Below are 448,775 nucleotides of genomic sequence, written 5' to 3' on the forward strand. Positions count from 1 at the left end.
GGCTTAAGCGGTATAGTAGCTCGTCGATCAGTAGGAGAGGGTATTAGTCCTTCTTTGTGATTTCATTCAGCTTTTGGTAATCCATGTAGAAATGAAGACTATCATCTTATTTTCGGGCTATCAAAATAGGTAAGGTATAAGAGGCTTTGCTCGGAACTATAAATCCCTTTTATAGATTATCTTCGATATAGACCTTTGCTACTCGCAGCTCCTCAAGAGACATTTTGTAGAGAGGGTAGTATCCTGGGGTTAATCGCTAAGTATCTATATTCTCTAGTTCGATTTGGTAATTGTTTTCTCGATGGGGCGGTAATATATCTGACTTGATTTTCGAAAACATATTAATAAATTTATGGTACTTCTTTGGTAGTATCTAGCGAATCTTGATGTCCTTATAGAGTTGGCTAGGGTCTTCTCGCTCATCTAGCTTGTCTATAACACGTGAGATATAGTCGATCGAGGTCATAAAGGTTTCTGCTCTTTGTCTCTTTATAAGGCGGTAGTAACCTATACTGCTAATGGTGGAAATGGTAGTGTTCTCTCTAGTTAGCGCATGGACCAGGACAAGCTTTATTCGTTATACTAACTGGTAGAGAGTCTCTGGTTGGTGTGTCTGGACTATGACTTCCTTTAATATATGCTTTATCTTTCCTATATCGGCTTGGGTTAGTGAGTCTTGTTGTAGGATCTTCTATTTTGTCTGTTCTCCTCGAATTTCGGCCTCCTGTCTTTGGTTGCGCCTATTTGTATCTTCTTGGTGGATTGCCTGTATTGCTATTAACACTTAGCTAGACCTCGCCATGGAACTTCCACGGGTAGGGATTTTGGTTCCAGTTCCGTGGGACGGGTAGGCAAGTCCTACCCATTACCCATCCCCGTCTACCCAGTGTAGACCATGGGGGTACCCGCGGGTTACCCACGAATTACCCAAAAATGCATAATTACCCCTTTTTGGACATGCCAAGCTGTATAAAATCGCTTACTCACCCAAGTAAATTACAGTTTTTAACAGCTGTTCTGGTTAGCCTCTAGTTTATGAAGCGATACAACCACATTGACTACGTAAATTAAGTATTGAAGTTGAAAAGCGTTATTAGTAGCTCTGGTAATAGTGGTTTGTATCTATATTTAATAGATTAAACCTTATGGTAGATGGTTGTAGGTAGTATTGTGGATTATATATTGTCAACTGTTGAAAATATATATTTACACTACAAGGGAGTAAGTGTATCTTCCTGACAACACAATCATACCCCTTTTATATACTCTTATATCAGTGAAACTGATTAGCTGTTCGACAAATCGAATTATATACGTTATTTCCATTTAAATATGAGCTTTGCTTTAACAAAATTGTATATATTAAGTGTACAACAGCCTTGAACAGTGGTATCTATCTTGAAAACAATGGCACTTGAATATGAAAAAAGGGGTTAAAGTGAGATGGGTAGCCCGTGGGTAACCCGTGGGTTACCCGCGGGTTACCCACGGGCTACCCATCTACCCACGAATAACCCATGAGTTCAACCAATTAGAATATATATCATAGATATAGTGGGTCATTTATTCGCAAGTTATCAAAAAAAGGGGGCTAAAGTCTCTAAGTCTATCAGTCGCAAAATTTACTATAGTAAGTACTTACTTCGTTATGTGATTAGGGGTAACTAGCCTGGTCTTGTTTCCCTTGCCATAATGTCTCAATTCTCCCAGTTCTCTGATGTGTATGCATCATCTTTATATAATACTGACAATCCAGATAACCTTCAGGTTATTCAACCCGACGACCTTACCTCTAACCCTTCGTTTAACCAACAAACATCACAATCAATCGCCAATTCGGATTTCATTTATCCATCCCGTGTGGCCCCTATACCTCCCTCCCTTGAACGTATCTGTCCTGACCGAACTTCGGCATACCTTGTTTATTCCAACATGACAAAAGACGATTTTGTGAATTGGTGGCTTCAGACAGACTTTGGACAAAAAAAGCCGATACGGTGGGATGCTCGACAGCAATCTGATGTGTGGAAGCACTTTGACCAGGTAGCAAAAGCGAGCGACGGAATGCCCAAGGTTATGTGTAAACGATGCAAGAAGGTGCTCGATCATCCACAACAACATGGGAATGGGACCACAGCGATGATCAAGCATTTGAAAGGGATTGGGTGTCGTGGCACAAATGGGCATAATATCAAACAATTTTTCCACGAGGTAATTTTATCTTATATTATGATATCTTTTTACTAATATCTTTCTAATATAGGCTACACCAGCTTCAGATAGTCTCAGTTTTACTCAAGAGGCTTGGGAAGCAAGTTTACTTCGTTTCATTACTGATTCCCGGCTACCATTCCAAATCCTCGAACACCCCGACTTTCATCAGTTGATTTACATGGCCTCCCGTGCCCCAATGCGTCCACAAATCCCATCTGCGAAAACAGTTCGACGTCGACTTCAAGGCACGATCACTGAGTACCAGAATACTATCCTCCAAAAGCTACCTAAAGATGGTAAGCTATCAATTGCCCTTGATTGCTGGACATCTCCATTCCAGCAAGCATTTATGGCAGTAACTGGTTATTTTCTTGATGAAGATTGGAACTATCGGGAGATACTGCTTGGCTTTGAACCACTTCATGGAACACACTCGGGTGTCAATCTAAGTGCTGTCCTTCTTGAACTTCTTCAAAAACACCAGATCACAGACAGAGTGCTTGCAATTACTACTGATAATGCATCAAATAATAGCACTATGATGTCGAGTATCCAGGATTCTATCCAGTCTCTTGAGATTAGCGATCATACTACGATCATCAAGGTTCCCTGTCTAGCCCACGTCATTCAACTTAGTCTGAAGCAGCTTCTTGGGCAAATGAAGGCAAATCCAAAGAACGATATAGCTGAAATGCAGTGGTCTGAAACCCAAGATCAATTGATCCGCTCAAGGCAACAAAAACGAGAGATTGTTGACACACTGAATAAGGTAAGTTTATCTCTTCAGATATAAAAACTATCAACTTATTTAATTATATATAGATACGAGGCTTAGCTGTTTTTATCAATGCTAGCCCTCAACGTCTCGAGCTGTTTTCTAAGCTTCAAACAACCTCAATACCTCTTGTGCCAATTCAAGATGTTCGAACACGCTGGAACTCGACCTTTCTTATGCTCCGACGTGCCAAGCGATTACAGTCTGTCTTTGACGAGTTCTGTACTAAATATGGACATTCGCATTTGAAGCTTGATCAAGAGCAATGGCGTCAGATCGACTACCTCCTTTATATCACTCAACCTTTCTTCCAATTCACGAATGCGCTTTCGAAAACAAAGGATGTTACCATACATCTGATCTTTGGTATCTATAATAAGCTTTTTGATCATCTTGAGAAGTCGATCAACCAGCTTAGATACAAAAAGGTACCTTGGAAGAAGATGATGCTAAATGCGCTTTATGTGGCGAAGACAAAGCTTTCCCAATATTATAGCAAGACAGATGGCGTTCCTGGAGACCTCTTTGCTATTGGAACAATGCTTGCACCGCAGAATAAGCTCCAGTTTTTTCTAGGAAAAGATTGGGGCGATGAGTGGCGTGATCGATATCGCCAAAGCTTTGTGGATTACTTTGAGTCTTATAAGCAACGTCTGTTACAGAACCAGACATTACTAGAGTCTCATATATCCACAACACAGACCTCGGAGTTTGATCTTGAACGGATGCTTAGAGAGTCTGAATCTCAGCAAACAAGCTTAACTGAGCGGGATGAGCTTTCAAGATATCTTGAATCTGGTCAGTATTATCTTGGTTTATTGTGTGTTTTATTAATAAATATTAGGTACTATCACTGGAGTAACCATTCGAGCGTTCTGGAAAGACCATCAACATGAATTTCCTGCTCTCGCAAGCCTTGCACGGGATATTCTTACAATTCCTGCTACAGGTGCAGGGGTTGAGCGTCTCTTTAACTCTGCTCGGGACATCTGTCATTACCGTCGAGGCTCTCTAAGATCTGAAACTATCCAGGAGCTCATGATGTATAGGTTCGCAACAAAATTTGAGCTTGAAGATGACAACCTTACTCTTAAGAAGGAGTATCTTACAAGTGGGGAGATTGAGACAGAGAGAGAAGAGAAAAGTCCTCAGTCACTACAGGATATTGATCCTATCAGTGATAATGAAGAGGAGGATATAGAGGTCATACAAGAGCCAGATACTACCCAGGGCCCTTCTCATGAAGCTTTATCTGACGATGAAGCTACAAATCCTCTCCCAGAGACTCAACAACGGATTTCAGGTAGAAGTCGGAAGCGGAGACGGGATGATGATCAGTTTATTGAGTATTAGCTATAGAATCAAATTGACCTTGTTTTAACCTCTTTAATACTGAGAAATCTCTTGAATCTTGACTGGTAGTTGTATATGAAATACTCAAAATTACAGCTCGAATATGCATAAAATATACAAGTCACGGGGTCCCACCTGTTTGTATTGTTTGACTACCCGCGGGTACCCAGAAAATACCCATGGGTATTAACCAGCTTCCCACTACCCGCACGCGGGTAGGCAAACCCTACCCATTACCCGCCAAGAAATGGGTAATGGGTACCCCGTTTGGGTAGACCCGCGGGTCGTGGCGAGGTCTAACCAAGACTATCTATAAGACTAGGATCTATCATAGATAGGCTACTAGTTATCAGCCGACTATCTATCTTTAGAGAGATAGAGAAGATCTTAAAACTTAGTATATCTCTCTATATTATAGTCTAAACAAGAGAAAAAAAAATTAGAGTATACTACTATATCGAGAGATACTTCCGAACCAAGATCCTCTACTAACAAAACCTGTTATAACAGATATAATAACAAATAATAAGATATAAACTATCTTCTAATCTAAGATCGAGAGAAATATATAAAGTTATAATATTTTTAAAGATAAAAATAGGGAGAAGAGGATCCTATATCTCCTAAAAGAAATTTAAAATTAGAACCAAAAAAAAAAAAAGGGAAAAGAGAAGAAAGATATAGAAAGTCGATCTATTCTTATTATACAATCATCAAATAGTTATATATTTATTCCTATCCAGCATCTTTGATCGGGAGGATCGAGAAGATCTCATTCTTCAAAGAAGAGATTTACCCGTGAGAAGATCGGGACCGAGACCATCATCCTGGTCGGGATGATAGAGATTGATCTAGATTGTAGATACAGGAGGGAATTAGGGTTACTCCCGAGATTTAAGAGAAGAGAAGAGGGAGAGAGAGAGAGAGAGAGAGCGAGAAAGAGAAGACCTGGAAGAGATTGCCATGTATAACAGACGGCGGAAGTATACACGGGCGGCCAATCAAGGACACGCAACAACTATTAGGCCCCCGATAGTTTGGCCACTAGGGTATAGGACAGTAGAGCGTACAATCTGCGCTGCGTTGGCTTCTTCGACTTCGGGTCTATTGTCTGCATCATCCGATCCGCTCGAGGTGGGATAAGTCCGTGACCGAGCCCTTGTTATCCTGCTCGTCGGCGTGTTACGCTCGAGCGCGATCGCGACGGCTACGAGAGTAAGAGCGGTGTTAGAAGCAGGAGCGATATCGAGTATCGTTATTTCGCTGTGGAGGATCCGCTCGGTCCTTGAAGGTATCCTTAACGTGTCGCAGGCGATGATGAATGCCTGTAGCGCGGAGAGTGGTCCTATTTCCATCAGATTCCTTTAGTGTTTTACCATGGGGACAGTCCTCGCGTTCAGCCTAAGCACAGTTCGAGTGATAGCTGTCACCGTTCTCGCGAGCGTAATCGCATCCACGACGGCGGTCACGCTCACGCTGGTTTGCAAGGCCAACGCGCGGCCATCGGGTAGAACTCACGCGAGTCCTTCGGTACGACGCGAACCATTAGCTTTTTCGGACGCTAACCTGCTTCGCGAATTCTGTGGTTGTTGCTTGTCCTGTCGGCGGTGTCAGCGTGAGTTGGAGGCTGGAGCTTAGCTTTAAGTTTTGCTACAATTGATGTGCTACAATTGATGTGTGATGGATTAAAATCTCTTAGTATTCTCTTAAAGTTAAGCTAATCTAAAGGTCAACCTAATCTGAAGAGCTAACGATGAGAGCTAACGATGAGAACTTCATGTAAGAGTTGCTTGTTTGTAGCCCATATGTATCACTTTCTAGGTTCTCTTGTCCCTCTCCCAAGATAAATTGCCATTTCTCCCGATATTTCTTATGGCTTAGGGCGTCTTGAGAATGGGATGTTTTCCTTAAGAGTAGATGAACGGTCCTCTTGTCGCTGCTCTTGCTTGAGATATTTGCGGCGATTTGTGCTTGTCACTTCTGAGATAAAGGTGACGCCGGGATACCCAGCAAGGTTCACGAACACCGTATATGCGCTCTGGAATATGAGGAGAGTCGAGGTTGTGGGATAGACCGCGTCGAGTTCTATTGTGTACCCAAGCGGGAGGGTCTCGATCCAAGTAAGGAACCTTTCAAGCTGTTCTCGGGTCATGTTTTCGACAATACGAACGGAAAAGACCGCACGTAGCGAAGGGGCAAGCGTGCTCGGATCTATCCGCATGACGCCAGTAAACCGGAAGCAGATAGATACCCCTAACTTCACTATATGTGTTGGCTTAACAACAGTGCTGTTCGCTCGAATAGTGGCCATTACGTCCGCAAGTATCACCGATTGATGACTGTCGTGTTTGCGCCGAGCAATCTCACCCCGCAGCTTTCCAGTTAAGGTATTCCGTGGTGGCGTAAGGGCGATGGGATTGCTATCATCGCACGCGGCAAGAATTTCGACCACGCGGGTTGTAGGATCATATGCCCGCGTTGCGACATGCGAATAACAGCAATCCAGGACGAAGACAGTGTCTGTGTCTCCAATGTCAAAGTCCTGGACATCCCCTGCCACCACGGAATCAATAAGCCTCTGGAGGTTTATGCGTCGGTTGGGTCGGCCCTCGACAGCAAAGAGCTGTCCCGATCTGACCTCCCCATGCCCAGCATAGTGAACAAAAACAATAGATTTGCCAGATGCCATTGTTGCGCGTTGGAACATACGCCGAATCTTATCTTGAAATGTCCACCCGGGCGTACCATCCTGTTCGCTCAGGACCATAACCTCAGCTTGGTCAAGATTGAGCGTGCTCAGGATCGCCTGAAAATTGTCGGTGTCCGTAGAAGCATCCGTGTTGTCTCGCTCCCACCGAACACTGAGTGCGAAAGAGGCGTTGTAAATTCGTTTGCGGTTGTTCACAGTGCGAGTGATGGCGTCTTCAAACTGTACGCGAGTTATTGCGTTCGTCGTTTGGCCTGCGCTGATGGCTGTCATAGTGGATGTATGGAGTGATCTTGTAAAAAGTGTTGAGCTTGGAGTAGGTGTAGAGGGAGTATGTGTAGAGAATTTGCATGAAGAGCGGGGCGTGGCTGTGTGGAAAGGAAGATACAGAGTGAGAGCAGTAGTACGCAGTATTTATGGAGAGGGCGCTACATTGGGTTTAGCAACAGTGCCAAACTAGGCTTAGTATAGTAGTTAATATCGGACCCACCTCATGTGACTCTCGCCTACGGCAGCGGCTGCGATAGTGGGGTACATTCTGCAGCCGCGACTCTATGCGACCCCCACCAGACCTAGAGCTAGCCGCACAGCGAGCGCAGATCGCCGACTTACGTGGAGCTTTCGCAGCACGATCAAAGCATGTATCTGATCATAATGCTGCGGCACCGCCATCCTCGTCAGCAATACTAGGGCACACAACTCATCGGCAGAACCGTCCCTATCATACAATGGGGGGCAAAAGTCTGTGTGCATACCGCTTCACCTACCCCATCAAATACCGATGTATATTCATGGTTACATATCCTACACCACCAACCCTTATGGGATCATGATAAAATGGAAAATACTGAAGGATCAGGTTCATATACAGAGTTATCTTGCTTAATATTTTAGTCGTTTCCAGACTAGTTCAATAGGATTAAGATCAGGCGAGTATACCAGCCAATCTTCAACATACATCCCGTGCTCTTTAAACCAAAGTTGCATATCTTTCGCTATATAGATCTTTTTTTATCTTGCTAGAATATAATTCCAGATTGATAGCGATCGATGCCATGGGGGAGGTGTAGGAGAAAGAATGAAAATGTGGGTGGTTATTAGGGTGATGGTAATGGGGCCGAGTGCACACAGACTTTTGACCGGGTGGTGTACTCACAGTAGTACACTTCGTAGCGATTGTAGGAGTTGTCCGCATTCTGGTAGTCCAGATTCGGGTCTACCAGCGAAGACGGCGATCGCTATCATGATCGACGTGAGCGCTTATATCATCAACGCGTTTCCCGTTCGCATTCGCGTTCCCGCTCACGAGATAAGCTCCGCGATCGAGACATTAGGTATTTCGAACCTGACGACACCCTGCCATTCGTAGAAGTATGTGATAAGGGTCTTTTTTATCATAATCTCCATAATTTTATTCGCGCAACGAAGCTGGCTGGAGCGAACATATACGCCTTTCATCCATAAAGCATCGTTTTGCGCAATGCTTCCTTGGTAAAGCAGTTCCATGGCATGAACAGAGCTTATCGGACGCCGACCGCGCTGCGTATACTTCCGTGACCACAATGGACGCATAGTACGATGCGCTTCGTGAAAGTTTCTTAGTGCCGGTGACAGAGGTGCGCGGGATTTATAGCAAGCTAGCTTGTACTCTTTTCGATATGTATGATCGCAAAGACCTAGACGAATTTTTGCAAAAGATCGTCGTCTACAGGCAAGAGGCATGCGGAGCTACGACAGAACAGGGGCAAGCCCAAACGGTATACAACAAGCTTGCGTCTAAGCTCTGGCTCAACTTAACGTTCCATCTATGGAACTGTATATTCTATTACGAGGTCCATCTCCCGTGCCCCTGATGAAGCCTTGCTCAAAGAGCGATCCTCGAAACGCCCCCCGGGCGATAATCAACACAAAACTAAGCCTGCCATAGTACACCAGTCCCAGTTCCAGCGTGTCGCCTGAACTACATCGTCCACATTCAACATGCCAATTTTACTCTCGACCAGAAACTGCCATAGCTTCATACGCAGACTCACAGGCCAGGAAGGGATACAGTACTTTCCTGAGACTTGGTAGGCCGAGTAAGTGTTCAACTGGGGGGGGTTCATCTTTTACATCCTACCAAATCTCAATTTATACTGATTCTACCCATAACTCCACCTTATATCTTCTGTTGCTATTGTTGGCGACCTGCAACTCAAATGGTGGCATGGCCGTAGACATGACACCATATAGGAACAATGCTCAGTTAGAAGGCAGGGTAACCCCGATGATCCCAGATTCGTTACTTCAGCGCTTGTATGGTTCGCGATGGAGTGCAAAACCGAAGCCAACCTCTATTCTTTCTACAAACCCTTCGTAGGGGAAGTCCTCCGGTTGGTCGACTTCGAACCTCTCGGGCTTGTAGGAATCTCTTCCCGTTATTTAGCTTCCTGGAGGTTTCGCATACTGCTGGAGGCAATTTTTCCCCCTGCTTGCAGATCTTGCAATTTAACAAACTGCTTCCGACCATCCACGTTCACCCCTGTTCAGGAGATTGGGTCACGAGATCGCTCGTCATGCTACCATCGATGATGCTCAGGAAAGATGGAAAGCCTTGAGCGATACACATCTGATCGAGCTGCTGTAGCCGGCTTCGGAATGGGATGCATCCGGCAAACAGGCTTTCGCCCACACCGATGTATTGCGTTCCCTGCCCAGTAAAGACGAATGCTATGGAAAGGGGGTGCCTATGGGAAATTGCTTGTGGGGATCTGCCCTTTTCAATGTAGCCCTGCAGCTTTTGGCGTAGATGAGGCACGCTGTCTATGGCAAAGCCAACACGGTATGTGTAATGGACACGGCGGGCAGTGGTGGTATACGCCAGGTCAGCCAGGCGAGTGTCCGGATTTTGATCAATCCATGCGAGTAGACTTTTGATATTATTGGCAAAAGAAGTCAGCGACTTTGCAGAGACAGTGACCACCGATGTCGTGACGGAAGTAACACTGTTATCATTGATTTTCACGACCGAGCGTTCAGGGGCGTCTTCTACCAACATGGCGGAGTTACCCCCTGCAGCACTGAAGTTATTTATAAAAGCCAATCGGCGTCTTCCTCTCCTTGGAAAAGAAGTCAACTGGGGAGCGATATGGACACCGCGAGCCTGCAGATCGTTCAGGAGTCCATAGTTGAGAACACCTTTGGAGCGACAATGGGGAGGTATCAGGTTCTTCTGGAACATCAGAATTACCTTTACCAAGGCTTAAACGCCGGAAACAGGCTCCCCGTAGCCTATGTTGGCCTTAGCAGACCATATATATAGTGGTTGCTGGCGGGTGCGTTGTTGTGGCCCATGAGGGGCAAATACATTAGTGACGGACTGAACTTCAATGCTGTCGCCCGCCTGGTTTCCTGTGCCATGCATTTCTACGTAGTCCACCTCGCACTGGTCGGCGCCGACATCATCCATGATCTTCTGGAACAGATACTCCTGAGTGTCAGCGTGCGGGTGCGTGATGGAAACGGCATCGGCACTGTGATTCGTGGCCGTCCCTCGGATAACGGCCAGGATGGGATCATTCTCAGCTATAGCATCCTCAACGCGCTTCAGGATAACTGTTACCACCCCATCCCCCCGGCAATAGCCATCAGCCTCGTTGTCATAGGTTCTGCAAGAACCCGTCTTAGACAGGAATTGCCCCTTGGAAAGACCGTCTGTATTGTGAGATTAAATTGTATCGAAAAGAGAGGCCATTCAAGACAAGCCCTGTTGTCCCGTCCACTCGCACATATAATGTGAGAGAGACGTGATAATAACACCCATACCTGGCAAACTATGCCGGAATGCCTCACAGCATTATTCCTTTTGATTCAGTCCATGCTCGTCCCCGCGCGGTACTCGCTGGCAGAGTCTGCCATGTTGTCCTTCAAGCTCGCTGCTTTCCAGCTATCAACCTGAGGACCGTAGCCTTTTAGCGGCCAAGAGAAGGCCTGGCCTCTGTTAGCTTAGGCCGCTGCTGCGATCTTGTTCCACTTGCTGAGTAAACTCAATGGCAGGGTGATGCCTACGGCCCCGATCGTAATTGCGAAAGTAACCTTGATACCTGCCATGTACGCATCAAGGACACCATGCAGGTCGTCTCCCGAAAATAAGTTGCGCAGCTTAGTAGCGCCGGCAGCCACCACTACCGCTGGATTCACGCCTGGGGCGGTGCTGGAAAGCTTGTTCAAAACCCGATTAACGAAGCCAGCTTGCGCGGCTCCGATGAGAGCTGCGCCGCCGATCGTTTGGAAGACTGCCGACGAAGATCAACTTTAGCTTGGAATAGAGACAGGGGATGAAGCAGATTGAACGGATTCCAGGAGTCGTGGGAAGATACAAATGAAAACTTACATAGAATGATCGCCGTCACAGAAGCCAAGTCGCTGGGGCCAGCAGTCCCTTGGCACACGATGATCGGGACTTGGAACGCCAGGCCGTACCCGAAGCCGGCAAGAATCTGATACCCAATCCATTTGCCCACTCCCGGTACCAATATCGAGGGTATACAGGAGACCCGCAGCGATCGTCGCGATTACAGAGCCGACTGGCAATAGTGGAGTTGCAATGCCCGTCTTCGAGATGCTACCGCCTGAAGCAACGGTGGCAATAGTGAACGCGATGATAAGTGGCAAGTTCCGCACACCCGAACCAATTGGAGTGATATTGCCGATGCTTTGGAAATAAATGGGCAGATAATATAGCGGAATAAAGTACGAGCCAGCGAAGAAGGCTCCATATACTCCGTTCAGCCAGACGTTTCTCTTGCGCATCAGGCGCGGTGTCAGCATGGCGCGTTCACCTTGAAGGAATTCCAGAATACCAAAGGCAATCAGCATGAGACCACAGCTGACGAGTAAGCCGATGACGGTGCTGGAATCCCACGGCTTCGTTGTACCCCCGTAATGAAGACCTGAAAGAAAGGAGATGACTGCACCCATCATGAGCGCGGTGCCAAGGGGGTCCATTTGTAGAAGCTTCTCTTTAAGCGAAGCCTCGACCGGTTTTGCGACTGGAGGCGTCCGGAAGAAGAGAAAAATAATACCCGCGGCCAAACCACCGATTGGGAGATTAATATAGAAGCACCTAGCGTTGTAGGGTCAGACCAGGTTGGGAAAGATCGAAGGAAAGTTTGGGGTGGAAACGGTCTTGATCTGCGAAAGGCAAACGAGCACGAGACGCTTGACTTACCACCGCCAGGAAACTGTATCCGCAAACGCCCCGCCGATGAGTGGTCCAATCACCGCCGCGAGACCATATAAGGCACCAATGACCCCAGTTAAAGTGGCTCTTTTCTTGGGCTCCGCAGCGAAGGCAATAATCGTGTACGATCCCGATCCGACACCCGCACCCCCGACACCAGCGATGGCACGTCCAACAATGAGGGCCGGTGAGTTTGGGGCGACACCACAGATCAGACTCCCCAGTTTGAAGATGAAAATGGCCATCAAGAAGCTGATCTTGAGGGGGAAATATTTGTACACTTTGCCCCACATTGACTGGAAGCCTCCAATCATCATGAAGTAAGCCGAACCGTACCATGAGATATCGTTGATGCTCTTGAACTTGTCGGTGATCTTTGGAATGGCGGTTGCAACAAATGGTCTGAGCCGGGAACTAGTATATCGCCGGTGAGAACCTCAAGGAGTGAAATCACCTGATCTAAAGAAAAGAGAAAAATACTGAGTACGAGTGCAACCACGATGAATGCGAGATTGACACCGGACGGGTAGTCTCCGGTATCCTGCGATGCAGATGCTTTATTCACAGCTTCTTCATCGGTAGCAATCCCGCCATTTTCGGTCGAAAGGTCCTTCTTCTCTGTCTCTGTTCCGACTGTTGAGGATGTCCGTGTGGACTGCTCGTTGACCGCGAAGTTCTGCTTGTCCTTTTCAGTTCTCAAGGATGGATGTTGTTTCTCGGCTTGCCTCCTGCTTGTCCGCCTCCGGCAATGGTGTTGACGGAGACATGATAATTGCTGTATAACTCCAATAATTCAGCCTAGGATGAGGCTCCGTCTGCTCGTAGAACGAGTCTCGAAATGCAACCAGTGTGGCTTGCTATGAAAGAATTCCAGAATGGCTGGTCAGGGAAAATTTTATTTCCGTCAAGGTGGCCGTTAAGGCTTTCATGGCCATTCATCAAGCCAAAAACGTTTGGGTCTCAGCCCGGGGTTTGCACCCTAAGTCCTTTACGTTGGCTGCTTAACTCCTTAACTCCGTGATCATTATCTGCTGGTTGGACCCTGCGGTTCGGACTGAGTCACACGCCATCTGTATGCATGTAACGTATCGGTATTATGCTTGTATCTTACCTCTCAACATACCTTGCGGAGTGGAGGTATGTATCTCGAGAAAGAACCGCCTTGACGAAATCTCGGCCATGTCTGGCCATTTCTTCAAGGCGCGAACTGCACTGGTCCCTAGTGAGGGCATCACCTATAGCAAATGTGACTCGTCAGCTAAGGCCACGGCGGACCAAGCTGGTGGTGAAGGTAATTGTCTGCTATGATGGAACTTTTACCAGACAGAGCTCGTGACAGGCTTTTCCCCAGAACCCAAACATCATGCCCCTTGCGCCAGCACTCAAGAGCAGCCAGTAAGCCCGCTACTCCCCCGCCAACAACCAAGTCGGAGATTCCAGTTCGTGGTGATCTCTCTGGCAGGGTGCCGGATGAGCCATTTGTGCGTGGCTGATCTGTGGCACAGTCGAATTTCATTTCGACTCCCACGATGGATCAGTTTCGCGATTTAGATCGGAATGAATGATTGAGAAGCGTGGTTAAAACCTTGACAATTGTCTAAGGGCTTGCCACCTGCTACCCTTAATCCTCAGAGACCAATGTTACTGTCGAGCCCACCAACATCTTAGAGTCAGATCGGTTCTGCCACCCTGTCACAATTCACCGCCGAGGAGCAATATCTTTGTTACACCGAGAGGTCTCAAGACTGCCGAAGAGGCGCTTCATCCTATTCGATGGTCAGTCTCTGCTTCTGAATGCTCGGCGCTGCAGGACTTCCGACGATTGTATGTCTTTCGTTTCGGAGCTTGGAGTCGGAGCTTAGAGTCAGAGCGATGTGGGTCGAGTCGGGAGATCAGCACCGATCCCGCTCGAGCCCTCCGGCCTCCGATGCGTCACCGAGCTTGTACAGTACCGTTCAGGGACAGAGTAAATACGAAGCTCAATCGTTACGGGGCATTGCAATCTATTGGACATCTTCCTGCACGAAAGTCTCCACGAACAGGAGACGGCCATCTTGAAGCACTCTTAAGATACTTCATTCCAAGAATTATGACTCGGAAGTGAAGTGGGTTCGTCTGCCTCGGTCCAAGCCTATCTGGGATAGCTTACCTACGTTCATCGTAAAAGGCTTCCTTGCATGAATTTCGGAGTCATTTTCATTCGACTGGCCGGAGAAAGAATAAGCAGAAGAGGCTGTAACGGGCCCATGCCCGTATGTGGCCACAAGAATGTGGACTTGCTTCCTGATTCGGCAATAAGTCAACATATGTCAACACGACTGCGCCCGTACCCTTCTTCGCTCCTCCAGATTGTTGTAAGCAGTTTCTGGTCCAGCTAGATTGAATCAAATGGTACTTATCTTAGACTAGAAAGTTAGCTAACGTAGCTCATCTTTCAATGAGCCCTGTAACCGCTCTGTTCGCCGTGATAATTCGCATGTCGGGGGTTCGGAGCAGTCGCTTTGCACCTCTTGCCGCCGCCGTGCGTACAATGCTGCACCTCGAGCGGCTGCGAAAGTTAAATCCCCTTTTGCATCATCTTTGACAGGCATGATACCAGTAGCAAGCTGTGGTAGCCCCACAAAAGCATCTTTCAATTCGGCGACGAAGCGGGGGTAGGTTGCATTCTCACCAGCCAAGATAAGGTGTGTTATCGTAGACCGCCAAGGTCGAGAAAGACCAGTCAGTTGGGAACGCAGTCTTGCCCATAATAACTCCGACGGCTCTGCTTGTAGAAGTCGATCTAACCCAACTTCGAAGTCCAATACGTTGTTCTCGTCCCGTGTAAAACGTGCCAGAGCTTGGCCGTGTATTGGCTCAATAATACTGGCATAGAGCGACTGTCGGCTGAAAGAAACGAAAAGAACAGCGGATGTATCAGTATAATCAAACTCATCCTCACATTCCCATAGATCATGGTAATTTTCACATAGTCCAAAGCCATTATTGGCATAGACAGCATCTGCCTCTACCAGGTGGTCGGGATAGAACTTGCTATCGCCCACCCAGGTCCGTAAGTCCGTTTGTTGGAGAGCAAAGTTCACTAGTCCTGGACTCAGAGCGTGTAAGTCAGGAGATGTAACAGCCACCCTATCAAGGGAGTGATGCAGTTTTCTCTCAGTGTCATGTTTTAGATCTCCGAGCATCTCAATCAGAATTTGGAGTTCGTGAGCTTCATCGACTTCCTCGTGTCGACTTGGGTTTCTCTTCATGTAGAGCCACTCGAAAAGAGATGTGAACGGATAGCTTAGAAAGCCCGGGTTTTGCACATATCCTTTTGGCCTCAGCTTTGCTGGTCGATACAGGGGGTGTTCAGCGCCGTTCGCAAGGCGTTTCATGAGTTCGAGGTATTCCGGTTTGCCCTGGATTTGGGCAACTTCGACAACGGTTCCATTATAATAATGTGCAGCTGACACCCTGATATGTAGCAAATTAGACACAGACTACAGATACACGCCCAGAACCATAGACCCACCCGTACGACGGGGTCAGATCAAACCCAATCCCAGGGGCGTCGTGGATTTTGACGGGTAGACATGTTTCACACCAAGAGCGGGGACAAGGGTAAAAGGCTTTGCCAATAACTGGAAAGCAGGCGATGAGGAGAGTTCGTAAAATCATATTCATCTGACTAATATTATTGCCTTCCGGGATTGGAAGCAGAGTCAAGTCAAGCACAGCTTTCCGAGTTGACAAGATCATAGCAGAAGTACAGTGGGGCGACGGAAGGCTGGATGTCCACTTTTGACCGCCCGTCAGTATGAGTAATGCCGAGGTATCTCGGTCGAAACCTAGAAGTTAGCGGAGCCATCTGTCGCGCCACTTTACTATTGGCACTCCAAGTTGGTATAACAATATTGTTAGCACAGTCCTAGTATATCGCACTGTCTGCTCTATAAGGTAGTACGTGCGCGCTTACTGCGGATAAAACAGAGATGATGTGTTATACTTCAATAGCTCGAATATTTTTGATTATGATTTTGAGTAGAAAAGTTTATATTTAACGATTTGGGACGTATATTTTTTTTAAAAAGCGGCCAGATTTATTACAGCACACCCTTTTTTTAGCTACAAACGTGCCTTGGGAGCTACAGAGGGAACTCGGAAGAGGCTCGGCGCCCCTATCATACACATTAGACCGATAAAAGGGATTCGCTAAACAAACCATGCAATATATAAAAACTAATCACGAAGAGAACCAGAAGTTAGCCTAAGCGATTAGTTTGGTTATCTTGCTACCATCAAGTCATTCCACTCCAAACTGATAGTAGTATTAGCCTCCTTCAATCGTATCCAATCCCCTAATCAAACCTATCGATAATAGACTTCATACTAGATTAAAGTCACATGGGAAACCTAATCACTTCTGGAACACAATAACAGTGGCGTTTCAATTTGGAATACTAAAGCTAAGGATGAAAAAAGAGCAGAAGGGGAAGGAGAAAATACCGCAGCAGATCTAATACCCAATTTCTACCACCCCTGCATCCCTTCTCGCCCATGTTCAGACGACTGTAGTTCGGACGATAATGCTATTTAGGGTGGTGGAGAGCGGCAGAATCGGCCAAAAACCGGCCAACAGCAGACAGAAGGAAAGAAAATGCACCAGGCCAATAAAAATGTGCCTGATGAGCCAATTGAAACAGTTCTTGGCAGAAATTTGGCTCATCCGCGCTGAGGCTTTCGAAGGGTTTTACAGCATGTGACAGGCGTGTAAATTAGTCCCGAAACGATGTCCCAATTTGAGAAAACTCTCGTGGAAATATGATACGTATTGTTCGAATCTTTTTCACGATTCAAAGAGATTGAATTACGTTCGCTACGTAGCATGTGTTGCCGTATGTAGATTATATTTGCTGTAGCTTGCTTGGGTGGAATAAAGACTCTAACCTTGGTGTCCAATCTGTGTAACTTTGCTGCTGTGAAGCCTATTATTCGATAGGCTCGGATCGAGGATAGGATACGACTGAAGGAGGCCGATATTACTACGAGCTGGGAGGGGAGTAACTCGATGGTAGCGAGATAACCAAACTAATCGCTTGTGAAACCTTCTGGTTCCCTTCGCGATAGCTTTTTATATATTGTGCGGTTTGTTTAGCGAGCCCACGAGTGGGTCTGATCTATACGACGTGCGTGCCGAGCCATCTCCGAGTTTTCTCCGCAGTCTCCGAGGCGCCTTCGTAGCTAAACAAAGCGTGTCGTGACATCATAGTCGCTCTTAGCTGCCTTTTGAGCCTGCTTGTTGCCATTGTATGCTAATTGGCAAGAACTATGGAGGCCGCAAAGTAAGTACTAAAGCACTATATATATTCGAAAAACGTTGACGGTGTCCGAGAAAGTATTCAAATGGCTCGTGAGCTAGTTGACCTAGAACCTGATTTGCTAAAGCGTACCGGACAAAACTCTATGTTTTCTTGAGAATAGCCAACCTCAAGTCTGATGCATATGCCAGTTAATTGTTTCCTGGAGTCCAACATCCAATGGCACCACAGGCGCCCAACCAAGCTTCGCCTTCGCTAACGTGATCTGCGGTTTCCGGGCGCAGGGATCGTCCACAAGCCGCGGCTGATAGACGATATTCACCTTTTTCTTGCCTGTAGAATTGGCGACCAGATCCACGATTCTCTCGGCTAATACCTGAATCGATGTCTCTACGTCATTGCCGATATTGACCGGCCCTTCACGGTAGTCACTATTCATAAGTATATATAAACCTTCGATACAGTCGGTGACAAATTGGAATGACCGAGTTGCAGTCCCATCACCCGTAATGCAAATATTTCTTCCAGCGAGGGCGGCAGAAATGAAACTTGATACCACGCGGCCATCGCCAGCACCCATGCGTGGCCCATAGGTGTTGAATATTCGAGCTATCCTGATGTCCACCCCGAATTGCTCACGGTATGCGTAGCATAAAGATTCGGCGACGCGTTTTCCTCGTCGTAGCATGCACGAGGTCCGAATGAATTCACATGGCCCCAATAGGTTTCGGGTTGTGGATGGACTTGGGGATCACCGTAAACCTCTATATTGATATATGATTCGAATTAGCCAAGCTCGATTCGTCTCGTTCCACTGCACAGTTACTACAGACCTGATGTACTGGCGTGTAAAATCCGAATACCCCTGGATTTTGCGATTTCCAATAGATTCTCTGTTCCAAGAAAGCAGGTTCGGAGCGTTTTCACTGGGATTTTCTGGTACTGTGGTGGACTAGCTGGACAAGCAAGATTGTAGATCTGATCGATTTCCTCTAGTCCTTGAAAGGGGTACTGAATGTCATGACTGAAAGCGAAGATCAGCAGAAACTTCAACACATGGGTTCGCAGTGCTCACTTGATCAGGGTGAATTGGGGATGATTCTCAAGGTGTTGTAGATTCTTGGGGGAACCAGTCTCAAAGCTATCCACCCCGATCACACGGTTGCCCTTTTGCAGAAGGAAGTCGATCAAGTGAGAGCCCAAAAACCCTGCACCCTACTCCTTGATCAGCGTTGGGGCAAAATTTCCAGAGAAGCAAGGCCAGAGACTTACTCCTGCGACAAGGATAGTTTTGGACCCGTTTGTGACATTCATGATCTGGAGGGGTTTTGTCGTGCTCTAGAAGAGCAACCTCTTGCAAATAAATGGCAAGACGAGGGGGAGGGATTGAGAAATCGAAGTGGGGTTAATGTGATCCACAAGTGACCTCAGTGCTACCAAGGCTGTGGCTGGCTGGAGTTAAGATCGTCTGCAAATTAGATTTCAAGCGAGATCTCAGAATAAATCTACGCACTGGCCACTTTTGTGAGTGAGGGGGGTCTAAGGTGGGGCAGTTGTAGGCACTTAGAACAAGATTGGGATGTTCGTCTGACGGGAATGTATAAGGTCGACTTTTTCAAAGTCGCATTGCATCTGTAGATATCTGAGACACCCGGCGGTGGCTGGCTGAAACCAACATAAGTTAGTTAGGTGAGAACCTTACCTGTCTATTCTTTGATTCCGCTCGGCAGCGTGGATTTCGGCTCGGACACTATCTCTTTTCAGGACCAGGCCATCATTCCGAGATAACTATTCGTCAAAAAGCCAAGAGAGGCAGGCATGTGAACCTAAACCCCGGGAATACCCTTGCGCCCTGGGTTGGCAACTAAGTCAACTATCTTGCTGATCTTCTCTGAGTCGGTGATCTTTGCCGAATTTGGTATAGAAGTAACTCTCAGCTGCATCGTCTGGCATGAAAACCCAATGATCGACTCTTTAGTCGATGGCATATAAAGAAATAGTTATTCTCAGTCCTACCCACTAGAACAAGAGAACTAGAAGACTATTGAGATCACCTTTCCAAAATGTCAGACAACGCCGATGGTGATTTTGAGGTCTTGGCGAAGAACCAGATATGGTTTAAAGAGTATAATAACGCCAACTACAAGCTAGTTGCACAAAGATATTTTGCTGACTGTGGCAATTTTGTGCATCCTCCATCTTCGGTAAGAACACTTTATGGTAGCGCTGAGGACCCCACAGCAGCGGTTGGCAACCCCATGTACGACGGTAGCACAGCTTCGGCAAACAAGGATAGCAACACTACCCTGTTCGGTATATGTTCTATTTAACTTCTATCGAAAGACGGCTCCATATAGGGTCAGTAGTTGGGGAAACGTGTTCTCCTCTCGAAGTCCGTTGACAGACTCAGCGTGAATAGTGGGCTACGTATATGAGTGACAATTATGCTACCGCAGCCATCCTGGCAGAGGTCCAAAACATCGACCAGGCCTATTATAATTGGCTTTATTATGATTCAAACGAGAAAGGCAAGAAACACAATTCCACGACCTTTAAAGGCCAAACATGGAAGGTAAAAAGACTCTTCAGATTGACATGGCACCTACTGATTTCTCGGCCTAGGTTTTGAGTGAGCTCGGACATGCCGATGAATGTACTGCTCTCTTTGAGATAAGTTTTGAGTGACAGGGGAGCCGGAGGGATATATTTTGTGTATGGAGGTGAATATCGTTGTTGTAGGCGCGGCCGTCAGCCCCATTTCGGATTATGTGAAGTAGATCGATAAAGAGGCCGTCATAATTACCCTTTCGCCTTGCATGGTAATTAGTGCAGCTTCCAAACCTATGCATCTGAACTCAGTGCATCTATCACACCCTGATCCATCATAAACTCATCATACACAAGATGGTACGATATGACATCAAACATTTTTGGGGAGAATGGTCTTGTAAATCAGCAAATTGCCTTCCCGCGCGCTGCCATGCGGCCTCTTTCGATCAATGCTTAGCGATAAGGGCTCTTGTAATCCTGAAGGCTTTAATCGTGATCTGTAACATATCTCGAAGGAATATAGCCATCTCACTGAGTAACAGGTAGATGATTATAGTGTGTGCTTCCAATCATTAAAAGGCGTCAGGGTTTGTTTCCGACCTACTCGGGCTTAAGGGGTATAAGCGCTTCTAGATTGTCACCATTTTCTGCGGGTATTGATGATTAGCCTGTTGTAGTCAGCCTGCTTAGCTATTTCAGATGTGGTGGAGGAGCGACTCTATCATATCACGTATAAGGACGAGCTTCACAGGGGAGTCTTGAACCCCTGTTGCCTTGAAGTTAATACCTGCTAAAACTGGGAAGACTTATAACTACGATATGATAAGGAGGGAAATGGTTGAGTGACGGAAGAGAAGGTGGACTATCGAGGTAGCATCCATATGTCGCTTTCGTGTGAAATACATTTCTTGCGGTCTGATAGCTTTATTATACGATGCAGCGACTGTTTTGTCGGAAAACGAATCCGCTATATGTGAGCTCTGATTAGACCAGGCATTTTATCCTCGTTTCCAATCAGAGCTCACATATAGCGGATCTATTTTCCGACAATAAAGTCGCAAGGGCGTGGAGGTACTGTATAACTGAGCCAGTAGCTGTGGTGTAGTGGTAGCACCCCGTGGCAGCCTGCAGGTCGACAGATTGGCCGCTCTTCGACCTGTGGGACAGGATTCGATTCCCAGCGCTAGGGGAAACATATCAACATCATGTCTTTGTGGTGAGACAACATAGTATAGTTACCCAGCCTTTTCACAAGTCAAAGTGGAGACAATCACGGGCCTTCGCCGGTGAGGATCAAAGTTCACTGTGGAAGTTTGGTAGAAGCACAGTTCAAATTTTGTATTTACAACACAACAGCGGTATGCTGCATATCTTTCGCGAAGTTGAGACAATCTTTTAAAGTACAAATGTATTAATTAATTCTAGTTATGTAGATATGCTATTCTCTAAGTAAGATCTGTTTGGCACATCCTCGAAAGTATGTAGAGGAACATGGAGTCTCTCCTCAAGTTCGGAGATATTAGAAATTCCGCTATTTACGAATTCATAGACCCTAATAAGTGTATACTCTCTACATAGCTCTGAAAAAAAATAATCTTAGCTAGATAAGTATTCAAGACCCTAGGAGAGAAAGAAGACATAAGGTCTCGGGTAGTCTTATTTACAGGAGAGGGGAAAGCAGAAAGAAAAGCACAGTCTGTACCTCAGCTTTGTCGTGTTCCGTTTCATATGAGTGTTGCTAGTAGCACCCAGTTGTTGCTGGCAAATCACTCAGCAGTTGTTGGCAGGGCATCCATCCCAATCACCTTGCACCCATCGAAAGGAGTTCTTATTCGCAGGAATTTGAACGCATTCCTCTGCAATGCCAAATCTTTCATCGTCAATACAATCGTTCTGGCATGGACAGCCATCATCATCAGAAACAATCAACACTCTAGGGCTGCCCGTGTCACCGCCTTTAGTATAGAAAGAGTTCCTGCCATTTTCTGAGAGACAGCCAGGGTTAGACATGTCAATCCATTCCCCACAGTCTTCATTGCAAGCAGTGTCGGTACAAAATCGGCCCCACTGTTCGAAGGTCAACGGTTTAATTGTCGTGTTGACTGCTGGAGTGTCATAGGATAAATTTGCTGTCTTAACGGCTGAAGTTGGAGAAGACAAATTGCTTTTGTCAACGACCGGGGTCGCATGGGATGATTTGGTCAAGGCAGCCAGCAAAACTGTCACAGAATAGATGAAAAAGTGCATTTTCAGCAGGAGGATTGATTCCGGTCCAGGTATTCCTGACAGAATTTCTTGAGCAAGATTAAACAGGTGGATATGATTCAAATCTGCCTCTTTTTAAGATAATGGCGGAATCTTTAGACTTAAATAGTTTAGGACTTTGTACGATGCATTTTCATTCTGACTAAATTCACGGTTCGTATATTAGGCATCCGACGGGCGATCAGGCCACCAGGCGCTCGGGCTTTAGGGACCTCTGGGGTTTGGGGGGCGTCCGGGGCTCTGGGGCCGCCCGATGAGGGACTGTAACGTAACTAGCGAGGCATTTTCATTCTGCTTAAAGTTATGATTCGTATATTAGGCGTTCTACGGCCGATAAGTTACCCTGATGAGGGGCTGTGATGATTGACCTCATCAGTTCTGGATGGGGCCGTAAAATACTCAAGACGTCCTCGTCATTATTGCTTCAATAGTTAAATGATGAATTTGCGATACTGTTAGAAACTTTTGCAGGAAGTTTCACAAGATTCATCGTCAATATAACATGCATATATACAGCTTAAGCTTAAGAATAGCGTATGTAGTAGTGTAGAAGCACTACCAGAATTCGGGATGCGTTGTAAAGTTGATTTTCGTGAACCCCTACAAGTCATATACATCTTGATACAGAGAAGTGGAATATGGCTATCTCAGTAGTACACACAAGGTTTAGGGAGTGATATACAGCTATTTCCTTGTGTCTCATTCCTCAGTATTCTCCATAGGGCACCTTGACTTATTTAATGATAATTGCGGAACAATATTATAGTGATATGGAGATTTAAAAGCTAATTATAGGTGGACTTGGGTATAGGGCTATGTTGTTGAGTCACTAAGAGCAGGTTATAGACAGGTTACTATTATATTGAGTAGAAAAGCAGAATACATCCTAGGTACAAACGAAACTTGAGACAAGAAAGAAAGTTGAAGACTCATGAATAGTTTACTCGAATAGGTTGAACGATTCTAAGAAATCCTATATAGTCTCTTGTGTATGTTGAAGTACACAATAATCAAACCTTACCTATCTCATCGAGACTATCGAGATTGTGCGGCAATTACTGGGCAACGGTAGAAGTCTCAACCTCTTCCTCTAGGCAGTACACTTTTGCATGCATCATAAATGCCAAGAGCCGCTGACGACGAAAGTAAATATTGGTCAAGTCAACACGTGCGCCGGCTTCAGCATCATTCTGACCAGTGATTAGGATCAACATGAAAAACGTCTCAATAATGCTGGGAGGCACGTTCGAGATCAACTGCCCAGTCAGACTCCAGCGCATGGCGCTAGATGCAACGAGGCAACCGATGGTCATTATGAAACCAGCAACGACCATGAGAAGATGGGAGCTAATAGCATCCATTTTCCGGGACACGCGACGGCTCAGAGATGGGGTCTTGGGGTTATCCACGGCAGGAATGGGCACAGACAGTTCAGCGAACAAGGTGGTGTCGAGTATCTCCACTTGGCGCACCTGAGACTTGGTATTCTGGTGCACTTTGCTCTGGACATTGCGGAGAACAAAACTGTCGAACAGACCAACCAGCCCAGCGTAGGTGCCTATAAGTAGCCACCAGGTATTGTTGAATTGGAAGACTGGGCCGACGGCTGCCCAAGTGACAATCACTGCAATGAGGAACAGGATTCCTACGAGTGTGCCGATGATATCGGCATAGTAGTAGATCATCTTTTGAAGATAATTCTCCTTGGGCGAGACATCGACTACAACAGGATTGGGCGTGTCATCTTCGCCGAGAAGACGAAGCTCACCCTCGAGAGTCGAGTCAAGCCGGAAGATCGCATCCAAACAAATATTGGTATAATCGGCGTAACACTCACGCAGGCATGCAAGGAAGGCGAAGACCAGGAGCATCAGAGCAGATGTTGCATCGTTGATGTATAATTGCCAGCGGTTCGACCAGTCGCACTTGGGGCCAAATCCGAGCCAAATGAAGATGCAGACCCAGTACATGCCAACAGTGATAATATGTCCGAATCCTTTCGCGGACAAGATTATGCAACGGGCAAACAGATTCTGAGTGTGTAAGCCATGATCCAGAGGGCGCAAAGGCTCCTCCCTGACACTTCTCTGAGACTTGTCGAATCCCCTCTGATCCAAGCTTGTTCTTGACCTTGGCAAGCATTCGACGGTGACTGTGGCAGCGTGACTGGATTTTAACCATAGCCTCACGCTGCTCTGTGTACTCCCGGAGAAGTTGGCGCATCAATAGGGAATCGAAGACATAACACAAGATAGCCTGGATATCGGAGATGGCAGCCACCCAGACATCCGAGTTACCAAAGCGAATGCCCGTCAGCGCCCAGGCCAAGAGACCACTGACAATGACCAGGAAGACAGGAGCTGACCCAGCAAATTGCACAAATTTATCGAGCCACCGGTCAACGAGGCGGGGACTTGCGCTCGCCCTGTATGCGACCTTTTCAGTCGCGTCAACGGTATAAGAGCCATTCTTTGCAGTTCGTACACTTGTCACTTGCTGCGTTTCCGCAGCTCCTTTCACCTCACACAGGAATACGGGCTTGAAGCTCTTCATTATGGTTCGCTGAATGATTTTCCGTAGGATTTTGGATCTGATGCGATGCAATTGGGCAGCGAGGATTGAGCTTCCGGCTTTGTTGATACGCGTGGCCAGTTAAGGGGGTCGAGTCTCGTCTGCAGGCACGCAAGAGATTCTCAGGGCAGCCAGGATGCCGGAGATAGAGCACGTAGCAGAGAAGGGAATGTTCATCGAGAGGGGATAAGTCATCCAGAGTCAATTGTAGAATTTGTGTGTTGCGAGAACGTCAAAGACGTTGGAAGAATTAAAGCAGGATTAAGGAAGATGAGGGAGACTAGGAATTTTGAGTTTTAAATAGAAAAGTTCACACGGGAGACGAGGAAAAAAGCGAGGAAAAAACCGAGGAAAAGCTTAGCCTCCACGTGTAGTAGAACATTAATTGCCTCACATGAAATCAATTAGGAAAGCCTGTTGTGGGGCCTTAGAACCCGGCCCATCTACGAAGAGTCGTATCCGCTATTTAATCTGAACTACAATATGCCATCTTGAATGTGCCCGACTTCGTATTTACAGTCAGGAATTGAATTTTAAATCAACTTGCATTGCAATAAAGCAAATGGATGAGGGGGAGCGCTGAGCAGTGAAGAAAAAAAGTTTTCTTGGACGCCGTGGGTGCCGAGTGGATGTCACGACTATAACGGGGCCAGGCAACCACAATTCGATGAACTTTGGCTGAGAGTCAGCCCTATCAGACACCGATGCCCAATGCTTGACTTTCTCCTTGAACTGAAGCTCCAGGCTTTCGAGACACGATTTTCGGCGTTCACCGCTGGTTCTAGAACATACTATCGTCCGCTGGAAAATGGACGCTCATGACTGTAATATCCGCCGTCTAAGCCCTGAACATCATGCCCACCCACGTTCTCGAACATAGACGAAATAAGGTTTGTTTCTTCCGTAGTGTTGATTGAAGAAGTATCAGCAAGTCCGTGACTTATCTGATTTGTTGCGGGCTTAGCCGTGCATATTTCAAAGCAGTGCCTGATTCGTTGAAGTGTATCAGGACTCCATCGTCCCCCAAGTAAAAGAAATCTGTCGAATTCGCACTTTCAAACAAAGAATTGTCTGAAGGAGAAGTACATGATGAGTTCAATTGTTGGACTAAAGTAGAATTCTTTTAAAAATAAAGCAAAGAAGGACTGGCCGAGAAAATTGCTAAAGGGATGGTATAGCCATAAACTTGTAATTCAGGGAAGTCAAGATACGGAAAATACTGTGCTATTCATAGACCTAGAGGGATGCGTCCACCGCGTGCTTTCCATTCCATACTCCCTCTTCCTTGCAGGACACACGTGAAATCCCACATATTAGGGATATGATTTCCTTTCCCCCTCTACACCCTAATTTTTTGATCATGAAACACAATAGCCCTCGTTCTGCTCTTCAAGGCGAGCTAACTGGCACGTCATTACTCGTCAAACAAAGGTAATTGGTAAATCAGAGGATGTCCCACTCATTGAAGTGTATATCCGTGATGTGATTAAATGACTCACCCAGGATATCTTTCTAGCCACTGAGTGGCCGGGAGATTAACCACAGGAGAATTTTCTGCCGAGGATGGGTATTGCCTAGACCTACAAGACCACGTGACTGCCATGGTCACAGCCGGAGAGAAGCCTGCCACGACTCAGGACTAAGTCTTGAAGAACTAAAATCTCGCCAACAACAGTATGCAGGACTGTGCCTTCGTGAACGACAAATGGAAAGCCCCCATGGACAACATAGACTCAAAGCTACTGAGTATTCCCTCTCCTCTTTCGACCCCCTCTGCCTAATGGCCAGTGTCCTAAGATCAAACACATAGGTCTAGGGACATTAGATCAGCTTCACCAGACCGCGTGCCTGGGACCAATTCATCCACCCCCTGGTCGTGCGACCACTCCAACCGTAAGGTCGCCAATTAGCGACCGCGATGATGATGATGATGATGATGATGATATATGCATCAGACATAGACGATATATTATTCTTTAGCCTGAATCTAAATATTTTTGTAGCTTGTATAGACCGTAGTCTGTAGATCTACGGCTGTCACGGCTACCTGACTGTATAAGACTCCAGTTAACAGAGTGAACGATGTGGTAGACTTGGAGCTGTTCCCGTACGTCCGAAGTGGATGCACGTCCACAAGGTCAGCCCTATATCATCATACCGCTGGACATCTTAGGCACTGCCGCATGACAAAGACGGCCCAGAATTCCTCCAAAGCTAAGCTAATAGCGCCTAAGCCATTTTGTATCTAAACGATTGATTCGGACGCTCAGACATACCAGTGGCCTAAAGCCCGATAATGTTACCTGTACTTCGAGCAGGGGCAATATGCCATGGAAACTAGATTGCTTTATACGAGGCATGATTTTCTGTCTGAACTAGCTGGTTACCTTTCCTTTCATTAGCTCTTTCCCTTATAGAGAGGGCGAAACCTGATGAAGACAAGAGCGATCATTTTAATTCCTTATCTGTAGCCGAGCTATATTTGACTGTGGAACTAGAAGAGGCCATGGCCTTAATAGGCTAGGAATTTTATTGAAGCATACTACCTTAGAATCTTCTAGATCAAAGACGGATGCATGCTTATAGTTTGTTTCCCCCAGTTCCCTTGGAGTGCTCCTGTCTCCTTCCCAGCCCTCCTTCCCAAAGAACGCAGTCCCCTTTGCCTTGAGTGTGCTCCTTATACCCCTTTGAGTAAGGCGAACTGGGTCTGTCGTCACTTTCAAGGATCCCAAACACTAACTTGTGTGATAGCGCTTAATTTTTGAAAGTTTGTGAAGCTGTATCCGTGAGGTAAGATCCTCCTGCGCGTCTCCTTCAATCAGACGTTCACCTGGGAGCACAATTGCCCGATCAAGCTTATAGGGCAACCCACGATGGCGTCCTCTAATCATCATCGCACAGACGATAAGCTTGCTGAATGTAGTGAATTCTCCAGACAAGGACGTATTCACAGTTGGGTATCCGAGGCTCAGGCCGACATTGGCACTACAAGTGTCAGCATATTTGATCTGGAGTCAAGGTTGGGACATTTGCAGAACTGGAGACTTACTAGGCTGATACTACCTCAAAGAGCACCGACCAAACAGAAAATGCCTAATCTTGGTCAGCGGTGGGTGCTAAGAAGTTCAATGAGGATTTATCAGCTTACAGGTATTGATGTATCGGCAATCTTCCCCGACTCGGCAATGGTGATACAAAAAACCCCAAAGAAGATATACCACAGGTCAAAGGTGAGTTGATTCCGGATATGAGTCAAGACGTATGAACGTCCGTCTCCCTCATCTATCTCGTCATCACCAGCGTATACTCCAAGACTCTTCTCTTCGTAGGTGTTCGACGCTCTCATGCTAATCGCGATAGGAAACACCGCAATGTACATCATGACGAACAAGCTGAACTGAACTGCAGGGTTCACGTCTGCCAAATTGAACGTGGCTGTTCCTGTGTGTCGTGAAGAAGCTGCTTGGAAGATGGCCGCCACGAGGCGAGTGCCCGCGGGGAGAATATTCACTGTAGGGTTATTAAGATCTAGCACGATGATAAGAATTATATCGATGAAGTTCATCACAAACAGGACCCCAAATAAGACCCATGTGGGTCGACTTGGGAAGAGTAAGGTGTAGCAACGGCGGGGGTGGTCAAGTAAAAAGCCTAGAGTCTCTTTCATCGACGACCCTTCTGGGGCGAATTTCCAGATGGTCCAAATAGCGAACCGGAGCAGACACGGATAGCAGGTATTGCCTGCGTACGCAAGGAAACTCATGACGATGAGTGGGAATTCTGCGTCTTGGAAGGAAATCATCGAGTCTGGAGTGAGGGTAAAGCCTAGGTTATTCACCATCGTCTGGGCGGAATAGAACCCCCTGAACGGCAGCTAAGTTAGAAGATGGTCTACCCAGGCATATCATCATAGAGGCTAGCGTGAAACCAACGAAAGGCCCAAGTCAACTTACCACCAGACACTGCCTTGTCCGCATTCCGCAAGATAATCTCGATACTTCGGGTCGGCACGCAAGATCCATGGGACAAGACAAATGGCCCCAAAGAGGTGGAGGCCAAAGAAATACGCAGTGACAATCTTAAGTAGAAGCTTCAAGCTACGGTATTCAATACCCCCCAGCCTTTCACGATCTTCGGTGGTCAAGTGATAGAACTGCGAATTTCGGCCTATGGTTGCTTGGGAGGAGATATTAGGCAGAGCGAGCTGCCTGTATGTGGGCTGTGACGGCCTTTGCGAGTGTCGGTCATAACTCGCTGATTCTCCCGGTCGAAACAGCATCGAGGCAACACGCTCCAGGGGTGCTGTGGCAGACAGAACGCTGCTCCCCGTCCTGCGGAAGGAAGGTTCCCCGGCGCAAGTCTTTGTTTCTGTTCGCGTCCCTTTGAGTGATTCTGGTCGCAAAATTGTTCATCAATATAAGCTAATCATTGAAAATTGTAGGGAAGAGGCGAGACCCTACCACACTCATCTCCTTCATCGTCAACCTCAAGAATCGGACTTCCTATTTTCCATTGTCAGCTTCCAGACACAAGGGGCATTCATGTGAGTGCGCACCTCTATCGCGCTTCCACGGCGGAGGAATGTAGAGTGCCTTCTCCGACTGTTCAGCCGGTTGACCTGAAAGGTCGTCTCCGAACTTGATCGTTCTGGACGGCAAGGTGGGAGTAGTGTTGGGGTCCTTGTGGGACGATCTCTGATCAAGTTTCTCAGAAGGCAGGCGCTGGAAAGTTTGCAGCGAGCTCACTTGGATGTCTGAATTTGAGTTCCCATTCACTGCATTGGTCCCAGGATTTCCATAATGACTTTGGCCACCTCGATTGTCTACGCTCGTAGATCGGGCACCTTCCACGTCACGAACCGAGGTTCCTCCGGAAGTTGATACAGAATTCAAAATGCCCGGAGCTGTCATATTCTCATGATTAGCCACCACCGAGCCATTTCCCGAGCTATTGAACCACAACCTTACCCACAGATCGGAGATACTTCTCGAACCAGTGAAGCCGCACGACAACGACGACAATGTTGATGAACCCCAAGTTTCCCAGAATTGGGATCACGTAAATATATACCTGCTGGTACGTTTTAAGGACTTTGACATCAATCCTGAACAAGTGGTTTGTGAGTGCGCAGACCCAATAGAGGACGGGTAAGTCAGCCAACGCACGTGTTGAGTCCCGACTCGGTGGAGGCACTCGCTCCAAAGAAGAAGGCGTCTACCGCTTTGAGGTTTCCATAAGGATAGATGATAACGAGGCTGAGGATGGCGAGCGTGAGGATCCATGTATCTAGGAGAGTATCAGGTGAGCCCAAAAGTGCCTCCGAAAAGACGGTGGGATCTCTTCCACGGGCTATTCTTCTCACGCACAATGTAAGGTTAAGAAGTTAACTGGCGGCGTCCACATGGCGGGGAGCCTCACGGGGGTTTTCCAGCCGAGTTCCGTGAAATAAAATCGCTCAGGAGAAAGTACGGGATGGTTTGCCGGAGAAGGTTTAATTGCACGAATCAACCTGCGGGAATTTTCCCTTGGTTGGGCCGTCATCTAAACTCAAATGGGTGAGGGCTGGACGACAGTCTCAGAGGGTGTTGCGGGTGCGCGATTATCCACACCCAATCACCATTGGCCTGTGCCGCCCCCAATGTCGCGCCACAAGAGAACAGAGAAACATCACACCCGTGGCAGACAGATAACCCATGACACACGGAATGATGAAATCAAAGCAGGAGACTCGAGGAAATACACAGAGAGACAAGAAGTTACATTGCTGAAGAGCGCCCGAAGTCCCGCTCCTGCCGTTCCTCATGGCGACTCCAGTTCACCTATTACTTTTCTTCATCCTCTAGCATTATCCACCCATTCTCTCAATTTCACTGGGCCGGTTCCATCTCAATCGCCACTGCATCCTCCTGCTAATGCCCTAGCTTGCAGAGATGGTGTGCGACATCGGGGCAGTTCGCTCTAGCTCTCCAACTTCAATATGGCACTCACCCTTCTTTACGGATCTCGATATCTCCTCATCCGATAGCGTGGAGGTCACGGGTCTGCGGCCTGGGGAGATACTATCTTCGAGTAGCTGCAACATCACGCCAAACATTTTCTCAGTTTGAGTAATCTTAGCGGGCTAGCCGGACCCAAAAATGTGGAAGGTACCTTGACCCTGCCAGTTGACAAGTTCGTAATGGTACAGCAAGATCCAAATAGTACCAATGATGGGTGTATCACTCCACGAGCTTTGGGGAAATACCCGTTTCGGGGCTTGCGGAGGCACGGAACACGGGGAGGAGCTGGATCGCAGTGGTAACTTCAAGCAACAGAAGACTGGGGTAGTGGTGTCTACGAGTTAAGTGGTACACGTACACTCCAATTACCGTCGCATAAGGTTGCGGCAAACGAACTTAGAAGTGAGACTTACTCTTTCACTGCCAAGGCTCTGGATCTCTAGAGGTGCTGTGGACTTTCCCCTCATACGATATAGATGCGAAGCAAGATATCATCTCTTCATTTCTTTTCCAGAATATACTGAGGTAGTCAACTAAAGGGGGCATCTTGTAATCGACCTCGTCAGGCGCTTTTGCACTTCGGGATGTTCGATTGGCTATCTTGACTCATGTACAAAGTGCCAGCGGAAAAACGAGCTGGGGATATACCAATGAAATAACTGGTCTTTTTTTTTAGGAATCTTTTGCCTTTTCGCTCTTCATTCTCATACTTTGAATGCTTATACTGAATGGAAAACCTGTTTATTTGAGATGCACCGCAGAAATAACAGGCAGTATGGACAGGGATAAGTGCTCTTATAATATATCCGTATTCAAAATAAGTCACAATAGCGATGCTTAAGCCGCTACGCAATTACTAAGAACCTTCCACCACAAAAATAGATGCTGTCGAGGACACCTACAAATGTGACAGTTACACAGTAGATATCGCCAAACCTGACGTCAAACAGTACTATATGAGGAAATTGTGCTGGTGAGGACATAACCATTGAGTCACGTATGGCCTTACGTCGGCGTCCAATTGCTGGCGGGTGCCAGCGAAGCTCCCGGCAGAGAGGACTTCCCTCACCCCCTATCCCGAAAGACGTGGATAGTATACTTGCCTGTGAATGGCAAAGCAACGACATAGCTGATTTGCTTTCCAACTCAATTCAATATAGTTTAGATTGAGGGGATGGTCTGGGCTAGATCCAACCTTTGCCACTATAATATGGAGAAATCCTTGAAGAGTAATAAGAGATGACCAATTTTGAGGTATCAGCTTATATAATCCCAACCCTGATAACTAACTAACTAGTCAACTATATAACTATTAAGTGACTACTGAATTGACGCAACTAGAAAATCTGGAATTCGCAAAACTGTGCGCGAACGATTCATTCAATCGAACTTGACGCGAACAATGTTTGACCAATATTCCCCGCGTGTAGCTTCGCTGAAATCTAAGAGGTGAGATTCGGTCACCTCTGTCAACGGCTTCTCCCACAAGGCATGCCATACCCCCTGTGCTTGGATATCATATTCATGTCCCGCTTCAAAGTTAAATACAGGGAGCTTGACTGTTTGATTGATGGTCTGACCCGCTTCTATTTCCACAAGATCTTGGCGGGTCGCTGGCAATTTTCTGGACAACTTGACTTTGTCGATGGGAATTATTTGAGAATCTTCAGAATTGCGAATCTCAAAGACACCTAGGACCCCAGCTTTAGAGTCCAGAGGGGTGTTCCATGTTAGAATTGTTACTGGGGTTGCCGCATCGTTGCGAATGAAGGTGGTGATGGAACCAGGAGGAGACAAAGCGTCTTGGAAATTTGATGGTTGAAAGGCCAGAATGACCTGCAGACTCGAAGCAGGGTACATTGTCCTTGCTTTTATCGATAGCAGGAATAAGAGGTGAGAACCGTTGAGAGACTGAAGCTTCCGAACTGGAACTTTATGACAAATGAAAAGAAAAAATCATCCAAGATTCAGTCAAAGTTGAGGGGAAGAATGAAGAAAGGGCAATCACCCACCCGCGCCTACCTAGTATCAGGTTGTTTATCATCACCAAACCCCGCCCTCCTCTCCCACGGACAGTTGACTATATGTCAGCATTAGTAAGAGATAAACAAGTCAAGAAACAAGTTTTCGGCCAGTCGTACGCTTCTGGTTTCTTCTTGTCCGTTCAGACACTCTTCATCATTAAGATGAACCGTGTACGTTGGTCTTGTGGCGCCCTCCAACTAAGTGACATGTAACCCTCCTTCAGTCCCATTTTGGCGGTCATCTTGTGATACTTTGGATCGTCCTCAAAATTACTCCAATAGGGGATAGTTGTCATGTGTCCAGGGAGCTACACATGAATGAAACATTCAGTGTGATTGCTGTAAGTCTACAAAAGCGATAGCTAAGCCCTCGGCCTTGCATGAAATAAGACTTAGGCTTATCTTGGGTTGTATCTTTGTTTCCTTGGCGTCGCGGACTCCGCGACGCCAAGGTACAGCTAAAGTTCTTGGCATCCAAAGAATGATCACCCCATCATATATCCTAGTTGCCCATCCGAAACACATACATTGGAGAGCTAAGCCATCTTGGAAATCCCGAATCTAATCAATCGAAGTGAGAAAGGTTAGCGTACTATGAAGTGCCACGGCAATAGCGGAGGCGCACGGTCCTGAGTGATCCACAACATCTACTACACACCTTCATTTCCTCCTACGAGCCATTGATCCCTTCTATTAAGTGGGGCTTACGGACAGCGGCTTAATTCTTCCCAGCCCAATCGCCGCACACGGTAAGCCCCCATCTTTATAGTCTATGCCCTTTTTAAACATCTAACTCGGCAGATACACTACCCGTTATGGTTTGATTTAGCCGGCGTCATTTGGCAGGAGCGGTTCTCCGCCGGGCCAAGAATACGGAAGCACTTCTCAATTCTCGTACAGGCCTGATCTCATTAATGCCAAGGTTCTGGAGATATTGGCAGCCAGTGATGTATGGTCCCTTCTTCTTCACAGACGGGAAGATGAGTCTCAACACCAGACGATCTTCAATGCACCTTTTACGACTTTCGGAGGCGGGGTAGCCAGTTACTATACGGTTCTGCCGTGACTAGTTTACTTGGTGGTGTGCCTTGAGTAGTTCCACGCGAAGCTCAATGTCCTGATGACAATCTGAATAACTCCCTCAGAGATCTATAAATTGAACGGCTCGGCCGCGCATATTTGATATGCAAACTCAAGGCCATTCCAATTCAAATATACCTTTCAAATTCCGCTTATCGCCAAGAATCTAAGATATCTTCACCATGCGATTTACCGTCTTGTCTGCGGGCTGCCTGGCCATCCTACAAAATGTGCATGCTTTCCCCACCCAGACTCATCAGTCATCCGCCTTGAATGTCACCTTGAGCTGGGCGGGCGATACACGCATCAAAGCTGTCGTGGAAAACACCAGCGGTGAGAGAGTCACCTTCGTGCACCTCAACTTCTTCGGTGACAGCGCTCCAGTCAAAAAGGTCACGGTCTACCAGAATAGTAAGACAAACGGATCTCGATCAATTTGCAGGGACCCACGGTAATTGACCATTCATGCAGATGAGGAAGTCGTTTTTGACGGGATAAAACGCCGCTTGCAGCTTCAAGGGCTAGGGTCAGCCTCCGTCACGGCTCTTGGAGCCGGAGAAACTTTGGAGGATGAATTTGATATTGCCGAGACCACTGACCTGTCTCTCGGAGGTGCCGTTACCCTACGCTCTGATGGTCTGGTGCCGGTGGTCAGCGAGGGAGTGGTGACTGGGTATTTGCCATACAGTTCGAATGACCTGGAAATTGACGTGGATGGATCCAAAGCGTCACGAGTACCCAAAGCGCTGAAGTTGCTTGAACGTCGCACCGAAGAGAGCTGCAGCAACCCCAGCCGTAAGTCGGCCCTGGAGACAGCTTTGACTAACACGGTTAAGCTCGCCAGTGCGGCCGCCACAGCGGCGAGGTCTGGGTCATCCTCCAAATTTAGGGAATACTTCCAAACCACCTCCAGCTCGACTCGCTCGGTCGTTACGGCCCGACTCACTGCCGTGGCCCAGGAGGCGAAATCAGTCAGGTCGGGGGCAACGACATATCACTGCAGTGATCCCTATGGATACTGCGACACAAATGTGCTGGCTTATACGCTGCCCTCGCGCAACGAAATTGCCAATTGCGATATTTTTTATTCCGTCCTACCAGCCCTAGCTAGGAACTGCCACGAGCAGGACCAGGCCACGACCGTCCTGCATGAATTAACCCATGCGCCCGGCGTGTATAGCCCCGGTACTGAGGATCTGGGATATGGCTACTCAGCCGCCACCTCTCTCAGTAGTTCCCAAGCTGTCCTAAATGCAGACTCGTATGCCTTGTACGCGAATGGTATGTTATTTGGCATATACCATTCCGCTTGTGAGAAATGTACCAAGCTGACCCAATGGCACAGCGATCAACCTTGGCTGCTGACCCATTCCAGTGGCTGGGCCCAAGCGGCCACCGACTGTATGGTTGCGAATATGATGGAGAATTCGGGGAGGAGGGTGCGGGTCAAGTCGGATATATATATAGATCCGTGTACCTGGAAGATCCTCACTAGAATGGAATTTATCCTTATCAAGTGTTTGATGATCACCGGTGGACTCTTTAGACCGCATTACTAACCTACAGTCGATGCAGGAGGTTGTGCCCGTAATGACAGGGTGATTGGGCGGGAACAAAGACTGGAGTGTGTGCATGGACGAGAACTGATGGCGTTCATCTTTCCACGTGGCGCGCGCCACGTGTTCGCGAGTTCGACGAACTAAAGTCGAAAGTATGAATGACATGAAACGAAACCTTGGAAAAGCCCTCCTGGTTTTCTAATGCGCTTGGAAACTACTGTTCCGAAGATAAACGGGTAATATGGTTGAGAAGTCCCATGCATCCATTTGAATCGTTCACTCCAGATGTAGACTCCAAACGACTTGATAGTTACCTTTCCCTGGAAACTCGCTTAGTCAGGGGATCAAGCTTAAACTAAGAATCCCAACGCGGTAACAAGATGGAGCTGAACGTGGTGCTTGCCTTTTAGCGATGCCATAATCATCCAAATGGGACCCTCGCATCGGCCCACTGAATTGCTTGAGTCCATGGGGGGGCCTTATGTGGCACTCTTATATTCTGCTAAATCGCGGTGCAAACTGCTGACGAGCTTCATGCTTTCGCTGTTCTCTATGGCCTGGCACAAGTGCTATGGGGTTGTCTGTTGGCACTGTTCTCTCTACGAAAGATCTGGACAAGACTGAAACGGGGATAAGGGATGAAAATGGCGCTGATGAGCTTCGAGCTGTTGGCTGGAGTCTCTGTCGCTGAAGCATTCATCGCGCATACCGATGGTTATCTTGCCACCCAGGTCTAGGCTGGCGTGGTTTTGATCGTGGGCGAGCTAGCCCTGTGCACATCGCATATCATCATCTCGGGTCCGAACATTCGAGCGGAACTATAATTATGGATTTAGAGGCTAATCAGAAAAATAGCTCCTTGTTAACATCAAGAAATATTCCTATATGATAAGCGGTCATCCCTAATTATGCAAAAAACCTGGGAGATGATCGTGATGGTTCATTCAGACTTTTTACGATCTCAAGTCGCAGTGATATGCAGCGTTCTGCATAATGTGCACTATCCCCCTTCCCAGAGCTGTCTCCATATGATACTGCTAATGACTCGTATCTTCTTTCGCGTCTACAGAAAGTAAGATAAGAAATGAAGTCATCCGGTTAGAACGCATTTTTGCTGCCAGGCTGCTCCGGCTCTGATCCTACTTTTTGGGACAATATTCTCAAAATGGCCATGATGCTATCGAACTTACGGTCACGGGCAAAGCGGGAATTTCTGAGACTCCTTCCATTTTCATAGTAACAAAAAACTAATATACGCGAATCCTCCACTCACAATCACTTTGTGGAAGGGTTAGGCATACCCGAAGTATAAGGCCATTTGCGGAACAGGTCGGCAAGGTGGTCAATCGGTGCGGTGAGAAGGCCAACCACCGTCTCGAACGGAGGCCTGTCTGGGGCACTCGGGTAGGGAGCGAGAGGGGACGAACATCTTTGTTCGTCCGAATGTTGTTGAGAGCTGCTCACTTTGCTCCTGCGGGAGCGCCGTCTCCAGTTTTGGTAGATCATCAGCTTCTTCTTCCTTGATGTGCTGTCGCAGATCTTGCATAAGAGCTTTAATCGTAGGAATGAATTCAGCATCGGACGGGTCCATGTTCTGGAATTTCTTCAGTTGTTCTTTGACCTTGTATGGCTGTCAGTGAGGTTTCAAGAGAAGGAAGAAAGGCGAACATACTGACTGGTGCTCTTGACGGTCCTTGTCGGCAAGCTCGCGGCCGTGAGGGACATGCTTTTCGAAAGCCGGGTAAACGACCAACTCCTCTCCAATTGAATGACGAGCCAGTTCCCAGGTGAATTGATTCTGGAACCGAATTTGCTCCGTCTTGTCGGTGGCGTCGAGGATCTGGTTGTAGTAAGACTCGATCTCTTGATGGTCCTTCTTGATCGTGTCGCTGATACGTGACGCCATGGCGAGAGAGGTGACCGAAAATGCACGTCTAGCTTCAAATACGGTTGCAGCGTTAGTTCTGCACGCTTTCGATCCACGAAGTAAAAAGCTCATCATGCAGATCTGGATTTTCATTCTGTTTAGGGGGGCCCCTTATTTTATACATAGAAGGCACGCGGGCACTGTAGTGCTTGACATCAGACTGACTCCGACTACGGTTGGCCAGGTGACACAGTGACGTATCAAAATGGGGTTCGAGCTTTGGGCTCCAGATTCCACCAAACAACGAAAGCCCCCAACCATGCAGTGAAAGTGGCAAGAACACGCTACAGTTGATTTCCACACCAAATCAAGGTTCGACTATTGCGATTCGCTGGTCGAATGCAGCGGGGAGATAAACCTGAGTCGCGCCCTTTGTTCGTTCTTGTAATGTGCATTGAACGCGGCCAGTCAGCAAGCATGACTGGTTAGAGCGGGGATGAAACGGATACCTGGCTCCTGAGATGGGCGAAATTGAGGCATTTTTAAGTGCATAGCACTGTATTTGCAAAAGGAAAAGAACCATTGGCTCGGGCTACTGGTTCACAGCCCTGCAGCGCCAAGGCACAGCGACAGGTTGGAATATCCGCACCATTCAGATTTGCTAGTGTGCCATTAGGGCAACTTTCGGCTTAGCCATCGAACTATTAACTTGATTTACCAGCCCGAGTAGACGCTCATTTCCGAGAATGTAAACAGATCGGTCATATCGCCGGATTTACTCATGGAAAGTAATCTGCCATCAAACCCACGCCTTGGGTTTCGATAGATTATAGCTTATTCTGTAAGCATACCAACCAAAATGACACGAGATCTCCGACTTCAAGATACTTACGGCGCAACGTGTCTGGTCCCGCCTGGTGCTGAGACGGATGATGTCACAACTTGTCATCCGCCACGACACGACCTCGGGAGCTAGTGTAGGTGAGGAAATCTATGCTAGAGCTAACGTATTACTGGCGGGAACTATTGTTAGCTGGACTGCTTGATATCTTCCGGCTCTCTTGAGTTCATCAGCCAGTGATGGGAATTACGGAGAACTTTTTGGGGTCATGTTTTTGAGTCCGATCTTATTGGCATAAAATGCATTGCATAGTTATACCTCTAGGCAGCGCTCAATATGGAAGGGCTATTCTTCTATGACCATTATGTCTTGCCTTGGAACAGCCATTGGCCATATTTGTGGAGTTAGCGAAATGCCTGGTGGGAACTTGGTACAGCCTCATTGCGCAGTATGCCCTCTTGTCTGGAGCTTTGAAGGCCCAATCATCTTGCCCGGTCTGGCGAGAGGTTCACCATGGAATTTATTGGTCAAGAGGAGCTTTACGAGGAAAGGGAACTACCGAGGAATGACTGCTTTCTGTCTTGATTGGCCGCTCAATGATTTGGATATTCAGGTGTTTGGGCGACTGATAGGGAGAGTCCCATAATTGTGTCCGTCAGCTCTTGGACGGCGGCTCCGAGTCTATCTCACACAGCATCCCATTTCAGCAATTTCCTTCACCCGACGAGGTGACTTGTGGGACCTCCACCTTTCTATTCCTTGAACTTGTCTATGATTTTTCATAAATTTTGGATCATAACACATTTCACTTATGCGTCGCGTCACTATGAACACCCATGACGTATACGACGTTCTCAAGTATTTTGGGCGTGACAAAAGCTATAACCATAATTTTAGAATGATCAAAGCTTTCAAAGGCCACCTAGCACGCCCCGTTGAAGCAAATGCCCGAGCCTGAATCTTGAAACCTGCCCGTTTATCTTGCTTGTATACTTTATGGATGTAGAAAAAAGTCATGATTCAAAGTCTAAGCCTTAAGCGTCATGATGCAGAAAGGAACATGAAGAGGAAACAAGACGAAGCGAATTCACTCTAAGCTTGGCTGTGTATCACAGGAATCACCTCCACTAATTGCTCGAACTGCGCGGCGGAGCTGGGGTGTTGGGCATGCGCGTCGGGCTCAAAGTGAAACCTCGCCCATAACGCTTTTTAAATTCAGCCGTGGTTTCTTCTCCCGGAACGCTAGCCCCCTGTGGTGTCGATACACCAGGCTTTTGGGGACTTGTATAGATCACAGAGAGATCTCGCGATAATTGTTGGATGGACTCATCGCTCATGTAGCCCCCAACTTGCCTGCTTCTCCACCCAAGGCCTTGATTCTTTCCATGGAGAACTTTTCCATTCGCAGAAACCATAAACTGTAAGGCATCTCCAGTCCCGTAGTTTTCGATGATGCTAACGTTTTCCTTGAGATTACTGTCCGCCCGTGAGCAGATATCCAAGCACTGCCGAGCCGCTTCCCATTCATCCCGCAACCTGGATAGATCTTGGACATCGTCGCGAGATGATCCAGCCTTTGATTTTGAGAGGAGCCGGTCCATAACTTCTCGCATGTGCTGTTCCAGCTTGGCGGCCGTAGCGGCCAAACTATTCTTACATTCTTGTAGGCCCTCGTTGGTAACGGACTCCGGGGAGTTATCAGAACCGCTTGGTCCCCGGGACGCACCTGCCTTTTTGGACATCAGCTGTATCTGATCAATATGACTCGACAGCTGCGCGCAAATTTGGAGACAATTTTCGGTGCTTAGACGCTCGTCCCTTAATGAGCGCAGCTCAGCCGAATCTGATCCAGATTGATCTTCATCCTTTCTTGCCAGATCCTCCAGCTTGCTATCAATGCTCTCCAGTCTCGCTCCCAGATCCTCTTTCGCCTCTTGGATAAGATTCTGGTACTCTTCCATATTTCCAACAGCCGCTGCTGAAAGACGTCTTTAAAAGAATTAGTTTCTAACGCAAAGAGAAGAATACATATACAGTTATCAGGTGATACTGCATCTCTATTATTCACTTACAGGTTTGTATCAGTTAAAGCAATATTGATCGTGGCTTTATAACTTGCCAGCGAGTTTCGAACGTCATCAATATTTTCACCCTTATACATCAACTTGGCCCAGTCACGAAAGCTTGTGTGGTTGCTGGTCGACCGTGCTGCGTACTTCATGAGCTCTTGCTGAAAGCCTTTGCAGATATCACCGCATCGTAATAACGGTAGATTCAGGAGTGACAGGTTAACATCGGGGTTCGATTGCACCAGCTCGACGAGGTGAGCCAACACCGCGCTCAATGCATCGAGCTCGATGAGAAGATCGCGCACGCGCTTAGGGTGTGAACGGAAGCTTTCCACGGTTTTGTACAGTGAGACGCTGGATTGAAATGCGAACGTTGCCAAAGCAACGATCCCAGAGGCCACTCCAATTGCTTCGGCCATTGTTGTGTATGTATTAAAAAGACAAGAAAAAAAAAGGAAGGAACACAAGCTTTCCAACGTGCAGGCTGGGTTTAAATAGTTGAGAACACAGCCAGCCTTCAGTTTGTGCCTTGATGGTCCTACAGAGGTCGGCGCTGTGGAAGTTGGGTGGGGTGGGGGTGGGGCAGCGGCTACTCGAACACGGCGGGAGGTGGCGGGGGTTTCGTCCACGCCTCGTACTGGATTATGAGAGTTAGGGATCTATGTTTTGAACCAGTTCTCATATGGATTTGCTTACCCTAATGGCCACTGCTGATAGACCTGAAACACACGAGACTAAATTTCCCAGGCGCGCGCATATATGCGGATTATCATTGGCAACCCAAACTGCAGTACCGCATCTATTTTCGACGTAGCGCCCTGTCATGTGATCTCGTGGTTCGGGGCGTACCCCACCAGGGCGGGTAACCGCCGGGCGCATATAAGCTGAGGCTCCTCTTCCCACGGTCTTCGAGAGACAATAGCTTTGTCGGGGGCTGGCTTTGTCTCTTAATTAGAGGATTCCTCATCTAAGTCTTTACCATGGCGGAGGCACTTGGCACCGCATCTGCCATTGCAACCTTTGCTACACTTGCTTTCCAATCTTCTGTCGCCCTTTATCAGACAATCCAGAGCCTCCATTCTCGAGACAAAGTGATCCGGGAGCTCCGCGAAGAACTTGAGTCACTTCAGAATGTACTACAGGCGCTAGGAGAATCCATGGCTAGCCTTGATACCGATCTTGCCTCCCTTGAACAACCTCTGAAGAGATGCAATCATGCCTGCGGAGAGTTCAATCTTCTGATTAAGCGATGTACGCCCCGTTCGACCGATGAAAAGGCTAGTAGAATCGACTGGCTCCGAATCCGGTATGTGGGGCAGGATATATCTGGTTTCAAAAATATGTTGGCGGGGTACAAATCCACCATTTCAATCGCCCTTGCCTATGCAAATTTGTGAGCATTCCACTTTGCGCCAGTCTCCATCTATAATAACACTTTTCAAGGCGCACAACCAAAACCACAAGACTCGTGCTTGAGGAATACAAAGAGCTCATCGAGAATACAAAATGTGATCTGGAGAACCACCTTGATGACATTCGAACCCGAATTCAGAACACCAGCCTGCAACATCATTCTGAAGTTCCCCTGGAGGACGCAGATCTCCGGGTGATGGAGGACGAAAAGAATAGCACGAAAAAGAGCCTAGAAATCTGTGACAAATTTCTTGTGCTCATTGATCAATCACGGCCTCAGCTGTTAGGTATGGACGAGCAATCTTCGCGAATGGGTGATTATACCCCATCACCGGCAGCTTTGGATCCACACATAGCTCGTAGCATGCCATTTTTGATTAATTCTGAAGGACTCTTCTCGACACAAAAAGAGCTGAGCAGTTGGAGATTGAAACTCTTGAAACATCTCATTGGCCTTGACGGGAATGTCCGAAGGCAGCAGCAGCGGTATCTTCCTAGTGCGGAAAGCGAACTACGGCCTGAAGAAGAAAGCTATCAGGAGGAGTTGAGTGGAACTGAAGCCCTTTTGGAGCTCTGCAAACAAGCAGAGGGCGAGGCAAACCGACAAGGAACTCACTTCTTTGAGGATGTGAGCACAGGGAACAACAGCCGGCAAGCTATTGTTACCACGCTAGATGATCTTATTTCGGCAAAGCGTATCAAGTCCGGCGACAGCTCATTCCAGGCGCTTGGTAACATGTCAAACGAGAGCATACAATGTTTTTTCCGGGACCCTGAGCTTCGTTCCAATTCGAACGGCGCGAACGGCGAGAACGGCCATACGCGGAGCTCGGCCACATCGACCAAAGAGCCTAGTGGCAATTTGTCCGAGTACAGCTCTCAATACATTCAGAAGGCCCTCTAGACAGGAAAAAATTGGCCCTATGACTGAGGTTTGCGCCAGCCTGTCGGGTCGACCTGTGAGTATGCCTTGATCAAAATGGCGCGATTTAGAAGGATTACGCCATCCAACGCTACTCTGGCATGATATACTCCTTGCGCGAACCTCACACTCTTGTCTACATGTGAATTCTTCAGCCAGGCGTTACTCTCTGGACCTTGGAGTACCACAGCTCTTCGAGAAAGCTTGATCATGCTAGGTCAGCCTTATTCAAGGGCCTCATGTGATGCGTCTATCTTCATATAACTAGTACCTATAAATCTGTTGACCGTCATCCGTCCTACATAGGCAGTCAAGCTGCTTGCCTATTACAGCTGGAAATAATAGACTAGCTCGGTAGAGCCACCTCTGCCAAACCTGGCCAAAGGAGATCGCGGGCTGGTTGAGCCCGCTTAGTAATGTCGCCTGATGCAGCCCTGGAGCCCTGGAGGCCAAGAAGGCCGGAAATCCGGGGTTGGGGTGGGGGCTTCGAACTAATTAATATCAAAAAATCCGTCTACCATTCGTGTCACTGGGCTCCTGGATGTTCAATGTGTGCGACCAGTCGTACTTTCCAGTTAGTCACATCGCAAGCCTCAAATCAAGCCGGCAAAAAATTAACGCACCGGGAGGGACGGCTGCAAGATGCGTGACGACCGGCTACCAGTCGGGATACCCTCGCCCAACGCTGAACCGTGATACCTGAATGAAAGTTGTAAGTACTTGTGCTTCTCATGCGGAAGCCTCATGTCCACATGGATTAGCCTAGAACTGCAACGTGTGGGGGATTCCCGGCGTGGCACGTGCTGGGTCTTGGCGAACCCCCCAGATCTCCGCAACCCCGCCCGGCCTCCCCCGCAAATCTCCTGCTGAATCCCTGCATTATGCCGTACGTTGTAACTTGCTAATATGGAGGAGAGGCGACGCCAACTCAGGTCTTGCGATCCGTGTCGCAAGGAAAAGAAGACTTGTAATGCACCGGTGCGTGTTTCTAAAACCCCCAACAATCACGAGTACTGACGGCATCCAGCGAAACCGGAAAGACAGTGCCTTTGGCTCGTGTACCAACTGTACAAAACAGAGGAAGACCTGTACCTTTGGTGCTTTTGCCACCTGGCGTACTGACTTGAAGAAAAAAACTCATGCGAGGCCACACGCGACGCAAACGTTCACTTCAAGTACTTCTCAGTTTCGCAGCAGATCATCCAACTTCAGCTATTATGATCCCAAGCCAGTCGAGAAGTCTGATGCTCACTGGGATAGCTCCAGCTCGAGTGCCTCTGCTGTGCCGTCCTATCTTCCTGGGTCTTTCCTCGACCCCTTGGAAAATCCATGCGTGGGACATTCCGAAACCTATGCACACAATTCCGTTGATCACGAGTCACAATGGACCGCACATTCTCCAGACTTCTGGCAGATTGGTCCCATGATGCAGCCCTCTGACTTGCCCCTCCGATTTTCTGGTGCGGGGGTGAGCATCTACGCGTCCTCGGCGGATTCTTGTCGGAGCTCATCTGAATCTACCGACCGAACGGATGATGGGTCAATCGCCTCTTCATCTTCGACGCAATTTACTTCGCCGCACGAAAGAGATTGGCAGAAGTATCTGTCGTCCAAGAATTATAGGAACACTGGCCAGTCTCGTTCCAAAACAGGTGACCTGTGTATTCCATCCGAAAGCACCGCACATCAATATGCTCGTGCGACAATGACACAAAACTTGATTCGTATCTATCATGACAGCATGGAGAACGCCCTCTCGTGCTGGCTGACAGAGCATAATTGTCCATATAGTGACTTCAAAAGAATCCTAGCCCCCTCTGGTCAGGGAAAGGCATGGGGACCCAGCTGGTCCAACCGGATATGCATTCGGGTTTGTCAACTCGACCGAGCGTCTTCTTCCATACGCAGTCGTGCTCTTAGTCCAGAAGAGGATAGGACAGCTGCTCAAGTGCTGCATATGTCGATAATCGCATTTGCTTCGCAGTGGACCCAACATGCACAAAAGGGCCCCGGGCTGCATGTCCCAGCACCAGTCGACCGAGACGAACGATCTATCCGCGAAATCGTCTGGAATAAAGCACGACACGCGCTGGAACGATCAAGCGAGATCCCCTCATTCCGCATCATTTTCGCCAATATCATATTCTCGTTGACTCAAAGCCCCTTAAGTGACCAGGAAAATAAACCTTTGGGTCAGCTTCTGGAAGTTGATCAGGCGCCAAGATTTCTAGAAGCCGCCAATCGCCAACTCTTCAGATTTCGATATACGATTTCTCGTCTTCAGAGACAAGCTTCGTCAAATCGCGACGGAATCTTAAGCCAACCCATACCGGACACCATCTACGAAATGTCAAACGCCCATGAGCTTTCACAAGCCGATCCTGCCTTTACAACCGAGGAACACTGCAATACGTTCAATCTCTTGTTTTGGCTGGGGGTCATGTTTGACACGCTGAGCTCTGCAATGTACCGACGCCCACTGGTCGTCTCCGATGAAGATAGTCAGATTACATCGGCGGCTCCACCGTCTCATCTCGATGTTGGCGAAAACGTCGACCTTGACGGATGGAATATGCTACGGGAGCCGGCTCCCAGAAAACCGGACATATGGGATGACTTCTTTCTTCGTCCTAATGAAAGAATACAAGCTGGTCAAGCTCAACTGAGATGGCCGTGCTCTTATGAAGAAGCCGCGTCAATCCTCTCCGAGGCGACCCCCGTTAAGGTATTACTATATCGTCGAGTCACGCAACTGCAAACGTTGGTCTACCGGGGTGCCAGTCGGGGATACTTGGAGAAGGTGATCCAAAAAACTATGTTGGTGTATGAGCATTGGAACCGTACCTATCAAATCTTCATGCTCGACTGCGTCGCTAATCATGACCTCCTCCCACCTCGTATCCAATCTTGGTACGTGATTCTCAACTGCCATTGGCATCTTGCCACCATGTTATTAGCAGACATGATAGAGAGCATTGATCAGGGACGGCTCGGATGTGATGCTGAACGCGAGGTTCGGCAAGCCACAGACCTAGTTACCACGTTAAGAACGGAAACTGCTTTTGCCGTTGGTGCGCTCGCTCGCTCTTCCCTTCAGGGTCAGGATTCGATTATGTCTCAACATTTTCACGATTCTCTGACTGAAGTGGCATTCCTGGTTGAGCCGTGGACTGTGGTTTTAATCCATGCCTTTGCCAAGGCGGGATATATTTCTCTCGAGCAACTGGATCTTCTCGAAGAGAGTAATTTGCTCGCTGAATGCTTCCGACAAAATTGTGAATTCTGTATTGCCGCGCTATACTATCTTGGAAGGAAGTCGGATATGGCCTCAATGGTGGCTCGAAGCATGTCAAAATCCCTCGAATCGAAGAGCTGCAAGGGATCCTGAGAATGTATAATATGTGGAATTAAGTTGAATTGTCACAGAGGATTCAGACTCCTGGTCACAAGTAGATTTGAGTGAGTCGGGCAACCCGACACCCTTAAGACTCGGACTCAAATAAGCTCGACCCATTTTCTGCGTTTCTACGTGCGAGTTCGTCACGAGAGCCTGGGCTCTCGCAATCGTAAGCGCCTTCCATCTCACTTCCAAGTTCAAGTTCAGAGGAGTTTCTTCTCCTGGGTTTGTAAGCATCCCACTAGACATAATGGGTATTCCGAGTTGTGGAATTGGTCCCGGCCCCTGCAGCGTTCCATGCCTGAGGCATCAAGTCACGGTCGCGAATTCCCTCGACTACAAACACGATGCGCCTACGAGTCGACGCTGGTTTTGCCTGCCGCATGATACATGATTAACCTTTCATCTGCCAGCTTGAGAGTTACATATGTACATTATATCCTGGCATCCACTGACGCAGGACGATTGCGTAGCCAACGATTTGCAGTCTTGAACATCTTCAGTCATGTCAACACCTGCTAAACGGAAGCGTGCAAAAAAGGCATGTATCCCTTGCCATCGGCGCAAGCGGAAATGTGACAACCAATATCCTTGTGGGATGTGCGCAACGTATGACTACGATTGTCGATACGATGACTCTACCGGTAGCGCAAGCGATGTGCATGCTTCACTTTCCAGTCCCAGGCGCATCAGCCCCGCGGGTGCTCAGACAAATCAAACTCATGTCCAGCAACCCCCCCGCTGCAGTTGAGGAATCGCTGGCGAGAAGCTCCACAGCTGTAGTGGGTGCGTCTACGGGTATCTTCGACGAACGCAAGGTAAGGTACGTCGGGGCATCAGCAGCCATGGCATTCCCACACGTCCTGGGCATGGCTCTTGGTTCGGGCAGCCCTCCCAAGATGCGATCGGTCGCGTACAACTTCGGTATCCGCCCTGAAGAGGTATCAGATGCCCATTGTGCGCTGGAGAAGCTTATTTCAGAGGAAGATCTTGCCTTCTTCTCGGACGTATATTTCTCGGTCATGGCCCCCATCGGTGACTTGCTAGACCCTGGGATTTACGCCCAGCGTTGTCACGATTATTATCATAAACCCAGCAATCGTGCGATGGCTTTCAGCGCGGCGGCCGCTGGCATAGCTGCTCTCGGGTCATTTCTATCTCCGAACAGACACCCGCGAGAACCGGAATTGGTGCAGTACGCCAAAGCTATTCTCGATGATCCAGTCTCCATGCGCATGCTCAGTGTTGACCATATTGTGGCATGGGGTATGAGGGTGTTGTACTTGCGGGCCACTACTCGTCCCAACAATGCCTGGGTCGCGTCGTGTACGGTTATGCATCTGTGCGAAACGGTGGGGTTACACATGGATGAGAACATAAAGAAAATGGCCGCGATGGCCGGCGCTGAGGCCCTTGGCCTGGATGAGGACCGGTTAAGGAGAATCTTCTGGATCTCCTGGGCGGGCCATGTCATGCTTTCCTATGAGCAGGACCGTTCCGCCGTTCAGTTTCGGGTGGTCACTTGCCAACCTATCCTTTCAGTGCCAGGGTCTGTTGCTGATCAATTCGTCCAACTGATCCAGATAATCCCATCTCAGAATTCCCCCTTTAGCCTTGGCTGCACTGCCTCTGATTCAGCTGGCGAGTTCTTTGGTCGTCTGAAGGAGTTAGCCAAGCTCCAGTCCGCCCATCCCTTCCTGGTGGTAACAAAGGCGGACATTGCGCTCTGCTTTTATCGTCGAGTATATCACCTGAAGACATACATACCGGATGACTTTATTGATATCGTAATCGATAGCGGAAGCGCCGCAATCACAGCGGCTGAACAGCTCGCCAGCCAGGGCCGTCTATTCTGGAACACCATAGGCAGTGTTTTTCAGTATGCCTGCGTCCTGTTGGCCATCGACACCCCGACTGCCTTCGTACACCTCCCGACTGCCTTCAAGGCCTTGGAAAATTTGGTCACGATTGCCGATACACTACTGACCCGTGAAGCCTTGTCTATAGCACGGCATTTGCTCAGCCTTAGTATGGCCCAAAAACGAAAGCATTTGGCTCAACTGGAAGCTGTCGAAGCGAGCTACCAGTTACCTCCCCTATCAGCCTCCCAGTCGACAAACCCTATACCAGACATGGGTTGGGAGTTAGATTGGGATCAGTTCTTCACTGACCCCTACTTGTCGATGCTTGGCCCTGATATCCAGCTGTAGCCATGTGCAGATCCTTATAGAGGCCGACATACAACTCCGTGACTAGGAAATATCAACCACGGCGGCTAATGCGGAGTGGGTCCCCTTATCACTGCACGAGGCTGGAACTCGCAATTTGTGGATGTCGGCGGGGATGGCTGGATCTGCGGCTGCGACTGCGGCTGCTGCGGCGGAAAGCGGAGTTAAGCTTCTGGCCTTACCCGCTACTAGGATCTACGAATACCTACAAGGCTCCCCACCAAAGGTATAAATTGAAAAGAATTTTCCGCTTCTGGAGCGCATATCCTGTTCAGTGAATACGCGCCGACAGATTTGAATCGGACCACAGTCACTGCCATTGACAGTCTTGCCCATCACGATGCTCAAGTACGCCAATACCCAAGCTGTGGGATTCAAAAATCGCGTCGAGCGAGTCGCCATTGTCGGAGTGAGTAAGACCCTCAGCTTCCTGCACGCGCGGCACTAATTCCTTCAGGCGGGAGGCACGCTTGGGTCGCACATTGCTACCGAACTCTTGAAGACCGGCAAACATACAGTTACAGCATTGTCACGCAAGGATAGCAGTAACAAACTCCCCAGTGGCGTGCTTGTAGCGCCAGTCGATTACAACGATGAGTCCACAATTGTTGCTGCCCTTGAGGGCCAGCAATTTTTGATCATCACCATGGCCCCCACTGCGCCTCGGGACTCCCAGAGCAAGCTTTTCCAGGCAGCCAGTAAGGCCGGTGTTCCCTACGTCATGCCTAATTGGTATGGTGGTGACATCGAAGATGTTAAACAGGGAGAGGATACATTGCTGGGGCCCGGCGGGAAGGCTAATAGGGATGAGATTGAGACCCTCGGCATGCAGTGGACGGCTATGTGTTGTGGGTTTTGGTACGATTATAGCTTAGCTGGCGGCGAGCAACGCTTTGGCTTCGACTTTGACAAGCGTTCCCTGACTATATATGACGATGGCAACACCAAGATCTCGACCTCGACCTTGTCCCAAGTCGGCCGCGCCGTGGCCAAGGTTTTGAGCCTGAAAGAGCTACCAGAGGACGAGAATGACCGAAGCCTTACTGTGTCGGCGTTCCTCCAAAGGGGTATTTACATCAAGAGCTTCGTCATCTGCCAAAACGACATATTCGAGAGCGTCAAACGTGTCACCGGCACCACCGACGCGGACTGGGCGGTTAGCCACGAGTCTACCCAGGAGCGATACGAGGATGGCCAAACACTAGTGAAATCTGGCAATATGGCAGGGTTTAGCAAGCAGCTGTATGCGAGGGGCTTCTTCCCCGATGACCCAAGTGACTTCTCAGCCAAGGCACAAAATGAGCTGCTCGGGCTGCCAGTTGAAAGCTTGGATGATTCCACTAAGGTTGGAATAGCATTAGTCAAGGAGCTGCAACTCCGTGTGGAGCGCATGGCTAGTTAGGCAGAGAAGTTGGAGTCGCTCCGTTTCATTTCCTATCATGAGATCTCAAGATAAGATTAAGCCAGTCAAGTCGACTACTGGTCGTTAATAATACGTACTAGTCACAGGTTATAACTATTCCCGTGCTGTATTCATCCTTCTTGTCAGAGATTCAAGGTGTTAATGTGAAAGAGGTCAACTTTCTATATACTATATGCATGATGAGTCGAATATTTTTGATGACAAATTAATGGTGGAAATAACCAGGCGGATCGAGTGTCCCCAAAGCATTAGATTCCAGGATTATGCATCACGTTCTAGGATGCTCTTGTTCCATACGTTTGCAACATGATCACTCACATCACCCGGTAGCTCAATTGGCCAGGTAATTGTCGTTAGCACAGCCTTGACATCTTTCCAGAGTCTTATTTTCGTGGTCATACTCCAGCCACGCGCACAATCACAAAGCCATTCATAGATTACTCCGATATGTGCCTTTGATGGAGACTCTATAGGCCGATCCGACCCAGGCTTCATCTGGCGAGCCATAAGGCTGTTTTGGCGCTTGCTCAAAGCCAAGAGCCCTATGAAGACTTTCCATAACCAAAGTGATTGGCGCCGGGTTCCATGGTTCCCCTCCATATCGTCGCGGGTGTTCCATATGTCCTCTTTAGTGATCAAAGCGACATGGTAGAGCAGTTGGAACTCAATTGGTTCGCCTCTATTGAGAATGTTGAGCACACTGTGCATATAAAGCTCCATGGTGGCAGTGATGCCGCTCCAAGACGACTCAAGAGAGTGCTCTGATGGTAGTTGTTGGGTCGGTTTCCACAAATTCACGTCATCCTTCGTAAACGACACAGCATGGGACGTAACTAGCTCCCGGAGAAGCTTTGTAGGACCGCCATTGTTCCATATAGCATCGAGGTTCTCTGCATTTGGTTCGGCGTGGAAGTGGTCAACGGCTTCAGTGAGCCCTCTCAGACGGTGAATTAATGGCGAAACATCAATCATCTGGGGCCGACTATGTATTGGAGGCGGGCTAAAGAAATAGGGGAACAATCGAAGGGCTTGGAGCCTGGTATACAGCCCCCCAGATTCTCGTTTATGCCACATTTTCATAAGTCTCAGGGCGTGGGCTGATGTATCGTCGTGGGCCGGGTCGATGCCTTGTGTTGCACGAAGGCTTTTAAAATCCTCGAGACGAACTTTCAGGATTAAAAGAAAGCAAGATGTGCTGCGCGGTTCAAGGTGATATATGTCAGCGGGCATCTCTCATCGTAGGTGAGGGACTTTCAGACGCACAGCATCAGATAACGGTTGGCAAGTTCAACTTGAATATTAAAAGCCTCCGAGGAATCATGCGATTGCCTGCGAGACTGAAAAAGTGCCATAATTCCGTTCAGATGAGTCTCCGCAGCGGGTATGTTTCCGAAGCAAGCCTACCAGATCAGTTTCTAAGCTTTCTATCTCATTCACATGCTGACAAGGTATCAGTACGCACCTCGGCCAAACATATCGTTAAGATTTGCCTCACGCAAAGAATGAATGTTTGCGAATCGGATGCCTCGAGCCACGAGTTGATAATACGTATACTCTCCACCTTGTGAAACAGGAATGCAGATTCATAGGCCTGTAGGCTACCGCTATTCCATGAGTAATGAATGGCGGCGATCAGAATCGTGCTTCGAAGTGCATGTTCATCTAGCGTTGCCAGAGCGATACTTTGAGGACTCTGTGTTAGCATATTTCAGTTCCCGCATGTGAATTCATCAGTTCTCACGAACCAATCGTCTTTTGGATCCGTTGGGGCTACTCCAAATGCTGCTCCACTGTGGTAGACTGCAAGACGTGAGCCGGTAATCTCCCCATGTGCCTGGGCGACGCGTACAATAGTAGTATAATTCCTGCGACTTAAACGGCATCTTCAAAGGCAGGCTGTCAAAAGCGTCGATTGTCGTGCTCGCCTTTAATCTAAGGTCGGTGATGCCAGAGCTCATCAAAGGCCACGGGGCTTGCTGCCCCGGCGGGAGTGCATTTCTTTGCAGGATCCTTCGGTCTCGAAGTGGGATGACAGGGGATGGATAGCTGCATAATCTTTTGCTGTCAATACATCTTTGACTATGATCAGCTGTCAGTACCATCTGGATCCGAGGCCACGCCAGCTGAATGCGGGTCCCCTGCCAAACCTGCCCGTGAAGCCTGGCCGGTTGCCCGACATCCTTCATATCGATGTACATACCAAGTCGGATGCTGCTCATCACATTGAAGGTGGCGTTTCCTGCATATGAGACATCCTGTCCTCCTACGTGTATTCCCTGGTGGCATTTTTCTATGTGCTTCAAGTCACAGCATCAGACACCCAGTTTGAGCTTAGTGAATGGGGGCCAGATGGTTCCGGCAATGCGGTGTCGATGGGATGTGAGCGGCGATCCCTTCCAGCACCTTGTACTTTGAATGTCAGAATGTTCGTTTTCACATAAAATGCCTCGTAGAAAGGTGTCCTGGTTCGAAGTCCTGTGAGGCTTGTCAGACGCCACAAATGCCGCAGATGGCTCAGGTGGATCCTAATACTATGGCCTTACCCGACTGGGACGAATAGTCGAGACTATTCCCGTTGAGGACGAATACCCGGCCCTCCCCAGTGGGACTGTCCGGCCTGATCTGTGCTATAAAACGGGCATTGATTGTCGTGAAATATGTAAAGCAGGCCTCCCAATTCCCTCCTCTTAGCCTTTCAAATATTCAGCCAGTTATTCGGTCATCATGCTTGATGAATATCCGCCCTTGGCGGCTCTTCCTCAATTAGCCCTACACTCAGCTGCAGAGCCCGGTCAGCTCAATGCAGCTGACATTGTCGACAAATGGCTATCCTCGTTGACCGAAAGCCTACGCAAGGCCTGTGCGAGTGACATTCACAGGCATTTTCTTGAAAAAGAATCGTGGTGGAGGGATTTTATCTCTCTGTCGTGGGACATTGCTTGTCACAATGGCGCCGACGCCATAGGAAAATATCTCGGCACCTCAACGACGGGATTTCAAGAGCTGCATGCAAGGCTCCCAGGTGCATTGCAGCCCCAAGTGGTGGATATGGGCGGCCTTCTGTTCATCCAATCCGGATTTACCTTCAAAACTAACTTCGGAGCTGGGAGAGGGATCCTCAGACTTGCCAACGTTGGGCCAGATGAATGGAAAGCCTGGACGGTATTTACGGTTCTCGAGGGATTTCATGAGTCAGAAGGCATGAAATCGCCATCTGCCATCCAAGAGGATGACCATCTGCAAGTTCTGGTAGTTGGTGCAGGCGAGTCGCCCTTTCCCGATGCATACCCACATGCTTCCGCTAATCTTTTGAATAGGTCAGGCTGGGCTTGCAATTGCCGCACATTTGCAAGAGCTAGGCATAAAATATCTTGTCGTGGACAAAACATCTCGGCCAGGAGAGTCATGGCGCGCGAGGTATGAATCGATCAGATCGCATACGCCTATTTACTCTGATCACTTCCCATTCCTGAAATTCCCGAGTAATTGGCCGCGTTACCTCGACCAGCCGCATATCGTTAGGTGGATCGAACACTACGGAGACAAAATGCGTCTTAACATCCAGCATGGCACGATCGCGAAGCGAATTGAGTACAGTGACTCGACGCAACGATATTCGGTGGACCTGCAGAATGACCAGGGAACCAAAACCATCCAACCAAAACACGTTGTCTTGGCCACTGGTCTTTTCAGTGATACCGCAGTGCGTCCCGATTTCCCTGATGAAGATTCATTCAAAGGAGAGATCTACCACACGTCTGCACATCGATCAGCGGCCCTGGTGCCGGGTATTCAAAGCAAGAAGATCACAATAATTGGGTCCGGAACCAGTGCGCACGACATCGCCAAAGACTTTGCCCACCACGGGGCAAAGACAGTGACAATGGTGCAACGCAACCCGATTTATGTCGCGTCTCTCGACTCATTGGAAACGTTCCAGCTGGCTCTTTGGAACACTCCAGGGGTGAGTACTGAGGATGCAGATCTTTTGGGGAACTCTTTTCCAACGCCTCTCGTTCGCACTCTCGGGGTAGGGGCATCTCAGATGATGTCAGCTAATGACAAGGCGTTGCTGGATGGGTTGGAAAATGCTGGTTTAGCAGTCAAGAGAGGAAATGGAGACAGTCTAGTCGACTACCAACTCATTAAAGGAGGCCACTTCTACATTGATCAAGGGGCATCCCAGATGATCATCGACGGTCGCATTCAGATCCGGAGATGTGAACAAGGCGTCCAGGGGTATTGCCCAGAAGGCGTAATCCTGCGCGATGGCACCAGAATCCAGTCTGACATTGTTGTTCTGGCGACTGGCTTCGAACGCGGCTCAAAGGTGATTGAGCGTCTCATGGGCAAATCTGTTATGGACAAGATAGGAGATGTGTTTGGCTTAGATGAGAGCCAGGAACGAATCGGAGTAGGTTGATAGCAGATACCCACTAGACTTGGAAGTTACTGACAGCCTTCTCAGATATGGAGGCCAACTGGATTGCCAGGCCTTTGGATCACAACAGGCAGTTTTATGTGGTCAAGACAATTTGCTCCTATCTTGGCTTTGCAGATTTCTGCCATCGAAAGGGGTTTGAACCACTACAAGACGGATTAGAGATGATACATGAAAGGGCAGCAGAATTAGACTACAGACATCCGATGTATCTTAACTCAGGGGGAGCTTATGGTTTTCGCTTCTGGTTCAATACAAATTACAATTCCTAACCAGCGGGTATTGAATGTTTCAGGCTGCGCACAATGAGATGTCGTCACAGTTGGTAGCCTTGCATACCAAGAGGTCCGCTCCCACTCAACTGCGCCTCCTCCATCTCTACTCGTTGGAGTTCGGCTTCTAACCAGGCTCGACGGGCCGCCAGATCGTGACGTCCACTTGGCTGCGGATTTACTGATGGATGATTTACCATTCCTAGTATAATTAGTCTTCATCAGACAAAGAAGGTCTTTCCTGGGAAGTATACCATTGCCAGGCCCATAACCCAGATTCTGAGGCATTGCGATAGGTGTATTGTTAAAGTCGAAGGCGCAGGTTCTTGAACTGGGCCTAACCGGGGATTGAGGTATGCTGGTTGAATCCTGTCCAATGGACGAGTCCGGCCTTGGATTCGCCCTGTTTATTCTACTCAAGGCAGGCTTCTTAGTGATGTTGGAAGTTGGAATGGGCGTGGTTGTCGATGGAACAAGGCCAGAGGCAGCAGCCGTCGCGCGGGCAGCATCGCGAGCAGCTATATACTGTCAGGAAAGAACGGCAGACGCTCGATAGGACGGTGTATGCTTGATACCTTTTTTCTCTGCGCGGATTATCTTCAGGGCTGCTTTGGCATTATATCCCCCGGCAGATGCTCCAGCTCTGCCGCTTTCTTTTGGGTGCAGTCCTATCGGGCCTTGTCCGCCAGGCACAAGTTCGTTGTACACTTTGATAATGCGGTCTCTAATGGAGACGTGTTAAAAAGGGAGGTCCATCGTGAACGAAAAATGGCACGCACCGAGGGTAGAAAATGCCGCGATTTTGTAAAAACTGTTGCAAAAGCTTTCGACCAAATCCTTGGATGGTTCCTTTCCTGTACTCTTCCAGCAGGATGACCCTTATCTCATCTTCCTGCTGTTTCCTTGCCGCTGGGTCGTCGGTGCGGAGCTTAATGCCTAATTTCCTCCGGAGATTGGAGAGTGTACGATCTGAGATCGGGGTTCCTTCAGAAGCTAGGGTTTCTTTGATTTTATGGGTTGGCAACCGCTGGTCATGCAGTTCCTTTACTCGCTGATGCAGAGCTTCATTGTCGCATCTATAGCATCATAGCCATTAGACCCATAGCCACTCTACGGGGTGTGGAGGTACATACGTTCTCACCCGAGGCGTACGGAGACCCCACTCTTCCAGCCGGTGTCGGAGCGTGCGATCTGAGATCGTAACGCCTCGGCCCTTGAGGAGAGCCTTGATTGTGTCTGTAGGGGTTCCATTCTGATAAAGGCGCGTAACCTCCTGCTCATGAGCATCGATATCAATTTTGCGTCGCATGATAGGCAGATTGACGTTTTTCAGTAGCGAAAGGTCGATCACGCGTACAGCGACCGATAGTGCCCTTGGAAGGCGGTACGTGCCATTGGCCATGTACTTACCGCTTTTGTTCCTAGTTTTGACCGCCTGTGGATATTGCCGGCTTTTGCGGCTATCAAGATCGGGACCATAGATAGGATCAGTATGCTTCGGGTGATATGAGCTAGATGGACAAATCTTGGACTCTGCTGCCTTCTATCGGCACAGGTGGTAGCAATGAAATTCTGGTGGAACAAATCATTGCCAATCGAAGTCCAAGCGGGGTACAGAATATGCTGAAGGGCAGTTATGCAAATAAAGTAAGACGTGATATATCCCATTATATTGTAGGGCTCATCTGACTAGTAAAGAAACAGTGTATTGCCACAAGTTACATTTAAGAGAGTTGGAAGCGCAATTTAGGGCCGTGGATGGCCTGATAAGACAGCCAAGGCGGCCAACTGGGACAGGAAGGATTGGGAAGGTGTAAGTTAGTCTATACAGCAATACGCCACATAAACTAGATTTCCTGGCTTTCGGAACGGCTGGCGCATGACTTCTAATCAGCTAACCCGTGAGTTCATTAATAATTATTAAATCAAATATTATGGCCAAAGCGGCTACATCATTAACTCAAAACAATAAAGCAACTATGGCCGATACAAGGTAGAGCAAGCTCCTTCGGGGCGGGCTCAGAGAAGGCGCCGCATTGAATCCCCGGGTGGCTGATGGGGAAATGCTCGCTGAACTTGATTGACTCCCGTCGCCTGTACCTGATACGGCAGCAGATGTTGTGCCTGCAACGTCGGCCGAAGTAGTTTTGGGGTCCTCAGTGCTTTTTCCTGGGCTCGCCCCACCTGTAGCTGCCTGGCTGTCAGTCACACCCAGTGTACTTGTCGTCCCACTCCCAATGACCATAGTTTCAGAAAGAACGGTGGTGGAGGTGGTAGAAAAGAACGAAGACACCGTGTGGGCCCTTGTAGTATCATGAGTCGTTGTCGAGCCTGTGACAGTCGTGGAAAGCCCTGCGGACGTGGTTGCGTTCTCAGTAGCCGTTCCACTTGATGTCGCAATCTCTGTGGGTTTTGCAGACGTTTCAGGCATGGTGGATGCCCCACTAGTGCTCTTGTCAGTGCTGGTCTTTCCAGTGCTCAGAGTGATGCTAGTGCTAGTTCCTGCCGTCTCCGTGGTCGTAGTTATTGTAGCAGTGGTGGTGGCCGTCGCTGATGTCGTAGTCGGTGTAGCAGCCGTTGATGTTGAGGACTTCCCATTACAGAAATCCAGCCACGGTGCAAAATTGGGTATCATGATCTGGGAGTATGAGTCTTCACCCCCATTGGACCAATGGTCAATACATGTGTGACAGCGGTCCAGAGCTTCCATGAACTTGGATTCAGCATCACAAAGCGAGTCGGACTTTCCTTCTCTCTGCCCATCCAATGCGACCGAAGCACAGTCATTATAGCAGTTACTTGGTACATTGTCAACTGGATCCCTCTTCTCTTTTTGCCCCGAGATGAAGTCCCAAAAAGATCTGGCACCACTCTGGGACTCGGAAGCAGCTCGCTTCTGGATAGTCTTGAGCGCTGGGTTTGAGCTATTGAATACAGTCGTATAGTTCAACTCGAAGATTGTCGGGTCCAGATTGAAGTATTGAGTCGACACATTATAAAGATTTAGCTGCTCAGCATGTACACTCCACACAGAGCCATTGTTGTTTTCGTATAAGGCCGGCGCAGGAATACATTCGTCGGGCGCGCACACATAGTCCTCCGGAGGAAGACTGACTTCCACGTTGCAGCCTTTACGGTCACCAGAGGTTCGAGAGGGTGAGCAAAGAAACCCGGGAGGACAGCCCCAAAGGTAGTTGTTTGGCAGGGAGAAGCAGGGGTATACGTTGGGTTAGCGCCGGTGATCGGGGGACAAAGTTTCAGAGTTGTGATCGTCGAAGTCTGTGTCTCCGTCGCACCATCGGTTGAACTGATTTCGGTCGCAGTTACGGACACTTTGTCAGTCACTAGGACGGGTTAGCCGGGGCAGAAAGCATTTAGCCCATCGTGATGGGTTTATATACCAGAGAGGGTGACTGTGTCAGTCAACGTTGTTGTTAGGAACACGGTCACAGATACCGTCTCAATCGACGTGGATCCAGCAATTGTCGTCTCCGGCCGAGTGATGATGGAGGTCACGGTTGACCCAGGCAGAACAGTTGTAGTCTCAGACTGTGTGACAGTGCTACCCGGCAGCGTCGTGACTGACGTTGTAGTTGACGGCGGCAAAGTCCTGGTCGAACCTGATTCTGTCACCGTAGTTGCTGGGATGGTTATTGTCAACGTACTGGTCGACGGAGGCAAGGTCGAAGTGGTTCCGGGAACTGTGACTGTAGTAGGAGGCTCTATTATGACTGATGTAATAGTAGAACCCGGTTCGGTCGAGACCACAGTGGTCGCTGAATCAGATCCTGACAGTGTCACGGTTGTAGGCGGCAACGTCAGAATCGATCCAGATATGATGACAGACCCCGATATGTAGTCTGTCGAGACCAATGTGATTGTTTCGTCGGGCTCCGACAGAGTGACTGTCGTTCCAGCCACGGTGGAAACTACAGTGGTTCCTACTGGCTCTGTAGGAGACAAAGTGACCGTCGTACCGCCGACAGTGGAAGTAATTGTAGTTGCCCCAACAGTTGAGATTACAGTCGCTGTCGTGCCAGCCCCAGGGATTGTGACTGTCGAGCCTCCCACGGTGGACGTTAGCGTGGCTGTCGTGCCAGCCCCAGGGACTGTGACTGTCGACCCACCCACGATAGACGTTACCGTCGCTGTCACAGTGTCCGTCACAGTACTTCCTGGCTGTGGCGTGGGCGAGACAGTCACTGTCGTTGCGCCTAGGGTGGCCGTTGTAGTCGAAACATCTGTGACTGTCGCGGTTGTCGTATCGTGAATGGTTTCAGTCACAGTTTCTTCACCCAGTCCAATCCAGACTGTAATTGCCACAGTCACAGAAATGGTCAACCCTTCGGGTCCCATCTGGCTTGTGCTGCCTAGCAATGCAGGTGGCGCAGTCGTGTATTGGTCTTTGGGACTCCGCTTGTCAAAAGCTGGAAATGGTGTGATTGACGCCGGGCTGCATTGCCAGACAGTCTGAGTCGAAGTCTACGCGAGGTGTTAGCAACCGAGATTGGCGCCTGTAACATTCGAAGCTCTATATCTACTTACCACTCCGGCCTTGGTCACTATCTCTGTCACTGTCTCAGTTTCTCTCCTCGCATGATCAGAGCCACTTGCACTGACAGGCCACGGAACTATCGCCAACAGCGACAGCCAAGCGCTGGAGAGCCTCATGATTTCTTGTGGTCGAGGGTCTTAAAGACCGTTGGCAATCACCACGAGGGGAGTGGGGGAAGCAAACAGAGCAAAAGGGACAGGGCCAGCAAAGAACCAGACCGGCAGCTTTAGTCTGCGTAGAGGGGGTTTTTAGTCCGGCATACGAAATGCTTCCAACGTCTCGATTATTCGGGAGGAGTTAGTGTCATGCACGGTTCCCCCCCCCTCCTCTTCCCAACCAGCCCACTCGGGGAGAGACAGGTCATCCATTGACTTTGGAGCTCCTTTGCGGCTGAATCCGAAGGGATATGACCTCCATTGCGGCCTGGAGTGCATCTGCCACCTTGTCAATGGACCCACGTAAGTCCCGTGTGTAGAGCGACGATGCGTGATTGGGAACTGTCCAGCCGGGTTGCTCTTCAGCGGCAGGGATATGGTTCCCAAAGGTCTCGATCGGCCAGCCATGTTCCCTTCTGGGCCTGGAAGAAAATGCAAATTTCTTCTTTCCCTCTTTTCTTTGTTTTGTTCGTCTGAAGCCGGGGCCCAGTCTGTCCGATCCGTTCGGGCATTGGGTGGCCCCACCACGGCACTTTAGTGGGTTTAGTGCTGCTAGTGATGCATTTCAGGGCTTTCAAGGCCCCCGTTCGTTGGGCGTCCAGCTGCCGTATCTCCCCGCCGGGCCCCAGTAGCCCCATGCAACCCGCCGATCCCTCGTCGGGTCGAATAAGTTCACTCGTCAAGCTCTGGAGTCAGATGCATCTAGGGTCACTTTGCTAAGGAAGCACGTACATGTGCAGCTCTGCAGAGGGAATGGCGGATGCTGCGATGCCTGATTCGGCCGTGGAGGTCCATTCAAGAGGTCAAAGTTGACCAGACAAAGCCGCATTAGCACAAAGCCCGGTGGCCCCGCTGCCCCCCGAGGCGGTTCCTGCCTTTTTTTCTCTTTGTGTCGAAGACTTTGTAAAATTAATCCGTGAACTAGCGTAGCCAAGACTTTGTTTTCCTCCTCCACAGATTGTTTCATAGGCCTAGGGGACGCCTCCGACTCGGAGACTTGACGATGAACATACGCTCGCAAGGACTATTATGGTGCGTCCAGCTGGTGCTCTGTATCGAGGGCGCCGCAGCAGCATGCAGCACCTTCACGCGTCAGATTAATGTGAGCATTTGTAATTGGCAAGAAGTGCGAGGTCAGGACCTTCGCCCCCCGACTTGGATACGGGCCATACTGAAGGTTCTCTAGCAAATGTGATACGCGACACAATTTATCTCGATGGGGGATATCTGTGGTATCAACAGTCGGTGTTGCAATCTCCCGGTTAATAAATCTACTTACCATTCTCTAGGGGATTCGACGACGGCTGTGTGACCTATAATAACGATGGTAAGCTGCTCAATCGAGGTGAACTATCATAGAAACTTGACCTAATGCGACACCAGATGGATCATCGGGGCTTTACTACAGTTTTAATCTCTCGACACCTTTTGATAACACATCTAACTTCACCTCGCTCATCAACAATGCCACCAAAGGGACCGGCTACGGGAATCTGTCTCCCAACTACGTCGACGGGGCAATGCTTGCCAACGACGACGAATTTTACATTTACGGGTTGGTTAGTCCCTGTATCATCCCAAAGATTTTTGAGCTCACAAGCACCGCAGAGGGTTCCTAGAAAGCACCACCGGTACCTCATCGCCCCCTGGAAACCTTGTAATGTCATATGCCGCGTACCAGTCCGGGCCGTATCGAGAGGATTTCAGTCCCAGTTGGAGCACGGAGACCCTCCCCGACAATGTCACCCGGTACATCACCAACGGTGCGGGGGCGTCAGCTCCTAGTGAGAACAAGGGCTTCTATTTCAGCGGAATGCGTGCGTCAGACTGGGGTGACTTTACCTATTACTACGATGCGCTATCCCTCGCCAACACTTTGATCAGCGTCGATATGTCCGATCTAGGCCAGGGGAAGTGGACTAACATGACCCTTCCGTCCTTTGTCCCGCCGCGGGCTAATGCAGAGCTTGTTTGGGTCCCTGTATCAGAGTCGGGGGTGTTGGTGGCCATTGGAGGGGTCGTCCAACCCGCACAGTTCTGGAGCGACGTGGGGCTGAACTCATCACAGAAAGAGCAAAGCCAGCGGATCAGTCCAACGTTCATGGAGACATTGTCCATCTACGACTTGCAATCTGGCGAATGGTACCTTCAAAACACAACCGGGGATATTCCACCGCAATTGACCGAGTTCTGCTCGGTCTTGGCGAGTGCTGAGGATGGTTCTTCTCATAACATTTACATCTACGGTGGATACAGCGGTCTCGATCAGACGGAAATCCCGTCCGACGACGTGTATATCCTGTCCCTTCCGTCGTTCATATGGTTCAAAGCATACAACGGGACTTCAACCCACGGCCGCAGTGGCCATCGGTGCCTCCAGGTTTACCCGGACCAAATGTTCGCAGTTGGCGGCTACCGGTCCGGCACGACACAGTGCTTGGAAGATGGTGTCATCGTCAACTTTAATCTCAATACCTTGGTTTTCGAGAGCCAATATGACCCCGCAGTCTACAGTCACTCCTACAAGGTGCCAAATCTTGTCACGAGAGAAATAGGGGGAAGGTGAGTTCATCCTCCTAGCAGGCACGGCAAATTACTTACTTGGGTTCTAGTGCCTCTGGTGGTGCGACTAGCACTGGCCCGGATAAATGGACCAATGCGTCTCTCAGTGGTATTTTGGGGACAAAATACTCAAAGACCATTTCGACCTATTATCCGTACAACACCAGCAGTACCGATACCCCGAAGTCCGGGGGAGGCAGCGGTGGATTTCCCACATGGGCAGCTGCGGTGATTGGAGTCCTCGGTGGGCTCCTGGTGATCGCGCTGCTCGTTGGCTTTTGGTTCCTCCGCCGGCGCCACCTCCGGCGCAAAGGCAAGGTAATGGAAGAAGCCAAGGAGCTCGAGGCCAATGAGCCTGATCGGGAGAACTTGATGTACGGAGGGGGTCCTACATCCCCGAGGCCGGGCCCTCAGTCGACCTCAACTGGTGTGGAAACAGGGGCGAATATCTCCTCTGGCCCTAACACCTCGACGATCGATGAGTCCCTTGGCACCGGTGTGACTCCTTTGTCCGTCGAATCCGGAGGGGGCGTGGTACATGAAATCCCAGGTCAGTTTGGTTCCCGGCTCCAGGGACTTGCGAGTGTTGCAGATTTTAATTGGAGTCAGATTCCTCCGCACCGGCTGAGCTTCCTACCGAATATAACGAGAATGTCGCGAAGACTGATGACTCTGCGCCCGGGAGCCCGTCAAACGAGTTTCCATCCCCGGTCTCTCCCCCAATCTCGCCTCAGAACACTACCGGTTCTGACTCTGGGTCCGTCCAAGGCCACTATCGGAGTACTTCGACGCGATCAACAGTTCCATCTCTATCCATCGATAATGTAGTCACCAGCAGGACCTCACATTTCCAGGAATCGTTTGATGGTCATATGCAACGCCCGCGCCATGACTCGGTGATCTCAGAGGGAAGTATGGGCTCGGAGGAACAAGGCCCCTATAGTGGCAGTGAGACGATTCATGAATAATTTACGAGATATTTATGACCTTTAACGATATACAAGCAGACCAGAAATATATCACGTACAGCCTGAGCCAACTCGAATCTTCCTAGTAGACCTAAATACTTGGGTTTCTTTTTGTTTCCTGTGATCGCTGTGATCAGACCTCATGCTGACAACTGCTTAGCGACGGGAAGCGAAGGATTCGTGGTAGGCGACCACGACGGCCTGCGGTTCCACTTGGAAATCTGACCGGAGACGAACCGTGTGCTCTGTTCATTCTTCTGTTGCAAGTCAATTCCAGGGCCCCAAGAGCGGCGATTCAATATTTCTGTCCCCAGGTCTATTAAACAGACACGCTCAGGAAGAGCCTGCCAGTACTCGGTAGTCGCGGGGCTAGTATGCTCTCCTTGACCAATTTTCTTGGTTTTCCGTGCACGAGGCACTTCAGTCGCAACGGTGTCATTCTCGCTCGCGGGGGATCTGATCAACGAAACCGCGCCCTATCTCATCGACGCAGTTTCTTACTTGGGTTTATCCTCTTCGCTCTGCTGAACCTGGCCATGCTCGTTCCCATCGACTTGTTCTATATCAGTGCTTATTACCGAACATCAACATAATCTCTAGTTCTACAAACCAACGATTCCACAGAAGCGGTGGTGCGGGAAGATCACAGGTCAATGGGGCTCGAAACAGGGACTGCTAAGACTAGAACTCAATTCGATTCCGTTTTCTCTACAAAATTGCTAGAAGTGTGGAGACCGTGGGGCGGAAATGCGGAGGCGTGAAAGTGGGGAGGAATGGGGGAACAAGTGGGTTTCGAGGGGAGCTCGGGAGCAGCTCGAGGGCAAGATCAACCCCAAAAGGCCTCTTATCTTGTTGCGTTCTTTTTCAGCTTCGCGCCAACTCCTCGCACAGTTCCTTCAAGGTCCAGCCGGCCCACTCAAAGTCACTCTCCTCGAGATACACTTGCCCGCTCAGGCGGACCCACCAGGAGCCCTGAAATGGAAAAACTGGCATGAACGTCTGGTACCGCTGGATCATGTTCTGCTGCATCCACTCGGTGACGGTGGTGTCGGCACCGTCCTTTCCCTTCACGAGGCTCTCACGCCCGGTGGTGGGCTTTGCGATCGGGAGAGCAATATTGACCATGAAGCAGTCCGATAACCGGTGAGACATGTTGTCCAGAATCCGAGTTCCCAGAATGTCTGCCACCCTTCGCCCTCCCCTCTGTGCAAGGCCAGTGCAGTACTCTCGGATCTTGCGCTCTCCCCCACAAACCTCCTGTCGCCATCGAATCGCATCCGCAACGGTCAAGAAGGCGCTATTGTCGGCGGTTCCCACAAACTCAAAATTGGTCACAAACTCAGACTTCCCCGTGGTTGCGCTCGGGGCGGGCCCTGATGGTAAGCGACCGACAAACCCATGACTTGTTGGGAGAGTGCTGCGCATCATGGCTTGGTTTCGCTCGGGGACGTAGAACAGGGCACATCCTCGAGGTGTAAACAACCACTTGTGGCAATTGCTCACAAAGAAATCCGGGTCCAGCGAGGTCAAGTCCAAGTCAATCTGACCCACCCCATGTGCCCCATCAATCAGGCTTAAGACCTTTTCCGACCGACAGACTGCAGCCAATTCCTCAAACGGTAACCGGAGTCCTGGATTAGAGCAGATCGTGTCGAAAATCGCAACTCGTGGACGAAAGCCCTCCGCTCGGGAGGTTGCGATTGCTCGCCGGAATGTCGAAACAAATTCGTCTTCTTCGACCGGGTAGTCGAAGCCAATGGTTCGGACGCGGACTTGATCCAGATTCAATTCGCAAATATAGTCGGTGGTCTTGCCACACGCCCGTAGATCACATCGAGTTGTAGAATCTCGTCTTTCCCATCGCTGCTCCACACCATATTCCGGAGCACCGTGTTGACTCCCGTAGTCGCATTGGGGACAAACACCACTGTCGACTCGGCGACCCCGAGAAATCGACTCATGGCTGCTCGCGACGCATCCAACAATTCGGGGAATCGATATTTGATAAACGGGCAAGGAGTTGCCTCGCACTCGTCTCGTAGCTCATTCGCCTTGTTGCGAATCGCGATCGGCGAGGTTCCAAAAGAGCCTGGAAGGGGTCATGCGGGTCAGTGATCTGGGGATATATACAGATTGGCTCGCTGGTTGGAGAGGACACGCTTTGACTCACCATGGTTCAGATTTCGATATCCTGGAGCAAAAGAGAACTGTTCGCGCATCGCGTGCCCCAGTGGGGTTGGCTCACACGGTGAGCGTGTTGGCATATTTGGCCTGTTGTGTTACAGGGAGTTGCAGATGGCGATGGCGATAAACGCTATGTTTTATCGCCGAACGGACCTTTCGATATGGGGAAATACTACCACCGAATGCGACTTTTGTGGAGCCTTGACCAGATCAGTACTTCCAGTCGCCAAGATATGGAGACCAAAGGAGTCGATAAGCAGCGGGCGTCAGCAGGCATGTTCCGACGCTAAATCTTCCTTCCTAGGAAGAAAATCGAGGCGCTAGAAGCCGCGCTTTATCTCCACAGAGTTAAATAAATTAAACCCCTACTTTTTTATACCCCACAGATACTTCATTACTCCGTTTACCTTTCGCGCTTATCGGGGCCCCGTGCACTTACCTCCTGTTCCTTCTTATATGACAACCCCCCTCCACCCCCGCAAATCGACCATGTAAAGTCAAGCTGGCCCATCATGTCAGTGCAGCCCGTTGCCCCTGCAGAAGGACTGGAGGAAGCACTCAAGGTTGATCCCGATCAGAGCCACCTTCCTCGGGAGGAGCTGGATAAGGAAGTATTCGAGAACAAAAATGTGGGGAATCTCCAAAGGCGTCTCAAGTCCCGTCATGTCCAGTTCCTGGCTTTGTCCGGGGCGATTGGGACGGGACTCTTTGTGGGAGCAGGTCAAGTGCTGTCCCTTGCCGGCCCTCTCTCTGCAGTTCTCGCCTATGCCATTACTGGATTCAACCTCTATGCGGTGATTAACAGTATGGGCGAGATGGCCACTTGGCTACCGCTTCCCGGTGCAGTCCCTGTGTATGCGTCGCGCTTCGTAGACGAGGCTCTGGGTTTCACTCTAGGATGGAATTACTGGTATCAGTTTTCAATAGGCGTGCCAATCGAAATCAGTGCCGCGGCCTTGGTGATCGACTATTGGCCTAACGGGGTCTCCTCGGCCGTCTGGATCACTATACTCTACATCACCATCTTCGTGACTAATATCTTGCCGGTGCGGATATATGGAGAGCTAGAGTTCTTCCTTGGATCCATCAAGCTAACAACAATCGTTGGGCTGATGATTCTGATGTTCATTATCACGCTGGGGGGAGATCCTGCGGGGGACCGCATTGGATTTCGCTATTGGAAGCACCCGGGCCCCATGAATGTCTATCTGGAAACGGGCTCCCTGGGCCGGTTTTTGGCCTTCTGGAAGGTCTTTATTCAAGCGACGTTCAGCTACGGTGGTAGTGAAATGGTGGTAGTTGCTGCCGGAGAGACAGAAAATCCCCGTCGAAACATCCCCAAAGCCGTGCGCCGTGTTTTCTGGCGCATCGCCATTTTCTACGTCGGGAGCATTTTCCTAGTGGGACTTTGTGTTTCATCCCGAGATCGCCGCCTACTCAATGCCATTAATTCAGGTGCTTCTGGTGCCGGGGCAAGCCCGTTCGTTATCGCCATCGAGAACGGCGGAATCAAGGTGCTACCCTCCATCATCAATGCTGTCATTCTGACTTCTGCTGTATCTGCCGGGAATTCGTTCTTTTACGCATCGACACGAGTTCTCTACGCAACGGCTCTGGATGGAAAAGCACCCCGGATACTCCGCTATGAAAAATTCGGCGTCCCTTATGCTTGTGTGGCGATTACCGCTGCATTGAGTCTGCTGGTTTATCTCAATGTGTCGGCGAGCTCTGCGGAGGTTTTCTTCTGGATCAGTAACCTGAGCTCTGTCAGTACTCTAGTCGTCTGGACCTCGATATCGGTAACGTATATTCGCTTCTACCGCGGACTCAAGTACCATGGGATTCCGCGATCCCAACTGCCTTTCAAATCCCCGTTCCAACCATACTTGGCCTACTTTGCTATCATATTTTCGTCCACGGTTGCTTTCTTCAACGGGTTTGATGCTTTCTTCCCGGGCCATTTCAGTGCCAAGTCTTTCATTCCACCGTATATCGACATTCCCATTTTTCTCTGTCTGTTCCTCGGCTACAAGCTTGTGAAGCGAACCAAGCTTGTTAAACTTGAAGACTTCGATCTTTGGTCCGGTAAGGAAGAGGCGGATCGGCTTGAAGCGGTTTGGGAAGAACCTAAACCACGAAATTTTCTTGGTAAGTTCTCCTACGTTGTGTAACTGAGCAGCTGCTAACGTGCATATGTAGAGAGGATCTGGTTCTGGATTGCTTAGGTCGATGCCTTGAGCGAATGAGCCCTTTTTAGGAGTCTAGATCTTCGTCCGAGTCATATTTATCACTAGTGCTCTCCCGGGAAATGCCTGCTCAGTAATGACATGTTTCCGTAAAGTTCTTTCTTCCAGTTTGATACCGTATGGAATAATCAATCATTCACGCTAATTAGTGAGTTACCCTTTATTCTTTCTTGCGTTGTTGGCAGGTCCGATAGGTCTTGGCTCTCCGTGGCTTGTCAACCATGGTTGGTTTAATGGTCTCCCCGCTCGTTAAGCCCCTTCTCCCTCACCTTGCTGCCAACAAGCACCCTTGCGCTGGACGCCGGTCCGTCCGGTTCCGTCTCTGCCTCGTAAGAAATAACGCATTTATGCTCATGCATTAGCAAACCAAGATCCCACCATAGTTTTGTACGTCCGCTAGAATCTCGGTTCACGCTCTGTGTGGCCGTATGAGACAGATACCTGAGAAGGCTGAGCTGAACTCTTGAAATCTTGAAAGCGACCTCAACGAGTCTTCATTAGATTCGAGATCTCTCCATCATGAACTTAACACAATGCATCCTACACTCTCTGATAACCATACATCGCTTCGATTTTGCTTAAGCCAAGAGCTGCAGTGATGATTATTGAGATTTGTCTCCTACACTCCCCGTCCACTGTATAGCTGCTACATACCCCATTTTATACAATTCGCCAGAGGCCCTTTCCATATTCAATAGGCGGCTTACACTATATTCATAAAAACCTCTCATCGCACATTTAATGACCGCCAACCCTGAACTCATCATGATTTTTTTTTTGGAAGCGAACGCCGGATCACCGGCGTGCTATCTTAATCTCCATGCTTCTCAGAGGGAGGTAGGAGCAGGCGGCAAATGCAAAGCCCAATTCAAACCCCACGTCTCCCCCAGCCGGCAGAGTTCCAACATATTTGGCGATGGGCCCTACATACCACGACTGGCTCATGCCCACCACCATTCCTGCAACCCCACAGCAGAACGCGAGCAGGGCAGCAATCCCCAACGGCAGGTTTTCCTGCGAGTCGTAATCCTCTGGTTGATATCCCGAGAATCCCCGCCGAAACACAAAATGCTCTGTGATCGCGACGCCTTCATAAATAGCAAGCCAGTAGCCGATGAAATGCATGAAATTCTCCAGCACACTTTCGAAATGAGCGTAGCCTGGTATGGCAATCGCAATATATAGTCCTGTCGCGATCACCGTCCAAAGAAAGCGAGGAACCCGCCGTGTCCATCGACCCATGACCATCAGGGTGAGGGATACGGAATAGATATGGGCAGTTATTTGCCACGATGGAAAGGGCCAAAATCACAACGCAGAACTTCCCAAATGTTCCGACATGCGGGAACAACAGCGCGCCTAAGAGACCGCCGATGCCTGCATCGGTGTAGCCTTGCTGGTACTCGTTGTGGCCTCCATTGATGCTCGTCGCCGTTATCAGCGCAGCGCCGAGGATCTGAGTAAATAGCAGAGTTGGGAAGATGCCCAGCCAGGTTGCAAGGAAGACATTGCGGCGAGGACGGTTACTTGGTTGGTAAACGGTATAGTCGGCGGCAAAGCTGGTGTACCCCGTGCCAAAGCCAAAGACAGTCGAGCCATAAGACAGAACCGCCCCGAGCTCTACCTGGCCCGATCTCATGGGCAGGTTCACAAAATCTCCAGAGCGGGCAAGGACACCAATCACCACCAAGAAAACCACGAATGTTGGGATCCAGCTCCAATATTCGTAGGCGTGGATGACTTGATAGCCGAAGAACACTACCAGGAGAGTGCAAAACGCAATAATCAAGATACCGGCGTATCCGGGGACGTTGGGGTTGACGGCATTGAGGAGTTGGGCGCCGACGATGATGTTGGCCGCTGCCCAGCCGATGCACGCCAGAAAATTGAACAGGGCGACTATGTCAGACCGTCAGGATTGAAGCTCCTTGGAATCAGGCAGATCGGATCATACTCAGCTTCACTCCCCACCAGCCGAACCAGTATCTGGACAACACCATCTGCCGCAGTCCAAATGCAGCCCCAAACGTCGAGAAGAAGCAGACAGTCAATACCCCGAGGAAGTTGAAAAACACGATCACCAAGACGCTGTCGACAAAGCCCATCTGGAACAACGGATTACCCAGCACACCAATCGTAAAAGATGGGACGACCATATTGGCAGCCAGCCACTGGGGTTCAGACTCGAATTAGAGGGTTCTGGACGGTCACACCAGAATATGGGGGCAAGATATACCATGGACGCTATATTCCAGTACGAGGTATCCGTCCGCTCGTCATCTGGCACGCGTTCGATTCCTCTTTGTTCAACCTTCAACAGACCCCCCAATCGCAGGAGCCTCGCATAGACAGAATCGCCGAGTTTAAAGCTTGTTGCCGGCACCGCGCTACCCTCATCCTCGGCCACGGGGGGTGGGTCGCTGGCTCCCACTTGCTTTTCAATATCATGGTCTTTCGGGTCGCTCATCATGATCGAGCTTGGAATGGAAAAAGGACCTCAAATGTTGAGTTCCCCGCATGGGCTCTTGAGCGTACGCGGCTTGCTCCCCATAGTTATGTAGCGGTCGCGATCACTTCCAAGGTTGAGCTCTCCGATCCACTTGTTCTCCGTGGAACCCTATTTCAACCCTCTTACGAGAATCATTCTCATAATGACTATGGTCCACGATACTTGTGTCTGGTGGATCCAATTCAGACGAATGCGGTGTCGATCAGATTCATGGCATACTTGGAGAAATGCGAGGAGTACGTGGGACACCCCACAATAATCGACTGCTCCATGAGTTTTGAATCCTTCATACATTATCGCAACCCCTGCTGCTCGACATCAATGCGCCTAGGATATACCTCCTTCACCGTCACCCAAACCGCGTGGTCCAGCCGAGTTGCCCCACAGGGCGTGTTCGCATTGGGTAGTCGGAGGCGCACGAAAAGGCGGGGGAGATAGAAAAAGTCCGGCCACGATGGGTACGGCAGCGGCCGAGTTGAACATCTGGTGCGTCCATCAGGGCAGTCGACGCTTCCTGGGGCTCTTTGTAGTTATGCGGGGTCCAATTGAGTAGATAACATAGTTGCCTTCTGATATCGGAAGTTTCCGGCGAGAAGAGAGATAGAGGGATTCCATAACCTACTAAAATTATACAACGGGTCTCGTGACGCCGTTGTGTATCAAAGTTATCAAAGTTATCGGCCCCTCGATTGGCCTCACGGTCGTACGGTGCGAGAGCTGCTTTTCCTTATTTTCCGCCACGGGGACATCACTCATTCTCTCGTTTGGCCCTGTCATCAGTTCTAAAGGCAAAGATCCCAACTACCGCTAGCATGGCGCACAATGTTCCGAATACCACCGGCCAAGTGGATCTTCCGATGATTGATCTCTCCCATCCGGACGGGGTAGGTAGTGGGAAAGCTTTGCTTGATGCAGCAGTGAAGTACGGGTTTCTCTACGTCGATAGCCGGACTTGTGCCTTTTCAGGCAGCGATATAGATCAGATGTTTGCTATCGTATGTTGCTTGATCCGCTGTTTGCTCCTGCTTTTTCTTTGGAGTTTACATATATTAATGATTCGCTTGCGCTGGTTTATTGCAGTCAGAGGAATTCTTCGGTCTATCTACCGCCGAAAAGCTGCCGTTCCGAAGAGGCGCAAATGTCCGTTCAAACAATTCCCAGGCTATGAAAATGCCAGTACTTTCTGACTCTCTTTCTGCCGTAGAACCGAGGCTGGGTGGGCATGCATGTAGAGACGCTCGATCCAGAGCATCATGAGGTATGCTATTGAAGAATATACCCCTGTATTGACCTTGAACCGTCCGGTGTTGATGGAACCTCTGCAGAAAGGAGATTTCAAAGAGTAAGCTGCCTTTCGACTGCCAGCGTACGAGGGTCTTAACTTCAATGACACACCAGAGCCCTCAATATCGGGGAACTCGAGAATGGCACGCTTCAACAACCGCTGCCCTCTTGTACGGCTGCACATGAGCGAACAATCGCCCGCTTTACGGAACTTTGCAATCAAACCTGCAGCCAGATTCTCCAATTCCTTGCTCACGGCCTCGAGGTAAAGGCTTCTGGTCCCAAAATCCCCCCTACCCATCTTCTTAGCACCAGATAAGCTTACAATTTCGGTTCAGATCCCTGGTGACTACTTCACTTCCCGTCACGATCCATCGCATGGTGCGACGGGGAATTCCTTGAGACTTCTATACTATCCCGCCAGCATCACGTCGTACAGATCGGGTAAAGATATCCGGGCAGGGGCCCATTCGGACTATGGGAGCATCACATTATTGTTCCAACGTCCGGGCCAGCCGGGGCTAGAGATCAAAACGGCGCCGGAGTCTGAATGGGCGCCCGTGCCAGTCTACCCCGACACGCCAACCGACTATCCGTTCCCGCCAATCCTGGTAAACATCGGCGATATGCTGAGTTATTGGACGGATGGATTGCTCAAGTCAACGATCCACCGGGTGGTCTTCCCCCATGAAGCCCAAAGAGAGGGCGCGAATGACCGTCAAGATCGATATAGTATTGCCTTTTTCTGCCAGCCCGTCGGAAGCACCGAGCTTACAACGGTCCCTAGCGCAGTGGTCGCAGCGCATAGAAAGGAACAGTCCCAGGTTCGAGGTTCGTCGGTTGGATATGGCGGTGGCGCGGTTTCCCTAGACGATCATCGGGCTACAGCTGCAGAGCATCTACAATCCCGATTTGCAGCGACCTACATCACAAAATGAAAGACGGGAATTGGCAGTAGTATTGCCTAGTTGAAACCGGATGGGACGAAATGCAATATGGTAACCACCAATATACTGATATATTCTTTTTTTTTCTCATCCTTGGTTGATAGATTCTGCAATCGTCCTTATTTTATAGAGCGCTCGACTTCCTTAGGGGCATTGCGCATTCACCTTGGGACCTTCTTTAATGAGGGTTGTCTTCGTTCTGTTCAAAGTGCTCGCGCGCCCATGGGCTTCGCAGGCGAATAGCCCTGCCCTTGTAGAAGAAGATGAATGGAATCGGGACCAACAGGATGGAAATGAATGCGAGCAGACTGGATGCCCATTCGTAATCCAGCGTTTGGTACATCTGGGTTGCGAACAAGGGAAACCCCGCTCCCACCACGTTGCGGACCAAGATGACGCCGGCGAGGGCCGAGGCTGAGTATGTCTGGTAGCTGTCCACGACGTAGTTGAGAATACTCAGAATGATGATGTAAATTCCTGCCCCGAAGAGAGATGAAGCTATAATCGGAACCACCCAATGTACGGACTTGTAACTGGTCCATCCAAACCAGAACAGACTAACGGGGATCATAATCGCCCCGGCGCGGGCCATCCACATGCGTGCTTCTGGGACTCCTTTGCCTTGGTTTTCGGCAACACGCCGCAGATAGTACCGTTCTTGAAGCGGGTAAAAACAGAAGGCGATCAGGGGGCCGATCGCCATCCCCAAGAATGCGAGCCCCTGTTCACCCCCGTTAAAGTCATGGCCTTTCGGTGGCCCGAAGACCAATGGAATCGCTTCGTTGAACAGATAGACCAGCCCGTACAAGAACCCGTTGTAGATGGCAGAAAATGTGGTGATGGGCTCTGAGAATAAAAAGCGAACGGGCCGAGTGAGGGTGATGGCAAACAGCTCGTGCAGCCCCTTCCGCTCGCTGGCATGAATGTCTGTCGTCGATGCAGCCGAGGCTAGGTTCTCCTTCTTCATCGCCTTGCACACGCGCTGGGTCTTCCGTTGCAAGATGATACTGTGTCGTGTTTCGGGGATGGTGAGGACTAGGAGCACCCAGACGCCGCCAGTGATAGCCATGAGAACCCAGAAAATCCACCTCCATCCGAGATTGAGGCCAATATATCCGGTGACAACGAGAGCCATGGGGGGTCTAGGCAGAATGAAGTCAATATAAGAGCAGTTCGACGATCCGCCCCGGGGGGTTAACCATACCCAAAGGTACTACTCAGTCCGTATACAGCCATGGGCCCACCGCTGTCGTTTCTATCCCACAAATCACTGATGCTGCCACCGGTGTTGGTGAGAGGTGCACCACCTGCGCAACCCGCGATGAACCGGCAAACCAGAATGGTGCCAATGTTGGGCGCCAATGCAAGAGGCAGCTGGAAAATGAAAAGCAGAAACCACGAAACGACGTAGACTGGCTGTCGACCAAAATATTCCGATAGAGGCGCGAGGAGCACAGGACCGATCGCATAGCCCAGAACATAGAGGGATAGGCAGAGAGTGGTGACCTCGCCACTCACGCCAAATTCATGCTGGATACCCGTCGCGCCAGAGGAGATTCCACCAGCACACCATGTTCTATAATTCGGTCAGTTAGCTGGGAATGCTCTCAAGCTCCTGAATCGAAGACTTACGTGACCACGTTCAGCAAGCTGACAAAGCAAGTAATATACCATTTGCGAGCCTTGGGCCAATTCCTGGGGTTGTCTCGGTCGTTAAAACCATAGGTGATCAGGATTGGGAGTGCCTCGTGGGGAGACTCCCGGGCTTTGGCAAGGGCCTGTTCGTCAGACAGCACCAGTGGCGAAGACTCGGCAAAGGACTCCTGCGTCTTTTCTGTCCCTTGAACCTCGTCTTGCCGTTCTTGGGAAGACATTTCGGAAGCCATTACAAAGACAGACCCTCACAATCACAGCAAAGGCTTCGTAGGTGGATATCACCACCGACCGTCGAGCTGATACGCGGAAGGACGAGCAAGCTTATATAGTTGATCTTTTCCTTTTGAATGCCGAAAGTGTGCGAGAATGGAAAACCTCCATGCGGCCAGCCAGGTCCCCCGGCTGATCCGCATTTTCCCACGGAGAGACTGGGTTTCTCCACACCAATACCATGCCACGGTGTGCATAACCGTGCCAGGGATGGGGTAAACTGGGCATTTTTAGGACTGATCCAGATGATTAAGATGACGCTGTTATTGGTCAGTGCGGTCGACATCGGTTCCCGTTGAGTGGGACCCAACAAAAAAGTTCAACGGTAGACATGCCGAGCACACGCAGCGGCCAAAATGCTTAGCTGACTGAAGTCTCCACTTGAGTAGGCCGAGCTGGCAGCCACGGCGTCCCAGCTTTGAAGGCTGAGATGATCGCGACTTGTGATAGAGCATGGACCTATTTTGGGCTACCAAAAAGAAATCAATCTCTGGGGGCCTTCGAGGCCGGGCAAAGGATTCAAGGCCTCGAAACCCCAAACCCTCGAAAAGATTCTGGACTGCAACATGAGAATGCCGAGTGTGCCGATTGGCCCACCTCGGCGAGAAGCCGGCAGTCTCTGCGCGGTCGGAATGGGGTTAGTTGCAGCTGAACTCTAGATGTTGAGAAAAAGATATTTATAAGCCACTTCATTGCGTGGAGAGAATTGATCCCATTTGTAGTATGCGGTTCTTCAATAAAGCGGAGAGCATTGGGGACTCTCGACTGCCCAGGTTGCATCTGTTCTTTATCATCCAGAGACTCGACATTTGACCCTGCAGCGTTTGCGGCGGTGCCGTGCAGTCGAACACATGACGCCAAGTGAAGAGCGCTGTCTTTGTTGGGACGGTCGCTGGTGGAGATCGCGGCGTGGTTCTCTCCACGGTGGACAGAATGGGTTGACCCGGGGAGGTGCCCCGCTGACTTGTTCTGCTGTCTCCAGGCCTTGGGTTTGTTTCGTCCAGATAAGTACGTAAGGCACTCAGATAATTCAATCCCGCATGGAGAATGGGGTACTCAACATAATGTGGTCTGTGAGGAATCTGGGTCAGACTAGCTGCGAAGTTGATGCTTAAAAAAAATATCGATCCTCTTTCTACTCTGTAGACATCCCAACCTTAAGAAACACATGTAGAGCTTCGTGGTTTCGCGATCATTGCCGTGGTGTATATAACACAAGTGCTCCGTGCCAAGGATATCGATTCGACTCAAAAGACTGCGATCGTTGTTTTTAAAAGAAGAAATTGTAAAGACAGATCGCAAAAAGGCAATTATCAATCATGTCTCCTAGTCTATTCTTTCCTGTCCGCACCGGGGTAAGTATACAGTCAGCGGCCGGCAGAAACCCGCCCCGACTCTCCCCACCGAACCCTCAAACGAACACCGCCTCCTTCAAGCGCGCCATGGAGGACTCAAGGCATAAGTCGGGCCCCTTTGAGCCCTTTGAATCCAAACAGCCTTTCCCTCCCTTGCTCGACGAGCTAGTGTCGCCGACCGAGACACACGCAAGCTACACCGACGACAGTGTCACTTCCCCTGGCTACGAGGAGATCGAAGTGGAAGACGACGCCGACTTCCAGTCCCATTACTCCCTCGACCCTCAGTCCCTGACCGATTCGGAATCTGACGATTCCCCCGACCAAATTGATCGAAACCATCCTTTTCGCCAGTCCTCCGGCTCGCTCCATGGCCCCAACGCCTTCGCGCCTCCATTCTACAACCGCCCACCGACGCCATTGCCCCCCTCGCCCTCGCTGACCTCTTTGCTTCGACCCCCTTTCTCGACCAACACATCCCGGCCGACCACTCCAGATAGCTCTGATGTAGAGACGCCCAACGACACCGAAGCCGCCGTCGCCAAGTCCGCCCGACGGGCGACCACCGTCCCGCGCGCCAGCCCCAAAGTGCCAACCTATGAATATTACGGCTTCGTCCTTTACCTGGCGTCATCGCTGGCATTCTGTGAGTGCCCGCTCGGGCCCGACTGGACGCCGCCTCTATTCCGCGACCCAATGCTGATACTTTTAGTGATCTATCTGCTCTGGTCCTACCTCCCGTCGCCATTTCTTCATCAATTGGGGATCTACTACTATCCCAATCGCTGGTGGTCCTTGGCCATTCCCTCATGGCTTGTGATGTCCATCATCTATATTTACGTGGCGCTTGCGTCGTACAACACGGGATATCTTACTCTGCCCATGAGCAGTATTGAAAACATCGTGGATGAGGTAGCTAATGTTGCGGTGATAGATGGGAAAGCGCGGCGCCGCCCAGGCGGAGCGACCAAGATGAAACCGGGCGCGACATCATTCCAAATCATGGGTCCTCAGAACCGCAAAGTCAATTGGGCGGAGATCTGGAGTGAGAGCACAGATGCAGTCATGGATATTCCAGTGGGAGGGGTGTGCGAAGTCTTATATGGGCTGGAACGCGACGAGGACCTATAGAACCGCGTCCAATGACGTGCGTTATCATCACGTGATTCCGCGTATCGCGACATGTGAGAGATCTTGCAACTCGCCCGACTGGATCTCGAAATCTCCCAAATCTTCCGCCCACGAGTACTTTATCTCCCACTCCCCCTTCGCCTCCTTCATTCAGACACTTTGGGCGCTGCAGGCTAAGGTTGCCTGCTTTCCAAAAATGCCTGAAGCACCTTCGACTCCACCGCGGCCCGGCGCCGGACCACGTCAACTCCCCCGCGGTCCTATAACGCCAGAACAGAAACGAAAAATTGTAAATCAAGATTCCCTCTCCCAATTCTGTGACATATATCTTACCTAGTCCTTTCTGCGACTAGGAAGAAAATCGAATCAGAGCCAAGGCACTCCGACAACAACGGGAGACTGAGCTCGCCCAACAAAAAAGCAGCGCACAGCCTAGCGCGCAGCCCGCCCAAGGAGTCAAACGAACATTCAACACAATGACAAGCCCCAACCCAGCGTCGATGCGAGACGCGCGCGCAGGCACGGGCTCCGATCGTCCTCTCGACAATATCAAGCCTGCCCGAAATTTCACGCGCTATGTCGACTATGACTTCAGCAAAATGACCGATACCAAGGGTGGCTTCCTAACACAGGAGGATGATCCTTTCAATAAAGCCCTCCATCAGTCCGAGGAGAAGGAGGCACAAAAGCCAGCTAACATGACCCAGAAGGAATGGGAGCGTCATCAGCTACTACAGTCCCTGCAACGGAATAAACAAGGACCCTTCGAACCCGGTTTAAGCGTTCTTGATGACAAGAGCACACAAAAGACGTGTCGAGAGTGTGGTAGTCTGGAGATTGACTGGAAGTGGGAAGAGATGCTTCGTTGCTGTATATGCCACGCATGCAAGGAGAAGTTCCCGGAGAAGTACAGTCTCCTAACCAAAACGGAGGTAAAGGACGACTATCTTCTGACTGACCGTGAGCAACCCTCTATACTAGTTGAAATGTTTCGTGACTAATTCTATAACCAGCCGAGCTGCGCGATGAGGAGCTTCTCCCCCGCCTCGAACGTCCCAATCCACACAAGTCGACCTGGAATAACATGATGCTATATCTTCGCTTCCAAGTGGAGGAGTATGCCTTCTCCGATAAGAAATGGGGCTCTGCTGAAGCGCTTGACGCCGAGTTCGAACGCCGTGAGGGTGACAAGAAGAGACGGCGGGAGGTCAAGTTCAAAAGCAAATTACAGGACTTAAAGAAGCGCACGCGAGTAGAGGCTTACCGCCGAAATCGACAAGGGGCCTCCGGAGGTGACTTTGGAGATGACCTCAGTACCAACCGCAAGCACATCCATGAATGGGGACGGCCGATCGATAATCCAGAGACTGGGATGCCGATCAAAACGTGTGTCGGTTGCGGGATGGAAGTCGAAGAACTAGAGATATAAGGCCTTTCAGTTCTAGTAGACCGTCTCTCCTGAGATAGCCAGGCGGGGCGATCACCTCCAGCAGCCACCATGCGGAGACTTATTATAGTAATTAATTCATGAGATCACGATTGAGCCCACTCGTATATTCTGCACAACCTGGCCAACTTACAATGATACCTACCTGCTAGTGAAAGCACTAGTACGTAAGTCAATGATCTTTCTAAAGACTTCCAATCTAATCTTGGGATGCCTTAGAATGTTGCTCTCGAGATTGGATTTGATCCCGTCCTAGTCGTACTATGGCCCGTACACTAGGAGTATTTTAAAGGCTACGATATACACGGTATCAATTTGTGCATTTCAAGACCAAAGGTCCTATCTTCATCATTCCACATATTACGCTGACAGCTCAAGTTTGCCATTTTTCGAAGTTCGGTTTTCCTACTTGCTGTGGACCCTCCGCGTTACATATATACCCAGCTTCGGAGGTACTAGCAGTGCGATTAGAAGTCCTCGTAGACGATGGAAGCAAAAAGCCACAGACAACATATTAATAAGAAGTCCGATAAACTTTTCGAATAGCACCCTTCTAAATACACCAAATCATGGACTCCCCTCGGCCACAAAATAGGAATATTCCATTGCTCACTCCGTAGTTTGTACCCCAGCTATTCCCGCATGGGAGCCAATAACGGCAGGCGGTGAGCAGTCACTGGTCCTGGCCCCCGAAAAGCCAGAACTCCCCCATAACAAACCAATCGCCTTGAACCCTCCTGCAGGACATTGATCTTATTTCCTCTTAGCTTGCCCTTCGCTCCCCCTGCAAATATCCCTGCCGGCACGGCGTGGAACGTGGTTCCCCCTGTCATTGTCGGGATTTCCGTGACACTTGCTCGCAAGTGGAATACCGGTCAGGAGAGAAAACAGAAGCTCCACCTTCCCCGTCACTTGGTCACTTGGGGAACTTGAACGCCGTGATCCTCGCTCATAGTCGCGCGCCTTCGAACCGACTCCTTTGAACCGACTCCGGAGCTTTGACTGACATTGCTCTTAGCTGTTCATGGCCTGGCAATCCCAATCGGCCATGGCTGGTATGGGAGGAATGCCTGTGGCCATGGGGGACGGGCCCTCAAACGGCGGACACCCCCAAGGAACCGAATATACGCTTCAAGGTAAAAAAAAAAATATCCCAGAAAACGGCCCATGGCCTCCGAGGCTGACTTTAGAAATCTAGGTGTGATGCGTTTCCTTCAAACAGAATGGCACCGGCACGAGCGCGATCGAAATGCTTGGGAGATTGAACGCGCCGAGATGAAATCCCGTATTGGTCGACTTGAGGGAGAACTACGAACTAGCAGACGCCTCCACGAGTCGCTTGGTAAACACGTGCGGCTGATGGAGACAGCGTTGAAGAAAGAGCGAGAGAAGTCCAAAGCTGCCAGCAAAGATGAGAAACCTGAAGGTCCCAGCCCGAAGGATGTGGCGCGTGAGAGCTTGAACTTCATCAAAGGTATGCTCCTCTTTCAATGCCCCCTCTCTGATCGGACTTACTGACACAGCCTAATCTCTAGCGCAACGATCAAGCACAGACCCAAATGCGAACCCTGAAGACCTTGAACCCAGTGAATTCCGGCAGGAAGACGAACGGGAAAAATCGCGAGTGTACTTATCCAAATGCGCACAGGAGATAGCCTACCATGTCATTCCTACATCCCATCCAGCTCCCGATCTAAACGACCCGGATCTCTCCAACCATCTATACATGAACCAACAACAGCTGTCGCAGCAGAATATGGATGAAGCAGCATACCTTCCACAGAGACAGAAAGCAAACCAATTGATGACACGAGACGTGGCTCTTCCCAACCACCAATCCATGAACTCCCAATACACCGAGAATACTTCCCTCGCCCGCTCTCAAAATAACCAATACAGCCATGTCCCTGCCCCTCGCGATGCCGCCGAGCGGCGGCAGCCCGAGCCGCAGCAGACACCTGTCACTGCAATTGATAGTCGCAAGCAAATATATGAGAACGACGTTGGCGATGAGCGAGGGTTAGGAGATACACAATCAGGATATGAGAGCTCAGGTCCTCAGGCTCCTCCTCAAGATGAGGCAGAATCGCAGAGGCCCAAAAACGAGCCGGCAGAGGACATGGATGGCTGGAATTTCGATGAACCCGCCGAGCAAGAGACCCCTAGCGAGCCGATGCCATCGCATCGCCCCGACACCGATGCCTTTCCCAATGCGAACTTCGCTGGAACAAAACCATCCGCACGTGGTGGATCCCTTTCTCATCGTCGGAAGAGCTCAGGATCTCGGCGCAAAAGTGAAGGTGGGACAGAATCTCGTGAGGCTGCCACCAGGCATACCCAACAGGATACCAATTTCAAGGTCCGATTTGCCCTGCGTGGACATTTAGATGTCATCCGATCTGTGATCTTTACTGGTGGTGGTAGTCCCTCCGAGCCGGAAATCTGCACTTGCAGTGACGATGGCACAATTAAAAGATGGATCATCCCGGCAACTTACGGTACATTTGGAGCACATGGACCCAGCTCAAGCAATGATTTAGATATCACGACCTATTTTACCCACCGGGGTCATGTGGGTGCTGTGACTTCTTTAGCCGCCTGTTCACCATCGCAAAATATCTCCAATGGGGGTCGTGTATTAGGCGATGGCTGGGTGTTCTCGGGCGGGCAGGATGCCACTGTGAAGGTATGGGAGCGAGGGAGAGTTGACCCCAAGGCAACTTTGGATGGTCATACGGATGCAGTATGGGGGCTCTGTGTGCTTCCGGGGACGGCTGGCTCTGTTTTCGGCGACTCTTCTAGTTCCTTTGGTGGCGCGGATCGTATCCTGTTGGCCTCCGGCGCTGCAGATGGCCGCATTTTGATCTGGGCGATTAGCCCCCCGCCACTGGTCTCGGCTCCCCAAGCTGGATCGCGACGCCAAGGTGGCAGTCGCCGCGCAAACTCGATCTCGTCGGGCTCAAATTTCCCGTCATCGCCGCAGCCTAGCGTTGCCACGAGTACACCTTTCCATTACACCCTCGTTCATCACATTGTGCGCACAGATTCTCCTTCTCCGACATGCATCAGTCCCCTGTCTTTGGCTGGTGTTAACTTTGTGGTCTCCTACTCGGATGCCTCGATTCTTGTCTATGACACACGGACTGGCGAAGAGATCGTTGGAATGGCCAGCCTCGAAACTTATGATGGGACTCCATCGACAGGTGTGAACTCAGTAGTTGCCACTACGATGGGATTTGACGGGTCCGCTCATTTGGACCCCAGCCGTACGATGGAAGACGAGGAAGTTGTCCACGGCGCCACTGGATCCAGTAGCGTAGAAGGTGTTATCATCAGTGGCTACGAAGATCGATACATCCGTTTCTTTGATGCCAATAGCGGTGAGTGAAATTCTCTTATCTGACCGTATCTCCCTCCTTAAACAGAATTCTAATATCTTCCCCGCACAGGCCAATGTACCTATACGATGCTTGCCCATCCGGCTGCGATTGCCTCGTTATCGTTGTCCCCTGACGGTCGAGAGCTCGTCTCAGCCGGGCATGATGCAAGTCTACGATTCTGGAACCTCGAGAAGCGCAGTTGCACGCAAGAGCTGACCAGCCATCGGTTGATGCGCGGGGAGGGTGTCTGTGCTGTTGTCTGGAGCCGTGACGGACGCTGGGTCGTCAGTGGTGGCGGGGATGGCGTGGTCAAAGTTTTCTCGCGATGAACCAAATGACGAGACGACCGCTTTGTATGATTTCTTCCCCCTTCTTTTCTCGAATTGACTTCTACTCCATGTGTATTTCTTCGGTCTTCTTGCGTCATATGGTCCCGTCCAGGGGATGAGCAATTAGTCGGATCGGTTTTTGAGCATTTGCAATGGTGTCTCCAAGCCCTCTCACATCTGGCACACTCTTCTTTCACATGTGTAATTTTGAGCCTCACGCTGATAATACATGTCTTGTTCGCAACGATTCCCAGGCGTATATTTCTGATCATGTTCATGTTTTCCCTCATCCTATTCCCTATTTCGATCGTTCAGACTTCCGCTCCCCAAATCCTCTTCACATATTGGAGCCAATACGGCCTGGGCGGTCATTGGCAGCATTTCTCTGCTTTGCCTCTATCATTATTGCACACTCATCTGAGGCAGGCCCTCTGTTTTTGATTTGCCGGTTGGCTTCGGTCTCTTGCTTGTATTTGACCCAAGCGGCCGATCTTGAGGAGATCCTTCTGTGTATTACAATGAGTTTGATATCCAACCACCTCTTGAATGAGAAATCAAATGCAGGGGCCTCTGCCTAATGGGTCATGTCAACTACGAGGGTGCTACAGGTTCGGAACAAAATAAAGACGAAGGGAAATAGCATGTGGGCATCATATTAAGGCGGGGTATATTTAATTCGAGGCCCAGGCATTTTTGAACAGCGAGCGTAATCGCTTTGCCTCCGCATTGTCCTTCAACTGCTGTTCCAAATAACTCTGCAGGCCGTTCCAGAATGATTCGTCGTGCAGTATCTGATCACTAGTTGAGCCCGCTACAGGCTGAGGTGCAGGGGCTTCGTGCGCTGATGCTGCAGATTCAGCGATTGGTGCGTCAACTGTCTTCGCCCCTCCAATGATCATGATCCCGAACTCGACCTCTTTGCCTCCAGATAACATCTCCGGTTCGTCCGCCAAGATCTCAGCAATGGTCTTGCCAGTACCGGACACTGGTTTTCGATGGTATAGAATCTTGATCTTGTCTTGTGGTACTGGGTTGCCCTGTGTATCGGCAACACGTTCCCGTACAGCATCTCTGAGATCTTGAACAGTGGTAGTGGAGAGCGGCGCGTTGGGGATCGAAAACTCAAGCACCGGGTTACGGGCCGACTTCACCTTGACGGTGATTGATTTCGAAGAGCCTGGAGCTTTGGTCTGCTTGGCTTTCTTTGGCATCTCTGGGTGCGGGGCGTGTAGGCGGGGGAGTGTGTACTTGTGAGAGAGGAACATTAGCATGCTGAATCCGTAGAAAGTGATATGCCATATGGATTCTATGCATAGTGTAGGTGAATCGAGAGGCTTACCGGCACTCGCAATCCCACTCGTTCCGGGTCGAAGACATGGTCAGCACGCAGCTTGATAGGACGGGAGTCCAGCGCGGCGAGGAATGACTTGGCGAAGGTAAGTTCTGACATGATGAGGATTCGAAGTCCAAAGATCAGGCAAGCTAGAGAATAATGTCTCGGCGGAGAGTAGCAAGGCCCATAAGGGAGTTGTTGGTTCTGCAGGTGTCGATCGCTTCCTTCCTGCGGGACTACAGACTGCTGCCTGAGAAACGAGGCACCTATGCAGTACCGCCAGCGGTGCCCACCTCACCGCCTTGGGAGTTGCTAGCTTTTTTTTTTCTCTTTTCTTTACCGCCGCAGAAAAAAAAAAGTTCGGTAATCTACAAGACGCCCGACAAAAACAACACCTCAATCATGGGGAAAGGACGTCGCATGAAGAAGCAGGGGCCCCCTGCGCCCTTGGATGAGTCAAAGATTACTACTGCCTTCAAGAAGCGCAAGGCTGGCGACTCCGAATCGGCTTCCAAAGTCACCGCCGTAAAGAAGCGCCGCAGATCTGATGCCGATGAGGAAGAAGCTGCGCCCAAGAAGTCCGCACTCAAGAAGAGCAAATCCAATGGCACGATTGCCAAATGGCTCTTCCGAGTCTGATCAACGCAAACCGAAAGCAGAGAAGAAGAAGCCGGTTCCCATGGATTCAGACTCGGAAGACGATATGGACGACGATGAATTTGATGACTTGGATGGAATCAGCGAAGGGTCAGTAGATAGCCAAGAAGGTATCGGACGACTTTCAGACCTTGAGGATGACGAGGATGAGGTGGACGACGATTCAGTCATGGACTCTGATGACGACGACCACCCCCGCGAAACCATGTTCTCCGACGACGAAGACCTGTCAGATGCTGAGGAGAAATTGACCGCTGCCAACATCGAAGGGTTATCGCGCAAGCTGGATGCTGAAAAGAAGCTGGAGGAGGAGGAAGCTGAGCAGGAAATGCAAGACGCAATGCAGACCAACATCGCTGGCGATCGCCCCGATGTGTTCGCTGACCAGACACAACCCGGGCTCGCCCCAGACCTTCAGCTTCTGCGCCAACGCATTACAGACACCATTCGGATATTGGGTGATCTCAAGGGCCTTGGCCAGCCAGGAAAGTCTCGTGCTGACTATGTTGACCTTGTCCTCGATGACATTTGCACATACTACGGCTATACTCGATACCTGGCCGAAAAGCTTTTCAACCTGTTCACACCCATGGAAGCATTTGCTTTCTTCGAAGCTAACGAAACCCCACGTCCTGTTGTCATTCGTACGAACACTCTGCGTACCAACCGTCGATCCCTCGCTCAGGCCCTCATCAACCGAGGTGTAGTGTTGGAGCCAGTCGGGAAATGGTCCAAGGTTGGCTTGCAAGTCTTCGAATCCGCTGTGCCACTTGGTGCGACGCCCGAGTACTTGGCCGGTCATTATATCTTGCAAGCTGCATCTTCTTTCCTCCCCGTGATGGCTCTGGCCCCTCAGCCAAATGAGCGTGTTCTTGACATGGCTGCTGCCCCTGGTGGTAAAACCACTTACATGTCCGCCTTGATGCGAAACACTGGCTGTGTGATTGCCAACGATGCTAGCAAACCTCGTGCAAAGGGTCTCATTGGTAATATCCACCGTCTTGGTTGCAAGAATACCATCGTGACCAACCTGGATGCTCGTACCGCTTTCCCAAAGGCTCTTGGTGGATTTGACCGGGTTTTGCTGGACGCTCCGTGCACCGGTACCGGCGTTATCTCCAAGGACGCTGGTGTTAAGACTTCCAAGAACGAGCGCGACTTTTTGGCAATTCCCCATATGCAACGTCAGCTGCTTCTGGCTGCTATTGACTCAGTCGATCACTCATCGAAGACCGGTGGCTACTTGGTGTATTCGACCTGCAGTGTTACGGTGGAAGAAAATGAGGCCGTGGTACAGTATGTGCTTCGGAAGCGTCCTAATGTCAAGATTGTGGACACAGGTCTGGGTGATTTTGGCAGCCCTGGATTTACTAGCTACATGGGCAAGAAGTTCGATGCTAAGATGGCCCTGACCCGTCGCTACTTCCCTCATCGTGAAAACGTCGATGGCTTCTATGTCTGCAAACTCAAGAAGACCGGACCCACGCCTGTGGCTAAGCCTAGCGACGATGATAAAACGTCGACTGGAAGCCGACCGGCTCGACGAGCCAGTGCTCAAGGTGCTACGACAGATGAAGAGATTGACAAGACTCCGATCTTGAATGAGGATGGCACTGCGCCTAATCTTGAAGGTGGCGCTTTTGGTCCCTTTGAAGAAGACGAGGATGCCGAGCGTATTGCCCGCGCCGAGCGTAACCGTCTTCGTCGTAAGGGTATTAATCCTAAGGGCGTCCTGAACAAGCCCAAGAAAGCCGCCAAGGGGCAAGCTCAGCTAAATGAGACCGCTGACTCCAACACTGCTCAAGAGAAGACCGAGGAAAAAGAAGAGAAGCCTGTGGCGGAAAAGACGGAGAAGAAGGAAAAGAAGGAAAAGAAAGAGAAGAAGGCTAAGAAGGCTGTCAAATAGAATGATCCTTGAGTCTTCTCTACTATGTACCTATTAGCTTTGGCGACCGGGTCTCAGGTTGGAAAAACGCATTCAGGTGTACGGCGTCTTGCAGTTATATTATGGTTACGCGAATTTATATATCGATCGAATCAAGCGCCAAGCGCGAACGTACCATTCAAATTCTAGATCTATGAAATTTGAGTAAAACGTTGAAAGGGGCAGGGATCTATATCGGGATCTATATCCAAAAATCCAGACAAGTAATGCCAGTGCATACCAACAAATCCAAAGTAACACCGTTGGGCAAAACAAAGAGGCCCTCTCCTTCCTGATATCTTGAAAAATAGGCGGTAAAATGCTTTCGCTAACTCTCAAAGAATGGCATCAATGCTTCGGGCACTGAAGTAAACAAAACCAAACCAAAAACAACAATGCAACATAACTCCATCATCTAAATGTAATCCAACCATGAATGCTGACTCGTCTAGAATGCGTCGGACTTGATTCAAGTCCGGTAGATCTTGATCACACTCTTGATAGACTTGCGGCAGATGGGACACAGATCGACCTGTTTAGCACATGTCACACATGAGCAGACATGCCCGCAATCGCAGAAGACGGCATCTTGCTCTTCTGAGTAGCAGATCTGACACAAGTCCATCTCATCGTCGACTACTTCCCAGTAGCTGATGCCTTTCCCGTGACGTTTGCCATCTTTATATCCGCCGACATATTTGTTCCCGGTCTTCTTTTCAATATAAGTACCTTGTCCGTGACGAACATCTTCCACCCAGTCACCATCATATACGTCACCCGTGGGGTATTCCATTTTCCTTGGCCATGGCGTTTTCCGAAGACGAAATCGCCCTCATAGACAGCGCCAGTGCCGGAAAGATGCTTGCCACGACCGTGGTAGTATCCCTTCAAGAATTCACCGCTATAAAAATCACTGGTGAAAGTCGCTTCGACAGTCTTGGTGCCAGTGAATCCTTGGATAGGGTGACTTCTTGATTCAGCCCAAAGGTATTGCACAAGACGATCAGGGCTGGAGAAAAGGCCAGAGATGCCAAGCTCAGTACGCCTGTGAAGCGAATTAGCCGTGGGAATTGAGACAAAAACTATTTATAGGAAGAAACATACTTGTCCTTGCTGAGCTTGTCGCCGACAATGAGGCAGGAACCGTGTGGCACCACCACATCCTTAAAGCTCTCGGCGGGAGACACTGTCGTAATGGTAGTCCCATCCACTCGCTTCCACATGAGAAAATCCCTGCGAATAGGCCACTGTAGGTGTCTACGTAGTGATGATTTGACATTCGCCTCGTGTTTGGAAAAGAAAGAACCGACTGTTTGCAGCTCCTGCTTATCCGCATCAAAGACTTGGATAAAGTAATAGGTGTGACCAACAGGTAATTTCACCTCCGGCTCGATGACCTCTGGCGAGGAGTTGTTCGAAGCCTGCGAGCTATCGTTGATAGCATCACTTTCGGGAGAAGCTGTCGCTAAAGGAGGGGAAGAGCTCTCAGTGGCTATTATATTCACTTCAGGGCGGTCAAACAGTCCATCACCTCTGGAAGTTACTGATGAACTTGCGACAGCATCTCCGTCAGTCATGGACAACGAAGCCTGGTTGGAACCTGAAATCGGTCGTTCCACAATGGACTCCTCAGTCTTATCCTCAATGGCTCTTGTGCATGGTGGGTCCGGAATAGCAAAAAACTTGGCATCATCTGCGGGAGGAAAGGGTTAGCCTGGAATACTGAGAGTAGTCAAAGGAGATTCGAACCTTCGGAAATAATTTCCATCCAGAACCTGGAAACTCCGGTGGAAGCGTTCAAGGGGACATTCAAGTCTGTAATCAAATCAAGGGCCAGAGTCGACCCACACTGCGTACGACTATTTCCGATATGCCACAGCCGAACTCGTTCAGCGCCAATGGTGTCATGTCCAACGGATTGCCAAAGAGCGACCTTTTTACGGAGATCCGTTAGGCGAGACGACTGTGGTAGCGTCATGTACATGACACTATTATCGGCCTTAGCGCGTGACATCAAGTCGTATGTATCAAAGAGGCTGCTGAGACTCTTGTGGTCCGAGAGAGAATATACTTCCACCTGGACATCCTCACTTGCGGACTTCGAAGCCACCGAATCAGCAGTGAAGACACCCGTCTCATAATACTGCTTCAGTGACCTTGGAATGTCCCACGGGCCTTGAGGGCCAGGCAATAGCTCGGATACCATGTCACTGCGAACATAGATTGCAACAACGGGAACGTCGTGGCCTTTCTTGTGATCGACAGGTTGAGAAGGATCCAAACCGAGATGGGGGCCGAGGGCGGTCTTTTCAGTCAAACTCTCGACACGATTATCGCTGCCGTCATCAAATGCGAGCCACCTGGTTCCTGGGCCTGCGGGACGAAGAATGCTGAAAAACTTGCCGGAAGTTCGACGGCCCCGGTGGACGATATATCCATAGAGGACATATTTACCATCTTGGCCGTCAACCACCCAAGGTGTCAGGTCCAGTCGCTCATCAAGATTCACTTTGTTAAACATCAGTTGCCACCGCATGCCTTTATCCAGAGTGTGGCGGCGAAGCTCGAGATGCATCACCGGTGGAAGAGTCCATCGGCCAGTCTTGGCCTTCAAGTATGCTTCCATGGCTTCTCCAGTAGATTGAAACTGGTCTGCTTGGATGCAGACGCGTGAATTGAACTCTGTCGGCAAAGTGTTGATGACTTCACCTGCAGTCGTGGAGAGGGAAGCTGGAGCCGGGCTGTCGAACAACTTTGCGAATTCTGCGCCGGCCTCGGTGCCTGCCAGCTCAATTTCCAAGGTACGCCGCAGACGTTCCCAGAATTCAGACACATCACTTGAGAATTCTCGCAGGTTCCGCAGCGTGGACGTGATACTATCGGTATCGACATACTGAAGGGACTGCGCGCGGCTGCGCAGGTGCCACAGTAACTTCTGCAAGGCATCCCATAGAGGCCTGGGCTTGACATCACAATTAGTGAGGTGCTCAAGGACATCTACACCTTGGATGATCTTGCAGAAGGGGGCGATATGAAGCCAAGAGGCTAGTCCCGCAACATCGGCACTATGATTAATCACTGAGTCCCCGAGAGGTCGGTATCCAGTCAAGGCAAGGCTATCCCACGTGGGCTCCGAGTCACTGGGGTGCCACCACAGGGACTTGGTGGGATCGTCAATCACCCCGAATGTATGCATCGAATGACAATGTATCATTGTTCAGCAACGCTCGATGCTGGCCCCTCCGACGAGTGTGAATCTGGTCCCAAGGGCCATGGAAGTAGGTCCATCCCCAATCCAAGTTATGGGGGTTGAACTGATGACAAGAGGATTGCATCCATCCGGTGCGGGGCTCCTCGGGGTTATAGACAATGACACCAATCTGGGCAGGAACTCGCCATTGAGCGGACCCGGAGTCCGCAGACCTGCTCGTCGTTGAGACAGCAGCTGGGTATTGAGACTTGAAGCTTTCCAACCAGGCAGCCGAATCTGTCGTAGCCGATGTTTTAATGCGCGCATCTGGCGCGCAGTCGTTCAGAACGACATCCGCATCGCCCCGACGAACAGTGAATTCGGTTTCGGGAATCTGATCATCTGGGGCCGGCATCGTGGGTGAACACTCAAGATATATACTCAACGAGCCCACATTGTTGCCACGAGGGTAGAACTTGATCCGCCACCAGTAGCCTCCAACATATGCGGGGGGAGACCGCATGATCTTGGCCCGATTAGGAGCATTGGGGGTGCCACGAACCCCCTTGATGGTCCAGGTGATGCGGGCTTTCTCCTTGGGAACGTACTCCGGATCCTCCAAGTCCCGGAAGAAATTATTCTCCCAGTACGTGTCTATAGATACGTTAGATCCTCTCCGCCGGGGATTGGGAATGGGACCACATACGGTCACAAGCACTATAATCGGCATCTGCGCCTTCAATCTCCTTCAATTCCTCTTCATCAGGAAGTGTAGTGTCCTCTTCGAACTCAGCCCAATAGGCATGTTCTGTGTCCGAGGCCGAGTTCGGGACGGGGGCCGAGGGAGGTTGTACGGCATCTTGAACGGCCTCACTGGTTTGGGTCTCGGGGGCATTGGTCGCACCAGGTACAGACACACCGGATAGAGTATTCGCGTCGTTTTCGGGCCCGACCTCGGAGGCAGACTGCGTATTAGGGCTAGAATCCCGCTCGGATTCCATCGTGCGGGCTTTCTTGCTCGGAAGGGAGCAATCGCCAGAGGCAGAGAACGAAATGCCACTTAGTGGAATATGGAGCCAAGTCCGGCAAGGCCCAGCAAGTACGAAAGACAAAAGCGAAACGAGGTATACCGCTCGAGGGTACGAAGGGTACGAAGGAGAAAAAAAAAATAAGAGAATCAGGAGAAAAGATAAGAAAAGTAAAGTCCGGGGGGGAGTGGGGTCGCTTTGCGCTCTTTTTCCGGGCCCCATTTTCTTCTCGAACCAACGGGCTTTGCCTTTCCTGCTTATCGGGGGAAGGTCTGGTCCCCTTGAGGCGTCCGACTCGACAGACTCCGCTTTTTTGTGCAGAGTTGTGACTGCCTGTCACTGCCTGAGTGGCTCCTGCACTGGACTCCACTATTGGCACTCTACAGTCTCGCAAGTCGCGGTGAAGCCCCTCTGGATCGGCAGTGGATCCGAAACTCCACTCCGACTCAGGGCAGCCAACCTTAATTTCCGCAGCCGATTTGTTCTGGTTCCCTTCTTACGGGCGAATTTGCCACCGGCCTTTTTTCGCATCTCGGATTCGCCACTGAGTGCCGGCTTTTCCCTGTCTAGCAAGTGGGTTCGGGGTGGCGCACGATCACGCGTCCAAGGGGGAAAAAGGAATACTGAGAACTACTACGGCTCGGGTTCTTATCTGCCAGCTCAAAAGTTCGAGCGATACCGGACGTTTGTTATATTATGTTGGAAATACATACTTCATGGCGCTGGTGGTGGATTGCCCCAGAGCTCTCACGTGGAGCGCACACGAGCGCTGCCCTACAGTATTGGAGAGGTGAATCTCTGAATCGCTTGCCCGGAACGCAAGGATTGTTCTGCCGTTGGGGGATTCGTCCACGGGTACACTTCCCGTACGAATGGAGAATCGTCTCGATCAGGAGGGGGGAGTGTTTCAGACCATCCCCGCTCCAAGTCGGTCAAAAGGGATGATCATTGGTAGCTGCGTCTGGAATGCTGACGGGACCCTGCATCCGTGACAGTCGTCACCTCGTTCAGTGCCCTGCTAGAGGCGCAGAGCGCGCAAACGAGGCTGCCACGATCAAAGGGAAGACGACCGTAGCTTCCGCATAGACCTTCACGGCTTGCGCATCCGCCTTTATCTTACCCCAGCTGACAGCCTCGTCCGGTCGGGCACCAGCATCACTACCGTCGAATTCCTGCGCCGTATTGATATATACGGCATGCTCTGCTCCGTTGCGCATCAGACATGCGTTAGCGATGTGGTGTTTAACCACTCCACCACCAAGAATGATCATGCCGGCCCGGGCGGCCCGCACAGCCATGGTGTTGATACGCCGCACATCATCTACAATGTCCACACGTAGCCGCTGGGGCGAGGATTTGAAAGTGTGGAAGTAGAGCATATCGCCAAGAGATCCGTCGGTTAGCGCAGGGCAGAAGACGGGGATATTGTTCCGGGCAGCCCAGTAAAGGACCGAGTCCTCGTTATCAATCTCCCGACCCAATCGCTCGGTAATGCGGCTTGGCGTCCAGTGCAATTCATCCTCCCCATCCCGGTCTCCCGAGCTTTATGCTTAGCTGCCTCTTGCTCCTCAGCATACGATCGAGAATGGGCACCACCCAATCTTCGAACGCACAGTAATTGTTATTGGGCACTAGTAGATTGCCAATGCGATTGAGACCTTTAGCCCGCAGTCCTGCACCCGGTGTCGCAAATGACCCAAGGTAGGTGGGAGCAAGGCACTTGATGATATCTTCTTCTACCCCGCCGGCAGTGGTGACAATTGCCGACACATGGTTGTGCTTAACAAGGTATCGTAATGTATCCCGCAAGCCCGACGAGATCAAATTGGACGTGTAACCGAGGAAGATGGTAGTCTTGTCGCCTGTTTCAGGGTGTCGAAAAGCACGCTAAAGAGGCCAAAATCACACAAAGGTCAGTCTCGAGACTAAAAATGCTGCAGAAGTGAAGGACAATACCATCTCGTTGATGATGCGGGCGGCCTCGGCAACCGCACTGCCCTGGAAGCCAGTGTGGGTTAAATTATCGACCAGCTCAGCTACTGTGATATCACGCCCTTGAAATTGATCGAAATCCACCCCGCGCACTTGGTGCGTCCCAGCAGGCATGGGCTCAGAAGCCAAGAGCACCGAGTTGGTAGCGGAGGTGGGGGGACCGGCAAATGGTTGGCTCATGTTGGATAAATTCGCCCGAGGCAGGCAGGTAGAACAAGGGAGAAATACAAGAGAAGAGAAGAAAACCGATGCAGTTAACAGTCAAGTTCCCTAGTTGGTGCAAATAGTAACAAGAAAGAAGTAACTATAACTAAAGTTTTTTCCTGTTGCGGGGCTCTTTGCCGCATGGGAAAAAAATATTTGATACCTTAGGCAGAAATTCCACCTGAGGCAGCCAGTTTCTGCCTAACATGCTTGATGGGGGCCTCTTAAAGAATACGGTTCAAATAGGGCCCGCGATCACTAGTATATTTGCTTTACCCAGAAAGATGCAGAAGGCACACAGAACCCTACGTATAAGCAAACATCACGTTCTGTGAAAGCTCCGATGGTTTCTGCTGATGCCCGCGAGGACATCTTCACGGTGATTGGTGGTGGAACCCCGTGGTCTCAGCTCCCACCTGCAGATCGTTGGTCTCATCAGGGGTTAGTGTAGCAGAACAAGAGAACAATGCTAGACACTTTGGGTAATATATACTAGTATTTCATCGGGAAGCCATCTCCCGCAAAGTAGATAAATATGCATATAACTGAAACACCCTCCATCCATGAACAGGGAAATTACTTGGGGCTTTCAACGGATTCGAGGCAGGTGGCGCTAATCCCGATATAGGCATTTCTTAATGGCCCGTGCGCGTCATCACGTGTACCCCCCCCGGTGGTTCTGGTGGTTCTGGATCGGGAGAGTCTGGTTCCTGCGATTCTCGCATTCCTCCCTCACCCTGTTCGCTCTCCAATCCAGGTCATCGCGGAGCATGACCTGGTAATGTCTCGTTTCCATCCACCGTCCGGGTTTAACTCCCGCGACCGTTCTCCCCCACAACGCTTTGGTGACCGACGACCTCCAGCTGGGCCACGAGGCTCAGACGATACCAGCCCTCCATTCGGCAGAGAACCTCCTCGTGGTCCACGCGCACTTGTTGATTCACCTCGCGGCTTTGGTGGCCGTGGCCGTGGATATGGTCGTGGGGAGTTTCGAGACCGCGATCGAGACCGCGACCCGCGAGACCGTGATCGTGAATTCCGTGACTCTCGCGACGGGCCTCCATTCCGTCGCGACATAGACCGAGATTGGAATCGACGAGATCGTGATTTTGACTCCCGTGATAATCGCATGGGGTTTGGCCGAGGCCGCTCTCGATCCCCCACTCGTGATTTCCGCGACATAAGAGACGCCCCGAGCCGCGATTTCGACCCTCGCATGCGACGCAACTCTCGTGACAGCATATTATCGGCTTCATCGGGTGGTCCAGATGGTCCGCCTTCGGCTGGTCCTCATCCACGAGGAGGTTCTATGCGCGGCCGTGGGCGTGGTGACTGGGAGGGTGGTCGAGGCCGAGGGCGTCCACCGTTCCTCGATGACCGAGATTCATTCCGACGACGCAGTCGATCTCGCGATGCATGGCGAGACCGAGGCAGAGATCGTGTACCGCTAGACCGGGACAGAGACCGGGACCGTGACATGGACCGAGATCGTCTGATGGATCGAGACCGTCCGTCAGACCGCGATCGAGATCGAGATATTTTACGGGATAGAGACCGGGAGCGTGACCTAGAACGCCGAGAGCGATTATTCGATCGACGGGACGACTGGGATTCTCGACGGACCGACCGAGAAGAGCGCGATCGTCCATTTGAGCCTTGGAAAAGAGATCACCCTCCGAACCGTGCCGACCCCCGTGGCCCTACGGGACCACCCTCGGCACCTTTCTCATCTACAAGCTCATCTGCCGTTGTCACCGATCGTCCATCTGACCAACCTGCCGCAGATCAGTCTCGGAAAGCGTCAACAATCTCAAATGCCATAGGCCCCGAAAGTCGACGAGATAGCGAACGATCAGAGCCTGCTTTCCTTCGACCCGAACCGCCAAAGGAATCGGGAATCACGAACCAGAACTCACCGCCCCCATCGGCTCCTCAAGTTCCTGCATTTGGCTCTGTTTCTGCTCCTATTCCGTCCCTGGCGCAAGTCAAAGAAGCGCAAGGGCCCCGCGCCTCAAGTGATGCACCCGCCCAAACTGACAAAGCTGCCCCCGAAAGGCCCTCGCAGCCCCATGTGCAGCCTCCGACAGGCCCCAAAGCAGACCGGTTGGAATCTGCACAGTCGTCTGACCTTCGTGCCAACAAATCGAATAGTCGAAGCCCTAAGGATGAAACACTACCAACCCTTCGTGCTCAGATCTCTGAACGATCCCCTCCGACTGCGCCCATCGCTATGATCAGGCGAGAGTCTACTGCTGGAGCAAACGATATAAACACGCCTGTTGCGAGGTCGACCTCTCTGAATGCGTCTCCTACCTTTTCTCGACCTCCACCCTCCGCCCCGCGCGCCCATTCACGGGAACCATCCATCTCGCCTCGGATGCAGCCCTCGAATGCCCCGGTCGGCTCACGTGCACCGCACCCACGATTAGGCTCATCGCCGCGTGGAACAAGTAGAGGTAACAAGCCCTGGACGCCGCCAAGTTTCAGTCGTGCTCCTTCTGTGTCGACCATTCCGGTCAAGAAGGAAAACGATGATCCTGAAGAACGCATTATGCCTAGCGAGAAAGTAGCGACAGAGAAGGAACATACGCCAATGGGGGCCTTAGATAGTGCAACGGATGCCCCGAATGTGTCTCCTGAACCACAAGAAGCTGCCGGTGTCACTAAGTCGCCCTTACCATCCTTGACGGACCTCCCGAGTCGCGCTTCTCCTCCTTCTCAACCTGTCCCTGCAGAGAAACCCATGGAACCTAGCCCAGAGACTCATGAAGACTCAAAACGCGCCCCACGCATTCTTGTGGATTTCGGATCGAGTGATGAGGAGGACGAAAATGAGGTCTTCACTCAGGAGTATCTGGAAAAGCGCAAGCTCAGCTTTGAAAAGGAAATGGAGCTTTTGCGATCTGAACTCCCGCCTTCTCCCCTGGAGGACCAGACTATTGTTGCCCTCCTCTTGAGAATCCAACTCCTGGGCAGGATCTCTCAGGTTGAGAAGCACCAGCCAGATCCAGCTCCTGTTCCTGCTGTTGAAGATACTGGCGCCACTGATGTGCCCGGCATCGACCGGGTGGTCACTTTCGCTACCGAAACAATCGACGCTCAACCAGAGCCGATTGCTCAAGGCGTCATCCCACCCGTTGCGGAGCATACTGAGATTACAGTCGAAAACTTGCCGTTCTTGAACTCGGGCCCTCCGACTCCAATTTCCGAAATGGACGTGTTCCATGAAAACATATCTACGCAAGAAAGCTTGAGGTCTGCTCTGTCGAGCGAACTCTCAAAGCGCCAGAAGGAGACTGCTGAGAAAAACTCACTCCTTCGCGAACGCTACATGTCGTACTACAAGCCATGGCGTTTAGCAGTCTGGGAACTAGATCGATCAAAGGACAAGCATATGACGCCCGGTCCGGCCTCTCCGCCGTCACCTGCCGCGCCTGTCGCCCCTGTGGTCTTGCCTGAATCCCGCGAAGGTCGCGAGGGACGCAGATACAAGGGGAACAGTGAGCTGGATTTCCTCAATGCGTTGAAAGCTTCCGAAATATCTGCTCAAGAGGAACTCGAGCGACGGAGGACCAAAATGGCGACCGCACGCCCAGACTTGTCGCGCGAAGCTGTTATCCCGGATATGCTTGAGCCACGGGATCAGAAGGCCTACATTTTCAAGGATGTCAACAATACTATCGCTTGCGAGGATGCAAAGGATGTATTCGGTTTCCTCCCACCACCCAACGATTTCACGAAGGAAGAGCACGAGATCTTCACGGATGCATTCATGACATATCCCAAGAGATGGGGTAAGATTGCCGAAGCGTTGCCCAACCGAGATTTCCGGCAGTGCATTCTTCATTATTATCTTACAAAGGAAGAGATCAAGTACAAGGCGAAGTTGAACAAGCGATGGAGCAAAGCGAAGAAATCCCAGCGATCTAGAACCACGCGGCCGAAATCCCATGCCCTTATTGCGGATCTGGGAGTGGTCAAGCCAGACGTGGACGGCGAGGACGACCCCGCGCCGGTCACTGACACAGGTCGTCCCCGCCGTGCTGCAGCACCCACCTTTGGTGACGGAGCCAACGAGACCGAGAGTCCTGCCAATAGTCGTCGTGGCCAGTCATCTCGAGATGTTGGTGAGTCCGTTGACAAAACTGCTGCTCGGCGCGGCGCTCGATCTGCGGGAACCCGTGGCGGCGCCCGTCGTGGCCGGGCTGCTCAACAGGATCCAAGATCGCAAGGGCAGCAGACTTCGCAGAGTAGCACCCCTATGCCGCAAGACCCGAAGACCGAAGTTGGTGCAGACTTAGGGGTTGACTCGGGATTACCCTCGGACAGAGAGAAGAGTGAGAAGGACTTGCAAACAACCCTTCCCCGATCAAGAACCGGGCGAAGCGGAAGGCCCAAGGATGCTAGCATGCAAGGCTACATTTTCGAATCCACTGAAGTTGATCCTCCTCTGGGGCTTAAGCAGACCGAATCTGGTTACGGTTCCCAGCAACCCACGAGTTACTGGTCTGTTCCAGAGCAACGAGACTTCCCTCGACTTCTAGCACATTTTGGCCGTGACTTTGAAGGAATATCTAATTTCATGAAGACGAAGACTACTGTCATGGTATGACTATCCCACCCCTCACTAGGCCCCACCCTTCCGCTTCCCTTCTTATTCTCCGTTTGCATTTCCATGCTCTTCTGCTTAGATATTGTTCCTTCTTACTGATTGCTGCAGGTGAAAAACTATTATCAACGCCGTATTGACTCCGGTCAGAAAGACTTCGAAGAAACAATGATGCTTGCTGAAGAGAAAAAAGCTAGAGGTGAAGCAACAGGGCCCCTTCCTGTCCCCAGCGTTGCACTCAAGCGTCGTTATGAGGCGACTCCATCCACCATCGTTCCTCGTCCCCTTGCACCTCATGCTGATTTACTAGGTGATGTGGACGAGGCACGGTTTTCATCAAAGAGCAAGGGAATGGCCATGTCTCCTCAGCCAATGCCTCTCTCTGGTCGGTCGCTCCTGGAGAATGACCGCAATGCCAGCCGCTATCCTCCGTTAGCACAGGCTTCGACTACCACAAGTGCAGGATCGGTCACCGCCCCTCTTGGTGAAGACGGCTCTCGAGGAATGCGAAATTCCGCGCCATCTCATCGGAGGTCAGGTCCTCCAATGGGCTTCTTCACTGATGAACGTCGGGATAGTCTGCTGCCGCATACGGCTGGGCGTACTCAAGATATTCCTCTATCTTCACGCCATCCCTCCCTGGCTCCTGAACTGGCACGAATGGATCCGTTCATGTCAATTCAACAGCCGCCGTCTCTTTTGCCCTCGTCTCATTCCCGGCATCCCAGCCTTGCCCAAGCCCCTGGTTCACCAAATCAAATGTCGAGGCCCGAGGTTGATATCTCATCAGTCCACCGGGATCCATTTAGTCAAAGAGGACAATACTATACGCTGCCTGGTCAAGCTGGCGGTCGCCCCCAGTCTCCTCGTCCGGTTCTATCACCTGTCAAAGATGCCCCGTCTCGTGCGAGTGCAACGCCTGCGCCTGAACCAACGCCTCGTCATGTTCCTGCTAAGCGGTCCAACATCATGAGTATTCTTAATGACGAGCCTGAAGAGCCTCAACCCCCTCGGAAGAAATATGCTAATGAAGCGGCGACTGCACTTGGCCCCAGTTCCATTACTGCATCACGCTCTGCTTATCAACCGGGAGGCACGGGTCGGATGGATGAAACTTCAATTCCCAGTGCCGTCAAATCCTCAGGTTATGGCCCGCAAAGCCAGTATCCAATGCAGTCTCGGGGTTACGCCGACTATACTAGCAGCTACGGTCCTCCCGGAGGTGCGAGTGCCCTGGAAACAACGATTGGATGGCTCGATTCGACCCTAGAGCGCAACAGACCGCCTCTCAATCACAGTCTCAGCAATCGCAATCATCACAACCAAGTACTCGCGCGGCCGCATCTGTCCAGAGCTCGTATCCATCGCACTACGGATCTGCAGTGTCTCAGCCTGGTCATTTGAACAACCTCTCTGTACCATCTCCTGCCCCCACTCCTCCGCCAGCATCCCAACGACCCTACTCGAACGTTTTCCCTCAGCCAGCCCCTGCTCAAGCTCCCGTGTCATCGAGTTCCCGCGACGTTTCGGCCCAACCCGCGACGTACCGGCCAGTATCTCCTCCCTCTCGGTCCGCCAGCGTTGCATTCGGCTCTCGACAGGAACCACCCACGCCCGCTCAGTCCTCGGCGAGTTTGTACGGTATCCCTCCCCGCCAGTCCAGTGCCCAGTCATTTTCGCCCGCTGCACCCTCCACTGCGGCGCCCGCACAACACAGTCAAAGCTACCAGCAGCATGTCCAAACACTGGTCAACGGATCCCATAATTCACATCGGTCGACCCCTGTCAGTTTGAGTGGTGGTCATGCTTCTTATGACCGTGGTACGCCCCCGCCTCAGACCGGGCGCTCAATGCCACCTCTTGCAACGATTGGACGTTCCTACACTCCGCCGTCTGCAATGCATCATTCGGTGGCCGGTGGAAGTATGGGATATGCACCGCCTCCTTCAGCACCACCAGGACCTATCCCGGGACCTCTTCATCGCCCCCCGGGAGCATTGGCCCTTGGTGATTCCGGCTCATCGCCCGCCCACCACCGGGTTTACAGCCAAGGCTCGTCGCAAGGCGGATTGCCGGGTTCGTTGCACCCGTCTTCCCAGGCACCTCGCTAGGCTGGGAACTCCGGTTGTCATGTCGATGGAGAGCTTTCGTATGTCCGATTTACGTGTACAATAGATGAATGAATTAATGTATGTTTATGTGTTCGAGGTTATTTTCTATGCTAGACTAGGAATGCGAGTGGGCGAAGCATGGATCAGGGGACGTGGACCTTTCGCGTAATATGGTGGAGTAAAAATATCTGGTATTCGAATACCTACGCGCACTTGTAAAGATCTGTAAGCGCTAACAGTTGATAATCAAACCACCGTGGCTTGTTAACTATATGCGTTTCATGGTGACTCCGTTAGTGAAAAGGCTAAAAGCAATCCTTCATGAGAGTTGATAACTCTCCGCCGTAATCGAACACCAGACTTCCGTTGGGCATCTGTTGCCAAGGCATATCCTCGGGCACAGCACCAGAGCCAAGTCCCACCCCTTGGTCATCTATGTTGCCGAAAGCTTCAAACCATTCCATAAGCTCATGCGTCATCTGTGCTCCGTCTAACGGGGTCTGACTATTCAGGCTTAGGCCTGCTGCCGCCAGAGACGATTCTTGGTTATCCGAGGGTCGCTCGTGTAGCTCGACGAGTGTGTTCTTGTCGCCGTCGGCGCACAGCTTCTGCAACCCAAGGCCGACTTGAGGCCCCAGTTTCCGGAGGCTCCGGATTGACTTCCAGAGTCGCTGTGAAATATAAGACTTCGTAGAAAACCCCTTGACTAACTCCAAAGCCCAGTAGAATTCCTCTTTGCAGGAGCCACTAAATTGAGACGGGGCTTGCGACGCTGCAAGAAACACCACAGCCAGCGCCGAAACTAGAAACCAATTGAAGGTCACTTGCTGCAGTTTGTATATGTCTGACGTCTCATTCAGCCGTGTGATGAACCGGATGGTGTCTTTCGCGATACTGACGACGGTTTCGGACTCGCCCGGGTACCGCATAATATGGCTCGCTGTGTGCAGAACGGGCCGATGGATGAGCATCCGAAGTTGATTTGCCCGGAGATAAAGCATTGCTCGAAGCCTACGCATGCTGCGCGGAACTTTGGCTGCAGCATCAAGCTCTGGGCTACTTAACGAGTCCGGGAGTGTTTGCGCCCACTGCAACACCTGCCAGTCCAGATAGTTCATCTCGTCCTTTTTGATCTCATTGGTGTTATTGAAGGCGGAGATAAATTTCCAGACCTTCGCAGCAATCCGACTATACCGGATCATCACGCGAAGGTAGGGGATTTCTTGCTCCGGTTCTGGGAGCCAGGGGTCAATATCTGCGTCTTCCAGCGCGAACGGCATGCCTGTTCCGAAACTCCAGCGCATATCGAGGACATATATGGACCAGAATAACCGCAGCACTCGTTCTTTACCTGCTGCAACTATCGCCGGCTGGCTCAGGGTCTCTCGACGATGAAGACCTTTCTCAAGGCACATACGCTCCACAATTCCGATGGTGCGCCATGCTAGGGTTTCTTCATCCATCTGGAAGTAGAGGATAGACTGTTCTCCAGAGTTAGTACCCAACATGCTTAGCGCCTTCATCGAAAACACATACCGCCAGAGTCAAGAAGATGATGCTTTTGATCTCGGGCCGACCCCAGACATAGTCATCTTGGACGTCTCGCACACTATCAAATAGCGCGATGGCCTTGTCGCTCCGGCCGCTAGCCTCGGCCGTTAATGCACATGCAAAGACTAGCCGAAGGATAAAGACATCTTCCTTTTCTAGAGAGTTGCGGCCCTTGGATGCCGTTGGAAGGCCCACGGGTCGGTCTCGGAAGTCATAGAGGAGATGGACCTGAGTTTGAAGCTCTTCGAGTTCAAGCACGGGGTACATGATACCCATTTCGAAGTGATAGACCTGGCAGAGTCGAAGCGCCTCCTCTTTAGACAATGCCCAAAGAGGATCGACAATTGGGTGCGCTTGGCAATCCTGATCATGGACGCATGAAGATGACGAAGGAGAGGGGACTTGAGTCAAATCACCATCGCCTTGCTCATGATGCTCCACTATCCCCCTTTGCTCCAGGCTAGATTTCGCTGAGACCGAAGCTAAATGCCGAGGTAGTCGGGCCTTGGAATGGCGTGTCCGCGGAAGTTGAGACCTGGCGGACGGTTCGCTGTTTCGATGGAAGGCCGTAGGTCGCTGTGGCAGAGCCCCCGAGGCTCCCCCGAGCCTCACTGGGTGGCGAGTCACTCTGCATGGAGCGTATCACTGCCGTTAACGAGGTGATTTGGTCCTGCATAGAACTCATTTGCTCGAATAGTCGCTCAAAGTTCCTGCAGTTCAATGCATCAGCGGTCGATTCACAGCGGGGCCAGTGGGATCTCATTACTCTTGTTCAGCGGCAGTTGAGTCGGTTCTGGCGTTCTCTACGTAGATACAATCGATCCGTTGCCGGCCGCAGCGATGGCAGGGCGTCTCACCATTGCATTTGATCTTGCGGCGCTTGCACTCGTTACTGATTCCAGGCGTATTAGCGTGTGTCTGCATCGGTCGGGCACGAGGGGACTCACCATGCTCTCGCGATATACTTCCGGCGCTTCTTCCGCGGTCGGTCATCGTGCATGTCGGATGACATTTCCCAGGGAAGAACTGAAGAAAGACTATCCTCCGTGGCTCTCAACTGCGGGGCAAAAGTCGAGGGAGATGGGAGTTTGAAGCGGGAAAGGCGGAAGACTGTTCCGCGTCTCTGCAGAGCGTTACCGACCCTGACGCGGTGAACATGGTCCCCGTAATTTGGCCCCGGGGGCCAATCTGGGGTTGAGGAGTACCCGTGGGGATACGGGGAAATCCTGGGGTCCAATGGAACGTGTCGTTTTCGAAAATCCGCACCCTCCGATCTACGCGATCTACCGTGGCTTGAGTGCGGGAGTTCGTGCCCAGCTTGGCGAGCGATACAGGAGTAACACGACCTGGTGTACCCATACTTGCGCTAAATGCAAGCCATCTCTTCCCCACTTCAGAAGGCCGGGCCTCCGGATACTGTGGAGTAAATTTCGTACCAGGGACAGAATCCACCAGCGCATGTACGATAGATCAAGCAGTGATGACGAATATGATGAATCACCGGTAGAAATACGTTGAAGGTCTCTACTAGCCAGTCAGACAAGACGCGCATCGCTTGGTCTCGCCTGTAAAGTTTGCCTTCAAGTTCAAGTTCGTACCCCTCACACGTCCATCCCCACGCTGCTGTTGATGTCCTCGGGGGACCAAACCTCCAACTCTGCAATCCCCCGCCGGCGTTTCCAATTCCGTTCCGTATTTGTGACATATTGCTCACTCCAGAGGCGACCGTAGAATGCCTGGGATTCATCTCGGGTGCGCACACGAAGGATATCGTAGGTACTGGCTCGAGTCAATGCGGCATCGCGCTCTTGACTCGTTCTGCCCTCGATAACCTGCACCTGGACACCCAATGCCCGAAGCTCAGCACCCCTGATCGAGTCCTCCGTCGGAGTCATGAAGATTTGGATCCGACTGGGAGTGACTGGGTACGCGAGGAGATACCGCAGAGCATCTGCATCCACGCCGCTGTGAAGAGGCCCCAGGACAAAGTTGTCACCTTCTATAACCGCCCTTTGAATCTGGGGGACATAGTGAGTGTGGAAATAGCTCTCGCCAGGACCCGTGTCTGTCGGGCCCGATATGAAAGCAACGCGAGGCTGCGCCGCCATGTGATCGCCTGTCATCGAATTGCTCGGTGGGGTTGGGAGCAGAAAAAGTGTGGATCGGAAGACGAGATCACCAGGGCTGCAGGGTCTGCGATGACTCAACAGGCCAAGGAGCCCCGTGGCAGAACTCCTGCGCCGCGTGGTGCCCCCACGGCACCTTGACCGATCACCACGGATCCTGTTTGAGTGATCTGATAAGATTTACGATAACGACCATATCGATAAGCGCGCTAATCGTGAAACGTGTGGCGCAGCCGCGACCTCTCGAGCAAACCCTCCGAGCTTGCAATCCAGGGAATCAAGCTTTTTAGCAAGCCAGGCCAGACTGAATCCGGCGGGTAGCTTCAATTTCATTCTTGAAGCTCGTCGGTCTGCGAAATGACGTCCCAGCCTTTCCTTCCGCTATCGTCTTCGCCGGCGTCTCCCACCCTGCAGCCAAGACGGCCCAGTCTGGATCCGGAGCGAGACATCCTCTCAACGCGCGGTCGCATTCATAATCTCTTGCCTAGTCACAATTCTAGCACTGCCCTGCAGGACTTGGAGGAGTTCGCTGTAACCCGCAAGTTTCTGCGTCGTGGATCTCTGCTCATTGGACACAAGAATGCGCGCTACGAGTGGTAAGACGGTAACCCTCTCCAGGTATCCGATCGGACTAATGTAATCTTCATAGGCAGCGCTATTATCGTTCTCCCGAGTCCTTGAAGGGGCTCCGGAAGCCAGTGTAAGTGTTTGGAGAGAATACAGCATCCCCCGGTCCCCCCTTCCTACGGCGGCTCGGCCTCCAGGCTCTAATGGATGAATCTAGGCGGAAATACTACGAACGTAACAATTGGCTCATTTCGCAGTATCTTTACATCGATCGCCTGCTAGACTCGTCCCTCCCACATAACCTGATCGATGACTACGATGATTGCCACCATCATAGCCCGCACGCCGATGGCTACGGCACAGCTCAAGATGATCCTGCGCCGACGGCCGCACGGCAATTTAAAGCGGCCAGGGTCAAGCGCACTCCTCATAACCTCTACCAGATCCCGGATGAGACAGCGCCTCTGCTGTCGTCATCGCAGGAAGAAGACCACTGCAGTCATCACTCGTTTCCCGATCCTGAGGCCCACAGCAGCCTGATGCCCGAGAAAGAAGAGCGCTTGATCAACCTCGCCATCCGGGTGAACTTCGCGGCGAACGTGGTGCTTTTGGCCTCCAAAATTGTAATCATGGTTCTGACCAGCTCCATGTCAGTCTTGGCGGGCCTCGTGGATGGAGTGCTGGACTTTTTGAGCACTCTGATTATTTGGGTTACGACAAAAATCATCCGCCAGCAAGACCGGAATCGGTACCCCATCACCCGACGCCGACTGGAACCCGTCAGCGTCCTGGTCTTCTCGGTCATTATGGTCACTTCATTTTTCCAAGTGGGACTGTCCTCCTTCAATCGCCTCACGAGTGAGGATCATGCGATAGTCGAATTATCGATGTCTTCTATTGGTCTGATGGCGGGTACGGTCCTCGTCAAGTTGCTGTGCTGGATATGGTGCCGCCTTATCCCCAGCCCTAGTGTACAGGTGCTTGCTCAAGACGCCATGACCGATGTTATCTTCAATACATTTAGCATTATCTTTCCGTTGAGTGAGTGTCCTCATTGTGGACTGAATTCTCCCCGCGCATGTCACCATATAGCTAACCAAGATTCTGTTCAACAGTTGGCGCATTCTTTCGCCTTTGGTACATGGATCCTCTCGGTGGCCTTTTCCTTTCCTGTTATATCATGTGGAACTGGGGACAAACCGCGGGGGATTATATCCGACGACTCACGGGCGCAGCCGCATCCGCCACCGATCATAATATCTTGTTATACATGACGATGCGATTCTCGCGCGTTGTCAGAAAGATTCAAGATCTGAAGGCGTATTATGCGGGGGATAAGCTTAACGTGGAAGTTGATTTGGTGGTGGACGAGGGGACCAGTCTCCGCGATGCACACGATGTGGGCGAATCGCTGCAATATATTCTCGAAAGTGTGCCGACGGTGGATCGTGCTTGGGTTCATCTTGATTACTCGGAGTTTAACCTCCCAAGTCATCTTAACCAACTGGATCGCTAGGGGACTGTATTGATCCTATCAGTATTCCACCGGCACGAAGGACACAATTACTTTCTGCCTCTACAGATTGGATCAACGGGATTGGGATCGGGTAGTCGGAAGAAAAGAGGTAGATAAATACGGGGCATGCATAGCAATTGACTTGAACATTTAAACGAACCAGTTGGGCAGTCTGAGATGATACGTGACTACCAGTGCAGGAGTCGGAAATCAAATAGTATTTGGGCATTCCCTTCACAAGGTGAGCGTGATCACAAGGGCACTCGTCACATCGGGCCAGCGGTGCAGGCCTCGCGCCCCACTGACAGCACAGGTGGAACTCCTTAACCTGGCCGATGATGAAGTATTGGAAGCCTGTTCAAATAGTGGCGCGTACCGGACCGTAGGAGAGGTCGCCCAATGACATAGTGCGAATCTGTATAAGTACCACTCCGTCAGACATGTCTCTCGAGTGAAATGCCACTTCTCAGAACCCCAAAACTCCCAGGAAAACATCCCCCCCTCCACTGATTCCTGAAAGTATGTGTGACCTCACTTCCAGGCAGCCTCGAAAACTCGAACTTCGACGGCGGATGTATCTTAATTCACACGAGCATCGTTACGTCCACGCTACCCCCCCCAGGCCCAAAGACATAGTTATGTAGCCCTTTGCTTATCTATGTCTGCACAGCCGGTACCCCCCTTGGGAATTGAAACAGGAATGGGACCTCCTCGCCCTCTACCGCACTGAAGGTGGACTAGGAAGGAGCGGCTATGCAATGCAATGCAGCCGCGCCCACACTACGGAGGAATAGGGGACATGGGGGATACGGGGACATTCGTCGACGCTATGGCGGAAGTTTTGGAGAGACAGGGGGTCGTTGGACCTCCTGGCCAAGGCACGGGCAGAGGATTTGGCCCCCATCTCATTACTGCGGATGTGGGCCAGGAAGATGACGCGGGTAAAAGCACAGCTGGAGATGCTTTTCTTGTATTCGATTGCGCCCGAGATATATATGTGGCCCTTATGCCCTATTTTCTCCCATCTGTTCGCAGTCAAATACCTTGGTCCCATTATACCACGTCTGGCAAACACGCGCCTCGAGTAACTTGTCAGGGTTCCATTTGCATGTCCAATATGACCATGTCTGCTTGCATTCCAGGCTGCAACTGACCGGTCCATCCTTCGCAAAAGCTCGCGAAGGCGGCGCCTGACGTGGCAGCACACACAGAGGTCGCTAAGGGCAATGCGAATTCCGGGTTGACCGTTGCTTGCATGGTGGGCTCAAGGGCAGATCGACGCGTGGTCGCATTGTACAGATTAGGAAGGGGTAAATGCTTCGCGGTGGGAGCATCGGTTCCAAACGCGAGAGGGGCGCCATTGTCTACAAAATCCCGATACGCGAACGCTCGCTTACAACGCTCATCGCCGATCAGCTGAGGCCAGGCTTCAAAGGTCGCGGGGTCGGAATGAACAGGCTGAACCGATGCGATGATCCCAATATCCCCAAGCCGCTTCGCGTCGGCACGAGTAGTGACTTCCAGATGTTCGATACGGGGTCGGCGTTCCCGGGCGTGAGGGATCTCCGCCAAGCAATCAATCGCTTCCTGGACAGTGCGGTCACCTATGGCATGAAGCGCACATTGCAGCCCGGATTGTGTGGCTCGCCGGATGGCTGATGCCAGGAAAGACTGGGGCCAAATGGGCTCGACCAGATCTGCTAACCCGCCGTAAGGTTGAAGCAGCGCGGCGGTGCATCCGTCAACGGTTCCGTCCAGAATCAACTTGATACCCAAAACCCGGATGGACCGTGAGTGTGCTGAGTTGAATTGGCTATGCAGAGCAGCCGCGCGGTCGATGGATCTCGTGATTTCCGACTCGTTATGAGAGAAGGGGACCAACCAATATGCAGCGATATGGAAGGGGGGTTCCCCATACTGCTTGCGGTACATATTCAAAGCCTCCCAGTTATTTTCATCCATCGCCATGTCCACCAGACCCGTATACCCTGCTTGCGTATGAGCCTGGAACGCAGTCTCCAAAGCGGCCAGCTTTTTCTCCATTGATGCGACCTTGTCGAGGAAGGGCCACACAATATTGAACTGGGCTGCCTCCTCGAGCAACCCGGAGGGACGCCCCAGGGCATCTCGATGAATTCTGCCCCCGGGGGGTTCTCCTATCGAGTTGACGCCCAACTCTTTCAGAGCAGCGAAATTGCACCAAGTAGAATGTAGATCCAAGGCTTCGATGTAGATTGGCCTGGGATCGAGATCGCTCTAACATTGTCGCGCGTGCTTGGCCTTCCGTCACCGATTGAATCCAACCTCTGCAGAGAATCCGAGGTTCCTGTGGGAATTCTTTCGCGTAGATGGTGATTTCATGCCGAATTTCATCCAGCGATCGGCACTTTAGCAGGTCCAGTTTCTGCAAAGACAGACCAAACTGGAGGATGTGGACGTGGCCGTCGATAAATCCAGGCAGGACCAGCTTTTGCTCAAGATCTATGCAGGATCCTGAAGCTTTAGCTTGGGTAACTCGTTCGTCGTCGTCGGCGAGCTCCCCCCACATAGGTGATCTGCTGCCCCGCAATGACCATGGCCGAAGCGAAGACGTCCTGAGGCGTATTCGAACAGAAAATGCGCCCATTCGTGAACACTGTCGAGGTACTCATCGTTCCGCAATAGGAAGGCCCAGCCTTCCATAGTATGGGGAAACTTCTCAAGAGGATTTGCTCTGTGGAATCAGTTGGCGGTAAATGCCGACCGCGTATCTCTCACTGAATAAGAAAAGAGGCTGGGGCCCGAGAGAGCATGAGACGCCCCATGTGGAGGGACACTGTCTTCGTGAATCCCCCCAAGATTCCTATAACCATACCGGCGATCAAGGTAAATATGTGGTGCCATTCGGCTCACTATCTGCTACGAAGCTGCGTAGAAAAGAAGTTCAAGCATAAAGGAACGAAACAAATTGGGTACCATGTACTATTTAGAGAAATAGCTACTAGCAGCGCTTATGAACTGGGGCGTGAATATGCCATCATAAATCCGGTATGGCCGGAGTTTCTCCTAATCCAATTACTAGGCGTATATCTGAAATCGTGTTTTGTTCAGGGTCCTTCTACTGCTCGTCCTAGAACAGATCCCCTGCCATACATTTTCAAGTTATTCGACACGCGCCAGCGGTGATGTTGGGCACGAGGGGAGTGGAAACGAGGGAAGTGGGGGGATGGGGTAGCGAATGCTCAGTGATTCCAAGCTGGGAACCTGGACGCCTTGGAAGGTGGGAAACGGATTTCTAATCGCTGGAAGTCTGCATGCTTCCTGAGCGACCACGAATTTGTCAGCTGCTTTTTCGGCATCCATGGATGAACTGCCGAACCCGACAAATTCGGCCGAGTAAGAGAAACTGAACTATTTCTTTTTCTTTTTTTCCTTGAACCTCTAGACCTAGACAAAAGTAATCTGCCCGTATCTCTTGCAATGGGCTCAACATCTCAATCGGCTCGGGGGATCAAAGCCCAGGGGGGTCCCTTATTATACCCCCGCCAACAGTGGCGGTGCTGCCTGCATCCGCAAGATCCAAACACGCCGACATTGTTTCGGCCCTTGAAAATCCGCGATGTGGTGCTGAAGAACCGCGTGATCGTGGCCCCGATGTGCATGTATTCCGCGGAACCCGATCCATCGTCTCCGGCCGTTGGAGCGCTGACCGATTACCACGTGGCTCATTTGGGCCATTTTGCCATCAAAGGCGCCGGCCTCATTATTATCGAAGCCACGGCCGTGCAACCAAACGGTAGAATCTCTCCTTATGATTCTGGCCTCTGGAAAGACGGGCATGAGTCCGAGCAATTCAAAGGGATCCAACGGGTAGCCAATTTCGTCCACAGCCAAGGCGCAAAGATTGGGATTCAATTAGCCCATGCTGGACGCAAGGCCAGCACGGTAGAGCCCTGGGTGGCCTCGTCGGGGTCGGGCACTGCCAAAGCGGACGAGAGCGTCTTTGGCTGGCCCGCGGATGTTGTCGGGCCCTCGGGGGGCGAAGAGCATATCTGGTCGCAAGGTGATAAATTCTGGCCGCCTCGCGAGCTTCGTACGGACGAAGTAGAAGAGATCGTGCGCGCCTTTGCGCGGAGCGCAAAGCTGGCGGTGGAGGCTGGCATTGATGTGATCGAAATCCATGCGGCCCATGGCTATCTCCTGCATCAGTTTCTCAGTCCGGTGACCAACCGCCGAACGGATAAATATGGAGGAAGCTTTGAGAATCGCATCCGCCTCGTGCACGAAGTTGCTTCCGCTGTCCGAGCAGCCATCCCGGTTGGGACCCCCTTGTTCCTTCGAATCAGTGCGACCGATTGGCTCGAGAACCAACCGGTGGCCGCCGAGACAGGTTCTTGGGATTTGGAATCCTCTTTCCAGTTGGCCAAGTTGCTACCGGGGCTTGGCGTGGACTTCCTGGATGTCAGCTCGGGGGGCAACCATGCGGCACAAAAGATTGAGCCACATACCAACTACCAGATCGACTTGGCAGGCCAGATCCGGAAGGAAATTCATGCAGCAGGTCAGACCACACTCGTAGGAGCTGTGGGGTTGATCACGGAGGCGGAATCGGCCCGCGAGATAACTCAAGGAGCAGATGAAGCCTCTGCTGCTGAGTCCATGATCTCCGGCCACAGCCCGAAGGCCGATGCGCTATTGATGGCGAGACAGTTTTTGCGCGAGCCAGAGTGGGTTTTGAAAGCTGCAAAGGCATTGAATGTACCTGTTTCAGTTCCTGTACAGTTTGGCCGAGCCATTGTCTGAACATATTACTCAAGCGATACATTTTTGTCTGATAGCAATTATGACTATGATAGAATATATGCACCAAGAGATTGTGGGGGAAAAGCTACTGGACGTGGGCCGCCATGGATCCACAGACCCGATCAGTTTAAGCCAGGGCCATCGTACTAGGTATCAGCTTGCGGGCCAGTGGCTGAAATAACGTACCGAGAATCGTGAAATAGATTTATGGTGTCTGCTAGTACTTGTACTCGGAAGGATCTGACTTTCATGGTAGCTCCCCGTCGATCGGGATGGCATCGCTTCTCGAGGGGTTCGTCAGTGTGACAAGGACTTTCAAAACTCTACTGCATTCATCCAACGCAGGTGAGTGTGACATTTCGCGAGGTATCGGCCCTGCTGCCGCCGTTCTCAAGCAGCGCAAAGGTGTATTCGCCCGACTCCACCGTCCACTTGTATGAACGATCCAAGATAACCAAATATCTAGAAACGTCCAGGTCCATGGCAACGGTGGTGGCCTGTCCAGCCGCAAGATAAACACGGGTGAAGGCTACCAGCTGCTTCACGGGGCGGACGATCGACGAGATGCGACCGAGAAGATAGACCTGTGGAACATAGCTTCCCGCAACAGCTCCTGTATTGGTGACGGTGACCGAGAATGTGATCAAAGAGTTAGCGTCGAAGCTATTAGGGGCAGAGCCTTGTGTCTGCTGTTTGGCTGAGGCTTGGAAGCCTTCCAGACTGAAATTCGAGTACGAAAGCCCGTACCCAAAGGGATACTTCCGGGGTAGATGGAGTTAGCATGAGGATTCAAGTCGGCTTCAAGTTGAGTCTTCCGAGCGAACGCACCAGAGGTTCAAATGGGGTATCCGTATACTCTCGTGGAACGGAAGGCTTGTAACTATTTTTTGCTCAGATGAGTGAATTCTTTCAAAATATGATAACGATCAGTCATACTTGTAGAAGGCGGGCAAAGTTCCAACACTGTATGGAACGCTAATGGGAACGCGTCCCCCTGGGTTTATTTTACCAAACAGGATATCCGCGATGGCGGCCCCGCCGGATTGGCCTGGGAAGAACTGTTCTCATTTAGTAGGTGTTCATAAGAAGCCATGGATGATCAGACTTCCAACGCACACTGTTGAGAACAGCCGCAGACTTATTATAAAGCTGAGGGATAGCAAATGGACGCCCTCCCTGCAGAACGAGAATGGTCGGTTTGCCCAGGTCTAAGATGGCGCTGGCAAGCGCAGCTAATGATGATTCAGAAGGTTAACTGAAAGGGGCATCAGACTGACGGCGTAGAGAACCCACTTTGATTGGGTGAGAGCTGGAGAGTTGCACGGTCACCAGACTCACCGTCACTATTCCAAGCGGCTCCAACTGCTAGGATGACAAGGTCGGAGGTTTGAGCGAGATCAACGGCCTGGATGTCTTAGTTATGTGATCGCGTGTTATAAATCGAATGCGAACCTGCTGTATAGGATTTTTCTGATCCACAAGATTCCAAAACAAGAGAACTTGTGCGTTCAAAGAGTTGGCATTTTGAAACTTTTGAACATAATTCCAAGCTTGATACTCCAGCCTGATCTTATGGGATGCAGCTTTCTCAAACCTGAATGGTGAAGAGCCTGGCGGAGGTGCTGTTCCGTTGACTGAGGTGTAGGAGAGACCGGGAATATTAGAAAGAATATTGCCTTCCGGTGTAGGCTCAGCATAAATATGCTGAACACCGTCTATAAAGAGTCTAGCTGAGGTGTTGGGATAGACTGCAACACCGAACCATCCATCAACTTCAGCGTCCACGGGGATCGCCACCCGCCCTTCCCAAACAACACTGAAATTGTTCGACGGAAGACCCTGGGGAGGGTAAAGGCCCCAGTCTAGGCTAGGGGTTTCCAGTTTCTGGTATCGAGCATCGGTGAAATTCGTGTCTGCATAATACGTGGCCAAAAGTCCTCCCGATGTCCCATTGTGTGAGAGTAGATAGGGCGGGATGTTATACTGGCCATTATAATCCCACGAATTGGCCCCCCAAGATGTGACCAAGTCGGTCTTGGGGAAATTCCGTGTCATCTCTTCGAGAATCGCTTGACGGATTGTGCTGGCGTCCTTGACCGGATATCCTCCGTACTGCCCTGAGTAATCCCCAAAATTGAATGTATCGCTGAACGGGCCTCCAAGGAATATCCTGCTGATATCGTGTGTATCAGGTCTAATTGGGAGAGTTGAATTCTTGTTCTCCAAGAGAACAATGCTCTTTTGGGCGGCTTCCAACGTGAGAGGAGCGTGCGCATCTGTGATGTCTTGAGAGTTGATATGCTCGGGGATATAAGGGTTGTCAAATAGTCCTAAGTCGTATTTAACACCGAGCACTCGCCTGACCAATGAGCGCAGAGTCGTAACACTCAAAGTGCCATTGGAAACGAGAGACGCGGTGGCCTTGTGACAGTCAATATGTGACCTATTGATACTATGCATAAGGGGGGATCCGTACATTAATGTACTGATCCAGGGGGAAGTCGTAATATTGAATCATCCCACCGGAGTTGTGCCACTGGGAAATTGTGTCAGCTACGGAGTCGGTGACCAGATGTGTGTTCAATAGCTCCGAAAGTCCTGCAACGGGGATCCTCTCGGTTAGCGACTTCTCACATCGACAGTAAGTATTATCATCCAAGACTCGCTTACCAGTATCGTCTGCAGTAACAAAGCCTGATTTCGGTCAGCAGGGAATCACGTAATGCTTGATCGTGAGACAAACCATCATATCCCCAAGCGGCCAACGCCTCATATAGCAAGGGGTTTACGGAGCAAGGTACGTCGTCAAACTCGCTATAAGCCCTGAGATATTTGTTAGATCAAGATGGCCCCAGGAAGGCCCCAGCAGAGTTTACATCATGACCCCTTTGACTCCTCCAAGCTCCACAGCAGCTTTGAATGGAATTAGCATCTCTTGAAGCACCTCGCGAGCTCCGTAACCCATGAACGGAGCTGCGTTATGGCCGCCTTGAGGGCTGCCGTGAGCTGCAAAATGCTATAAGAAGAGATACATCGAATCAGTATTTGCAGTGCTTGACATGTAATACATCAAGATAAATCGTACTTTCATTACAGGAACGACAGCATCCGAGTCGGACCAAGTGCTGTTTTTGGATAGACCTGACGCAAAAGCAACACCCAGGTGCGCTGTTAGGGTACTGTCTTCCCCCCAGTCCTCTAGATCAGTTCAGTAAGCATGCAATTTTATTGGATCTTTCCAAGACACAGACCCTGAGCTCGGCCCCAGCGAGGCTCTTTCGCGAGATCCAGAACGGGCGCAAAACACGCATGAATGCCAATGGAACGAGCCTCAGTGCCGATCGCTCTCCCAACTCGATAGATCAAATCTGTGTCAAAAGATGCAGCCATTCCTATCGGCGCCGGAAACATGGACTGTTTGAATGATCCCACGCCATGGAGGCACTCGCCTGTTTGCATGAAAGGTATGTTGATGTGAGATTTCGCTCTGTTCAGACGCTGGAGGTCGTTGTATTGTGATTTGTTCGTTGGATACCAGTCGTGGATGACGCCTATCGGGGACCCCGGCGCTGACTGCATGGCATAATCTATTTCCACATTAGAAGCAAAAATATCATAGTTCATGATCTAGAATACCATATAACGCATTATCAGAATTCGGTCCGATTATGTTATCTGCAAACATCAGATGCATCTGGAGAACTAAGCTGCATATCAGCATTGCAAATCTCTCATTGGGTTAGAACATAAGCTGACCCATGTCAGGGATGGTGAGGTTTGCCACTAGTGAGTCTATGAACGTTTGCTTCTCTGCAGACCACTGGCTTCGCGTATCCATATTCGAGTGCCAGGGGTCATCAGACCGAAAACCTGGAGGTGACCAAGCGTGGCATAGGAGGCTGAAAGCGTATATCAACACGAGCGAAAGCATATTTAAAATGTAGCTGGTTTTTTTTTACAATAAAGGCTTCAGTAGTATAACTGAACTATTCGAAGCGTGGCTGTGGTGAAGCTATGGATGAGCTAAAGGTCATGTGTGGTTTTGCTAATCAAACTATATCTAGCTCTAGCTCAGATTAGGCTAAATGGATAACCAATGGTTACAGATAGGCACACCGTCTCCATTCCAACGTAACCGTTGTATTTATTGTGGAAAGCCCCCACCAGAAGCTCGATATCCTCAAGTGAGCGGGGAAACGCGGGGTTGGGATCGAAGCTCCGGCTCCCTTGGGTCTCCAACTCCATGACAAGGGTTGTAGTGCGATTTACAGGGGCGACTTGCGAGTTTCCTCGTTAATTTATTCATCTATAATCAAGTAAAATGTGTCGAATAGGTTACCGCTGCTGTTCTGCTGAGCTCACTAGTCAACGTGAAAGTGATATTGACAGATATTAGGGACACTACGTACTAGCTAGTGCAGATATTACTCGTGATTCTAACAAAATGGGACTATTAATCTGCTGTACGAAATGCAAACCCACACCCCATGTCATTCAGCCTTCAAGGCTATCGGCATTAATAGTCTTCCCCTGCTAAAGCAACCAGCAAATGTGAGCGTAACAGCCGATAAGAGCGATAACGGCGACGACCCGGCGATAGCGACGATCATGCGCGAACAATGAGACGTCCCCGCCTTCTCCTCTCCCTGCGCTTGACATGGCCAGGCTATCGACAGCAAAATGGAGGACTAGGACTGGCTGCTTGCAATGTGAGTCAGTGCCCAGGTTCACCTATTGCCGTGCTCTAAAGGGAATTCACAGGTCGACGTCGAAGAAAGAAATGCGACGAAAGAACACCCCAATGCGGCGGTTGCACTCGTATCGGCCTGGTTTGTAATTGGCCCTCTGGCCAAGAGACAGACCGGCGCATACACCGCAATGGTCGCCTTCATAGAGAGGACAATTCATCACGAAGATCCGTAGTCGAAACCGAGCTCTACTTTCTGCAGCTCCCTCCCCCAGTGGCGATGCCTTCGCCTTTCCACCACGATCAGCATCGTTACCTCTTCAGATATTTTTCTTCCACCACCCTGCCACGCCTCATTCGGCAAAAGTCACTTGCCCGGTATACAGACCAGACGTACATGCTAAGACTAGCTCTAGAGTTTCCACCGTTGATGGGCGCTTTGATTTCGATCGCTGGAATGCAGATAGCCTCCTCCTCTGGTTGGTCTGTTCACTGCGCCGTGGAAAGCTATATCAAAACACTGAACTTCCTGCAAAGTACCCTCTGTAATAAGGCAGAGGCAACGTGTGATGATAGCTTGCTGGCAACTGTGGTTACCCTTGCTGTTTTCGAGGTTAGAAAGCCCCATCACTCCCATGGAAGCTTATTGACTTGCTGAGCATCAGAGCTGTCGAGTGGATGCTACCCCGAATATTGCACCGCACGTCATGGCATCGGGCACTCTCCTTACCCAAAGATGTCCAAGGTGGGCGGGGAGCGCTCAAGCTGCCGCTGTGTTTGACCGAATCTGTGTGGAATCGTTTGTCTATCACGCCTCGGTGATGATGGCTTTCGATCCATGTCTCGATGTTTTGTCTGATCCACAACGGCGCCTTGGGCTCTCGCGTTACTTCTCAGACCCAGTACATCTCCCCTCTACCAGCGGAGAACCCGAAGTTGTCAACCAGCCGATCCTCCATACTTCTTATGAGTTTTTCCTTCTGATAGCGGATACTACCAAGCTGGCCCGTATACCAGGCCCATTAAGCAATGCGGAATTGGCTATTCGGGAAGATCTAGAATCTCAATTGTCCCAGTTCGTCCCAGGCATAATGACAACCCGGAATCACGCAGAGATGTTGTATCTATACGCTCTACAGATCATGCTCATGAAAGGCTATCCAGGAATAGATTCCAAGGAAGCGGATAGAACGATCATCACGCATCTCCAAGGTGCCATGAACACACTCCTGATGGTTGACCCTGAACAATATTTCGCTAGCTTTTTGCTTTGGCCTCTAGCAATCTTCGGCGCTGTGATGGTACTGCAAGATGAGATTCAAGTCATACGGGATTATCTCACCATACTCCAAGAGATGCGTGCCGGTGGGCAAGCGAAATGGACATTGAAGAGATTGGAGGAGATTTGGAGAGGGCGCTACCACTTGGACACAGCGCCGGATCACTGCACGCGGCGATGGATAGGATTGCAGGCTTTCTTGGATGGTAACAACAGGGACTGATATATTGCCTAGCGAAGAGTAATTGTCACGACTCGGAATAACATGCAAAATCTACCATCAGACCCAGGCTATTATTGAGGAGGGGATATTGACAGGCCCACTATCCGTCTCTGGTGACGATGACTATGAAGGATTCCAACAATGACTTGGCGAAATAGCATCCTCGCCATGTGGCTTCTTCAAACATCTTAACAGCTGTCCAACATTTCCGAAAGGGCAGACTTCTCGTCGGCCGTGATGGTCAACTTGTATGTTGTCTTAACCTTGACCCACATCTCCGCATAGGTGCAGTAGAAGGATTCTGTTTTCCGTGTCAGCTACGGCCTCGAGTATCTGCTGCATTGGTTTTGGCGTACCTAATGGGGGCTTCCACTCCTCCGGGCCACGGTCTCCCTTGGACTCATTTACGCTGCTTGTGACCGGCAAAAGCTGGGGATTGTTCAGGTCATTCGCGAAATCCTGACGCTCCGCGGCGGTCCAACTAGATGCGCCGGACTATGCCCCCCGTTAGCGAGAAATCCATACAGGGCAGGAGTCATCCCTACCTTCCAAGCATTGGAAAGCGGAACAAGGTGGTCAATTTGGAGATCGCTGGCGTCAGTCCATTTGGCGCCGTCATATGGAGACACCCATGTGCCAGTAATCTTGCAATCGGCCCCCTCCTGAGTGCCGGTGCCGTCGCGCTTGAGGACCAGGTCGCGGGTGTCGCATTCACTTGGACAAATTTTAAAGATCGCACGCTTATGCCCAGATAAGGAGTTGACTTACTGTCCTTGGGCTATCCAGTGCTTGAATTTATCGCGGGAATACCCATCTGACGAGCCTTGGTCCGCCACGGTGAGAGATCCCAGCTCACTTTTTGCTGTGGAGGCACTGGGGATGTTAGGAGGCGTTGGTGCCGCGAGAACGGGCTGAATGGCCAGCAGGCCGAGACAGGCCGCTGTGAACCACGTCTGATGCATCTTGGGGTGATTTCCGTAGGCCAGGAAGGGGCAACCACCGACTGGCCGATCCCTTTAAACTATTCGCGTCGGCCTCGCATCACCGCTTGTCCGTCTGACTCCGGTCCCCATCGAGGGATTTGGCATGATAGAGTGTTTGTTGTGACGGTCCATTCTGCAGCCCAAGTGCAACATCAACAGCCCCTGGGCCTTGGCAGGGCCTTGGCGCCATCTTGGCGTTGCACGTTGATGTCCCCGTCGATCATGACTGGACGAGGCGATAAGCGTATTGTACTCTCTCCCGTTGTTAGTCTCGTATTGTCAACATGGAAATCACCTGGGAGGATGCTGATTTCTGATTGGCGGAGTAATTTCTCGCGGTGCAGTGGGCTGGGATCGCCAAGATCCAGATCCAGGAACACGATCAGATTAGATCTGAAGGCAATAGAGAGCTTTAGTTCCAATAAACTCCGTACAGGCTATAGCTAGCCCATGAGCCTTAATACTTTGAAGCCATTTGGGGGACAGGCAGAGTTAGTTCTGGGAGGGTTGATAATGTGGCCAAGTGCAGTGCGGCGACAGTGCCGCCACTTAGTTTACTATCGTGCCCCTCTCCAATCCTGCCCCGCCTTTCCTACGCTCCGTGTTTTCTTCTACGATACTCGCCATCGATTGGTCATATGATGTTTTTGAAAATGGGAAAGCGAAATTAAGCCCAATAATGGAAAACTTCAAGGGTAAGGAAGGTACTACGCTTCATTAGCTGGGTAATCACACGGTTACTCTCGTTATGATATTTTGTCGGTCAAACCTGCCATCTTCGGTTCTCAAGAAGCATAAACCCTTCAGTTCATAGCGACCGCAACAACGATGCATGTGCCAAAAGTTCGCGATCCTCATTACGAAGGGGATAGTGTCCTTGCTTTTGTGAAGGAGTACGTACCCGGGAAGCATCTTGATGATGTATGGGTGACTTAGACTCGCATCAGATAACTCTCTACTGCGGGCGAACTCGTTGCTATTCAGAGCAATTATGTGCTTTAAAAGGGCACTGTATTGGAACACGCAAATGCGGTAAAGCTATCAGTAGCCAGATCACTTCTGTCGAAGGTCGTCGATTTGATTCCGCGCAGCAATTCCATGAGTTGATTCTGTGGGTCTCGTCAGAGCTGCGCCAGGTATACTGCAGCATTAGGCCAAGATAACACTTTTCTGATCACCATCGGATCATGTTTACTCACTTTAATCTCACTCCTCGGAATATTCTCGTCAAAGGAGGTCGTATGACAGCTATTATTGACTGGGCATATGCAGGCTTGTAATCGGAACATCAGGACTATGTTCAAGCACGTCGAGAACTGAAGCCAATACCAGACTGGACTGAGTATCTGGCACGAGTTCTCCCTCTCCCGTTCGAAGGGAATATATAGGCATGCCATCCCTCGCTCGTCTGATGCGCCATTGAATCCTACGAGAATCTGGAGGTAGCCAAAGGTGAGATTCTAAGAGGTGTCGAAGAATGCATGGGAGGCAAAGAAATGGAACAAGGAAACGCAATCAACGTTGCCTTAATTGGTCCTCAAACAGCCCCATTTGATATTGTGTATTCATCAAAAACTTCACATCCTGGCAGTCGTGCGCGTAAAAACTTGTCAATCCATGTCTGATGCGTCTTTGGGTGATTTCTGTAGGCCAGGAAGGGGCAGCCATCGACGGGTCGATCGTTTTTCAAGAGGAGGAAGGAGAAGAAAGAGGAGGAAGGACTACGGCACCAACCAAACTGCCCTCTAGCGGCCCGCCATCGTAACTTCCCATGGTTCAGATGGATTACTCCTAATACTCGGGCAGTGGTACGCGGCAGAATCAAGTGACGGTGGCACCTATTTCCATACTCTCATCCTCTCTTCTCCATCTGTCCATCGTCTCATCGTCTCTTCATCAGAAACCAACGAAAGACCTACATCATGGCCATGCGAACCATTTACCTCGTCTCTTTTCGGTTTGCTTCTTTTCAACGAGCACACTTCTCAATATTTGTCCCCTCCCCAGCACGTCCTGATTATGGGACTCTGATTCATGCTGTCGGCGCGCCTATGATTGGCTACGAACTGCAGTTTAAACGAAATTACTGTCCAGAACAGACCAGATTCCCCCACGAAATTGTTGCCATTGGGCAAGTCCATTCTTCAAACATTTTCGACTCCACAGATACCGAGCCTAGTACAGACAAAACGCCCAGAGGAAGGATTGAGATTTTCGCTGCCCATGTCCCCACGCCAGGAATCAGCCAGAACTTCATGGCACCTGTCAATGAGGTAAGTTCCTCCCCGGATTGATTGTTTATATTGGCCATACTCATGATTTTCTGATTCAGACCACCAACAAATGCTGTCAAGAATGGACCATGGAATATGTTCGTTATTTGGTCGCCAAAGGTCTCATTGGCGAAGAGGCAATCCAGATTGTCCAGTCCAAACGTGATCCTCCGGCCTTCGGCATCGGTCTACGTCCTGTTAGGCAACATTGAGAGCCTTGGAAAACCATTAAGGAAATATCTACCAAGCTGTGGATGCTTTTGATGGAAGGACGCTGAGTTGATAGCGCTGTTCAGACTGTTAACATCACTTATTCTTATTGCCTGTCTGCTTACCCTACTACTAACTCTCGGGATACTAAGTAGGAGGATTTCGACTTTTATCCTTAACCTTAGTAAGATTTTTTAATTACCTATATACATATTCTACACATATGCACTTCAATCACTTTGTTCCTAGTACTAGGATATGATGATAATTCGAGATATATAGAGGCTATCAGCCTAGATAAAATTATAGCATTCAAAGACACGTTTCTCCGTCAAGCGTGAGATACCCAAATAAAACAACGTAATGATAATTCAGACAGACCCTATTGATAATATGTATTCTACAAAAACCTCAAGTTCTGGCAGTCGTGGACATAAAAATTTGTCAATCCATTCCCATCGCCATTCGTCCTCGGACCAGCATGTGTAGCGTGCTTTGCAATATTCCCAATAGCTTGGATACCACCCTGCTTGCTCCCAATCCACGATAGCAAGGATACGAGCAGGCTTGCTGGAAGAAACCATGATGTTACTTCGGTGGAGGTCTGCATGAGTAAATTTGATGTCTTCGTCGTCAGGTAAAGAATCCCTATATGGATCTTTGAATTTTTTCGACGGAGGAAGCCGTTGTTGTGGTAAAGAGGAAAACCAGTCATGGAACTCTTTAACAGTAGAGAAAGGGCCGGCTTCTGGATATGATTGAAAGACATAATCTTGAGCTTTCTGGTGGCTTATCGAACCTGGAAGATTGGTTAGATATAAGTCTCTAGCTTTGGAATATTCTGTTTGGTCTAGGATATACCAATATATTGCTGAAGAGGATCTTGTTCAAGTCGGCGTAAAGCTTTAATGATCTGAATAAGATCATTACGGAGCGAGTTTTGATCTAGATCAGTAAGTTCGTTCCAACGATCCAACAATGTTCGTCCTTGGATAAGCTCCATATAGATGAAAACATGGTTCTTCTCATCATCTACTCGCCACCCGAAAACTTCAGGAACTGGAACGTCGTCGCCAAAGACCCGTTTGATCATCCAAAGACACTGTGCTTCTGCGGTGGTAACACAAGGACCAAACTTGACAAAGAGATCGGAGTCTTTGAATATAATTGGCTTCGGGTGGGGGCTCGTATGAGCATCTTCCGATAAAGCTTTTACTTCCGAAGGGGTCGGGAGGCGTTTGCTTGGATCTTTGAAGAAGGAAGAGTCGTAGAAATTCATCTCTCGTAATGACCCATCAGGTAACTGGTCTGAGAAAGCAGACAATGTTGACATTATGGCGTGTGGGATTCCAGAGAACGTCCAAATGATGCGTAAGCGCTCTGTGGTGGGGGAAGGGAAGGATGGAGAATTAAAAAGGTTGAAGTCGACCAGCAAGGTTGGATCTTTTATGCTGGCGCGGCCAAAGGATAAGGTTACCCACGTGACATTGTATCTAGTTAGCACGCGCCACCGATATCGTTAGTCTGGCTGTTCCCACCCGCTCTAACTCTGAGTAAATGGGTCTGTGGTGTCCACACAGGCCTCAGCACCAAGATCACCTATTCAGCTGTTTACACCCCAGCATTTGGAACTCTGTTCTTGCTCCTACATGCCCAGCTCAGGCTTATTTTTGATTCATGACCTTTAGAAGCAGTTTAATCACTAGGATATAATCGTGGGCATCAGGAAAGAAAGGCCTGTCAAGCGTTTCCTACAAGATCGGACTTAATTCAGTATGACTGCACGTTCTATTTTCCAATATCAGGCCGGTGCACGTCATTCTTAGCCCTGCTCTGGGGTGGTCTCTCCCAACGGAAACAATACTGCCCCTTCTCCATCGCAGTGCGTCTGAACCGTGGGCCCGTTGTCCAAATTGGTTTTCCATCGGAAGTTTGGCCCATTTCATAAGGTACATCATAGTCCGGCGCTCTTGGCAGATCCGGCCATGTTAGCCGGCTGGGTGCATTGAGATATCGTTCCATGTCTCCGTCCAACTTTCGCGTGGCTACCCATTCATTCAAAAAGTTGCGGAACTTCGAGACGTCAGAGTCCAGCTCGCGATTGCAAGTCCACTCTGGCATACTTTGCACCATGTCTATGTTTCGATCCCAGTGGGGAATACTCGTGAGATGTGTATCGTTCGTGATGAGCTCGTATAGCGTAAATACAACACCATTTATGTCATCTCGACCCTCCATCAAGCGTCTCTTTCCGCATGCAGCGCGATCAAAGTCAAAGAGAAGAATCTTTTGTGTGTCGGGATCGATAAGCAGATTTCGGGGGGCAATATCTTGATGCATGATCCCCAGTTCCAGATTGAGGAAATCGACGAGTTGGGTGAGCTGCTGTAGCCACTCAAACCGGAAAGGCACTTTTGGATCCGCGAGATTTTCAGCTGGGATGTACTTCGTTGTGAATCCAATGACCCGAGACTCCACGTCTTCGAGAACAACGCGATCAAATGGTACTATATTGGGGTGTGGTGGCAGACGCTTAAAGAGGTTGAGTTCGTCCCAGGCCATTTGTAGTCTCAGAGGTTTTGCTAAAGGGTTGAATTTGAAAGCAACCTTTTGAGGGATCCCAAACTCGTCTTTGTATAATGAGAGATCAACGCCGGGTGAGAGTCGGTCAAGCTCGTGAAGTTTAGAGTACTGGATTGTCCGGCAATCGGTGAGTGACTCAAGACTTGAGAATGGAAGATATGCAACAAATAGAGTGTCATCCTCTTCCGGATCGGTCGAGACTCCAGCAAGGAGCCCGTCGTCGTCGACTGTGATTGCGCGGACATGCGGCGACAGGTAGTCAGCGAAATGCGCCGAAACCGGGATTTCCACATCCTCATCCGGTAGGAACAGCTTGGCGGTGCCTTTGACCTTAACCATCTGTAGGCGATCCCAGTCCCAGACGTTGCAATGGGTCTCGGTCAAGGGGTTTTCTCGCGGGCCGAAGTAGCCCTGGCCCTCCGAAAAGAATCTGTCTTCCGGATTTATCATAGTAGAATTGATACCGAGAAAAATTGGACTGGCTAATCTTGCTTTGGGGATAAACGAGAGACTGAAGGTGAAGGCAATATATCTGTGAGTCTAGATCACGTGAATTAGGTGGAAGCGGATAAAGGTGAAGCAAGAGCATATTGGCCAGACGAAGTGAATCCCGAAAAGAAGGCTACCCGAACAGTGTAACCGTTTTTTCGTAGCACACAGTGGATAAGCTCCTAGCAACACCCTCTGTCGACCCTAGATCATGTTGTTCACAGATAGAGCGAAGACTCAGATATGCCTCGTAGAATTAATCCTAGGGATGTTAGGTGGATCCGGCCCCCCGGCATATTTTTACAAGCGAGGCGATAACACTATAACTAAGAGCTGCGATGGCAAGGTTAATGGTGCAATCATACATATCTTGAAAACGTAAGGAAAGACTATGATTTAGAAGAGGAAGGTACTGGTTCTCGTCTTTTGTGCTTTATAGTAGTACATGTCAACTTAACATTTTACAATACATGCCCATGGTTGACCTTCGGAACTAAGCAAAGAGTAATAGAAAGGCAAATAGTACTTTCGGAGACTTGTATATCTTCACCTTACCTAAAAAAAATTGATGGTCATAGTACTGGCTAGTCTAATTATCTTTGTACAATGGCTCTACTCAATTAAACTCATGCGTTAGCTATGGTGAGTTTCATCTATAGTTACTTCGCGGTCCCAAAATTTAACTCATTAAATGCTTAACTGTTACTGTTGTGATAACATTCTGTCGTCCTCAAGCCCAGATTTTCGTGAACTATGAATGCCCCTTCGGTTCGCCATATAAGCTCCTTATCTAACTATAGTCCGTATCTAGCGGAATTGAATCTGTAGGGGCGATCGCGGTTATAGCAATTCTCAATGTATGGCTAATTTCAATCGATGAAACATTGATTCACTTTCGCAGCTTCTCGCTCATAAACTCGGAAACATTCTTGACAGCCAGATCAACATACTTGTCCTGATCATAGAAGTCCATGTGCGTCCCACCGGGGACGATCAGCTTCTTCGAAGCACCTCCGATCAACTTATCGAGCTTCTCGGTATGCCATAAGGAACCTGCCTTCTCACCGGCAATAAGCAGAGTCGGCTGGGTCAAGTAAAGATCCGCCAGGTGGAAAGCATCAAAGTTCAACACAAGCGGGAAGCTCCGAATCAACATTTTGTTGCAAGCACGGGGGTGTTGGGCTCGCGGAGTGAGGTAATAATCGTGCGCCTCCTTCATATCAGCAGGAGTCTTGTCGTCCAGCTGGGGAGGCACATAGGGTGCGGCTGCAGGCTCAGCTCCGTTGTTTTCGGCCGTGATTTGTTTGGCGGCCATGTCGAAGGCTGCAATTTTCTCTTTCGCATCTTCGTCGCCGTCCCAGCCCAGACGTGCTGAGTCGCCAATGTTGACCATGCTGATCGTGGCGAGGGCCTTGAGGCGGTGATCCATCTTGGCGGCAGCGGTCGCATAACCACCCCCTGCACAGACACCGACGACGGCGATCTTATCGGAGTCAACATACTCGAGTTTTTCGAGGTAATCAACGACACTCCAGACATCGCTGACCCGTTGAGAAGGGTCTTCGAGGAAGTGAGGCTCGCCACCGCTCTCGCCCTGGTGGGAAGCGTCGTAGCAGACAGTTACAAAGCCGTTCTGGGCAAGCTTCTTTGCGTAAAGTCCTGCAGTCTGCTCCTTGACGCCGCCTCCAGGGTGCACAATGACGAGAGCTGGGAGCTTAGAGCCAGATGTGGGCCTGTGGAGAAGGCCAACTAATTGAATGGGCCCCTTCTGGATAGTAATAGCAGACATGATGAATTATATGGCAAACGGAGTCTGTGAGCTTGGAATTAACCTTGGAATATCGAATCAATGCTTGGAATCAATGAAATGGCGAGGTGTTTGCCCAAGATATTTATACTCTTTACCCCACGCCCCGATCTTGACGTCAGTCCGAAGGTTATCGGCGAGGTGTTTGCCCAAGATATTTATACTCTTTACCCCACGCCCCGATCTTGACGTCAGTCCGAAGGTTATCGGCGAGGCCGAATATTTTCGGACTTCACGGTTTACCGCTCTTTTATTTCTCAGCAGACCAAGAAGAACGTGAGAATATGAGAACTACTCGATTGGCGTCGCATAAAATTACATGGTATCCAATTTTGCCCAATTGGGAAGCAGATTCTTTTCAATTCCAATACATTCCCACGGTAGTATGCCGCAGCTTCCCAGAACTTTGAACGCGCCTTGCAACCTTACTACATCGATATAGATTCCAGACTATCTCTTAAACCTTCAGTTAGTACAGCATATGGACTTCTCTTTGCATTTATGGCACCGATATTGACCGGGTTTAGATCACTGAAAACTTTAAAGTAGGTCTCCCTGGGCCAGCGGCTTGGTACTTGAGAAGTGAAACGAGCAAACTAACGATGCCCTTGTTAGTAGGAGAAGGGAAGGGAGGGAGCCAAGGTAGCAGTCTATGGGCACTACGTGTAATATACGGTACTTTACGTATTCCATCATTCTAGTCCACAGAGGTAGAAAAACGCGACTTTGGATCCAGTGACCTCCAGGGCTGCTCGGCCGTGGGTTACGTTATCGGATCAGCTTGAACCTTGGAAGTCCGAACGCGAATTCATCCCCGCCTTTCTACATCTTCGTCTCAATTTGCAGAATGCCTGTCTCGGTCGCTATCATTGCCGGTGCAGGCCCTGGAACCGGCGGCGCCATCGCTCGTCGATTCGCTCAAGCTTATCCGGTCGTGCTCCTCGCGCGGTCGCAAGCCTCGCTGGATCCCATTTCTCGCGATATCACGGCGAACGGCGGGTCTGCCCTCAGCATTCCGACCGATGTGACCAGCCCGACAAGCATGGGGTCCGTGATTGATCAGATCAAAGCTCGTTTCGGAGACGATGCGGACATCGCGGCGGCCATCTACAATGTCGCCAGCAAGTTCACTCGCAAGCCTTTCCTCGAAACGAGCGCAGATGAATTCATCAGTAGCCTCGAGCCCAGTGTCAAGGGCGCGTTCAACTTCGCCCAAGCGACTCTGCCCTTGATGCTGCATGGAGGAAAGGGCCAATACCCGCCGACTTTGATCTTCACTGGTAGGTAGAGCTTTCTTCGATGTGTTACCGACACTTGCTGAGAGGTTTTCCAGGTGCCACTGCTGCGTTGAAGGGAGGCTCGGGGCTCTCCTCGTTCGCCATGTCCAAATTTGGCATTCGTGCCATGTCGCAGTCGCTGGCCCGGGAGTTTGGTCCGCAAGGGGTTCATGTCTCCCATGCCATCATTGACGGCATCATCGACACTGAAAAGACCCGGGGAATCAATGATGATAAACCAGACGCGAAGATTGACCCAACCTGGGTGAGCCTACCTGGCTGATACGTCCGAGCCCGGGTCTCTAACCATTCATAGATTGCCGAGTCCTATTGGTTCTTGCACACGCAGCCAAGGACAACATTTACTCACGAGATTGACTTGCGGCCGTATTCCGAGACTTGGTAGATCCCCAAAGCAAAGGAAGATGGCCCGTGGTAGCATCAACGATTCTGGTTCAGAGTCAGCGGACCAATCCAGAGCTTAGCTCCCAGGGGCGTACCCCCCGGTAAGTGCCAAGTTTGATAGCTGGTAATTAGGAAGATTTCATATATGCGTCTTGCAACTCCCTATTCGAACTTCTCGAGACTATGAATTGCCAGTAGCCGGTCTTAGCTTGCCACGGGCTTCGCCATAGTATCATTTTGCACCTTGAAGCGGGCGGAAATCTTGTAAAATCCAATTAATGCTTCCGCTTATTTCTTTGCTCTGTACTTACAGGTCCACGCTGGCTTGAAGGATTGGAATACTGGATGAGTCGTTCGCGAGGGGAAAGCGATGCGGAGAAAGGCTCCACATGGAACGTTTCTCCAATTTCGTGATTGACCCCTCTTCAAGTTCAGATTCGTCTCTGAATTCTTGCTGCTTGCACATTTTGCTCCCGACTCAGAATGGCACCGTCCTACGATGGCACTGGTGTGCAATATTACGAATTGAAAGACTTTACTTTCCAAACCGGCGACACTCTCTCAGCCGTGCGAGTGGCGTACCGGGAATTCAACCCCACTGCCCAAAAGACGGCTCTCATACCAACGTGCTTCCTCGGAAGAATCAACAACACCCTCAACTTTACGCAGGGGGCGCTGAAAGACCATCGCGTAATCGTGGTGGCCACGCTTGGAAACGGTGAATCTGCTGCTCCATCCAACACCCCGAACTTCCCCGCATCGATCGATTACCGGGACAGTGTCCGCGCTCAGCATAAACTGGTGACGGAGCATTTGCAGATCCAGTCCCTGGATGTGGTGCTGGGCTTTTCGATGGGTGGGCAAACCGCCTATCATTGGGCCGCCATGTTCCCGGAGTTGGTCAAGAATGCTGTGATCATCTGCTCTGCAGCAAAAACAAGTCTGCACAACTACCAGTTCTTAGAAGGGCCCAAGGCCGCCATTCAACACTCTATAGATTATAACAGTGATGAGTTCCTGATCCAGCGCAAGCCTCCCATTCGAGGCCTGCACGCGTTTGCCATAGCATACTCTGCGTGGCTGACGAGCGCCGAATGGTTCGAGGAGCGACTATTCGAGAAGCAGGGCTTCAAGACGCTCGCCGACTGGGCGGATGCCGGTGCTCAGAGTTATGAAGACTGGCATCCCGATGACCTGCTGGCGATGCTGGGGATGTGGCAACGATCAGATCTCGGGCTTGTGACTGGGACAGACAACCAGAGCGTCCCTTGGAGCAAGCTCTGAGTGCGCTGAAGGCTCGTATCTTGCTGATGCCCGGTCGCACAGACCAGTACTTTAGATGGGAAGCGAACGAAAGGGAGGTTGCGCATCTGAAGAACGGGCGAGTAGAAGTCATCCCCTCGGTCTGGGGGCATCTTGCTGGAGGCGGGGCGAATCAAGAAGACAACGAGTGGATGGATCGAAAGATTTCGGAATTCTTGAGTCAGGACTAATTGAATCCTGGATGCCATTGGGTGTCATCTTTGTGGCTTCATAGCTTCGCAGTGTTTTCTCATCTCCACTGGTGTTGTCAAAGCACAATGATTCGTTCGCTTCTGCTGTGTTACATCGCAACGCATGCCATGCTTTGATACGAGTACATAGACCGTTGGGTGCAGTCCCATCTACCTCGGAACCCTCGGAATAGCATTTGCATCATATCAGGGGCCTGCAATTAGGATACTCGCGGGAGCTGCGCTTTCAGATTTGTCGTCTTCCAGACTATAGTGTACCCTCCTAGTAAAAGACCGTTTTGGTTTCCTGTTCTGCGCAATCTCCTCCGTACCCTGCTCTCCAGGGATGCTATTGAAAATTAGGCAGCACATAGAGCATTAAGCTTGCAGCGCTGGAGAAATGGAGAATCCTTGAATCCTTGGGGACGCGCTAGAGATGTCCCGATCCACGGACTACCGTATTTGTCAGGGCAAGAAACCGGACCTCAGGCATCATCAGTCTGATTGAATTCGTGTGATCCCGGCCCTCGCGCGCAGCACCAGTTGCAGACCAGGCAGCATCGTTGAATGCGCTGCCACCTTCCCAACGCGAAGCCTCGCATGGCGCCCCCTTGCATCCTGTTATCCTGTCATGTTGAAAACCTGACAGGTCCTCAGGACGCTGAACGGGCGAAGGCAGACCGCCGGACGAGGCAGCATACGGGAGCGTAGCAAAGGTAGGGTTAGCTCTGTATCCAGCAGAGTTCCACGTTCATGTGGCAAGGCCGCACCAGTTGACAGCTTCGGCTACGTATCACAGCCCCAGGGGAAAAAGAAACGGAATCGATCTCCGGGGATCAGCGTCTCCACCCAATAGTTTGATTTCTCGCGACCCGCATTTTTTCCCTTTTCCCCTGTTGGAGTATGCAAGGCTCAAAATGCTTTTTCTCAACTCCAGCCACACAGCCTATCGCTCCGGCCGTTACGTAGATTACCACGGGTCATGCAGCCGCAGAGGCAAGCTTGCATGTTCGCATGTTCGCGCCCGCGAGGGGCTGGAAAGGGAGTCGCGCGGAGCGGATTCGCGCACGAACGATGTGAGCGACGAACTATCGCGACTATTGGGTTCCCGAGGCTGTGGTGCTATGCGAGCGGCCTATCAGCACACGCGCTCACTGATGTCCATCTATGTCTATCAATGCGCGGGTGACAGGTCGAAAATTTAAGGGGAAAAAAAGTCCTGACAGGCGCGGCCCGTCACAATTTGGAAGAATTATGGGGCGTCTCGTGGCGTCCGAGCTAGTAGCCTTGTCAATTTAAATTATTTCATCTCCATCTTTCCCAGACCTGTAAGGGAGGGGAAACCTCTGGGCTTCCAAGAACCCAGCCATGTCAGGAATCACGGTAGGAAACCCACCGGGAGTCAATTCGTCCTCTCCACGGCTAAACCATTTTTCGTAGGATCCGAATAATGACCCCAATGTGGGATCCTCGCGCGGCGATGCTTCGTCCACGTCGGGCGACGTCGTCAGCGAGCTCACGGGCGACGGAGGCTCATCAGCCTCCGCCCTGATCATGACTCTCCTGCCAGCTTTAATCTACGCTGGATTTTTCGTTTTGATCTTTTTGATCTTCAGGCGGACGCAAAGGCGATGGTATGCGCCGAGATCGCATTTGCCAGATCTACTGGAGCACGAACGGAGCCCAGAGCTACCGTCGGGCTGGATTGATTGGATTACTCCATTCCTGAAGATTGAGGATAACCACGTCCTCCATCACTCGTCTCTGGATGGATATCTATTTCTACGGTTCCTTCGCGTCTTATGTGCCACCTGCTTGACCGGATGTCTCATCACTTGGCCGGTCTTATTCCCTATTCATGCCACCGGAGGCAATGGCAATGGCCAGCTAGATATCCTCAGCTTCAGCAATATAAAGAACCAAAACAAGTACTACGCCAACGTCATCATCGCTTGTGTGTACTTTAGTAAGTGTTTGCATCTCTAACGCGGGTTCGAAGGCTTCTCCATGCTGATAAAACCCCCTCAAGCGTTTGTCTTCTATGTCGTGACGCGCGAAAGCATCTACTACGCCAATCTACGCCAGGCCTACCTCAACTCCCCCGCCTATACCTCCCGGATCTCTTCGCGCACGGTCCTTTTCATGTCAGTACCTCCGGACTACAGGAATGAGAAAAAGCTGCGCCAGGTGTTCGGAAACTCTATCCAGCGTATATGGATCACCTCGGAGTGTGACCGGTTGTCCAAACTCGTAAATGAGAGAGACAAGCTCGCCTTCCAGCTGGAAACCACCGAAACCAAGTTTATCCGCCGGGCAAACAAGGCCCGCCAGGAGGCCATCAAAAAGGGCAAATCTTCCTCAGAAACGTGTCTGAGACTGCGAATCCAGCAACCCTGCCTGGTCGCACAAGGTTCAACGGCCCACTCACCGGCTCAAACTGTTCTTCGGTGAAAAGGTCGATTCCATTCACTGGTATCGGTCGGAGCTGGCGCGGGTCATAGAAGAAGTCGATGCGCTGCAGAGAAAACACCAGGAAGGAGATGCAAAGCAGCTCTCCGCCATATTCATCGAGTTCAACACCCAAAATGATGCCCAGATTGCCCTGCAGACTCTGTCCCATCACCAGCCCTTTCACATGACGCCTCGGTTCATTGGCATCGCGCCCCAGGAGGTGGTCTGGTCCGCGTTGAACTTGAGCTGGTGGCAGCGCATTGTACGGCGGTTCGCTGCACAAGGGTTCCTGGCAGCAATGGTGATCTTTTGGTCTTTTCCTGCCGCCATTGTCGGAACTATCTCCAACGTGGAATCCCTCGCCTCCCTTGTGCCATTCCTGAGCTTTATCTTGAAGCTTCCCAGCATCATCCTAGGAGCTATCGAGGGCTTGCTGCCATCTGCAGCTCTTGCGGCCTTGATGTCCCTGGTGCCGATTATCTGTCGAGGTATGGTTAAACACCATGCGGCCTGCTTGGAATACTTGGCTAACAATTGAGCTAGTCTGTGCCAGACGAGCCGGAGTCCCCTCCCCTAGCTCGAGTCGAGCTGTTTACCCAATCAGCTCATTTTGTTTTCCAGGTCGTACAGGTCTTTCTGGTCACGACCTTGACGTCCGCCGCATCGGCTGCCACCGCTCAGATCATCAAGAACCCCTTGTCGGCCAAGGACCTGTTGGCCCAGAATCTTCCCCAAAGCAACCAATTTCTACATATCGTATTTCTTGCTTCAAGGTCTCAGTTTGAGCTCCATGGCTCTCGTACAAATTGCCAGTGCCTTGGTATTCAAGTTTGTCACCACCTTCTTCGCCTATTCACCGCGTCGTCTCTTTCAGAAATGGGGACAGTTGGCCAGCCTGAGCTGGGGCAGTGTGTTTCCTGTCTTCACCAACATGGGAGTGATTGGTAGGTTGACTCCCCCAGAATAGCGCTCCTTAACCGGTTCTTGATCTAACCAAGGGGATAGCAATTACCTACTCTTGCATCGCACCTTTAATTCTCGGGTTTGCTTTCGTTGGCCTGTACCTCGTGTACCAGGCCTACCGATACAACTTTTTCTTCGTATACAACATCGACATCGACACGAAAGGACTAGTCTACCCGCGAGCCTTACAGCATCTCCTGACGGGCCTTTACCTGGCAGAGATCTGCCTGATCGGTCTCTGCGCAATCAAGGGAGCCATCGGCCCCGTCGTGATCATGGTGCTCTTTCTCATTTGCAATGTGCTCGCGCACATCTCTCTCAACGACGCACTAGCCCCCCTGAACACCTTCCTCCCGCGGTCCTTGGACGCGGAAGAAGAATATCTCCAGCAGAAAGAGGACGAAAGAAATGAGATCAACGAGATGCGCCGGTCGCGCAGGCTAGCGTTCTGGAGGTGGTTCCACCCGAACTTTCACAAGGATTATGCCAATCTGCGCCAGAAAGTGCGCCGCAACATTGCCACCGCCTCTTATACACCGGAAGAGTTGCGCACCGCGTACTTCGAGCCATGTGTGGTCTCGCCGACGCCCACGCTCTGGATCCCCCGGGATCCCTATGGTTTTAGCAGGCATGAGATTCTGGAAACCGATAATGCGATCAGTATCACGGATGAGGGTGCTCGACTGAACGAGAAGAACAAAATTGTGTGGGCAAAATATGATCCACTGCTTCCCGTCCGAGAGAAGAAGACTTTATACTAGTGAGGGGATATCCTTATCAAGGACCCGCGTGATTATATTTAAACGATATTGATGACATGATGATACACTTCGAGTTTCTGTATGTTGATGAATCAAGATTGCTCAAAGTACTTGTAATTTGGCGGGTTCCATCGATTACGTACTAATAGAGACTGTAAAGGACTATAAAATGCGACTGTAACTTGTGTGGAAGGACAATATGACGCATTGTTGTATAGCAGATCACTAGTACTACTGCCAATAGGAGGGAGGAGGGTTTCCTGAGTTTGTGGGGTTTGAATGCTAAATAGTGTAGCTCGTTATAGGTCTAGTAGATACAACGCTTTAAAGGCGGTACATGAGAGATGTGTTAGCCATCTTGGAAGCTCAGAAGTCAAAAACCGAGGATCGAGCTTCGGATCCAGAAGCTTCGAAATGAGCAATTATGTTCGTGAGATTCGTTCTTATCGTAGAGTATCGGTAGTAAGACCCAAAAGATAGCATGATCGTCAAACAATATGTTCTTCTCAAGAACTCCGTCATTTCACATCACAATGCAGTCTTTTGAATTCCGGTGATTAGAATTGTAGCGATCAGGATGTACCGGTCGGGGTGGTGGATCTGGATATGAACTTCTGGCAGTCCCATTTCCGTTGGGCATTCCACCAGGGGCTTCACCCCTCTGGTTCATGCTATGATATGGAGATTGTCTCTCAGGCGAGTGATACGGTGGGGTCCTCGCAGCTTGTTCATAGGGCGGGGGCGGGGCGTTAGGGTCATTGGGATCGGGGTCATGATGAGGCTGCCGCGACGGCCTCAACCCAACAGTCGGAGTTGGCAACCTCGTACTTGGTGTCCTCACATGCGGTGGGCTACTCATGATATGGGGAGGGCTTCGATTAGGGGAACCAAGAGGGGCCGAGGCACGTCGATTGCGATCTGAGGTGCTTGTTCTGGGGGATATTTGGCTTTGGACCCTAGTTGGCGGTTGAGATTGGTTCTGTTCGCGTTGCTCTTCTTCTTGGAATTGAAGCGAAAGAGCATATGCATAGTCTGCATCTGCCTGTTCTTGTGGAGATAATCTCCCGGTCGACGTCGCAGAGGCTGTCGAAAGAGTGTTATTTGCAGCTGTGCTTGAGGAGCGCGGTCCAGCCAGTTCGGTCGATCCATTCGATCTGGATTGCCCAGCAGTACCGGTAGGAGCCTGGCTGACAGGACGAAAGTCCCCAGAGAAAAACTCAGTATTATATCCTGTAACATCCACAAGGGACTCCCACACAACCTCAGCATGGTTTGCATAGCCTGCATCCGTGACTAAGGAGAAGAGCTGCTGCGACTGAGGATGCTTGTAGAGGGTAGAGAAATGATCATTGCGGAAGAATATTGAGACTGATCCCGGAGCTAGTCGGGTGGTTAATTGGGTCAACCCAAAGGGGCTGAGTTGTGTGGCATTTTCAACATCCACAAACTCTTGAATAGCATGGATATCTGCCATCGTCGACTCTTCGTCGGGTGATAATGACTCTCCGCGCATAACTCGATCCTCCAACTCCTGCTTTTTGAATGGTAACAATTGAATATCTTCGTGATACTGTGCAGTGCGCAACATTGCATGATGAGGTTGGCTAGTCCAGGACGCAAGCCAGCCGTGAATCAGAGGGACGCCAAATGTACTGTAAAGTTGTAGATCTGCAGTTTGGGCAAATGTACCGAGCGATTCCGTATCCTCCTGCTCAACATGAATTAGCATATTGTTGAAAAGACGGTTGTTTCTTTCATACCAATGTCAAGCGGGGATTGACATTCATGCCCGTATGAAGCATAGTCAAGAATTGCGACAGGGCTTCAATGTCCGGAAATTCGTCCTGAGGTCCCAGGCATGTAACCAACTCCTCGAATAATGCCTCGATGAGTAGACCCAAGGATATCTGTTCACGGGCTTGTAATGCCCTTACTATTGGCGGCTGGGAGGCTGGATCAGCACGTAATACCAACGCGTTGATGAGCGCGAGTAACGGGCAAGGCCCGTTCTTATTCTGGACTAGTATTGGGGACTGAAGCAGCCTTCCTGATTTATTCACCCAATTTATTTGCCGGATCGAGTATGTTTCGGATCGCTGCTCTTGCTGCCTGGCTTCCTCAGCGGCAGATAGCCTAATTCTCGGCCTTTCTGGCGCTGTTGATGGTACTGGTGCTGGCGTTGGTAAATAGTCCAGCAGGTGCTGCGATGAAACATGCTGCGACGATGGCACCGCGCCTCCTGAGCCCTGTACCCCGCCATCCGACGAATAAGCCGACGAGATATCCTGAGGAGTCCCAACGCCTCCCCCCAAAGGGCTGGCAGGAACATCTAGGTCGATCAGCTCATGAGATGTTGCCGATGTCGTGTTAGAGAATGCAGGTGAATAAGCGCCATTGTCAGAGCCAAGTCTCCCTTGTGAATAAGCCGACTGGTGATCAAATGGGTCTTCTGTAGGATCTGAAGGCTGCACGACTACAGCAGGGGTATATGAATTCGCTGCTTGCCCGTGCAAACTTGGCCCCTCAGGGGCCGGCGTATTAGCCGTGTGCTGTGAGCCTTGTTGTGATCCCCAGGGTAATTGATCTGGAGGGACACTGCCGGAGGCATTGCGCGGTTGTTCGGAGTGGCAATAGCCTTGGCCTGCATTGGGATATCCATTCTCTGAGGGCTCTAGCAATGATAAGCTAGCTGTCATGGGGATAAAACCATCCGCTAATGTGCTTTAGCAAAGTATACATCTGAAAGGAAATAGGAAGTCCCGTACATTGACTGAAGGGCTCATTTTCAGCCGCGGTATTTGGATTTCCTTCGCTCCACCCATTCTCGTCCACCTGACCTTGCTTGGGCGATACAGCTTTCCTCGAGATTGATGATCTAGCTTTCAGGAATGGGTTCTTAGATTGCAGCTGCGGGGCCTCCGATGCCTCGGTTTGGTTCCCTGGTGGCATCCGCCAAGCCTCTTGAGCAGGCTGTGAATGCCCTTCTAGATCATGATCAATCTGAGGGGGCGAAGGAGGCACTCGGAGACGAGATGGATTGTGGTAGTTGAGTCGTTCTTCATCGCTGTCCGCCCAGGAGCTCGGTGCATAGCCAACTGAGGAGTCTGCCGGGGATCTTTGGGTATTTTCTACTGACATCGTGTGAAATATTGGAGAGGTGTCGAGGTTGGGATAAATAAGTTCCGGGCAGAGCCGCAACGGTTGCAGAGGATCAGAGAGCGAGAGGTAAGGTTCTAGATGGACATTCCAAGTACTGTTATGATCTGTGAAGAAACATGGAACCGGCCTAGACACTGAAGTGACGACGCTATTCAGCATATCTAATGTCAGGTTTGAATCAATGGATCAGATGGATCTTCCATACCTCGGGACTGGGAATGGGAGCTACCGAAGGTAGGTCAGAGGCTCTCAACGGGCGTTAGGCTCTTCTCTTTCATCAGTAATAGCGTTGATTGTCTATGACATCAATGAATTTCGCACAGAAGTTATATCGAACGACAGGAAGTATATCGGGCGTAAGACGCCCAGAAGCCAAAGATTAGACAAGGTCGTGCTAATGAAGCTGCCTTGGGGGGGGCAAAGGAGAGCAACCGGTGGATTGGCAAGGATGTTGGAAGCTGGAGGAGCTAGGTCACTAGAATGCCTGGACCAGCTGTGCACTAGAGCTCATAAAAATAGAAGTATGTACTGTAGGCACCCGGATTCTGAGCCTGCCAGGAACCCTGATTCCCCGCTGATGCTGATCGAAGACGCGAAGCTAGTAACTCGATCAGGTTAAGTCCCCACGTTGAAGTGGGCGGGCAGGGCTGCGGGGCTCTGATTGGCGGCCACCAGAACTGCGCTCAAGGTCTCTTCCGCCCTCCCGAATATTTTTCGACTTTTGATCGACTCGCGGGGTGCTGGAACTCCGAAAACCCAGTGCCATGCATTCCTACATTCGGCCTCGCCAGTTCGTGGCGATACAACTGCCGTCAGACCAGATCCGGATCACTAAGATTGTTCCAAATACGTGCGTTCTTCCTGCCTTTCGTCCAGCGCTTCGCTAACCGTACATCAGCATAGTGCAGCTAGGGAAATACGGTAGTTTTGCCGCAAATCAAGTCCTCGGTCGGCCTTTCCACTTGACATTTGAACTTTTGGACGCTCCAGAACCGGACGGATATCGTTTACGCGTCGTCTCGGCAACCGAGCTTCATGCTGAAACCTTGATTGAAGAAGCAGAAGGCGAGGAGGGCGAAGCGGACGACGCACTGCCCACACGTACCAACCAGAACATCGTCGACGATGGGTCAGCGCAGAAATTGACGGTACAAGAAATTGAGGAGCTCAAGAAGGAAGCAGGTGGCGCGGGCAAGGAAATCATTGCGAGGATCTTAGAATCGCATTCGGGAATCGACCAGAAGACTGCTTTTTCACTTGCAAAATACACTCTCCGCAAGCGCAAGAAGTTCATTCGCAGATTCAGCATCGTCCCTCTGGACGTCAGTACTCTCGCGCATTACTTGATGACTGAGCGGGATGCCGCAAAGACTATGGAGCTACGAGATGAGCACATTGGTCTGTTAGGATGTTTAGCGAATGTGCATCACGGAGGCAATTTGCCTGTCAATGAATCAAACAAACCCAATGGCCGATATTTTGTGGTTGATGAAACAGGCGGCTTGGTGGTGGCTGCTATGGCCGAGCGAATGGGAATCCTGTATCCTCCCGATGAAGAGGACGAGGATCAGGACGAGGATCAGGACGAGCTTCCCATCGAAGAACCTTCTGGTACAGATCAGGATGGGCAGGCCAAGGCCAAACCCCAACCACGCCGTGCTTCCCCTCGCGCAATGTCGGCGACAGGGAATAGTATCACCGTGGTTCACGCCTACAGTCAGCCAAATTTGACATTACTCAAATACTTCGGGTACGATGTTTCAAATCCCGATGAATCGCACCCTCTTTTTACCCATTTGAAGACTGTCTCTTGGCTACAATTGGTCGACCCCCTGTCTGATCCAATCTACGCGAATAAGCCCGAGTCCCGTTCTGCTGAAGAGGTGGCTTCGCTGAAAACCAACAAGCGCACTATATACTATCACAAGATTGCTCGCTGGGAGCGTGTTAAGAGCGTCACTGACGAAGCCCGTGCGGGTGGATTTGATGGACTGGTTGTGGCTACGCTCCTGGAGCCTCCTGGAGTCTTGAAAACCCTTGTTCCACTTCTCGCCGGCTCGGCCTCAGTGTCTGTGTATTCACCATACATTGAGCCGCTGGTTGACCTTGTCGATCTTTACTCAACTGCACGCAGGACGTCTTTCATCTACCAAAAACGAGACATAGAGGCAGAAACACCCGAAGGGGAAGAACCTGACCTATCGGTGTTATTTGAGGAATTTAAGGTCGACCCAACTCTTCTCCTTCCTCCGAGCCTACAGACCACGCGTGTCCGAGCTTGGCAAGTCCTCCCGGGTCGGACTCACCCTCTCATGAGTGCACGGGGAGGTGCAGAGGGTTATCTCTTCCATGCCAGCCGCGTTATACCCACCAAGGAAAATATCCGGGCCGCCGGGACCTTCCGCAAGAAGCGCAAGTTGGAGTCAACATCTACCCCTAATAATGAACGTGATGTGGTGATGCGAACTTGAGGCGACCCGCACGTTCAATTGCATAGGTAGACCAAAAAGATGTACGAGTATCATGATTTCGAGACATAGCGCAAACTAACCGGTCATATCAATATCCATCTAATTCGTAAGTCAAGTAGTCGGAATATATGTGCATCGGGTGTCGGCCATTTTCGGATAAAGATCTGAACTATACACGCGCAATCCCCGGCGGCCCAGGGTTTATTTGTTCGCTATCAACCTCTCCCAGGCTGCAGCAGCCATGCAGCTAGGGTTGCTGCAACGTATCACAGCATACGCAATGACGCCACATATAGAAAGCTTTAAGTCCATACGCTGAATTTCATGAAACAAAAGTAAAATAGCTCGACTCTACAGGCTTTTTCCCATAAACTTCCTCTTGGTGAAGCTCAGCCAGAACTAGGCAAATAATCTTAGTGTCTGCCCATTGGAAGAAAACAATCGGGGACATACCTTAGACGGGCCTTCTCCACCGGGGTATAATCGTGCATGCAGTCGTATCGCAATTTCTTGTCGCACCTGGGAGATGTATCTAAAAGCAGGATTAGGAAATGAGAATTTGAACGCTCGAATCGGACATACGCTCGTAGGGTCTCCGCATCCTGGCGGTCGCGTGGGGCCTCGAAGGCCTGATTCAGTGGGAATGATACATCGCCGGGAATGGCAAAGTTCTCCAGGGAGGTATTGATCAAAGCCTAAGGTGAAATCGAAGTTGAGAGATCAGCACCAGGGACCAATTGGGTTTATGAGCAACGCATTGTGGCTGTGCATACCTTCTCTGCATCACGAGCACTCATTGTTGGCTTGACCTTTCCAAGGCACTCACTAATGAACAGAGTTCCATAGATAAGCATGCGGTCTGCGGGTCCGTTGATCTCAAAGTTGCGAAATAGCACATTGGCGCGGAAAAGTGACAGGATTTCGTCCACGCAGTCATAGGATTCGCTGTCTGGGGCCACGTCGATATCTGGGGTGTTGGGAGGAAGTCCGGGCAGGGTATAAGCTGGCCCGCGGGTACGAGTACGGAGTGGCAGGATTGGGAAGTTTCCTATAGATCAGAAGAAAGTCAATTCTGCGACATTCAAGGAATCAAGCACATCATTATTGGAGTGCGGTAGTTGGCGGGGGCATTGTACCTATCACGGGAACGTCCCGATCCTCCAAGAAGATCGAATGGTAAGCCTGGAAGGTTGTTAGTCGCAGCGCAATTCATACAGCTCTGGCTAAACGTACAGGCATTGTAGGAGAATGGCGGACAAGGAGGTATGAGGGGGAGGACGATGGGGGGTGTTTAGGCAGGATGTCATTGCTTCCGCGTGTGGGGCTCCCCAGCTCATTGGTCATGTGACCCTGCCACTCATTTACGCGCGGATACGCGTCGGCGGCCTTTCGCGACCTTCCAGCTACCATTTCTTGTCTTTCTGTTCAACGCCAAATTTCCAACCACCATGTCGGACTTTGGAGACGAAATGGAAGTGGATGCGCCCACGAACGATGTGCAATTCAGCTCTAAAAATGCCAATGGAAAGAAGAGGACGGCCGCCGATCTTCCTGTCGAAGCTCAGGACAATTTACCATGGTATGAAAGCCGATTTTACAACTTCGTAGCGATGATTTGAGATGGGCAATGCTAATTCCGCTTTTTAGGGTAGAAAAATACCGCCCCAATAGTCTGGACGATGTCTCCGGTCATCAAGACATTCTTGCAACAATCAATCGATTCGTCGAAGCCAACGTGAGATCCTACGGCAATCCCTTTTGGAAGGATAAGATTGACACAGACTAGCGATTACCCCATCTTCTTCTCTATGGGCCCCCGGGCACCGGAAAGACCTCCACGATTCTTGCTCTCGCACGGCGCATCTATGGCACCAAGAATATGAAGCAGATGGTGTTGGAGCTCAATGCGAGTGATGACCGTGGTATAGATGTCGTCCGAGAACAGATCAAAACCTTTGCTAGTACGTCGCACCATATACGCTTGATGACATTCTGCGACCATTTGCTCATGCAAAATTTACCGCAGGTACCAAACAAATATTTTCGATGGCTCCTCAATCCGCAGACAACGCATCTCTAGCCGGATTCAAATTGATTATTCTGGACGAGGCAGATGCCATGACAGCTACCGCACAAATGGCTCTTCGACGGATCATGGAACGCTATACGGCCAATACACGATTTTGTATCATTGCCAACTATACACACAAGCTCTCCCCGGCGCTCCTGTCCCGGTGTACTCGATTCCGATTTAGCCCTCTGAAGGAAGCGGACATCCGCGTGCTTGTCGACATGGTGATTGAGAAAGAAAAGGTTCGCATCCAGCCCGAGGCGGTGGAGAGCCTGGTTACTCTCAGCAAGGGTGACATGCGACGGGCGTTGAATGTCCTCCAGGCTTGTCATGCAAGCAGTATTCCTTTACCATTACGGAATGCGCCTGACGCACCGCTCGCCGAACCCGAAACCATCACCAACGCGACTATTTACGACTGTATTGCGGCCCCTCATCCCTCCGATATCCAAGAAATCATGACCACCATTCTATCCACCAGCGACGTTACCTCTTGTCTTAACACTGTCAACACCCTCAAATCCACCAAAGGTTTGGCGTTGGCAGATATTCTCTCCGCTTTGGCAGACCAATTGCAGCAATTAGAAGTCCCCGCTCAGACCCGGATTACATGGCTCGAAGGTCTCGCCGAAATCGAATGGCGATTGTCGGGAGGAGGCTCCGAGACAATGCAGACCGGCGGGATGGTGGGCGTTGTCCGCAATGGTTGTGAATTAATGGGAGATAAGGCGGTGGCGTTAACATAAGTATGGAAAAAGTGCAACCTTGGGAGTTTTCAAGAGTTTTAATTTGATGTCTGACTCTGTTTCTGGCGTACGGCAGCCATAGTCCCGCATGACACAGAAGCCAACCCTCCACTAAATGTTGAATTGTTTATGATATCCTCATATCGAAGCTATTGGTTAGATCGACTCTGTATTGCACATTCTATATTCCTTTCTTCGGTAGTTTCTGCCTTGGCAAGAGCGGGCATAGGCGAGATCGGCCGTGGTGCTAGCAAAAGCCCGCAGTCCCAATTGGGCGCCCCGATACGATACGATCAAGCATGCCCGAAGACGCAACTAGATCCTTCAGAAAGCGGGGCTTGCATTCCCTGATACTTATCGGGGGGCTTTTGAGGGGCATGCGATTCTTTCTACTAATAGTTATCGATTCACTCGTTTACTCGGAGGGGTCGGGAGAATTTAAGAAGGCCTGGAAGGTCCATCTGGGGTCTCCGCGGGGCTTCAGAAGCGGTATCGCAGTGGGAATTAGCTAATTGTCAACGCTTCCTGCTGCTTCCCCCTCTTTTGATTACCTTTTCCGCGGAATCTCGATTAGCTCCCTTGTCAGTCGAGTAGCCTTTATCGCTGCCAGAACTAGCTAGTCCCATCCTCGTTTCTCCGCCAATGCGGTTGAATGTCGGTCCTCGCCGCCTCCATTATTGCTTGGCCATGGATGCGGAGAAAGTGACACATCTCACCCGCGTCTTTTCTACCAATAAGCATTGTTTACTTTCACGAGACCATGGTGGGTTGGACTAGGCCCGGGTCTAATACGTTCCAGAGAGGTAATCCCTTCCAGGGTTACCCACGCAAAAGCAAACATAAAAACCAAAGCAATATAAGTAGCGGAGCTCCTCCCGGCGGGTGGGTTGCTTTCTGTTTCCGCTGCCCGGCCATCACGTATATCTTCTGGACTTGAGATAGCACCATGCGCTCTTCCATTCAGTCTGGCCTTCTCTTGGCCACCCTCGTGGCTCCTGTAGTGTCGGCGGAGCGAGTGCTGGGGGGCTTATATCTTCACCCGCCATGGTGATCGGACAGCCAAGATCCTCGGCAACACCCAGTTGACCGACCTGGGTTATCGTGAAGTCTTTGATGCCGGTTCGTTCTACCACAACCGATACGTGGACTCGGACTCGGACAAGCACATTGAGCGTCTGAACGACACTTATGCGATAGCCAAACAAATCAATGCCAGCGCCCCAGCTGATGCGGTACTGCAGAACTCGGCCACTGGTTTCCTCCAGGGTGTCTACCCCCCCCGTACCAAATGCTAGCCAGAAGCTGGGTAACGGGACTACCGTGACTACTCCTCTAGGGGGTTACCAATTGATTCAGCTCTCCAGCGTTGCCTCTGGAAAAAATAGCGAGGACTCGAGCTGGTTACAGGGCTCCAGCGGTTGCAACAAGGCGACACTTAGCAGCGATGCGTACTACGCATCCGACTCATACAATGACCTGCTGAAGTCAACCCAGGGTTTCTACCAGTCCTTGACCCCTATGCTTAACTCGACCTTCAGCTCATCTGATATCAGCTTCAAGAATGCCTACACCATATTCGACTACCTGAATGTGGGCTACATCCACAACTCCTCTGCCGAGTTCCCCCATGAGGCAGATTACACTGCTGAAGTGCGTCAGCAGTTGATCTCTCTCGCTGGCACGCATGAGTTCAACCTGGCTTACAATGAGTCAGACCCGGTGCGTGCCATTGACGGTGCAGTCTGGATCGGCCAGATGCTGTCTAGTTTCAACGAGATCATTGAATCCAAGGGCACCAAGTCTATGCTGAATGTGCAGTTTGGCTCGTATGGCACCTTCATGTCCTTTTGGGGCTTGACGCAGATGCCAGCTGCCTCTGTCAACTTCACTGGAATTCCGGATTACGCCTCTTCCATGTCCCTTGAGCTGGTGACCAACGCAACCGGTACCGATTTCCCTTCAGAGGATGAGATCAGTGTGCGCTTTATGTTCCACAATGGCACCATGACCGGCTCGGATGAACCCACCGTCTTCCCCATGTTTGGACAATCTGAGACTGTCCTTCCTTGGTCCGATTTCTCTTCCCAGGCTAGCAAGGTCGGCGTCACCTCAAACGGTCAATGGTGCGCCATGTGCGGCAACACTGATGGCAAGTGCGCTTCTTTCGCCTCCAGCTCGGGCTCTGGATCTGCGAGCGCTTCCCACACAGCCGGCTCGGGCGGTATGTCTCGTGCTGTGGCCGGTGTTATCGGAGCCATGGTGACTCTGGCGGTGGTCCTGGGCTTGGAGGCTCTGTTCTTCCTGGTCGGTGGATTCCGCATTGCCAAGCGTAACAAGGGTGGTCCTGGCATGGGCGCGGCTGCCGAGGTGGCGGACGACAAGTCATTAAATTGACACTACCCACCACGGGCGCGTGTAATGGGCATCGGCTGCATACTCCTGTGTAGACTGATGCCTCCCAAGTCTGAGACTGGCTTTCGGGTACGAAAACGTTGTAATGACTGAACGGGTAAACATGACGATAATGCTAGATTCCCCTTTAACGATAGTCGGTCCCGTAATAATTTGGCCCTCCAGGCCGTATCAATCTTATCAATCTCCATGGACGGAGAATATCGTCGTACTGAGTAGCACGTGAAGTACCGAGGCCACGCTGCGCGGCTGCTGCACGCCTATTGCCGGCGGCGGCGCCGCTAAGTATAGGTATCCTAGTCCCAACACTCCTTGGCGAATATGCACAACTTTTCTTATCGTAGATACCCAGAGGTTTTTTCGTTTTGGAACAGAGTTCCATATACTAAAAAAAATCCTCCAGCTACTAAGTAGGACACTAGTATATTTGGCCTTCTCTGCCTGGAAGGGGACTATTTTGCCCTCTCTTCCCAGATGTCAAAGGCCACCCCCCTCGTCTCCGAAAGAAGCTTAGTCTGTAAAGCTCTGAGAAGATATGATTGAGCGCTCATTCTCGTAGGTAGATTCTGTGTAAACATGTGGATTGGTACCAGCAGGATGGAGTTGACAAGAGCTTGAGCCACTTGGAGATGGCCAGATACCACCCACGAAACCATCATCTACACGTACCAGCTGGTAGACACTAGACTCTTTCGAGGGTGAGGGGTGGAAACATACGACTTCTCCTAGCGTCGTCAGGCCGGAAATTAAAGCGCATGGACCGCTCAAGTCTCCATCTCCCGCTTTCTCCGCTTCTCTTCCCTTGCAAACCTTCCGCCCAACAATGCCACGCCAGCAGATCAACCTCGAGCCTTATCGCGATGAGATCGTCACGCTGTTCCAGCACGGACTCAGCAGTGACTCGATCGGTCGCCTCCTGGAAAGTCGCTACAACATCCAAGTCAAGGAGCGCACCATCCAATCACGGCTTCGAAAGTGGGGTATCCGTAAACGACACCGCACCACCACCGCAGATGAGACCTTACACGCGCGGATCAGGATGCTGTTCATGCAAGATAGACTGACCGATAAGGCAATGCTCAAGTTGTTACGGCAAGACGGCTACGATATCTCCGAACGCACCCTCCGCCGCCTGCGGTTCCAGCTGGGACTCCATGCCCGGACATCTATGGACCAGCCACCGGGCCCTGTCTTGGTGGTCGCCAAGTAAGACCTTGATCCCCCATCTGGGCTTTTCCGGGCGGGGGGGGGTTGAGAAGCTGTTTAAACAAGGGGCCTGGGGGGGGTGCTGTATTCCGATGTATTTCTCCTTCATTTATTTTCCCAATGCGCCAAACCACACTCTCGCCGAGGAGCACTATCTTTCCCTATGCGACAACCTCAATCCTTATGCGACGAAACGAAGCCTTGAATCACCAAGCCCCTAATTCTTGCACCCTGACTCCTGCATGCCGTTGACCTGGAAGCGTGTTTTCTGACCGAAGCCAAAGTTCGACTGACCCTACGTCCGATTGGCAACACCACCCCCACCTGCTATCACTTTACCCTGTCATCGTGATTCCAAAACGACACCCCCAAAGCGAAACTTCATTGGGCAACCGGAGATCCCCAGCATTCAATACCGCTTGCGACCGCCAAAAGCAACGATTTGACCTTGCCATGACGCACCGACTATGAACGGACCTGTGTTGAAAATAGCCGCTCTGATTATATGCCAAACGCGACACTGTGATACCGATATCTTTGGAATCTACCCTAAGAAAGTACCTGTATGGATGTCCCATTGGGTTCGTAGACTCACCGCGGATGTAATATAAGACTGTCATGACCTGTTGGCATTTGCATAGCGATTCAATCACATGAATGTTACCTCGGCTTTCGTTGCATAACACCCATGCAAAGTATATTATGTAGGAGGTTTTGATATCCCGCCTATGATATCCCAAACTATGACGCGCTGGACACTGTACTACTATGAGGCGCGTGTGCATACGAAAGGCAGACGATATCCTTCATAATTGTCGTCCTTCCGGGCCCATGCTACCTTACGGCTCAGGCGCATGCCATAAGAATCGGAGCCTACTCTGGCGCATTCCAGGAGTCAGTCATTATGGATTGATCACTATGGGTGGTGGTATCATAATCAAATATTTGTTACAATCCAGCCCGGTTTCCATATCCATTCGCCCTATACGAAGAACATCAAAAACGCCGTAAACCACCGGGTGTATCATTTTACTACCTTCTTCCTTCTCTCATGCCTTCCGGCGCCGCTTGGCGCTCCCGCCGTCTTCCGGCGCATCCCCCGTTTTCTCCTCTAGGATGGTGGCGGGACTGGTCGCCTCGCTGTCGGTCAACTGCTCGACCACACGGCCGGAGCGGTTGTTTGGGGTCTCGACCTCTCCTCCATATCCCGAATTTTCATAGCCGTAGTTGTATGCCGCATTGTCCGACCCTTGATTGGAATTGAATAGGTCACCGTCATCAGGGATATGATCGAAGTCAAAGAGATTTTCGGTATCGTCATTGACTTGTGCATGGGGGTCGGGTGGGTAGGTTGAAGGATCATGACCCTGGGTAGAATATTTCTTGTCGTCATTGGGGTCGCCAAGATCGGTAAAGTATTCATCGTTAAAAATTTGATCCAGGTCCAGCGGCGGAGGCGGAACGTTGCCGTCTTGATCGAGGCCGGGAATAGCGCCAGTGGGACTCAGCGGCTGAAGCAGATTGGTAAGGTTTTGAACTGAGCGATCTTGCTCAGCTTGCATCTTCACCAGATTGTCGATCTCGTTCCGCGTGCTTGCCAGGCGACCGGAATAGTTCTGTGGCATTGGCGGCGGGTTGGGCGTGATAAGAGCATTGTTCGAGGAGTCCCCGTTCCCGGGGTCAGACGGATTGGTCTCATTTGCCATGAGCCGAAGCATATCCGCACGCTGGTTCGGGGTCAAAGGAACATTTCCACCGGATGTCTCAAGAGAAGAAAGCACGTTGGGAAACTCGGAGAAATTGGTAGGGATTCCATTGCGGGCATTCGAGTTTTGAATGACGGACATGATATCCTGCTGGAGGAAATTCTCGTCGTTCTGGTCCGGATTCTGGCCTTGGTTCTGACTTTGTTTCCGCGGGGAATGGCAGTGCTGTTATCAAATACCTCCTCCACGTGGCCCGGGTTATGCGTGCCTGGGGGACGGGTATGGCCCCGAGACCGTGTCTCGTAGGGCACCCCTCCGGCTGAAGGTGACAGGGTAGTGGCACGGGTCTCATCCGTCCTCGGGGGAGCTTTCAACAATAATGGCTGTTTCTTCATACCTCGCTGTCCTGTTGGACTGGAGAGGCCAGCCATGGAACTCAAAGAGAAATCATCGACATCAACAATGCCACCCTGGTCGCCTGAGATAGCACCAGCAAAAGAGTTGGCAATATTCTGGGGTCCTTCTTGTCCCTGCAAACTGCGATTGTAGACAGTTGCAAGGAAAGTCAGAATAGCATTGATTGAGTTTTCGTGGCGAGAGTGTTGCTCTTGGAAGTTGGCTGCTTGAGCATAGAGTTGCTCATGTTCCTTGCGCAGTCTCGTAATGGTTGTCGATATGACCTGCTGCTGCTGACGAATTGCCTGGAGCTCGCGATAGACTCCTGCCAGTTGGTCCTTTTGCATAGGCGTGTCTGCAGAGAGACTCAACTGCTGAGGGCGAGCTCGGGTCTCACGAGGCATGGTGGCGTTATCATCCCCGAAATCGTCCACTTCATTTTCCTCCGCGTCCTCGGTTTTAATTTCGAGGTCCGCTTTTGCTTCCTTTGCTCCCGTGGCCCGAGGCATTCTTCGGCTTTTGAATCAGCCAAAGCAGATCTGGGTGGCCTCGTTTGAAGAAGGGGTTGGTGTATTCGCTGGGACTCTTGTTCTTTCGCTCGCTCGCTCGCATGGAATTGTCTGAAAGCCCAACCTTCTTATGAAATCCATACATATTGAGTTGTCGAACGAATGACGCATAATTGTTGTGCTTAAAAAGCTCGGGGATCAAAGTTCTCGCGAACTCATCCTCGTCTAACACAATGAAGGAATTGCCATCATCGGACCATCTAATCAGATCGGTATTTTTCGATTCATCCAAGAAACTAATGAGATCAGTCAGTGTCGGCTAGAAAGATCATTGCGAGAGATGACCATACCTGCTCAGCTTCTGTACGAAGGGGGGGAATCTGCTTGCGCTTGGCCTGTGCGTCCTGCTTTGCAGCCATCGCCCGTTGATAAAGCTCCTCCAGACTTTCGCCCCAAACACCAGAGTCACCCGACCCGGCCGTATTATTTTGGTCTGGGTATGTCGCCGGTGGCTGCTCATATGCACGGTTCCGAGTGACCAATTGATTTGGTTGTTGACGTCGAGTCAACTGGGTAGACGGAGTACCTGACCCAGCCAGCTCCTGTGATGCTGCATATCCTGCCGGGTTGTAGGTAGAGGGGTCAGCATAGGAGGACGTATTGATGGCATTTGGAGAGGTGTTTTGGCCCCATTGCAAAAATTGGTCGTTGGATAGTTGGGAGCCGGGATTCGCGGCTCCGTAGTTCGGGGCGATATTATGGGCAGCAGGTGCTGTCCCTGGCGCGGAGCGTTTGCGCGTAGCTCCTTGGGAACTCATGATGAAATTGATGCCGCTCTAATTACTTGAGGGGGTAAGATCGCGGCGAAGGTGGGGTCGCTGAAATTGTGATACTGCCCGGGTAGCAGAACGCAGACGAAGCGACGAGGTTTGAGGGAGTGAAAATTCGAAGAGATAGGTGTGGAGGTTTCCGTGAGCGCCACAAGTTAACACATGCACTGAGAACAGTTCATGAATATCGTATGAGGCGTCGAGTCACGGCAATGATTTGGTCGTCGGGAATCTGGCAAATAGCCCGACCGATTGCGGTCAGGGACTTCGATCACTTGAATATTCGCCAGGGAGAGGTATCGCACGCAAAATATGACCAGAAGGAACAGATCCGACGCAAATCGCCAGGGGGGCGCAGCGAATAAAGAACGGGAGGGACGCTCGGTAGACACCCAGGCTTAATAGAGGCTGACTGAGACACCACATTCAGGAAGGCTCGGGGATCCAACAAAGGCTCCAAGGGCGAATACCCCTAGACAAGGCAATTGCGGATGGGAGCGATCGGGCGCGATCAGCAGAGATGGAGAGAAGCGCAAGAACAAGAAAACAGCCCACGGCTATCGTCGATGAGGTCAACTAACTCTCTTTGCAGGGGACCGGCGCTGTGATTGGCGGGATGTCAGAAGGCGGTCAGCACCGTAATTGATCCTTATACCATGTACTTGTTGATAGGCATTTTGCGGATGGGGTACCTTCTGGGATGGTACATCCTGATTACTTGGAAAATTAAAAGGTCTCTCTAGCGACAAGATTTCATGTTGGCCCATCGGCTTTAAGCCGCATCACCCACTAAGATTTGGAACTCGCGGCGTAAACTTTCCCATTCAGACGGCTCTGATTCCACAAAGCTTTTGATTTTTCCGGGGGCCTCAAGATCTTCAATCATACGCGATGAGTCCTTAGTACCATTCAACACCACTGTGTTACCTAGGCTCATAACCAGCATATAGAGAGCAGCCGCAGGGGTGATCTCAACACGACCCGCCAGGTGCTGGACAGGGGCTGATCGCGCCAGAGTTGGATTAGCCGTTAGTGTCCAGAAGCTTTGGTATATGATTTGATGGTCACGACAAAAGGCGCGGAGTGGAACGTCGAAAGCAGTTTCGCCGTAAAACCGGTTTTGAACAACTGCCGGCTTCACTTTGACTCGAGGCGAAGAACATAGCGCGCTCAACATGGGTAACGAGCAATTAGAGATGCCCAAATGACGAATTCGAGTGGGCACATAGGTCTCCAGTGTGTTCCAAGCGTCGATAGTTAGCTCAAGAGTACGTAGTGGCGAATGCAGGACCACTGTATCAATGTAGGATATGTCTACGCTCGAGGGGTCTACCGAACAGCGCAGATTAGTCAAGGAAGATCTGATTGACGCATGAACTTGCCCCGCCACTGATGCGTTTGGATCGTACGGCATGTTATCTGGATCCTGCGCAGACAGTGGGCTAAACTTAGTTTGCACCTGCGGCAGTCAGCGACTGGCCATATCGAGACCTGTCGGAATTGCACTCACATATAAGTCTTCTCGCCGCACAAGGTTGTCAGCAATAGCCTTACGGATGCCGTCGCCGACGGAGGGCTCTTGATAATGGCGTGGCTGGGCAGCAGTGTCGATGCCACGGAATCCAGCCCTGATTGCTGAATAGACAAGATGTGCAGTCCGCTCTTTCTTCCAAGCTGTGCCATAAAGGTAGACCGGGATGGAAGTGGGTGCTGAATCGAGGGTGAACCGCAGGGTTTGAGACTCCCAGATCTTGCTCATAGCTCGAGTCATAGTAGTAATGCTGGCCTCTCACTATTTTCTCGGATCGTATCTCGGTGGATTGTCCTCGTGGGCCTGGAAGCTGTTCTTGCAATTCGAACTTGAGTACAACGGTTGGAGTACAAACGCAGAGAGGCCCACTGGAAGTGGCGCTCCCGCCGAAACCCCCGACCTGACTAAGGGGATCAGTCCCCTTGGATTTTAGACATTCTACTCGAAATTGTCAGGTTGTTCAGATGTTTCGATTCAAGGTTTTGTCTTATATTTTCCTGGTACGTGGGGTTGCAAAGCCTTGAAGATCTCTTCCAACATTTTCAAGGACATTCTCGAATGTTCACCCTGAATATACGAAAGCCCCTGCCAGTGGTTATTGTTGTAGTCGGTCGCAACTAGCGGTCATACTACTATTACTACTGGTCATGTCAAGTTTGATTTTCGAATGTTGAGCTTAGCAGATGCCAGCTACTTCAACTTCATAGGCGAACCAAATAGACTCCGCCACTAGCAGAGCCGCCTAAAGAGCATAGCATACTCATTTGAGCCTGGAGGGGTCACGTCATCGCCACCGGCAATTGTAAGACACCACGCTCTTTCAGGAAATCGGCCTCCTAGTAGCGACTCCGAGGACGTTCACGGGTCGTAGTTGTATTGTACTTAGGCCATTGGCAATGGATTGTTTGCTTTGGATCATCCTAGGTAGACTTCTAGAAGTATGCTGACAGACATGTTGTATAGAAAGAAAAACATCAGGGTATCTATTCATAACAGGGCTTTATCCAATACGACACGTATATCAAATAAATGTACAAGGAAACCCAGATTATATTACTGCAGGATTATTTGTCGCGGGCGGATCCTCCGGTTTCGAAACGTCGTCAAAGGTCGTATCGCTAGTTGGATCGTTATCATCTGTGCCAGATCGCTGAGGGCCATTTTCTACGTCAGAACTGATAGGGGGTGGATTGCCGGAGGACCCGTCGAAATCCAAGTCATCCACTGGTTCACTGATATCAATTCCGTACAGATTCCAGTAACATAGCTCTTTCTCCGGACAACTTCATCTTCGTCAGTAGGTGTCAAAAGATGCGACCCGAAGGCATATGACTTACGAAATAGCGTCCTGTCCAAAGATGATATGCCACAAATACTCGAAAACACGACCGCTCGTTTCATCGTCAAGCTGGGTTTCCAGAAGCCAGCGATGGTACTGTTGGTAGTCACTCAGTGGCCGTGCATGCACTTGCTCTCTTGTGACGACGAACTGGGCACAGCACGGTGTACCAACTTCGTAAGGAATATCGGTGTTATTGAAGATTCCAATCCAAGCACCTGCAAATGCGATTTCTGTGGTGCGCCCTTCCAGTTGACGGAACGGTTGAACTTCATTTGGACACCCAGGACCCCAGTCGCAACGTAGGTTGGCATACCCCACTTTCTTGACATAGTCCAGTTGTAGTCGCTTAACCGACAAAGCATTATCTTGCTCTTCGAACTCCACGTGGTAGCTAAATTGATGGGCGTGCAGGAAGACCATGTACTGCGGAAGCTTGTCGTAGTTGTCGACGATATACTGTAGATAAACGTTGCTCTCCTTGCCTTTATTTTCTTGAACGGTCAGATCTGCGTTGGGATCATTGACCGTGTACACGGCATGCTGCCATCTGTCAAACCCAAGTCAGCTTGGTCTCAAGACCTTCACCGCACGACTGGCGAATGGAAGGTGGGATGTCGCAGAGGGAACCGAGGGGTGGCTTACTCTGGTAGCTCTTCATCCAGCCAGTCAGTGTCTTCCCAAGACATCTTTCCAAGAACCACGACACGATCAGTCATGGGTGACACCGTGGGCCTTGGCGGCTTTGTCCTTTGCTTCTCCTTCTTCTTCTTCTTCTCCTCTTCCTCTTCCTGCTGCGCCATCTCCAGTTCCAACTGGAGCTCCTCTAGATAATCATCCAAGTACCAATCGAACGGCTGGGGCTCCGGAACGTCGACGGGGATCTGCTGTGGAACAAAGTCGGGTTTCGGCAACGCCGGCTTTGTCGGTTCCAGCCAAGTTTTCGATGGCGCTGGCGTGGGATCATACCGCGCAGACGAAACACGACCCGAGACCAGCTCGATGTGTGCGCCGTCTTCATTCACGACATAATTAGCGACTTGCGCTTTGGCGGACTGCCATTGCTCGCCGATCGAGTTCAGGTGCTGCTTCAAGACGAAAATGGCGCCAACGAGCGCAATGGCGACGGCCACGCGAAATGGGATTCGCATTCTCGCGCCGGCGTCGTCTGAAAGAGGCGAAAGTCCAAAACTTCCGACCCACGAGGGACGTCGAGAACTTTAAAGCCAGAGCCGCCGGATCTTGGAGTTCTCTTTGGCCCCACAGTACTACGTTTACACTCCGTACACCGGAACGCCTCAGCCGCTCGTCATTGAGACCCACGAACCAGATAAGGTGAGATTCGAGGCTTGGCTTTTCCTCCGAGGCAGAACTTCAGCGCCAAGTTTGAAAGAGCGAGAACATACGAAAAGTTTTATAGAAAACCATGAGGGAAAAGGCTCTTGAGACCGGATGACCCCGAGACAACCCATTGCGGAAAGCGATAAGCTGGTGGGGCGCAATCTCGTCAGCCCATCTTACATGGCGGGCTGTAGCTCGTTTCAGGCCTTTACGCTGCCGTTGCAGGCTTCATTGGTTGGTCAACCCTCCAAACCGCCTGGAGGCCACTCTGGCATTTGCTGATCAGCGACAATGTCGTCAAGATCGCTGATTGCTTTGCAACCCCATGGGGCTAGATGTATAGGATTTAGCAGAACGCCCGACGGAAAGGTTGCAGAGAGTCTTCCTTTTGACCCCTGATCGGCATCGAAGTAACCCGGTTTTTTTCGTTCCCTCTACTAGTACGGAGTATACTGATGCCGTGTGAAATAGATTAAAAGACCGGCCCAAGTGGTGAACCCAAGGTCCGGTGGATTTAAGCTTCGATCTGCCCTGACAGAGTTCGTCATAGATTTTTATCGTCGTCGTTCGTTATCTAAGGGTAGAGGACGGCGAAATTCGAAAAGAATGCAGGGGAAATATATGTGGATGGTAGATCGCAGTCGGATTACAGCCCCGACGGGCTTCTTCAAGTGGCAAAGGCTTGGAATACTAGTAACTCCATGCGAGAGGCTCGGAGAATTCTGGAAACTTAGATCAATGTACACTCGTGGGAAAATATATCACGACATGGGCATCTGGACACTGCCCAAGAAGCAAAATACCAGTAGTCCGTCGTGGGTAGACATGCAAACCTTCAAATGCACTGGCATGAGGGAGTGCCTCAGATACGAGAGCAGTGGTAGGACCTTAGTTAATAGGCCTTAGTAAGTACGGAAAACGCTCGAGTATCCGAGCCTTTGAGACAACGGAACTATATTCCCCTGCAAAATCAGATGGCGGCAGAGCCATGCATGGACGAGTCAGGGTGTTAGGGCCACATATCCTGCATCTTTTTAGTTGCCGGGCTCTGACTCTTGCTACGAGATGGCCTGTGGTTGCCCTCCAACTGGTCAAGAGCGGCGTCCCGAGCCGGATGATGCAAGCTCCGTGAAACCATGATGCTGGTGACGGCTTGCGGCATTTGAGAATGCTGGGACTCTCTGGTGATAATAGAGTTATTGTGAGTACACAGGGCCGGTATAGATAGGAATTGGACCCCGAGTCAAATGAAACATAGCTCTAAGTTACAGTCTGGGATAGGATACAAGAGAGGATGCCCCTGGCTAAGTGTCCTGAACTCCTAACACCGGAACGGGATGATCATACGTATGGCTCGGGCCTGACCGGTCCGTGGTGGATTCGTAGCTTTCTTCAAGATCTGGATAGGAAGACATCCATTCTTCATCGGTACCGCCAAATGATCACGTATTTCACCAATAGCATGGCCGGAGTATGGCTGAGGCACGCCAGTTGATTCAAACCCTTACCTGTTCGAGTGTTTCCAAAAATTGGGACTGGTGTTCCTAGAGAAATTGGCTAGGCAGAGTTCGGAGCTCGGTTCTAAACCCTCTGTACGGAGAAAGAGCCGTGAAGGGAGGCAGTAGCTCGGCAATGAGAAATAGGGGGGGCCCCATTAGGAGATGGGCGAAAGATACGGAGTAGAGCGACGATGACCTCACGTGTATGACGGCGCTCCAGGGATTCTTGGGGCCCTTTCTGGATCAGGGGGCAAGCTCCGGAACTCGAAGCTCAAGATCCGCAGGTTACCTTCTCCTTGGTAAGTTCCACCAGTCGACCCGAACGCGCGATTAGTATTCCCCATTATTTTGAATTTGCGATAGCTGAACGCCGCTCCACCAACTACAGGACATGGGTATCCGACGTGCCCACATTACAGACCTTCTAACCTGCCTCTAGCGGATTCTAGTTGGTGCCTAGCCAGACCCAGTGACATTGGCAGAAGCCGCTAGGACCGGGGGAAGCGCGGATCGTGGAGTCTCGGCGTGAATTTCATTTCCGAGTGGGCCTGGCATTGCATAGCGTCATGCGCCGTCTATCACGTAGTTCCCAGGCGCCCGGGGTGAGGATCCCTAGGCCATCCCGTTAAGTTCAACGATTGGGTAGACGATGGGAAGCTGTTGGGCCATGGGGCCGAAAATAGGCAATGGCGAATGGACTCAGTGGCGAACCATTCGTGTTTCTAGATCGTGCGAGGAGAAAGATCCGCTCTGCACGCTAATCCCAAACGGAGTTCGAACACAGACGAAAGGAAAAGGGGGGGAGCTCGGGGAGCTCTGAAAAGAAAAAAGGGAGTGCTCATTTCCCCCAGGGCCTTTAGCTTGACTTTAGGCTACCGGTAGAGAGAAACATGGCAGCAGAGAGATGATATCACAGTCGTCATTTTACAGGGAGGATGGAAGGGGGAGGGGGGAAGCTATGGCCCAAGAAAAGGGCACCCCTCTGCAGGCAAAGATGACAGGCATAGCATAGCGGGCGCACGAGGCAACGGGCGCCCCGAAGAACTGGACGGATCAGGTGTCAAACGTAAACTTGAAACTGCTTGTGCGGGATCTACCGTGTAGCCCAAGCGTTATGCAGCAAAGGCTTTATTAGAGACGACCCATGGAAGATACAAGACCATTGACCGGGAGAAATAAGGGACGTCTCCGGCTGTTGCATGGCTCGGAAATCTGCCGCAGCGGAGACCTTCACAATTAATTGGGGATGCGGGCTAACGGTACGGAGTACGGAGTAAGGGTACCGGGAAGGAGTAGGAGCATCGAGTTATGCGAAGCTACGAGTTGGAGATCAGGTGTGCCGTGTGACCAAATACGTCGTAATGGTTTATCGACTGCGCCTCATACCTCGAGCTTGAATCATAGGACATCATTATTGGACACACGAGGCCAAGAAACACTGGTAAACCGGGGACAAGTACGGATAGTTTTTGGGAACGATCATGTCAGGCCCTCAAGGGGCTTCTCCAAAAATCTAGATTAATCTAGACTAAAGCTCTCCTCAGATGGTCGGACCGTCCCTGGAGAATTGCACGAGAGTTGGTCATTACACCAAAGAAAAGCTGACGATCCCTTCCGTGCGGTTCCTTCTTCTCTACGAGGATTGATTCCTCGGACTTGAATGTGTGGATGGTCTGTTGGCAGCGATTCTCAGGCCAAACACCCCTCGTAAGACTCCTCCCACGAGTCCAAGCCCTTATCCATCGTACTTCGGGCCCGAGATAGCTCCAGGCTAGTAGTTGGGATTAGCAGGGACAAATCGGGGAGATCATCGGGGCTTTCCAGGGGCAAAGAAGATCGAGAATCCCATTGGATGTCATCAGTCTTTTTTTGGGTTTCTATTCCTGTGCTTAATTTCTCTTTCATTACGCAGTACGGAATCCATCTGAAGTCAAACCCTGGTTTCTAAAGACGGCGGTCTGGATCCCTGCGCCTGTATGCAGCTCGAAGAGGAGTCGAAGTAGAATCGAGGCTCCCATTCCTGGACCGCTTTAGCTAAACTCTGTTCTACTTGAAAGACGCACAGGCAAGAAACTCTTCGCATACTTTCTTTTTCCCTCATTGCCTCGTATCAACCCGAACCAGCATCGGCACAGGCAAGGAACCAGACCTCCAGAAAGGCCACGAGAGGGTCCTGATGTCCAGTTCGCATAGAACGTAGACTGACGACCGCCAGTTGCTCCCTTACTCCGAAATCTACGTTTTTTTCTCTTGGCGGGAGTGGATCATCCCACATCCGCGTTTCCCATTTTCTCTTTTCCTCCCCCGCCTTCTTAGTGAATTCCTTTCTTCCACCAGTCTTCAATCCGATCGGGGCCCTTGTTTTTAAATTTTTTTTTTTTTATTTTCCCCCCTCCCCTCTGAAAAGAAAAAAAAAGTAAATAAAAAAAAGACCTTACCCGATACTCCTGTCACTGCCCCTCCCCACTGATTACCCTCTCCCCCTTTTCAACGTGCACGACCTTTGCATTTCCCCCCCCGTGAGCGATTTTGCTGTTTCATAAAAACCGGTCCACCGGTTTTCCTCCCCTTCTCTTCTCCCTCCATGTCCGAATAGCTTCGTGCGACCGGCCTTTTCGACCTACGTGTGTGCCTGTGGTGTGGATTTACAGCCTACATTCCTCGGCTTTTCGCCCAGGATTCCTCAAATGAGTTATCAACAACCGGACATGTATCACGATCCCTCGGCGCGTTCCCCTGGTTCCCAGCGTCACCAACAACCTCTCCACCGTCAACCTTCTCGTCAGTTTGATGCGTACGGTCCGATGCCTGTGAACCCCTACGAGGACCAGATGGCTCGCTACGAGTCCGCCCGTCTCGAGCGGTTAAACCCCTCTTTGCAGAATAACTCGTACGCTTACGACATCTCCGGCTCGCAGACCTGGAACCCCAATGGGTTTGCCAACGCTCAATCCCTCGGTGGTATTCGCTCCGCCTCTGCTAGCTTGAAGCCCGCTGCCCGGGGTCGTACGGGCCTTCCTACGGTATGTTGACTGTTTTGTCTGAACTTGTGGGCAGGGCCTTCCCGTCCACATTTCCCGCCGCCCCTCCCCTCTCTCCCTCCTCCCGACACCCTCAACACTGCTAACATAACCTTCATGCAGACCTGGCTCGATCAGCAACCCGGCATGCCTAATGCCTTTTCCAACTTGGGCCCGGGCCCCATCCAGAGTGCAGCCATGCGCCCGGAAGCCTCCGCTTCATCCGACGGCGATGACGAGCTGATTCCCACCGCCATCGTGATCAAGAATATCCCTTTTGCGGTGAAGAAGGAGCAGCTGGTGCAGTTGATGACCGAGTTAAACCTGCCTCTGCCCTATGCCTTCAACTACCATTTCGACAACGGCGTATTCTGGGGTTGGCCTTTGCCAACTTCACCTCTGCCGAGGAGACCGCGACCGTGATCGAGATGCTGAACCACTTTGAATTGCAGGGCCGAAAGTTGCGGGTCGAGTACAAGAAGATGCTGCCCCTGCAGGAGCGTGAGCGGATTGAACGAGAGAAGCGAGAGCGACGCGGCCAGCTGGAGGAGCAGCACCGCCCCATGGGCAACCCCCAGCTCCAGACCCAAAGTTCGATGTCTTCTCTGCACTCTGCCATCCCAGCTACTTCGCCCTCCCCAGTGTCCCAGCGAGGCCAGAAAATTGGTGAGTTTCGATTGTGCCCTTCCCTCTCGCGATACGCGAAAATAATCCAAGGGGCTAATCGTTGCTTGCTGTTCTTAATTTATAGATGTGGATTTGAACGATACCCAGACCTTATCTTACTACTCCCAGCTTCTTCTCTTCAAGGAGGATACCACGCGTGACTCGGTCATTTTCCCTCCCAACCTGACCCCTTCCCAGCGACGCACGGTTCACACTCTGGCTCACAACATGGGGTTGGGCCACGCCTCCCGTGGCAACGGTGATCAACGCCAGGTCCAAGTATACAAGGTTGCTCCCGGCACTAATGTGAGCCCGCCCTTGTCCTCTATTCCCCCGGCTGGTCCTTCCGATAGCTCTCGCCGCGGCCTCAACCGCGCGGCCACTATTGATTTTAGCGAGGCCCGCAACGAAGGTGGCCCAGGCGCTTTCAACACTCTGCGGGGCCAGAACTCCGGCTTCCTTGGTGTGATGGATTCGCCGGGCAACTTCGCCAACACCCAAAACCTGCGAGCCGCCAAATCATTCGCTGATTTGCGCTCGTACACGCCTTCCCCGGTCCCCTCTTCTGCCAGTTTCCCCGCCGCCCTCCAATCCAACGGAGCTCGTCTCCAGTATGAGGGTGCCCCGACCGGCAGCTCCAACACCCCGACTTTGACTTCCGCCCCGTCCGGCTCTTCGCTGGGTATCCAGCGTGACGATTTATTGGTCAACAGCCTGGGAGGCCTCTCGTTGGGCACCGGTATCGGTGGCCCCAACTCGAGCCCCCGGCGATTGCGTGGTATGTTTTCTTGGGAGCAGGACAGCCAGCCCTCGACCGCAGGTACCATTGGCAGCAATCGTGGAATGGGAATCGGGTTTGACACCGCGCAACAGGAGCGCATGCCGATTCGCCAGCCGCGTGGCCCGACTCCCGAGAAGGGCACCGGTTTCCGCCGTCAAAACGGCCACCAGGCCCGCGGTAGTGACGAGCTTCGCGCCAGCTCGGGCGTTGAGATCATCGTGGAGTAAACGAACCCCAAGAAAATCCCAAAAAACCGATGAAAAACGATGGCGAACCGACCTCCCTCTCCCACGCCTTCTCCTCCTCATACCCCCATGTTACTTCAATTTATTTTTCCTGCCAGCATCCGACTGCTTCGCCGCGAAACGAATACGACTTGTATCACGAGGCCTTGTTCTGCGACATTACCGGCTTACGATTCGATGAGGGATGACGAGATGACCAAAAAAGACCAGAAAATATTTACTGTTTCGCTGATCTAGCCAAGTTTAGACGTTTATTTTGGGGCAGCCCAGCAAATCCACGACCGTTGGAACGCTATTTGTCACCTGTTTCTTCGTTTTTTTTTTTACTTTTCGCTTTCTTTCATTTTTTTCTCCCCTGCATCAACTTTCTCGTGAGTTGCACTTTCAACTTAACCCGAGTCAACCATTGCAGCTTGTTTGTTCTTCTCTTTCTTTTTTTCTAACCTTCTTTCCTGGTTTTGTTTCACCCTGCGGGCGCTTGCAAATTTCAATGCCTTGTTTTGTGGACCTGACTGCAAACGCTGGAGCGGACCACGACCCCTGCCGCTTGGTGGACGTGGGAACGCATACGAAGAATGACCAAAAGACCCTGCCGCCCCGGCAGGAGATACGACCATATCAGCATTTGCATATTCTTGCCTGTTTTACTCGTTGTACATGGGGCATGTTGCATGTAATGTCTTGGCCCCTTTTTTCCCCTTTTTTTCCTTCTCTTGATTTCTGTGCCCCCTCTCGCCCCTAATTTTTCTGCACCAATATCTCTGTTGGCCCCGGGACGGCGGATATCTCTACCCTTTGTCATCTTTTGCTCGCTTCCATGCTTCAACGTCTGAACTAGAGGGTGGTCTGTCTGGCAACACGTGTGGCGTAATGATCACAATTTAAGGGCTCCTTTTTCATCTTATCCCGTGCCTACCGTGCCGTAGGCCAATCGGTCTCTCCTGGTGTGCTCCGATCTGACGCTAGCAGACAAGACAGCTCAATATCTAAATATATTTCCAATCAGGCGGTTCCTGCACCTCTTGAGGGATATGCTTGCTGTTTGCTATCTTGTACCGGGGGTCTTCTCCTCGACGTCCCGAGAATATGAAAGTCAATGTACCTTGTACTTTTTGACTTTTGATCTGCCGACAGAGGTCTCATGGTATTAGTAGGAAGGACCCTAGTGCCGTAGAAATCACTTGAGCTGGCACATCCAAGTTGTAGAAGCTCACCGCTGGTATAGTAAACGGTTGCTACACGTAACGCGCCGTCTTATCGCCCTTTTCCCTTCAAACTGTTAAGGCGAGGCAAATAGATTCTCCTTGTCGTCATTTGAATATGCCGACAGAACACAGGGAGCTATTCTCTCCAACACACGGGAGAAGGGACGGCATGACTCGACTTTCAGATCGGACCTCTTCAGCAGCCTCTCGAATTTACCCAAGTTTATATCGAGTACCTTTACCTAGGATTGACTTATCATTGACAACTGCGGACTGCTAAGCCTCCCGAACAGCCCCCTATCGATGGAGATTCAGCGACTGGAGAATGAGCTAGAACCGACAGGGGTCCCTCTCGATTTCACCTGCTCTGCGAAGTAATATTGTCGTTGACGCCGAATAGCATATCACATGCCTCGTTGATCTCCAACGGACTTGTACGCAGCCCCTTGAGTGGGATTCTCCCGCATGGTGAACAAATCCAGCAGTTGATTTGTTTGGAGATATGCGAATATGATGGAATCCGAAGAGGGCTTATACACTATCTCTCAATCGAAGAGCGAAGACTGGTTCCAGCTACGTTAACATGCATCGACGATGAACGATTGCAACCACATCTTGTCCAGGGCGTTGGACCAATCCTAAGAACGGGCACTCTCTGATATATAGGTATCGCGTTGGATGAGGGTCGTTTGGCCAATTGGATTTTCTACGTTGGCCCGTTGCAAGGGTGTCAAGAGAGGGGACGTGAGCTTGAGTGAACAGTCCATGGTGGTTCCATTGATATGCTCTCGAAAGTCTGACCTTTTGCTCGTGACTTAGATTGAGGGGTTTCTGCTTGTTTCTGGTGGTTCCCATGATAGGCTGCAGCGCGATCGGCGACGGTGGGAGCTTATGTATACGTTAGTGTGTAAGTGTAGAGTGGAAGGGAAATGCAACTAGACACAAACATTTGTGTGGTCGAAAGATACTTGCATTCCGGGCTGATGACAACATTTAGGGCCAAGACTAAGGATTAGCTAGCTAAATATGAATGGCATTCTCGGTGGCCCTTCGTTAAACATATTTCTGCATCAAGACCTGTATACATATATATCTGGACGACGTGTTGCGGGCGAGGCTTATCACTTTGAGAAAGGACTGACAACAAAGTTTGTGGTATTCTTGGTAAAGATGGGAACTTGACATTTCAATAGGGGACGTGACTGAGTTTCCATGTTTCAACACCAAACATGGGGCCCATAATAATCCATGGGGTACACGTTTCTACGTACTAGGACGACTCGAAATTATAAGCAACTTCGATTTGCTGTCTTCCAGTATCAGTGAACCGCCGTTGATCCATTGAATAGGCTTTGCCCATGTGCTGAGCACTGGAAGAAGCTGTCGAGGGATGAATCTATATACAGAGTGGTATCGAGGTCCCGAGTCATCTCGTCTCCTGACCAAAAGCAAGGAAACAGGGATCCGGTGTGATAATAGACTGAGCAGTGTCTGCGGACTGTGGAACCAGGTGTACCCAAGCATTGAATTTGGCGTCAATCACTGTCAGCTTATGGAGATAAAAAGAAGGAGGTAGAGTTTCCCGTCCCCGAGCGTAATTGATTTGAAGGAGCGCGGCAGTGGCGATTGCTTTAGTCGTTCGGTTTCGGCGCGTCATAGAAAGTTACCAAGCTGCCGCAATGTAATATGCACTTACTGACCGAGAAAAGAGGCCCCCTGTGAGAGCTCTTCTATTGCGAAGTTCCTTAATGGTAATCTAAGTGACATACTTCAGCTGGAAGTCCAGAATCTGTCCGAAACGGCTCCAAGAGCCAGTGAGTCTCAGAAAGATCGCTACCTTCATGAAAGGTATTAGTGCCTCGACTCTAGCGGTTGCTTGAGGCGCCCCCCGCGCCATTCAAGGTTGTGCAGTTCGGTCGCTAAACGGTAATAGAGGCATAGTTGCTGTCTTGGACGGTTAAATTCAATGTTAAAGACAACAACTACGTTCACGCTTCCATCCGCGTTCGGAATATATCATCCGCCGAAATGCAGTCCATGTTAGCTTGTCTGTGAATAGCGCGGCCTCGACCATGACATCGGGCATAGCATGCTCGCTTCTGTGCGGTCATCGTGCCAGCTCGAAGGTTTCCCCGTGGAAGGTATAGGAACACGCGCGCAAAAGGCGCTAAGCCTGATCGGATATGTCAAACTCTTTTGCGTAATCCTGACCGGAGACAACTCAGTAGGATCACTATGGTTTCGAAGACCACAGCGTCCTTTGGAGTAGGCTATCTTAAGCGCGCAATTGCAAATTATGTATCGTAACATAATCGAAATCTCCTGGTTGGCGGCGAACTCCTGTTTATTTTTTTTTAAGTTACTTCTGTGGTTATTAGGAATGCAGGGACTGAACCTCTATTATACCCGTCCACTGCTTTGGTTCGAATTTACTGACATCAAATTATTTCCTCCGCAGGCTCTGTCATGTCCCAGACCCATAGATAATGGGTAAAGACGCAACTTCTCTTGGAGAAATAACCTTATCCTGAGGTCACACACGAGGGCGCCAACATGTGAGTTGGACGCGACGCGCATTGCAGCGGGAGGAATGCGCCGGGAATGTCGCGCAGGATTTGGCCACAATATTGGGCGCGGGAGGGCCGGACTACGTGCTTTTCAGAAGAGGATCCGAGATGGAATCAAGTATAATATTTTCCCGCACTACCAGGATAGAACCCCCCCCCATTTTCCCATTACAGCGCCCAGAGAACTCGAAGTGATGGAATCAGACAGTAAGATAAGAACAAAAAGATAAGAAAAAAAGCCGGGGAATAAAGGCACAACACATAAGCAAAACACACGCCGGAAAGAAGTAAGCAAGCAATGACATGAGAGTTCGACCTGGGAGCGGGCGCGTCACGGCGGGAGCTGCCGGCTCAGGCTTCAGGGACCCATCACAGGCCGACTCGCGTGGTCTTCAGGAACATCCATTTCGATTTTCTTTTTCTTCCTCTTTTCCATTTTTCAATTTTCAAGGGTTTACAGATCAGGCTTGTTCTTCTTCTTCTGCTCCACCTTCAGGAGAAGAGCGCGGTTGATGCGGGGCAGAACACCACCGAAGGCAATGGTTGCGCGAATCAAGGTGTCCAGTTCTTCATCACCACGAATGGCGAGCTGGAGGTGGCGAGGAGTGATACGCTTGACCTTGAGATCCTTGGCAGCATTACCCGCCAACTCCAGAACTTCGGCGGTCAGGTACTCGAGGACGGCAGTCACGTAGACAGCAGCTGGGAGAAAGATCAGTAGCTGTGCAGAGGTAAGGGAAGGGGAGAGAGCATACCCTTGGCACCCACGCGCATCTTGTTTTGAGTGTTGTTCTTCAAGAAACGCTTGACACGACCGCAGGGGAACTAAGGGAAACGAAGCATGTGAGTATTTTGAACTGACTCAGAAAGACGCGCCGATACAGTCGTCGCGACCGGGCTAGCATGCGACCGGAATCGCCATCAGTGCGATGAGCCTCTCGGATGATTATGAAAGCTCTCCAACAGTGAGGGGGGAGGGGGAGGAGGGGCCGACGCGTCGCCCCATCTCCAATCATCAAAACATCACACTCCTGACGCATGACACCCGAATCGCGACTGACTGCACCACCTCGAAGGTCCAGCATGAAACTAACCTGCAGACCGGCCTTCGCGCTGTGGGACTTCTGCTTTCCGGAGGATGAGTCCTTCGCGCCACCCTTTCCTCCGATGGACTTGCCCTTTCCGCCAGGCATGATGGTTGGTTGGAAGTCGCAAAGGTGCAAATCACGCGTTTAAAATGGCGCCGAGTACTGTTGAGCAGAGTGTGGGATGGAGACGCGATTTGCAAGGGGGGAAGTTTTGGTAACGGGTGGTTGGAGAAAGTAAGAATTAGGAACAGGCGTAAACGCTACCGACCGCTTGAGGTGAGAATCCACGCTAGTCCGTTTTCGGATGCCCTGCCCACGTCCCCGATACTGGCGTTGCTGTCTCTGGCTGCATAGTTTCAAACGCTTGTATTAGTATGCCATATCGTGGGCCTATGCTCATGAGGTTGAGCGATAGCCCCTGGCGCATCAACATCTCATCTATAGACAAGCCATGGATAAGAGCAGGTGCTGGACGTTCGGGGAAGGCTGTGGCTCCCCACCACCAGATTACTTCGCTGCTGAAGGTGAAACTGTCGAAGGAAATCAGTAGACCTGGTCATTAGTATAAATCATGCTGCCAGTCTGGCCAGGAGACGCAAGTTGGGCGCGCATCTCTCTTTGCGTTACACCTTTGGAGGCCAACAGTTGATACAGCAGTCGATAAATCCATCATCATTCAGAGGCGGAGAATGATCACGTGCGTATCGGTCTAATTTTGATCCGCTTGGACGCCAGGTGGCCCGGGGACTAATTTCATCAAAGTGCGCGCTCTCTACTCAACTCCAAACCACTCCCGCCTGTTCGATTTGCTTAAGGGTCTCAACGTGTCAAAATGGTTTCTCCTCAGATGTGAGTCAACGGCGAGCCCTGTACACGATTGTCAGAGGAAAAGCTAATTTTCATTTTACAGTACCAACCTGGCCATCATCCTGGTGATGATGCAGCTGGCCAAGAAGATTCCCTTTGAGGACCCTCAGGTTCTTCTGCTGGTCCGCGGTCTGTACATCCTGTCCAACGTGATCATTGCAGGTATCTACCTGTATACGCAGGCTAAGATTAGCCAGAAGAAGGGTACGTGTCATGTTGCAGAGCACCGGGTTGGATCTCAAAAGGGGTCACATGTTCTTATCTATCGCGGCCAATGCTGACTGTTGATCTTCTTTAGATATGACGACCCTCAAGTACGTCGAGCCCGCCCCTCTGGGTACAGGTGAGGAGGCCAAGCCCGTCACCACCACCAACATGGACTATGACAAAGGTCAGCTGCGCCAGCTGTTCCGTAGCCAGATGATGGGTGTTGGCATGATGGCTTTCATGCATCTGTACATGAAGTACACCAATCCTCTGCTCATCCAGTCCATCCTCCCTCTGAAGGGTGCCTTCGAATCCAACCTGGTCAAGATCCACGTGTTCGGCCAGCCCGCCACTGGCGAACTCGCGCGTCCCTTCAAGGCCTCTGGTGGCTTCATGTCTCCGGGTCAGCCTAAGAGCGATAAGGCTTCGATCGAGGCCGCCGAGAAGAACTACCGTGGTGGTGTTAAGGAAGAGTAGATGGGGCCTCAGTGTTGAAGGATTAAAACCTGGCATTTGCCTAGTAACGATCCATTGATACCCTTATTTTCCATATTGGAATGACCTGCACAGAAGTAGATGATGGGTCGCGGTGCATTGCTTTTCTCCGTCTGTATTATCACTCCAATGGATTCTCTTCTGGCATTTCATAAAGCAGGAACCCTGCAGTAGATACCGTTCTTGTAAGCGCTGTCATGCTCTCTGTGGAAGCTATCCGATCTCGTATCAAATGCGCACGATGGATTCGCCTTCCGTGCGCTTCCATATAGTTCCGTACGGGCGCACCGCGTTCGCCACCACCTCTCCTCCAACTAGAGGACTGTCGACTGTGGCACGTCGACTCGCCTTTACCGGGTTAAGAGGCAGGATTTCTAATCTGGCGGCATATCATGCTATAGTTTAAATTGGCAACTGTAGGGATTGCATGGTCATGGTTTGCCTTATATCAGTCGACGATCAGGAGACGCTTTTTATCAAGTGTCATAGTCTCCAAACAATCAAACCATTTCAGAAAAAAAAAATGGAGCCAAAAAAATAACAGTCGACCTCGTGGCACTTTTCGGTGACTGGTTTTGGGACGCGGTGATAGACCGCAGTCTCTTTCGAGTTATGCGCCTACCGAGCCAGCCGCATGCGGCAATGTGGATAGAATAAGGAGGAATCTGCGCAAATAAGCACCCGCAGAAAACACAGAATTCGATATATTCGATGGGGTTACAATTTCGAATGGATCAATCAGTAGACAGAACCCTGCGATCGTACCTGGAGATGGGTTGACCCCAAATTGCCAAACGTGCCCCTCATTTCGGGGCCTCTAGTTGCTAACGTAACAGGTACTTTGCCCCTCAGTCGTGGCATCATCCATCTGCCCCTCCAAACCATCAAGGTACGGAATGGCCATAGCAAATAGTAAAATTATCGTAACCCCCCGAGATCGTCGGGCAAAACATTCTCGCGCCCGAGGTATAACATCGCAGAGGCCCCAATCTAAGGGCATAGCTGGCCGCTCATTGGCAGGCCGGCAGCTACCGAGGGGCAGGCCTGGGGGTAAATATCGTGAGGCTTCCTGCTTTGCCCGGTGTATGAAACCGGAAAGGGTTGCTGGGTAGCTGGGCAAGCGGCAACAGCCGGGAATTACGATTGGAGAGATTCTAGAGCTTTTCGCTCGGTGTCTTCGGTGTACAGTGTACAGTGTAGACTGACCGATTCGTTGCGTCAGTGGTTTCCATATTATTACCTCCCCTTTCCCCCCTCCTCCTTTCTTTCCTTCTCACACTCTTCCATCTTTCCAATTCCCAACTTTCCAAGGTACGTTGCCGGCATCTTCCATCCTCCATCTTCCTGATATCCTAGTTTCCTGCTTTCCCCTTCCTTCCTGTCTTGAAGCTCTCTCTACCTTGCCCCTCCCCCGTTTACCCCACTTCACCCCTCCAGAGCTAACATAGCTTGCAGCATCTCATCTATCGCCATCATGGTCCCCAAGGTTGGAATCAACGGTTTCGGTCGTATTGGCCGCATTGTAAGTTCCTGTCCTTTGCTTCAATGAGAAGAAGCGTCAGAATTGTCGATCCAAGCTTACCAAGCTTCTTCACAGGTCTTCCGCAATGCGTAAGTAGATTCTTTATCCCGCGATAGTCGCACGAGTCCCACTCTAACCGGTTTCACAGCATCAACGACGGCTCTGTCGACGTTGTCGCCGTCAACGACCCCTTCATTGAGGTCCACTATGCTGTAGGTAGCCCCGCTTCCTGTTATCTCCTTCGTTCTTGCATGCCACGGTCATTACCTTGGTGGCACGGGCGGCCTCGGCCTCACGCTCCAAGGCCCATTACTGTCTACCTGGAACCTTTCTCTAACTCAACATTAGGCCTACATGCTCCGCTATGACAGTACCCACGGCCAGTTCAAGGGCACCATCGAGGTCAACGGCACCGAGGGTCTGATCGTCAACGGCAAGAAGATCAGCTTCTTCGCCGAGCGTGACCCCTCTGCCATCCCTTGGGGTAAGGTTGGCGCTGACTACGTCGTCGAGTCCACCGGTGTCTTCACCACCACTGAGAAGGCCTCTGCCCACCTGAAGGGTGGCGCCAAGAAGGTTATTATCTCCGCTCCCTCCGCTGATGCCCCCATGTTCGTCATGGGTGTCAACAATGACTCCTACACCAAGGACGTCAACATTCTCTCCAACGCCTCTTGCACCACCAACTGTCTTGCTCCCCCTCGCCAAGGTCATCAACGACAAGTACGGTCTCGTTGAGGGTCTGATGACCACTGTCCACTCCTACACTGCGACCCAGAAGACCGTCGACGGCCCCTCTTCTAAGGACTGGCGTGGTGGCCGTACTGCGGCTCAGAACATCATCCCCTCCTCCACCGGTGCCGCCAAGGCTGTCGGCAAGGTCATTCCTTCCCTCAACGGCAAGCTCACCGGCATGTCCATGCGTGTCCCCACCGCCAACGTCTCCGTCGTTGACCTTACCTGCCGCATCGAGAAGGCTGCCACCTACGATGAGATCAAGGCCACCATCAAGGCTGCCTCCGAGAACGAGCTCAAGGGCATCCTCGGCTACACTGAGGACGACATCGTCTCCTCTGACTTGAACGGTGATGACCACTCCTCTATCTTCGATGCCAAGGCCGGTATCGCCCTGAACTCCAACTTCATCAAGCTCGTGTCCTGGTACGACAACGAGTGGGGTTACTCTCACCGTGTTGTCGACCTGATCGGTACGATTCCCGTCCTAGTCTGTAACATGTTGGTACATCAGCTAACTTGCCCACTTTTCTAGCCTACATTGCCAAGGTTGATGCTCAGTAGCAATTAAAACCCACTCCCGAGGCAAGGAGTCTTCTCTGAGATGTGAAAGTTGATCTGGAGCTGCCCGCCTACGGTCTTTGCGAAGGACTCTTGACCATCCTGCAGAAAAAACCAGCTGATAACGTCACTTTAATGAATCAAATACATTTCTTCTTATCTTGAACAATAGACGTTTGCATGGGAACATCGCTACGATTTCTAGTAAAATACATCAGATTTTGCCTATCCTCAAGCCTTCCCATGGGCACGGCAGACCTGAGCTAGAATCGATGGGCGCCTCCCCCGTAGATTCAGTCTCTTGATGGGGGTTTGACGAATCCCCTCTGTAGATGGTACGCCATGTGGGGCATTTCAACGCTAGCACTTATCTGATAAATGGTTCTTATCAGAAAGTAACTCCTAGTACGTATACCAGGACGCTCAGTGTCTGTAAGATCTAGTACCAGAGAAACATTAAGCTCAAATAGAATCTCATGAACTTTCGAGGCCATATTGCAGTACTCTCCGCATTTTTAGCCCCAATCCTCTCCAAGATTATCAAGCATGTAGATGGCCATATCCATATCTCGGGCAAGTCGCATCAGTTCCAGGAGCGGGAGCGGATGGCGCTTATCTATATAAGGAAGGCGGTCTAGTCCAATAGCGGTAGGCAGTATAGCCGGCAGTAATTTGCGCCGCGGGAGCATCCAGATGCTCCATCACAGTATCCTATCTCCCACTAACCCTGCGCAACTGCAGCGTTGTGGGTAGAACCCTTTCTTGTTCAGAACCAAGCAGAATTACTAACATATTCATAGTCGCACTTAATCATCCGTTTCACCTAGCATTATAATTGCACTATCCAGCTGCCGCACACCCTGGTCTTCCTTTGGAGAACATACAAAGGACGAGAATCTATAGCTTCTACCGTCTAGATTCCCGTGCTCCCAGCGCACAAGCAACGCTGTTGCTGCCGCCTTGTGTATTGAGCAACTTGGCTTCCCTGGGGATCCCTATATACTTACCTTTGACCTTCTCATATTTGTCTGAGAAGCTCTCAACCTAGTGGAAGAGCGCATGCCCCAAGTGCAATTGACCTGGGCTTACCATGCGATATTGAGCAGAAGAAGTTGTCCCGTCCATAAATTACGGGCCTCGGTTGGCAAATAAAAAGCGCGATTGCCCAGGCGCGGGTGAAAACCATGTCGCGCAAAATGGACGACGACGAGGACGTTGTAATGGGAGAGCCCAGAAAACTGTCGCTCCCCTCGCACAATAATTATCTTGCAGGTCTGACGACTCAGCAAACAGTGAATTCTCATGGGTCAGATCCCATTTTGACTCCATCCTTGCTCCCTTCTATTGTGAAATCTCCGTCCTCTGGCGACAATTCTGTTCATGGAGGCAAGGGCCTACCGGAAGGCGTGGTCAAATTGAGCGACTCAGAAAGTACTTCCGCTGAGCATTACCTTCCTAGCAACGACAGTGTCATAGAGCAAAACTCAGACTGGTCGGACGAAGAAGAGACTGATTCAGGTCTCCCTCTCGGCTCCATGGCAACCGGCCTCTGCTACGACGTGCGAATGCGCTATCATTGTGAGGTCCGTCCTCTCTCGGACTTGCACCCCGAAGACCCTCGCCGAATCTATTTCATCTACAAAGAGCTTTGCAAGGCAGGACTTGTTGATGATCCGGACTCGACTCGTCCCCTCGCTCCCCAGACCCTTCAGCGTATCCCGATCCGAAGTGCCACCCAGGAAGAAATTAGACTCATTCACTCGGAGCCTCACTGGGAGTTTATTGAGAGCACTCAAAGTATGCCAGAAAGATGCCCTATGGTGTTTCGTAACGATCTGACCTCTTCCAGGAATGTCCGACGACACGTTGGTGGAGTTGGAGCACAGCCGTGACTCCATCTACTTTAACCGACTCACATTCGACGCGTCTTTGCTGTCGACCGGCGGTGCCATTGAAACCTGTCTGGCCGTAGCTGAGCGCAAGGTCAAGAATGCCATCGCCGTGATTCGGCCACCAGGCCACCACGCGGAGGACGATGCTGCCATGGGATTTTGCATCTTCAACAACGTTTCAGTCGCAGCCCGTGTTTGCCAAAACAAGCTTGGAGATTCCTGCCGCAAAATCATGATCCTCGACTGGTATGTTTCGCAGAAATCTCCTATATCATTTCTTCATCATTCATGGATGGGGTCGCTAATGCGAAGTTAATAATTAGGGATGTTCACCATGGTATGTTACTCTGATAGAACATGTATGCATTTCCAAGTGCTGACATTACCGCAGGAATGGAATCCAGAAGGCATTTTATGAAGACCCGAACATACTCTACATCTCGATTCATGTCCACGCCGGGGGTAAATTCTACCCTGGCGGAGATGCTGGGAACTGGGATCATTGTGGCGCGGGGCCAGGTGTTGGCAGGTAGGCCGACTTTCCATCGATATATCTCTCTACAGAAAGTAGGAAGTTATGGTGCAGCTCAACTCACAGTCTTCGATAGGAACGTCAATATTCCGTGGCCAGACCACGGCATGGGTGATGGCGACTACATGTTTGCCTTCCAGACGGTCGTTATGCCAATTGCCCAAGAGTTTAATCCCGACTTGGTTATCAGTAAGTCCCCTTGTTGACCTGGGTATGCTATTGCTGACATTGAATCCAGTTGCGGCCGGATTCGATGCCGCCGCGGGTGATTTGCTCGGGGGCTGCTTCGTCACACCAGCATGCTATGCCCAAATGACTCATATGCTCATGGTTCTCGCCAACGGAAAGCTTGCAGTCTGCTTAGAGGTGAGATCTGACCTGACATTCAGCTCAATTGCCATCGGCCCTCGGACTAACGCTCGGCCATTATATTAGGGAGGATATAACTTCCGCTCCATCTCCAAATCCGCCCTGGCAGTTACCAAAACTCTCATGGGGGAACCTCCGGACCGTCTCCTTGCCTGCTCCCCTTCTGAAGCGGCTGTCGACACAGTCCGCCGAGTGAAGAGCATCCAGGCTCACCACTGGCATTGCATGTTTCCAAAGCCTTCCCAGCATCCTGCCTATGCAACCCAACTCCATGGTATGTTTGTATGATCAAGGATTGAAGCCAGGGCTAACTATTGCTGTAGATATGATACGTGACATCCAGGCCAAGCAGCTATACGATAAGTTTAAGCTCACTCCGCTCCACATCTATCGCACTGGCCTCTCCAAGTCCTTCACGAATATGGTCCTGGCTAGGTTGGTACCCAAGAAGTCTCTGAGAGTTATTTGAGAGCATTTGCTAATCTGAATGATCAGCCCCAACTTCCACGAAGATGTGCCAACAATCATAATTTTCCATGATCCGTATGTTTCGATGGCTCCTTCAATTCAGCGAGGAAAATACTGATGGTTCTCTTTAGCCCCGAAATTATTGGGATGCCTCATCCGGTGACTAGCAAAATTGAAGCTCACAACTGCTGGCTAGTAAGTAAACAGGTAGCCTTGGATACAGACAAGTCACTAACACCTGCAAGGCCGATGCATTGAAAGACTACATCCAGTGGGTTCTTGACCAAGGGTATGCGCTACTCGACGTAAACGTTCCAAAGCACATCACCAAAGACACGGAGTCGGCAGTGAGTTTCTAACGCTCTAATGAATTTGAGTATTTGCTGACCCGAGGTTTTAGCGTCCCCAGTATATCGAGGAAGATGAAGACCGCCCTCATGCCACCGAGGAACTCGCAGCATACCTGTGGGATAACTACATTGCGTAGGTCATAGTTGTTCAGTACCAGTGGGTTCCCGGCTAATATGCTTGCCATACATAGACCACGCAACGGAAAAGAGATTATCTTCATCGGTATTGGCAGCGCTTTCCATGGCGTGACCCAATTGCTTATGCAGAGAGGTATACTCCACCTTCTGAGGCTGTGTTCAAGGGGCAAGGAGCTAATAAAAACAGAAAATCTGTATCATCGGATCGACTCCCTCATTTCATTTGTTGCGCAAAACCCCGTGCGGGCCGTCTCATCCACCACTCAGACCTGGCTCTCCAAGTGGTACCACGATGTATGTGCACTTATATTAGGCCCATTATTCTGCAGCCACTGACTCTCGCTCAAATGACAGAACTCCTTGGTTTTCATCTCGCACAATCACGGGGTGTGGGACCGCAAGCCATCCAAGCGTTACGGAACTCTGCGCCAGTCCCCGAAAACCGATCTGAACGAAATGCTTGCCGATCACAAGGAGGAGGTGTTCCAGTACATCACTGATCGGATTCACGTGGAGACTGACGAGACTGAAGAAGAGGCGGAGGAGGCGGATACCGAGATGAACCAGTAAGGCTATGGCGCTCGGCCAAGGTTAGCGATTTTTTATTTCTGCTTCTGCGCGTTTGCACGCATTTCATGTTTCCGCCCCCATAATACGAGCCGATACGTGGGTAGATGGAACATTATCCTTTTAGGTCCAACATCTCCAAGCTTTCAAGTTTCTTTGCTCTCCTCTTATCATATGCCAATGTGTGGTGATGTGTCGTTCGGCTGTACGTAAGAAGTCATTTGGGTATTGATGGCAGAAGTGGGACCTCGATCTTTCACGCCTCCAAAGCTCGATAGATTTGAACTCTGCGGCATTTTGCTCTCGCCTGTTGCTGCTTGTTCTAGCAAATGTCTCATCCTCTTTTCTTGACAACAAACCCCCGATCTTCAAAGGTTGTTGATTTGCCGGTATTGGCCGAAATGAAACATCGCCAACCACAGCCCGCGCTACGTTCTAGCGGTGACAACAAGCGACAAATCGAGTACGAGTGGCTTGGTCGGCCTACAGAGCTCTCTGCGGAGTGAAGTAGCTTTCAAGCAACCTCTCGTGGCATGGGATGTAACACTGTCTCAGAAGGTCACCCCATAAATGCGGCGGGGGACAATCAGGGTCCTTTCCGCCAAACCTTCCCCACTCCCTTGGCATGCATCATTTGCTTGACACCGCAAGAACGCTGGAATTCCTACAGGATCGGCTAGATATATCCGAGACACCGTGATCTGAGGACCTTGATGAAGGAATTCTTGAGGCTGGGATATGGTCTCGATAGCCTGGGTTGGGCCCCTGATGCGGGGCGAATGTGGGTAATCGCCTTGCTGGCCCTATGATGACTGGGGAATAGAAGAGCGAGCAGCGTTGTGTTCGGTCATGGTTTGAGCCTTTGCCATCATGCTGCCTCGGTAATCCGCCAAGGTCAAATCCCCGATTCAACGATGGTGGGTCTATTTTTGGACGTGAAAGCTGGAGGAGGAAGCCAAGCGGAACTCGCAGGGACAATCGAGAAACTATAAGAGAAGCCCGGGATCCCATACATCGAGGGGCAACATCTCCAGCCTGACTATTACAGTTGATCACAGCCTATATTTTCTTTCTCGATCTCGCCATGCAATTCTCCACCGCTCTCATCGCCTCTGTGGCCGCTCTTGTGCCCATGGCCAGCGCCGTTGGCCACGCCGTGGTCAAGAACAACTGTGCCCACACGGTCTATCTATGGTCCGTCGGCGGCTCTGTTGGACCAATGCAGACTGTTGCGCCTGGCAAGTCATACTCGGAGGTTCTACACCACGACCCCCAGTCTGGTGGAATCTCCATCAAGATCACCAAGACTGCCAATGGTCTTTACGACGGCAGCGCGCAGACCGACTTCGCTACACTCTTGACGGCAGCCAAGTCTGGTACGATTTGTCTGATGTCTTTGGGGACGCTTTCTCTGGAAATTCCCTCTCTGTCAAGCCTTCTGTTTCTACCTGCCCGAGCATCTGCTGGGCTAATGGTGTTTCACCGAGCGGTAGCCAGGTCAAGGACTGCCAGTCCACCACTGACATTACCTTGAACCTCTGCGGTGCAAAGTGCTGAGCGCAGCTATTGATGATACGTGGATACGTGCACTTGCTTTGGAATACTATCGCGGGGCTTGCTGGATAGTAATGTGGGAAGGTGGACGGGTTCCATAATGTGAATAATTCCATTTTTATTATCTGAGCAGTCTGAATGATTATCCTGCTATAGGCCTCACTTTTTATTCGAAACTTGAATTACTTCTGACATAATAGTATGTATGAATGCCCAGGTGCCAGCCGAGGATGCTAGTCAGGGCTTACCGAGGAAGGTCCTACCAGCACTTGAGTGGATTGCAATTTGTCATACCCATGAGCTGGATGTAACGATTACTTCTTCAAGTACAAGTTCGGACAAATCCAATGTTGCCTAAGTATTTTGATTGTCAATACGAACCCGAACGTTGAAGGTTTCCAACATTGAAATGGAATTTGAAAACTACCTTTCCTGTACTATTGGGTACTTGAATATTGAGTTTCGCTTTACTCCACTCGCACTGGCAGCGGTCAAAAAACAGACCTCTGACAGTCGGTATGGATGGAACTACTAGGACGTAGTTTCCACCATCTTCCTATGGATCCGGGGCCCTGGTAGGTGCTGCAGAAGTCTAAAAAACGCACGTCGATTGACGCCGCATGTGGGGCCAATGAAGCAATAGACCGCCCACCCATCAGGCTAAGCGGTCGTGTAATGCCGGCACAACACGACCGCCCTTTCGGCTCTGCATGCCGCCCCTCCAGCGAAATCAGGCGTGATTACAATCGACCACTTGGACAAACTCTTTTCTCTTATCCTGAATCTTTTGTTTCCTGTAGTTCTGTCTCAATATTCGTCAATAGCGAACAAAGCATTTTGGTGGGGTGTGTATCCATTGGTTTGATTCCTGCAGAAATTCCTCTCCCCAAAGCAGCCCTCCCTTGATGCTCCCAAGGTCCTCCGCCTCTGCAGCTTCGTGGTTTAGTTACAAATTTACTGCCCGACCGGTTTCTCAATTTCGCAACCCCGTCACTCCTTCCGTGCGGGCTCAATTCTCCATTTCTTTGACTCCATCCCATTTCCTGGCCCGTTTCTCGGTTGCGCGTTTTCATTCAGCGCCGCCCACCAGAGCCTCCAACATGACTCCGATCGAACGTATCACGGAGGATTTGGAGAAGCCAGAGTTGGACGACCGCTCATACCGCGTCATTCGTCTCCCAAATAAGCTGGAGGCTCTCCTGGTACATGACCCTGACACTGATAAGGCGAGTGCTGCAGTCAACGTCAATGTGGGCAACTTCTCCGACCAAGATGATATGCCGGGCATGGCACACGCTGTAGAGCATCTTCTGTTCATGGGTACCAAGAAGGTATGTTCGAGACCACTCGTTCTGGTGGAGCATCATCCCCGTGGGGGCTTCTTCGTGGCCATGCTGACAGGGATGCTGGGTTGGGTTTAGTTTCCTGTCGAAAACGCCTACAACCAATACCTTGCCTCGCATTCGGGCTCATCAAACGCATATACGGCCGCCACCGAAACAAACTATTTCTTTGAAGTCTCGGCAACGGGCGACTCGAGCGAATCCGGATCAGATGGTAAAAGCACCCCAACCGATCGGACGAGTGCCTCAAACGGCACAGTCGCCACCGGAACGGAGGAGAGTAAATCACCCTTATATGGGGCCCTCGACCGATTCGCCCAATTTTTCATAGAGCCCCTCTTTTTGGAGTCGACTTTAGATAGGGAACTGCAGGCTGTCGACTCGGAAAACAAGAAAAACCTCCAGAGCGACCTGTGGCGACTAATGCAGCTGAACAAGTCCCTTTCCAACCCCGCGCATCCCTACCACCACTTTTCCACTGGTAACTTGCAGACCCTGAAGGAGGATCCCCAGAAGCGTGGCCTGGATATTCGGAGCGAATTCATTCGGTTCTATGAGAAGCACTACTCGGCCAACCGAACGAAGTTGGTAGTCCTGGGCCGGGAAAGTCTAGACACTTTGGAGCGATGGGTCGCTGAACTGTTTTCTGATGTAGAAAACAAGGATCTGCCCCAGAACCGCTGGGACCATGTGCAGCCCTTTTCGGAGGCCGACATGTGCACCCAAGTCTTTGCAAAGCCTGTCATGGAATCCCGATCGATGGACATGTACTTTCCGTTCTTGGATGAACAGGATCTGTATGATTCCCGTCCCAGCCGGTATATCAGCCACCTGATTGGCCATGAAGGTCCCGGGAGTGTACTCTCGTATCTGAAGGCCAAGGGCTGGGCCAATGGTCTCTCAGCGGGGGCTATGCCTATCTGCCCAGGATCTGCCTTCTTCACCATCTCCGTGCGTCTGACACCCGAGGGTCTCAAACAGTATCGAGAGGTTGCAAAGGTGATTTTCGAGTACATTGCTATGATCAAGGAGCGGGAACCAGAGCAGTGGATCTTCGATGAGATGAGGAATCTGTCTGAGGTGGATTTCCGTTTTATGCAGAAGATCCCTGCCAGTCGGTTCACCAGCAATCTGAGTAGTGTGATGCAGAAACCCTTGGACCGCAAATGGCTTATTAGCGGAGGGCTGCTTCGACGCTTCGACGCGGACCTGATTAAGCAAGCTCTATCGTACCTGCGTGCGGACAACTTCCGTCTTATCGTTGTGTCGCAAGACTTCCCTGGCGAATGGGATGAGAAGGAAAAATGGTATGGTACTGAGTACAAGGTGGAAAAAATCCCCAAGGACTTCCTTTCCGGGCTCGAAGCGGCTCTGAAATCGACGGATGCGACCCGCACTTCTAATGTGCACATGCCTCATAAGAATGAGTTTGTGCCGACTCGACTCACCGTCGAGAAGAAGGAGGTTGACGAACCTGCGAAGACGCCAAAGCTCATTCGACACGATGATCGTGTTCGGCTATGGTACAAGAAGGACGACCGCTTCTGGGTTCCAAAGGGAACAATCCATGTGACGCTGCGTAATCCACTCGTGTGGGCGACACCGGCAAACCTCATCAAAACCAGGCTCTACTGCGAGCTTGTTCGGGACGCTTTAGACGAATATTCCTACGACGCCGAACTCGCTGGATTGGATTATCACCTCTCTGCGAACATCTTGGGTCTCGACATTTCGGTCGGAGGCTATACTGACAAGATGTCCGTTCTCCTCGAGAAGGTGCTGACTACCATGCGCGACTTGACTATCAACCAAGACCGCTATGATATCATTACTGAGCGGCTTGCACGAGCCTTCCGTAATGCCGAATACCAGCAGCCTTTCTACCAGGTTGGTGACTACACACGGTATTTGCTGTCCGAGCGGAGCTGGATCAATGAGCAGTATATCGAGGAGTTGGAGCATGTCACATCTCACGATGTTATCAAGTTCTTTCCTCAGCTGTTGGAACAAACTCATATTGAAGTTTTGGCCCACGGTAATATCTACAAGGAAGACGCCTTGCGCATGACAGATTCTGTGGAAGCAATTCTTAAGGGGCGCCCTCTACCCCCCAGCTCAGTGGTACCTGCGGCGCAACATGATGTTTGCCCCTGGCAGCAACTATGTCTACCCGCACACGCTGAAAGACCCTGCCAACATCAACCACTGTATTGAGTACTATCTATATATCGGTCTCTTCTCAGACGCCGTCCTTCGATCAAAGCTTCAGCTGTTTGCCCAGATGACCGACGAGCCTGCATTTGACCAATTGCGGAGCAAGGAACAGCTGGGGTATGTGGTGTGGAGTGGCTCTCGCTACAGCGCAACAACCATGGGCTATCGGGTGATCATCCAAAGCGAGCGTAACGCGCCGTATCTGGAGTCTCGGATTGAATCCTTCCTTCGAGAGTTTGGAACCTCGCTTGAGAAAATGCCGGAAGATGAGTTTGACGGCCACAAGCGAAGTGTTATCAACAAGCGGTTAGAGAAGCTCAAGAACCTTGGCTCTGAGACAGGTCGATACTGGTCGCATATCGGATCGGAGTTCTTTGACTTCTTGCAGCATGAAAAGGATGCAGCCAATGTGCGCACTTTGACCAAGGCTGATTTGATCGAATTCTACCACCAATACATCGACCCGGATTCCCCCACCCGAGCCAAGCTCGCCATTCATCTGAATGCCCAGGGTGGTGTGAATGCCAAGGAAATCAGTGCGGGCCATAAACGCGCTAGTCTTGTCGAAGCCATCGAAAAGCAACTCGGAGTGGCCGGATATCCTGTAGACCCCCACCGGCTGGCTAGCGCGTTCGCTGAATTAGACATGGCCTTGGTTGATAATGCGCAAGTCCTGTTTATAATCAAGACTTTCCTCGCCACGGACTTGAGTCTTTCGCCGGAGCAGATCGCCCCCGTCGCCGAGAAGATGGAAAAGATCCTCGGAATGCAGCTTAAGGTCCTTGGGCTACTACCGCCCACTAAAGATGAACAAGCGGTGACTTCTAAGGATCTGTCTCCCACTGAAATACAAGCGGCTACGACGATTACTGACGTTTCTACATTCAAAGCCAGTCTTCCTGTCAGCGCAGGACCTGTCCCCGTGTCTGATCTCACGGAGTTCGAGGATTTTGACGCGAAGCTGTGAGAAAGTTCGTTTGGTTGAAGTAGGGTTAAGATTGGTGGCGGTGTTGTCCGGCGCATGGAATGAGTGAGTGGGAGTCGGTCGTAGAGCACACGATTTTCCTAGAGTTACGATTCGTTTTAATGCTATGCCTGTAGGAGTCTGCTCGATACTATCACATCTGTTTCTAAAATAGCTCATATTCCTGCCTCCTCTCGAGCGAGGTTGTTGGAAGCGCCTCCTGGAACCAACTGGTAGTCAAGAATCGTCAGTTTTCCCAAGTGATACTTGCTCTCCTGGTCAACCGGCGTGGTCTGAAACAATATACATCCGGTAGATACATTCGGTAGAAAGCCACTGTTCTGATTGATATATAGATACATTGCTAGTATCTCGTACATAGATCTCTGACAGTGCGCTGTATCATAAGGCGGTGTAAGTAATACTTGCAAGTATTAAAATGTAGCGGAGCTTTCCAACGTTCGATAAAGCTTGGCTGCACCATTGGTCGTTGTGAGCAGCCCTACAAGCTTTTGAGGCGACAGTCGCGATAAGACAAGCTCGCCCTTCCAAACGTTCGCGACAGCATCAGCCACGATGGCGGCCACCACTGCGACGACCACCCGGAGCAGTCGTCCGTATGTCCCCCACCCCTCCGGCCCCGAGAACGGGCATACAAGATACCCCTGCTCACTTTGAACGGTTCACAGACCGATCGTCCCCAAGGACTTCTCCGCGCAGCAACCCGAAACAATTCGCTTGTACCCTCTATCGAACTACACTTTCGGCACGAAGGAAACCCAGCCTGAAGAGGACCCTTCTGTTCTAGCGCGCTTGAAGAGACTTGAGGAACACTATGAAATCCATGGCATGCGACGTACCTGCGAAGGTGTTCTGGTGTGCCATGAACACAACCACCCACATGTGCTGATGCTGCAAATTGCCAATGCCTTTTTCAAGCTGTACGTTCTAAAATTCGAGTGTCGCCCGTCAGACCATGTTTGATCTGAAAATACTAATACTAACCTTGTTGCGATTAATGACAGCCCCGGCGACTATGTGCACCACGACGACGGCGAAATCGAAGGATTCAAGAAACGCCTGAATGAACGCTTAGCCCCCGTGGGATCGCAATTTTCTGGCGAGGGTGTTAACGAGGACTGGGATATTGGCGACACTTTGGCCCAATGGTGGCGGCCAAACTTTGAAACCTTCATGTATCCCTTCCTCCCCGGCCATGTCACCCGGCCCAAGGAGTGCAAGAAGCTCTACTTCATCCAGCTCCCCAAGAAGAGTGAGTGTCGTCTTCCCCGCATCCTCCTCCCCTCAATGATTGTTTTATCCTGATACTGACCAGGCATACTTCCAACTTGAATTAGAGGTTCTTTCAGTCCCAAAGAATATGAAGCTGCTTGCAGTGCCCCTCTTCGAGCTCTACGACAACACAGCCCGTTATGGCCCTCAGCTTTCCGCAATCCCTCACCTGCTCTCTCGGTACAACTTCGAATTTGTCGACGAGAATGACAACGTGGTGGCTGTTACGCCCGGGACACCTTTAGGCGAGAACCAAATCCCCCGCGTCAAAGTGCTCGCAGGCGAGGATGATGGGCAGGACACCGGAATGACGGACGTGGGTACGGATGGAGAGAAAGCACCTGAAATGCAGCAGTAGCAGTAAGTGGAGCAAATGATAAGGTCGAATTTAATGCTTTCCAGCCGTGCCAACCCGGCTAGTGTATGTTTCACGCCCCAATTCGCGCTTTCCCCCTGATCATGAACTCGTATTCTCCCGCTATTTCTGGTAACAAGGGCCAAATGCTAAAGAAGCCTTCATGGGGTATTATTCGGAGAGTAGGAGCGTTCTCATGCATGGTAAATAGCCGGAAATACCCCTCTCGGCTAGGACTTCATGTTATTATTCGTCAGCCACTCCCTCTAGGCATGCCAACCCCCGCACTGCAGAATACGGAGTTACATTCTTCACGGTGCGGTACCTGACCAAGACGTAGGAAAATAGGAGCCATGGTGGGTCGAGGTGGGTGTTGCTCCGGGGCGCTGGCCGTCTTAGCCCTGAAAGAGTTCAGCGGATTCACAAGGACGATCGAATCATCCAACAAGAGGAACCCTCGTGATCAAAAATCTCCCCTTCTGTTGGGGGCGCGCAACTAACCCCGTTCGTTCCTTTCGTAGAATTTGCTGATCTGTCAGAGGACCCACCTTCCACTGGCACGGCACTGTGCCTTTCAGGAAACGAGAAGCGAGCCTGACCTCCAAAAAGACTTTGACGGCGAATTGGGGAATTGGCCGTGTCTAGTTTAGGACAGGCGCCTGTATCGTGCCCGGTGGCTTCTATCCGGACCACCATCGGGGGCCGGACGGGGGCCGGATGAGGGCCTACAAATACAGGATGAGTAGCACCAGGGCAAGGGGGTTTCCTTTTCTTCCGTGGCGGGCATTTCTTCGCAAGCAACCTCGTTGGGTCTATCCACCGTGAAGATGCTCTCTTTTGCGTACTTGGGCGCATTAGTCGCCGTGGTTGCGCCAGTAATTGCTGCACCCACCAGCATTCTCATTCCTCGCGGTAAGTATAGAGACCGCCATAGACAGATGGTTGGGATATGTAGGTTAAATAACCCTCACTAGACATCTCGTCCGACGTGCTGAGTGAGTTGACTCTGTTCGCGGAGTACTCGGCTGCTGCGTACTGTACCAGCAACTTTGGCGGCAGTAACGGCGCCGATGTGACTTGCTCCGCGGGTAACTGCCCAGAGGTGCAATCGGCTGGGGCTACTCTTTTGTACGAGTTTGACCTGTAAGTTGATCTGTTACAACTCGAGGGAATTCCGGAAGTGCTGACAAGGACGATGCTTTAGGTCCAACGACTTTGGCGATACCACTGGCTATCTCGCTGTGGACAACACCAACCAGCTTATTGTGCTGGCATTCCGTGGCTCTTCTGACATCTCTAACTGGGTCGCAAACCTGGACTATGACCTGACCGATGTCGACCTGTGTGATGGCTGTCAGGCCCACAGCGGATGGTGGAGCGCGTGGGGATCTGGCGCGAACGATATCACGGCCCAGGTCCAATCTGCGCAAAGCACTTACCCTGGATACAAGCTCGTTGTCACTGGCCACAGTCTTGGCGGGGCCATTGCCGCTCTTGGAGGAAGTGCTCTGCGCAATGCTGGATACCAGCTCGACCTGGTAAGTGACTTCAAGATCCTTTCTATAACTATGCACTCATCGACTGACCACGCTCCCAACTAGTACACCTATGGCCAGCCCCGCGTAGGAAACAAGGCACTGGCTGAGTATTTGACTAACCAGGCTGACTACTGGCGTGTGACCCATGAGAACGACATCGTGCCCCGTTTGCCCCCCGAGTCCTTCGGCTTTTCTCACGCCAGCCCTGAATTCTGGATCACCAGCGACAACGGTGTCACCCCTACCACCTCCGATGTCCAGGAGATCGAGGGCATTGATTCCAATGCTGGAAACACTGGCGAGGCCATCCCCTCCATTGACGCCCACAAGTTCTATATTATCGCAATTTCTGCGTGCTCCTAGAGGGTGCGCCGCAACTAGCCCCCGGACGAACTGCCCTGAGCCATGAGGATATTAATCTACAGTAGCTGTAGTTAATTATTACCACTATTTTTATCTCATTTTTTTTATCAGATGAGAATGATTTTTCAAGTTTGTCGCTTCACCTTAAAGACTCATTGTGACGAATCCATGGATCCTTCATAGTCCAGTACGTAAGATCCAGAGCCTCGCTCGCGGGCGACTTGGCGCCTCATAAAATCACGCAGGCCGCTCTTCTTTGTCTCATGCGCACGAAGAGAGAAGAGCATAATCATGAATTGCAATTGGGATAGGTTTTGGAACCGAAGCATGCGAAATGCAACACGAGGAAACAAAGCAATATAATACTGCTAGTAATTTTACCCAAGCTCCGCGGGGTGAACCCACTATGAGCATAGCCAGGTAAGACTGTCACAGACTTACTACTCGCCTCAAAAATAGCGAGATGCACCTGCAGAAGAAAGCGATTTTCAACCTTAATGCCAGTAGCTCCTGCGTATTCTAGTAGGAACACCCCCATAGGCCACTGATGTATAACGGAGCCCCACCGATCGGCGTTGTGGCTCAAATGCCGTGGCGGGTTACCTTTTTTATGGAGACGATTCTCTCCGCTTTGGTCGGCCCCTTCGAAAGAGTCCACGCTGGAGCTTCAGTTGAGTTACCAGTACCACTCTCTCCCCGGGGTGAGCCTTGCGCAACCGCAAAACTCCCCCCCTCCGTCCTCCCCAAGTCGAACTGCACGATGCTTTGATTCCCTCCCAATGTTCCATGACAGCCACCGACCCTCACCATGCTGTTCGCTCCCAGTGGACCACAAAGTCCGCGTCGTCGAAATCGCATCAAAGCTATTCTATTAACGATCACCATCGTCCTTGCAATCTACTTCCTATTCTTCGCCGGCGATGAGGCCCGTGCTAAATCAGTCAGCAATGACGATAAGCCGACCTATGCGCAGCGCCATGGCGCCACCTCTAAACCCAAGACCTCGAAGGAACTGGCTCGTCCCATGACACATAAGCACAAGGAAATGGTGGTGGCGAGCATGAAAAGCGACGATACCTCCTGGGTGGCTGAGTACTTCCCCGACTGGTCGCGGAGCATCTACGTGGTGGACGACAAGCAGGCACCTCTGACTGTCGCACATAATAAAGGCCGCGAATCTATGGTGTATTTGACGTGAGAGCATATTCCCGTCCCTCGATCACCGAGGGTCTAGTGCGCTAAAGACGGTTCTCCAATTTTAGGTACATTATTGACCATTACGACGACCTCCCGGACCTGATGCTCTTCATACACTCCCAACGCTATCAATGGCACAATGATGACCCATACTATGATGGTGTTCCCATGCTCCGCAAGCTCCAACTCCCTTACCTTCAGAAGAAAGGATACGTCAATCTGCGCTGTACGTGGACGCTGGGGTGTCCCGTGGAGATCCACCCACTAAGCGATACACACCGCGATGACGTTCATGCTGGGGAATACTTCCTGTATGGATTCCAGGAGCTGTTCCCAGATTTGCCTGTTCCGCGAGAAGTGGGTGTGTCGTGTTGTGCCCAGTTTGGCGTCAGCCGCGACAAGGTCCTGGAGAGGCCAAAAAGTGACTATGAACATTTCCGCAAGTGGCTCGTGCACACAGACTTGTCGGATGATTTGAGTGGACGGATTATGGAGTACTCCTGGCACAGTAAGATATTCCTCCCCCTTTCGGTGCCGCCTGAATCATCTCGAGTTTTGCAGGACTAACCGGGACTTCTACCTCAGTCATTTTTGGGCAAGAACCGATCTTTTGTCCCACCGAGGAGGAATGTTACTGTAATGTGTTTGGCTTGTGCAATCTGGTCTGCTATGAAGGGGTCGCATGTGAGAATCGCTACGCTCTGCCACCATACTCTACACTACCCCAGGGTTGGCCATACATTGGATGGAAGGGGCAGGCCCAGGATCCCAGCTCTGGGCTGCCGGAGACATGAAAGGGTGACGATGAAAACAAATTAGATATCCAGAATATCTCCTACCGGGCTACTTCTGTCCCTTAGAATCCCACTTGAGTATGTGGGGGATTTTTATTACGGTCAATTTTGACGTCGAGCAAGATAACAAGTCAGTATCTCCCAATAAAATGGAGCTGTAAATACAAAGGAGACATGGGATAATTTCGAAGGAGTCCACCTGTGGCATCTGGGCCAGAATCCATCTGACCTGCCAGAGCGGGCCGAGGCAGAGCTCCCAAGCTCCCCGCAATCCAAGTTAATCGATCTAATCGAACCTTCCACCTTCAACTCCCCCACCATTCTCTGCCTCCGATCACCATGCTCATAATCGGACTCACAGGCTCGATTGCCACGGGTAAATCGACTGTCTCATCTATCCTGTCTAGTCCCCCCTACTCCTTACCGATCATCGACGCCGATCTTCTCGCCCGCAAGGTCGTTGAGCCTGGGACTGCTGGCTACAAAGCGATCGTCAACTACTTCGGCCCCAACACCCCTGATCTCCTTCTCGATGATCCCGCCACCGATACCCCACAAGGCCAACCACTGAATCGGCCGGCGCTCGGCCGGCGCGTCTTCGGCGACACCGATGATCGCAAACGAGACCGCCAAGTCCTGAACGGCATCATCCACCCTGCTATCCGGTGGGAGGTGTACAAGGCATTGATCTACCATTATCTCCGAGGCCAGTGGGCCGTCGTCCTCGACGTCCCACTGCTTTTCGAGGCCGGTATGGATCTCATCTGCGGCACGGTCATTGTGGTCGGCGTGCACGATCCAGCGGTGCAGATGGCGCGGCTCCGCGCCCGCGACTCACATCTGACTGCTGAGGATGCCGAGAATCGCGTGCGCAGCCAGGGTGATATCCGAGCGAAGGCGGCACAGGCGGAATTCCGGGGCACGACGACGAATCGCGGGGTGGTGGTGTGGAACGATTCCGACAAGACCGAGCTCGAGCGTGCAGTCAAGGGGGCAATGGCGAGCATCTCGGCATCAAGCCCATGGTGGTGGGCGTGGACGTTGTTAATTGCGCCACCCATTGGATTTGGCGTGGCAGCCTGGACATTGCTCGTGAACTTCGCAACGCAGAAAGGGTGGGAAAAGAAGAAGAGGGAAGAGAAAGCAAGACTGTGAGACTTTTGAATGGAATCTGTTTGGTCCTTTCGAGCCTTTTGTCCCAAATAGTTATATAACACTTTAGATACCTTGTCCCATTAGCCTAGATGTCGAATCTATACATGATTTTACGCAGAACACTTCTATTCTGAGATGTTGCTCTGTCATAAATTGACCCTGCGATACTCGTAATGCAGAGTATCTTTCACTTTGAATGCTTGAAACCGATGCGCCATATTTAAATGCTCCACCCAAACGCCAGCCGGGGTATGTATACTTTCTCAGAGGGGAGATTACCCTAGAAGTCAGTTACTCTTCCGCTTCTTCTTTTTCAGGAGATCTTGCGCCGACGCATTGCGACCGCCGCCACCACCGGAGGAGATGGAGGTCAGCTTAGAAACTTTCTTGTATGATTTAGCAGATTTGCGGTTGGCATTTTCCCCGCCTGTATCGTCGTCGCCATTGCCAGATTGTTGCTGCTTTTGAATAGTTAGTACATTAGTATATGATAAATAATTGTCATGAATAGTATGAAAAGGTGCGACAAAGTTATTATAGGAAGGGAGAACCAACCAAGGACTGTTTGCGCTTGAAGTTACCGAATGCTCGTCGCCCGCCTGACGCGCCATCGTGTTCAGTGTCTAGAGACTCCGCTGCCACCACTATGGGACGAGGGGCTGTCGGCGTCGCCGCAGGTATATCCAGCACCCATTCAGTCTCACCCGCCGCTGCAGCTTGTTGTGCAATGGCGCTGCGCCGCTTCTCTTCCTCTGCTGCGATGGCGGCGGCGATGGCGTCTAGATCAGATTGTGGAGTGGCTGGGCTGTTGGGCTCTGTTGACAGACGAGGTCGCTTAGGTGTATGCGGACCATCACTTGCTTCCGAGGCATTTTCTTCTCTGGTCGCAGACGACGCCGCAGCCCGCTGCATGAACTGTAGGCCCTAAGTCAGCTCTGTCGCAGCTGCAATCTATGGTTTTCGCATACCTTCATCGTTAACAGGCGGTTAGACATGGACTTTTCGGGCTTTGCAGCCACAGGCGATGATGGCGACATTTTGGCAAAAACAAGGCAGCCAGCTCAAAGCCTGGGAGGAAGGGAGAAAAAAATGTCGACGTCGAGAGATTCAAACGGGGCAGCTTCAGACAAAATTCCCCAGCAGCAAGGCGGCAGAAAAATGCTGCCCGCCAGTAGTGAACTCACCGCCCTCATATCCGTCCGTCCAACCACTCCTCGCGGATTACAGTTTGCTCCTCGAAGTATCCGTCCTTGTTCTTTACTCCTCACTACCGTTTTTGGGACTCAATCTGCCCGGCATGATGTCCTGCACTCGTCGCCTCACCGCTCTGGCGTCGGTTCGCCCTCGGTTTGCCGTTCGCACTTACTCTTCCACCGTCGCTCGCCTTTCCGAGAACCGCATCCCGGTCAATGATGCCACCCCGCCAGCTCCAGCTCCCACCACCAAGACTGAGCTGGCAGCGAAGGATACTGAGCCCAGCGGTGTCCCAATTGAGTCACTGGCGAACATGGAGAACCAGTACCAGGAGGATCCCATCGTGGCAGAAGCTATCCGTAGCCTACAGGCCCCGAACCGCGCCACCACCTGGGCGGCCAGCCAGCAGCCTCGCGCGCAAGCCATGACTGGACCTCGATTCGAGCAAACTATCATGGAGACTCAGGTAGGCAACAATTACCTAGAAGCATTGAAGACGGCCATTGGGCCGAAATCCAGAGCTGACTGTTTTGCTACAATAGCCCCGGCCTATGGCCGCCATTGAGCTCATCCATAAGCAACCAGTCCGCTGGTCCAAGAGCAGAATCGTCAGCTGTGACGGTGGTGGTGGTCCCCTTGGCCACCCCAAGATCTTCATCAACGTCGATAAGCCTGAGATTGCGACCTGTGGATACTGTGGCCTGCCCTTTGTACGTGGCCATGTTAGAGATTTATCCCCGGAAGCCCTTTGACTAACTTCATTTCTTTTTAAATAGGCCCACGAGCAGCACCGTGCATATCTCGAGTCTCTCCCCGCCACCAGCTACCCTCTCAAGCCCACTGACGATCCCGCTGAGGTGAATGAGACCCAACGCGTGACAGATGGCGGCCTGGAGCAGCGGTAAATTAACTAGCATCCGATTCCTTTTGTCGGCGTTGATTATTTTTTTCATGTGCGTGTTATATTACTATATCGTTTTGTTTTGGGCCTAAGGCCGTGTACAGAGATATCGAACAAAATGATATGCCGTTGGCCCGGTGCTAAATTCCTCCCCTTCTACTTTATTAAGAAGTGAATTCTGATGGATCAAAAAGAACCTTCTTTGCATGGATTCACTTGGAGCTGACTGCTCTGGTTTTGTTTTTGTAGCTGCGTCTTTCGCGGAGTCTCTTGGCCGAGGCTTTTTCTCACACAAATGTGTACTCTGGGCTTGTCTAGCAATGGGAAGTGCTCGTACTAGATTGTAGGGTTGAAATATTCCACCATCGCTACACAAGTCAATCGTAGTCTAGCTTGGCATCCCTCGATCATAGACGTTGTCGTGCCACCTCGCCCAGTCATGCTTTCTCGCCCTGAATAGTCGCGACAACTTTGCGCGTGTGTCTGGCACGACGGAACTCCAGAGCCCAGATGCCTTGCCATGTGCCAAGAGCGAGACGGCCATTAGAGATGGGGATGGTGACGGAGGCTCCAATGAGCGCGGATTTCACATGGGCCTAATCCGTAAGTAAACGATCAGCCAGCTGGCCGGTAGAGGGGGCAAGGTAGAAAGGGATACACACCGGCATGTCGTCCTCGCCTTCGGCCGAATGACGGTAAAGGTTGCCCGTGCGGTCGGCGGGCACAATGCGATCCAGAGCATCGCTCATGTCGGCCTGGACATCGTCGTCCCAGTTCTCGTTGAGTGACAGCGCACAGCTCGTATGCTGCACGAACAGGTTCAGAATGCCAACCTTGTAGTCGCGGATCTCGGGCACTTCTGAGAGGACATGATCGGTGATCAAGTATGAGCCACGGCTGCGCGACGGCAGTGTGAAGTTCTTCTGGAACCAAGACATTGTGCGGGTTCACGATATTGAAGAAAAAGAACTTGGAGTTGGGCGACGAGTGGGGAGAAATAAGACGGTTTCCATTGGGCGGGGCTGCTCTGATGTCACTGCACTGCGGGACAGACGACCACTGCTTGGCCTCGACATCATGAGAAAATCACAAGAGACTGGCATTGGACCGTTTATTATCGCGGTATATTAGCCCGCAAGACTCTGAGCTGTTTCTTGGTTGGAATGCGTGGGGCCTCGTATTGACTACATTCCCATGGAACTCTACTCCTGCGATCTTGTTAGGGCTGTGGTATCTATACGTAGCTAGATGCTTGGGTATGCTTATGCTAAGGCTCTAAGAGTACACTGGGTCCCCCTTCCCATCTAGTCGGCAATGAGCCTAGTCAAGGAAGGAAGGGCCAATCGCTTGATTATTTCCATTTTCAGCCAAAGATCGCCGGGTTGCTGGATGCCTCAGTGGAAGAGCTCGGTGAAAGCTCTCGTGCCGTGCGAGCCTTTAAAAAAGGTCTTCGTATCCCCGGAATACTTTTTACTTCTCGTTCAGAATCAGACTCGCTCATCCAAATTCTGCTCAAGTCTGCAACTTCTGCCTGCTCCCAAGATCATCTACCGAAGAGCCCTGGAAACACCTGAAGGCTAGTTTCACTCAGAATGCGCTTTCCTCAAGTCCCTCTCATTGCCTCCCTTGGCATTTTCAGCGCAGCCACTCCGCATGTGGACGTTGCCATCATCGGAGGAGGCCTCTCTGGTCTTGCTACAGCAAAGGATCTTGCGTCTGCTGGAAAGACCTTTGCAGTGCTTGAAGCCCGAGATCGTGTTGGAGGCCGGGTACTCAACCAAGATCTCCCTGGGGGAGGGGTGGAAGAGCTCGGGGCCCAGTTTGTTGGACCAAGCCAGTACCGCGCTCTCGCTCTCGCTTCTGAGTTGGGGCTGAAGACCTACAAGACCTACAACACTGGGAACTCGACGTTTCTACGAAATGGCACCATTTCCCACTACGCAGAAAATGATGAGCGCATCCCCCCTGTTGGAAAAGAGTCGCTGCTGGAACTTGCGAATTTCATTGGGGAATTCAACGAAATGGCCAGTAAAGTCAATGTCGAGTCACCATGGAAGTCACCTAATGCCACGGCGCTGGACTCTATCACACTCGGCAGCTACGTAAAGTCTGCTATCTCGACCGCTGATGCGCGGATGATCATCGAGAACGCAATTTCCGCGATCTTATCAACCGAGGTACAAGAACCTTCTCTGCTGTTCATGCTGTGGTACACTGCGGGGGCAGGTAACGGGACTCGCCCTGGAACTCTTCAAGATCTCGTTGGCACAACAGGCTTTGCTCAAGACAGTCGTATCTACGGAGGCACTCACCTCTTAGCTACTCGACTGGCAAAGAAGTTGGGAACGGAAAACATTCATCTCCAGGCCCCAGTGCACCAGGTCACATTTGAGAACGGTCTTTACACCGTGAAATCGGATGCTGTGACTGTGCGGGCCAAGCATGTCGTCGTGGCCATGTCTCCACCGTTGGCAAGCCGGATCTCTTTCAGTCCGTTGCTCCCTGCAGGGCGAGACCAGCTATCGCAGCGGATGCCTATGGGCGCTATCGGGAAGGCAATTGCTATCTTCCCAAAGCCGTGGTGGCGGGAGCAGGGTCTCAATGGACAAGCCTTGAGTGACACGGGGGTGATTCGAACGACTTTCGACAGCTCTCCTGCCAACTCATCCCATGGTGCCCTTATGGGATTCATCGAAGCGGACCAGATGCGCAAGCTCGATGCACTCACAGAAGATGAGGTCAAAGTTCAAGTTAAGGAAAGCTTGACAGCGTTGTTTGGGTCTCAGGTTGAGTCTCTCACAGATATTCTTATCCAGCGGTGGGACTTGGAAGAATTCTCGCGAGGCGGTCCCGTTGCTTATGGACCTCCTGGGCTCCTCACTCAATATGGACCTTATCTCCGTTCTCCTGTGGGCAACATTCACTTTGCGGGCACGGAAACAGCCCTTGGGTGGGCGGGATATATGGATGGGGCTATCAGTTCCGGGGAACGGACTGCGGCGGAAATCCTCAAAGACTTCTAGAACACGGAAGGTCCGAATGTGGTCTGGAAGAGGTTGTGGGAAAGTATATTACCTAGGTAGTAACCATGGCTCTGCTAAGGCCGGTCTGAAACCACAAAAAAGCGATCAGAGGGGTAAAAGCCGTTTTCGCGATCAACTGTAGCTGGTCTTTGAGTTCCCCGCCCCGATCTAAAGAATATCATGATACAGGGCAATAGGAAAACCCACGTCCACTGGAACTCATACAGAGTTGAATATAATGAGCGGTTCGTCTTCAAGTTGAGGTGCAGATTCAATTGGTACTACTCAGGTACAACTGTAGGACTTTCTTCTGTGCATGTGGCTGATGTAATTTATGTGGGGCTGAGCTTTTAATCTAGTCCACAAGTAGCTTAGTTCGCGCCTAATCAGGAATCGTTCGGAAGGCACGACCAATCGTCTTCATCACCACCATCACCTCCATCACCATACGCCTTCGCCAAGTCTTCTCCCACGTTTGTTATTGTCCCCGTGGACAACAGCCTGTATTATCCTTCAAAACATGGAGCCAGCCCAGATTCAGTTAGCTCGAACTATTCCATCCTTGTGCCTCAGTGGTGGGACTTCATATTTATCTATATACCCTGAATGTCTTGCCCTCACCTTTATGTCCGAATGGAATTCGTTCACGAGAGATGCCTTCCAGCTTTTTCAAGAAGCAAGGATCACCCATGATGTCCCGATCCATGATGAAAACGAGCTATACACCGTCGGAAATAAAATTGGTTTATTTGGCAGGTTCGTGCGAAATCTTTGCGAACCGGTCATGAAAGCCCTTGCGCCATTACCCGGTATGGCTGCGATTAGATTCGCAGATTACGAAGCGCTCTGTGCCCCAGATTCCAATATTCCAGACATATGTTGGGGGCTTACTGACTCGCTCCGCACACCGGACAATGTTTATTTGGTTGGAGAATTCAAAACACCATGGACCGTCCCAGATGCATTTCTTAATCTTCGTCGCCCTGATTTATCTCATAACCTGGAACCACTTATAGGTTTGACTTAATCGAGATTCTATCATTTTCATCAAATTAGCTGACTCTTGAACATTTGATTAGGACAGCTTGTTGCTCAAATGCGCTCAAGATCGCTTCGCTTTGGATTCTTATCCACCTACAACTCTACGGTTTTCGTCAAGAGAGCAGCAGAATGCTCTTTTCTCATTACGCTGCCCATCAAGCATGACGCAACAAAGCCTTCCCTTCGCCAGCTGTTTGCTGGTTTTTGTTTGATGGCCTTATCAGAGCCGAGATTTTTTGAAAGCCCGTCATTCCAGCCAAGACTTGTAAGTACTGATTTGGGCGACTCTGAGAGATATGGCTGAGCTGCTGATACATCGAGAAGCTACGCGGCCTTCCTCCTCTCCGACCCTCTGCTCGTCTAGGCCAAAATCCTGACAGACCCCCACCGTCGACGAACCAATTAGAGTCTATCACATCAAATAGTGTCATCATAAGCACTGACAGGTCCCCACCGACAGTAGTCGACTGTATTCGCCAGCTATCAGACTCATCATCAATGAAATCCAAAGCAACCTGGTTAGCTTCTATCAACGGCACTTTAGTGATTTTGAAGTACTGGGGGCTTGAGTATGATGAGTTGTGAGTTCGAGTAATTCATGACTTGTTGTTAGGCTTACTAACTAGGTACTTTCAGGTTTGATGCTGAAACAGTAGTCTATGACCGACTCTGGACTCGGCGGCCAGCCGGTCTGCATAATTTTGCGAATTGGATACTAAGAGGAGAAATCCTTTGCTCGAGTATTTTGCCTTCCGGATACGTGCTTGTGTTAGAGCGCAGAGAAGGAGTGCCGCTTCAGGAGCTATGGAATACTTCTCCTGAGGTTGAACGAGCCCACATTCAGGCGGAATGCCTCAATGCCATTCACGCACTTCGAGCAGTCAATGTGCGCATACGCGATGCAGGAATGTACAATGTCCTTTACAGCAGAGAGAGTGGTGTTTTGACTTTGCTTGATTTCGAGAGTGCCCAAGAGATTGAAAGCAATTCGGTGATCTCCACCTATTACGAGATGCAGTCTATCTTTCGCTCTAGTTTTCCGCTGGGACGTCCGTCTGGTGGCTAGTCCTGTGGTTATATCTGAGCTTATTACCTTAATTCCTGCATGGATTATGCTCTATTGTTCCAAACATTCCCTCCTTGTAGCTCAGTGCATTCGTACGAAGTTGCCACACAGACTTACCTGTTCTAGAGTGTATCGAGGGAACAGACGAAATTATCTGTCTATCACAATCATCTGGATGCACACCAAGCCCGACTGAAAAGAAATATGTTCAGCTGACTGAGGATGTTTTTGTCAGGCGTTATAGGCAAATGCGATTGGGGCCCAGTGAACCAACTCATCCGCGTGGCACGATTCAGGTGGATCAAATCAGGCGCGAGGAGAGAAGCAGATTCATATACCTCCCAGTAATGGATATTCCAGTCCCTGATGCGTCACGGCTAGGCCTTGGGAATAGTTGGGATAACGTGAAACGCGGGAAACGATGTGTTGAAATCCAACTTGCTGATCAAGGTGAGAGATTTGGATATTTTAGAGGGATAGTAGACCTCTGGGGAACTTCAAATGCGTTCGAGGCGATCGGGTATAGAGAATTCAAGTTCTAGAGCAAGACGGACGAGCTCCGCAAAGCAAGCCGGGCGGTGCGTGACGGCATAGACCAGTACGCAGGGAACTTCTGAAACATTAGAGGCTTCGGAGATGACTGCTGGATAGCAGACAGTGACCTGTATCGAAACTGTATTCGAGCATAATTTCAAAAGTACTAATAGAAAGCTGATACAAAGAGAGCAGAGATATTAAGAACGCATCAAATTTTGAGGAAACTCGAATGAAGTTGGACCAGCTTCATTCCAGTTCTATTGTTAGCGGCAAGGGGTACTGAAGTCAATCGGGTAATAACTACGCGGAAGCAGTTGACTAACCTTGTTAAGTTAGTTAGTTCATAAATTAAGTTATAGGTACCTGAGTCATCACATGAACCACTTCTCTCACCTTCATAGCTCTCTCTCTCTCTCTCTCTGTGTGTGTGTGTGTGTATCGAATCTATACATCTAGTTACTGCTTACAGTCTATTGTATTTCGAAAGGGGCTCTAATGCACCACCAGCCAAACGATATACCATGGCATCTACTTGCCTCGAATCTTCACTGGGCCCCGGGTGAGCTCGCACCGCAAATTCGCGCCCTAAATCTTCCTCAGCTCCCCGGCAAATTGAAGGACAAAAAGGGCTGCACATGTGGTGTCACTAACTTGCACCCAAATTCTCCTGCGCCCCAGTCTCCTGATCAAAATGAATTCGCTCGGGCTTTTGCACAGGCCGTGTCTGATGCTTCGAAACGCAAGCGAGCCCAGTACCCGGAGAAGTACAGTCCCCCCAGTCCCAGTGATATTCTCTTAGGGGATGAGCTCTTTGAAAAAGTCGATTCCCTTTTGTCCCAGGAGATAAAAGGTGGGCCTAGGCTTCCGTTTGAGCAAAGAACTGCTTCCGCATTCCTTCACCCGTGGGAGTGTGATGATCATTGCAATTGGCTGAGTTCAACCGAGATCGGATTTCTCAATCTAGAGGTAGTTAAGCTGCTGCTTATGCTAGGCGAAATGGGTCCAATTCTTCAGGCATGCGCCCACCCAGACGAAGGACTTTCAGGATGGTACTCTGCTGCCGCCTGTGATTGCAAGGTAAAGTCCAGTTCTGATTTGACTATTGCAGAAGTCATTACTGAAACTTATTGCAGGCAAGCCCCTATGACCTCGGGTGGGATATGGCCCTATTTAACGCTCTGGAAGCCTATATCGTACTTAACGTCGCCCTTTGTTTCCCGCAACTCTATGACCCAAGAGCGGGCCGAACTGATGAAACCGACTATCGTCATACAGCATTCTATCAGTCCATGCTGAGAAGTGTCACTGAGTCGTGTGATTCCGAAGCCACGTCCTATCCACACCAGAAGTTTTTTGGGATTCCCCGTGACCATTTTGAAGAACTATTTGACATTTCTGGGAAGATCGACCAGATGCACTGGCTCCATGGCACAGACATCATAAAACGGGCCGGTCACTATGGTCTACTCTCATTTGATGAGTTTCTCAACTTAGAAGGTTCATTGGATGATCAATTTCAGCCATCGGAATCTGACGTTGAATCCGTGAAAAAGGCACTTCTTTTCAAAGGCCTTCCCCTCGAGATTGTGTTTATGGTCATGGAGTTCGCTGATTATAACGCTAAGAGGGTCCTTGAGGTCCCGCATGATCCCCTCCACCCTGCTAACAGAGCTGCACTGGACCATTACCTTGATCAATGCTGGCAAATAATCATTGGCTGTAACATCATGAACGATGAACTTGGTGGGCAAAACTTGAACTGGCAAAGCCGAGTCCATAATCAAGTGATGGCCCTTTTTCACAGACCAGAAAGCTCCTTTTACCGCAATGGATCGATAACGGGAGAGAGATGTACTGGTATATAAACTTGATCATTATTTTGAAAAAAGGCCACTAGTTCTAGTGTCCCTCATGAATTTATTTACTACCATCTGCCAATGCTCGTCTATCCATGTTTTGTAGGCGAGAGAAAACAAAGTATTGTTATAACTCAGGCACAGGGTATCAATACGCAGTAGGAATTTAACTAGATAAATAATTATGAGGAAAGAAGGTTACCAGAGCGGTGTGAGGCAATTTGAACACACAGAGTACACAACCAAAGGTAGTAAGGAGCCCTAGCAACCGGGCTTCTATAGTGATAAGTATTATACCTGGGTTTCCTAGCATTTGCGTCCCATATATCTCTTTCAGATGGCCGAGGATTGGGGACCAGAAAAATAAGTTTCCTCCACATATGCAAGGTTTGAAGGTAGAAGAAGGAGAAAAGGGGTCGGGAAGGCGAGGCTGGGTCTTTTATGTGAGAGCAATGGAGGGAGAGGTTATATGAAGGCGTATTGAGGCGCTGATCCTGAAACCGCAAAACTCACCCGTTCCAGGAATTCACAGTGCCCGATATTACGAAAGAACTATAGACTATCTCTTCTGCAGTCCTAGATCATACGAGTCCATAGAAGTGAAGGTAGTACAGTATCTCTGACCAGACTGTCTTCTTAAATCATTCGATACTGAAGCGGACCGGGCCACTTTACTAGATCGAACTCGGGCTTCGATCGGTACAAGCCACGTGTAGTATGTCCATGTTGACAAATCACAATATGAGTTGAGTATACTAGGTCCTGTAAGACTTTATGTTGGTCTGGAGATGACTCTGGTGGCTTCCAAGGTATCTCATGACGGGGCCGCAACTAATGTTTGGAGAGGGCAAGAGAAGAGAGTCCACTAGGAACTCATGTTATTAGGGTGGCTTCTAAGGTTATTTTACTCAGCCACAATCATACTACCCCGTTTCCGTCTAATATCCACCAGGTTGCCTAGATGACCCCGCAATCCTTGATGTACTTTTGTGTCGAGGCCCACTTCTCGCGCTAGTCGCTCTATTATTCCCCTTCTCGGACTAGCGCGTTCCCGCGTTCTCACGATCGGAACAGTTGGGTCATCGCCACTTTCCATTGCTTCTGGGTTAATCTCCTGCACATTTCATTTTCTCAAGATGTATTGCGGGCTGAGAGACGGCCGACGAGCTAGCCATCGGTGCTTGTCCTGCAAGCAGGATCATCAAAAAGTACGTCTTGTGTTGTGTCAAGTCCCAGACAATTCATACTGACGGGGCTCAGTGCACGGGCGGGCGGCCATGCGTCAACTGCGTCAAAAAAGGATGCAAATGCGTCCAACCGACGAGTTTGCAAGAAATGCCAATCATTCAGTACAAATCAGCCATGCCAACTGCATCAACCCTGAAGCGACAGCCATCGAACCCATTTTTATATACTCAAATATTCTTTGAGCTGACAAGTACATCCGTCTTGCCGCTCATGAGAGCCTTCTCGACCGAATCCATTAATTCCATTCATCATAAAAACGCGCTTGTCCAAAGAGCAGTCGCACTCGTGGGCAAGGCTTATATGACCCAGAAAAACCGCCCATTAATTACCACCCGAGAATTGAAATCTGATCTGCGAGGAACCGTCGAAGAATTCCAGCAGGAACTCGTGAAAAGTGTCAGCCGATGCTCGTCGGGTGGCCCCGAGGCTATCCTTCTCCCAGCCTGTCTGATTAGTATTGTGGAGGTGCGTAGCATCGGAACGTTCCAGAGCGCATAAAGCATGGAGACTAACACCTGGGTAGCTTCTATTGTGCGACAAGGGAGCTTCATGGTGCTCCTCGGTTCACAGAATCCTTGCATTGGTACAACAAACCCATTACGATACTCGACAACCGACACGGCTGGAGCGTGATCTGAATCGATTTTTACGAGCCTGTGATGTCTTGATATCTATCCTCTTCCACCAAAATATCTTCGAGTCCCCCCTGGGCAACTTTTCAGCGATCGATATGGCCTGTCCTGATTGCTTAGATGCCCTTCCAGAAACGGAAGACGAGCGGTGGGATCTGTTACTCCAGCACTTGGGAGTATGGGGCCAGCTGCAGTATTGGTCAGTATCATATGATTCTGTGTTGTGCGCCCACGGGGATGTTTCTAACAGGAATGAGCCCAAAGGTCGCTTCTATGGATGGATAGTACCAGCAAACGGGAGAAGCGGGAAGCCCTCGAGCGCCAGTACCCAAACTTCGATCACACCACGCTCGGTATCGACCTGGTTAACTTCGGGGCTCGTCTACAGCGCACTATCATATCTTATATTCTGGCCTATTCCTCCGGCGAGTCAAGTCATTTGTCTTTGTCGCTCCTGCTCTATCATTACTGGGCCTTGACGGGAATATCTCAAATATTCCGGGGCTCTGAGTGGCAATCCCTGGGAGTGGCCCTGCCGACCATGAACGATGAAATGGCCCATGAGCAAGCCGTCCGGACCTTTGACCAGATTGAAAAAAGCCTCGGGAACCTTCGATTGGACGCGATTGTCTACGTTCCGCTTCTGGGAAAGATCGGAGCTGAGCTACGGACTATATATGAACGCCAGCGAATGGTCGAGGTTATTAGGTCCTTCCGGAACCAAGGCTTTGCGGTTGCCGACGAGGTGGAGCAAGATCTGCGCATTCGTTGGCTCGTACTAGACGCCCAGGGACATGTTCCTTTGAACTTCTCGTGGTAAAATCTGCGAGCCGTCATGGTCTGGGAATACTTGGGACTAGGAAATATAGGTAACACGGATGGATGGAGTCTCCGGAGGATGGCAGGATAGCGGTATATAATATTCTCAATACAATAACGAAGTGACGAAACACCAAATGGAGACCCTGATTGACTGATCTCGGGGATTGCGGATTTAACCGCGGCACTACCCGTATTACCCGAAGCTCGAGACCAAATAGGCCATTTTTCCACTCTGACACGTCTTTCCGATGCCTAGGAAGCGACGACAATACTCGAGCTGCGAGGCTTGTCGCAAGAGCCGCCTCGGGTGCGATGCGCAAAGAGCCGACGGGCCGTCATGCTCCAACTGCGCGCGTCGGGGGAAGCGTTGTGTAGTCAAGGTTCGTGTTCGATAGCATACCAGATTTGCCATCAACGCTAAGAAACTCGAAAGTGGGCGAAAGAAGGGCCCAAGAAAGCAGCAAGCACCAAGGGAGCGGTCGTAAAAACTCCCGCTTCTCCCGCTTCTCTCTTGTCGAATCCCATCCAACCGGCAAACCGCCACCAGGAGGGAAGGGTCCTCCACGGGCTTCTGTATCAGGTTTTCGTGAATGTGTATGAGGCGCGCATATCCGACTTTCTCGAGAGCCATACATCTCCCGCTCTCTCTACTGCATCGGTACGAGGCCCGTCATGCGTGTCTAGACATTCGGTTAATATTCTAGTAGCCTTCCGGAAAGTCAATATTAGCATTTATGGTGGGGCTGGATAATCCAGACATCGACTGCTCTAGAAAAGGGGTGGGATTCATTCACCAGACTACCAATGCTGCAATACGTGCATTCTCATTGAAATATCTCTTGGCCGACAAGACCCGTCCAGGCCAAGGGTGCCATTATACAACGATCCAGCAAGAGAGCTGCTTCAAATCGATTTGGGCCCAAGGCATCCAAGCTGCCCGGGACGCTATGGAAAGCCAAACATATCAATCGGCACTCACGCTCTATATTATCGGACTGGCATCCATGTCGAGGCCCACGTCACACAAACCTGCGAACTTCGAGCGCACGTGTTTTCGAGCTGCGTCGGACCATATCTCGAAACTGCGGCCCTATACAGAGCACGCGAATTTAGGCGACTATGGAAAACTGGGTCACAATGTGGCGTATTTATGTGCCGCGCTAAGCGATAATGCCTTCCAGTTTAGTCTGTCAAGGGGCTCCAGAGAGCCGACCCTTTTCCGCATGAATGAGCAAATCTGGACCAATGTGCGGGATCGTACGCATTTATTCCATCAGTCATTTGAAGTCATCCATGGCATGCATGATCCGATGTCGAAAAAGGTCCTCTCTACAGTCCTCCAGCATGCGACCATGTTCAAGTCCATGATGTGGTGGAACTTTCACCATACGGACCATGATCGAATCGACCTCATGATCCACGACGCCGTTCTTTTTAATCGAGTGTATGCGCCTTTACTGGATATGGTAGCTCGGGACTTCTTGCTGATCCACCCGAGAGAGCAGCTAAGCTTTGGTGAGTGTCAACACCTTGCCGTGCATTCGAGCGACGACTAAACGAAGTAAATCCTGGGTGACCAGTCCTTGTCACTACCCACTTTCACTGGGCCATTCTTCTCTTGCTTGAGGAGGTGAAAGAGCTAGGCATTGCGATGCCAGTTGGCCAGAGCTTGTCCGAGCTGGCGTCCGTTCGATCGATCGTGAACGCGCTTAATCTAGCGCAGCTCGTCAATCGCATCAACGCCGCCCATCCTGCGGTACTCCTCCTCGACCCTATGCCTGAAACCCTGACGGATATTATGTATACTACTGCAGGATCGCTCATTCGACTCTGTGGAGAAGGGCAACTATCACTTGGTGCTACCCAAACTATGCTTTCCGTCATTGTCTCAGCTCTAGAGGTCATACAGGGTGTCTCATTAAAAGCAAACGGGGCGCTCGAAAAGATACGGCGGGATATACGGAATTTGTCGATTTTCGTTCGAGAAGCAGCTCATTCAGGCCTCTACTGAGCCTTCGATAAAATAACATCGCAGAACGAAGTTGAAGCATGACCAAATTGATCTGCGACGAGCACAGATGGGACAAGCGAGCTCGGTCCTGTGGGTTGCAGGTCTGGAAGCCCCCGGAGCTTCTCCAAATGCAAGGGAAACTAACCCAAATACGGTTCAAGCGCGACGCGTGTAAAGCTCCTAAGGTCTAGAACGAATAAGCTCCGTGCGCTTACCATGCTTAACTTGCAGTGGAGAGCCAACCTTCTGCGGCCTCAAACGAGATTGGAACTACCACCACACTCCCCAGTGCTCTCTCCGTGGATTCCGTGGGCTTGGAAGATTCAGTGGTAGGTCGATCCCTAGATAGTGCGGTCTGCTACTGAATAGATGCAAAGCATCCGGAAGCTTGCAACCTTCAGGTGGGCTATATCTGGACACAACGGGGCGTGGGGGCAACCAGAATACTCTGGTACCAACTTGGAGATGTCAATTGCTCTTCGAAAACTCAAATAGCATGTTTGCTTCTGCAAAGTAATCCCCTTTCACGCTAAAATGTAAAGGTAAAGATTATTCCTGTCAGCTGAAAGATTAAAGTCTGCCGGACTTAATCGGATTTAGCACATTCGAGTTTGTCTCAGTCAATCGGACCCGATCACGGGCACGGAGGTTCAATATCATCCCTTGCGCACTTTTCGGAGGCGAATTACAAAATGCTGAAATGCCAGCTTCGTTGATTTATGCAGTATTGCGCTCGGAATTAGGGTTTTATCTGCGACGGCTACGATCACGGCAAAGCCGGAAGGAAGATGGCTATAAAGAGTGGAGAACCCCCCCGCCTTGATGGAATATAGAAAGCATCAACGCCATTTCAATTGTAAAGTCCACCGATCAAGCCAATATGTCGACTCCCTACAATTACGACAAACTCCGCGACAAGCATGTGCTCGTTTTCGGTGGCACGTCGGGCCTGGGCTACGCAGTAGCCAAGGCTGCCCTCGCCGCTTCGGCGCGAGTCAGCTTCTCAACTTCTTCGTCGGATCGGATCCAAAAGACAATCCAGCGACTAGTCGCAGAATTCCCCGGCACAGAGTCGAAGATCCAGGGCTATGTGTGTGATCTGTCGAAGGAGACAGCCGAACAAGAGATCGAAAGCCTCTTTAGCAAGGCCGGGCGTGTCGATCATATCGTCTATTCTGCCGCCGACCACCTGCCATTGATGCCTCTTCAAGAGATTACGCGCGAGAAGCTTGTCGCAGCTGGCCAATTACGATTCTTTGCACCGCTTCTGGTGGCGAAAGTCGGTGCTCGTTACCTCACGGCAGGACCGGAGTCGTCGCTGACTCTGACGAGTGGAACGATCCATGAACGTCCCACGGAGAACTGGACAGTCCTCGCGGGCTACATGGGAGGCGTAGTCAGTATGACGCGGAACCTGGCTGTGGAAATGAAGCCCGCGCGGGTGAATGTTGTCAGCCCCGGGCTGGTAGATACGGAGATGTGGGATGCGAGCTTTTCGCAAGAGGAGAAGCAAGGCTTTTTCAATCTGCTGGCTGGGAAACACCTGACTGGGCGGGTCGCCCGACCGGAAGAAGTTGCGGAGGCATATATTTACCTGATGAAAGACTCGAATGTGACTGGGCGAGTGATTAGCTCTGACTCGGGCAGTGGGATCGTCTAGGAGGCCCTTTTGGGGGGGCTGGCTGGGATGCTAATGTGTGCTACCCACGTGTATGAAAGACAAGATTAGGAATAGAAGTGTTAAATAGAAGGGTTACTGGTGTCCAGGGGATCTATACAAATCTAACTTCTGAGCATGAGTAGGTTTTTCATATTCGATTATTGAGTCGTAAAAGGCTGGCAAGATAGTAACTTGTTGGCGCATAGTGCTAGTAAGGAGTCCCGCCATTGAGCAAAACAGATACATTTCATGCTTTAAGACGCATCACAGACCCCAGCCTGCACCTTGGGAGGGTTGCTATCAGCACTGCCCCAGTCAGCAGAGCCGACAGCCTGTCCAGCAGCAGTCGTGTTGTCGGCAAGAATCTGGCTTGCGTTAGAAATGATCTGCGGGCACCAACAGGGATTGCATCGACATACATAGTACTGGGGATCAACATAGTACCACCAGTCGTCGCTGCGGAAAGCATTGTCCAGGGACTGACTGGCAGGGTCGTTGTAGCCGGTGTTCCGGTCGTCGAAGTGAGGGTGCTTGGACCAACCGACGTAGGCCTTGGGGTGGTCCTGATTCCGCACGCCATTGGGGTCTTTGGCATCACCCGCGTTCACCTGGTCCGTAGTTAGGGTATTCTGGATATCGCCCCAGGCGTAGCTGTTGTAGCCGCTGTGGGCGGAATACAGAGCGCGCGAGGGCGCCCACATGTTGTTATCGTCGCGGGAGTGGATGATGATGATACGCTCCCAGTCACTGCAAAATCCGTTAGAACTATACCTGCATTCTTCATCAAATCCCTTACTAGTCATGGCCAGTATTGACGAGATCGGCAACAATCGCCCCGTCCTTCTCGTAAAAAAGGTTGTAGACGACGCGCACCTCGGTGTCATTACACTTGCCGAAGGTGTAGTAGATGGGGAACGGCGGACCGGGGTTACCTATGTCGACCCCCGGGTTCCGGCAGTTACATCCGACGTTGGGATACTCGCACTGGGGCGCCGCGGGCGTCTTATGGGCGTCGTCATACTTGTCTGGGGTTGAGGGTGAGCCTCCAAACGCCCAGGTCGGATAGCACGGTGGCTGGTCCATGGCCTGGCCAAAGAACCAGATAGGGGCATAGCGATTGGCAAGATCCACACTGTTCGAGCTCAGCAGCGTGTTCATGTCATCGTCGCTGATCTGCGTGACGGCGGCGACAGGGGCGGCCAGCGCCGCCACCTTAAGCAGGGACGTCCACATCGCGATATAACTGAAGGGTTAGCAGGCTCGGCCCCTCAATGGGGACGGCTCCCTTTAAAGTAAGCATCTCTCTCCCAGATCTCTTAGAACGAGGGGTTGAAAGTAAACAAAAAAAAAAAAGGAACGAGTTTCCCAATCAGGAGATGAACTGCAAAAGGGTCACATCGGCCAAACGGGCTCGGGAGGGAGTCCGCGCAAAGTGGTTTAGCACCTAAAGCATTCTGAACTAGCAGGGCGCAATCTGCATTCGAAGATTGGTCCATAGCTGGATCAAACCGGAGAACAGACCGTTCAGGAACCGATCTGCTGTCAGCCCGGAGTCTCCGATGGGGAAGGCATTCTGCAGAGGCTCGCCAGCTTAGCCTTGGGGGCGATCCGGGCGGCAAATGTCCAATCCCATTCCAGACTGACCAACGTGCGCAGATCCACCGCACGAGGGGCTCGAGGTAGAAGGAATCGATAATCGATGCTGGATATTTTGCGATATCGTAAACTAATATACAAAGTGAAAGATCTGCAAAGGGCGCTGCGCCATAACTTCACCCATTGCTCTAGTGTTCATGACAATGGTCCCTCGTTGCATTATTTCGAATGGGATTCTTGCCCTCCATCATCTAGCAATGTACTCGAGTTGTCCATCCCGCTCCACTTGGGGAGTCCATCGGCGATATCCATGATGCGTTGCTCGTAGAAGATGTGGCATCTGGAGCATCACCGGTTAGCACCGAGCACCATAGGGGGATGTCGCCGTCAATGAAACTTACGTAGGCGTGAACACGTCTTTCTTGCGTTGCTGCTCTTCGGGGCCATTGACCTGGATCAACTCCGGCATCAATAAGACCATATTTCTCCCTTCGTCAAACAAGGGGCTGTGGCAGAACGCGCAATATACTTTGGTGGGCAGCTTGTATTCGGGCGACTTAGAGGAGGAGGAAAAGAAGGTCAAGTCCCCGCTTCCGGGGTGAAGGCCAAGTCTTCTTTGTGGAAAATCGCCGCCAGCTGGAAGGGCGCGCCATGCATGCGCTGGCAACTCTCACAGTGGCAGATCTTGACGTTCAATGGCTGGTCGCGTTTCACCAGATATGAGACCTTTCCGCACTGGCACTGCGCCCGCCACTTGACCGACCCGAATTCTTCGGGGGTCTTGGGATCGTAGGGTGGGCGATGTTTCCAGGCCTCAGTGAACAGGGTGTTTTCGGTGAAGTTGTTGGTGGCCGCTGGCGATGGCAAAGGGGGCTCAGTGCCCGCAGGCTCGACTCCCATTTCGGCCATCTTGGAAGAACGTGCAGGTTGCACCAAACTAGTCGGGGTCTACCATGGGGTTTTATTGTCACTACGAGATCTGGGGAAAAACTTGAAAAAGGGGATGATGTCAGTCTTGACGGATTTTAGCCTTTTTACCCGCTAAACCGTCGGATCTTATCTGCAAGTTCGGTTCTCATCTTGAAAAGTCCCAGCATCCCGGTATGCCTGGTCCAGGTACCTAGTAAGACCTCCACCAGGAGTGCATCGCCCCTTTTCACACGCAGGATCGAGTCTTTTTGCATCTCAATTGAATGACGACCTCCCGCAATGAACCCGAGCTGGTGCATGGGAATGTCGAGTGTGTCGAGGATGTCGAGAATGTCGAGTATGGCGTAGGGGTGATGTCATTCACTGGGAGCTTCCAAGTCCCCAAGTGTGAAAGGTCTAGACTACTTGAGTCGATTGCCTTCGAGAATCACGGCTCGATCTGCACATCTACAGGAGAAATGCCTTCGAAGCCGAAAGGACGGGCTCTTTTTTCTGCGGCCCATGCCTGCGATCCTTTTGTCTTCATGAGCGCGAAGGCCAGCGGGTGACGATTGCGCCTATCGGAGCGCGCGCCCTCCTGGAATCTTTCTCCAGGAGTTCTTCAGCGCGCTTTTGGGCAGGGTCTATCTGCAAGAGTCAATATATTTAGATCAAACAAGCGCGGGGCCCTCGCCAATCAGAGCGGCGATGAGCCAAATTGACACCCAAGCGCCTCCGACTGCGGTTTGATTGGGTGTTTCATCCCTGGACAAACCTGCGGGCCCCCGTATTAAGTGGCTTTCAGGTGGCTGTCAGGCGTCGGGGCATTTAAAGCTTCGTCGTCCCCTTTCTTTTACCCCCCTCCCTTTTACCATCAAACCCAAGGCATGGGCCTGCTGGATCGAATCCGCGCCCGTCCCCGGCGTAGTGCGGGGCGAGCGAGTCGGAGCTGTCATCTCCGCCCCGCTCGCCGGGCCACGATCTCACCAAACGCCTGCCACGCCCCGTGCTGGCGCACATCTTCGCCGCCGTCTGTCCCCATGCGACCGACTACTCGTACGTCACCTCGGAGGAGTCCATGAGCGATGGCTGCATGCTATGTGACATGCGCGACTTGGCCCACTGCGCCCTGGTGTGCAAGCGCTGGTTCCTAGAGGCACGCGCGCTGCTGTAAGAGCCCAGCCCACCGTGAGGGACAAAGGAAAATTAGGAAAAATAGGAAAATAAGGCTAAATCTCTGATCCTGGACCCCATCAGGTACGCCAATATCCGGATCGACCCGGTCCACTACTGCGAACTCGAATTCGAATTGGCCGCCAAGCGCAAACGCCGCTCCTTCTTTGACCGCAATGGCGACCCCATCGATGCTCCGCAGGTCCGACTCGAGCTTCTGATGCGGTCAGTCCGGGAGTCGCAAGGCCTGGCGAACATGGTCTTGTCGCTGCGGATGCCCTATATGACCCGGGAGGCGAACAAGGCCAACATCGCTCGCACGATCTCCGTGCTGCCCCATCTTCGCTATGTGGATCTGCCCTCCGGATTATTCGCCGACGAGTCGTCATGTCTCGCCTTGAAACAGGAACTCATGGTGCGGTGTCCAGATCTTCGGCGAATGAGCTACCATCACGGCGCTGAAGGCAGCTTTGCGCGCCTCCCGGGGTCTCAATTGTGGATGAATCTGGAAAAGCTGGAGCTGTCTGGCTTACACGTGGAGGGGGGGGACGCTGCGCAATGGTCTGGCCGCTTTCCCGCGGCTGCGCGACTTAACGCTCAGTGAAATCCCCTGGCTGGATGATACGGTCTTTGCCGTGGACTCCCCACTACCGCCGTTCCCCGCTGTGGCACAGCTCACTATTCAAGGTACCCCCAATGTGACGGCAAGCGGGCTTGCCGCGCTTTTAACTTCACCTTCGGTCCGCTCCACTCTCCGTTCTTTAACTCTCACTTCGACCGGGGTTCACCCGTCCACCCTTCACACTATCCTGGCCGTAGCTCCCCGGCTGCGGAGCCTCTCCATTGTCCAAGAGGTCTCACGCTCATTCCCGGCGGAAGCGGTTCCACCGTTAGCATCGAGCTCATTGCGTCTTCTTCACTATGAAATCACCTCGGGGACAGAAATGCCCGGGCTGCCACCCGCCGCTAAATCATACTACATCTACCTGATCTCATCCCTCATGTCGCGAGCCTTACCCGCGCTTCGTGACCTCTACGTCCGAGACGCGCAGTTCCCCGATACCCTGTTGCTCGCACCTCCGCCTCGTCTCTCGGGGCAGGGAAGACGGGCCTCAGATGGTGGCCGGGGGTCTCTCACAGCCGTTGAACGTGTATAGCAAGGGCTTAGACGAGCTGGAATGGAACTTCACGCCGTACGAACCCGAGGCCGCCCGGGGAGGGTCCAATGGCACCAAGACGCGGCCGGTCAGCTTCCAAGAAGCGCAGCTCGGCCGGTCTTGGGGCGGCGATGCCCGGAAAAGCGTGCTGGTGGGCAACGGCTTTGGTGGATTCCTCGCCGTCCCAGAAGATGAAGGTGGCAGACCCAAGAGCAGCAGTGGATATAAACGGGCGAGCCGGCAAGACCTCTGGCGCTGATTCTCCCCGAAAGGTCTACCCAGTGGTTTTTTTTTTTTTCGTAGTAGAGCGCCCTGCTGAACGGGAGTTGGGGGGGTGAAGGGCTTTTGTATATCCAGAACCATGGAGTCACGAATATGATAATGAGATCATACAGGGTATCTTTTGCAAGATTTTCCGATTTCCTATATGTCCTACCGGAGGCTTTGTTCTGTCTTCTAGCTTATTATATGCCATTTCGTCTAATGTACAAGAATCCCCCCCGATTCAAGACTGTTCTTCCGATTCGGGCCAGTTGGGTGGGAGCACCATGCCGCGCCAGACCCAATGATTCTGGAGCTCGATTGGCTCCATATCGCAATACCCGTAGGTCTCGCAGTAGCACGTCACTACATCCAGACACAGCTCGGCGGTTTTGCCGAACATAACTGCGGGAACTCATTAGCAACAACAATTCCCGAGACCGAGCACGGAAGCAAAACGGAGATCACATACTGTGCCAAGCGTATTCAAAGATCCGCCCGCTCGTGGCGTTGTCCAGATCGACATCGAGCAGCCACTGGCGGCATCGCTCGTAGTCCGCCTTCGGTCGTGCTCGCACGGCCTCGCGCGACACCGCGAACTGGCTGCAGCACGGCACCCCCACAACCTCCGGCAGCTCCTCGTCCGGGAAGAGCTCCAGAAAGCGATCCGGGTACTCCACGGCGGTGGGATGGGCCGGGTCGTCGGGTCTTTCGCGGAAATAGCGGCCTGGCTCGAGTTCGCTGGGGCAGCCGATGGCCCATACACAGCGCAGGTTCACGTAGCCTGTTCGCTTCACGTGGTCGATTTGCAGGTCTTTCAGCGTTACGACAGAGTCTGGAGGTTGGCACAGTGAGTATTTTCGCCCGTGATTCTATATTGAGACATGGGGTCTCGAGACAACTCACCATATAAAGGGTTGTCGTTGTGCCACTGATAGCGGCCGCCATGCATAAGCACCATCACTTCGGGCAGAGAATCGTAGCGGTCAATCAAATATCTGTAATGGAAAAAGAGTTAGCTTATCCCCGCTGAATTTCCTGCGTTCGAGAGAAAGGGGCTTCCCTACGTCAAGTATACCATCGCCTCATTTCCTTTATTCCGGGGGACCGTAAAATTGTATTCGCTCTTGTCCGCATCGGCGCGATAGATCGTCGTCGTCCAGTCGGGCACGTTCTCTGCGACCCACGCCATGTCGCTGTCGCGCATCGCAGCAACCACCAATTCCTTCTCGGGGGTCCTGGAGATCCGCCACTGGCAGCCGTCCCATTCAAGTGGGTGCCGTTCAAGCTTCCCACGGAGTATGTGGGCGGTTCCGCCACATCCTGCTTGGCGCCTCCAACCGATGTCTTCCCCCAGGGCGACACGGATTCCAGCGAGCCATGGTTTAATACAAGCTGATATGAAAGCAGAAGCGCAATGACGGCCAGCGCCAAATAAATGAAGATCCGGCTGCGCCCGGGCGACCCCTCGCGGGGCTGCAAGCGGAATAGGGAGAAGATGCTATTCATGCTACGAGCATTGTTTTGAGCGGGTTTCCGCAATAACAAGGTACTCGGGACAAATCAGGACGGGAATGGGGTAGCAGGAATTTGAAGGGGCGAAAAAGCAAAAGTCGAATGGGGAGTGTAGATACAGAAGACACAAGAGATACAGGAATACAGAAACAGGAAGACACAAAACACCTCCGGCTGGGCCCATGATTTAATCGAGTAAAAGATCGGGGGGGGGGGGGGAGACGGCTTCCTCTGCGTCTGAAGGGGACCGGCCATCGTGCCCGGGGCGGGTCTGCCTGGGCCTGACCCTGCCAGACCCTGCCGGTGGTGGACTGCCCAGCATCAGCACGAGCCGGATTGGCCGAGGATTGGTGGAGTGGGCGATCGTCTCCAGGCCATCGCTAACATACGTAAGCTGGCGCATCGTTCACCTGGAAACCTGCCAAACAAACCGGTGCCATTGGAGACGGAAATCAACCCCGAGTCCCTGGACGCAGCCCTACGGTATAAATACTGCCAGTGCTTGCGATAGTGCCATCGCCTTCGACGCCCTGGAGCTGGATCGGAAACAGAAGCAACTCGGACGCCTGAAACAGATCCGTGCGGAGGCGCCGGGGATGTGGACCCTGTCTAAGCCCACTGTGATGGGGATGTAGTAGATAGACCTGATAACGACAGTACAGAGATAACGATGACGAGAGGTTGAATCTTTCTGGCGTATCTGCTGTCGATCTTGTCGCTCATGTTGGTTTTTAGGGCACCCGTTGCACCACGTTCAAGTTTCCGTTATCGGTCCGCGCTTATCCAACGCTGCTCGGGGCCGTTGAAAGAAGATGAGGGGAATGAAAGAAATGAAAAAAAAAAAAATTAAGAATTGGCTGGGGCTAATTAATGTAGTACGGAAAGTGATCTCTCAATATTGAAAAATCAAAAATACCCTCCATTACGGAATTGCTATGGAATTTATGGTACTTGTCCTTGTAATCTGCCTATAACCTGCTATTTGATACGTACTCCATACGAGAGCCCTCGTTATCTCATGCAAACCTCTGCAAACAATGCTACACCTAGCATAGTAGTCTAAGCCAAGAAAGAAAAATTCGCGGACGATACTTGTGAAGCAGGACTGATCCAGCAATTGATATCCTCCCTCAGACATGGATACAGGAGCAGCAGCTCCTGGAAGTTGCCCAGGGCCGAAATGTCAAACATCGATTGACATGGATCGCCAGCAGTTGGCGGTCTTTGGCAATGCTCGAGAATGGCAGGGACGACGAAATGCTGTCTATAGTCAGGGATCTGTCCCAGGGAGTAACGCTCACCGTTACTGTCGCATCTCTTGGCAGAGTACGGAGAGCCGTAGACGCATCGAATGGCCCACATGACAACCTTGATGGGCGCACCGTGGAGAGCCTCTTGGAAGGCCTCCATGGCCTTGTGCTGAAGCTGATCCATTTGGAGCCAGCGAGCGACAAGAAACATGTCAAAATGGGCTCTGAGCAGCCGGCACCAGTTGTTGCAGCCGTCACAAAGACAGTTGTCGACGCTGAAGCGCAGAGGATACTGCAGGGCCTCATCGGCCGTGAAAGCGTAGGAGCCCGTCCAGAAAAAGTCAACGAGTTTGGCCAGCTGCCGGGGATATATCGGGCCGGGGATAAACTCATGGGTATAGTAATGAGGACACTATGGGAGAGTCAGTAGTCTGTGCAAAGCGATGGGAGGGAAACCACCGCACTCACTACTTCAAGATACCGACGAAAAGAAGGAACCTCTCGGAGAATGTCGACCTTGCGGACTTTATAGTATGCGCTTTGGCACATCAACCCAAAGTCGGACGGAAACCGCTCCATCAGCCTATCATCGCGAGTTAGTGGGGAGACTGATCTCGTGTGGAGTTGGAGTTGGAAGATTCAAATACCATTCACGCTGCTTGGCTATTTCGGCAGCAACATCCTCCTCGCGTGGGCTTTGAGATTGAATTTCTAACTGCTGGGTGAGCTCCGACAGATCTGAGGACAGCAGAAACTCTAAACTTGCATCACTGACAGGTTGCTGATCTTCCGAGTACTCGGGCGGAAAGAGATGTGAAATGGACGGTTTGCGCGATGATCCTGGAAACTGGACGCGCGCGTGAGTTCTACAGAAACAGCCAACGCCGTAAGGAGCTCCGTGAGTCATACTGTTGGATGGCAGTAGGCTTATTGGAACAGTCGAGGAAGAACCTATTTATAAGAGTGTAGTATCAGGCCTTGAAGCAAAGATTCTTTGTATTGCGGTCGGACTCTGGGATTATGACGCAAAGGGGCCTGGTGCATTTTATAGTGGTAGAGTTTCATATTGCCCTCGGAGGCCTAGAGGCGTTTACACAAAGCAAAGCCCTGAGACGGTTCTCGAACCATAGAAGGAACAATGCCACTACGCTATCTTAAAACATTGTCATCCCCATAATGGCATTCGAGGTTCAAGTTTACAAAGAAGAGACTATTACTGCCTCCATTCAACTTGGCGTCGCGGGACCCCCGAGAGCGGCAGAAACAAAGACTTGACAGCAGTTGATGGCGATGAATGCAAAAGATATGTCTAGCCCAGTCGGAGATTCCTTGTTTGACTGCCAAGGGATAATCGATAAAGTTCCAGTGAAACTCGAACATAGAACTCTCCAGACTCCCACCCTTGGTTCAAACTGCCACGGAAGCCGCTATCTCTTTCAGCATTCGCCCTTGACGACCAAAACAGACACATCGTGACTGCCCAGCGAGACACTGTGGCCTTTCTCAACACATCCCAAGTCGTCTCCAGACCAAGCATCAATAACTTGATACGAGTCAGAGCCATCCTTCAGCTCGGGAACTTCACTCCACGTGGCAGTGCGAGTAGCTGTATCATTGCCGGAGTTGAGCATCAAGATCAGGGTTCCCCCCATGGTTGACGATGGCCCTGACCAGTATTCGGCAGGGTGGGCCGGGTCAAACGTCCAGTCAGGGTTATATCCCCATTTGTACGGATAAGCTGGGCGTCCAATAACAGGGTCTTGGTGAAAGTCAACAAGATATTTGTTCTTGAGAACAGAGATCGTGTCGTTGCTAACCGCGTCAAGCTGTGGACCTTGTTAGATTATCATGCAGTCGTGAGACGGGCCCAGACACGTACCGCAGTGCCAATAATCAAGGGGGACTTCATCACGGCCCACAAGGCAAAATGAGCTCTATTCTCGGCGCTTGTGAGGTCACCGTTTCCAACCTCTATTCCCAGAGTTAGTCCGAGCACCCTCCAAAAATACCAGATAGATGGATTCGCAGGTTGGGACGCACCGAGCATGTCTGGATCGGGATGGCCCCAAAAGTCGACATAGTTCATTAGGAAGCTGTTCTCATTGGCAATCTGGGAGATCCGAGACCAGTCGGCTATTCAATCAATCTTCGTGAGCATCTTCCCATTCCTGATGGGAGGGGAGAAGGGGCTAACCGCTGATGTCTCCCGTGGTACGCCATGAGTTTCCAGTAGCGTTTCCCCACTCGTTCACGTCGGCGTTGCCCCAGTCGCAGAGAGAGTAGAGAATAGTTCTGTTCTGGTTGAGAAGGGCATCCCGCATTCGACGATAGCGAACGGAAGTGTTGGATCTGGTAGTAGTGTCAGTGCAGCACCAGGCATAACAGAGAGAAATGGAGCTCACTGGGTCCAATTGTATCCTTCTGGGGCAGGGTTGGCAAGGTCTGGACAAGTGCCGTTCGGGTTTTGCGAACTCGAACCATCCGGCACGCAGGCGTTGTACTTGTCCGTCCAGTTGCTGGGAACCCCACAATTGTCATACTTCAAGTCTAGATGTTGTTAGAGCTGCATTTCAAAAAAAAAAAATGACGACCACACATACAGTCAATGCCCCACTCGGCGAATGATTCTGCATCCACTTCTTCGTGACCTAGCGAGGCAGGATATCCTGCGCAGGTGGTCTCGCCAGCACCTTGTCTTTGATGAGCATATATTGACAGATCTACAATGCATAGAGCAGGTCCTTACTGCTGTAGATGCCGATCTTCAGGCCCAGGTCATGTACCTGCGAAGCAAGCCCAGAGATGCCATCGGGGAACTTGGTCGTATCAGGAATAATGCGGCCGGTGGTTGTGTCCCGAACGCCCTTGATGGACCAGCAATCATCGACTGAACAGTGTAAGCATGTATAAACCGTGAAGGATGTACAGATGTCCGTACTGTTTACATATTCGTAGCCCAAGTCTTTCAGCCCCAAGTTGACCATCTGGTTAGCTGCTGTCATGATCGCTGACGCATTGATGTCGCAGCCGAATGCATTCCATGAATTCCAGCCAAGGGCTGGTAGGCGGCCCTGTTGATGTTAGTGGTGACTTAGGAATCGTACGATGTTCTTAAGCTCATCGTTGGAGGACATACCACGCCGTCTTCCCCCACAAGTGCATGAGCCGCAGGGAGGGCTGCTAGAACAGCCAAAGGGATCAACATGGCCAGCGATAACTTAGAGGAGGGCTGATCCCCGTCAGATTAGAGACATCCAAAGCTTATGAATGTTTATTTGGGCGGGGAATGTCCCACGGAATCTGTACCTGGGGGGGGGCCACACATGCCGATCCCTTACGGATGCAATTGACGATCTCGTCCACATTCGTGCCCGGGGAAGGTCTCCGTAAGAGGCTCGGAGTTCTGGAAATCCGGCATAGAATTGGCTAGAATGTCTCATATTCGGCTATTCACAGGTTTTTAACCGGCTCCTGTGGGGTGACGAGCCCCAGGGTTACTAGGAAAAGTGCGGGGGTGAATGAGGATCGGCAGGGCGAGCGAAAAGTACTGCAGTCACAGTGCGACCAAATCTAACTCATGATACATTTCTATCGTGAAATCGTTACTCATACAATATACAGTAAGCCCCTGACAAAATCATCTGCGCCATCGCAATGCCGTGCTCAAAAGGTAGAAGCAAAATGCCTAATTTTTCGCGGTGCCTAGGATGAGGGCTCGAGCCTTTTGGGGTTCAGTGTCGAGGACCGTGATAAGGTAGTCGATACTACAATACAGTTAGCATGCAAGGCCTAAGGCGCCCAGGATTCACCCTCACTCACCTTGCTTCAGAAGCAAGTCGGCGCTTTTCGTCTTGGAATTCTTGCTGACAGACATCCCAGACTGCAGCTCGTTTCTGCGGTAGCACCGTCTTCACCCGAATCTTGAAGCTCGCACTGACAGGCCGATGGTCAGAGGCATAGACTTCATGCCGGCGATATTCAAGCTGCTTGATTCGGCCGAAGCCGCGATAGAGGATCCGATCACACCAAGCCGGGGAGCGCTTCTTCTCGCTGGAGTCGTACTCGTCACTCCCAACATCGTATTTGTAAGTGGGGGCAAACGTAATGGGCGCTTCAGTAAAGCTTCGGAGTCGGAACCCAGGGTTCTTACGTCGCGAAGCCAGCAATTGATCTCGCTCGAGCAATTTAGCAAGGTTGTTTTGGCGGATGGCATTGATAATGGTGGGACGCGGGATGGCGTCAATGCGATAGTTCAGATCTCCGTTGAGGATACAGATCTCGTGGTCCATAATCATGGATCCGTCGCCGCCACTCGCGTACTGATCAATTCGAGTCACCAGATTGGTCTCGTGGGGCAGGCATTCGGCTTCCAGGATCTGTGCAATGTCCGTGTTGCGGTGGGCAGTTTGGGTCTGGCCAGCCGCAAGGTGGCAGTTGACAAAGCACATCGAGCTGTCATCCAAAACGAACCGAAAGATGAGAGCACCCTAAAAACTATTAGCGGATATGCAGGACGTATACGGCCGTGCGCGCCACTAACCTTATTGCCATGCAGCCCTCCCATGCCTCGCTTGATTTCCGATGCGTTGATGCTCTTGATATTGTGGCGCTCTTTGTGCTTCACGAAAATGCAGGTGAAGAGACCGACCATGTTGGCGGAGTGCAGCAACACGTACGATTCATCGAGAGGCATACATTCGTGAAGGACTCGGGTCAGATAGTCGATCCACACTCGATATTGTCGGCTCGTGTGTTCTTTCTCCCCGGTTTCTTTCTTCTTGCCACTCATCAACAAGCTCTCTGTACATTGTGTTAGCAGGAGAAGCTTTCAAATGGATTGAAGGCTGTACTCACTGGCTGTGATCTTTTTGTTTTCAAGATCGACCAGCTCCTGGAATCCAAAGACGATGATCTCTGGCGGGTCTTCTGGGTGGATGGCATTTTTGAAGAAATCTGATGTTCTGAGACTCCCAGGTGTAGAAGCACCGGCATTCCATGTCACGACCGCAGCACGGATTTCTCGGAATTGGCAGAATTCAACATCTTTGCTGGACATTCGGGCATCTATACAAATTAGAAATATCCTAGGAGTTGACATTCGCTGGTCTGACTTACCAATCCAATCGTCTTCTAACATTCCATCCCAGAGACGAATGCAATTGTCTAAGCCCAGTGAGGTGACTTGAAGGCGGTTCATCGTCCAAACGCTGCTCGAGTCCAGCACGAAACCGCACACTGGACTTGAGTGAGCACGCCAGTCCTTCTTCACGGTCCAAGGGTTTGTCTTGACATCGTAGACGTATATCATGCCTGTTTTATAGGCCGCCCATAGATAATTCCCGACGAAACCGAGACAATTGATCTTATACACGCTGACATTCACCACTCCGAGGCATGAATAGTCCGTCGACGAGGATATCGTGACCTTGCCATCCGCATGCCCCAGGTAAACACGCCCACCGTCTTTTGTGGTATAAGCGCCTGATGTGACCTCAGACTGCATACTAATAGGGCGCTTCAAGACCTTGAATGAAACCTCGTCTTTCGCGTCGGGACGGTAAATATACACATCCTTACCGGCCGCAAGCCAGAGCGTGTCGTCAACAACCATGGAAAAGGTGTGGCCGCGCGCAACTCGCTCTGGAGGATTATGGTAGCTATATTGCAGATTCGGCGTTCCGGTCTCATCTGGCATCCATACAAGCAGTCGACCCTCGTCATCAAGTGTCCACATCTCTTTCTTGTGACGAAGGATCTTAATGACCTCTCGACGAGACGGATACGAGCGGCTGGAGCATATCATTTGCGACTTAATATCAACTTCATGGAGATCTCCGGCACTTGTCCCAAGCCAGAACCGCTGTCCTTCTTCCTCCAACGAGTTCCCGGGCTTGAAAGCAATGGAAAGGCTTTTGACGGTCTCTCCATGGCCGAGAGTCATGAGCAGCTCGCCTGTGGTCAGATCCCAGACTCGGGTCAAGTAACCCGTTGTGCAAACATATTTTCCACACACGTCCAGAACGCGAGTGTCGTAGCGAGTGGGTATCTCTTTCGGGCCTGTTTTGTAGAAAGGAGGTCGGCGGTTTGCCTGTGAGGCGTCCGGATAATCGGTTAACGGAACTGCGGGCTCATCAATCGGCGCTTCCTCTTCTTCCGTGTCGGTCCGCGCAATGCGACGCTCCGGGAATGGTGGAGGCTGTGACCCCAAGTTCGTGGTCTTATGACGCTGATACTGGGTGGATGTTTTCGGGGGTTCAGCGAACTGATGTGCGGGTGGCAAAGGCCGGTGTCCTGGTGTCCTTGGAGGTGGGAGGTTAATCAGCAGGGGGAAATTCGCGGACGGGGGGATTTTCCACTCCTTCGAGGGTGGGCTGAGCTTGGAGTCGGTCTAGGGGGTAGCCCAGGGCGGTCATGTGGGGTGTCGTTTCCAAACGGTCTCTGTATCGAGATGGGAGGGGCAGTAGAAGATTCTGGCAGAACTGGTGTTGAGGCAGGGATTTGCACCATCAATGGCTTCGTCGCCCGAGAAGGTTCGGGAAGTGGCCTACTACGAGGAGAACTATGATCCCTCAGATCTCGGGCCACATTCAGGGCTGCGGCTGAAGGTCGCTCCTCAAATGAACGTCGGGTGGGCGGTTCTGGGATTGGACGCGCGGGAAGCGGCCTCGGAGCAACCTTCTCAGTAGACATAGGCTTGGGCGGTCCCTTCTCCGGGCTGCTTGGAGGCGTACTAAATGGGGACACATGGTCTTCGAATGAGGCTCGCTCTTGTTGCGGGGCCAGAGTATTGCGCTCGGTCTGGGAGAGCGTTGGCGGCTTTACAGGTATTTTTGGTTTCGTTGCTCGATTAGCCGGTGGCGGGAGAGAAGTACTCTTCAGCTTTCGTTCCACGGACAGGCTATTCGCATCCACACTAGGTCCATTTGGAGAAAGGCGTGCGGGTTGAATGGAAGGTGTGGAAGGGCTTGGCTTCGGTGTCATCGGCCGAGGAGGGACGGATGTAGAGACGCTTGTAGAAGCAGATTGGCGCACATGGTGCGTCAGACCTCCCTGTATATGACCATCGCCGTTCCGAGACGAAGCTAAGCTGCGCTCCTGACTGCGTGGTGGTGACGGCGGGGAATGCACCGCGAATGTAGGCGGAAGCTGCGGTGTTTCCCTTTGGACGCTAGCCGACATAGGCCGACCTTGTCTGCTCCGGCCTGGCGATGCAGGAGCCCCCAGGAAATGGCCATTGGCGTTGTCGTTGAGTTGACGACCCTGCCGCTCTTCGGATGCTGGAGCCCATGGGGAGCGTGCTCGGGGTTGATCTAAAGAAGCACGAGTAGACGTTCGCAGATCCTCATTCCGTTCAGGGGTTCTTGCTGTACGATTGGAAGATCCGTGAGACGCTGTATTCTGAACTGACGGGGGCTGTTGATGGGAGAGGTTTTCAAAGTGCGACAATAGGGAGGAAACGGGCCTCTGTTGCTGGTATTTTGGTCAGCTTTATCACGCAACGCAAGTATGGAACTTCGCAGGCATACAACGTGAGCTTCGTCACCGTTCTCAGTATCCTTTCCCTCCATGGCTATAGCCGATAGTTCACCAGAACTAGCTTGACAGAGCGATCATAGGTGGAGGGGTTGCAGCCTGGACGCCTTGCGGGTTCAGTGGGGGGAGTTGTATTGTGGGCTGCCGGACAGAACGGGAAGTATGTGATGCTGCACGAGGATCGAAGGTGAAAGAACCAAGATATCACACAATTTTTCAGGCGGCGCAAAGGCCGAATGGAAAGACGAAAGACTTCAAGTCGGCGTCATGCGGCAAGGAGAGTGAAAGTGCCGGGCAGGTGGAGGAGCGGAATGGTAGATCAGCCGTTCCTGCGCGCCGGTCCCCCCCTCGGAGCCTCTTCTTCCTTGACTTCTACAGGTCAACGCACGCCCACCTCCACCCGGCCATGTGGTAAGACTCGGTCCCTCGCTTTCGTGCTGCGAGGCTTCTGCCTCGTGGTGACTATTCTACCTGGTATATACTGATGGCACATAGTAAACACATCCTCAACGCCCAAGTGGCTATCCGCTCTCCCTGCTGTACGTGCGACAGATAAAACAACAATCCTCTCTCAACAGTCAACTCACCTATGGCTATCCTTCCAGGCCGCAAATGGTTCGATTGTGCGGAGTGTCACCAAGAGCAAGAAGCTCACATGCTGCAAAAGTCGCAGGAAATGGTGCGGCCCCTCCACATCCCCGTTACGAGGATCCGGATTCTGGTCAGATAGCACAGTTTCTGACAATAGCCCCATAGGTTTTCGCCTGCAAAAAGTGCCGGAAGTGTTTCCGCAAAGACGCGGCCGAGTTTGAAGACAGGTATGTTACCCTCGTGTATGCATGCATACGATGGAGTCTTCAGAGCTAATCAGGTGGTGTTCTCTTGATTCAGTGACGAGTACTGCCCACACTGCGATAATCACTTCGTTATCGAAGCCGTGACACCAAAACCATCTCTTCATGTCGAAGGAGACGACGCACGCATGGATAATCGGTACGCCTACCAGGAGGACGGGTTGCTTAGGCTCAGGCTTGTTGACATATGCTAACCCCGCCATAGGATGCTCAAGGATGAACGTATTCGTGCGGATCAAGAGCGTTCCATCTTCAACTTCAAGGATATCTCTGATCGGCTGGGCTAGACTCAAAATCGCCCAGGAAACAAAAATAACGTTATAATATTGATGAAGTGACGCTGTAACTATCTACCCCTTCTTATCATTTCCCCACTGGCAGTCCGGAGAATGGTAGTCACCAAAATTTGCCTTATACCTACGAGCACATATATACCCTTTTTTGGGGAAGAATAAACTTTGTACCATACGATACTTACAATGCGAACAGAGATTTGTAGGAATATCGTGGTTTTGGAGTCTCATAAAAAAGGGACCAGCGCTACGGTAAATCGACGTAAGTAGAGGGTCCCATTCCGCATTTAGGAACCAGATGCCCTTATTATTCTTACTCCGCCGCCTCGCCACCACCGGGGCGGGTGAGGATAGCTGCCGTAGTGGTCCCTGCGCGGGACTTCTTCTTTGCTGCCTCTTCCTGCTTCTCCGTCTCGATGCTCTTCACGTAGGATTCGATTTGGTCATCCGGAAGCATCTCAACGCGCTTACCGGGGGCCATGATCGCGACCTCGATGTTCTTGGCACCGGTTTGCACGACTTCCAGCAATGACTTGATGGTCAGCTGGATAGTCTGCTCGCGGTCCATCTCATCCTGGTGGTTTCGCTCGAGGAATTCGCGAACGGTTTTGCTAGATCGGCCGATGGCATTGGCTTTCCTAAAACCAGGGAAAGGATGGAACGTTAGAAGAAATATCAAAAAGGACTAGCGGAGTCGCACGATACGTACCAAGCTGAGTAGATACCGGAGGGTTCGGTTTGGTACAGTCTAGGAGTGGCATCGTTCTTGTCGAATCCAACAACCAACGTACTAATACCAAATGGACGGACACCACCACTCTGTGTATATTTCTGTTGTACACTGGCGATGTGTTTGGTGATATATTCGATGGTGACGGGGTCTTCCACGGTCAGACGATGCGACTGGGCTTCTAACCGTGCCTTGTCGATCAGAATGCGGGCGTCGGCGTTCAAGCCAGCAAAAGCCAGGCATACGTGGTCATCCACTTGGGCAATCTTCGAGGGGGTAATGCGGGTATCTTGGAGTTTGAGAGCGGAGCGCTTCTCGCAACCGAGTACGACGATGTCCTTGCCTTTCACACCGACAGCACAAGTGCCTATATTGAATCAAACAATCAGTTCTCATTTGGGAATAGGATAATTCGAAGCCCGATATTCGGATGATGGCGCTCGATCATTGGGCTGGGGGGTTCGTTGGAGGGGTCGTACCTCGCTTCACAGCCTCCATGGCATACTCGACCTGGAAGACGTGTCCATCCGGACTGGGAAGAGGTTAGACGACTGCTTATAGAGCTGGAGAGCCGCTCGGAGGATGCATACCTGAAGACTAGGATGGGTTAGCTCTGTCTATGAGAGGCTGGCAACGGAGCAAAGGGAGCTGGTCCCATGAGAAGCTAGCTGACTTACCTGAAAGAGCTCGGTCGTAGCCGGACATTGTGACGCAAGATGGGTAATATGACGCGGGAAACAGAAATACTCGAGTGGAGGAGACCCTAGAGCAATTATCTCAGAGGGCGGAGGGGAGGTAGAGAGGAGGGCTGGTTAAGAAGAGGCACAGCAATGGAGTGCGGCAATGGCAGCAATCGGCGGGCTCTCGGGCGGTGGACGCGAAAGCGACGGCTGCCTTCCAGGTGGACGCTGCCGCGCGGTTAGACCAAAAAGCCCTGGAGAGCTCTCTGTTCACTGGGCGGGAAACCTCGAATAGCTTGAGATCCAATGCCATTTACGAATATTATTTTGGTTCCACGATGCGAGACTCCCTGCCTGCCAGATTCTCGGCCTTGCGCCGTACAGTCATATAGCACATTCAAGTTCACTCCGCATCCCCGCCTCCGACTTGGGGTTCTAAGACTCAGGACTTGAACCCTCCTCAATCATGAATGGTTCGGCCAAAGTTGAATTCTGTACTCAAATTGATCTAAAGGTACTTCGTCCCCAGGATCTAGGGATGGACTCTGGAAATCATAGTGTCTTGCAGTAGCATGTCTTGATGGATGCCCGAACGATTCTATATATAACTCAAAGTTCCCTTTTGTGCATCGTGGGAGCTGGATCTGAGACAAATATAACGAAGGAAAAAATGCAGTCGAAAGTTGTTGAACCAACAATATAGACAGGCCAATCTTCTTTTATAGCATTCACAGTGCCTTGGTAGTCAAAGCCACTAGAGAGAGTCTCGACAATGCCGGCGCAAGCGCAAAAGGAAAATCCCCCAACACCCCCAACGGAGTCCAAACCATTGTATTTCCCACCCATGAGATCAATCCATGAATTCTCCGACGCTTGCCATGACCCAACGCAGAAAGGGACCAAACTTCTAAAATGCAACGCAGGTCGAGTGCAAACCGAAGGCTCGCAATGCGTCCGTGTGTCCAGAAACCCGCAACAAGACGGCACCACAAATCCACGACCCCCCCTGATGAGACTTGGATGCCGTCATCCAAGATAAAACAATGAAACCAACCATGACCAAAGATAGACAGAGATGAAGAGGAAAATCAAAGGGGGAGTGGGACCCGCTGAATAATCACAAACAAGTGAGACCAGAAAAAAAAGGGATGATAAATAGACAATCACAACATAATCAACAGGCCGGCGAGGCGAGAGATAAATCCCGAACCCTCGACACACACGCGCTACCCGCCAGCTCCTTCCAACCCGATGCACCGGAACCGCAGAATCCCTTATACAAATGCGTATCAACGAATATATCAACCAACGCATATACCTGCCACAACGCAGGGTTGCAATATGGACATTGTAAGATGAGATCGCCCGCACGAGTTGGGCTTGAAAAAGGTAAAAGTTACCCGCTTCACGCGGGTGACTTGTTGGCGCCACCCCCATTTCGACGGGAGTGAGCATCGTCCGAAACGGTCAATCCACCGAGGCCAGTCGACAAGAAGGCAAATGGGTCGCTGGAGCTCTCGGAACCGTAGAAAGCACCGTTAGAGGCGCTAGTAGAGGGCACTCCATGGTCCGCGCCGGTGAATGCTGCCTGCGTGGCAGGGTTGGCAAAAGAGGCAGCCGAATGCGACGTGCCCGACGAGCCGTACCCCGAGTTGACCTGGCCCATGGGGGGGTAAGCAGCTGGAGTGTTACTCAAGCCTCCACTAGGGAGGGCATAGTTGTTGGGGGGGACCACCAAACTGCTGACCGAACCCGCCAAATCCACCCGTCGTAGAGGCAAATGGACCCGGAGCGGGAGTACTTGCCATAGAGTTAGGGCCCATGCCAAATCCTGCCGGAGGATCCATCGAAGACGGGAATGCCGAGTCGGCCACAACAGCAGCACCCGAGCGAGGAGCACCACAGCGAAGACAGTTGATGTTCTTCGCAAAGTTGTGGTAACCACATCCTTCGGAGCCACACTTCCAGTCACCAGCACGGAAAGGTACAACACCGCCGTTGCCGCCCATGCCACGGGAGTGACCGCCCATGCCATGACCATGGCCACCCATGTGAGGAGGCATCATGTTGGGTGGGCCGTAGCCGTAGCCGTAGCCCATTGGGTCAGGTGCCGCCGCCATGGCAGGGAACGAGCAACGGAAACAAGCCGTGCGGCGCTGGAAGTTGGAGAAGCCACAAGAAGGACAGGTCCAGTCTCCCGGGCGAGGACGGTTCTTAGAGGGCGGGAACGGAGTCAAGATCTCGGCGGCACGATCCAGGACCCGGCTGGAAGAGGGTGACACCTCGATAGCCTTCTCGTTCAGAGCCCGGCCATTCATGCAAAGGCTCTCGGCGGCCTGGGGGAAATGTTAGTGAATCCACTCTCGTTGAGGTCAGCCCTAACGGGAGCTCTGATTTGGGTTAGGACAAACCTCTTCATGGGACGAAAACACGGCGAAGCCGGTCCCAGTGGGCTTGTGCTGGTCCGGAGTTCGTAGGGTCCAAAAAGCGATGGGACGGCCGCCGAACTGCGTAAACCAGCTCTCCAGCTCCGACTGAGTAGTATCATGGGGAAGACCACTCAGGTGAAGGACCTTGCTCCGTTCGGCCAGGAAGGCCCGGACATCAGCATGCGCATCCATCGGCCGGGTGAGGATCTCGGGGTGCTCGTGAGGGGGCTGCGACTTGCGGATCAGACCTCGAAGCACGCGGGCCAAGGTAATCGACTCCTCCATGGCACGGCGAGGCGAGGCGGGGGCCAATGCTTGTAGATGGAAGGGCAGGTTGTGCTTGATGGGGGCTGACGACTGGACGGGCTCAACCTCGAGGGCCGCGCAGATGTTGGACAAAGAGCTGGGACCGAAAGGCAGCGACTCCGGGTGATGGGTTTGCCAACGTTGGTACTCGGTGCGTAAATCAAATGTCCGGGAGTGCTGCAAGTATGCGGGAAGCACCACGGCCTTGTCACGGGCCTCGCGGGGCAGCTGCACCCGCAGATCCCACGAATCTAGAGTGACGAAGGCAAATTCCAGTTGTTTGCTGGTGAGGTGTTCTTGGGCGAAAGCATCGAACCGGGATATGGCATCCCGGAAGGTACCTGCAGAGCGGACATGCTCCCATGTTAGAGTGGTCAAGCTCGCTGTGGCCGGTTTGGTTAGATCCAGTTCAATTATCGCAAGGCTTCGTTGTCCGAAACCCGCAGGGTAGAGCAGGGTTCTTACTGCATAGTGGAGTAATTGGCGTGTTGACGGGCTTGACAAGAACGCTTTCACGGTGCAACTAAAACGAGAAGAAGGGTGAGCGAAATTTGATTCGTCTTTGGGGGCGCGGGAAAAACGGGGCGATGGCGCGAAACTGTTTGGGGGGAAAGAGGGGAAGGGGATTGTGTGTACCTCCTCGCAGGTCTTGGTGTCTAACAGAATCCATCCCAATTCGATGACCTCGGCCGAATCCTTGGTGACGTAGACACCATGTTCATCGCAAGTGGTTGCAACGTGGATGACAATGTAGCGATCCAGCTTGGGGGTGGGCGCGGTAACGGCTGCCATCGCTGACTTGTCCGTAGGACCGGGGAAGGGAAGGAGGGGAGGAGGGGATTGCCTCTCTGCAAGGGAATGCAGGGGACAATTAAACACGACCGACCCGGGGGAAAGGGGGTCGCGAAGAAAAAGATGCCAGGGGGAGGGAAAAGAGAAAGGGGAAAAGGGAGGAAGAAGAGAACGAAGGTGGAGTTTGAAAAGTGTTCGACGGGCCCGGGATTACTAGGAAAAGCAACAATTATTGACTCTGGACTTTTGATCGGATGACATCGAAGTCATGGACTGCGGTAGTACAAATTTCGGACTTTTTGTTTTATTTTAATTCTGACAATTTCTTCTTTTATTTGTTTCTATTCGACTTTCCCTCCCCGAAGGAGGAGGCCTCTATGCATCGGCTGCAAATATGGCGCCAGTCATACGGTCCCGGTCGCTCCTTCCAGCAGTCGAGACCACCTGTCCTATTTTAATCCCTGGAAGTTCAAGACCGTCCAGATCGAGGCTCCTGCAGGTGCCTCCTGAGATGTACATTCGATGTACATAAAGAAAGAAACCCCCCAACTAACATGCCGCGGGTGGGTCCCTGTCAATTCCACGAGAATGGCCCATGCTTTCAAGTTCCTGATCCGCCTTTCGCCTTGTGTGGTTGGGCTCCAACATGTAGAGTAAACTATATTGATTTTCCCGGGAGAAGAGGAAGGGAGTGCCCGGCCAGTTATTCCACGTCACACAAGAAAATGTTGAATTTGAATGTTCCCAGGTTGGTGACATCTACTCTGGCGACCTGGTCTATGTCACGTGATATAATATGAATAAAGCACCATGGCCCATTGAATGATGTGTGGAAAAGTATGACACGGTCTAATGCCTCGGAGGCCACTCTGATTGAGCAGATTATCTACTGGAGGTGAGAAATGGGGATAGAATGGGGGAAGATCAGTGTTGGGAATTCTGGGAGAAATTGAAGAGTAACAGAGTTATGCTTCAGCCAGCCTACCAAGCATTACCGAGACAATTGGCTGCTAGTAGCCATTGCTAGAATTCTAGAATGTGAAGGTTTTCTCGGGCATTCGGATGTCGTCGTTGATGGACATGGACATGACCCGGCCCCCATCCACCGTGAGAAAGGCATTGTTGATATAGGCCCCAGCCGGAGAGGACAACGAAATCACTGGTCCAGCGATCTCTTCTGGTCGACCAGGGCGGCCGGCAGTTGTTCTCATCGCTGCTTTCTCGGCAGGAAGCCCAACCGCATATTGGTGCTTGCCTGTTGCGGCGCCCGTCATCTCAGACGGGAATATACCTGGACAGACCGTGTTTACTCGGATCTTCATGCTGGAGGATTGGATGTTAGTTCCCGTATCAAAACCCAGTGGAGAGAGGGGATTCGGATTTACTCACGGATGTAAACGGCCCGCCAAGAGTTTTGCGAGATGGTTGACTAGGACGATCACATTAGCAACCTTTAAAATTCACCTTGGAGAAGGTTCCATTACTGGCAGCTTTGGAGATAGCATAGGTCAATGGGCTCATGGTTCTGTCATTGCTTATTAGCTATGGGTGACCCTGAAATATATGTATCGTGGAATTGATTACCGTTGGTGGGCCAGAGAAGAGACGGACGATATAACGCAAACGTTGGGATCTTGTGCTTTGCGTAAGAGGGGAATGAAATTGGTGGTCATGAAATAAATGCCGTTGACGTTGATTTTGTTGGTATTTACAAAGTCCTCCCTGGTATGATTAGACCAAGTTTTTCTCGGAGTAATCACAGGTGCACTCACTCCTCGACACCATGAATCAACATGTTTTCCACTTGGTCGGCTATAACATGCTTAGGATTGAGTTTCGACTTATGTCAGGAATTCGGTTGCTTACCATCATTTGGGTCTTTGGCATAAGTGCGCCAAAACTTACTAATTCCAGCGCAGTTGACGAGAGTATCGACGTGAGTCTCCTGGGCCTTGACAGCCTCTGCAATCTTCACACAGCCCTCCTTCGTTGATACATCCCCCGGGATTCTAATTCAAAGCGGGTTAGACTCATATACAGCAAAAGCTCCATAGATTTTGCGACTAACGTGCGTATATCGCCACCAACTTCTTGAGCTGCACGCTCAAGGAGGTTCTCTCGCCTTCCAACAATGTAAATACGAGCGCCGTTGGCGGCAAAGCCCTCAGCTATGGCCTTTCCCAGCCCAGAGCCACCACCAGTGATGACGACCACTTTGTCTTTGACTGAGAAGAGATTCTCGACTTTGAAGGACATGATAAGTGACGGCGGTTGTTACTCGGTACAGCGTGGTGTCTTGAAGATATCGTTTCCCCATGCGATTTTCGAAAATAGGGTGTACTGAAAATAGAATGTCCTTAAAATTGGGAGAGGGCAATAAGTACCCAATGGATGCGTTGGCTGCCCTTTATACGGATTCCGACTCGACAGCTTGAAGGCATGCACATCCGAAGTATACGAAGTGGGTCGCAGTCTCCCGCGTACATACGAAGTGGGGGCTCGGGAGCTCTTCGTCTTCGAGGTTCGCGAAGCTTAGCTCTTGATTCGAGAATTCAAGGCTCTCACAGCTTAACGTATGCTGAGACGAAAGTTCATCCAAAGCATTGACATTTTCCCTAGATATACTCGTCGAGAGTCTCTCGCTCTGGTCCCGCGTACCTAGAAGGATGCGCTCCAGACTGGGCATTGAGCGAGGTTTACATAGATCTATGGTCTCGTGATGCACTGTCAGTAAATTCGAAATAAAAGGTATGCACATCCAGAGGATTCTAGGAAATACGACAATAAAGTGCGCCTATAGAGTGCGCCCTAGCTGCCCAGGTGGTCCCTGATAATCTTCGATTATCGCCGTTATCACTAATCCAGAGATGGGACGAGACCCGCGCGCCGCGTATCTCATACATATTGCTCTCTCTTATAATTCCGTAAGCGCCACATTTTCAAGGTTCATATAATCAAAAAGCCTTGACAGCGCTTGGAGCAGCATGCTAGAAGAATACAACACTACTCGTTGGCCGGCAAATGATCCACGCGTGTGCTCGGCAATTGAAGCGGTCGGCCTTGCCCCGATACGCGGGGCAAACCCCCACGTTCAAGTCTCCTACAAGTACTTGGACACAGCTCCAAACTTCTGCAATACTCCATCATAAAGCGCTTTCAGCCCAGGAGAGTCCTGACCGCATAATGGCAAAGCTCCTGTACCCGACTTCACTCCCCCTCGATGTCCAGAGCCTCGAGGGGTTCTCCGTTGCCTTACATCCATATGACGTGACGGTCCCCATCCCCGACGAACATACCGACGCCGAGTTCTTGGTGACCTGGGCCAATGCCGCGGGGAACCTCAAGGATGCCGCCCAGCGCCTGAAGAAGCTGCGCTGGATCCAGTCTCTCGCCGCGGGCCCCAACGACGTGCTGAACGCCGGCTTCGATACCTCCCGCATCATCGTGACCACCGGCTCCGGGCTGCACGATGGCCCCGTCGCAGAACATACTCTCGGTCTGCTACTAAACGCCGCTCGCCGGTTCAATGAGATGACGGAATATCAGCTCCGCGGCAAGTGGCCGGGCCACTTGGGGGGCTCCTTCCCCCGATCCGATTTCACCACTCTGCGCGGCTCGAACGTGCTCATCTGGGGCTACGGAAACATCGCCAAGGAGCTTACCTCTTTCCTCGTGCCTCTCGGTGCCAAGGTCCGTGGCATTGCCCGCACTGCCGGTGTCCGCAACGGGGTTGAAGTCCTGAGCGACGACAAGCTCCCTGAAGTGCTCCCAGAGACCGATGCCCTTGTCATGATTCTCCCGGGTCATCCCTCCACAAATGACGCATTGAATGCCGAGAAACTCAAGCTGCTCCCAAAGCACGCCTGGGTTGTCAACGTCGGCCGTGGTACCTCCGTTGACGAGGATGCCCTAGCCGATGCTTTGGAGAAGGGCGACATAGGCGGCGCCGCTCTTGATGTGTTCAAGACCGAGCCACTTCCCGAGTCAAGCCGACTGTGGAAGACACCTAACCTTATTATTTCGCCTCACGCAGCCGGAGGAAGGCCCGAGGGTTGCGAGGAATTGATCGCTCACAACCTCCGACGCATCTTAGCCTCGCAGCCATTGAAAAATGTAATCAACTAAAAAATAGAACATATATATGCTTTAGGAAGGCTATGACTATTGAAAGAAGATTTGACTATCCATTCGAGGCCCCCTATTCATATGATTCACAATACTTCGAGAGGCCCCGAGAGGGCTGCCCCAGAGCTACAAGGCCCCGACGTGCAGTAGGAAGGGCTCCCGAGATGCAGGGGGCTTGAACGCCCTTTAATGTATATATGGATGGTCAGATACGATGCGGGCCACATAAGATGCTACCCTTAAGCAAATGAAATCCAGGTAAAGTGCAGATAGTCACAACCGCTCAGGTGAAGGTACGCAACATGACGTCACGTTTTTGGCATAGTAGTAGTACGAAAGCTGTTCACGCAGCTGTCGAACCTCATAGAAGAATTTGAGATCTACTTCAGCGGATACGAACTCCATGTGTCCTCGCCATTAGGTGAGGAATGAGTTGGGAGGACAGCGGACCAACCCACTTAGTGCGTCACCTTAATCTGGAAGCAAGTCTCCAAGCCACAGGAAAGAAACCACCGACAGATCTATAGAAATGGGCTTCTGGCCGATGTTTTGCCAATATCCCATAAACCTGTAATGTTACGAGTTCGCCAATGATAGATCATTAGCGGGGACGTGAAGACCGGGCGACGTTCAAAAGGTGTGGATCTTCTGCAGCAAGTTGAGAATAATATGGAGAAAAAGTTAACACTGGCAGTATGAAGAACTCCTCCACACTTCAATCATCATGAACGAGAGTATACCGAAAAAAGCAGAGCAATGGACGGGTGGTTGGCCGTAGTTGGCTTGAGTCTTTGAAATTATCCGAAAAGGATATCCTAAATTTTAGGGATAATGAAATTCTCGTCCTGGAAAACATTAAGATAGCTCAAGCATCTCGGTCCGGTGCTAGTATATATTTATACAGTATGAGATTTACAGATTCCCATTAGGACTGGGCCTAGGAAAATGCACGTATGAAAAGGTCCGGTCATCGAGCAATTGGTATTCATGAAGATCAGAAAGATCGCAAAAGAAAAGGCCATTATCCATCATGTACAAGCAAAATTCCCCCATTGACCCCGGGAATCGAAAAACAACCAACGCCATACGACTCCCAATTCCAGGCAAAAGAAGACCCGTCATCACTCTTCGCCAACTTCAGATTTTATCACTGTGCCATGGCTAGTATCATGATCATCCTCTTCATCCTCTTCCATAATGCTAGGCTCAACAGAGACCATGCCACGGCCAGCGGCGATACCGGCAACAGGAGCCTGCAAGCTTATCTGACTAGCATCGGCTTCGTCCTCTTCCATGATGCTTGGTTCCACTGAGACATGGCGGCGTTGGACACCGGAAGGCTCGACGGAGCGGCGGACACTTGCCGACCGAACACTTCTGGCGTCACTCTCAATGTCCTCAGTGCCTGCTCGAGATCTCACTCCGGCAGCCCGAGCATCTTGGGCGACGGCAAGGATCTTCAGGACAGAGTTCTTGGTCTTGACCAAGGCATTGCGGCTTGATGCTTCTCCTGCCAAACCTTCCTCAATGGTTTGGTCCAGGAGCTCCTTCACTTCCTGGGCCAATTCTTGATTGGCTGCCGATACTTCGACTCCGGTGTTACTGCGAACGCTGGTGCGGAATTGCGAGTCGTCGCCGTCCGGTGCACGGGATCCCGAACGTGAGGGTGCTGTGGGAGCAGCAATGTAGAGCTTGCTTAAGAGGGAGAATAAAAGCTTGCGTTCTTCCTTCGAGCAGCGGTTAGGGCCAGCGCTGACACCCAGGACACGCTCCAGGATGTCCTTCACCAGAGCCAAGTGGACCCAGCCACAAGCAGTCGAGCTTGCAGTTCCACCGACGAGCACTCGCTCACCACCCAGGCCAACAACTCGGCGCTCGTCAGTCCACTCGGCAAGCATGCCCACAACGCCAGTCATAAGGGTCTTGATTTCTCTTTCTCCGATGCTTTCGTCAATCTCTCCATCACTATCTTCCTCAGCCTCAAGAGAATAATGTTCCTCGGCGGCGTTCATGACAGCCCGAATCACCGGTACTGCAATTCGGCGCATATGCTTTGTATTCTCTACCCGAGAGTGACAGTAGACAGGGAAGAAGTAAGCCAGGGATTGTCGAAGAGCAGGGTTTTCCTTTGTGCGTGGGTGGAAAAAGGCTACCACAAGAGCCTGAAGAAGCGTTTCTACTGCATTTTCGTTATATTCCTGAATTCCAGAGGGAACATTAGGCCCAGATGGGGTGAAAGTGTTGGTAAGCAGGAGCTTCGAAAGGGCGGTAGCAGCTACAGACTGCACACTAGGTGGTGAGTTTGCTTTTAACGCGCGGGAGAAGACCTTGAGGAGAGGCTAATATTACCGCCATGATCAGTTTCTGCTCGTCATTTGATATTTCTTGGGGAGGGGATGTACCTTTTGGATAGGGGGAGTAGTGACGGTTTCGCCATCAGACTGAGTGACTGGGGCAAGCAAAGAGGGATGAGTGGTGACCATGTCACAGATAATTTGAAGAGCAGTCACTTGAAGACCCTCGTGACCCTTGCTGTAGCAATGGATAAAAAGCGTCATGTTCTCTTCGGCAAGGTTCTAGATTGGGCAGATTAGTATTGATTTAGACATCGAACATAAGGATAGCGAACCTTGTCGAGTAAGCAGCAAAGCCCCAAGCACAACAAACCACGCTCACGAATGGGTGCTTCATGGCTTCGGACAGCGGGTACGACCAGGTTGTTCAGCATGGTGACAAGATTTATGTTCTGCTGCAGATGGCCCTCGACATTCTGGAGCATGCATTGAGCAATGTGGAGACATTTCATGTTCACGACGATTTCCTTGAGGATTTTGGCCTTAGCCTCCTCCTTGTTAAACGGAACATCTTCCTCATCTCCTGGCGTTTCAGATCGGTGGCGGCTGCTTGTGTCATCGCTGATCTCAGACTTAGCGGAGACGAAGCTGTCTTCCGTAACGATAGTGTCGTGTACTTCAGCAATAGCTTCAAGGACAACACTGCAGAACTCGCTCTCGCCGGCGCGATCTGGTCCACAGGCACACCGGAGGGTTTCCACTGCAAGTCTGGTGCATTCTTCGGGCAATTCAGGAACAGCCAAAGACTCACGCAGAAGACCGAACATCTTCCGCCGGCCAACTTCATCACTGTAGTCTAAAGTGATGGCAATATGTAGCAGCTGCTCAACAATGAATTCATGCTCAACAGCTTCTTCATCATTGGCATCTCCGGTTTCCTTGGCAGTCTTCTTTCGCTGCAACAGATCGGTTGTATATTTAGTGAGGTAATAAGCGAGGGCAGTAACTTCCGGCATCTTCTCATCTGCAAGGCCTTCATATTTGCCGTCATTTTCAACACGGCAGAAGTCATTGAAAGACCGCAAAAGGAAAGCCGATTCTGCGGTCAGAGACTCCCAGAAGGGTTCGTCAAAATTAACAGCTTCGCGATAATCAGCACGGCCTTCCCAGAAGCCTCGCATTGCTTCATGGGCAATGCCGTTCTCCATGCCAGAGTTCACCACGTCAATTCTCTCTAAGAGCTCCAAAAGAGCATTCATGTTGGGTGGAGACCGCTGATTAGCTGTAGGCTGGGGTTGACCATCCTCGGCTTGGTTATCGATCTTGTTCGTGCCAGCACAATCCTCGACCCAGCGATCATAAAAGAGCTTTGCGGTTGCCTTGCGAACACCCTCATCACGATCGCGCAAGCCCCAACGAAGCAGTCGCTCTCTCATGGTCAGTGACAGATGTCTGAAATCCTCCAATGTAGGCAAAAGACGAGAGTATAATGTGCGTCTAGTGGGCGCATCCAAATCGCGAGCTCGTTCGAGGAAATATGGGAGGGTAATAGCGGAAAGAGGAAGGTTTGCAAGAAGATTCTTGCGGACATCTGCGCTTGCGTCGTTTTGCATGATTTCGATCAGCTTCTCGAGCAACGCCGTGCTGTCCTCGCCGTCTTCACTTTCATCGTTTCCAGCCAATCGGCCAAGGCCCATTACGGCTTGGACTCGAACAGAGGACTCCTTGTCACGGATTCGTTTCAAGAGGCCTTGGCGGATCGTATGGTAGAGCTCGTCGTCGATTGATTCCAGGGTATTGACGATGTGGGCGATAATCTGAGTAGCGCGGAATCGGATCATCTTATCTTTTGCGGAGAGGAGGGGTATCATCAAGGCGACAATGGCGGAGGTCAAACGGGCGGTTGGTGTTTCTGGAGACGTATCCATATCATCGTCATCCTCCTTCGATGCGAATAACTCCTCATCCTTCTCGGATGCATGTGCAAGGAAACTTCCCATAAAGCGCAAAACGCGATCGCCGACCGGCTCTGACTTCTTGATTGGAAGAATCCGGAGCATGCACCGGCCAACTTCAACATTGAACTCTTTCTCTGGGAGGGTTTCTTCTTCTGGGAGCACAACTTCCTCCTGTTGCTCATTGTTTCCCTTCTTCTTGTTTTGAACGACCCCACAAGCGATCTCTTGCAGCTTGCGCAGTCGTACTACAAGCTTGCGATGGCCGGTAGTTGATCTTTGCGCATCGGCGAATATGGCGCATACATCGCGGCGGAGATTTGGCAGGGCTTCCGGAAGCGCAGGTTCCTCTGGGATTGTAAAGGCCGGGGTTACGGAGGGAGCACGACCCGTAGAGGGTTGCGCTGATGACCTGCGAGTGGTCGTGGAGGCTGAACGGGCAGCGACTCGGCCAGGCATGGTGGACGTCGATTGATCAAGGCGCAGTGAGGACAAGTCGCATTGCAGACGCGCATCCACTGATGAAGCAAGGAAGAAAGGAGGGACAAGTGCGGCGGTAAACAAACAGCCCAAACGGGGAAGGAACGATAATGGTCACGTGCAAAGGCATGACTTAGTCATTCCCCGCTATCGGACCTCGGTGCTCTGCCGACTGGCATTATAAATGCGCTTTGGTGCTCACAGTATCTCTGTCTGTTGCAAGCACAATGTTTCGTCAAAGCATACGTCGCTTTGGTACTACGGCCTTCCGCGCCGCTGCCGAGAGCTCGTATATATCGCGTGTTTCAACGGCTCAAGGTGTTGTACATGGACTCACTGAGGGTATGGCGTGATAGCTCTGGTGATATCTAATTGGAGCTAATTGAAACTTTGGAACAGCTATTGGGAATACCCCCTCATCCGACTGAAGCGCCTCTCCGAAGAGACCGGGTGCAATATCCTTGGCAAGGCCGAGTTCCAAAACCCAGGTGGGAGTGTTAAAGATCGTGCCGCCCTCTTCGTGGTAGAGGATGCTGAGAAGAAGGGACTCCTTCGACCAGGGGGCACTGTTGTAGAGGGTACTGCCGGAAACACCGGGATTGGGCTGGCTCATGTCTGCCGGTCCAAGGGCTACAAGCTCGTAATCTACATGCCCAATACTCAGTCGCAAGGAAAGATCGACCTCCTCCGCTTGCTGGGCGCTGAAGTATACCCAGTCCCCGCAGTGGCATTCGACAACCCCGACAACTACAACCACCAGGCACGGCGACATGCTGAATCCCTGGATAACGCCGTTTGGACCAACCAGTTCGACAACACTGCCAATCGTCAGGCGCATATTGAGACAACTGGACCCGAGTTATGGGCGCAAACCGGCGGCAAGCTCGACGCTTTCACCTGTGCTACTGGAACCGGTGGAACCCTGGCTGGCATTACTCGCTACTTGAAGACCGTCAGTGATGGGCGTGTTAAGAGTTTCCTGGCCGACCCTCCCGGTAGTGTTCTGCACAGCTACATTCAGAGTGGTGGAAACCTCATGGACCGCACTGGTGGAAGTATCACCGAAGGGATTGGGCAAGGTCGTGTGACAGACAACCTCAAGCCCGATATTGATCTACTGGATGCGTCTTTGCACATCAGTGATGAGAAGTCCATTGAAATGGTCTACCGCTGTCTCGACGAGGAAGGGTTGTACCTTGGTGCCAGTTCCGCTCTGAACGTAGTGGCAGCCAAGGAGGTCGCTGAGAAGCTTGGCAAAGGGAATACGGTTGTGACTGTTCTTTGTGATGGTGCTTACCGATATGCCGATCGCCTGTTCTCGGCTAAATGGCTCGAGACCAAGAATCTGCGTGGAGCTATTCCCAAGCATTTGGAAAAATATATTGTACTACCTTAGACAGCACTAATTTTTGCACATAAAAAATATACTCCGCAATTTATATATAGTCTTTATCCCATACTAGTGTCAAGCCCGAAAACGCGCTGAATCATCAGAAGGCTCCTTAATGTGAAAACAAGTTCCACGCTGAAGATCAACCTCTCATTTCAAGTTGTTGCTACGCCGGCTGAGATAAATCTCAAGGAACACGGCAAATCAAACAAGGCGTTTAATGCTGGAAGTGCTAAAAACTTGTATAAATGGAGAATCTCTTGGATTAGTGGTAGTGAGAGGTCTGCTCGGAAGAAACAATGTATTATACAGAAGGCACAGCTCGATATCGAAGCAGCGGTATCGGCGTACCCGGGCTGTCTCAGACCCCAGATGCAACTATGTGAACAATAAAGCCAATAGCACGCAAAATGTAAAGTATGTCAAGGCAAAGCAATCAAACGCCTTCTATGCCCCCCATCTGAACCGAATTCGCCAAAAGCCGAAGGAAATATACATAAGAGTTGAGGAGGACAGGCCCAGCGGCCGGGTAAATGCGATCATGAATGTCATGATGAGTCTAGTCGTCAGCCTCGGGCATCCTCATGTAGGCATCAATGGCAGCACTGAAAGCCGCAAAACCAGCACAACCAAAGGCGGCAGCCCCAGGCCCAGCCTTAGCACCCAAGATACCGCCGGTCAGACAACCAGCAGTGACACTGTTTGTGAGGTCGTTCTTGGCCCGGAGACCCTCGATACAGCACTCGGTACCAGAGTACAGGGCACCGACGATACCGAAATTCTTCGCGGAGGACCAGGAGCGCGAGCCCATATCTTTGAAACCGCGACGGACCTGTTCGCGCCAGGGGAGGTTTGCGATCGCTTGTCCTTGAGGGGTAAGAGTCGAATCATAGGACATCTGGTGAGAAAGAAACATTAGATGCGTCAATAGCGATTTCCTGTGAGCTGATTACTTACACTGGCCATGAAAAGACCGAAGATACCACCAAGACCGAAACCCATCGTACCTGAGATGACGGTCTTCACGGGGCAAGACTCCATACCGGCTTGCATCTGTCATTCAAAGTTAGAGGATGGACAGATTCACTAAGGGGTACGTCGACACACCATCTTGACCATGGCCTGTTCTTGTTCACTCATTCCGGCGGTTTGGTTTCCTCCTAACCCGCCCATTGGCGGCATACCAGGGGCATTCATCGCGAACGAGGGTTGATATTCTCAGTGGACGAAGATTCAAGGGGAGGATATTATAGCGAGCATAAATTCCCCTCTGGCGCAGATTCGAACCTTGGCAATCACCTTTTGCGCTTACTTGCTGTCACCCAATCTGCGGAGCGGCGAAGATAAATTTCGCGGCCGATATCGTCACGTGGCTTTCAAGCTTCAACGAACAGCACGTGATCCGTGATATCGCCACTCTACCAAGAGAACCAGAATGCACTGCGCTTTAGTTGCTCTCTTCTGGCATATAGATTTCCATTTCCACGGCTCTTTACGCTGGATCCCGAACCTTTCAAGAAATCTATAATGTAAATTGTTAAAAAGAAAATGTCGTTGCTCGTAGTTTTCGACTCGGCACGAACGAAGCTAAAGTAACCAATCCAAACGCTCCAAACATAAGCAATTAGAAACAACGCTGTCGTGGGCTGAGCAGTCGTAGGTCTGCATAATCCGTGGATGCTATGTCATGCCAGTCCGTCCAACGGAGACCCGCATTCTGGGCCGGAAGGGAACGGAGAAAGAGAAAACCGTATATACATATATACATGAAGAAAGGATTGCAGTTCTCGAGACATCTAGTCCTTTTTACTGCTTTTAGAAGAAGTCTTCCTCTCAGGTGATGGAGAGAGGCTGCGTTCCCATTCGGCCATGAGAGTAGACGCAGTTCGTTGAAGCTTCGACGGAGCGAGGTTGGGCATGGAGGGCCAAGGGATGCCTTCGGTGACGCTGGGATCGGGCGCGGTAGAAATGGGGTTCCACTCGCCAAAGCTAGGAACGAGGCGTCAGCGCATAACCAGATTGTCATAGATGAAATCAGAAAAAGTCGAAATGTACCTATCACTGGTTCGGGCACTACTGCCTTGAGTTGCGGGCGACTGGTCTTGCTTGGACTCAATGGTGGATCGGCTGGAGGAAGGCGTGTGTGTCGTTTTGTTGGGAGCCGGGGTATCCCACACATCCCAGTTGTCGACGGTATCATCTTCCTCCGCTTTGACTTGACTGGCGGAGCGGCGACCGGGGCGCTCGCGTTCGTCCTCGCCCCGAGGGGTCCTTGCGCCGTTGGGAGGGCTGGGGCGAGCGGTGGGAGACTTCTGCACTGGTGAATCAACGCCAAATTCATGCCAGAAAGAAGTGTCAATCTCGACCGGTTTGGAGTCTTTACCGGATGTTTGCTCCGCGGACCCCCTGCCTCGTGAGGATGAAGAAGTGGATCTGGACTTATTCCCGCGACAGAGAGTCGCTCTCGACTGGAGGACTTGGCGAGAGAATTACGCTTATGAGATTCCGGTGGTGCTAGTGAGCGGTTGGGTGACATTGTTCGGGTTGTTGTCCCATTCACGCCCTCTTCGCCAACAGTAGCTTGTCGGATGTCTTCGAAAAATGTCCACAGGCCTTCTCTCAAATCGGAGGCCATTTGCTTGCCGGTGCGCATGAAAGCCTCTCGCGACGGCGGTGGCATGTTCGACGACCATTGGGAAAGCAGCTGGCTGGGCACGGCGCTCTCATGGGCGGGCGACGCGAGGGGTTTCGATGATGTAACATTATGACTACGTTCGACGGAGGGCAATGTGGCTGAACGAGGAGTTCGGCCAACCCGATCAGCGTCTGTGAGAATGGGACCGGCGCTAGAATGACTCGGTGCGGTGGTTGTGGAGAGAAGAGACAATGCGCGAGTGTGAGAGCCTTGGAAGACACGTCGACCATTTGAGGAGATAGATGACCCTGGTGCCGCTGCTGCACGCGCCCCTGGGCGCCGATCCAGCTCTCGGCTGACTCGCTCGTGAGAAACAGCTGAGCTCCCAACAGAACTCATGCTTTGTTCCCGGCGATGCGAACCTGAGCCCGAGCTTGAAGCATCTGGCGGCACGCTTGTGTCAGGAGAGCGCAGAGGCAACATCTGCTCCGCATGATGGCTGATCTCGGTGCGTTTTCGGGACTTCTCAGCTATCGCCCATTGTTTCTTTAGGGTGGTCAAGTCCGTTTCCGCCCGCTGAAGCTCCTCCCGAAGCTCCAATACCCTGCGTTCCTGCGAAGCGATGGCACGGAGGAAATCATAGCCATCATCCTCGAGTTCTAAGGGTATTGAAGCCCCGGTAGGTAGTGCAGGGGATGGACGGGTTGAGGATTGTGTTATGGGTGTCATAGATGCCGGCGACGTAATAGTCGTATCTGGGGTCGAGATCGGGGACTGGTTCGTAGGGATATTGATCGGGAAGTTCAAGGTCAGTCGTTTGGCATGCCGGGCATTTGAGTTGGAACGGGGCGGCAGGGATGATCGTTTGCTCTGCACGAGGGACGGAGATCGAGCAAGACCAGACGTCTTTTCGTCGGAGACAGTTCCCGGTTGAACAGAGGAGTCAATATGCGAAGTCTGGGCCGGATCCGGACCATGGGCGAGAACCCCCGCTTCCGGACTCGATTTCTCCATGATGGACCAGCCAGGGAGAGAGCGCGGGTGCTATGATGGAGGGAGCATGGGCTTATGTACAAAGAAAGAGGGAAAGGGGCAAAAAAAAGAGCTGAGGGGAAGCTAGAGATTGGAAAGAGTCTGGAAGCAGTCCCCTGACGGGGGACCCGCTGTGGGCTCTTGACGCTTCGCCCGCGAGTGTTTCAGGGGGCCGTCAGGGCGTTTAGCGGCTCTGGCTTGGGGTACTATGGAGATGCAATCACAAAGAAATTAATCATGGATGATGCTCTGCATGTTGGCTTAGATCCGCTTCATTTTCAGCATCGCATACTCCCCTGAATCTTTGCCGCAGGCCCCTAATAACTCACACTAAGATGATGATCGGCGCATGTGGTGCGGAGAGCAGGAGGTGGATTACTATTTAAATTTCCGACTGGCATAGCATGTGCAATGGCCAGGAAATGGCATTAATAGCCTCTTCTAACGACTTTATCCTTGAAATTCTGAATTTCTGCCATGGAAGCCGATTGGCATATCTACATTGTCCATGTATGCAATGCAAGGATCGCCTATCGTGTATCGCGGAGGCCTTCAGATCTCACAAACAGGAAAAGTAGAGGAAATGCTTATCACTGGCCCACAAATACCAGTAGTCTCCTGTTTCTATGCGTAGATAACATGTACACTTGCCAGCGAGAGATAATACAGCTGACTGCCGTAAAGATTGGCTCGTAAATATACGCCGTCAAGACCCGTCCCGGTCCAGCCCCCCAAGCCCAGCGCCAGCACGCTTGAAGCTAGTCTGCTTGTTGAAGATGCTGGGAGACAAGCAAACACCAGGTTATCCTGGCTTATCAGCACAGGTATCCGAAAGGAAACAATCCTGCCTGGATCTTATCCTATAGTCCATTGGCACATCCTATGCTACTTGTACAGCGTCGGGCATTTGACATACCCCAGGTGGGTCGCCCGCAGCTGGGGCGACGGGGTACTCTACACTGATGACCACCTCATACATACAGATACTCCGGGAAAAAGACAACTTTATCGAGTCATAAAACCAATTCAGACTCCGCTCTCTCTGAGAGATCTCCATTCATATCGCACATCAAAGCCCCCTTGCAGACAGCACGTGCAGCAAGCAGAGGGACGCCAAAAAAAACCATAGACGTAAATGACAGGGGGGCAGAAACCTTTCTATCGAAAGACACGCTGGGGACCGGTACCAACATACCCGTATAGGATGCAACAACAGGGGTAATCACAGATTCCGTCCAAGGGATGGAGGCATAGACAAATTGAGAAAATTACATCAAATAACATAAGCTCTGGGACCTGACCAGAGAAGAATTGAAGTGTATCAAACGAAGGACACCGATGCAATGATAGTAGCAGACCCATCGAAATGACAATAGATAATATGGGCGCATAGGTTGTACAGACAGGTCAATAAACGCCGATTCGATCTATACAAACGAACGTTATACGACCTCTAAGCAGACGACTCAGACAAGAAGATGTATCCTCTCCGGAGAAAGTATTAGATGCCCCATCGGTTGCGGAGGCCCTCCGCCCACCGTTGGTAGAGGACATCAGAGAGCTCTTTGGTGTGTTCCATGCCAGTGACATTCTGACCAGGCAAATTCGAAAGAGCCGAAGCCGGTTGAGGCTGACATGGGGTGATGTCGGCAGTCGATTGACGGCGGCGGTGGCTTTTGAGATGAGGGTTGTTTTGCGCCAGCATCAAGCGTGGCCGCTGGGGGGAGTCCGGATGCGATGAAGTTGGGAGTAAGGCGGAGAGGCGAGAATCACTGGTCACTTGTTAACACGGCCAAAGAAATCATAATAAGAGAAAAACAACAAAAGAGAGGCAAACAAGGACTTACGCTTGAAGTTTCTCGTTCATAGTCCGGATAATGTGATATAAGCCCTCCGGGTCCACCATCTCCAGATCACTCCAAGCCTCGGCTAGTCGAGAGATAGCTTCACGCTTCTCTCCATCACCAGTGGTCGCAAGCACTTCTTGGCAAGACAGGCCAACGGCTCGACTGTAAGCTCGACGTCCCAACTGGGCCTCCTTATTTGCGGACTCGGCGGGGATGCTTTTGGGGCTCGCATTCTCAAACCCGGGCGGAGGCTTGACCTGAGTATTCTCATCGGGGACTCTGTCCGAGACACGACGGAATTGGCGTACAGTCGATGGGCTGTTTCCATAACTAAGATCGACCCCCAAAGGCTGCTTGATTCCGCTCGAGCGTCGCTTGGTGTTGGCACGACGAACCGAAGGTGACCGCTCGGCGCCCATAGCCCGGCGGACAGTTGAGTTGGCCTGGTGCTTAGGGGGCGCTGTGGGCTGCGAGATGTGCATATCTTCCATGAGCTGGGCTGGATCAGTCTCATTCCATTCTTCGTCCAAGGTGCTCCAATCCGTGCCCTTAGGCACCCACATGCTGGGCGCCTTCACGGTGTCGAACACCCAATCTTCATCATCATCTGTGGGCGGCTTTGTGATGGTATTCAAAGACTCGGCGTAATATTTGATGTCCTTGTTACTTCCCTTGCCTGCATCCCAGTCCTGCTTGCGGTGAATCAACTCCTGCAGGGCCTCGGTCTTGCCTGCGTTGCGTATGAACTTGTGACGGAGAAGCTCCTTCGCACTCGGGCGGCGATCGGGATCCTTCGTCAAACACTGAGCGATAAAGTCTTTGAATGTGTTACTGTACTCATTCCCCTCGAGCCGGGGGGCTGGGTTCTTCGGGATGAGAAAGAGGACCTTCATAGGGTGGGTACTGGCATGCGGGGGCTCGCCATTGATCATCTCGATCGCGGTAATACCCAATGACCAAATATCCGCCTTGAAATCGTATCCAGCCTGCTGGATGACCTCTGGCGCCATCCAGAAGGGAGTGCCCACGAATGTGTTGCGTTGAGATTTGATGTTGACTAGCTGTGCTGCCACCCCGAAGTCCGCCAGCTTCACCTTACCGGCGTTGGAAAGCAAAACATTGGCCGCTTTCACATCTCGGTGGATCTTGCCTTCGCTGTGGAGGTAATCGAGTCCTTGCAAGAGTTGCTGACACACGATCGCCACGTGAGCTTCGTTGAAGACTCCCGGTTTTAGCTGCGACTGGTTAGCAAACAAGCTTTTCCCCAGTAAAGGAACAGGGATCGCGCCACGTACAAGATCCAGGCAGGACCCGCCTCCCAGATATTCCATCACAATCCATAGTTTATGGCCTTTCAGGAAGCTCGCTTTGTACTGTGTAACAAACGCACTGGCGCAGGTAGCCAGAACGGAAATTTCCTGCTGTATTTCCTGGATGTCGTCCTCGCTCGACTCGAGATCGATCTGTACCGACAAACGGTGATTGTTAGCGCATTGGACGCGGCCCGGGGGTGTTGAACGCATACATGCTTAATTGCGACGATCTCACCGTTTGACTTGTCAATCGCCTTGTACACAGTTCCGAAACTGCCACCTGTAAAGAAAATGACCGGTCAGTATGCGCCCGTAGTGACTTGAGAGACAATCGTACTTCCTAGCTCCTCCAGCATCTGGTATTGACCCGCCATGTCCTCCATGGTTGCGCCGCAGCTCAGCCCGAACGAGTTCTAAATGGAGAGACCTGTAATCACAGAGCTCATCCAGCAATTGAACTTTGGGGAGAGCACTCGAGCCTGGAGACGTGGGCAGGAGGAAGAAACAAACCCGATCCCAGCTAACAGGGCCCCAAACAGCCAGCCGGTTGCTATGGCAATCATCTCCAGCCGCCCCCGCCAGTGCATGGGTCCCCACCGGACACTGATAACCCTTTATTCTTAGTGCCCAGCCTGCAAGGAGTGCCCAAAATATGCCTTCCATGGCCTTTTGGGTGCTGTCAAAATGAGAATGGGTATCTGTCCTTCGCCCAGCAGTTGTGAAAGTGTAATTAGATACGCTCCTGGAAAACATATTGGCCTGTCCCTAATGAATTAATAAATAGAACTTTTTGTTTTCTGCGGCTTTCAGATCTCCAATGCCGTTCGAGCGATCTGCCCCTCCCGTTTGTATAGTCTTGAGGTAGGGGATGGATGACAAGGGAGTGGGTCACTTTATATCCCAATCTCGTATCGCTACGAGGAAGAACAAGGAGCAATAATCTACCCACAATTTGTAGCTAACAAATAGGCTAGTAAGACTAGGGCGCCCCTCTAGACTTGTAGGTGACCCATCATTGGCGGATGATCTCTCGATTTTCTAGATGGTACTACTACTGTAAGAATCCACCAGACAAAAGGAACTATGTGCGATGCACATTATAGGTAGTACACAGGAATGGACTATTTTCAATTTACAATACTTAACGCATTCAATCTCTGCACAACCTGCTGCGTTGTATTGTGATCGGGACCAAGGGCCTTCTCGTAGCCTACCAGCGCTCGCTGGTACATCTGCTCTGCCTCTTTCAGTTTCCCCTGATATCTGTAAAGAAGACCAAGATTTTCGACTGTAGTAAGAGTCGATATATGGTCGGGACCGAGTGTCTTCTCCTTGCCCACCAGTGCTCGCTGGTACATCGCCTCGGCCTCTTTTAGCTTCCCCTGATCTCTATACAGAACCCCAAGGTTGTTGACTGTATCAAGAGTAGATGTATGGTCGAGACCTAATACCTTCTCATATCCGACCAGCGCTCGCTGGTACATCGCCTTGGCCTCTTTCAGCTTCCCCTGATCAGAGTAGAGAACCCCAAGGTTGTTGACTATAGTAAGAGTGGATGTATAGTCGAGACCTAATACCTTCTCATGTCCGACCAGCGCTCGCTGGTGCATTGCCTCGGCCTCTTTTAGTCTCCCCTGATCTCTATACAGAACCCCAAGGTTGTTGACTATAGAGAGAACAGACATATCATCAGGACCGAGGACCTTTTGATAGCCTACCAGTGCTCGCTGGTACATCTCCTCTGCCTCTTTCAGCTTCCCCTGGTCAGAGTAGAGAAGACCAAGGTTGTTGACGGTAGCGAGAGTGGATGTATGGTCGGGACCGAAAGCATTCTCCTTGCCTACCAATGAGTACTGGTATATCTCCTCTGCCTCCTTTAACTTCCCCTGATCATAATAGAGACTCCCTAACCTATTATATGCTTCCCATACCGCGTTATCAATGCTGCCACTTGACCAGACCTCACGACCTACATAGTTTGCGTGTGGAATAAGCCGTTGCTGCAACTCGGAAGAATTTCTGTCTCTTGAACTTGGTACACTGCATCCAACGGATATTAGTGCCAGTTCATGCAGCAGGGTCGAATTCGCATCTTTGTCTGTACTGGAAAGATAAATGCACCAGTCTTGTACCACCGGGTGTATTGTATAGCTTCCGACTTGTTCCTTCGTCTCAAGCAGAGAGAAGCCGATGAGATCCTTGACGCCGATTTTGAATGCGAGTCCGCTTGATATAGTATTTTCCAGCCAAACAGGAATATTTGAGCTATAGCGGCTGCTTTTTATTAACTCATACCAGATATCTCGATTATCGAAGTGAGCAAGTAGAAGAAGCAACTTCGCTGCGTGCGGGTTTCGCTTCTGGATCTCACGATATGAGATTATCCATGTTTGTAGTATATTACCCTGTTGATACTGACGGTGCGGATTTGACCGCAGCTGTAATTCGGACCAAGATTCTTGGTAGTACTGCAAGTACTCGGTGACGCTAGTTCCAGTCTCACGCATGAAGGACCCGGCAATAACAATCGCCAATGGAAGTCCGTCTAGACGAGTAGCCAGAGTAAGCGTATCTATTAATGTTAGTTCCATCACTGGGAGCGAAATAGTAGATCACTTAGTACCTGGGTTACCCTCGAGTCTGCCAAAGGTATCTCTAGCTGATAAACCGGTGCTTTGTAAGAGTAGTTGAATAGCATCCTTGGAGTCTAACTTGTTGAGCTGAAAAGATTTCCCGAGCTCAGTCAACCCTTGGAGCCGAGATGTAAGAAGAATGGAGCCATGATCGGCAGTAGGGAAGAATTCCGCGATATCATATGCATCGCCCGTAGCGCCATTAACGGGGAGGTACTGATCGACGTTGTCAAAGATGATCAGCCAGCGCGAGTTTCCCTCTAACGCTAGCCAACGTAATACATGCCTAGCTCGTTGCTCTACCTCCTCCTCATTGGCCGCCTCATCATTCTGAGACTGTCCTGGTAATCGGGGCAAGACGGAGCTCAAATGTTGCAAGAGTGTGCCTCGATCCTTGCCACTCAGCCAAAAAATGGCAGTAAAATCGTCTTTGTGTGAGCGCGCGAAACGAATAGCTAGCTGCGTCTTTCCTATTCCCCCAAGCCCATGGATAATCGCAACTTTTCGTGACTGGGGATTTTTTGGCTGTAAATACTGCCATAGCTGGTCTAACTCGTCTTGTCGTCCTAGAAAATTTTCAATCACTGGCACAGCAGTAAGATCTGACGGAACGTCAAAGCGATGAATTAAGTCTATAATGGACCATTCAGAATCAGATAAGGAGCAAAGTTGCTTAAGACTTAAGAGTCTCTTACCGGAGTCTGGTACAGCATGTGCCGTTGGGGTACTGTGGATATCGGGTGGGACAACTAAGAGAAGCTCCTTCGCATAGGCCGCCGCCACGGCTGCCGCATACCCTTGCCATTCTTTATTTTTGTGAGAGTCGGCGTAATCACAAATTCCCCCGAATCACCAGACATGGAAAGTCATTCATGAGTCCTGCCGCTTCCATCTCTACACAATAAATTCCTAGGTCCCTGGCCAGCTGATCTCGCTGCCTGCCATCTTTCAGGACTCGATTCGCGGAACCAATCAGTCCATAGTGTACAACTGGTTCTTGGTGGTCTCGTGGAGGTCTTGAAGACAATTTAGATCGATCGCAACCAAGACAGGTACTAGATCCGACATGATCATACTCCGCTTGAAACAGACAATCCTTTTCCGTTGGTCGTGCAAATGTTGTGGCCTTGCGAGGTAGCATTTTGGCTTGGATGCTGGAGACGAACTCAGATACTCGGCTTTCTTCTGTGAGATGATGGGCTTGGAGAGTAGCGAGAGCAGTTAGCAGAACTTTCGGAGGCCGGTTCAGCATTCCCGTTCGCGTGAATCGCCCATCACTTAATACTTTACCAAGATCGTACTGAACCACCCCTCCTGACGTGTCCGATGGCTGGCTCACTACGATATCCCCGAGGCGGATATCCGCGTAGTTGCTGGGCACACCTCCAGCAATGCCGACGACTAAACCAATACGAACGGCGCGAAAGCTAGACAGCAGCTGCATCCCAACTGATGTAGCTGAAGTGTTGCCATATGCTCCACTAGGTAAACCAGCAATAACAACATTGTGCTCCCCGACATTTCCCAGGATATATGTATTGTGATCGTTTGGCGGGCGCGGTAAACTCGGGTGTATTGCGTCCAGCATCAGCTTTGCAGCTGCCATCTCAAGAGGTAAGGCGCATATCCATCCAACGGTGTAATCTTCGTGAGAGAGAGGGATCCGGGCTTCCATGATAGGCTATGTCGCAACCGGATATCTACCCTGCGATAAACAGCCCATTGATTGAAACAATTGAAGGTGAAGGAGAGATATTGTGAAGCGCTGGAATGCTGCCGGATTGATAGGAGAAAGCGGGGTCAATGTGAGGCTGCACACGGACCCCAAGCTGCGAGATCAGAGTCCACGTGTCGTACACTCCGGTACCATACACCTAGAAAAATATTAGCGAGAGGATTGAGAGATTAGATGAATATTTAATCGCAGATTATGACTGGTGTGAACAGTTTATAGTTCTTGAATTCTTGGATTGGTAACGTCCGTAGACTTGAAATTAACGTACAACTTTTAATATCTTTGCCTCTGTGGTAGTCTGGGAGCCTATACTAGTTTGGGTGAGCAACTTCGAACACAAGCAACAAGTCGAAACTGCATTTTTTTGAGGGCGACACCATTGGTGCTGGATACCAGCATATGAAGACTTCTTCTTGCCTTGTCACTCTGACCTGAACTCTGCTATGACGATTTTTTGACCTTTCGCCATCATCGTATTGTATATTCTAAGTGGATGAAGATAGAACGTTCATCAGCTTGGCCAATGCTGCTTTGACACTATCAAGGTCTTGCAAAATCATCTGATGGCCACTTTTAGCGACGACCACCTCCGAAGGACCACTGATCTGAGCACTAATACTCTCTGATCTTCCTGGAGGACTGATTACATCCTTATCGCCGGCCACGAAGATGGTCGGACAAGTGATCTTTTGGTAGTCGGGGTTGACATGCTCGTCACTGGCGATGAGTTCTGCTGTAACAGCATACGTTTCTGCGGAGGTGGAAGACACCGCATCCCGGACCGTTTGTACATGCGCTTCATCGTTGTCTCGGTCTGCGGGGAAATTGGTGTTGACGGCGATTTCACTAACCACATCCATACCTTTCTCACGAGCTATGATTGAGAGGTCACGCATACGCTGCTGTGCTGGTGGTATGTGGGCCAGGGAGCCCCCCCGTGCCCAGTAACAGCAGGCTTCGCACTCTCCTAGTATATGGGCGGCGAAGTGCAAGCTGATGATGGCACCGAGCGAGTGGCCTATAAGTAAAACGCTGGAGTCGTTGTCATAGATATCATTGCTTGCGGTCTCAATTGCTGATGGGACGGTAGTCCAAGTAGGAGGCTTTTGGAGATAGGTGATCAGGTCGTGTAGGTCGGAGACATAACCGGCGAACGTCAGAGGTTTTCCTCGGTTTAGGGGTGTCTTCCCGAATCCTTCAAGGTCAACTGCGACGACGTGATAGTTCGAAGGTATGAATGGAACAAGAGGTCGAAAGGTCTCTGTAGAGCCACCCAATCCATGTAGACAAATAGCCAGAGGACCTTGCTGATTGCCATAAGAAATGTAGTGAATATCAGTGCCTTGCGATGTGGAATATCGGCCTGACGACCCTTCAAGCACGTTTAGTCTCATGACAGCAAATGATCTAAGTGCGAAGTAGCAGGTATCCAAGAGATGAGAATAAGAGAGCGTCTTTAAAGCAACGAATGGCGTTTTGCTAATATGCGAATACCTCCCAAGTACCCCAAGGCTTGGCCCGGCCAGCAGCCTTGGGAAAGTCAGTATCTTCGGCCGGGCCAAGCCGGCGAAGATACTACTAACTTCTGATGAGTGTTTATGATTCTACAAATGCCCTCGGCCGAAATGATAAGTATGGCTTGAGGCTAAGACTAGAAAAAGGCCGGCGAACTACATCTATTGGATCTCGGGATTAAGCCAAACGGTCGTTCTCAACTACATCCGACGTCTTCAACTAAAAAGAAAAATGGTCGTGGAAGCCCTTACAGAGGTCGTGGCGCCAGAGGGCGTCAAAGCCCGACTCGTCGCGACTAAAACAGCCGACATCACTTTACCGCATGCCGAGAGCACCAATGGCAGAGTCGTTCCTTTCCAACATCCTGAATCGTCGAAGGTTGACTTTGGAGCTGAGGTCTATGGTATCGACCTGAATAAGCTGACCGATGCGGATTTCGAACTCATCTCCGACGCTTTACACGAGTATAAAGTTCTAGTTTTCAAGGAACAACCGGAAATGCTGCGACCACAGCAACAGTACCTTCTGACAGCAAACTTCGATCCTGATGAGACCACCGGCGGCTTCGCCCACGGGGCCGATCCTTTCCTCACGTCTTACAACGAAGTTAATATCTACGGCATCCCCAGCCGACCTGCTATTCCTTGCCAGCCTCAAGTACACATTCTGGGACGCGGAGAAGTTCCTGAAGGTCATTATCAATTCCCTCCAGGCTTCAAGGTCAAGGGTATCGACCATCGCGACTTCCACTTGCCGCCTCATATTCCTCAAGCGGAACGTGAACAGGGCGCCAGCAGATTTTACCAATGGCACTGGGATGGAGCACTATACAATATACCACCCCCCAGAGTTGGCTGCTTACTAGCTGTCAAAACTCCCAAGGGGCCGGACGTTACCGTTCGCTGGGACGATGGCACCGGGACTGAGATGAAGATCCCACCAGGCTCGACTGCCTATATCGCAGGTTCGCGTGCTCTCGAAGTCCAGGACGAAGAAACAAAACAGATCCTTCTCCACAGTCGCATTGAGTATGCTCCCCATGCCTTCAAATGGATGTCGACCGCTCGTAGTGCCCGACTCGGCCACATTATTGAAACCGAAGGTCTGGAACTGCCGCGCGAGAAGCTGCCACCCATTGACGAGAAGAAGATCTGTATCTATCCAATGGTTTGGACCAATCCAAAAACCGGTGAGAAGTCTCTGCAAGTCCACGGACAAGGAGCAGTCAAGCTATATCTCAAGTCGTCACCTGATGGGGAGGAAACCATCATCGATGACCTCAAAGAAGTCCGCAATTTTATGCACAAGTAAGAAATACTCTACCTTTCCATCGTCAATTTTGGAATCTTACATGATGAACAGGATCATGCGGCCAGCAATCTCCCCTGAGAATATCTACGCACATCCTCATGAGGAACAGGATGTAGTCCTATGGTACAACCGTGCGCTGTGGCACAGCATTGTAAGTGGTCAAGTATAACTAAACCTTCGACATGGGGCTAATTGTTATGATCAGACTGAATTCCCCGAGTCATATGGCCCTAGAATCATGCATCAATGCAATATTGCCGCATCGGATCATCCTAGCTGTTGAAATAGCAGAATACTTAACTCTGTTTGATCGATGCCAGTGAATTGTTGGCGAAGCCTTTGATCACCAAAGATCAGAAGACATAAATTTGAGTTTTTTTTTTTGAAGAAGTCGAGTCTAATCAAATCAGAGAGAGATTAGAGCGATTGAACCATATTTACGTAGCAGATAAATCAATGCGCATTTTCTTTACATCGCTTATATCGGTTACAAGGATAAAATGCTGGAGGCTCTAATCGACAAGAGAAAGCAAGTTATCAAACGTCTGAGATGCATTCGCATCTGGAGGCATTTGCCAAATCCAATCCAACTCATTCGGGACCACAACTGACTCATACGCATCTGTCGGCTGTCGATGATGATTGCCTTCCCGAGATTCCGAAGCGTTTTCAGTTGCATTGGTCTCCTGCGTGGCCATTGTAGGATTCCATGGCGCGGGATCGCCTTCAGCGCCGTAGATTGTGCGGACGAATTCCTTAGCATCAAATCCTTTCGGCCGTTTCCTCTGACTTCCCTCAATTGGAGATTCATGTGATCGCTTTCGACTCTCAGTAGTATTCCTTATCTGTTTTCGCAAAGCTTCCAACACCAGGATACCTCGCGCGGCAATCGTACTTCGGTGTTGACACGACTGTAAATGGTAGAGGGTCTGATCTACAAGTTCAGAACATGTGTCGGCAGAATTTGGTGCTTCGTGAAGGATATTGAAAGAGATGACTATGCAAGCTGCGACTGAGAATGCTTGGTGCGTCCATAACATCGGTGTGCTTTGGTCCTGACAACTCGCAATATACTCTCTGAGGATCGTCTTTGCAGCCGCCAGACACGTTCGGTGACTGAAGGCGAACATTGGGCTGGCGAAACTGAGACTAAGAAACTTTCTTCGGAGAGGTCAATTCAAAGGGACGGGAAAGAAAAAGGCGGCCGTGATTACCCGGCTTCAGGGTCCTTACCTGTGAATCATGATGATCTTGTGAGCAGAGCTCATCGCAATTGCGCGACGTGCCCATGGAACGTAACGGGGCCACCGTTTGTCAAGATCGGTTTGCGTCAAAAAATGAGGTCTACCCGTCGCGATCGATCGCATTTTCTTGTCATGGATCCGTACAACTTCATATTTCGTATATAAGGTATTCGACACTGCCATGGCATCTTGTAGAGCAGGCATGATTACCGCAATCTTGTTCAAGAATCGGCCAAAACTAGTGACCGTCGGCTTTTCCTCTGGCAGAACGTCCATGGTATCTTCATCGTAGTTTTTGGGTGGAAGAGACGTCGAGTGGAGAGGAGTAATAATATATGATTCGGAAAAAGACGTGCTGAACCAGTCTTGGGTGCAGAGTTCCTGCCACACTCGTCGGCCTGTTTCGAGCTCCTCGTCTGGGCCCCGAGCATCTTCACCCAACCTGTGTAAGCCTAGGCTTTGTGCTATACGAATAGCTGCCGCGAGCATGATCGATTGGTTGTTTGAATGGCCTAACATATGGGCGGTGTGGGTCAACGTCGCAATTGCTTGCACGGCAAAGATCGAGAGGTTGTCAGTATAGTCCGCTGCAGTTAAGGCGACCGCAACAGCCCGATACCATTTCTGCGACAACAGCCTGGCCTCTCGTGCATCGAAACCCCATCGCTGGATCTCATGGTCCGGCGCACACGTAATAGCCCGGCAAGCACAGAAAATAATAAGGCCACCCATTGTAAGTCCACACCATTGGAGTCAATTTGGCCGGAGTGATCAGTGAAGAAGGAGTCTAGTTGTTTGGAGAACGACGAAGCCAAATATGAGCCATGGAACCAAAGGAGACACTCCGCATGATAGTCGGCTAGTCGATACAGCTGCCGTCGTGAAGGTAACAGTATTTGCAACCAGGCGAAGAGGGACTTCCCTGGCATCACAAGCGAATCAAGCTCCTCTCCCACCGGACTGGTGGCATCCTCATTTTCTTGTCCGCCAACTTTCAGAGTCCTCGGGGACAGCATTGCTTTGTCTGGGAGTTTTGCGCGGCCCCAAGCCAAGAACTCCAGGACAGTGACGGTGTCTTCGGTGTCTTCCGGGGGTGAGCCAACCGATGGAGAGGCTCGTTCCAGCTGGACCTGATCATCCGAAGGATCTCGTAGATCGATCGACGAAGCCGTACCTACATCATCCTCTTTCTGTTGTAAGGCAGCTTCGAGCTCGGCGACACGATCGCGGAGAGCTTGTACGGTTGCGGCGCCATCTGGTTGCGCGTGTCGCGCCAAGGGACCCATACCATCAGGTTCATCACGGTCGCATTCTGCTGCGATGCCTCTCTTGATACAATTGTCGCATGGGATAATCTTGTTACATTTGATCTTCTTCAAAGTGCAGATTCGACATGCCAGTCTCTTTCGATAGGCAGCCGACATAATCCGGTAGCAGACAGAAAAGATATACGAGGACCTGGTGGTAATATCCTTCACACCGTAGCCGCTGCAGAAGATGCAATCGCGCACATTGACTGATTCTACATTGGCACTGCCACTTAACTAAGGAGATTAAAACTGGGCAAGATGTGTGATGCTCTGGAACTGCGACTACGTATTCGTCCCGCCCGGAAGAACAAGCGATAAGATAATCTCTTTTTATTTGATCAACGATTCTAAATGCCCTATGCCCAGAGGAACCCCGCAAGAAGTGGCATGGCTCGATCAGCCACCACCAGTGGACAGAGATAAGGAAGTGTGGCGGTCTGTTTTAAATTTGCAAGGCACCTTATTGGGATGCTCACCCAATGGCGCACTGGGAACATTTTCGTCCAAACGGCCGAGGTAGGGTTTTACTGTCTCGCACCAAGAACCACTGATTTTAGCTACATTCTTTGGGCCACAACTGATTTCACGGATATGGATGTAATCGTAATTGGTAAACTCGAAGACCAGTCACTGAATACTCGGACCCCCCAGCCCCATCTTGAGATAAGGACCTCTCGCTTGTTGGACCCTCGGCCGGACCCACCAGGACCTCGAGGTAAAGGGATTCTCGCTTGTTGGACGCTCGGCCGAGCCTGTTGTGACGCCTGAGGATAAATCCTCGGGTTATATGCCCGTAACTTGGAGATCATGCACGAACGAGCATCGCGGTCTTACAACTACTAAAGCTGAAAATTATCTGGTGCGCGAGCCCTGACAGGCAATCTGAGATAATCGTTATACAATGGGCTTGGAGACTAATTCCGAGTAGTCAGAGTATCAATGTCCACTACGGCAGTTAACCCCGAACCCAGCTGGCGAGTGGAGCCGATTGTGAAGACCAAAGACCAGAAGTTCAACTTCGGTGCTTATGTCTCAGGTTTAGATCTAAGCGAGATATCGGGTATGAGTCTCTTTACCTACCATTCGATTTACTATCTTTTCTGACCGGCTGCAGATGACGACGTCCTGAAATTGAGAGAGGCTATCTGTAGGCACAAAGTGATCGTGGTCAGAGGTCAAAAGGATCTCTCACCTCAAAAACACTGGGAGCTAGTTACCCGTTTTGATCCAGAAGCGCCTATACTCCACAGTCACGGCAGCATCCAAAGCTTCAAACAAAAGGAGGAATTCTTTCCAAAGCTCGAGATGTTTACGGTATCCCTGGAGCTGAAAATGTACGATTGATCGGCAAGGGATATCAGGGGGAGGATCACTATGGGTTGAAGAACCTCAATGTTCGAGGTCTTTCAAACGACTTCCATGATAAGCCTTTGAACGAGGACGAATTTGCGCAGGGTATTACCCGATTTCAAAGATGGCATATTGACGCCCCATTATATGCCCGAGACCCGGCATGGTTTACCACCCTGCGAGCGATCAAGGTACCAACGGGGCCAGAAGTGACGATTAGATGGGACGACGGATCAGGTCTCGAAATGAAATGCCCGCCCGGGCTGACGGCCTTCTTCAGTACCTCTCAGCTATACGATATGCTCAACCCCGAAGAACAGCAACTTGTCGACCACAGCTGGGTCGAATACGCCCCCCATCCATACCTGTGGATTGAAAACTGCAAGTCGCGTCCAACTGGCCTTGGTCTATTGAGCCAGGGCAAAGAACACACCATGGAGGAGATTGGCGAATACAATGAAGAAGACGTTAAGCGGGTAAGTGTCAACTGGGTTTGAACTTTGACCACGACCTATTCCTGACAGGTGCATAGTATCCATGCGTCTGGGTCAATCCAGTTACCGGCGAGAAGGCCTTTCAAGTCCATGGTATCGCCGCTCGGAAGCTTTTCCTCCGATCATCTGTAGATGAAAAACCGAGAGTCATCGACGACGTTGTACACATTCGGGAGTTCCTGCATAATATCCAGTCGCGCATTCTGCGGCCCGGATTCATTTGGCTCCCGAGGTGGAAGAAGGCGATATTGTCATGTGGGACAATTATGGCCTCTTCCATACCGCAGTCGATTATCCACTTGAGAAATACGGTCCCCGGACTATGCATCAAGCGAACATTGGCGCCAGTAAAGGACCTGTTGGACCTGTACCGATTCCTTCTTTTGCGTGAAAATGAACAGTGCCCCTAGTATATCGAATTAGCTAGCTAGAGAGGGGGGGAGGTCATTATCTGATTTCAATGAGCTTTATTGAAATTTATGCCGTACTTGCTTCTTCAATCGTAGCCTAAGCTTGTTATACGACCATAGCCCAATATGATTTGCACGTGGCACTATCATGCAGGCTAACACCTTAGTATTGATATCAAACGCAATATTCCCAGCTCGTTCTCTGCTGAGTAGGTTGGTCAGCAACATCGTGTCAGTCTTGGAGGATCATAATATTTCTTTGCTCGTGGTAATATATATAGAGGTATGCTTTGTCTCTCCTTTACCTCCTTGCCTCAGCGCTAGAACGCTGGTTATCTTCTGCTCGCTGATAAGAGAAGATACTGCTCCTCCACAAAGGCTTCCACTGACACGGGAACATGTGGTTTTTTTTTGGGATAATTAGACCATATTTTCTCGAGGCGTATGGTGGTCTCTCCTCTAACACTGGAATAGTTAGTTGACATGACGCAATCGGCGTTGCCATTGTAGAAGAGCGGTATCGAATAACGGCCAGTTGCTGTATAGTTCAATACTCGATGTGTGTTTGACGTGTAGTGGTGATTCGTCTAACGTGCCATTAGATTTCCTAGATTGACTCCTAGATTGATCACGTAGGCACCTGGGATGGGTGGAATATCGAGGAATTCTCCAGTTTCTTCGTCTTGGACTTGTACTCCACCTAATTGACCTTGCAGAAGGATCGTGGTGCAGCCAAAATCTCCATGAGCACCACATCCCCGCTCTAGATCAGATAGATGTTTTTGGAGTAGGGGGCTGGGCTCGGCCGACGAGATAAAAGCCCGGACGTAATCACGCCAAGACTTTCTTATCACAGTAGTAGGTACATAGTTAACTACACGAAAAGCCACTGATAGTAAGTCTCTTAGCTTTGATATGTTTTGGCATACAATGTGTGGTGTACACTTTCAAGAATCAAAAGCCGTACTGTCAGATAAGAGGCATTGCCTCACACAATATCGGTATGACCTCAAATTTCTCGCTGGCTCCGGCCGACGCTTAGATTAGAGTCACACCAAGCCCGGTAATCGCGCGGCTAATCTGCCCCTAGTGAATCAGGGACAATATTCACTGGGAGATAAGACATAAGATTTTATGACTGACTCTGAAAACACATAATGTGGATCAGTTGCTGTCCATTTCTCGAAGCCAACAACAAAAGAATCTTTGAAACGCAATTATTCTCCACCGCGTTGAGACGGGTTTCCCCACTCAATATTAGGACAAGATGTATGGCAAATTCAAGAGATTGAAGCTCGCTTTCTCCAGCAGGGCACAACTCGTGAAATTCCTTGAGACTGCCCCAGACGCCTCTGGCAATCCGGATACAGCCCGCAACAAATGGCAGAACAAGGATCTTGACATTAGTCCGCCCAAAGACCGGACGTGGGCATGGTATGACTATGCTGCTTTCTGGTGGTCATACGGTTTCGCTCCTGGGTCATGGTACATCGCTGCTTCGCTACTGGCGGCGGGTTTGTCACCGGGCCACGCATTGGGCTCTATTTTCCTCGGTTACTTCTTCGGCGCAGTCGGAGTCGTCCTCCATTCGCGTGGCCCAGCCATGTACCACTTCGGTTTCCCTGTAGAGAGTCGTATCGTATGGGGCCTTCGAGGCGCATACTTTCCTGTGATCATTCGGGCAATGACCGCCCTGGTCTGGGCTGGAGTCACTATTGCCCAAGGTGGATACAATACTGCGGTCTTGCTGCGTTGTATTTTTGGGAACAGTTATTGGACCTTGAAAAACACCATCCCGGAGAGCTCAGATATCACCACAGTGCAACTGATAGGTTTGTGGAACACAGCCCCGATAACTTTTTATGCTGAGCGACTCGTGGAATTGACATCGTAATCTGTATAGCTATTCTTGTGTACTGGGTGCTGACATGTTGGCTGATTATCATCCCCATACCTAAGTTACGGCGACTGTTTGAGATCAAATCATTCATTCTCCCCCAGTGATGTTTGGTATAACCACCCCATAGGGAGATACGGGAGATACTACCGCTAACAAATGTGAAGGCCTATTCGGATACTGCATGGTGAAAGGCCGCGGATATCCTCATCGAGACATGTATGATATTGATCCTAAAAAAGAGGGTGGCATTATCGTGGGCCATGGTAAGCAAACATTTAGACTGCTAAGGAGGACCGGAGAACGCTAATCCGGAAATAGCTGTCAGGCATCAATGCTGGCTTGGGGAAAACAACCACGTTGATGGTTAACCAGCCAGACATTGCGCGATATGCTCGAAGCAAGATGGCACCCGTGTTATCCCAGCTCATCATGTTTCCTCTGGCTAGCACCTGTTGCTCAGCCATGGGTATCTACGCCACACAGAGCATCTACAATGTTTGGGGGAACTTGGATTGGAACCCGTGAGCTTGCGATTGACACGCTCGCATGCCCTTTGCAGTGACTAAACCTGATTAGATGGACTCTGAACCACGATATGTTGGATCACAATTTCAGCCATAGCTTCCGGGCAGGTATCGCCATCATGAACCTTGTCTTCCTCTATGCCAATGCCATTACGGAACAAGGGGCAAATGTCATTCCATTTGGGGCAGATTTTATGTCGCTTTTCCCCAGATGGCTCAACATCAGGAGGGCCATGTGGCTCTGTTATGTTCTTGCCATCTGTATTTGTCCGTGGTATATCCTTGCGTCGGCCTCGGGCTTCCTCCGGTTCTTGAACGGCTACAGTATCTTTCTGGGCCTTTCCTTGGAATGGCTCTCACAGACTATTTGGTAGTTCGGAAGGGTAACGTTTTCGTTCACGACTTGTTCAAAGAGAAAGGCCGCTACTGGTATTCCCACGGTGTGGCATGGAGGCCTTTTGTCACATATGTCTTGTCTGTGGCGTTTGTAGTATGTGTGCCCACAACCCCCAATCTTCCACTGAGTCCACTAACAGGAATTTAGCTTCCGGGATTTGTTGCTACTTTTGGCTATAGAATTGCTGGAGGTGCTGGCTGGACTCACTTGTATGATTTCAGTTGGTTCTATATCTGCGTTGTGAGCAGTGTCGTGTATTTTGTTTTGTCATATGTGGGTGACTATGCAAAAGAAGAAAAGGCGATGTCTTACGAGAGCTTGGCATCCATTGCTGAAGAATTATATGGCGAAGAGCAGCAGAGAACCACTGTATTGGAGGTGAACCTGCATGTTGAAGGAAAGGATCCGGCCAATGTTGTATAAGTTATTTGGTAGGGACAAGTTTAGATAGTGCCTGAAACTCAATAAACTCAATATAGACTTATTTTATCTCGTATGAGTGGGCAAACGAAATGTTTATACAGCAATTGAAGAACGATATTCGTTGAAAGTCCCTTCCAAAGTTTATCTCCACACAGCCACTCCCATCTATGCGTATAGTCGTAGAAATGACTAGCTGCGGTATCTGCTGCTGTAACAAGCTTGGGACACTTAGTGTATATAGGGTTCACTCATTAGGTTAACATATTCCAGGGCATTCTCAGTTCTACAAGTTAGAGAAGGTGAAGGGGTAGGCACTAAAATTGAATAGGAAAAATTGAAGAAAGTTCTGTTACGAAGGTAAGAGTGCCTAAGTGGTATCTCCGCTGTCGAGTGTACATGTACTCTAAAGATGCGCGAAACGAATGCCATTGCAAATAGTCAGCGTCTCCAGATATCGCTCCGAATTCTCATTCCCTGATCAATCTCGACGACGTGCAACCCATGCTTGTTCAACGTGGATTGTCTCCAATTCTATGGTGGGCATTAATCTCAGTTTCTTGATTATGCATATCAGAATATTACGAAGTAAGGATTGGTGCAAGGCTAGTCCCACGAGCCTACAGAGGCGAGTCCAATCAATATGGCAGGAATTCCTAATATTGATGACTATCCCTCAGGAACGTAGGGGGATGTGACGTCTAGCTGCCTATATAGGGGTTGACGCGTAGGCGCTGGGAATAATACCGGTAAAGAAAACTTCCCAGAATATAACCTCGGACCAGGGAGGGTGTTGAGTAGAGGAGATTGGAAGAGATGGGAGACTTGGAGGGACAGCGGCGTGCTCAGATCTACTCAAAGAAGCATAAAGCGGCACCCAGTGCGCCCAAAAGCGGAAAGAGGAAGCCAAGCTATGGCATAGAAAATCTGTTACTATTAGGTAGATATGAAAAACCATATATGACTCGGACCATGTCCACAGACATGTCCTACTAGCACTCAAGGGCCCTCGGCTCGGAGCTCCGAATGAGTGAGCAAAGACGGCTCGGCTGGTTTGAACCAGAAACCATTGGTGGTCTAGATACGCACATGCCCCAAGGAATTCCCTCCCTCCTTGCATACTATCCTCCGATTTCTCATAATGAGACCGTGGTCAAAGTCAGAGAATGGCACGACAGGCAACTCCCCTTACTCTGACGGTGAAGACCAACATTTAGCACTTGAGCTTTGGGTGGGGTTCGCCGCCCAAATCCTCTTGTAGGTGATAAGTCATTACAGGCGCTTTATAGAAGCAAAGAAATGCAATCTAGTGGTTGTTTTTTTCCCGGGTTCTCTAGTTCTTGGTCCGGGTCTCTTTCAGTATAGATGAGCACGAGCAGAAATCAGAGTCTTTAGGAAAAGTACCTTCAAGCTAGCCATTGCTAGCTCGCAGGAAACCCGGACGGTGCCATTGCTGCCCTTCCGTGGGCTACTAGTAGCCGTCAAAGCCCAAACCAAGAAAGTGGATTATGTTCCGAGGCTTGGTAGCTACTCCGCCTGCCGCCAACATCCAAATTCGAATAAGTGAGATGATGGGAGGTCGGACAGACAGTCTCCACCTGGATCATTGCAGCGGCATATGGCTAGACTGCCCAGTGATACTTCGTACGTAGAAATGGGATAATGGCCTCCGAAAAGCGGGGAAAGTCGTATCCATTTGCAACGATCTACACGATCCTTCAACCAGGCTTATATGGGCTCGGGGCATTCGGAGTATTATCAAACAAGTTAGATTTCTACCGTGGAGAAGGAGCATCGGCGAAGGAATGCCAGCACATTCCCGCGTCAAGCCACATGCAGGTGCTGAGGAGGGACGGAGGAATGATAAAAACTTGGTCATCCCCAGGATTTGGATCGAGTGAACAGTCACTCTTTGCGGGCCTCAAAAAATGAAGTACTTGTTTTCATACTCGGCCGTCACGGCTCTGCTGGAGGCCTCATTGGTCCTCCAGGCCGCGGCTGTTGCAATTCCCCTGAAATTGGAAGCGCGGGGCTTTCAATTCGAGAATGTCTTTGCCTTGTATGTTTGACGTCACGGTGCACGACGGATGTTCTCCATGCTAACTGCAGATCTTTCTTCTATAGCGGGGATTCTTACACTACAAATGGCTTCAACGACCACGGGCCCCAGCCAAAGGCGGAAAACGTTATCGGGAACCCTAATTTCCCTGGCGAAACTACAACCGGGGGTATCAATTGGCCTGAATTTCTGGTGACGGCCGTCAGGAACTCCCCAGCGCTTCTTTACGACCTTGCCGTTTCGGGAGCAACAGTTGACAACACCTTCGTCGCTGCGTCAACTGGAGTCTCCACATTCGTACAGCAGGCGGCTTCGTTCGTCTCGACATACGGACCAAATACCGCGGGAGCAGGCGTGTGGACCAGCGACAACTCGCTGTTCACCGTGTGGTTTGGCATCAACGACATCAACGCTGGCTATAAAAACTCGAATTACGAAACCCTAGTGCACACAGTCATTAAGAACTACTTTGACCAGGTGACGAATCTCTACAACTCTGGTGCAAGGCACTTCGTGTTCCTCGGCGTGCCTCCCATTCAGCGCACACCGCAATTCATCTCCCAGGGATCGGCGGCCCAAGATGCCGTGACCAACGCCATTGCTTATTACAACCAACTTGTCCAGGACGGAGCAAATGATTTCAAAAACGCCCACGCTGACGCTGCGGTCTCCTACCTCGACACAATTCCCGTTTTTGACCAGGCGTTGAACAATCCTACTGCTTATGGCTCCCCCGATGCAGTCTGCTACAACTCCGACGGAACGTCTTGTTTGTGGTGGAACAACTTCCACCCTGGCCAAGCCATTGATAAGCTGGTAGCAGAGGCGGTCGCTGATCTCATTAAGGGTTAATTGAAGGCTATAGCAGTGCTAACAGTCAATTGGTAGATATGTACCTATGTATGGAAGGAAAACGCTAAGATCTGCAGGTGTCAAACTACAATAATCGATTGACTCCAGAGTTACAGTGTGCATGTACTTGTCTTGAGCTAAGCTATTTTCTTCCAGAAATTCAACGGCGGAAATTTCCTAATCCTAGTTAGGCCACAGTTTTTGGTTAAGGATCTAGCTTAAGATGATTGTTCCAATCTCGAGGGACCTAGAGGATGAGATCATATAATACCGCAATTCTTGCGATAGACTACAACCTCATTAGGTTTCGGGTGAAGGGAAGAAAAGTGATCAGCAGACGAGCGGGACAAGCTGCATTAGCTTAAGGCTGCATGTGAGGTCTATGTGGGGGCTGCAGTCAGGACCAAGGTAAGCCCACCAATGCCAATAACAACATTAATTAGCCACCGTCAAATCGGTCAAATAAATTCCGCGCCGTCATCTTAAAGGTTCGTTAAGCCGTAGCTTTCTAGTGATTGGTGGAATGGGGGCGCAATGTCAGGAGAGGTCTATCCGAACTAGACCGCATGATGAAAGGAAGAGCGGAAGTCTAAGGCCGGAGTCACTACGTGCGAGATCCTTATCCCATGGCCTATTTTTATGTGCTTATCGTCTTTTATACTGTCTGTTTGTGACATAAGGCCGACTCACATTCTGGTTGATGTCCGGTATTTAGACCTATCTAGACCAAGTCACATAAAGTCGACAAATGGCTTGTACCGTGATCGTACATCGAATTATTAGCCTTGATTTCGGTAGATTTACCATGCATTCATTCAAACGTGCGATTCACAGCCTTGTTCGTACAATGTTGTGTCAGCCTACTATTCTACCCATCGAGGACGGAAGCGGCCTACTTAATGTCGGAAGAAAACTTGTCACCACGGATTCAGAGTAATGCTACATGACTTGAGATCGAATTGAGTATTTTGTCGCTGGTATAGTTTTTGTGTTTGATACAGAAAACACTCATACACCTAGATGTATTTGTATGGGTTCATGATGCCATTCTGGAAGAACTAAGTTAGCAAGAAATAGAATATCAAAAGGACCGAAATCCTGGGAAGTCACTCACCGGATCATAGAGCCCCTTAAGCTGCTTCATCAAGTTCACCATGGTCTCGTTCTGGCTGTATCCAATGTACTGCCGCTTGGCAATACCCAACCCATGTTCGGCACTGATACTACCGTTCCGCTTCTGGATCCACTCATACACCCAAGGCTCGATAGCCTTCTCGACTTCTTTGTTATACTGGCGCACGGAAACATTCAAGTGGAGGTTAGAGTCACCCATGTGGCCGTAGCCAACGACCGCACGCACGGGGAAGGAGTCGTCATCGCCCACAAAGCCCATCTCAGTAAGGCGCGAATTGCAGTCCTCCACCAGCTGGTACAGCTCTGCAAGGGGAATAGAGACATCGTACTTGTAAGTACCGCCCAGATGGCTGAGGGACTCAGTGATACCCTCCCGCCAGCGCCAGAGGGCCTGGAACTGAGTCTCGTCCTGAGCCAAGACGCCGTCGGCAACGATGCCTTCGCCCATGACATGCTCGAGGAAGGCCTCCAGCTTGGCCATATCATGCTCAGCGTTCGAACCGCTGGTCTCAATCAGACAATAGAAGGGGTATTCGCCCTCCAGTGGATACTTGTTCCCAGTAGAAGTGTGGACAAGGCCCTGGCTGCGGCCGTCCATCAGCTCAAAGGCTGACAGAATCTCCGACAACTGGTTCTTAGCCTCGAGGTATGCCTTTTGCACGTGCTCGAAGCTCTCCAGACCAAAGTAGGCGACATTCACCGCCCTAGGTCGTGGCGGGCACAAAATGGAAACTGCAGTGACCAAGCCAATGGTGCCCTCGGAGCCAATGAAGAGCTGCTTGAGATCGTAACCCGTGTTGTTCTTGCGTAGGGTAGAAAGGGAGTCGACAATGGTCCCGTCCGGCAGGACCGCTTCAAGGCCAAGCACCGTACCATGCAAACTACCGTAACGAAGCAAACGCAGACCACCCGCGTTGGTAGAGACATTACCACCAATGTGGCATGAGCCCTTAGCTCCCAGATCGAGGGGGAAAAGGTGGCCGCGCTCAGCGAGGTACGAGTCAGCGGTTTCAAGAATGACCCCGGCATCCGCGACTAAGACGCCCGAAGCCTGGTCGAAGGAGCGGATCTGGTTCATGCGCGAGGTGTTGACCACGATCTCGTCGAAGACCGGGACCGAACCGCCGACCAACCCCGTGTTACCACCCTGGGGGACGACAGCCAGTTTGCGCTCGTTGCAGTATTTAAGCACCTTGCTGACCTCCTCGGTGGACTGAGGCTTCAAGACAAGGCGGGTATGGCCCCGGTATTTGCGCATCCAGTCGCTGTTGAAAGGTTCGATGTCGTCTGTTGCGTCGGCAGTGACACCATCCACGACGGCGGACTCGGAGCCGAGAAGGCTCTTAAAGAAAGCCACATCGTCGGCGGTGACCTCGGCGAACTTTGGGTCACGCTGGATGTTGTACGCTTCGCTGGTATATTTGATCTCCTTGGTGCTGGCACGCAGCGGTGTTGAGCTAAAGCTCCGAAGGGCGGTCGCATGGGTTAAAGGCGATTGAGGAAGGACCGGTCGGAGGTGGACCCGAGGGCGAGGTAAACGAGCCCTTCGTAGGGCATTGGAAATGTTCCGAGCACCAGACATGGTGTATCCTGGAGGGGAACGAAGAGGATGGAGCGGCCGATCTTCACGAGAAACTTGGAGGGCGGAGAAAATCCCGGTGATTTTCGGTCTTTTGCGCCGAGGCCATTTCGGGCCAGTTTGAGTAGGCCAGAATTGAGGTTGCGAGTTCCCAGCGAATCGAATTCGATCCTTTTTTTTTTCCCCCTCTGCTATTTTCTCTTATACTACCTGATCTACTCATGTTTCGAGCTTTTCGACATGGTAGCAAAAATGTTTTAGCCGTCTACTGGACCCGGCGATACTGGTAATGCGAGGACCGTCAAGTTCTAACTCGGAGCTATAGTAGTTTTAGCAACCATTGAATTGATCTATATTTCCATTGAATTCGCTAGGTGTTTGTTTCTAGAAACCAATTAGGGTGGGTCGAACAGATTTCCATGCCCAGTTTGCTGCTGGTCACTCTGCAGGGAACCGGCCAGCCCTAATGAAGATAATTTAGCCATTGCTCATCCTCAAACCACGGAGCCTAATAGATAGAACTGCCCTGAGCCCTGGGATTGAATATAAATGTAGCTACCAGCCAAATAAACAACATTCTGAGCCCTAATGCGACGTGAAGAGCAGGCGAGCTACAAGTCAGTTACGTCATGGTAGGGCCCCGCACGGATTCTGGTTATTTCCCGGCCTTTCCTTGAACTCGTGTTTTGTACCTCAATTCACGATGACTTCCACGGTATTAATCACAGGCGCCAGTGGCCTACTTGGACGTCAGGTGTTCAATATCTTCCAGCACTCAGGCGTGCTGGTGGTCGGCCAGGGCTTCACGCGCGCTGCCCCGCCAACGATCCTGAAAGCAGACTTGGAGAAAGCTGAGGATATCAAGTATCTGTTTGAGGAAGTGAAGTAAGTTGTTTTGATGAAACCACAGTTTTCAACTCTCGAGGTCCGTGAGACTGACATGATTGCTTGGCCAGGCCCCAGATCGTTATCCACTGTAAGCTATCCTGTGAATTTTCGAGACGTGTGCTCCTGTCTTACACTGCTCAGGTGCCGCAAACCGTTCGCCGGATCTGTGCGACAAGGATCCCGAACAAGCACGCAAGGTGAACGTCGAAGCTACGCGCATTCTTGCCGAAGAATGTTCCGCCCGCGGAGCCTTCCTGATCTACATTTCGACCGACTACGTCTTCCCCGGGAAGGAAGGAGATGCACCGTACGAGACCGATGCCGAAACCTGCCCCCCCAAACTTGTACGGTGAGCTGAAGCGCGATGGAGAGGTGGCTGTACTCGAGGCGACTCGGGAGACTGGCCTGGGTGTGATCCTGCGAGTGCCAGTGCTTTACGGCAATGCCAAAGACAACTCGGAGAGCGCCGTGAACACCCTGGTAGAGGCAGTTAAGAAGGCGCAGGACCCCAACGCGGGGGTGAAGATGGATGACTGGGCCCAGCGCTACCCAACTAACACCGAGGATGTGGCCCGCGTGTGCCGTGACATCGTGATTAAGTATCTGCGGGAGAAACAGAAGATAAAGGAGCTGCCACACATTCTCCACTTCAGCTCCGAGGATCGCATGACCAAGTATGAGATTTGTGAGAAGCTGGCCCAGATCCAGGGCGTTGAGATTCCTGGCATGATCCGGAACAAGCAGGGCAATGATCCCAATGGCGGCGTGCAGCGTCCTTATGACACTCACCTGTCCACCAAGGCCCTCAAGGATTTGGGGATTGATCTACAGACCATCAACTTTGAGGATTGGTGGTAAGTCACGAAAAATGATCCACATTGAAGACTACTTATTGACCGAATTTGATAGGCGCAAAGCTCTGGTGGCCCAGAAATAAGGTTGAGGGGCCTCCCCCACTTACGCAGGTTCTACAAAACAAATAAAAAACTTCGCCTCTGGCTCGAGAATAGACAAACCATGATATCTCCCTGGATCTTGAGACACCGTAACAGCTGTAGATCCTTTAGGGGCCTTCTGCGACACACCTCGTATGCGCTAGCGCTAGCGCCGCCACTTCAGGCGGAAATGCAATCCGTGTCTGTGGCGCATTTCATCCGTAATCCCCTTGTCTTCACCCTGCGCTTCCCCACTAATCGTATGGTGAATTGGAGATGTCTCGGTCTCTGCAAGAGGGTCGTCCGTGAGAGATCTTGGTCATTTGAGTCTTTTCCGTGGCAGCCACGGCCATGTGGAAGGTCGTTAGAAGCCCGATACGAGGACCATGACCCTGGCAAGCCCCTGCAAACTCCCCAGGCGCCTCGACTGGTCGGTCACACCGCGCTGGAGAGATGGAGAGACCCGCAGGTGGACCAGAATAGACGGGTCGCCCCGGTGGATCAGGGCCAGGAACACAATGCTGATCACACCATCTTGCGTAAAGATAGTCAGGGTCTGATGGGTTACTGCAGACGGAGGAAGTACAGTAGTTCTGGAGGTTGGGCTTCACATTCCACCGAAACCGATAATCTCCAAGCCGGAAGCGTGAACCGCGACCAGAACCCACGGGGACTGCGTCATTGGCTCTGGGCGCTTATGGGCCTTCATTTCCCTAACCTTGATCTGGCCCGTAAGATTGCCATCTCGCTCCAATTTCGTAGCGGCCCAAGTTGCTTCTCTTTGCGAAAAGAAGAAATCAAATCGCATACACCGAGCCGGGATCAACCTTGCCAACCTGGTCAACCTTGTCAACTTTGTCAACCTTGTCTCAGCCCCCTGATTATCTCGCCCTTGCGCCGACTGTTTGATCGTGTCGTTTCGTTTCCATGCACTGACCCCCAAAGCACGCGGGTGACTCGCTCGTTTCAAAGGAAACAAAAAAAACTTGGAATCGACCTTTTAGACTCTTTCTCTCCCACGCGGTTGACGCCCTTGCGCGTCGCGCTTCCCCATACGCCATCATGAATCAACCTTCCGGTTCAATGGCCAAACCTTCCCGTTATCGCCAGGCCCGCGAGGACTCTACGACAGTCGACGACATGAACCGCCCAGCCACCTCCAGCACGGCAAGCGATACTAACCCCACCATCGCCAGGAGCATGTCGCGCTATCGACGCAGAAGGCCTGGTGCTGAGAGCAGCCCCGCGATCCCCGGGGCTGCGCTAGCAACTTCTCGCGTCGCGGTTCCAGCCTCCCGTCACGCGAGACACCAGTCGGACGCGGAGGAAGAGCACCTGCGAGAGAAACACCGCCTGGACGCTATGGACCAACTGACCGGCGGAAACCCAAAATCTCGCCCGTCGACGCGACCGCCGTCGATCGAGAAGAGCGCCAGAAGGTCACTCACCACAGAAAACGGGACGTCAACGGTGCAAAGTCGCGAAACTACCCAAGAATGCCGAGCCAAGCCAGATCCTTCAACCGACCCGGCGGACCGCAAATCCTTCTTTCAAAAAGTTGGCTTAGGAAAGCCCAAGGGCGCGTCAGCCAAAGACCAGGCTAGTCCCCGCTATATTGGGGTTGGCGGCGGTGGCATTGTTCCAGGCACAGATGCGCCTGTGTCGGCCGTTAACGCCGGCAAACGTCACGTTCTAGTGCAGTACGGCAATGTGTCACTATGGTTTCCCTTTACTCCCTCTACCCGGGCCTCCGACATCCTTCGCTCGGCGTCCAAGACTCTGTCTTCTGAGATAAACCCTGACACTTTCATCCTGGTCGAAACTTTCCGCCAGATCGGCCTGGATCGACCTCTGCGCCGCTATGAACACATCCGTGAGATCATGAACTCCTGGTCTCAGGATGCCGATGGCAATCGCCTTACAGTCATTCCTCCGTCCAGCATGGACATCTATGCCCGTCTGGATGCGCAGCATGTGCCTTTAGAAAGGCCTGGCGAGACTACCGTATTAATGTACTACTCTCATCGGCCCCGAAGATGGGACAAACGTTTCGTGACCCTCCGGACGGACGGACAGGTCACCATGGCCAAGAAGGAAACCTCAAAAGACTCTACCAACATTTGCCACCTATCAGACTACGATATCTATACCCCCAGTGCCCGAGCAGCCGCCAAAGACATTAAACCACCGAAGCGATTCTGCTTGGCAATCAAAAGTCAGCAGAAATCTACTATGTTCCTATCCACCGACAACTTCGTGCATTTTTTCAGTACAAGTGACCGAGCGGTTGCTGACGAATGGCACCACGCTGTACAGCAATGGCGGAGCTGGTACCTGATCAACGAACTTGGAGCCATCCTACCAACGGAAGAAACGGCCTCTCCCAAAGGGACATCCACGCAGAGACGGGGCGCTCAACGGCCGACCTATGAATCGCCCCTGGTGGATCAAATACCTGGAGATGGGTCACCCCCTCTGCGAACGGCAGGGATATCACAATCAACAAGCGCCCAAGACCTGTTCTCTCGCAAGAAATCCACCCGAGAACACCCAGCGCCGCCGACAAAGCCTTTCCACGAGACAATCGCCATCAATACCCGGGTAGATAAACATCCAGGGCCCGCGCCGCCGCTCCCGGGAATGAGCCCCGAGGAGGAACCAGAGACGTTCTCTCCCACTGGGCTCTTAGGACGCACTTACACACAGCGCCGAGCCGCTATGCAGGAACGAGAAGAGCGCGAAAAGCGGGAAAAGCAAGATCCCTGGCTCTACCCCTCCGGCGCCATGATACCAGAGATGCCCTCACATCCAAACGGCGCGCCCACAGCTAAAGGGCCCCGCGGCCGATCGGAATCAATCGGCCAATCGAACAGACCCCTCGTCGACCTCACGCCTGTCTTCCGCGAACCCCCTCAACACACGCGCAAAGGCCGCGGTGTCACCATCGAAGCAGGCCGGCAACTCATCGAAGGAGCAACAGGCCCCGATCTCACCCCGGGCGCGATGCCCATTCCCTCCGCGCAGGCATGGCGGCGGCCCCCAGCGCCCCCGATCCCAACCGACTCCTCGGCGATGCCGATGCGCTCCAACACAGTCCGCAGTACACGATACGGCTCACAGCCCAAGCGGACGGACACTAGCTCCGCGGATGCAAGTCCGGTTACGCCAGGGGGGCCTTTCATTCCGAACACTCTGCTCGCGCCGTCTAAGCAACGGGCCGCTAGCTACGACCAGACGCCGAAGAGCCGGCGGGGTATGCAAGATATCGCGCTTGAAAACCCTTTTGCCGATGGGGGGCTGTTGCACCAGGCGTAAGCTCAAAGGTAAGAGTTCTTCTGTTTATGGATTTAATGAAGAAACGATATGGCGGTGGGACATGTGTGATATTTACCCCTCGATTTCGGCTTTTGTCTCTGGTTCTTTTTGGTGCGGTTGATGCACAGGTATAGTTTAGAATCCTCACTATGATTATTTCTCAATGGACATTGAGTCGTCTTTTGGTGGCTGCGACCACCGTCTCTGTATTGTTTTTCCTGCGTTTCACTCGTAGAGCGAGAGTAGGAGTATTCGTTAGCGTCAAGTTCTCGGAGAGAGATTATAGGTCAGAAGCAAGTTGTCGTCCGAGTTACTCTGCCAGAGGTCTCAGAAAGGAGGGGCTGACTGATTCACGGTGCTGCAACGGTATCTGGAGCTTCTGGTAGAATGCGAGACTACTCCTGTAGGATAGCACTAGCGTCTTCCTGTGCTGATGTATTCTCGTATATATCATAAATTCAAAGTAATATTCCAGTACACGCTTGTATATGCTTCTATTCACACATGCAATGCTTAAATATCCACAGCGCCCGGGCTGACCAAGATAGGGACAGTAAGAAACTCCCAAAAGAACGCCAAGGCTCTCAAAATGTACAAAAAGATCACTCCCGGAAGATGGCAAGAAATAGGAAGAGGTAAGGAACACTCGTTAACGCCCCGACGCATTCGAAAAGACCGTCCCGGATCGCTGGGAGCGAGCGGTACCGGTACGGTTCACCATCGAATCGCCGTTGAGGGGCTGGTGCTGGAAATCACGACTCTCAAACGCAGACGAACGGCCCGCATCGCCGTGGGCCTGGGAGAGAGTCCGAGATGCAGCCCAGCCCATCGAGGCGCCGCCACTCAGGTTCGAGGGGCGCCGGCGCATCCGACGCTCGATGGTCTCTGCTTCGTGGCGATGGAGGGCGTCACTGGGTAAAAGGACGGCACGGTCCAGAGCGACGGGCAGACCACGGTGGCGGCCACGGATTTGCATGGCGATGATGACCAGCTTGGAAATGACGTTAAATTGGCCGGAAAAAGAGGTATTGCTGTTCGGATAGCCGAAGGAGAGACCGACAGTACCGTAGGCCGAAACGACCTCGAACAGGACGGTGAAGATTTGAAAGTTATAGTCGGTGGAGTCTTGGATGCGGCTCCCTTCTGCGATGGCAATGATGAAGAGTCCCAGGAACACGTACCACAAATCGAAACTCAGCTGGCGGCGCAAGTGAGTGCCGATGTAAGTGGGGGCTGTCTGGTTATCGTCGTCGTCTTCGTCGTCATAGGCGTAGATTCCCAGACTCTTTTCTTCGTAAACGTTCGTACGACGCATGGAAATGGCGATGGGGAACACGGAGATATACATCATGATCAGATAGGAGACCTGGATCGCAGGGTGAAGGTCTGATAGACTGACGACACCGAAGCCCGCGGTGCGAGTAGACGAAGCTTGGAAAAAGCCATCGAGAACCCGGATTCCAGGGGAGTATTTGGTAACAGCCGAGTCATTCAACTGCGGGGAAAAGGTTAGTATTGTACCCAGCGCGACCGGATATCAAAAAAGCTAACTCACGTCCAGAATAATGAAGAAGATCACATCGATGCCATTCAACAAGACCAGGATCGCGAAGAGCCACCAAGTGGCATTGCGAGGGAAGAGAAGGGTAAAGCAACGACGCGGATGATCCAGGAGGAACTTCAGCTCTTCCCAGAGACCAGTCCCTTGCCGGACGAGTTTCGACAACAACCAAATTGCGAAACGAAGGGCGCATGGAAAGCCCGTATTTCCAATGATGATAGTGATCGCAAAGAACAGTAATGGGAAGACAGCTGTTGCAAAGGATTCCATTGAATCCGGCGTAAGTGTGAAGCCAACATCGTTGAATGCAGACCCAGCGGTGAAGATGGCCCACCAGGGTCGACCAACTCCATCTGCTTCGACGATCTTGCCCCACCGAGGCACCGTCATAATCCATCCAATCATCGCCATGGCGCTAATGAGATGAATACCGACGTAGTAGGCTGCGATGACCACAGCCAGAGTCTTGAGAGCGCGATACTCAATGCCGCCAAGCTCATCCCGCTGCTCCTCCGTGAGATCCACAAAATTCGAATTTCTAGCCACAGTGGCATTCCAACTGAGATACGGCTGGGTCGGACGTTCTCTTTCCTGGGTGAAAGACCTCCATATTCCCCGAAATGTCTGCCTCGTGTTAGAGGGACCCAATCCGTTGTCGTGTTCAGCTTCGTCGCCGTTCAAATCCTTTGTGAACGTATCGCGCATGGTTGGTCGTGTGTCGAGACGGGGAATGGTAGCTGATCGAGTGCGGGTTCGATGGAAGTCGGGTTCGTTTATAGTGATGTGCGGTCCTTCCAGAGGACCGACTTCATCGTCCTCCGAAGGTGCGGAACTCGGTTGGCGACTAGGGCTGGGGCTTTTGGGCTCCGGGTCATGATCATTGTTATCTTCATCCACCTCCTCAAGCGCCTCGGGCACACCGCCACGGTCGTATTCTCGAGGACTGGGAATGCGCAGGGCACCTTTGCTGTTCCGCTGGCTCTCCACGAACGCGATATGGGTTTCGGGGTTCAGCTGGGTCGGGACCCGCAAGCTTCCCAGGCCAAATTGGCTCGCTGGGGCGGTACTATCGGTCTCATCCGAACCGGACTGTTCATTAGAGCCCTTCCCGCTGGCCGAATCGGGCTCAGCAGACGAATCATCCGCGGCATTGGCGACGGGGTTTGGGAGTCGGTTCCCCCGTGCATCACCGGCGTTATTCCGTAGTACGACAATCGACCGTCCGCCAACTCCGCGTTCCGCCCGACTGGTGTCATCGCCGGTCCTGTCCTTACTCACCGTGCTCATACGCGAGCGAGTGGCGCGCAGCGCACGTGCATCCCGGACGACGTTCTGGAATCTGCGCTCGAACCAATATAGTCGGACCAGCGTCAGGGTTCCGTGGATAAAAATCGGGGTTGTGAACATTGAGACCCAATATAAGAAGACTTGTTGGTAAGTCCACAACTCGTTCAGATTGCGCGTGTTCAACCCGCTCTGGGTCGCTGCGCCCGCCGACATGAACAGGGCATCAATGTATGCGATGCCTCCCCCGACGTAGACAACGACCGAGCTGAGCAGGACCCAACTGATAATGTAGGTGTAATGCACGAAAATGAAATTTATATGCAGCCTGTTCAAGAGCGGGACGCGCTTCTTGACGGCCGATGCCCGGCGAATCACTGGGCCAAACATGGCCAGCGACCGTCGTGATCCGACGAGCAGCGCCCTGGCGGCTTGTATAGAGATAGGAAGGACGTGGAGGGAAGAAGGGGTTTCCAGAGGGGAGTTTTGCCGTGCTGCTATTTCGCTTTGGTGGTTAGCCACTCAGGGATCGGACTCAGGCCAAGGTGCGCCATTTTTCGTACCGATCAACAGTCAATCACAACGTGCGCAAGCAGCACGAGCAGCGCGGGGTTAGCCGCTGTGTATTGAGCGGGGGATGCGCACAATAGTCGAAGGCATACTGTAGCCAGCCTCGAGAGCTTTAAAGAGGAGAGAACCGCAGACGGAGGCAAACCCCGAGAACGTTTTTTTTGGAAAAATTACCAAATCACGCCGGAAGGACCATCAAAACGGGGGCGGTGTCCTTCGCTTCCCAATTCGGTCGTGACAAAAGGAGATCCGAAAATAAATTCTAACATGCAATTGCAATTGATTCATCCCCAGTCTTTCTTACATTTCTGACACGTCAACGCTTCTTTGTTTCGGCGGGAAACATCGGGCACTAGAGATATGACCAACTGGCCATGGCCCATTGCCGTATTCGAACACCATCCAGACATGGGTCCCATGTTGAGATCCCAACTGCGTCTAGCTGCAGCTATTAGTGGCGCAGGCTGAGACTACGTCCTTAAGGGGCTGGTTCTTCACAAAGCACCGAATCAATTGCTAATCCAAAACCCCGGATCGGGCGTTACACCATGTTTCAAAAAGGTAGATCGTGTGTTATTAGTGATCCTTTTCGACCTCGGAAAGTGCTTGTTCCAGATGAAGTCTTGCGCTGCGCTGAGCAGGCCCTTCTCGAACCGCGGCCTGCATGGGTTCCTACATCTTTCACAGGATTACAGGGCCAAGGGCCAAGAGCCAAGGGCCGAAGGGGGATAGGAACAAGAAACATGCCACTCGAGTTCGGCCCTACAAGTTGGATTGGGCACATAGTGCCCCCAGGGACACCTACAATCGGCTTATCGGTAGGGTCTGATTGGCGTGTTATTGCCGCGGCGATGACGTCCTGTATCGTCTTCTAATGGTAACAACAAGGTCAATATAGATAATTGAGGATCGTCATGTTGTGATGAATAGAATCTCTCCTGTGGCGCCTTCAGCTCGCCTGCAATTGTATATTTCGTTGTCCGCGTTCTTCTGTGGTCAGGGGTTCATGGGAGTCGCAAATCCACAGTGGTGAAGGAGTTATGCTTGGAAAGTGGCCCAAGTGTTCCGGGACTGCCGTCAACGAGCACGAATGTATGTGCTAGTAACTTCGATTACTCCCATCTTATCTTAAACTCCTATTTATACCGTAGGTGGCTTGCTGAATATTAATGAGTACTAATTAAGATATGGGCGTCGTGGACTACTGACAATGTCCAGGACCTATCACCCGGAGGTCAACAGGATCTATGAGAGACACTGACATCCGCGAGTTCCAGATGGGCCTCCTGGTCCCATGGCAAAGGACAATCAGGGAGTTACGGTGGGGCTTCGCTCTCTATTATGCTGTACTGTAAACCTTATACAGGACCTGGAAGGAGGGCACACTCTATTTTTCCACATTTGCCCCTAGACTCGCGCACTAGCTAGGGCTTGCCTTGGGACCTCTGGTCGTAAGAAAACTTTTGAGAGAAATAAAGAAATCAGTCCAGAAACAGCACTTTTGCTCCACCCGTTCCTCGCGATAGGAAAACACCATAAACAAAATTTGGTGCAAGGCCTCTCTAGTCGTCCTAGCAAATTTTGGCTAACAGCCTGAGAGAACGATCCTGAAAGTCTCGATATCAAAGCTCGTAGGTGGTGATAACCTCCCCATCAGAGATTGATCCCTGGCTGACCAACACATTATTCTGAACCATGTCCAAGGGAGCAGCATCGGCTACACCGACTTTTTGGCCACCAACAAAGGCGTAGTTGTTGGTAAACACCACCGATCCGTAATTCGCAAATGGCTGGAGTTGGCGCCCGTAGACCCCGTCGAGCGTAGCATCCTCGGTGATCCATTCTGCCGTCTTCTCACAAAGTGCGGTGTCCATCCCTGCCCAGATGTGTGCTGCGCTTGCCCCCGTGCTGAGGTTCTCTATCAGAGCGTTCCCACTTGTGCTGTCGGTTGCATTCACCGTCACCCGGATTTCATCCCCCGCTGCCACTTCAAAATCCTCAAAAACTACTTCACTTGGCTCATCTGGCACCCACTCCTGCCAGGCGTAGAAGGTAGGTTCTTCATCTTGGCGCACACACCACTGCACCCCAGCTTGCATAAGTGCCCCGGAGCAGACAGCGCCATCCCCGTCAACCCCGACCCATGAGGTTCCGCAATATTGGGTTAATGGGTCCGCATCTGCTGGAGGGATTGGGTCAGGTACGACAAATGTCCCGGTGACCCCGGTGACCCCAGTCCCTGTCAATACCGCGCCCGACCAGTTTTCTGATGTTGCTGGGCTGTCCTCGGGCGATTGCGTGGTATCGAGGTGATGAATATAATCCGCAGTCGGACTAGTCCTTGCTAGGGAGTCTTCCGTGGTGTTGAGATGATGAATATAATCCGCGATCGAACCAGTCCGTGCTGGAGCACGGTCGTCAAAGCTGGAGGGACGGACGCGCCGAGGGACACTCCAATGAAGACAGACGTAACTATGCACGTAGAAGCAATCATATTGAAGGCAAATGTGATGTTGGTATCTGAAAAGAAGATCACAGAAGGTTTTTTTTGTGTCTTGCAAACGTACGCTCTACAAGAAGGGCTACTTGGGTGTTCTTCATCCCATCTGGAAATACCTAGGGAAAATTTTCCTGACTGTAAATGTGAGGACATTCCACTCGTAGTGTACAAAGTAACATCTGTTCATTCCGATAATCTCTGGTTTATGACATGGGAATGTGGCGTCAACGTAAGCTAAGATGGGGATAGCTCACGATCAACGAGGGTAATAGACATTATTAGGTGTAGCACGGGCTGCCGAGAATGCCCCGGCTGCTGTTGTCCGAAGACCGCGTCGGGTGGATCTCGGAATGTCCCACGGGTTGGGAAATTCTAAAGCGATAAGCTATTAGTGTGTGAATCAAATTACCACCCAAAAGTGAGCGCTAGGCCTGTAGTTGATGCTCGGAGCAAGCGAGAAACCAGTCCTAAAGACTAGAAACCCCATCACCAAAAAAGCGGGTTCGCAAATCAAGTTCGGAAATGATGATAGATCACATCAGAAGGAAAGAGCTCTTTATAGGTTTCGGACTTGTTAACCTTATTACGACAAATATCCACGACATTAGACAAATACCTGAGAGAACTTCTGACACCCTTACAAACAGTGGCAAATTGATGTTCGTAATCCGTTTATGAAGGCCAGCAGCTATACAGAATATGTCACATCAGAAAACGTGGGAAGAATCTTAGTCACACTAAGCTCAGGGAATGCTAAGAATGCTACGACATAATTTTAAATTTTGATGTGAATTTCCTATATATAAGAATCGTACCCATATGGTAGATAGATCTGCAAATGCTTGGTTGAATAAAAGGCCGTTTTTAGTGTAATGTGCGGCAGGGAAGTATCTAGGGGCTAAATAACCGGCTAGGTTGCTTAGGAAGAGGCGCCGGATGTATTAAGGCAGGAAGACACGGTTATATCCTAGGAGGGGGTAAGCGACAGGTAGAACTGTGCCTGGCTTTTGCTACTCTTTGTGATGTTGTCTGTCACACGGGACTAAGGAGGACGGGCGTGGTCATGACATGCGATGTGTGTGTGTGTGTGTGTGTGTGTGTGTGTGTGTGTGTGGAGGGATAGGGGTACCGCGCGTCACCAAGGGCTCCCAATTTTAGCTGTCTCGGCATAAACAGACTTTGTTAAGTAGGGAAACTGATCGATTAGAATTGAGGAACGAATGCGATAGGTCAAGAATCCAATAGCCAAGGATACCAACACACAAAGATTGGATGTAGTTGAACCTACGGCTGTTCAATCTTTCGGAAGCTAAGCCTAGCTGTAAAGTATTGCCGTTGTGCCAGGAATGGTAAAAGGTTGGTTAACGACCTATATTAAACGTTCTTCTGCCTTCTCCGAATCAACGGAGTTATCGGATCTGGTGTTTCCCGAGTGATCCCTCGTTCAAGAATGGCATTCCGAATGTCTTCACAAGGGGATTTGAGCGCGCGTTGAAAGAGAGACATCTTCGAGCCACTGACGTATTTGCTCGCACCATGCTCAAGCAGCGGCCGAAACTCTGCTGGCTTTTCAAGATTGACTGCGACGGATAGAGCCAACTAGCCTGATAAACACTTGCGCCAAATTCAAGGAGCAATTTGACCAGAGACAAGCTGTTGTCCTACTTTATGGCATGATAAAGTGGAAGTACTAACCGAGATATACTATCACACATGGTCCATGTTGATAGTGATGTGCTAATGTTCGGGTCAGCATCTATTTCGAGGATTAGTTTTACGACCTCTAGAGAGGGCGCTAAGACTACTGTACTAGAAAGAGGAGTCGAACAATTGAACTCAGAAAAAGACAAACCAAGAAGAGAATCAGTAATTATCATAACAAAATATTCAGAATAAAACTTATCTTGAATTTGAAATTGGCATCCGTGCCTATACTAACAAGATATTTAGTTCGGCTCAGGTCGCCTCTGCTTGCCGTATATAAAAGCATCCTTTGAATTTCAGATTGGATAGTCGACGTGAGATAGAAGTAGCGATATTATTTCAGCTCCTCAAGTAGATAGTCTGCGATATCATTATAGCCCTCAAAAGCTAAGTGTATAATAGAACGTTGATCCTGTCTATTATACGATAGTTGATATACACCCATCGATACAAGTAGGTTAACCAGTAAAAAATACCTGTTGAGAGCTGCTAGTACCAAAGAGCTTCAGCCACAGCAGTCTCTAAAATTTATATCAACTCCTTCTTATAGCAGAATTCGCACAACCTTGATATACCTATTACTCGCTGCATAAGATATAGGATACTCTCGCAGACAGGCTACTAGTTTTTACGATATAGCGCACGCCTGTTCCACGGCTTTGCAAGCACCCAATAATCGGACTTCCAGCGAACATCTGCTCCAGCATAGAGAAGGTTCTTTCAGAACCATGTTTTGCAGCCCAGAAAAGAGCAGAAGAGTCAGCGTATTGCACGTTGCAATAGTAAAGGTAGTCGTTGAGGGTATGTTAAGTCGAAGGGTGAATTTGTAGAAATCTGTTGAGATCCCTGCATTCGAGTTGTTGTGCAATGAGCATCAGCAGGTCAGATGGAAGCCAAAGAATTCACATGATAGTGGTGGTGGTTTTACGATCCAAGCGAGCAATGGCGGGCCCCATGAAACGTTGGCCGCTCAACCTTAGCATCCAGGGCTATCCGACATGGGAGGTCACAATCTATGGCTGACGAACAGCTATTGGAGCGGAGAGCGGTCCGTGATGCTTATGCTCATGATGTACCCCTGCCAAGAAATCCAAAGAACGACTTAAAATCCCGAACCCCACCTGGACTTGCGATTAGCGGAGAAGTGTCCGCCATGTCGACAAGTGGGGGGGTTTCTGGACGGCATTGCCCAGATGGCTTATCGGAGGGTTTCCCCTCAGAATTGCGCTCCACATTCCTCCGGTGTTCACTATATTACAGCCACGCTCGCCTCGTGCAAAGGCCCAGTGTCTTGTTCTTCATCGAGATTCACTCCCATTCTATCTCTGGACTCCTAAGATTGAACATGGGCTCAGCGATAAATCCCGAGGGGCCAACGACCTCTGGGTTCACCAGTGGCCGGTTTATCCCCTTTAAAAGCAGAAGAAGTGTAGTCCACAGCACCAATGGCATGGTGGCATGTACGCAACCCCTCGCCGCAGAAGCAGGCCAGAAGATTCTCCGCATGGGGGGGCAACGCAGCGGTACGTTCTGATTCTGGGGGATTAGCTTCCTCTCTTCGGGACTTGAAGCTCACACTCTAGATAGGATGCAGCCGTCGCCATCGGTAAGTCTTTTTAAAAGCCGGTTCCATGACGAATGTTGTCTAACAACGCCCCGCCAAAGCTGCCGCGCTCAACATTACAGAGCCGTCGAGTACTGGCATTGGAGGAGATGCTTTCTGTTTATTCTTCGATGCCAAAACGAAGAAGGTGCATGCCTTGAATGGATCGGGTCGCTCGGCCAAGAATTCGACTCTTGCGCAGGTACATGAGCAGTTGGGCTTGGATTCTTCGGCCACAGGGAGAATCCCGTTCGGAAGTGCCCTGAGTGTGACTGTTCCGGGTGCTGCTGCAGCGTGGGTGGACACGTACGAGAAGTTCGGCAGTGGAAAGTTGTCACTAGAAGATGTCTTGATGCCTGCTATTGCGCTTGGAGAAGAAGGGTTTCCCGTTAGCGAGCTCAGCTCAAGTTTTGTAAGAAGATTGAATATCATACTGGAAGAGAAGAGTCTGACAGCTGTCGCAACAGTGGCAAAATGGGGAGCAAGAGCTTCGCAATGCATCCCCGAACTATCGTGAGATGTTGAAAGAAGACCCATCTGCCCCGGATGGGGTCCGAGCCCCGCGACCAGGAGAAATCATGCGGAATCCGAACCTGGCGAAGACATTCCGTGCGTTGGCGACGGAAGGGAAAAAGGGATTCTATACCGGCAGAATTGCCGAGGCGATTGTGGATGTCCTCAAGCGTCAACATGCGTTTCTGGAGCTTTCAGATCTGGAAGACCATCTGCATACTGGAACAGAAGAGACAGAGGCAATCTCACTCAAACTGGATTTGAAGGATGTTAAGGCCCAAGATGTGAATGCACTTACTGCGGTTGAGAGCTGCGTCGAATTATGGGAACATCCGCCCAACGGCCAGGGTATCGTCGCATTGATGGCGCTGGGGATGTTCGAAGAACTTGCACGTCAGGGCAAAATCCCCAAGTTCTCGCCAAATGACCATAATTCCCTTCCTTATCTTCATGCGGTCATCGAAGTGTTGAAAATCGCTTTCGCGGACGGCATGTGGTGGGTCACCGACCCTACCTTCAGCAAGGTCTCCCCAAGCGAAATGGTCTCCAGACCGTACCTCGCAGCTCGGGCTGAACTCTTCGACAGTGCCTTGGCGAAAGACCATACATATGGCACTCCGGGACCAAGCCCAGCACATAATCACAGTGACACGGTTTACTTCTGCGTGACCGATCGCCATGGAAATGGGATGAGCTTCATCAACAGCAACTATGAAGGATTTGGGTCGGGAATTATCCCAGCAGGCTGTGGCTTTACTCTCCAGAACCGGGGTGCGAACTTCCAAGTCGGCCCTCCGCATCATCCAAACGTCTATGAACCTGCAAAGCGACCCTATCACACCATCATCCCCGGTCTGATAACCAACGGGAAAAACGGCGACGAGCGTGAGTTGCACAGTGTGTTCGGGGTCATGGGCGGATTTATGCAGCCCCAGGGTCATCTTCAGGTGCTTTTAAATATGGAGCTTTTTGGCATGAACCCCCAGGAAGCCCTTGATGCACCTCGGATCTGCATCAGCGCAAATAGCAGCGGCGAGAAAGCTATGTTCGGGCCGACGATCTCTATCGAAGATGGTATTGAAGAAACCGTAGTCCAGGGCCTGAAAGCCTTGGGGCATAATGTCGAGTGTCTGTCCGAACATGACCGGAAGAAATTTGGCAGAGGCCAGATTATTCGACGCTATGTGGACCCAGTGACCAAAACCCGAGTATGGAGTGGCGGGACTGATCTTCGCGGTGATGGGTGTGCCATGCCCGCGAATTGAGAGAGCACTTCTAGCTATAATTTGGCAATTTGACAATCCATTTCACATGAATCGTTCACATATATACGTCTAAAGAGCTGTAAAAACGAGGCCGATAATGTTACCTATTACCCTTCGAGAACGAGGAAAGGCCGAGAGCCAAGCTGTTTGACAAGTCTAATATGCCAGTTGTCGCCTGAGTTTGCATCAGGACTCGGAGATGCAGTGGAGCCTTTTGGGCGGGGAAAGAAGAGCTGTAGAATTGGCTGCAGTTAAGCTTCAAATCTTGTCGTTTTGTATTCAAATTTCAGCATCCTGAAACATATGTAGAATCTTGACAAATTTATTTGACAACCCCCAACACTGGGCCTTTTCCAGCAGCCCTTGAGTTCGTCGACAAACAGTGGCCGCTAGTTCGGACGAATGAATGTCGCTGACTCCGCTAAGGCTTGCAGGGCCTCCATGTTTGATCCACACTTCGACTAGTCCGGCTTGGGTATTTGTCGGGTCTAGTCGGTCCAGGAAGACCATGGGGCGATCGCTAGCTGAGCCCTCATCGGATGCAGCAAGCTTGGGGCAGTACTTCGAGAAAGCCAGGAGCAATATCGCGCCCATGAATACTCGCAATATCTCACACGGGGCAGACACCACGTATTCATTAGCGACGGCATGTATCTGTGCAGCATGCCATACCAGCTTGCGAGTCTTGCTGGGATCGTTGGCAAATTTCATATTCAACTGGTGTTTTGCGGCAGTCATTGTTCGGTGTTCGGAGGGGTGCTGCGTAGTGGGTAGATGGCGGACAATGTATAAGATCAACTCCATGACATTATCGACGCTGAAAAGGTTGCAGTAGTGCACGATCAATCGAGCGATGCTGTTTACAAAATAGTCAACCGGAGAATGCATTTGAGAACAAGCGCCGTAGGGGGGAGCGTTAGATGCAAGTGCTAGAAGAAATACTTACTTATAATCAATAACCTCGACCGGGCTAGTCGGGAGTTTAATCTCGTTGGAGATATTGTCGAATCCTTTTAAAAGCCCATTCTTCGCTTGCTCCTGTACTAATGAGAGCGATGGCTGACGGAGTACTCGGGTCAGAGATATAACCTCGAGCTGCTTGAGGTCCCATAGAAGCCGACCAATGACCTGGCAGCATAGTCTCTTTCCCCATGAAGAAAGGCCACTAGGCAAAGCCTTCGACCCTGACATGATCGGTTCCAACGTTGCGGTAACAGGAATGCCAAAAGCAGATGGGCCCAGATGTGATGCCAGCGATCTCCAAGTTTGCCCCGAGGGTGCACGCCATAGATCCTCAGCGCACGGGAGAGCTCTAGGTAACTCAGCCAAGTCGACCGCGGCCCGACATCCGGTGAGGGTAGACAGGCTGCAGTCATATTCAAATGAAGCCCATACCACCCGCCTCTCTTGTTCTTGATCTCGCCATCGAAGCCACTCATTTTCGACTTCCAGAGGGTCGCTATGAGGATTCAGTTTGAATGGCGCACTCTCCGGATCAATTGATATCTGGGATTTGAGGAGCCCCATCCCACGCAAACCGCCAATCAGAGTGCCTCGAGATCGATCAGCATCTTGATACAATTGTCGGTTGCCAGACCCCAGAGAGTATATCTGGTATAAACAACAAGACATGAGATAAGTCAGGTTGGAGTAGTTTCTACTATCAGAGCCGCCCTGTTCATCTGTTAGTGCTTTGCATCATGGTGATATCTCGTAGGCAGATCGCAGCTTACGAGCCAGAGAATCATGCGAGAACAAAGATCACAGAGTGCCGTAGCGTCAGCTTGTGCGTCCGCACTTTGCAGATGCATTGCGCCAATGCACGCCATGCTTGCGAGAAGAACAGTGGAGCAGTCTCTTATACTAAATGTGGGGACATGTATTATCGCAAGGATGTCATGAAACTGAGAGAAGTAACAATCGATGATCCTTTGCAATAGATGCATTCCTAGAAAGATTTCTGGATCTTGAGCCGATGTATCCGGGATTCGAGGCTTGGACAGAATCTCAATCAATGCCTCTATCGGAGTCTTGCTCTTTGTGTGAGAGTTAGTGGAGCTCCCTCGTAAAACCTCTTCCAGGGGAGGCAGTTTATATCTAGAAGGGGGCTGCTCTGGGACATGGTCTTTGCTTTGAGCAAAAGGCCACGACTGAATCGAGTGTCCAGGGAACTCGGTCTTCAGAGGAAGCATGTCAACAGCGTTCGGGGACGATGTCGAAGTTAAAGGCCCATGGGAGAGGATAGGAGTATAAAAGTTATTAACTACCCCAGAGTTAGGAGCAGCCATCTCACTAGGGATAGGATGAGGATGAGGATGCTCTACCTGGGCTGGATTGATCATGGGCTCCTGCAGCTGGAAATCGAGCCAATCCAACCCACCATATCCCAGTGCGAGAGCGCCCATGCTCAAGACACCTTGACTGAAACTTGCATCGGATATTGGTATGTTCGCATCTGTGTTCATGTGCAGCCCGAGGGGGGTCGATGGATTGTTCTGCATCGCCGAAGCCGATCAAACTAGAAGCATCGCCCAGCAGCGGACCGCCGGGGTATGAGAGGGCGCTCTGCCCAGTTGGCATCATTGGTATGCTTTGCGGAGGGCATATTGAGCCTTCAAGGGGATTTCCTTGCAAAGGGCTTTGGGCTGCCTGGCTAGACGGCTGCAAATCAACAGCTAGAGGTGGCTGTGGCTGTATTTCCGCAGCCGGTGACTCCTTGGTGGAATCATCCATAGCCAGGACATTACCTTCGACTGGATACAAACTCGGGACTTTGTACTCGCAGACGCTCTTTGAGATCGAACAGGACTCGCACGGCTGCTTGCGATCGCATTTCAGCTTCTTCTGCACACATTTCAAACAAGAGCGTCGGGCACTGGGTTTCTTCGTCCGTTGGACCGAATGAACGCCTCTCAGATGCCGAAGCAGGACATCGTGTCGCGCAAACGTCTTCTCGCAGCGTGGACAGCCAAAATTGCGCTCCGCCTCTGGCTGATGCGACACTGCATGGCGAGCCAGGTGGCTCGGCCTGGCGAAGTTGATGCTACATTCGCTACATCGATATGGCTTTGGTGTCTCCTTTTACCGTTAGAGACACGAGGATTGACTAGGGACAGGGGCTTACCTTTGTACGTCTGATGCCGCTATTGACTCCAGCCATGCGGTCCACAATATTTTCTGAAAGTAGAGGCGTGGATGACACTGAAAAAGGGATCGCAGATCGTTTCCGCAACGCTGCAGGCGAGGGGGATCCGAGCGGGGTCCGGGTTTCTTGACACTTCGAGGCTCGTACACGACTATTTCACTGCGTGGGAGGGGACTGTGTTTGGAAGTTCAAGAGGATCTCATGAGTCTAGAACTACCAGCCCCCAAATCTGCTATACAACCTTGGCTCTCCGGAATGCAAGCCAGTTTACGGACCTTCGAAATTCCCTCCGACCTACGTACATAACAACATAACCGCATAACTAACTATCCAATAGTACTTATATCATCCGGAAGCTGCAGGCGCCGGGAAACTATAGAAGCGATGGTTTCAAAATGCTTTTTCAATTGGAGTATGCGAAATCTGCCGGTGCTCCTAGACATAGACCTGGTACGTTGCGATAGCACTGGGCTTTGGAATCAGACACACCGCCCACCATCGACCTAAACAGAGTTAGCGTCGGTTTGTATTCATCATTGAGGGAAACTGACCTCAAGGTTCACGCCAGTTATGAATCTAGCTTCGTCGCTAGCAAGGTAGCTGCAGGCATTGGCCACATCTGCCGGGGTCGACGCTCGCCCAAGTGGCACAGTCGAGACAAAGCCCGCTCGGTTCTCTTCTGTGTCTGGTTTACCGAGAAACAGGTGCGTCCTGCGATCCGGTTAGCATTCGACTATCTTCATGGGAATTGGTGCTACAGACATTCCAGTACTCCCGACAACGGGTGCAACGCAATTGAAGCGGATCTGATGTGGCCCGTACTCCACCGCCATGGTCTTAGTCGCATTCATCACTGCTGCTTTGGACGCATTATACCAGGTGAGTCCAGGGCGTGGGCGAGTGGCTGCTGTGGATCCAATCTGGATGAAAACGCCCGGGCGCTGATTCTCCAAGAAATAGGGTAGACAGGCAGTAGCAGACATGTAGATTGACTTGACGTTCACATTCATCACCAAGTCGAAGTCCTTCTCGGTCACAGTCTCGGTGGGTTTGTTGACATACGTTACGCCGGCATTGTTGACCACGATGTCTAAACCGCCGAATTCTGCGCCGGCCTTCTCCAGGAGTGCTTTCCAGTGTTCGAGGTTCGTGACGTCTGCTACGGCAAAGCTACATCCCAGCTCATCCGCAACCTTCTGGCCACCCTCAGCGTTCAGATCGGCAATGAGGACCTTACAGCCTTCTTGGACGAACTTGGTCGCTATGCCGGTACCAAAGCCGGATGCAGCCCCTGTCACGATGGCTACTTTGTTGGCCAATTTTTGAGACATGGTGAAATGGAGCACGATTTGAGTTTTGAGCTTATTGCATTTAAGGGAATATTAGGATGGGAAAACGTGGATGACAGCTGCCGCGGGGCTGGGGGGGGCTTGGTGGGCTTGGTGTCCACCCGGAGTGTGCCACAGCTTTCTGAAAGGGATAAAGATCTGCTAGTGCCAGTACAAGGAGTAATCGAAAAGGGGGATCGGGGTTCACCTTACTAAAACAGTACCAGGCCTCGGTAGATGGATGTTTGTCCCAGCATCTTAAGCTGCTCAGGTAGGAAGAGAACTATGCTGGTATTTGGCATTGGGAATTGCCTGAGCCTTCAACGAACGAAAGCGCCAGTCGGCTAATGGGTATTTTCACACCGGGACTGAGTTCGATCATATGCCAGTATCCTAAGTACTGGTTTTGATCTTAATCAATCGCTTCAAGTTACAATATTCAGTATAATCCGTAAGTGCGAAGCTGACTTGTGTACATTCAAATAGCTCCTCTATTCGTCCAGAAAATTAACGCCAGGCTATTTCTATCAATGCACATCATGAAGGAGGCTTTGATAGGGATGCAAGGAAGCAAAGAGCAAGACCGCTTCTGTACAGCAAGGAAGAAAACCTCGCAAGCGGCCGCAAACTATATGTGAAAAGATATTATATGTAAAAGGTCTGTGTCCGAATACTCAATATTGCACCAAGAAGCGAAAGTGGGCGCTGATCAAGACTGAGGCTCGTCAGCCTGGCTCTGCTGATTTCCACGCTCTGCGTTTTCGGTGGCGTCGGCGGGTGCAGCGGTAACTTTTGCCTGTACAATCTCTAGTAATCTTTTGCTGAGATCATCAGCTCCCTGGATTTTTCCTAGTTTGCTTTGCAAGTATTCAATGTCCGCCTCCATCCTAATTGGGATGAATTAGTAAGAGTCTCTGATCAAGCGTTATGCGGGAAGGATTACCTCTTCTTTCCAGCCTCGGTACTCACGTTGGCCTCCTCGAACGCCCTCGTCCATTGCTCTCGGTAGCGGGTAAAAACAGGAATCATGATCATGTCAACTGTCATGTCGGGCAGATGTTTACTGAGAACACGGTGTAAGGTGCCCGTTTCCTTCGCGAGGATCTCCATGTAGGGGTTGACAGCGGGGCCTTCAGCATCCCAATCAATACGTTTCATGGCATTGACGCGGACATTGGAGAGTGAAACCATTATGTCAACTAGCTTTTCATGAATACCGTTTTGGTGCTCTTGACACAGTCGTTTAACTTTGTCAAACTCGCCCATGATTTGGTTACCCTGGCCGTGGCGGCGGACAAATTCGCGAACGTAAGGGACCAATGCCACAACGAAACTCAATGCTTGCGACGATAAGGCAAGATGCTTGGTAGTGATATTCTTCAATCCAGCACTGCGAGTAGCGCCGGCGCCGAGAATCAACTGAGAGGACCGTGAGTTAAAGAGCTTCAGTATCTCAAGCAGCTGCGGTGCAATATCCTGAATCATGTTCGGGATACTCGCCATGAGGAACTCGAATTCTTCGATGCTGCGCATGATTACAAGCGCAGAGTCCGGTAGAATATACTTTTGCTCATCAATGACAGCGCTGCGAACTTTCTCTTTGCCGGAGCCATTGGCAGCAGGACTCTGATCGGACGGCCCGGGCTTGTTCTCTTCAGGGGTCATCCAAATCTTGGATGCATCAACCCATGCATCGACGTCCTTCGTACTAGCATCTAAGATACGAGTCATGATCGTGACTTCTGGTTCTCCGAAGTCGCGGGCATCCCATTTATCCGCGTCCATCACCTCCACGATTCGGTGTCTTTGAGACTCGCTAAACCGGGAAATGAACTCACGAATCTGGCTGCCCACAATGGTTCGGAGCGCAGTGCCACCACGCCCTGAAATCGCCTCGCATTCGTCGGCGAACAGACGGTTCAGTGTGAAGTATTTGAGAAAATCTTCTTTGGGCAGCTGCGCCGTTTGCTCGGAGCGGACCTTGAGTACCTTCGTGATTTGCGACTGGGCAATGTCGACAGCCTGTCCAAGGAGGCTCGACATATCCAAAACCTGCAGGATCTCGTCTTGGGCCATGGCGGACGCAGAAGACTCAGTATTTGCTCTATTCGACTCTTGGATTTGGGGATTGGGGCTACGAGACACGACTGCTGGGTTTTCAAGCCCGCTAGCGATATCCAGAAGGATTTTCACCTGAGTACTCAATCGGCGAAGACACTCACTAATGCCAGTGTAAACTGCCACAAGCATGGAATAAGCATCTTCCGGATCGAGAGCCCGAAGATTGCGCGCAAGGATAGAAGATTTCTCTTGCTGGCTACGCTGGCGCCCACCATGCGTGGAGACAGAGACCATTGACTCGTTATCATCGTCACTTGAGCTAGGCAGATATTTCCGAATGAGGGCCTTCATTTCGCGCAAGACCGCGGTTTTGAATGAGGTTGCGGCGGGGGTTGTATAGTGCGCTTTCGCGAGCCCGGTGAGTTGGGCATGTAAGCGCGTTCGTAAATCTTTATCAATGTTCATATACGCAGGGGAGACCATAGACACCGGGCGTTGACCGCCACGTTGCCGCAAAAACGATGCTCCCCAACGTTGTAAAGTCGTGGCTGATGACACATTTTCAACATGCTCGCGTAGATCCCCGAGCAGATCATTCAAGAACCGAGTTTCGTAGCCCAATCCGATGCGCTGCCTCAAATGAGATAGATCTTCTGCTGCGCCATCAAGGGCCTTCAGCTTCCGCAGATCAATTGCCTGACGGGGGCGGTCATCGCTATCCTGACCGGGTTGATCAGACAACTTTTCTCCTGCCATCAACCTTTCCACTTCCTCGAGTTCATCAGAAGCTACTTCGATTTCACCCTGCTCAACCAACTCTTCACAGCGTGAAACGGATTCCACAACATCGCGCAGCTGGCCCACAGCTGCAGCCAACATTCGCACGTTCTCCCTTCTTCGGCGCAGATTGACAATTTTCAGGCCACCCAGAGCCATTTCTTTATCAATCTTTTGTAGATCACGACGCAAGACCTGGATTCGTTCCACTGAGTCGGCAGCCTCTGCATGTAACTCTCGCAGGGAACCCAATGCCGTGAAAAACGACTTGGAAGCGGTCGAGATCGAGGAGATCAGATGGATCTCCACGGTATCCATGTACCATGACAGCTTTTCTTGTAGGATTGCATTCGTCGCTAGCGCCTTTCGTCCAGTATGGGCAGGCTCTGCCGCTCCGCCATTACTTGGCTTATCGTCTTTGGATTGTGGCTTTGGTGGGCGAACCACCTCTGATTTCTCTGATATTACATCGAAGGTTCTCGGGTTTTCTAGATGAAAATCTTCTTCAAAATAGACGGGCGGGATGGTCGATAATGGAGTCACTGCAGGCGCACGACCCCGCGAGTTAGAGCGACGGCGGCCTCGAGGATCATAGGGCGATGCGGGGCGTGAGGTTATTGAAACATTGGAGGACCTTCGCTCAGAACTCCATGGCATCAAAGATCCCACATCTTCCGGCTTGGGTGATTTGACCCCGGGGGGGGGCTTGGCTTTCTTCCACAGCATTTCCTTTTGCTTGTTGAAACACTTCGTACATCGAGCCCACCTGGGAGAAGTAGGGCTGAAAAGCCTTGGAATCCACATGTGTGATATTGGTCAACGTTACAGGGGGGATATCGCGAGATGATGGGGGCTTGTATCCGGTTGTAGACACTGCCGTATGGGGTGTCAGGCCGGTGCGCACAATTGGGGGCTGGAGGAGCGTTGAGATAGCTACAATTTCATGATCGAATCAGTCACCCTCTCTGTCATTCGCAATGTGTTTAAAGTGAGCGCATACCATTCTGCCCGGACTCTGTGATGGTGCCGTGGTGCTGAGAAGTGTCCAATATTCCTCCAATGCTAACAATGGAGCTCGCCGTTGATCCCCTCCTCAGGGGGTATCGTTGAGGTGGCACTCGCGGCGACTCCAAGTGGGTCGTAGCATAATGTGAAATGGAGGGTGTCGATGTAGCAGATGCCAAACTATCGATTGATTTGCGCGGACTGTTGGGCGCTGCCATCTTGTCCTGGTGGATGCGACAGCCACCGGTCGATCAGTTGGGGAAGCTCGGAGTTATCTGATCATGACACGTTCGAGCTCGAGGCTCAGAATGATCCGCATACGCTGTTTGGGATTGGTTGTTCGGGATACTGGCAGTGTCAGACAATCTGCGCAATCATCAGATGTGACTTATTTTTGTGCGCCGTCTGCGAGGCTTTGTATTCTGCCGACACCACCTGCGTACTTATCTCTAGATGATCCATGGATAGTCCGAGTCCCCGGATGATCACGTGCGTTTATTGCCTTAGCCCCCTGGCAGAACCACTTAACGCGTCAACGCGTCGCGTGTCTGAGCGGGTCGTGTTCCAACCGCTCACTCAAAATTCGTGTCTCCTTGCCTTCCTCTGTTCCACACCCATCCATCTGCCCGCCATGGATAAAAGAGCACCCTACTCCCTGAGCGTTTATGGCCCTAGTGAAAGTGGCGCAGAAGACTCAAAGACCACTATTCAGAATCGCCTCCGAGATTTTGTGTTGGAATTCCAGCTGGACAATGTATTCATCTACCGGTATGAGATCGATCTCTATCGTGGAATATTTTTACGGGGAACGGAAACTGACAGATTTGGGGGGAAAATTAGAGATCAATTACGGCAGAATGTGCTTGTGAAGCAATTCTACTGCGATATCGATGTCGCCCATCTCATTTCCTATAATGATGTATTGGGGCACAAGGTCGCGACTGATCCTGCCGAAATCATTCCTTTGGTAGGAGTCCACTCACATTCTCTCTCCGGGATGGTTCTGACAAGAAGTAGTTTGAGCTTGCTCTGCAAGATTGCACTCGCCGAATCGTCTACCCCGGCCAGCGTGATATCTCACTCCCTTCCCATCAATTGCTTTTGCACTCCTCCGCCGCACACCTTTCCATTCGAGAGCTCAATGCCTCAAATATCTCCCACCTTGTCCGAATTCCCGGTATTGTGATTGGCGCTTCCACTATTTCATCAAAGGCCACTACAGTCCACATTCGCTGCAAGAACTGCGACCATAGCGAAAATATTCATGTGGACGGCGGGTTTGCTGGTTTGACACTCCCTGAGACAGTGTGGCCGCAGGAAGGAACCCGGCGATCAGCCTGGTGACCAGTGTCCTCTCGACCCCTATGTTATTCACCATGAGAAATGTCGCTTCGTTGACCAACAAGTCCTCAAGCTCCAAGAAGCCCCTGACCAGGTACCAGTTGGTGAATTGCCTCGACATGTCTTAATTTCCGCAGATCGATACTTGGCCAACCGCGTTGTTCCCGGTTCTCGCTGCACCGTGATGGGCATCTTTTCCATCTACCAGGCCAAGGGCGGTAAGAAGGAGGCAGCAGTGGCGATCAGAAATCCATATTTGCGTGCGGTGGGCATCAACACCGACCTCGACCAAACGGCGAAGGGTAGCGCGATCTTCACCGAAGAGGAGGAGCAAGAGTTTTTAGAGCTGAGTCGACGACCTGACCTGTACGATGCCCTCGCCCGGAGTATTGCTCCTTCCATCTACGGAAATATGGATATCAAGAAGGCCATTGTCTGCCTCTTGATGGGTGGTTCGAAGAAGATTCTGCCTGATGGAATGAAGTTGCGTGGTGATATCAACGTGCTTATGCTGGGTGACCCTGGTACGGCCAAGTCTCAGCTGTTGAAATTCGTCGAGAAGGCTGCCCCTATCGCTATCTACACTTCGGGAAAGGGGTCTTCTGCGGCCGGTTTGACTGCATCAGTTCAGCGAGACCATAACACTCGGGAGTTCTACCTCGAGGGTGGTGCCATGGTTCTTGCCGATGGCGGTGTCGTGTGTATTGATGAGTTCGATAAAATGCGTGACGAAGATCGTGTTGCTATTCACGAAGCTATGGAGCAGCAGACAATCTCTATCGCCAAGGCTGGTATCACAACTGTCCTCAATTCTCGAACCTCTGTGTTGGCTGCTGCAAATCCCGTTTTCGGTCGCTACGATGACCTGAAGACTCCTGGTGAGAACATTGACTTCCAAACTACTATCTTATCCCGTTTCGATATGATTTTCATTGTTCGTGATGATCACGAACGCGGCCGTGATGAGAGAATTGCCCGTCACGTTATGGGTGTTCACATGGGAGGACACGGTGTGGAAGAGCAAGTGGAGGCCGAGATTCCAGTTGAACAGATGAAGCGCTACATCAGTTACTGCCGAAGGTAAGCTTCATCAATCAAGACGCGGATGGAAGTCAACTAATAACCTGTCTCTAGCCGATGTGCTCCTCGGCTCTCACCCGAAGCTGCCGAAAAGCTCTCCTCCCACTTCGTTTCTATCCGTAAACAAGTCCGCCGCACCGAAGTCGAGTCCGATGCCCGGTCATCAATCCCCATTACCGTTCGTCAGCTGGAGGCTATTGTTCGTATTACTGAGTCTTTGGCCAAACTTCAGCTGTCGCCCATTGCTACTGAGGCTCACGTCGATGAGGCCATCCGTCTCTTCTTGGCCTCTACGATGGATGCTATTACTCAAGGAGAGGGCTCAGGTAATAAGGACCTCATGCAGGAGGCTTCGAAGATCGAGGACGAGCTCAAGCGCCGATTGCCGGTTGGCTGGAGCACTAGCTTGGCAACATTGCGCCGAGACTTTGTTGATGCCAAGGGCTACAATGAGCAGGCATTAAATCGGGCGCTGATTGTCCTGCAGAGGAGAGAAACCATCCAGATTCGGTCGGGTGGCTCCCAGATATACCGCAACAGGCCTTAATAATGTGTCAAGACTATGAGCTGTTACATCAGATACACCTAGTATGCGTCACGGTTTACGGGATCTTTATGTTCTATTATTCGCATTTATTTGTATCCTCTGGGGTTGGGCGTTCAGCGGGATTGGGCATGCGTGATGTTTATTCCGGAGGATGCGCGAGATAACCCGATCTGAATGGAAATTTTACATAACTCTTTCTTTTCAGTCTTGTTCACACCAGTGGATTCTCTTATCTTTGACTCTACTTGTAACCTGAAATGATCATATAGAAAGACCAGGCACCAATATTCGAATATGGCGCCATATATCCACTTTAGGTACTTTCAACCAGCGGTCTTCCCAACCCGACTGCCAAGCGCTCGCCAGTAACCTCATCAACGTCTGTAAAACACCAGAGAGTGCCAAGCGCCAAGCGAACTCGCTAGGCATCTGTGTTTCCTCATTTCCCCCTCATGCAAAGATCCTTGACCAGTCAGTCCATCAGCAGCCCCGGTGTACAATGCATCCGCCCGTGTTAGTAGGACCGGGCAAGTAAGATCTGATTAGTTGACGAACTTCTCCCTGGCCCATCAATGCTATAAAGACTCGGGGATATCTTTCAACCAGCCTTCATCAGCCTCGCTCCCCATCGAAGCATTACCAGTATTTTATCTACCGTGTGACTCCTGCCATTTGGAGCGACAATAGCAACATGAGTTTCCACGTTTCTGCTGTTGAGTACGAGCTCGAGGATGGCCACATTCTGAAGGCCGTTCTTACGGATGATGAAGGGAATGAGAAGACATCTCAGCTGGATCTGAACACTATCATTGACAACGACAATGGTCCGCTACGCCATTACTACCAATACCTTTCTCCGAAGCTGACATGTTGATCCCGCTAGGCTCCTTCGCATGGAAGGACTCCAAATATTCCGATAGCGCAAACGATGTCAAGCTCTCGAAAGAAGGAGACGATGAGGTTCCTGTGCTGAGAGCCCGGCTGCTAAACGTTGATGGCGAGGAAGTCGATGCGGACATCAACCTGGCGGAGCGAATCACGAATGATAATGGGGTTCTCAGGTTCAACTAGACAGTTACACGCTATATATATCAGAGGCTGGACCCAGTTTTACGAATTGACACATGCCTATGAAAGGTAACACCCAGTAGCAGAAATTCTCACCGGACCTATGAAGAGAGCCCCCGGGCACTAGGCCCTGCTTCTTAACTTTTCACTGCTTCTTCTTTTACCCTCTTTATCTCCCCTCCCATGCAGCTTCTCCTCGTACACAGCCTACAACTTAAGAGCCGAGCTAAGCGCCATTGCATTGAAGCTTAGTTCCCTGCACAACAGGATTATTGTTGGCATGTAGTATTTACCCAACCTTAGTTTGAAATCCGATGGAATTGTGTTCTACAGTCACATAAAAGGGGAATTCGTCGTAATCGTGATATTGGCATCGTGATGCTCTATGCTACCCTGAATGATATCCACAAAACTCCACTAACCAGCGCATATTGTACAAGATATAATGCGTAGCCGTGCCACGCCGACTCAATCGGGTGTAATCTCAACGATGATGGCTTTGGTAGGATGTCTCAAGATCGATTCAATCGAACTTAGTTTCCGGGGAGGGAGCCCAGGCCCTTTTTCTCGCCGAGAGACTTGGGCTCGTGACCGCCCTTTCCACTGCCCGAGTTGTTGGGGTTGGTGTTGGCAAGACCGCCAAAGACCTCGGGGTTAGATTCGGTATATTCAGGCATAGGGGCGACCTTCTTGGTGTGCTCGAGAGGGGCGTCCTGGAATCGAAATGTTAAGACAGTGATCATCGTCGTGAGGAAACAGAATGTAAACTCACAGAGTTGCCAACACCGTGGGCCTTGGTCTCACCGGCCTCAATGGGGTTGTCGCTCTGGGGAATACCGTTGTCGTACTCGGCGCCGCGAACCATTGTGTATGATGTAAAGGAGAGAAGACTTGAAAAGTTCTGAATCACTTATTAGCACGCTTCCCTCGTCTTTCTCGTGTGTCCAAACACGAACACAAGACAAGTCAAACTTGGACCTACCTTTGAAGGGTAAATTGAATCTGAAGCTTCTCAATTGGTGCGCAGAAAGACCAGTATTTAACACCTTTCCCCAGAGCTCCTAAACTTGTCTGTGACAGCATCATGAGCTCATGGCCCCACCATGACTTCATGCGGCAAATGCACCCGATCGCAGGTAGATCTAGGAAACGGCGCTTAAACAAGGGGTCTCGGTGGAGACGAACGGGAGTGCCATGACCTCTTTTGCTTGGTCTGCTTCTAGAAACAAGATTAAATGTTGAGACAATTTGCACACTGTTTGCAATGAGGTACGTGCGGGGCTACTGACTATTTGCGGGTAGGAAGAGCTCTCGGGACCTCAAGCCAACTCCGCCTTGGAAGATATGCTCCCCTCGCCCACACTTTCCAACAGCATAATGAGAGAAAGGCGAAGGCAATCTACTATGCGTGCATTTCGGGCTTACGTGAAAGAATCAGGCCACCCTTGGCTTGACGTTCCCGCGTACTAGTAACTACGCATCAGATCAATCTCCATGTGCTTCTTACAGGTCTTTCATTAGAACTACATTGGGAAGCTTCAATTGCATAGGGGGGTTTCTCTAACTCATTATGAATTAAGCTCGCTAAAAAAAAGACCCCTGAAAACAAAGCTAAATCTCCAAGACCCTTGGTGAGGGCAATGACGTCCTCTCGCCGACCGCTCTGACCAGCGAGAGCGCGCGCTCTCCGAGCTCCTCACAAGTGAGGGGCGACACGAAGCTGGCAGAGCTCCCACTCTGCGCTAATGACGACGTCGTCTCAAGTGACGTCTTTGAGCTAAGGGGGGAGTTACGCCTCAGCAGAGTCGACATAGAGTCGGTCGAGGTGTTCCCAGTGCTTTCCCGGAGCAGATCGTCCATATACGTGCAACGGTCTACCCGAGATATCAACGACGATTCCTCGAAGGAGATATCCTGGGCTCCGATCTCGGGGGACTCGGCACCCCTAGCCATGCCGAATTTCTCCCATATCTCCTCGAAGCTGATCGCAAGTTGCGAAAACCGGATGCTCTCGTGCCGGGGAGTGATGGTCGACCACGACTCGGACGACCATCTGAAGTCACTGGATGTTGCCGACGCAGTGTCATTGTCCAGTTCCCCCTCAGGGCCGCTGCTCTCCTGGACGTGAGCACTCTCCGCATCGACGTCCCCGGCCACCGCTTCCAGGCGCGGAATGGCCTCGTCCTCAAACGCAACGTAGAAACGTGGTCGCAGCCCGAATCCGCTGGGTGTCTTCCAGCGGTCCACCAGGATATGCTGGCGGATTGGCTGCGCTGTGACGTTAACCGTCTCCTCAACTCTCCCCTTGGGCTGAGGAAGCGGACGATCATCAAAGCAGATAAAGTCTGGGTACAGCGGGAACTCGTACCGCGGGGTTGTCGGCTTCCAAGTACGACGCTCTTTGTGCTCCCGGTAGCGACGCTTGATTACGTTGGCGGTCTTTCGCGCCGGCGACAGAAGGGCCTTGACAGCCTCTCCAAGAGACTTCTTGGCAACATCGTCAAATGTCATCTTCAAAGATAAACCCATGTTTGCAGGTTGGGTCGTGAAAACTTGAAGCTCGGGGGTATCAGAATACGGGACACAATATGTAAAGGCAAAGGGAATTGGCTTACAGGGGTTGAGACGCGAGATGGCAAATGCGCAAAGATGGTAAATGCGCGAAGATGGGTTGCAACAATGTATGCTGCAGGAAGTTGCGGGGCAAGCGAAGTTGAGCCGCGATATGGCAAATCGCATGAAGATGGGTTGCGGAAATCGCTACTTCAAGAAGTGACTGAGCAAGAGGTTGAGTCGCAAGTGGTGGAACCTCAAAGATCAACTTGCGAGAAAGCGGCCTGCAAGAAGGAGAATTCGCCGTGTAGGAATGAGGTTCAAGTGTGGCAGGATTGGTTGCAAGAAGCTGAGACGCAAGACACCGAGCCACGAGGAGTCAGCTTCCGAGTTGAAGTATGAAAGCTCAGTCGTGGTGAATGAGACGTGCGAAGCTCATAACCAAAAGTTGAGGAAAGGAAAGGAAGATCTCAATATCGAAGGAGAGCTTGGGGGCTCTATGGACGACTGGCGGGCTCGATATTATTCACTACGATGCCCACTCACTAGCTTAGCTTTAAGGTATTTCCTATGCGAATCCGTTTGATGCCATTTACTTGATTGGCTACGTTATCCTAGCTCCACCAAAAAAGGAAAATAGGGTATCTTGCAAAAATTCGCGATTTTCTCACGACGAGCAGCGTCCAAATACTACCATAAGGGGACAGCTTGAGTCGTTGGCAGCCAGCAGCTCTATATCTGCTGGGGTCTCATTAGTATCTACTTATAGAAGAGCGGGGAGTCCTGATATTTCAGGCACGTATATTCAAGCTTTCTACTACTAGCCATAGTAAGGTAAGCCATCTCCGGTTGGTCAGTCGCTTGCGACATGCTAGTACCATGCTGCTTGTAAAGCGGCCCTGGAAAAGCATGACGGGCTACGGGGTATGCAGGGCACTCCGTGCGCTCGATGAAGCTATACATGTTGATTTCTAATTCAGAGCCTGTTCCTAGTAATCGCGGCTCGAATAATCTACGGACGAACGTCTTTGGCTACATACACCAGCTCTAGTTGCGGGCTCAAATCCAGCCAAAGTATATTGTGGAGTGGCTGCAGATACGTTCCAGTACTTGGGCCAGTCGGCGCCCTGAACTACGGCTGGGGTGGGCCCATATGATGTCACGCAGAGCTCTGCTTCCCCAGATGTGACCTTCACACCCGTCAAGCCTACTGGCGGCTTCCGGGGACAGCGACACCGACACCATAAGATACAGGATCGACGCCGCCTCGGGCTCCCAATGGGCCAACCTTGCAGGGGTCGCAGTTCTGGTCCCCATTCCCGGCTTCATATTACCTGGCAGGGTAGTGCGACATGAGATTAAAAATTCCCCAGCTTAGAACTTGAGAAAGTTTTTGACCGGCAGCTTGTTCGGGTGTCTTAAATTAGGCCGACGGTACAGTCGTTGCACGGTGTTTCATCGGGCCAGGGCCAGCTGCTCGATCGGTTGGCGCTAGACCGTGGTTCGCTCGGGCAGAGCCTTCCACCGGATGGGGAAAGGGTGACCTTGAATACTTGGATCTATAACTTATAATCCTAAGATATTAGGGATTAGTAGGAAGAAAGGTCGAGGGCCTGGAGACAGCTTGCAGGTGGCAATGCCCCGTGACAAGCGCACGGAGTTCCTGTGAACGTGGGGACGCGAAAGCTCTAAAAGTGGAGGCGTGGAGGCGTGGAGGCGAAGGCTGGGGGAAGGAAAAGCTGGTATTCAAGTTTCCAGATTTCACCCCCCGCGCTCGGACCCGGAGCTGCTCAATCCTCCCAAAAGCTCTTCCCCCCTCTTTCGTTCTTTTCTCTTTACCTCCTCCTGTCTGAAAATCGCCGCAATGGCCGACGAGAATGGTTCTGAGCCGATCAAGCGCGATGTGCGCAACCACATGCTCTTCGAGGTGGCCACCGAGGTAGCTAACCGCGTTGGCGGTATCTACTCGGTGCTCAAGTCCAAAGCTCCAGTCACCACGGCCGAATATGGAGAACGCTACACTTTGATCGGCCCCCTGAACAAGGCTTCAGCCGCCGTTGAGGTAGAAGAACTCACCCCGGCCAGCCCGGCTATGCGCGAAACCATCGCCTCCATGACCGAGCGTGGAATTGAAATTGTCTACGGGCGCTGGCTGATTGAAGGCGCCCCGCGCGTTTTGCTCATCAACACTGGTACTGGGTACCGTTGGTTGGATGAATGGAAGGGCGACCTGTGGAACATTTCGGCGATCCCATCCCCCGACGCTGATCATGAGACCAATGAGGCAATCGTCTTTGGTTATCTCGTGGCGTGGTTCTTGGGTGAGGTATGTGACTGGATACCAGCAACCTCTTCGGACCCTCTTTTTGGGTGGCTGGAATACTCCTAGGCAGTTGGGTTGAGAAAAAAAAAAGGACAAGGATTTACTGACTCTCTTCCTGCAATAGTACATTGCTCATGAACGCCGCCGGGCCGTTGTGGCCCACTTCCATGAATGGCTGGCAGGCGTTGCTCTACCGTTGACTAAGAAGCGTCATATGGACTTGACGACTATTTTCACCACACACGCCACTCTGCTGGGCCGATACCTCTGTGCTGGCTCGGTCGACTTTTACAACAACCTCCAACACTTCGACGTCGATGCAGAGGCCGGGAAGCGTGGCATTTACCACAGGTACTGCATTGAGCGCGCTGCGGCACACAGCTGTGATGTCTTTACAACTGTGTCGCACATCACCGCGTTCGAGAGTGAGCATCTGCTCAAGCGTAAGCCTGACGGTGTTCTGCCCAATGGGCTGAACGTGAAGAAGTTCTCTGCTATGCACGAGTTCCAGAACCTGCACTCGCAGGCGAAGGAGAAAATCAATGACTTTGTTCGGGGTCATTTCTATGGCCACAACGACTTTGATCTCAATAACACCATTTACATGTTTACTGCTGGTCGGTACGAGTTCCGTAATAAGGGCGTCGACATGTTCATTGAGGGACTGGCTCGCCTCAACCATCGGTTAAAGAGTAGCGGATCGGAGACAACTGTCGTTGCATTCATCATCATGCCCGCCCAGACCTCCTCCTTGACTGTCGAGGCACTCAAGGGCCAAGCGGTTGTCAAGTCTCTTCGGGATACAATCGAGAACATTGAGAAGGGAATTGGAAAGCGGATGTACGAGCGGTGTCTTTCTTGGAAGGAAGGAGACAACATGCCCGACGAGAAGGACCTTATCACGAGTCAGGATCGTGTCCTGCTTCGTCGTCGCTTGTTCGCGATGAAGCGGCACGGCCTGCCTCCTATCGTCACCCACAACATGGTCAACGACCATGAAGACCCCATCTTGAACCAGCTGCGCCGCGTGGAGATGTTCAACAGAGAGTCCGACCGTGTCAAGATCGTTTTCCACCCGGAGTTCCTCAACTCCTCCAACCCAGTGCTTCCATTGGATTACGACGACTTTGTCCGCGGAACTCACCTGGGTGTGTTCCCATCTTACTACGAGCCCTGGGGCTACACCCCCGCCGAATGTACCGTCATGGGCGTTCCCAGCATCACTACTAATCTGTCCGGATTTGGATGCTATATGGAGGAGCTGATTGAGAACTCCTCGGACTACGGCATCTACATCGTTGACCGTCGCCTGAAGGGTGTGGACGACTCGGTCAACCAGCTGACTGACTTCATGTACAATTTCACCCTCAAGAGCAGACGTCAAAGAATCAACCAGCGTAACCGCACGGAACGCCTGAGCGATCTCTTGGATTGGAAGCGTATGGGTCTGGAATACGTCAAGGCTCGCCAGCTCGCATTGCGCAGAGGTAGGTTCCCTGTTCGCATTGGCGTCCTGAGATGCACGACTAACATAGACACACTAGCTTATCCTTCCTCATTTGATGGAGCGGAGGACTACTTTGACATTATTGGTGGCACAGAGCAGAAGATCTCCCGCCCTCTGTCGGTGCCCGGCTCCCCACGCGATCGCTCTGGGATGATGACCCCAGGTGACTTTGCCTCGCTACAGGAGGGCCGTGAGGGGCTAAGCACCGAGGATTACATTGCCTGGAAGCTTCCGTAAGTTTTGCTCTTGTCCAATGCTCCGGACTGGACGCTAATTGGACGAATAGTGAGGAGGAGGAACCGGACGAGCCCTTTTTCCCGCTTACCCTTCGAACTCGCAAGTCTGCTGATCGCCCCCAGTCGCCCTTGGACCGCATCCCTGTCAATGGGGGAAGCCATTCGCCGAAACATGAGTAGGCAAAGTTCAAGTTTTGGTGGCGGGGTTTGGTGAATCGGCCGAGCCCCGCATGGGCTAATCGCATTTGGTGTTCATGTTTCTTTTCCCTTCCCGTTCTACCAAAGTACTACTTGACGTCACTGTGTAATTGATCTCCCATGCATCCTGGAAGCCTTCATACGTTTTTTTGTTTTCTTTCTATTTTGCTTATTTTGGATATTCTACATCAATATATTTTGACCATTTGGATTCACGTTTTGCTCCAGATCCTACTCTTGCCCTCGCAGGGTTACTCTAAAAAGAGTGGTCATAACATGGTATGATCTTCCGCAATCTTGGCGCAGAAGGTAACTCGGGACTTCTGGTCTCCACGAGCGGTTGAACTCGGGAGACTGTGGATTCATGCACCAACTTACGCATGACCCCAATTGGGGGGGTGGAGAGCTCCATGGGGCTCTTTGATAGGCACGGAGGACTGTGTTCCAAGGACTCTCTTCCCGGTGAACCTTTTCTTTCGTGATGCAGCTATGATCTATGAACGGGACCAAGCTGGCAATTGATCCCCACCTTGACCAACCTATTTAACAGCTCTGCCCCTCATCCTCAATTCTGGTTTTCTTTTCGCAATCACTTGATTATTTTTTTCCCCTTGATTCAATTCGACTTCCAAGACACAGTCTACCACCGGTACGACTCTCTACAATGGAGCCGCGCAGGTCTTAGCCAACCCCGCCGTGGGGTATCCCCACAGGTTGTTTTCGCTGAAAGATCGTCAGGGTCAAGGTATTGTACATGGTATAACAGTCACTGCAAACGCATGACAGGTGTTCGGCCGAGTCGATTGCTAGGATCCTATGTTCCTGGTGATTGACTGGTCGTTCTGAGATTATACTGTCAAAACTTGATCTAGATAATACTAGCGAAAGGACATGCGTGACTTTTGATTGTTCCCCCTACTCTTTGCTGTTATGTGCATCTGTGTCTGTTCTGTGCTGCTAAATTGCTGATTCAGGGTTTAGCAGCTCATGCCAGGCATGGATGCATATTATGTTGGCATACTAACTCGATCTAAGTTTCTGAACAGCTCTCGTCACCATGGCCACTGACAAGATCACCTTTTTGACCAACTGGTATGCTAACAGCCCACTGGAGCAAAGCTTTCAATATCTCGATTGTGGAATTTTTGTTTTAGAGCGAAGGCTAAGTTTATTGAAGGCACGCCACCCCGTACCACGCCCCCCCTCTATCTCGCCCAGTCTCGCGGCTACTTCAAGGATGAGGGACTCAAGGTCGCCCTTCTGGAGCCCAACGACCCGTCCGATGTCACCGAGATCATTGGTAGTGGTAAGGTCGACATGGGTTTCAAAGCGATGATCCACACGCTGGCTGTATGTAACCTTCTGTACAAACATATACGAGAGCAGATGTTTACACCACGACCATTAGGCGAAAGCTCGCAACTTCCCGGTGACCTCAATCGGCTCGCTCCTCGATGAGCCCTTCACCGGTGTCGTCTCACCTGAAGTCTAGCGGCATCACCCCGGACTTCCGCTCCCTGAAGGGCAAGCGCATCGGCTACGTCGGCGAGTTCGGCAAGATCCAGATCGACGAGCTGACCAAATACTACGGCATGACCGCGGACGACTACACCGCCGTTCGCTGTGGCATGAATGTCACCAAAGCGATCATCCGCGGCGACATCGACGCGGGTATCGGTCTCGAGAACGTGCAAATGGTCGAATTGGCCGAATGGCTTGCTGAGCAGGGTCGCCCCCGCTCTGACGTTCAGATGCTGCGCATTGACCAGCTCGCCGAGCTAGGCTGCTGCTGCTTCTGCTCGATCCTGTACATCGCCAACGACGCATTTATCGCCGCCAATCCGGAGAAGGTGGCCAAGTTCATGAAGGCTGTTAAGCGGGCCACTGACGATGTGCTTGCCAACCCCGCCGCTGCGTATGAGGAGTACATTGATGTCAAGCCCATCATGGGCACCCCTGTCAACCGCAAGATCTTCGAGCGCTCGTACGCGTACTTCAGCCGGGACCTGAAGAACGTTCAGCGTGACTGGCAGAAGGTCACCAACTACGGCAAGCGTCTGGGTATCTTGGACGAGGATTTCGTCTCCAACTATACCAACCAGTTCCTTTCTTGGACTTTGGACGCGGACTCGACTGACCCCACGGGTGACCAGAAGCGCATGGCGCAGCTGCAGGAGAAGGTCGCCGAGGAGGGCGGCTTCAAGCGCCTCGAGGTTAGCTCTGCTGCTTAAGGAGATAGCGTTTTAAGAGTCACGCAGGCCTAGCGGATTGATAACTCGTCCGACTTTCACTCTTTTATCTGGCCTAATGTCACCTTAACAGATCAAAGCCTAAGAGAAGAGCATCTCTGATGGTCAAATTTTCTTTTCGTGGGACACTAGTGTGTAATCATCGTAGTATGGCAGATTGTAATTGGCCTGCCAGGTCACATCCATTGGTATCTCAGGCTGTATCAGTTCGTCAAATGGTTACGACGTAGGACAAAGCTAGACCATCCGCAAATCTTCCAGTCTCTCTCCCTATTGCATTCTAAACAGATCCATCAAAATCCCGATCAGCAGCAAGCGGCTTGACCAGGTGACCAGTCTGCTGCTGACATTAAATGATCATAGCGAGACGAACCGTGTCACACACTCAAAACACCTCGGGACTGGCCCAGTCGATTAAGACACGCCGAGAAGAGGCTATTGAAGATGGCTTTTCTGTGAGTTGACTATTGAAGCATTATCCCAACATGCAAAGTGATTCCTGCAGATGTTAAGTCCTTGGTAGGAGCAAGAACCTACTATACGAAGCTTATTCTCCATGGTAGAGCATGTCCCAGGATAAACAATCGCGCAATGAACTAAGCTTGTCACTGATCATTTAGCCATGGATCCTGAAGTAGCTCCTTCGCTGACTTTCTATCTTCAGGTCGCCACTGGAGCATCCCTTTCATGAAATCTATAAACATCTCCTTATTTTTCCCCTCGAGGAACCCTTCCGATTGCTCCAGACTGACCCCCGTCGGGATCTCTATGTCCTGTTTCCACTTCCCTGTAGGTTATCTCCGTAAGTTATTGCCAAGCACACTGGGAGAGAAATTAACGCTTACCGTCACTTGTGAAGAATTCATGGCTACGTTTCCCACGTTGAAGCATATCTAAAGGAGGTGGCCCGAGAAGCCCCATAACTTCTGCAAGGTGTGCCCGGGTTGAATACCCTTTGCCATCAGGGTCATTTCCGTAGAAGAGATGTCTGCCCTCAAACAAATCCCACACCTGTGATTCATAGACGGTTAATAATGACCATGAGAGAGAGGAGTGATAGGCAGAGCATACCATGGCACCAACATTCCATATATCAACTGGGTAACTCCAATCAGTCTTCAGCATTACTTCCGGTGATCTGTAAACATTTGGCTGTGCATCGTGATTCCTCTTCTCATCCCCTTGTACAGCTGATCCGAAATCACTCAGTACTGCTCGGCCAAACACCTTTGGTAAGTCAAAACGTCGCGACGCGTAGATCGGTAAACCATTGACGATTTTCCGGGGTGAAGGGTTCTCCAGTTCAGCTTGACAAAAATTCTCAAGGATAGACATGTCTTCTATTTCCTGGAGGATATTATCGCTTTTGATATCTATAAAAATGTAGTTAGGGTAATGCGTTTCCCCTAAGGCCTCATAGATATGTATTACCTATATGGACGAGTTTGCACTCAGTGTGTAGATAGTCAAGTGCAAGGAATATTTGCATAAGACCGGATTTGAGGAGATCTTCAGTAAATCGATGCTGAGGATTACGGTAAAGGAGGTCCCGGAAGCTCTCCCACATCGGCACCTGAACAAGACACTGATGGTTACCCCTCGGAGAGGGAACCGTGAAGATATCTACTGCTTTCCGCACATGAGCATGACCAGGGTGCCATGAACTCCCTTGGTTCAGTAGCTTGTATATCTGAGGCTCCTCATGATTGTCTTTGTCGAGGGTGTAAAGTTTGAGCGTTACATATCGACGACCCCTGCTTGTTTTAGTATGTCAGTGTTTAGTTTGATCGGTACTTTCCAAGGGCGATTTGCCATGGCTTACGCAAGGTCTCGAGCCAGCCACACGGTCGAAGTTGTCCCAAACCCTAATTTGCCAATGATCTGGTATTTGGAGATAAGTATTTCGCCGACAGTGGCAGGATAATATTGTCTCCGATGAAATTGTTCAAATCGCTCCTCCTCAAGTACCTCCGAGGGAGGAACGGTCTTGTAACCGCCGGTGGGAAATATCAAGGGAGGGGAGGGAGGCTTTCGAAGCACCTTTGTGGCCCATCTCATAATATTTGCCATGCTGAAAATACAGAGGAGAACATCCTTTTCTGAACGAGGTTATGGAAACGCGCAATACCTGCGATCGGAGTCTGACAAGTTGACTACGGATGAGATTGATGTCGACACAGGGGGCACTTGTCCCGGCGGTATCGTATGTTAATAACGCCCAGCTGACACTATGCTCCGTGACATTTTGGCCGCAGGATAAACATGAAGTACATTTTAGACATCTGATCGTTCGAATACGTCGAAGTTGAAGAATCGGATTCTGAATCCCGGCCCGTCATTACCCTGCGCGCTACTCGAGGATTGGGAACGATACCTACACGCCCTTCAACCACGTTGAATGGCGCTATTCCCGACATGGAAAGGGTGGGGCGATTTGCTATGTACAATTCATTCGCTTCGTACAGTCTGATGCTCATGCTTATATTACTTCTTTATTTGACTGGCCCGAGGTCGTGTCTAGTAATCATAACACATCACAAAGGGTCTCGCTATTAAGGCTATGTCCAGTGCCCTGCCCCATATCTATTTGGTTCGCTTGTAGATCTTGGCCAGGAAGGACTCAAAGACCTCCTTCTTCAGGCCGCTGGCCTCGTCAACGGCAGCGATCTTGGCGCGCAGATCAGTGACCACGTTCTCCTCGTACTCCTTGTAGAGCTGATCGAGCTTGAGTTCGTTGAAGACAGCCTTGACCTTGGCTTCCTGCTCCTTGTCCTTGCGGCCGTAGGATGCATCGAGGATAGCACGCTGCTCAGGAGTGGCGAGTTTGATAGCTTGATTGACTAACCACGAGCACTTGTTGTCCTGAATATCGGTGCCAATCTTGCCAATCACCTCGGGGTCGCCGAAGTTGTCCAAGTAGTCGTCCTGGATCTGGAAGTACTGACCCAGCGGGATCAGGATATCATGAGCCTGCTTGAGGTTCTCCTCGCTGGCCAGCTGCAGATAGTGCAGAGCGAGGGCGACAGGCAAGTAGAAACTGTAGTAGGCAGTCTTGTAAGTGACAATGAACATGTACTTGTCCAGGGAGAAGTTGTCGAGGTTCACATTGTCCTCGGGAGCAGTGATCAGGTCACAGAGCTGACCCAACTCGGTCTGCCAGGTGGTCTCGTGGAAGAGCTCGACAAGATCAATGTAGGCGGGGTGAGAGCGGAAGCGCTGCTTGAGGATGAGGTAAATAGCACTCTCCAGCATGAAGGCATCGTTGATGGCAATGAGGCCAACACCCTCCTGGCGGTACCAGCAAGGTTGCCCGCGACGAGTGATTGAGCTGTCCATAATGTCATCGCTGACCAGGAAGAAAGCCTGGAGAAGCTCAGTGAGCCAACCCAAAATGCTCAGGTGCTGGAATTGTTCATCGGTCAGGGGCTTCTTGAGGAGGGCGAGACCAGTGTCAGGAACGGAAAGACCGCGGTTCAGTTTGCCACCAGGGGTATTGACATTGAGAGACTATATTTCCGAGGAGAAAGGTCAATTAGTCGAACTTGGACATGTGATAAGTGAGGGTCAATGGTCTGGAGAGGGGCATAATCTACCTTTTCGAACCATTCCTGAGCATTGTCGGGGAGGTTGTATTTCTTAGCATGAGACAGAATATCTTGAACCAGTGAGGGCCAGACGGCCTCGAAGTCCGCACGCTTGGTGGTGGCAGCCATGATCAATGGATTGAAACGAAAGATTATCAGGGGAGTTGCAAACTAAATGTTTGGCCCCGCGGAGGGGGCTTAGTGTGTTTGATCTGTTTGCATGTTTATGCGCTTTCTCGAGCTGCGCAGATGCTCCGTCTGTTCCTCGCCTGATACTTTCAAGCCATTCGTTCGCTGCAGAGGGCATGAAAAGGCACCGAAGCTATCCTTGTCATTCTATTTTTGCCTGTCCTTGCTCCGCTTCCGCGGGTCTCTATCACAGCAACCGCTGCGCCAACGTACTACGACTCGATAGCTCCGATCGATAGCTCCGCGGTCACCAATTGTTGAGCCGCAGACAGACGCCGCCTCGAAAAGAGCATAACATGCGATCGAAGACCACCTGGGTCAGGCGAATCTAAAAGATCAGCCTACTCCTTTCCTTTCGACGATTTGAGCTCCAACAGCGCGCGCTGTAGCGCAGATAATCAACAATCATGGATATTACACATGTCACACCAGACGCGATTCAAAATCTGAAGTTTCAGCTTGAAAGTGCAGCAGTGAAATGCTCAGAGCGATGTCTCTATCAATCAGCGAAATGGTATATTGACAAAAGAAATTTGCGCTGGATCTTAGTAAACTGACGACTTCATAATGTGCAGGGCCGCAGAGATGCTAGACGCCCTTGCGCCGACCGACGAGGAAGACACCGACCCAGAGTCCCCCATGGATATGACAGAGCCGGCGCATCTGCCAGTAAACCCTTATCTACGCGAGCAAGACCCCGTCGAAGCAGCCCTGGAGGCTCAAGAATCCTACAAATACCTTCTCGCGAAGTCATTCTTTGACACCCGCGAATTCGATCGTTGCGCCGCGGTGTTTCTCCCCGCGGCAACTTCGCCTGTGCCACTCTCGGTCATCTCGCCGAACTCGAAACCCAAGCAAGGACGAACATCCCTGAAGGGCAAGGAGAAATCATCAAACAGCAAGACTAACATCCGCAGAAACCCGTACCCGAAACTCAGTCAAAAGTCCCTCTTTCTTGCCCTGTATGCTAAGTATATGGCGGGAGAGAAACGGAAGGACGAAGACACAGAGATGGTACTGGGCCCAGCGGACGGTGGCACGGCAGTGAACCGAGAACTACCAGATCTGGCACGCGGCTTGGAGGGGTGGCTGATGGAGCGTAGTGCGCAAGGACTGGAAGACCAGAGCCAGGGCTGGCTTGAATATCTATACGCTCTTGTTCTGTTGAAGGGCCGAAACGAAGAAGCGGCGAAAAAGTGGCTCATCCGCAGCGTGCATCAGAACCCATTTCACTGGGGCGCATGGCATGAGCTGAGTGATTTGTTAGCCAATAATGAGGATGTTCGTTTCTTTCAATCCTCAGCAAAACAACAGGACTAGGCTGACTTATTCTTCCACAGCTTAAACAAATCGTTGGACAGCTGCCACAGAATATCATGACTTTGGTCTTTCATGTGTATTGCAACCAGGAGCTGTACCAGATTACCGAAGAGACGTGGAAAGCCGTAGCAGAACTTGAACAGCTTTTCCCCGGCAGCGCTTTTCTGAAGACTCAAGAGGCACTGTTGCACTATCATTCCAAAGGTAACTCTCCGCTCTCCCATACGCCCTTGTTTCACATTGCTCATTCGCCATCATTAGACTTTGAACGAGCATCCGAGATTTTCAATGAGATTCTCTCAACTTCGCCGCATCGTCTGGACAGTCTCGACCACTACTCCAATATTCTATACGTCATGGGTGCCAGGCCCCAACTCGCCTTTGTGGCCCAAATCGCAACCGCTACCGATAAATTTCGCCCCGAGACGTGTTGTGTTGTAGGCAATTACTACTCTCTGAAGTCAGAGCATGAAAAAGCCGTGATGTATTTCCGGCGGGCTCTGACTCTTGATCGCAATTTCTTATCTGCATGGACACTCATGGGCCATGAATACATCGAGATGAAGAACACCCATACTGCCATTGAATCCTATCGCCGGGCTGTCGATGTCAATCGCAAAGACTACCGCGCTTGGTACGGCCTAGGTCAAGCTTACGAGGTCCTGGACATGTCATTCTACGCTCTGTTCTACTACCAGCGCGCAGCAGCCCTTCAACCATACGACCCGAAGATGTGGCAAGCCGTTGGATCGTGTTATGCAAAGATGGGCCGTATCGAATCCAGTATTCAGGCCCTGAAGCGAGCGCTGGTTGCAGGTTCATATTACACCGAAGCTGCGCCGGCACCAGGTGGAAGCCCTGGCGGAGGCGCTCGCAAAATTCTCGACACCGAAACGCTGCACCAAATCGCCACGCTCTATGAGCGCCTTGGCGATGAAGATGAAGCCGCTGCATACATGGAGCTCACCCTTCAGCAAGAATCCGGGGGTGCTCCTGTGGACGCAAGCCTTTCCGACGAGGATCTTTCTTCTCCTTCGGAAGCCGCTGCACACAGTGACGGTGGATCTGACAGCTCCGACGAAGACAACGATGCGTCACAGAAACAGCCTGGGCGCCGGCATCGCCGAACACGCCCTCGTACATCTTCCTTCAGTATGCAGAATGATGACTCTATGAATAGCGAGACATATCATGGCACAGGCCCTACGGCTACGACGTCCCGGGCTCGTCTGTGGCTAGCCCAATATGCAATACGGCAGGGAGACTTGGATCGCGCAGACCAACTCGCCGGGGAGTTATGTCAGGATGGAATGGAAGTAGAGGAGGCAAGGGCGCTAATGAGTGATATCCGCGCCAGAAGAGAGGGTGGCGACTAGCGGGCCTGTCGGACGGAAAATGTTATGACATTGACATGATAGCGCGGCGTTCCATTCCTTCTTTCCGATGGTAGCTGCGAGATTCCAGTATTTTAGAGCCAAAGGAATCCATCGCTTCATCGCTTCATCATCCCGTTGATTAATCTAAAAACGAATTCTCTGGTATCAAAGTGTCCTAACGGATTGTAGGACATGTATCCGCCAATTCCAAAATGTGACTTGGTTCAAAGCTCACTGATATCCCAGGTTTCCCGCGGTGGCTGTCCAGCTCAGAGTGCAAGACACCTCGTGGCCCTGAGAAGTCCCATCGAACACACGCATAGTAAAGCTCGCGTCCAATACGAGGCCACTCTGTGCGCAGGCAAAAGTCAGAACTCTCAGGGCAAGCCCTCTGTTCATAAAGTATTTGATCCAAGAAGAATATAGCTCCTCGACAGGGTAAGCAAGATTGACTTTTCTTCATAAGATTGTGAACAGCTTTAGCTATCTCGTGGATCTTTGGACCCAGTGAGACTTCAGCTGGGTTGATGAGAATGATTCCGAAGGCCGTCCCTGTTGAGGCTGCTTGTGGGTGAAATTGCTGAACGAGAGGCATTGATTCCTTGGGAGCTAAGGATTCAAGGAATTCCAAAGTGGAGGTTTGGGAGCTTGGACTGTACGTGGGAATTGCCACTAATGGGGACTTGATGAAGAGTCCTTTCTCGAGTGGGGGGATTGGAGCGACTAGGTTAGTGACGGAGGCACATCCAAGCATTTCGATGTATGCTGAGGGTTCTTTTGAAGTTGCAACATCGTCTGGATTATGCGGGGAACTATTGGTCAATTGGACAGGTTTTGTGGATGCCCCATTCAGAACCTCTCTTCTTGGCTGCTTATTTGACTGAGAGAGGTTTCCAATTTCCGTCAAAGCAGTGCTGCGATTTGAAATGCCTCCGGAACTCGCAGGAAGACCCGGGTCATCGATGTATATAGTAGGGGGCATTTTCCGCTTCCGGTCATTGTGGATGTTTCTGGGCTCTTGATGAACTTCGTGGCCGGTGGGGATCGAATCCAAGCAGTCGTCACTCTCCTCATAACTGGCTGTTGCGTTTGAGTCTTTCGAGCTTGGGCTTCCACCCGACTCTGAGCTTGAACCGCGAGGTGGTGTCTCTGATCTGATGTACAGGTCATAGCCACTACCAACCCTCAATCGGTTGCGCCAATGCTCTTGTTCTTCGAGTTGATCCTGCTTGGGGACAGATCGGGCCTCGTCGGCTAGATTCTGCAGTTCCTGAAAAGATGCTGAATCTTCAAAACTCCGATCTGTATGGATCTTGAGGATCCGAGGGAACCGAAGAGTGTAATATCGGGCACCGGACGGTTTCTCGAATCCTGCACCCATGAGTTCGACCGGGAAGGTCTTTTTGAAGATCACGGATGCCGCAGGAGTGTTGGCATGCCCGTATTCAATGGCGAATTGAACAAAATCCCCCGGGTCTTGTGCTTGAAATTCACCATGCTGATTCAAGAGCTGCATGAAATTTCGGTGCATGGAGTGATGATTGAGTACGTCAATAACTCGAAAGCGAGGTCTGTCACCAGAATGCATTACTTCCTTCTTGTTCAGAAGACACCCCACCAGAAAATGTGTCCATTTCAATGGTTTCTGAGGTGAAACAAGATGAGCATGTCGCGAATCGTAATATGCACCGATGATATTAAGATCGACTGTATCGCCCAGACCAGGGATATAGTCTTTCTTAAGTTTAATCCATCCACCAAACTTTCTTTCTATACCGGAGGAATGAATGGGAAAGTAAGGCTCATCACAGGCTTTCAGGACCAGCCCCTCCCATCGCTGAGCGATAGCCCTGGAAAACGCAAGATCCAGCCTTTCATACCGATCAACTCGATCGAACCTCATAACCTCTTGCTCTGCAAGAGCAGCTCGGCCGGCGACAGGGTCTATTAAGCGCTGCAGCAAGAGACGCCTTTCACGGTGGGGCTTTCGGAGACAGACGTCGTCATCAAGAAGGAGCACGTCGAAGAAAACTAGCATCAGATGTTCGTACGGTTGAGGCCTACACAGTTAGCACCAATTAACCAGCGGATACCATCGGGCTCACTAACGGAGAATCATTGTCCACGCCTATGAGTGTCCCGGAGCGACAGATAAACTTCCGAAGCTTGTGGAAGCCTGCAATGCCACCTCGTTTGTCGCTCCAGACAACAAGCTCTGCTTCGAGGATACATTTCCGAGTAAACTTGCGCTCGGTGTGATTGAGATGAAGAGTTTCTTCTAGAATTGGAGCGATGCCGGCTCGATCTGCTGTTGAGTCTTTGCCACTTTTGGAAAAGACTTGGATGGGATGGGATTGGGTAAGATCAATGTGGATTTGACAATATTCCCCATCGTACTTTCGTTCAACACTCATCCGACGACCTTCGACCAGCTGCAGACAATGTTTGATACTTCGAGCCTTGAAATAGTCCGGCCGCCCAACTTTGATCCCAGTCCGGGGATATAGATTCTCGCACGCAACTTCAGATAGCCGGGCAGCTGTTCGGCCGTCTGGGTTCGGTGGAAATCTGTTCATAGGCTCAGAAGACAACATCTCCAGGGCGCCTTCAAATGTGTTCTGGAACTGGAGCAAGGGTGGCAGCAAAAAGTGAATTCTTCCCAGGGTATACTTCAACGGCAATGTCAGAGGATAGCCTCTTAATATCAAGCGAGTTAGCCACTTTGCATCTCGACTACTCAGTCGGCGATACAGGGGCGACAAGGTCTTGTCCACATTGACTGCTGTATGCTGCCGACGGACATCCGGCCCTGAGAAACGACATCGCGAAGCGATCATGTTCAAAGCCGTGTCTATTTCTTCTACCGTGACACCTCGACCAGGGGGAACGTAGTTCTCAGCTTGTGACATTACATTCTCGACACATTTGCCCAGGTCTGGGCCGCCGGGCTTCTTCCATTGACCCAGTTCTGTCAGCCGGGAGGACCCAAGCCTTAAGCAACGGCCAATGACTCGGGCCAACGAGGTTGCTTGCAACCAATATACACGGTCCGGTCGTTGATCTGGGAACATACACGATAGAAGAGCAAGCCTATCCGTTTCTATGTCATTGATGCAAGAGTCATGCTGGGCACACCATCGGTTGATTATCTGGATGGCAGAAGTATCCCGTTTGGTTGGCAATACCTTGGAAAAATGGTCATCTTCCAGAGCCGATAGAAGGTCACACAGAAAAGCAAATTGAAACCCCATAAGGTGGCCACTTGAAACCTCACATCAATGCCTAGATCTGCTCCAGCGTGAATATTTGACGCGTTCAGCATTTCGCGGCTCACGCGTCTTGAGTGGACACGAAAGCACGTGATAGGGCAAGCTTGCATCATCGTCACAAATACGCCCTGCAGCAGTGCTATTAACGGATACTACTGTTTCCATGGAAGGTAATGGATTCCCTTGACGCTGGACGCTTAGATTGATTACCATCATTCGAGCTCATGCTATTAGTACATCGTCCCAGAAAAGAGGGAAAAATGAAAGAAGCGACCTTGAAAAAATTGATTGGTCCCGATAGTGAGATGTTCTCCGTTCGCCAAACTCCGAGCTTTTGTACTGCACGATCCATAGTAACCTTTAATCGAAAAGTCTCGCTTACAGAATTCCCTGCTTGACGAGGCTGATTGAAGGGGATTTTTGTTAGAGAAGGTTAATAATAACGCATGATGGGATAGGGTGACGTACTCGTTGTAGATCCTTTCCGGCATGACATTACCATCAGCATCCTCCATCTGCACGATATTTTCCCGAAGCTCACGCTCTTGCTTGCGTTCAGCCTCCAGTTTCTCCCACAGGCTCACGGCCTCGTCGATGCGGTTAATCTCGCGGAAGAGGCTAGTGTTCGACGTGATACCCAGACACTTGAGGCCATAAAGATGGCGGGCTTCGGAGAAGTGCCTGTCGTACGCGCGACGGCCCATGTAAATGTAGTTTCCACAGATCTCGCACGGGTATTCGACACCAAGGCCGTGCAGCTTGTAGAGCCAAAATGGGATGGGCTTTCCATCCCACCCTAGTGGTACGTTAAGGGGGTTGTCGAACCTCTCATCGCCATCTTCGTCAGAATTCTCGCCATCATGGGTCTCGCGCTGCTGCTCCGATCCAGCCATAAGCGCCTCATATTCCATCTGGCGCTCATGCTCGGTCATTCCTTGACGGCGTTCTACATTAGTGCGCGTCTTTTTACGCTCTTCCTGGAGCTCATTAGTCAGGCAACGGATACGGTGCTCACGCTCCGCAACGGCACGCTCTTTCAAACCACGTGCCAGGGAAGATGGCCCATCGCCTGCAGGCGCACTGGGCTTCTCCCCGGAGGCACCAGCGGCCTTACGGGCCTCTGCGGCTCGAATGTGCTTCTTTTGGGTCAAGTGGCTCCGGTAGACATTAGGGTTCGTGAACTGTTTTTCGCAGTCCGGGCACCATAGGTCGTCTCCTGACTCTCCTCCCTTTCCGTTGTCCTCATCCGTCCAGCCTGGAATTTCCTTAGCGGCCCATTTCTTGTCGAAATCCTGCAGGAAAGCAGCAAATGTCGCATCCAAATCCTGCAGTGGGCGTGCACGCTTGATAAAGCTTTCCAGGTAGCTAGCGAGCTCGTTGACATAGCGGAAATATTTGTCGGAGAGCTTATCCTTGCGCTTGATGTTGAGGGTTGGTGGGACGAAGATGTCGAAAACATCGAGATACTGAATGTATGGCAGGCGCTTCACCGAAGGAAGGTTCAGATACTGCTCGTGCAGTCCGATCAAGTCGAGAAATTGGCCAAATGCTTCTTCGCCAGAAAACATGTTGTCCGCTTCCAAGCCGGAGGCTTCGATCTCTGCCGGTGCCCTGCGCTTGTAGGCTTTCTCCAGATTTTCGACTGGTTGATTCGGATAGCGTTTGTGAAATTCCTTAATGGGGTCAAGTTGCTTGTAAAATTCTTCATACTGGTCGCCGGTTGAAAGTGACTGCGATTCCATCTTCCGCACACCATCCGCATCTTCGTAAATGTCCATCAGTCGCTTGGATTGCTCCTGGATCCGGTTCAAAAATTTGGCGAGCTCATGGTCGCGAGACAGGCGTTCACGAATCTGCCACATATAAAATATCAGCTGGGAGTCTCCTTATGTGGTGTGCGCGCTATGGAAAACAAAAACGCGCGAGAACTCACATTACGGGGCTCTTGAGCTGCGCGGTCAGCGACAGCTAGCTCCAGATGATCAAGGTCCTCATGTAAGAAGCGCTGATCTTCGAACCGCATCTTGAGGGTGACACGGATGTTGGGTGCAGGTAGCTTGACAGTGTTCTTAGATTTGAAGATTGGAGGTGGAGAAGAGACACCGATGTTGTCACGTGATTGTTCCTCCGCTCCGATTTTGTCTCTACGCTTCTTCTTGCTTTGCGACATCAGACTCCACCCATTCGGCCCTCAGTCAAAACTTGGGTATTATCATTATGGCGGACGGGATTGACAGACGCGCAGATGGTATGAGCACTCCCCTTCCTATTCCGATCCATCACTAACAAAAGATTCGGATTCCAGAGCGGATGGAGTTCAACACCTCCAAGGAGGTGACGGTGGCGCCGACCTTCGAGGACATGCACCTGAAGGAGAGCTTACTTCGCGGAATCTACGCCTACGGTTATGAGTCCCCATCGGCGGTTCAGTCGCGTGCCATTGTTCAGATCTGCAAAGGTCGCGATACTATTGCTCAAGCCCAGTCCGGTACTGGTAAAACTGCGACTTTCGCGATCAGTACCCTCCAAGTCATTGACACGGTAGTCCGTGAGACTCAAGGTTAGCAGGGATTCTTGGGTTTTCCCCTCTATTTCCTTTCCATCATCCTGACTTTTTAACAGCCTTGGTCCTTTCCCCCACTCGCGAACTCGCAACCCAGATCCAGTCAGTGATTATGGCACTCGGCGACTACATGAATGTACAATGTCACGCATGCATTGGCGGTACCAATATCGGAGAAGATATTCGCAAGCTCGACTATGGGCAGCATGTCGTTTCAGGAACACCCGGCCGTGTCGCAGATATGATCCGCCGACGCAACCTCCGCACTCGTCACATCAAGATGCTCATTCTCGATGAAGCAGATGAGCTTCTGAACCGCGGTTTCCGTGAGCAGATCTATGACGTTTATCGCTATCTTCCTCCCGCGACACAGGTTGTTGTGGTTTCCGCGACTCTCCCTTACGATGTGTTGGACATGACGACCAAATTTATGACAGATCCTGTGCGGGTCCTAGTCAAGCGTGACGAGTTGACGCTTGAGGGAATCAAGCAGTACTTCATCGCTGTGGAGAAGGAGGAATGGAAATTCGACACGCTTTGCGATCTTTACGACACCCTTACCATCACCCAAGCTGTTATTTTCTGCAACACCCGTCGCAAGGTCGACTGGCTTACCGACAAGATGCGTGAGGCCAACTTCACCGTCTCCAGCATGCACGGAGAGATGCCTCAGAAGGAGCGGGACAGTATCATGCAGGACTTCCGACAGGGCAATTCGCGCGTTTTGATTTCCACCGACGTCTGGGCCCGTGGTATTGATGTCCAACAAGTTTCACTCGTCATTAACTATGATCTCCCTACGAATCGTGAAAACTACATCCACCGAATTGGTCGAAGTGGTCGTTTTGGCCGCAAGGGTGTCGCCATCAACTTTGTGACTAGTGATGACGTCCGTATCCTACGCGACATTGAACTTTACTATTCTACGCAGATCGAAGAAATGCCCATGAATGGTAAGATGATGATTCCCTTGTGCACTTCTCTTATTTTACTAATCACCATTTTTCACAGTTGCGGATCTCCTTACCTAGTCGAACCACCCTTTACGATCATTTACCTATATGTTTGAACGACCAAGGTTGGCTTCCAAGGTGGCTCCTAGTTTGACTTTCGGATCTACAATATTTGCTTGCGTTGATAGTCTCATCGAAAGTCTCATTTCCGGTCCCGAGAAAGTAATATAACTTTGCAAGGCGGTCTTTGCGTGGAGGAAAGGAAAACAAGATGTTAATGTAAGGCCTGTTTTCTCAATGCTCAGTATGTCAGCTATTAATGTCGATATGATCCAGACCTAAATTGCCACAAATATTTCACGATGGAAGCTGGGCGCAATATCACTTTTGAACTTCAAATTTTGGGGGCTTGTGGCGTCTCACCATTGCCTGGCCTCACACTCGGTTCGGATGTTAAGGAGTTAGTCACGAATTACGGAGTTATTTGAATGAAAAGTTCCATCTGCTCGCTCCAATGCACCTCGTAATAGTAGATATTTTAAACACTTACGGCAGAGCTAAGTTCATCATTCAAGTTTGATTTGCCATACATACTACACACAATGAGCACAATGAGACAGTAACAGGAACATCACCTCGAATCGAGGAAAGGAGAAGAGAAGGGGAAACGCCTTGGCAACTTGAAATAGCACGCGCAAAGACACTGGACAACAAGACAAGTCAAATTTGAGAATCATATCGCCTCGCCGTCGACCGAAAATAAAGAACAGCTTCAGGGCTGAAAATTGCAATTGCGCCTTTCCTGTATTGACTGGGATGCTTTAAGGAATATCAACTTCAGATGAAAGCCTCGAGACGTGGAGTTAGGGAATTTGGATAGGGTGGTTCAAGGGGTATGGAGAAGAAAGCAGAATAGGGCTATATGTATGCTGAGAGGGATCAAGTTTGCAAGCAAAAACATAGTGAATGGGGACAGCGAGCGAAGAATAGATTCAAGTACAGTCAGTCAAGTTTATTGGTCTTTCAATTCAAAGTTCCTGATGGTGTTTCCCTTATCCCATTGTACACAAGTTGGTATGACGAAGAAGCACGACGCATCTTCGCTCCGACGGTCCACGAGACCAGCTGCAAGATTAGAACGCAGACGTGGTCCTCAAGGCGCTTGTGAGGGGAAATCCATTTGACGATACCCCACGACTGCTGCGACTAGGCCCCACTGCAAAGCGAGAGCGGTCGCGCTCTCGTGACCAGCTAAGAGATTGTTAACCATCGCGGCTTTTGCAATTAGCCAGGAACGGATTGATGCTTACATGCGCACTACCCGGTCATCACCAGCCGAGGCAAACATGGTTGGATCAGCTGGATTCCAGGAGACGAAGTTCACACAGCCTTTGGTATGACCTTCTAGCGCCTCTACCAATTCGGTATTCTCTTTGTGCCAGATGTAAACCTTGGAATCTGATAGGGGGAATTAGCGTTCAAGTCTAATGACCTGGAGGGATAATTCGAAGCAACACACCATCGCTACCGCTCACAACGAAGTTTTCGTTGGCGCCGCCAAACGTGCTTCGTAGGACATATTCGCCTTGCTTGTGACCCTTGAATGTTCGTACCACTGCTGTTGTATCCAAGTCGATCAACTGAATCTCGCCATGGGTAGCTCCCTTGAGGCTAACAAGCATATACTTGGAGTCCCGGCTGATAGTCACCGATGTTGGGTTACTATCAAGAGACAGGCAATAATCCTCCTCGTAGGTACGGAAATCGAACACATGGATCTTTGCTTCAGTGTCGGCAGCGACAAGTCTGCGGCCATCAGGACTAATTGCACAGTCTTGTACGCGAAAGTTGCTCTTCCACATGTGGATAGATGACCCTCGAATACTCCAGTGGCAAATTTGCGATTGATGGTCAAAAGATGATGTCACGAAAGACTCGCCGTCAGGCGCCCAGCCTGCAGCTGTGACCGGCTGGGAATGATGGTCAATTGTAAGAAGACGGTGGCCGGTCTGATCTCCTGTTAGAAAGGCCGTTGTAAATCGTGCATAGAGAACCTCACCTCTACATTCCATAGTCGGGCCTTCTTGTCTTGCGAGCAGGTGATCAATTTCGTGTCATCGGGACTCCAGCTAACGAATGCCACGCCACTATCATGATCCATTAACCTATGGATTACTGTAAAATCTGTCGTATCATAAATGAGCACCATGCGGTCGCTGCCCGCAGTCACGAGCTTTGAGCCGTCGTGCGAAAACCCGCAGTACCAGACCTCGTCGGTATGTTCTGTCAGATTGACACTGACTTCCAAGGGGAAATCGCTTCGGTCGCAATGATGATCTGAATATAATGACGGAGATTCTGCTGTGTTGTGATATTTGCACTTTTCGATCTGACCTTGTTTGACGTAGTCCAACAAGATCGCCAGTCTGTGCTGGGGAATCATGACCGAGGGCGAGATGGATCCTTTGAAAATTAGTTCTAATGATCTGGTATGGAGATATATATTGCCTACTTGACAAATCGGCAAGAAGCCGTTCTCGAGAAGAGCTGATAGGCCCCTCCCATCCCGCTTGCTCGTGTAATTGATCAGCCGGGCACATGAGAAGGCTGCAGAAAAGAGCCAATCAGTAAGATATAACTTTCAATCGTCACTCCAGTGAGCATACCTGGTCAGAGCATGTAGTCGATCGACATCGTAGCCAAGAGGTGTCAGTTCTTGCCGAAGGACGAGCAGTGCAGCAGCCAAGTCGCGGTTCTCAAGGAGCTCCAAGAACTTTTGTTGCCGGAGGTAGAACAGCATCTCACTCCTATCCGCTCCCTCCGCCAGGACGAGAGTTCTCTCTGGAGTAGCCTTTTGCCCATTTTGCGAGTTCCCCTCCTTGAAAGACCTCACCAGTATTTGCTCTGCATCCGCCCAGCGTCCATCTAGAACTGCATTCCGAAAAGTCGCGACCCCGGCGGTTTCAAGCTGATAACCGCTCTCCGCACTTAACGCGGACGCGGATCCACTGTAGCCTAGCTCATACAGACTCTGGATCAAGATCCGAGTGACCTCCTCACGGTTGTGCCCGTAATACGTCGAGCTCGCAAGTGCCTTCCCAGAGCCATTTGCATGAGCGTCGCCGTTGGCGGAAGCAGACTGGCCATTTAGACCGGCTTTCCTCTGGGTGGAGCCGTTGGGCACCGGGGAGAAGCCATTCGCACTTGAAAGAGAATCGGGTCGCATGGTGTGCAGGCGCCTGCGCTTGCGGGAGGGAGAACGGCTGTTGGCTCGACCGGGTGAGTAGGAGTCGTGAGCACCTTCACGAACCTCTTCAAGCTGTGGCAACCGCGGGGATGCAGTCGGAACAGCACGATTCCGGGAATTTCCAGGTTGGAGTCGTCGCCGAAGGGAATTTATATTGGGAAGAGGAGTTATGTGGGCTGGAAGTTGGGGATGTGCGGAGACGAGCTGGGCGGAGGTTGAGGATCTGGCGCGAGAGGGAGGAACTTGCTCTGGAGATGGCTCAAGGGGGGAAGGAGGATCAGGGTCGTCGGTGGCGGAGGGATTAGAGGAGGGAAGGTTGTCTGCCAGGTCGGTAATAGAGATCTGCCCGGTCCCTGGCTCTTCGGGAAGAACCAGGTGAGCAGATCAGTCGACGAGAAAGATCAAGAGCTCAAGCTATGCACGTCAGCCAGGAGGTTTGAGTGTTTGAGTGCGGATGAATGTGAAGTGGGAGAACGCACTAGAGCCAAACAAGAGGTCTTCGAGGCCTTGACAGGTAGATCAGGTAGCGAGTGTCCCCCTGCTGGGTTTGGGGTTTGAAGTTGGGCGGAGATGGCTTATCGGAAATCGCATTCGAGTGGAATTCGGGTCACAAGAAGATGGGCCCCCGCGTCACAGGGCACGCGATATTTCACCGTCTCACGCCTGTCAGGGAATCTCGAGATGAGAAGGTAAAGAAGAAGTGGACTTCTAGGGTCGGCTGACACTGGTTGTCGCAGTTTCGTTTGTTTCTTACTTTGTGTATGCAGGAACCAGCATTGTTACAAGTTTGCCCTATTTGCCATACTAGGAAGCATACTTAAGACGCGATTCACACGGGGCATGACTGTAGGACAATATTCAGTCAGAATACTATAGAGAATCACCGCGAAGGGCTCCTTATTGTCCAAGCAAATCTACAGAAAGCATGATATTGCATCCAATAGGACTCCATGATCTGACCCGAAGGACCTACCTCTTCAACCTAATGACCCATCCTCGTTCGGAACTCCAGGGCTCCCTTGCCGCTCAAGCCAGGGCTTGTCCATATTGCTATCTTCCCCTCACTACGCAGTAGTAACTACATTTACTAATCTCCTGCTGAACTGATCCGATAGGAGCGGGCGGGTTAGACTCTACCATGACCAGCATATCAAAAAGAGTGGTTAATGATCACCACTGACGCCATCATGATGCTGGCCTGTCCTACAGCGGCGAGTGGCAGGTATAAGAACCCTCGTGAGGACCTTGGAAACCGTAAACCTCATCTATTACTCGGTATATATTCAAACCACTTCTTTATCCTCTATCTTCAAATTACCAACTTTGGAATCGAATCACCATGGGCTGTGGCTGTGGATCCAACTGTAACTGCACCGGCTCCCATGCCTGCACTTGCACCAGTGGCAGCTGTAATTGCCAGGGATGCGGAGTATGTGATCTAAACCTTTTTCACCTGCAAAGTGGATGCTGCAGACAGACATGTGCTGACTATTGGCTATAGAAATAAGTCTTGTCGGCCCTAAGCGACCGCTACAAGCCCAGAAGCTGGCACATATTATGGGGAAATGACGGCGAAATGGAGTTTAGTTAACTACTACCAGTATGTAATTGATTCTCTACGCACGATGCCGTCTGAGACAGGCCAGACTGTACCTCTTGTGCCAGAATATTACCATTCACTCTTTTTTTCCTATCCTTGTGTGATCCCCCTCATTCTTAACGTCATCCATGACGGCATATCTCGGAAGGGGTATTAAACCTATATCCGCCCCTTTAGGCCTAGGTAGCCAGCTCAAATTACAATTCTTTATGAAGATAATCGAGAATCCATAGCTTCCTCTGGTATTCCCATGACTCAGACAAATTCAATAACTAGCTTCCAAGTGGGACGAAAACAGTCTGTGACAGCTACCGCTTAGGCCCAATCCCCGTTAAGGTATATTTCGCCTTCAAACCACCCGAATTACCGCAGTGCGGAAGTATCGGGCTATATATCCTGATACGGACAGCACCTATGTTAACTAGGCTGTACTTTAGAGCTCTGACATCTGATGAATCAAGGTCACAAATGTGTATCGCCAGCAGATACCACTATTAGACACAGTAGACACAGTAAGTTACATTACGAGTTAGTAACATCAGTTGCAAGTTTGGACCACCCTGTTTCTCGAGGTATTCTAGTAATACCAATGTTTCTTCATCATTCAATTTTCCAGTGCGCGCTTAAACCGAGATATGAGCTACTATCATAGAGCAATTTCCATAGGCTTGCTACAGAACCTTGATGTAACCTGATTGCACGAATTCATGGAGGCTTCGGTATGCCTGATTGCATGATTCACATGTTTGACTATACAGTGGTCACAGGACAGGATGAGAGCACCAACAAGAAGTCGCTATTCCGAGGTTCATACCAATATGTCTTTTTGATTGAAATATGAACTGGGCTTGAGCTCTCATCCAACTGCAATCTTGGAATTGGATGGCTCTTGCTCTTTGGTTTTCGCTACTGCCAGCCCTGCTTACTAGTATGCTCCAATCTTCACCAAGAACCCAAACTGTGAAGACGGATCCACAGTAAGACCAACATCAAAAGCTGAGCAGCCATGTTGATGCGGTGAACAATTGACTGGGGCGCCAATCTCCGGAAGGCAGACGATCGAGGATTGGGTGAAGAGTAAACGCGGGTCTCCACGATTAGACTGGGACCACCATACCATAGCCAGCCACCATAAAGGTAGATCGGTCTTGCAATGATCGACTCTCCAACTCATCTATTAATTGACAGCGAATGTTGGGCCTGGGAGAGACCTCTTTTGAAGAGCCGGCCATCTCTGCTGGAACTTATTCGCCGCCCAGAACGAGAGCTCCGTCCAAGGACACCAACGACGCCCACGAGACAGCCTCCACCGCCCGAGCTGCCACTGCCACCGCTTCCAGACTCGCCCTCGCCCGCTTCAACCAGCTCGTCCATCTCCTCCCCCCTCCCTCCACTGCACGCACCTCCACCATGTCTTCGCAAGCTGAGGATGGAAAGATCTTCTCGGTCTCCGGACCCGTTGTTGTGGCCGAGCAGATGATCGGTTGTGCCATGTACGAGCTGGTAAGCTATCCCCCCCTCCTCGAGCTCCACGGAGCGGGACTGATACCGCATCGTCTCTAGTGTCGTGTCGGCCACGATATGCTCGTCGGTGAGGTCATTCGAATTGATGGCGATAAAGCTACTATTCAGGTTTACGAAGAAACTGGTATGGCATCCATTCCCGATAAGCCACCTAATACCCGGGAATCCGTCTTCCCAGATGGGAGTCCAAGTTGCTGATTTATTGCTTGCGAATATAGCTGGTCTTACTGTCGGCGACCCCGTCAAGCCTACCGGCAAGCCTCTCTCCGTCGAACTGGGGCCCGGGTTGATGGAGACCATTTACGATGGTATTCAACGACCCCTCAAGGCCATCTCCGATTCGTCTAAGAGTATCTACATTCCACGTGGAATTTCCGTGAATGCGCTCGACCGTGAGAAGAAGTGGGAGTACAAGCCTGCCAACTTCAAGGTTGGCGACCACATTACCGGGGGTGATATCTGGGGTATCGTTTTCGAGAACAGCTTATTGAATGAGCACAAAATCTTGCTGCCCCCGCGTGCACGGGGTACCATCACCCGCATAGCTCCTGCGGGCAGCTACACCGTCGACGAGAAGCTCTTGGAGATTGAATTCGATGGCAAGAAGACCGAGCATGGTATGATGCAGACTTGGCCCGTTCGTGTGCCTCGTCCCGTTACCGACAAGCTTCCTGCCGATGCGCCCTTCATTGTCGGCCAACGTGTGCTGGATGCCCTCTTCCCTAGTGTGCAGGGTGGTACAGTGTGCATCCCTGGCGCCTTCGGCTGTGGCAAGACTGTCATTTCTCAAAGTGTCTCCAAATTCTCCAACAGTGATATCATTGTTTATGTTGGTTGTGGTGAGCGTGGTAATGAGATGGCCGAAGTATTGATGGATTTCCCTGAGGTGAGTTTCGCAACATCAGGAGTAGCTGGATACATACTGAACTTTGATTTGGTAAAAAGCTTTCTATCAACATCGACGGCCGCAAGGAACCTATTATGAAGCGTACTTGCTTAATTGCGAACACCTCCAACATGCCCGTCGCTGCTCGTGAGGCCTCTATCTACACCGGTATCACGATCGCCGAATATTTCCGTGACCAGGGCAAGAACGTTGCTATGATGGCCGACTCAAGTTCTCGATGGGCCGAGGCTTTGCGTGAGATTTCCGGTCGTCTGGGTGAGATGCCTGCTGATCAGGGTTTTCCCGCCTACTTGGGTGCCAAACTGGCGTCTTTCTACGAGCGAGCTGGTAAGACCAGTGCTCTTGGCAGCCCCGAGCGTGTAGGCAGTGTCAGCATTGTTGGCGCTGTCAGCCCGCCCGGCGGTGACTTCTCGGACCCTGTCACTACCAGTACCCTGGGTATTGTCCAGGTCTTCTGGGGTCTTGATAAGAAGCTGGCCCAGCGCAAGCACTTCCCCTCCATCAACACCTCAATCTCCTACAGCAAATACAACGCCGTCCTGGACAAGTACTATGAAAAGAATAACCCGGATTTCCCTCGCCTTCGTGATCAGATCCGTGAGCTTCTTTCCAAGTCTGAGGAGTTAGACCAGGTTGTGCAGCTGGTCGGTAAGGCCGCTCTGGGTGACTCTGACAAGATCACCTTGGATGTGGCTAGCATGATCAAGGAGGACTTCCTCCAGCAGAATGGTTACAGTGACTACGATCAGTTCTGCCCATTGTGGAAGACCGAGTATATGATGAAGGCATTCATGAGCTTCCACGACGAGGCTCAAAAGGCTATTTCCCAGGGTCAGAGCTGGAGCAAGGTTCGTGAGGCCACCAGTGACCTCCAGTCTTCCCTCCGAAGTATGAAGTTCGAGGTTCCCGACGATGAACAAGCGATTTCCAGCAAATACGAGAAGGTCCTGCAGTCCATGACTGATCGATTTGCTTCCGTCTCTGACGAGTAAATGGTGGCGGTTGGCCACTTGTGCATTTTATCTGTCTTTCCTGCGAGGCCTTTCACGTTATCTAGCACCTTACATTACCCTGTAGCTATGTTCCAACCAAATTTTTTTGGTCCTGTCCAAACGATAAACTGTTCCTTTTGATAGAATCTCAAGCCAACCCTTATTCCAGGCAGCATTATTGTATTGTGAAAAGAATGGTAGTCACCCGGAGATAACAGCTGACACCTAACTTCACTGCCTGTTGTGGCTTTTTTGGGCCCGGCCGCCCGCCACTTTGCATCACCGCCTTCAGGTCCAACAAACAGTCTTCCGCTTCCATCTCCACAAGGTACCTTACCCTCTAACTCCTTGCGCCTGTCTTTCTCTCTTTAAGCTCTTCAGGGAAATAACCGAAACCTCCATTCTTTGCAGAAGCTTCCCTCACAGTCGCCAGCCATGGCAAGCCCAACTTCTGGCTACTCGTGCGCTCCCCCTGGTCCTCAGTCCCCCTCTATGCGGCCCCGTTCTAACTCATGCGCCAGGATTAATGTGAACGATCCTACCTTGATCTCACTTGTCAACAAGCTCCAGGATGTGTTCTCAACAGTTGGGGTGAGCTTATATCCCATAATGTGTGATGTCGTTGCCATGTGTGCCTGCTAACAGTGGCTTCTACTTAGGTCCACAACCCTATCGATTTGCCCCAGATCGTTGTTGTCGGTTCACAGTCAAGCGGAAAGAGTTCAGTGCTAGAGAACATTGTTGGTCGCGATTTGTATGTGTCACTTTGCCTTTTGGGTGCTTTGCTGCCAGCGTTCACTCTGCTGCCGGCGATGGCGGGCCCCTCCTGCTCGTGTGTCGTCAGCCATTGCTAACTGTTCATGCTCTCTGAAATAGCTTGCCTCGAGGATCAGGAATTGTTACTCGACGACCCCTCATTCTGCAACTGATCAACAAGCCTGCGAGCCCCGAGACGAACGGCGACAAGAAGGTCGAAACTACCGACAGCGAGTCCAACGTGGATGAATATGGTGAATTCTTGCATATCCCCAACCAGAAGTTCTACGATTTCAACAAGATCCGAGAGGAGATTGTTCGAGAGACAGAGACCAAGGTTGGCAAGAACGCCGGCATCTCGCCTGCTCCTATTAACTTGCGCATTTACTCGCCCAATGTCCTTACCCTTACCCTCGTGGATCTTCCTGGCTTGACCAGAGTACCTGTCGGTGACCAGCCCAAAGATATCGAGAAGCAGATTACGGACATGGTCCTAAAGCACATCAGCAAGCCCAATGCTATCATTCTGGCTGTCACGTCTGCCAACCAGGATTTGGCCAACTCTGATGGTCTGAAGCTGGCTCGACAGGTTGACCCTGAAGGTCAGCGCACTATCGGTGTGCTGAGTAAGATCGATCTGATGGACGAGGGCACCGACGTGGTGGATATTCTCGCTGGACGGATTATTCCCTTGCGCCTGGGCTATGTGCCTGTGGTCAACCGTGGCCAGCGTGACATTGAGAACAAGCGTCCTATTGCCTACGCATTGGAGGCCGAGAAGGCTTTCTTTGAAAACCACAAGGCCTACCGCAACAAGGCTTCATACTGCGGTACCCCCTACCTTGCCCGCAAGCTCAACCTGGTATGTATTGTTTCCAGCTACGTGGGAAAGGCATTGCGCATACTGATACAGGATTTGGTTTAGATCCTTATGATGCACATCAAGCAAACCCTGCCCGATATCAAAGCCCGTATTTCCTCTTCTCTCCAGAAATATACTTCGGAGCTGTCCCAGCTAGGCGATTCGCTGCTGGGCAACAGCACCAGTATTATCATGAATATGATCACTGAATTCAGCAACGAATACCGTACCGTTCTGGAGGGTAAGAGCCCTGAACTTTCGAGCGTTGAGTTGTCCGGCGGTGCTCGTATCAGCTTCGTCTTCCACGAACTCTACTCAAACGGCGTCAAGGCCGTTGATCCTTTTGATCAAGTGAAGGATGTTGATATTCGCACCTTCCTATACAACTCTTCCGGTTCTTCCCCAGCCTTGTTTGTTGGTACGACCACCTTCGAGATCATCGTCAAGCAGCAAATCAAGCGGTTGGAAGATCCTAGTGTGAAGTGCATCTCACTGGTCTATGATGAGTTGACGCGCATCCTCGGCCAGTTGTTGAACAAGCAGATGTTCCGTCGATATCCCATGCTTAAGGAAAAGTTCCATGCGGTTGTGATTGCTTTCTTCAAGAAGTGCATGGACCCCACCAACAAGCTCGTCAAGGACCTTATCGCCATGGAGACCACATATATCAATACTGGTCACCCTGACTTCCTTAACGGACACCGCGTAAGTCATCCAGAAAGCTCAACAATCTTCGTCTGATCCATGCTAAACTTTCTCAGGCCATGACTATCGTGAACGAACGCCAGCAGGCCTCAAAGCCTACTCAGGTCGACCCGAAGACTGGCAAGCCTTTGCCGCCGCGCTCCCAGAGCCCCTCTTTGGATACGACGGGCGAGGCCGCTAATGGAAGCTCCTTCTTTGGCAGCTTCTGGGCCTCCAAGAACAAGAAGAAGATGGCTGCAATGGAGGCTCCACCGCCAACTCTCAAGGCTTCTGCCAGTCTTTCCGAGCGTGAAGCCACTGAAGTCGAGGTTATTAGTAAGTTGGCAGCATTATGAACGCATTTTGCAGGATTTTAACCTTGCTACAGAGCTTCTCATCACCTCCTACTTCAATATTGTTAAACGCACCATGATCGATATGGTTCCCAAGGCCATCATGTATACCTTGGTGCAGTACGTTATAATTCTGCAAAATTCAGTCGGCGACTCGCTAACCCCGCTCTCAGGTTCACCAAGGATTCCATGCAAGCCGAGCTGATTGAGAACATGTACCGCCAAGCCGACCTCGATGACCTGCTCAAGGAGAGTGACTACACCATCCGGCGACGGAAGGAGTGCCAGCAGATGGTTGAGAGCCTGTCTCGTGCCAGCGAGATTGTCAGCCAGGTCCAGTAGAGGAGGAGGATACGGATTCACCGGAAGGAAACGACTAGTCCTCGACTGTATGATTGAACTTAAACGTTTGTTAGCGGCGTTGGACCGCGCGTTCTTTTTCATTTGTGATTTGCAACGAACAAATTCTTTGACTATACATCGTACTCCAGTGCCGGCCCTGGCCTTTTGGCCCTTTTCTTAGATGGTCCTCGTCTTCGTCTAGCGGGTTTGGGGGAGATGATATTCTGTGCACATCAGCCTGGGAGGAGTTGTTGAGGCTCTGGACTTATGGATTTCCTTTGCGTCTTGCTGCCAATTTGAGAGCCCTATACCGTTTTGTCTTTAGTCTGTTTTGCGAGGTCTTTTCCCCCCCTTGTTGGTTCTTTCCTAGATGATGACTGCGTCGCCCTATGAATTTCAACTGTGCCCAATGACCTTGCCATGAATCTGACTTGTTTTTTGCTGCTTAACCAAAGATCGCTTGTAGACTGTAAGCTACATATGAATGTATATTAGCTCTCCCCAGTTTGTAGACAAACAGCCCTTTGGGGTTTCCCCGCGTCTGGTGGATCCATTCACGGTTCGGAGACTTTCCGAGGTGCATTAGCATGCTTTTCGAGCTTCTCCACATAAAAAGCCCCAGGCCCCCCATTCCCCTACTGGCATATCCAAGTGCCATATTTCCCAAATACTGTGCTCGAAACCAAATGGAGGTCCCCAGCATTGATCGATTTGATCCCGCTGTCGCCGAATCCTTGGGTTATCTAAATAGGACCCCATGTTTCACCTCTCGAAGCAGTCCTTTCTCCTACTTTCTCTATGTCCCTCCTAATTATCACGATCTCGAACGTCTCAACCTGATGGTCTTGATCCATCAGAGCTCTCGAAATGCCTCCGAGATCCGCGATGAAGGCTTCACCTTCTTCGCAAGAAAACACTCATATATCATCCTTGCCCCGCTGTTTCCGATTGAACCCGACGATCCACAAGACAGGAATGGTTACAAGCAGCTTGTATCGGGAGATACGAGATATGACAAGATTGTTCTCGCCATGGTAGAAGAAGTCAAAGCCCGCTACAACCGTGTCGACATCGACCGGTTCCTTCTCTGGGGGTTTAGTGGTGGCGGGCAATACGTTCATCGCTTTGCATACCTGTACCCGGAGCGCTTGAAGGCAATAGCAATCGGTGCTCCCGGATCGCAGACTTTGCCAGATACCAGCAAGCCGTACCCAAACGGTGTGAGTGACCTGGAAAGTGTATTTGGTTTGGCGATCCAGTGGGAGAGGCTATGTCCTATTCCGGCTATGTTTATTGTGGGTGACTGCGACACTGATACTTTCTATGCAACTGCACGTGGTCGACCACTCAGTCCTTCAGTTGAGAACGGGCGTTATGGGGGAGTAGTTCGATTAGAAGAGAATTGGCGCCACAATGGGGCAAAGTGTCATCTTCAAGTTGTACCTGGAGCGACTCACGAAGAGGATAAGATGGTACCGTACGTGGTGGAGTTTTTTGAAAAATGCCTTCAAGGTTCTATTTAAATGTCTATGGCAGTATATATATGAGCAAATGAATTCAATGTATTCTGTTCAACCCACAGATCGAAGAGTACCTTGGTAACTATCATAACGGACCTGAAACAGTCTGTAGGGCCCGATATGAAATCCATAGAAAAGAAGTGCGTCCTAACCCACCCAAACCACTGCAGCCTTCAAAATCCCAGACCTACCGTAGTCAGACCCGTCACTGGCTCCGTGAACCAGAACAGCTGGATGAGTGACCATAAGGACAGTTGCCCCATCCAATGCAGTCGCATCGTCACCCAATGCCACATTATGCATCCTGTGTGGCTGAAGAATATCCACACCGTTGTTGAACGTTCGGGGGAGGTCCTTCATACCCCTGAACTCGAGGTAGCTCTTTCGTTGCCATAACTTGTAGGATAATTCGGCGGCATTGATGAAGATTTCACGCAAGGAGGCTTCTGTCTCTGGTTGCAAAGATCGATAACAAATCAAGTGATGGGCAGTGCTCCTTACGAAGACGTTCATCGTTTCTTGAGCAGCTTCTTTACGAGCCTCTGCAGTTCTGATCTTAGTGTCATTCAATCGTTGCATTTCGCTTTCGTCGCCTCGGGGCTTGGGATCGAGAAGTCTAAGCCACTGCGACCTCCATGCATGGCCACCCTCCATATCTCCTGATAACGTGAAAGAAAACCTCAGCCACTGTATTATGGGACGCTATGACGAGTATTGCTCACCTGCAATCAACTCTTCCAAAACATTCACCATAGATGTAGATAGCTCCTTTCTCAAAGCTGTAGAAGCTTCGTTCACGTCCTGGTCCTCTCCGCCACCCAATGGGTTCATCCTCCATGGCAGGAAAAAAAGTGGATTGGTGAGGATTTTTTTCGCAAATGATGTGCATAAGCATAGCTTCCAGAAGAAGCTGTGGCAGGACTTTTGCGTTAGTCGAAAAGGCCGTCTCATCGTAGCGTGTCCATGTTTTCCATTCCGCAGGCCAGTTGTCCACTTGAAGGCGCTCATGGAAAAGCTCCTCATCAGCGTGGTTCTTACACCACATACGAGCACCTGAATAGATTCGGTCAAGTTCCCGGGAGATTTCCCCGTGTGACTCTGGAGCCCACTTTTGGTCATCCTGGAATTGGAATGCCATCTCCTGGACGTTGCGGAGGGATTCTTCCGCCTTGATTTTAGCTTGCCTCATCATACTAAGCTCTTGCTCAGTGACTACCATCTTTTCTTGAAGCTTTTTGTGGTGACCATTGAGTACACGAAACTTCTGCGCAAGTATTTCATGTTCAAGGCTAGCGTATCGGCTGTCAATGTTTTTCACTAGATCCGAGAGTTCAATCATCTGAGCCCGAAGCTCTTTTTGCTGTTGCATCATCGAATCCATGCTGCGGTCTTGCTGATAAATCTGTCGGTCTGTGGTTTGGAGCCGTTTTCTTATCTCGAAATGTCGCCCGCCTTGTCTCTTTGGAATATATGCTAACGTGGGTTGGTGTAAATTTGTAGAATGATTGAGTTGGTTGGGTAAGTGCAAGAGGAAGAGAAAAGAAAAGGGAAAGAGCGACCAGTGGGTTCATCTTCAGGGCAGTTTCCAGCAAACACCCTTATCGGGCTCTTTCTATGATTCAACGCTTTGGTTTGCTTCCCATTCAAGCATCAAATTTCCAGCTTCCAGATCTATCAACTTTCCCATCATCGACGGGCTTATTGAATCTCTTTCCTCACCTCAGATCAACCCTGGATATCTTCCTCTCCATCAGTGCAGGCTAGTTTTCTAACTGAATACAATCAGTCTACCCTCACGATGAGCTCCATACGGGGTCACAAGATCATTGTGGGCGTGGACTATGGTACTACGTTCACCGGTAGGGATAGTCTCCAGCTTCAAGTCAACCGCAGCACAGCATTAGCTCACAATATGGTAGGGGTAAGCTTTGTGAACTCATCACAAGGCGCGGAAAATATCCATGTGATTCGTACCTGGCCTGGCCCTGCGCGAGTACAAGACGAAACGTGGAAGACTCCCTCCCGGATTGCCTACAAACGTGAAAATCTTTCACTTGGTGAGCAGGATGTGGCATGGGGCTATCAGGTGACTCCTAGAATGAAGTCCTACACATGGACAAAACTCCTTCTGGACAACCAGAAAAAGCATATCCTTAGCATCGAGGATCTTGATATCATCCAGGGACATGGCTTACTAGCAGTTCCATCGTTCAAGCGCCAACCTCGTGAAGTATGTGCAGATTACCTAGCGGAAATCTACACATACATTATTTCGTATCTCGAGAGGCGTCTGACACATGAAATCCTTGGTGAGACTTCCTTGGTATTTTATTTCACGATTCCGGCAATCTGGTCAGACAAGGCAAAGCAAGATACCTGGGATGCTGCGAGAGTCGCTGGATTTGGATCTCGACCCAAGGACGACATCAACATGATCACGGAACCCGAGGCCGCCGCTTTGGCTACGTTTAGTTCATTCTCAAATAATCTAGCTCATGTTATGAAGGCCGGGGAAAGTGTCCTTATCTGTGACTGCGGTGGCGGTACAGTAGACATTGTCACCTATCTGATTACCCAAGTCCAACCAGTCTTTAAGTTTGAAGAGGTTTTGATTGGAACTGGAGGCAAATGTGGCTCCAGCTACATTGATCGAAACTTCCATCGGTGGATGTCTGAAACATTCGGTTCGGCATTTGATACTCTGCGATTCGAAAAGAAGGGCCCCGGAAGTGTTTTCATGAAATCATTCGAGGCTGAAAAGAGGGACTTCGGGGCCTCTCAGACACTAAACAAGACCTTTGAGATTGATCTCGTTATGCAAGGCGTGTCCAGCTCGACCAACTATAATGCTGAAGACGGGCTTGTCGTATTCACTAGGTCTATATTCCCGAGAGGTTGAGTTCAAGAAGTCTCCTTATGCTGATGATATAATAGCACAGAAATGGAGTCTTTCTTTCGGCCTGTGGGAGATCAAATTGAAGCCCTTTTACAAGACCAGGAGAATAAAATGGGTCACGAGTCATCCAAAAAGTTGAAGGCAAGGAGATAAATTTGCACTGCACATAATAATTGACCGAGCTGACCTTTCGTTAGACGGTCGTACTTGTGGGCGGCTTCGGAGATTCTCCATGGCTTTTCGGTATCCTCAACAGATGGTGCTTAAAAAGATCAATCACTCTTGTCTGCCCAGAAGACCCGTAAGTACCTATCCTGGATCATTTACCCACATTTCTCTAACGGTAGACAGTCAAGCAAGTGTAGTGAAGGGGGCGGCTCTTCAAGGCTTAAACAACATGCGTCCCCAAAAGCGTAAAGCGCGAGTTCACTACGGCTTCAGTCTGCGCATGGATTTTCGTGAAGGGATAGATCCTGAAAGCGAATCTTACATATCTCCTTGGGACGGAGCAAAGCTCTGCAGTAATCGGATAAGTTGGGTCATTGAAAAGGTATCTTACCATCCCACATGTACCACTAGATAATGGTGATTGACAAAGACTAGGGGACAGCTATAGGTCAAGGCGATGATTTGCCATACCACTGGTTGGAGCGAGTGCACAAAGGAACCGATGGCTCACTGGAGTCTTCAATTCAACTTTATACGTGCTATGCTGACTCTGCTCCTGATTGGTATGATATCTTAAGTGGGTATTCCATATTCAAATTTGATGCAACATAGTCCACTGACATGACATAGCCTACCACAACATCGGGGTGATCAACTATAAATTTGAAGTAGCAGATCTTCCAAAACTGCGAAGGAAGAGTACTGCTGACGGCGGGAGTATGTGGCTTCTGGAATTCAGAATCACCATTGATTTGCTGGCGACAAAAGGGATTCTCGAGTTCAAGGTTTTAGGCCTTGACAATAAGAAGATAGGAGAAGCCAGTATTGAGTACATCTGATTTTCGCTTGGCTGGGCTTTGACTTTCACTAAATTGTCTTTCCTGATTTTCCTATTTACGCTGCACTGAACTGCGTTATGAGACTGAAATTTCCATTTGGTTGAATTTTGCTCTATTCCTTGAATTTAAAACTCACCTGGGCATCTTAGTAGAGCGTTATGACTACTATTAGCTCCAACAGAGTCAGGGCCACTTTCTTCCAGTGCTAGTATAGATTTGAGCTACACACAATGACGGTACACTTGTTAACAGTATAAATGACTTCAAACCTTATCATAATATCAGTAGTACACCCAGTGATCTGACGCGGTTTAGGTCTCCCATAGGAGATAGGACAGGTTGATTTCTTGGGGGGGGCTTTTTGACCCGGGTGTCAGGTATATCACTTTCTTCTGGCCTTTGGGGATGGTATTTCGAATGTCGAGATCGCATCTGGCCGAGTTTTTTATGAAATAGAAACGCACCATATCATAGACGCATCTATCTATTGGCTCCCTGCTAGACAGAAGGGCATCAACTTGAAAAGGTACCCAAATAGCTTGGGAGACAGGTATTGAGACTATGTTTAAATCGACAAGCGTTGATAATGTGCTCGTACGTTAGGGTTTGCCGCGCCCAGGGCCTCCTAGTCCTGATGGTCACCTCATTGGCTGCGGGCCAGTCGGATCCAGCACAAAAAAGGGTCGTGAGACTAGATCAAACCAGTTCCACGCTCGACAATATCATTCAATATTCTTCAAAACCGCCTACTAACGACTACTCTCGGGGTATATGCCGTCATATTCAGAAATAAGTCAAACCTTCAAGCCTTTGTACGAGACCGTCTACGAAATGACCATCGTCCACTGGCTTGCCAAGCACCCGAAGGACTTGCTGGCTGCTGGCCACCGCCATCATAGTTATCTCCCAGGTACTTTTACTCAGTCGAGAAAAGGATACTTGGGACCCATCTTCGTCCGCTGTGATCCCTGGGGGCTTTGGCCGGGTGTCAGCATCACTCAACTTCACCCCGCCCTTCCACACTCAGGGTCGCTTTATCCGGGATGCCAACGACGTTCCTGTGAAACTCGCCAGTATCAACTGGTATGGCGCCAGCGACATATATTTTGTGCCCGGTGGACTCGATGTGCGGCACCGAGATGACATCGCACAGCTGATCCTCGACCTAGGGTTCAACAGCGTCCGCCTGCCCTACGCAGACGAGATCGTTCTGCGGAACCCGCAAGTCAATACAAGCCTGATCGCAGCAAACCAAGACCTCTTCCAAGAGTCTACGCCGACTGCACTGGATGTTTACCACGCTGTTATCGACAGCCTAACCGCAGCAGGTCTGCTAGTCATCCCGAACAACCACATCACAACTGCGACATGGTGTTGCGGGGCCAACCCATGCGATCTTAGCTGGACGAACAGCTACTGGGGAGGGCAGTTATTCTGCCCTGTGCCACTGACGGAGGAGGGATGGATACGGAACTGGGAGACGGTGATGCGACCGCTAGTGCAGAACCCGTTTGTGATAGGAGCGGATCTGCGAAACGAAGTGCGAGGTCTCTGGGGCACGATGTACTGGAGCGACTGGGCAAAAGCAGCGGAGAGAGCATCTGAGCGGCTACTGGCCATAAACCCTGACTGGTTGATGATCGTCGAAGGCATTTCGTCAGCGAACGATGTTTCTGGAGCAAAGAAAAGGCCTATCCAACTCAGTATCCCGGGGCGAGTGGTATACTCAGCTCATGTATATCCCTGGTCTGGCTGGGGAAGCCTGGCACCATTTTCTGGGAGAAGGTATGAGGATTTTGCTTCAGAGATGTGGAAGAACTGGGGGTACCTCCTGGCAGAAGACATTGCACCCGTGTGGGTGGGAGAGATCGGCATCACGTCCTATGAACCTACCGACGGGGATCGCAATTACTGGCGGAACCTTGTACGGTTCCTGAAAGAAACAGATGCCAGTTGGGGCTATTGGGCGCTCAATGCACGTAAGGCCTCGGGAGAAATAGAATGGTATGGCTTATTAGGAGACGAATGGGACTGGGAAAGTGTACGATGGGACTACCGCTTGGAGGCCTTGAAGGCCCTCGGTTTAGAGGGTCCCAAGTCATAACCAGATAGAGGCGCCCGGGGTCACACGTCCAACAGTCTCGTGAATTTCTCATTGCACATGAATTTAATATTCTACCTTCGCATCTACCACGCCGCGCTGGAGTCGAAAGTGATTGGTGAAGATGGGCAGGTGAGCAGTGGAGCGGTCCATGCCCCAAAATGGGATTGGGGACCAATCAATGCGGCACGCACGGCTAAGCTTTTGTAAATCGCTTCCACAATATGATTTGATTGATCGAAATCAACCTCGATAGCAGAAGCGAGCTAAAATTTAAAAGCACGGCATGACATGAAGATCGCAGTCCTTATTAAGTAGAACTACACCCTTGGGGTCCATAGTGTATTTCATTGCTGCCTACGCATCCACCAACCGTTGGGCGCCATTCACCCCGTGCTTCTGCAGCCAACCCTACGACATCCTTAGCTCGCTGGTTTGCGGACTTTTATTTTGGTGAAGGCCAACAAAAACACGAGGCTACATGGGAGGTACTCGAAAATGGAGATAGTGAGGGGCTCGATGGCTCATACCGAGTCCTATTCGTAGAAATTCCGTAGCGATCACCACCCAACGGCCGAGGGCTCAAGGCCCCTGGGAGGTAGCGAAGCCGTATTAAGTTATTTGGCCTCCCAAGGGTTCGCTCCTAGCTGGCTAACTAACCTAGATTTGTTCAGCTGTGATCTTATATGGGGAGTTCACTTGCCGCTGTATAAATTATTCGCAAACAACATTATGGAATGGGTGACCCGCTGTCTGCCAGGGTTTAGTATCATCGGCTTGGGCCTACTCCTCGCTTCGGCATTTTCAGACCTGCTAAGATGGCAGATTTGGGCTGGTGCTGTCCCTCTATGGTTGAACCAGCCTTTCCGTGGCGGATGGTGGAGTGGATTAAACCTCGCGCAAAGCATTTTCGTTGTATACGCGATTCTCATCCATCTCGAGATGTTCGGATTCACCTGCCGGCTCGGATGGGCGATATTTCGTGTTACCGGTAAAGTAAAGGAGGCTCTTTTGAGGCGCCCAAAGCCGTCTGCTCCCATTTCCCCAAGTTCATGCGTTTCGGACGAGGGTTACGCAAGCCAGCAGTTGTCGCCCATGTCGTTACCGTCACCGAGCCCATTCAACGAAAATATCAACCTCATGACGCTCGATGAAACAAGCGAACCTGACGAGGAAGAGGTTATACATGCCATCATCCTTCCCAATTATTGTGAGGACTTGCACACACTCGAGACAACACTTAAGGTGCTGGAATGTCATCCGCGCGCCCAGTCGCAATACGAGGTATGGTGGATTTGCCCCGGGCATGATGTGCGGGACTGACTTCAAACAGGTTTATCTCGCAATGGAGCAGAAGGAGGCCGCTTCTCTTGACAAGGCTGCCCAGTTGGTAACTATGTTTGAGACGTCGTTCCGACACATTCGCCCTACCTTTCACCCTGCCGGCACTGAAGGGGAGATCGCTGGGAAAAGCTCGAACGTCGCATTCACCGCACAACGTGTGGTAGATATCCACCAGGCCGAGCTTAGAACCGAAAACTGCAAGGTGGTGATCACCGTCATGGATGGTGAGTCAGACAAAGCAGCCTTGTCCCCGTGCACAAAGCAGGGCAAGATCCTCCTAACGTATCTGTAGCCGACACCCATCTCTCGCGCGACTACTTCACGGAAATCCGTCGCTTGCACTATGAGCACCGTGACGACTCAGACCGCGCCGTCTACTGCTGCCCTATCATCTTCGACCGTAACTCACACGAAACGAATGTTATCGTTCGCAGCGCCGATCTGCTCTGGTCCTTCGCTGGCATGTCCACTATGTTCCCAGGAACTATGATATCAATCCCAACCTCCGTATACTCCCTCCCTCTATCTCTCGCCCAGAGGGTCGGCGGATGGGATAGTGGCCCTTCCGCCATTGGCGAAGACATGCATATGATGTTGAAGTGCTACTTCGAAACAGCCGGAAACGTGGTGTCGCGCGTGGTTTATGTCCCTGCCAGCCAATGCAACATCTCTAGTGATAGCGGTAGCGGCTGGCGCCACGCGTTAGACACCTGCATCGCGCGATATGGACAGGCTCTGCGACACATGTGGGGATCTTTGGATTCGGGCTTTGCTGTTCGACGCACTCTGGGTTACTTGAACCACAGAAACCGCAAGGCATTCTTCCATCCGCGTCATTTCGTTTTGCTGAACCTGCTCTGGGAAGCCCATTTCCTGCCGTGTCATTTGGTCATTATTTTGCTCTTTTCCGTCCTCTATACAGCACTCGTGCCTGCAGGGCAGATTCACCCAACGCTGAAATGGGCCTTCGCCATCAATGACGTTTTCCGCACTTCATCGTTCATCGGCATGAATATCTGCCTAGCTCTCAATGAGCGTTTACATGCGATCTGCTTAGCCGCGCGGATGCAGGACATGCGCGAGGCAAACATTCCGGACACCGGCTGCGCCGAACGGGTCTGGTATAAACCACAATTCCTCCTCGAGAGGATCTGCTTCCCCATCGCTGGAACGCTGTATGGGGCGATTCCGGCTTTGCATGCGATCATCTTCCATTTCTGGACGGACCGGTTGGTCTATCGAGTAAGTAAGAAGCCGACCTTCGTGGTGGACGCGGCAGCTCTGGCGTGATCTAGTTGGTCATCGCGCCCACATGGTATGGGTTATGGAATTCTGAAAGTCCGTCTCCCGCGTGTTATTTTTCTTCTATTCTTTGTTTGGATATGATCACCCGATATACTGTACTGGCTCTGGATGGGGGCCCCTCAATCTGAGGGCCACATCGCGAGATCGCCAGTTTAATTAATGTAATGAGAATCGACGATAAGGACGGGCTTTGGGAGAGTTTGATTTTCAATGCGCCGATTCGCTGCGGCGGCCGCGAGTCCACTTTTTTTGCTTCTCCAACTTCTCCGTTGGGGTCACGAGGCGTAGTATCAGACTCGGGGTATAATATATTATCTTCAGACTTTCCTCCCTCATTCCTGGTACAAATCAAACATTGACATTTAACTATCTTCATGATGGCAGATACTCACCGCGTCGCGATCATTCAATGGCATATCAAGGTGTGTGGCTGACCTGCATGACGTCTAGTCAAACGTTTGCTATCGATGACGCAGATAAGATCATATTAACCACGATCTCTCCAGGCCCTTGAGATCGAGTATAACCACGCTACAGCATGCGATTATATTCGCAAAGCTGCTGCACAAGGTGCTGAGCTCGCTGTGTTGCCTGAGTACGTATACCGCCAAACCGACTCAATCTGTGCGCTGACCCAGACCCAAGATACCATCTGAGTGCTTGGGCCCCGGAAGATCCACGATGGGCTCAGCAGGCGGGCGAATCCGCCAAATACCTGGCCAACTACCAAGCGCTAGCCAAAGAGCTGAACATATGTATTGTACCAGGTACTATCATTGAGAAGGAGGCCGATCGGTTGTATAACACGGCATATTTCATCTCGAACACTGGCGATGTGCTCGGGAACTACCGCAAGAAGAATATCTGGCACCCGGAACGTCCCACCTTGACGTCTTCCGCACACGAGAGACATGTCGCCTTTGACACGCCTATCGGTCGCGTTGGTATGCTGATCTGCTGGGATTTGGCCTTCCCAGAAGCCTTCCGTGAATTGATCGCCGCCGGGGCAGAGATTGTGATTATTCCCACATTCTGTAAGTAGAACCGTGACCGGGACTATCTATATGTAGTCACTGATGGTCACTCATAGGGACACCTCACGATGCCTCTCCCGAGGTAAGGAGTTACAATCCAAATGCTGAACGACTGTTCTTGGAGTCAACCCTCACGGCACGCACCTTTGAAAACACCTGTGCGATCATATTTGCCAATGCAGCCGGGCCTTCGGAGGACTTTTTGGGTCTATCGCAGGTCACACTCCCCCTGGTGGGCCCGGTGGCCAAGATGGGATGTGAAGAAGGAATGCAGGTGGTCGACATGGACATGAGCGTGCTACAGGTTGCGGAGAGGAACTACAAGGTGCGCCAGGATCTCCAAAAAGAGGACTGGCACTATGTATATCGGCACACTACTGCGTGATGATATTAATGTAACTGTATCCGATGGGTGTTTAAACTGCTTTTCAGTCGAAAGGGCATTCTTCAAGTGGACTCGGCAAATCTGGTGGGAGTGGGCAGAACTTCCATTGAGGAATGCAATGTGAAGTCCATGATCAAGACTGTGGACTCGGATACCATCTATGCAAGTGGTGAAAAGGGTACGTGTAGGAATTAGAACACCTTGAAAGTTACCAATGTTCAAAGCACTGGATGACCGAAGATCAGGAAACGGACCCCAAAAAAACGCCACAGTCAGCTTCCCCGCCGCAAGACTGCGCTAATTGGAAATTGCTTGATGCTGATCAACTGGCTGTTTTGCAAGGCAAGAGGGTATATATGCGTGGGGCACTCATATCATGGCGCAAGAAACCAGCCAAAAGGAAGTGAAATCGCTGGGAAATGACCGAGTTGAACTTGTCCCATTCGAGGTGAGCCGGAGGTCCCGCTGTCTTCCAATGTTGACCAAGATCGGTATGAGATAACACCAGCAGCCTCATGTCCATTTGAAACCCTTCATGGAACTTATCACGAGGCACGCCGATATTCTTGCATATGTCAATTTCCCCGACGTCAAGACCGATGAAGAGTTCATGCGTGACTTCTACGATAAAAACATCGCATCTGGCGGAACAATTCTATTTGCCATTCTGGATAAACCTCCTTTCTTGAGGGAAGGAGAGACAGGCGAATCGAACTTTGCCGGCGTTGCGTCAGTACCTCGCGTCGAAGCTGGAAGCTTTGCCTCAGAGATAGGCATTATGATATCTCCGAGGTTCCATCGCACTCATGTTGCTTCCAACGCCATCGGACTTTTATTACTCGATGCACTAGATCCTCCATCTGCAGGAGGGAAGGGCCTACGCCGGGTAGAGTGGCTGTGTCATGCGGATAACACTGCATCACGGAGGACCGCTGCACGAATGGGATTCGAGTTTGAAGGAATTTTGAGATGGAAAACAGCCCTGCCCCGTAGCCGGGTCGGGGTTCCTGTTGATGCGCTTGAGAAGAGAAATGGCACCAATAACGAGTTTCTGGGGAGGCATACGGCTATCTTTTCTATCGTTTGGGAGGAGTGGGATCAGAAAAGGCCAGCAGTGATTGCCCAGATGCAGCGCAGGCAATAAGTACGCACCAAAGCCTAGGTCGCCAAATTTCGGGATTTCAAAACCTCATTCTCATGGTGAATGGATATATGGCCGGATATACTCCCGCTCTAGATGAGGTCTTGGGTCATATTTTGCACATGCTATTCTAGTTCGTGTCCAATTCCGGATTGGCGAAGACCTCGTACGCATACACCGTGTTTTCTACGGTGGGGTCGAAGGAACCATTATACCACAATCCATGGATGTGGCTATTTCAAAATTGTGCCGCCTAATTTCCAAGCGAGGTGTCGCTCAAGCGACTTGAAGCTTAAGAAGTAATTGTATGGCAAGTACACGCTAACCCTATAGTAGACTAGTCCCGTCCGGATACGTCAGAGAGTAGCCCGCCGGGACAAGCATTATCGTGGAGCAAGTCAAGAATAGAAACCACCTTGGAAATAAACACATTCTTGCATTCTTAGGGTGAAGATAAGGCAACATCCTCTTGCTTCCTCAGCCAATTCCCCCGATCCCCAAGCACAGAGCTACAACCATGGCCCCCCTCGTCCGAGTGATCGGCTCCCTCAACGCCGACATGGTCTCCGTCACCCCGCGTGTGCCCGGCCCCGGTGAAACCATCACCTCGACCTCCTTCTTCACCAGCGCAGGTGGTAAAGGCGCAAACCAGGCCGTGGCCTGTGGCCGCATGTCCCGATCACAACCTACCTCGGAGGGTTTCAATGACAAAAGCGACGTGCAGGTCGAGATGGTCGGCGCCGTGGGAGCTCTCGGCGGGCACTTCAACGCGCTGCTGAAACCCTCGCTGGAGAAATCCGGCGTGGATACGTCGCGCGTGCGCATACTCGAGGATCAATACACCGGCGTTGCAGTGATCGTGGTCGACTCGTCTGCTGGCGGTGAGAACCGCATCATGTTCAACCCCGGCGCCAATTACACGGGCATGCAGCCCACGGCGGAGGTCCTAGGCAGCGCACTCGCGGCGCCGGTACCCGACGTGATCGTGATGCAGGGAGAAATACCCACCGAGACGACAATCGGAGTTCTGCGGGAGATCAGCAAGGCCAAAAAGGCCAGCCGGGCTGCCGGGAAACGAGGCATCTCGAGCGGGCCGGACGTTATGCTGAACCCTGCGCCTGCGCCGCCGGGCGGGCTTCCAGAGGACGTGTACGAGGCGGTGGATCATTTAGTCCTCAATGAAACCGAGGCAGAGTTGATGTCGCCGCCGGAAGAGCAGCTTCTACGTGTTGTTCCGGACGCGGCGGGGCTGGACAGCAAGGAGCAGGTGGCGCGGTACTTCCACAAACTCGGGGTGAGCTATGTGCTCATCACGCTGGGAGCGAAGGGTGTCTGGTACAGTGCTACAGATGGCGGATCATCAGGGCCCAGTGATGGAGTGAAACGCTTCACGAACGAGGTGCCCGCGGCACCTGCGTCTCGCGTGCTGGATACCACGGCGGCAGGTGATACATTTGTCGGTGCTTATGCGGTTACAGTGGCTCGATGGCGCGAGCAGCGGCGCCTGGATGGCAAGGCAGGAGATGATATCACGGATGTGGAGAAACCTCAGCGCTATAAGGCATTCATGGACGACGCGATGCGCACTGCTGCAAAGGCATCCGCCCGCACGGTGGAACGACAGGGCGCTATGGATTCCATACCGTTTGAGAATGAAGTATAGACGTTGCAAAAATTATGACATGTTAATGTGGAACGAATACAAGATAGACCATTATGCCAGGTTACATTGGGCTTCTAGGCTTGACGAGATAATACTCCGATTTGTAGGATGCAAATGCACTTCACGGGGGTGTCTCGATCGAATGCATCGGGACCCATAGTTCGCGTTAGTATTAATATGGTGAAGCATGATTGCAGGGGGGGAACATTGCAATGTAAAGTTCCACGATCCTTAAGTCCAATGGTTTACAATGAAGGCCATTCGGTAGTAGAAGATCACCCTTGAGATTGCCCCTTGGAGGCAATCGAGCATGCTGCGAGGGCTCCGTGCGGCGACAGAAGACTGAATGAATGGCTCTGAGCCAAGGACGATATTAATAACCTTGGCCGGCATGCAGGTGCGGAGGGGCGGTGGCGTCCCTTCACGAGCCTGATCGTTCGATTCCTTTCAGCAGGGCTTGCGTCGAGTATGTACGGAGGCTGTCCATGCTTCACGAGGGGAAATACCCCGAGGTGAATACTCGGGGGGGCTTCTCCCAGCCTTTTGCCGCCATTCATGCATTTCTGCGACGTTGTCCACAGATCTTGGAGCGAGTCAGTCATGCCGCATGATGCCATGGATGGTTCACTGGGGAGGAGTTCCAGTGAGCCGCAGTGTGTCGAGTCTGAGTGGCCAGTAGCTAGAAGACCTCGTTCTAACCACTGCATCTGCACCTCACGTTTCAAGCCGACTCAGCCGTGATGAGTTGGCAATACGGTTTCTGATACCGACGTGAGGGGGGGGGGAACCGCGAAGCGTGTAGAAGCGTGTAGCGTGTCGACGCGACGCGGAAAAAGACCCCATTCACCTCGATCCACCATTTTAAAAGAAACACTTCATTTTGAAGACAAGTAATTGTTCGTCACTGAGCTATTACTATGGGGTCTAGAGAACAGCTTGAGGCTGCTATTCAAGAAAGAAACCCGTGTTCCATAGATCGCAGGGTTCCCGATGGAAGGGGGACCCCACCTGAGAATGGGAGGGCGGCATTTCCTGCATGAACGCGCGACACGCTCGTTCGGTATGGTTACTGCAGTACGGAGTTACAAGGACGTGATCTCCAAATACAAGTAGTTCTTCGTGTCCCTCATGCCCTCCTTACTCGACATTTATGGGGGTGTCTCTTAAAAGCCATTTATCCTATCGTGCCAATCCACCTCCCTTAAGACAGCAGCCTTCGTCCTTCCTTCGTAGTGCCTCCTCAAGTCCACCTCACGCCTCTCCTTCACAATCCACATTCCGACCGTTACCTTGCCACCCTAAAGTGTCTATAAAATCCTCCCAACTTCCATATCTTATTCCTCACACACAATCCTATCTTAAGCCGGGGCGTTTGGTGCTTGGGCGATTCGGTCTTCCCATACTGTCATAGCTCAACATCCCCACTTAGCGTGTCAAAACAAACCCAAGCCGCCCCCTTCACCATGACTGCTCTCGCCTTACCTGCACGCCAGCCGTTTGCCAGTCTGGACACTCCAACGATGCAACCTCTCATGCGATCCAGACTCAGCCGGCAAAATGTGCAAAATGGTACGTTGAGTCGTCTAAAGCCTGCGGCGTCCGAACTATCACTGACATCCCCGCAGGCATTGCTCTTTCCGCAAAGAACTCGATCTTCATGGACGAAGACTCCGAGAACATCGATCCTTCCTCAAAAAGCTTCTCCGCCAAGCGCAAGCGCGCTCTCGATGATGACGAGATCTCCAAGGGCTCCCCGAAGCCCCTGAAGACTTCTCGTATTGCCCTGACCACCCGCGATCCCAAAGCTTCTGTCCGAAGTCTGTCGACGTCAACCCCAGTGAAGACGCTTCCCTCCACACCCAAATCCGCTCCCGTGCCCAGGCCAGCTGGCCGCACCCCTCCCAGAACCAGCAAGACCCTCGGTCGCCGGTCCGCCATTGCCAAGCTCCGACCAGAGTCTGCTAAGCGCAGCGTTGCCCGTCCTTTTCTCCCTTGCAGCCGCCTTAGCACCGCCTCCAAAGCCCCAACCCAAGGCCAAGGCCTCGTGGTTCTTTGATATCTACGTCGATTCCGAACAAGAAGAAATGACCAATCTGCTCCAACACTCCACCGGCGTCCTGGATATCAGTGACGATGAGGGTAAAGGTTCCCCAGCTGACAGCCGCGGAAAGGAGAACGTGCCTCCTGCCGAGCTAGGGATTGATCTTCCCCACTCTGCCCAAGCTACCTCCCTCGCTGCGCCTGTTGTGGCTCGCAAGGCCCCGAAGATGGAAGAGGATCGTGCGCCGCTTGGCGAACTCGATGCCGCGGACTACTATCCGGAAGGCTGCAATGCCTTCTCGGTTGCCCTTGTCCATGAAGATGAGCATGAGAGTGTCCCCTTCAAGAAGGCCTCCGGTCTTACCCCTTTTTCCGCTTCTACCTTTGTCCCTCCCGCCATCACTACTTCCATTGCTTCTATGCTGGAGGCTTCTATGACTCCCAAGTCCCCTGAGGAGCCATCCTCCAAAGAATCCACCTCCGACGCCATGGAAGCTTCTGAGGAAGCCCTTGATTCCAAGTTCAACTAGGATTTCTCCTCTGGCTTCTCAATTGCATATGCATCAGTATGGCGTCTCAGTGGTTCTCAGTCGGTGCTCGGTATGTCCTCGGGTCTGTATGGCGTTATGATTACGACTTATGGTATATGACATTTAATATTTGTTGGCGTTTCGTGTTTTGGTGCGGTGTCGGCTTGCTCATCTCAATACCCTTTTCATTTGGGTCGGAAAGTCTTTGCGTCTTGTCTGTTTGATCCAATTACTTGGCTTTTCGAATTTTCAGATCGGTATCCAGAGTAGCTTAGTTTGATAGTAACAAATGATCAATCTTCTATATCAAAGTCTACCTACGCAGTATAGCCAAATAAGAAGCTGGGATGATGATCCATATCTGCTTCCTAGGTCTAGGGATGACGCGAGAGCGTTTAAGCCGTAATCTCATTTTATTAGATATCAAAATGCGACTTGTATTCGCAGAATAGGCCTAATAGTAGAGCCTGAGTGGATCAATTGTCCAGTTCAAACCATATCGTCATCATCATCTGAATCCTCATCCTCCTCGTCATCCTCATCTTCATTATCGTTATAATCACCCTCGACTTCAGACTGAGGCCCGGCCGCCGCTTCGGCCGCGTCCCTCGCAGCCATCGCCGCAGCGACCTGGTCCTCAAGCATCTCGGCCCTCTCGATCTCCTCTTCCTCGCCTTCACTTTGCTCCACATCGAGCTCCTGGTCCTTCTCCCCTTCCGTCGGCTCTCCCGCGCCTTCTCCCTCGCCCTCTCGCTGTTTCTTTCCCTCGTCCTACCATTGATTGTTTTCTCCGCTCTTTCCCCACCGTCCTGGGGCTTCTTCCACTTTGGCGCCGATTTTGCCGCAGCCCGCACATCAGTCGCCATAGCAATAACCTTCGGCGAGCACTCCTCCATGTTAACCTGAAAAAGCCTCGTAATCTCCTCTTCCGTATCCGCCCGATCCGGCAGTGCAGCAATCTTCTCGAAATCCGCATCATCCATCTCATACCCGTCAAGTAGCGCCTGGATCTTGTTCCGCATAATGACCTTGACTTTCGCCGTCGTGCCATTCCCAAACCACCCATCGCCAGACGCCTCGCATTCCTCTCGTACGTGCGGGCGCTTCTCAGGGCCACGGGTGAATTCATCGGGAGGGTAGAGAATGTTTTTCACGACAGGATCCTCAATGTCGCAGACCATCCAGATCCGGCCATCGCGGTGTAGAGGCAGTTTCCCCGTGAAAACGTAGGACGTCGCTGTCTCGAATCCTTCGCCCGTGCTGATATCCACGCGTGGGGCTTGGTATCGACGTCCTGTGCCGCCGTCGCGGGAGAGCGTTAAGTCTGATTCTTGGGGCATGAAGCGGAACATGAAGGTCTGATAGTGCCGCCACTCCGGAGACGTGCGGGGATCGTGCCCTAGTTTGATGATGGCGTCGCGCCAGGGCCCAGAGCGGAAGATATAGCCCACGTAGGGGATAGCATGGCGGAGCATGTAGCGCTGGTCGTCGTTTTCGAGGAAGGGCCGTAAAGCGCGGCGGGTCCAGGCGGGGCGCTCTTCGAACAGTTGCTTGAGGTTTTCGATAGTGGTGCGGAGAACGGTAGGGAGTTTTTCGATCGGTGGGAGCGTGTCTTTTGGTTTGGATGGGACTTCTTTCACGTCGTAGGAGACTAGGTGGCTTCGGACTGGAGCGGCGGCTTGGGTGTTGAATGTGACCAGTTCGCCGTACTCGCCCATTTTTTGTTTGATACCAGGATTTTGGTGGTACCTAGATGCTATCAGCTATTTCCCCGGGCTACGATTGACAGATGTGAAGACTCACATGTAAATAAATGGGACGGTTTCATGGGTGAACGAAGGTGGTGGGATGAGGTCGGCGTTCTTGGAGGCACCTTTGCTCAGACTGATATCGAATTGCTTCATTTTTTCCACTGCCAACTTAGCATGAGAGTGTACCATTCGATGATTAGTATACTCACAGTTGTAGGGCATGATCTTTTCGCGGAACCTTTGTGTGAACTCGCTGTTAGTGCTCGAGAATACGTAGTCTGGCATGCCCCGGAACATATGAGTACGCTGAACCTTCCCTACTGGTTCAACCGTATATCGATTTGGGTTGTCCTGGAGCATGCGGAGAATATCCTGGGAGGTGCGTCTCCAGGGTCTCTCTTCTCCGGTGTCCTCGGGCGAAGGATCTCTGAACGGCTCATCTGTGCCCCGCTTGCGCTTCCGGCCTGTTCGTTTGGGCACAGTGACTTTCAGAAGCACGTTGTTAGAAGCAACGCTAGATGACACCAAAGGCCGGCACATGAAATCCTCTGGGCGCAACACCAGATTTGCTGGAGTATCTGGTTTGGGGGGGATTCATAATCTTTAACGAAGTCAGTTAATGTGAAGATGAAACGGTGTAATGAGATGAATAGTTACGAACCCTCTTCATACCCGTATCTCCTTGCAGAGTGTCAATCGCTTTGTCGAGGTTGCGAATCACTGCTGGATGCTCCACACTGACAAGGCGACGCGGTGGAATATGATGGAAAGGCGCCGTCCTGGCCTCACGGTTACCATCCATGATGGGCCGGGTTATGTGGTCCGAGTCTCAAGAGCAGGTTCAGTCTGGGCCACGTAAATATATCGCCTCCTCTGTACCCAACGGCTGTGAGCAAGGCGAATAAGGACGGCGGGGATCAAGGGTGCTCCGTTCTGCTTTTAGGGCTGTAGCACTTGATTCAGCGACCTGGAAGGCTGATCAAGCGCGTCATATGTTACATTCAATCACAGAATATGCATTGAGTGTCGAGTTTGCCGCCTAGATGTTCCGTGCCTCCATTTGACTCCGAGATGCTGCGAATCGGTATATGATGACTAAGCAACATTCCAAAGGCCCTGGGGAGCCCTGGAACCCGGAGCTTCCACCTTCACCATGGAAGAGAAACGAGCTCTTTCCAACACAGAGCCCGATTCTTATTTACAATGACAAAGTCTGATATTTCTTTCACGCGACATTGCAAGGGACTAGCTACCAACAAGCGCCAGGTACCTGTAGCCAAATTTGACAGCTGATTAAGAATTAAGATATTTGCAGTTGTTGCATTAGTTTCCCCTCATGAACTACCTACTATGTATACCTTGCCTCAAGAGCTGCTCTTATTGAACGGCTTGACAGCCTAGTCCTTCGTTTAATTTCGTGCCTTCTCCACAAACCTTCACCCCACATGCGGATAAGGTGGCGCGCTTGCCACTACAGCCCGCCACAACTCAGCGTACTCGTTGCAATAGGGAAAAAGATGTGGGTTCAAGAAACTCCAGCTGAAGACATGATAGTGGGTTGTGCAAATGGGAAGTTTGAATGAGGAATAAATAACCAAAATCGAAAACAAAAAACCAAAATCGTATCTTTCTGCTGCACGGACGCTCTATGCCCCCTAGCTCTGCAGGCTTACAAGTTTGAGGTCACGCTCTCATCGACTTTGAGAACGTATTCAAACTTAGTAGAAGCCTGTCATTCTTTATTCTGATACTAAATTTGTTTTCCCTTTAAAGTCACTCGTAGCATTCTCAAACCTTAGGACCTGTGTATTGCGAAATGCGATGATCTTCGCCAGTGAAGCTTGGACTTGAAGACAATATGCTGTCACTGGGACCGCTCATAGACGATGCTTATGTAGATATATTTACCTGCTCCGGAGCTAGAGTCATGGGGTCCGAGTCGGCCACCGTGCTCATTCCCGGGCAGGTTGAATTTGGATAACCCAAGGGAGGAGGAACAACTTAATTACTTAAGACTCACTAACGTATTGGAGTGCTAGAAAAATCAAGAACTCGAGATTTCCCCAGGCCGGGCATAACATAGCCAATGTTGGGCCTTGGGAGCTTCTGGCTCATGGGAAACGACACGTGACAATATGACATAATATTTTGTACCTTTGCCCAGGTTAGTTAACTACCTAGGTAGGTGGGAAATGCATACAAAATAACAGCGTGAGTTTGGGCGGACTGTCGATGTCACCATAATAGTTAGGTCACTGTGTAAATTTTCCCTAGAAATAGAAATGCTACAGCCCGTTCATGCTAAGAATTAAGTGCAAATAATATTTCTGACAATAGGCGATAGCAATATTATTGGACAAATCCGCTTCCCACTCCAAATCGCTATCACAGCCAGGAGAGGAACATTTCCCTTTACCATCACCTTCTCACCTCCCCCTCCACGAAACCTGCTGTCAACACCACTGATCGCCACCCACGCCCTGTTATTGTCTTATTCAAGACAACAATCTCTTGACCCCGACTTTAATGGTGGGTTACAATCGAGTGGCCCTGACGCTTTCGAAACCCCCCGCTCCTGACCTGCCACTAAGCGACACGGCGATCCCGGACGAAACCCCATCTCATACCAACACCTGCGCTGTCCAAACGATATCTTTCCACGCAGCAACACCAATTGTTTCATAGTGTGTCACAGTGGTATGTACCAGCCCTCTTAGTTCGCCTTGGACATTCCTCGTTCCTTTCTCCAATTCTCTCACTCCATCACTTGAGATGTCCGCCCCGTGCGCGTCCTGCGACATGGCCCGTTCGGGGCTTTCACCGGTGGCAGCATTGCGTCTCGGTCTTCCTAGCAAGAGCGGGACCAATCTAAATCCTTCGGTTTTCTGTTCAACTCTATGCTTCTCACTACCTGCATGCACTTGTGACATTGGTTTGCTCATCATTCTTCTATTAGGTCGATTCCGCAAGCTCGACCCCCTCGTGGCCCCATCCGAGTCGCCCTGGCTAGAGTGTAGCGATTAGCTGCGCTGGTACCGAGGAACCCAGTGGAGTGCTTGTGGCTGTCTGTACAGGCGCGAAAATGAAGGGATTTAGACAGAGAGTGGTGAGTACTTGGTATCGTGTTGTGTTCACCGCACGCCCAACTCTCCTCTGACCCCCGCCGCCACCACAAAGGCGACCATGACCATCCCTTGCTCATAGACATACTGACGATCTTCTCTTTTCTCAATTTAATAGCATGAGCAGTTGTCGCGGGCTAAGGATGGCAACAAGTCATCGAAGAAGAAGGATTCCACCTCCGCATCCCAAAGCCAGTCTTCCCTTGGCATCCATCAAACACAACAGTCCACCTCCCCGAACCAGGGCACCCCGACATCGTCAACGACTTCTTTGAACGACCCTCGGAACAAATCGCCTGACAATGCCTCACCGGCTGGTACCCCTTCAGCGGGCGGAAGTGGTGCACCAGTCCAACACTACATACCCCAAGGCGCTGGTCAGCCTGCCAGCAATGGCCCGGGAACCCCGACGCGACAGGGCCAACCGGTCGCTCCTAGTGTGATCATCAGCCCCAGCGCTCCCGTAAGTTCATACCGTAGTACCGGTCGTTCCCATCCTGACATCTGCTAATGCCGCGGTCACTATAGCACGTCCCTCCCCCTGGTGCCGCCGAAACCATGCCTGGAGACCTCGCGCCTCCCAGGAAATCTCATGTTTTCGACCGCCTTCAAACCACCCCGAAAGATATGTCGGAAGGAATTAGGACTCCAAAGCGTCAACACTCGTCGCGATTTGATATCTCCGACCAACGCCAGAGAGAGCTGGAAAAATTGGCAGGCTTCCATGAAGTGGCTCCCAACCGACGCCAGGATCTTTTCATGCAGAAGATCGACCAGTGCAACATTATTTTTGACTTCAATGATCCCACGGCTGATATGAAGTCAAAAGAGATCAAACGACTTGCTCTGCATGAGCTTCTAGATTACGTTGCCAATAACCGGTCCGTCATCACCGAGCCCATGTACCCCCGTGTCGTCGAGATGTTTGCGAAGAACCTTTTCCGTCCAATTCCCCCTCCCATGACTCCTCAAGGGGAGGCGTTTGATCCCGAAGAGGATGAACCTGTTCTGGAGGTGGCCTGGCCACATATCCAGGTCGTTTATGAGTTTTTCTTGCGTTTCATCGAGAGCCAGGACTTTAACACAAACATTGCGAAGGCTTATATTGACCATCAATTTGTGCTTCAGGTAACTTTCACCATTCAGTTTTGGTTTATAACTGTAGCAGACGTTAGCTGACCTCGTTTCTTAGCTGCTTGATCTGTTCGACTCAGAAGACCCCCGGGAGCGGGATTTCCTCAAGACAACGCTGCACCGAATCTACGGTAAATTCCTCAACCTGCGTTCATATATCCGTCGATCCATCAACAACGTTTTCTTCCAATTCATGTACGAAACGGAACGGCACAATGGTATTGCTGAGCTGCTGGAGATTCTGGGGTCCATCATTAATGGTTTTGCACTCCCACTCAAGGAAGAGCACAAGCTCTTCCTGACGCGAGTTCTCCTTCCTATGCACAAAGTGAAAAGTCTCAGTATGTACCACCCCCAATTGGCATACTGCATTGTGCAATTTTTGGAAAAGGATTCTACTTTGACTGAGGATGTAAGTCTCTCAAAAGCCAACGCAATTTTAAGGTTAGATCCCTCAAATGCTGACACATTAAGGTTGTGCTTGGGTTGCTGCGGTACTGGCCCAAGACAAACAGTACCAAGGAAGTCATGTACTTGAACGAGGTTGAGGATATCTTCGAAGTCATGGACCCTGCCGAGTTCGCCAAGGTTCAGGAGCCTCTGTTCCACCAGCTGGCGAAGTCGGTCGCCAGTCCCCACTTCCAGGTGCGTTTAGTGCATTTCAAAACTTGGAGAACCCCGCCTAATGAGCTAATTGTGTAGGTTGCCGAGCGTGCTCTGTATTTCTGGAACAATGAATACTTTTGCAATCTCGTTAGTGATAATGTTGAGACTATCCTTCCGATAATGTTTGCACCGCTCTACGAGAATTCTAAGGGCCATTGGAATAGGTATGCCTGGAAATGAGCATTATTGGTCATCGAGCACAAGCTTACAATTTCGACAGAACTATTCACAGCATGGTGTATAATGCCATGAAGATGTTCATGGAAATCAATCCTCAGCTGTTCGATGAATGCTCCCATGACTACACTGAGCACCAGAACGGCGCAGAGCAGCGTGAGCAGAGTCGTAAGGAACGCTGGGAAGTGATTGAACTCCAGGCTAAGAAACAAAATGGCGCTCCTCCCCACCTGCTCCCAATCTCAACGTGCCTGAGCCCATCGATGAGGTCGAGGCATTGACCAACGAAAACCAGAAACGGCTGAACACCTTGAAGATCCAGGAGGAAGCCGAAGTTTCCAAGGATCGGCCAGCTCGGGAGGGAACCCCCAACTCGGTGAGTCCCAACCACCTCTGATTTCATCACATGCTATCCATTATGTACCCTTCCCCTTTCACCTCGTACATTTTGCGCCTCTCCTCTCCCTGATCTGGCAACTTGACTTCCTTCTGCCCTTGATATTTGTCTTTTGCTAAGAGACCACGTTTCCCCGTGTACAGCCAGCGTGATTCTAATGTGGGAACGTCCGTTTTGGTCCAGACACGACGCCGTGGTTCCATCCGTGGTACTCGGAGACGACGAAGCGGCAGCGGCAGCGAAATTCGGCCACGACGTCGCTCGGTGGGCGGTACAAGTGCGACCAATGTTCAGATCTTGCATCGCAGCAATTCCACTAAATGAACCTTTTTTTCTTGACACTTCGGAAGTGTGGCTCTCGAGGTAGGCGATGGATATGAGTCTTCCGTTTTATTTTCTGCAACATGGCATAGCGAATACGGGCTGCAACTGTTTCTTTGTGTGATTTTGCTCCTGCCCGGGATTTGATGCCCTGTGCCTTCCCCCTTTGTCCAATTCTTTTTTGATCATTTGTTTTCCTCTATTTTGTGTACATGGATTTCCTGATATTTCCCCTTCCATGATCAACCTGCGCAATAGGTCGTCATCATGGAGTGGACCTCTTCAGTTGGACCACGTCTTAGAACCATGTTCGGGTATGGAAAATGGGTGCGAATGGCGTTTCCATCTGCTGGCCCAACGGGTCGGTGGCTTTTCTATGTGTTGCCAGTTTTTGTTTAGACCAATAATGGGGAGATAACATCGCCTTGGTCCGTATGGTTTTGTGTATAGATTCGTAACAAGAACCCAGTAATTAGGGTTTATTGCAAATTCTAGAAGCTACTGGCATTGTAAGCCTCAAGCTAGATGATATAGCTCCAGTCAATTTTCTTCAAGTATCAATCTATAATGGGAAGATATCCAATGGACACTAGGCGGATCTAGATACACACCCTTTCCTAATCTGTAGTGATAAGACCACGTGATACGGACCGGAAAAAGTTAGGGCCGGGAAATTCGGCAGGCGCGACTCCCCAGCTTTGCTGCTTTCTAGGCTCTATAGGTTTGTCGCTCCCACCATCCATTCAATTCCTCCCCCCACCTCTCTCACTCTGGGGATTCTTTGTTTTTGCTTGCGCATGCCGTTCAATCATTCCTTTTTCTGAATCTGGCACTCACTTTCTTCGCGCAATTAAATGACTTAACGATCCTCTCACTCACCATCCATTTCCCGTCTCCGATCAATTTGGGGAAAGCACTAGTCCGCAAAGCTTCGACCACCCCGACCTTGCACATGTTACCCCGACTTTGAACAGAGAATACTGCGCACATTGAGAAAGCTCTCAGCCGGCCACTGGGCCTGGCCGCGACTGAATTCTTCATTCGCTTGACTGGCCCTTTCGAGGTGCCTGTTCACAGCCACCATGGAACGCAATATCGACATTTACGCCAGCAAGCTGGGTGATGAGAAGCTGGGTATGTCTTCGCCTCACATAAAAAAAGCTCTCACTCTCTCGCGACATACCTGACGTTGTTCCCTACTGCAGACATAAAATTGCGAGCAAATGTTGCGACTGAACTACGAGACAGCATCGAGCCGCTATGCTCAGGCGCAAACTACCCTATTTTCCTTTCGAAACTATGGCCGGTCTTCAAAACAATCCTGAAAGGCGATCCTGTCTTTCTCAATAATTCCTTTGAGCAGGTGAGTTTGGGAATGCTCCGCGGCAGCTACGTTCGAAGGTGCACCGTGCGAGCGTCCTCTTTTCTTTTTCGCACCCAAGAAATAACGCGTCTTAGAAACTTCGCAATTGTATCCTCGAGACTCTTCACCGATTGCCCACCGCCTCACCCGAAGTCGAAGCCTATGCTGCTGATATGGTCGACCTACTTATGGACCTTGCACGCATTGAGAATGAGGACAATGCGGTTCTGTGTATGAAGACCATCATGGACCTGGAGCGGAATCAGGCGAAGGTGACTGCAACACGCGTACAGGCTTTCTTGGAATTGATCCAGGAAATGTTCCAGACCATGGAGCAGGTAGTCAGAGATACTTTCGACACCCCGAGCCAAGCGACCCCATCCGGCATGCCCTCGACACCCAACACCGGTGGCCAGAACTTCCAGTCCCCCCGTCCAAGCTCGCCTGCGACCTCTGTATCCGACCTCGGCCCAGAGCAACAAGGAAGTAACGTGATTTTGAAGGGCATGCAGTCGTTCAAAGTACTCGCGGAGTGTCCTATCATCGTGGTTTCAATCTTCCAGACCCACCGTGCTTCAGTGGCAGCAAACGTCAAGCTGTTCGTGCCTCTTATCAAGACAATCCTGCTTCTACAGGCGAAGCCCCAAGAAAAAGCCCACGCGGATGCTGCTGCGCAAGGCACGGTGTTCACTGGAGTTTGCAAGGAGATCAAGAACCGGGCAGCTTTTGGAGAATTCATTACGGCTCAAGTTAAGACGATGAGTTTCTTGGCGTATCTCCTCCGTCTGTATGCCCATCAGCTGCAAGATTTCCTTCCTACTCTGCCATCTGTGGTGGTACGTCTCCTTCAAGACTGCCCACGAGAGAAGTCCGGAGCAAGAAAGGAGTTGCTTGTTGCGATCCGGCACATCATCAACTTCAACTACCGCAAAATCTTTCTCGAAAAGATTGACGAATTGCTTGACGAACGTACGCTCATTGGGGATGGCCTCACCGTTTATGAGACTATGCGTCCATTGGCATATAGCATGCTCGCGGACCTTATCCACCATGTTCGTGATCATCTGAGTCGCGACCAGATTCGTCGTACTGTCCAGGTCTACACCAAAAATCTTCATGACGATTTCCCCGGAACCAGCTTCCAGACTATGAGCGCAAAGCTTTTGTTAAACATGGCAGAGCGCATCTCAAAACTAGAAGACAAGCGTGAGGCTCGGTACTTTCTTATCATGATTTTGGACGCAATCGGTGACAAATTTGCCTCGATGAACCACTCTTTCAATAATGCCGTCAAGGTCTCAAAGACATACAAGGAATCTCGCAAGGATACCGAGCCGTCGCCTGAGAACTATCTTGCAGATAAAGATCAGCCTCCAGACTGGGACGATATCGATATCTTCTCTGCTTCTCCAATCAAGACTTCCAGTCCTCGTGACCGAGGCGGAGACCCGGTATCTGACAACTTGTTCTTATTCAGGAACCTTATCAGCGGACTGAAGAACATCTTCCACCAGTTGAAGAACTGCAACCCAGAGAATATTCAAATCGACCCCAATAGCGTTCCAATCAACTGGTCCGAGGTATCCTACGGATACAATGCCGAGGAAGTGCGCGTTATCAAGAAGCTCTTCCATGAGGGCGCTAGGGTCTTCCGCTACTATGGTGTAGACCAAGCGCCCCCTGAAGTGAGCTACTCGTCTCCATTCGATTTCCTCGCCAGCCAGTACACTGCACCTATGCTCCGCGAAGAGAAGGATCTTCTAGAGAGTTTTGGCACAGTGTTCCACTGCATCGACACGGCTACATTCCACGAAGTCTTCCATTCAGAGATCCCCTATCTCCACGAGCTCATGTTTGAGCATGGTGCATTGGTTCATCTACCGCAGTTCTTTCTCGCCAGTGAAGCTACCTCGCCCGCATTTTCGGGAATGGTTCTCCAGTACTTGATGGAGCGCATTGATGAAGTGGGAACTTCAGACATGACAAAGGCTAAGATCCTTTTGCGCATGTTCAAGCTCTCCTTCATGGCCGTCACGCTCTTCTCAGCACAAAATGAACAGGTGCTCCACCCACATGTGACAAAGATCGTGACCCAGTGTATCGAGTTATCGGTCACTGCAGAGGAGCCGATGAACTATTTCCTGCTGTTGCGATCTCTCTTTCGAAGCATTGGCGGGGGACGCTTTGAGCTTCTGTACAAGGAAATCCTTCCCCTACTTGAGATGCTTCTTGAGACGTTCAATAATCTTCTGCTTGCTGCTCGGAAGCCTCAAGAGCGAGACCTCTATGTGGAGCTCACATTGACAGTTCCAGCCAGGCTGAGCCATCTCCTGCCTCATTTGAGCTATCTTATGCGCCCAATCGTGGTTGCACTTCGTGCAGACTCTGAACTTGTCGGCCAAGGACTGCGAACCCTCGAGCTTTGTGTGGACAATCTGACCGCCGATTATCTTGACCCGATCATGGCTCCTATCATGGATGAACTCATGACTGCTCTCTGGGACCACCTGCGACCTCATCCTTACAACCACTTCCATGCTCACACTACCATGCGCATTCTTGGTAAACTGGGTGGTCGCAATAGGAAGTTCCTCAACCACCCTCCCGAGATCACTTTCCAGCAATACTCCGACGACAACCCAAGCTTTGATGTCCGTCTGATCGGTCCAAGTGATAAGCGTCCGTTCCCCATTGACATTGGCATCGACCTTGCCATCGGCAAGCTTATGGAGATCCCTAAGACGGATTCCGCGAAAGCATCAGACGGCTACTACAAGCAGCAGGCGTATCGTATGCTTAGCTCCCACCTCAAACTTCAGATCGGATTCGAGAATCTTCCAGACGATTTGGCCTCGTTGATCCGCTTGCACGCAAATGATCTCTTTGAAGGCAAGGCCAACGCTATGAGTGATATCTTGGAAAAATCAGAGCGATCCGCTTCGATTCCGAAGAAGGTGGCGCAGGAGACTATCGTAAAGAAGCTCCTCAAGGCTTGCATCTTTGCTGTGACAATCCCGGATCTCGAGCAAACAGCAACTTCTTTCGTTACGGATGTTTGCAAGCACTTCGCAATTGTTGAGGTCGGCCGGGCTCTTGCTCAAGCTCGTCACAGTCGCAAAACATTCGATGTGGCCCACGGTGAAGGCCCCGTGTACATGGACTCCCGTGTCCTGGCCGATGCAATCGTTGAGAGCCTTGCCTCAGACAACATTCATGTTCGCCAAGCAGCCGAGCAAGCTATGCAAGTTGTGAAGGATTCTGCTATTGTGATGTTCGGAGCTCCGGAGAGGGCATCCAAACTTCCATTTTTCCAACATCTTGGGCGAGTATTCTGCCACAGCTGCCACAGTGAGGAATGGTTTTCCAAAGCGGGTGGAAGCTTGGGAATCAACATTCTCGCGACCAAGATGGACCTTGGGGACTCATGGCTGTACGAGCGCCATGTTGAGTTCATTCGGGCTCTAATGTATATCATCAAAGACACTCCTGCGGACCTCCCAGCTGCCACACGAGTTCAGGCTCAAGACACAATGACTATTATTCTCCAGCAGTGTGGCAAGCTCATTCCGAAGGATGACCTGAAAAACGAGAAGAGTCGTCTATTTGCTCTTTGCGGCTACTTGGTCTTTGAGCTCGGTCATATGAACAAGCATGTTCGGGAGACTGCTCGCCGATGCTTCTCCACGTTGAAAGACGAGCTTGGCTGCGAGGTGCACGAACTCATTTCCCCAGTGCGAGACCGTCTGCTCCAATCGATTTTCAACAAGCCACTGCGCGCTTTGCCTTTCCCAACACAAATAGGATTCATAGATGCCATCACTTACTGCCTGAGCCTCCACAATGACATCGTCACTTTCAATGAACCATTGAACCGGCTGATGCTGGAGTCTCTGGCTCTTGCTGACGCTGATGATGAGTCTCTTGCATCCAAGCCGAATGAGTTCAAGAATGCCGAGATGATTGTGAACCTGCGTGTCGCGTGCCTGCGTCTTCTGTCGATGGCAATGAACTTTGCCGAATTCGCTAATACCCCACAAAACACCAGTCGGGCACGCATCATCTCAGTCTTTTTCAAGTCCCTGTACTCACGATCTCCTGAAGTGATCGAAGCTGCAAACGCTGGACTGAAAGACGTTCTCACTCAGACCAACAAACTGCCCAAGGACCTGCTGCAGAATGGCCTTCGGCCGATCCTCATGAACCTGCAAGATCCTAAGCGATTGAGCGTTGCAGGTCTTGACGGGCTTGCTCGGCTCTTGACCTTGCTAACTAACTATTTCAAGGTTGAGATTGGCGCTCGGTTGTTAGACCACATGAAGATAATCGCCGATGACTCAATCTTGCAGAAGGTATCCTTCAGCCTCGTGGAGCAGCACCCAGCGATGAAGATCGTAGCAGCTATCTTCAATATCTTCCATCTTCTCCCTGCGGCCGCAACATCGTTCATGGAACATCTCGTGAACAAAGTACTTGACCTCGAACAAAAGCTTCGCCGCACATCACATAGCCCCTTCAGAAAGCCTCTTGTCAAGTACCTCAATCGGTATCCAAAGGAAAGCTTGACATTTTTCTTGGCTCGGTTCCAGGACGAACGCTTCGGACGATTCTTCGGACAAATTTTGGCGGACCCCGAGAGTGAGACGATACGCAAGGCCGTGACAGAAGACACCGATAACTACTTGTCCATCGCGTTCGGGCAGAATTCATCAGAAGGCAGCCACACCGCTGCCATCAACGGGATTTACGTTGCCCACTCCGTATCTTCATTCGCCTCAACCAAGAAATGGCTGGTTTCTCACCCGGAGTTGAGGGCGAAGCTCCTGTCATCAGGACGGGAATTAGAACGGCAGCTGCGGGCTGATAGCCTGCCACCAGATGAGCGCCTTCGGGTCGAGCAGGCCGAGGATCAGCTCATGGATATCTTCACAGCATACCTTGGTGAAGCAGCGCATGACCTTGATTTCTTGTTTGAAGTCATCGATGGCCTCTCGGCGGATGAACTGAAGCGCACGCTTGCTCTCCCTAAATTCATTTACGGCCACATAATCACGAATGAATCCATTGACTACCGCCGCTCTGTCATTATGCGATGTCTCGATCTTTACGGCCAGCGGGCTTGCTCACAGAAGACAAAGACATATGCTTTCCGCAACCTGGTCAATCCAATCTTCGCAATGGATGTCCAGACGACCTGGAACAGCTCTCCCAATACCCCCAAGCTTATGGATAAGAGTATGACCGAGTCTATCCAGAGTCGTCTGTGGAAACCCCAACTGGTTGATCTGAGCGAGGAATCTAATCAAGCCGGAGTTGATCACTCACGCATGGAGTTGCTGCAGCTGTCAGCCCTTCTGATCAAGTACCACCATCAGACTGTTCAGGACTCCCGCAAGGACATCATCAAATTTGCTTGGAACTACATTCGGCTTGAAGACATCATCAACAAGTATGGTGCCTATGTTCTCATCAGTTACTTCATTGCGCACTACGAGACGCCCTTCAAGATTGTGATTCAAGTATACGTCGCATTGCTGAGAGCCCACCAGAACGAGGGCAGGGCTCTCGTGACGCAGGCCCTGGATGTTTTAGCTCCCGTTCTCCCCAGTAGGACTGCAGGAAACCAAGGGGCTGAAGCACGGTACCCCATATGGGCCAAGTGGCCTCGCCGTATTCTGGCCGAGGAGACTGCCAATCTCCAACAAGTCATGAGCATTTTCCAATTCTTAGTTCGACAGCCGGAGCTTTTCTACGAGTCTCGTGAGCATTACGTGCCTCTGATCGTTCCATCGCTGATCAAAATTGCCGGACCTCCCAATAATACCTCTAATGATAGCAAAAAGCTGGCCCTGAATCTCATTGGACTCGTTTGGCGCTGGGAAGAACGGAGGGCTCAGTCTAACGATGCTACTCCTTTGGAGTCTCCGAATGCCAGGAAGCGCAAATTGGATGAAACTGAATCTTCGGCGTCACCTGCCCTTGCACCTCCCCCGAGCCGAGGTGGTTCCGACTATACTGTACCGTCAGAGCTTCGTGCTGCTCTAATCAAGTACCTTATCACCTTCATCACCTCGAATTCTGAGCGCTTTCCTGTCCCGGCTGCGCAGATTCGTCTGGCTGCTTCAAAGCAATCGCCAGCTCCCTCCACAGACATGATTACCAAGGCTGTGACTTTGCTTCGAAATTTGCTCTCCCTGAGTATTGGGGTGACTTGGATATTGACCTGTACCAGAAGGTTACAGAGCCTATTTTGACAGGCGAGAAAGCGGACAAACCAGAAGAGAAACAGATCACGCCAATGGTCAATGCCATCCAAGTCGTACGGGTCCTCATTGCGGCCAAGCCCAATGAATGGATCACCGCCCGTCTACCTACCATCCAGAAGCTTCTCGAGAAGCCATTGAAGGTTGATAACCCTGAAATCCAGGATTGTCTCCACGGCTTGGAGGATGAGATGGACATTTCCCCAAAGCTGCCACCACCTGTTCGTCGTGTGCTGGAAGCTATCCCTGACGATCAGCCTGATGAGGAAGATGCAATGGACACTGAAAGCTCGCCGTCAGAATTCGCCACTTATCTCTCCGCGATTGCCACGGAAACTCTCTCAGCCAGCAATTATGTGTCCAGCTTGAACACCCTTTGGACTCTGTCTAAGATCAAGCCTGCCGAGATAGACCCTCATATCCCCGCTGTTATGAAGGCCTTCTCACAGAAGCTTGCGAAGGAGCATGTAGCAGCATCCTCTACCCAAAATGGCGCCCCGCTTCAACAGGGTACCAAGCCTGCCGAGGGTGCTCCAGACCAACAAGAGTTCCAGATCGGAGTGGATCTCATCTTCAAGACGATCGAGTTGATCTCCGTGCGCATGTCCCATCTTGGTGACCAGCGTCGTCCTTTCCTTAGCGTCCTGGCTTCAATTGTCGAACGATCGCAAGACCTCAAGCTGTGTACTAAGGTCCTGGATATGGCGGAGTCTTGGATATTCCATTCCACCGAGTCATGGCCAACCTTGAAGGAGAAGACGGCTGTTCTGCATAAGATGCTGCTCTTCGAATCACGGCCCAACCCGACGATGCTGAAGAAGTTTCTTGACCTTGTCATCCGCATTTACGAGGACACAAAGATCACTCGCACTGAGCTGACCGTCAGGCTAGAGCATGCCTTCTTGATTGGAACACGAGCGCAGGACGTGGAGATGCGTAACCGCTTTATGACCATCTTTGATCGCAGTCTGACTCGCCTCGCAAGTTCTCGATTGAGTTATGTGCTCACTTGCCAGAATTGGGATACACTGGCGGACTCGTTCTGGCTCGCCCAGGCATCGCATCTGGTTCTCGGTTCTATTGACATGAGTACTTCTGCTCGCCTAAACCCTTCTGATTTCACCATGTACCCACTCTCGTTCCTCTTCTCTGCTGGAGAGAAGGACTCCCGAAAGGCGGATATTATGATTGACAACCAATTAGAGAGCTTTGTCGCCGAGCGTAGGCGCTTTATGTCGGAGATTGGCGATGTCAGAGTCCGTGACTTGCTAGAGCCCCTCTGTCAGCTCCAGCATACCGATGCATCCGTGTCCTACAAGCTTTGGACGACACTGTTCCCACTTTTCTGGTCTACATTGTCGAAGGATGATCGCATTGACCTCGAGAAAGGTATGGTGACGCTACTCACTCGTGAGTATCACCAGCGACAAGTGGACAAGCGACCGAACGTTATACAAGCCTTGCTTGAAGGCGCCGTACGCGCCACTCCTCGGTTTAAGGTCCCTCCGCATGTGATGAAATTCCTGAGCCGCACCTACGATGCTTGGTATACTGCGGCAACTTATCTCGAGGAGAGTGCGATCCATCCAATTATCGACACTGCCGTTGTTCGGGAAAGCAATCTCGATGCACTAGTCGAAGTTTATGCTGGCATACAAGAGGACGACATGTTCTACGGCACATGGCGGCGCCGCTGCAAGTTTGTTGAGACCAACGCCGCTCTCTCTTACGAACAGCAGGGAATGTGGGACAAGGCTCAGCAGCTGTATGAGAACGCCCAAATAAAAGCTCGTTCGGGAGCAATGCCCTTCTCGCAAGGCGAATACTTTGTTTGGGAGGATCACTGGCTCATTTGTGCACAAAAGCTTCAACAATGGGAGATTTTAAGCGACTTCGCGAAGCATGAGAATTTGAACGACTTGCTGCTGGAAGCCGCTTGGAGAAACATCGAAAATTGGCAGAGCGAGGGCAACCGAGAACAACTGGAATCTCTGATCAAGTCGGTCTCGGATGCGCCTACACCGCGGCGCACTTTCTTCCAGGCCTTTATGGCCTTGCTCCAGTACCATGTCAAGAAGGAAAACATGCAAGAATTCAATACCGTCTGCGATGATTCCATTCAGCTTGCTATTCGGAAGTGGCTCCAACTGCCCAAGCGCATCACCAATGCTCATATTCCAATTTTGCAGCATTTCCAATTACTTGTTGAGCTTCACGATGCTAGCCATATCTGCGGTAGCCTGGCTCAGACCAACGAAAGGAATCTGGATACCAAGTCAGCTGAGTTGAAGCTACTCTTAGGGACCTGGCGGGACCGGCTCCCGAATCTTTGGGACGACATCAACGCTTGGCAAGATCTTGTTACCTGGCGCCAGCATATTTTCCAGCTCATTAACGGTACATATTTGAGCCTTCTTCCCCGCAGACCAACAACGTCGCCAGCAACTCATACGCCTATCGTGGCTATCACGAGACTGCCTGGATTATCAATCGTTTCGCACATGTCGCTCGCAAGCATCAAATGCCGGAGGTGTGCATTAACCAGCTCAGTCGCATCTACACGCTGCCCAACATCGAAATCCAAGAGGCTTTCCTCAAGTTGCGAGAGCAGGCGAAGTGTCACTACCAGAACCCGAAGGAGCTGAACAGTGGGTTAGACGTAATCAATAACACCAATTTCAATTACTTTGGGCCCCAACAGAAGGCCGAATTTTACACTCTCAAGGGTATGTTCTTGGCCAAACTTGACCATACCAACGAGGCCAACGAGGCATTTGGTGTTGCTCTCTACTACGACCTTCGCCTTGCGAAGGCTTGGTCTGAATGGGGACAATACAGCGATCAACGCTTCAAGAACGACCCCACGGATTACGAACTGGCAAGCAACGCAGTCAGCTGCTACCTTGAGGCGGCCGGTCTCTACAAGAGTGCTAAGTCTCGGAAGCTTCTTAGTCGCATCCTTTGGCTCCTTAGTCTGGATAACGACCAGGGCAAGATTGCAAGCGCGTTCGAAAGTTTCAAGGGTGATACTCCGGTCTGGTACTGGATCACTTTCATTCCACAACTGCTCACCAGCTTGTCTCACCGCGAGGCACGACTGTGCAAGGCCGTGCTCGTGAAAATCGCCAAACTGTACCCGCAGGCTCTATTTTTCCTCCTTCGTACTAACAGGGAAGATATGTTGGCCATCAAGAAGCAACATGACCAGAAGCAGGAGAAACTTAACCGCGCTCGCCAGCAGCAACAGCAACAGCAGCAGCAGCAAAACTCCTCCCCAAGTGGTAAACCCACAACGAATGGCGAGGCGTCGCCGGCCCAGAAGCCCCCGACTAGTGTGCCCGGTCCCAGCGCTTCGCCTGCCAACCAGGCCGCCAATCTGCCGACAAATCAGTCACCCGCCCAGAATCAGCAAGGCCAATCTCCTGCTCAACCTCCAAATCAGGTGCAAGCGTCACCACGCCCTGGGCCGAGCCAAAGCCCCAGTCAAGCCGCGAATCAAACACCACAACAAGCTCATTTGCAAGGTCCAACTCAGAGCGGAACTCCACAGCAGCCGAACCAAGAATCTTCGACCGCAGAGCCCGAGAAGGAAGCTCTTAAGAAGCCTTGGGAGTATTCGGACGAGATCATGTCTGGCCTCAAGACCGCGTTCCCACTTCTTGCGCTGTCCATGGAGACAATGGTTGACCAAATCCACAAGAACTTCAAGTGCCCTCCTGATGAGGATGCCTACCGCCTCATCGTGGCTCTCTTGAACGATGGACTGGCCTATGTGGGCCGTATGCCCGGCTCATATGCCCAAGATTTCAAACTGCCGCCTGCTACTGAAGCCAACATCACTCGGTTTGCGGAAACAATTCTTCCAGCGCATATTCGCAAGTCATTCGAGGCGGATGTCGTTACCAAGAAGCCCACTATGCACGAGTACATTCAGAAGCTGCGTCGCTGGCGCGACAAGTTTGAGGAAAAGCTGGATCGTCGTCCCCAGTCAGGATTCTTGGAAAGCTACTCGCCACATCTTAGCGAATTCCGCTTCCTCAAGTTTGATGAAGTTGAAGTTCCCGGGCAATATCTTCTCCACAAGGACAAGAACCAAGACTTCGTCCGCATCGACCGATTCCTTCCTGATGTGGACCTTGTCCGCGGCATTGGTGTTTGCCATCGTCGTCTCAAGATTCGTGGTCACGACGGTAGTATTCATGCCTTTGCTGTTCAGCACCCTGCTGCACGTCATTGCCGTCGCGAAGAGCGTATTCTTCAGCTCTTCCGAATTTTCAACGGCTTGTTGGCGAAGCGTAAGGAGAGCCGGCGTCGCAACCTCTACTTCCACCTTCCTCTGATGGTTCCCCTTGCGCCGCACATCCGTTTGGTTCGAGACGACTCCTCATACATCTCTATGCAAGGCATCTACGAGGACTACTGTCGACGTGTTGGTTTCAACAAGGATGATCCTGTACTCTTCACAATGGATCGTATGCGCTCCTTAGCCGAGACAAAGCAAAATGTGAGTTGTCAGTCAGTTTCCTTTCCAGGAGCACAAATAGCTAACCTTGCTCAGCGCACGCCTGATCAGCAACAGATCCTTCGTACGGAGATCTTGACAGCAATCCAAGAGAAATGGGTTCCGAACACCGTGGTTCAGCAATACTTCCAGCAGACTTATCCCAACTTCGCCGACTTCTGGTTATTCCGTCGGCAGTTTGCCTATCAATATGCAGCAGTTGCTTTCATGACCTATGTGATGCACATTGGCAACCGCTATCCCAATAAGATCTTGATTTCCCGCTCGACGGGCGATATCTGGGGTGCGGAGCTGATTCCAACCATCAACCCCACCAAGGCAGTCTTCTTCAACCCCGAGCAAGTGCCGTTCCGATTCACGCCGAACATTCAAGTCCTGCTCGGACCTCTCGCTACGGAAGGTCTGTTTGCCTGTGCACTGATGGCAATCTCTCGCTGCTTGACGGAACCGCGCCACGAGTTGGAGCAGCAACTCAGTATCTTCGTCCGCGACGAGATGATGTTCTGGGCCACTGCCCAGCATCGTAGTCCCTTGCCTGTCCCACAGCTACGCGACTTGGTTAATAATAATAGCGACATTATTGTCAACCGGGCCGTCAGCCTTGCCAGCCCCCCCCGAGGGCAACCTGCCTGCCAACCAGACAACGATCGATTTGATCTCCAAGGCTGTCAATCCTCAGCACCTGGCTTCGTGCGACGCATTGTGGATGCCTTACCTTTAAGGCGGGGCTGAATTTCTGGGTTTCTTTCTTTGCTTCTGCGGTCCGGTGGTGACGGTGGTTTTTTCTTTCTTATGCATGGCAGAACTGGGGCCGTTCTGAGTTGATTTCTCATTTACGAGCGTGGCGCATGGCTTGGGATATGGTTCTTTGACCTCCGAGGGGATTTTTGATACCGATTTCTTTTTATTGTATTAGTTTTTTCTCTTTCCCCCCATTCTGATATCGTTTTATTTCTGGGTAATAGCTCTCTAATTTACTCGTTTAAATTGTTTTAGAGCGTACCGAAGTACCTGTAGAATAATGTAGACCTCGTGAACGCTAACTTCCTCCAAGCGACCTTCTCGAGTACCTCTAGACGGCTAGTACTGATAGTTGTATAACCTGAGCTACGGTTATCAATAACTATGATGGTGCTACTCAAATGATTACTATTATTACTTCCGAAATAAACCCATTCGTATCCCGAGATCTCAGGCCTATTTTCAGGTTTCTAGTAAACAGGGTTTAGACGTGCGGTACCTATAAATCAAACATTCTAGTACCTGATAGGCAATGCAAGTATTGAGGGTAAAAGGAACTCGCGGCATTTGGTCACATAGCGCATTCATTCTTTGCATTAATTCATTTATCAAGACGCCAGCGTCAGGGTGGTTGAACACAGACTAAACTAATGATGGCTTCTTCTTGATCCCCAAACTTGTGACACCAGCCTTCTTTGGCTTCTTAACCCTAGCAAATGATGTAGTTGAAGGTGGGGGCATCGCAATACTCGCTGGCTTCGAAGCCTCCGGCTGAGGCGCTGAAAGCGGCTCCTCCTCCTCCTCCACCACAAGGCGCTTCACCCGCTCCCCAGAAGCAGTCAAGAACGCCTTGCGCGCAGCCTCCTCATCTTCTTCTCCTGAGCCAGCCGTGCCGAGTCCTGCTCATCACGCACAAAATCCAGCGCCACCTCCTCGCCCTTGGACTCGTTGCGCTGGATGCGCGCGTTCCGGGTCCGAATCTCATCAAGCGCATCCGCAATGGCCATTTCTCGCTTCGAGTCTTGCATTTTCTCCTCCAGTTCTGCCATCTTGTCGCGTTCCAGCTGCTCCGCCTCCTCATTTTCCTCGCGTTCCAGTCGGTCGAGGGTTTCTTCTTGGGTCTCGTTGTATTTCTCGTCCTTGGCGTCTCGCCACGGCTCAAAGTTTCGCTTTGCGCCCTTTTCACACTCGTAGTCCATGTTCTTCGGGTCTGTGCGGAACGTGATCTCGCCGCTGCATCGCGTGCATCGGATGAAAAAACGGTATATCGGGATCGAGAGATACTTCTCCTCGAGATTTTGTTTGCGGGCGTTGAACTTGCGTCCTTTGTAGATGTATTCGCCTGGTACATTGTCAGTATGGGACATCGTACAAGAAATCTCAGTGTCTGGAAAAGTAACGTACCGCAGTTGGTACATTTCATGGAGAACGGGGCCATCAAGCGAACAGTGATGACCTTGGGACCCTTCTGGCGTAGGTGCTTCGGGGTGCGCCCGATCGCCGAAGGGTCGAAATCGGGAGGGTAGTACTTCGTGAGGACCTTTCGCTCAGACATACTGGCAGTATTCGCAAGTTGCGGCTAGAGAGGTGAGTAAGTGAAGTTGCGATGTTGCTCGTCCAGAGTTGAACGAGCGACTAATGGAATGTTCGATGGTCACGTGTAAGATAAGGCGATAAGGCGATAATAAGGAAATAAGGCTGTCCCCCAAATCGATTATCCCCCTTAGTACGTTTATAGGTCACAAGTAGAGGCTTTGTTTCCGTCAATATTGAAATGCTGCGGTTAAAATTGCTCTGACGGGGTCAATATTTTTGCTCCACTCTAATTAATTTTGTGGCTGGGATTGGACGCCTAATCAGGGTTCCTCTAAGAGATGCTTTACGATGATTTCTGGGAAAGGCTAAGTGTGGCCCTATGGGGCTATGAATGATCGTTAGAGGAACTTTATATTTCCCCTTTGAATCTCAAATAGATAAAGGAGAGCCCGTGGGTTGTCTGTTGATGCTGATCAAAGCTGGGCGAGGTTACTATACACGCCTCGAGCTCGGGGGGTTAACCATGACATCGATCCATAACGCCGGGACCAGCTGCGGCTTTGCGGGCCTATTGAATCCTCAGGCGGAGTTTATCTGTCTTCGTCAAAACTGGCGAGATGGGTGGGGTCGTCATGCAGACTAGGCACGGAACACCCCTAAGCTAAGGGGCCAAAGTCATCCCAAGCTTACGCTATAAGAAGTCGCTGCCCACAAATTGGACCTGTTTCCCTTTGGCAGACACAAGATGGATGCGCCTTATAATGTGGCCGAGGAGACGTCCTGGTGGCCTCTGGATGCTGCTGCGGTCATCAAGCTGCTTGTTGCTTTGTGCGGCCCGCCTTTCGTCTTCACGGTGACTTCGAAGTACTCAACTATACGCTATGCGGCTGCCCCGTTCATGATGTGGCTTCATTGGGATATCTTCAGCCATCACTATCCCAGCAAGACTGATGCTCTGGAGTTTTGTGCTTGGATGTTAGTCGCCAGAAGAAAAACAAACAAACAAAAAAAAATCCCAAAGTTTGAAGCTAATTATACCCAGCAATGGCGACGACGCCGTTCAATTGGCTGCGATTACTCATAATCACACCTGTCGACATGAATGACCTCGCAATAATGTTCAAAGCTCCTGCCGAAACATTGCTACAAAAATTATATATCTTATACAAGGTGACGAGCACCCCCCGATGGATCAACACGCCTTGGGAGACAAAAAATACTCCTCCTTTCCCTAAGTACTATACGCGTCGCCATATGAAGCTTCCCTCTCGTGGAAGCTTCCTTCTGCGTCAATCGTGTATTCTCTTTTGGCAGCTGTTGATTCTCAACCTGGCGGAATGTGCAGGCAATCTTCAAGCTTCCCAAGTGGAGAACCTGGGCGAGCCCAAGAAATTTTCCTGGAATCATTCAACGGAGAAATGGATTGAACTCATAATCTCCAATGTCATCGCGTGGCTTCTCTGTGCTCGCTGCTTGATTGTATGTTCTCGTCCTTGCATTCAAGTGAGATCAAGCTTCTGTCATCGCCTGCTAATGCGCTTACTGAGTCACTAGGATAGCCACTATCGGGCTCTATCTGTCCTGCATGTTGGAATTCTAGGTGACGACGTTGCGGATTGGCCTCCGCTTTTCGGAACCATGCTGGATAGTTACACGCTGAGAAACTTCTGGGGGTGAGTCCACCGAATACGATTGACCTGTCGCTTGTCACCAACCGATCTAACATTGCGTAGTAAATTCTGGCACCAGAGCCTACGCAGCTCCTTCACTGCGGTCAGTAACCGATTCTGCCGGGAGCTTCTTCGTCTTCCTCGCCCATCAGTGCTAGAGCGATACACGAACGTGTTCATCGTCTTCTTATTGTCAGGTACCCTGCATTTAGCTCTAGACTATGGAAGTGGCCTACCAACAGAAGTTTCTGGGGCTCTCTTCTTCTTCACGGCCTTCACTTTTGGTTATATGGTTGAGGATGGAGTGCAGGCCTTATGGAAGCGCATGTTTCCTCTCCACGAATCCACGCATGGCAACAAGGAAACAGGGACGCCACGCTGGCAGAAGATTGTTGGTGCTATCTGGGTTATGCTGTGGCTGGGCGTCACCTCAGGCCCTTATCTGGCCCCGACGATGGATCTACCCCCTGCTATCCTGGGCCCTATCCCCGCGAATATTGAGGTTGGCTTTGGCCCCTTGATTGGATTCATATTAGTCGTTGGGGCCTTGATAGCATACGTTTTCGAGGGCGAGCCTTGAGCTTACCGTTCCTAGCTGGTGAGGTACTGCATTAAAATAGGAATTTGAATCCTGCAAATTAGCTGGTTCTAGTAGTAGGCAAGGCAGCTCAATAGTAGTGCCTCTGATGGTTTTCAGCGCCCGTTGTTCAATGAGACGGCATGGAGAAACCTTAATTGTCCAAACCCTTTCTTGCCCACATCATCTCGGACTTCTGAAGAACTTGAATAGCTATCTACTTGTACAGCCAAAGTGGAAGGAATGAAAACATCTCATGCGACCTGGGAATGGAGGATAGCGGGCTTGATCTTGAAGTGCATTAAGGTTGCCATTGAAGTGTGCTTTGAGCAAGACATGACTACAGCTATATCTGAGTTGTATCAGACATGCTAATTATTTTGCTTACCCCTAGTAATAAAAAGACTAGCCGTGCAAGCCACATAGCTACTATTCTTCTACTGCACTAAGGCGACGCACGTTTCTAATTTAATATGCTATGCTCTACGACGGGATCCATACATATTGCATGTGAACAAATTCCCACGGTTTTCAAGTATACCATTTATTACCATTTTACCGCATATCGTCCCTATTCTACTCCTACCAGCAAGGGAACCAATTTTTCTGTACTAATAATCTCTTGTTCATCGGATACTCACTAACTATGAAGATGAAGACCTTGGCAAAAGAACCACAGGAGCATTCGTCTCTCCAGCCTGGGCTGATTTGCTGGAAATTCAATGAGACAGACTCGGATAGACGATATAACCTATTCCAATCTCCTGGTGGCCCAGTTGCGATAGCTTCATACTGACATTGCACAGCAGACCAGGAGCGGGGCAGTCATTGGCCAATCAGCTTGCGGACGAGCGCGGGTCACTGGGTTCTCCGCGTCGCGAAACATCAACTTTATAAACGCGCTTGGTTTCTTGAACTTCTCGACTCTCTAGCTTCGCCTCTCTTGTGCATTCGTGGGGAAATTTTCATCCTCCAGGCCGCGATGGAGCAATATCTCCGGTCCTGGCGACAGGACGCCTTCAATCGCGGTCAGCATGAGTGCGCCATCTACATCGGCGACAAAGTCCTCGCCCTGACAGGTCTGCTCTCTCTTGTGTTCACCTGTAGCGATATCCTAACCGCAACCTGTCTTGACAGACAGCGACGCCGATGCGTTCTGGTTGGCCCAGGTCCATTTCTCGAACAACAATTTTTCGCGCGCCCTTGCCCTTCTATCTCGCGGCGATCTTGTCTCACGAAACCCCGCCTGCCAATACCTCGCGGCCTACTGCTACATCAAACAAGACCAATTTGACCAAGCATTGTCCATATTGGGTGAACATAACCCGACAGATCTTATCCGGGATAATCACAGCCGACGAAAGATCCAACACCTGGGTGGCCAGAGCCATGTCACCTTGCGCAATGGAAAGTCTACCACATCACGCGACGATAAAGAGAGGGATGAATCTAGTGATGTGAAATTTGAGGCTTCGATGTGCTACCTCCGTGGCCTCTGTTTTGCAAAACAGAATGCTTTCGATCGCGCTCGCGACTGCTACAAGGACGCCGTGCGCATCGACGTCCAGTGTTTTGAAGCCTTTGATCAGTTAATGAAAAATTCGCTCATGTCTCCCAAAGAAGAGCTAGATTTCCTTGAATCCCTGGACTTTGATGCCGTACAGTCTCCCGATCCTTCGGTTTCTCAGGAAGCTGCGGACTTCACGAAAATGCTGTACACGACCCGCCTATCTAAGTACTCTTCCCCAACGATCTTGTCCAACGCGACCGAGACCCTCTCAACCCATTACAACCTAGCATCCAACCCCGATATCATCCTCTCACGTGCCGAGACATTGTTCACCCAATGTCGGTTTGCTGAAGCTCTGGAATTGACGTCATCAGTTCTTTCTACTGCCCAGTCAACCGAGCTGCATGCACCGACCAGCTCTGGCTCTAGTGCCCTCTCTCTCCATCAGCTGGGGCACACACCCGCCCTGTATCCTATTCATCTGGCATGTCTCTATCAGACCGGAGCCACCAATGCCTTGTTTCTGCTAGCGCATCTGCTCGCGGATCATGCGCCAGACGAGCCTTACACATACTTGGCTATCGGCATTTACTACCTCGCGGTATCGAAAATCGCGGAGGCTCGTCGGTTTTTCTCAAAGGCCTCGCTCCTAGACCCTCACTCCCCGCATGCGTGGATCGGATTCGCCCACACTTTTGCTGCCGAGGGGGAACATGACCAGGCCATCGCAGCATACAGCACCGCTGCACGTCTCTTTCAGGGCAGCCATCTCCCACAGCTGTACCTTGGAATGCAACACCTCGCGCTAAGCAACTTGACTCTAGCATACGACTATCTCAAGTCTGCATACGAAATGTCTACGGGCTCTGTGCTTGATGATGAATCATCTGCACCGCCCTTGGCGGAGACCCACTTGTGCTCAACGAGCTTGGAGTGGTTCTTTACAATCAAGACAACCTTGCCAAGGCGGTGGTACACTTTCGTCAGGCATTGGCTCTCGCGGAATCTTTGAATAGCGAGCCGGGCGCGTGGGTCGCAACACGGTCTAACCTTGGACATGCCCTGCGCCGCATGGGCCATGCTGCCGAAGCTCTCGAACAATTTGATGAATGTCTCCGAATTAGCGCCAGCGGCAAGAGCCTGGGATACAGCCCCTTTCTAGGAGGTGGTCCGCGCAATCCACCTGTTATGTCGGCCACCGGGGTCGGCGGCACAGAAGGACGAGGCCTCACAGGAGTGCTGTACACATCAAAGGGCTTTATCCTGCTGGAGCTTGGGCGTACCTCCGAAGCCGTGACAGCTTTGCATGAGGCTGTACGCATACTTGGTGCAAGCGGTGGCGGTGACGCAGCGGGGAGCTCAGGCGTTGCTGGAACGCTCCTTACACGTGCCCTGGAGATCTGGGCAATTGAAGGAAACGAGCAAGATGAACGAAGTCTGAGAGCTATGGAGGAAGAGAGCCAGGCATCCCAGGGTCCACCATCCCGTGGCGGGCGCTCTTCTCGCCAACGCGGTACTCGACACAAGGAACGTTCTACCACTGGAAACTCGCGTCGACACCCCCGGACCCCAGCGTTCAATGAAGGGTGGACGGACGAAGTTACCCATACCGCATCTGTCGAGGAGGAAGAAGAAGAAGAGGAAGGGGTGAGGGAAACTATGGAAGGGCGCGTGGAGATGGAACTTGACCAGGAAGCTGATGGTCTTCTCCACCGGGCTCTGGGACGCGTTCGCCAACGACGCCTCCCTGCGCAAACCCACCAGACTCCAGTGTCTGGACGAGGAACGCGCCATACCAGAACTCATTCCCGCCAATGAGGTGGATTCATGATCATGTTTCAAATTTTTTTTACCCCCTTTTGCATCCATGGGCGTTAGGGATGGCCATTCCAGAAGACTAAAAGGTCTAGCTCCTTTTTAGTATGGTGCTTTGCATGACCGTAGTTGTGCTTTCGTCAACTAGTATGAAATTATATGTTTTATTAAAAACGGGATTGCTGGATGTAGAGAAGTATATAGATGCGTTTTGATCTGTAGAAAGTACGGGTTGTGTTCTATTGGTTGCTTTTGTATGTAGTCTATATTAGGGTAGTTTCGGTACGGTCCGGAAAATACAGTCCGCGACAAAATTCTCCTATTATTAGGAGTACTATTTCATTTACAGCACAATGCCCTACAATAAGGCAATAAGCTCAATCTTATAATGTCAATAGTCTGCATTTCAAGCCACTGGGCATACCTTCATTTCCAGCTGACTTTCGAGATGGTTCATTTCCTTTTCAGTTTACTCCCGGAATTTGACGAGCTTATATAGAAAAGAGGGGCGCGCGCAACGTCAACACTTGAAGATCAAGGAAACATACAGAAGCAATTAAAAATCCTTGAGCAAGACCTGCTGGCCAGCCTTACGATACGCTTATTCTCCTCATTTAGGTAAAGAATTCTCTATAAGGTCTAATAGTAGTTTAGGTAAACCCGGTAGATACATATCACACTTTAGTATATTTTTCGTGTATCCTGCTTTGCAGTATATACTAGTACGAGGACGCCTATACGCAGAACGAGAATGGTAATTGGCAGTAGAATACCACGGTGCCATAATATTAGTAAATTACTTGGCAACCAACTAGCCAGGGAAACCTAGTAACGGTGCATATTTTTTTTTGGCTCCTTGGATCCTTGCAATCTATCTTTTAATTTCGAAAGGAACAAGTTGATAGGATAAGCAGGAGTTGTGACGATCCACTGATCTCACCTTTTAAGGCACACAAGGCTTGAACCAAGGGCCCGGAGGGAAAGGGTTACCAGCCTGTAAGAAATAGACTGGCCTGTACGACCAGCAAGGAAGATATTTTCCTACCCACAGATACAGTAGTAGAATAGTTCGTCTTGAATCGAGAGGTGTAACGACCAGGAAGGCAGCCATTTACTGAAAGATGTTCCTGGAAATAGAGCGAGTTCTACATATAGGGAAGCAAAATCCTCAAAGGTCATTTGACCGAAAAGTTTGCATTTCCTAAAGAGGCTTCTGCTTGTTTAGATTTCATATTTATTGTTCTCAGCTCTCTTCACGTCATCTCTCCTTCTTCCTGCCCATGGCTACGCGCCTTTTCTTCAACCGCATCCCCGACTTCCTTTCAATAAATCAGTTCTATCTTGCATACCTGTCATCCAAACCACGATCCACCATGGAGTCTGAGGACCATTGCCTCCAGGCCATGCTCGTTGAGGTCACATCCTCCCTGAGTGTCCCGGGTAATCCCCGAGAGCAGAAGACCGCAGCTGAGGTCACCCTTGGAGGCCCAGCCGAGGATGTCGACGAGGTCAAGGAGGATGTCCAGGGAAAGGTGCCTGTTCTTTTAGTAAGCTCTCAGATTATTTCCCAAGACATGTTTTTTTTCGCCTCTAATGCTTGAGATAGTGGGCTTTAATCGTCCTGACGATTGTATCGTCAATCTTCCTGTTTTCGATGGATAACACCATCGTCGCTGATATCCAGTCGCCGATTGTGAACAAGTTCGGCGAGGTCGGCAAACTATCCTGGATGGGTGTCGCCTTCGTTCTCTCAAGTGCATCAACTATGACGACCTGGTAAGTATACACGCCCCAAAGTCACGGTGGCACGTCGTTCGCTCAGTATTTCCCATAGGGGAAAGCTCTACGACATATTTAGTGCCAAAATTCTCTACATCCTCGGCGTCGTTATTTTTGAGGCTGGTTCTGCTCTCTGTGGCGCTGCACCCAACATGAATGCTTTGATTGTCGGCCGTGCAATCGCAGGTCTCGGGGGTTCAGGATTGTACTTGGGTTGTCTCACCCTTATCGAAGTGACTACTTCTGTTCGACAACGCCCAATGTATATGGGCTTCACGGGTATCAGTTAGTGATGTCTTTCATGCAGCCCATTCTTGGCTCTAATGCTGATGCGAGGTAGCTTGGGGGCTTGGGACTGTTCTTGGGCCACTGTAAGGGGAGCATCTCCAAGAACTGGGGTACATCTATTAATTGCTACAGGATCGGTGGAGCGTTCGCGGAGAACCGTCACACAACCTGGCGCTGGGCGTTCTACATTAACCTCGTTATTGGAGGCTTGTTCGCGCCAATCTATCTTTTTTTCCTTCCCATGGCCGATCCTCAGAAAGGCGTTGCCCTCAAGGACAAGCTCCGACAAGTGGATTTTGTCGGCCTGGTCTTGAATGCAGGCTTTCTTGTCTGCTTGACTATGGCAACCAACCTAGGGAACATTCTCTTCCCATGGGGTTCCGCGAAGGAGATCTCCCTCTGGGTTGTTGGCGGGATTCTACTCGTGGTCTTTATTGTACAACAGGCTACGGCTTTCACGACCACGAAGGCCAACCGCATCTTCCCTGGTGACTTTTTGCGCAAGCCAATCATGTGGATACTGTTCATCGCCATGGCCTGCGCGTCGACGGCAGTCTTCGTTCGTTTTAAACTCGCCAGATGTCCTGGATATGAAGTTAACTAGCCTTTCTCTAGGTCCCCGTCTATTACATCCCTCTGTACTTCCAGTTCGTCTTGGGAGACTCACCTCTTACTGCTGCAGTGCGGCTCCTTCCATTCGTCTTCTTGAGTGTATTTTGTGGCCTCCTGAACGGCGGCACCATGAGTCTTTTGGGATACTACCAGCCTTGGTACCTAGTAGGCGGGATGTTCACAGCAATTGGAGGGGGATTGATGAGTATGTATCCTTTACCTATTACGAACACTAACGGGGAGATCTTACCACTGATTTATTAGGCACTATCGATGAACACTCCTCGCGCTCAAGCATCTACGGCTACTCGGTATTGATTGGACTTGGCTCGGGACTCTTCATCCAGGCCAGCTTTGCAGTTGCACAAGCCAAGGTCCCTCGTGCTCGAGCATCGGATGCTACAGCTTTCATTGCTTTGGCACAGACCATCGGAATTGTGCTTTCCCTCGCGATCTCGGGCTCGGTGTGGCAAAATCAGTCAGTCGCGGCTCTGCAAGAGCTGCTGCCGCAGCTTCCTCGTGAGCAGTTGCGTGGTATGCTCTCTGGTGCTAGTGATAGTGCAAACTGGAGCCATATCCCCGATAAAATGCGCGCGAAGGTTATCCACGCCATTGTGCACGCGATGTCTCACACTTATTACCTGGTAGTCACGGCCGGGGTGGTGACTGTGGTTGCTGCTCTCCTCATGAAGGTACGTGCTTGCCCCAGACTGGAATTTCCAAGCTCGATTATGAAAACTAACAAACCTTCTAGCCAGAGCGTATTTTCATGCAGCCCGGTGCAATGGCTTAAATGGCCATTATATGATATCAACACACCATGTGTCATGATCTTTCTAATTTGATCACTTCTTCACTCCGTCTCGAAATGGCTTCATACATGCCCTGACTGTTTCTATCAAGGACTAGGTTCCAGAAATTCTATGGTCGACTCTATTTCAAGAGCTTTGGCTCGTTTGCTCTGTAGAGAAAACTTGAAGACATCTACTAGGAAATGTGTAACAATTTGAACAAATAAGCAGATTCTTCGAAGCCCACATCGGCGATGAGTTAACTACCTGACCGTAAGGGCACATTGGAAACATTCGAAGATAAATATGCTGTCGTGGCAGCCCGTCGGAAAATTAAGGAGCACTAATTCAACCTATTGGGTAACAAGATTCCTGCCTTCAAATGCCGGTCCTCAAATGTCGGTCGACTTGTTCGAAAGCAGATTGGCAGCCAGGTTGATTCCGTAGAAAACTGTCGAAACCATGGAGATGGCATTCAAATGAATAGCCGCAGCATGGACGCGAGAGAAGCCACGGTTAGCTCGCTTGGTTCGCTCCTCATCCACTGGCGCTTTGGCGTTCTCATTGTTGTCTGTGCCGCGACAAAATCGTCATTAGGAGCCTATTCCGGGGAGGATCGCAAGGAACTAGGAAGCTCTGGGTATCATACCGTGGACATGGCGGCGCACAAAAGCAGTGGTAGTAGTCTTTGGGCCAAAGATGTAGTAGTTCAAGGCCCCCGTGCCAGCAACCACAGCAAGGGAAATGAGGCCAGGCGTGTCTTTGATCAGAGACAGGATGCTGAAGGGCGGATGCGTGGCTGCGGTGAGGAGGGCCAGTCCGATTTGGCTGCCGAAGTAGACAGGGAAGAGCTTCTTCTGGAGCAGAAGGAACTCGCGCTTTGAGAGCGCCAGGTAGCATATCTTCGTGTTGATGAAGCTCTACAGGGCATCTCTATATTAGCACACCACAGAAGGGTCTCGTTCATACCCGATCGCGCAAACAGCATGGACTCATCGCGTTTTTCTGACCTGGAACAGCTGGCTTCCCAGAAGGGTGCCGTAGGACAGCAGATGGTAAGGGAGCAGGCTCCCCATGACGCTGATCATCGCAGCCATGACGACAGATAAAGAGGCGGCAACGAGATGGGAACGATTAGATGCGCGTGGAGATGAAAGAGGTGGAAGAAGTCCGATGCTTGGGGAAGTGAAAAAGACGAGAAGATCCAAGGTCACACGCGCGACCGGTCTGTGAGGGCATTATTTGGAAGGTGCAAACGGGCTGCCTTGTTTTGGTGGCTCGTGACTTAATGACTCTAGCTTAATTCTTATTCATCCAAAGCGCACATCTTCTCTACTTCCTAGCTTGACTTCCTCTGCCGTCGTGCAATTATAGAGTGCCGGATTAGCGAATGGAAGGACCGACAGTATGGGACATTTGGTCTCCAACTTACAGCTGACCAATGCTCATATTCAAGGCCTTGCTCTAGGAGAACTTCAGGTCACCGTGGGATGACTGCATTATGAGAGGTTTGCGATGTTTACCTAGGTACCTGGTTATTGGACCCGCTCGCGCCGATGCAAACGCCGAGCTGGAAAAGCGTCTTAACCCCGAGACGCGAGCCGTGGATGGCTGTTGTTTAGTAATGCAGAAATTGTTCTCGGGGGCGGTTTGCTATAAATACACTGAGCTCACTCACCTTTTCAGAAGGTGACACCAGGTAGTGGTCTATTTGGGCTATGGTTTCATCATGAGGTGAGACGGCTGTTCCACCTGGGGCCTAACATCTCACAGTCCTGTCGCTGCAACGAATGAACAGTCCTTCAACTAGGATTCAGTCCACATGGCATTTCTCAACCATGTCTTCGCCGGGGGTTCTTGCTCAAACTTCCGTCAAACGAGTGCACGCGGGAATTGAAGATACTTTGCAGAGACTTGGAAAGCAGCATGGCATCCCGTTTCCCGCCAGTATCGGATACCTCGCGACTGATTTCAAGTCCATTGCCAGTATATAAATAATCTTGGAATTGTAGGTCAACCTAAATGGATGCTCCGGTGGATATCGAGCTATTTTGCAACGGCCAACTCTGAGCATGCTCTGATGAAGAATTGGGAGGGCACCAACTCAACATGAACCCCGATTTTTGGACCAAAGGTTCTGGACCGGAGTCTCTTTACTATGTGTTATGATGAGAGATAATAAGAGCCATTTGAGGCTTACTGTTGTCAACTAGAATTGACTTGATTCTTTCTGGTCATCCTGCATATGGCACGTAGCCCTAGGCCAACAAGGAAATTATCTCCAATGAGTTCCGCCTATCTCATGGCGTCGAAATAAGCAGAGATGTTATCTGTTCGCACCCCCAAGCAACCCTGGAATACTATCACAAGGTTACACAGCTCTCTCCATGCCAGGTGGCTCCAGATGCGCGATATAAACTAAGAGTTGCTTAGTGCCTTGACAATGCCATGTGCAACGGCACATCCCCAAACGTCGGGAATCGGAGATCCAGGGCGTCCACTCATGACAGCCAATTTCATTTGGCCAAGGGGAATTCTCATCGACTCTCACCAAAATTATTGGGCTGCTGGAAACAACCTTCGGCATAGAACTTATTGCACTAGGGAACCATGCTGATCTACTTGTGGGGGCGAAAGATCCGCGGTAGGGAAGTTTAGAGAACATACGAGGGCAGAGGCCAGAAGGCCATAGATCGCCAGCGGCTGACCAACTTCTTGTCCGGGGAAATCCGTTGCACAGGTGCGTGTGACAGTGAGATTGAGGGGCGATCTACATAAGTTTATAAAGAGACCCGATTGGTAACATCGGCACTTGCACTCTCAAGACCTCGGACGCGGTCGAACTGGTCCATTTCTATTCGCGAATCCAACCCTGTCCACGTATGCGATCGAAGAGCATGAAAATGGGGGCCAGAGGACATTCTGAGTCTCCCTCGGAGACTCAGTCACTAGCCGCCACGCAAGATCCTTTGGAGCGCCGACGACTCCAGAATCGTCTTTCACAGAGAAACCATCGTAACAATCCCTTATCCCCAGATTAGAAATGATGAAAAATGAGGCTAATAGGGACGTAGGCCGCAAGATCAGGGATCGCATTGCCAAACTCCAAGAGCGAGTCATAGCCAACGAGCTACGAGCAACGGCTGCCTTTCACGGTTGGGATCACTCATACACACCAACTCATCTGCAGTCCTCCAAGGCTGACGTGTGGCAATCCTCCCCATACGAGCATACAATAAGCCCCCGAGATTTGTCTGCGATGAGTACTGTCCCGTCAACTTCCTACCTGACGCCGTACATGCTCTCTGCTCCCCAAACAGGGTCCACAACTTCCACGAGTCCGCAGTCAATTCTCCCAGTAAATTCTTCCGGCTTCCTTGATACTTGGGGTCTGCATTCAGTCCCTTTGAGCTCTCCATTGTTTTCTATAGCCCCATCCTCTGGACCACCGCTGCCCGTAGTCAGCAGTCCAGACATGGAGCCGCTTAGGGATGCATGGGCGGGCTCAGATGTCGCATTACCCTCTGAGAGCATGGCTGATAGTCCAACTAGCCAGCCGACTTATTATGTCGCTACAGGTCATTTACCCCTTTTTTATAATTAGAACATTCCAGACTAGTACTGACAAGAGAACTTGATCAGAAGCTGCCTTGCCTCATATTATTCAGGCGCTCCAATCCAATGCGGTTTCGTCAAAGATCGTCGTCATCGCCCCAACCGACTCAATAAGCCCTTGGGCAAATGGAGCCAATAATTTGATCTCGCTCACTCATACCGGTGATGATGGGGCATCAGGAACGCCACGAAACGGGTTAAGCATGCCCTGTCAGTGCCAAACGGTGGTTGAAAATTCCCCAGGCGCGCAGTTTAGCTCTCAGGACTGGGTTCTGCCCAGTTCTGATGGGTTATTTCCCCAGCGCAAGATCTCGGGGCCCTTCGACACGAACTACGCTACAATGTGAACGGGTACATGATAGTTTCGAAAACCACCAATACGATATGATAGATCATAGGCAGATGATGTCTTGTTTTGCGATACAGATGGGCCAGGATGATAGACCAATGTTTAGTAAACGAAGATTATTCAGATCAAGGAAGCGCCGGAAGCATCAAGGAGGCCTAATGTTCATAGTATGAGCTGGGATTTTATTAGTGAACCGCGGTGATCGATTGATTGAGCCGAGGGTCAGACAGGTGAGGCGCATAGGATGATATTCCCAATGACTTGCGAACTATATGTGCCGTCTTCCCTACACCAAAATTGCCATTCACGTCTTGTCCGTGATCAGTCTCTGGGGGGACCCTTTTTTACCTTCTCCTCATCCCATTCCCTCCCTTATCCTGCTGGGCTGCTAGGAAGGTTGCTAGGAAGGTTGCTTCTAAGAATCTGCTAAGCCTAAACGGATTAGACTCTAAATGTGTCTACCAACACTCCATCCCTAGTATAATCACCTGCTATAAGGAGAAGATCGGCTTGCTACTATTTCACCTCAATACACTGTGTTATAAAATCAATTTCAAGTTTAAATAGAGTAGCCCCCGCCTTCATTCAGCGGACCGCGGCCATGTGATCATGATCATGGTAACTTGTCTTTTCGAGGAATTCTAACCCAACACTAGCTTATACACTATTTTTCTTAGCTGAATTATCCCGGGGGGGTGTCTTACTTCCCCAAGCCGCGCAGCTGGGTCCTTTTACTAGCGAAGGGGCCACATGGCAGTGAAGCGGTAAGGATTGCGGACTGCCAAGTGCCAATCTTCGAGAAACTCGTCACAAATTTGATTTCCTAACAAAGCGACTATGACAAACAATACGTGATAACATAACAAGCTCATCAATTGACATGACAAATATCTCTAATCGAAATGAATGCGCCACAATTCTCGATCACACTCACTCACATAGCCGGTGCGAGTATGCAGCATGGCTGTGTTATCATTGATCAACAAATCCCCTTTCTCCCACTCGAAACGCAGGCAAACGCGATAATCATAAATCATTTGGTCTATCACTTGGATGAGACTGGAGTCCTCATTCTCCACCGTAACGTCGCAGGTGGAAAACTTGGTCTTTGTTGAATCCCACGGCTGATGCCAGCGCAGACACGGCAGGCCAGAGACAGGATGCGTCACCGTCAGCGGGAGATGTTTTAACTTTGCATCCCAGAAACCATCGTTGTCCATGGCCCAGGTCGTTTTCTGAAGCCGCGCCGGTGTCCATGGCAGTGGCAGATACCTGAAGAACAGACGAGAGCTGGCGAACAAAGTATATCCACTTCCCTTGGGCGCGGTAGCAGGACAGGTGAAGAACTGGTAGCCCGGTGGGCGCTGGACCTTCTTCTTTTCCCCGGTCACTGGATCAGTGACATCTTCGAACTTGAACATGCCGTCAAAGTGCATCGGCATTGCCTCATTAGAGGTGACATTGTTGCCCATCTTGTCGTTGCGACCAGCATCGCGCACTTTCTGAATAATGCCGAAGCTCCAAGGCATGATTTTACCCAGACCCTCGCCGCCTTAAGATATAACTCTTCCTCAAGTGTGTCTGCAAAACCGCGCAGGATGACAGGGGACATCCCGTTTGAGATGCGACGGACCTTGTGCATGGGAATGTCGCGAATAGATGGGCGGCTTTGCAAGTCATCTGCGGGGCGAATAATTACGCCGCATGGGTAAAGATGCTCGAACTCGACCGAGAGACCATCTGCCTTCCAGTCAAAGATCTCCGACTTCTCGCGATAATAATATGGTTGTCCGTTCTTATAGATCAGCTCGTGGGTGTCGCGAACATCTTCAGCGTGGGCCGTGCGATATACTCCGTCAGCTCCGATGGCAACGGACGCATGCCACGGAGTGAAACCAAGGGCCCCCCCGAGCCTGGGGGGATCAGGGAGACCGAAAGCTTCTTCTCCCCAGCGGACTCGTGAATGGATAAGCGAACATAATCCTTTCGATTCGCCCGAATGGCGGCCGCGAACGCCTTGCCGCGAATGATCATCTGGCGGGCCGTCTGGCCAATATGGGCGTTTCTTGACCGTTTTGATTGCTGCGATCCTAACTCTTGATGGGCCAGATCCTTTGTCAAAAATTTGATATACCCGCGGTAGGTCAAGCAAGTATCATTATCGGTCTTTATAGCTTCGTCGGCGTTGAACGTCGGGTCGCCGAATATGAGCATCAGTTCGCGCCGGAGGCAGCTTGCATGTGCGAGATAGAAAGCTTTGGCAGTCTCGGGGCTGTTCATTTGGAACCATGGATGGTCGAGGAGCTCGAAGAGTCGAATGAATTTCACGTGGTGCAGACCCTTTTCAACCGCCATGCGCCGGAGCGCCTCGCCATAGTCCCACACGACCTCGTCAGGAACCCCCAAGATATCTGGAAGAGTTAGTACAATATTGATCGGGCAATTCTCCAGAACAAGGCACCTACCATTGTATACCAGCCCATCCGAACTAATGTATACATCCGCGCCGGGTGTATATACCTGGCCGATGTTCTCACAGAGGCCGTTCAAATGCGCCAGAGCCAACTCATCACCAAAGTCAGGAAGTGTCCCGAGGACTTTGTCGCGCGAGTTTGGCGACTTAAAGGGGAATGCGGGCAAGATCATGCGAATCGGTTCCTGCTTCTCCACCCGGTCGAGCACGGTGGGGATGAAGGACTCTAGCCCCTTCCAGCCACCACCGTTCTTCTCATAGTCGATCCCGTAGCTTTCAATGATCTTGAGAATTTCGAACGCCATTCTGAGCTCATTTGAGGGAGTTTCGGGAGTCATAGTGGATAACTGCCCATCATAAGAGCCGTTTTGTTGTTGTATAGAGCGCATTCCGTTTGCGGAAAGTATCGGGGGCGCAGCGCTGTCAAGCGGTGGCGTGGCGACCAAATCGACCGCATCGATCTTGATTGGGGCTTGATCGGAATCATCGGCTTCATTGGAATGGCCAATGCCATTCGTGACAGGCTTCTGTGTGTATTGGACAGGCACCGTGTCCGCAATAGGCGCTAGGGCAACCATCGTGACTGGGTGGATTTCAATGTTGTACCAATTGTCTTGCTCCTTTGGATCACGCCTGGGGGGAAAGAACAATAGAAACCTTGGAAAGAGCCGAGTAGTATCCGATCGATCCTTTTATTTGGCTTTTATATGGGGGGCTTGGGCGATCTGGGTTCGCCCTTCCAACTTTGTCCGGATGAGTCTGCGTGGTTTATTCCAGGTCCCCGGCGGAGACGCACATGGCAATCTATATATCCGGTGTTTCCACCAGGGGATTTCTTTCCTGTTTCTTTTCTTTTCTTTTCTTTTTTTTTTCGGGGAGGCAAGTACAGCGCCAGATGACTGTGCCATGGGGCTGCGGACTCAGACATCGGGCATGAAGCTGAACTTAGTCCTCGCGCGAAAAGACCTAAAAAAAAAATCAAGGAGAGCCTGTACTCGTTGGTTCTGTACCACACGACACGGGCAGTTCTGGCTCCGCAACTTGGACCAATATCTAATTGTCGACGAGGTCGAATCGCCCTGGATTCACGCGGCAGGGTACAAGGCTAGCCTCAATTGGAAAATGGCCGCTGTCTTGCTTGAAACTCGGACTGGGAGAGCGAACACGAGGCAACGATGACGAAGTAAAAAGCAGTATCGATCCACGTCAGCAGGAAGCGCGATGGGTGAATGTAGCTGGCTCGACGGTCGGCGGCGAGTAAATACGCTCCTCGACGATACCATATTCAGATGACGAGATCTGCATGGGTGTGCTACGATGGAGGGCCATCAGCAATAGGATCTCGTTTCCACCGTCGCTCGCCACCCTGGACGCCTCGTGGGATCGGCTCGTGAACTTTGTTCGCAGAGTTTGTCAAACTAAATGCAACGGGCAGGTGGTACTTCAGATACCATCTCAATGGTGACACCAAGTCGCGGAGCATTTGTGCTTTGGTACATGATCGCCGCCCTGCGAGTCGGCCAGGAATCGCCCACCTCGTGCAAAACCCTGGAACACGAAGCCCGAAAACGCGAGGATGGCTTCTCAAAGTACAACAAACAAGTTCCGTGTTCCAGATCTAAAGCGCAGCGCGTCAGCTCCCATCTGGTTACCCTCTCACAGTTTCATGATCAGAAGTGGCTGTATACGAATTGTGGGGAGGACAGCATGTTTCGCATACTGGTAGGACTCGAGCTGGACGTCTACCCTCGAGAATATTGGAATAACACCCGGGCATAGTCTTGGACGCTTATTCAGGACTTAGTTCATTTGCACTAGAAGAAAGGCTGACTATCTCCACTGCCCAAAATTCAACCCCAGCGAAAAGTGGACCGCCATAGCGCTTGACTCAGATCCGTTTAGCTCTTGAACGCGACCCAATCATACTCCATGACGCGTGACACAAACCCAGCCATCTCGGGACTTGCCAGTTCTCGAACAAGATGGAAAGTTGCATCCAGGCCTGAGCTTATCCCTCCGGCCGTAATGAGGCGAACAGCACCACCGCAGATAGGGCCAGAATCAACGTAGCGCTTATACACTGCGATTGTTTGGGGCGCGCCCTCGGCGTTGAACCGGCAACAAACTTCACGAAGGAGGTCTACTGCTCGGTGATGCGTCGTTACAGTAGCCCCGCTCAAGATCCCAGCTGCCCCGAGCAGCAGGGCGCCAGTGCAGACCGAAAACAAGACCCGGGGTTTCTCTGAAGTTGGAGCTGAGAGGCGGGCAAATTGGCGAATGAGGTCTATCTCGGCGGTTCCTGACTCAACCATGGGTTGGATCACGGACGGAGGAGCCCCGGGGACAATAAGCATATCATAGTCCGCAAGGGTGTTGACTGCCTCCGCCAGAGTCGTGTCCACGCTTATTGTCAGTGCGCTGTTGGCACGAACAGTCGGCGCTTTAGCAATGGTCTCAGTCACAAACATGCGATCAGGATCATCGGGGTTCTGATTATGGGAGACGTGGGATAACACCTCCATTGGACCGGTGAAATCGAGAATGTCAGCTCGTGGAAAGAGTAACACCCCGACCTTGTAGTATTGATTCGCCGATGCAGACATCTTTTCCAGAGGCCTAGCCCGATGCTATGCTGAAAGTCTTCTTTCCAAGGGACAGGCGAAAGCTTCAAAGATGAGCTACAGGAAAGAGAAAAATAGGATGCCTTTCAGCAGTCTGAGATGATAAACGTCAGTATAAGCATTGATGTCGGCAGTCTTCATTGGGTAGTAAGCCTCAGGCTATAGAAAGGGGAATTGCAGTCGCGGTGAATATTCCATAGCTGAAGGGGACGAGCGGTAATGCCCGAAGTTGTATCGCGGCCATACTTGGCAGATATGGGCTGAGATGACATTTGAAACCGGGAGGCTCAGAGACAAGGATTGGGGCCAGTTCCATGCAGCGGTGATTACTTTGAAATCTGCCGGGAAAGGAGTGTATTCCAGGGTTTTCCATCTCCCCACGAGTCGATTGACTAAGATGGGAGGCGAAAAGGTCCGTCCCATTGCGCTTTGTCAGGTGGATTCATCTCGGTAATTGTGCTACTACTCAGCAGGTTGTGATGAAGCACAGATTTCGGGGATGTTCGAATGTGCGGATCTTGCTCAGGACGCATTGTCTACCTGGAGTTTTCAAGAGCTCCGCGAGTCAGTGTAGTAAAGGGGTATCTGCATCCTGCATTGAGGCCCAAGGTGCGTAGGAAATGCAAGAGTTGAGTTTGCAAAGGGAAATCAGTGCAATCATTCTTCTTACGCTGGAATCTTCACCCCGACGCAAACTTCAGTTATCTAATCTTTTTGGTGGACTCCCCATGCCTACCAAAATCGGTCTTCGGGAACGCAACCCTAAACGAGTTGACCGCATTACCCAAAGTCACCCAGCATAATAGCAGGTCAATCTGGGCGGAAGCTGACTCCTCGTAGACTTCTCCTGCAGTCCATCTGTATGCAATGGCAGTCGGGTTTCTGGGTGAAGATGCCCGTGTCACCGGGTCTATTCCAATTCCCATCCACACATATAACGGGCTCCTCAGCGCCATAGTTCGGGAATGCCTATTGTTCGCCCGAAAGGCCATGTCTCCGATCTCCCAATTCCTGCTGAGAGCCAGCGTCATATAGTCGTTAGCCCTTGGCCAAAAAGGGACTGGGAGACGGAGATTAAAGTCATCATTGGCCGAGAGCCCTCCGCCAGGGCTAAGCAGGCAAGAAGGATGCAGGTGAAGTGATCATCGGAATGGTCCTGAATAATTCGAGTGGTATGTCTTGATTCTCCCTATCACTTTGCATCGGCTGTGAGAGGTCGCTGACCCGGCCAAGCGCGTGATATCCAACGGAAATGGTGCCGCTCGGGCCGCTGAAGAGTAAGGCACTCGGGACGAGCATCTCGCCTTGGATTGTCACACTCGATGCATTGGAGCCGTGGAAGGTCCTGGGCACTATACCAGAGGCCGTGCTAGCAGGTCACTCGGAATAGTGGCAAACTCCAGTTACACAATCGAATTCGCGGAGCTTATCGCTGGAGATTTTAATCAGCACGAGGAGCAGGTCCAAGTTTGAACACCCTTGTTGAAGCGGGCGCCAGACGGCCGCATATCTCCCACATTCCGGGGGAGACTTCCTGGTGGCATCTGGGCACTGGGACCTTCAGCGGAACCGAAGCCGATCGCCCCAGATGCTTAGTATGGCTCATCAACAGCGGGAACGAGAACTTGACTTTGGCTAACGGATCGAAGCGTTCCCACTTGCAGGACGGTGACGTGGTCCGTAAGACTGGTGTTGCAGGACGCGCAGCTTCTGGGGTTGGGTTTGACGAATGTATTGGAGAAGCTACAGCTAGCACTGCAACCGTAGATTAGCAATTGGACTGAAGGACACGATTGACCTAGCTACATTATATGGATCGGCGTCTTCTCTCCATCATTACATGAACAGTTTCGAACAAAGGATTACGTCGGGTATAATTCCGCCCTAGTGCACGAGACTTCCACACCGATATATCTTGGTTGCGAACACTAGCCAGTTCCACAGAATAACGCCCAAACCCCAAAAATGCTCACGCACGTGTCCATATGCACACTTCTTAGCTCCACAGTGGCGGGTGAATGTACTCAGCCGCACGATCCATAATATTTTGTAATGACCAGTCGCCACTGCCTGAGCTTTCGGGTGTAGGTGGAGGAAGAGATCCTGGATTGGGAGTCATGGCAGCTGATCCGGGAGCAACAAAGGCCCCAAAGGAGGCTGCGGGGACTGGAGGATTAGGTTGAGGTTGGTAGGCAGGATCCAAGTGACCATTTCCAGACCGCGTTTTCGGGGTTGCTGAATACCACAAGAAGCTTTTGCAATGCGCGGTGGGTTTTCGCTAAAGATTTGGCCCATTGAGTTTGAGATTCGGCGCCAGGTCCCGCAGAAGAGGTAGCATCGATAGTGGGTGGGACAGCCCCCGCGGGTTGGTCGCACCTGTAACCGGATCGTAGGAAGCCATGCCTTGATCTGAAGACGTGATGTTGCTAGTTGCGACATCGCCGTTGTCATAAGCTCTCTCCGAACTGGCGCGTTGAGCAATGATGCCTTCTAATCGCCGCAATGCAGTCAAAACATGGGAGTCAGACTTGGCCTCTTCGACAACAGCAAGCAGGAATGCGGAACTGATTGCACGTTGTAGCGCAATCCATGACCGTGCCGCATGATAGCTGATGTTATGCAATTCAATGTAGGCATCCACAGTGGTCACCAGATTCGACACACAATCTTTGCGCATGGCGACAGTGTTCGCATCTGCGCGGCCCGCTGACGGTTTGAGAGAGGGACGGCAAAGCTCAGAGCAAAAGTATGATGAGTGAAGCTTCAGCACCACCCGCTCTAGATGCTCCGTGGAGGATGAGCAATACTGGGGATCTCGCAGGTATGGCTTTGCTTCGATCATGATCTGCCGAATGCGCTCCTGGTACTCTTGGAAACTTGAAAAAGTAATATGGGCATTCGGGCTAAGCATGCGAATACGAACAACCTCCAATGCAAGGGAAATCACTTTGCACAGAGTTTCGAAATATGAAAAGTCACCGGGCTGGGAGCCTTCTCGGTAGGCAATATTTGGCTGGCTGACTGCCGTAGTTGAAGGACGATCGTAAGAGAGTGAAAAATGGCTATCTTGCCATGCCATGGACCACCTAGGAACGTTAGCTCATCGTCCTCCGAGACCTGGCAGAATGTTCGTGTTTTCTCACCATGTGTGCCGCCTTCGATACCGCTCTTCTACTGAGAATCGGCTCGACTCTACATGCAGTCCCAGCGCGAGTCCCATTCGAAGAGTCATGCCCAGCAGGACGTAAGATATTCCTGGATTCATATTGTATGAAAGAACATTTCCGATCACCAAGAGCGTTTGTATTGCTTCAATTGTTGGCTGCGACAGGAAGTTTGTCATGCGGAGACATTGATAGGAGCAGCACACTGGATCGTCAGTTAACTTGAACAATATTATACCGATCATTTTTTTTTGGTGACATACCATATACTTGGGATGTTAGTTCTCGCTCTTTACTCCCAAGATCAGACGACTGACAACCCGATGCTAAGACGGCATAGAGAAGACCGAGGTATGCAATACTCGTACCAAATGGCGTTTGGGCTTGGTCTCCATCTTCTCGATAGACTCCCCCAGCCTCGAGACGTTTTGCGAGTAAAAGCTCAAGGTCGTTTTCAAATTTTGTGATGTCTTCAATTACAGGATAAATTGCACCGGAGATATCTCGGTAGTAGTAAAAGAACCTGTGCCAGCGAGGGTTAGTTTTGCAGGGTTTGAAGGGTTCACAAAGGTACTGACTGTCTGCACTGGCCATCTGCCGGTAAAGCACTGCAGACCGCGCTGATATCAAAACTCGACATATCGGACGACCATAGGTCCACGAACGGGTATGTCGCGGATTCATTATCGAGACCCAATTTAGGCAATATACCACCCTCCAAAAGAGCCTGCAGCTGGTCAGAGCCAGATTTGTTATTCAAGATATACGCCATAACTGAGCGCGACCCCAAGTGTACAGTGCCTTTGCCGAACGTGTTCGCCGCGTGAATACCTTCACGCTCCGGAGAGTTGCCCTTGGAACGCGAGGCCCCCTCGGCGCTCTGCACACTCCCCGAATCCGGGCCCACAGCCGGGCTCTCTTCCGCCCGCTCGAGTCCCATACGAAGCGACGAGATTGTGGTTTCCATCTCTTTCAACCGGCTGCGCACATTGTCCCATTCGTCTCGCGCAATAGACACTCTGCCGCCTACCCCCAAATGGTCCGGACCGGGATGTGTATTTTCAGGTTTGACGCGCGATGGTATATCATCGTAGCTGTAGTATTCTGTTGGTTCTGCTGCAGACGACGTTGAGGCGCCGGCGGGGCTCTCAAAGGCTTGGGCTCGTTTCTTGGAAGGTCTTTCGTAAGAGCAGAGGTCTGCATGGTCGCGCTTAACACAGCCGTCGCAAGGCAAGTTCCGATCACATTTCACCTTACGTGCATGGCACGGGTAGCATGCTTTAGGCTCGCGCGCTTTGCGCTTCGTGCGTATAATGGCGTCTATCTGAGCCTGCGGGAGGTCGGTCGGCTTTTTGGCCCCGGCGGCCATGTCGGAGGGCGAAATTGATGTTGACGGCGGATATGGCGATGTCATTTTGTCCTCGAAAGCTCTATCGGCTCGCTGATAATGCTCCGGAGCTGCCCAATACCCGCGCGTCTTCAGGATAACCTCCCGCGGGCTGGACCACGAGTGGGTCGGATTAAAACTTCAAAGATGAGGGATCTAGAGACAAATTTTTAAACAACACTCATTCGCCCATGGTTCTGAGGTGAAGACTGAGTGGGTAGGCAATTGCAGTTGTTCGGAGACAGCGCAGAGAGCCGAGAAGCCTCATGCTCGCTCTTATCGACATCCACTGCGCGCACGTGATAATCCCAATGCGGGAGAGGCAAGGTGGGCGACGTCAGTGACCTTGGTTCCACTGCGACACTTATGTGGGTTTTGGGTCTTCGGAAATGACAGTTATTAACATTCATTCAGTGATTCATTTTGTAAACTGCGCATAGTAGTATTGAGGTGCTCTTCGAATCCTCGATTCCGCATTATCGATATTTATGTCCAATTGATATTTCCGGATCGTCCCGAATCCACGTGGAAAGGGTCGCAGTTATGATCCCCTGCGCATCCCCTGCACACCCTATTACTGTGTATAAACCTGCAGATCTCGAGTATTCTTTCCGAGCAATCAAGCTTTGATACCCTGCTCCTCATCATCACTGAAAGCATATTTAGAGAACCGGCGAATTGCCCTCTCCCTTAAAATAGAAGACATATGGAATAGCACAGCAGGCCAAAGCTATGAAAGCCAGGAGGGAGCTCGCCCACTGATATCCTAACCTCTTGTACATCTGTTCTGTGAACAGCACGGTAGAGGCACCCCATATAGAACGTAGAAAAGTCTTTGCTGCCAGCGCTGAGGCAGCTTGATGCTGATACGTATCGACTTAACGGCTGTTAGTGTCGCGAGTTTCACTTGGGGAATATATCCATACCGAGATAGTTATTTGCTGAGTTGTACAGAAAGATAAAACCAAATCCAACCGGGAATCCTCCTATAGCCGGTCCAATCCAGTGTACATCAGGGTAAGAAGTCCATGCGAAGATAAAGAGACCGATGGGAATAAACCAGCAAGAGTACATCATTGGAATCAGACGCTTTTCAGCTGGAGGCTTGCCATTGTACTGGTGTGAGATCTTGAGGTAACTCTTGTTCACAAATGGAGAGCATGCGGCACTGCCTAGAACACCGATCGCCAGTGGGATAAACATCAGACCAGTCATCGATGCACTCCAGCCTTTGCCGAACTGGTAAACGATCGGGTATGCCACGAAAAACATGTACAGGAGGCCGTAAAGAACGGACATGTAGATGGCGATGAAAAGAACAATGGGTTCAAGCAGAAGTAGCTGGAATGGACGAATAAGAATCATCCGCAACTTCTGTCCCAGAGGGCGAGAGTCGAGTTCTGTCTCGGTGGTGTACGTTGGATCATTCTCTGTCTTGCGCAGCTTCGCAGCTCTTCGCTTCAGCAGCGTTGGAGTGTATGTCTCGGGGACAGTGAATGTGACAAGCGTCCAAGAAACGAAGGACAAAATCAACTGCAGCCAGTAAAGCCACCTCCAGCCGCAGTTGTCGCCAAGAAACCCACCCACGAGAGGGCCAATGGAAGGGCCAATAAAGGGTGCAGCGCTGAATGCTGCCATTGGAACGCCTCTTTCTTCATTCTTCCACAGATCCGATAGAGTACCTCCAACCAATGTCATTGGGGCACTGAATGCGATTCCATCGATCAAGCGGCAGACGATGAGAGTCCCAATGTTTTAGGCCACGGCGCAGGGAATAACGAAGATGACAGCAATTCCGAGGGTAATAGCATATACAGGTCGCCGTCCGAACATTTCGGACAGAGGAGCAAAAGCCATTGGCCCTATAGTTCTGGTAAGCATCTTATTATAAGCTTGGGCATCAAGTAACTTACCCACACCAAATCCAATAACGAATACAGTAACCACCAAAAGACTAACCTCCTCGGAAACGCCAAAAGATTTTCGGGGCCCTGGGATATCTGCTGTAATAATACTACTGCATAGCGCCACGACAAAACATGTAAATGCGACGACCATTGTGCAGTACCATTTGTATGCCTTCGACCAATTCTTGGGGTTCTCGGGGTCGTCGACTGTGAAGGTGACCAGTTTCCAGTTCTCTATCTTTCCGGTTGCATTTGACTGGGCCGGCTTGATGAGTGCGCCTTCTCGTGTTTCCGTTGCGTATTCTCGTAGGTCAGCGCCATTGTTGACTTCGCGAACCGGAAAATCAAGATAGGAAACCTGTTCTTCGGCAGCGGACTCGACACATGCAGTTTGGCTGGTGTAGTTCGCCCCAGATCCCGGAGATTGGGGGGCATCCATATCAATCCGAATACCAGTAAATGTTCAATGTCATGATAGTTGTGCGGAGTACGTAGCAAGAGACTTTGGTTTTAGGATACGGTATCATGATAGTAGCCAAACCTACTACGATGAGAATGTTATGATGACATCGTAATTTTTGAAATACTATGACAATGCCTATTTATTCTAATTACTCTCCTTTTCACGAAAGTTTTTGATCTTTTCAACCCTTGTTACAGCGGGCTAGATGTGGAGTACGCGACAGGAATGATACTGTGGGTTCGTGTTCTGGAATCACACGGAGGCACCTCGTCACCCCCGGAAGGCCGGGAGAAACGGAAGAAACAGACGAAACCATTACGAGTTAATTACAAGTCGTTGTCAAAGTTTGACGATATACTGATAACATTATGAAGTGGATATACAAAAGAGTATGCTACAGTGATGATCTCCCCGACGAAGAAAGAGGTAGGCCTAGACAGGTATCAGTATCTGTTTCCTTAGAATCAAGGTCATAAATATAAATTGCTATGTTGAGTGATTCTCGGCATTTTTTATCTTCTTTCCTGTGAGATGACTACTAGGAGGACATCGACCTTATAAGCTCTCTTGTGCACTAAGAGTATCATATCAGTACCTTTATAAGACGAAAGGGCCTGTTGAAAAGATATACTACAGCCAGCAGTAGGTAAGAGAACTTACAGAGGTTGCAAACTGTGAGTTTTCATTACCGTGGAGACCGATCGCGGAATGTCATATATAATTGACTGTGTGCACCTCTCGAGGGCCAAAGGCGTGAACGTCACATTTATTAGACTGCTCTGTGTGTGACTGTGTGCCCATGATCTGACACTAACCACCCCCTGACGATATCAAGGCGATGTACAGCATAAGTCGATTGAACACAATAGCTTTTTTGCCATTTAATTATTCTACTTTTGCTTTTCTTATTTATCAAAGTAGATCATGTCATTCCAACTTCTGTATGCCTTATACAGTCTTTACGAGTTCTGTGGCTGCTTCGGGTATTGATCTTGTTGATTATCGCGCGGAGTGCTTAAATTTAAACGATCTAGATCACTGAAGGTACGAACGACTCTTCATTGCGAAGGCAAGTTGAAAATTCCCATTCGGAGGGCAGCTTGGTTCCGACCGCCTCGTCAAATCATGGGAACAAGTGATAAGTCCAAGCATTCGCGATTCTCGCGGGAAAGTGGACCTTCGCTGGAGTTTAATTGAGTCTTTTCGTAAAACAGTCTACCGCGACCCATCAGGTCTCATTTTATTGGATAAAACTTATCTCTAATCACGTGATGATAAGATCCCGAAAGAGGCTAGCGCGGGGCTGCTGCTCAGTTTTTCCTAAAAGTTGAAGAGTCACCCACCGCGGGGAGTCTTGAATTCCTTACTCAAGCCAAACTTGAGAGGCAGTCCTCCTCCTTTTTCCCGAGGAGGATTTTTTTAAGTTCAATCAATTTCGGGAGAAAAATTTTTCGAGCATGTCCTCTACAGATTCCTATGTTGCCATCCCCGGCTCGGTGGCGTTCTCCCGGTCGCGCGGGCATGCTATTGCTGCAAGCCTAGGAGTCCAGGACGTTCGAGCCCAGTGGGTTCATTATGTCCACCTTTCCCGACCCCTTAACGATTCTCAGCGCGCCGCTCTCGAGCAGCTGTTGCAATACGGAGATATCACCGACATTCCGCCCACCTTCAATTCCAGCGACGGCCACTTCGATACCTTCTACATCTTTCCCCGAACCGGAACTATCTCGCCATGGAGCTCTCAGGCAACCGGAATTTCACACGTGTGTGGCCTTCGTCAAGTTGTGAAGCGCATTGAGCGTGGTATGAAAGTATCCTGTCTGCGCAATGGGGAGCAGGACTACAAGTCTGGATACAAGGATGTGCTCCACGACCGCATGACCCAGATTATCAGCAACGAAGAGCCAGACCTTACTGCCATGTTTTCGGAGCACGCCCCTCTGCCTTTGAAGACAATTCCCGTACACAGCAGTGACAAGTCCCCCAAGGAGGTTCTACAGGAGGCCAACAAAGAATTAGGCCTGGCGTTGGATGATTCGGAGATCGACTATTTGGCGGAAGCGTACGGCCCCAATGGTGCGATTGCTCGGGACCCTACGGACGTCGAGCTTTTCATGTTTGCTCAGGTCAACTCCGAGCACTGCCGTCACAAGCAATTCAACGCCTCTTGGGTTATCGATGGCCAGCCCATGCCCAACAGCCTCTTCGCTATGATTCGCAACACGCACAAGAAACACCCCGAATTCACAGTCAGTGCATACAGCGACAACTCTGCTGTTTTGGAAGGCTCTGAGGCTGCTTTCTGGGCACCAAACCCCACCACCGGAGAGTGGAACCATACCAAGGAAGTTGTGCACTTCTTGGCCAAGGTTGAAACACATAACCACCCAACCGCTGTCTCACCATACCCTGGTGCTGCGACTGGCTCTGGGGGTGAAATTCGAGATGAAGGTGCTACTGGACGTGGTTCCCGTCCCAAGGCTGGTCTTTCAGGCTACTGTGTGTCTGACCTTTTGATTCCCGGTCTGAGGCAGCCTTGGGAACTGGATGTCGGCAAGCCACAGCACATTGCCAGCAGTCTCGACATTATGCTGGAGGCTCCCATTGGTAGCGCTGCTTATAATAACGAGTTTGGCCGCCCTGTCACTGCCGGTTACTTCCGAACTCTCCTCACCGAACTTGACATTGGCAACGGACAGAAGGAGCTCCGTGGTTACCACAAGCCCATTATGATCGCTGGCGGTGTTGGTACTGTCCGACCTCAGCATGCGCTTAAAAACCCAGACATTGTCAAGACTGGTTCTTACCTTGTCGTTCTTGGCGGTCCTGCGATGCTTATTGGTCTTGGAGGCGGTGCGGCTTCTAGTATCACATCTGGGGAAGGCTCAGCAGACCTCGATTTTGCTAGTGTCCAGAGAGGCAATGCCGAAGTGCAGCGAAGAGCCCAAGAGGTCATTAACGCGTGTGTTGCTATGGGAGATAATAACCCCATTAAGTTCATCCACGATGTTGGGGCTGGTGGTCTGTCGAACGCCCTTCCTGAATTGATCCATGACTCCGGTCTGGGTGCCACCTTTGAACTCCGAGAAATCGACAGCGCGGACAAGGGTATGAGCCCCATGCAAATTTGGTGCTGCGAGGCCCAGGAACGATACGTTCTCGCCGTTGGTGAAGAGAGCATGAACAAGTTCACTGCTATTGCCCAACGTGAGCGCTGCGGTTTCTCTGTTGTTGGCCGGGGAGGTGGTACATCTGAGGAAGAGAAACGACTCATTCTATTGGACCGGGAGTCTAAGGAGTACCCATCCCCGATTGATCTCCCATTGTCCGTCCTCTTCGGCAAGCCACCACGTATGACAAGAATTGTCGACTCGCGCAAGTTGACCTTGCCCGCTATCGATTCAAGCCTTACAAAATACCTGCCCTCGCTTTCAAACAAGGTCGAAATTGTCAGTGAAGCTGTCAACAGAGTTTTGTCTTTGCCAGCCGTCGGTTCAAAATCATTCTTGATTACGATCGGTGACCGAACTGTGGGTGGTCTTACTGCTCGTGACCAGATGGTCGGCCCATGGCAGACACCCGTCGCCGATGTTTCGGTTACTGCCACATCGCTGCTTCAGGGTGTTAAGACTGGTGAGGCTATGGCTATGGGAGAGAAGCCTACTCTGGCTCTCATCTCCTCTGCTGCCTCCGCTCGTATGGCTGTCGCCGAGTCCCTCATGAACTTGGCCGCGGCCGATTTGGTGGAGCGTCTCACCCATGTCAAGCTCTCCGCCAATTGGATGTCAGCTAGCAGCCACCCAGGTGAAGGTGCGGCTATCTACGAAGCTGTTGAGGCTATCGGACTAGAGCTGTGCCCCAAGTTAGGTATCAGTATTCCCGTCGGCAAGGACTCGATGTCTATGAAGATGAAGTGGAAAGATGAGCAATCGAAGGAAGCTAAGGAGGTTACCGCTCCCATGTCTCTTGTCGTATCGTCTTTTGCCCCTGTCGGTGACTTCCGTAAAACCTGGACTCCAGCTCTTCGCAGCTTTGAGGAGGTTGGCGAGACTGTTCTCATGTTTGTTGATCTTGCCTTCGGCCGTAAGGCTCTCGGTGGCTCTGCTCTCGGTCAAGTGTTCAACGAGGTTGGCAACGAGAGCCCTGATGTTCGCGACGTTGATATCTTCCGAGACTTCTTCGATGCTACTCAATCTCTTCAGGACGCCGGCATTGTTCTAGCCTATCACGACCGCTCCGACGGTGGTCTTATAACAACGCTCGCGGAGATGATGTTTGCTGGCCGATGTGGCACTGAGATCATGCTCGACCAAATCTGTTCCTCGTTCAACACCAAGGACGTCATCGAATGTCTTTTCAACGAGGAATTGGGAGCTGTCTTCCAAGTTCGCAAGGAGCATGAGATTCAATTCCGATCTTGCTTCGCTACTTGCGGGCCGCCCCCGGGTCTAATTTCAAAGATTGGTCGCGTTTCTGAGAAGAAGAAGCAGAACCTTGTCATCTACCACAAGGCATCTCTCATTTACCGCAATACCCGTGCTGACCTTCAGCGAACCTGGGCCAAGACATCTTATCACATGCAGAAGATTCGTGATAACGCCGAATGTGCGGAGCAAGAATACGAGAACATCCTCGATGACTCCAACCCTGGTCTGTCATGGCGACCAACATTTGACCCCAAGGACCGTGGACTGCCTATCATGACCAGTTTGTCCCAGTACTCCCCCTTCAGCAACAAGCCGCGCGTTGCGATTCTGCGTGAGCAGGGTGTCAACAGCCAGGCGGAGATGGCCTTTGCCTTCAACACGGCTGGCTTCTCCGCAGTCGATGTGCACATGACTGACATCATCTCTGGCCGTGTCTCCCTTTCCACCTTTGCTGGTCTCGCTGCTTGTGGTGGTTTCTCCTATGGTGACGTTCTCGGGGCCGGCCAAGGCTGGGCCAAATCGGTTCTCCTGCATGAGAACACTCGCAATGAGTTCGAGGCATTCTTCAAGCGCCCCGATACCTTCGCTCTGGGTGTTTGCAATGGCTGTCAGTTCTTGTCCCGTGTCAAGGCTCTTATTCCCGGTGCCGCCCATTGGCCCAGCTTCGAGCGCAACACTAGCGAGCAATACGAAGGTCGTGTCTGCATGGTCCGCATCTCCGACCCCGATCCTTCTCGCCCCAGCGTCTTCTTCCACGGCATGGACCGCAGCGCCCTGCCAATTGCCGTCGCCCACGGCGAGGGTCGTGCATCCTTCGCTCCCACCACCTCTGTTGCCAACTTTGTGCGCGAGGGTCTTGCCCCTGTTCGTTACGTTGACAACGCTACTCTCAAGCCTACCACTCGCTACCCATTTAACCCCAATGGCAGTCCAGAGGGTATCGCTGGTGTGCGCAACGAGGATGGCCGCGTACTCGCCATCATGCCTCACCCAGAGCGTACCGTCATGAACGGTATTGCTAGCTATCTGCCCGCGGACGCTGAAGCATGGGGCGACATTGGGCCCTGGGGCCGCATCTTCTTCAGTGCTAGACGCTGGGTTGGTTAGGTTAGATTGATGTTATGTTATATGATGCTATCACGTGCAGCGCTGGCTGCTTTCTGCTCTTTCTGTCAATATTCATGTTTATATTTCAAGGACACTATGGGAGTGAAAATGGATTACGTGGAGGAGTATAAGATAAAGAACAATTTATATTTGAATGAACTCAATCTCCTCTTTTGGAGTTAGGGTAGAAGTACTTGCAGAAATTGGGCAGTATTGCATCCGACGTGTGTGACGCCAATAGTTGCAGTATTACTAGCTTATAGAAACTAGTATATTCGTGGACCGAACAAGCAATTCATTATTTGGGTATCAAATCTACTAGTAGCTAAAAAGCAAGTTCATCAGGGTTATCTGCGTAACCACAGCCATTAATATCATAGCAGCCCTCTCCGGGAACCTGATCAGAATTTCACCAAAGCTTTTCTCCACTCCAGCCTCTCTGCCAAAATATTCCAGCTAGGCAATCCATCTGCTCGAGCAATTCCCTTCAGCCCATCAGCAACGAAACTGATCAGATGGTCAAATCTAACTTTCACATTCCTCATTCGCAATTCGTAGGGATCGTCACGGAAGGATATGGTAAGGGTATGCTCCTGATCCAGAGGATCATCGTCTTCATCTGAATCAGAATCTTCGTTTTGCCCTCGCCGGGACGTTCGAGATATGAAGCGAGAGTCGGATATTCCGTCTTCGGGGGCTGCTGCTTCGAAGGCGTGTGCGGCTTGCAAGTCTGCAAAGTGGATGCAAAGATCCAAGATATTGATTACTGCCTCGTGAATTGGTGACAGACCTGGTGATAGGAGGAGTTGGTCCTCTAGCGAGGCTAGATAAGACTCGTGAGCTGCAATCATAGCATCAACATCCTCGGCCTGGGAGAGTGACAAGCGGAAAGCCTGTCTCTCTGGTCGAAATAACTAAGTGGGTGAAGTGCCCGTAGATAGAATCGATAAACCATAGTAAATTGTGGTGGAGAGCGTGAACAAAGTTGCTCTGAGTCCCAGATTGGAGGGTTCGGAAATCTCGCAAACGCTGTCGCACAAGGGCGTATTTTGCGCGGCGGATTTGCATTAAGAATTTCGAGATGCGTTGATATGACTGGGTTGCGCTCTTAGGGAAAATATTTGCAACAGGCCAGGGGAGAACATAGTCGATTGATGTTGATTCGAGGGTGCGCACAGATCTGCTTGGAGGCTCCGTACTGCTTGATAGGCCATCTGTTCGTACAACCAGTCTTGACTGGTCGAAGGATGCTATGACACTGAACGTGGATCTGAGTAATTCTGTCAGGAGGAATTTGTCATCCCAGTCTCGCCCACGGTCCATGAGTTCAAAGATCTTAGAGTCAATCAATCCAAGGATGCTCGAATCTCTGCCAAGGTAAACATACTCCAAGGCGTCGATTGAATTCCAAAGACCGCATTGCTCGTCGAGTTCGGTTCGCAGCCTGCGAGCGCTGACGGCGTGGTTCGCGTCGATCAGCTTCTCTAAAGACGATTCGACTAGCGCGGAGAAGGGAAGAGGAATAGATGACAGTGTTTCGGGATGGGAAACATTTCGGAATATCGTCTCCGAATTCTCGGAAGGCCCAGGGCCGTCTGGAAGAGCATTCAAGTGATGCAGGAAAACCATGCTCTTGCCTGTGGTAAAGATTCTGTTGACAACGGGCTCAAGGAAGCGAGGTATGTTTTGGTGTTGGACCCCTTCATAAAGAGCGTACCAGTCATGCCAAAGAGTACGCAGGTCCCCACTACCTTGCAATTTGTGCACAAAGAAGGCACTGTCGAGAGGATCAACATGACCATTTTCCATCCAAAGTTGGATAGATCGAGCGTATGTTTTGAAGCAAGAGAAGAAAAGAGCGGCAAAGACCTCAAATCCGCTCGTGTCCCCCAGAGCTTCCAACATACAAACGAAGTCATAGAGTAGATCGAGACACCGCATTGGTTTACCGTCCTGCCCCAGGAAGAGACCAGGTCGGCCACCTGAACGAGATGTCTGGACTGCTCACGCACATCGTCGAAAAGACGAAGGACACTGACAGTTGATCCAGGAGAAAGGTAGGAGCATTCATTTTGAGAAAGCATGCCGTCAAATGCTCGCAAACGCTCTTCGAGACCCCAACGAAACGTCTGCATGTAAGGTATTGTTTGAGGAGACGCCGTGAATTGACGGACCGTGTCAACTTTGGCGCCGATCTCCGTAAATGAAGACAGAAGTGCAGAGATTGCTTCTGTAGAGGAGTGCGCAATGGTGAAACGATGATCAACTTCGATTCTTTGATCCAGGCGCCAGAAAATCGAAGTTGGCAAGCCGCGGAGCATGAAAATTGTTTCTCTAGCCAGTTGTAGCTCTGAAATGACCCGAGACGCAACCTCGTTTCCTTTAGCGTGTGGTGCCTTGGCGTAATTCTCAGCTTTCCAGAATTGCGCTTGCTCAATGGATGCAATCAGCTGCTCATCAGTCTCCGGGATGAAGACGTCTGCCGGTATCTCATAGTCCTCTTCTCGAGTTTTCGGTGTACGTGGTGATATTTTCGGAAGAGACTCATCAGTTCGAACAGAAGCGATTTCTTCGTCAGATGAACCGGCACCAAAATCGATTTCTTCCCAGATATCTTCATCGCTATATGCAGCTCCATGGGAATCTAGATCAGTCCAAGTCAGTTTCCCTGCCTCGACTGTCTTAGTGGATACCTTTGGCGGTTCAATCTTCGCAAACTGAGCCGGGCGATCGGACAGTTGCAGGAGTAAGCTCAGCAACTCTGGGGTCCATGGGTTGCGACAGCCGTCTAGCTCGCCAAGCCGATCCCTGAAAGCCTCAGCTAAATCGTCTCGGTTGAGGACCTGGAACTTCTCCTGCAGGCCATCAATCTGACGAGAGACTTCGAACTGATTTGTGCGCACGTGAGCACCAGGTCGTAAAGATCCCTCCACGCGACGTTTCAAGCCTTTGACGCGAGTAGATTCCTGAAAACCAAGTGAGCGTAAGTTCAGAGAACGCGCGGGATGCGATATCTTACATTCTGGCTGGGGGGAACCCTTGCTACAGTGGTGACCAACTGATCAGCGAGCAATGCTATGGCCGCAGGCGCCATTGCAGAAAGAATCGATGGTGTCGATGAAGAGGAGGTGCCTTTCTTCCATGCGGGAAACGCGAATCCCGGCGCCCCCCCCTTCCGCTCTGTGGTTGGCCAGTCACTGTGGGTTTTGTTAGGTAAGCAGCGTATACTCTCACCTGATTGGACGAATCAAGGCCATCTGGAAGAGTAACTTATGCTAGGCAGTTGAGGTCGTGTGGCTATTTCAACAGCCATGCTGACTGGACGATCTTTGTTACTGCGAAATACTCATCTCAGAAATTTCCTTTTGCCACCAAGACCGAGACCCTACGATTCCGCTCATATTCCTGACATGGCTGGATCGACAGCTGCAAGGTCCAACCGTCAATGGAAAGGACCGTTGAAGTGGGGAATCATTCGAAGTACATTCATTCCCACGAGGCCGAAAGAACCGGAGTAATCCTACACAGAAGACTATCTGGAATACCCTTACCTGAGACACTTCAAACATCCAAAGAATTGGGTGGCTTCTATTCTCAATGGCAGAGAAAATGTCCTTTCCAGTTCCACTGCCTTTACGTCAGGATGCCGGTGCTTTTCATGAGCCTGGAAAGGTTCCGGGCTATTGTATGTGGGGGAGCAAATGGAAATTTTGTACCTGATCATTGGACTGGCATGTTCCTTCTATTTGTGCTTCTGGCGTGCGTGTCACTTTTCTCATACCGGGGGCGCCTATTACACTAAGTGGCTAGGAGTTTCGCGACGGTTGTTGCGACGTAGTTTAGCACACTTCTATTTGGTACACCTGTAATCAAAGAGCTCTATCAGTCCAAGATTTTTCTCATTTCTCCTTCAGCGACGTATCATGTAGTCTCCGCGACGATTGCTTCTCAGCGGTCTCTGTGGCATTGAGGGCGTTACCTTGAAGCTTCAAGGCCGGTACTGTTGAGGCCCCGTAGTCCAGGTCTGCTTTGCGCCACATAGCGACGACATCTTCTTGACAGTTTGCCTCGTGTTCAAGAGCTGTATCATGTGATCCGCGACATGGCTGAATGATATGAGGAAGTACCACAATGCTGCCTGGGCCAGGGCGGATGACCCCGAACTGACGGTTCCGATTCTCCCTTTGACGAGTTGGCCGAACCCAAGTCCCGAGGATGAAAAAATGTGAGCGGGCAAGCCACGACAGCAGGATGTTGTTAGAAAGTCCGAAGAGCAGGAGAGCTGGGGTCCAGCGACCCAATACAACTCCACTTACAAACCAAATTACAGCCATTAGCTATTGTCCCTACAATTCTACTCGAAAAGTTTATAATTGTAGTATTTGACACTACAGTTGTTTTATGACGGTGGTAGCATCAGACATTTTTGGCGTTTCTACTCGCATTTTTCCCCCATATTGGGTTGGGCTTGGGCGTCGTCTGTTGCGCCTTTTGCGCTGCCGGAGCCCAAATATCCGCTATTGAAGGCCCAGCACCGGACCTCAGAGAAAGGAATTGATGGCAGCTTCCCTTCGATTTATGACATGCAAAACAATATCAAAGGTAAATTCTACCCGGAAAAGGTTCGCAATAGACAATAGTTCAATCTTAAGCCACCGAAGGCAACAAACTCCTGATTATACATGATATCCGAGACATGGCCTAGAAAAATTCAGCAAGAAATAAAATCCACAAAACGCCACGCCAGACAAGCAAGTTGCGCATATCGCAAGGACCACCAAACTTCGGAAAACAACAAATAGCCCCGCCGAATAACAGCCGTCTGTGAGCGACGGCGAAAACAAAGGTAAATACATTACTAAATTAAATAAATCAAGCTTTATTAGACCCTTTCTTCCCGAACCGCAATCCCATGAATCCGCGTGCAATGGTCGCCGAGCTATTGTGACGTCCATGGCGCAGCTGGCTCGGCTTCCGCCCGAAGTCCGAGTCGTAGGACGACTGGCTCATCTTCTGGCTATAGAAGGTAGTCCCGGGAGCAGGGGCTTGCAGGTTTATCTCTGAGCGAACGCTGGCCAGAGAGTGGACGCTGGATGCGGCGGAGTGCTTCCGTCCTGATCGTCGCAGCACCTGTGGTCGTGGCGGGAGCGAGTGGGAACTATGTCCTGGTTGCCAGTCCCGGGTCGAAGAGAGGGTATACGTAGATGAAGGAGGAGAGGAGGCGATGGAGACGGGGCTCGCGGTGCGGGATATCCCCGCCTCGCTGTAGCACTCGGGCATATAGCCTTGACGGAGGGTATCGATGTAGGGTGATCCGGAGAGGCTGGGGGCAGGGGAGTGGGAGTGGGAGAGGACGCTGGTATTACTATTGGTGCGCACCGCAGAGGGACGGACTGTTTCGGTGATGTGTCTGGCACGAGTCTGGACTAACTGTGATGGGAGTGGCTGATCTAGATCTGCTGTCCTGGGTCGAGGCTGGTATATCGATTGTGGCCTTGCCCGTGGTGACGCGGGACGATATGGTGCCGTTTGTGCATTAATGGGACCTCCTTCTTCGGGTACGGTTAACATGTCCGGCGCGGAGGTCGTAGAGCTCTTGCGGTCTGTTCCGCTGGATACGGACGCGGGTGGTGTTGGAGGCTTCATATCAATGACTCGAGGGAAGTCGAACCCGGTTTCCAACCTGCCGTCAAACACGCGGGACTCACGATTGCGAGCATTGCCCCGTGAGCGAGCATTGGTGGGTCTGGGCTTGGAGCTCTTTGATCGAGAGCCCAACGCATTAATAAAAACCAAAGTCGGACGAGTCGGCGGTTGCAACAAGGTGATTTGCTGGGCAACCTGGATCTCAGCCGATTCCATGGAGAAAATCGACGATGGAGAGGCCGAGCGGGCTCGCTGGGTCGAAGAATGGGTCGCACTAGGAGTGTAGACCGACCGTGGAAGGAACAGACTCGATGATAAACCGGGCGATGATTCGGGAGACGGCAGCTCGAGAATCATTTCTTTCTCCGGGTCAAAGACGTGGGTGTTGTCCTGGAACGTCACATCACTCCGTCTTTTTATCGTATCCATTGAAACGGGCCGAGGGCGCTTTGAGGAATACGAAGAGAACAATGGTTCTTCTTGCTCCTCACCGTCCGAGTCGAGGTCCATGTGCGAGTTCTCATCTGCACTGAGATCGGAATCCAGAGTATCAGCCCGCTGCGAGCCCACCAGAGACGGGACCAGATCGGGGCCTCCATCGGACTCGGACGCATCTTCCTCGTCTGATTCGTAGTGTTTCTGGAGGTTCTGCCGACTCAGGCGATGTAAATCCAGCGAGGCGATTGACTCGTACATCTTGGTCGTTTGAAGATAGTGTATCTGGAACAAAGCATCAATTGTGTTTCACCCAGATCGATCTAAATCCGTCCCAGACAGAACGAGTGGAGAAGAAAGCACGGCAGGAAACAAGAGTGGGAAGCCAGTTCACAGAGAATGGAGGGTCTAGGGAACAAGTCAATGTCCCCAGAAGGATACAAAAGGCGTCAGAGGTGTATAGGGCCTCGTCGAATCCACCAGAAATTCCAGTCCCAGTTTAGGGTGAGGGAAGGTCTTTAAACGGGATTCTTAGTGCCACGAAGCCGGGAAGCGCCTTTGACCAGATCCAATGTTGACAGGAATAGGATCCTAGTATGGCAAAGGAGTATCCACCTGGGAATTGATCCACAGGAGGGGCGGGAGGGCTTTTTTAGGACTGGGAAGCGCCATCTGCAGGAGGGGAGGGGAGCAGTAATTCAATCCCTGTCCACGTGTGGTGGAAAATGCTGTACCTGGCTACGAAAGTTCTGTTATCTAGTTTCTTTCTTTCTGTATTTTATTTTTAATTTTCCGCCAGCTCACCAAGCAGCGTGGGGTCCTGGACGGGGCCAACTACAGGCAATTGAGGCGTTATGGTTCGGTGGAGGGAAACGCCCCCCGGGGCTGATGATTGGCAGTGGGGGGGATGGGAAGGACCTCACCCTTGCATCGCGCGACCAAGGCGACTAGAGGGGGTGCACAGGCTTGACCGTTTCAGCGGTGAAACGACGCGCCCTCCGCATCGTGGGAAACCTTCAATTCCAGGGGCTTGTATCGTCTGTGACGCCGGAAACTCGATAGATCAACGTGAGAGATGGGACGCTTGGAACGCGCTCAGGTACCACCGCTCATCATTGGTTTCGTCTACCGCAGGATGGACACTAAGCTATCCAATGCAAGACATTCAAGCCGGGTCTGCTTCAAGAGGTACAAGAGTGGGACCCGTATGATCGGCTGCTACCATGGGTTCTTTCCAGGCGGTTGATATCATTTGGTGGAAGGGTTCATCACAGTGGGGCGTGCGAATGGAATCACCGCCCTTCAACATTGCCAAGTTAGCCGCCGCTCCAGCGCAGTGGGGCCGTGTATAACTCAAACACACTACGAACTCGAAAGCTCGCGCCATAGGATTATGCACCGCAAGAATCTGCACCTGGTCCATGCCAGGGGCACTTGACGTACTCTGATACGTGTGAGAGGCCAGTTCTATGCGGAACTAGGGCCCTCCTTCTCCTCCCCCTAAAGGGCTAACAGGAACCAACCTTGGTAAGGTCATACCACCCCGGCTTTCAGGGGCATCAGGGGCAGTCTTGTGTTGCAGTAGTCCCTCTTTAGAAAGGATCAAAAAGGATGCAAACCCTGGGTATGCTGACCGCAGGAGAATTCCACCTTGAACAGGGTGGCCTTTTCCTAGCCCGCGAGGGCGTGTCATTCACATGGACTACGGGCTCGGAAAACTACGGAGGGCCGCGGATGTAGAAAAACCCAAAGATCCAACATCAGCCTATGCAAACCCAATTGATAAAATTATTGTGCAGCAGAAGCATCGAACCGAAATACTGGTCGGAGTCTCACAGACCACGCTCTTGTGAGGCAGGACGCTCCTTGCGTACCATAAATGTCGGCGATTTCTCTCCACAAAGTCTGAGCTTCCGGGCGCTATCGTTTCGAATATTTATAGCGTTTTATTTATGCAAAAGGATGACGACAACCTTCAAGTTGATGCCTTCCCCTGCGAACATTCTTATCATCTTCATCTTCTATCGCTTACTCCCAGGCTCTGATGTTCGCAATCGTCCCATTCATGGCCAATAGATAACATTGAGACGCTCGGGCACGGCCCCCAAAGAGGAGGAAACGCTTGGGTGGCCTGGCTTACCAAATATCAGAAGCAGTGTTATCTGTAATAGAGAATAGAACCAATTCAGGAACTATCCGACTTTGCTGACCATGTTCTTGCACCAACTACGCGAACCAGTCGTACCAGATTTCCGTACTACACCAGATAAAGCAGTTCCGGCCCATTCCCATGTGATTTTAACTCCCGTCTGGATTAGAACACAATTAGGCTTCTCATCAGGAGGGACATGCTGAAAGCGACAGTTTCCAACCCCAACCGGTCCCCTTTTAGATTAAATGGCATGCGCCGGCGCCACGGCGGGATGGAAGCGACCCTGACAAGTTTGACCCCGGGCTTGGTTCTTTGTCATTTTAGTTCCAATCTGCCAGAAGCTCCCTTTGAATTCTGCGTCTCCAGCCTTCAAAGACCTCTCCGACATCAGCACATATCGAGGCATGCCGCTAGTGGAATATCAAATCTTTTGCTGGGACGCAAGGCACGCCCACGTCTTCCAACCTCCCAGTTGACAGCTGGACCCGCTCGGCCCATGAGCAAACAGCGTTTGGCGCTATTGAAAATCTCCCGGCCACGCTACGGCTGCGGCGGGGTCCATTCGCAAATAATCCGATCCATCATCTGTCACTGCATCATGCATTGTGCTGCATATCTCCTTGCCATGGTCTATTGGTTTTCGGGGTGGGAGAAAAGGCTATTGTTCTGCATGGCCCACTTAGCACTTAGGTATGCCACTGGGTATGCAAGCCTATCATTGGGCCCCGGAGTTCAACTTTTGACATTGGAAGGAGGCTGGTGATTCTCCGTGCCTCGAGACCCTTCCCAGCTGAATTATTGAGGTCGAGTACAACTTCGAAAATCCGAAGGCTTGTACGTTTTTACCTAGCGTCAAGCAAGTATTGGCAGTCCAGGATGATTTGTTCCCTGCATCATGACGTTGGTCACGCGAATGGACCTGTCAAGTCCTCGGGCATGTTTGCTCGTCGCACAAGCCACCTGCAACAATCGACACCCCGGTCAGTACCTGCATAAGGAGGGACTCGGCGATGTGACGCTGCACATTAGACTTCGAACGAGCCCTTCAAAGTTTGCTGTTTCCATATCAACACGTTTGTTTGCTGTTGATGGTTTTGATGAGACTAGTGGGCTTGATTCCACCTCAATTGTTTGAGGGATTTAACCAGACAGCAGAATATCATTTTATTTGGTCTTTTGTCCCATGCGGGCTCTCCAAGGCTCCCACTTACCCAGGTGGCTACCAAATGCCACATGCAAGTGATGCATGGCTAATAACGGCTTGGGCTCCGGGTGGCCCTGCCTTGCCTGCTTGCCTGTCTCCTTCGAATTCCGGCCGCCGAGTGGGATTGCCACTGGGGGCCTATAATCTTAATGGCTTCAGGGGGCTTGCTAAGCGGTGGGTGGCGCATGATGAAATCATTTATTGTTTCTCGATTTTCTCGGACGAACTGATCGAAATACAGGCTTTCGTCCTCCCTTTCAACTTAAATAGGACACTAGACCAAAGCCTACAAAAAGAAAAAGAGAAATTGGCATGAATGATTACATTTAGCATATATGGGCCTAATCTATAATACTAACAAGAAGGGGGGGAAGATGCACTCGAAGAAGAGATCTGCCACCAGCAAATCAGGGTACAAACGACAAACATGAACCAAACATGAACATGATATAGAATACAACCAAGGCAAGACTGCTCCAGAGTCTGCTTGGATGGAAGGGAAAAAAGAAATGCATCAACCCAGGGACTTCCACCGCCCCTCCTCAAAATGCTCCAACTGGGCATACGATTCTTCCCACTGGTCCGTACCACGTAGAACACCAGACCGCTTGTCTGACATCGTGAAAGGTCATTCATTAAAAGGAAATATAAGATGATCACCACAAAGCAGCTTTTCTCCTTTCGCACTCGCTCGGGACATTAAAGCTGTAATGACATGGGAAGAATTTTGACACCCAAGATAATTGATCAGAAGGTAGTTCAACACTTCTTTAGTGACCGGGTGCTCGTCTCGGTCTCTCACACCTCCCCTCCCCAAAGAGGTTTGAGTAGAAAACTCAATAATTCTTGGCATTGTTTACGCCTTGCGAGAGCGGGTGACAGGGCCGTTGGAGCGGCCAGTTGAGGCAGCACCATTGGAGCCCTTGGACTTGGGAGTGACGGGGATCGCTGGAGAAGGAATCTCGAAGTTGCGCATCTCGATGAGTGACTTCTGGCCGGTGTTGCGGCGAGGACGGCCAACCTTGGCCTCCTTCTTGTAGGTTGCGATGTAAAAACCAATGAACAAGAACAGGTATGAGGTGATGATGGCAATACCAGCCAGGGCAGCGAATTCCTCACCCGCGCACTTGCCCATGTTGGGGGCCCATGGGAAGTAAACGGAGGAGAAATAGGTGTACGAGGCGAAGTAGATGAAACCGACATCAATGACGAACTGAACGATCTGCAGGATGGTGATGTACCGCTTCCACCAGATACGGATACCGCGGGCACTCTGGAAGTAGTACCAGTACATGACCACGTGGACCAACAGGTTGATGGTGATGGGCACCCATTGGACGGCAGTCAGACCAATAAGCTGAGTGTAGCAGAGAAGAGCCGTGGCACCGTGGTGATAGGTGTGAAGGAAGGTCAAAGGCTTCTTCTTGAGGACGAGGAACAGGGTGTCCATGAACTCCCAGTACTTGTTGACATAGTTGAGCTGTGGGGTCGAGGTTAGCGCGCGTGGTTGAGCTGTTAATTATTGGATGACTCACGTAGTAAAGAACGATGAGAGGCTGAGTCCATCCACCACGGTGGTCACAGATGGTGTAGAAGACACCGTTGCGCCAGAGAGTGGGGATCAACTGTTCCATAAACAGGACCAACAGGACACCACTGATGATAGTGAGGATCAGGTTGTGGAGCATGAAAAGAGTGTTGAGCTTGAAAGCAGGGAAATTCTTCATCACCTCGCGACCACCAAAGATCACGACATAGTAGGTAACGAGGATTGCCGCGGTTTCTTTGAAGGTGGAAAGTGCGGTTACACCCTCCTCGAACTTGAACTCGCTGGCAGGGTATCCTTTCACCATCTCAAAGGCCTTATCAAAGATCGGCCAGAGGTGAACGCCGAACGGCCGGTCGAGCGTTGGCACGGGAAGCTTTTCGAGGATTTCGGCCATGGTGAAGTATTCGAGTGGACACGATCGCAATTAAAAGGGGGTTCGGGAGTAGGTTCAAACGAATTACACGCAAACTCGATTGGAATTTCTCTCTGAGAACCGCGTGGAATATGATCCCCTTGCAGAAGCAGCCCCGTATGGAAAAGAATCCAAAAAGGAAAAGGAAAGAAAGGAAAGGATGGAATAGAAGGAAGCAGGAACGAACAACAGAAGTCCTACTTTTTCTGCCGACGCGTCCGTCCCGCTTAGGTAAGTTGCAATCAGGGGCGGCTGTGGGACCCGTAGCCTTCCGCATCGGGTACTCCGTACAGGGGAAATCTACTGTGCCAGATCTCGCGCTTTGCGAAGGATTCCAAGATTGAGGTGGTTACAGTCATGTGCTTGTGAAATGACGTTTTGTATTCCTATCTTCATGGCGATTGGCCTGTTAGTAGACTCATGTCTCGTTTGAATCCGTGGTTGACAGGGCTGTCACATGCTGTTCCCCAGACTGGGTTTGGGAGTTGAGCCCAATCGCTGACTAGTGCCAATAAGTCGATTCTTCCTTCTTGGGGCCCATTTTGTCATTGACATAGGGCCCTGATCCTGCAATTTCCTCTTCTCGAATCGACAGTCGATCGGCGATCCATGATCCTCCTTTTTCTGGGGTTGCAATCATCGTAGCGTATCATCAACCAAGATTTCGATCCCGCTAAATCAAGCCGGGTTGTACCACCCTGACTCATATCGCTCCTTAATGTTCGAAATCGGCTCGAAGATCCATGTTCACCACATCCTAGGCAGAACTTCCTTGTACGCATAAGCCTCTAGATTTATCAAAACACGGCACATGCATGACCTTCAAGCATCCTCGGTCATCTGACCTCGGTTGCCTCGTGTAGTACCAGAAGCCAAATTTCCCTGGCGATTTCCCGCAATGTTTCCTCGGCCTCACAGAACTGAAAGGAGCCAAACACACGATCGGAGTGTGGGATATTTCTTGCCACTACTAGTACTAGCCGCCAGAGGAGATCGACTATTGAAACTATCATCATATACTCCGTGCTCCCACTAGTAGCCATGTCATCTCCCGTTGTACTAGTAATATTTATTTGTGTAGCCTCTGTGTCACTCGATGATATACTCTCAACAGTGTGCGATAAATTCAATGCTTCAGTCTGAGCTTTGGACCATTCCATCTTCTCCACGGTCCGAACTTGAAATGTTCGGTTCATTTGAAGAGCACCACTTTGATGGTGGAGTTTAGAGCTTCGGAAAAATATCTACCGCGATCCTCGGCTTTGCGATGGGAGCGGGCTTGAAAACAATCAAAACAGCAATTGAGAGAATCTGCTACCAGTATACCCGAATCCAAACCCTGGTAAATATCTTTCCATCACACTTCAGGTCTTTCGAAGCAAATTGTCTTCAAGTCTGCACAGGAGTAAGGGTAATATGGAGGAGGTGCTGCGCATACGGGCGTCGAGGATGATTTTCCACGGATACGATTAGCGCATTTCCCATTGGACAATATCTTCTTATCATCTTCCTATCGAATCTGCGAAGAGGAACGTGGAGCTCAGCATTCGTTCCTCCCGGGGCAAGCCTTTGCCCCCAGAATCAACAAAGTGATTGACGCCCATTGCCAGTAGTTAGTGACCTCCATGAGAAATGACGAATTTAATGCAACTGGGCATGAATTGGCCAATCAGAGGCGACCAGATTCGCCGCCCGGGCAGACCCGGCGGGACCACGTGACTTTGATGCGCTGATGGTGCCTCAGGACACAACACCACACCACTCGCGGGCCGAAATTGACTACGACTTCACCTGCTCACTCTCCCCGACCACTCCTCTCCATCACCTCACCTAATTGGCACCGGCCTAATACCCACATCCGAGATGTCGTCTTTCTCTATCTTCCGTGCTGCGACGCGCGCCGTTCGCCCTACCAGCTTTGTCCGAGCTCCACTGGTCCAGCCCCGACTGCAGACCCCAGTGACCCTGGCCGCTCGCACCCAGAACTTTGGCACTACCTCCAAGCTTCTCTCTGGCCACGAAGATGAGACATACGAGCAGTTTTCCTCCCGGTAAGATCTCCTTGGATGCCATTGAAGGCGTCGGCCGACGCAAGAGGGGGGGCAGAAATTCAGGCTCTGCGTTATCGGGTGACCGGAAGGCCGATTGATAACTCCGCACGTTCTCCAAGTGTTCTCGACACTGACAGTGGATGTGAATTTTAGATTCGAGAAGGAATTCGAGGGTGTGCAGGATGTCTTCGAGCTTCAGGTAAGCACCACCCCGTATGCGACACGGGTCGCCGATCTTGCCCGACCATCAGCTTCGGTCAGACGATTATGCTGGGTGGGATGGACAGCCTCATACTCATCGTTCTTCTCCAATTGTAGCGCAACCTGAACAACTGCTTCGCCTACGATCTTGTTCCCTCCGTCGAGGTCCTCACCGCTGCCTTGAAGGCCGCCCGCCGTGTCAACGACTTCCCTACTGCCGTCCGTGTCTTCGAGGGTATGTCTCCGTGTTCCTCCTGAAGGCTCTGCTTCTATACTACTAGAGTCGACATCGGAATGTCCCGCTAATTACACATCCCCCAACAGGCATCAAGGCCAAGGTCGAGAACCCCGAGCAGTACAAGCAATACCTCGAGGCCCTCGAAGGTCTGCGCCAGGAGCTTGGCGTTGCTCTTCGGGAGGAGCTCTACCCCCAGGAGCAGTAAGCTAGTGCCTTGCTCGTCCCGTTTGTCCCACTATTCCCGTCAATTTTCTCTCATCGAGTACCCTCGCACACAAATTCCAATGTCCATGATGTCGCTGGTTGCCGAACATGCATTTCGCTGTCATTGTTGACAGGCACGCAGACTGGGTAGACGAGAGAAAACTGTATACATACTTAGAGATCTCCTGTGTTCTTAGTGCTTTTCGCCTGGAAAAGAGGGCCTGTGCACCTTTCGCGGTGCCTAATCTATTTTCCCATTGTTCAGCGTGAATCCAAGTTGTCAATCACCTTATGGGGCAGAGTAGAGCAATGAACGATCATCTGTTGTGGCAGCTCGAGAATGTTCCTCAGGATGGCAGGGTAAGATCTTGTAGACCAGGATGTCATCCCACATGCAAACTTTAAAACAGTCGTAAGTTTTTGGTGCAGCCGCCATTCCGTTACTAGTAGATCTCCCCACGTGTGGACTGCTGTGAGTCCTTCAATCTTTACCGACGGTGACCATACCGAAAGGCTACTAAGTTTGCCATGCTACAGAAGACTCCAAGTGCTCTTTGGATTGCCAATTGAGAAACTTGAAAACAATGAAATAGAAGTCTATTCTCCATCCTCTTACCTAGAATCCTTCAAGAGTAATAGTATATCCATGTTTCTCATACGCAGTGGACAGCAAACATGCGGAAGATGTCATAGCTGAAGAAATATCCCAGAGAAATGGCAATGTCCGGTCAATATAAGTACAAAGAAGGCCAGGCCCGCTGGATCTCCGTGCTGGAAGCACCGGCGCCCGGAAAGTAGTTCACGAGAAAAGGGCACATAATCATTATTGTCCGCTCAGAACGCCATGTACCCAACCCCAACGTGCTCGGGAATATACTCATCGGGTATGCGAAGATGCAAAACTTATCATGTCATGAAATGACAGGCCTCTAACATGAGTAGATCACTGTCAAGATCTAGCCCCCCTCCCTTAATGCGTTCCGACGTACTTGAAATAGGTCGGGCGGCAGTCCTCCTTGGCCAAGAAGTCGGCACCGTCGAAGAACTTTCCGGGGGTGCAGCCGGAGCACTTGGGCGAGTTGGGGCAGTTCAGGTAGGGGATGTGGTTGTAACCGATGTCGCGGAACCTAGAAGTGGAAGAGCCATTAGTGCTCTTGATCTTGCTCGAGACAGACGCAAAAATGAATAGGGAAAAAGACGAAACGGGGGAACGTACCAATGCACGTTGTTGGCATCCGCGAAAAGACCAATACCGAGGGAGTGGACTGGCGCATCGCCCCAGCGCTCGTAAAAGAAACCGCCTGCGCGGTCCAGGTGCTGAAAGTAAGCCTCATACTTGTCCCCTCGGAAGAAGTCCATGTCACCAATCTCAAAGTTGGACCAGAAGTGACAGGTCGAGTAACCGTTGGCAGCCTCGGTATGGTCAGGGCGGGCCTGGTCATCCGTAATCCACTCCAGCATGTTATTCTCGCTGATGAACGTCGGGTTCGCAGCCAGGAATTTCTTGGTCTCGGGCCAGAGGGACGGGATGGTCTGCGGCGCATCGTAAAGGTTGATCGTGAATCCGTAGGTCTTGTTCCGGTCCTCCATGTAGCGGAAGACATCATAATCGACGTTACAAAAGAACTTGACGTTGGGCTCGATACGCCAGTAGTAGCGGTACTTCTCGAGGGCGGGGTGCTTGTAGAACATGCCGCTGTTCCAGCGGCACATCTGGTGGTAGGAGATCTTGGAGGCGTATTGGATATTCTGTTCTTCTAGCAGTTGCGCGGACTCCTGGAAAAGATCCATGCTAATCCAGCTGGGAACCTCCCAGTGCTCCTTGGGGACAAGTTCTGAAGACAAAGAAAAAAAGATATTAGCGCGAGGACGGACAAGCTGCAAGTTGGAAAAGGTCACTGTACCATAGTGACACTTGGCCTTGGTAAGGGCCTGGGTCTGGCGCTTGAATTCTTCCGTGAAGGGAACGTCGTTGAAGAAGATGTAGGGGTAGTTGAACTTGTTGTTCCAGGTGCGCTCGAGGTCACGCATGGTCTGGACTAGTTGGCCCAACTCCTCGTTGCGCACCAACGAGATGAGAGCTGCATTGGTGCGAGCGGAATTTTCGCTATCGGGGGAGTAATCGTGTTCTTCCGCTCTCCATAATTCGCCTTCGGGTTCTCCGGTTGCTGCACAAGTTGTCAGTTGTGGCGGGTCAATCATCCGGGGGAGCGGACGCACGATCTAAAAGGGGATCACGGGTCATGCCATGAACCAATTTCGAGGAGGAGCCCGAGTATCCAGAGCGCAGTTGAAACACGAGGAATAAAGTTAGTAGGACGGCGGCGGCGCCCAGCATGCGAATCGGTCGTGCGATCGCCATGTTTGATGGAATCCAGGAAGTGAACTTTGTTAAGGGGCAGAATCAAAGTCCAGAGTGGCCCCGAAGGCTTGGCGGTCTCGCTGCGTGTCTCTCCCGTGTCCGCCTTAACCGGGGATGTACTCTTGGAGATACAGCAGGTTCTCATGCCTTTGTGTTCTGGATTGATCCCAGAAAGCCTCGGATAAGGAAGCCCCCGATCCTCTTTCCTTTACTATTACTTACCATAGAGCATCAATATTTAGCATCTCGCCCGATGTAAATCATCCCGAGATCAACCCAGCTCTGTGTACACCCTTGGTAAGACGCATCTTTTACTCTGTTAGCTGTCCCAGTAGCTGGAACAAGGATTTTACAGGAGACTCAAGCTAGTAATATGGACAATCGGTTATCGTGGAATAGTTCTCAATCGACTGGATCCCCGGGTTAGTACTCCGTACCTGGCTATGCCATGCTGTGCGGGCCCCGGGGCCCCGCTCCGGGCCCACGACGCGTAGTTTACTAAGCAGATTTCGGGCAGCCCTGGAGCTCTGGAGCCTTTGAAGGACTCCAAGTTAGTTACTTCCCGCGATTCTCTTAAGCTTAATGTGAGGCCCGCTAGGTGGCCAATGCAGTGACCTTCAGGTCTGAGGATGTCACAACACAGTCCCTGCCCCAATGTAAATCTCTGCTTGCAAGTAGACTAGCTAGCAGCTGGTCTAGAAGACTGATGATCGATATATTTCATCTGTACTACTTTGCTTGACCGTACTTTCCTGTTCCTGGTACCTCGCATCCTAGCATCCACTCCCTTTGGTCTTATTACAAGCCACCGGATTATCTGTCGGGCTTGGCAGCCTCACAAGGCCTTGAAGCTGATTCTCTCTTATCCCTCTTGGAATCCCAAGGCTCTGGCACTATCTCGTCTAATATTAAGTTTTACCTGAGGAATGTCCAGGTGTATTGGAAGTTCACTCTACGACTAGACTGGTCCAGGCCCCAAATAAGTTCCGAGGTCATTCCAAGGGATAGGTGCGGCAATTGAGCTCAAGAACGACGATCATGTATCGTAGCTAGGACTTGTGTGTGGTTGCCTACCCTGGCCCTGACTACTAATGAATTAGGCTTGACTGTGGGTTGAATATGCCTGGGTACGCACGAGGGGCTTTATTCTGAATAACCTGTTGCCGGATTCACAAGAGGTTCTAATAAAGGTCTCGCCCCCATTGAGTTCAACGTTGGAGACCCCGGTAACTAGTATATCACAGGCCCAGCTCCGCCCACGCGCGGATGTGGTGAGGTCACTGTTGGACTCGAAGATCACATTTGCCGAAGTTTCCCCGCCTTTCTCCGAACCATTAACCGGAATTTATTGGCCTCATCATCGTTTCTCAAGATTGAGGGCTCTTTTTTGAAATGCGTTTCGGAACTCCACTGAGTCATTTTGTCGTATTGCTGATGCCGCTCACTAGTTGGCCCTGGGTGGTTATGGCGCTCTACGGACCGAGGTACCTATTCAATCTAGACCCGAATAAGAGTCTATCAATCACTTTGTGGTAGATCAATACCTGGAAAGGCTCCTTCTCTGAGCCAAGATTGATCCTTCAGTCTCCCAAGAATATGAAACTCGAGCCTGGAAAGACCCTGAAGTCAGGCCTACTTCCGAGCCTGTCTATGCGGCAAACCGTACACACAGGAAGACTATACAGGAAAATCTTCCGCTTGTCCAAACTGCCGCAAGCGAGATGCCTCCTGGTGGTGTCACCAATGGTCCCCGCAAGCGATGTTTCCTCCTGCAGGGTCCGGTTTTAGGGTACCGGGCGAACTTCCCGAATTGGGCTGAAGACCCAAAATTGAGTTCCGAGACGCATCTATCCCCACTGAGTGAGTGACGAGTTTCAGGACTCAGCATCGTCTCTATCTGAATATATCTCAATTTTTAGACTGATCAGTTTTTACAAGTCGGGAATTGTATGAAGTTGAAGAGCAGTGGAACCAAGCAAATCCCCATTTCCCGAGACACTCGTGAAGACCTTAAACTCTAATCTACATACTTAACTTAGCCCAAAAATAACCCCCGCTGGCGCCACGTGCTCTTTCTGAGTTTAAAGAAACCCACTTAGCTCTTACTTGGTATGGAAGGGTTTATGCTTAATGGATGTAGTGATATCCATTTACCCGGGAGGATCAGCATCCTAGTCTACCGTCCCCCCGGGCCGGGCTCCATGAAACAGAACCCATCGTTTCATCTACTATTAAAATTACACGAGAATAACAAGGCTGGGACGGATTTTGAACCAAATTCGGATTCCAGTCCGTAGAAGATCATAGAGAAAATCTATAAAGAAAATCTATAAAGAAGAGACATGTTCACCTTCCAGAGAACCCAAAAAAAAACCTATCTCACGACTGTCTCTCGTTTGCTTCCAATACTAGAGCTGGTCTCTTCATTCCTGATCTGTGATCTCATTTACGTTCGTTATTTATATTTCCCCGAAACCATGAAAGCTGCCGTTATCTCTCTCTCATCGGGTCCAGCCTTGCTGCTCCTACGCCCACCATTGAAACCCGCCAGCTGGGCGGCGCGGGAACCAGCGATGGCCTCGGTGCTTTGAGCTCGCTCATTCCTGGCCTTGGCTCGGGGGCTAGCGGCTTTGGCGGACTAGGCAGCGGTAGTGGGTTCAGCCTTCCAAGTGGACTCCCTGGCCTCGGAGGTTCCGGCCTCGGAGGATTTGGTGGAATCAAGCGTCAGCTGGGTGGCTCGATCCAGAATGGAGTTACTGACAACAATGGCTGCAAAGAGTTGACCCTGATCTTTGCCCGTGGAACGGGCGAGCTGGGCAACATGGGAACAGTCGTTGGACCACCCCTCGCATCCAAGCTGGCCTCTTTGACCGATAACCAGGTCACTGTCCAGGGTGTGAACTACGATGCATCTGCCGCGGTATGCCTTCCCCCCCCTTCTCCCAGACTATAGTCAATCACGGGCTTCATATGCTGATTACCCTATGATTTGATAGGGCGATGCCACCTTGGGCGTTGACGGGTCCGCGGATATGGCGTCTCTCGTTAAGCAGGCACTCAAGCAGTGCCCTAAGACTAAGGTTGTTCTGGCTGGATACTCCGAGGGTGCGATGGTTGTCCACAAGGCGTCGAACCTTCTCTCTGCGGGCCAGGTCTCCGCTGCCGTTCTTTTCGGTGACCCATTGAAGATGCAGAGCGTCGACAAGCTCGACAGCAGCAAGGTGAAGGAGTTTTGCGCCCTTGGAGACCCTGTCTGTGAGAACGGTGCCAATGTCATGGCTCACCTTACTTACGGAGCTGATACTCCCGCGGCTGCGCAGTTCCTAGTCCAAGCTGCTGGCCTGTCTAGCAGCTCTTAGACGATGCTCATTCTTGTGGCTTCAGAGTAGCCGATAGGGAATTTGGGTATTGGGGATAGCAAAACACTGTTCAACACTGTGTGAGATGAGGGATATGTTCTTAGAGTCGACTCGGGGTGGGAGAGCAAAGCTGCAGAGATTTTACCTAGGACTTGAACACGAGCATCATGATGTCAAAAGAAACATGACGTAGAACGAGACTTGAGGATGACTGCCAAAAAGAAAATAACAATATGTCGAGCTCAATCAAGGAACTTCTCTTTAATATTATGGATAATATGGTAAGTTCTGTAAAGAGAGGGAAGTTGGGATAAGAATAGTTGATTGCTAATTCGTAACTACTACCTGCTTATGAAATTGGAGTGTCACTCGCCGTCCAAACATGCATCTCGCCCTCTACATCATTTTGAAATACCTCCGCAATTTCTCCCGCTCTTCCAGCCTCTCCCGTTCCAGCTCATATCATTAAACCGCCCTCACCCCCTTCTCTCGGGAACGACTCACATCACATCCTCTGCGCAATTTCGGTTCACCCCTTTGCAATTTTCCTTACTTTCTTCTGCCCATTGTCTCCAGCTCGTCTCATCAAACTGTGTTCAGTCTTTTCACAAAAAAAATCACTTTCACTAGGGGGCGATGCTCCACTTCAGCTTCATCGTACTCTCGGTCCTCACATCCACTTCACTCATGTTCTTTGTGCTCACCCTGTGAACTACCTTCGCCATCACTTGTCTTCTCAGTGCCCCTCTGGACTCCTGAACAAAACCCAATCCCCCCTTAACATAGGCTGCATGGTTCGAAACATCATCCTGCTTCCAATCCTGCCCGATCTTCTGCATCAGACGCTTCAGAGCAATCAGATCTTTTTCATCATGGTCGCTCATGTCCTCCTGAGGAACCTGAGGAGGCACCAGAGTCCAACAATACTTACTCTGCATGATAAGGTAGCGGTCATCGAAGAGCCCGAACAGGAACTTAGGGGGAGGAATGGGGGGACCGTCCTTGTCCGCAGCAAAAACAGGGCCACGCTCACCCGGGGCACGCACGCGATCACTGCCGAATTGGAAACGGTGAGGTTGAGCTCTCGCTCGAAACGATAGAAGAGGTCATTCCAGCGGGTTACGTAGATCAGCGTGTTCAAATTGTTGATTTGGGGGGGTGACCTCGTTGTTACGCCCCAATTCGAGGTCTGCATCATGACAGTCGACCATTTGGTGGATGATTGCGCAGTCGATGAGCTTGAGGGAGCGGAGGGTGAGCTTGCTTGCGAAGATCCAACCGTGCATGGACGAGTCGTTATTAATGCCGAAACCGCGGAGCTCCAGGGATTCGAGAGCGGGGAAGAAGCTTGTGTGGATGTTACGATCCACACCACGACTGGGAGTACGAAGCTTCTGATAGAACCCCCAGCTGGTGAGTGAGATGTGGCGCAGGGTATTGCGTGAGGACCAAGGGGAGATTGGGGGTCCCTTGATGATCTTCTCGACAGGGATGGGGAGTTCTGGCTCCTGGGAGCTAGTCAGTGCTTGAGGACTGGCATTGGGATCTTCATCTGATCCTACACGTGGACTCGGTGCCCACACATCGTTGGCTACCAGGCCAATCTTGAAGGCCTGGAGGCGCTGTTTCGCAAGAATCACATTGGTGTCGTGTTCAGGATGGCTGTACGAGCGGTTTGAGTTGGGGAAACGAGCATAAATAGGGAGACCTTGGATAGAAAGTTCGCGGATATCAGATCGCTCGAGCAGGATCTTGCTGATGGCATCAATCAAGAAGGTGTGGGCGAGCAATTTGTCCTTTTGCGTGTAGCGGAATGGACCCAAACTCTCCCGCGGAGGCCGGAAATGCACTGTCAAATATCGCAGCTCAGGGATTCTGGGAACGGTTTCGAGGACATATTTCTTGAAGCTGTGGTATCGGGCTCTGCCGTAGCCGGTGCTATGTTTTCCTCGACCACCGTTGACCTCCAGAAGAAAGATCAGCACCAGTGGAAGTGTATCCAAGAAATAACGTACATTCAGGCATGGATGGTTAGGAAAGATAATCATAAGACTCCGAATCATGCTGCCTTGGGTTGGGCCTGCGAGCATTTGAGAAAGGCTATCGCGGGTGGGATCGGTCCAATCAATAGAGACGTGAACTTTCCGGAGAACCAATTTGGCGGCATTGTGCCACGCGTGGTTGACGAGAGAAAGGTTGAAGAGCGCTTTGGGGTCATTAACGTGCTCGGCGACCATGAGCGCCAGCTCGAAGGGAAGTACAAAAACCATGGCTTAAGAGATTATCAGAACCAGATTCAGGGACTAGATCGAGCAGAGGAACGAAGACGATGATGAAAATAAATCGAAGATGATGGCAAAAGATTAAAGGGAGCGAAAAAAGGCCAAGGACGTGGAAGGACACGAAAAACCGATGGGGAAACAACAAGGTCGGTAGAAGAGGAAAGAAATGGCGGCGGCAGACAGAAAGACTGGCGGAGAGGATAAACTGCCTGCGGAATAAACCAAAGGGGGAATCCTTCTATCTGTCTGATGCATATTCACTGATATCGACTTCATTCATTAGACCTGGTACACATGGCGATTGGCCGGATTCATACTACTTGTAAGATTACCTCGTTGGGCTTATGGTTGAAGCCGGTCAACCAGTGGAGATCCAATCTCCCACATGGGAGATGTCCTTGGGAATCCACAATATTCACTAGCAGCTAGCACTTCATGTTTGTCCTCGATCAGCGACATATAGGACGAGTGAGAAAGTGATAGGGTGCGGAAGTCCCCAATCTCATGGTACTGGTAGACCCGCAAATCGAGAGTCTGAGCTAGAGGATGTCTATTCACAGATGACACTCACATGTTCAAGTAGTTCCTTGCTCTATAGCACTATTCATCCGCATCGCTGAGGTGGACCAAAAGCCACAACTGTGGAAGGAATACCTGACGCCTGAAATATGCGAATAGCAAAATAAGCATGAGACGTAGAGTTAGCTCGTACCGTAGGCTCCATGTTTATAGCGAGTTCTGAAGGAGTTCCTGTGACCTTTATCATTTAGATAACATACTGCACCATGAAAAGGGCCATAGTCTGATATTGACAGCAGAGGAAGAATTCCAAGAAGCAGAAGATTTACCCCAAGGGCCTACAGTAACGCGCCGTGTTTCTGTTTAATCAAATATTGGATTTTATTCGCTAAACCTGCCGAATGCGGCCTACTTGCGGGATTCAAGGGCCGATTTGATAGCTGGGAAGGAGAAGGTTAGGATTTTATTCTCAAGCAAAGCAAGGGAGACTCACCATCGCAGGAAGTCTTTGCATCACCGAAGAGCATTTTAGTCCCGGGCATGTAGAACATCGGGTTGGGAACGTCGGCTGTTGGATATTAGCGCCTGCCCACGTGGAAGTACAGAGGCCGACTTACCGTATCCGCTGGACATTCCTCGCTTCATCACGATAACTTCCTTGCTCTTCCATGCTTGCAGAACAGGCATTCCCGAGATAGCAGAGTCAGGCTCCAGAGCAATTGGGTTGACGGTGTCGTTCGCGCCAATGACGAGGGTAACATCAGTATCAGCAAAATCGTCGTTGATCTCATCCATCTCTAAGACAACTTTAGGCTGTCAGTAAATGCATCATGAAAACGGGGATAAATGGTCTTACTGTCATAGGGCACAGAAGCCTCGGCAAGAAGAACGTTGCACTGTCCTGGCATGCGACCGGCTACGGGGTGGATAGCGAAACGCACAGTGACGCCCTTCGCGCGCAGGAGGCGAACAATCTCCGAAAGAGCATATTGAGCTTTTGCGACAGCCATCCCGTAGCCAACAACTATGATAACACTCTCAGCGCTCGAGAGGGACTCGACAGTGTCATCAATGCTTGTTTGGGTGACCTCTCCCTCAATCTTCTTCTGCTGAACGGGTGCAGAAAGCCCACCGAAAAGCACATTTGTAAGAGAGCGGTTCATCGCGACACACATGATATAAGAGAGAATAGAGCCACTGACCCCAATGAGGGATCCCACACTTGTCAGAAGTGGATTGTCAAGCATTAGCCCTTCCGCGACAAGAGCAAATCCGGAGTAGGCGTTAAGGACGGTGATAACAACTGGCATATCGGCTCCACCTATAGCAGCTGTGGTGGTATAGCCTTTGAGGAAACTCAGAATTGTGTTTGCTCCAAGCGCCGCAGCCGCTATGCCCGGGTTCCCAGGGGCCATTGAGACAAATGCCCCCATCGTTGCAATGTTACTCCCTAGCAAAGTGGAATTGATGACATGCCGACCTGGGAGGATCTTGGGACTAGACGACATTTTGCCAGCCAGTTTCATGAAGGCCACAATCGACCCAGTAAACGTCACACCTCCGATCAGCACGCCCATGTAGGCTGTTACCATGTGAAGGGTTGAAATATCAGAAACATCAGCCATGACGCTCCCAATACTAGTCAGCACCGCTGCAAGACCGACAACAGAGTGCAACGCGGCTACAGTTTGAGGAAGACCAGTCGGAGTGATGCGGCGACCAATCAATCCTCCGACTAGTGCACCAGCACCCGCGACACCAGCAAATTGCGTAAGAGTTTCGGGAGAGAATCCAACTGCCGCGAGAGATGCAAGAATACCGCTAGCGACGCCTAGAATACCAAGCAAGTTCCCACGGCGGGCAGTGGTCTGAGACGCCAAGCTGGAGATAGATGTCATGCACAAAATAGTACTGACCAAATATCCAGCCTGGACGAGACCAGCCATACCAGTGCTGGCAGCAGCTATGAAACCGCCTCCGAAGAGGAGAGCCGGAATGCTATACAACCATGGATACTCAGGAGGATCAGTTGGTCGCTTGAACATGTCCAGCATGCGCTTTGTCACCACGAATCCTCCCGAGACATTGACGAAGGCAAGCAGCACAGATGCAGCACCAAGATATTCAGGGAGAGTGGTCGGCACATAGCCACCACCCATAATGAATAAACCACCGATTCCTACCATACCAGAGATAGCATTCGTGACACTCATCAAAGGAGAGTGGAGAGCAGGAGCAACACCCCATACTGCACGATAACCGACCAGACCCGCGAGCCCAAAGGTCATCATGTTTCCCATGAAGACAGGTCCAGTTGCCTTGCCGAGGGCAAGGGTGGCGCCCATAGCACTCGTAACAGCTGTAACATCTCGGGTTGCCTTTTGCCATGGTGTCAAAGCTACAGCTTCTTCCTTCTTAGCAGCAGCAACCTCTTCTGGTTTTGGAGCAGGTGGAGGGGCGGGAGGTGCTGCCGGAGGGATCACTTCACCATTGCGAGTAACGATTGATCCACGAACAACCTCATCGTTGAAATCAATACCAAAGGACTTCTCGCTAGGGGCTATCGAGAGGAGGAACTTGGTAATGTTGTTGGAGTACAAGGTTGATGATTGCGTTGGCAGGCGGGAAGGCAGATCGGTGTATCCAATGATTGTCACGTCCTTATAGCTGGAGAGCTGACCAGGTACAGTTGCTTCGCAATTTCCACCCGCCTCCGCTGCAAGATCTACAATAACAGACCCAGGCTTCATGGCAGCCACCATCTCTTTCGTGATCAATTTCGGTGCGGGCTTTCCGGGGATTAAAGCGGTCGTAATGATTATGTCGACTTCTTTGGCTTGCTCCATAAACAGCTTCATCTCTGCTTCAATGAACTCCTTTGACATTTCTTTAGCGTAGCCACCTTGTCCGGCACCGTCCTCCTGGATGTCGACTTCGATGAATTCAGCGCCTAGAGATTGGACCTGCTCACGAACAGCGGGGCGGGTGTCAAAGCCTCGAACAATGGCACCCATTCGACGAGCAGATGCAATTGCACTCAGGCCAGCCACACCCGCCCCAATAACGAGGACTTTGCTTGGGGGAATCTTTCCAGCAGCCGTGACCTGACCAGTCAAAAAGCGACCAAAGTGATTGGAAGCTTCCAATACTGCCTTATATCCGGCAATATTAGCCATGGAACTCAGGGCGTCAAAAACCTGAGCGCGCGAAATCCGGGGAATACGGTCCATAGCGAAGGCAGTGACACCGCGAGCAGCAAGGGCATCAACCAGCTCCTTGTTTTGAGCCGGATAAAGAAAAGAGATTATGGTAGAGCCCTTGCGAAGTGCCTCCACCTCATTGAAACCATCCGTCTTGGGGCTTCGGACTTTCAGTACGATGTCGCTTTCTGCCCAGATTTGATCACGGTCAACAAGCGTTGCGCCTTTGCTGACATACGCATCATCAAGAAGTTGAGCGCCTTCCCCGGCGCCACGTTCAATTAGAACCCGTGAGAAGCCCTTCTTGAGAAGAATTGCCACATTCTGAGGCGTGATTGCGACGCGTCGTTCATTCTCGTGGGTTTCACGAGGTACGCCAACCGTCAGCTCAGAGTACGGTGTCGTTGGGATGACCTCGGCCGTAGTACTCGCGTGCCGGGTCGAAACGCGGGACCAAACTGATGGAAGTAAAGAACGTTTGTGCTCTGACGAGGTGAGGCACGACGCACGACGCGTTTGAGAGGCAGGCTGTTGAAGGCATAATGTGTGGGTTTGACTGGGCAGCGAAAGAGCCGGAAGAACGCCGGTTGCAAGGAATGGTCTCCCCCGCGCGAGCAATGGGGGCTGCAAAGCACCGCAGGTGCGGGGGCAGTCCCATGGCGATCGGATCTGTGGTCAGAATCACGTAGAAACAGGGCGCATCGGGGGGATGTGTTGAGGATCTAGCAAGGGAGGAAAGGGCGGGGGAACGGGAGAAAAGAGGGTAAAGAGGAGAAGGCAGAAACCCCTCCTACCTTGCGATGGAACGGCCAAGTTGTGCTTGTGCATAGTCCTTCGAACTCCCTCCCCCGGATAAACGCCACAGCCTTAATTCCTTTGGTACTTCCCCGCAAGTGGGTGCGTGGGGTGATCCGCTTTCGGCGGAGCTGGGGAAATCTTGGGCTAGAAATTGACCCAGGCCATTATCATTGATAAGACGTTAGAATTCAGCCACCAGGGCCCTCAAGAGCCACCACAGGAAACTACCAAGGAACCTATATTTTTTCCATACACATCCCAGGGGTCATCTCCGGTTTATCCGACAGTAACCTTGGTGACCCCCGCAATCTTGCGATAGCCGAACTGCCGCAGGGCGCAGGTCCTCCTAAGCCACAAAGCCAAGCAGTACCAAGTAGCAAAAATTTCCACAAAACTCAGGTAGCCAAACAATAAGATCGGGTTATATTCTCGTACGAACTAAAAAGCCTCATTTAGCCATGTCAATGGGTTTCCGTCATATCAGCAGACGTCAAGATATGGGTTGCTGGCAAGCATGCAACCATGATCCGTGGTACAATGGTCGGAGTGTATCCGACTAGCTTGGACCTTCAATTCATCTGAGGCCTCAATAATTAGAAACGGCCCCTATACTCTCGCCGGAATAATTGGTAGTCGTAGGTAGTTGTCATAATGAGGCCCAAAGTGGATGGCGTTGATACCTCGAAAAGTCTCCGGAGGCCTACTATCTCGTTAGTATCGACGCAAAATTTAACAGATCATGTGGTGCCCAAGAAGGCGAGAGACTTACCGGTCAAAGGGATCATCGTGGCAGAAGTGTCCGGAGCCAGCAAGCTCCTTGGACCCAGCATCAATAGCCAAACGCGCACCCTTCTCCACCACAACATTCGTCGGCCAAACCTCGATATCTACTCCATAGACCTCACCTGAGACTACAGGAAGGACATCTGTGGAGTAATAGTCCCGATGTGGGAGCCACGGGCGATGGCGTGGGTGATCGGGATTTGCCTTCCTGCAACTCATTCTCAAGAAGCCCTTGGCTACTGGGGCAGCTTCGCCTGTTGTCCCTGTATAGAATATTTCTTCTCCAGACGCTGAGATATGGCGGAGAGACAGGAATACGTCAAGGTCAGAGGGGACAGTGCCGTACTGCTCCCGCTGCGTCGAAATATTCAGATGAACGACAATGTGGCCCGTTATCTCTGTTTCGGATTCAAAAGGCGCGGACACAAATGACACCGAGGTAGGAGACCCATCCGGGGGGGAAAGCCTTGTACTCCACCTTCTGAGGTAAATCACCGAGTGGTTTAGCCCATCCAAGGCTCTGGTCGGGGTTGAGATGGAGGTCTGTATATTGCGTTCTTGCGATTGGCCATTCGTTCTCTTGTCGTCGTAAGAAAGTAGCTTCTGCTTTGGGGTCGTTGTATCCGACATTGCCCTTTCGCAAAATCAGATCAACTGGTGCTACCGCACCTTTTCGAGACCATCCAGTAGTATCATGGTCTTTGAGGAAAGCATCCAGAAAGCTTCTTTGGATCTCCACCTCTTTGGGATAATAAAACGGAAGATCGTGACGCCCCACAATGAAACGAAGGTACTTGAGCTCGGAGCCTGCATGAATGTACCCTTGTACATTACCTCTCAGGTGAAGGAGAATGCCGCCCCAGTTGGCCACGCTCAGCAACGGTACCTGGATGTCCTCCAGGTTGAAGTTGACTCCTGCAGAGCCGGGATTATCGCGAAACTTGTTTATCCTACCCACCTCCACCATTCCTGGAATGGAATTGGCGCTCAGCTCCGGGACCGTCAGAGATCCTTCGATAGTATCATCCCCCCAATTCCTTGCTGCTCTGCCCGGCAGGCCGTACTGGTTCGAAGCAATCTGCTGTTTCCAAATCAAGTCTATACCTGCGCTGCCTTGGATCCCGCCATGCCTGGTAGCATCTCGATAGACGTCCGAGAAACCCTCCCAAGGAATGATTGCAGCTAGGCCTTTAGGCCTTCGGGCTGCGACTTGCCACTGGGTCGCGGCGAAATAGCTGATGCCGAGCAAGCCCACTCTACCGGTAGACCACTCTTGCGCAGCGGCCCATTCGATGAAATCATAGAATGCGTCAATCGTGGTGGCTGAAAGTGGATTCAGATATCCCGGAGACTGTCCACTTCCAATCTCATCCCCGCGAACGACAATGTATCCTTTCTCGGTCCAATACTTAGGTGAGGGTGTTTCCCAGGATGAATGGTCGGTCGTCTGGTCTGGATTGACCTCAGCAAAACTTGCTGGTCTGAAGCTGTAGTGGTAACCAATCAGTAATACTCTCAACCTGTGGGATTTTTCACGCACTACTTGTAATGTACATCTTTCCCGTAGGGGCCATAAGTGGCGATCACAGGAAATTTTTCCCCGCGGTCAGAGCTTTTTGGACGATAAACATTGCACCGTATTGCAGCCCCGTTTTTGAGAGGAACTGTAACATTCTTCTCAAAAATGTAGGAGTAATTTGTGCTGTCCTTAGTCGCAGCGTTCAGGATGGATGGGGCTTTAGTCGAAGCAGACATCTCATAAGTCGTCGAAAAAAAGAGGCTGGATTCACTAGTATTCTGTCTAGAATAAAATCAAATTCAAAGCAGGATGCAGCGAATTTATACCATTTCGATGCTTTGTTTGTATCACCTCGAAAACCTTGGGCAGCTCTCCGAATCCAATAATATGATTTACCGTCCGCCCCGCACTGCCATTTCCCGCATATCCCAGGTTTGTCGCCAATTATGCGAATCAGATAGCCTCGGAGAAATCGAGTGTAACAGATTCTGGCTATTTTTTTTGTATGAAACTAGGGGTGACTGTGGAACAAGTAAGACTATCACAAACTTATGTATTTTAAGGTCCATTCAGATCTCATAACATAACTACTAGAAGATGCTCGGAAAGTCCATAGTGTCGGGCAGGAATTCCTGGCCTGTGTCAAATACAGAGCCACCAAGCTGTGACAGTAGATCAAAGTATTCATCTGAAGAAGCCATAATTCCGGAGTCGGAGAAAAGCTCATGAATGTCCAAGCTCTCCATATAGCTAGCGTGAGGGGTTTCAAAGGCACCCAATCCTGCTTGCTCAGCAAGAACCTCCGCCCCGGCCGCAGCTTGGCCACTATCATTGGAGCTCACTTGATCATCATCAAAATCCAAACTCAATTTACCAGTTTCACGGAGACTAGGCTGTCTTGACACACAGCCAATAATCCTGTTATAGCCAAGAATTGAGGTCCTCACTTTCACTCGCTTCCCCTGGTGTCTGTCCAGGTCGACTTCGTCGAGCGTGCGAGGCTCGTCTCGGAGAGAATATCTCAACTCTTTGTGGTATTTGTAGAGCGCAGGGACATACTCGACCTTTCGTGTATTCAATATTAGCAAGTTGTCTTTCTCTTGCGCAGACCAAATTTACCAGAATAGCAACAAGTTTCCAGTGCCTCCCAATAGCGTGCATCCTGTCTAGGTTGACAATGATATTCGAGTGTGCATTTTGCTGGATATGATCCTTTTCACACCACAGAAACGGCATTTGGACGGCCATGGAGCAGTACGCCGCATACCCCATAAAGCCGGTCGCGTGATTCCTGCTCCACATTTTCGCCTGAATGAACATCTCGGATATTTGTCGAGCGTGGTATAAAGCTGTCTGCGCGGACACCGATTTGAAAAAGCCGTAGTTTTTCTCTTGGGGGTAAAAGGAGAAGAGTGGGATGATGGACGAGTGCAATGTGCACATTGCTTGATTGTAGACGAGGTGTAATTGCAGGGCATTAGCCTCTGGCCGGGTGGATCCCGTAGTGAGCGGAGTGAAAGAGAAAGCAGTCGGCAGTCCTTCCTTCCATTCCTTGAGCTCGGCGTCCAGCTTCTGAAGTGACATTAATTTTTGGTCCATAGGCAATTTGTCATTGTGAGCCAGACGGCAAACACATGGCCTGTTGCCGGTCAGTATACCACACGCAGTCACTTGAAAGGATAATCATGTACCAAAGCCTGGTAACCCGAATCATCTCTGCGAAAAAGCCATCGTTCCCTCGGTCGTGTAAGAAAGAAGGTGGACTCTGAAGGTCGCCGTTGATATCCCCCAACTCAAACTCGAGGTCATTGCATGGCATGGGAATACCGTCAAAGTGCTCAATATTCATGGCTCCAGAGTCGAGCCAGTTGCAAAATTGGCTAATAATGAAACTCGCCCACAGTCGCCGTCTGCTCAACTCGGCTCTCAAGGACCTGCTGCTCCCTCGTCCGCTGGCGGGAAATCCCAAAGCCCTGAATGTGCCAGCTAGCGCCCCTGAATGTATTTCAAGGCGCTTCCAGTCATTTTGGCTACTCCAAAATAGCCCGAGTGTGAGGAACGTGACGAGGTTCTCCTCGCTAGGATTCTCAATATCGGCAAATACAAGCTTTGCTGCCTCAGCCGCCCATTCGACCGCTTGTTGTAGTAAACCGTTATCGTCGTCGTTATCCTCTTGAGGATAGAAGCTGTTCATTAGTTAGCTTCATTTGAGGAATTCTCTCAGGCGCCATACCATGAAGCCATTGCACAAACGCTCAAAACGACAAACTTTTTAGCCGACCCATCGACAATACTCTGGACGAATGATGGCCGATGAAACAGCAAAGACGCATTATAAACATGGGAAAAGTATAATTCTAAAAGCCTATCGAGAAGGACTTGGGCTATGCCGTATGGTTCACCCGGGTTGTCTGGGAGGCCCTTTGACAAAAGATTACTGGGGAGAATATGCTGGCTGTGGGCAAGAGGTTTGCTATTCTTGGGCCAGGTACATGGGCGGAGAAGCCTCCTACATCGGAAACATGAAGGCTTTTCCCCGTACAGCGAATCTAGGTGGCTTATATTAGCCATCTCTAGTCGTTGGAAGCCTAGGCGAAAAGATGCTATGGTCGCGCAGATATACCTTGAGAGAGCTGCATTGGTGACAAGCTGTCTTGGGCCTTCCTGCCGATTTTGCCATTGTCGTGGCCTGCACTTTCTTCGAAGCTGGCGTCATACTTCTGATTCATGAAGGTGAAAGGCAGAATTGATAGATGTCTACCCCTTTCCCTCACGGTCCTGAGATGAGCATGTGGGGCTGCCAGTCAGCTGAGTTATCCGCTGGGGGGCCGAAACATCGTACTTTTACGAGAGCAAACTCTCCTTTCCCCAGTGAGTTTATGAGACTCATAAACTCACTGGCTTCTTAAGATCATGAACTTAGGGTCAGATTCCGTAGTGAAACCTTCTGTCAAATTGCTTGTGCATATCTTCCGACTCGGAGCTGGGAAGTTGGATTGTCTTCTAGTAAGGAGGAGAAAAATCCAAAATCTGCTCAAGTTTTATATTGCAGGACTCGAATGTTTTCCATCCAAATTGATTCAATACCTTATCCAGGAGGCTGGACGAGGCCGTTAGATCCAGAATCATTTTCTCAGGGTCCAACTTATGTTGCGAATTTGAGACAGTTGCACATGCCAATCCGGCCTGTGGATACAGATATGTAACGAATACTACCTAGCTAACAATATTTCAGACGGTACAGATAATTATGCGCCGTGCGACTTTTTTAAAGGGTATCTTGCTCAACCTTCCAACTTCACCTTGCGCCGTCCCACATCTTTGTGATGAGCCGAAGCAGAAAGCAGTAGCCTTGGTGGACGAAGCTCATGCTTCGATTCTGGGGTGGCTCGGCTTGAATTGATTTTCAGGGACGCCGAGTCATTGACCCCAAGCCCAAGGGTACTCAAGCAGTAAGATGGTTACGTTCATTCATCTCTCGGCTAATTCGAACTCGGAGGTCACATCAAGCCATGTGCTTATTGCACAATCAAGGTTAAAGCTTTCATGTTATATGGAATGAACTTTCGTTTCGAGTCCCACCTGAAATATGACAGGAAATTGAAGGATCGAAGCTTCATGAGAGGCTTTGGTTGTATCGTAAGCTTGCTGGCGCAGTCCAAGTACATCATGATCAAGATGGCAAAGTAAACCTTGCAGGTCTATGGATTGAGTGCCAGGATCTATAAATTAAGCAGCTCGCTCACTAGAAATATGAATCCTAATCAAGACCTTCATCAAGAAGCTGAAATTCCATAGAAAGCCGGAAAAAATCCTTTATATCACTCATCAAAATGATTTGCGAACTCGCCATTTCCATCGGTCTGCTCTGTGTTGGTGTCCACGCCCAACAGGCTCAAAATTGCGTGTATCAGTCATTAAAGTGCGGCTCAGTCTTGCTAGCTACTCCCTACAGTATGTTCATCAAGATCCTAAGTCCATCTGAAGGAAGTCTCGGTTCTCTTATCGCATGATCCTCTTAGGATATACTGCTGCTCAGCTCCAGGCAGCTGTGAATGACACAGCCTCCATCCCGCCACTCGGCACAGCCGAGCTGTCCAGGACTCTTTACCACTGCACTGATATCTTGGGAACAATCACCGGAAACTCCTACTGCTTCGCTGGTTGTGACACCAAGCCAGGTCTCCGCAATGACCAATGCATCTTGTAGAGAGCGCTATTCATGATGAGCCAGTGCCTTTACATTTTGGAAAACGTTAAATCAATGTCACATGGCGAATCTGTACTGATTTTTGCAAAGATATGGGGGGCTGGTGTTTTCAACAAGTATTCTTGGGGGTCTAGCGAGCACACCCTCTCAGCTGTTCCCGCGACCACTACGCCTTTGTTTGATTACGTTCGACTTGGTCTTGTTGAAAGATTCCATTCCTTGCTAACGATATTTTGGTACTCTACTTCTCCAAAATGCTGTGGCCATCGCAGTAAATGTCACTTAGTCACTGGATCCTCGAATTCCTTCGCCTTGAATGGTAGAATCATGTCTGTCCCACTGCTGACTTAGAACTGTGAATTGAATCACTGAACTTGAGCACTATGAGAGTCTAGTTACATGAGTTGCCCAGGAGCTCAAAAACAATGATTCTTAGATTTCTTTTTCGGAGTCCACGCCGTCAATACTCTACGCAATAAAGTGGGTTGAACCTGCATTCGCCTAATACGGATGTGGAAATACCGGGATGGTTCAGTTATTATCCCTACTAGTGCTAGCAGGAAGACCAATGCGCATGCAAATATTAAGTGCTCCCTGGTTGATCTGAATAATTCTTGCCCATTCAACGATACTTCGTAGTACTCACAGCCACGTCGGAGTAGCAGATACTGCAGTTGTCGGAAGCTGCGTATTTGTGAAATTTCCATCCAAGCACCATGTCAGGCATTTCACAAAGCATTTAGGAGAGGGCGCAACTGTAACTGTAGTGGTTACTGTAGTTGGACAGCCGTTGCCTAGTATTTGGCACTGATCATTTGACAAGAGACTCATAGCGGCTAGGCAGCCATTAACGCAGAATACGTTCCCTGTGATATTTCCGAGAATATCCTGACAGTGAAAGACGACTTGCGGTAGTTGATCTGCTGAAACAGGCGGGATGGATGGAGTTTGATTGACAGCAGCAGCGAGCTCACTTGGAGTGTACCCTAATATTGATCAGCCATTTGTTCTTGTTTTTCGCCGTCCATGTATTCGTTACCATATATGTTCATCAAAGTGAAGCCGCATTTCTCAGACTGGTAAATACATGGCTTGTTGAAAGCCTTAGCACCTAGAAGGAAAATCGGAGAAAGCACAAGCATTCCGGGAGCGTTGATTTGACGCATTTTGCATGATAGTGAAACCAATGACTATGATATCTCTCGTAACGTGCTATGACGACCGATTGGAGTGTAGCGATGATGTATAGCTACGTCGAATTGGATGTCCACGGGAGAGATCTGGTTCTTAGCTATACGACTATGACAATTCTCATAACTTCTGCAACCGTGTCTTTTTCACGGGGCGATTGCTGGAGATACAGTGCCTCACTCTGGATATGCAACCCTCTCGAGATTTAATTCGGTTGCGCTGGTGTCATTGTAACCCTGGTCTTCCGCATAAACGTATCAGCAGGGCATTGGCACTCTCACCTGGGCACATGGCAGATGCATTATACCAGAGACCCTAGGCTTTCAAAGTCCCTTCGCCCTCATTTCGCCCGCAGGGGCCCCTGAGATTGCCACCGCCGGCCTCGGTCAGAATCTAGCACCTAAAAGACCCTGTGGAGGAATTAGTCGTTGAGGAAAATTGGCAGCACAAATAGCATCCACCCTGACGCTAGTCGGAACAGCCAACCGAGCACAGCTAGGCTCATCGATGGTTTTATTAAGCGAACATGGATCCTCGCCTGGTTGTGAGCCGAGTTGATCATCGTCTAGGACTGATTTGGCCTAGTTTGTGAGTGGCTGTGGAGGCGGTCGTGAGCAAGGTGAAAGGCCATGGAACCATAGTGGCCGGGAGCTTTGAGGGAGATCGAATAAACAGCACAGGAATATAGCAAGACGCATGATCTTCGACTGTCCGTCGCAACGTCCTGATATTGCAAGGGTGGAGCTTTAACGCGGGGAATTCAGGGTTCGCAGCCTAACGCCTAAGGCCGCCAAATACGATTTTTCTGCACGATAGTGAGGCTGATGCCCAAGGCTAAAAGCTGTGTGACATGAGATGAGCTCTGATCTTTCGATCTAGGCTGAAAAGGTAAAGGGAAGCGATATTTGCGTCCAACCAGGCTTCCATTACATGGTCCGAAAGGGACGGGCTGAACTCAAGCGGCCCCAGGCCCAGCCCGCTTATCCAATTTGTTGTTTCTCTTTTTCCCATGCAATCTTTCCCATCACACAACTTTCGCCACGCGACCCCCTCCAGAGTTGACCCCATCTTCTCTCCAATTCTACTCACTGTCGATTTTCGCTCTGGAGATCCTTTTCTCCCCCTCCATTCTCACCCCCCTGCGGGCCTTCTCCCTCCCCGCGCTGAACGCCCCCGCCACATCTCCGCGGTTCCCCCCTCCACCCCCTTACACCGATCCTCCTTGCGGTCTTATTTCGGAGCACAAAGTCAAGATGTCTCTCGCGCGCGCTATCACCGAGAAGCAGCCGGTCCCGGAGATCGACTTCACATTACATCAGATGGAAGATGGGACACAAGTGTCCACCATGGAACGGGTAGTCAAGGGTAAAGTCATAGCCTTCCATGCGGCGGGCGATCCGACAACTGACAATTTTTCTATGGATTAGAGGTCCAAGCGCCAGCCTTGAGCACTCCGTCTGATGAGTCCTTCTGGTCCTCCGAAGACCCGTCGAAGCCCGATCTTCAGTTTCTCAAGCAACATCTGTATCGCGAAGGCCGCTTGACTGAGGACCAGGCGCTATGGATCATCCACGCCGGTACCGAAGTTTTGCGATCGGAGCCCAATCTCCTCGAAATGGACGCCCCAATCACCGTCTGCGGCGATGTTCACGGACAGTATTACGATCTGATGAAATTATTCGAGGTTGGCGGTGACCCGTCCGAGACACGATATCTATTTTTGGGCGATTATGTCGACCGTGGGTACTTCAGTATCGAGGTGCGTTGTTTGTCATTCCCCTCCAGGGGTTACATGGGCATTTTCGTCCGCGATGCTAATTGTTGCTTCTCCGCAGTGTGTTTTGTATCTCTGGGCATTGAAGATTTGGTATCCGGACTCGCTTTGGCTGTTGCGGGGTAACCATGAGTGTCGCCACCTGACAGACTACTTCACATTCAAGTTGGAGTGCAAACACAAGTACAGCGAGCGAATTTATGAGGCCTGTCTTGAGTCATTCTGTTCTCTGCCGCTGGCGGCTGTGATGAACAAGCAGTTCCTTTGCATTCACGGTGGTCTCAGTCCGGAGCTGCATACTCTGGAGGACATTAAAGCTGTCAGTCACCTTTCATCGCAATTCGTCTTCTGCCGTAACAAGCTAACATTTGGACAGATCGATCGCTTCCGAGAGCCCCCAACGCACGGGCTGATGTGCGACATTCTCTGGGCCGATCCACTGGAGGAGTTCGGGCAAGAAAAGTCGGGCGACTTCTTCGTTCACAATAGCGTCCGTGGTTGTTCGTACTTCTTTTCGTATCCCGCAGCATGCGCCTTCCTGGAAAAGAACAACCTGCTCTCGATTATTCGCGCGCACGAAGCACAGGATGCCGGATACCGCATGTACCGAAAGACACGAACAACCGGATTCCCTAGTGTGATGACCATTTTCAGCGCTCCCAACTATCTCGACGTATACAACAATAAGGCGGCTGTTCTCAAATATGAAAACAATGTCATGAACATCCGCCAATTCAACTGCACCCCGCACCCATACTGGCTGCCAAACTTCATGGACGTTTTTACCTGGTCTCTTCCATTCGTTGGTGAGAAGATTACCGATATGATGATCGCCATTCTCAACACCTGCTCTAAGGAGGAATTGGATGAAGAGACCCCTACTGACGAGACTCCATCTGGCCCTGCCTCACCCCCAATGCCTATGGACACCGAGAGCACCGAGTTCAAGCGCCGTGCTATCAAGAACAAGATCCTTGCTATTGGACGTCTTTCCCGTGTCTTCCAGGTTCTTCGTGAGCAGTCCGAGAGTGTGACCGAATTGAAGACTGCGGCTGGAGGCCGTCTCCCTGCAGGTACCCTCATGCTTGGCGCCGAGGGCATCAAGCAAGCTATCCACAACTTCGAGGATGCCCGTATGGTTGATATCCAAAATGAGCGCTTGCCCCCCACCCAGGAGGAGGTGATCAAGAGTACCGAAGAAAACCGCCGGGCGGCTATGGAGCGTGCGGAGCATGAAGCCGCCAACGATAAGGAGCTGGCAGGCGTTGCTCGACGAATCAGCATGTAAGTTTGCGTAATATCCGCCTCGGAATGGACCTTGAACAACTGCTAATATTATCACACAGGTCAAGTGGCTCTCGCAGACCTCGCAGCCGTGATTCCGGGCCTCGAGAAGCTTAAAATGGTTGGTATTCTGGCGAAATCGAATTTTATGACACGAAATATGCATCCCCCTCTTCCTCCAGTGCACCCTCTTCTTCTACTTTACGATCGACATGATACCTTGTCTATCTGCTTGATCCCATCTAGTGCCAGACGATGGAGATGTGGATTTTGCAGCGGCCAGAAAACTGGCCCTGATTCACTACATATGCGACACTTCCCCGGGGACCTTGTAGATCACCGCCGTAAGCAGGCGGGCCATTGGCGTAGGGGACTTCAGGCAAGAAAAAGAATATCATGTAATGACGAGTTGATTCTATTACAATCAAGTTTTATGCAGCTCAACATTGCTTCCAGAATGGTGGAACCATTTATTGGCTGAGATCGATGTATACCACAGGTGCTCAGTAATATCTGGTAGTGTTTGAGCTCTGCAATACACAATGCATATCTTCCCTGTGGATCGATTCGTGGTGCCGCAGCTCTAAGTTTCTCCCACTCGGGCCAAGACGTAAACAAGTGGATCCAATGCCAAGCCCGCTGCCCGCGATCGCTCGGCGGTCTTTGATTCTATCTTCACCTCTCTCGCATCCCAGAGGACGCACGATTCCTCCCCTCACACACGCCCCAATGCCTGTGAGACTGCGGAGTACGCTCCAGCGGAGCCTCTCACGGCCCCTGGGTAAACCCGTCTTCTATTGCCCGTCTTGCGCAACCTGGAGACGGTCCCTTTCGACGCGTATCGCCAGTACCGACAAGAGCAAGAGCACCCCCGCGCATTCTAATACCCGTGTCTTCGAATCGGTCGCCTCGCATACGGCTCGGTCTTATTCTTCTGCGTCAACGTCTGCGATTCGTGCGAGGGGGAGATGTGCCTGCGCGGTTCAAGGAACTGCACCACGCCCTGTCCGGGATCCAGAATGCTGCGATTGAGCAGGTCAATGTGAGCCGATTACAGCTTGCGCTCCGAGGACTGGAGTCGGAGACCCCTGTCATTCGAGTGGCTGGTGAGTTCTCAATGGCCCTATATCATGATGGGTTGCCGGATATGACGTTCTGCTGTCCTGTCCGTGCTCTATCTCGCGAAGGCGTCCTGCTAATTCTTGAAACAGTTCTTGGCCTAGACACTACCGAATCTGCGCGCAGACTAGTGCGCTTGCTGCTTGCAGATCCCTTGGGAGATCGCGAAGAGTGGGAGGAGGTCCTCGAAGACTACAGGTCTGATTCTACCGAAGGGCTTTTGATTCGGTATGGAACACATAGTCTGCAATCCTGATACCCAAATGCTAATATCGACTTTGCCCGATAGTTACGGTGAAGTTTCTGAGTTCGTGTCTAATGATCTCCTTCCTACGATAACCGTGCGATCTCCAATCTTGAAAAACGCCAACCTGGAAATCCTGGTCAGCTCGCTTGGGTCTAGCACAGATTCTACGGGTGCTACATTCTCTGCCGACACATTCCTCGTTCCTACAGTCACAATCCCAACATCACATACGGGCCAACATAATTTCGTCCGATACCCGGTGCACCGCAGTATCGTATGTGGCAGTGGGGTCGATGGGCTCTTGGCCTTTAGCACTCTACTGGCTCGATCTGACCTAAAGAATGAGATCGATTCAGTACGAGGCGCTATTGAGCTTTCTGTCTCAGACAAGCGCAGTAGTGACCGACTCTCGTTTGTTGACGTCGAGCGTGCCAGCACAGCTTTAGACAAGATTCGCCAATCTGTCCAAAATGCCACCGAATATGAACGCGGCTGGAGCGGCAGCGGAGTGCAACCTTTAATTGATTGGTTTGCCTCAATGGCGTACACAGACTCCCAAGAGGGCCTTAACCCTGCCCTAGTTCCCCTGATCGAGTCTTTGCTCGATTCCGCCGACGAAGGTATCGCCGCCCGGAACTCACATGCTCTCCAAGCCCAAGAGGCCGGTCTCGTCCCGGCCCTCGTCCGCTCTAAACTCGATGAAGGAGTTGCGACCTGGGCCGAAAGAGCACACTCGGAACTCCGCAGCGCCCTTGAGGAAGGGTTTGCGAGTCCCCGGTGGCGAGGGCTGGCTTGGTGGAAGCTCTTCTGGCGTGTCGACGATGTGAGCATGATCACGTCCGAGATCCTGGAGAAGCGCTTCCTCCAGCGCGCAGAGCGGGAAACCATATGGTCATCAGGCCAATACCAGCAGGCAGGCCTGCTGGAGGAGCCTAGTGGTTCCGCTGAATCAACATCAGACTCAAAGAAACAACCTACCCCACCACCCTGGCCTACCCAAATCCCTGATACGAGGACCAAACTACTCCGCACCACCATCCCTTCTCTCCAAGCCCTCGCTCAGAGCCTGGTGCTCTTCAGCGTCTCCACTACTACCTTGACATCTGCCCTGTCCGCTCTCACCTACTTCTCTGTCCCATCCGCCTCTGTGTACGAGTCCGGCACCCTCGTTGCAGTCGGCTTGATATACTCGCTCCGCCGTCAGCAGAAGCGGTGGGATGCAGCTCGCGGCTTCTGGGAAGAAGAGGTACTTGACGAAGGCCGGAATGCCCTGCGCGAAACCGAGGAGCTAATGCGGAAAATCGTCCGCGAGGGTGGCAAGATCGCCGAGGATCTGACCGACTACCAATCCCAGGAAGCGGTTGACCGTGCCCGGAAGGCGCTAGCACGGGTCATGGCTTGATGTGTATTCCTGCGACACGCTCTGTATATGTACCATTTTTTCAAAATAGACGATGCTTTAAGATGTATAATCAACTTTATCATGTACTAGCTTTAGTCGCTTCGCAGGTCAAGTTCCAGTACTCGTAGCGAAAGCCGTATAAGAGTGTTAGTGCCTTTGCGCTAGATGCCAGCCACCCGTGCGACTCAATTTCAAGTTCGCATGGTCGCGCTTCACACTCCACTTTCTGTTTCAGTTGTGCCGGGCACCACCCACTCTATTATAGGTTTGTCACTTGCGAAGCCCTCCATGGACTTGAAACAGCAGACGACCAGACTGCGGGGCCCGGTCGTTTGAGTCGGAGCCAGGATTATTTGCGGCCTTCAATTGTGATGTCGCGGACATAGGAATATCCTCATGTATCTCTTCTGGTCCTGAAAAGTTCAAACTTGTTGCTCCCTCCGCGTATACGAGGTTACGAGCCATGCTCAAAAGAATTGTAGTAAAAGTAGCATGATTAACAGGCATACTCTCCTCGTAATAGTACTGGCCGGGAATCTCAGAATTTTTACCTAGTAGTTCCTACTTGATTATCACACGGGAGACGACTGCGCAGTGGTTATCTGTAGATATATCTCTAGGAAGCATAAAACTCATAACTAATGTTTGCGATAATCCCAACAAAATCCACGATAACCCGAGCTAATCGATTAGCTTAGGCTAGCATCGCCATCTAAAAATGAGCACCTCCACAAACGTGGGCTCCAGCGATGGGAGTTTCACGATACGCGCAACCAACCAATCCCGGGCCGCAGCGTGGGGGCACCTGAGACGAGCAACCCCATCGAGGACCACCCGGCGAATCAGAGACTGCAGCTGAACTACAATCAAACAGCTCGCTTCATCCAAGAGTGTAATCGGTGGGTTCCAACGTGATTCCACTTCGTCCCGGAGCCAGTGACGAGCTGCTTTCCCGGTCCGCGTCAGATCTTGAGACGGTTCACCTCCGGCACTTGGGTGGACTTTCATTTAATTTCGTTGCACGAACATAGGGCTCGGACTCAGTCTGCCCACTTGTGATGGGGAGTTGGCGGGGTGGGGAGGAATGTTCATATCTCCCGGGCAAGGGGGATTGGACCGGTTACCAAGACTGGGGGGGTTTGGAGATGAAGGATGTCCCTGGGTTGTTTCTACAGGTTTGGACCCCGTGCACTGCTAATGAGATTGGGTGTATCTTGTGTAGTTTAGAAACCTCTTTCCGCCCTCCTTTCTCTCTCCTCTCCTTCGCGTCCTGTCTACTCCTCGGCTGCTCAGACTCACCCTGTCCACGGGTTTCCTTTCTTTCGCAGCCCAGGCGGCACTTGTTCACTCCTTCATTTTTGATCAAACCTTCCATTCGCTTGATTGAGACAGCTTTTAAGTCCCTGTTGCTATTATCGAAGAGGTTTGTGGATCGGCTGATTTGCGGCGGAGCGATGTCTAACCAGACCTCCCCAGTATAAAACTGATAAGCTTCATTGGCAAGATCGTGTTTATTTGTTTATACGGCAGACGCGGGTGGAGACCAAACGGTAAGCTACATACTTCTAGTGCTTCGATTCGCCTCTACCCCTCCGGTACCTTGTATTAGCCCTAGACAAGGGTACCAGGATGCACGCAAGGGGCCATTCCTCGCCAAAAGGGAGCCACCACTGTAGATCCTATGAGCCCTCGAATAGGATCCTGCGATGGGCCTGATGGGAATATCTGGAATCCCTATCTGCGTCATTTCAATCCCCGTTGAAGCACGTTGTCACTTAAGCGGCCACACCTGGGACTAACATTTATCTTCCAGCGACACCCTTCGGCATCACCCGAGCAAATCCACCACACAATACACGACGCCTAGCCGATTGAGTCGGTGCTCCTGGCGAGTCGTGGCTGTCATTCCACTCGTTGAATCTGTCACTCTTTGTAACCCATTAAGCCCCTTGACGCGGCTCTATACCCAGCGAGATGCAGGACATATCTCTTAAAACGACCTTTTTGGCGTGTCTGTCTTTACTGCCTGCGCTTACTGACGCATTCTGGCGTCTGCCTTGCCGTGGCCGAAATGCCATTGGCCGGCTCGATCCAATCATTGACCCTGGCCAGATTTCATCGCATGTGCATACTGTGCATGGAGGTGGAAGTAAGTACGCGCCTGCAAGCGTCTCACTGAAATGGCTCTGACAAATCTTTTTCTCAGGCTTCAGTATAGATGCGACTCCCGAGTCCTTGGCAGCATCGAGCTGTACCTCATGCGGTGTCCTGCAGGATAAGTCTGCATACTGGACGCCCGCGCTCTACTTCATGCATACGAACGGGTCTGCGGAACTTGTCGATGAAGTTGGAGGCATGCTTGCGTGAGTCTTTGAGCCTTGTCTAGATGTTATGACGAGTAGCACTTACACTTTTGGTATAGCTACTACCTTCTCTATGGTGAAAATGTCACCGCATTCCCTAACGGCTTCCGAATGGTAGCGGGTGACCCCTTCCAACGGAACTTCACTTGGCCAATCCCGGACCCTCCCAAGTCTTCTTGGACGGGAGCCCAGATATCGCAGGCTGCACTCCGACAGAAAGCCGTGGGTTTCAACTGTTTGAATTATGCCGCGCCCCCTGAAGGATCTCTCCAGCGACACTTCCTTCCGAACAAGGCGTATCTCGACGAACACTGCACGGATGGGATTCGCATGGAACTCATGTTTCCATCTTGCTGGAATGGAAAGGACGTGGATTCGGAAGACCACAAATCCCACGTCGCGTATCCGGATCTAGTGATGACCGGTACCTGCCCGGAGGGGTACGAGACACAACTGGTATCACTCTTCTATGAGACAATCTGGGACACATATGCGTTCAAGGACGCCGACGGCTACTTCGCGCTCTCGAATGGCGATCCGACCGGCTTTGGGTACCATGGAGATTTCATGTTCGGCTGGGAAGATGGGATTCTACAGCAAGCCGTCGACACTTGCACAAGTCCCACGGGCATCGTCAATGACTGCGAAATTTTTAACGTGCAGAGCGAGTGGGATCAGAATCAGTGCTTCTCTGAATTGCCAGCTCAGATTCGGCATGAGAATGTCGAGATGCATCCAGATGGATTGCCGGGTGGTATGCCGATTAGCTGGGGCCCGGCGTATGCGAAGGGGGCCCATGGCGGTGGCTCGTCGCCACCGGCTGCTTCTTTGTCACTTGTCCCCAGTCTCAGTATTCCTAGCATCAGTATCCCCGGTATTACTCTTCCCACCCTGTCTATGGGTCTCGGCATTGACATGGGAGACATTGGTGCAACCGGTAACGCTAAAGCCGCTTTTGCGAACCCTGATAAGACTGAGACAACTCTGGCCACGATGACCTCTACCAGTACAAGTACATCGAGCCTGAATCCCACCCCGGCCACCACGACCAGGGTAGAGGTTGACCCCATTACTGAAGACCTCGTTATATGGGAGGCGGATGTTGTTGTCAGTGTGGATGCGGATGGTGTTCCATTCGCCACCACAACTGGAGCTGCGCGAATCATCTCCACGTCTACTATGGAAGCTACTGAAACAACAACCGTTGTTTCGACCATCGAACAGGAGCCATCGGCACCTGAGAAGCGCGATGACTTTGCGGGACATATGCGCCGCCATATCCACCACCATGGACGTCTCCATAAACGAGGCGTGTACTAAAATGGGCCGGCTGCAGATTCCAGCTTCCAAGAGTACACGCTTTGCGTATTTCTTTTTCGAAGGCTGATTGATCTATTCACATGTTGCGTATTTTGAGAATTACGTCGACTACTCTGTCCTTTTGGGAGCTAGTATTCCTTGGCCAGGGGTTTTCATTCATGTATATGATTTGTTCACCGCAAAGCTGAGTACATATCGGGACTTTTTATCGATAACAATATTGCTTTCAAGTTGCTTGTTACCAAAAGAAAGATTGGGCCAAAACCCCCAGGAATACCCTGCCCATGCGCAAACAAATGATAAATGTCCGATTCATCTTCGTGAGCATATGTGTAATCTTGAAAATCGCAGTATTCGCCGTAATCCTTTTACGAATCCACGGGCTTGAAAAGGGTTAAACAACAGAAGTTGTCTAGACCCGACTTGGAATAGACGCCATTGCTATACTATTGTGTAGGTCAAAGAGGTCTATCATGTCACAGCTTGCCTAGGATTTCTCGGCTGCACTTGTCTCAGACCTCAATGATGGCCGTCGAGCTGGGCCTGGCTATTTCAGTTGTACAACCTCCCAGCGCGACAAAGGAGACACAGCACTGACCCGATAGATGCGGTGGAAGAGCCACCAGCAGTCAATTTGGATCAAGCGGGCTCGTCTCGACCTCTTTGATATCTCCAACCGCGAGCCAGAAAAGACAAATGGCCGTACGTGCCTTGTTGTGGTCTGGAACACACATCCAGGCTGGTAACACACGCCTGCGCCAGCTGTCACAACTTCTCCTCTACCAATGCTAGGGTTGTTGGGCCTGGGCTTAGATCAGAATGTAACATTTGAGCAGGGATAACGCGGGAATACCCATGTCGCAGATTCCGTCCAAAGATCTCGACCCCAGATCCCTGCGCACCAGATGATTGGACTGCTACCGTCTCGTTAAGGCTAATTTTGTCAGAGACAGGCCATCAGTCCATTCACTTCTCGATGTGCGGTGTTTTCCAACCTCCGCGGGAAGTATATCTCCTGTCGACGGTGGCGTGTTGACTTGCAGCAACGCCACAGCTACCAGGGAGTAAATCCCAAATTCTAGGTTTGCGATTGAAATGGTCATCGGCAATGAAGCTTATCATGGAGGTCTCAATAAGGTTATATAAAGACACGGGGGATCAGCCCACGCAGCATCCAACACTGGCAGCTCGTGTGTATTCGAATCAGCCTGAGAGACCGTTTGTAAAGGCAAATCCCTAACTTCAGCAGTATTTATATCTGGGAAGCTCAGAACCATGGCCCGTCTATCTTCTTCCTTTATTGTGTCATTCATCTTCTTCATCTATGCGCATGCTTTCCCCCGCGAGACCGGTGTCGCAAGCTTGACTCAGACTCAGCCAACAGCATCAGTCACGGAGGCTGTTGCACCTGCTGTTACTGAAGAAGCTCGACTCAGATGCTCCGATGGCTCAACTATCTTACACACGACAGACTGCACCATGGGCACCCCGGTATCCTTCTGCCATAAGCCAGAGGCCCCGATCAAGTGTGGCCATGGGTACTTCCCATCCGTATGGCACGCCGACCACTGCATGGAGCAGTCGACCTGCTTCCCGCTCGATGCGGCGTGGCTGACGACGGAATGCCAACACGGAGCAATTCCATATACAACAAATACCATGTACGACGGGACCCTTGCAGGAGGTCTTTCGACAGTGATCAGTGGTGAGTCTATTCATTATGACAAACTAGAATAGAAAACGAGTTTGGTGGACTTATTCAGCTTGTTCATTCTAGCTGTCTCGTGCTCTTGCGCGCCCGATCAATGGTACAGCATGACGTGGCTGGGTGGAAGCTCCGACCTGGAGACCTTCTGCATGCCATACAGCTACTGTCCGCCAGGCATGACAACATCTATCAGCTTCAACGCTTACTGTGCTACGGCCACAGAAGTAGCCTGTGATGGGGTGCCAACTGAGACGCCATTCTGCCAGTGTGCGGATGCAAAGCAGACTCCTATTTACCCGGATGTGCCTGGCGCTGTAGCCATTGGATGCGAATAAACTCGTACGCATCCGCAGATGGAGGATGAACCTCGAATACGAACCGCTTAGAATGAGAATTGACAGGTACTAGTCTTGGAAGGGCCAGGTAATTGGACAACTTGGACAAGATAACCTACGTCCTTTGCCAGTGGGCTCGGGGCCTTGCCAGGATATTTCCAATTGGACCTCTTGAATGATTTTGGATCGGTCTTTACTTCGGGAATCTGGGCTTCATGTTCACTCAGAATGTCATCCACAGGTCTAGGTCTTGGCTACAATTAATGTTTAATGGAACGATATCTGCTTACAAATGCATTGATGAAACCGCGCTAATACAAGCCTAAAATACTCCACGCCGAACTAAATGGAACGGCTATATGACGTGCGTCTCAGTAGAATAAGCTTTCAGATCTGATTCCACGGTTCCAATCCTCCGCCAAACGAGCCATCAAAGTCCCGGTGGGCAAAAAACAGGGGCTTGCACTCGGGCAACATTGGGACTACATTCCCAAATCTGCTTGTCAAAGCCATAGCGCAATAGCTTCAGGAGAGCCGGAGCCCCATAACCAGCCGAGCAGCCCAACGGAGGGTCGCCTCTTAAGGGGGCCCCCGCCGGGTCCCCCGACTCGCTCGTTCGGGGGGTCCCAAAACAGGGAAAACAGGGGCGTCTCCTCCCGCCATTTCGACCCCGCATGGCCTGGCTGTCGAAGCCGTTGGCTCTTTTATTGAATTAGAGCTACCCCCTCCCTTGAGCTTTCCCTCCACCAATTTGCCCCTCGAAATGTCGGACCTCCCAGAAATGCAATATCGCCACCTCGGCAAGACCGGCCTCAAGGTCTCCGTGATCTCGCTGGGTAGCTGGCTCACCTACGGCGGCCACGTTGGCAACGGTAAGCTCTCCGCGCACACACTGACACTCCAGAGTGCACAGCTGACCGTCCCCCAGAAATCGCATTCGACTGCATGAAGGCCGCCTACGATGCGGGCATCAACTTCTTCGACACGGCCGAGGTATACTCCGCCGGCCAAGCGGAAGTCGTCCTGGGCGAAGCCATCAAAAAGTTCGGCTGGAAGCAAAACGACCTGGTCATCTCCACCAAGCTGTACTGGGGCCGCGGCAACACCGACAAGAGCGACAATCTGCTCAACAACAAGGGCCTGTCGCGCAAGCATATCATCGAAGGCATGGACGCGTCGCTCAAGCGTCTGGACCTCCCCTACGTGGACATCGTGTATGCCCACCGTCCCGACCGGGACACCCCCCATGGAGGAAATCGTCCGCGCCTTCAACTACCTGATCGACCACGGCAAGGCGTTCTACTGGGGAACTTCGATGTGGAGCGCGGACGAGATCGCGGATGCGTGGCGGATTGCCGACAGGCTGGGCCTTGTCGGGCCGGTGGTCGAGCAGCCCAAGTACAGCCTTTTGACGCGCGAGCGAGTCGAGAAAGAGTACCGCTGGCTGTATGAGGCGCACCACGGTCTGGGACTGACTATCTTCTCGCCGCTGGAAGGTGGTGTTCTGACCGGCAAGTATAACGACAGCGAGACGCTGCCCGAGGGATCGCGACTGGCATTGTCGGAGGATCGACGCAAAGCGGTGGTGGAGAATGAGAACTGGAAAGCACAGCTGAAGAAGGTCGCGGCTCTGAAGCCTATTGCACAGGAGCTGGGCATCTCGACTGCGCAGCTGGCGTTGGCGTGGGTGGTTAAAAACCCTAATATTTCGTCTCTGATCATTGGTGCCTCGCGCCCGGAGCAGGTGCTTGAGAACGTTCGAGCGCTGGCTGCGGTTGAGAAGTTGACGCCTGAGGTGTTGAAGAAGATTGAGGCGGCCGTGGAGACCCAGCCCGAGATCGAGCCTCGACGGTTCTAGGGGTGGGGGTTTTAAATGAGACAGATTATCTTAGATATAAATACAACTATGCGCAGTGGTTCAAGCGGGGAATGTCAATTTCAGCCAGTGTGTAGCTCACAACGATAAGGTTACCACGAGACCTACGGGTGTCTCTGCAGCGGGCCTCGGGTGGTTGACAATACCTATGATGGTTTGAGTGTTCCAGAATGAACCTTCAAAAGAGACAAGGCAGTATGCCGGGCTTGCCGATATACGATGCATACGGCAGGTTGATCTAGATACACTTTCCACCGTCGACGACCATTTCCGTGCCGTTGATGAACCGTCCCTCCTCACTAGCCAGGTAGAGAACCATGTTCGCGATATCATCCGCCTCAGTGAGACGACCAAGGGGAACATTGCCGATGAACTTTTGTCGGTTCTCGGGGGTGTCTTCCATTCCCGTGAACATCGAGAAAAGCCCGGTTCCCGAAAGCAGCGGAGCTACACTGTTCACTCGAATGTTGTGAGGACCGTATTCTGCTGCGAGACCCTTGGTGGCCTATCATGGAACATTAGATGACGAGAACATTTTGGGCGTCAAATTGGACCACTTACATTTGTCACTGCACCCTTAGACGCGTTATACCATACCAGGCCGGGTCGTGGACGAGCTGCGCCCGTCGAGGAGATGTTGATCACCGAGCCACCTTGGCCCTGCTCAATCAGACGAGGGATGACAACCTTGCCGGCCAGGTAGATACTCTTGATGTTGACCTTGAATACACGCTCCCATTCGTCGTCGGTCACTTCCACAGTGGGCTGTGCGGCAAATTAGCCATTTGCCTGACAAAGGCTGCGGGGGGATCTGATGGTCTGACCTTGTTTCGATAAGACGTTCCTGCATTGTTGACAAGAATATCGAGCCTTCCAAACTTGGAAAACGCGAGATCGGCAACGCTCTTCCATTCGTCTTCGTTGGTGACGTCTTGACGCTGGAAGACCAGATTGCTCGGGTTCAAGGCAGCGACTTTCTCACCACCTTCTGTATTGATATCGGTGATCACGACTTTGGCGCCCTCTTCGCCAAATCTACGGGCAATTGCAGCTCCAAATCCAGAGCCGCCTCCTGTAGGGAAGTGGAAGTCAACCGCCGTTAGCCCGTGCTACATGCATACCTGAGGGGCACGATGGGATCATACCGGTCACGATGGCAACCTTGCCCTCGAGTCTTGAACCTTGTGCCATGATGAAAGAGTCACCGTGATAATGTCTAGATCATCCGGATAGAAAGAAAAGACAGAGTTAAGGGATGTGGTACACTCGTAAAAAGGAGAGGGTCGCCAGCCCCGCACCAAACCCCCACTCCGTGCGGAGGCGGTCCAGACAGCACGGCAACCAAGTAAACAATGCGTTGGATGGGAGTGCATTCTCTAGACGGTGTGAACGTGACCTTTCAATGCAGAGAAGAAACGTCGACTAAGCTACGCCACAGGACGATCCGCGCCTTATCTTTGCTTTATCGTCGAGACATTAAGGAAACCCAAATGAGGTCACGCGGCATTAGCGCCAGGTACAACTTGGAATCTACTGTATACCTTCTGTACATCCAGTTATGTTTCCCCCTGGTCCATTGAGTTTGAGGCGCAAGTTAGCGTCGTGGCTATTGGGAGATGAAACAATGGAAGCATGAGTTCATGAATTCGGATCGAAGGAGAAGATGTGAGAAAGAAGGGCCCTTTTCCGAATGAAGCCGTGTCGATCACTTGTATTCCCCATCGGCACTCTGCATGCCCCTTTCATTCTAAGGGCAATTAGAGACGCTTCTTGATGACATGATCTCTTTTAGGGGACCTTTTTCCCTGTGGACCGTTCCGTCTTGGTTTATTCTGAACCATCATATTCGAAACCCCCTGTGGTAGGACCTAGCTTTTCTTATTAAGATCGTCGATCGTCATGCCTCTAGTTGCCTTGACTGGAAGGCTAATGTGTCAGCCCCACCACCCTAAACTGCCGTAGAATACCAGTTTTAGCCTCCCTTCCCTACGACTGGGATGGGAAGTTCGTCGATGTATAAAAATTAGCTGGATGATGTACGCAAGATAATGCATAAGAGTCCGAGCCCCCATGATCTAATAGTTTGCAAGCTGAGCTTCCTAAATTTTGATCGTCGCCGTGAGGCTGCATAGTTTCATCTCTTTTTCTAGTTCAAGGGCTTACGGCCGCGGGAATCCCCCGCTAGGGCTAGTCAATGCAGCCTCACGCTACGGCTTGGCCCTACCTTCCTTGTCATTGCCACGATCCGGTGGTCTGCAGGTCTTTCGAGCACCCAAAACCCTCTCGATGAGATCGGATCCTCACCTGATATTAAATCGACGATGCCCTGCATACTCCTAACAGGGCACCTACGGATTCTAACCAGCCTGCGATTCGCCCCGCCGTGATAGCCTCTAGCCCCGTCGACAATAGTCGGCGCTAGCAATGCGGATCGGTGTACGGAGTAGAGCTGTATATGTGCACGCGGCCACCAGTTTCAAGCTGACACCTCCCCTGGTCAGCCAAAGGAGATCCCGAGCGGCTGCAGTCCCAGCTGTCCAGATCGAGAAAGCTGTGGCTTTTGCTTAATCGGTCGTCAAGGAGGTTCCAGATGGTTCTGACATCCAGGGCTCGAGCGAATGCCATGAGGGTATTTCAAATCCACTTTGTCATTGTGGCCTGGAAGGGAAACTACTCCCGAATAGCTTGATCCTCATGGCCGGTAAAATTCTCTACACGAGACATGCATGCACGAACCTCCTCCACTCGAGCAAGGCCAAACATCGTTGGCGATGACGAAAGATGGGGTTTGGCAGGGGTTGTGAAACAGAAGAGCCAGGTCCCTTTTCTTCGTGTTCTCCAGGATGATACACCTCGGTGTCGATGGAGGCGAACCTGGGCGAGCGCGCTTTCGGGAGCCTGGGCTGTAAACAAGCACAAAACACCCCCGGGCAATGCGTAATTCCAAATTTGTCGGGCTCTAATCGCCTAGGGGCTCAGCACTGGCCACCAGGTTCATCTAGGAGATAGCTGCTGACCCTTAGGCTCGCTTTGATTTGACTACCCTCCTGCTAGTCGCAGAATTAGGCAAGCTCTAACGGGGATCGGCGTTTGAGTGCTCGAGGCAAAGTCCGGTGTTTTGAGCGAAGCCTGCAGTTGGCTGAAATAGGCTGGCTGCTCATTGCCCGCGGCAAGCGCAGGTAATCATCATTCTCCGTTCGGAGTAGTTCGATGCATGGCGTAGTCCTGCGTAGATCTGCTAATCTCCCCCATCTTCCGAAGATTCGATGGTGGCCTCTAAGTGGAGATGATCGACTCCAACACGACCCCAAACCCGAAGCGCCTTTTCCGCACCGTGAGTTCTCGTCTTGGCGCCGAAATTCCTCCACTCTGATCTAGTCTCGATTTGGGTTCCCCGTACTTAACAATGCGCTGAGATCCGACTCTTTAACGTGCATTTCATGTACGACGTGCTGCGACCTCCATGGAGATTCGAGCGGACGGCGCTTCGACGTCCGTGACGTCTGAATCGTCCCAGTCCCCCGAGTCACATCCGCCGCGGAACGCGACCAAGAAGCGAGTGCGGCGCTGGCACCACCGTGGGTTCACCGGCTGTTCGACCTGCCGCCGCCGTCATGTCCGCTGCGACGAAGCCTCTCCTGTCTGCCACAACTGCACGCGTCTCTCCCTCGAATGTGACGGCACCCAGGGTCGCATGACCTTCAAGGCCTACGGCCCGCAGGGCCAGGAACCGCCGAAGGCCACGAAGAAGCGGACCAAGAATAGCTCGCGGGCAGACGATGCGCTGCCGGGGACAGCAACATTCGTTTTACCCACTGGCAATGCAAAACATGACGGCTTCGAAAACCTCGTCGTATCGCCGACCACCCTCGGCCATCAAGCTCCCAAATTCCGCTTCGCAGACCCCGCCTCCTCCATCGACCTCATGCACGCTGCGATCGAGTCCTCCGATGAGATCTACTATACCCATTTCATTGACCAGGTCTCTACTCTCCTGATCATCTACGACAACTCCATCAACGCCAACCCTTACCGCAGCTACTTCCCCGAGTTTGCCCGCTCCTCCCCGTCGATGGTGGGTGCCATGCAGGCATTGGGTGCTTTACACCGAGCCAATACATCAACCGGGCCTGAACGGAATAAGCATTTCCAACAGGCCATGGGCAAATATGGCGAGGTAGTACAGTTGTTCCGATCTCGGTACGCTCGGCCCAGCCAGCAACTAGGAATGACCGACTTTGCGACCTGTCTATTATTATGTCTATTCGAGGTGGGTCACCGCAGATCTACGGAAAAATGAAGTTTGGCAGTCATATTCACAAAATTTGCACAGATGATGGACTCACAGAATCAGAACTGGGCAGTCCACCTCCAAGGGGCACGCGAGATCTACAATCTTCTCTTCTATCCGCACACGGGGACAAACCCCACCCGAGAAATTCAGCGGGTGGCAGAGAGCAACCACCCTCTCCGCTCATTTCTCGTTTCTTTGCTCTCTTACCTCGATGTGGCCGGGGCCTGTGCATCCCCGGCGGAACAGTCGTCGAGGGCACCTACTGGAAGACTTTGGGAGGAGGGTGGGAATACAATCTCGGAACCCCGAGTCTTTCCTCCCCCACGATGCCGGATGACCCTCGGTTAGTGGAGCTCCGGCAAGCGTGGTCCGGCATGATGGAAGTGCAGGCCCAGATCAGCGTCTTTGGCCGCGACAAGTCATGGATGAGCCCCGAGGTCCAGGACGCGGTCTATAAGGATATCTTCAACCAACTGGTTGTCTGGCGTGCCAGCACGCCTATAAGCCTCCGGTTACTCGGCGACATGGAGCTAGATGACGAAAGTTTACGCCTGTTCCCCTTCCCGGACGTCCTTGAATATGTCGGGTGCATCGAGGCTTACGAGAAAGCCACTTTTGTCCATTTGCATCAAGTCGGTGGTGCAGGGCGGCCGGGCTGGGTGACGGACCGCACCTACCTGGACATGCTTCTGACTCGAATCCTCACCCTAATTCGGAAATTGTCCAAGGGCGTTGGGCAACTCGCCTGCCTATGGCCGCTTTTTATTGCGGGCCAGGAAACTCGCAACGAATCCGAACAAGACTACGTTCGTCAAACCATGCAGGATCTCAGACGGTTTGGCTTCAAGAACGTTGACAAGGGCCTTGAGCACCTTGAACGCGTATGGTTCAAACGCCGTGCTTTCCCCCGAAGGATGGACGGAGACTCTGGATGAAATCCAGTCGAATATCCTTCTTCCGTGATAACGGGGATATCTGACCGTACTTTGTTCTTTTCCTCTTTTTTCCTCCTTTTTTTAACACCTCCACTTTTTAAGCCGCCTTCTTGGATATACTTTTTTAACGCCTGTCATGAGTCTATACCTTATTGCTCCACATGCATGACGTTTTAATAGAAGCTTCACATGTGTCTCTAACTCGGGAATCTTTCTCTTTTCCTTTTCATACCCACCATTTCCATAGTCGATCATAAGTTTGCGGTTCCAGCCAAGCCTGCGTTAAGCACCAGAGACAGGTTCTCGAACGTGACTCGCATGCCGCCCTGTTCCCCAACCCCACCTCAGCCTACAAGGCCCCGCCCATCCCAACCGGTTTACTGTGGGTAAAAACACGAATCAGATCGACTGTATGACAACTTGCTTTTTCCTTCAAATTGCGAGTCCCTAAAGATGAGCAGAAGAGGCCCGCGAAACCCACCATTTTCATGCGCGAGCTCTGGATCCTAAGGTGCACTCCGAGCACTGGACTGTCCCAGCAAACTGATGATGGGTGAACCACCCCTGGATTATCGGATCCGTCGGGCACCTCCACTTCCCCCTTGAAAGGTCCACAGGGGCTTAGGCGCGGCGAAACTCTAAGAAAAAAAAAAGAAAAAAAAAATTTGGCGTACGGATCATTCCCCCTCCGCGAAAACCAGGTGGTCGGAGATCGGAATCTCCAGGTTTACAGGAGTGGCTATCGATTCGGAGTTATTCGAAACTACTCTTTGTTTTTCCTTTCTTCCCGTTCTCTTTCCTGTCCACGTCTGAGTGTCCACGTCTGAGCGTTGATCGATCGTTGAGATCATCTTGATTATCTCGATCTGTCTAATCCGACATCGGCGTTGCCTATTCTCCAAATCCACCCCAAACAGGAAAAGTAAAGAGCTTACTATAGAGAGCCCCAGAACTATTTGTCTTAGACCAAGCTTTAAGAGCTGGCTCGCCTATTTTTTCCGTCCAGTGGAGCCGCGCGAGTCCCTGGTGCGATCCGGGCGTTTTATGACGGCGGGGGCCAAAAAAAACCCCAATAGGCAAAAAAACCTGATCAGCAAATAGAGAACCTGCGAAGCATCTGCGCCTGTGCAGGAGTATCCGCCTTTGCTTTACGGCTGCGAGTGGCGCAAATTCTTGCTCGATCTTTGTTTTGTTCAACCATCGGTCCAAATTGGGATTAAAGATCGATTGTTGATCAACAAGCTTCAGGATGGTGGCGCAGGATCAGGATCTCGCCGGTCGCGATCAGCATGGCGACGATGCAGAACTTGATCGGAGTCAAGAGGAGGTCAAGGATGACGCGGCGTTGCTGGTGAGTGATCGCCTGGGTGCGACGGAGTATGATTGGTGAACGGTGCTAATGTCGGGATAGCAAACGATGGGCTACAAGCCGGTATGTGTCGGCTGAAGCGACATGATGTTGTCGCAAATTACTGATCCGGATGGCCATAGGTGCTTCATCGAACATACACGCTCTTTGAAAACTTTGCGACCACTTTTGGTAGGTTCTGCTGCGCGATACGCAAGGAAAGCTTCGACTAATGCTAGATAGCTGCCCTGTACTTCGTTGGTGGCGTCCGAGTTACCTACAGCACTGGAATCGCCGCCGGTGGAAACCTGGCCTACTGGACCAGCTACCTGGTAACCCTGGTTTTCACTTTCATCACGGCGGCTGTGATCGCAGAGGTCTGCTCGGCCTCGCCTTCTGCTGGCTCCATCTACCTCTGGGCTGCCGAAGCAGGCGGCCCGCGATTTGGGCGGCTGTTAGGATTCACCGTTGCGTGGTGGAGTACGACTGCGTGGACTACTTTCTGTGCTAGTAACACCCAGTCTGCTGTCAATTACATGCTCGCGGTACGTCGTACGTGGCTTTGGTTGTCCAGCTGCACCTACTAATAGGGGTACAGGAATTGACTGTCTTCAACGTGGACTTCCCTAGCGACACCGACAGTGTCAAGTTCCGGGCTGTCCAGTGGATTTGCACCGAGGTGCTGTTGGCCCTGGCTGCGCTTCTGAACTTCCTGCCTCGTAAGTTGGATGAACTTTGATGGTTTATAAATTCTCCAGATCAGCACTGACTATCTTCTAGCCCGGCACTTCAAAAATGTCTTCCGCATCTCTGCAGCTTTTGTGATGTTGGACTTTTTCTTGAACCTGATCTGGCTGCCCATTGGAACGGCCAACACATGGGGATTCCGCTCCGCCCATGAGGCTTTCATGACGACTTACAACGGCACCGGTGCGCCCGCCGGCTGGAACTGGTGTCTGTCTTACCTAGCCACCGCTGGAATTCTTATTGGATTTGATGCCTCTGGCCACGTCGCGGAAGAGACTAAGAACGCCTCGATCACTGCGGCTCGTGGAATCTTCTGGAGTACCGTTGCCAGTGGTATCGGAGGCTTGGCTACCATTATTCTGTTCTTGTTCTGCGCGGTCAGTATCAACTTATTTCTGGGTGGCCGTGTCCAACATACTGACTTCCATCCCAGCCTACCGCGGATAAGCTTATGGAATTTGGATCTGTGCAGCCATTTGTCCCTCTCTATGCGGTCGTACTGGGCCGAGGAGGCCATGTTTTCATGAACGTCATCTGTATCGTTGCTCTGTGGCTGGTAAGACTATTTTGAGGAACAGCCCCCCCTCTTATTCACGGTGTGACTAACAAACCAAAAATCAGAACACTGCTATTGCTATCATCGCCGCATCCCGTCTAGTCTTTGCGGTCGCCCGTGACGGCGTCCTCCCATTCTCAGGCTGGGTCTCCAAAGTCTACAACGGCCAACCCCGCAATGCGGTGATTGTTGTCTGGGCCGTTGGGGCTATTGTCACCTGTACGATCCTCCCATCCAGCGTTGCGTTCACCTCTCTGGTCTCCGCAGCCGGTGTGCCCAGCGCTGCAGCCTACGGCCTCATCTGCCTGGGACGTCTGTTATGTACGCCCAAGCGATTCCCCAAGCCTGCGTGGAGCCTCGGTCGATGGAGCAAGCCATTCCAGTTCATCGGTGTGTTCTGGAACGGATGGGTTGTTGCCGTCTTATTCTCGCCTTACGAGTGGCCTGTGACCGGCGCAAACCTGAACTGTGAGTCGAACCACCTCCTCCCCCGGGGTTGCCTCGGACAGATAACAAAAAGCTAACCCTCCTTCTCCAGACGCACCTATCATCATGGCCGGCGTGACTATCCTTGCGTTGATCTCTTACTTCATCATGCCGGAGAGTGCTTGGCTTCCTCGTGACCGAATCACCCACTTCATTGATTCAAAGGGGGCTACCGCGAACGTGGAGGAAGTCGATCAACCTACCGAGGCTGGACCCAGCCAGCGCAGTTGATGTCAGCTGGCGAGACATTACAAAATCCCCGTAGTGGTGCACGTGTAAACCGAGAATCCCTGTCTTAGCGATATCATAAAACCATAGCATGAATTAGCTGTACCATGTATAATAATACGCCCATATTGCTAACGCCCATCCATGCGTGTGCCGCACCCTTTTTGTTGTCGTTCCGCCGACAATACCAATATACACAGCAATTTAAATTGCGCAAATAAACCTCCAGGGGGTATCAAAGGACCTTCAAGGATCAAGCTCGACCTTGATTACAGGCTCATGTTCGATGCTTGGTTCCGGTACCGGCTTTCTCGCCCAGACCCGTCGACTAGAAGAAAACCAACCCCCTATCAATAAAGACGCCTCCCATCAACATAGAAGGGTTGGACCAATGCCTTACCTGCGTTGATAGATATGATATCTCATATCCATAAGCTCCTGCCTCATTTGTGCAATATAGACCAGAACCTCCTCCTTCGCCCAAGGCGAGGGGTCCCCCGAAATGCGTCAGGAGCCACATGCCGTATCCCTCCATGCCACCCATCCAATGTTGATGGTTGACTTCCCCGACCTCCTTGAGCTGCTTATCTCGTGGCCACGGCCCAATGGGCAGCTTATAGTCCTTCACGTGGATATCTGTGAAGCCGGCATTGGCTATTGAGTCGCGCATGGTGTGCATGGCACCGAGCGGCCTGCCGGCTTTCTGGGCGGCTTGGGCAAGGCGCGGGCCCCAGCTGCGCAAGACACTATGCCCCGGGAGACTGTCATCGTCGCATTCGATGAAGTAGCTTACTTCAAGTTGTTCGATCCAGCCGCCCGGTTTAATATTGCTATGGGCCGCGGATTTAGCGCGTTTTCGGCCAGTGAGAGTTTTCCAGGGAGGGGGGAAGGGTCGATGTACTTACTCGTAGCATTGCTTATAGAGGGACTCTTGTTCTTGGGCGTTAAAGGAGCCGTCGAGATTTTTTATGTGGACGAGATCGAATGGATCTTTCCAGGTCCAGCTTCGGAGGATATCATCGACTTCTAGAATGCAATTTGGTGGTATCCAGCTTAAGGGTGGTGGAAAGAGATCCACGCCACGAACCGTCGCTAATGGATGGGTTAGAAAGAAACGATCTTTAGTGAGTTTTCAGTTTTCCTCAGGAAGCTGTACCACTTGGGAACATGTCCGCAACGTCTCTGGGAGATTGTTAGGATAAGTTCCAAGACAGGGTATTAGGTGTTTTACTCACATTGCCCATGATCCTTTCCCAGTTCCAATATCCAGGATATGCTTGGTTCGTTAAATGCTGCTCCAGTCACCCATACGACGAGTCACGGTCTTACCTTGGGCAATTTGCCTGTCGGGGCATGATACAGAGGGTTCTCGAGATCAGAGTCGCAGATAATCATTAACAGATGGCTAGCATCGTTAGTGGTGGCTTTTACCTCACTTTCATCTGCTATCCCACCTGTTCTCATACGTCTCGAACATTTGATCATCTGACGGGACACTTCGAAAATCAGTCTGGACCCTGGGAGGAGGGTTGCAACCATACGGATTATGGGTCACAAATGCGTACTGGATTTTGTTCTCCCGGAGGGTCTGATATCTGTGTATCTCTTTAGCGTACCGTCACCTGTGGAACGTGAGGCTCCTACATTCTGCCATTCTCTAAAACGCCTTGGCGAATATCGGATTCCAGCGACGTCGTTTCTCTGTAGGACATGTCAGGTAATTGGACGCTGGACAAAGCCGATGGATTACGTACGAGCGCCAGTCACTCGGTGCACTGATATCTGCCGGGAGATACACATGGGAATCCTGAGGGAGTCAATCACTGGCCCGGTCCAAGGGTATCGTTCTGCTCACCGCTGCGATGACAATGTCGTTCTGCATCCGGGCGTGGGGATCCTATGACCTGCTGAGAGAGGTAGTCAAGAAGGCAACTTGGGAGTGGATTGGAGTCTCCGCGGAGGAGCCAGCAAACTGCCGATCTCAGGGCCTAAAGGCAATCCTCCAGATAAAGAAGCAGATTTCTGGGTCCTTGCCAGGGCAATTTATCGCGATTCGATCCTCCGATAGTGGGCTTTCCCCACAGCGCCCCCCTCCTAATTGACAAATAGCCGTTGCGCTCGGAGGGTGTATCTGCGCCAGCCAAATCAAATCCCCAAGCTTCTTGGTGGCGTGAAGACTGAGGGAACGCAGGATGCCCAGAGCAGGATAGAGCAGCAATAGATATATAACTCGCCCACT

At 51.0% G+C, this 448,775-nt stretch overlaps 178 protein-coding genes across 178 annotated transcripts; 88 read left to right on the forward strand and 90 right to left on the reverse strand.

Moving 5' to 3' along the window:
- Nucleotides 1–6,212: 6,212 nt before the first annotated feature.
- N7468_007762 (uncharacterized protein) lies at nucleotides 6,213–7,322 on the reverse strand (the record flags this gene model as incomplete). The annotated part of the gene is made up of 1 exon (XM_058477058.1): nucleotides 6,213–7,322. The coding sequence occupies one exon, from the start codon at nucleotides 7,320–7,322 to the stop codon at nucleotides 6,213–6,215; it is 1,110 nt and encodes a 369-aa protein (XP_058327403.1).
- Nucleotides 7,323–9,564: 2,242 nt separating this feature from the next.
- N7468_007763 (uncharacterized protein) lies at nucleotides 9,565–10,269 on the reverse strand (the record flags this gene model as incomplete). The annotated part of the gene is made up of 1 exon (XM_058477059.1): nucleotides 9,565–10,269. The coding sequence occupies one exon, from the start codon at nucleotides 10,267–10,269 to the stop codon at nucleotides 9,565–9,567; it is 705 nt and encodes a 234-aa protein (XP_058327404.1).
- A 21-nt stretch (nucleotides 10,270–10,290) lies between these two features.
- N7468_007764 (uncharacterized protein) lies at nucleotides 10,291–13,037 on the reverse strand (the record flags this gene model as incomplete). Its single annotated transcript, XM_058477060.1, has 7 exons — nucleotides 10,291–10,696; nucleotides 10,927–11,018; nucleotides 11,097–11,323; nucleotides 11,561–12,153; nucleotides 12,259–12,644; nucleotides 12,758–12,946; nucleotides 12,996–13,037. The coding sequence occupies 7 exons, from the start codon at nucleotides 13,035–13,037 to the stop codon at nucleotides 10,291–10,293; spliced, it is 1,935 nt and encodes a 644-aa protein (XP_058327405.1).
- Nucleotides 13,038–14,687: 1,650 nt separating this feature from the next.
- On the reverse strand, nucleotides 14,688–15,936 carry N7468_007765 (uncharacterized protein; the record flags this gene model as incomplete). The annotated part of the gene is made up of 2 exons (XM_058477061.1): nucleotides 14,688–15,726; nucleotides 15,785–15,936. 2 exons carry the CDS (start codon nucleotides 15,934–15,936, stop codon nucleotides 14,688–14,690), a joined length of 1,191 nt encoding a protein of 396 aa, XP_058327406.1.
- A 1,803-nt stretch (nucleotides 15,937–17,739) lies between these two features.
- On the reverse strand, nucleotides 17,740–18,884 carry N7468_007766 (UDP-glucuronic acid decarboxylase 1; the record flags this gene model as incomplete). The annotated part of the gene is made up of 5 exons (XM_058477062.1): nucleotides 17,740–18,313; nucleotides 18,404–18,463; nucleotides 18,514–18,594; nucleotides 18,646–18,785; nucleotides 18,843–18,884. 5 exons carry the CDS (start codon nucleotides 18,882–18,884, stop codon nucleotides 17,740–17,742), a joined length of 897 nt encoding a protein of 298 aa, XP_058327407.1.
- Nucleotides 18,885–19,633: 749 nt separating this feature from the next.
- Nucleotides 19,634–19,900, forward strand: N7468_007767 (uncharacterized protein; the record flags this gene model as incomplete). Its single annotated transcript, XM_058477063.1, has 1 exon — nucleotides 19,634–19,900. The coding sequence occupies one exon, from the start codon at nucleotides 19,634–19,636 to the stop codon at nucleotides 19,898–19,900; it is 267 nt and encodes an 88-aa protein (XP_058327408.1).
- A 3,540-nt stretch (nucleotides 19,901–23,440) lies between these two features.
- N7468_007768 (uncharacterized protein) lies at nucleotides 23,441–24,938 on the reverse strand (the record flags this gene model as incomplete). The annotated part of the gene is made up of 2 exons (XM_058477064.1): nucleotides 23,441–24,493; nucleotides 24,516–24,938. The coding sequence occupies 2 exons, from the start codon at nucleotides 24,936–24,938 to the stop codon at nucleotides 23,441–23,443; spliced, it is 1,476 nt and encodes a 491-aa protein (XP_058327409.1).
- Nucleotides 24,939–27,691: 2,753 nt separating this feature from the next.
- On the reverse strand, nucleotides 27,692–30,359 carry N7468_007769 (potassium ion transporter; the record flags this gene model as incomplete). Its single annotated transcript, XM_058477065.1, has 9 exons — nucleotides 27,692–27,941; nucleotides 28,006–28,049; nucleotides 28,105–28,819; nucleotides 28,910–29,348; nucleotides 29,417–29,458; nucleotides 29,512–29,859; nucleotides 29,924–30,060; nucleotides 30,122–30,242; nucleotides 30,323–30,359. 9 exons carry the CDS (start codon nucleotides 30,357–30,359, stop codon nucleotides 27,692–27,694), a joined length of 2,133 nt encoding a protein of 710 aa, XP_058327410.1.
- A 1,976-nt stretch (nucleotides 30,360–32,335) lies between these two features.
- Nucleotides 32,336–32,815, reverse strand: N7468_007770 (uncharacterized protein; the record flags this gene model as incomplete). Its single annotated transcript, XM_058477066.1, has 1 exon — nucleotides 32,336–32,815. One exon carries the CDS (start codon nucleotides 32,813–32,815, stop codon nucleotides 32,336–32,338), a length of 480 nt encoding a protein of 159 aa, XP_058327411.1.
- A 1,426-nt stretch (nucleotides 32,816–34,241) lies between these two features.
- Nucleotides 34,242–35,424, forward strand: mep20 (uncharacterized protein; the record flags this gene model as incomplete). The annotated part of the gene is made up of 3 exons (XM_058477067.1): nucleotides 34,242–34,470; nucleotides 34,531–35,340; nucleotides 35,405–35,424. The coding sequence occupies 3 exons, from the start codon at nucleotides 34,242–34,244 to the stop codon at nucleotides 35,422–35,424; spliced, it is 1,059 nt and encodes a 352-aa protein (XP_058327412.1).
- A 1,536-nt stretch (nucleotides 35,425–36,960) lies between these two features.
- N7468_007772 (uncharacterized protein) lies at nucleotides 36,961–37,524 on the reverse strand (the record flags this gene model as incomplete). The annotated part of the gene is made up of 2 exons (XM_058477068.1): nucleotides 36,961–37,239; nucleotides 37,291–37,524. The coding sequence occupies 2 exons, from the start codon at nucleotides 37,522–37,524 to the stop codon at nucleotides 36,961–36,963; spliced, it is 513 nt and encodes a 170-aa protein (XP_058327413.1).
- Nucleotides 37,525–39,453: 1,929 nt separating this feature from the next.
- N7468_007773 (uncharacterized protein) lies at nucleotides 39,454–40,814 on the reverse strand (the record flags this gene model as incomplete). The annotated part of the gene is made up of 2 exons (XM_058477069.1): nucleotides 39,454–40,315; nucleotides 40,399–40,814. The coding sequence occupies 2 exons, from the start codon at nucleotides 40,812–40,814 to the stop codon at nucleotides 39,454–39,456; spliced, it is 1,278 nt and encodes a 425-aa protein (XP_058327414.1).
- A 561-nt stretch (nucleotides 40,815–41,375) lies between these two features.
- On the forward strand, nucleotides 41,376–42,712 carry N7468_007774 (uncharacterized protein; the record flags this gene model as incomplete). The annotated part of the gene is made up of 2 exons (XM_058477070.1): nucleotides 41,376–41,788; nucleotides 41,839–42,712. 2 exons carry the CDS (start codon nucleotides 41,376–41,378, stop codon nucleotides 42,710–42,712), a joined length of 1,287 nt encoding a protein of 428 aa, XP_058327415.1.
- Nucleotides 42,713–43,636: 924 nt separating this feature from the next.
- On the forward strand, nucleotides 43,637–46,118 carry N7468_007775 (Zn(II)2Cys6 transcription factor domain-containing protein; the record flags this gene model as incomplete). Its single annotated transcript, XM_058477071.1, has 2 exons — nucleotides 43,637–43,708; nucleotides 43,758–46,118. 2 exons carry the CDS (start codon nucleotides 43,637–43,639, stop codon nucleotides 46,116–46,118), a joined length of 2,433 nt encoding a protein of 810 aa, XP_058327416.1.
- A 641-nt stretch (nucleotides 46,119–46,759) lies between these two features.
- N7468_007776 (fungal specific transcription factor domain-containing protein) lies at nucleotides 46,760–48,337 on the forward strand (the record flags this gene model as incomplete). Its single annotated transcript, XM_058477072.1, has 1 exon — nucleotides 46,760–48,337. The coding sequence occupies one exon, from the start codon at nucleotides 46,760–46,762 to the stop codon at nucleotides 48,335–48,337; it is 1,578 nt and encodes a 525-aa protein (XP_058327417.1).
- A 358-nt stretch (nucleotides 48,338–48,695) lies between these two features.
- Nucleotides 48,696–49,757, forward strand: N7468_007777 (aromatic alcohol reductase; the record flags this gene model as incomplete). The annotated part of the gene is made up of 2 exons (XM_058477073.1): nucleotides 48,696–48,764; nucleotides 48,813–49,757. 2 exons carry the CDS (start codon nucleotides 48,696–48,698, stop codon nucleotides 49,755–49,757), a joined length of 1,014 nt encoding a protein of 337 aa, XP_058327418.1.
- Nucleotides 49,758–50,039: 282 nt separating this feature from the next.
- On the reverse strand, nucleotides 50,040–50,750 carry N7468_007778 (uncharacterized protein; the record flags this gene model as incomplete). The annotated part of the gene is made up of 1 exon (XM_058477074.1): nucleotides 50,040–50,750. One exon carries the CDS (start codon nucleotides 50,748–50,750, stop codon nucleotides 50,040–50,042), a length of 711 nt encoding a protein of 236 aa, XP_058327419.1.
- Nucleotides 50,751–52,502: 1,752 nt separating this feature from the next.
- N7468_007779 (flavin-containing monooxygenase) lies at nucleotides 52,503–54,201 on the forward strand (the record flags this gene model as incomplete). Its single annotated transcript, XM_058477075.1, has 2 exons — nucleotides 52,503–53,034; nucleotides 53,096–54,201. The coding sequence occupies 2 exons, from the start codon at nucleotides 52,503–52,505 to the stop codon at nucleotides 54,199–54,201; spliced, it is 1,638 nt and encodes a 545-aa protein (XP_058327420.1).
- A 1,383-nt stretch (nucleotides 54,202–55,584) lies between these two features.
- Nucleotides 55,585–55,893, reverse strand: N7468_007780 (uncharacterized protein; the record flags this gene model as incomplete). The annotated part of the gene is made up of 1 exon (XM_058477076.1): nucleotides 55,585–55,893. One exon carries the CDS (start codon nucleotides 55,891–55,893, stop codon nucleotides 55,585–55,587), a length of 309 nt encoding a protein of 102 aa, XP_058327421.1.
- Nucleotides 55,894–56,451: 558 nt separating this feature from the next.
- On the reverse strand, nucleotides 56,452–59,162 carry N7468_007781 (uncharacterized protein; the record flags this gene model as incomplete). The annotated part of the gene is made up of 3 exons (XM_058477077.1): nucleotides 56,452–57,605; nucleotides 57,893–58,973; nucleotides 59,037–59,162. The coding sequence occupies 3 exons, from the start codon at nucleotides 59,160–59,162 to the stop codon at nucleotides 56,452–56,454; spliced, it is 2,361 nt and encodes a 786-aa protein (XP_058327422.1).
- A 1,042-nt stretch (nucleotides 59,163–60,204) lies between these two features.
- Nucleotides 60,205–62,731, forward strand: N7468_007782 (uncharacterized protein; the record flags this gene model as incomplete). Its single annotated transcript, XM_058477078.1, has 7 exons — nucleotides 60,205–60,334; nucleotides 60,388–60,442; nucleotides 60,491–60,528; nucleotides 60,585–60,756; nucleotides 60,810–61,763; nucleotides 61,814–62,313; nucleotides 62,373–62,731. 7 exons carry the CDS (start codon nucleotides 60,205–60,207, stop codon nucleotides 62,729–62,731), a joined length of 2,208 nt encoding a protein of 735 aa, XP_058327423.1.
- Nucleotides 62,732–63,595: 864 nt separating this feature from the next.
- On the reverse strand, nucleotides 63,596–64,995 carry N7468_007783 (Pyridoxal phosphate-dependent transferase major region subdomain 1; the record flags this gene model as incomplete). Its single annotated transcript, XM_058477079.1, has 3 exons — nucleotides 63,596–64,503; nucleotides 64,551–64,820; nucleotides 64,902–64,995. The coding sequence occupies 3 exons, from the start codon at nucleotides 64,993–64,995 to the stop codon at nucleotides 63,596–63,598; spliced, it is 1,272 nt and encodes a 423-aa protein (XP_058327424.1).
- Nucleotides 64,996–65,427: 432 nt separating this feature from the next.
- On the forward strand, nucleotides 65,428–67,140 carry N7468_007784 (Amino acid/polyamine transporter I; the record flags this gene model as incomplete). Its single annotated transcript, XM_058477080.1, has 2 exons — nucleotides 65,428–67,063; nucleotides 67,115–67,140. The coding sequence occupies 2 exons, from the start codon at nucleotides 65,428–65,430 to the stop codon at nucleotides 67,138–67,140; spliced, it is 1,662 nt and encodes a 553-aa protein (XP_058327425.1).
- Nucleotides 67,141–67,956: 816 nt separating this feature from the next.
- On the reverse strand, nucleotides 67,957–69,631 carry N7468_007785 (cytosine permease; the record flags this gene model as incomplete). Its single annotated transcript, XM_058477081.1, has 4 exons — nucleotides 67,957–68,321; nucleotides 68,383–69,060; nucleotides 69,116–69,332; nucleotides 69,398–69,631. 4 exons carry the CDS (start codon nucleotides 69,629–69,631, stop codon nucleotides 67,957–67,959), a joined length of 1,494 nt encoding a protein of 497 aa, XP_058327426.1.
- An 851-nt stretch (nucleotides 69,632–70,482) lies between these two features.
- N7468_007786 (uncharacterized protein) lies at nucleotides 70,483–71,892 on the forward strand (the record flags this gene model as incomplete). Its single annotated transcript, XM_058477082.1, has 6 exons — nucleotides 70,483–70,665; nucleotides 70,751–70,810; nucleotides 70,875–70,928; nucleotides 70,996–71,012; nucleotides 71,069–71,219; nucleotides 71,293–71,892. The coding sequence occupies 6 exons, from the start codon at nucleotides 70,483–70,485 to the stop codon at nucleotides 71,890–71,892; spliced, it is 1,065 nt and encodes a 354-aa protein (XP_058327427.1).
- Nucleotides 71,893–72,079: 187 nt separating this feature from the next.
- Nucleotides 72,080–73,775, reverse strand: N7468_007787 (MFS transporter; the record flags this gene model as incomplete). Its single annotated transcript, XM_058477083.1, has 3 exons — nucleotides 72,080–73,043; nucleotides 73,106–73,477; nucleotides 73,534–73,775. 3 exons carry the CDS (start codon nucleotides 73,773–73,775, stop codon nucleotides 72,080–72,082), a joined length of 1,578 nt encoding a protein of 525 aa, XP_058327428.1.
- Nucleotides 73,776–75,146: 1,371 nt separating this feature from the next.
- rad14 (DNA repair protein RAD14) lies at nucleotides 75,147–77,742 on the forward strand (the record flags this gene model as incomplete). The annotated part of the gene is made up of 5 exons (XM_058477084.1): nucleotides 75,147–75,828; nucleotides 75,895–76,270; nucleotides 76,314–76,602; nucleotides 76,667–77,273; nucleotides 77,327–77,742. The coding sequence occupies 5 exons, from the start codon at nucleotides 75,147–75,149 to the stop codon at nucleotides 77,740–77,742; spliced, it is 2,370 nt and encodes a 789-aa protein (XP_058327429.1).
- A 1,042-nt stretch (nucleotides 77,743–78,784) lies between these two features.
- On the forward strand, nucleotides 78,785–81,469 carry N7468_007789 (cell differentiation and development protein Fsr1; the record flags this gene model as incomplete). Its single annotated transcript, XM_058477085.1, has 4 exons — nucleotides 78,785–78,896; nucleotides 78,959–79,234; nucleotides 79,296–81,140; nucleotides 81,210–81,469. The coding sequence occupies 4 exons, from the start codon at nucleotides 78,785–78,787 to the stop codon at nucleotides 81,467–81,469; spliced, it is 2,493 nt and encodes an 830-aa protein (XP_058327430.1).
- A 671-nt stretch (nucleotides 81,470–82,140) lies between these two features.
- Nucleotides 82,141–82,919, reverse strand: N7468_007790 (uncharacterized protein; the record flags this gene model as incomplete). The annotated part of the gene is made up of 2 exons (XM_058477086.1): nucleotides 82,141–82,716; nucleotides 82,809–82,919. The coding sequence occupies 2 exons, from the start codon at nucleotides 82,917–82,919 to the stop codon at nucleotides 82,141–82,143; spliced, it is 687 nt and encodes a 228-aa protein (XP_058327431.1).
- A 285-nt stretch (nucleotides 82,920–83,204) lies between these two features.
- Nucleotides 83,205–85,365, forward strand: N7468_007791 (rRNA (cytosine-C5-)-methyltransferase NOP2; the record flags this gene model as incomplete). The annotated part of the gene is made up of 2 exons (XM_058477087.1): nucleotides 83,205–83,409; nucleotides 83,462–85,365. 2 exons carry the CDS (start codon nucleotides 83,205–83,207, stop codon nucleotides 85,363–85,365), a joined length of 2,109 nt encoding a protein of 702 aa, XP_058327432.1.
- A 487-nt stretch (nucleotides 85,366–85,852) lies between these two features.
- Nucleotides 85,853–89,574, reverse strand: N7468_007792 (putative MATH and UCH domain protein; the record flags this gene model as incomplete). Its single annotated transcript, XM_058477088.1, has 6 exons — nucleotides 85,853–86,095; nucleotides 86,146–86,428; nucleotides 86,488–87,076; nucleotides 87,133–88,461; nucleotides 88,565–89,227; nucleotides 89,280–89,574. 6 exons carry the CDS (start codon nucleotides 89,572–89,574, stop codon nucleotides 85,853–85,855), a joined length of 3,402 nt encoding a protein of 1,133 aa, XP_058327433.1.
- Nucleotides 89,575–90,608: 1,034 nt separating this feature from the next.
- N7468_007793 (deoxyhypusine synthase) lies at nucleotides 90,609–91,773 on the reverse strand (the record flags this gene model as incomplete). The annotated part of the gene is made up of 3 exons (XM_058477089.1): nucleotides 90,609–91,135; nucleotides 91,179–91,488; nucleotides 91,558–91,773. The coding sequence occupies 3 exons, from the start codon at nucleotides 91,771–91,773 to the stop codon at nucleotides 90,609–90,611; spliced, it is 1,053 nt and encodes a 350-aa protein (XP_058327434.1).
- Nucleotides 91,774–92,578: 805 nt separating this feature from the next.
- On the forward strand, nucleotides 92,579–98,517 carry N7468_007794 (MYB DNA-binding domain protein; the record flags this gene model as incomplete). The annotated part of the gene is made up of 3 exons (XM_058477090.1): nucleotides 92,579–96,403; nucleotides 96,557–97,732; nucleotides 97,798–98,517. 3 exons carry the CDS (start codon nucleotides 92,579–92,581, stop codon nucleotides 98,515–98,517), a joined length of 5,721 nt encoding a protein of 1,906 aa, XP_058327435.1.
- A 305-nt stretch (nucleotides 98,518–98,822) lies between these two features.
- Nucleotides 98,823–101,061, reverse strand: N7468_007795 (putative C6 transcription factor; the record flags this gene model as incomplete). Its single annotated transcript, XM_058477091.1, has 5 exons — nucleotides 98,823–99,998; nucleotides 100,054–100,572; nucleotides 100,604–100,778; nucleotides 100,876–100,960; nucleotides 101,016–101,061. 5 exons carry the CDS (start codon nucleotides 101,059–101,061, stop codon nucleotides 98,823–98,825), a joined length of 2,001 nt encoding a protein of 666 aa, XP_058327436.1.
- Nucleotides 101,062–101,595: 534 nt separating this feature from the next.
- Nucleotides 101,596–102,191, reverse strand: N7468_007796 (uncharacterized protein; the record flags this gene model as incomplete). The annotated part of the gene is made up of 2 exons (XM_058477092.1): nucleotides 101,596–101,633; nucleotides 101,783–102,191. 2 exons carry the CDS (start codon nucleotides 102,189–102,191, stop codon nucleotides 101,596–101,598), a joined length of 447 nt encoding a protein of 148 aa, XP_058327437.1.
- A 360-nt stretch (nucleotides 102,192–102,551) lies between these two features.
- Nucleotides 102,552–104,277, forward strand: N7468_007797 (cation diffusion facilitator family transporter; the record flags this gene model as incomplete). Its single annotated transcript, XM_058477093.1, has 4 exons — nucleotides 102,552–102,790; nucleotides 102,844–102,894; nucleotides 102,979–103,802; nucleotides 103,877–104,277. 4 exons carry the CDS (start codon nucleotides 102,552–102,554, stop codon nucleotides 104,275–104,277), a joined length of 1,515 nt encoding a protein of 504 aa, XP_058327438.1.
- A 1,092-nt stretch (nucleotides 104,278–105,369) lies between these two features.
- On the reverse strand, nucleotides 105,370–106,928 carry N7468_007798 (amidohydrolase; the record flags this gene model as incomplete). Its single annotated transcript, XM_058477094.1, is given in 3 exon segments — nucleotides 105,370–106,452; nucleotides 106,478–106,813; nucleotides 106,824–106,928. 3 exon segments carry the CDS (start codon nucleotides 106,926–106,928, stop codon nucleotides 105,370–105,372), a joined length of 1,524 nt encoding a protein of 507 aa, XP_058327439.1.
- Nucleotides 106,929–107,736: 808 nt separating this feature from the next.
- On the forward strand, nucleotides 107,737–109,059 carry N7468_007799 (NADH:flavin oxidoreductase/NADH oxidase; the record flags this gene model as incomplete). The annotated part of the gene is made up of 1 exon (XM_058477095.1): nucleotides 107,737–109,059. One exon carries the CDS (start codon nucleotides 107,737–107,739, stop codon nucleotides 109,057–109,059), a length of 1,323 nt encoding a protein of 440 aa, XP_058327440.1.
- Nucleotides 109,060–109,391: 332 nt separating this feature from the next.
- N7468_007800 (uncharacterized protein) lies at nucleotides 109,392–112,897 on the reverse strand (the record flags this gene model as incomplete). The annotated part of the gene is made up of 13 exons (XM_058477096.1): nucleotides 109,392–109,817; nucleotides 109,888–109,939; nucleotides 109,996–110,117; nucleotides 110,176–110,291; nucleotides 110,353–110,464; nucleotides 110,512–111,480; nucleotides 111,536–111,753; nucleotides 111,803–111,882; nucleotides 111,936–112,075; nucleotides 112,145–112,257; nucleotides 112,311–112,646; nucleotides 112,696–112,761; nucleotides 112,816–112,897. 13 exons carry the CDS (start codon nucleotides 112,895–112,897, stop codon nucleotides 109,392–109,394), a joined length of 2,832 nt encoding a protein of 943 aa, XP_058327441.1.
- A 1,556-nt stretch (nucleotides 112,898–114,453) lies between these two features.
- N7468_007801 (fungal Zn binuclear cluster domain-containing protein) lies at nucleotides 114,454–115,248 on the forward strand (the record flags this gene model as incomplete). The annotated part of the gene is made up of 1 exon (XM_058477097.1): nucleotides 114,454–115,248. One exon carries the CDS (start codon nucleotides 114,454–114,456, stop codon nucleotides 115,246–115,248), a length of 795 nt encoding a protein of 264 aa, XP_058327442.1.
- A 188-nt stretch (nucleotides 115,249–115,436) lies between these two features.
- On the reverse strand, nucleotides 115,437–116,210 carry N7468_007802 (HNH endonuclease family protein; the record flags this gene model as incomplete). Its single annotated transcript, XM_058477098.1, has 4 exons — nucleotides 115,437–115,549; nucleotides 115,605–115,743; nucleotides 115,794–115,962; nucleotides 116,017–116,210. 4 exons carry the CDS (start codon nucleotides 116,208–116,210, stop codon nucleotides 115,437–115,439), a joined length of 615 nt encoding a protein of 204 aa, XP_058327443.1.
- Nucleotides 116,211–118,153: 1,943 nt separating this feature from the next.
- Nucleotides 118,154–118,716, forward strand: N7468_007803 (uncharacterized protein; the record flags this gene model as incomplete). Its single annotated transcript, XM_058477099.1, has 2 exons — nucleotides 118,154–118,504; nucleotides 118,564–118,716. The coding sequence occupies 2 exons, from the start codon at nucleotides 118,154–118,156 to the stop codon at nucleotides 118,714–118,716; spliced, it is 504 nt and encodes a 167-aa protein (XP_058327444.1).
- Nucleotides 118,717–119,085: 369 nt separating this feature from the next.
- N7468_007804 (uncharacterized protein) lies at nucleotides 119,086–120,047 on the reverse strand (the record flags this gene model as incomplete). Its single annotated transcript, XM_058477100.1, has 2 exons — nucleotides 119,086–119,513; nucleotides 119,576–120,047. The coding sequence occupies 2 exons, from the start codon at nucleotides 120,045–120,047 to the stop codon at nucleotides 119,086–119,088; spliced, it is 900 nt and encodes a 299-aa protein (XP_058327445.1).
- Nucleotides 120,048–120,502: 455 nt separating this feature from the next.
- On the reverse strand, nucleotides 120,503–121,747 carry N7468_007805 (uncharacterized protein; the record flags this gene model as incomplete). The annotated part of the gene is made up of 1 exon (XM_058477101.1): nucleotides 120,503–121,747. One exon carries the CDS (start codon nucleotides 121,745–121,747, stop codon nucleotides 120,503–120,505), a length of 1,245 nt encoding a protein of 414 aa, XP_058327446.1.
- Nucleotides 121,748–122,675: 928 nt separating this feature from the next.
- N7468_007806 (alpha/beta hydrolase) lies at nucleotides 122,676–123,575 on the reverse strand (the record flags this gene model as incomplete). The annotated part of the gene is made up of 1 exon (XM_058477102.1): nucleotides 122,676–123,575. One exon carries the CDS (start codon nucleotides 123,573–123,575, stop codon nucleotides 122,676–122,678), a length of 900 nt encoding a protein of 299 aa, XP_058327447.1.
- Nucleotides 123,576–124,440: 865 nt separating this feature from the next.
- On the forward strand, nucleotides 124,441–125,276 carry N7468_007807 (uncharacterized protein; the record flags this gene model as incomplete). Its single annotated transcript, XM_058477103.1, has 3 exons — nucleotides 124,441–124,873; nucleotides 124,927–125,135; nucleotides 125,187–125,276. 3 exons carry the CDS (start codon nucleotides 124,441–124,443, stop codon nucleotides 125,274–125,276), a joined length of 732 nt encoding a protein of 243 aa, XP_058327448.1.
- A 482-nt stretch (nucleotides 125,277–125,758) lies between these two features.
- On the forward strand, nucleotides 125,759–126,768 carry N7468_007808 (uncharacterized protein; the record flags this gene model as incomplete). The annotated part of the gene is given in 2 exon segments (XM_058477104.1): nucleotides 125,759–126,538; nucleotides 126,550–126,768. The coding sequence occupies 2 exon segments, from the start codon at nucleotides 125,759–125,761 to the stop codon at nucleotides 126,766–126,768; spliced, it is 999 nt and encodes a 332-aa protein (XP_058327449.1).
- A 1,368-nt stretch (nucleotides 126,769–128,136) lies between these two features.
- N7468_007809 (uncharacterized protein) lies at nucleotides 128,137–130,943 on the forward strand (the record flags this gene model as incomplete). The annotated part of the gene is made up of 7 exons (XM_058477105.1): nucleotides 128,137–128,151; nucleotides 128,209–128,734; nucleotides 128,798–129,134; nucleotides 129,157–129,712; nucleotides 129,763–129,932; nucleotides 130,000–130,163; nucleotides 130,225–130,943. 7 exons carry the CDS (start codon nucleotides 128,137–128,139, stop codon nucleotides 130,941–130,943), a joined length of 2,487 nt encoding a protein of 828 aa, XP_058327450.1.
- Nucleotides 130,944–131,466: 523 nt separating this feature from the next.
- N7468_007810 (MINDY family deubiquitinase) lies at nucleotides 131,467–134,081 on the reverse strand (the record flags this gene model as incomplete). Its single annotated transcript, XM_058477106.1, has 3 exons — nucleotides 131,467–132,651; nucleotides 132,704–133,656; nucleotides 133,709–134,081. The coding sequence occupies 3 exons, from the start codon at nucleotides 134,079–134,081 to the stop codon at nucleotides 131,467–131,469; spliced, it is 2,511 nt and encodes an 836-aa protein (XP_058327451.1).
- Nucleotides 134,082–134,866: 785 nt separating this feature from the next.
- Nucleotides 134,867–136,573, forward strand: trm6 (tRNA 1-methyladenosine methyltransferase subunit GCD10; the record flags this gene model as incomplete). The annotated part of the gene is made up of 2 exons (XM_058477107.1): nucleotides 134,867–134,952; nucleotides 135,001–136,573. 2 exons carry the CDS (start codon nucleotides 134,867–134,869, stop codon nucleotides 136,571–136,573), a joined length of 1,659 nt encoding a protein of 552 aa, XP_058327452.1.
- A 351-nt stretch (nucleotides 136,574–136,924) lies between these two features.
- N7468_007812 (actin-related protein 2/3 complex subunit 3) lies at nucleotides 136,925–137,917 on the reverse strand (the record flags this gene model as incomplete). Its single annotated transcript, XM_058477108.1, has 6 exons — nucleotides 136,925–136,972; nucleotides 137,027–137,105; nucleotides 137,156–137,268; nucleotides 137,347–137,621; nucleotides 137,710–137,755; nucleotides 137,807–137,917. The coding sequence occupies 6 exons, from the start codon at nucleotides 137,915–137,917 to the stop codon at nucleotides 136,925–136,927; spliced, it is 672 nt and encodes a 223-aa protein (XP_058327453.1).
- A 104-nt stretch (nucleotides 137,918–138,021) lies between these two features.
- On the forward strand, nucleotides 138,022–139,390 carry N7468_007813 (replication factor C subunit 3; the record flags this gene model as incomplete). Its single annotated transcript, XM_058477109.1, has 4 exons — nucleotides 138,022–138,152; nucleotides 138,221–138,308; nucleotides 138,360–138,534; nucleotides 138,600–139,390. 4 exons carry the CDS (start codon nucleotides 138,022–138,024, stop codon nucleotides 139,388–139,390), a joined length of 1,185 nt encoding a protein of 394 aa, XP_058327454.1.
- A 946-nt stretch (nucleotides 139,391–140,336) lies between these two features.
- Nucleotides 140,337–141,784, forward strand: N7468_007814 (uncharacterized protein; the record flags this gene model as incomplete). The annotated part of the gene is made up of 3 exons (XM_058477110.1): nucleotides 140,337–140,405; nucleotides 140,455–140,671; nucleotides 140,727–141,784. The coding sequence occupies 3 exons, from the start codon at nucleotides 140,337–140,339 to the stop codon at nucleotides 141,782–141,784; spliced, it is 1,344 nt and encodes a 447-aa protein (XP_058327455.1).
- An 841-nt stretch (nucleotides 141,785–142,625) lies between these two features.
- Nucleotides 142,626–143,012, forward strand: N7468_007815 (Clr5 domain-containing protein; the record flags this gene model as incomplete). The annotated part of the gene is made up of 1 exon (XM_058477111.1): nucleotides 142,626–143,012. One exon carries the CDS (start codon nucleotides 142,626–142,628, stop codon nucleotides 143,010–143,012), a length of 387 nt encoding a protein of 128 aa, XP_058327456.1.
- A 1,045-nt stretch (nucleotides 143,013–144,057) lies between these two features.
- N7468_007816 (uncharacterized protein) lies at nucleotides 144,058–146,437 on the reverse strand (the record flags this gene model as incomplete). The annotated part of the gene is made up of 4 exons (XM_058477112.1): nucleotides 144,058–144,897; nucleotides 144,954–145,626; nucleotides 145,763–145,915; nucleotides 145,965–146,437. 4 exons carry the CDS (start codon nucleotides 146,435–146,437, stop codon nucleotides 144,058–144,060), a joined length of 2,139 nt encoding a protein of 712 aa, XP_058327457.1.
- A 784-nt stretch (nucleotides 146,438–147,221) lies between these two features.
- On the reverse strand, nucleotides 147,222–148,208 carry N7468_007817 (putative aldo-keto reductase (AKR); the record flags this gene model as incomplete). Its single annotated transcript, XM_058477113.1, has 2 exons — nucleotides 147,222–147,908; nucleotides 147,960–148,208. The coding sequence occupies 2 exons, from the start codon at nucleotides 148,206–148,208 to the stop codon at nucleotides 147,222–147,224; spliced, it is 936 nt and encodes a 311-aa protein (XP_058327458.1).
- Nucleotides 148,209–149,037: 829 nt separating this feature from the next.
- On the reverse strand, nucleotides 149,038–150,470 carry N7468_007818 (DUF3431 domain-containing protein; the record flags this gene model as incomplete). Its single annotated transcript, XM_058477114.1, has 3 exons — nucleotides 149,038–149,263; nucleotides 149,318–149,869; nucleotides 149,965–150,470. Coding segments are annotated over 3 exons (1,284 nt in total), but the record flags the coding sequence as incomplete, so codon positions are not given.
- Nucleotides 150,471–154,846: 4,376 nt separating this feature from the next.
- On the forward strand, nucleotides 154,847–156,853 carry N7468_007819 (uncharacterized protein; the record flags this gene model as incomplete). The annotated part of the gene is made up of 4 exons (XM_058477115.1): nucleotides 154,847–155,182; nucleotides 155,303–155,545; nucleotides 155,587–155,845; nucleotides 155,931–156,853. The coding sequence occupies 4 exons, from the start codon at nucleotides 154,847–154,849 to the stop codon at nucleotides 156,851–156,853; spliced, it is 1,761 nt and encodes a 586-aa protein (XP_058327460.1).
- Nucleotides 156,854–161,097: 4,244 nt separating this feature from the next.
- htz1 (histone H2AZ) lies at nucleotides 161,098–161,836 on the reverse strand (the record flags this gene model as incomplete). Its single annotated transcript, XM_058477116.1, has 2 exons — nucleotides 161,098–161,417; nucleotides 161,638–161,836. The coding sequence occupies 2 exons, from the start codon at nucleotides 161,834–161,836 to the stop codon at nucleotides 161,098–161,100; spliced, it is 519 nt and encodes a 172-aa protein (XP_058327461.1).
- Nucleotides 161,837–162,563: 727 nt separating this feature from the next.
- N7468_007821 (PHO88 family protein) lies at nucleotides 162,564–163,282 on the forward strand (the record flags this gene model as incomplete). Its single annotated transcript, XM_058477117.1, has 3 exons — nucleotides 162,564–162,580; nucleotides 162,642–162,802; nucleotides 162,897–163,282. 3 exons carry the CDS (start codon nucleotides 162,564–162,566, stop codon nucleotides 163,280–163,282), a joined length of 564 nt encoding a protein of 187 aa, XP_058327462.1.
- Nucleotides 163,283–164,774: 1,492 nt separating this feature from the next.
- Nucleotides 164,775–166,121, forward strand: gpdA (glyceraldehyde 3-phosphate dehydrogenase GpdA; the record flags this gene model as incomplete). The annotated part of the gene is made up of 6 exons (XM_058477118.1): nucleotides 164,775–164,822; nucleotides 164,898–164,911; nucleotides 164,971–165,034; nucleotides 165,171–165,473; nucleotides 165,532–166,030; nucleotides 166,093–166,121. 6 exons carry the CDS (start codon nucleotides 164,775–164,777, stop codon nucleotides 166,119–166,121), a joined length of 957 nt encoding a protein of 318 aa, XP_058327463.1.
- A 1,193-nt stretch (nucleotides 166,122–167,314) lies between these two features.
- On the forward strand, nucleotides 167,315–170,437 carry hdaA (histone deacetylase hdaA; the record flags this gene model as incomplete). Its single annotated transcript, XM_058477119.1, has 14 exons — nucleotides 167,315–167,915; nucleotides 167,968–168,256; nucleotides 168,402–168,539; nucleotides 168,619–168,731; nucleotides 168,781–168,908; nucleotides 168,978–169,185; nucleotides 169,235–169,346; nucleotides 169,407–169,454; nucleotides 169,511–169,574; nucleotides 169,625–169,726; nucleotides 169,780–169,862; nucleotides 169,921–170,000; nucleotides 170,055–170,161; nucleotides 170,222–170,437. 14 exons carry the CDS (start codon nucleotides 167,315–167,317, stop codon nucleotides 170,435–170,437), a joined length of 2,289 nt encoding a protein of 762 aa, XP_058327464.1.
- Nucleotides 170,438–171,518: 1,081 nt separating this feature from the next.
- Nucleotides 171,519–171,991, forward strand: N7468_007824 (putative BYS1 domain protein; the record flags this gene model as incomplete). Its single annotated transcript, XM_058477120.1, has 2 exons — nucleotides 171,519–171,862; nucleotides 171,922–171,991. 2 exons carry the CDS (start codon nucleotides 171,519–171,521, stop codon nucleotides 171,989–171,991), a joined length of 414 nt encoding a protein of 137 aa, XP_058327465.1.
- A 1,097-nt stretch (nucleotides 171,992–173,088) lies between these two features.
- Nucleotides 173,089–176,512, forward strand: N7468_007825 (uncharacterized protein; the record flags this gene model as incomplete). The annotated part of the gene is made up of 3 exons (XM_058477121.1): nucleotides 173,089–173,319; nucleotides 173,410–175,366; nucleotides 175,446–176,512. The coding sequence occupies 3 exons, from the start codon at nucleotides 173,089–173,091 to the stop codon at nucleotides 176,510–176,512; spliced, it is 3,255 nt and encodes a 1,084-aa protein (XP_058327466.1).
- A 573-nt stretch (nucleotides 176,513–177,085) lies between these two features.
- On the forward strand, nucleotides 177,086–178,160 carry N7468_007826 (cleavage and polyadenylation specificity factor subunit 5; the record flags this gene model as incomplete). The annotated part of the gene is made up of 4 exons (XM_058477122.1): nucleotides 177,086–177,126; nucleotides 177,199–177,450; nucleotides 177,535–177,782; nucleotides 177,868–178,160. The coding sequence occupies 4 exons, from the start codon at nucleotides 177,086–177,088 to the stop codon at nucleotides 178,158–178,160; spliced, it is 834 nt and encodes a 277-aa protein (XP_058327467.1).
- An 824-nt stretch (nucleotides 178,161–178,984) lies between these two features.
- Nucleotides 178,985–180,058, forward strand: N7468_007827 (lipase family protein; the record flags this gene model as incomplete). Its single annotated transcript, XM_058477123.1, has 4 exons — nucleotides 178,985–179,069; nucleotides 179,132–179,300; nucleotides 179,362–179,695; nucleotides 179,759–180,058. The coding sequence occupies 4 exons, from the start codon at nucleotides 178,985–178,987 to the stop codon at nucleotides 180,056–180,058; spliced, it is 888 nt and encodes a 295-aa protein (XP_058327468.1).
- Nucleotides 180,059–180,866: 808 nt separating this feature from the next.
- N7468_007828 (DUF3431 domain-containing protein) lies at nucleotides 180,867–182,049 on the forward strand (the record flags this gene model as incomplete). Its single annotated transcript, XM_058477124.1, has 3 exons — nucleotides 180,867–181,252; nucleotides 181,321–181,763; nucleotides 181,841–182,049. 3 exons carry the CDS (start codon nucleotides 180,867–180,869, stop codon nucleotides 182,047–182,049), a joined length of 1,038 nt encoding a protein of 345 aa, XP_058327469.1.
- Nucleotides 182,050–182,388: 339 nt separating this feature from the next.
- Nucleotides 182,389–183,204, forward strand: N7468_007829 (putative dephospho-CoA kinase; the record flags this gene model as incomplete). The annotated part of the gene is made up of 1 exon (XM_058477125.1): nucleotides 182,389–183,204. One exon carries the CDS (start codon nucleotides 182,389–182,391, stop codon nucleotides 183,202–183,204), a length of 816 nt encoding a protein of 271 aa, XP_058327470.1.
- Nucleotides 183,205–183,491: 287 nt separating this feature from the next.
- N7468_007830 (uncharacterized protein) lies at nucleotides 183,492–184,178 on the reverse strand (the record flags this gene model as incomplete). Its single annotated transcript, XM_058477126.1, has 3 exons — nucleotides 183,492–183,662; nucleotides 183,760–184,119; nucleotides 184,173–184,178. 3 exons carry the CDS (start codon nucleotides 184,176–184,178, stop codon nucleotides 183,492–183,494), a joined length of 537 nt encoding a protein of 178 aa, XP_058327471.1.
- A 323-nt stretch (nucleotides 184,179–184,501) lies between these two features.
- On the forward strand, nucleotides 184,502–185,303 carry N7468_007831 (zinc-finger domain-containing protein; the record flags this gene model as incomplete). The annotated part of the gene is made up of 3 exons (XM_058477127.1): nucleotides 184,502–184,864; nucleotides 184,941–185,108; nucleotides 185,175–185,303. 3 exons carry the CDS (start codon nucleotides 184,502–184,504, stop codon nucleotides 185,301–185,303), a joined length of 660 nt encoding a protein of 219 aa, XP_058327472.1.
- Nucleotides 185,304–185,736: 433 nt separating this feature from the next.
- On the reverse strand, nucleotides 185,737–186,237 carry N7468_007832 (YjbQ family protein; the record flags this gene model as incomplete). Its single annotated transcript, XM_058477128.1, has 2 exons — nucleotides 185,737–185,895; nucleotides 185,962–186,237. 2 exons carry the CDS (start codon nucleotides 186,235–186,237, stop codon nucleotides 185,737–185,739), a joined length of 435 nt encoding a protein of 144 aa, XP_058327473.1.
- A 654-nt stretch (nucleotides 186,238–186,891) lies between these two features.
- On the forward strand, nucleotides 186,892–188,322 carry N7468_007833 (flavin monoamine oxidase family protein; the record flags this gene model as incomplete). The annotated part of the gene is made up of 1 exon (XM_058477129.1): nucleotides 186,892–188,322. One exon carries the CDS (start codon nucleotides 186,892–186,894, stop codon nucleotides 188,320–188,322), a length of 1,431 nt encoding a protein of 476 aa, XP_058327474.1.
- A 520-nt stretch (nucleotides 188,323–188,842) lies between these two features.
- N7468_007834 (uncharacterized protein) lies at nucleotides 188,843–190,429 on the forward strand (the record flags this gene model as incomplete). The annotated part of the gene is made up of 5 exons (XM_058477130.1): nucleotides 188,843–189,338; nucleotides 189,402–189,563; nucleotides 189,728–189,944; nucleotides 190,000–190,150; nucleotides 190,187–190,429. The coding sequence occupies 5 exons, from the start codon at nucleotides 188,843–188,845 to the stop codon at nucleotides 190,427–190,429; spliced, it is 1,269 nt and encodes a 422-aa protein (XP_058327475.1).
- Nucleotides 190,430–191,461: 1,032 nt separating this feature from the next.
- Nucleotides 191,462–192,805, forward strand: N7468_007835 (uncharacterized protein; the record flags this gene model as incomplete). The annotated part of the gene is made up of 3 exons (XM_058477131.1): nucleotides 191,462–192,043; nucleotides 192,100–192,709; nucleotides 192,771–192,805. The coding sequence occupies 3 exons, from the start codon at nucleotides 191,462–191,464 to the stop codon at nucleotides 192,803–192,805; spliced, it is 1,227 nt and encodes a 408-aa protein (XP_058327476.1).
- Nucleotides 192,806–194,280: 1,475 nt separating this feature from the next.
- On the forward strand, nucleotides 194,281–197,535 carry N7468_007836 (Zn(II)2Cys6 transcription factor domain-containing protein; the record flags this gene model as incomplete). The annotated part of the gene is made up of 7 exons (XM_058477132.1): nucleotides 194,281–194,535; nucleotides 194,594–194,901; nucleotides 194,988–195,518; nucleotides 195,781–195,904; nucleotides 195,958–196,182; nucleotides 196,232–197,039; nucleotides 197,105–197,535. 7 exons carry the CDS (start codon nucleotides 194,281–194,283, stop codon nucleotides 197,533–197,535), a joined length of 2,682 nt encoding a protein of 893 aa, XP_058327477.1.
- Nucleotides 197,536–198,415: 880 nt separating this feature from the next.
- Nucleotides 198,416–199,195, forward strand: N7468_007837 (uncharacterized protein; the record flags this gene model as incomplete). The annotated part of the gene is made up of 1 exon (XM_058477133.1): nucleotides 198,416–199,195. One exon carries the CDS (start codon nucleotides 198,416–198,418, stop codon nucleotides 199,193–199,195), a length of 780 nt encoding a protein of 259 aa, XP_058327478.1.
- A 254-nt stretch (nucleotides 199,196–199,449) lies between these two features.
- N7468_007838 (uncharacterized protein) lies at nucleotides 199,450–200,428 on the reverse strand (the record flags this gene model as incomplete). The annotated part of the gene is made up of 2 exons (XM_058477134.1): nucleotides 199,450–199,942; nucleotides 199,992–200,428. The coding sequence occupies 2 exons, from the start codon at nucleotides 200,426–200,428 to the stop codon at nucleotides 199,450–199,452; spliced, it is 930 nt and encodes a 309-aa protein (XP_058327479.1).
- A 582-nt stretch (nucleotides 200,429–201,010) lies between these two features.
- Nucleotides 201,011–201,272, reverse strand: N7468_007839 (uncharacterized protein; the record flags this gene model as incomplete). The annotated part of the gene is made up of 2 exons (XM_058477135.1): nucleotides 201,011–201,131; nucleotides 201,193–201,272. The coding sequence occupies 2 exons, from the start codon at nucleotides 201,270–201,272 to the stop codon at nucleotides 201,011–201,013; spliced, it is 201 nt and encodes a 66-aa protein (XP_058327480.1).
- A 98-nt stretch (nucleotides 201,273–201,370) lies between these two features.
- Nucleotides 201,371–201,700, reverse strand: N7468_007840 (GFA family protein; the record flags this gene model as incomplete). The annotated part of the gene is made up of 1 exon (XM_058477136.1): nucleotides 201,371–201,700. The coding sequence occupies one exon, from the start codon at nucleotides 201,698–201,700 to the stop codon at nucleotides 201,371–201,373; it is 330 nt and encodes a 109-aa protein (XP_058327481.1).
- Nucleotides 201,701–201,984: 284 nt separating this feature from the next.
- Nucleotides 201,985–204,289, forward strand: N7468_007841 (F-box domain protein; the record flags this gene model as incomplete). The annotated part of the gene is made up of 5 exons (XM_058477137.1): nucleotides 201,985–202,065; nucleotides 202,629–202,870; nucleotides 202,958–203,359; nucleotides 203,415–203,939; nucleotides 204,031–204,289. The coding sequence occupies 5 exons, from the start codon at nucleotides 201,985–201,987 to the stop codon at nucleotides 204,287–204,289; spliced, it is 1,509 nt and encodes a 502-aa protein (XP_058327482.1).
- Nucleotides 204,290–204,535: 246 nt separating this feature from the next.
- Nucleotides 204,536–205,800, reverse strand: N7468_007842 (DUF3431 domain-containing protein; the record flags this gene model as incomplete). Its single annotated transcript, XM_058477138.1, has 5 exons — nucleotides 204,536–204,696; nucleotides 204,764–205,126; nucleotides 205,198–205,289; nucleotides 205,359–205,543; nucleotides 205,588–205,800. The coding sequence occupies 5 exons, from the start codon at nucleotides 205,798–205,800 to the stop codon at nucleotides 204,536–204,538; spliced, it is 1,014 nt and encodes a 337-aa protein (XP_058327483.1).
- A 1,065-nt stretch (nucleotides 205,801–206,865) lies between these two features.
- N7468_007843 (uncharacterized protein) lies at nucleotides 206,866–207,635 on the reverse strand (the record flags this gene model as incomplete). The annotated part of the gene is made up of 2 exons (XM_058477139.1): nucleotides 206,866–207,468; nucleotides 207,525–207,635. 2 exons carry the CDS (start codon nucleotides 207,633–207,635, stop codon nucleotides 206,866–206,868), a joined length of 714 nt encoding a protein of 237 aa, XP_058327484.1.
- A 7-nt stretch (nucleotides 207,636–207,642) lies between these two features.
- On the reverse strand, nucleotides 207,643–207,963 carry N7468_007844 (uncharacterized protein; the record flags this gene model as incomplete). The annotated part of the gene is made up of 1 exon (XM_058477140.1): nucleotides 207,643–207,963. The coding sequence occupies one exon, from the start codon at nucleotides 207,961–207,963 to the stop codon at nucleotides 207,643–207,645; it is 321 nt and encodes a 106-aa protein (XP_058327485.1).
- Nucleotides 207,964–208,492: 529 nt separating this feature from the next.
- Nucleotides 208,493–210,261, reverse strand: N7468_007845 (glycoside hydrolase family 27 protein; the record flags this gene model as incomplete). The annotated part of the gene is made up of 9 exons (XM_058477141.1): nucleotides 208,493–208,882; nucleotides 208,936–209,027; nucleotides 209,097–209,189; nucleotides 209,251–209,405; nucleotides 209,459–209,603; nucleotides 209,657–209,746; nucleotides 209,803–209,943; nucleotides 209,995–210,127; nucleotides 210,193–210,261. The coding sequence occupies 9 exons, from the start codon at nucleotides 210,259–210,261 to the stop codon at nucleotides 208,493–208,495; spliced, it is 1,308 nt and encodes a 435-aa protein (XP_058327486.1).
- Nucleotides 210,262–210,871: 610 nt separating this feature from the next.
- N7468_007846 (putative inositol polyphosphate phosphatase) lies at nucleotides 210,872–214,235 on the reverse strand (the record flags this gene model as incomplete). Its single annotated transcript, XM_058477142.1, has 4 exons — nucleotides 210,872–211,543; nucleotides 211,597–211,856; nucleotides 211,911–213,427; nucleotides 213,490–214,235. 4 exons carry the CDS (start codon nucleotides 214,233–214,235, stop codon nucleotides 210,872–210,874), a joined length of 3,195 nt encoding a protein of 1,064 aa, XP_058327487.1.
- A 95-nt stretch (nucleotides 214,236–214,330) lies between these two features.
- Nucleotides 214,331–215,730, forward strand: N7468_007847 (CHY zinc finger protein; the record flags this gene model as incomplete). Its single annotated transcript, XM_058477143.1, has 8 exons — nucleotides 214,331–214,360; nucleotides 214,412–214,585; nucleotides 214,810–215,000; nucleotides 215,085–215,128; nucleotides 215,195–215,268; nucleotides 215,346–215,407; nucleotides 215,481–215,582; nucleotides 215,649–215,730. 8 exons carry the CDS (start codon nucleotides 214,331–214,333, stop codon nucleotides 215,728–215,730), a joined length of 759 nt encoding a protein of 252 aa, XP_058327488.1.
- Nucleotides 215,731–216,049: 319 nt separating this feature from the next.
- Nucleotides 216,050–217,171, reverse strand: pre6 (proteasome core particle subunit alpha 4; the record flags this gene model as incomplete). Its single annotated transcript, XM_058477144.1, has 3 exons — nucleotides 216,050–216,322; nucleotides 216,442–216,833; nucleotides 217,144–217,171. The coding sequence occupies 3 exons, from the start codon at nucleotides 217,169–217,171 to the stop codon at nucleotides 216,050–216,052; spliced, it is 693 nt and encodes a 230-aa protein (XP_058327489.1).
- A 1,380-nt stretch (nucleotides 217,172–218,551) lies between these two features.
- Nucleotides 218,552–220,673, reverse strand: N7468_007849 (putative RNA binding protein (Arp); the record flags this gene model as incomplete). The annotated part of the gene is made up of 3 exons (XM_058477145.1): nucleotides 218,552–218,849; nucleotides 218,899–219,482; nucleotides 219,558–220,673. 3 exons carry the CDS (start codon nucleotides 220,671–220,673, stop codon nucleotides 218,552–218,554), a joined length of 1,998 nt encoding a protein of 665 aa, XP_058327490.1.
- Nucleotides 220,674–221,704: 1,031 nt separating this feature from the next.
- N7468_007850 (SDR family NAD(P)-dependent oxidoreductase) lies at nucleotides 221,705–222,929 on the reverse strand (the record flags this gene model as incomplete). The annotated part of the gene is made up of 7 exons (XM_058477146.1): nucleotides 221,705–221,996; nucleotides 222,063–222,102; nucleotides 222,158–222,198; nucleotides 222,258–222,395; nucleotides 222,446–222,485; nucleotides 222,540–222,682; nucleotides 222,742–222,929. The coding sequence occupies 7 exons, from the start codon at nucleotides 222,927–222,929 to the stop codon at nucleotides 221,705–221,707; spliced, it is 882 nt and encodes a 293-aa protein (XP_058327491.1).
- Nucleotides 222,930–223,856: 927 nt separating this feature from the next.
- On the forward strand, nucleotides 223,857–224,798 carry N7468_007851 (phosphoglycerate dehydrogenase; the record flags this gene model as incomplete). The annotated part of the gene is made up of 1 exon (XM_058477147.1): nucleotides 223,857–224,798. The coding sequence occupies one exon, from the start codon at nucleotides 223,857–223,859 to the stop codon at nucleotides 224,796–224,798; it is 942 nt and encodes a 313-aa protein (XP_058327492.1).
- Nucleotides 224,799–225,919: 1,121 nt separating this feature from the next.
- N7468_007852 (condensin subunit YCG1) lies at nucleotides 225,920–229,506 on the reverse strand (the record flags this gene model as incomplete). Its single annotated transcript, XM_058477148.1, has 3 exons — nucleotides 225,920–227,137; nucleotides 227,201–227,374; nucleotides 227,428–229,506. The coding sequence occupies 3 exons, from the start codon at nucleotides 229,504–229,506 to the stop codon at nucleotides 225,920–225,922; spliced, it is 3,471 nt and encodes a 1,156-aa protein (XP_058327493.1).
- A 248-nt stretch (nucleotides 229,507–229,754) lies between these two features.
- Nucleotides 229,755–230,923, forward strand: N7468_007853 (cysteine synthase A; the record flags this gene model as incomplete). The annotated part of the gene is made up of 2 exons (XM_058477149.1): nucleotides 229,755–229,876; nucleotides 229,927–230,923. 2 exons carry the CDS (start codon nucleotides 229,755–229,757, stop codon nucleotides 230,921–230,923), a joined length of 1,119 nt encoding a protein of 372 aa, XP_058327494.1.
- Nucleotides 230,924–231,476: 553 nt separating this feature from the next.
- N7468_007854 (translocation channel protein TIM22) lies at nucleotides 231,477–232,114 on the reverse strand (the record flags this gene model as incomplete). The annotated part of the gene is made up of 3 exons (XM_058477150.1): nucleotides 231,477–231,815; nucleotides 231,875–231,970; nucleotides 232,025–232,114. The coding sequence occupies 3 exons, from the start codon at nucleotides 232,112–232,114 to the stop codon at nucleotides 231,477–231,479; spliced, it is 525 nt and encodes a 174-aa protein (XP_058327495.1).
- Nucleotides 232,115–232,713: 599 nt separating this feature from the next.
- On the reverse strand, nucleotides 232,714–234,566 carry N7468_007855 (uncharacterized protein; the record flags this gene model as incomplete). Its single annotated transcript, XM_058477151.1, has 3 exons — nucleotides 232,714–232,906; nucleotides 232,973–233,294; nucleotides 233,357–234,566. The coding sequence occupies 3 exons, from the start codon at nucleotides 234,564–234,566 to the stop codon at nucleotides 232,714–232,716; spliced, it is 1,725 nt and encodes a 574-aa protein (XP_058327496.1).
- A 1,519-nt stretch (nucleotides 234,567–236,085) lies between these two features.
- Nucleotides 236,086–238,127, reverse strand: N7468_007856 (STE20 family serine/threonine-protein kinase; the record flags this gene model as incomplete). The annotated part of the gene is made up of 5 exons (XM_058477152.1): nucleotides 236,086–236,356; nucleotides 236,432–237,666; nucleotides 237,727–237,894; nucleotides 237,957–238,024; nucleotides 238,082–238,127. The coding sequence occupies 5 exons, from the start codon at nucleotides 238,125–238,127 to the stop codon at nucleotides 236,086–236,088; spliced, it is 1,788 nt and encodes a 595-aa protein (XP_058327497.1).
- A 744-nt stretch (nucleotides 238,128–238,871) lies between these two features.
- On the reverse strand, nucleotides 238,872–242,052 carry N7468_007857 (uncharacterized protein; the record flags this gene model as incomplete). Its single annotated transcript, XM_058477153.1, has 4 exons — nucleotides 238,872–240,316; nucleotides 240,368–241,009; nucleotides 241,073–241,174; nucleotides 241,236–242,052. 4 exons carry the CDS (start codon nucleotides 242,050–242,052, stop codon nucleotides 238,872–238,874), a joined length of 3,006 nt encoding a protein of 1,001 aa, XP_058327498.1.
- Nucleotides 242,053–242,597: 545 nt separating this feature from the next.
- Nucleotides 242,598–243,506, reverse strand: N7468_007858 (alpha/beta fold hydrolase; the record flags this gene model as incomplete). The annotated part of the gene is made up of 1 exon (XM_058477154.1): nucleotides 242,598–243,506. One exon carries the CDS (start codon nucleotides 243,504–243,506, stop codon nucleotides 242,598–242,600), a length of 909 nt encoding a protein of 302 aa, XP_058327499.1.
- Nucleotides 243,507–243,858: 352 nt separating this feature from the next.
- N7468_007859 (TauD/TfdA dioxygenase family protein) lies at nucleotides 243,859–245,221 on the forward strand (the record flags this gene model as incomplete). The annotated part of the gene is made up of 3 exons (XM_058477155.1): nucleotides 243,859–244,934; nucleotides 244,990–245,089; nucleotides 245,144–245,221. 3 exons carry the CDS (start codon nucleotides 243,859–243,861, stop codon nucleotides 245,219–245,221), a joined length of 1,254 nt encoding a protein of 417 aa, XP_058327500.1.
- A 229-nt stretch (nucleotides 245,222–245,450) lies between these two features.
- On the reverse strand, nucleotides 245,451–247,606 carry N7468_007860 (Zn(II)2Cys6 transcription factor; the record flags this gene model as incomplete). The annotated part of the gene is made up of 3 exons (XM_058477156.1): nucleotides 245,451–246,099; nucleotides 246,172–246,848; nucleotides 246,911–247,606. 3 exons carry the CDS (start codon nucleotides 247,604–247,606, stop codon nucleotides 245,451–245,453), a joined length of 2,022 nt encoding a protein of 673 aa, XP_058327501.1.
- Nucleotides 247,607–248,431: 825 nt separating this feature from the next.
- N7468_007861 (uncharacterized protein) lies at nucleotides 248,432–249,746 on the forward strand (the record flags this gene model as incomplete). Its single annotated transcript, XM_058477157.1, has 4 exons — nucleotides 248,432–248,552; nucleotides 248,607–248,659; nucleotides 248,743–249,318; nucleotides 249,375–249,746. 4 exons carry the CDS (start codon nucleotides 248,432–248,434, stop codon nucleotides 249,744–249,746), a joined length of 1,122 nt encoding a protein of 373 aa, XP_058327502.1.
- A 1,267-nt stretch (nucleotides 249,747–251,013) lies between these two features.
- Nucleotides 251,014–252,990, forward strand: N7468_007862 (uncharacterized protein; the record flags this gene model as incomplete). Its single annotated transcript, XM_058477158.1, has 6 exons — nucleotides 251,014–251,578; nucleotides 251,811–251,899; nucleotides 251,965–252,167; nucleotides 252,223–252,494; nucleotides 252,545–252,660; nucleotides 252,715–252,990. 6 exons carry the CDS (start codon nucleotides 251,014–251,016, stop codon nucleotides 252,988–252,990), a joined length of 1,521 nt encoding a protein of 506 aa, XP_058327503.1.
- A 1,925-nt stretch (nucleotides 252,991–254,915) lies between these two features.
- Nucleotides 254,916–255,898, forward strand: N7468_007863 (SGNH/GDSL hydrolase family protein; the record flags this gene model as incomplete). Its single annotated transcript, XM_058477159.1, has 2 exons — nucleotides 254,916–255,046; nucleotides 255,112–255,898. 2 exons carry the CDS (start codon nucleotides 254,916–254,918, stop codon nucleotides 255,896–255,898), a joined length of 918 nt encoding a protein of 305 aa, XP_058327504.1.
- Nucleotides 255,899–256,914: 1,016 nt separating this feature from the next.
- On the reverse strand, nucleotides 256,915–258,614 carry N7468_007864 (FAD-binding oxidoreductase; the record flags this gene model as incomplete). Its single annotated transcript, XM_058477160.1, has 2 exons — nucleotides 256,915–256,947; nucleotides 257,013–258,614. The coding sequence occupies 2 exons, from the start codon at nucleotides 258,612–258,614 to the stop codon at nucleotides 256,915–256,917; spliced, it is 1,635 nt and encodes a 544-aa protein (XP_058327505.1).
- Nucleotides 258,615–259,314: 700 nt separating this feature from the next.
- N7468_007865 (dTDP-4-dehydrorhamnose reductase family protein) lies at nucleotides 259,315–261,500 on the forward strand (the record flags this gene model as incomplete). Its single annotated transcript, XM_058477161.1, has 4 exons — nucleotides 259,315–259,491; nucleotides 259,613–259,843; nucleotides 259,899–260,353; nucleotides 260,552–261,500. The coding sequence occupies 4 exons, from the start codon at nucleotides 259,315–259,317 to the stop codon at nucleotides 261,498–261,500; spliced, it is 1,812 nt and encodes a 603-aa protein (XP_058327506.1).
- A 17-nt stretch (nucleotides 261,501–261,517) lies between these two features.
- Nucleotides 261,518–263,749, forward strand: N7468_007866 (uncharacterized protein; the record flags this gene model as incomplete). Its single annotated transcript, XM_058477162.1, has 1 exon — nucleotides 261,518–263,749. The coding sequence occupies one exon, from the start codon at nucleotides 261,518–261,520 to the stop codon at nucleotides 263,747–263,749; it is 2,232 nt and encodes a 743-aa protein (XP_058327507.1).
- Nucleotides 263,750–264,398: 649 nt separating this feature from the next.
- On the reverse strand, nucleotides 264,399–266,984 carry N7468_007867 (potassium ion transporter; the record flags this gene model as incomplete). The annotated part of the gene is made up of 2 exons (XM_058477163.1): nucleotides 264,399–265,244; nucleotides 265,305–266,984. 2 exons carry the CDS (start codon nucleotides 266,982–266,984, stop codon nucleotides 264,399–264,401), a joined length of 2,526 nt encoding a protein of 841 aa, XP_058327508.1.
- A 1,802-nt stretch (nucleotides 266,985–268,786) lies between these two features.
- Nucleotides 268,787–269,851, reverse strand: N7468_007868 (A4/G1 family peptidase; the record flags this gene model as incomplete). The annotated part of the gene is made up of 2 exons (XM_058477164.1): nucleotides 268,787–269,636; nucleotides 269,781–269,851. 2 exons carry the CDS (start codon nucleotides 269,849–269,851, stop codon nucleotides 268,787–268,789), a joined length of 921 nt encoding a protein of 306 aa, XP_058327509.1.
- A 2,862-nt stretch (nucleotides 269,852–272,713) lies between these two features.
- On the forward strand, nucleotides 272,714–274,749 carry N7468_007869 (gamma-glutamyltransferase family protein; the record flags this gene model as incomplete). The annotated part of the gene is made up of 3 exons (XM_058477165.1): nucleotides 272,714–272,891; nucleotides 273,034–273,383; nucleotides 273,427–274,749. The coding sequence occupies 3 exons, from the start codon at nucleotides 272,714–272,716 to the stop codon at nucleotides 274,747–274,749; spliced, it is 1,851 nt and encodes a 616-aa protein (XP_058327510.1).
- A 279-nt stretch (nucleotides 274,750–275,028) lies between these two features.
- N7468_007870 (uncharacterized protein) lies at nucleotides 275,029–275,637 on the reverse strand (the record flags this gene model as incomplete). The annotated part of the gene is made up of 1 exon (XM_058477166.1): nucleotides 275,029–275,637. One exon carries the CDS (start codon nucleotides 275,635–275,637, stop codon nucleotides 275,029–275,031), a length of 609 nt encoding a protein of 202 aa, XP_058327511.1.
- A 54-nt stretch (nucleotides 275,638–275,691) lies between these two features.
- On the reverse strand, nucleotides 275,692–276,381 carry N7468_007871 (uncharacterized protein; the record flags this gene model as incomplete). The annotated part of the gene is made up of 1 exon (XM_058477167.1): nucleotides 275,692–276,381. One exon carries the CDS (start codon nucleotides 276,379–276,381, stop codon nucleotides 275,692–275,694), a length of 690 nt encoding a protein of 229 aa, XP_058327512.1.
- Nucleotides 276,382–276,434: 53 nt separating this feature from the next.
- On the reverse strand, nucleotides 276,435–277,214 carry N7468_007872 (uncharacterized protein; the record flags this gene model as incomplete). Its single annotated transcript, XM_058477168.1, has 1 exon — nucleotides 276,435–277,214. The coding sequence occupies one exon, from the start codon at nucleotides 277,212–277,214 to the stop codon at nucleotides 276,435–276,437; it is 780 nt and encodes a 259-aa protein (XP_058327513.1).
- Nucleotides 277,215–278,373: 1,159 nt separating this feature from the next.
- Nucleotides 278,374–279,225, reverse strand: N7468_007873 (uncharacterized protein; the record flags this gene model as incomplete). The annotated part of the gene is made up of 3 exons (XM_058477169.1): nucleotides 278,374–278,397; nucleotides 278,446–278,605; nucleotides 278,657–279,225. The coding sequence occupies 3 exons, from the start codon at nucleotides 279,223–279,225 to the stop codon at nucleotides 278,374–278,376; spliced, it is 753 nt and encodes a 250-aa protein (XP_058327514.1).
- A 706-nt stretch (nucleotides 279,226–279,931) lies between these two features.
- Nucleotides 279,932–283,283, reverse strand: N7468_007874 (vacuolar protein sorting-associated protein 54; the record flags this gene model as incomplete). The annotated part of the gene is made up of 4 exons (XM_058477170.1): nucleotides 279,932–280,109; nucleotides 280,166–282,789; nucleotides 282,827–282,993; nucleotides 283,061–283,283. 4 exons carry the CDS (start codon nucleotides 283,281–283,283, stop codon nucleotides 279,932–279,934), a joined length of 3,192 nt encoding a protein of 1,063 aa, XP_058327515.1.
- A 413-nt stretch (nucleotides 283,284–283,696) lies between these two features.
- N7468_007875 (MCM DNA helicase complex subunit MCM5) lies at nucleotides 283,697–286,033 on the forward strand (the record flags this gene model as incomplete). The annotated part of the gene is made up of 4 exons (XM_058477171.1): nucleotides 283,697–284,032; nucleotides 284,083–284,342; nucleotides 284,383–285,486; nucleotides 285,541–286,033. 4 exons carry the CDS (start codon nucleotides 283,697–283,699, stop codon nucleotides 286,031–286,033), a joined length of 2,193 nt encoding a protein of 730 aa, XP_058327516.1.
- A 607-nt stretch (nucleotides 286,034–286,640) lies between these two features.
- On the forward strand, nucleotides 286,641–287,104 carry N7468_007876 (CVNH domain-containing protein; the record flags this gene model as incomplete). Its single annotated transcript, XM_058477172.1, has 2 exons — nucleotides 286,641–286,857; nucleotides 286,917–287,104. Coding segments are annotated over 2 exons (405 nt in total), but the record flags the coding sequence as incomplete, so codon positions are not given.
- A 530-nt stretch (nucleotides 287,105–287,634) lies between these two features.
- On the reverse strand, nucleotides 287,635–287,966 carry N7468_007877 (uncharacterized protein; the record flags this gene model as incomplete). The annotated part of the gene is made up of 2 exons (XM_058477173.1): nucleotides 287,635–287,814; nucleotides 287,874–287,966. 2 exons carry the CDS (start codon nucleotides 287,964–287,966, stop codon nucleotides 287,635–287,637), a joined length of 273 nt encoding a protein of 90 aa, XP_058327518.1.
- A 746-nt stretch (nucleotides 287,967–288,712) lies between these two features.
- Nucleotides 288,713–289,630, reverse strand: N7468_007878 (uncharacterized protein; the record flags this gene model as incomplete). The annotated part of the gene is made up of 1 exon (XM_058477174.1): nucleotides 288,713–289,630. One exon carries the CDS (start codon nucleotides 289,628–289,630, stop codon nucleotides 288,713–288,715), a length of 918 nt encoding a protein of 305 aa, XP_058327519.1.
- A 150-nt stretch (nucleotides 289,631–289,780) lies between these two features.
- N7468_007879 (uncharacterized protein) lies at nucleotides 289,781–290,056 on the forward strand (the record flags this gene model as incomplete). The annotated part of the gene is made up of 1 exon (XM_058477175.1): nucleotides 289,781–290,056. The coding sequence occupies one exon, from the start codon at nucleotides 289,781–289,783 to the stop codon at nucleotides 290,054–290,056; it is 276 nt and encodes a 91-aa protein (XP_058327520.1).
- A 1,462-nt stretch (nucleotides 290,057–291,518) lies between these two features.
- Nucleotides 291,519–293,900, forward strand: N7468_007880 (Glycogen synthase; the record flags this gene model as incomplete). The annotated part of the gene is made up of 4 exons (XM_058477176.1): nucleotides 291,519–291,980; nucleotides 292,102–293,464; nucleotides 293,522–293,717; nucleotides 293,771–293,900. The coding sequence occupies 4 exons, from the start codon at nucleotides 291,519–291,521 to the stop codon at nucleotides 293,898–293,900; spliced, it is 2,151 nt and encodes a 716-aa protein (XP_058327521.1).
- Nucleotides 293,901–294,975: 1,075 nt separating this feature from the next.
- Nucleotides 294,976–296,149, forward strand: N7468_007881 (NMT1/THI5 family protein; the record flags this gene model as incomplete). The annotated part of the gene is made up of 4 exons (XM_058477177.1): nucleotides 294,976–295,054; nucleotides 295,096–295,268; nucleotides 295,327–295,347; nucleotides 295,406–296,149. The coding sequence occupies 4 exons, from the start codon at nucleotides 294,976–294,978 to the stop codon at nucleotides 296,147–296,149; spliced, it is 1,017 nt and encodes a 338-aa protein (XP_058327522.1).
- A 623-nt stretch (nucleotides 296,150–296,772) lies between these two features.
- Nucleotides 296,773–298,264, reverse strand: N7468_007882 (uncharacterized protein; the record flags this gene model as incomplete). The annotated part of the gene is made up of 5 exons (XM_058477178.1): nucleotides 296,773–296,954; nucleotides 297,013–297,178; nucleotides 297,239–297,540; nucleotides 297,599–297,921; nucleotides 297,990–298,264. Coding segments are annotated over 5 exons (1,248 nt in total), but the record flags the coding sequence as incomplete, so codon positions are not given.
- A 486-nt stretch (nucleotides 298,265–298,750) lies between these two features.
- erg20 (bifunctional (2E,6E)-farnesyl diphosphate synthase/dimethylallyltranstransferase) lies at nucleotides 298,751–299,880 on the reverse strand (the record flags this gene model as incomplete). Its single annotated transcript, XM_058477179.1, has 2 exons — nucleotides 298,751–299,674; nucleotides 299,761–299,880. 2 exons carry the CDS (start codon nucleotides 299,878–299,880, stop codon nucleotides 298,751–298,753), a joined length of 1,044 nt encoding a protein of 347 aa, XP_058327524.1.
- A 467-nt stretch (nucleotides 299,881–300,347) lies between these two features.
- N7468_007884 (anaphase promoting complex subunit CDC23) lies at nucleotides 300,348–302,636 on the forward strand (the record flags this gene model as incomplete). The annotated part of the gene is made up of 3 exons (XM_058477180.1): nucleotides 300,348–300,454; nucleotides 300,516–301,221; nucleotides 301,281–302,636. The coding sequence occupies 3 exons, from the start codon at nucleotides 300,348–300,350 to the stop codon at nucleotides 302,634–302,636; spliced, it is 2,169 nt and encodes a 722-aa protein (XP_058327525.1).
- A 175-nt stretch (nucleotides 302,637–302,811) lies between these two features.
- Nucleotides 302,812–305,887, reverse strand: N7468_007885 (ATP dependent DNA ligase domain protein; the record flags this gene model as incomplete). The annotated part of the gene is made up of 2 exons (XM_058477181.1): nucleotides 302,812–304,696; nucleotides 304,746–305,887. 2 exons carry the CDS (start codon nucleotides 305,885–305,887, stop codon nucleotides 302,812–302,814), a joined length of 3,027 nt encoding a protein of 1,008 aa, XP_058327526.1.
- Nucleotides 305,888–306,375: 488 nt separating this feature from the next.
- Nucleotides 306,376–308,075, reverse strand: N7468_007886 (SF3a splicing factor complex subunit PRP9; the record flags this gene model as incomplete). The annotated part of the gene is made up of 2 exons (XM_058477182.1): nucleotides 306,376–307,758; nucleotides 307,839–308,075. Coding segments are annotated over 2 exons (1,620 nt in total), but the record flags the coding sequence as incomplete, so codon positions are not given.
- A 47-nt stretch (nucleotides 308,076–308,122) lies between these two features.
- N7468_007887 (ATP-dependent RNA helicase eIF4A) lies at nucleotides 308,123–309,499 on the forward strand (the record flags this gene model as incomplete). The annotated part of the gene is made up of 4 exons (XM_058477183.1): nucleotides 308,123–308,153; nucleotides 308,211–308,465; nucleotides 308,528–309,421; nucleotides 309,480–309,499. 4 exons carry the CDS (start codon nucleotides 308,123–308,125, stop codon nucleotides 309,497–309,499), a joined length of 1,200 nt encoding a protein of 399 aa, XP_058327528.1.
- Nucleotides 309,500–310,554: 1,055 nt separating this feature from the next.
- N7468_007888 (WD40 repeat domain-containing protein) lies at nucleotides 310,555–313,510 on the reverse strand (the record flags this gene model as incomplete). The annotated part of the gene is made up of 7 exons (XM_058477184.1): nucleotides 310,555–310,672; nucleotides 310,732–310,879; nucleotides 310,941–311,430; nucleotides 311,481–311,884; nucleotides 311,934–312,028; nucleotides 312,088–313,027; nucleotides 313,486–313,510. 7 exons carry the CDS (start codon nucleotides 313,508–313,510, stop codon nucleotides 310,555–310,557), a joined length of 2,220 nt encoding a protein of 739 aa, XP_058327529.1.
- A 1,911-nt stretch (nucleotides 313,511–315,421) lies between these two features.
- N7468_007889 (H(+)-transporting V1 sector ATPase subunit A) lies at nucleotides 315,422–317,691 on the forward strand (the record flags this gene model as incomplete). Its single annotated transcript, XM_058477185.1, has 5 exons — nucleotides 315,422–315,539; nucleotides 315,587–315,771; nucleotides 315,832–315,900; nucleotides 316,040–316,678; nucleotides 316,738–317,691. 5 exons carry the CDS (start codon nucleotides 315,422–315,424, stop codon nucleotides 317,689–317,691), a joined length of 1,965 nt encoding a protein of 654 aa, XP_058327530.1.
- A 435-nt stretch (nucleotides 317,692–318,126) lies between these two features.
- N7468_007890 (dynamin-like GTPase vpsA) lies at nucleotides 318,127–320,688 on the forward strand (the record flags this gene model as incomplete). The annotated part of the gene is made up of 8 exons (XM_058477186.1): nucleotides 318,127–318,152; nucleotides 318,213–318,282; nucleotides 318,351–318,445; nucleotides 318,568–319,309; nucleotides 319,373–320,014; nucleotides 320,071–320,329; nucleotides 320,382–320,466; nucleotides 320,520–320,688. The coding sequence occupies 8 exons, from the start codon at nucleotides 318,127–318,129 to the stop codon at nucleotides 320,686–320,688; spliced, it is 2,088 nt and encodes a 695-aa protein (XP_058327531.1).
- A 686-nt stretch (nucleotides 320,689–321,374) lies between these two features.
- On the forward strand, nucleotides 321,375–322,211 carry N7468_007891 (uncharacterized protein; the record flags this gene model as incomplete). The annotated part of the gene is made up of 1 exon (XM_058477187.1): nucleotides 321,375–322,211. One exon carries the CDS (start codon nucleotides 321,375–321,377, stop codon nucleotides 322,209–322,211), a length of 837 nt encoding a protein of 278 aa, XP_058327532.1.
- A 144-nt stretch (nucleotides 322,212–322,355) lies between these two features.
- On the reverse strand, nucleotides 322,356–322,862 carry N7468_007892 (uncharacterized protein; the record flags this gene model as incomplete). Its single annotated transcript, XM_058477188.1, has 1 exon — nucleotides 322,356–322,862. One exon carries the CDS (start codon nucleotides 322,860–322,862, stop codon nucleotides 322,356–322,358), a length of 507 nt encoding a protein of 168 aa, XP_058327533.1.
- Nucleotides 322,863–322,926: 64 nt separating this feature from the next.
- N7468_007893 (uncharacterized protein) lies at nucleotides 322,927–323,589 on the reverse strand (the record flags this gene model as incomplete). The annotated part of the gene is made up of 1 exon (XM_058477189.1): nucleotides 322,927–323,589. One exon carries the CDS (start codon nucleotides 323,587–323,589, stop codon nucleotides 322,927–322,929), a length of 663 nt encoding a protein of 220 aa, XP_058327534.1.
- Nucleotides 323,590–324,006: 417 nt separating this feature from the next.
- On the forward strand, nucleotides 324,007–326,111 carry N7468_007894 (Hsp70 family protein; the record flags this gene model as incomplete). The annotated part of the gene is made up of 5 exons (XM_058477190.1): nucleotides 324,007–325,074; nucleotides 325,302–325,405; nucleotides 325,456–325,654; nucleotides 325,708–325,849; nucleotides 325,903–326,111. The coding sequence occupies 5 exons, from the start codon at nucleotides 324,007–324,009 to the stop codon at nucleotides 326,109–326,111; spliced, it is 1,722 nt and encodes a 573-aa protein (XP_058327535.1).
- An 831-nt stretch (nucleotides 326,112–326,942) lies between these two features.
- Nucleotides 326,943–328,215, forward strand: N7468_007895 (cellulase family protein; the record flags this gene model as incomplete). Its single annotated transcript, XM_058477191.1, has 2 exons — nucleotides 326,943–327,021; nucleotides 327,104–328,215. The coding sequence occupies 2 exons, from the start codon at nucleotides 326,943–326,945 to the stop codon at nucleotides 328,213–328,215; spliced, it is 1,191 nt and encodes a 396-aa protein (XP_058327536.1).
- A 729-nt stretch (nucleotides 328,216–328,944) lies between these two features.
- On the forward strand, nucleotides 328,945–329,535 carry N7468_007896 (uncharacterized protein; the record flags this gene model as incomplete). The annotated part of the gene is made up of 1 exon (XM_058477192.1): nucleotides 328,945–329,535. The coding sequence occupies one exon, from the start codon at nucleotides 328,945–328,947 to the stop codon at nucleotides 329,533–329,535; it is 591 nt and encodes a 196-aa protein (XP_058327537.1).
- A 22-nt stretch (nucleotides 329,536–329,557) lies between these two features.
- N7468_007897 (glycosyltransferase family 2 protein) lies at nucleotides 329,558–330,846 on the forward strand (the record flags this gene model as incomplete). The annotated part of the gene is made up of 2 exons (XM_058477193.1): nucleotides 329,558–329,780; nucleotides 329,849–330,846. 2 exons carry the CDS (start codon nucleotides 329,558–329,560, stop codon nucleotides 330,844–330,846), a joined length of 1,221 nt encoding a protein of 406 aa, XP_058327538.1.
- A 389-nt stretch (nucleotides 330,847–331,235) lies between these two features.
- Nucleotides 331,236–333,424, forward strand: N7468_007898 (uncharacterized protein; the record flags this gene model as incomplete). The annotated part of the gene is made up of 7 exons (XM_058477194.1): nucleotides 331,236–331,283; nucleotides 331,368–331,456; nucleotides 331,507–331,895; nucleotides 331,952–332,276; nucleotides 332,328–332,458; nucleotides 332,628–332,728; nucleotides 332,792–333,424. 7 exons carry the CDS (start codon nucleotides 331,236–331,238, stop codon nucleotides 333,422–333,424), a joined length of 1,716 nt encoding a protein of 571 aa, XP_058327539.1.
- Nucleotides 333,425–333,938: 514 nt separating this feature from the next.
- On the forward strand, nucleotides 333,939–335,084 carry N7468_007899 (ribokinase; the record flags this gene model as incomplete). The annotated part of the gene is made up of 1 exon (XM_058477195.1): nucleotides 333,939–335,084. The coding sequence occupies one exon, from the start codon at nucleotides 333,939–333,941 to the stop codon at nucleotides 335,082–335,084; it is 1,146 nt and encodes a 381-aa protein (XP_058327540.1).
- A 1,463-nt stretch (nucleotides 335,085–336,547) lies between these two features.
- On the forward strand, nucleotides 336,548–337,654 carry N7468_007900 (uncharacterized protein; the record flags this gene model as incomplete). Its single annotated transcript, XM_058477196.1, is given in 3 exon segments — nucleotides 336,548–336,653; nucleotides 336,710–337,063; nucleotides 337,083–337,654. The coding sequence occupies 3 exon segments, from the start codon at nucleotides 336,548–336,550 to the stop codon at nucleotides 337,652–337,654; spliced, it is 1,032 nt and encodes a 343-aa protein (XP_058327541.1).
- A 489-nt stretch (nucleotides 337,655–338,143) lies between these two features.
- N7468_007901 (transcription factor TFIIIC subunit TFC1) lies at nucleotides 338,144–340,207 on the reverse strand (the record flags this gene model as incomplete). The annotated part of the gene is made up of 5 exons (XM_058477197.1): nucleotides 338,144–338,425; nucleotides 338,509–339,403; nucleotides 339,458–339,566; nucleotides 339,615–339,983; nucleotides 340,078–340,207. 5 exons carry the CDS (start codon nucleotides 340,205–340,207, stop codon nucleotides 338,144–338,146), a joined length of 1,785 nt encoding a protein of 594 aa, XP_058327542.1.
- A 2,280-nt stretch (nucleotides 340,208–342,487) lies between these two features.
- Nucleotides 342,488–344,901, forward strand: N7468_007902 (protein phosphatase 2A regulatory subunit RTS1; the record flags this gene model as incomplete). The annotated part of the gene is made up of 8 exons (XM_058477198.1): nucleotides 342,488–342,511; nucleotides 342,646–342,990; nucleotides 343,056–343,655; nucleotides 343,720–344,073; nucleotides 344,136–344,306; nucleotides 344,364–344,491; nucleotides 344,548–344,660; nucleotides 344,711–344,901. The coding sequence occupies 8 exons, from the start codon at nucleotides 342,488–342,490 to the stop codon at nucleotides 344,899–344,901; spliced, it is 1,926 nt and encodes a 641-aa protein (XP_058327543.1).
- A 1,403-nt stretch (nucleotides 344,902–346,304) lies between these two features.
- On the forward strand, nucleotides 346,305–358,099 carry N7468_007903 (histone acetyltransferase TRA1; the record flags this gene model as incomplete). The annotated part of the gene is made up of 6 exons (XM_058477199.1): nucleotides 346,305–346,356; nucleotides 346,428–346,585; nucleotides 346,681–352,749; nucleotides 352,782–355,205; nucleotides 355,271–357,349; nucleotides 357,404–358,099. The coding sequence occupies 6 exons, from the start codon at nucleotides 346,305–346,307 to the stop codon at nucleotides 358,097–358,099; spliced, it is 11,478 nt and encodes a 3,825-aa protein (XP_058327544.1).
- Nucleotides 358,100–358,750: 651 nt separating this feature from the next.
- Nucleotides 358,751–359,663, reverse strand: N7468_007904 (Saf4/Yju2 family protein; the record flags this gene model as incomplete). Its single annotated transcript, XM_058477200.1, is given in 3 exon segments — nucleotides 358,751–359,007; nucleotides 359,019–359,450; nucleotides 359,513–359,663. The coding sequence occupies 3 exon segments, from the start codon at nucleotides 359,661–359,663 to the stop codon at nucleotides 358,751–358,753; spliced, it is 840 nt and encodes a 279-aa protein (XP_058327545.1).
- Nucleotides 359,664–360,389: 726 nt separating this feature from the next.
- N7468_007905 (wax synthase family protein) lies at nucleotides 360,390–361,894 on the forward strand (the record flags this gene model as incomplete). The annotated part of the gene is made up of 4 exons (XM_058477201.1): nucleotides 360,390–360,609; nucleotides 360,687–361,123; nucleotides 361,199–361,317; nucleotides 361,378–361,894. The coding sequence occupies 4 exons, from the start codon at nucleotides 360,390–360,392 to the stop codon at nucleotides 361,892–361,894; spliced, it is 1,293 nt and encodes a 430-aa protein (XP_058327546.1).
- Nucleotides 361,895–362,873: 979 nt separating this feature from the next.
- N7468_007906 (anaphase promoting complex subunit CDC16) lies at nucleotides 362,874–365,232 on the forward strand (the record flags this gene model as incomplete). The annotated part of the gene is made up of 4 exons (XM_058477202.1): nucleotides 362,874–362,970; nucleotides 363,029–364,373; nucleotides 364,418–365,048; nucleotides 365,098–365,232. 4 exons carry the CDS (start codon nucleotides 362,874–362,876, stop codon nucleotides 365,230–365,232), a joined length of 2,208 nt encoding a protein of 735 aa, XP_058327547.1.
- A 1,357-nt stretch (nucleotides 365,233–366,589) lies between these two features.
- On the forward strand, nucleotides 366,590–368,688 carry N7468_007907 (uncharacterized protein; the record flags this gene model as incomplete). Its single annotated transcript, XM_058477203.1, has 8 exons — nucleotides 366,590–366,763; nucleotides 366,823–366,992; nucleotides 367,075–367,280; nucleotides 367,336–367,366; nucleotides 367,416–367,842; nucleotides 367,899–368,100; nucleotides 368,160–368,587; nucleotides 368,650–368,688. The coding sequence occupies 8 exons, from the start codon at nucleotides 366,590–366,592 to the stop codon at nucleotides 368,686–368,688; spliced, it is 1,677 nt and encodes a 558-aa protein (XP_058327548.1).
- A 390-nt stretch (nucleotides 368,689–369,078) lies between these two features.
- Nucleotides 369,079–369,783, reverse strand: N7468_007908 (DUF4149 domain-containing protein; the record flags this gene model as incomplete). Its single annotated transcript, XM_058477204.1, has 3 exons — nucleotides 369,079–369,257; nucleotides 369,336–369,606; nucleotides 369,697–369,783. 3 exons carry the CDS (start codon nucleotides 369,781–369,783, stop codon nucleotides 369,079–369,081), a joined length of 537 nt encoding a protein of 178 aa, XP_058327549.1.
- A 1,946-nt stretch (nucleotides 369,784–371,729) lies between these two features.
- On the forward strand, nucleotides 371,730–372,648 carry xanC (transcription factor xanC; the record flags this gene model as incomplete). Its single annotated transcript, XM_058477205.1, has 2 exons — nucleotides 371,730–372,264; nucleotides 372,329–372,648. The coding sequence occupies 2 exons, from the start codon at nucleotides 371,730–371,732 to the stop codon at nucleotides 372,646–372,648; spliced, it is 855 nt and encodes a 284-aa protein (XP_058327550.1).
- Nucleotides 372,649–373,543: 895 nt separating this feature from the next.
- On the reverse strand, nucleotides 373,544–375,701 carry xanB (isocyanide synthase xanB; the record flags this gene model as incomplete). Its single annotated transcript, XM_058477206.1, has 4 exons — nucleotides 373,544–374,152; nucleotides 374,194–374,563; nucleotides 374,608–375,061; nucleotides 375,116–375,701. The coding sequence occupies 4 exons, from the start codon at nucleotides 375,699–375,701 to the stop codon at nucleotides 373,544–373,546; spliced, it is 2,019 nt and encodes a 672-aa protein (XP_058327551.1).
- Nucleotides 375,702–376,581: 880 nt separating this feature from the next.
- Nucleotides 376,582–376,902, forward strand: N7468_007911 (uncharacterized protein; the record flags this gene model as incomplete). Its single annotated transcript, XM_058477207.1, has 1 exon — nucleotides 376,582–376,902. The coding sequence occupies one exon, from the start codon at nucleotides 376,582–376,584 to the stop codon at nucleotides 376,900–376,902; it is 321 nt and encodes a 106-aa protein (XP_058327552.1).
- A 119-nt stretch (nucleotides 376,903–377,021) lies between these two features.
- xanA (isonitrile hydratase-like protein xanA) lies at nucleotides 377,022–377,726 on the reverse strand (the record flags this gene model as incomplete). The annotated part of the gene is made up of 1 exon (XM_058477208.1): nucleotides 377,022–377,726. The coding sequence occupies one exon, from the start codon at nucleotides 377,724–377,726 to the stop codon at nucleotides 377,022–377,024; it is 705 nt and encodes a 234-aa protein (XP_058327553.1).
- A 2,296-nt stretch (nucleotides 377,727–380,022) lies between these two features.
- N7468_007913 (putative C6 transcription factor) lies at nucleotides 380,023–382,322 on the reverse strand (the record flags this gene model as incomplete). The annotated part of the gene is made up of 4 exons (XM_058477209.1): nucleotides 380,023–380,830; nucleotides 380,888–381,113; nucleotides 381,172–381,431; nucleotides 381,487–382,322. 4 exons carry the CDS (start codon nucleotides 382,320–382,322, stop codon nucleotides 380,023–380,025), a joined length of 2,130 nt encoding a protein of 709 aa, XP_058327554.1.
- A 635-nt stretch (nucleotides 382,323–382,957) lies between these two features.
- Nucleotides 382,958–383,993, reverse strand: N7468_007914 (Major facilitator superfamily multidrug transporter NAG3; the record flags this gene model as incomplete). Its single annotated transcript, XM_058477210.1, has 2 exons — nucleotides 382,958–383,172; nucleotides 383,222–383,993. 2 exons carry the CDS (start codon nucleotides 383,991–383,993, stop codon nucleotides 382,958–382,960), a joined length of 987 nt encoding a protein of 328 aa, XP_058327555.1.
- Nucleotides 383,994–384,050: 57 nt separating this feature from the next.
- N7468_007915 (Major facilitator superfamily domain general substrate transporter) lies at nucleotides 384,051–384,641 on the reverse strand (the record flags this gene model as incomplete). The annotated part of the gene is made up of 1 exon (XM_058477211.1): nucleotides 384,051–384,641. One exon carries the CDS (start codon nucleotides 384,639–384,641, stop codon nucleotides 384,051–384,053), a length of 591 nt encoding a protein of 196 aa, XP_058327556.1.
- Nucleotides 384,642–386,122: 1,481 nt separating this feature from the next.
- Nucleotides 386,123–390,199, forward strand: N7468_007916 (phosphoribosylformylglycinamidine synthase; the record flags this gene model as incomplete). Its single annotated transcript, XM_058477212.1, has 1 exon — nucleotides 386,123–390,199. One exon carries the CDS (start codon nucleotides 386,123–386,125, stop codon nucleotides 390,197–390,199), a length of 4,077 nt encoding a protein of 1,358 aa, XP_058327557.1.
- A 401-nt stretch (nucleotides 390,200–390,600) lies between these two features.
- On the reverse strand, nucleotides 390,601–393,293 carry N7468_007917 (uncharacterized protein; the record flags this gene model as incomplete). The annotated part of the gene is given in 4 exon segments (XM_058477213.1): nucleotides 390,601–391,113; nucleotides 391,238–392,194; nucleotides 392,212–393,165; nucleotides 393,219–393,293. 4 exon segments carry the CDS (start codon nucleotides 393,291–393,293, stop codon nucleotides 390,601–390,603), a joined length of 2,499 nt encoding a protein of 832 aa, XP_058327558.1.
- Nucleotides 393,294–394,098: 805 nt separating this feature from the next.
- N7468_007918 (uncharacterized protein) lies at nucleotides 394,099–394,533 on the reverse strand (the record flags this gene model as incomplete). Its single annotated transcript, XM_058477214.1, has 1 exon — nucleotides 394,099–394,533. The coding sequence occupies one exon, from the start codon at nucleotides 394,531–394,533 to the stop codon at nucleotides 394,099–394,101; it is 435 nt and encodes a 144-aa protein (XP_058327559.1).
- A 538-nt stretch (nucleotides 394,534–395,071) lies between these two features.
- N7468_007919 (uncharacterized protein) lies at nucleotides 395,072–396,541 on the reverse strand (the record flags this gene model as incomplete). The annotated part of the gene is made up of 1 exon (XM_058477215.1): nucleotides 395,072–396,541. The coding sequence occupies one exon, from the start codon at nucleotides 396,539–396,541 to the stop codon at nucleotides 395,072–395,074; it is 1,470 nt and encodes a 489-aa protein (XP_058327560.1).
- A 3,951-nt stretch (nucleotides 396,542–400,492) lies between these two features.
- N7468_007920 (elongation of very long chain fatty acids protein) lies at nucleotides 400,493–401,579 on the reverse strand (the record flags this gene model as incomplete). Its single annotated transcript, XM_058477216.1, has 2 exons — nucleotides 400,493–401,116; nucleotides 401,172–401,579. 2 exons carry the CDS (start codon nucleotides 401,577–401,579, stop codon nucleotides 400,493–400,495), a joined length of 1,032 nt encoding a protein of 343 aa, XP_058327561.1.
- Nucleotides 401,580–403,460: 1,881 nt separating this feature from the next.
- On the forward strand, nucleotides 403,461–404,292 carry N7468_007921 (cytochrome c oxidase subunit VI; the record flags this gene model as incomplete). The annotated part of the gene is made up of 4 exons (XM_058477217.1): nucleotides 403,461–403,648; nucleotides 403,802–403,847; nucleotides 403,967–404,084; nucleotides 404,174–404,292. 4 exons carry the CDS (start codon nucleotides 403,461–403,463, stop codon nucleotides 404,290–404,292), a joined length of 471 nt encoding a protein of 156 aa, XP_058327562.1.
- A 969-nt stretch (nucleotides 404,293–405,261) lies between these two features.
- Nucleotides 405,262–406,653, reverse strand: N7468_007922 (glycosyltransferase family 15 protein; the record flags this gene model as incomplete). The annotated part of the gene is made up of 3 exons (XM_058477218.1): nucleotides 405,262–405,418; nucleotides 405,508–406,459; nucleotides 406,512–406,653. The coding sequence occupies 3 exons, from the start codon at nucleotides 406,651–406,653 to the stop codon at nucleotides 405,262–405,264; spliced, it is 1,251 nt and encodes a 416-aa protein (XP_058327563.1).
- Nucleotides 406,654–408,374: 1,721 nt separating this feature from the next.
- Nucleotides 408,375–410,012, forward strand: N7468_007923 (Cutinase; the record flags this gene model as incomplete). The annotated part of the gene is made up of 3 exons (XM_058477219.1): nucleotides 408,375–408,442; nucleotides 409,138–409,573; nucleotides 409,650–410,012. 3 exons carry the CDS (start codon nucleotides 408,375–408,377, stop codon nucleotides 410,010–410,012), a joined length of 867 nt encoding a protein of 288 aa, XP_058327564.1.
- Nucleotides 410,013–410,638: 626 nt separating this feature from the next.
- N7468_007924 (uncharacterized protein) lies at nucleotides 410,639–410,950 on the reverse strand (the record flags this gene model as incomplete). The annotated part of the gene is made up of 1 exon (XM_058477220.1): nucleotides 410,639–410,950. One exon carries the CDS (start codon nucleotides 410,948–410,950, stop codon nucleotides 410,639–410,641), a length of 312 nt encoding a protein of 103 aa, XP_058327565.1.
- Nucleotides 410,951–411,118: 168 nt separating this feature from the next.
- N7468_007925 (uncharacterized protein) lies at nucleotides 411,119–412,249 on the reverse strand (the record flags this gene model as incomplete). Its single annotated transcript, XM_058477221.1, has 1 exon — nucleotides 411,119–412,249. The coding sequence occupies one exon, from the start codon at nucleotides 412,247–412,249 to the stop codon at nucleotides 411,119–411,121; it is 1,131 nt and encodes a 376-aa protein (XP_058327566.1).
- A 1,092-nt stretch (nucleotides 412,250–413,341) lies between these two features.
- On the reverse strand, nucleotides 413,342–416,671 carry N7468_007926 (putative nicotinamide nucleotide transhydrogenase; the record flags this gene model as incomplete). The annotated part of the gene is made up of 3 exons (XM_058477222.1): nucleotides 413,342–413,626; nucleotides 413,704–416,440; nucleotides 416,523–416,671. 3 exons carry the CDS (start codon nucleotides 416,669–416,671, stop codon nucleotides 413,342–413,344), a joined length of 3,171 nt encoding a protein of 1,056 aa, XP_058327567.1.
- Nucleotides 416,672–417,462: 791 nt separating this feature from the next.
- Nucleotides 417,463–417,720, forward strand: N7468_007927 (uncharacterized protein; the record flags this gene model as incomplete). The annotated part of the gene is made up of 1 exon (XM_058477223.1): nucleotides 417,463–417,720. One exon carries the CDS (start codon nucleotides 417,463–417,465, stop codon nucleotides 417,718–417,720), a length of 258 nt encoding a protein of 85 aa, XP_058327568.1.
- A 283-nt stretch (nucleotides 417,721–418,003) lies between these two features.
- Nucleotides 418,004–419,349, reverse strand: N7468_007928 (uncharacterized protein; the record flags this gene model as incomplete). Its single annotated transcript, XM_058477224.1, has 2 exons — nucleotides 418,004–419,066; nucleotides 419,135–419,349. The coding sequence occupies 2 exons, from the start codon at nucleotides 419,347–419,349 to the stop codon at nucleotides 418,004–418,006; spliced, it is 1,278 nt and encodes a 425-aa protein (XP_058327569.1).
- Nucleotides 419,350–419,703: 354 nt separating this feature from the next.
- N7468_007929 (fungal specific transcription factor domain-containing protein) lies at nucleotides 419,704–421,842 on the reverse strand (the record flags this gene model as incomplete). Its single annotated transcript, XM_058477225.1, is given in 4 exon segments — nucleotides 419,704–420,177; nucleotides 420,233–420,752; nucleotides 420,772–421,285; nucleotides 421,737–421,842. 4 exon segments carry the CDS (start codon nucleotides 421,840–421,842, stop codon nucleotides 419,704–419,706), a joined length of 1,614 nt encoding a protein of 537 aa, XP_058327570.1.
- Nucleotides 421,843–422,946: 1,104 nt separating this feature from the next.
- N7468_007930 (uncharacterized protein) lies at nucleotides 422,947–423,323 on the forward strand (the record flags this gene model as incomplete). Its single annotated transcript, XM_058477226.1, has 2 exons — nucleotides 422,947–423,067; nucleotides 423,136–423,323. 2 exons carry the CDS (start codon nucleotides 422,947–422,949, stop codon nucleotides 423,321–423,323), a joined length of 309 nt encoding a protein of 102 aa, XP_058327571.1.
- Nucleotides 423,324–425,767: 2,444 nt separating this feature from the next.
- On the forward strand, nucleotides 425,768–427,576 carry N7468_007931 (serine/threonine-protein phosphatase 2B catalytic subunit; the record flags this gene model as incomplete). The annotated part of the gene is made up of 3 exons (XM_058477227.1): nucleotides 425,768–425,879; nucleotides 425,942–426,273; nucleotides 426,350–427,576. The coding sequence occupies 3 exons, from the start codon at nucleotides 425,768–425,770 to the stop codon at nucleotides 427,574–427,576; spliced, it is 1,671 nt and encodes a 556-aa protein (XP_058327572.1).
- A 1,113-nt stretch (nucleotides 427,577–428,689) lies between these two features.
- Nucleotides 428,690–430,340, forward strand: N7468_007932 (uncharacterized protein; the record flags this gene model as incomplete). Its single annotated transcript, XM_058477228.1, has 2 exons — nucleotides 428,690–428,919; nucleotides 428,981–430,340. 2 exons carry the CDS (start codon nucleotides 428,690–428,692, stop codon nucleotides 430,338–430,340), a joined length of 1,590 nt encoding a protein of 529 aa, XP_058327573.1.
- A 1,974-nt stretch (nucleotides 430,341–432,314) lies between these two features.
- Nucleotides 432,315–434,023, forward strand: N7468_007933 (DUF1996 domain-containing protein; the record flags this gene model as incomplete). Its single annotated transcript, XM_058477229.1, has 3 exons — nucleotides 432,315–432,489; nucleotides 432,547–432,703; nucleotides 432,763–434,023. 3 exons carry the CDS (start codon nucleotides 432,315–432,317, stop codon nucleotides 434,021–434,023), a joined length of 1,593 nt encoding a protein of 530 aa, XP_058327574.1.
- A 1,275-nt stretch (nucleotides 434,024–435,298) lies between these two features.
- Nucleotides 435,299–436,066, forward strand: N7468_007934 (uncharacterized protein; the record flags this gene model as incomplete). The annotated part of the gene is made up of 2 exons (XM_058477230.1): nucleotides 435,299–435,728; nucleotides 435,801–436,066. The coding sequence occupies 2 exons, from the start codon at nucleotides 435,299–435,301 to the stop codon at nucleotides 436,064–436,066; spliced, it is 696 nt and encodes a 231-aa protein (XP_058327575.1).
- Nucleotides 436,067–436,829: 763 nt separating this feature from the next.
- On the forward strand, nucleotides 436,830–437,924 carry N7468_007935 (uncharacterized protein; the record flags this gene model as incomplete). Its single annotated transcript, XM_058477231.1, has 3 exons — nucleotides 436,830–436,938; nucleotides 436,995–437,278; nucleotides 437,319–437,924. The coding sequence occupies 3 exons, from the start codon at nucleotides 436,830–436,832 to the stop codon at nucleotides 437,922–437,924; spliced, it is 999 nt and encodes a 332-aa protein (XP_058327576.1).
- A 256-nt stretch (nucleotides 437,925–438,180) lies between these two features.
- Nucleotides 438,181–439,157, reverse strand: N7468_007936 (uncharacterized protein; the record flags this gene model as incomplete). The annotated part of the gene is made up of 4 exons (XM_058477232.1): nucleotides 438,181–438,447; nucleotides 438,504–438,707; nucleotides 438,767–439,014; nucleotides 439,064–439,157. Coding segments are annotated over 4 exons (813 nt in total), but the record flags the coding sequence as incomplete, so codon positions are not given.
- Nucleotides 439,158–441,405: 2,248 nt separating this feature from the next.
- N7468_007937 (Zn(II)2Cys6 transcription factor) lies at nucleotides 441,406–443,171 on the forward strand (the record flags this gene model as incomplete). The annotated part of the gene is made up of 3 exons (XM_058477233.1): nucleotides 441,406–442,212; nucleotides 442,276–442,519; nucleotides 442,585–443,171. 3 exons carry the CDS (start codon nucleotides 441,406–441,408, stop codon nucleotides 443,169–443,171), a joined length of 1,638 nt encoding a protein of 545 aa, XP_058327578.1.
- Nucleotides 443,172–444,420: 1,249 nt separating this feature from the next.
- N7468_007938 (putative amino acid permease) lies at nucleotides 444,421–446,539 on the forward strand (the record flags this gene model as incomplete). Its single annotated transcript, XM_058477234.1, has 9 exons — nucleotides 444,421–444,522; nucleotides 444,583–444,603; nucleotides 444,663–444,711; nucleotides 444,763–445,064; nucleotides 445,118–445,238; nucleotides 445,300–445,643; nucleotides 445,700–445,822; nucleotides 445,888–446,290; nucleotides 446,361–446,539. 9 exons carry the CDS (start codon nucleotides 444,421–444,423, stop codon nucleotides 446,537–446,539), a joined length of 1,644 nt encoding a protein of 547 aa, XP_058327579.1.
- Nucleotides 446,540–446,813: 274 nt separating this feature from the next.
- Nucleotides 446,814–448,418, reverse strand: N7468_007939 (class I SAM-dependent methyltransferase; the record flags this gene model as incomplete). The annotated part of the gene is made up of 10 exons (XM_058477235.1): nucleotides 446,814–446,864; nucleotides 446,937–447,366; nucleotides 447,442–447,628; nucleotides 447,693–447,718; nucleotides 447,772–447,812; nucleotides 447,866–447,941; nucleotides 447,991–448,131; nucleotides 448,181–448,237; nucleotides 448,291–448,343; nucleotides 448,392–448,418. The coding sequence occupies 10 exons, from the start codon at nucleotides 448,416–448,418 to the stop codon at nucleotides 446,814–446,816; spliced, it is 1,089 nt and encodes a 362-aa protein (XP_058327580.1).
- Nucleotides 448,419–448,775: the final 357 nt, after the last annotated feature.

Source organism: Penicillium chermesinum, assembly GCF_028974085.1.
Source record: "Penicillium chermesinum strain IBT 19713 chromosome Unknown utg000006l:1.0-2335141.0:1.0-2336784.0, whole genome shotgun sequence".
In the NCBI taxonomy this organism is placed as follows: domain Eukaryota; kingdom Fungi; phylum Ascomycota; class Eurotiomycetes; order Eurotiales; family Aspergillaceae; genus Penicillium; species Penicillium chermesinum.